We start from the raw sequence: 525,832 nt of genomic DNA on the forward strand, positions 1-525,832 counted from the left end.
CCCCCCAAAAAAAACAAAACAACAACATACAAACTAACGACACTGTTTTATGGGAGCTGGGACGAATTGAAGGTATTTCCATTCAACTCAATGGGAACAGATGATTTGAGATAGAAGTCACTAAATGAATTAAACTCACAGGTCAAGAGACCACGTTATATATTTTTAAATGTAAGGAGTAAAAGTAGAAAACAATATTCAAGTACAGTGGCCTGAAAAACGTACTTGGTGTAACTTTTCTTAGCAGAGTAAGATACAATTTCTACTTGTTACATCCCATCGCTGTAGAATTAGCTTCACTTTGAAGCATTGCGCGCGTGCGTCCACAGGCTCCCAAACAGCCAGGGGGGGCCAGGCGGATGATTGACAGCACTTGGCTGACTAGCGACCCTCCTTCCCGTCTTTCCTACCTCCCACCTCCTCTCTCGCCCTCTCCACTCTCTCTCTCCTCATCTCCGGGCTGCGCGCACACTCTCCACGCCGCCAACAGGGATGCATCGAGGGCGAAGCGCAGCCTGAAAAATGGCCCCGACTCCGCGCGTCTTGTGGATCTATCCTTCCCTTTTCCTTCTCACCTCCTCGGTGCTTTTTCACGTGTTGTCGCCGTGTGGAGCCTTAAGGAATTATCCCGATAATGAAGGTAGGTTGGTGGGTGTGCGCGGGCTACTTGGCCGGGTAGGGAGAAGGGAGGGGGGTACCGAGGATGATGTGGAAGGAGCCCCATCTGGAGCGCCCACTTGCCGGGCGAGGAGCTTTGGCGCTTCCCGATGAAGTGCTCCGCTCGGGTTATGAATCATGCATAAAGAGCCACAAAAAGAGCTAGTAGATGGAGGGGAGAAAGCGCGCGTCACGTTCCCCTCCTTTGCAAGGGATTTTGACATTAAATTTGCATGACATGTGACGACGGAAGGCTGTTGTGGAGCCGAAACACCAAAGTGGGCGAACTTGTAACAATTAAGCCTCCAAACAAGACTAATCTCATCCAGACGCGTTCATTAAAACACGCTGAGGGATGATGTCTTTTCTTCTGTGGACTCAAGCCATCTAACTCAGTCTGCAAATGAGAGGCAGCAATTGCATTACATTTGTCACAACCTCTCTGTGTTATTATATTAACATCGATGTTCGGCCAATACATTTAGTCGCTAACTACTCCTGACTGCTTCCCCGCCTGAAACATGCAAGATGGCTTGTTTACTGGCAACTTGCAGAAGAGAAAAGAAGTAATCGCTCCGTATGAAAGCAGGCGGGGAGACGAATGATGAGCACTTTATTAAGCAACTTATTGGCCAGGAGGAGAAATGATGCTGTCAGGCAGTGTCAGGACTGCATGTGTGATCTGACTTACTCCAGAAGTTTGCATAAAAAACAGGAGAAGAAAAAGAAGAGCGTTTCAAAGCATTTCAGAGGAGCAAAATCTTATGCAATATTCTTGTCAATGTTAGAATTTAATCTTACAACAAAGTCCAACACTTTGCTACAAATGTCCTTGATTTATTATGAAGGAACTTGTGGTGATTGCTGCTACGAGCCATCACTACCTAAGACAAAAAAAAAAAAAGAAAATTCTTTGAATAAGCACTCCTCTGCAGTTGCAGCCGCTATATTGCAGTAGTTTGACACCATAAACTGCAACTACATAAATAAACTAATAAATAAGACTGCTCACAATCTTTCGCTCTTGTGTTTCATGAGATTTTATATGTCAAAAATACTAGATGTATCACTGCTCAGTATCGTGAGAAAGGGTGAATATTCTTACTGGTATCGGTCTTAAAAACGTGGTATCGATCATCCATATGAGCTTAGTAATATGTGTTCTTTTGACTTTAAACATCAATTAGATACAATTAAAAGTGCCTAAACTGAAACTAAGTGATTCATCAACAAGAAGAAATCATTTTAAACATTAGCGCTAACTAAAGTTAAGCAAAAGTCATAACAAAATGCATCGTTTGCTAGTATCTCAAGGAGTGGCTATAAATTGTTTTAAAATACGTGATGCTCAGGTCTCACACAATGAATCACATCAAACAGGCCACACCTCAACCAGAATGGATGAGACCTCCAGTTTGAGCGTGTAAGCTCCGCGCATAGGTACAATGCTGAATGTATGTCACAGCCCGGAGGAGTTCTCCCTGGCTCGGGAGGATAGACGAAGACTGAGGATGAGGAGAGGCAGTCAAGGGAGGAGTGTTTAAACAAGTGGAGACAATGCAGAATGCATGTGATGAAATATTCATTGAGGTGAATGCACAATGAAGGATGATGAATTGAAACTCCTGTTGATTTAGATAAACGAGCTTGCGGTGTACATGGCCAGCTCCCACTTTAATTGATATATACACCGAGTGACTTTTTCTAGATTTTTACTCTCTCGTCCTCATGTGAGCTTGGTATCCAGCTGTTTCACACACACTGGCCCAATTTGCACCTCAAGCCCACTTCTGTATAGTAAACACCTCCCATTCCCGGCTACATCATTAGTTGCACCTGCCCAGTCTAAAGCGCACGAATAATAATACTGATTTAATGCAGTTCACTGTAAGAAATTAGCACAATTTGTTAAATGAAGACTACTGTGGCAATGCCGATTAAAAAATGGATGTGAATGTTTTTGACGCAGACTTTTGATACAGCTTCTACACTACATAATGCTGTACCTCGTATGTCAGAACATTTCAAATGGAGGTATGAGCATGATTGGGGGTACGTGATGGCATTCCAGGGGGTGCGTGAGATTTTAACAAGGTTTCTGCAAGTATCAGAAAATTAGATTTTTAATTGTTTTTAATAGGGATTAACCAAGATGAAAATGTTTGACTAAAACCAAACATGAGACACACTTGGCTAAAAACTAAAACATAGGAGAAAAAACAAACAAACAAACAAACAAACAAAAACGTACTTTTGCACATTGTTTCGCAGCAGACAATCTTTTAATGCTTTGATGGTCTGTTTTTGGGTCTCAATACGAAATATTAAACTGTATTCGAATGCTACACTGGCAACATGTAGTTAGCGGCTAGTGCTAACTTTGGGCACCTGTGCCGTATCATACAGTGACAGTGTAATTGATTGACAATTTATTAGATTACTTAATCAGCGATTGAACACTTTTTTAATGGTGGTCTGTTGATGCTGGGAAAGCCGTGATGTGATGGAAATAAAAACACACAAGGAGGAGGAAAGCTTGCTAGTAGCCACCATCGCTGCAAAGGCCAACTTCAAAATAAAAGCTTGCTACTGCTATTGTTTTGTCGGCCATAAATAATGTGGTGTGTTGATTTTGAAGTAGGACTTTGCAATTGGAGTGGAATGTAATGATATTGACTTGCTTTGGTAGGTCTTTTTAAGATGTGGAAGCTCAGCATTGCTCTCTTTTCTTGACCTGCTGAAATGCTTTACTGTTGTTGCCGACTAAGCGACACCCCTCTCCTCTCCTGTATGCTGTGAAATTCAGACTGAAGCTTGCTGGCAGCGGTGTTTGCGTCATTTTTCTGATGTGTTTTGCCAGTTTTAATTGCCTTTAGTGTGGCTCTAGTTTTTAATCCCATGACAGGAACTGTACATTTTTCTTTTCAAATTAAAAGCCGACTGAATGGAACATGAAACAACCATGCTAAATTGGGTTGTACTCACTCCCTTGCCAAATTGTGTATGTTTTCACTTTTTCCTTCACTTTTTTTTTTCTTCATTTATTAGTGACACAATTTTGTGGCAGACAAGCCAGAACGGATGTCATCTGCCCAACATTGACATATTTTGTGCTTTTTAGGGGGCAAAAACAAACAAAACATACAAAAAAAACAGGTAGAGAATAACTTAGCTCATGGATAGGTGCACTCTGATAGAGCCATTTAAGTCCTTCTTAGCAACCTTTTCTTCAACTTGAAGCCTTCTGCTGAAGGCTGAAATGGTTTGACTTCATAGTATGTGCGTGTGTGGGAATGGGCTCGCAGGCTGGAGCTGTCATAAAAACTTACAGTTCCCCAATCAGCACCAATTAAAGAGCAAAAGGGTCCTTGGACACAGCTGATACTGTGAGCTAAAATTGTGTTTCAGTATCAACAAGCTTTGTTTACTACGTGATCTTATGCGGAGATTGTTGGCATTTACAAGAAGAGCAGTTGTGAGGGTGGACAAGCGGAACAAAGTGCTACAGGGGGAATTGATCAGATTGCTTGAAATTGGCGCTAACTGCAGACAGGGGAACATGATCTATCGTGGAAATTACTGTTTTCACAAGTCCCTTTTTAAAGTCTTTGTCAGAAACACATGAGAGAGAAAGAGGATTAGGAGATGATTGCGTACCAGCAGAGGGAGCCCCACACACTTATTCTGTCTTGTGTGAACCCTGAGGGCAAACTGATGTAACATGCGGATGGGTGTCCCTAGGTCTGTACTCTTTGTGCGGCTCCATCTTTACACCTGTTGTTTTCCCCAATTTCACCTTCTTTTGTCGAACTGTCTTTGGCTCCGCTGTTTTCTATTTTTGTGATCCTAGATACACAGCCCCCTCAATCCTTGAAAACATTGTTGGGGTTTCCCTTTCAGGTCATGCTAATTAGACTATAGCGTCTAAACAGTTAGAAACCTGTGAGTGCAGTGTGAGAAGCGAGTTTATAAAAAATGTATCAAAGCGTGGTAAAATGAATGAATGACTAAATAAATAAACAAATAAATAAAAATGTGCCTCCCTTTGGAGGTTTGCTAAGCTCGATGGTAGGCTGTTATGGCCTAAACTCTGTCAAAGTATCAATTGATGGCAAGAGAATTATGAATACAATAATCAATTTTATTAATACACTGTCTATTAGCAAAGATACATTCATTAAAAAAAAAATATATCGTAACTTTCTGAAGACTAATATTTATTATAAAGGTGGAGCGATTAATCAGTGGACAACTAATTGATCATCTAATTAATTGATCATTTTTAATCATCAGTTAATTGTTGGGACCTAAAATTGTCCAAATCCTTAATCCTCCCAGCTCGTTATATGATCGGATTTATTTTGTTCTTCGTGGACAGACCCATAATCATTGTGTTCAATCGAAATGATGTGCTTTGTTTTGGAAAACAATGACCAAAATGTTTGCCCTATTTAGTGACATGTTATGGACCAAAAAAATCACCAAATATTAAGAGCAGTGTCTATCTAAAAAAAAAAATGCTTGATTTTTTATTTGATTTATTATATATTCATTAATCGGCTGTTCCTTCTAGCTGACATATGCATAACATATTGATTAATTTCCATTTTTCAGAAGTGTTTGTAGTTGACTAGACCAACTCTCTGCTTCAACACTTCTGCAGAAAGACCTCTATTAAAAGTAAACTTCACTACAGAAGCCAGTATTTTACATTTCACGTTTGCGTAGCGGTTTCTGCAGATTTTTTGTTTTCTGCTTTTCTTAGTGTGTCACATGATTAGCTAGTCCTCGTCATCCTTTATAATGATATCCGGAGTAGCCAGTAGCTTATTTGCTTACTTACTAGCATAGTGCCTCGCATAACCAGTAGTTCCCAACCAGTAGAGAAGACCGGTTTGATGTAGAAGCATGTATGGCCAGCATCATCGTAATTGGTTAGCATCATCGAAATCTATACCGAATATACAGCGCACCCTCATTCACATGAGGTTTTTCATTATGTTGGTTTTAGGTAGAGATGCCAGAGGGAAGTTGTTGTAAGAGGCTTCTCCGTATTGCTTTGTAAGGTTAACGTGAGCAGTTATTTGCAGAGACAAGCATATGTAGAACATGCCCTCTACTGACACAAGCACGCACGTGCACACCATTTTAATGATTCACACAAGATCCTGACTGTGGTATAATGCAGGGTCAAAGGTCTCCTCTGCTTTAATTGCTTTAATCTATAAGGGTTGCTTGTAGTTATCGGCAGAGCCATACCTCAGTGTGAATGTGCTTTTGTGCGCTCACGATGGGCGCACTCCTGTGTAACAGCCATGACCTTGAACAGAAGAGGCTATAGATCGCTCTTGTCGCCAGAGAGCAGTAAAAAGAGAGGCAACAAAAAGCACAGGCACGCACCTGATATTTTTTTTATTTTCTCTAATCTCCTTCTTTCATATGTGCCCTAGTTTGCTTTATCTCTCTTTTGGATTGTTTTCTCTTCTGTTCTTAGTTGAGCTCTTTCTCCTTCCCCTCCTGCAGTAAGACTCGGAGCAAGGTGGGGCCGCATATGTGTAATGCATAGGCACATCGAGGTTGGTGCCCATGCATTGTGCATGCACGCCCACAGACACTCATTCCATCCTAATGTATGGCTAGGGGGCAGTTTGGTGGTCTTGGTCCAGAGAATAGCGTCAAGCATTCCTGCGGCTAGCTGATAGATGAGGCCATAAATACAGTGCAGTGACAGGGAATGATTCTGGTGTGAAGGCTAGGAACATATACTGTGTTTGTGTGCTTGGGTGTAATCCTGTGTGTGCGCTAAGATCAATGAAAAGCAAAGGTAAAAAGCAAAGCCACGGGAGTGAGGCGAAACAAAAGACAAAGAGGCACGTGTTGTGGCAACACATACTGATTGTAAGCCCGATGAAGCTTTGTCTTGTATTAATAAATAAACCATGCGAATCAGCCTCGATTATTTGAAGTATTTCTTGTCTTCTGAAGGGAGCAGAACATGCAGCACATTGATCTTTGCTCTTTGTTGTATGTGTTTTACTTGATGGCTGCTTCATTAGATTCTAGCCAAGGGTGAAATGAAAATACTAAGTGTGTTTGTATCGAAACCTCAATAGGAATGTAAAGCAAGCATGCTGGTTGGATTAGCTTGGCACAATGAGCCATGTCTTGCTAGCGCCTCTGCATTTGGCTCTGTCGTTATCCGTTAACACATTATATGCAAAATTCTTTTTACTTTTTGTGCCAACTATGAGTTATTTTTTTACCATCCAATAAAAAGATGACACATCAAGCAAGTGTGCAGCCAATATGCACATGGACTAATGGGACATTTCACCCATTGCATTCAACTGTGACAGCATTTAACTCATTTAGTACCAGCATTGTTGGGCAAGTGACTTAAAAACTGTATAACTATATATTGTAATGCATTGTAACGTATGTTAATGTCATTTGTACTGAGTAAAATATTATTATTTTTTTGTGGATAAGGCCTTACACTACTTCATTTACAGCAAAAAGTAATGCATTTCAGTAATTACATTACTTTTGTAATGCATTAGTTTTTGCTGTAAACAAAGTAGTGTAAGCCATTACAATAATTACATTACCTTTGTTATGCATTACAGTAATTACATTACTTTTGTAATGCATTACTCCTAACACTGAGTACCAATCTATTGTAGACCTTCCTCAAGCCCAGCACAGAAAAATTAAAAGATATTCATAAATATATACCTGATATTGAATTTCTGGACTAGAAATAAAGCGTATAAAAACGTTTTTGGAAGTGAATGAGTTAAGCTATTTACACGCTGACCACACTCCGGTTTCCACTCCAATTTCCAAAAACATCGATGGCAGGGATTATGGAAACTCCAATTGCCCTTTAGTGTGTTTGTGAGTGTGAATGGTTGTATGTCTCTGTGGGATTGGCTGGCAATCAGATCAAGGTGTACCCCGCCCACTGCTCAGAGACAGCTGAGATAGTCTCCAGCACACCCGTGATTCTAGTGAGGTTGAATCTGTATGCCTGTTGGACTGTATTCTGATGGTCAAGGCAAGCATAACGAGTACAAAAGGTTAAAACTGGATTACGAATCGTTAGTCTAATCTCAATGGGGCTTGACGATTTGAGATACAACTGTTTTCAGTTATGAGCATGGTCTTGGAATTGTTGCTTAAGTCAAGGCACCACTTTAAACGAGGGCCAAGTCCAAACTTGTGGGTTGGTTGTTCGAAGCAGGATAGTCTGCTAAAACCACATTTGTTCCAAATTCAGTGGAAGTTCTGCTATGCAAATGTCCTGCAGGCCTATTGAGGCCACACCCCCTGCTTCACTGAGAATTCCACCAACACGTGCACAAATGATTTCTGAAATCTTGCATGCTACAGCAGAGTATCGAGGCCACATTACAGCATCTGAACCATGAGGAAAATGTTTTATTCAGCATTCCTCTTTTTGCTGCTCATTGAAAGAACTTTTTTAGTTTCCATGAAGTTTTCATAAACCTGAGGAGAAATATGCTAAACCATTGAAGCCAGCCTTATAAGGCATTACTCCAGGTTTCATTTTTGATAGGATGATCAATCTCTATGTTCATCACCCTCAGTCCATGTTGTGCACGCACATCAATGTGAATGCTCTTCTGGATTTAGATATAAAAGGTGCCCCCGCTACACACATTCTTTGCTCCCTTGCAAATTCTTCATCACTCACATGCATACGCTGTACAGGCCATTACTTCTGTTTTCCTGACCCAAAGTGTGGCCTAATTGAATTCTGCTGTTTCCAGTTTCTCTGTGGTCCTCTCTCTGTTTGCACTGCACGTTTGGCTTGGTCTGCGTTAATGACTGGGGACATTAAGCAGTTTAAGAAAAAAGTACTCCTAGTTTCGGCCCATCTCTTTACTGGGTTTGGTCATGTGACGTTTGCAATCTGATAGCTGTGATTGGTTGTTACCTGAGCCCTGTAAATTGAGTAAATATATGGATGTTCTTATTTAATTGGTCAAATAAATAGTAAAATGTTTCCACGTAAAATGGTATTGCTCTTTGGTGGTCAGTATTTCTATGGATATTTGCGATGCCGTACTGTGTGAGTGGTCAAGGAACGCACCTCCAGTCTGCTGCACGAGCAAGTACAATACTGTAAATTTCAGACTATAAACCAATATTTTTTTCCTCACACTTTGAGCTCTGCGGCTTATATTCCATTGCGGCTAATCTGCAGTTTTTTGTACTAGCTATGTACTAGCAATGTCCTCAAAAACAAAGGCAGACAGAAGAAGACTTTCACAGTCGTGATTTTCAGTTTGAACTGCTATTTTATTCGCCATCATGAGGCATTCTCCACTAGTAAAAGCAAAAAGCCATGTAAGAGTTATAATGTTGCAGTATTCTAACAATCTGAGTGTGTCTGTCTTATAGTGAAAATATGTTGGTGCTGCTCTTAATCCTAAATGTGCACGTATGTTTGAATTGTGTGTTGGTGCTGCTCATTCCTAAACATGCAGGCCTGTTCGGTCTGTGTTGAAAGCGTGATATTGCTTTAATAAGATAGCTTGAAAAATGAAGGTTTTAATAAAAACAAAAGTTTAAATAACGTCGATGTACCATCTTTCTGCGTAAATATCTGATGTTACAATCTGCGATTTATAGTCTTGTGCAGCCTATACATGACAAAATAGAGTTTCTTTTAAATTTTTGTCAGTGCAGTTTATAACCCAGTTCAGTTTATAGTCAGAGACATATGGTAGTCACTCTGGATGTTTGCCATGTAGCAGTTGATCAATAAATGGAAACACTATTTTCCTTGTTAAAAAACAAAACAAAGTTATCTGGCACAATATAACTTGCTGTCCTACATTGGAAACACATTGCCAGAAAGCTCAACTTGACTTCATTAGCCAAAATTCGTCCACTAAGAAGCAGGCATTAATGGCCTTTTTTAATTGATTAATCGTATAAATCTCTATGATAACCGAATGTTTGACATATACATGGCCCAAACAGTTAGCTTGCAAGACCGAAAAGTATTATAAAATGGACTGTAACTTATGTAAAATCAAAACAAACCAATGTAGCTAGTGAAATCTGGGTAAAAAATCTGGACTGCATTGTTTAAAATGGGATATATGGTGCCCCTGTTGTGCTTAGGCCATAACAAATATAGCACTAAAATGATAAATGTGATACGCAAATGGGCGAAGGTTTCCTGTTAGTTTTCAGCTAGTCACAAATAATATTCAAACACATCATAATTTTTGAAGAAATTCCAACAATTTTACATTCAAATCAAAATAATAGGCTGCTTGGAAGCCTTTGAACAAATGTCCTTTGGATGTGTCGACAGACACTGCCTTTGTGTGTACGCGCATCACAAGTAACAACCTGTCTGCCATGTGATTTCCTATCCGTGTCAAGTGCTAAGGCCCACTGCTCTAATTTCCCCTCCTGTGGCCAACCACTGTGTGACAGAAGTGTGAGTCCACAGGCTATCAGGACTCTGCTCTCATCAGGAGGAATGTCTTACACTGTAAAAGGTCAAGAAGAAACATAGAGGCGGCACCGCAAACCTGAGCATGGCGATGTAAACACATTTCATAGTCAGAAACGCTGTCTCATCCAGCGGCCTTTAGTCAACGGTCATTCTTCGCTATACTAATTTCATTCACTTAAGAAATGCTGCAAGTGTTTAATGGCGTCGTGTTACTAGTTTACAAAGTTGTTTGTGAATCCCTCAAGGTCCCCTGTGCTTGTGTAAGTGAGGGCACATGCAAGGAGTTGTGTGTGTGTGTGTGTGTGTGTGTGTGTAGCTCTTTGCCCTTGATGAAGTGTCGGCATCTCTTATTAAAAAAGAAACAAGTGTCTGGGTCTGACTGGGTGTCACAGTTCAGCACAGCAAGCATTCAACCAGCAGACAACCCCACGCATTCAAAGGCACACACTCTAGTGCATCTTCAAGTGACAAACTAGGACAGGGCTATTGTCATAGGCTGTCAGAACAAAGTTTTTTTTTTCTTTTTTTTCTGTTATCCATTAGCGCTGGTAGTGTACACTATACTGTATGCAATAGCAGCTCATACATCTTCAATGTAGTCAGAATAAAGTTACTACGTCAAAATTGAGAGACATATAGTGATCACAATCCATCAAGGGAATATGTACATGTTATTCTAATTATATGCTGTGGTGTTAATCTTTCTTTGACATTTCGGCTCAGAAAAAGCTTTCCTGATATTCAAGTGTAATTTCTGAGGAAAGAGCACTTTCTAGCGATTTGTAGAATTAGAGTACATATGATCTGTTGTCGTGACTGCCAAGCTTTCGTCAAGGCTGCTCATGGTAATTGCCATTTTTTTCGTCCGTCTTGAATCATCTCTCTGTCACATTCCACCGTGTATCTGAGATTTTACTATATATGTGTGGCAGGGCTATAATGAAGTCCAACTTTATCAAGTCAAAGTCAAATTTGAGGGTCAAAGACCTGGATCCAAATCAAGATTGAATCCTCACGGTCTAATTCCAAGTTCAAGTTCACAGGAGATCAAGAATCAAATTTAAAAGAGAAAAATAATATTTTTACTAAATCTAAGTCATGTTCGAGTCACAAAGGTCGGAGTCCCAGTCAAGACCAAGTGGCGTTAGTGCCATGACTCAATCTTATTCAAATACACACAAAGCAAATATCTGGATAAATATTTCTTTTTTTGTTTTAATAGGGCTCCATTCTACAGTATTGTCATCTTTTGACAATAAAGTCTGTTAAAATTTTTTGATTGTGAACGCTCTAATATTTACAGTAAACCTCAATTAATCACTGAGGCTATGTTGCCATTCCACCTGCAATAGTTGCAAACCTGCACATTTTTTCATAACATTTGGTCTACCATTCCACCTACAGGCCCCACTACTCTAAACTGAGGATTTTTGTTATTAGTGCATTTTGCCATTTGCTGTTGACTGAACATGACATCAATGTTGCTAAGTGCTCAGATAATGAACAATCATGACTGAGCTTGTGAACATCAGTCACATGACCCAACTCAGAAAACAGGGGAGTCGTAATTTGTCATGATATGAGCCGTACACAACTGGGATGTTATTTTCAGTAGACAGCAAGCGGAAAAATGGCCAACCCATGAGATGGGTACAGGAGGGTGAATTTTGCTGGTAAATTCGTATTCCATAAATCTAACTGTGTTTAGACTAGTGGGGGTGCATCGACAAATCAACTTCCATGTGTGAGGTTGACAAGTTTGCGTGTGAAATTCTGGAAAAGCGCTGTGGCTGACAACAGCATCTATTTGAGTGTGTTCAGTTCTCCCTAATGGCTTAAACTGCATCAGCGAAATTGCTTTTTAATCCCCACATGAGGTCATTACAGAACGTAAATACACTGTAAAAACATCTAAAAACATTCTGATATACTGTAGCAGGGATGCGATTGATATTTTGCGATAGTGTGGAAACACTTTTCTTAAAAGCCTTTCCAAAAAGGGCAACAAGTGTTGTTCTACGCCTCCAGCTTTGCAAAGCGTAACCTTCATCTTGCAGTTCTCACTACTTCGCAAGAGGAAGACCAGTTATGAAACAATCATGGAAAGTCATAAGCAAAGAACATAGACGCACACACACAAACACACTTTCGGAGCCTCCATTAAAGTGACATGACCAGTGGATGGGCACGGCAAGAGATAACTAGAAGAAAAACAAGTGCAGGGCCTCTGGTGGGTTGTGGATGAGTGGAGAGAGGACTGATGAAAAGACAGCAGTGAGTGGAGCGCTCCTGCTGCGGGGCAGCTTTCTTCCCAAAGTTCATAGCTCATCTGTTTGCACTCGTCGGTCCTGCTCTCTGCTGGCCTTTGTGTTGCCCTGACAACAACCTCCCCACCTCGTTCGGGCGCAACTGTCAAACGGGAGGAAGCACGGTGAAGTATGTGACGGAGTGGACCGCAAGGACTCAGATATCACATGTGCTGTACGGGCAGTTTATCAAAATGTAATCAGGATTTCGATTTTGGCTTTCAATCATAGAAAGTCAAAGGAAAACCAATATATGTGCTCAATAGCGCAGAGTGTGTTCCTGTGTTGCGAATGCTCCATGAATGTGTCGTGTCGCTTGTTTGCCTTCCCTGAGTATGCTTTAAGAAGCTTAATGACATCGCAGTTGGAGTTTACTGAACAACTAAACACATAACAAAATTAATTGCGCAAATTTTATATTTACAATTAATAGTTCATTTTAGGTAAGCTTAATGCTAGCAATCAGTGGAAAAGCATTCACTGTCAGGCTAGGAAAAGCAAGGGGGAGATTTATCATAGCAAACAGTGCAGTAACACATATATGCAGTTAATTTAATAATCTTCACACGCTCACGTTCTTCCTAATTTGTGAAAACAAGGTACAGTATTGTAATAGTTTGCTCCTCTACTGCTTTTTTTTAAAACCTATTTTAAGAGTATTTCCATGCATGCACCCCCCCACCGCCCCTTTTTTTGTCATTACTTTGGAATCTCACCTTTCAATCTCAATTTAACCTCGTTTACTATTTTAGTTTATGCACAATATCTTTTTGTAAATGAACAAATAAATAACAATTCTCCATTTATGTAATATTTACGGTATACAAAAACAGTCTTGGCATATTCTAGTGGTTGGATCTATGCAGTGCTTCTTTCGTGTTGCCTAACCATCATTGGCAACATGCATTGCTGTAAACTAAAAACGAGTTAAATCACTCCTCTGTGTAAAGCAGAATTATCAGCTCTGCATCCTTGATCATCTAATCAAAAATCCAATTGATGTTACATCCGTGAATAGCCTGATGGAATACAGGTAGTTTTTTTCGTACTAATGACGGCATGTATGTTAACTGCTGAAATGTAGCAACAACAACAACAAATTGTTAATGTGTGATTATGTTAAAACAGCCCATGCATGAATTTGTGGGTACAATGCATTCACCCAATCATCAATGACTGTGGAAGTAAGTCTCATTTTGAGGTCTCATGTTTAAATAAAGCAATAGCATGGCTCACTGAATGCCTAATTTTGGGTGTTCTACGGTCAACTGCTGAATGATGGCCCAGTATTTTATGATTGTAAATTTGTTTTACCAGCCTAGTTTTCCCTGAAGATTATTAAACATCACATCCTCTTCAATCCAGTTGTTTATGCCTGCAGAGAGTGATGACTGCAGTTTCACTTTACAATATACATCTTTAAGCATGATTATTGACGTATATGGGAAAAAAAGTGTTTAGCAGAAGCACATAGAATGATAAGTACACTATTGGAAACACATTTTTTTCTGATCTGTTGATCTTGCTTTCTTTCAATATATTGCTTGCATGTTTTTACTAGGTACGATCCAATACAATGGGACTGCTTTGTTTTGTTTCATGTACAAAGAAGAAACAATGTGCTAAAAACTCAAGGTCAAAATATTTTGTTTGTTTTTTCTATAATGATTTTTTTCCATAAAGTGAACCCCCATTTTGAGAAAAATGCAAAACAAGCTTTTGTAGCGTAATATTACATTTTATTCAGTATTTTATGCTTCGCGAAGCATGCAAAGGTACCAACAGCGCTTCAGAGTCTTTGGCATCGCTTCTTTGTTTTTCATGCTTTTCTTGCTCCTCTGTAATATTTGCATTTTCACCAACTGACCCCCTTCTATTTGCCCATGCCCATATGTTTGTATTATTTTCAAAGTGTGTTTAAAGACCTAAAGAATAAAATGCTGCTATTTAAAACAAATGCAAAGGGAGTATTTAAATAGGATACTTAGATATCTTGGAGTTGATTTGCTGCAGGGGTGGTCCGAAATGTAAGGAAGAGGAAGAGGAGATTACGCTACGCGTAAATGGAGACGAGAGTAAACAAAATGTGACTTGTAAGTCAAGGTACCATTGTAACCACCAGGATACTTTACATCCCTTATTAGCCATAAAGTAAGCTCTTTATTAAAAATCACGTTTTATACTCCGCTTTAAGGTTCTCTTTAAGCAAATAAAATTGTATCAGGGACTTAACACATTTAGCACAAGGAATATATAGTGTGGAAGTCACTACCAAACAACATGTTTAAGTTGTTGTTGTAATCTCATAGCTTGATTTTTCATGATTTGAAAAGAGTTTTCAACAAAATTATCTTCCTAACCATTTTCCAATAGAACTGGCCCTATTGGGGTGTCCAGTTAATTTTGAATAGGGTACACGCAGGAGTGGTGGCCAGTCAATCACAGGGCACAGCATGCCACTATCACTCACACTCTTAAATTACATCCATCAGCCATTTGGAGTCTTCAATGAACATAGCACATGCTTTTGGGATTTGGGAAAAAGCCCACATTGGTTTGGATTAACAACCTTGATATTAATACAGTTACTAAAATAATAATGACAACAGCCAAATTAATAATGAATAGTCCTTCTGACGATAACTTTGCCGTTACATTCACTGCATATGCATTTTACTGGATTGGAATGTTAGATGTAGGTTTTTTTTGTTTTGTTTGGGTTAGGTGTTATTTTATGTTTTAGAAAAACAGCCTGGTTAACAGTGAAGAATAAAACCAGCCAAAAACAAAAAGAGCAATGTGGACAAATTCGTAGCTTGTCGCCTATAGTCAATTGTTTGTACTCAATTAAAAACAACCTAATTAACTATGTATGAAGTTATGCACTGTGCTTCACATCCCTGGTGTGGCATTTTTCCATCACTGTGTGTATGTGCAAGTGTATAAGCATCCTGGTCTCTTTGTGTGCCAGCCGAGATGTTGGCATCGCTGCTTGAGGCTTGGCAGGTTCTGCCCAGCTCTACCAGAGAAAAAGAGAGAGAGAGAGAATGCAATCATTTGTATTTTCAGTTGGTTTATATATTTCTATACATATTTAGGTACAATTTTTATTTAACTTTTGTGTTCAAGACCATTTTTATTGAACTATTACTACAATAAGTTATTCCTCAAATAATTAAGTGCAGTGCTAATATTTAAACCGTCTCTAATGTTAGAGGCGACAAAACATTTTTATTGAACTATTACTACAATAAGTTATTCCTCAAATAATTAAGTGCAGTGCTAATATTTAAACCGTCTCTAATGTTAGAGGCGACAAAACGATTCACTCCTTCAATACCAAATGTTTTTCAAGAGTCCAGACATTCAGTTCCAGGTACTTATTATTTTATTTCTATTTTTTTTCAGTGATTTAAAAATGGTGGAGAATTAATGAAATAAGTACTAAAGACATCAATTACTTTAGGTAATCAACTAATTCAATCACAGAAGAGTCTTAAATATTACAAGTTAAACATTAGTATGTTATTTATTTATTTATTTATACAGAAAACTATTTTGAGGCCCTCAATACCCTAATATAAAACCATGTGTAAATTAGTAACTTGGAAATGAACGCGTGGACTGTAAAGCCGTATAAATACGTCTTTGGGATTGAATGAGTTAAGTACTGAAGTAATTAGTACCTAAAGTAATTGATTATTATTGATTTTTTTAATTGAATGCTTAATTTAAGTAATACAATACTACAATTCCCAATTACTTTAGTAGCCAAAATAATTGATACATCACATCACATTATCTTAGTACTTTAATACCGAACATGATCGTACTTTAATACCGAACGTGATCGATTGCTTTAGTTGTAAGGTACTTTAGTACTGAAGTAATTGATTGTTAAAGTAATTTATTGAATAATAGTGGACACTTTAGTACTTATGTGTTTAAAGTAATGTATTACTTTTGACTTTTTACTCTTTAAAATAAAACATAAAATATGTCTTTGGTATTGATTGAATTTAGGAATGACGTATCCGATCAGTAAACTTGCTTAATATATTTTTGTCGGCAAGCTACAAATGCACCCAGTTCATAGAGCAAAGTACTGCAGTTACTGAACCGGCTTGGACTCCTGATACCGAACTGTTTTTGCATTTGCAAGCAGTCCCATTGCAGGGAATTCTGGGAAGGTGGCTAGCTCGGGCGGGGATTTAATTTTTTAAAACTTTTATTACGAAAAAATTTAGGGCAAGTAAGGGCTTGAATGGAAACAGCAAGGCAGCAGAATCGTAAACAACTTATAGAAATGCGGCGCGGTGGCTGTGCACCATACTCTACAGTATATGCTCACCAGTTGTGTGGACAGTATGTGTGTGAAGGAGATAAGGCAAAAATATTTATAAATATATACATGGGTTGATTCACCTAAAAAGTACCAGCGAACCCAAGTAATTTAACATTACGTAGTGTTCATCAATCATTTTGTTTAAATGATGTGTTTAGGTAAAAGAGTGTTGGTGTGTTTGTTTTTGTTCATGTGATTTCATTTGAAAGGTGCTTTACACATTTGGTATATGATGTCATATTTAAAATAGAGTCTCATCAAACTGTTCAGAGACTGATCATTGGTCTGAACATGAGCCCGTCTTACAGACACTCACACAAACGCCATTTAAGGTCTCAGGAGGGGGAGAGAGAGTGGTAGGAAGGGGGAGAATCAAATATAGACTCGAATGCTTTGCTGATGTTTGCTTAAGGAAGAGCTGCCCTCCCTCTCTAATTCATTAGTTCCACCTCCAATCAAAGTAAGAGCTCGGCCATGAATTCTATAACCGTGACGCTTGTGATTTTACAATGTTTGTTCAGGGTAATAACTCAGCTTTGTTAAGGTTGTGGGAGCAAATTTGATTTGAACATTTCAACAAATGCTACATGCTCGCTCATAAGGAAGGCTGGTACGCACAGATTATTGATAATAAAAGTAGACAAAAAGGCATCCTTGGACCAGAAGCACTATAAAATGATGTCATGCTGTGTCAGCACAGTCAGGATGGGATCTACAGTAATGCATAATTGATAAGTGCACGCATTGATTATAAATGATAAGTAGTATTGACAAGAGGTGTGAGGAGGAAAAGAAAATGTGTTGATGTGCATCTTAATGTATGTTTCTGTTTTCCCAAAGGATTGCAGAATGGGTTTGGGAAATGCAAACCTGTACAGGTCATTTGGCATCAAGTCTGTTTCCCTCTTGTAAGGGGATGTGTGTGTGTACACACACACACACACACACATTATTATATATATATATATATATATATATATATATATATATATATATATATATATATATATATATATATATATATATATATATATATATATATATATATATATAGTTGACAATAAAAAATACATTGCTACTAATTTAATAAAGCGAATGGTCATAATTTTTCAATATGATTGCATGGCTTGATCCTTTGGTAAACTGGAGCCATTTTGATTAAATGAGACGAAAGCGGTCATGACTAACTAGCCAGCGGCAACTTGTTTCCTCAGCTTTATGTCAGCTTGGATAAAGGGGAGGAAAACTATTTCCTTGCGTAGTAGCCAATGCACCTTTTTTTTCTCCTCAACTACAGATAGTCAGAGACCACGCTGTCTTTTTTTAACAAACAATATAATACTTTTTTTGTGGGGACAGATTTATAATGGTTATTATACATTACAATCTCAGCCTAGCGAAACTAATTTGTAGCATCAGCATATTTGCAAATTACCCCATTGTGCGACAAATACAGGCTATCCTACTGTAAATAAAACTATAATGGCAAAACAAAGAACAGCGGCAAACAGATTGACGGCACAGCTATATGGATTATAAAATGAATGTCATCTCGGAAGTATGACCATGTATCATCTCATTTCCCTTGAAAACACCATTGAGACAGCTACTGATTGACAATGTAACAGGTAGACACTTTCCACAAACCCTACTGATACTATAGATGTCTTTTTTCTGCAAAATATGACTGTGTGTGATTCTCTAGCGCTCTTTGATATCACATGTAATCATGCTATTACGTTCCCTTTCTGGGTACGCCGCTTGCTGGAGGGAGGCGGTCTACAGTAAATGCTCTTAATGTGTGAGGCTTCAGGATTCACGTGACCTTTAGTTGCTCAGCACCTCTCCTCCTCTGCTCCTTTTGTCATTGCGCTCATTTCATCCCGCTTTCACTCGACACAAACACACACGGGCACGCAAATGCAGCCACAATTACCGCGTGGCGTCCCTCTCTCATGTCACTGTTTGATGAGTTGCAAAGTGCATGGATGCGAGGGAGATGTTGTACAATGTGTGAAATTGTCTCTTTGTGGCACAAATGAGCTTGTAAACAGGCTTATATGCCCCTGTGTAGAAAATGTGATTACACCATGCCTTTTTGGAACAGTTATGAAAAAGATGCATGCAAAAGAGGTAATATGAAACTCTGACACAACAGAGGTAAAATGTGCCAAATCGGCAGTTGGCTGAGCTGTGTCTTATAGCTGATAAACCTAAAGGGTTCTTACTGAAATAATGCTGGGTTCTTTTCTGAACCAACTTGCTGGGTTCATAGTTTTTGTAAAAATGAAGGTCTGTAGCCACCAGTTTTCTTATGTTGGCGTAATATTGACTGGGGAAACGTTGTTTCTTATCGTTATAATCTAAGAAATGAAATCATTCTTTTTAACCACAGCTAAACTTGTAATCCATTGATTGGTAGGTTTTACTCATCAGGACTGGTTATTTGTTGATCCTTGCTGGTCATGAAAATTATCAACAATTTCTGTCTATAAATAACCCAGCATGGACTCAGTCTCTTTTGGACTCAGGGCTGGGATAGTCCTTACCTTATTTATGTCTTTACCCCATCTTTTACCCTGTTTGGTTACAATGGACCATACACTTGGATATGAATGTTTACAACCATGCCACTTATTTGCCATAGGGAGAAATAAAGCAACCGGTAGCCATCTTACATTGGCAATCGCTAATGAAATGAATGCAACCCTCCCTTTTTTTTTCAAACTATAAAGCTAAAGTCTGGAAGCTACAATTCACAATATTGGGATAATATACTCCAAATGGTCAATGCAAACAGTGAAGATCATTCACTGGAATAAATCATACTCTGATGCTATTTTCAATGGAAAAAAAAAGTGGCCAATAAGACTGGCAATGTACGATGGTTGACTTCTGGTTTTAGCCATCAAGGAGCAATTGTTTGTTCATTCACATATGTATGTGCTTTCAACCCAGCGACTTGAAGAGTGTGCTATTTAAAAGTTCCCCTAGATTGTAGCCATACTGTAATCTGCATAACAGAGAATGTTGACATGATGGCAATTGAGTGGCGAGAAGAAAGCGAGAAGCAGGCGTCTCTGCATATGGATGCTGATTAAATATTGATGATCAGCAGCATTAAAGGCTTGATTTGGACCTGAGTGGAAGTAGTGCAGCCATACACATTAAATGAATCTCCACCCGTGCACACAGGTGAAGAAGCAGGTTTTCATTATGCCTCCTGCTGGTCAAGACGCCGCCTTCCTTCCATCACTTGTCATTGTCACCTTTCTACATCTTCGCTCTACTTCCTGCTATCGCACCGAGATCTCAAACAGGATGCATGCTGCCCCCAAAATAGACTTCCATCATTTTGCCTTTGGGAAGCCCCGTGAGCCTAATACTAACAAACAAAGCAAAACAAATGTCCTCAAGTAAAAACAAATAAACCAAATCTCAAAATGTTTAATTATCAAAACGGTTATAGATTTTTTTGGTAATTGATTAGTTGTCAATTAATGTACTCATTTACACAGATTTAGACAGATTTCTAATAGTGAGGGAAATTGTTGAACTCTAGACAAATGGGCCCAAAAACAGCTGTGTTGCATTTCTATTTTTGTCCAGTATATGAGTTGGACCTCCACAGTAGTGCTAGCCAAAGACGTAAAAAATAAAGACTAGATAGAAAACCAGCGCCACTCAATAATTCTACTTTGTTGACATTGCACTAAAAAAAGACATATGCGCTGCCATGTCACCATAAACAACACCATTGGAATGAATTAAAACAGGCCTTTGCTCAAGTTCAAGATTAGTAATCACAAAAAATCCCACAGACACACTCTGAACTCCACCAACTTGTAGAACATCTTTCATGAAAAGTGCAAGCTGTTGAAGCTGTAGCTTCTGCTCCTTCCAAATGACAAAGCTACAGCAGTAGTTGCGGTTGACATTGGAAGAGCATCACTTCCAACTTTCCAACTCCAACTCTTGGCATCCTTAGCCAGTTTCAGTCTCGCCGAGCGACTTTCTGTCCCCTTTAAACCACCGGCAGCTGCGAGGCCCACCACATTGAATGCACCATTACAATTCTACAAAAGCTCCCACCTCAAGTGTTTCCCAACACAACAAAAGGCTTCCAGACGCACACAACCTCATCCGCGAAACATTGATCTGCTGCATTCAAGGCAGCGCCCCCCCCCCCCCCCCCCCCCCCAGTGCAAAAACAAACACTTTGCAAGACTGCCTTCACATGTTTGTTTTCTCTTTCACAGTTACGTTGCTGGACTCCATGTCAGCCTTGGCCGACCTGGGCTGGGAGGCTTATCCTAATGAGGGGGTGAGTATGCGCGGCACACACTCGCATCCTCTCACACAAACAAACATCAGCCTTTCTTGGTGCCGCCGCTCCATGTATAAGTTATGCGCGTCATGTTTTATTTTAAGGGAAGGGAGGCGGGACTTATCAAGAGCCGCAGTGCAGTGAGCTTGGGAGAGAGTTCTTCAGCTCTCCTTGCTAAATCAGGAGTCTTCAGGGGGAATTTACAAATTATTTCCGCTGCACTGAAAACTGTGGCGCTGAAGCCTCCATTTATTACGGCATTTTTTTTTAGGACAAGAGCAAAGGGGTAGGCGGCAGTGGTAAATTTTCTTATGTAAGAAGAAATGTATATATATATATATATATATATATATATATATATATATATATATATATATATGCGTGCAGGAGAGGTTGCATAACCCTCCTATTGCAGGTGAAGGCAAAATGCGAGTCACCTCACATCAGGGGTGAAGCGAGAGGACGTGGATTCAATATAGAAATAAGAGAGAGTGAATGGCAGTGATTAGATTCTATTCCGTTCCAACTTCCTCGTCGCTATTCAGCACGAGGCGGCTTGAATTGCAGGATGCCACACACGGTTTCATGGTTGCGAGCAGCAAAGAGGCAGCTGAAGTGAGTGCAGCTTAGAGGGCTTGTTTTCTCAAGCAAGTGAGGGTATCAAGTTCATGCACTTGAAATGCATTGATTGTGTGGCTATATTGTTTATGTTTGTGTATGTTTTCTTTCAAGGAGGTTCACATAGAAGAGCATAATTTGTTCCATCTGTGACTCGTTATGAACAAGTCGGCGTATTCTTGTATTGGCAATATGATTCGGTTTACGCTGGCTTCATGAAAGGCACGTTTGTTCTCATTTTACAATTACAAATTACTGACTGGAGAGTTAAAATGCATCTTTTTTGTATCTGCCTTTATCTAGCTTAGACATCATTTCCCTGAGTGAATACAGAGAGGAAATGACATAAGTGGATGAAAGTTTTCATCTTTACTTTTATGTAAACGTAGTTGATACTTCTTGTTCGTTTTGCTTTTGTCACTTGAAAGACAGTTTTATGAAGTTTTCAATGATGTTCCAATCAGCTACTGCTGTCAAGTGGTTTGGTATAAAATACCAAATTATTTGTTTGCAGAAAGATTACATTTGTCAATGGGGGGCAAACGCGCTACAAAGAGTAGAACGCTAGCAAAACAGGAAAGACTCAAAAAAAAAAGAACAAAACAACTGCAAAGAAAAAATGTGAACACGAATGAAATGCAATAAAACTTCCATTCTGATGCAGGTTGTGAAAAAAAAAAAAATCCACTTTGTAATTGAGGTATTTTAGCCAAGGATTGGCACTTTTCTGGAAGCACGATAACTAAGTTGTTTGTGCCACTTCAAGCTTGGACATGATGTCACAATCTGCGGGAAATTTCACCTCCTGAGTGTTTTTGTTCAATGTTTTTCCTTTAATCTAAATATCAAACATTTACTGTTCCTCTCTCACCAGGAAGTTGCTTTACTGTACCACATTTTTTTTACCACAGTAATTTAATTCACAGTACTTTAATACCATATTAAACAAATGCCTATGTAATGCAATGAAGATTTTTCCTTATATTCTAATGCAATGTATATTTTGTGTTCTAGTTCTAGATCTTGATCATAAAACTACTCCAGGAGTGCCTGATACTAGTCTCGGCTGCCATCGCGAGTACTCTTAAACAAGGCTGGGTATCGGCCCAAAGTATCGGTTCTTGTCCGCTTTTAATTGTGGTCTGTAAACAGAAGGATAACAACACAAACTGATTTTCTCGTGGTTCTGAGGTCATGAATCATTTTGGTTTGTATTCACATTTGTAAAAAAAAAAAAAAAAAACAAATCCAGTGATGAAAGCTAGAACTCTATCTGTATCTCTATACATTAGTGTATTGTTTGTAGAACTGGTCAGTGAATGTCAAAATATAACAAGTTGTTGGAGAACAGAGCGGAAGATGGTGTGGTTGCAAGTAAGTCTTGTGTTTCATATAATGGGTATTTATCAAGTTGACCTTTGATCTTTTAAAACCTTGAAGATTGGTTTCAGCGAGAGCCATTCCCAACCAATCTGAGACCACTGTCTACCTGAATTAGTCCAAAAACCACACTTGACCCCCGCGGGTCAAATTTAATCCCAGCCGTGCGGGGCCGGATGTGGCCGAGACGAAGCGGAGCGACCCATTTCTGTCACCGAGCTGGGGGGCGCGCGTCGTGAGGGACACAAAACAGATATGTCATAATGATGTTTGAAAATGAGAGGCCCCATAACATCTCTCCACTGCCGGAGGCTCTTCACTCCTCTCTAATTTTGCTAGCCCTAAACTAAGCCAGAGCTCAATTCCAAACTTTGGGAGCCAATTATGTGCTCGAAGGTGTACACATCAGATGATTGCAGCAGCAGGGATATTATGGGGAGCCAGTGAATGGTTGAACTTCGACCCCGCTCTGACATCTCTGCTTCACTTCAAAGCAATCAAGAGAGCTCTGTGATGATTGGCTGCCTTGATTGGGCTCAGGGAGAAGGGAGTCGGCCCCTTCCTAAATGTCAATTAGTGTTCAGGCTGAACTCGTGCTTCACCTCTGTGCGTGTGCAAATGTGTTGACTACCGAGCAGGGTGATTATTGTTTTGGATTTGTCCGTTATAGCTGGTTTTCATTTTGTTGACATTTTTTTGTGTTTTAAATTTGGTTTGGTTTTGATATTTGGTTTGTTAATACTTTAGTTTTTACATTTTTAGAAAATGTTTGATTTTAGTTTTATATTTAAGTGTTTTAGGATTAGTTTTTAATACTATTATTAGCAGGAGTGGGCAAAACACGATATGATTCGGTTTTTGTTACGTGAGCTGTGATGTCATTAGACAGTGTTTACATTTGACAGTGGAATCAATCAATTTAGTTAAATTAAGTTTGATTTGATGATGGAACTACGTTTTTTTATTTACATTCATTTGGATGGATCTGTTCTGGAAAATAAATAATGATCAATATTTGTCCACAGGAAAATGTCCTCTTTTGGGATCATAGTAGAGATGTGTTCACAAAAAGAAATCATTAACTTGACAGGTAACGCGCATGGCACATGACGAGTTGGATCGAACCATTCTCGTATGGATCCAATGATTACTTTTAAAGGATTTTTGCATGTTTGTTTGTTTTCTTGAAACGCTCAAGTACCCCCTGCGGTTTAGGAACCCCAGGGGTACTAGTACCCCCATTTGAGCACCAGTGTTCTAAACGTTTCTATGAAAGTGCAGACCTAATGAATATTATGAGCAATAAACTCTAATGATGATTTATGATGTAATGATAATGAACAAACGTCATTTGAGATCAACTCCATTTTAATTTTTTTGTGAGTTTTGATTAATTCTAACAATCCTGCCCTAAAGGGCCTTGACAAATATTTCCCAGTCACGCAAATTGTCTTTCAAATAGCAAGTGTATTATTATCTAGGCAGCGAAAGGAGCGCAGGTTGTTTTCCTGTCCATAAACACACCTGTGCTCCACGGCAAGTAAAAGTGATGATGAACAGAGGCGCCAACTGGGGAAATAAGTTGCTGTCTTGGAAGTGGCAGTAATCCAGCCACTCCAAACTCTGCGTACAAAGAAATAAACACAGACATTATAAAGCCCTCTTTATCCCTCAATGACTATTCCCATAAATGCTTTAATCACTACTCCCAGGGGAGTGTTGTGTGCATGTGTGTGTGTCCGTCCTGTGATGTCCGACTGGACTCAGCGCTGCACAGATGGGTCTATTTAGCTGCCAAGCGCGCCTGTAATTTACCAACATTTATTCCCTCTCCCCCACCCCCCCAGTCTGTAGTTTTGCACTTCTAATTGGATCGAGTTAAGTTGATCGGGAGGACATTTTTTATCTACGTCGTCCTTCAGGAATCCAACCAGGACATTGCTCTAAACTTTCACTGACTTTCAGTTGGCTGCAGTAGCTTAACCCCCCCTCGCCTTCATACGCATGTGCTCTCATCCCTTGCCTCTGTTTCTCCGGTTGAAGTTGGGAGAAGATCCAGAAAGTGCTGGTTGTGCTCCAATTCATACACACTCGACATCTCAGTGGAGATTAAAAGCAGCTGAGTGCGAGGAGGTCTGCGTGAGAATTCGTGTCTTTATCTGTTTTGGTGCTCAAGAGTGAGGTGAACGGCGTCAAGGATTTTATTGCCGCCTTGTCGGAACGTCACATCACATTAACTTCTAGAAGTGGAGGGTTTCGTTTTGCGCCTTTAAAGTTGTTACTGGAATGGCTGCTTTTTTTTCCGCCTTGTTGGTTCTTTACTGAAAGCAACAATGTATTTTCCTCTAGATGTACCAATACTATGTCAAGACAGGTGAAAATTTATTCTGTCGGTCTCTGGATATTTAGAAAAAAAAGGAGTAATTATTAATTATATAAATGATCGATATTGTTTTTTGGAGTTGTCTATTGGAGTTGAAAAAAATCTGGCGCAGCACTGTTTTAAGTCTTTTATTTTTTTCCATCCCAAAATATTTTGCACTAGCTAAGGGTTCTTGGTTAAAAAAAGATGTCCTCAGGTGGTACATTATCACAACATTTTCCTCCTAGATGTATCCTACCATTTAGTGTTAAACAAATGCTTCAGCCTTTCATTTTCAGAAGCATTGATGAATTCAGTTGCATACAACTTTTAATTACTGTACAATAATTACCAGGGATGTGTCATATGTTCTCATACTACCTACTGTTGCTGACTATTTAAATAGTATCACTTGATCAAGATCTAGACCTTTCAAAATTAATCAATTAATCCACAAGCAATGGATTATCACATTAATTGACAATAATATTTGTGTAATTATGTAGAGGTATTATTTAACTTAAATATGTTGAATTCTGATTTCAGCCTTTAAGCAGTATTGTTTTTTCTCTCATTTCTGTAATATTTACTGAAAGCAGATTGGATTATCTCTTAAATTTAACTCGTTCAATCCCATAGACATTTACATGTGTTTGGGTACACCAGACATTCCATTCAATTCCAATTAATGACCTGAAAATATCTGACACTAAATGGCTGAAATATTTTTCATTTTTGAGCTTTGCAAACATCTGCTTTAACCAAACCAGTAAGAACATCAGTTTCAAATGATTTGGTGAAAGGTAGTTTGATTATTATTTTTTTTCTTTCCACTAAACAATACAAAATAAATATTAATTTGTTAATAAACAGGAATGGCGCAGTACCAATATTGTATCAGAATTGAAAAAAATGTACACTCCAATATAATACAAAGATTTTCAGCTAAATAGTCAGCTAAATTCAGCCCATTTTTATATAGTTGTTAGGCAATATATCATCATCACTGCGGAGGAGCTTGTGGATAAGGATGATGACATGAGTGCAGAACAAATACGGTGGTCTCCTCACGCCCCACAAACATTTCTTCCACTGTGCTTGCGCACGTGTGCGTCTTGGAGTGTGCGTCCAGTTGGTTTCCCTTCAATGGATCAGATATCGTTAAACACTGAAACCGCATTGGTTTATTTTTCTTGTCTTTAAGGAATCGAAATGTTCTTTCTGTGCATGCCGACTGTACGCGTGTGTGTGCGTGCGTGCGTGTAGATAGAAATGTTTTCCTGCTCATGCGAGAAGTGGTCTCAATTACTGCCTTAGTCACAAGTGGAAACAGATGGCAGCAAATGATGGGAGACAAAGTTGCTCTGTCTTACCTAGACACACAAACACACACGTTTGCACGATCCGTCCTCGATAAAAAAAAAAAAAAGTGCACTCGAAACAGCACACACACAAAGACAGTCTTCTAGTCATCTTTACACAGCTCATCACTCATACTCAGTCAGACTTAAAAACAGAACTTGTAGGTTGTGCTACACCGCATTTCATTGACTGTGAGCAACTTTTGGACTGAGTTCTCCTTTGTCTGTGGGATGAAACCATCTCGCAGCTGTGTGTTGATGCTGTCAAAAAAAAACGAAAAAAATCTTATTTCCCCTTTTTCACCTATCCTCCACTTACCTCAAGCAAGATTATGATTCTTTTATCTCTTTTTAATTTTTCCAACATCCAAACTTTTATTTTGCCTCTTTCCTATGCCTTAACTGCAAAATAATAAAATAGTATCAAAATGTCTCCAAGCAGCAAAGTAATCTGAATTTTAAAATCTCTCTTACGTTCAGTGGGAGGAGATCAGCGTGATGGATGAGCGGAACACTCCGATGCGGACGTACCAGGTGTGCAATGTCATGCAAGCCAATCAGAACAACTGGCTGCGGACACGCCACATCAGCCGGGAAGGAGCGCAGCGGGTTTACATCGAGATCAAATTCACCCTGCGAGACTGTAACAGCCTGCCCGGGGTCCCTGGTACCTGCAAAGAGGTTTGTGTCAACTCAAAACACACAAGCAGCAACATGTGAATTTTCAATCAGTGGCAAAAACACCTGCACACTCAGACGTGAGCCGAGCGAAGCGCGTGTTTTTTGTGAACAGGCTGGTTCCTCAGCATGCACTAAATGCAAATACAAACAAAACATTTTTCTTCTTTGCTCTAGTTCATGAGCTGGTAGACATGTACCTGTATGTACAGTATTAGTTATCAGTTTGGTAACACAAACCAAGTGTTTTCAATATTTAAAACTTTCCCAGATTGTAGTTTAATACTTAGGTCATCGACATTATGAAGAAACATGCATTAAAAAAAAAGTAAAATAATTAATGGAAGCAAAATGTTTTTTTTTTAATGTTGTTCTAACAGAAAAAAAGGCATAAAACATATTAAATAAATACACCATTTATATTTATTTTTAGATCTCTTATTACTAAAAACCTGGGAAAGCAAGAATATTTTTTTGAAAACACAGTAATTGTTAAAAAAAAAGACTTACCAGTTACCCTAATATAATCATCACAAATATTGGGAGACAAAATAATAAATATTATGTGCTAATGCCCTGAAAGAAAACATAGTTTTTTATGACAAAAGGCATTTATAGGTTATTTTTTATTTAGTTGTATTTATTTTTATTATTATTTTATCTCTAAAGGTTTAAACGTTCTCCAAATATTCACCAAATAATTCCAAGGTAACTTTATGTACACCAAATAACTCCAAAATAACTGTTTATGAACCATTTTTTGTTATTTACCTGTTAGTTCTTAGTTTTGTTTTGTTTTTGCTTGGTATTTCTTAGTATTGATTAAAAAATAACAGCAACTAACTTGGTACATCCATTATAAAGAAGTGAAAAACATTACTTGAGCCCCAATCAAGCTTCTCACTTCCGTTGTACTGTGCAAGGCAAACGGCGGACACACCAAACTGGCTTTCTAACATTACCAGACTTCTCTACATTTTGGAGTCTAAAGATGCCGTCCAATCAAGCATCTCGACATCTCGTCAAGCAAAAAACAAAAATCTGAAATTGTATCTTACTATTAAATCAATACCTCTTCAACAGTGTTAGCCAATATTGAATGGAGTCTGTTAATTTTTTTTTTTCTAATGCCGTGTTCAGTAAATGCATTTCAAGCCTCAAGCGTGACAGCCTGACCTCTGTTCAAGTGTTTGCCATTCTAAGTGGTAGGCGTGCTGAAGTCCTCCAGTACAAGTATTGTGTTCACTGCAACCTCCTGCGGCTGTTTTTTTGTTGTTGTTTTTTTGAAGAACAGAAAAAAACTTTTTTTTTTCTGCGCGGGATGAAATCAATAGCATAACAGCGCATTTGATTTGAAAAGGATTTGGACTCTTTCTCAGAGTCTGTCTTAAAAACTGTAGAAATGTGAGTGAAGTAATCAATGTAGTAATTAATGTGAATAAAATGCGTGATGAAAACATCCTGACATTTACATAGTTAAACAAATGTACCTTTAAGCATGCGCTCAGCTGGATCAACTAATTAGATAATTGAGGATGTCTGACCTTTACGTAACATTTCTTTCAATTAGATTCTGTTGGTTTGCATCCCTTTGGCGGATTACACAGAAATAAAATCGCACAGTCGAAACAAATCATTTGGTGTACACTTCCCATGCACATCATCAGGCACAACTGAAATAAACAAAAGCTTGCCTGCCTTCAAAAGTGCAAGTACAATATTAATTGAACAATACGTGTGTTTGTTATTCTATTGTATTAGAGGAGTTTGATTATGCAGACATGATATTGTGGGCACTGAGTTGAGTGTGTGACTTGGCTTACTGCAGCAGTGAAAAAAAAAAGGACATTTTCAACATTTACCCCATTTATCTTTCCAATTTCAAAGACTAAGGAAACAATGCCTCAGAGACTCTCTCTGGAACTCCTTGTATATTTTTAATTCCTGATATATATTTTTCACAGGGCCCCATTCGCTCATATCAGTGATTTTACTGCTCCTCTGTATTCACTTCACTCCACTCTTTCTGTCTCAGGCACTCAGTCACTGACATAACATTTCGAGAATGAGTAGTGGTGAGATGATGAGATTGCGCAGAGCAGCAGCGTTTTCAAAGCGCTGCACATAGTTTGCGACTAGTTATCGAGACAGATGGACTGACGTGAGAGGAGAGGATGGCAAGCTTGTTAAAATTTTTCTTCGGGTGGGCTGCTGCATGCCCAAGTGTTCTCACAATCTATTACATGAGTAGAAGTTTATGTAAAATCTTTTTTTTTTTCCCGTAGACATTCAACATGTACTACTATGAGTCTAACAATGCCAACCTGTGGTTCATCAAGGAAAGCCAATATGTCAAGATTGATACTATTGCTGCAGATGAAAGCTTTACCCAGGTAAGGACATGCACAGAATAACATATGATTAAAATGATCAAATAAAAACAATGATATTAAAACAATACAAATATTAAAACATGCTCAGTTTTGATGGATTGATTTTGATTTATTTTCCAATAAAGTCTTCCATCGCTTTATCATGGATTATTTTATGAAAATGTTTGTATTGTTCTATTGTTGAAATCCCCACGATATCATGAATACGTGTAATTTTTAAAAACTATTCTTATTTTTGTTTACAGATTGATTAACCAGGCAGCTGAAATTAGGTCTTTTAAATCATAAAAAAATCAGCACATTTTTTTTTTTATTATTTAAATGATGATGTTGGAATCAACAACCCCGATGGCCCAAATAAAGGCCATTTTTTTTTTTTTACACTTTTTCTCGAAGTTTAACTTATAGTAGTTACTCAAGGACTACGCCAACAACCAATAATGGCTCAGAGCTGTGATTGCTCATTACCTGAGCCTTGAAATTGATGTAAATTTCATTCGATAGCAGGTGGAAAAAATTGGTTTAAAGGTAATAATTGTGCATGAAGTACAATTTACTTATCAAATTAATTTAATAGTCATTTAAACATTGGACAAACAGTTGAACGGTGAGCACTCAAGCAGAAGCTGTTGTCAGCCACGGCTTACACCCGGACACTCACACACAGGATCGCTACCTCATTCGGCCCCACCTCTTAAATATTCCATAGCCAACTCACGTACGTTGTTCAAATACATTGAAAATGGGTTTAAAAGATTTGTGTCATTGGCTTTACCCATATTTAAAGTATTTGAGAGGGTTAAAGCTCTGTTTGACACTATATTGCGGATTTTCACATTTGCAGGTCTGGAATGTATCCCTTGCAATGAATGAGGTTCACTCAATGTTTATTATTGTTAGAATTTGCAGTGAGGTGAACTGCAGCTCACCATACTGACATCTCAGTGTTTCTGTCAGTTTATTTGATTGCTAAATCCGATGTATAGATGTGTTTTTGTAATGCAATGCACAATCCCTCCTTTGTATAGGTGGATGTTGGCGACCGCGTGATGAAGCTGAACACGGAAGTGCGCGACATCAGCAACCTGAGTAAAAAAGGCTTCTACCTGGCCTTCCAGGACCTGGGCGCTTGCATCGCTCTGGTTTCTGTCAGGGTCTTCTACAAGAAGTGTCCACTCACTGTGCTTAATTTGGCCCAGTTCCCTGACACCATAACAGGGGGAGACACGGCCCTGGTGGAGGTGCACGGAGCGTGCGTGAATGCCTCCGAGGAGTTTGAGGTTCCAAAGATGTACTGCAGCGCAGACGGAGGCTGGCTGGTTCCTATCGGGAGGTGTGTGTGTAAACCAGGCTTCGAGGAGAACAAGGACATCTGCCAACGTGAGTGGACTGTGTGTGTCTGGAGTGTGTGTGTGTGTGTGTTCTGCCTCTCTACTACATTGGGAAGGAATGATGCTATATTTTGGTAACCGGTGCAATTAGTGTGCATATTTGTGTGAGCCTCCCTCAACAATGCTAGGACAGAACTGTGGGAGATGCTTGGAGGCATCTTCTTCTCTATTTAAGAGGTTGTGTGTGTTTGTCCAGCTTGAATATCTCATTTTCCCTGCTGAGTTGAGGAGAGCACAGTTGGAGAATGTGTTTGAGAAAGTGTTTACTGGTGCGTGTGTGTTTGTGTCGAAAGAGGAAAAGGTATGCCTGAGGAAGACGGTTATTGAGTCGTAAAACTCCACAGATGGCATGTGCAATGTGCGCTGTGTTTGTACGCCTGCTTTGCCTGCATGTATTTGGGGAGAGTAAGCTCTATTAGATCGACGCCTTCCCACCGTGTCCCCGCAGGCTCACTTTCCTCCAGGAAAGAAAAACAAAATCGTAGAAATTCATCCTCGCAAACTTGCAATCCGAGCACATAATGCAATCTCAGTTGTTTTGGAGAAGCGGGCGCCAAGACGCCCCGAAACCTTGGCAGCGGGGCCTTAGAGACAAGTGAATAAGTACAGGCTGTACACTGCAGCCTTCACACTGGTAATGTGCACAGATTGTGTCGGAACTCTGGCTGCATCTCAATCGCAGTTGAGCTTCGCGTCTGTCTGCCGCTTGTTTTATGATGGCTGATTTCAGGGATTTCACTTCCCACTCTGACGTCACTTTCCCTATGTTAAAATGTACACTCTATATTGGCAGTCGTCGCTTTAGGATCAACACAGCATAGGCGTGTTTGACTTTAGGCCGCCTCCCTCACCAAAACACATAATACAGGTACATTATATCATGTATCTGTCTATTTGCCTGTCTATAGTACATGTGTATAGTGTGTGTGTATAGTACACCTGTTTATCCATCTGTCTGTAGTATAGAGGGTTTGTATAATCCATGATACCTTGGGTGCCTGAAGCAACACACACACACACACACACACACATGCATGATTTCTGAATCCATTTGAATCAGGGTGCTTTTACTGAATTGGAAAAAAAAAGACAAAATGCAATTTGATTTGGGTTGCCCCCCCCTCCCGCAAAAAAAAAAAAAAAGAAAACAAATGAAAAACCCTTTGAGCGGTTGAAAATAAATATATATTTATATTTGACGATGTTATGGCCCTTTCAAAGTCATGGGTGATAAGGCTATTGAAAAATCTCTGGACACCCAGTACAAAAGTATTTAAAAAAAATAGGTAAATAAAGTTAAAAAAAAGCATTTGTTCAGACAGACTTAACTAACTGACCACGAACTTTGACCAGAATATTACACATAATTAAATGAGGTGTTGGTAAACTGAAATTTAGCTTAAATGAGGTCAATGTTCTTTTCTTTCTATGGCGTCTCTAAAGACAAATCCATGTAGCAAAGCGGTTGACCCGAATGATCCCTATGACCTCATGGGCTTCCTTGCCATGTTTTAGTAGACTGCAGAGAATATAACAAGCAACCTGCCACATTTAACAAGCTAGATTTAACTCAATAATAGTGCACTTGTGTATATGAGTGTGGGTGTGTTGCTGCAGTGAGGGGTTTCAGATAGACAAAGGTCAAAGAACATGAATCATATGACCTTTGTGTTGTGTAATAACGTCTGGTGAGTCGCTTACTGCTTGACAGGCATCCATTGTTGGCCTTAATTCCTTTTTCCTTTCAATTTTGGTTGGACTTCAAGTTAAAGCATATTTCCCCGCGCAGTGATTATTCTCGGAACAATCAAGGGGTACTTGCCAAACAATTTTAATTCCTTTGTTATGATTAGAAGCATATCGGTGGCAGATTTTCCGTCACCACCTACTCGGTCTTAGCAAATGTATTTGGGGCAAATTAGACATTTTTTTGCGGATGCATTCACCAGCCAACACATTATGACCAGCTGGACAATCTAATAAGATCCAATTCAAGAGACTGAAAAAAAGCGCCAAATAATAAGGCTTTGTTTCAATTGTGTGTGTTGGCAGCTTAAATCATGAAGTGATTTCAAATAATATTTGTGGACTTCTATTACATCACGCAATTAATTTGGGTGAGCCAAGATGTTCTGTTCGTTTTTTAACAAGATTAGGCAGCATTTTTTTACCCAACTTTCTCATCTTTGGTCCAAATCGGAGAACAATCCACTTAAGCAGTAGGTAGTTGCGGAATAAATATTTACATTTGTTTGGTAATTTTCATCTTGTTGAGTGTGTAAACGGATGCTGTAAAAATTGGAAACAGAAAAATCAATCGATAACAAAATCTTTTTGAAATATTGTTTGTTTATTACAACTGCTAAATGAATCATGTTGATTGGTGAAAGTCAATATTGTGATAATTGAAGTGTTAACAGGTAAATATGCCCAACCTATAACAATGCTCATATATTTTGCCGTGTACATTTTGTGCTTGCACTTAATACCTAGAGTGGGAGCTTGACCATTGTGCATTTACGACTCCATCTTTCATACAATGCATATGTGGTTCAGTGGAAAATCTAACATTTTTGGGTGAAAGGGGAAAATCTCAGTTTATATTTACTCAAAGCATGTTATTTTCTCTCTTAAATTACTGTCAATTTAGAAACACTTCTCAAGAGTACACACCAAATGATTCATTACAAACCATATGTCCTTATTTCACAATTACTATTTTCTACATTATAGTACACGATGAATACTCGCAGAAATATGTGATTAACCGATTGAAAATGACATGCACACACAAAATGAAACTTCCTTTTGGTCGGAAAAGAGATAAAAAGGATTTTTTTAGACAGAATGTACTTACTCATTCATTTTGAGCACCGCATCTGCATCCGTGCTGCATTTAAAAACGACATAAGAGCCCGTATATAAATGTTAGCCAGCGCGTTACGCTTTAATGTGTCCCACTGAGAGGCGGCCAGGCTCTGCCGCATCCCTTTACACCTGTACGATGGCTCTAAACAAAATGTTCCTGCCCTGACACATTCTAAAGGTCCTCCACTGGGAAAACACATGCTGCTAATGCATTTAAATCACACTCTCGCGCTTGCCTTCACACAAAGAGTTGGGGGAGGAAATGGACGGGCATTTGTGACTCGCATTGTGCAGGTGAACAAGTCGTGTAATGGCCACTTTGAATTCCTTCTCTCTTGTTCCTTGTTGCCCCTTGGCTGCTCTGACACGTTCATTGTTTTACCTGTGCTAATGTTCAGTGTGAATCTCCTCCTTTTTGCCCCCTTGAGCTGCCTCATTTTGTCTCAATGTTTGTCTCTGCCTCCCAGCCGCTCTCCCCCTCAGCATCTCTCTTTGTGTCCCCGTCCCTTTCTCTCGTACTCTCTCGGTGTGAGGCGCTAATGGAATCATTACTAGCCTTTCTGTGTTAGACAAACAGCAGACACCTCCAATTACTGCCCCTTTTTTCCCTCCAATCTCCCCCCCTCTATGCTATGTCTAACCTCGCTTTGGTGTCTCTATAATAGGCCTTTTCTTTCCTCATTGTCCTCACACATTTCTTATGAAATTGTCTTTTTTTAGCCACCATGCCACCTTTTCAAACTTGGACAGAGGTCTCACACAGCCTTATTCCTCACCAGTGAACATATAGCGAGGGTCATTCCCCAAATTTTAACTTTTTCACCCATAAGCTAAACATGGCTTATGACCCAAAATAAACACAAGTTGAAACACCGCATAGCATTACAGATGCAATAATACTAGGAGTGTAGCAGCAACATATGCATTGTAAAAATGAACTTTAGAATTTTGGGTTAGTCACATTTCTTCAGCATGGTCCTGCTCACTGAAACTATGTTAATCTTGGTTTGCATCATAGCCACAAATTCGTATTTGAGTGGAAGAGATTGATATTTTTGTGCCTTGAAATACGAGTGACCAAAAGCACATATGGTGCGGCAACACATGTAAGAAAAGAATCTCAGAATACTCGCTGGCATGTATACGTTGTCCTAAATAAAACATGGCTTATCAGTACCATATCGTTAAGTGCTACTTTCCCTTAAAAAAAAAAAAAAAAAGTCAAACCTTTTTTTGTGTTGCTGTTTCTTTTTGGTGGGTGGGTGGAGCATTAATGACATCAATTCATTTCAGTGGGGGAAAATGGTTTTAGTGTTTTTAAACTGGTCGTGGAAGAAATTAACTCATCTCAAGGCACCATTGTACTGATCCAATTGCTTCAATGTGTGCTGATTTTATCTAAAAAATGTGAACTGTTAATATTTTACCATGAAGCTTTCTGAAAAATTAATTAGCAGTGAAAACACTTTTGATGAGTTAAGGAGAAGATACGAATAGAAAGTTGTTTCAGTAGTTTACAGTAATATCATGCCTCAGACCCCAGCAGCCGCATAGATGGTTAGAGGAAATCTAAAATGGGAAAGGGGAGTTAAAGTTGAGTAGCAGAGAGTAAAAAGAGAAGCAAGGCATCCCGCTGTGTCAAGTCGCCAGTTGCAACTCTGAAATTCACTCTTTTATAATTATGACCATGCATGACTGCTTCTACTGTTACTACCACATATGTTTTTACTTTGAAATTCTGCACCTTAACGTTGTCACACCCTGAAAGAGCCAATACAGAAAGACAAGACAGACAGAAAGCTAACTTAGCTAACTACGAACTAGCAATCGGCTAGCTATTAGCTAGTATCTACTAGCTATGTAGTCTGTTTGTCTGTCTCGCTAGCCAGGACAGGACAATAAGAAAGAAGGAGACAGGCAGATCTGCCTAGCCAGGACAGGACAAAACGGACGGACGGACGGACGGACGGACGGATGGATGGATGGATAGATAGATAGATAGATAGATAGATAGATAGATAGATAGATAGATAGATAGATAGATAGATAGATAGATAGATAGATAGATAGATAGATAGATAGATAGATAGAGATTTGTATCACTGTTATGTCACTTGCACGTGTGCCGCCTGTGAAAAAAGGCGTGCATGCTAAAACACCACTGCGGCTCTATCACATGAAATCATATTGATGTGCTTTGTCACTTCATGGGGACTTACACAATGTCTCCCTTACTCCTACTCAACCATCATTTGCACGCTGCGGGAGGCCAGCACCTTTTTCAGACAAGCTTGTTTGTCTCTTATACAGTCGGCTCCCATCCGCCATTGCGCCCTCCATTCCTACTTTGCACTCTTTGGCCCTCTCTTGCTTTCTCCCAGCTGGCAGGGAGCATAGTAACATCTCTTCTCAAACCTCTTTAAGCCCAAGGGGTACACATTGAAGGGCAGGAATGTGTGTTTGCATGCGTGTTCTGTCCTCTTTTGTGTGTCTGACAGCACCAATTACTGCCTCCGATGGAGAAAAGAGAGTGGAGAAGGACAGACACCTGTCACCTCAACACAAGTCCTCACAAGACCTCCTCTGACTATTTTCCTCAGCATGCTGCAGTCCTAAAACTGCATGGCACTTCTTTTTGTTGAATAGACTACTCAATTTACCACCTTTCTCCATGTGCAATCGGCAGATGCTTGCTTCTGCAATAATGATGTAACAACCTAATTTACAGGAAGAAAGGACCATATTTCTTTGCAATGCATTCAGATTCCTTTTCGCATTTAAAAGACTGTACTGAAAGCAAATTTGTGTGAATGAGTATGGTGCTCAAAGCTCGGGCACGGCTGATTGCTCATGAACTAAATATACAGTACAGTGCAGATCATTATATAGATATCCTGATTATTCGGGACCTAATAAAAAGGCACTAAGACCAAGAGCAGTGGGACCTCGGTCAAAGCTTAAACATTTGTCACCTGCAAAGCATGTATAATCTAACATATTAAACACAGTGAGGGGATAAAGTTTCATCTGGATCCACATCTTCTTATGAACCAAGGGAACAAAATGTTAGATGATCTTAAATAAGCACCGCAAATTACAATGTGATCTGATGAGATCTGACAGAAGTATAAGCATCTGAACATGTTAAATGGGATTTTCCATTTAAAATTGACTTTGCTGCCAAGTCCTGCACAATCTTGAATCTTAATTTGACATTAGACTTTCAGATCATGCATACGCACAGCAAACTTTTAACCTTAAACACTTCTTCAACAAACCCACGGTCCAGTGAAAAATAATTTGACACAATTTAACAGTTTACAAAAGTTATAAGAACATCATCATTTTGGGGCTATTGTTATTAGTATTATATTTTACCAGAACATGAATGAGTGATTTAACTTCTGAGCCTAGTGTTCCAAAAATAATTGTACTTTTAACTTTTGCTGTTTGCTCCTGAGTCCAAAATCTCCTCAAGTGACTGTCCGCTGTGTGACTTTTCCACGCATCTATATTTAATTGAGAAAAAAATAATTTAATATTTTGTTTTTAATAATGTATCACAAGTACTGCTATCTTAAAATGATAAAACCAAGTCCATAAATACATTTCTGGAATACAGAGTTTAATCAGGAGTCACTTTAAACATTCTTTAAATTTTCACTCACAAATTTAGCCGTTAATATATTTTTTCTAGTCTTGGTTGACCCGATCAATGAAATTACAGATCGGCTAATCAAACTGTCCGAATCCATCCTCATACTGAATATTTATGAGACATTCTCCCGTAATGTGGAAGAGCACATGCAGCTGTGTCGGGGCAAGTATAAGCATCTTGAGTTTAATGAACATATGGAACGAATGGCATAAAAACAACCATCTCTGCAGTTTGTTTGCCAACTGACTCCCAAACATCGCTTGCAACAGAAGGCTCCGATCGCTGCTTGGTGAAATTGCCCCGGGTAACAATAAGAGAGCCTGAGAGGTTCTGGGACACTCCTCGCTGTGTTCAGCATTTCGAGTGAAAATGTGGTAAATAAAAATGTAAAAAATCCAAACTATCCAATGTGTGACATGTAACACTTTTTGCTTAATGTATAATAACTATGATGGCGTTCCAAACACAGCGAGACTAATTATGACACCAATAATAAAAATAAAATGTTTTATAACACTGTTAGTTTAACCATTTCACTCCCATTGGGACAATATTCCCCATAGCTTTTAAAAAAATCGCAGTGGGTATAGGAATAGTAGCAATAAGATGAAATGGCAACCCAGCAGTTCGTTTACACACCTAACTGCAGATTCTAGTGGCATATAGCAACTTTTCCATACACATCAAGCAAGTGCTAGGCTGATTGTCAACAAGGTAGGTTGCTTTGTACAATTTGTCATGATTTAATGCTCCAGTACTGCGGATATATGTTGATAATTTGTGCTCTATATGTGAGTTACTATAGATTACACTGATTACTATGTATTTTAGCCGTTTGGTGATCATTTTCACTCACGTTTTTTGTACAAGTGCCATGTTCTATGGATTATACAGTCCCAGTGGGATGGGTGGAAAGGAAAGTGGGAATTTTCTAACTATATTTTCCAAGTATTCTAGACTTATAAACAATATATGCCATAAATTAAAAAAAAAATGTTAGTGAAAGGGTTAAACATGTATAAGCCGGTGAAGGGAGAGCACTACTTGAAGATACTGGTTCATGTGGGTGCTATCAAGGTTTCCCACATTCCCCAAAATGTTGCCAGAGGTTTGCCTGTACCCTACGATAAGAAAAAAAAGACATGAAAACTTCTTGGCAACCTTTCTGAAATCTCCAGCAACATTTTGGCAAACGTAAAAATACCTCTGCCACAATTTGCCAACATCCGTTCCTCAGTGGGATAATTGCTTAAAATTAGGTGGCCACAATCATAGCAGGACCTCCAATTTTGGTCAAAATAATTTTCAATGGAGACATCATCACTGTAATTTAAACATTTATAAGTTCCTTTGTCATCTTTCTTGACTCTAAAATCTCCATGGTTCCTCCTGGACACAATCTTTACCCACCCAGTTCGGAGTTTCATTGAAAGTGACGGATAAACCAACTGCTATGAAAACATAACCCCCTTGGCAGGGTAACCCATCTATTAAAGAGCTGGCCATGTGCAAAAGTCAGACAAACATCACTTTTACACGCCGTAAAGTCCACTTGGCTGCGGCTATGAGATCATAACTTTAGGGAGGCGACGCAAAGGTCTGCACAATGTCATTTACAGAAAAAGTTTAGGAAAAAATTGCCCATGCTGTGAGGGGAATTCAGCTTCCCGTTTGTGCAGTGACGGGCCGTGATCAAAGGGCTGCTTCTCAGCTGTTAGGACAATCAGACATTGGCTATGACCACAGAGCAGAAGGAAAAGAAAACTCTGTTTATCCACCTCTGTGAAAAAAAGCGACAAGCTAAAGGTTATAAGACATGGATTCGGTAAGGCTTTAATCAAGATAGGCCCTTAGATGCACAAGATGAAAGCTGGTGCACTTAAAAGGCTTGTGCACGTTCACACACACTCACACACACAAAATACATGTCATATCTCATAGGACGATTCCAGCCTCTGTTCACAATAAAACGTTTTAGCAAAGACAGATGTAGGGAAAGACTAATCTTCGCACCTGGATAAGAGATTGAGCTCATTTACAGGGGAAGCATGTGTGTGTATGTAAAACTCGGTGGGGAACCCGCTTCACTTCATTGCCTCTCCCACACACAACCTGAACTCTTGTCTCCACCCTGCTAGCCTTGTGTGTGTGTTTTTTTTTTTGTTTTTTTTGTTTGCTTGCTAAAGTGAGCAGTTGTGTGCTCACTGCGTATAGACGTTTGAAGGTCAATGCCCCGCCCCACACATTCCCTTTCCATGTCCACACACATGCTGTTCTTTGGTTTCTGTGCTCCCCTTCTGGTGGCAGCTCAGGGAGCTTGAGAGCATGAAGGTGAAAAGAGGCAGGCAACAAAAGGATTTAAACGGCAAGTCAAGAAGCTCTCGTGGGTATGCACTTGATGTAAGGTGTGTGCCTGTGTTTTTTTTTTTTTTTTAAACGCAACTTTGGGTATTACGTCCTTAAGCTGTTGACAAAAATGAAAGAACGATCACATAGTGTGAGGGGATTCACAACTACTTTTCACAAGTGGCCCATCACTGGTCTCAGACGTCACTGCTTGAATTGCTAGAAAAACAAGCTTCAACATGCTTCACAGTGGTACAGATGTAATAGCCAATCGAAGATGCAAATAATCTTTTACAATTAAAATAAGAAAAAAGTAAATATCTGTAAAACCAAGACAGCTTTATCGTAAGAAGGCCCACAGAGAGTAATGTGGATATTCTGGCGAATTATTGGTGCGCTGCTGAAATGTACACTATTCAGGACCTGCTCAGAAATCATAAATGCTGTACATCCCGGTAAAGCTGCAAATAACACTTATTTTCATTAACAATTAATCTGTTGGTTATTTGATTGATTAATTCACGAATCATATTTAGTCAAATGTTTTAGTTCATTTCCAAATCACATTTGAAAAATAAATATATTTTTTCCCGATTGACCACAATATATGCAATCAAATATATTCATCATTTTGATTCATGAATTATTACTACAGCTTTGATTGGTTACATGTCTGAAAATATGTAAAAATGTTGATGACTGTTGTCCTACTAGCAAACACATTTATTTACATTTCTATTTGATTCAGCACAAAGATAATCAGTCCAGTTTCACAGGGATAACAGAAATTGGATACTAAAAAGTGAGAAGCCAAAATTTGGCCATTTGGACAATTTTAAAGTCAAAGTGTATGTAAACAACTCACCGATTATCAAACAAAAGTTTGACCAAAATAATGATGTATAAACGTCCCTTTACATTACATACTTGATGTTACTGATGTTACTGAATATGTCACCAAGTCACAAAGTACCTGAAAAAGTGACAATGATATAATACATAACAAAAATCAACACCACTTAATTATATTACATTCTCTCAATACAAAATAACACCGTCACAAATATTACTTATAATGGCAACAAAGTATGGTGGGAAAGTCTCCCTCCACTAAGTAGTGCAGTGGAATTGGTTTGAATGGGTTTCAAAATAAAGAGCAAGACAGGACGGAAGCACAGCATTAAGAAGCCTCATTACTGCTGTTTGAACAGCATTTGATAAATCTGCCTTGTTACGTGTAAAATGCCCTAGGCCATTTTGACCCTTTTAGTTCTTTTTACCTTTTTATCTTCTCATACCTGTTCCGATGAACACTGATCAAGATCTTATAAGTACATTCAATAGTAATTATGTTTTTGATTAAAAAAATGTGCTTTTAGAGGTGATGCACGCTATTTTGGATTGATACACTAATAAAGGTAAATCGCCTACCTACGTATACTAAAATAGTTGTGAACTCAAGTGGAGTTTAGCTTTGTTACATCGGATATTCAAAATTCAAAATAAACCATAGAGCCTAATCACATTGGTGGTTCGCATACAGGAGCTGCAGAGCCTTCCCACTTTGTGCACATTTTGTTTGAAGCTGTTATAAATAGGAGAAAAGCAAAACTGGATTCTCCAGTGACCAGTATGAGGCCACTGGGATCATAGATGTTACTTTCACAGCATGCATGACGTCACTCACTTTTGTAACAAGCTGAGTCTCACAGCAAACGCAGCTTTCTAAAAGCTGAAAGTTTGCCCATTGGCAAGTAACACACATACAGAAAGATTGGTTCAATTCTCCAGTCCCATTTAGTCATTTCTCTCACTTCACTTTACTTTCTAGTGTTGACTCTCATCCCTCTCAGTCTCCATATCTACCCCGGGACGCATTCAGCTCCACATTAGGGGGATGAAGCTTCTCTCAGTCTCCCTACTCACAGTCTTACTTTCGCAGACACTCATTTTCCTCTCAGAAAATGTTGGGCTTTTGCAAATCAGCTAAAACAATCGATACAATACCATTCCCCTTCAATAAATGTCACAAAAACAATTCACAAGAGGTCTGCACAACATACATTGAACATTAAATGACACAAGAGGAAAGATAGACCAATGATGTTTTCAACGTTTTTTAGGGCCGAAACCAATACAAATTATTAGTACCCAAGGAGGCCGGTAACCCATATTTGGAGGCAATTTTCATGATGACAACATCGTGTTTGGTTTTGTGCTAGAGGTATTTTGGTGTATTTTCAACTTTTATTTGTTGCTCAGGGCATTTAAATAAGGAGATGTTTTTTGAGGCTAGGATCTCCAGCTTATTTAGAGACAGCTTTACCAGTTAGCTAGTCGGATAAAAACACACAAGCAACAACGCGCATCATCTATCAACCCCTTATTTAATACACTTCAACAATATTTACCTTTTAGCTGCTGGGAAGTGAAAATAAATACCTCAAGGAGGGTATTTTGGGACGAATCTCAAAATTGTTTATTTTTTTTAAGACTCAAATAATTACAGGTACTTATTTATATATATTTTTTTTTATTTTAAGTGTCAGGTTAAAAATGGTTCTAAAAAGGGTTGTATTCAATGAATTAAGTAAGTAATCAGTAAGTAATCATTTACCATACTTTGGGTACTAAAGTAATCAATTGCTCTGGGTAATGAATTACTTTGTGACTAAAGCAAAGTACTAAAATAATTGATTTCATGACTTCAGTGCCTAAAGAAATTGATTACTTCACTAATTATGTACCTTAAAAAATATTAATTTACTATATAACCCAAAGTAATCAATTACTTTAGGACTTCATTACCTAAAATTATCTTCTTTTTGCACTTAATAAGTGATTACATTAGTAGTTAATTGCCTGAAGCAACTGATTAATTTAGTACTAGCCATCTTAGACCCTCCTTTAACCAAACACTTGAATTGACTTGGAAAAAAAAAGTATAAATGTGGGAAATGTTAAAAATATATCTTTGGGACTGAAGATGATGTGAAGGAAAAAAAAAAGAAACAAAAACATTTTGATCCTTCAACATTCATGATCGCTCCACCAAATGTGTTCCAACAAAGTTAAAGGCATAGCTGTATTCAGAACGTGTGAGAAATTAAGATTCATGTGGAACTAAAGATTTGAACAAAAGCCTTGATTGATTAATTAATTGATAAGCAATGTGTCCCAAAATGGAACAAGAAAAGGCTCGTCATCTCTGTCTTCTACCTGTCTGCAGAAGCCTCTCAACCTGCTTTATCTGTGTGGCAACACTTTCCACAATACCACACATAATTTTACCTTTTATCTGCTTTTCCTAAACGTCTGCCTCACCTCCATGCCACATTTCTCTCCCCGTTTCTCATTTCCCCTCTTTTGTGTTTGAACAAATGACACACGTCGTTACAAAGGCTTTGGCACTCACGTTATTCTCACCATACAATAGTCGCCATCTACATAGTCATGCGGCATTGATGCAGACAATGTGGAATTACACAGTGCCTCAAAGCTCACAGTCTCTTTTACCACGGCGGATCACCTGCCGCACTCCAGCGTGGTGTCCGTGGGACTAAAAGCAACGGTCACAGCGTAAGCCATCGGCACGAACGCGGCTAAGCTCGGCTCAGTCTCCAGCAGTTGGCCGAACCGTGAGCAATCCCTGAGAGAAAAGTGGAAAATGCAGGACGGGAACTGAAAAACCGTTAACACGTGTGTTTCCGTCCTCCTGTGCCTTAATATAGCCTTATCCCCCATGGACGGAGGGATACGGAGGCACAGAAGGGAGACTCCTCTGGGTACAGTCACCATTAATTGGCTGTGATTCATATGCTGCTGAGTTCCAGTTAGTTAAACAAGCGCACATTTCTGTAGTGTTGAGTCAGATTTAAGTTTGCTCCATTTAAGATCTAAAGGCTTTTCAAGATGGCAGCGCTCAAGAGCCGGCAGGTCTGGCGAGCAGGAAGCATAGACACAGGAAGGCAGGCATTGACCCTTTCTCCCTGTTCTACCGCCTTCTCTTTTCCACTTCATGGATGGCTTCCAGATGTACGATCAGTCTGTCGGAAAGATCGGGCCAACGTTAACCAGCAGCAAACATGACATACGAATGTAGTAGCGGTCAAAGTCCAATTTGTTGAAGCTTTAGTTGGTTGAGTGGTTGACACCGAGCAACTCTTTACAACAAGCTGATTGGCGGAACAGATTAATGACTGTGATGTAAGTCAGTGCCCACTAAACTACTGCAATGCATGGAAGGGCAGAACTAAGTCAGCAGTGGAAGCAAAGGCTGAGTGCTGATAAGGGAGCCATTCCATTCAACGTATGAACATGCAAGCACCTTTTCTTGGCACAACCGTTGTAGTATTATTCCACAGCATTGAGACAAAGGCGTTTTTGTGATGGAATTTTCTATTTCCTCAAATGATGAATACACCTGCCGGCACAAGCTTCATTTATAATAGCTTATTGACTTTTGGGCTCTGAAATGCACTTTTCAAGAAAGCAAACAGGAAAGCATTCTTTTTTTCGACTCCTTTCTTTCTATCTGCTGTTGAGAAAATCCTTCCTATCAGTCAAATGCTGATGCATATCACATGATTCTTTCTAAAACAAAAAAATAACCCAAATACAATGAGATGACATAAAAAATTGTTTTTTAACAGCTTTTTTTTTTTTTTGGTCAGAGAATGTATTAAACTCCAAAGTCAAGGCATACTGTTCTTAAATGATTTGCGCATTCACTGTAAATGAATCCTTGACTCTCGCAACATTCACACCATCAAATTGTGAGAAGGATTTGGATCCAGAAGCCGAAAAAAGGACATGAAAGTGGAAAAGCAGAAAGTCATAATAAAGCAAAACTCCAATGTAACCATAGCGACCATCAGAACTTGACCTGTAATTCTAGGTTCCGAAATAGTCTTGTAGTCTAGAATGAGTCTAGACTCAGAATGTAGACTCAGAAACTCGACTGAGAGAGAAATTAGGAACAAGGCTTGAAATAATATCCTGAGAGCTTGATTTGGCATTCTAGCAACATGGCACTGAGAATCTATAGCTTATATAATGTACTTTTAGACAACTCTGTATTGCCTAATGTAGTAAACTAAAGAACTATAGCAATTGAGTGGCAACTAATACATCAAAGAACTAACCCTATATGATAAAGATAATATACAAAAATGACACAGGTGACAAATGCTTGACTACAGAAACTACAGAGCAACTTTCTTCTGTCATATACCTTCAAAGATGCCCAGTGAATTGCCAGACCTTAAATAGTCTCATATACGCATACATGTTGGTTGCAAAACCACCATGGTCCTCGGCACAAAAATGGACACAAAAGGAGCCTTCATCGATATCCGCTTGACATCCTGCTTGGAGTGAAATGAAAGCTTAAGGTAGTAAACCTATTTCAAGTGGATCCGTTTCCCTTTTGCTGCCATCAATATTACCCGCAGAGAAAGACGGCAAGACGTTGGCCTTCCGCTTGACAGATGCACACTTGCGAGTGCGTTTTCACGTATGTGTGTGTTTCCCAGAATCAGACACGGGGCTCACGTTTAAACCTCCGCCTGAGAAAATGAATTATTGAAGCGTGATGAACTGAAAATAACCGGAGTGTGGCGAGGACGTGCATGGCTCCTCTCACTTTCGCTCAGCTGGTCGTGAGGGGCCAGATGACGTGGTCTTTTGGTGCATGTGCATTACGGGAGACAAGAAACACGTATGTTGAGTTAAATTGAATTTCTTTGAGCTGCATGTGTGCCTTGATGACGTTCTATGAGCTATGTGTTAGAGGGAGACATAGTCTGTCCAGTACCATTCAAAATGGGAAAGGTGATGCTTTGAAAAAGGAGCAGACGGAAGAATAAGCTATTCAGACTGTGAAGCAAACTCCCAGCAGACCTGTCCTGTGGGCCTGTCAGATTCTCTCTCTCTCTTTCTTTGGTTGTCTCTTACCCATGACCCCTCACTTTCAGACACACATGCACACACCTGGTATGTATTTAATCTTTCTTTAGATTCTAGCATAATCACCTCAACTTGAAATTAGTGAGCCATCCGCTTGGATTACTGCCAGCAAGGCATGTGCGCGTATGGGTGTGTGTGCGTGTGTGTGTTTAATTGTACTGAAACGGAGATTTCTGCATGTGTGTGTGTCCCTGTCAGCGAGAGGGTAAATATTTGTGCAGGAGCTCTGGAGAAGGTCAGGGTCAACATATGACAGACAGTCCACTGGGAAATAAGACACACACGCACACACTCATAAATACATGCACGCCCACACAGCCACCTTCACACGAATTGAACGGGCATTTAAGAGAGAACATAGAAAATTGACAGGAGGGCAAACAGAGATATGTTGGGGAGAAAAAGACAGTAGCGGCATCGTAGATGAAAGACAGAGATGGACAGAAGACAGAGGACGAGCTTCATCTAGCGGTTCCCCTTCACCGCTCTCCGTAATTGGACGGCTGCCCCGAGGACACACACGTGAAGCGTTTCATATCCGGTCCGAGCGTATAAGTTGGGGAAGTCATACCAAGCCATAAACACTAAGTGGGTGTGTGTGTGGGGAGGTGTCAGTCAGCAGGGTCCGTCTGAACCTTACACACGCAAACCCCTTGCGGGTTCACTTAATTGATGCCATACTGCGCTTTACACAATAGCCCGCCACCTCTTTCTGCAAATGAAATTCAAAATTGTAAACTCAAAAGTACAGCTACAATATAGAGACTGGCATATAAATGACATAATTACAACGTATAGTTTGTTTCTTCCACATCTGGGAAAATATTCTTTTACCCACATCAAACTCAAAGTCCAAAAAAACAATTGGAACATATGTTCATTTTATCCATGTGCTATGTATTAATTTACTGTAGATATACCACAAGTGTATATTTGATCTTTTCTCAGGAAGCAGTAGGCACTATATCTACATGGAAACACTTTGTGGGTAGCTTTTTTTCCGCCAAGATCTACTTTTTGTAGAGAAATGATTAACATGTTTGGTCCGCAAATGACTTCAACACATTTAATTATGTTGGTATTCAGTAGACGTGTGCCCCAAAATCAAAAAAGATTTACATGAGAATCAACATTCCTATTTAGTATCATTTATAATCTATATAAAATGTCCCAACATCATTGTTGTGACTAAAATAAATTAGGCTGATAACTGATATTCATTTTCAGTCAAATATATTGACATCAAATAAAAAAAAAAATGTTTAAATGTCACAAAACATGTCTTAATAACAAACTTTCACACGTTTATGTATGTACTTACTTATTTTTTTATTTTAAACAGCAGATATTTAAAATTTTAACAACATGTTTAAAGAGCTCACAGTGATATCACTGTCCTCAAAATTTAAAGGTCAACTTAAACATGTTAAAAACAAACAAACAAAAACTCCCTATACTTTTCTACAGTAAATCATATTCTCCAAAATTTCCAAAAATGTTCTTATTTAACTTTTCTTTGTTGTCAAACAAATTTTTAACAAAAACAAAGTGTGCAAAGATGTCCACGTGTCAAAAGCAGCTACTACAAAATTAATGGCAAATTTAAATAAATAGTTCACTAAGGTTAACACATTTCAAATTGAGCCGCTATTATTGACTATCATATTTTTAAAAAAGGCAGCTAGATATTCGTCAAAATACCCATTATCGGTGCAGATAATCAGTCTATCCCTATTCTTGACTGCTAGCAGCAAAATATAATAAATGCAAGCCAATGTCCACACCAACACAAACATCACAAAGTATGAATACTGAAATGATTTTCTGACCTCATTTTACTGACAAAATGATTTAATGAATGTGATATTTTCAATTCAAATAATCACATTTTCAAAACCAAAAATATACATTAGTTGTTGTAATTTTCCGAGAAACATATTTGGAATCCCATCATTTCTCACGGTAACCTAGATGGGACTTATTGGCTAAAGCTAATATTAGCTTGACATGATTTTTGTGCAACTTCAGAGGTTTCAGTTCTTACCTACCGCGCTATAGATGATGCAACCGAGAGAAAACGTTCCCACGAGTAGTTTAAAGATAACATAATCCCTTATGGACGACAAATCTAATTGGTCGAAGGGATCCGGCATTAGCAAGCATTTGCGTGTGCATTTTACAAGGCATTACGCTGTTAAAAATAGGAATGAGCGCTAGTCTCAGCAGAGTACTTGACATCTCTATTCCCCACACAAACACACTGTCATGCACACAGCCGCATGGAGTCACGCGGCGCAATCCTCTGCAGCTTTTGCTAGCTGACAGTATCCCATGTTTTAATATCTGCAAATCGCTGAAACACCCCGGATGATTACTTGCGCACGCGCCACTGTTAGGTGTTGTTAATGCGCTCCCTAAGTTTGTTTAGCATGAAGACACGTCAATTCGAGTGTAAACATGTTTCACGGCAATATGCACTTGAGCACAAACACGAGCAGAGATGCGGCCCTAGTGGCCTTAAAGGATGTCACGTTCCATCTCATCACATTTCTCCACCGACGCTTGATGTATCAATTTTTAAGTAGCTGGCCTCAACTAACGCCTGGATAGCCTACTCGCACGTACACGCACACACGCACACACTCGCTCGCTCGCGCACACTGCTACTTTGCGCTTTGCTTCGGGAGCTGTGGCACTCAAGGGGTACTAGGAGGGTTCCATCTAGAAAGCCCGTTGCCATGGCGACCATTATGGAGCTCATCTCCTGGGGGCCACCAGGCTTTACACAACGTCCCTCTCAAAAGAATACACGCACACATACACGTTTGGTCTCACACAGTACACTTCGTGCCCACCCAAAACTACCCCCCCACACACACACATACACACTTTTCTCTCTTTTCAGTGCTTTGTGCCAAACCTGATAGCGAGCCAATGTTTGCCTTGAACTGATTGTCTTCGAGGGCCAGCAAAGAAGCAATTAACAGTCTAACTAGCGCCAGAGTCTGGAGTAGACAAGAGAACAGGACACACAAACTCAGCAACCACCTGTTTGGATGTAATTAGAAAGTATTGACCGTGAGCTATTGACTTTGTGCTTGTGTGTGTTTCTGTATTTGCTTAAAAAAACTGCACAGGACCTTTAACAACTCATTTGGTAGTCTGCAGGATGAGCATGGACGCTGCCATTTGCACAAGCTAACTCTATCATAATGCCACCATCGTGTAAATATACTGAAGTGTACGCCTGGTGTGAGTACCTTATATCGTGGTCCATCGCAGTAAAACTGATGTATTTTTACACCCCCGCTGTGAAATATTCCATTCAGTCAAGTACACATTAAGCTGTGCAAATCATTTTTGGTTGGAAAAAAAATACTGGTATATCTAAGCGTATGTTATTCAGCCACTCCAAAGATTTGTTTACTGTAATTTCTGACTTGTCTGCCTGAAAATTGTATCCAGTAGACCATGTGTATCTTTATAAAACTTAACAAGATGAAATCTTATGTTTGCAAAGGAGCCACTATGACACACTTTATGAATAGTTTGTTTCATGTTCGAATACATTTGCTCTTAATTTGAAAAGCAAAACTTATTTGTACTGTACTTTTATGGTATAAAAAGTGTTAAATTAAATTTGCTGATACCTGTAGAAACACTGTTCAAATGTAACGTACACACAACTTGGAACCACTGTTTTACTGTATGATTTATTTTTTTTTATATTGTAAAACTACTTTTTACTTCAGCAATTGCTGTTGTATTAACAAAAAAAAAAGTTGTTGAGACTAAACAGTAGATGTGATTCTCCAAAGCTTCTCCAAAAACAATTTGAATTCCTATGTACAGATATATTACTACTTACTACATACTTGTGCTTTATAAGACAGAAACATTTGCGTTTTAATACATTGGAACAATGATTCCAATCTTGTTCATTTGTTCTTCATTTCCAGATATTAAATTGTTAATGTGTGTTCCCCAATAAACTTTTATAATAATTCTAAACACTTTCATTTAATACTGGGTTTGAGGTTTTCATAAAACAAGAATAAATATGAATAACTGAATGATATTGAAAAGGCAATAATTAAAATGATCCCGTTCCCCATCCACATTCAACTTGAACTAATAAAACAACCGTGAAGTGACTCAGAGGGAAAGCACATGATAGGAAGTTAATAACCTTTACAGTCATTTATCAAGCAAAAACAATATTAACTGGAGAGCAGCGGAACAAGCAAAAACTGACATTTCATCACCTTTTTCAGCTAATATGGCTTCGGCGTTAACCATTCTGCTGGTATTAAGCACCTCCAGATGTCCCCTGACACAGAGCAGCTTTATACTTTCAAACAAATTGTGTTTCTGGAGGTTTGACAAAAGCGCTCTGGTTTCATCTAAGTTTAAGTCACAATTTACTACTGAAAAATAGATTTCTTTTGCTGCTTAATGTTCCACATCCGAGCTTGTTGCATACTTTCGCCAACAGTTCAGTAAATTTAACATGTAAGGGAAACCCTTGAGCAAATTAAAGTCATTTCTATTTTTCCGATATGCTGCATTCGATTACACACTTGACTTGTGTGGATCCAGAGGAGACAGCCGGGCTGTTCCCTCAAACAGAGAGTGTGTGTTATGAGTAGTTCTACTACATCATATCTAAGAGCTATCGATTGGCATAAATACAGAGTCTCTCTGGTGATCGGATAAATATTTAATAAGACACTGGATCTGAAGCCATTCTTTGTCGTTAGGAGAAACATACTCACACCGCCGCATCCGCACACAGCCCCCTGATCTCACAAAAAGAAAATCATTGGGCATTTACTGGCACAATAGCTTGTCACATGGGTGATAGCTTAATTAGCCACGAAGCAGTCAATTCAATTCAGCTAGCCACGGCAACATTTTTGAGAGGCAACTCTGAGTTGACAGCACTCGGCAAGTTTATTTGCTTGCATTAGCTGCAGAATATGTGTTCGTTAGACTCACAAATGGGGGTACAAGTACCCTTGTGAGTATGTGAAGGCACTTCAGTGGTATGAGAGATTTGACCTGATTTCTGTAGATTTCTTTTTTTAATGATTCTTATTGCCATGAAAGGTATATTTCTGTTTTCTTTTCAAATTAATAGTAAATTAATTTGAACATAAGGCATTTAATTTCTAAATTATTTTATAGTGACTCATTTGTAAAATATTGTAAACCTTTTATTTTGTTATGATGGATATGGATTAGCATTAGTGACAATTTTTTTACCAAAACAGATGTTTGGTGATCTATCTTATGGAGTTGCTGAATAAAATGTGGCTGGTGATACTATGACCACTTTGGCCCACTATTGTTCTTTGTTTGAATAGTATCAAGTCTCTTCTAACAAATCATATTAAAAAAACAAATAAAATGATTAGGAATCATAATTTGATTCGATTCTGAGTGTGGGCTTTATGACTCTATTCAGAATTAATTTTCAATTCAAAACAATTATTTATTCAGAATGATTTGATTGATGATTTACGCTTCAATACATGAATGTTCAAAGAACAGTCATGATATAATCCAGCCTGCTTTGCAAGGCAAAATAACAACTGGAGACGTAAATACATCCTTTTTTTTAAGCTTAAAATAAATGTTGAAATGTAAGGAAAATGCCCTTCCACGTCAATGGGGTGTTTTGAAGTGTACCTTCATACGCATGTGATGTTTGTGGCGTCTTCCTTTGTGGTGCTAGTCCAAAGTAGTTACATGAAAGCAGACAGGAAGTAGATTTATTTTATGTATTTATTCTTTAATATATAAAATCAAATTAGGGACATTTTCAATTTGATTGGAACCATAGTAAATGAGAATGTTGATACTTGTGAATAGATTTTTTTTCTAGCACCTCTAAAAATCATAAAACACCTGCTTGTATTGAATCAATTTGGTATCGGTAGTGGAAAAATTTCAGGACAGCCTTCCAAGGAAAAAAAAAGTTTGGAGTAAAAGTCTCTTTGAGTATATCCCGCAGGCCTCCTAAAAATAGAAGACGAGCCACAGATAGCCATCGTCTGGAAACCGCGCCTGTCGATTTAACCTTATCTAATTAGATTTTGGATAATGCAAGTATGGAGATCTCGTAGTTCCATGGCATAGTTTGTGTAGCTTAACTACTGAGTCTCCAATGTGACTCTCTCCTGTGCAAGTTTGTGTTTGTGCGTCTGTCTTTTCTTATCTGCGGCGAGGCATTAATCATAAGGGACCCCCGTCAGGTAGCGAGTATCCCATGAGGGAAAGGAGGGCGGCAGAAGAAAGAAGAGGCAATATGTAAGAGACATAAAGTTGGATAAGGTACAGCAGAGACGCGAGAAAGATCGGGAGAGCAAAGCACTACTCCAGGACGCCAAGTTTTTACACAGACTTTGATCAGGCAGTTGTTGGGATGCCAGGCTTGGCAAGAGCAAGGACGCTCCGGATGAGACGCCCCTGGAGAATAGCTGCGAGCCCACCCTACTTCTACAGCTCAGCCAAGGATACACACAACCACTCACACAGCGTAGCACATGGGCAGCCATTATCTTGGAAGATGACGGCAAGGAGGAAAGAGGCCAGAAAGTCTTCCCTTGGAGGATATTCGCTTGCCGTCCTTCCTTCTCCTTACCTTGCCTTTTTGTTTTGCCTTTCTTTTACAAACAGCACGTCTCCTGTTCCAGCGTTCTCCCGGGTCTTTGGGGGATTGCGCTGGTGGACCTTGCTCCCAATATGATGAATGTTTTGCCTAAAAATACATTCTGTTCATGAGCGAGCGCGCAGCATCCAGGTGGAAGAACTTAGCTCCACTTTGAGAAATCACATTGCTTTTAGGCCACATTTCCATCCTTCTCTCTGCAGGTTAACTACTTCTGCCTTGCATATATGTCGGGTGAACGTGTGGGAACGTGTGTGTGCGGGGACGCGCATTAGTGTGATAATTTACAGCTTTCCTGGGATGAGTGGATTGTACCTTGATTAAATCCGTGACCTTCACCACTGGCACGAGCAATCAGCAGGCACACAGACACACTTACACACACTCACACACACATTTAGCAGCGTACTTAACACACAAGTGTCGGGCACAGCAACATACAGTACAATCAGTGCCACGTGGTTTGTATCTCATCAGTGATCCAAGTTATTCCGCAGACAAATATGCATAAGCGCACTCATGGAGGTGGGGGTTGACTTAAAAATCCTGATTTTCATTGCATGGGATTTGGTGGACTGCATTACTATTTACCACAGAGGTGGCATAGGCTTATAGGAATTTGAATACTAGGCCTATGAGTATAAAAAAAAAAATAAAAAATAGTTTGTTTCAATCGACCAAAGAGGAATATTACTTCACTGAATCAAAATTGAACAATTTTATTTCTGGATGATCCCACAAAATATCTGGCTTGGGCAAGAAAATGAAACCATTTGATTAATTTGTTCGTTAAAAAAACAAATAAATACATTTTGAAATCAAGGGTTAGAGTTAAGATGAGGGTTAGTCATGTTTACAATAGTCACTAACTTGTTGTACAGCAGCAAGTTACGCACAAGCTGTGAATAGCTATTCTTTGCACACCCTGCAAAGGTTAAGTTTATGTTGAAAAAAATGTAAAATCAATTTACATTTAGAGCAGAATTTATATTTAAATGAGCCCTTATGTACAGGCATTCCTCTGTATTTACAGTGGACTGGAGCCGCCCCTCCAAAATGTTTTTAGGATTACTTATTTCTTATTTCATGCTGTACAGCTGCAGATTATAGGAATACTAGTCATGTGACTCCCCATGGACGGGACCGCGGAATTGTGCAAAAAGTGCTCCATGAAAAACGTCAATTTAGACACATCTCAAAAACAATCTCAGCGTAGAAACCTGCATTTTACACACATCTGAGAATAATGCAGTGCTTTAATTGGGCAGGTTTGCAGATATACTGGATGGCGATCTAGAAATTCTCAGTTTCGTCTATGTATTTTACAATGTATTGAGACAACACAAGATCCCATACTTTACTCTATTTGTCATTTTTACTTTGTGATCCTCACACCACTTCCTTCAGTACTTTTTTGACATACTTAAAAAAAAAAAACACACAAGTCATTACACTGTCATTGTAGGACACGGCACAAGCCTCCAGCGTTGGCTACAAACAAGAACGTTGGCGTTTCCTCATAAAATGAGGTGCATTTACATGTAGTCAGACTTGTCATACACAGGCACAATTTTTCGTTACTTATTATAGACCGTTATATAATTAACTTAATGATCTGCTCTTACCCACTGCCTAATTTATCTGGTGACAGTCAAATAAGTGGAGCACTGGCACTTATTTTTTTTCCACTTTAAGTACTGTGGTAGGACTGCACAATTACGGCCAAAATAATAATCACCATTATTCAGGTCAAAATTGAAATTACAATTATTTTGGTCGAATCATGATTATTCATCATGTTTGTTCAAACACGTCTCTTTATTGTCCTTTTTTTTAAAAAAGCTGTATATAAACAAGGCTTCAAGGCTTATAAATAATAACAAGAAACTAAAATTAATAAATCAAGTTAATAATAATTAAAAATAAAATCACCCAAGACCTGGCAAAAACTTGGCACACATGGCAACACAGCTAACATACTTGCTGATTATAAACCAATGAAAAAAATTAGACCCACTTCGAACCAAGAAAATTGTCTGCTATTAAGCAATCAGCATTCAAAATGTCATTTTCAGTCATTTCAAACCAAATTCATTCAATTGATCTCCCATCAGATTTTTCAAAATCGCTATTAATTTCCAGCAACCACTATCAGGAATTAGGTGGGAAACTCAACGCCATTTCATCCCGGCAAATAATATATTAGGGTGAGAAAGCAGAGGCTTTTGTCATTCAAACATGTGTGAAACATTGCTCCCTGGTGGTTAGATGTCAAAGTGCTTGATTTGACATACATAAAGTAGCCGTCTTTTTAAATGTTGTTAAATGTTTTAAATGAGGATCAGCTTTCGTGGCAGCCAATATCGTGAATGTGATTAAAATTTGAGTAATTGTGCTGCCCTACACCATGGTGATCGAAACAGAAGTGTTGATGCCATATGGAATAAATTGGAGAAAAATAATCAAAATTAGACTAAAATGTCGCGATTGGGCATGATGGTGTGCAGTGGTGGACCCAAAGGCAGGGAATCGGGAAGAAAGTTGTACTCCAAAAAATCGCATATAATGAAAGGGAGGACCAAAACTCAAAGTTGCAACAAAAGGGTGGCAACCTGAAGGACATGAATAACGAAAGCAGCAGACGGGGGCAGGCTCAAAGAGGGAAACACGAAACTAAGGCGAACAGAGGCAAAGACTTAACTAAGCGCCCCGGGGTAACTTGGCTGAGAATTCGGATGAGGCGCAAAACGACAATCTGACAATGACCCGACACAAACTGAAAGCAAACTCAGACTTAAATAGACTAGGGACTCAACAAGGAAACGAGAAACAGCTGGGGAGAAACAAAAGGCAGAGGGAGTTGATTGGGTGGCACAAGGACGGCGAGTACACAGGTGGAAACAAATCATGCTGACGAGGATCGACACGAGGGAAACCAAACAGACACAAAAAACTAAAAGAAGTCACAACTTGAAAAAATCTAAATCCCCCAAAACAGAAAACCCAGCCCGAAACCACAATAGAAACATGACATAAAAATGTGCCCCCAAAACATTGATAGGCATTCGATACATATAAAACGGGGCAAATAAAACCTGATCACCTTCAAAATATTAAAAATGAATAACAACACAAGTGTTTATGCTCTAAAACCTTGGATAATTAACACTCGCTGCACAGAATATCCCTGGGATAAATGTGATTGTATTTTCTGTACTGTAAGATTTTGTGGATCTGATCAATGTCTTTTTTAATGAATGATGACATTACAACCGAACTCCAATTTTGCATTAAATTCAGAATATCTGCCCATTGTGCCAAGGCTAATTAGAATTAATATGCAGCCAGAGCCCAGCAATAGTCATGTCATGTTACTGCCACTGGTTGCATTTTTGCCTCGCTGGTAGCCTGAAGAGCCACCGCTCATCCAAGAGTCGTGACAGTTGAGATGCTGCTGGGTTGTCATTTGTACAGTGCGACCCCGCGGTCTTGCCAGCCTGATGCAAAAAGATTTCACGTAGACCGAATGCCACAACGCGTTAAATCAGACTCTTGTTTGGGTGTACGTTGCCATGGGTGCTGCACGACACATCGTATGATTTGTCAGTTGCTCTCGTGTCTTTGCCACACCGCAACTACTCTTGTTTTTGTGCCCTTGGTCACTTTTGTAGAGTATTTTGGTCTTCTTTCAACGTGTTTCTAGGATTGGATAGCAGAGTAACCACATTTGATAATTAAAGTCTGTTCTCTCAGTCACCAAACAGATACATAATGTATATTAAATTATATTAGCCTGACATTAAATGACATGTTAATAGTATTTAAATACTTCAGATCATTTAGCTTTTATGTTGGTGAACCACCTAATATATTTATAGTTCATACAATATGAATAAATAAAATATTAAAGTGATATCTGTGGGTCAGCATGAGAATCAAAACTGTAAGTGGCTTCATCAACAATAAAATAACTTTCTTACCTTGCTTAATCATTTAGTATAAATGAATAGCACACCGGTGGGTCCTGTATTATTCACTTCAAAGAAAAGTTTCCACTAAAGATATGTTTCATGGATAATTTAGCAAGTCGGAATTAGTTCATTTTTCTTCCATGCAGAATATCATGAATTGAAGGTCATACGCAATTGGGATGTTTGAATTGAAAATTAATGGCTGTTATATTAGTATTAATCATGTCATTAACCTAACCATTACAAATCGACTCTCAAATACATATTTATTTTTATTTTTTAACTCATAAAAATAAAAAGAACAGACAACTTTTTTACAGTTGCCCTCTGGATCCAGTCATTGATTTTTTAAATTTAAGAGAAGAATCACCAATCCGATCAATTGATCCAGTCTATTTAAACAACTTCTTTATTTACTGTACAGTCAAAACCAATTATTTGTCAAAAATTGGGACTGGCCCAGCCCACCAAAAGCCAAAAGTCATGCATAATAATTACTCATTAAAATGCATAGGGGAAAACCTTTGCCTATTTGTCATTAAAAGGGCCCTGCGCTTGTCAATTTTAGCTTGACATTTTATCAACAGGAAAAAATCGAGCATCAATGAAATTGATTTGTCAACATTGATGTGAACAACAATGTTTCTTTGTTTTTGTGAATGACGTTTAACTCATTCTTTGCCGGCTATTTTCACACATCTTTACCTTATATTTGAAAAATAAATGACTCTAAATCAGAACATGGGATCGAATGCCTGGACAGCAAAGACATATAATTACGTTTTACAATCAAATAGGTTAAAGAACGTCATCTAGGTCGTGACTCCTTTCCTAACTTTGTATTTTTCTCCTCGGCACAGCTTGCAGACCAGGAACCTACAAGGCATCGGCCACAGACGCCTACTGCAACAAATGTCCTCCTCACAGCTCGTCCCCGCAGGAGCAGGCCACCGAGTGCATTTGCGAGAAAGGCTTTTACCGAGCCGACAGCGATCCACGCTCGATGGCGTGCACACGTGAGTGAACCTTGTGCAGGAATATTAAGAAATAAACACACGCACACATGCAGATGGAAGTTAATTTCATACCACGCTGCACCAAACTACGGCTTGAAGTTAAAACGACTGGATTACATTAAATTTAATTAGTTTGCAATGTGTTCATGTAAGGATTTACAGTGCATGACAGCTTTCCAATTTTATGTTTCTAAATAACCCATGCGCGTCGTTTCCCCTTTTCCTTCGGCTTTCGCCCGGTCAACACACCCGACACCCGCATGAAAGACACATGCGTCCATGCATGTTAGCTGAGCGCTTGTAGGTCACTGTGCCGTGAGAACACATGAGGCTGATACTCTTATCACAAGCGCGTTGGAAATTCCTTGACCTTTCCGTCTCTCGTGTACACACTCGCACTGCCGAAGGGATTTAAGTTTGCCCGACAAGCAGGGAGGAGAGAGTGAGGAGGGACGCGATGGACTGAGCTAGATGGAAGGATGTGTGAGAGGGGGAGGCGGGAAAGGACAGTGACACGATGACAAAGACTGAGAGAGAAGAAGGGCACGAACCATCCACATGGAAACACCCCAGAGCGCACACTCACAAGTGCAGACCCATTATCAGGTTATGGTAGATTACACTCATTAATCGTTGTAGCAGGTGAGATGTGACAGGTGTTATCAGCTGGAAATGAGTAATGCCCCATTCAAATATGTATGCTCCCCTAAATGGGAACGAGGATAAGGCAGGAGGGAGAGGGGAAATGGATCAAACAAGGAGAAAAGGTGAAAACATAAGTCATGCGGAGACATGCGGGATGACACTTAAGACAGGGCAAAGGAACAGAACAGTAGGGAATTGCAGTGGTCGAAAACAGGCGCATGATCTCAAATGATGATGATGGACGGTTGTGCTTGCCCGATGCAGAAAAGAAAATGACTGAATTAACAGGATAAAGCAGTATGATCTTCTGACAGATTTATTACAGACAGCTTCAATTATCCCCAGCATGGTCTCAGATTCCGGTAGCAGAGCTTTGCTACACTCCGCACCACTGGGAAGGCTAATCAGGACAGGCCCAGGCTGTAGCAGGGATTCCCCAAGGCTCAGTTCTATGCTATGACCTGATGACATGGCCTCAGACTGCACGCTCATCAATTTTAACATGCTTGAATTAACTTCAGCACATTGCGCCATGTGAAGTCATACTCACTGGACTTCGATATGAGTTGTTGTCCAAAGATGTGAAAGGGTAAAGTCTAGGGCAGTGGTTCTCATCCTTTTTTCAGTGATGTACCCCCTGTGAATTTTTTTTTTAGCCAAGTACCCCTTAACCAGTGCATGTATTTTAGGGTAAAAAAATAAAATAGGCCATCAGTGTCTGCTATATTAAACTTTAGAACCATTCAAACATCATTTGAACTGGCCCTTAAAAAATAATCAACATAAAGTGTCCTCATTTGGATCATATAAGAAATGTGTTTTCAAAAAGAAATAACTAAATTATTAATAATCAAAAAAGTAACCAACATAAAGTGTTGGCCTGGCTCTCAAAAACAAATAATTATAAATAAGTGTTTGTCCACAGAAAAATATTAAACAAAGCGTCCTCTTTTGGGATTATAGTAGAGATCTGTTCACAAAAATAAATCATTAACTTAATTATTCAAAAATACTTGTCCACAAAAATAATCAACATTAAGTGCAAGACCTGTTTTCAAAAAGAAATAATTATAAATAAATACTGTTCTACTGAAAAATAGTTAACATACCTATTCCTTTTGGGATTACAGTAGATATCGGTTCACAAAAATAATTGATTTGCTTAATTATTCATAAATATTTGTCCACAAAAATAATCAGCATAAAGTGTAAGATCTGTTCTCAATAAAAAATAATTATGAATAAATATTTGTCCATATAAAAATACTAAACATGAAGATTCCTCTATTGGGATTACAGTAGAGGCCGATTACTCATTTACCAATGGCGCAGCATCAGGAGCAAGTGAAAGTTCAATATCATGCTCAAGGATGCTTCAACATAGTCACAAAGTCTGGGGTATCAAACCCATGACCTCTGAGGAGCGAGTCTACTACTGTTCCATGTTGCCCCTAAGACCGAATGGGTTGCCAAAGAAAAAAAGACACAGAGAATAAAAGACAGTAATGGGGACCTTTTGAGAGGCTCAGCTCGCTCCCATTCAATTGTAAGTACGACATGGTGCAGCAAGGTCAGCTTAGATAAGGTCCAGCTCACTCGCAACCATCTAGAAGAGTGCTAGTGAAAATGGATGCATTAATACACGATGTATGTATTCAGAACATTCCATTGTCCACCAGTAAAATATGATTTACTGATGAAATAATTGTAATAATGATATGTCTAAAATCACTTTGAAAACAAAGATGGAAAAAAAAAACAATCCAGTGAAAAACAGGAATGAATCAGGTTTTCTTGTGCCACTTAACAACATTTTTACTCAGTGTGTACCTTTAAAATATTCTTATCCTAAATCGAAGATTCCTTGTAAGTGTCACTTAAGGAGATGAATTTAGAATCAAAATAAGACTGGACACAAGAGTCAAAAAGTGGAAAGTCCAACTTAACTATCCCAAGCATCAAAACCTTGACCTAGACTCGGAAACTAAACCTTGACTAGGTTTTTAGAAAGTAGGGTGACAGGTAGATGTGACAACTTGAGAGCTTGACATCATGTCATTTAGATCAGAAATCAATCCAATAAGAAATAATCAACCAAACTAATGAAGAATATGACAAAAAAAACAGTCACCACCAGCCACAACAGAAAATACAAAGGCTTTTATGAAAAAGGAGATGAATACACGACAAATGAAAAAGATGACAAATATTAATTACACCTTTGTAATCTAATCATATGTGCAAAAAATGTGAGTCAAAAAGTCTGCATTTCAAAAGACAATGAATGGTACTTTGAATGAATAATGCATATACTTAAAAAAACAAACAAACTCAGTCACCCTTTCTGATAGGAATAACTGTAACTCATTTGGTAAAATTGTGTTGTATCTTTGCAGCAGGGTTGACTCACCTTTATCATACCAGAGATCAATTCTAAACATTTCACCTATGTCCTGTAGTTGAAGAAAAATACTAGGAACAAATACAGCTGCAGTAATTAAATAAAAATAAACATAATGAGCCTTACCAACCCTAATCCTAGCTGAGCATGATTTATACTATACAGGATCTCATTAGTGTACCTAATGTTGTGTCTGGTGAGTGATAAACTGCTGTGCTTGCTTTGTGGCGCTCGATGGGCTTTTAAATTGCGCTGGATTTCCCGGATCATGCATCAAGATATCAGTGGTACCTGCAGCGACATGTTCTCAACAGAAACTCGCTTTCTTGTGTGTTTTTCTGCGACAAAATGTTTTTGACGCTATCTCAAATATTGCTTCAAGGCGCTTCAGAAATAAATATATTTTTGTTTTGGCACTTACAAGCTGCTGGTGCATTCATGCTCCAGCTCTCATATGTGACTCACACACGCACCTGCTCCTCGAGAAATGTGGCATCAGATTTCAGGTGATTATTGGCATACATAATGAAGCGACGAGCTATGTGGGAATGGGACCGAGCCACGTAAGAGTTCTACTCGAATGTGAAAATATGGCTCACTGAAATAAAGCGTCAACCTCTTCCGAGTGATTGCAGCGCCGCTTTCTGCGCTTCGACAAGTGTCATAAATTCACATTTGAAGCCGCTGAAAGTAATATGAAGTTGTATAAATCAAAAGATATGCCCAAGTTGTAAGATATTGACTCTCTTGGCACTTTCTATGGATCAAATGGTCATCATGTGGATTATTTATTGTCCGCAATTTGGCACATACGTACAAATCAGCTAGAGCTGACTGAACCTGACTAGATGTTCACTGTAGTATTTTATTCTTTCACTGTTACAAAAACCAGACAACCATTTTTTTTCCCAAAGTTATTCATTAATTAAAGTGTCTACCCTTTGGCTGTAATCTAGTCAGTTATTTTTTTTTGTTTGTTTTATCAATGATTTATAATGAAAGACTTGATAATTAGTTATATGCACAAAGATGATGTTGAGCATCTGTGAGCAGCAATATTTGGATTCAGAAGCAGACACGAGAAAGAAATGGAAAAGTAAAAATATTTAACACCTCCTGAGACTCACTCTTTATATTTGTGTCCACTTTAGTAAAAAAAAAAAAAAAAAAAAAAATGGGTCTTTCTGTTTCAAAACATTAAGAGGTACTCTTCTAAATTCTGGGGTATCAGTGGAGGACATTCAGGCCTTTCCAATGATGTCTCATGTGTTTGGGTAGGATGCAATTAAGTTTGTGGTATTGCTGAGACAAAACGGACACAACATTAGACACAAATGAATAGGGTGGAACGATCAGACACATAAAACACAAGAACTGGAAGAAACATGGAAGATTGCTCGATATATTTGGGAACTTGAGACGTCGATGTTCATTGTCATTGTACAGTAAGTCACCACTTTCTTCTTCTTCACCAAGGTCCCCCGTCTGGTCCAGAAAACCCAATCTCCACGGTGAACGAGACCTGCGTCACATTGGAGTGGTCATCACCAAGAGACACAGGAGGACGGGGGGACATCACCTATAGCCTTCACTGCAGAAAGTGCTCGGGCGAGGGCAAACAGTGCGTGCCCTGTGGAAGCAGTGTCCATTTTGTTCCCCGGCAATTTGGCCTTTCGTCAGCCACTGTCGTGATCACCGACCTGCAGCCGGACTCTAACTACAGTTTCGTCATCGAGAGCCAGAACGGCGTGTCCGAACTAAGTCCAAGCCCCAAAGGAAGAGCAGTGATAAATATAACCACGTCACAAACAGGTGAATGATTTTGTGGGTCTGACTCTTTAAGAGTTTAATATGATGCTCACAAATAGCTAAAACATGCACCATCACCAACATCTCCTATCCAATGACAATATGCTCTGATGCATTTTTGTGAAATGGGAAAAATCTGTATGGCTTTTTCTGTTCCAACACCCAACTCACAACTCGACCAATCAGGCACAGGGGTCAGTTGATGAGATTTTAACAGGGTTTCTACATTGTCAGTAAATCTAATTGAATACATTTTAAAGCCATGGCTATAAAAGTATATTTCTCTTTTCATATTAAGAGTTAATTATTTGGAACATGAAGCAACTTCTTGCTAAATTGTGCTTTAATGACCGCTGTGCAAAACATTGCATTTTTTCATTTTGTTTTCATATACAGATGCGCATTATCGTTAGATACACAATTTTCTGGCAGACGAGCCCAAATTAAACAAATTTTGATCTGTGATCTTCTGGAGTTACTGAATAAACTGTGCTGCTAGAGATACCACAATAAATGAGTTTATTACAGTAAACTAGACATGGATAGTATAGCACTTTGAAGTATTTTTGTTTATTCATTCAAAAAATATTTACGCTGGTTAAGGGGCTATTTGGCAGGGGGGGGGAGTCACAAGTTGTACATCATCCAAAAAAGGACCACTGCAATTTTAGATTATTCACATACAATACTATTATATAAATGCATCCAAATAACGGAGCCCCTAAGAAACATGTAAATCGTTTAAGTCCCGCAGTAAAACGTTCAGGGTACCAGTTTTTCCACTCCATGTCACATTTATTCATTTTTTTTTTAAAACTTCTGCTAGACGACAAAAACATCAACTTGTGATTGTCATTTTTTGTTATTTCAGTGGCTAATACTGCATGCTATACTTACTTTAACAGGAAAGTACTAAGACGCTTACTTGTGCATATATTAATTAATAAACTGATTAACAATAGCCCATTTTGCTCAATGGATTATTTATGAATCACTCAAAGTCACACTTCTTTTTAATTGCGTGTACCTTCAACACGTTGTGGGTGTGCTGAAAAATGTGACAGGGTGCTGCTGACGAACAGCCGCGTAGGAGGTTGTAACCCTCATTAAGACCCCCGCACGTCACTCTCAGCTTCATGTGCACTCGCACTTATATTGCCGTATATAGTATATGCCCCAATGCGGGATAACAAGCGAATCGTTATCGCGCATACCGTAAGGAAATTGTAAGCACATAAAACTCCATGTGGATATATGCTCAATTAGTATACACGATTGCACAATAGGTGCAATTTAATCCTCCTCCTTCGCTAACTTCAATGTGACCGAAGTATCAGGCCTCATCTTCCTTTTCTCTCTCTCTTTGGCGGCAGTGAGCGTTGTGTTGAAGGAGAGGCGCAGCAAGGACAGCGTGACCTTGGCCTGGCAAGGCCCACAAAGACCCAAAGGTGTGATAGTGGAGTATGAGGTCATCTACTATGAAAAGGTGAGAGAGAACTCATTTTTCAAAGTGCCCTAGTGGTTTGTTTGCCTTTGGCATTACTACAGTTCTTACCTTTAATCTGCCCCTGTAATACTGAACTTTTGGTAAAGTATTTGGAAAATAGTTCTACTTTGTGGGCTATAAAATAACTAAGAGAGAGAGAATGTGTTCAAAAATATATTGCTTTCAATATGTTTGTGAACTAATCTGTGTTGTGACTTAACACATTTACTTTATGAGCGCTTATTGCTCGGCCAAACCAACATAAGTCACATTTGGTTTTCAAAGATCTATGTATTTGTATGTATGTATTTGTATTATTTAATTGCTCGTTTGTTCGCAACGGAAAAATAGGTTTGCAAATATCATATTATCTTGGTTTGTTGGCCAACATGCTGCTTCGGTCTGTTTATTCATGTACGATAACCTGGGATTCAACACAAGGCAACATACGTTTGTTTATATAGTGCATTTAGTACACAAGATAATCCATTGTACTTTTCATAAACGCTCGTGTGAGTCTCTTACCTATTAAATTCCAAACGTTATCTCTATTATCTCAATATCTCTGTACTGACTAACCAATCAGATAATGCTATGGGCGGGACAGTGCTGGATGGAGGCTGCATTATGGACAGTCAGAGAAATGCAACATCAGAGGCATACTTATGGAGTTTATCGGCCCTAAAATGAATGAAAAAGGCCAACATTCACCATCAGCCTCAATAATCAAGCTGGCCAACAATCAACCTATTGCTACTTAAGGTCTGAACAAACTTGGTTCTCCTGAAAAGTGGTCATTTCGGAGATGAAAAAATTCCACCCGACGCTAACAATAGGCTACTTATCAGCTTGAACACCTTGGTAGTGGTGGTGGAAATTGTGAAACTAAACATGTTCCTCTCCTATTGACATATTGGCTGTGTGTTTTAGCTTGAGGGCATATCAGACATGCTGCTCTCCTAGAGCTCCCAGCATGTCAATTACTCACACATCTGTCGGACAAACCTCGTACAACACCGTCAAGGTGATGAAATTAAGCTCTGGCGCTTGTGAGAGTGTGTATGTATGATGGCATGCATTAGTAATGAAACAGTCTTAATCCATGCTGAAGAGTGTCTTCCATTAGAGAATGAGGAGCCTTTCTGCAGGCTTTCGTCTAACTGACACGCTTATCCTTGAGTCATCCTTACACACTCGCCTACAACAAACGCATACATGCAAACCAAGGGACACCTCCATTGTAATCGTGAGTAGGAAAATAACAAAACTCGACCACATACCATTCCCAAGTGTAGGAATTATAGTTTATGTTTAAGAATCAACCTGATAAATAAATAAAAATCATCAGTAATGAAGAGTGAAGTCACTTTTTTAAATATATAATTCTCTCGAAAAGTGAGATGCAATTACTATTGTACACGTCACTTTTTTTTTTCAGAATCCATCCATGCATCCATTTTCCATAGCCAAATGTATTATTTTTGGAATAGTTAGGTAAAATAACAACCACTTTTTTTTCAATTGAGTATGCTGCTTTATTTTTAAACCACATAAAATATTTATTAAATTGGTGGACAAAAAAGAAACAATTGATTTTTTTTCCTAAATAAAATCAAAATGAAGTATAACTGTAAACCAGGGATGGTGACCCATCATCAAGATGCAACAAAGAGTGTTTGATCATTTGCCTGAAAAAATATGTACATTTATAGTTTTGTTTTGTTTTTTTCCTTTTTTGCCTTGTAGGAGGTCTTTTTTTCTACTTGTGCAACTTTACTTTCTGTTTTTTAATATCTTCACTCCAGAACCAACGGGAACAGAACTACACTGTTTTGAAAACTCGCTCCAACATGATGACGGTAGACGGGCTTAAACCAGGAACCACCTACGTGTTCAGAGTCAGGGCTCGAACCGACGGCGGCTACGGAAGCTACGGTGGAGAGATTGAACTGGAAACCAGTCACGAAGGTACACTTTTTGAATGTATGCAACCAATAAATCATCATCTCTGCACAGTGCACAGCATTAAGAAGTTACAGTTCTGTACAAGGCAAAGAATTCAAAACAGACCCAAATTCTAGAGCAGGTGGACAAGAAGGAAAAAGATGAAGTGCAATACTGCTCAATTATATGTCCCTGTGGTAATTTGTCACTAGTGGAGTTTAAAATCAATCCAGCGGTTATTACATAGCTCACTTTTCATCTAAATGGCTTTTTCACTTCTCTTGTCATGTGGATATGCAAGATTTAGTTGATTAAAAAAAGAGAACTTTCAAGCTACATAATATCATATTTGCATTTCTCAAAACTAAATGGCAAAATGTCGCCCCGTGAGATACAAAAAAGGTCGATTTTTCAGCTTTATTTACATTCCACAAAGTCAATAAGCATCAAAACACGATTTAGATTAGTGGGGGCATGTAGAAAACAGTATTGTAAAGAAAGTTTGTGACTTGACTTCCCCTTTAAATTGCTTTGAGTAAAGGTGAAAAAGTGCTTTAGAAATGTAACACCATTTACATTATCATTCGCATGATAATGTAACTCGAGGAGGGCTGGATACAAGTGGACCAAGTCGGGTAAATCAAATTTAAAAATAGGCAGACTAAAGATACCCATCAGGACTTTGTTTGCATCATCGTTTTCTGTGAGTTGAGTCAGAATTACTGATGCCCAGTAGAGCATTCGAGGTAGTCGTATCTCATGTCCCTGCTGTATTTGTTTTAAACTAAACTAGGAGTGGGAGAAGGGTTTACCAAGTTGGGTTAGTTGACAAAACAAATGCCTTGAAGCTCCGCAGGAACCATGTATGTGCCACCCTTTTCTAAACAAACCTTTCTTGCAGAGTATGCATGGCTGCGATGGTATCTAACTCTTATTCTCTGATTTTTCTCTTATGTTAGATGTCATTTACTTGCATAGTCACTTCATCAGGGACCAATGATTTTCTTGCCATGGAGGCCCCATAATCTGCTCTTCAAAGTGCACATTGATTCTCAGATGGCCAAGCATAGAGGGCCATAAATCTCTTAATGTATAGCAAGCAGTGTGGATATAGATCGTGTGGCATACGGTGGGAACGCATTAGTCTACTAATCATTGAATAATCAATAAATATGCTTAAAGATGGCTTTCTGCTTCTGCTCTGTGACACACTGAGGGATCTGGAACACAAACAACAGGAAAATGTCATTGTCAACATTTGGGCTATATTTATTTTTGTTTTTCTAGTGCTGCATCAGCAGTTAAGTTTTACTGAAATCAACTTAGATATCTGCAGCTCCATTTCACAGAGGACAAATGGCATTCCTTTTGTCATCAACATGTATGCTTATCATTGCATCCAGCTAATTCATTTCCAGATATCTGAGTAAATCATAGATATCTGCAAATGGATGGTTGGTAAAACCAGTATTAAGTTAGCTACAATTTGACTTTTGTGTTATCTAAAAAAAGGAGTATATAGGAGTATATAGGAGTAACTACTGACACCTTTGTTCATTATAAATTATTAAAAGCCATATTATCCAGTAAGTACAAGTGAGTCATTCATATAGTATATAGCCCATATCAAAGAAATATATGCCATTAAAGCATGTACTCAAGGCCCATAGAATGAATGATGCAATTTTTCAAGTATATTTTAGTATCCAGTGTGTGGGCACAAGCCCAAGTGCACTTCAGTCATGTTACGTTATCAGTTCAACTAAACACTGTTGATTATTGGAATATGTGTGTGCCAATTAATGCAAAACATCACACTTTGCTTACCTGAAGGAATTAATTTTTCAACATACACATGCACATGCATACTTGTGACCAGCTAAACCAGATAAACGGGGAATTATTTTTGATTAATTGCTCCATTGCGTTGTGTAAGAAGACGAAGAAGAAGAAAAAAAAAAATCAAAATCAAGTTCTGGATGGTAGTCCTGCGAAACGCAATGTTGGACAGTGTGAGCTGGAGTGAGAATTGCTCTCACATCTCCTCTCGGTGTCTCACAGGCAGGGAATGTAGGAAGTGCTTTTCATCAGGAACATTGCTTACTATTCCATCTCGCTCCCTTTTATCACTTCGCTCCGTTCTTTTTTTATTTATTTATCTGCAATTGCTCCTGCTGCTTTTATTAAATCCGCCATGCTCCCTCCCTCTGTCCACTCTCAACAGATGTCTTTGCTATCGGAGACCCGAACCAGACAACCATTCTGGCCATATCCATCGCGGGTGGCGTAGTTCTCCTGATCTTCTTGGTGACGTGCTTCATTGTCAGCGGAAGGTGAGGTGGACCAAGCAAGATGATTGTGCGATAATATAATACTGTTTTTGTCCACTCTGAAAAAAATCAGTTTTTGTATAAGGGCCGGTGTCGATGCTCTCCTGGTCTGCCGTGGTCTAATCGCACAAGCATGTACTAACTGCGCACATGGGCAACAACGGCCCCTTGGTCTTTTTTTATATTGAGGTCTAATGCTGAGGGATTACAGCACTTGTGGGTAAACCAAGGCAGCACATCCAACTTTTGACATTTAAGTCCAATTTAAAGCTATGTTAGTCTTTTCTGTGAAGAACACAGAGCCCTTAAGAGCCCCTCCTTTCAAGGTTAATCCTGTGTCTCATGGAAGGCCACACAGGGGATGGAAAATAAAATAGAATAATGCAGGCTGGTGAGAGTTGAGAAGATGAAAGAAACCGAATTGGGCATTTTGTGCGAAGACGTGAGGAAAAGAGGAGAAATGTGAGGGGAGTACAGAAAGATTTTGTTTTCAAAATAACATGTACAAACTTATAGAAGTAAAAGTTCTTCATCAACCTGGCCTTCACATTACACTTCCACATGGCCGCAGTGTTCAGGCTCATGCCAGACTGCAGTTTGTCTCTTTGCCTGAAATAAGTAGCCAACTTGGCTTTCCCTAATTAAAAAAAAAAAAAAAAAAACAGTACGAAGATCTGGCACTTAAATTTGTCCTCCTGCATTTGAACATACAAGGCTGAGCCAGGGAAAATAGCACCAAATAGCCATTTATAAGAAGAGTAAAAAACAAATCATAAAATGAACATTTGTGAAAACAACAAATTTGTTTTAATAGCACAGTGTAAAATCCTCAAATTCCCAGTTTTTTGTGCTTGGTGATTTAATTCTGTTGCAATTTTGGTTAATACTGAGAGCACAGTCAGTATACAATACATATCTTTTTTTTTATATTTTGATTTATGATACTTATTATAATCCCTCAAGGAGAAAATTTCATTTCCACTCCGCTGTATATTTTGTGATGCGCACTGCATGGAGAACTATATAACATAAACATAAAAGGTGGCACTAAGATCCTAGAAAAGAGCCTTCAAGTAGCGCTCTGTCAAGTCATCTGTGGGTTCGAGTTGAGAAAAGGAAGGCATGGAAAGGAATATGTGGAGGAGATGGGGACAAAAAAGACAGAAGAAGGTAGAGTGGACAGAAGATGGCAGTGGAACAAATTCAGGATGAAGTGGCGATGACAAAAGAAAACTGAAACTGAAACTAATGGAAATGAAAGTAAGATGATACGTGAAGATGGGGGAAATGAAAAGGACACAGAATGAAAGACGAGTTTTGTAAAGAGGATTGCATGCAGATGAGAAAAGAGAGAGGAGGGTGTTTGTCGGATGATTTTTGTAAATCACAATGCTTGCAAAGTACCCTGTTGGGATTTTTGGGGCGGCAGATATGGATTATTGCCATTTCCCATTCTTATCAATGGATTTAGGTTATTTGAGACTTGTGTTTTTGAACTAAGAGTGCGGTCACAGAATAAATTAAACTCATATTTCAAGGCACAAAGCTCTGACAATGTAATGGACATAAGAAAGGGATATGAGAGGAAGAGGAAATTAAATGACACGAGAGAATGAAGAAGAAAAGGGTAAAACGTAGGGAAAAGAGGAACTGAGATGGTGAAAAACAAACAAGATGAGGAGAAAAAGAAAGGAATAAAAGTCTGTCATTTACAATGTATTCTTGGATTGACTCATTCCCTGCATTTCACGACTAAAGACAAAAAAGATTGATTTTAGAGGTGCAACATTTATTAGACAACACCGGCTTCTTCCCTTCTTGTTGGAATAAGATAAGAGTTTATGATGATGATAATTTGTAGTTATTGATCAATCATTTAGGTATATTTTAAATGTAAAATAGTTGAAATTCTGAGAGTTTAAGGTTCTTGACTGTGAGCATTTTCTGGTCTGTCATCTTAGTGTAAAAAAAAAATTCCAGGATTATTACATAGAGAAATGATCAACATTTTTTTTCCTACAGTAAACATGTTACTGAACAAAACATTCAGTCACTAAATCATGTTTTTAATCCACCATTTGAAACAAAGTACAATACTTGAAAAAGTAAATGGCAACTACATTTTTTTTCATAAACAATGCATTAATCGACAGATCAACTGACTTATAGTAATCAAATGCTGAAGCCCTAATCATTTTAATTGAGCAGGCTGTGATTGAGTTTGTAGAAAGAAAGAAAGAAAGAAAGAAAGAAAGAAAGAAAGAAACAAAGAAAGAAACAAACAAAAGAAAAAAGGAATCAAGGGAGGAAGAGTCAAGGAAATAAGGAAGGGTGGCGAGGAGGAGGCTGAACGCATGGATGGGAAAATGAGTGGGACATGAAGTAAAATGCATGTGATAAAGGATTAACAGGCGATGAAAAGCAAGGAAGAAAATGAAAGCAATGAAATGGGTAAAGAGGGAAGAAAAAGGATGACAACTGTGACAAACTAGTGTGTAATAAAAAAAGTAACCTCTATGACCGCCATCTAGATTAACATCAGGTTAAGAACAACACACACCTATGCATGCGCTCATAAGAACACATACTAATGAACACACACTAAAAACATTAGTATTGATTGACTTGATTGCTTATCAGGCCGAGTGCTCTATTCACTATCGAGTCAGAGCGATGTAATCAGGCCAAGCCTCGCCTGTAAAGCGCAAACAAGCGTACGCACACACACTTCACAGATATAGCGCAACTCAAGTTTTTTTCTTGTTTTTTTTAATGGAAGGGGAATTATGAGTTTGTGCATGTGAGACGTAAAACAAGTTGTTAAATGTAGCACGATCTGTACGCGTGTGATGTTGCACGCTCGCAGAGTCACACTCCCGCTCGGCTAATAAGCTCTCACAGGCCGGGGAGGTGTTAACAGAGTTTTACAGGAGGGTCGATGAGCTGACATCAATTTGAGCTGGGTTCCTTTGTCGCCTTCTTCACCCTACTTAGACACTGGGAGGAAGCGGTGTTGATTACCGCTCACCATTAAACAACATCTGTGCAGCTGTCAAAAGGTGTGCGCCGTGTGCAAAAGGTGGGGCTTTGACTTGTTTTTGTATCAGGGGAACCAGGCGAGGATCAAAGCTGTATCGGAAGCGAAGAGTAGCAGCAAAGGAACCTGCCAGCGATCGACAGAAATGAAGTCGGGCTGAAAGATTTGGAAAAATGAATTAATGCATTTTTTCACCCTATTGTGATTTCATATGCAAATAGTTTTTTCGGTCTTCTTACAAGGTCTTTATTTTCAATAAAACACAATAAAATAATCTGAATTGTAGTAAACCACGTATTTTATATCTATCTCATGCGCTAGTTTAGGTTTACACTCAAATAAAGCCAAATTTATATATATATATATATATATATATATATATATATATATATATATATATATATATATATATATATATATATATATATAAATATATATATATATATATATATATATATATATATATATATATATATATATATTTAGGTGTATAGATTGCATGCATTAATCCACGCAGGCACCAGGAGAGCATGCAAAACATCGACCAATGAGGGCAGAGGTTGTAATTTACATTTCATGTTTTGCATGCCCTCCCCGTGCCCCACGAGTTTTCTCCAGGCACAGTGGCTTCCTCCCACATTCCAAAAACATGCATTGTCCATAAACTGGACAACCTAAATTGTCCGTAGGTGTGATTCAGAGAGAGAGAGAGAATCTTAAATGAACTACCTTTGTTTTCATATAAAGCAGCATATTAGGCTCAATAGAGAACGAGATCATTACCATGCATAGTATTACATAATTTGATCATATTGAATTTCTGCAGGTGGATACTACCTCATTTATTAGTAATGCTGGCATCTGTTTCTGCCAACAACAGCTTTATATGTGATGTTGCACTTACACTGTGGATTGCCTAAATCCTCAACTTGCAGTCACTTTACAAAGTTTGCGGTCGTGCAGACCGTGAGGTCATCCGACCCCCTGGCTGATTGTCAGAATGGAGTCCTTTGCCGTGTGTGACATTTAAACTTCTCTGACAAGCACAGTTTGTTTAAAATGTTGTATGAGTAAACGTGACAGAGTAGCTTGGTACTAGCTACCTCAGCGATTAGGCTATTGTTACACCGTGAGGGGAAACATGAAAAAGTGTCGAAATCTCCTCAGAAGCCGCGTAGCTCTGACAAATCACACCAGTTACGCTTGTATGGGTGCCATTATTGCTCTGCGAGCGCCGGCTTGCAAGTGTGTGTTTGTGTGCGAACTTGCCACTTCTGGTCCTCCTGAGGGGGGCTTTGGCAGCCTGGCAGGTGTGAGTGGTGGGAGGCGAGCGAGCGACTGGCATAACCATGAATTCAGCAGATGGCCTTTCACTCAAAGTATGCTCCCATGCCCCCACCCGCTAGGTCCGCACTTTCTCTCGCTCCTTGTTAAACATGTTACAGCATCTGTGTGTGCATCCCGGCTAGTGTGCAGAGTGACTCTACAGTCTTGTCCTTTCAGTGACTAGCGGGAAGGTTTGTTTCCCCTGACATGTTGTTGTGTATTCGCAATGTTTTAATTTCATGATGACAATTGATGGTAAAATTGGCATAGTTGAAAATTACTGTTCTTAAGTTGAAGTTCTGATACTTATGTTAAATGCAGACTAGTAAAAATACTGATTCAGCTACACTTATAAAGTACAGGCTGTGATTACAGCTACAACGAATTTAGTAAAAAAGCAACACATATTCAACAAAGCTTGTTCAAATATAGCTTTGCCAACGTTGTAAATCAACAAAAAAATGCTAAATTAGCGGATGAACTGAAAAAAAAAACACATGCTCCTGGTGTCCCTCTATTGTTCCACTTTACAAAACTAAAAAAAAAAAAAAAAAAAAAAAAAACTATTGAGATCACTTAACCTCGCTACAATCGTGAGGAACTGCCTATATGGAGAAAATTTTTTTGACTGGTGCACTCTAATAAAACTTTTGTATAATATACCTGTAATAACTTGGCAAGTACCTTCAAACATATTTGTGAAAACATTCAAACATACAGACAAGTATGTTCAAACGTACTCATAAATATGTTCAAATATATATGTTAAAATTTACTTGCAAGCCTGTTCAGACATATGTTCAAATACGTTTAACTCTTTGCATCAAAAGGGAAGCATTCAAAGACGACACTAGGGCGCTGAAATTTCACCCAGATGGTGACATGTCAAATTTCAACGTGGGATCCCATCTAGTTTGCACACTACCAGGAGTAGTGTGCCATCACTTGACCAAAATTCTACAAGAATGAAGTGGGAAAAAAAATGACAGAAAAATTATCAAAAAAACTGCAAGGTTTAAATGCATTTGCAAATATGAATGAGCCTGTAGGCTAAAGGCTAAAACTAGCATTTCAGCCCAGAAAAAATAGTCACACTGTCAGTTATCAAATAAGAGCGACTGGAGACAGAGAAAACAACCTGAGTCAAACTTGTCTGATATAAAAGGGAAAGGGCATTGACTTTTCAGACCAAACCATTCTGAAGATAGGTTTTCTCCTTTATTTCTTTCTCAAGCAGTGCTTTACAACTTCAGAGAATGGGATTCGCCTGCAGGCAAACTACTTATCTCACCAACTGGTCAGAGACATTTCACTGTGTCCTCCTGTTTGGTTCAACAAGTAGCCTCCCATACGATCAACATTCCAATAACTTTTACCAAACTCTGTGCAAATATTGATAATTACATATATATATATATATATATATATATATATATATATATATATATATATATATATATATATATATATATATATATATATATATATATATATATAGAGAGAGAGAGAGAGAGAGAGAGAGAGATGTTAGTTTTTCACCTACTTTCCACTACTGAGGATTTGAAAGTAAAATTCAAATATGAACCAAGATATCAGTGGCACATATGTTCTTCACGTTTATAGGAAGTGTAAAAAGAGAAAGCATCATGTTGGCCATTACTATTTTTTGTGTAGAGCATGGTTAATGGCACCGTTATAACACATTTTGTCAATGGCGATGTTTGTATGGGTAAGCTATTTTGCCTTTCACAGCATCTGTTGTGTAGCCTAAGGTTGATCTTAAAATTTTAATGATACAATAGTGAAGGTAAAAAAATGAATACTTTAGAGAAGCGGAGTTAGTATGCCACAAAAAAATCCAAAAGAAGTTCAAAGAAATTCTAAAGAATAGAGTGTATTTTGACAATGATGAGGCATTGCTGAGGATGCTTTGTGACTTGGAAACAAAAAGAAATGCTTTACTTTTATTCACAGTTCTGAATGAGCCTTAAAGAAGGTAGAAAACTGCCAGTGAAATCAACAAAGCTTCTTCATGTGGGTGTTGCAATGTCTCTCCAGTAATAGCACAAAAAAGATTTGACACCCAAGGCATTGTGTCTATCGGCGAGTCTATTGTGTATTGTGTGGGATGCAATGATATTCCAACGATGTTATTAGAAGGATTCGGATGTTTTGCTTGGATGCGAGCGCTTTCAATTAAACTGGAGGGTGTAACCCAATGCATCTTTGTGTGCAGAGTGCCTGCAAAGTACTGCAGTTGTGGAAGCTTGTTGCCCCTGGTGCAAAACAATTTTATTGGCTTTATGCTAATGAGCATCTGTTGTGACGGGATTGATCAAACAGCTTATTAAAAATACACATTATCTTTTTTTTTTTTTTTCCAGTGGGAAAGCGAATCGTCCATTGAGATGTATTTATTAGGTATTTTACAATCATGACCTCATCAAGTAAGTGACATCATTAGGGGTATTACACTGATCTACATACTGATCTATTTGCATATATAAAAATACACTTCACTTGATGATACATCATTCATCTGTCTTTCTCTCTTTCCCGTGACTGTAAAAATCCCGCTAGGTTACCGTATTCCAGCTCTGAACCTCCCGTCATTCCCGCCCCCTGCTTCGTTTTATCCATTTCCATTCTCCTTAATGAGAAGGAGCTAATTGAAATGTTTCCAAACAGGGTGCTAATGAAACATAGACAGATTTATTAGTCATAACTCTTCTCCTAATCATTTCCCAGTCTTAATAATTAGCCTGCGCTGAGTAAATCTTTTTACACTGTGGTCAGAGATCATTGAACCGGTGCCAGACAGGGACAAGATGGAGATTGGCTCAGAATGGACTTGATGTTAGAACGGTCTGACTGCATTTTTTGTGCTTGTGGTTATTTTTTGTTAGTTTCAGCTTCATGCTATTGACCCGTTAAATTAATTAGTAGTATCTTGGCAGAGAATGCGTTTGGTCATTCGGGTGGCGTAACCAGACACATTCTGGCTGTGAAATAACAAGATGGTGAATTTAATCCATCCATTTCATTCCCAGTAATTAGTTTTAATTTAATGGCTTGATATTAAATGTAATGGCCATTAGTAATCACCACGAGTAATGAAAACGACAGCGTGCGTGTGTGCATGGTAAGGTGAGGTGGTGCGGAAAGCAGGATAGATGTCATGCCGGAGGGGTGACTAACGACGTACTGATTTCATTTTGCTCGTCATTCTGATTAGCTGAGGGAAAATAATGCGTCGAGACAGGAAATGAACATGGAAAGGAGAGCAGAGTAAAGCAATGTGAAAGACAATGTGTTCATATACGTGTGCATCCGAGCCCTACTGACTTTTCCTTGTTCCGGAGCGCATCAATTTCTCCTCCCATCTCCCAGCTGACGCTAATCCTATAAAATGCTGCCAGTCATATAAAACAAAGCAGGTGATGCGACACAGGGCTGAACTACAAACGCTTTATTAGCTTCTAGTGTCTCACACGAACATCAGTCCAAGGTTATTCGCTAGCTTGAAGCCACACACGCTTCTATCTCTTTTGAGTTGGCCTCAGTTTTAGGGCTGTCACTATTGAGGCTTTTAAACAATGATCATCCTCTGGATCATTACATCCATCGTATAAACTTGAGTTGATGTTAGTGGATATATAGTTTCTATACACTGACATCTTCAATGAATTTTGAGAGACCAACCAAAATTTGCCTACACTACCCAGTTAAATTGTGATTAGCACAACCGTGTTGGCTTTTACTGTTTAAGGTCTATAAACACTAACTATCATTCAGTTCATATACATATTCTTTTATGTACATTACACATGTAATATAGCTCTTAAAGTCACTTACAGATGATGTGTCAACCATATTCGTGAGAGTAGAGCTGCCTGTTAGCTACTACAAGGTGAATCTTTTTTTTTCTTTCTGACTTGAAAGTTGAAAGAAATCACATTGAAGTTTGGAATGTGAAAACTTTATCCATCATTAATGTGACTGACCTACAACCTGTACAGCTCATCATTTCAATAGGAAAATGTATTGATTTATGTTTGGAGTTACCAACAAGCTCACAGAATGAATTGAGTTCAAAACTTGAGGTACCACTGTATTTTTTTTTTCTTCAAGATGGATTCTGAAAGCATACTGCAAGTATGTGAATCTTAAACATGTGGCGTAGCACTGAATTGATTTCTGATGTTTTCAGTTTCAAGTTTGGTTTCAATTTTCTGCTAGCAACTGACCCACAACAGTCTGAGGGCTTTTTCTTCTTGTTTTTTGATTCTTGAGTTTACGCCTCATCACGTGAAAGATGTATTCCCATAAATGCAACCGGGCAGCTACAAATGTACGCCAAAGTGATGTCCAACATTTCATATTACTTTCGTACTTTTCGTCTCCCGGTACCAATAGCCGTTCACATTCCACATTCCGGCCGCGTTGCTGCGGCACAAGCGCTGCCTCACCCTCTGTCTTTCCACATCCCTTATGTCACCCCTTCGCCTTTTTTCCTCCTATGGCTGCCCCCCTGCGCTCCTCACTCCCCCCTATGTGATTGCTTGTTAGTTGGTATGCAGGAATGGAACCCCATTGTGCTTTCTTGCCTGTCAGCACTCCTTCGTATCCACTCCCTTTCTTTTTCTTTCTTCCCTTTCTTTCTGATCCAGCTCCTTTAGTCTACACTTTCCATCAAAAACACAGCAAAGCCCCAGTAGAGTAGAGAACAGAGGAATGGGCCAGAGTGGATAAATGGATAGATGCCTGGGGAAGGAAGCAGTGATATATGGTGTATTGGACAAGGGAATGTTTTCACTAAAGGACAGAATTAGGAAATAAAATAATACCCCGAGAAAGATAAAGGCAGTAAAAGTGCGAATGACAGGACAAGAAAAGGGAAAAGTGGGGAGGGGCTATGGCAATAATATTATGAGGACGGAGTTCTGTGAGAGAAGCTCGCTAGCAGAATGACAAATGGGTCTCAAGTGACAGAGTATTATATTAAAAAGTAAATTGATATGCAAATGTGGAGTGTGTAGCGTTGGAGGACAGGGATAGCCTGTTGTCATCACTGAAGTGGAACAGAAAGAAAGGTGAGGGCTTGACTGGGATGGCAATGCAGCATAGAGGTCTATTAGCGCCTGAGCGCGTGTATGCTTGTGTTCATATTAAGTATGCATTAATATTAAATCTATGTGCATGTGCAGAATGGAATGAAAGCGTATAGAGCAGTTGCGTGTCAGCTGAATGTCCAACACGACAAAACTAGGGCTGTCACTATTGCAAATTTTTAGAACTGATCATTCTATTGAGTATTGATTTGGCAAATACCATTTTATTTTTCCCCACCTAGTTTATTTACAAATAATTGCTGTTTATTTAATATTTTTATGGTGCAAAAACCTCAGCAGGACTAAACTTATTTCATGATTTTCAGCAGTAAAGTTACTATTTTGTTTATACCAAATGTGATAATTACGCATTTTATTGAATAACAAATGTATTTAAAAACACATTCTGCTAATGTATAAATATTTAAATGATTTAAATTAATAATTTAATTGATTTTATTTCAAATTCTTCCTTATGTATGATAAATGCCTTGACAAACACATTTTCCACTAACTGTCGACTGAAAATCACATGTGCGCTGTGAGTTATTACATGAGCCTTAGCAAATGTGATTTCATTTTCAGTTTAACACTAGTGGAAAATGTTTTTGGAGGTATTAATCATACATGAAGAACAATTTAGAAATTAACGCTAATGAAAATATGAACTTTTTACTGGTAGAAATGCCAAAAGAAGCATTGACTTTACGCAATATCATATATATATATATATATATATATATATATATATATATATATATATATATATATATATATATATATATATATCACCAACAGTTTAAAACGTATTTGATGGTTCAGTCAATAAAGTTCCTATAACAAAAGAAAACCTTTGCAAATGTCATATTTTGATTAAATACAAAAGCTATTCGGCCTGCTTTTTATGAAGGCTTACACAAATCACAAGACTTAATTGAAAAGCTGAAATTAAAGGCAATTTTAAGTTAAACAAAGGCTCTAAACACGCAATAATTAAAATGGTATTCAGTTTGATCATAAGTTGTTGTAGACTAGTCGTTTTTGACAACTTTGATCAAAACTGAGACTAAACAAATGAGGATGCAGACCTTTTCGTTATGAACTTTAGCTCATGTGGAAACAAATAGACTGTGAAATACCTATCTAAATCTGACAATTGTCTGTTCAGGGCATTTTTTACTGCAAATATGTCACCAACAATTTGTTAAAGCAACAATTGTCTTGGGTAGTTATACAAATGCTAGTTGCATAAATGATGTAGCATGTGCGTGTCCTGCGGTCTTGGCAATGTGACATCCTTGCATGACTGACAATAAAAAGCAGAGGACTTTGTGGCCCACGCGATTCTACCTTTAGGCTATTGTCACAACCTAGATGAGACAAAGTGACAAAAGCGAAGAGACATGCATGAATAAGGATTTTAGCTGAATCGGGACTCAAGCTGACGGTATTTAAATATGTAGGTCAGTAAAACCTGGCTGGGGATACGACGTGTGTCTACTAGCTGGGTGATGTGTGGTCAACACAGAGGCTCACTACCTTTGCATGACAAACCGAACTTGCATTCAGTTACTTAACAAGTGAAATATTGCCAAAATAGTTCCTACCAGGAGCGTGTTTGGTACATGAAATTGCTAGAAGAGACAAAACTGAGTTTTGTTATTGTGACACCTACACATTTTCTGCTCCAACACATCAAATAGTCAGCTGTGAAAATGGATAAATGGCAATTTGGAACTGAGATGTTGCATCATAAAGGCACAAATAAAGCAGCTTCAAACCACTGTATCTTCAGTTGAAATAAAAAAATGATATATATATATATATATATATATATATATATATATATATATATATATATATATATATATATATATATATATATATATATATATATATATACATATATATATATATTTTTTGTGGAGGTCATTGATGCAAAGCTTTGTTGGAAGTTAAACACAGACAAAGTAAAAACCACAACGTCAAATGCTAGAGTTATTCTTTGTGAAATGACGGGTGTATTTAACATACAATTTACATACAATTTATTACTTGCTGAAATGGACAAATATTTGGGGCAACATACAGTATATAGAACATTTAGATTTCCTATTAAGCAATAGAATCATTAACCAAGCTAGATATATAAAAACAAATCAATCGAAATCGAAATCTGTACAAATCAAGCAAAAATATACATAACTGCTCTTTGCTTTAAATGAATAAAAATCAAATAAATTAAAATAAATATAAATATTTCATTTGGCTGCGAAAGAAAGCCAAAACATGAAGTTTTACACAAAGAACAATGATAGATTGAAAAAAAAAAATATTGCTGCAAGTGCTTGAAAAAAGGAATTTATATTCCATTATATTCCAAATAAAAATGAGAAAGAAAGACAAAAGAGAGGGGCATCGTTTTCTTAGGCAAATACTGTAAAGCATTTCATAAGGTTGAGAAAAGCTTCCACTTCTATCCCAGAACCATGAGCAAGCCAAAACAAAAACCCGGCAAGTAAGACAAACAAAAAACATCACATCACAAGCCAACATGTACTGTCATCCATTAGCCGTAGTGAGCCGTTACTTTGAAGTTGGCCTTCATAATAGTATTAGAGGAGTGTTGAGCTCCAGTCAACGCTACTCTGTTTTATTTCATGTTCACCCGTCATTCACAGATTGGGAAGGACGCTGCTTGTGACATGATTGTCCACTCCATAAGCTGATTTGTTGCCTTGATATATATGTATTATTATTTTTTTTTGTTTCTCGTTTTTTGGTTTGCATGTTGCTCCTCATTATATTCATTAAAATCAATAATTCATGGAAAATGTGCTGTAGTGAAGAATCCAATACCCAACAAGATTTTTGAACAAGATGTGCAATTATGAAAAAAAGTTTCCAAAGGTTATATACTTAATTGGGTGCTGTGCAGTTTTCAAGTCAGTTTGTGGCGCCCAAACACAGACGACGGGGGAAAACAAAAGGCAAAGCCGTGTCAGGTTTCACACCATGTTTCAGAGTGTCGCGCTAATGATTCATGACACTTTTAACTGGAGAGGAGAAATGAGTCTCTCTGTAATTACTATGGAAATGTGTTCATTTCCCATCAGACACACTCATTCACATCTGTAACCATGCACTGCTCACCCGCACGTGCGCACACACACACACACGCGTATTAAATATGGAGCTACAGAGGCGTGCTTTTGCTTTCACAGAACATGCATGTCCATGTGTTGGGGGATGCACCCATGGGATAATCACAGGAGTGTGACTCAGTGTCCCTCGGTCCCCATATGTTCGAACCGCATGCCCCATAGGGGCATTTGGGTGTATTTGTGTGTGTATGTGTGTCAAGGGGGTAATGATATCCTCATGGTGATGGACTGGTTTATGCCCAGCAGATAACCAGGTGACACAAACCCACCCTGCCTTAACTGCCCCCAAATATGTCTCGACTGGCCTATATTTTGTTTGTGTGTGAGAGTGTGTGCGTGGTGTGTGTACTCCCAACCGTGCACACATGCAGTCATCTGTGTCGAACCAAAACATAGATTAAACACCAAATGGCTGACATTTAATGAGCAGCACCAGGATCCGCCTCTTCCCCAATTCGGCATCAATCAGAATTGAGCCTCTTCACAAGAGAATTTAGGGTTTAGACAGAAAGGAATTCATTCATATTAGAGGACATTGGTTTGAAAAGGAGTTTTGAAAAATGAAAAAAAAACTGTATTGAGAAATACAGTGATGATACAGTGGTGCCAAGATTAGTGAAAAGCTGCCAATAACCGACTACCCCCCCAAAACCATCCATCCATCAATTTTCTATAGCAGCTTATCCTCACAAGAATCGCAGGCTTGCCGGTGCCTATCCCAGCTGGGACACCCTGAACTGGTTGCCAGCCAAACAGACATCCACACACCCAATTACACCTAAGGACAATTTAGTATGTCCAATACACCTGCCATGCATGTTGTTGGAGTGTGGGAGGAAGCCGTAGTACCCGGAGAGAACACGCGCGGGCTCGGGGAGAACATACAAACTCCACACATAACTCATGTTATACTATTACACTTAACTCACCTCTGTAAAATGGATCTTTGACTTCTATAGTCGTCAGTGGAGCCCAGTAAAACTTGAAACTTTAACCTCTGAAGTCACCAATGGAGCCTTGTAAAGAATGATTAAAAGTCATCAATAGCACTGAATGATTTAATAGTAGCTTAGAGAACCTAAAGTTTACCCGTAAAGGCTCATTTAAACTTAGTTCCGCCCTCAAATAAATTGTATTATATAATTCCTTGACACAAATTACTACTTTCCAATTAGCCAGGAATTATGCTGTTAAAGAAAGAGCATTAAATAAAACACAAACAGTAAGAGTTGTGAATAGCAAACGCTGACTAAAGTAGACTTGACAACCCCTACTTGTAAAATCATTGTCAATGTTTCAATGCACTCTTGATACAAAAAAAAGACGGTGACTATGATAGATTTAACAACTGTATTTCCCTATGAAAGGCTTTTTTACTTAATGACAACTTAGTATATGATTAACATTTTTGTTTCTGTGTCATTTAACATCGAATTTAGCCAAAGCTGTTTTGTTTTTCCTTTCATCCCAGCAGCCTTTACTGACTGGTAGCTATTAAGTGTTTACAAATGATAAGCAGAGGAACGCAAAGACCTTTATCAGCGCTCAGATCTAGGCTCACTGAAAATTAAGCAATAGTGTAACGGGGATTCATAAATAGCAGATCACCAGTAACTAGCTTTATTGTGAATCTGCACTAGAATCATGGATGAATGGTGTCACAGCCTTGTAGATGAAAAGGCCATCATAAAGACAATATCGTATCACTTGATCTCACAACAAAAATAATTTTTCACGGTTCTCATCAATATCCAGCCTACTGTACCAAGGCAGTTTATACTATGGCTGGGAAAAATGTCGACCTGGTTGGATAATACAACTTTAAAAATAAGTCGACTGAAAATAGCAACCACGAAGCACCACCGGAGCATTTTCTACACGGATCTTTTTTGCAATGACGCAAAGTGAGGAATAAAAACAGGATATCACAAGTTTGTGATTGTTTCCAATTAAAAGAGAGAGTGACAAAACTCAAGTAATATTCAATTTATTGCAATGCAGACTTGGAACACCATAGCATCATTTCGATTCTTGCCGCATTTAAACACAAAAAACTCATATGCAAAGACTGTTTTGACATATGGCTCCATTTATTGTTTTGGTCCACCACCTAGTGGCAGATTTGGGAGATTATTTTTTACATTGCAGCAAATTGGTATATGTGTGAGAATCAATCACCAGGTGTTGGGGCATGACTCTCCGACTGTAATTTGTTGGCAGTTGTCCAGTTCACTCGTGTTCAGCCACATATGTCGTGCGGCGGGCCTTGGGGAAGTAAAGACAAGCAAATTATCATTCAATTCCCCAAGCCATCCGACAGAAGAGGCCATGTTGTGTTTAAATCATTTTTAGTTCATCATTAAGTGAAATTGTTTTTTTATTTTATGGGTTTGGTCTTGAAATATTTGTGCTGAATCGAAAAGAGCAGCAAGTCTCACATGTTTATGGGTGATGGGGGTCGTTAAACCCGTTTCTAGATAATGCTCAACATTGTGGAAAAATACACTGACAAACACACACACGCAAGGTCGGCGTAACACAATCAGTTAAACACTTCCTCACAGCTGCACAACAGGCTGCTTGATCAATTGATCAATATTTTGGTCGTTGCACAGATACCACACCGCAGGGTGTGCGCACCAACGGGTAGGGGGTCAAAATAGAGGCCAGGTTGTGTGTGTTAGAGTGGGAGTGTGATCTGTAGTAAATCTGAAGGCGGTCATGGCCAGAGGGGCTGCAGAGCATTAATGCAGTGATTGCGTATGTCTCTGTAGGAACATCTGTGACTCACACTTGCTCAATATTTGGCAACAGCGATGTTGGGGAGTGTGTAACTGACATAGAAAGGAAGGTTGGCCACATTTTGAGGCCAGTCTCTACTTTTGATATGTATTTATATTTTTTAACTGACACTTACCTAGTGAGGATAAGCAACTATAGAAAATGGATGAAAATATGGATTTCGAATATTCAAATTATAATCCACTCCTGCCCAGGAGTTGTAATTAACTCCTGCCCTCATTGGTCAATGTTGCGTCTGGAGCCAATCACGTTTCTTGTAGGTTTACAGTCAGCTTGTCTTTCCGTAATAAATATTTTTTTCTTTTTTTTATTAAATAAGAAGCAAAACAACGCACTACGGGTGCGATGAAAAGCAAAGTGGCAAGAAAACACCGTATATTTTTATTGCTGTCCTATTACCTCTGCTGTTCACAGGTAATAGGTACCAGGACAGCCTGTGGATTGAGAAAATTTGCATATAATTGACACCGATCGAAATGCATTCAGAGAAAACAAATGCTATTTTATGTAAAGTATTTTTTTAATTAATCGGCCAATTAATCGGAAATCAATATTGTTTTCTGCCAGGAATCAGCATTGATCTTAAAATGTCAAGTCTATGTCCAGTGTTGTTATAAACAGCAAATGAAAAAACTCAGAAAACAAGTAAGCACTGATTGGTCGTTAACTGAGCCCTGCGGAACTGTGATGTCATTTTCAGTCGACAGCAAGTGACAAAATCAACCACCCTTACCTGGATTTAAGAAATGACTGTTTTTCTGCTTAATTATTATACCACAAATGGAATATTAATCAGAACGTTATGTTTAGACTAGTGGGGGTGCATTGAAGCTGGTGAAAAAAAAATTAGACTTGATTTTTCTTTTGAATGTAGGTTACATATTTTAAGGTTAATGGATGCATACTTGTACTTTCTCTGTCATGAGTTTTATCCTGGTAGAGAAAGTGTACAAATGGGTTTGCGTGTGTGCATGTGTTCATCCAGCAGGATCCTCACCCAGCTGGGTATTTGTTTTGCAGGCACTGTGGATATATCAAAGCCAAGCAGGACCCAGATGAAGAAAAGATGCAGTTCCAGCATGGCCGAGGTAATAACATCACGTTAATAGACTTCACACGTACAAACACGAAAGCTTGCATAAACACAGATGCATGCTTTTTTTTTTTTTTTGCAAGATATGAAAAACACGTTTTGCATTGCTACCGCGGTAATTTCCCTGCATATCACCATGGATACTAATGCAGTGTATTTCATTAAAAAAATTGGCGCAAATTTTAATACATGTCTTCTCATGTATGCACAGTAAAGAACGTCATTGGTGACATTTACCTTGGCATAAACGTTGCCCAAATGTTTCTTTGTATGTAGGTTGAGGCTCCTTATGGGTTCCTGTTAAAATGATGTGTCATTTTATCACCACAACCAACTAAGTGGTTACTGTATGTGTCTAATTACGCAACCGTTTTAACACCATCTGAGCTGTGTACTCACATTTCGCCATGAACAGTGTTACTGCAGGGATGGCAAATTTGTATTTTTTATTAAACCCTATAAACCCAATATGCTAATATTCCTGTAACATTTATGAGATGTGGAAGCACAATTGATGTTTGCTCACTCTGTTCTTTTCTTCCTCATTTGCATGTGCACAGTCAAGCTTCCCGGCAGTCGGACCTACATCCATCCTCATACCTATGAAGACCCCAACCAGGCGGTCAGGGACTTTGCCAAAGAGATCGATGCTACCAATATTCGTATTGAGAGAGTTATTGGAGCTGGTAGGACCAGATTTTGAAAATATATGTTTGTGTCATGTCATCTTGGTTATTATAAATTTAATACAGTAAATCCCTTGTTCTTCTCCTGTTTCACACCAACAAGATTAAACATATAATATAGCACATGCACTATTATTCCTTGCCACATTACGATGGCTTTCTTGTACAGTTCTTCGAATATGATAAAATGTTCCTGCTTCAAGGTCTTTGTCACCCTCTAATGAATTGTCTTTAAAATGGATAGAAAACAAGAAAGATCCTTAAACACTGTCTATTTAAACATCAAAATATTTCAGCAAAATGGATCATTTTGTCAAGTGAAAGCCTGTCAGCTAATGCTAACATATACTGTGAAAATTATCCCCATTAGCATATTGCAGTATTCCCACACCTTCAAACAGCAATTCTGTGGGAAAAGTGATTATTACAGCTTAGTAGGGATATGCTCAATCTATAGTAAAATGCCAATGTGCCCAGCGTGTTGCTAATTCGGACTTGTTTATAAAATGTGAATGTTCAAAAGCTTAAAAATCCATGTCATAGTGTGCTTGATTGATCGTGGTCGTGGAACATCACTATGGGCTGGCTCCATTTTAAAATAAACATTGTGTGTGTGTTTTTTAGGGGAGTTTGGGGAAGTGTGCAGCGGGCGCTTGCGTGTGCAAGGAAAACGGGAGATCTACGTAGCGATCAAGAGTTTGAAAGCGGGCTACTCAGACAAACAAAGGCGGGACTTCCTGTCGGAGGCCTCCATCATGGGACAATTTGACCATCCGAACATCATCAGGCTGGAGGGCGTAGTCACGAAATGTAAGTCATATTCATGTGTGTTTAGCTTTTGTTATGGTATGAGTACGCAGTCCTTGTTTACTACAATGGAATTTTGATTCTTTGTTTCGAGAAACCATGAAAATCAGCTGGCTGTAAATGGTTCATTCATCTCACTGATGTTGGCCCAAAACCTCATAAGCAATAAGTAATGTTTTTTCTTTTTCTTTTTAATTCAAACTTTTAATGAATCTTTTAATGAATGAAAGTGTAGATAATGGTTTACTCTCACAATACAATGGTAATAGTTGAACAAGTTTGCCATTTTGGAAAAAATGTATTTTCATTACACAACAACTAATTATTTGTTAAATGCTTAATTTAAGAGTAAAATTCACTAAGATTAGCAATAAAAAGGGCGTCAGTTGGCAAGGACCTCAGTTTAGGAATACATTAAGGTCATGAACTAAGGTTCCACCGTACCTGAAATACGTGAAGCACAAATGAATATTCAATGTATCGCTTTATGGTTTGAAGCAATACTATTCATGTTAACCGAATTTGCAGTGTACCCCTGCACGTGCAGTGCCACACACTGCTGTTGTAAGCATGGGCTGACCCTTGCTCCGTTACCATGGTTACGCCTTCATGACGCATGGCAACCGCGACTGTCCGCACCCCTCAAATAGCCACTTGTTTACTTCGCAATTGTGTCCAAGCCATAGTGAGTGCCAGCATGTGTGCGTGTGTGTAGGTGAGCGACACAGGCCGGGTTCAACAACAGAGCTGATTGGTTATCTCTGGAGCCCGCTCCGGCAATCACTCGCTCTCGTTCTATCTATCTCCTTGTCTCGTATGTCCATCTCGCACTGCGGCTTTCTCTCTTAGTGTCGGTCTTATCTTCTCATTTTGTCTCCCCTCTCTCTTTCAGTCTATCTCTTCATCTTCATCTCTTGCTCGCTACCTTTTCACCAGCAGATGACATGCCCTGATGTTGTTCTAATGAAAGCAGAAAGGGATTGCGTGCTAGTTGTTGCAGTGGGGCCAACCTTTTATCAATCAATACTTAGGCTCTTATACAAAGAGGTAATGCGCTGTAATTACAGTTGAAACTTAAAGGTTGAACAGAATCCGTCCCATGACGTTACAGACCTCTGATTTGTCTATATTTGAATGTATCACTGATTTATACAGATTTATAGCTGTGCGAAAACAAACCAACAAACGAGGGTAACTGTTTTTGATCTCATTTGATTTTTTTTTTTTTTTTTATCAATTTAAATATACACAACAGCTAGGTTAAAAATAACTCAATTGTGAATCAAAAAAGGGACTAATTTGACCCAACGTTTTGGGTTGTTTTGTTCTAAACAACCCCTCAAAATTGGGTTTTATTAAAACAAATCTGAAATTTGGATCAAATTAACCCAAATTTTAGATCCTTTTAGGTCCTTTTTTGCCCCATATTTGTTTAGTTCTTTTTTAAAACTTTTTTTTTTTAAGTGGACCCCCCTCGCATCATATCACACTCACTGTATCAATACACATCTAATTGTATGAGAGCTGCACACCAAATACAAATTGATTTGATGATACTGACAACTTGTTAATTCTTTAAATTTAATTCAACAGCTTGGACTTCAGAGAGCCTTAACATGTACTTAAATATTTACATACATAAATTATATATTGCAGAGATGGACAGCCTTTATCTATAAATACATGCATTATAATAATAATAATAACAATAAAAACAGGTGTTGGTGCCAACATGTAGCATTTTAGTTCTTTTTAGAAAAAAAGCTTGTTTTTATGGTATAAAATTGAATTTTTGAGCCATGTGTCTAAAACAAATACACTTCTTAAATATGAATTAGACTGAGGTGATTTTGGTTTTGAAATTAATATTCTAAAGTCATTACAATAATGAATTAAGTTGAAGCTGTTAAGCCACTTTTAGACAAAGCCTCTCAAAGTGCTGGCGATGTTGAATGATGATGGAAGAATCAAGTGAGCCAACATGCAACACTTGTTGGGTCAGTGCTGTTTGAAAACCGAGGGGGATTGGCTGAAAGAGACATTCCCCTGCCAAGTAATAAGCTTTTATCATGCAGTGAGAACATTGAGATCCGAAAAAACAATGTCATGAAGCCAGTCAGGGACTGATGGCATTAAAGTTAAAAGGGGAAATTGCAGCATTAAAATTGCTAATAAGATTCAAATGTAGCCTCACCTCTTTGAAAATTGCACTACACAAGGGTGTATCATTCACAAATGGAATCATGTTCTGTTGAATATTCTGCACTCCATGTTGGTGTTCTTTTTAAATTGTATATTGAAGCCTGAAGAGAGTCACCTACTTAGAACAAGCAGACTGGAAAATATTCTTCGCAGAGAAACGTGATCAAACGGCATATGAGCAAAAATGAAAACAAATCAGAGCGCCACATTTCCTTAACTTGTTAGCATCTTCAAAATGACTTTCTTTGGATGATTGTTTGCTACGCATGCTCATCAACAACCACGTTTTTACTCTCAATAGTAGGAAAACACGTTTAAAAGCACGGCCTACGCTTAAGCACAGCATCTGGTCAGCAACAAGAGTGACTGCATATGCATGAATTACACTAATTCGTAACATTAATTGGACGTGATTTTATTTGCCTTCATGAATATTCACTAGTTGTGCATTTAAGTGATGAAAAGCAAATGTCCTATTAGCTTTTTCTAAATAATGTGTGATGTTAAACGTGACCTTTTGAATGCAGGTGGGTTACATAAACTCGTCTGTTAGGTCTTTTTTTTTTTTTGAGAATTTGATCCTTTCATTAACCTAAGATCATACATGGCCAAGTCATTTTGAACAAATTCTCACAATATCAATAAAACACATGTATTGTGCTTGCTAATTATAATGATTAATGTGTAATGGTGCACCACAATTTATATTCTGAGCACTATGTAATATAACATTGTGGTATTGAGAATTTTCTGACTTTGAGGCTATGCAGTTGTGTTTACTTCTATTATGCAAAGTGTCTGTTATCATTAATACCGTGTGGGAGGAATGCATTGATTATAGACAACTAGCAGTCCGGGTACCCATGACAAATAAGTAATTGAGTCAGGGCCAGGACAAACTTGGGGACTGTTGCCACTAAAGTGTGAGAGCACTCTAATTAGTTAAACAAACTGGACTTAATGTGTCAAGCGTACCCAAACATAGTAAGAATTGCTTTGTATAAGTGAGCATTTAACAAAGAGCAAAACATGCAAATATTGTATACAATCACTTTGAGGAAAGCGAAAGATTTACCTAAATTCAAACTTTTCCACTATGTCACTAAAAATGAAAATGTACTGTAACTCACAAATAAAACAAAATAAAATGTAACAATGAATTGCTAATCAGCAAACTTTTCATCGGTACCACATTATCGAATGTTGCTAGTTTACTGCTAACATACAGTACAAAACCAGAAGGACTAACTTCAAATGCTACTTGAACATGCAGTAACACCTACAAAGATCACATACTTCAATTTTTGCGGATACATATTTGTTCTGTTGATTGTGAGCAACAAATACTAGTGGGGAACTCAACCCGATTTTTTTGCTTTTACAAAAATGTGTTCTATGCAGCCCTACTCAACTAAACACAGTATTCTAGTTAATATTGTATTTGTTTAAGACAAGTAAACAACCAATCATGGCTTAGCTTGTGAAAATGACAAGACCAAACTCAGGAACAGTTGAGCTCCGATTGATTGATACCTGAGCAACTTTTATGCCATTTTCAGTCAACAGCAAGTGGCAAAATGGCCACCTGCTGAAATGATTTTAAAGATTTTGCTTCTAAATTAGTTTTCCACCTACGTAATATTCATGAGAATACTGTGTTTTGGAACCATAGAACATATTCTAAGTCAAATAAACGATTTAATCTCCCCTTTAAAATATAGTACTGTTTTATACAGAATCGTGATCTCTTGTTCTTAATTATGCTGCTTGTGTTCCTGTTGCTCAGTTCCGGCCGCCATCTTGTGGGACAATTTTGTCATAAACCAAAGGCGCACAAGCTAAAACCTACTTGCCTTTATAGTGAAAAAAAAAAAAAAAAAAAACACACGATGGCTTGAAAATATCTAAAATAGTGTGGGTTAACTCCAACTACACTTGTATTAGAGAAAAAAAAATGTGCTTTTAATTGCTTTCTCTTTTTGAGTTTTCAAATTGGTTTATTCAGTTCCCCCCGCTGTCACGGCACATTGAGAGCTTGATAGAGCTCCTCCGAAACAAATCTCACTAGCGGGATGTCATTTCACAGGTCACAGCCTAAGGTGTGCATGTGTGGGCTGGGTCGGCTGCTGATGGCCCAGATCAGATGGGTCAATAATTCCTTCAGGCCTTTTTTTCTGGCACCAGCTGGTCCCTTTACACCATCCTCAGTATGTAATCAGCCGGGCTGACCCAGCATGCACTGGGCTCAGGTGGGTTCAAGAAGGTTGAGTTGCTAACTAGATTTCAAAGGGGGAAGGAGTCATTGCAGTTAGTACTTCAGAAACAGGAGAAACTCTTATGAGTGTTCTAAATTGTGGTGTAAACAAAACACAAAATGTTTATTTTCTATTTGAATTATTTATTGTGCGAAATAATGTGCAAAAGCAAGAAAGTGCTCAAATTTACTGCTGTCAGCAGAAACCCATAACTCCCATTATTAAAATATTTAGAAGTATCTTATCAAAGGTTTATCAAAATTATCCTAATTTCTATGTCGCCTTGGCAAAATGTGCACTGGCCTTTTTATTGCATTGCACTTGGTGTATTGCTGGTGCGTTCAGAGAACATAATTTAGTTTAGGTAGTTCCACATTATGCAGATGGAACCTGACAAGTAAACGTTATTAATGCCATTCAACTGCTGCGTACTAACTCTTTGATTAATTCTTTAATGTAGCAAATGCATTTATGGATTACCATGGTCTCATTCACTGTTTCTGGGTATTCAAATGGAGTAAGAAAATGTTCATATTATTTACACCAATTACAAATACCAAAACCAAAAAAAGTAGAACAAATGTTCTATGCGTTATCAAAAACGCCTTACTGTGAAAATGATCTAAACTTTTTGGGGCTAAATTATTAATCTGTTGATGATTTTTTTGTTTGTTTGGTTTACTTGAGGGATTGGTAAAGAAAAAAAAACGAAAAAAAGAAAAGTACATTTTCAAACTAAAAGCAAAAAATGCACAACTATACAAATTATGTGTTTTGGCCTGGAGCATGTTGTAAAATTGGCAAAAATGTTGATCATATTTTTTCCCAAGGAAAAGCAAATTGTTGCCACTGCTGTAATCCTGAAATTTCTAATAAAATGGAGGGGACCCGAAAAACGACATCAATTTTAGATTGGTCAACACTTTAGATCTTAAATCTGGAAAAATGGCAACCGCACACCTATAGACTGAAAAGAAGTTTGTATTTTTTTACGATTATTGCCCGATGCTAACAAAATGTATTATTTGAATTTGACACAATGATAAGTGCACTTTAATTAATGACTAAATAAATTGGAAAATATTTACTGTTGAGAAGCTAAGCTTATAAGCATTTGAAAAGTTCTAAAACTAAAATAAAAAATAATGGTGATTCAATTTGTAGTTGAGGACTAAAAATTTTTATCAATCACAAAGATGATTGATAAATTGTTGCACCTCCATTTAAAACTACTGAGTTACTTTTCTTACTGACATAAAAAGAAAACGAGTCTTTGTTAGTATTTATTGTTATTTTGTGCAGTATTTTGTGTGGAGTGTGCACTGAAGTGCATTTTGGCTTCAATCTTTTCAATTTCGGCGTTTGTCATCCTTTATGCCTGCGCTCTATCATCTTACAAGCACATAAGCCTTCAGCTCCAGACATCTTCCACCCTAATAAGCATCTCTGCTGTCTGTCATCTGATTGTTGCTATTGTCTTGCTGATTGGTGGGCCACATGCAAGAAGAAAGGGAAAAAAAAAAAACACCCTCTCTATCTGCACATCAGGAAAAACGCCACAATCTGCTTCCCTCCTCTCATCATCCCTTCATCTCATTCTCCACATCTCTAATTTGATCCACCCGCGCCGCTCGTGCGTTTTTTAAAAAATGCTGCGACAATCAGCTCATTGGAGAAAACCTTCAATTATGGCACTCCGTTCCATCAAATAACGTCGACGCATTGTGCCGCTTCGCAAAGGTGCAGTTAAAGTGGCAAAACTGCACGCAGGCTTCATTCCAATTGTGATTACCTCCAAAATGTGTCTTTTCTAGTAAAACGATACGTGAAAGCTGTTTGGAAATGTTCACGTGCAGATCTGTGGGGAATGGAGTGCAGAGGCAAATGAGGGGGAGTTAAGACAAGAGGAAAAGGTGATGATGGTTGCAGGATGGAGGGAAGATGAGGCGGGGTGGAAGAGATGAGATGGGATACAAGAGCGAGGAAATTAGACAGGATAAGACTTGAGAACAAATGAGGGTGACGGAGAAGATGTGCTCAGAGATTTCAGCGTGAGAAGGGCGGGCGGGCGAGAGGATGGACGAGGAGGAGATGAACGTGAGGAAATGAGAGGAGGGGGAGGTGGAGAGAGGCGACGAGATAAGCTTATTGAATTTCTGTCTACCTGTTTTGCAGCACCCCCTCCCACCCGGCCTCGCATGGCGCTTCCCAGAACAAAGATCTGTCCTGTTTTCAAGCCGTGTACCATTTAGTTCAGAATATTCTCATTAATCAATAGAGAAATTATTTAATTTTCTCTCTCGTACTTCAAAACTAATTCGATAACGCCGCATTGCAGGCCACTGGCACAAAGCCGCTCGTAACATAATTGTAATTGTATACAAACACTCGTCACTTTACACTATAATTAGATTTACCCGCTAGACCATATGTGTTGTTTCCATCACGTCTATTGCTCTTTTATTCACAGCACAGGTTTGCTTGGCTCAAAATAGAAGTACTGTTGAGGAGGAGGAGGAGTTCCCCAAGTATATTGAAATAATCAATTGGATTTACATCATTCAAATTTTGATCACACCCGATTATAACGTGCTAAACTAACATTGATATTTGCATAGAGTAGGGAAACTCGACATCAGTTAATCACATTTTAATAATGTAACTACAGATACATGTATTCATATATGCAAATTTGTAAAGTCAAGGTGCTGGAGCATAATTTTCCGATAGATTTTCTGTTTTCCGGATTCACGTAATGAACTCAAGAGACAATCAAAATAGGGTGTGCTTCGATGGACGCAGATGAACCAATGTCGGATGATATTTTATGAGTTACAAATACTCATATTTATCATATTTGGAAGTATGGGGTAGCCCAGTTGCTGAATATTACCTTGAACATTGGATCCCCTGAAAATTGTTATTTTTGAACAAAATCGATCCAGCCACAAAGTGTTACCTTGAAATACATAGAATTTTTAAAGTAGTGGCAATTCCCTGACTGAACAATCAGAGCTATCCTCCGGAAACTATATTTTCTCAACCAAAGCGTTGGAGGTGTTAAAAAGTTATCGAGCGACGACATGGGAGCTGCAGTAGCGTCACAATTTCCAAGTACCTACAAACAACAATGATAACCACTTACGTGGAGTTTCACTAGTTTGTTAGCTATGCAGTTAGCATTACTTTTCATTTATGTTTATTCTCCCTGGGATTTGCCACTTCCACGTCCTCTTTTAATTACAGCAATGCTTGTCAGACGTGTAGTTATTTTGCTACTATGGGAGGATTACCGACTTTGACCAACATCCTTCAGCCACACTAGCTAAACATTAACATAGCTGGTTAGCAAGTTAGCTTAGTGCCCCGCCATTATCCCAGGAAGGTTTGACGTATTCGCATGATTAACCACTTTGCCTGGATTTACTCCTTTTTAGTCTTAATTTACAGCGTAAACCCAAATTATACTGTTGTTTTCCACTTATGCTCTGTCCAAAAAAACTGGTCATGGATGTTGGTGACCTTTTTTTCTTACTTCGAGCACGGGTGCTTATTTGATTAATACTAGTATCAACTCACACGCACCCACTGTGATAATCACCGCCTTTCGCCCAAGAAAAGATAGATAACACTTACTTCCATGAAAGTTGTCGCTGATCCATTCCTTGACACCCCACCTGGCAGAATGTCAATAGCCAATCACACACACACCTACTCACACACAACCTTCAGAACTCTGACTTATTTCTCAGCGTGATGAAAGGTATTAAATGTGAATGAATAGGGATGTGATTAGTTAATTATGTGCTTTCAAGAGTATTTGGCAAAGTGGGGCTTCGTGACATGCTCCAACCTGCAAGTGTGTGCTATTTTAGTTTGAAAAGTGGATGGAGTCGCTCTGGGAAATGAAAAGGATTCATTGTGTAACGTGCGTGTGTGTGTGCACACCTGAGTCAACGAGAAGGACCGTGCGAATGTGCTGAGCTGGAGTGTGTGTGGTCGACTTTATTGGTAACCTCTGTTATCTGTCACTTGCAAGGATAATTTAGTATGGCAGGTGTCCAGATGATGGCGGGTGATGGTGTGTGTCACTGTATCAATGTGTATGTGCATGTGTAAGAGTGGTTGTGTGCACACGCTTGTGTGCGTTCATATTGAGCATCTATGCTGAGACAACAGGATGAATGTGTTTCATTGTGCCTCTCTCCTGGTACAGCTAACACTGTCGGCCTACAGGTAATAGTCTATACTTCACGGGCAGCATATGAGTGTACAGGCACACACAAGCTATGTTTTGTTGTTCAATTTCTTGCTGTCAGTGTTGGAAGGAATGGTATTGGGAGGTATGACTTTGTAATGGATGGTGGATTTGTAAAACTCCCATGGCTTCACAGAGCTAGCGTGCTCAGTGGTTGGAAGCAACAAAGTACAAATACTTGCTGTTAGAGCTGCAACAATTGTCAAAATAATCAATGATCACTCGACACTCATGTTTGATAATTGACTGATTTTTTTTTTTTTTTTTTTTTTTAGACTTAGCTTAATTTAAAATTGGCCCGTTTCTGTAGTTCTGTAGCGGATTCATTATCCTGTTGAATCAAGAAAAATGATTTGCATATTTATGTATTTATTTATTCTTTCATTTCATTTAGAAAGAAATTATTGCTAGCGCTGGTATGAAAGTGGACCAGGTTTGGTAGTCAACTGAAAATAACCTTCTTCCTTGCAGTGGTGGCAAGGAAAAAAAAAAAAAAAAAAAAAGCATTTATTAAAACAAGCAAAATTTAAAACAGTGACATAAATCATGTTCAAAATAAAACTGGCATTCCACAGTCGTGCTTTGTCTTTTTCCACACTTAGAGAACACCCATATGCAAAGACTGTCTTGACATAACTTGCCTGCTCCGTTCGTTGTCTTGATGCATCACTTTTGTGTGTAATGCTATTTGCTTAAGTTTAAGTTTAGTGGTAAGAGGGTTTTCATTAAAGACAGTATTAGCACATGGAACTTCTGAAAAGAAAGTTGTGAACTACCCAAAAAGCACTTGGCCTGTATTATCCAAGAATATAACTTGCCACTGCAAACAATTTATAGTGACTTGGTTTTAGGGGTTTTAAATGAGAGAGGGCAGTCATGCACGAAATGTGCCCAGTCGGTTTGTCAAGAAGAAGAAGAAGCAGGGTTAGGGAGGTCATTGATTTCCTTGTCGCTAACAAGCAGTTCCACTCTGAGGACAATTATTGTAGTATTGTCTGTAAGTGACTTTAAATACACTAATACATGTGTAATGTACATATAACATAACGGATGTGTGAACTAAATGGTAGTTAGTCTCTGTTGACCTTAAGTGGTAATTGTAAGCATGCTAATGGTAACCGTGATTGCTATCCATTTAGCATACGTAAATTGTGTTGGTCTAAAAATTAATGGTTAAATGTTGAAGATAATAAAGATAATTTAACTTCATTAGCTCATTAAAAACAATTAAATATATACATATATTTTGTGACCAATTAATTGTATTTTTTTTCTGGTCACCAGATGTCTGGCAAACCTGAACTGGTTGCCAGCCAATTGCAGGGCACAAGGAGATGAATAAGCATTCACCTTCACAATCACACCTAAGGGCAATTTGGAGTTTGCAAAATACCTACCATGCATGTTTTTGGAATGTCGGAATGATCACGGGGGGAAAATGCAAATTCCACACAGGAAGGTGGGGACAAGTGGAAATTGAACTAGTAAACACTGTTCCACTATGCTGCCCACCGATAAACTAACAAACATAAAAGTGACATTAGTTACGGCTAAGATTTTACAGTACACGCGTAAAAACGCATACATACCACTTTGGGGGGGTGTAAACAAACTGCTGAAAACGTCCTCTTGAATTGCTAGTTCACGAGTGTGATGTCACCTCTGATGTTAGTGTCAACAGCATGACTTTAGCATGTTAGTGAAAAGACTGAAAACATAACTACTTTGTATGCCCTTAAACTAAACTTCAGTCAACTTCAATCCTTAAAATTATCCTTGAATAAATTGTATTGCTCCTGTACACTTGTAAACGAAATCTGTATCACGAAAAATGTGAAATGAAAATGTACGAAAAAAACTACCGAAACTTAATCATGTTCTCTGTACGCACCAACAATACACCAGCGCCATCTCAAGGCAAATAAATGAACTGCATTCATATTGCAACTACAATTATATGATTAATTTAAAGGGTTTACGAGTAATTGGGGGGCTTGGAAAGAATTAGGCTATCTACATGTAAAACGTGCTTTCAACAAAAAAAGTTACATGCCGATATGACGACTTCTAGAGTAATTTAATTTCGTAAGTAAAAGTAGCACTGTACATTTCATAATCCATCCTCTTTTTTACTTTAACTTGAAAAGGGAAGTTGAATCAGTAGTTTTTTTGTACATTTACTGGACTGTTTTTCACCTTATCAGTACTGATATTTAACTGTAGATTTTGAGTAATTCTGCCACCTCTGCTAATCCTATATACACTGTAAACACAGTACAAGTTCGCACTGGATACACACTAGTACAAATAATGTGGACCAATCACATACACGGGTAACACTCCTTTCCATCTCTGTAAACCCCGCCGACTGTTGTTTGAACACTTTCGTTGTCTCCATTTCCACTTGCTATGCCCCGAAACCAGTTTGCAGACACACAGAACAATGTGGGAACACAAAGTAATAAACACTACACAAAGAAACACACAATGTGGAGATAAATGTGACCAGCAGTCCTCACCCTCAGCATAAGAAAATCCAATTCCCGTTCACTTTTATCCCTGAGACTAATGTTACTGTCAAAGAAGACACCACCACCAGAGACCCACGGCTCTGTGTGTGTGTTCTCACGTGTGTGTCTTTGTGTTTGCTGTACAGATAGTGAATTCATTTAAGGTGATGCATTGCTGCCTTTACCTACCATCTAACTCGAGGCCTCTGTGGTGTTGTTCTGCCTTCTCATGACAAGATTCTGACCTCCAACTCCCTCACATATGCTCTTCATGAACATTTATTCTTCTCAGCTCCTTTCCTCGTTTATTGTTTTTTTTTTTTTCTTATCTGCTCTCTCCTATGTTCTAGAGGTGTGGTTCTCTAAAGGGGGTATATGTAACCCTGGATGTATGTGAAGGCGCTTTAGGGGGAACATGAGACTTTAACAGGGTTTCTGCAGGTATCAAAATCAAATTTAATGCTTTTTAACACCGACAAGAGTTTTTTCTTTTCAAATTAAGAGCAAATTAAGTGAAACTAGGAGGTATATAAAATCTATTTTGCTGAATACAATATGCCAAGAAATACCAGTACAAATGGGGTTACAAAATGTAATAAATCAGACACGTACGGCATAGAAAAGTTTGACACTGTTTTAACTGAGATGGTCTTGGTTTTTATGCAAGTTCTTTCTTCAAATTCAACAAAATTACAAGTGCTATACACACCCATTTGGAAACACGGCACTAAGATCCTCACATCAGCAATTAGAAAACTCACCAAAAGTCTGCCTATAACTAAAAACACAAACATACTGTGTGTTTTCTTTGACAACTAAACTAAGACAAGCGGGTGTATAGCAGTAACCTTTTTTTTGTGAAAACGAAGGGTTAACGTAGGGAAATTAATCTAAAGAAAACCACAAATCCAAATGGCATTCCTCTCGACGACCAACTTTGCCACACTCTTCTTCCTTGCACCGACTTCAACTCCACAAAAACAATCCAGTCATAAATTTCAGATGCCTGATTATCAGAGATGATTGGATTTTATAAAAACATTATAAAAAAAAAAGAATATTTTGAAATTTGATGATGTGATCAATTCGTCAGTCACACAGCTTTCTCTTTGGAGACCGCTTTCATTCCTACCTCTAAGACTGTTCTCAGTTCATCCAGCTCAGGTCCTTTCCATTTGTCCCCTTCCCCAATCACTTCAGGTGTGCCCCATGGCTCTGTCCTGGGGACCCGCCATTCACTATCCACATTTCTAATTCTTCTTATTCTAATTCCCTCTGTTTTGCTTCTTACATCTTCTGTTCTTCTGTTCCATCTCACAATTTACTGTTACCTTCAAGAATAAAGTTGCTTTCACAGTGCTTTCTTAGTCTTTCTCAAGTATGAATTTCCTTTATAGAGGTTCCCTGTCAACTAGCTTCACACCTTGTATTTTTGAACCAAAACGCTTCAGTTACATATCTTTACGGTCACATATATTTTGTTGTTGACTTTGCAGCACAATTTTACCAGCCACAATCTGTCAGCTATCAAATTTAATTAAATGTGGAATCAATTTAGTGTACATAAAGTACAGAACTGAGAAGGAAGGCCCCTTCCTTAAATGGAGTTCCTGATAGTACAAAAAAACCAACTTGTTTGTGATTGGCAAAGCTGGGACAAAAAGAAATGGTTGCTGTTTTAGAGTGTGTGTGTTTGTGTGTACATGTGATTGCATCTACTTTGTTAGTCATTTGTAAGCCCGACCAGATGCCATGCAGAGGGGTGTAGTGCACTGGGCCTGTCAGTCACCGTTAGACACACACACATAAACATATATGTGCAGGTGCACATTGATTGAACCGCAAAACCCCCACATCTCCTTTCCCTTGAGGCTGATTAGTATTCATGAGATCTCAGGAGAACCCCTTAAACACCCCCCCCCCCCCCCCCCCCCCCACACACACACACACAAACGCACACACCGATATTCTAGTGGATCGGTCCATTCTAATTATCTCCTGGCGTTCATGGAGAGGCTTGATTAGAAGCTGTCAGTGTGACTGATGACGACACGCCGCGTTATCCCCCAGGGAGACGAGTTGGGGCCAGAGAAGAAGGCCGGTCGCAGCTGCGGGCTGCACCGCTTCTCTGTCCTCGTCTCTTTATAGTCCGTGTCTTTGTTCCATATAATTGCACTTCATTACAGCTGCCTTGTTATGTCTCTTTCTAGGTAAACCGGTGATGATTATAACAGAATTCATGGAGAATGGATCACTGGACACCTTCCTCAAGGTGAGTCACCGGAAAGCAACAATCACAATCCCTCACAGAAATTCAAGGTCAGATTTGCACCTCCTGATTATGATCCAAATTGGAATTTGTTCATTAAGTTGCTATACCTCAAAATTATGAACTCATCAGTATGTTGTACATTTCAAAATCTTATTAAAACTAACTTATTGGGGATTGTACTTCTCCTCTACAATTGTGGACAAACATATGAATATGTGTTAATATAGTGGCATGCATGACCGTCAAAGGAAATAGATTATTAATAGGTTTGCGTAGCTCTGGTTGACCAAATGAGACTGAAAAATCACTGCCATGCACCAGAGCCATCAGGACGTCTATGATTGGCCCAAAATCGGTCACAAAATCGCACACTGAAAAAACACAGAAAAGAAACTGTTGTGTGTAGCAGTTTGTCTTACAACGAGGATCGTAAAGAGTGTCCACAGTGCCTCAATATAATAATAGAACATGTTTTATGTTTTTTACAGCTGATCTGTGCTCCAGGCATCCATATGTGTCTTTAATTATGCTGACCATTTATTAAACAGCTGTCCCTGAGAAAATACAAAACCACCGATCTGTCAGGGAAGGTCTTCCTTCCCTCTCACTAATGTCCGACTACTTTCCTCTACAGCACCTTGATATATATATATATATATATATATATATATATATATATATATATATATATATATATATATATATATATATATATATATATATATATATACATATATATACATAGAGGGTTCATTGTGTTCATAATGAGGGATATTGTTACATGCATGCGATTAACTGACTTTCCCAGCAATACAGTTAGGTGGGCAGATTGATAGAGTAAGGCTCGAGGTTTGTTAGACACTCAAATCAATCAGCATTTCACAAAACCACCAGCTAATTAACTTAGTCCGCAGCTGCCGAGGGCGGGAGACAGGCAAAGAAACACAGTTGTTGGTAGAGGGTGGTGTGCATATTCAGAATGATGATGGCTATGAGATAAATGGATATACGGAGACAGAATCCACCTAATAGAGTTCTATCTCCCTGAGACAAGAAGCTGTGGAAAGACATAGATGGATGGAGAGAACATCCAAACAGAGGGAAGGAGAGATTAAATGAAGGGGAAAGGGTGACCGATAACATGGATGGGTTTTTAACGGGCACCATTGGCCCATGGCAGAAATAATTTGCAGAGGGAGGTAAGCTGAACTGTCATCGATCAACAGGCTCTGCTTCCCTGCCAAAGACAAAAAACTGGAATCAGGTGAGCGCTGCTTGAGCACATTACGATCCGCCATGGCTCTGTCTTAGAAAAACAAAAACAAAAAACAAAAAAAACATAATCTTCCATTGACATACAGCAGATAGAGGCCAAGTGCAGCGTTAAGCAGGAGACCAAAGGCATTTCAAATGTTGTTAAGTTAGTCTTCAGAGTATTTGGTCTTTTTTCTTATTTTTTTTTTGCCAGAAGCTAGAAATTCTAGTTGAGCCGACAGAAGTATGCAGCTCTCATTACGTCATCCCATTGCTGCTCAGTGTGAGCTTCTACGATGTCTATAACTATTAATTCATCTGTCTCCTCGTTTCTCCCTGCAGAAACACGACGGCCAGTTCACGGTAATCCAGCTGGTCGGCATGCTGCGCGGCATCGCCTCAGGCATGAAGTACCTGTCAGACATGAGCTACGTTCACCGAGATCTCGCCGCACGAAACATCCTGGTCAACAGCAACCTTGTGTGTAAGGTGTCCGACTTTGGCCTCAGTCGGGTTCTGGAGGATGACCCGGAGGCTGCGTACACCACAAGGGTAAGATTCGTATGGGATGCTAATTTTGCATTTCTCCTCAAGATTTTGCTGCATATTGACTACCAGCATTATCATAGTAACCTAAGCTAGGTTTATGCACTTGCAATATGCTACATAACTCAATTCTTCGATCATACACAGTATCAGTATTCAAATATGATTGGCTGAACATCTGCCTTCAAACCTCAGCTAAGTGTGACATTAATATATTATCCTAACCCTTGTACTTTAATGTACTTTGTTGGGGAATAACAAAAAGCAGAACCGGAAAATCGTTTTAGTTTTGCTTTTTGTATTTTGCATCAAATCAAGCTGAAATGAATCATTTCCACTATTAGACGTAGACAGAGACACAATATACAGTATCTTAAAAGGAAATGGTACAATACTGACAAGTTCATTCAAATATATGACCATACGAATAAAATTGTATGATACCCTCTCAAAATGACACACTTAGTTGTGTTTTTCTTTTTTTGGGGCCGCCATTGCAACACTGCGATGTCTGCGAGAATGTCAGTACAGGAGACCGTGGCACAAACACAATTCCGACTTTGAATATTTTTAGTCAATCTATTTTGAAGTCGTCGTATCTTTGTCAACTTTCTTTCACTGCCCTAATCGCAGAAATGTATTGAGTTTTTGACAGGCATATGGGATCATAAGTTTCGAGCATAGACTAATTTGCCTAACATTTTGCTGAATTGAAAAAAAATCTTTGGTCACATTGCCATCATCGCACAGAACCGTCGTCAGTGAGTTAAGCCGCGGCGGAGAAACTCATCTAACATGCCCACAAGGAGATGGCATTATTCATATGCATAGGAAGAACTGTTGAGGATGTTATTTTTAATATGGCATTAGCATTGCCCTGGGAGGGGTGCATCAGCCGCAGACTGCTCCATTGCAATCAGACACACACCCACTGATGTCAGGAGACGTCGATGGAGAGCTGGAGGCGCTGGGAGGGGGCGGGGCAAGAGGCGAGAGGTGGAGATTTGGAAGACATCAAGCGAGAAGCGGGAATCAAATAAGGCTGAGAGGGAACAAGGGAGGGATCCAGTGAGAGCAGTTAAGAGATAAGAGAGGATGTTTAGGGACGGACAAGGGGGCGATGGAAACTAAAGTACAGTGCAGAGTGACTTGGCAGCTTTGTCTTTTACTTGACTTTGACCAGGCAGCGAAGGAATGGGGAATGCTTGGCAGTGCAGAGGCAGCTAGTGCATGTTAAAACCGGCGCCCCAGTAGTTACTGTGCATGCGTGAGCGCTTGTTGGAGCGAAAAGGCACAGGGTCCCTATTGTGTCTATACAGTGGCGCTTTATAAAATGTATTTGATCTGTGGAAGCACAACAAAGACCCGACAAGTAGGATGAACACCGAAAAGGAAATTTGACAGCAATAAGACGATGCGCCGGAGTAAACATGGAAATGGCGCTGCATAATATCATCGGCTCAGTCTTTGTCAATACGGCGCACGGCTTCCAAGCAGCCTAGACTTATTATTGCTTTTCATTTATGACACTGCTGAGCCAAATCCCTCGTGATGGAATTTCGATAATGAAAGTCTTAAAGCTTAAGGTGACATATTCAGTTACTTGTTGCAAAGAAAATATTGGTTCTGCTAACTATTTACAGGGAGGGAAGATCCCCATCAGATGGACAGCTCCGGAGGCCATCGCCTACAGGAAGTTCACCTCAGCCAGTGATGTGTGGAGTTATGGTATTGTCATGTGGGAAGTGATTTCATATGGCGAGAGACCTTATTGGGAGATGTCCAACCAGGATGTGAGTCATAATCACAACCCTACACTCAAATTTACAGTTCTGATCCTCACACATCATTCGAGTTGTGTTAATGTTGGAAAACAAAAAGGAAGGGAGGCATGTAGCCTATAAAATGTATTTTTTTTTCGACCAAACCTAATTTGGCAATGACATCATATGAATTGATACACATTTGGCTGCCTAACCCTAAAGGCAGAAGGCAGCCATCTTACATTGCCACTGTTACTTACTACTTTTGTTTTTGTTTTTTCTCATTAAAAAAATGTATCATTAGAGGGAAAAGAACTAATTAAAACTAATATACAATCAAATTAATCAATAAATATCTTTGATAATTGATCGATTGGAAAGTCCTAAAATTGGCCAAATCTTCAGAATTTCAGCCTATAAACAGTCAATATCAGATTTATTTAATCCTTCAAGAAGCAAACCATTAGTGAATCAAGTCAAATCTGTTTTAGAACACAATGATCAATATTTTTGCCTGTTTTCTCAACTCACAGACCAAGCCTGTGTCCAAATCATGAAAAAAAAAGTTATTTTCGGAACTTTTAAGTTGGAAAAAAGACATGGTTCTGAATAAAGGGATGGAAATTATAATGTGTTATTCAAATCTGAGACACTCGACAAAATTATCGGCAACTGATCATTAAAATCGTTACATCACTGTCCATTTGGAGTATATTATACTGTACACAATATTGTTAATCATGACTCATAGACGTTAGGATTTACACTTCAAACTCATTCATTCTCCTCATGACAAGTAAATGGCATTGTTAAGCCACTCATTTATAAGTCCGTGTATTGTCCTCTTTTTTTGTAGGTTATAAAAGCAATAGACGAAGGCTACCGTCTTCCCGCACCAATGGACTGTCCGGTAGTGTTGCACCAGCTCATGTTGGACTGCTGGGAGAAGGGACGCAGTGAGCGACCCAAGTTTGGACAGATCGTCACAATCCTGGACAAGCTCATCAGGAACCCCGCTAGCCTCCGAGAGCTGGCTAACAGCCCAGCAGGGTCAGTGGGAGATAGCTGAAGACATCATCTTTGCTTTAGATTTAATTTGGTTTCTGTTCAAGAGCTGGATTTTCTTTTTGGTTCTTTCAAACATCAGTTGCAGACAGGCAACGAGTCGAAAAACAAAAAAATCCAACTGTACAGTTGTTTTTCTCACATAGTAAAACACAACAGAGAATTAAAACACAATTATTATATTTGCTCTTCTGAATGGGAAAATAACATGAATTGTCAACACTTGCCATAAACTGTATGTACATAAACATTACAAAACTGAAGAAACACAATGTTGTATCTGTTAGTTTCTCAAGTATCTTTTAACTTAACTGAAAATGGACCTTTGACATCTATAGTTGTCAATGGGGGTGAGTCAACCCAAAGGTTTTACTTACAATATGTTCTAAACACCCCAGGTAGTCTAAACACAGCATTGTGATTAATAATGCATTTTTTCTACATTTCTGAGGGGTTCTGTTTTGTCCCTCGTGTCACCTGAAATTAACATCACAGTTACTCTGAGGTCAAGTCACATCCAATCACAGCTCATCTGATTTCCGAGCTGTGTCATGTGACGCTCGCAAGCTGATTGGTTGTTACCAGAGCTCTGAGCAAAGGAGACAGCCAGTGACAAAAAAGGCTGATAGTGGGGGCAAATGGAGAATAAAATGGAAAATATTTGGGGGGATGTACTTTAATTAAAGTACATATGAGCAACTGTCAAAGTAATCATTCGTATCTCAACAGTGAGGAGCCCACCACTCCAGAATTCAGTGTGAGCACTGTGGATGAGTGGTTGGAGGCCATCAAGATGGGCCAGTACAAGGAGAACTTTTCCAGTTCTGGATACGTCAGTTTAGACTCAATCCTCTACATCAGTGTCAGGTAGGAAAAACATAAAATAAAAAAAATAAAAATGTATTTGTTTAATTTCGTATTTTATGAAACTGAAAAAGGCATGCTATTTATTTTTTTCAAGCGTTTTTCAATGAATTAAGATCTAAAGTAATTATTTACTTTAGTACTTAAGTAACTAAAGTAATTGTTTACTTGAGATTCTTACTTTAAATATTTTCTTCAAATATGCATTAAAATAATTGATTATTTCGGCAATTAAGTACGTAAATAATTGATTACTTTATGCACACAAGTACTTTGAGATAATCAATTTCGGGGTAGAACTTGATTATTTTGAATACTAAAGTACTAATGTAGAAAGGAAAGTATTAAAATAATCAATTACGTTAGCACTTCAGTACCTAAAGTAATGACTCATATTTGATAACCTAAACCAGGGGTCACCAACTCCGGTCCTCGAGGGCACCTATCCAGCATTTTTTCAGTGTAACCCTCCTCCACTGCACCTGATTCATAGGATGTGCTCATCAAGAAGCTCTGCAGGAGCACCAAAATGATCATGATAATTTGCATCAGGTGCAGTGGAGGAGGGTTACACTGAAAAAATGCTGGATAGGTGCCCTCGAGGACCGGAGTTGGTGACCCCTGACCTAAACCAATCAATGACTTTAGTATAACAAAAAGTAATTCCTGTCTACTACTATTATTTTAACGTCTTTCCTCACACAGTTTTACACCTGTATTATTTTAATCTCTCTTTCATTGGCAGTGAATTGGCGAAAATGGGTGTGACTCTAGCCGGCCACCAGAAGAAGATTTTATCCAGTGTGCAGAGCCTGCAGACCCAGGGGACACATGTCCAAGTATAACACTCTCCGCATTAACACACACTGAGAGCAAGCCAAGAGTGTGGATGCCAGTGTTAAGATTTCCCCCACCATATGGAGACATCACTGGATATTCCATAGCTTTTCAAAGTCACTGAGTTGGAGGACAACAAGGACGCTTGACTCCTTCACATTCTTACACCATTGTTCCCCACCTTGATGGACACTACCAGCTTTGGAGTTACGGCAGCAACACAACCATCAATACGGAGCAGCATCTACAGCATTATTCACATGGCAACATCTTTAAAAACAAAACAAACAAAAAAAGATCGAAAAAGACTCAGAAAGGAAAGAAGAAAATCTTAATTTTGATGTGAGGTTTACAATTGGTTTTGTCGTCTTCTTGTTTCTGCTTTCACTTTGAAGGGGTTTGAAAGGTGCCACGTGTATGTGTAGATGTATGTATGTAGGTGGCGGTGACCTCCACACCCGTATCAATGTATAGATGGACCTAACGCTTGTATTGGTTTTGAGGTTTCTATGCTAGTTTCTACCGAGTACATGTGCAACATCCTCCATTCCTCAGGGAACCACGATGAGGAATGACATGAATGTTTGGGTGTGAGGTGAAATGGACCTAAAGAGTAAGTATGGCAACAAGAGCAAGCGCTTCCCTTCCATCGAAGTCGACTTTTGGCTATACGGTACGTGATCTGCAGCCGGTGTCAGTTTTCTTCCATTACACTGTTTCCAGCAATATTCAGAGCAATGTTGATCAGATGACGCAATTTCCACTCTAATGATTAACTCTTTCACTGCCATTGGCGGCTACAGATGTCACAGATATAGTTTATTAGGCTGCTAATCAATAAGTTAAACCATGACTTGCCATTGATGGCTACACATGCCAAAAATCTATTTTAAATGGGCTGGCAGTGAATGAGTTAATGAAGGGAATATAATGTATAGCAAATGGTTAATACAGTTAATACTGTTCTTTTCTGCTTCTATGTCTGGATGGTTACGCAAGGCTTCTCGCAGTGATTATAGTGCTTTCCACTCCCATAAATAATCTCCCAAATGAAGTTGCACAGATACAGTAGTTAAAGCCAACATATTTCAAACACACAATGTAAATTTGATGGCAAAAGGGTGATATTCTGTGAGAATACGTCAAGCGTTTGCCTAGCTGTTGGTTATCAGGTGAACACTAATGGGACCTTTGTAAGAGCACTGAACCTGGTTTTCAGTCTTTTATTACGTAGAACTCTAAAGGACAGAGAGAGGCATACCGCACCATATATATGATTGTATTATAGTGTAAAATATGTACAGTGTTGATTTCCAATGATAGAATGTTTGTAATGATGATCATAAGGTACTTTTGTTATGAAAAAGAGATTTGTGAGTGCTTGTTCAGGGGAAAGAGTGTGGAGGAGGAAAGTGACTTGATTTGTGCGAACGAAGGAATGTAGCATGGGTAAGAAGCTTCATCTTTGATTGACAGGCAACAGTGATCACGGTTCTTACATAAAATTAGAATAAGTAGAATGGACTTGAGCCGATTTAAACCCAGGAATCTCATTGGCTGCTTAAATGTAATTACTGAGACTCCTGCTGGACACAGTGATTCGGTTATTATGGCTGTGCAAGCTGGGGTAAAATGTGATTTTTTTTTTTTTTTTTTTTTACATAGATACATATATATATACTGGCACTGAAAATGACACTTCGCCAAATTCTCTCCCGAACAGATGATTGTGCAACCTTAGAAACCCAAAATAATCCTAGTTGAACTGCTAGCATTTACAATTAACAAAATGTGCAAAAGCAAGGAGATTACTTACTGTGGTAAGTCAGACATACAGGAAGGAAAGGATTTGAGCGTTGCATAGCACTTGTAAGACTGACAAAAAAAAGAGTAAAATTAATAACGAGTTTTCACATTTTAAAAAGTGTTTCACTGGCAAATCGGGTTGCCCGTGAATTCTTTTGTGCAAAAGACACGTTTATGAAGTGCTTTAAGTGGGGAAAAACAAGTGCCAGTACTCCCCTTATTCAACTGTTGCTATGTAAATTAGGCAGTGAGTAACAGCAGATAATTCCTGAAATGAATTCAGAAGTAAATTAATAACAGATATAGGTCATTTCTAAGGCGAGACGTCAACACTTTTGTAAGTTGCCAGCACCAGAGACCTGTGACCTTCCTAATAACTTGTGTGTTTTTTGTTTTTTAATTAGTGGTACTCGAATCTTTGAAGGAGTCATGAGTATCCCAAAGCGAAAAGAGAAATGTTGTAAAAAATTGAGAGGGCTGGTATGCCGTACTGCAGCGTTGCGGCCCACTTAAAGCAGATTTGCAATCCAAAGGGGGACACAAATATGACACTGTGAACACCTCTCACTACAGGATCACCTAGATAGTAATATACTAAAAGTCAGCCTAGCTTTTTAAATGGCGGTATTGGAGATTGCTGAGTTGTCAGTAGAGTGGAGGTGAAAAGTGAATCGGGTCCTTTCAAAAAACAGAAAATCAATAGCTGATCATTTCCAGAACCCCGATCACAAAAGCAGTCTATTTTGTTTTATCGATCACTGCCAAAATATTATGTTTTACATCAAAAATACTGTAATGTGACAGCATGAGCACATTCTACTCATACTAAATTTATGATGTCATGGATTCCCTTGAATGGTGGCCTTTTGGATGCCTTATTTTGGTCTTGGTCTTTTTGTTGCCCCTTTTAAGGCTATTGTAAGGAGTAAAGTGTATGTACAGGAAGTATTTATCCGGTCTTCAAATGTCCACTTGCATCGACACATTCAAATCAGTGATTTTGTTATCTTTATGTGGGGAAACATTTTGCAAAAGTTGCATAAATGGACAGTATTGTTATTTATTGAGTGGTACGATGTTCTGTGAGCTAAACAAATGCGAATGTGATTGACTTACGCACCTTTGGTCTATTTGGTTGCATATTGTATTTTAAAACGATATAGGGTTACATCATGTTTAATTATGCCCAAACAGATATGGTTGGACAGCATCAAACCTCCAGAACAATTAAAGTTCCTGTAAAGTGAAACTACTGTACTTCCAAATGACAATGATTAAAAATGTATCCATTTTTAAAGGCACAGCATATCGCCACAATTGTAATTATCTTTAAACATGAAAATTGTCGGTAGAATAGCAGTGCAATGATGAATCGATTAATTGGCAAATTATCGATTACCAAATTACTTGATGATTATTTCTCCTAATTAGTTAATAATTCAAAGACATGAAAGTATCCAAATGCTCAGAATTGTCACTTTGAAAACATTGTCCTATTTTTAAAAAGGGGGACAGATAAATATAATCAATTAACTAATTAACTAAAATAACCATTAGTTGCTGCCTAAACACAGAAACAAATGACTAAAGTATAACAATGATCTGAATTCACTTTACAGGGTTTTTAAGATACCTGCACACTTATTTTGCAGGCTAAAAATTCCCAATTCTTGAGAGGAGGTCAAATATGTGGCTTGGTTGGGCTTAGTCATAGTCTTAGTCCTCCATCACCTTTATTGTGAATGTTCATGAGTGACTCATTCGGGCTTCCTCGCTTTTCCTTTCTTTGGCCACCAAATAACGTTGACTGACCACCAAGCCAGTTTCCTCTGTCTTGCTTGTTGTAAAGGGTGTAGGCATTCTCATGTCTTTCATGTTGCTGTAATAAATATGCTAATATTTCTAATTTCTCAGCTGTAGCTTGTATTGTCCCTTTCTTCCATTTTAGCACAAACTCACACACACACACACACACACACACACACACACACACACACACACACACACACACACAACCATTAATTCACATGCACAATTCCAGTGAGACCATAATTCAAAGTGCCCTTACAGGAAAGTAATATGAGAACCTCGCTTGATTATTTTTGCTGCTAAAAAGCCTTAAAGTATCAAATGTTTTGTTGAGTGCTGAACAGTCAGCATAAAAGGCTGCTTCGTTATCGCCCCACCGGCCCTCCCTCCCCGGCGTTGCTGCAATTCTGATGGGGGGGGGTTCTTTTTTTAACATTTGACCATGGCAAACAATGTTCACCCAGCCCCCATAATCTTCATTCACTGCGTGTGCGTTTTTTTCTTCAGGAGAGATATTTTTGTCTCCAGGGAGGGGGTAGGTCAGCGATTCCTGCCCTTAGTTAACCCCGTAATGCAGTGGCCCAGTTGCTGTCGCTCTATGTTAGCGCCATCACACCTCATTTAACCCATCATATTATCCAGATTCCCCTATCATTGCCTCCCCCAGCACTCTCAAACACACACAGGGCAAGAAATACAAAAATCCTTCCAGGGGTAGCTCTCCCGTTTCCTCAATATCTCTCATCCTGCTACCTTAATCTTTCCACTGGGCTCATGGGCTCCCATCCTGCCTGGTCCTATTCATCCGCTGCAGACAAACAGGAAGGCAACAGTTCGTTTTCAGATGATTAGCTTCTCCCATTTTCAAATTTCCCGCCGCTAGCATCCCTCCATGAATCCATGCCTTTCGGTAAAAAGGTTTTTTTGTTTTTGTTTTTTTTCCAGCAAGCAACGCTTGTTTCGTCTACTGTATGTTTTCTGTTTTACTAATATCACTATAAATTAGGGTTCTTCGGATTACAACTGAGTTCCATTCCACAGCCGTGTAATCTGAATCAAAAGGTAGCTCACACGGCTATTGTTCCGCAGCAGTAAATTTACTTACTCTAATACAGTCACGGTATATTTAAAGCATGTATGGAGGATAAAATAATAAACCAAATGCTTCTTAGTATATATATTCAGTGAGTCTAGAATAAAACCCTTGCAGTTTTGCTTTTGTCTTGATTGCGAGGAGACCATAATTTCGTCAGGGCATTCGTTTGATATCACAAAAATTTCTGATGCACAACCAAAAATGTTTTAAAAAATCTTATCATCCCCTCTCAATTTGCTCACAAGTGCATTTGTGAAATCTGAACTTTTTTTTTTTTTAAATCACAAAAATGATAGGTTTGCAGGAAGTCATGACTAATTTTGTTGTATCAAAAAAATATATCCTTATCTTTATGTAGCTAGTAAACTGCAAGGTAGACGAACTAGTTCAATGCCTGCGAATGTTGTCACTTTTGTTGTTGAGTTTTTATTATCATGAGATTCCTTAAGATGCAACATATAATTTACAATGGGCCCCACACAAGAAATACAATCAACAGTGCAATCCGTAATACTGAACCAATCCAAATATTCCAAAATATAAAAAAAATAATGGATAAAGAAAAAAATAGACAAATACGGACCCATTAATTGTCTACTGAATAAAATGAAGCAAGCCAAATAATCCATCCACCCATTATCTTCCTCATATCCAGGGTCGGGTAGTGGAGGCAGCAGCCCCAGCATGGAAGCCCAGACTTTCCTCTCCCAGGCCTCTTCGTCCAGCTCCTCCGGGGGGTATCTCCAGGCATTCCAATGCTGGCTGAGAGACATCGTCTCAGACATTCCCAGAACACATCACCTATCTCTCAATAAACTCAACGGACACTCCTAGAGGACGTGGGCACACCTACAAGACATATGATTGGGTCCTGGCGCGACAAAACACCAATGAGAGCAGGAGTTCTAACCCAGTTCCCTTCAGAAGTTGAAATCCACTCCTTATAGGTGCCCGCATCTTGACAGATTTTTTAAAAATTTTTTTTTCTTTTCATTGCAGAGGAAGTAGTCATTCACACAAGAGCTTTGGTATCTCTTACCTTTTGTAATGGACTGGAATTTCAAGTATAAACTGCTTTTTAATCATGTTTGGTCAGTAACTTGCTTCACTGTAGTTTGACATCCGAGTACCTACTCACAGGACATCTGTGGCTCACCGTGATCCCGATTACGTACAGCCAAGGCATGGAAACCAGAATGCATAACAGTATAGTTATTATATAAGGTTAAACAATGTAAGATTTAAGTAAATATGTGTACTGCAGTAAATATGTGACCTCTGTGTTACCCTTACCAATGCACTGTATAGGTGCCTCATAGCACTTTCTTTTGGGTTTAACGTACTTTTTTTTTTCGTTTTGCTAAAAACAACAGAATGAGAAGTATACAAAAGATCGCCATTATTCATTCACTGGCAGGCCAGTTAAAATGGATCTTTAAGTCAGTTTTGCTCTTTACACAAAATGCAGAGACAACAGTGGATTGACGCAAGTATTACTTTTACACAGAACCTTTTACCGCCCCGCCTCTTTTATGGTTCTTAAACGACCTTGCCTATTTCCTGACACTCGCTAGTGGCAAATGACTTTTGAGAGCGGGAGCTTATAGATCTTTATTTGTCTAAGGTGAAAATGCAGCTATTAAAGTGGATGCTATGATTAGACGCCATGGAGGCCAAACGGTAAGATCAGGCTTTTGTCTTGACATAGGGGATAATGTCATTTCTCGTGTTTAGTCAGGGTAACGCCAGGATTGTGCGAGCCAGGAGCAGGCAATTGATTCATCGCACAGCTGCTATTGGCATATCATGAAAAGGTCACACGTCCCTATGGAGAACACTTTAAAAGGCCATAGATGACTGATGAGCCTGTCATGTTTCTATCACATACATGTACAAGTGCGCGGTCTCTCTGGCTCTTGTAGACAAAATCCCAAAGGAATGGTAATTGGGGCGCTCGTTCATGCTGTCATGGGTGGATTTGACTGTCCCCTCGGCAGCATCCCAGCGCATTTACAAGAAAACACATGGGACCAAAAGATTATGGATCGATCAGAATCTCTGCAAGCGTAAAATGCAAAGCTAAAAATCACATCTAAACCTGAGCAAATGTGCCATGAGGCACCTATTAAAAGTGCCGCTTTGTTATTTGTGTTTACGCAACCTGTTTCCTAAATAATCAAATAATGCCCAGCGAGTGCGCCATGTCTCACCGGATTTGCGTTTGCTATCAAAGTGATTTCCTGTCTAAAATTTTCAACAGTAATCAAAGTTCCTGATTGAATTTGAAAACTGAGCTCGGCTCTATAAATCATATTACATGCCTCACTCTCATCACACCGGACCGCAGGAATGAGTAGTCACTCGATGTCAGCATCATGAGAAGTGTGTGTGTGGGTATGCGTGTGTGTTTGCATGCTAGTGACTGCACTGGAAAATGGATGTTGACAGAACACTGTGATCTGAGCCATGCACACCATAAATGGGGAACGGAAAAGATAACACACCTGGTTTTAGTTGAATGTGGCATCGCCTCTCGGTGCTTGTTTTAACCTCAACAGGGTTGCAGTCGGGTGGAGTTAAACGAGAATGGAAAATGGCAAATGCGGTTAAATGGGATTCAGTATAAAAATTACATTTGAGATGCCGGTCTGAAAACGGCACAAGTATTCCCCAACCCACTTAAATCCAAAACAAATGAAACTAGATGTACGGTAGGTTGCAATTTCTGCCACTCAAAGCTCAACCTACACTGTGTAATTATTTCTAAAGGTGTCAGATTAACAGATTAATTGTGATTAATTACAGTCATAGTTGTGTTATTCTTATTTTTAACCTCTAACTTTATGTTTCCTGGATTCTGAGTAGATCTCTTTCTATGCATCAGGCTTCTTGTACTTGTGTTGTTGGCAGTTGAAAAACAAAGGTCAACCTGAAGTGGACACTGATTGGCTCTCTTTGTGTTAGGCATAATCTGACATGTAAAATACCAGTGACAAAAACTGAACCCTTGAGGGGATCTGCCCAGTCACAAGTTACTTCAAACCAAAAAGAAAACCAGCAGGAATAATACCAGTATTGAAAAACTGTCACCACCTGAAATCAGAAGCAGATTTGGAGATGAAGCAGCAGATGAAGAGACTAAAAAGGGATAAAAGACCATGTCATGTGTGAACTGAAAAAAAGAAAAGTGGGGAAAAAGCAAGATGGGAGTGGAGGGACTGAGATAATTTTGACCACATAATCCCTAACAGATGTGGAAATCCTACTTCACTGCGGCACGTCATGCTGAAATGCTATTGGCTGCCTTGGACCAAAGAAAAATCAATCATCCCTTGCTCAAATCTTGGGCTTCATCTGAGTCTATTTATTGATATTGTGCTTTTGGAGCATATCGTGAGCACTACTGTGAGTCAAAGATCACATCAACAATATTTTTACCATTTTGATGCCACATATAATGTGGAAATTGTGGCACTTTATAAGAATTTTTTGGAATTGTGACATTGAACTTTGGAGTATAAATTCTGCACAGATGTGAAGGTAAATACAATGAAAAACATGACAAAATGTTATTTTTGTGTAAATAAAAAATGGTGACAGTTTGTTGTTGCTATTAATTTTGTTCAACTGAATACAATTTCCACTCTGATACTTGTGTAACCAGGTCAAAATACAGTCATGAATGCTGCATTGTACTTTTTTTTTTCTCCAAGGCAGCATGGGCATTTTCGAGTTTCAAAAATACAATTCGCAATTTTTCTACAGCCAATCAATCAAGTATTGAGAACACAAGGAGAAAGGGTTGAAGCCACAGAGCAATATTCTATTGGGTTATAATTGTGGCAAGAAAAGACTGTGCAGTGTTCAGGGACTCAGAGCAAAGGTTTTCTAAAAAAAAAAATCCTCACAAGGTGGTTTCAAAAACCTCAGTGCAATACTGAGATGTCTTAACTGTTGCAAATGGACGGTGAAGCATCAAAAGGCAAAGATACACCACTGATCTTCACTCCATATTCATACGCCTTTTATCATCTCCTCCCAGGCCATTCAATGCTACTTTGTTTCTTCTCTGGAAAATATGAGGCTATGAAGTTTTGGAGTTGTGTTAAATATCATATAATATAATAAAATATAATACAATATAGTATAATATAAATAATATAGTATAATGTAATATAACATAATATAATAATTTGAAAATGATGTGAATCTATATTTAAATACTCTACAAAGACAAGCTATTTAATGTTCAAAATGATAAACATTGTTTTTAGCAAATGAACATGAACTCAGAACTTCATAGCTGCAAGACGTTCCAAAAAACGTAACGTGTTGCATCTCATTTGCCTTTAATCTGCCTCATCAACACCACTTTACCGAACGCACACATGCACCTTACAAATCCTGCATCGTGCAGAAAACCTGCTAAATACATTATATCTTGCATTACATTATATTTTGTGCTATCACCCGCAAGTGTAGTTTCTTTCACTCCATCTACTCGATAATATGCTCAGAATTTAAATTTCATTTATTAGTAGTTCACTATTATTGGCCTTATCACTCCATTACTGCCTGTTTAATTTGTCTTCAACTTTCTCAGTCTCCTACACTACCAGCTTTTTGGAACATGTTACCGGACTCTAAGCGTAGATGACCTTATATTTGCAAAAAATAACATTTATCAGTTCGAACATTCAAAATGTTGTCTTTGTTGTGCCTTCAAATGGATATAATGTAGGTTGAAAATAATTTGCAAATCATTGCATTTTGTTTTGGGGGATAATTAAAGGACACTGTAGGAAAACTTCCTTGCGAAGAGACAGAAATGTTGGTCATGTTAAAAATTTCTCCGCGACAAAAACTGTACGGGCAACATCTATCAATGTCTGGTAGCCCCATACGAACTCCAAGAAGATCAAAAGAGTCACTACTCCCAACACTCACCCACGTTCTCCCCTGAGTGGGATAGGAACGTAAGAAAAACTACAAAATAGAGTGGTTAAACTACTTTGAAAAAAATGGCATTCTCTCCTTTTCTGTTGTCCGTGCGACTGACAAGTGAGACAGTCTTCTTGGCATTAATTGGTACAGGAGATGTATCTCAGGACAAGAAAAAACAAAGTTGTTTTTTTTTTAGTTAAAGTGTGGAGACAGCAGAAAAGTTAAGCGTTTTTCCATGTGTTAAAAGTAAATCTAAATGACTCCCTCAAAGACCACATTGAGGATTAAATGGCGTACTTGGCAGGCTGGTCAATGCACTGAAGCAGATGAAGAGGACTATTGGTCGTGTTGGATCAATAACCAATCGACAACGTTAAGCTTCTCATGCACATTCTAGTGGAATATCTGTAGCGGTCAAGTAATACAACTGGCAAAATCTGAGATCTCAAAACTGATTATGTTGAAATCAGTAAATTAGTCTTATCAATCATTTGATTTGCATTCTGAAAAATGACAAGTTTTTATCTTGAAAAATGTCCTGGCTACTAAAATTATATTAGGTGATAAATCTGTTGGACTTGTTATTAATTTTTCTCCCTTCTTTATCATGAATTATTTTGGGGGGGTTGTGTCTTATGTTTTTTTCAGGTGTGCACCATTTAAAACTTTTCTTTTTGTCAGCAGCAGCAGTTATTATTAGTGAATCTGTTTATAAGATATGTTTATTTATTTAAAAGTGTTACTTATGTCCTAGAAAAAAACTAAAGTGAGGGTTGGCATCTAAAAGTAAGGATTTACCTCTACTACAGCTGCATCATCTATATACAGTATTTTTTATGTAAATGGTGAATGGATAATTAAATGTCTCAGGGTTGCAAAATCACATTCTTGAATTGGAACTGCTGAAAAAAAAGGCTGTCAAATTACAAGTTCAAAACGTTTTGGAAGCATGAAACCACAACCGCGCTGCTGGTCAAATGTCATGGGAGTTTATGAACAGCTTTGTGATGCACATCAACACACGCACCACAATCCAAAACCACGAGGCATGCAGTGAACACACACAAAACCGTGATAGCTCATGTTTGACCACACAGAGCGAGGGAGCGCTGACACAGCTAGCGGTCCGTTTCACTATATACACAAAAAACATTATGAGCTCCTCTTTTATTTTTTGTCGTCAACATTGTCGTATTCTGACTTGTGTGAACAACGGAGAATTAGTTTGTGTGAATTAGTGCGCACACACGTCTGAAGCACAAACACAGCGGTTAGTGTAGGCAGTTGAGGCTCTAAATCATCCCAGCGCTTCCTAACAGAGGTTTGACCTAAATAACATTGTAATTTATGAAGGCTTTTAGGCTTTCAGGCAGCCATGCAAATAGAACAGAGAATAATGAGAGTCGGACCCGAGCTACATCGCTTTAGTTTATATCCCAGTATTTTTATTAGGACACACGTCTGTTGTTCAAAATGATAGAGAGATAGTAAACACAATGTTAATGGAAACTGAGTTTCCAAAGATGTGCTCTTCGTCAAATGTGCGCAATCAAATATCCGAACAAATACTGAGATGTTAGTGACAGAGTACAAACTTTAACACAAATAAATGTAGATGCATTAAATAGACAACTGCTGAGTTTTGTGACAAATGATAAAGAAAAGAGAACATTATTAAGCCTAAAAAAGCTGTTGGGTACAGTTGATGCCTCTTGAAGTTTTTTTTACAGGTCTTTAAAACAACCACTGTTGTGTGCAAACTGTTGTATATTAAATAATTAGATAATCAATTCATTAAATAATCAATTTATCAATAAACACTAACGCAAATACAGCAAAAGCATAAAACAATGCAAAAATACCAAGTCTCATGCCAAGACAACATCCAGAGATGAGTTTTAAGATGAGATGATGAGCAGTGTTTTGGACTAACTGGAGATGCTTGAGGGAGGACTGGGCAATTCCAGAATAAAGTGTATCACAGTAATTTAGCAAATTTACCCCCTCTTGCTGTCCAAATAATTTTGTCATCTTCACGCTAGAATTGCCAGTGAGAAGAACTAGCATCTAAAAACCCGAGGAGCAAAGGTATTACAAATTGAGAATCAATGTCCACCTTCAAAAGTCACTGAACAGAGAGAATGTGCATCCCTATTTGACACTTGTTCTTATTTGACTGTTGAAAATTTATTACAGGGAACTACTACATTACCGGCAATTGGTGTCAAGACATTTCAACAGAAATATCAACAGAAGGCAAAATTTTAATCATTGTTAGCGGATTATAGTGTCATATTCAAGATATGTGGATTGTACATACACTTAGGGTTTTTTTTGCATTTAATTTTGTGAATAAATTATTAAAAAAAAAGTTGGAATTGTAGCTTGTGGCATATTTAAAAATTAAACATTGGATGTAATGAATTCTAAACATTGTTGTCAATTAATCGTAGGTTTTCACACTTCCAAAAAAAATGTATTACCTATTCTCTCTAAATAGTGGTAGTGTAAAGCAGATGTTAAAAAAAGTTTGATGAAGCTGACAATTTACCATTGTAGTGTGAATTGTAATTTAACATTCCTAAAATCCTAGAATCCAGCACTAAAACCAACTTTAAATAAATCTTCTCTGTGTTGCTTTCTGTGGCCAGTAAAGATCAACTTGTGACCTCTGTAATTTCAAACTCGTCATGTTCCCCGCGCTGTCTCAATGTTCTACAATCATTTATTCAGGTTTTTCCTTCACCCATGTGTAAGTCCTTGAGGCGCTGATGAACCTCTGAGATCATTAGTGGCCTATTGTCAACTCATGTCCTCAGGCAGGGTTATAGGTCCAAAAGAAGTGTTGGCAGCAACTAGAAAAGGAGACATCTCAAGCAGTCGTAAAAGACAAGCTAAAAAAAAATCCCTGTGCTTGTGTGCGGCACTGTATGCATATAATGTCAGCCTCCTGCACTCCAACGGGTCATTTGGGTCAGTGTTTGAAGTGGAGATGCAACTCGGCGGATCAGGCTTCTGTCACGCTTCTACAGATCAGAGAGACAAGCTGTCATGAAAGAGGGGGTGGTCCAAAGACGGGCAATTGAGATGACATAAGTTCCCACATGAGATCCACATTCAAATGTGATAGTGCTCTGCTCACAAGACATCTTGACCGAAAAATTACTCAACCTTCTTTTCTTTCTCGTACGGCAATCTTTATGTTGTCATTGGGATACAAAAGGTGATTTGGGAATATAATGTAGATTTTTACTGAAGAATTCTGGGACCAAAAAAAAAAAAAAAAGAAGCACACTCAGAGTAAAACAAGGTTTATTTGTCACCAGCTTTGATTTAAGGAGTGACTTTTTGTTCCCTTGCCAAAAGCTGCAAGGTACCTTGCTAAAAACCTCTCTTCTCTGTAGGCGGAGGTAAACAGGTATTATGAAGTGATCCAAACTGCCAACGTCGAGGAAGCCATGTCGGATGTCTAACTGAATGAAATGACTGATTCAATAAATGAGCAATGACTGAAAAGACAGCATATCAAATTACAGTCAGATTATGTAGGATATCAATGCCTTTGGCGGGCAAACCTGACTGAACAGTGGTGCAGTGGGATAAATTCGGCAACTAGTTGTTATTGGCTGATTTTAGATGTGACTTTGGAGACATGAAACTATTGGGTTAATATTCTGTTCAGGGCAAATGGTAATATCAAAGTGAGTTCATAGTTCGTACGATAGGCCATGCAATGCTAGCAACAAAAGAGAAAAGGAACAATTGGACATGGAGGAACAGATTCTCCAAAACCTGAATAAAAATCAAGTGGATACTTATTAAAATATATGTAAAAGGAAAATGCTATCACAGTTGGAGACAAATTACGTCCAATTTAAGAGGAAAGATAGGTACTGTAAAATACTATAACATTCTGCATTACAGCGAAAACGGAATATTACCATAATTACTTTACTTTTACATTCAATGGACCAGCTTTTAATTTAATGTACTGTTATGGCTTTGCCACTGATTTGAGTCACGACTAGTATTGTGCATAATTGGCAAAAGAATGGAAACGAAAAATACATTATGCCGCACACAATCAAACACTATCTAGTGCATTTCCAGCCAAAACAACAAATCAAGTAATGTGTCATTAATCATGTCCATGATTCACAAACTCACTGACATCTGCGGACTTGTGATGGACAGAAAGACAAACAGGGATTCTGGTAAGAATAGCGAGAAAATAAGTTTTCCCATTTTGCTCCGAGTTATCGTCACACAAATTAGACCCTGCTTGCTGCTGATAAGGTTGTCTGTCACTCAAGTCTTATTTAAAAGGAGTTACTTTTTCACAACAGATTTTACTTGATTAGGAGTACGTGGGCATAAAAATATTAGTGAGGGAGCACTTGTGAGAAAGCCCTCCGTACATGTTGCCGCATGTATATTACTAAACGGATGAGTCATATTCATTATTTCAATCCCACGGCGTAATCCAAACATATGGATTCACGCATGTCAAGTGTCTCCTTGACAAGCGACGCTTTCATAAACACGCTGCCGACTCAGTCATTCTGACGTCTTCATATTTCACCGATGGCAAAAAGAGAGGTGCGCATGAGAGCTTTGCCCAAAAAGCCGAGTGTTTGTTAAATGAAGATGAATGTGTCGCTTTGTACTGAAGGTGATATTTTATTTAGGATCAGACGCTTTCTGTTTGGTACCAGCCACTTTCACAACAACATGACAGCCCTGGGAAATGGATATTGATTAGAAAGGTTGATGCAACACCCCTCCAACACACACATATACACTCCCCCGGCACCCGGGCTTTTTTCCCGCTTACATTCACACCCTCATCCCTCCCTCCTTTCTATTTTGCACTTTTTAATATGCCTCCTCCCTCCTCCTCCTTTCTGTCTCTATACTGAGGGGCTGCACTGGGTGACGAGCTATAAACCATGATTGATGCCAGGGGCTGATTTTAAGGCCCCGAGCGCTTTAGGGCTCCCGATCAAATTCCCGACATGTACAATATGTGTTATTTTGTGCGCGCATCAGCGTGCACGGGATCTATATTCATGATGGCTCAAGAGCGAGGAGAAGAGAGCGGGGGCTTGTCTGTGCACGCGGAGGCGAAGTGAGAAATTTGCAACGGCAAAAGCATGAAGATGAAATGCAAGTGAGACAAGCATCAGCTGAGGCCCACCCTTGGAATGATTTATTATATTTTCCTGGTTTTGTTATCCTGAAACTGAGCTAAAGGGCTACACCAAATCAATTACTTGTGGTTTGGCCACACAAGTATCTATCCATCCACTGTATCTAAATACCTTCAAATCATTGGATTTCTTCCAGGAGGCAGATTTGTCCTTCATGTAATAATCCATGACGAACGAATGGACTAGTGTGAAACAGTAATGTCATCATTTTTTCAACCAAACACGTGTCATGGAAGTTTTAATGTTTGTTCAGCCTTCTTGACATTTACTTTGCATTATTTTAGTGTGAGTTTTATCGTTTCTTATCGGTTCATTCATTCCCTACAAATCCAAGAGATCAAAAGCAGTGAAATTTGCGATTTGGTCCCTACTTTGTGGCAAAGACCAAGGGCACACACATGCACACACAAACACTCAGACACACACAGACATATAGACACACCTTCCTCTTCCTTACCCGACAAAATCCGTCTGTTTGAAATCATTGTACATACAATACAGTCCAAATATTAGGACACGCATTCTCATTCAATTTTGTTAAAGTAATAATGAGCGCTCGTTCTTTAGTTAGCTAATTGGTTCTTGCCATGAAATGAGTTTTAACAGTTGTCCATAAAATGGAATTTAACTGCTGTCCATGATATGGATTTTAATACCTGTCCAATAGCACTGCCTGTTGGGTATTTACCTTACTTCTACGCAAACGCAACTAATGGTCCCAACCTCATTGATGAAGCAAGAAATTCCTCCAAAGTGAAAACGATTTCAGGTAACTACCTCTTGAAGCTCATCGCGAGAATCCCAAAATGTGGGTGATGACTTTGAAGAAATTCGAATACAAAACACGTTTCCGACTATTTCACCTTTTTCACATAACTCAAAATGTTTGATGTTTTGATAGGTTCAGTGAGAATCCACATTGTAAATTATCATTTAAAAAAAGAAAACAGTCACAAAAACGGGGATCAATCAACCCAAAAATTGACTCTCGACATCTCTACTGTCAATGTCAAACAAATGTATTCAAAAAAATTTGCACTTATTATGAATTCACCAATGCTGTGATTTTTATCCATTTCAAATTATGAGTAAATTAATTGGAAGCTGGAGCAACTTTTGTGGAATATTCAGAATTTAGGACAGTAGATCAGCAAAACATTCTGGAAAACCAAATAGACACACTTTTAACTGTGAGCAGCCTCGTGTTTGTGAGAGCGTCCGCAGACTAACAATTTTAGGAAGATTTTTAATCAGAGGAGGAAGAACTCCGACCAGAAGGGAGTGGGCAGAAAAACAAAGTGTTGAACTCGCTTATCTATCAAGGTCGTCTCATTCAAGATTCAAGGAGAATCCCAATGTACACTAAGTGAAAGGTTTCACACAGGGTACATCATTGAAAAAAAGGTTGAGAATCCTTGATAACTCAATGTATTTTGTAATCTGATACTCACCTCTTTGCTTTGAAGGAACTGAAAAGAAACATCATCTCAAGTATGTAAACACTGATTCTGAACACTTTGTACCAGTGATGGGTAATGGCAACCACAATGATAATCATCAGGTGGTGATGAAAATAAATAAATAAATGATGCCAGCATACTTTTGTAGCATTGGCCATTTCCTCTCATTACCATTCTCTGTGTTCTCTGATGATAACCTCTCTTGGGCAGCAGGATTAGTGTTTATGACAGATCCAATTAATAGAGACCTAGTAGTGATCAAATAGCACTGATTGCAAGTGGCAGGAAATTACATAAATGCATGAAAAAGAAAGGTCAATTGCTTGTGTTAAATCTTCATATGACATTTGATACCCCTCATGCTCACTCATTTGACGTTCTTCCTATTGTGATCATAGTTTGGGCTTTTTAACAACCTTGCAAAGTAAATTGAAAGATTTCCTTCTAATTACATCATTCTGTACGAGTTTGAAGATAAATGCTAAATATTTAGTAATTGTTTGTTACGATACAGGCTTCTGTTTTTGCAAATGTCAGAGCTTGATTTTCATGCAGGCGCAAGCTTTGATATGCTTGTTTAGCAACTCCGTTCATCGCTCTGCAGCATGCAACCAGAGGTTGCGACCTTTGACATGTCATGCCACATCTGACGTTTGTGTCAAAAAAGTGTCAAAATTTTACACCTGTTGGAATTATGTCTCCCTGGTCCCAGCACAGGTACTATAGAACAGACCCAATTACATTATTGTAATTGTAATTGTAATTGAATTTTCACAATTTTATTTTCGTCACATAAATAGTATAGAAACAAGTTTCTTCATATAATAACATTTTTACTTTGTTGTCCTCTCGAATGTTGTAAAAATAAGTACTAAGTTTAGACAAACGACAAAAAAACGTAACTAAAAAAATAAAACATTGCTGTTTATTTGGCCGACAAATAAAAATCTCTCCTTCCCAATCTCAGAGTGAAATTGAAGTAAAAATATATATATATATATATATATTTTCTTGATAAAGTGGATGTGTATTAATTCTTGCTTGGGTAATACAAGGGCATTCCTTCTACCTGTGAACCTACCAAATAGACACAAACCTGATCTGCTCTGACATAGCTGATGCTGAGAATCGGCAAGGAATTGTATAAAATCAATCAATGAAGGAAACAAAAGCCTTTATTAAAAATTAACATGGTTAACTGTCCCAAAAGCTGCATTGCCATGATTAAATACTTTGAAAGACATTCTGAATTATAAATGCACACCAGGCAGGAAATGTATAGTTGCAGCTTTACAAAACAATAAAACGGGATGAACATAGCCGCGTTTCTTCCCTCACGAGACAGTCCTCGAACCGCTCGTATCTAAAACTTGACTCCAGTTGAACCTCACACACAACAGAAAGTCCATTGAACGCGTGGTGAGGAGCAGCTCTTCATCAACATCTTCAATGCAGTCATTGCGTCCAATGCGGAGGCACGCTGCCCAGCGGTCGGGCTTTGATCGCTTGTTCGAGTCGAACGCACTTAACTGCCTTTTCACAAGCAGCAGGAGGGTCACCGCGATCTGTTTGCTTTCGACTTGCTCACAGCAGATAAAAGGCTGCTGCGATGTAAGTGATGCTCAGAGGAGAACCGTTTAAATAGTGTAAAAATCTTCAGTCAGTCCACAATATAATCAATTCTAGAGATTCCAGAATAAGCGTGTAGTTGAGCTGATTATTCATGTAGCTACTGTATCTTTGCAATTACATTATTTTGACATACAATTTAAAACTTGCATTATACATTTCTCAAAGGAATTTTGGTGCCTTTTGATGAACAGGTTAGGATACCACAGGTGCCTTTTCCTAGTAACCCATCACAAGATAAGTGTTTTTCCAAATTTCCAAAACAAATCAAACTTCATTTGCGAAATATTTGCGTGGATAACACTTGCACGTTTCATTTACAATGCAGTAAGTGGAATCCTTTTGCAGTGTCCTCAAAAAAACCCAAAACAAAACATAAAAAGAGGTAGTAATCCACTAGCGCAGGGAGACAATCACGCGTCTTGTAGGAAAGCCTGTGAGATGATTGACTGATTGCCTGGCTAGTCAGTTCAGAACAGTAGTTTTTTTTTTTTCATTTTAAGACAGTGCTTAGAGCATTACTTCCTCTGAGCAAAGATCACACAAGCGTAGCTCAAGAAGAGCAGTAAGGACAAAAACTTTGAGAAACTGTTATGTTTTTGTAATAAATTGGATTTTCAAGTCTAAACTTGTTCAGTTTTTTGTAGGCACATAATTTTACTTACAGAAAGTGTGAGTTACTTGACAGAAAAAAGGCCGGGAGAATTTTGTGTGGAATTTGCACATTGCCAAGCAAATACGTCAACAGGAGTGCCAGCTTCAGGTTGCTCCAAAGACACAAAAAGATAAAACAAAAGTCACATGAAGGTATCAACACGGGCATCTTTTAAAATTCCCTTTGAAAATACTGATTGAGATCTCTGCTGTTCAGTTCTACGTTAGAGAACAATTTGTTAAAAACCTACTGAAAGATTAAACAATTCATGGTGTATTCAAAGATTTAGAGAAGGTTATATCAGATTCATCTGGAAAGGTTAAAGTGTATTTTACTTGAGGTTACCACAGGTGGTGGCATATGTTGTGGATTAAAAACATCTGTATATATCCACGGTGCTGATTCACATATATTTCGTCTTGAAACCTGAAAAGAATCATTGGACTGACCCGAGCTTTCCCTTGGCTTAACTTACATTCCAGTCAAAGAGTGCACTAATGTAGGCTCCTCTTGATATTGACATGGGGCAAGTGAGAGGCTGCTCTGAAGCAGTGGCTCACAGAATCACTCTGCATCTCAGCAGTAGATGCCCACAGGCTGGCAATGACTCACTGGCACTTCATTCAAAAAGTCAAGACAGGCAGAAAGAAAGTGCCTCTTGGTACATATATTGCTGTATATATAAAAATGACCAATCTCTGTTCATTTACCATTTAACCACCCGATACCAAGTCTATGAGAATCAGACTTTTTTTTCTGAAAATCAAGTCACAATTCAACAAATGAAAACTCTTTTTTGATTATAAAGGCGGCCTGCACTTCTGCACAACATTTTGTCTAAAGTGGTTTTACCAAGATGTTGAAAAATCGAATTAAATCAAAAGTCAAATCACATCAATACATACAGTACATATGTATATATATATATATATATATATATATGCGGCAACTCTCTTGTGAACGTAATGCACCATCATACAGCAGATTAGTCACATGGTCCATCATTCTCTGACAGTAAAATAAACATTTACTCATGAAGGCTCATTATTAGGGTAATATAACTAATATAGAATCTTTCAACATGTGTTGCCTTCATAACAAGCCTTTCTATTTTAATGCCTCCAGACAGGTTTGTTTGTTTTTTGTTTTTTTATTCAATATTGGACCAACATATTTCAACATTTCAGTGGTTTAGTGGAACCACTTGTGCTCGGTTCTGACCCATTTGTTTTCGGCTGATCTAACAGAGGGTTCTAAAGCTTCATGTACTGTATTTAAGATTTAACCTATGCTTCGAGGCTTTGTTTGGGTCGATCATTCTGCTGCTGGCAAGTAGACAGAAATACACAAAGGGCCAAGGTGATGTTGTTGTCTAAGCATCCGGGGAGTGCAGACATACCCAGACTGCAGGAGTGCAGAACCGAGCCAACTAGACACACAGACAGGACCACCCAAATGGAGCCACCGGCTCGAGCCCGGACTGCACTAGGGTTTGTATTGATTGGTACAGTTTGAGTTTCATTGTGAAACATTATCTAAGGACATAAGCAAAGGCTTTATTTAAAAGTCTCCCTCGTCACATCCATATCTATTGATCCATGCACACTTTGATCCAGCTTTTAAGCAACTCTTCCCCATTTCTTTCTTTTTATACACATTAATTCTTTATTTGCTCATCCTGCTTTTCTGCCCATCAATGGTGAAAGTGCCTTTTTTTTTTTTCTCATACTCTCACGTTTCAATCTTTAGCCATCTCTGCTTGCTTTGCAATGCCACACTTCCAATAAAAGTCAAGTTTTTGTTGCTAAGAGTCCTTCTTCTTTGCCAGCAATAAATTGAACGGATCAACCCGATGCAAGACAATCGCATTTAGTGATGACACGGAGAAACAAGCACGCATGCGTCAGATGACACCCTGGCCAATTTGATTGTGTGCGGGCACTGTCTTGTCCGACTAGAGGAATGAAGGATGGCTGTCGTTATTGTTTGCTGTCATAACTCGGCCAGTAAATCTCTCTCTGAGTGGAACTGGAGAACAGGGAGGAGAGAATTGATTCTCTTGCTGTACTTCATCTTTTCTTCTTGGTGCGAAGCCAAAAGCCTTAGAAGCCATCTTCATTATGTGTCAGCCTACAAGAAGAGGCATTGTTTGTGGCCCTTGCATCAGATATCAGACACTGATTCCTTTTGTGTGTGTGTTTTTTACTAATTACTTGCATCCCTCGGGCTGACCGTGGTCATGGTTTTAACCTTCAAAGATGCCATCTATCACTATATTTGTCAATGTACTCCATCCTTTCCCCTTTATCTCTTTTCCCGTCTGACTCTAACTCAGACACAGCTATGCGATGTGCGCCTACCCACACAAAGTGGGGTACGGCAGATAATGTCAAGTCTGCTGCCTGTGATGGACAGCTGGGTAAAATGGCTGTGGCAGCATGCAGTGGCACGGCCAATCCATTTTCAAACGGCACCAGCCTCAGCCCTCATGTCCATCTGTCAGCTGAAAAACAGAAGAACGCATCGGTCATGGATGACCCCGGGTCATCTTGGGGAGGCAACGCCAACAAGCATAGAGAGCAACAGATGCTTCACTTTCAATTAAATTCCAGGCACACTTCATCACAGTCTTGTCAGCCTTGTGGGTTATTTTCTTTTAATCCCATATTTTTACAGGGCCCATATCATGATCTTTTAAACACTCTGCTGTAAAACATGTACACATAAATTACATTTGGCACATTGCCGATTTAATTTCTTGATAAATATAAGTATAAATATACGTTTTAGGCTTGGTTCATGCTTGATGCTTCCGCAAGCTCCACACGACTCAATGACTTCATTTTGGCGACCACGGCCCTCGGCATAGGGTCCACACGGGCCGAATTTTCCATAATGCATACTTTCCGGAATTTCTTTACCGCGCAGAAGCGCATTGCAGAAAACATGGCGGACGAACTATTGCTTATGGAAGCTCACCCGTCCAAACACCTACAGTATATGATTCAGCTGAAAAGCACTACCATGACCTAGATACTGTAAACAACCCCTAGCGAGCATGCACACTGGGGAGAGATGAGGAGTCTGCTAAAAAAAAAAAAAAAAAAAAAAAAGCTTGGAAGAATTTCAATCGTTTAAATCTACTAGGATTCTCTACCTGTGTTGTAGAATGGTGTTGTTTGTATGCTGTAGACTCCATTTACTGCCACCTATAGTATGGGAGAATATCGGCTGCTGTGGCAGAAAGTCACAACAAGTATAAAGTGCTGCAAAACGTGTGCCTGTAAGATCACACATGTCTTCTTTCTGCGTGGAGTGTTCAAGCATCAAGCATAAACCTAGCTATAGGGTACTGATTTTTTTAATCAGGAAGTGAATCACCTTGCTTACGTCATGTCACTACTACTTATAACTTGTCGGCTATTTGCAGAACAGGCCTGTAAGCTAGTTATGTGATCCTCAGGGGCTACCTGGTGTTGGCAGGCACCATGTTGGTGACTTCTAGTTTAGATCATTGGTTTAGATCATTTGCCAGTGACAGTGCCAATTGTACAAGTTTAGACTCAAGTATCCTGCCTCAGAATGTCAATGAAGAACAAACTCTATCCCAAGGGCGGGAGAACATTTTCCACTGTTTGGCGCAGGTAGCAAAATACATATTCAAGTCAGAGGTCTTCAGGGTTTGTTCAAGGTTGCAAATGATTGTAGAATATTTACCAGACCTTCACCAACAGCCTTGATGAGTTTTCTTGTGGCAAGCTTTACAAATTCCATTGAAACAAGAAAAGTAAACGCAAACCTTTGCCAAATTTTGGAGTTTTGGAAGTTCCAAAAGACTTCAAGAGCATTTCTCAGTACGTTGGCAAATGGCCCATCCAAGATATTTAGCAAGAACTGCAGTGTAGCAAAATGACTTTTGTCTCTGATGTTACACTTCTAAAAATGAGACAGTTCTCCCTCCTCTTCCCACACCACTTAAATACAGTGGCAGTCATTACACGCCGTTTTCTCCCATTGTAATTGGAAGCGCTGCGAATGAAAGTGGGGTGCTTCATTTCAGACTTAATAGATGTTGATAGACAGGCACATGCAGGTGTGTGCATGGATGTGTGGGACCTGCTAAACATCAAGCAAATGAGTATTTAAGGTGACTTCCTATCTAGTGCTATTTAGCAAGTGACTTCACGGCATGGCATCGGAATCTTATTACTAAAGAGCACCAAGTGTAATGTTTAACACCGTGTAAATGCTCCACAAGATAAACCCTAGAGAAATGACTAACTGCAGGATGTAGAGACACGTAAAGATCGCTGATGTATTAAAGGGCAAAGCTGCCTTGATGCAAAAAAAAATGTTTAAGTGAGAACGAGGGGGGGAAAAAAATCAATGCAGTAATTTCATTTTGTGTAAATTGAACATTTCTTTAAGGTCCACAATGCTGTACACCATGCAAATGAAGTGCCTTCCCCTGAATAATTACCCATCTAAAAAGGGATTTACACTGCATTAGTCATTAAACAACACTTGCTCTCTGGCTCAATTCATTTCACGTTTTTTTTTTTTTCACCCAAACAAGTTCACATATATGTCACTTTGTTCATAAAAAAAAGATATATACCGTAAATGTATGATGATTCACTCATGGCGTGCAGGCTATATACACTGTAATTTGTTACAATGTGAAACTAAAAGACAGCTTTAGAGGGGGATGTCCTGTAAGTAGAAAATTGTGGTGATACAGCAGTAGTCATGTAGTCAAGCTGAATAATAGTAACCATCAGTTACACATGGCTATGATGTGACGACATGTTCATTTGATGTCTTCATGAAATGACAAGCTATTTCAAAATATTTCTATTTTCTCCTGCCTTGGCCCAATATGAGATGAGCCACCTTCACTTTAGAAGTTACATTTGTTTTTGTCAGGTCAACAAGTACATAAAAGATTGGATTAAAAGACAACAAAAACTGAATTAGGCACCTGTCTCTTGACTGGGCCTTCCCCCCTTCCCAAAGACATCTGTTTCTCACCCATTTACTGGTATTTATGAGAGAAATGTTGGCGCTCAAGTGACTGAAACGAATATAAAAGAATCTAAAAAGGTTTTACAAAATAAAATAGTGTTCTGGCATATAAATTATAACACATAAAACACAAATAGTTCATTATTTTGGGTGCGGCCCATGCGGCCTGGGCCCGGGCCACGGGCCAGCAGTTGGGGACCTCTGCCCTACAACGTCCGCATCGCTGAATGTCAGTCTTAATGTTTTTTTTTTTTTATTATTCTATAGCTGGGATCATCAAATGGCCGGCTGCAATCTGTGCCTGGACCAAATGGCTGTCTCATGTGAGCACTTGGTCAGTTACTATTAAATTAAGTATGTGCATTGTCACACGGCCATTTTTATCACTCTATGAGGAGGATTTGGACCTACAAGCAGACAGGACACACAAATGGTGAAGTAGAAAGTCTTAATGCAGAAAAATACATAGAACTAAACTAAGAACACTTAGAAACTAAAAGCAGGTTTTGAAATGACCTGACATCAAGCTGTCGTTGAGCTATCTTCCTAGTTTCTTTCCAAGTCCAGTTCCCTCCATAGACTTGCTGAGTTAGTGTTCCAGTTATGCTAATTCTAGTTTCTGGTGCTTGGTGTGGATTTTGTGACTTTCTCCTTATCCACGCACATACAGTATGGTTTTTATTTCTGGGTTGAAGTTTCCTCCTCGAATTCATACTGTTTTTGATGGACACAGTTTGATCCTAGCACAAACGATTTCTATTTCTTTAAGTGCTTTGGAAAACTGGTGGGCCAGGGTCCACTAAGGCATTGTGTTTGACCTTGGCGATTCTGTGTCACTACAAAAAGCGTTCTAATGGTATTGCGAAACCTTGGATGAGTAAAATCTTGAAACCGAATTTCTGTTAAATGAGGATTGTCACACGTAATGGGAACTGATGATACAAGTAATGATTCAAGATGTGTTTACATGTGACACGGAGGGTTTTCGCTTGAATCAAACAGCATGCATTCAAGTTTTCCTTTCCTTTCAAACGGAGACGCGAGGGGCAATGCGGTTTCTTTGGTCTCAAAGATGACAGCAACACCTCTTGCAAAAATTGACAGCTCTGGTGAACCAAAGGCATTTTCATTTACTGCAAACATCTTGCATTTTATCAAAACCACGGCAGCAGGAGTACAGGTGATTTTAGAAAACAAAAACCTTCATCTTCTGCTCCTTTCATCATTTGACAAGTGGAACAGCTGTGCTTCTATTAGACAAAATCACTAAAGTGGGACATGTTTTGATTCCTGTAGCAGCTGCTCTTTTTGACGATGACAACTGGTAGCTTGGCGATTAAAAAAAGAAAAAAGACTGTTTTTCAAATAGGGCAATTCACCAGCTTAGGTAAATGGATATGAAAGAAAAACCTGAACAGCAACTTTACTCTTTCACGGAGGACGTTTATTTTCCAAAACTCATTATACTACTTGTCAGGAGAAGGTCAGCTCCCTGACACAGAGCTCCAAGCCGCCGGGAGGAATTTAGTATGGATCACCTTGTGCAACACAGGGAGCTCAATTCCAGCTGTCATCAAGCTGGAGGAGGCAAAAATGCATTACCAACCTGGATAATATGCTTTATTATGTGGCTTATATGCCACCTCATGCCGTCCTTGGGGCCAATGAGAAGAGCAATTACAAGGACGTGGGTGTTGAGTGTGTCTGCATGCGTGCGGCGTGCATGCACGGCGGCGCACCTGCCAGCATTTACCTCTCAAAGTCAATATAGCCCTAATGTGGTATTTTCAAAGTCGCATCAATGTTTAAAATGTTATCAGCATGCAGACATGCATCGCCGCTTGCTGATGATCTCCAGTACAAGGACGCCGTCCTTGTCCGCGCAAGCTAATCCGGACGCTGGAACAACATAGGCGCAGCGCTAACCGGGTTATCTTTAGAATTTGGAACGTGGCCGCATGTGACCTCCAGCAACAATCTAAATCTGCGAGGCTGAAGAAAACGCCGGTTTCCATACAAAAAGCCAAGCACAAATCTCTTATCTTAAATGCAATTTTGACATAATGCCACTGATATGCACTCCTGTATATGCTGAGAATTGACAGCTTTCTCATCCATCTAGCAGTCGTCTGCATCGAGCCTGAACCCCGGGCACCCTCAAGAAACACCCAAATATCAGCATTTCATGTTTCCTGATAAGAAAACCTCACAAAAGACCGAATCAAAAATTCATCCTGCGCTACACCTTGATCAGTAATCTCCTGTTTTCATTTCGCCGCTGCCGCTTTCCGCCCGTCCTATTCCAGTGTCCTCTTGCTCTCCGGTTTCATCTGCAACTCTGATGTAATCTTTCTGCAGGTGTGGAACAGCGGAGAAATCAAAATGATACATAAACAAGGACATGCTATTCGCTCGACTGCTGCGCTTACTGATGATGTTCATCTCACAGGTGAATGTGCGCGCCTTTCCCGGCAAAGAGCGCCGTCCCTTTGCAAGAATCAATTTTGTCCTTTATCTATTAGATTTGAATCATCTCACATATGAACGTTGTGCTGCGGGATGAAGCCACCTTGCCTCTCAGCAGACAAAAAGAAATAACAGCAAGCATGAATGATTTTGTGATTTCCCGAAAGCTGCGGCAACACCGGGAGCTCACTGCGGCCTTGCGCTTGTTAGCGCCGATATCGTTGATGTATGGTGCTTTGTGTCTGGCCTCTGCTCTCCAGTAGTTTGTCTGCTGCAGAGTAGGGTTCGAGAGGTCTCTCCAAACACCTTTCAATCTTCTCTCCGTGGCAATTAAATTAGTTTTAGACGATTGGCTGTGTATTCTCATATTCTAACAAAACTTTCAGGAAGATCCCATGCCCTGGGTCATCAGGACAGGATATCTTAAAATGATAAATTAAAACATATTCAGGTTTTCTAGTAAATAATTTTCTAATTTTCAAATAATGCAAGTGTTAAAGTAACTTATTGTTTTAATATTCGACCAAAAAAAGGGTGCAGTGTGTTCCATGTGTCAACAGTATGTCTTAGAAAGGTAGCAAAATATTGAAATAAAAGTTACCATTTTAAACTCATTTTAATTAGATCGGTTACAGGCCACCAGATTTTTAAAATAAGATTTTTTTTTCTGATCCTTGGGAAGCTGCAAAGTCATTTTTGCCCAACAGCAAATGGCTAAAAATGCATAAAAGTTCAAATAAAATGTAGGTATCTGAATACCAAATATACTGGATATATTGATTAGTGAACTGCAAATTTATGAAAACATTGTAATTTTTTGTCTGCATTGCAGTGTGTCTCCTAATTGTTTTTTTTTTCTTATTTCTAAAAACTATGGGATTACCTTTACTCCAAAGCATGGCTGTAATCCCAAAACACTTTCAAACACTCTTACCAGTAAGTGACGCATTGTTCATTTTCCCAAGTGCCAGTACAGTGTACATTTACTCAAATTTGGATACACTCAAGGAAAAATCTTTGGCATCTTTGAGGCTTCTGTCTATTGTGTGTGCAGTAAAACTGTACACACACTTTACACAACTCTAATTTCACTGGTGCAAGAACAGACTCATCATGAGAGGTGTCCAGGCCGGCTGGCCTTAATATAGACAATTAAAAGAACTGATCTGGAATGTTAGCCTCCCTATTACAAGTCGGTGTGCCATCAACAGGATTTTGTACCCGTTATTAAAATGACTACAGATTCAAATGCTTTTCAATCAGAATTTAATTGTCTTGATCAGCTACTCCATCCATGCGAATGTCTTAAGAACAAAAAAACAATTACATTTTCATTGGATCTCCAGTGTTTGCACATATTATTTCTTTATTTCTATGTCTCTTCTATCATTTTCATCTTCTCTCCATCACTTTCCATCCATAACCGCAACCTCCCTCTCTCTTTCTCTGCTTCTCACTCATCATTGCAAGAGGTCCCAGAGGTAATTACAAGGAGTTTCAGACAGTGATTTCAGAGACCTGAGACTCTCCACCAACCATTATTCTCCAGATCAATTGCTGTGGACTGAGCAGAACACACACTCTCAGAAGCACAGAACAATTAAGAGTCAACACAGGGGAAACACACTCCAATGGACTCATGTATGCATGCACACACACACACACACACACACACACACACACACACACATACATATATATATATATATATATATATATATATATATATATATATATATATATATATATATGAAAAAAACTGATATATATCTAAAGGAATACGAACATGCAGCCTAAATTGGGGTGCTTAAGGAAACAGACCAAATTCTCGTTCCCATGTTACCTGCAGAACTTTTTCACATAATGAACTCATAAAAAAGCCAATCTGGTGCGACAGAGAAGTAGATGAGGCATCTTATCTGACGAACTGCTTCAAAACAAGCTGCTTGTAGGAGGGTCCCGCAGGGGCCAGCAGAGCGACAGCAGCAAACAAACCTTTGCGCCGAGCACAACAAATATGCTCATGTTTTCTCTTCAAAAGGATTGCTCCATGATAGACGGCACAGACTACGTTATTGGTGCACTCAAACTGTGTGGGTATGCATATGCATGATTTAGTAAGAATGTGTGTAGCGCTCCGTTAAATGTGTTTGTCCCATGAGTTTTAAATAAGCATGCATACACACACATTCAAGTGCAGTCAAGTATGTTAAGTAGATTCAGAGCATAGATACTAATAGACAAATAAACAGGAAATTAAGTGTTTTATCGGTGATAAGGATAATAATTGGTGGGTTTGTTTGATTTTAGGGCTAAAACAACTAATTGATAGTCATTATAATTAAGGATGCACCAAAATGTAATTGAAAATGTTAGCGTAAGCGTCAAAAATGTGGATGGCTGGCGAAAAAATGACTCCCGGGCCATAGTTTCAACACCACTATATAAATCCTTGGAATTGCAACCTTTCACCAGTAAATGTGATCAGTTTGTTTGTATTGAATCAAGAAAATATTTTCAAATATTAACTTTTACTCTTGAAAAAATGTATCCACATTTTGCCTTTTTTTTTCTGACGGATCAAATTAGTAACTGAATCACTAATGTGTTTTGCATCAATTTGAAATAATGTCCTGTCTTTTTATACGAGAAACTTGCCTTGTTTTTTTTTGTTTGTTTTTAATCAATTTAGCAACAAAATAGATATAATTAAATTAATCGCTAGCTCTCGGTACTATTTCATTGTTTTACCCAACGGAAGTTGAAATTTAGGTACATCTTGAACAAAATATGAAAACATTATATATATGTCATTTTGATATTACATAAAGTACCTGCATCCATCCATATAATAGCTTCCAAATGAATGTTAAGTACTTCAATTGAACATTGATTTGAATCTCATAAGGATGATCAATTAATGTTGAAGAACCCCATCAGTTAATTCAGACACTGTTTCGATATTATTGCTAAATGTGTACTATGGGAAAAGTAATCTGTGCTATTGCTTTTATTTTCTTCCCGTCAATATTGCAATTGTGATTTAAAATGTAATTACTTTTTTGAAGTCCTCATCCTCAGCCAAACACAAGTATTAAATCAAACTGTAATACAATAAAAAGTGGAGTTAGATTGGAGAATGGCCACAAAAGGCTCATCAAAAGTGCTTAAATGCGATATCAAAAAAAAAAAAGTTTGTGGTTTCTCAAGATAGTGACTCAAGTTATTGCAATGTTTTTGACATTTTAAAAGGGTTTTTCAAATATAGTAGCTTGCAACATGGGCATTTGCCTAAAATATATATACATATAATATGGTAGCACTAATCGTTTACTCATTCGCAGCCATTATCTCCAAATACATGTTGAACTGGAAAGGCAGTGGGAAAATTAACTCATTCACTGCCAGTGATGTCAAAAAATATCTTTGGCGTCCATAGTATCAATAGCAGGGAATGAGCTAATATTCCTGAGCTAATCAAGGATAGAGTGAAAGGAATATGCAGACTCCTAAACAGATTGCATGTGTACTATATGTCTCTTGATAATGCTGGTGAATTAGGGCAGACCAGAGGAAAGTGGGCCGACCAGAGAAGTGTCAAGCCAGCCGCATTAGATAGTCAATAATAGATCAACATGTTGCCATCAGACAGGATGGTATGAAGAAGATTGGGGTCAGAGAGGATGAAAAGCTAGGACAATGGAGAGCAGCGAAAAAATCAAGTTAGCTTTGATCTCATACGGCGTTGCTATTGAAGGATCAATGACCCAAATTTGGGAAACACTTACACATTGAATTTTCTATTTAGCTAAAGTCTAGCGATGAAAAGTATGGAATTATTGCACTGCAGGGTTAACAAAACCCAGTCAGATATGTATGATACAGGATTTATCATGGCTCACTGTTACATTAAAGGTGAATTGTGTCCACATCTTGCTACATTGAAAATCCTGCCAGCAATATGTCCTTGCAAAAAATGTTGTGATAAACTGCAAAAATCTCATCACAGGCTGTCAATGGCTTGAATTCAGACAGTCGCAAAATGGAGCTTCGATGAAAATATGTGAATATAATAAAAAGTGAGTGGACTGATGATTTTGTAAGGCACCTTTAACCCTTGTGCGGTATTTTGTCCAATCCTTTAAGCTTGACATCAAAGGCATTTCACATCAAAGGGAAACAATTAAAAGAAGACGGTAGGGAGGTGAAATTTCACCCAGATGGCGACAACATGTGAAATTTCAACATGGAAGGACCACTTAGCTATCACCACTCTCGGAGTGCGCTATCACTTGGCTAAAATACTGCGAGAATGATGTGGACCCAAAAAATTGCGCAAGTGTTATTGTCAAAATTGAATCAGTTACATTTGGAAAGCACTTAGAGAGAATATAATTAAATATTGGTGTAAAACAATGGTTGGAGAGTTTCACAGCCATAAAAAAAATAAGTAAAATTAAACTCCTGCTCACACCAGCCTTTCTGTGTGGAGTTTGCTTGTTCTCCCCATGCCCCCGTGGAGCCAGCTGAAATTGAATTAGGGTCTCTGAACTTTGAGGTGAATGTGTATCCTACTCAGTTCTAGTGTGCTTAGTGGAGGACATTCTAGCTGGGATGCAGTGCACTCTGCAGACCTGCTGAGACAAAATGTCCACTGTAGTTGACACAATTGAATGAAATGACTTCGTATTTTTTGTGCTACATAGACCCAACTCCTGGTTCGTAGAGTAGTAGAGTAGATGTTTGGAGTGCAGGGAAATAATCGGAAAATGTAAGGTAACCATTTTTCACATGTAAGTAGGCAAAGCAGAGTGTGAGGTGAGCTACCCTGCAGTGTTTCAAATCCATTTGGCCTAAGGTAAATGATGAAAATGGGATGCACAGGGCTCAGCTCTGCATGCTATTGTCACCCTTGATTCATATTGTGGCAGCCTGCAGCATAAAATCATGCGCGTGTATTGTGGCAGGCGTGTATTGTTTTACTTTTCACAAGGAGTGAAAGCAAGACATGCTGATGATTTTCAAAATTTCGGTTAAAGCCACGATTGGTCCAAGTGTGTGCGTCACCATAAATCGTCTGAGAGCAGAACAATAGAAGCCTGTCAAAGGAGTAACTTTACTAATTCAGTGTAGTTTAGCAAATGTTAATGTAAAGTACTCGTTTAGCTAATACTTAAAGTAATCAACATAAGAAAAAAGATGCAAGAGAAAAAAATTTATGTTGTCAATTTATTAAATTGACAACGAATTGATTACCAAATTACTTGATAATTATTGTTAGCTGTGGATTAATCATTCGTTCATCAATTACTCATTTAGATCACTTTTATCATTTTGAATTGTTGAAATGCTCTAAATTTCAGCTTCTTAAAAGTATTTTTTTTTTATTTCTGCAGTACTCATTGAAAGCACTCACTATACTTTGTCGCATTCGGTCTGGGTTTTTCTTTTTGTGTGTTTTTCCGCACATCTGTCTGTTTTAGTGGGATTAATTCCACCTGTTGCTGGTGTGTTCCAGCCAATCAGCTTCCCCCACCTCTCGTTCCGTCCAGCTGTTTCATAATTGCCTGATTATTGTCCTGTCTATTTAAGTCCCAGTTTAGCTGCAGTTAACTGTCGGGTCACTGTTTTATGTCGATGTGTAATGCAGGTGTTTTTGCCATCAGCAGTGTGTGTTCCTGTCCCGCGAGTCCCTTCCTCTCCCTGTCATTGCTTCCTGTTAGTTAGGTTTCTGTCTTGAGTTTATTTCATTCTTTTACCCTCATTTTTGCCTGTGTTGGATTTTTTGTCATTAAACCCTTTATATTTTTAGGTCAAACTCTCCGTTATCCTGCAATTTCTTGGGTCCCCTTCCTTCCACAATGCAAAGATGTGATATAATTTTTGCTTTTAATTCAGAAAACAATTGTTGGTTGCTTTTTTTTGCCTATTTCCTGACATTTTACCCACCTAATCACTGATCATTAATGTCAAAGTTTACCTATTTTTGCAATTCTGGGTAAACATTATGTCATATTAATGAATAAGGGGAAATTATAAAAACATGTTTTGAAGCTGAATCACCGAATAACTGTAAAAATATTCAAGACATTCATCGATTTTTGAATTCATGGTCATTTGCAGCTCTGGAAATAAATATATTCCCAAAAGAATTCAGCTGTTCCGATATTTTCCCAATCAACATCCCTTGAATTTTGATAGATTTGTTTTGGATGGTCCTGCCATCACTGTGTAACAAAATAACAGAGCACGTCTACATAACTGTGAGGGCTTGTTGCTCATGGCAACCTTGCTTGGTCCACTTTGCTTATTGAAAATAAAGAAAAAAAGCCACACACAGAGCGGAAGAAAAGGTGTGCAGTGTTGACAGTAAAGTATTGATTCAACACTATTAATCTCCACAAACAAATTAGCCTACTCTTTTAAGGACAATGTTAGCACAAACCGTATCGACAGGCCTGCAACGGTGTCCCATGTACAATTTCCTCTATTATCCTTTTCTTAATGACACTAATTGGACTGTTCTTTTTAATTAAGGTGCCCTTGATGAAAGAGGTGTTTGTTTGCACAAACGAACGCTTGTATCTACGTCGCCGCCGATGGGACATGATAATCAGACCCCTAATCCCAGCGATCCTCATGCTCGCTGAGTGAGTCAACAAACTGTCAGGTAGAATTTGCTGCCGCTCTCCGCTGCGTCACAAACACACCTTCAAAAACAAGAAGGAAAGAAGAGGAGGAAAGAAGGAATCAGAATCAATCAGCCTCCTTATTATTCGTAAATCTCGCCATTAGAGATGATGAGGAGAGGAAACATACGACTTAAATATAATCAAACATTTCAGAGCGCACCATCATGATCCCTCTCCTTTCTTTTTCCCCCCTTGACGCTTTCTTATTTTGGTTCGCCTGCGGCGCAGGGCAACCCACCTCGACATGAGAAAATGAGACGATGTTTCTGCTTATTGACTTTCTGTTTTTATTCTATAATTGTAGCCATAAAGCATAATTAAAGTTCATTATTCATTCCTACAGCTTCTCCGTCTTTTTGTCTCTTTCTCTCCGTGCTCTTTGCGTTGGAAAGTAATTATATCTGCGTGGGCCCGTGAGACTGCACACCCCTGATCCACTGATGAGAGGAGGCTTGGAGGGTGGATATAATGAAATGGAATATATTACAGCGTGCTGTGCACCGCGGGCACGGCCTTCCAACAATAACACACCTTGAGCGTCACGTTTTAAAATGTTGTCCCCGGAAGATGAAAGACATTTCTTCTTTTATTCTTTCATTTAAGTCAAAGTAACAAGCTAATGTGACGGCGCGGCGTACGGCTTTGGGGAAATCAAATCTTGCGCGCTTAGCATATGTTGACAGCAAAATCTGATCCAAGACCAACGCAAGAAACTTTTTAATGATCAGAATTGGCTGTAACGTAATTTGCATTCACTGTCATGTGACTAAAGTCAATAAGGTTCAAACAATAACAACAGCGACAAAAACATCATCCCACAGCAGAACTCTCCGGGGAGAGTGCTTGTGGGTTGTTTACCTTGTTTCTTTGACAAATATGCGCTGGTCCCTTTGGTGCAATACTTTTTATAAAGAAACAAAAACAGGTTTATTATACAAGGACCGCAGAAAATTAAATCAAAGAAAACTGTTTCCAAAAGAGTACATTTGCTCAAGAAGTGAAAACCCCATGTTTTTCAGCAAAAGCCTTTCCACTATTTTCATTCAATTAAGGTCATCTTTTAATTTGTTGGGCTTCCTGTTACTCATTACCATAAAGGCCTTTTTGAAAGATTGGGGATTTTTTTTTTTTTTCCATAGTCAGCCCCGCCCATCTTCCTAAATCAGTGACTACGACGAATTGGCCTTACCGTTTGGTCTCTTCTGGAATAACGTGTACAGTATATATTAGGGGGACTTTTATCTTTGATCAACAGATTGGGATAGTACAGGATATGAAGTTCACAGATGCAACCCAGCCTCGCCTAGGCTTCCCTTACTAGGGAATATGGGCATAACAAGTGACACTCAAAGGTAAATAAATCCTTTCTATATTTTGTATTTATTATGTTTTCCAAATGTATACATGTATGTTATATATATGTAGCACTTACTATACTATTTTGATGCCAATTATTAACATGTATGACAGCAGAAAACTATGAGGTTATTCCAAACACAATGAGAGCCAATAAGTGTCCACTCCGGGGTTTGATTGACCTTTGTTTTCTATTCCCCAACAACACAAGCACAAGAAGCCCGATGCATAAAAATTGACCTAACCACCATATACAGTTAGAAAAAAAGAAAAAAAAACGTATTTTTGATGGTTGATAACAATCTGTTAAATTTGTCAAATTGCTAATTTCTATTCATTTCAACAGGCAAAGATGATTTGAGATCTGAACGTTTTGCATCTTGAGCGTAGCCAAGGAAGGATTTAAACTCGTATCTCAAGACACCATAAATGAAGTGTCGAATTTTTAAACGAGCCGTCTGCGTGTTTTTAGTCACGGCAAACATTCCCTCTTTGTGTCTTAAGTCTTTGCAATCAAATGATAGAGGAATCATTTACATACTGTAAATGCAGCGAGGAAAGGATGCGCTGGTTGGTCGAGCCATTAAAATTTACACAAGAAGAGAGGGTGAGAAGGCTTTAAAGCGAAAATGAATAAGGAAGTATGAGATAGCTCGGGGTGGTGCCAACGCTGCAGCCACAATTCGGTCAGAGCGAAGGAGCGGGAATCACAGCATCAGCATACAAACATCTTGGTAATGAAGCTCCAGCAGTCCCGGGCTTTAACCAAGCAAACCTATCCATCTCCCACATGCATTATTCACCGCGCACAGACGTTTTACCGCCCAGCGCAACCGACAAAGATTGGTTCCACTTTTTATTTATCTGTTTTTCATCCGCTCCCTCCTGTCCCCTCCTCCTTCCTCTCTGCAGCGTTTCAATTAAATTAAAGCAAGCGCAACACTAAATCCATGCCGAGGATGCCCGCACAACAATTAGAATTCCAGAAAGAAAAGAAGACGAGAAATGCGGTCCACGTAGGTAAGACTGATCTCTACGCTAACCAGCACAAGCCAAACTAATATTTTAGGATTCAAAGTCGAGCAGAAGGTCATGAAACCACCGCGTGTGTTTAAAGCAGTGGCGGATTGCATTTATTTGTGCCAGGACTCATTTGTAGCTGTCATTTGGTATTTTTGGCTAATTAATGCTGCTGGTGAGCAACGGCTCGCCAGAGCTTGGCGTGAGGACCACCACAAGGACCTCAGCGTCAGCGCCAGCAGTGAGCTACAGGTGCAGCCTAATGGGGTTAATATGGAGCAAGCAGATTAGCGATTGCGCTCTTGGGTATGCAATTTGGAGGAAAAACAGCTTCATTATCACACGATGAGAGTGGGGAAGCATTGGATGGTTCAAACAGAACCCCAGACCGATGTAAAGCAAGATCTTCATCCAGGCTGCATAAAATCATGGAGAGACAAAGGATTTCATTCTTCTCGACAATGACGCTGTTTTTATAGTTAATTTAAATGGACCGCATTAGTTGCACCCTATTGCATGACTGTGTTTGGCTCACAGTCAGCCGCAATATTAAATCTCCTTCCATTTCTTCTCAGCTACTTTGGTTTTAGAACACAGTATTTTGTGTGTGTGTGTGTAATGGAAAGATTACTGCTAATTAGGAGATTGTTGATGGACTAATGTGTATTAAGCACTCTTAATGAAATATTTTCTGACTCACATTCCATGTTTATTTTTCTTTCTTAATTCAAAGAATTAAATGATAGAGGCGTCGGATGAGTTTATCATCAACATTCGACATTCAATACCAGGTACTTATGTTTTTCAAGTGTTTTTCTAAAAGAGGATCTAAAATAGCTGGTATTCAGAAATTGATTACTTTTGGGTAAATAGGTACTGGTTATTTTGGTTTCTTAAGCCCGCTGACACGTGTCCACAAAGGTAGCGGCTCATTTCTCGTGTTTCTTCAAGGTCGCCAGAGGTTGCACCAAGGTCGCCAGAGGTAGCTAGACATTGCTCTTGTATATTTTGAACGTGTTCCAAAGTTTCCTTGCGACAAATTCAAAATAACAAATACGTAAAATGTCATTTTAATTTATATGTAATTATATTATATATGTAAAATTTACATCAAACATACCTTGAGGTTAACACAGTTAAAATTCTGATGCTGATATTCGTAAAAGTGCCAAATATCAGTCATGTATCCTTAGTTTAAACATAAGTGAGTAGCGATACAAATAGAAGTATGACTAGAGGTCAGAGTATAGTGAAGAAAAGGACCTGGAAATGGGGTCAGTGATAAAGGTTTGTCATAATTGCGTTGATGGATTCCAATGACGCAATAGAATATAATACAAAGAAACAATGAAATAAAGGACCCAATAAAGACTTGATGTTGTAAACCTGAAGGCATCCTAATGAAAAATACCAAAAGTCTAAGAAAAAAAGTGATTCAATGTTGATTTTTTTTCAGACAGAAAAAGAGTTAAATGACCCCTGACACCCACCACAAAGACATGGCAAGAAAAGATGCCGCCTTTCGGTTTGCCAGCTAAGTAATTTACGAAATTACCTGAGGAGTGTGCTCTTATGAAAATCATGACACTTTTGTCATTTTTTTGTTTTTACAAGTGAAACTGCAGTCATTTCAATTACATATAGATATAATGTGATGTTCTTTATATGGTTGGCGAGAAGGCCCATTTTAAATCTTAAATAATAAAATAACAGACTTATACGAAGTCTTTCAACATTAGTGTAAGAGCAGCTATATCCAATTATTTGCTCTTAATTTGATAAGAAAACGACTGTGTTTTTCACAGCATTTAAAAGCATTATATTCAAATTTGCTGATTCCAGCAGAAACCCTATTAATCTTACATAGCATCTGAAGCACCTCCAAGTACTGGGAAAGTTCATCACTCATGATGTTGTGCATCTGAATAAAACTTATAACCATGGTAAATGGTCTTTCATTATTAAAGTCCTCTTCTTCCTTAAGTACTTCACAGGCTTTCCACTGACGGCACAGCCTAACAGTGGTTAGCATGATTGTCTCACAGTTGAGAGGTCCCAGGTTTAATTCAAGCTTGCTTTGACCTTCATTTGTAGAGTTTGCATGTACTCCCCATGCCTTCGTGGGTCTTTTTCGGGCAATCCAGTTTCCTCCCACATTCCGAATACATACATGGAAGGTGTATTGGATATTTTGTGTGATTGTGAGTCTGAATGGCTGTTAGTCTTTGTGTGCCCTGTGATTGGATGGCAACCAGTTTAGAGTGTACCCCGCCTACTGTTGGCTGGGATAGGCACCAGCTTGCCATTCAGTATCTTTCTCAACGACACTTGGACAGGATGGTCAGGGCTTGAACTCACAACCTCTCGGGTGGGACACAACCAAACTTACCACATAGCAAAATACACCATTTTGAAAAGTAGTTATTATAATACAATTTAGCAATGAATTTTGTCATGTTCTAATTAATTTGCTCTATAGGAAAACTGTACTGCTGTACTTGCTGATGCCAGCAGAAAATCTGTTAATCTCACATAGCCCCTGAAGTGCCTTCAAGTGCCTTCAAACTGTGTCACTTATGACAATGCATATTCATATAAAGCTCCACAAAATAAAGGCACACAAAATTTTAAAAGGTAGTCACGACTATATAACACAATTTAGCAATGAGTTGCTTTGTTGTCCAATTAATTTGCTTGTAATTTCAAAAGAAAACTTAATTCATACTACCGTTTTAGAACCATTGTTCTATGAAATGTCTTCAGTTTTGTGTACTTTCACTACTTCAACCATTTAGTGTAAATTCATGGTGGCATTCACACAACTGTTATTAAATTCTTATTTTTTTCAATATCAGCGCTATCACACATATTATTGCAATTCCTTCCACCAGCAATTGAAGGTCCCGTTCCTTCATTCCAACTTTTGTGTGATCAAAAGTAAAATGATGTAGTAGCGGAACTGACAGGTATTCAGATAAATCGGCTTTTTTTGCTTTGAACGGGAGTAATCAAACTGGAATAAAACTAGATGATCTTTATGTCTGTACTCCCCCTCCGTGTGCTGTCATAAATCTTAGAAAATGTCACCGGCACGGTAAAATTTGGTAAGCCTGCTGAAAATTAAACTGTGTTTCAAACACAGACTCTTTTATCATAAAAAAATTGACAATACATTCCAAGACCGACATACATAAATCACTGTGCAGATATGATCCATCAGAGGCTACGTTGACATAAACACAATGCATTTGAGTCCCGTGTTACATTTGTCAACCCTCCTCCTCCTAACCTCTCAGAACAACCATGGACCATTTACTTTCTGGCTGCACGGGAAAGAAGAGCAACTGATCAGTGCTATCCGTCCGTGCATGTTCTAGGTCACGGAGGAACGATGGGGTGAGTGATGTTTACAGACGAAATAGATAAAACTTTAATATACAAGATACATCATCGCAAATTTCTATCACTGGAAGGACAGAGAAGAGACATAAATCTCCTCTGCACCAACATGTTTCGCGCCCTTTCATATGACCTTGACTCCAGAATTGCCTCGCACACCTGATGGGTGTTGTTGCACCTCTGATTAAATGCGTGCCAGTCGCAGAGATGTCAGCAGTGACTAGCAAGGCAAGGTTTGGCCAGAGACAATTGGGAGTCTGCAGTCATTTCAGCAAGGCTGCTGTTCCTGAAATGAGCAGAGACACAACCCCAACCAAGCAATTAAGGAAAAGGTCAGGCAGGATAGATAGTCTTCTATTCCATGAAAGAGTGGAAATACACACTGTGCTAAAGTAAGTACTCTTACAATTCTTATGGGGACTCAGTGAATACATTAATTATGGAATACGACCGGAACAGCCTCCATGGCATGTTTAACTATAATCTAACCTTCAGCAATTTCTCTTGGAAGCGTCAATGTCTCGCTAATGCTGTGATCTATTGCTGGTCAGAAGATAATAGTTTCTTTTGTGAACATATCTCGGTGCATCAAGGGCAGATATTTTTCATGAGTGGAGAAAGGGACTGAAATTAAAATGTCTTAACTTTAATGTTTTAGTGATGTCTTAATGCGTAGCTCTAAAACTTTACAAAAATTCGGAGCCCAAACCATCCCGTCCATCCACTCACCTCCCTCAAGGAGGAACACATTAATTCACATTTATTTTATGTTAACCTTTGTTTTTTTTTTTGTTTGTTTTTTTTTTTTAGTTATTCCAATAGCCACCATTGAAATGTAACAGTAAGACATGTTTTTCCATATTCATTTTATGTTTTCAGATTTGTTTAATGCCAGGCCTATGACCAGCTGTATTGTTGGCAATGGGCCGAGCTAGTCAAAGTCACAGCATTGTATTGATTTAACGTTCTAATATTAACACCACTTGACTTGTTTTCATACTTGTATGTCATTTAGAGACGTTAAAACTTTACATGAAACAGACTGCCCCTGCAGTAAATAAAAGCTTTATTACAGTAAATGTCTAACCCAAAATGAATGATTTTCTTTCCCATTTAGTGAATCATATTAAGAGACCGGGTTTTGCATATTGAGTGGATAAACATAAAAAGGAACGTGATCAAGCCTTGATGATCATAATATGAGTTGTACTTACATTTAATGATCAAACTTTTTTTTAAACACACTGTTTGAAAAAAAGTGCATCTGGATCTCGTACCACAAATAAACGATACGGCAAAATTGTACCGTGATGGAGGTAGGTTGGCGAGAGAAAGAAACTCAGCTGAGCAAGATCACAGAAAAGTCATTCCCCATATTCAATTAACTCCTGATTGCAGTTCTATTGCTGTAATATCATACAGCTGAGAGTGGTTTCATATTTCAAACGCAGGCCAAGCATTGGCCTCAATGAGCTCTCTGGCACACACACAGCCATATTGAGACATTTGGAATAAATGGAAACAAAAGATGACGGATGCAACTGAACGATGACAGTACTTGGGCAAAGAACCGTGTGAGATCTGGGTGAATGCTTATTTGTCTAAGGGCTTCAGTCAATCAATCAAAGGCGTATTCTGCAGAACAATCTGGCATACGCATCAGCAGTTAGTGAACTCTAATTTCCCAGGCTCCTTAATCTAAATTGTTCCTCCATGTGTTTTTTTTTTGTTTGTTTGTTTTTTTTGAGCAAGTTCTTCCCTGATAGAGTTATGTAAGTGGAATTATTGAGGTTGGTCCTGATGTTAACTTTGAAGTCTGCTTTCAAAATAGCATCTGCTCATTTGCAGACATTTGTAATTCAGCATGGATAGTTTTTGAATGTGTGCCTTTAAATTACTACTTGTATTTAATATAGAAATGGCTAATTACATCAGATTTTTTCTGCAATCCAAAAGCAAAGGCAATGTGTCTACTTTGCTTTGAAAACTGAGCTGGGGGGGGGGGGGGTCCTATGGTCTTCCAAGTTGAGTCTGGGGTTCTGTGTCTTGTTCAAGGGCACCCTGACAGTATCCAGGAAGCATATACCTAATCAAAATTTTGTCCCAATTCATTTTTGTTCTCAGTGGGAAAACAACTGCAACTCTCTGATTCCATTGTTCTTACAGATTAGATACTGACAAGGCTTTTTTCTTGCTTATTTTGGGCAGTCAAAAAAAATGACTTGACTTCTGGGAGGACCCGGTGAGAAACCTCAAATGTGGGTATTACAAGGTGAATTTGGTCTTTAATTCTACATAGCATTTGAGGCCATCAAGCCCACTGGTCAAAACCTCCAAAAAAATATCTGTTTTTGTTTTTTGTTTGTTTGTTTTTTTCCCTGAAACCAAGCAAACCAACTCTTGAAGCCCCATTACCATCATTTCCCTTCCGAGATCAATTACGCAAACCAGACACCTGCAAAACATTACGATTGCCAAAAAGGAGCAAGATGAATTTTGTCTCAGCATTATCAAATAAAAAAGGCAATGTAATCCGTCACATAGCACGCATCCGTCAAGCTTGTAATAGCAAGAAATAAAGTTGCACCCATAACGTCACAGCGAACTATAAAACAGATACTCAGGGGGCAACAACGCGGAATGCCATGTCATCAGTCTTGGCGTGTGTCATAAATACACACTTGCATACGTGAGGACATATACAGCAAAGTATTACACAGTAAATCCACAGACCAATTATCTCTGCACTGTCATAACTTGTAGCACATGGGCTAAGTGGCTTCTGGGGAGACTCAAGGTAGCGCATTGTACTTTTTCTTTTTCCTGACACACATTAAGAGGCGGAGGGGAGACTGTGAACTTTGGTTGAACTCGGGGTGAAATAGAGGTGAGAGGCAGTGCCACTCACATGTAAACATACACACAAGTACTAATAAAGTAAACAATGTGTGTTCTAATGTGGAGTGTACACAAAATGCAATCATCAACATGCTTCGAACCCAAGCTGACCCAATAAACCTGACATCCACTTTATGAATGAACTTCAGTAACCGTTTTCCAGACCAATCACCCGTCTTAGATTTGATTAGACTGATTGTGAAATGCCCCGTTAATTATTTAGTAGAAGGGGATTTTTTTTTATATATATATAAATGATATAACCATAAAGACAAAATGCATTAAGTGACAATTTCTAAAAGAATGAAAAAAAACCACCATTAAAAATATTGCCATGATGATGTTTAGAGAGATTTTGTTGGCATCAATGCATTTCCTGGTAAGGTGTGGTGAAATGGATGGCAGTTGTGGTGGAGTTCCCATTTATGATTTATGTGTAACTTAGTTTGACCCCGGTTCACTGCCTCAGCAAGTCTCATTGGCCAACTTGCCCTTCGGTGTTCACCGAAAGCTATTAGCTATGGCTCATCACGCACACATGCACACGGGTGAACCCACAAAAAGAGCCACACGTGACAACGTGGGCCAATATGATGCACGTGAACATACACATTGCATACATTGTGTATGTAAACATACCCACCTGCTGATTCAATGCCACCTAACACACAAGTACGGAAACACAAAGACACACATTGACCAAGTGGTGGCTGATCAAGTCAGTCTAAATGCTAAACAAGAAGCTCTCTCAGGAGCAAACGACTAGCTGGCTGCACACCATTGCCTCTCAAGAGGGACTCAACAAGCAACAGAAAAGAGTCCATTTATTTCCAAACCTACATGTCCTTGGTCATACTGACACAAGGTGTTTTTATTTTATTTATTTTTTTTAGTAGCAACCCCACATGAAATAGAAGCACACATAAAAATAGAGGAAAAGCAATGGACTCAGCCATATGCAAACATGATACAGTGTTCCCTTGTTTTTCACAGATAATGGGGATCGAAAAACCCTGAAAAGTAAAAGTGAATTCCACTAAGTAGGACTGCCCTGCATTGCAACTGTTCTTAAATAGCCAGTCTTAGTCTGTGTGGTCGCTCTGTTCAATCTGCCTGAGAGTCGTGCAGAGTTCTTGTCAAAATGCCCTTTTATTGTGCCGTGCCAGAGGTAGAAGAGCAGTGGGTTAGTTTTTAGCAAAAGTGTCTTGATTTGAACAAGATTGTGTTTTAGGGCTGTTAGATTCTGAATGGAGGATCAAAAGTGCTAATATTAAATAAATAAAAGCACCATTAAATAATGAAATAAGATTGTCATTAATTAAATATTTCCATTAAATAATTGCATGCTTCATTAATTAAATAAATAACTTTAATTAATTATGGAATTAAATAAAGCAATGTTTCATTAAATGAGTAATTAATGAAATTACCAATGATTATGTTTAAAAAAATTATATACAAACATGTATCTATTTGAGAAATGTCATTGTTCTTTGTTGCCTTAATTCATTTTGTATGTCAAACTCTCGTGTGGAATTTTATGGGCGGGTTCTAACACCCTGCTTGAAGCCAAGACAGAGCAGGGTAACCAATGTGGAGTAGTTATTCTAAAATTGCAGTTGCTTTTGGGTCAAAGTCGTGATCAGAAAGTGCGGAAATAACTCTAACATCTTCAATAAATTCCTCCACTTTCTATAAAATGGTTCTCTGCAGGCCCTGCTTCCACATATTCAGCAAGGTAAAAAAATGTCTCTACCTAACTCTCTTGAAATCTCATAATGGTCCTGATGAACATCATCATAGCCGCCATATTTCTAACCACTTCAGGCAATCGTAAATGATTAGAAAATTTTGAGCTAATCTGGGTTGGCCCCGCTTACTAATTTATTTTTACATATAACCATTGGTAATTTAATTAAGCACAAATTTAATAAAATATTAGTTTATTTAATTCCATATTTAATGCATGTTTTTTTAATTAATTAATGACAAATTGATATAACTAATTAAACATTTAATTAATTAATTACTATTTTGTTTATTTAATGAAACATTTATTTATTTAATTTTGGCACTTTAAGTCCTCTATAGCTGTGAAGTGATGGTCATTTAAAAATAAATAAATAAACACAGCGCACTGAGGCCATGAAAAGTGAAGGAGGGAACACTGTATATGTGTTTTCTTTGGAATTATCCTCATAATTTGTTGTTTTCAGGTCTAAGCTTGGTGAGAATGTATTTACTCAAGGAAATAGAAAATTACTTCCGTGTGGCTATAATAGGATGAACAATATAATGAAATCTGCCATTAAAATGTGACCATAAGTCAACTTCCCCACATGCATGCCCTTTGACTGTGTATGCGGGGTGGTGAATCTTTGAACCAATGAGAACACAGAGGCTACCATGATGAAGATTGACTTGTTGAGTAATGAAAACCCAGTGCAGCCATCCTCGGAGAGACAGCTCGCAGGAGAGGAATGAAGAGGCTAAAGTAATGAGGTAATGAAGGAGCAAACAGCTCGACAGGATTCCGCTTTGGATGGAGAAAGGGGAGCGTCTCTGGGGGATTGAAACAACACAACAGTTAGAGAGCAAAGGGAGCTGGGACAATTCTCTGCATCCACGCGGCCATCTGAACATCCCATCTCGGAGCAACCTGTTTGAAGGTTGCTTCTGCTGGCTTCAAAATGGAAGCCGTGACTGAGGTGCCTGAGCGGGTGTGAGCAGAGTGTTTCGTCTTGATCATCAATCCCATGGTGACCCCTGATCTATAATTCATAGCGACAAATGGAAGCCAAACAGAAGTAACGCAAAATCACACCCACACACCGACTCTGTTTGAAAGCTTCAAAAAAATCTGCTGCTATATACCCATCTCCTACCTCTCTAGGGTGGAGGATAAGCATCCATTGCTATGGTGATGGAGCTTGAGCTCTATCCAAAGAGACAGATGATATATAGAGCGCGTCATCCTTCATGGATGGCCATGAGGGGGAAAACACCAGCCAAATAAAACCAGTGCCTAAAGGACCCAGAGGCATTTCAATTTGGGGGAAATTGTTGCTTGAGGCCACCTGCGAGGATATATCCATCACCCGACAATCCAAAGCAGCGGATCACTATCGATTGGCTGGGGTAGGTTTTACAAGAAGGGTTTGAAAGGCTGTTGCTGGGTAAATTTGCTGCCAAATTATTTAACTATGAGATGCTGATCCAGTTTGCCATATCTCATTATCTGACAATGGAAGACTTTCCTCAAGATTTCAGTGTGTCTTTGTAGTTTTTGGTCTTTTTTTTTTTTTTTTTTTAATAACTGAGAAGCTAAGACATTAGGATATGCTGCAACCCAATGACAAGCCAGGAGTCTTCTGTATACAAGTGCACATGGTCAGTGTCCTCGAAAAAGAACGTCCAAGATTGACAGGAAAGCAATCAAGTCAAAGTGTAACATTTTTTAAATAAAATTTGTTAGGTAATATTATTATGTAAATGTTTTCATCAATCATCTGAGGATGTCAATTTCAAAGGACATCTATGAAAGATGACACGGCAATCATGGACACTTTTTTTTTTTTGCCTCTTCACACGTGATGGCGGTTCATTTAAATGAACAATACATTGCAGAGTAATAATAACTATAAACAAAGACAACTTGTTGCTCTTTTTAGTGGGAAGAGATTTCAAATCAAATATGAACACTATTAATAAAATTGATGATGAAAAGTTGATCAGGACTCCTCTGTCCAAAACCTCCAAATACTGGACAGTAGGGGTTCGCCAAAATATGAATTCACATAAGAATCAAAGGGATCGGCACAGAAAAACTGTAGACAGCTGAGATCTTCACAGGGCCTTTTTGTGGAGCGGCCGAGGAATAACCCGGCGTCGTTCTCCTGCTCCAACCGCACTTAAAAAGCCCTTGATGACAAATTGCTGTCAGGTGTATGGCCGCTGACTCCGCCCACTCGTGGCTGAAGGAGAACCCCGTCTGAAAGTACAATGAGCCGGGAATGTGACATACATATTTTTTTCGCATATTCCGTCACACTGGTAAAATAAATTTGAATCTCGAAGAAAAATATAAACAATGTTTACATTACGCAAGTTATTTCCTGATCAATACTTGTTTTGAGTTCAGAACCAGATCCAAATACACAATTTTTAATAGATGGTCGACGCTCTAAAGGTGTAAGATTCCTACTCGGCGTCTTCACTTCCATCTCACTCTCTTCAGACTGACGATGAAGAATGGAGCGGGGGAAAGGGAGAGGGGGAACGGCATAAGATTTATCCCTCACGCTTCTTGATGAATCTTCGCTGGGCGGCTAAACTATTTATGAGCCTCATAGCTAAATTCCTCCATGCATCTCTTCCCTTTCTCGCCTCAGAAGCCCAATCTAATTTGGCCCGAAGAGCTGCACACACACCCTTGCATACACTTATGCATACACGCATACACAAAGTCATTTATATTTACAGCAACATTACCTTTAAGGCTGATTATAGTCACACGTGGCTTAAGAACATCTTTGGGTGTATTTATGACCAAACACAAAATATGTTAATGGAAAAAGAGGAGTGTGAAAGTTGCTGGACGCCATATAAGTACCACAAGACCTCCACAAGCAATCTGTAAATCAGCCGGAGGTCGACTTTGCAAAGATTTTTCCCACGCCCTTGGCTTCGCAGATAAGCAACGGCTCTAATGCGGCACGCAGGAAGCATGGGAGATCAATGTGGAACAACAATACATACCAAAAAGTGCCAACATCCATTTTGTAATCTTCTAATCAGCTCAGAATCAAAAGCGTGTGCTGAAAATGTAGCGCAAGGGTGAAATATGCATGTGATCAACATTGTTTGCTTGTGCGCAAGGAGATCTGAGAGGATCAGTCACATCTGAGCAATGCAACATCACAATCATTCCAATGAAGGCTGCTGAGAAGTCGGTTCCCACTTGTTGAACAATGTTGCTTTGTCAAGTGTTTACTATGAGAGGCTCCATTATTTATTGAAGGATGCGTGTAGGTAAACCCTGAGAGGAAATACATTTTTAAATAAAACACTGTTAAATTACTTTTACATTATCCAGTCGTGACGCTTAGATGATCATAGACTTACATTTTTAAACTTGCATTGACATTGCAGAAATGGTATTTTGGGCTGCAACCGCTATGTTCTGTTTGGGTTTGTTGTGTCGGGGTGTTCTGTTCTTTTGATTTTGTTGGTATTTTGTTTGTCTTTTCAAGTTATGGGTTTTTTTTCATGTTTTTTAGTTCATGCTTCTGTTCCACTTGTGTCATTGTCTTATTACTTTGATTGCGTCCACCTGCCCTTGTTAACAGGCTTAGCTTGTGTGTGCCAATCAGCCCCCTGCACCTATTGTGTCATGCCTATGTGTTCCTTGTTGTCTCATCAGTTTTTAGTCGATTTAATTTCCTGTTTATTTTCAGTTCTTGTGGGGCGTGATTGCATTGCTTTGATTGTTGTTGCTGTCAGTTCCTAGTTTCCTCGTGAGTTCTATTTCTCTGATTTCCCAAGTTTATAATCAAGCCTTTTTCTACTAAGTTTATTTCTGGGGGGTTTTATTTTGTTACTTTTCATGCAGTCTCTGATCTTGTTTTTCGTCATCTTTATTGTAAATTATTTTGAGTACGCACCACCTGTCAGCCTTCCTGCATCTTGAGTCCACACCCTCTCACCCATGTTCCATCACAACAGCAAGTTTAATAATTAATTGGTCTATTAATCAGTGAATTCATTTCCAAAAGTATAAAATTTTAATTTTCGTCTATTAAATAAAATGATATTTTTTCGAAAACGTAATTATAATAACATCAGAAAATAAGCAAAATTGTTGATTGTTCAATGCACTGTTTCCAATGCACTGTATAAGCAAATGTTTTATTTTGATGCAGCAAAATTAATTACTATGTGTTTGTGGACCGCTTTAGAGCTGAATTTGGACAAAAGGTTCCAAACCATTAATTGATTAGCAAAAATAATGATCAAATTGTTTTTATATTCAACAACATGTCAATTACTCATTGCACCATTAATGATAATGTTGATTTTAAATAAATTTAAAAATTAAAATAAATTAAAAAACATTGCTTTTGTACTTGCAGAACAGAAAATATTAAGTGCAACATCCAATATGTATTTTGTATAGTCAATACAACAAGAATCTGAATTGAAACTTTTTGATTTATTCAAAAGAGTTGAGTAATCGATCCATATACTTTCTCTCAAAGATGCATGAGTGCAACAATGTTACAAAATGCTATCACTATGACGTTTTTATTTGTTGGAAAGTGCAACCAAATAAAAATTTTTAAAAAGTAAAAACTTTACATGTCAAGCTCAAATGTTGCAAATTCCATCACTATTCCAAATCTTGTCAGCTGCCCTAAGTCCCTCAACTACTGAAAGGCAAACCTGTCAAGAGGCTTCAAAATTAGTGAGGTGACGTTCACAAATGAACCAAGTATTTTGAACGGCTCTTCACTGTGATTGATGGGACTCAAGTTAAGTTAAGTGCCCGCCCCCCCCCCACACACACACACACACACTGCTTTTTTGAAAACATGACAGATGCAGCATAGACAAATGTGTGTGTAATGGGTTCTGCATGTTTATATTTTCTTTTGTATGTTCTAAATATAATCAGGTAAGGAAAAATCATTTTTTAGTCTTCATATGTCTAAATGAATTCATGTTTGGCAGGATTCCCAACATGCCCATATGAGCTTAAGACTTACATTAATTTCATTTAGAAGAATGTGATATTAAATGTCACATCGGTGAAACATTAAACATGACATGAATTGTGATGTATTAGAAATCCCTGTTTATTTTAAAAACATTTGTTTTAAATAAACTAAATATCATAAAAGTGCCAATCTTTTGATCCATTTAATGAACCAAAGGTATTGGTAATGGTTAAAAAAAACTTAAAACTTCACTCAATATTATAATAGTTAAAAACTTCACTCAATATTCAATTGGTACTGCTTATGTCTGCATAATTTGAAGCAGAATAAAGCAAAATAAAACGCAGTGGCATGGTGGAAGTAAACGCTCTTTCTGCACAATTGACAGAGGGAATGAAATTAACTAGAAAGAGAAGGTATGGAGACAATACATAAGAATTGCTATTGAAACGAGTGGTGAATTTGAAAAGAACAAAGGCCGGTTGAAGATGGAAGACTGAGTAGTGGAGTCGAAGAAGAACCTTCCTTTGACTACACTCTCGGAATTGCTTGCCTTTCAAGCCAATCATCCTGTACTTTGAGAGACAACTTTTTTCCCCATTACTAACCACTCATCTTCATCATGATTACCACCATCACAGAAAAATGCCCCCCCCCCCCAAAGAAAAAAACCTATCTAGCATTCACCATTCTCTTTCTCTCTCCTTTGTCTCTGCAGAACATGTGTTTGCTTCCAAAATATTCAAAACAAAAAGAGGCCTTTGAGAGTCATGGGGGTGGGGTGGTTGTCACACAGGTGAATGGCATGCAGTTAATGAATTCCTCAGCAGCGACACACAACAGATTGCCGATCAATTTTTAATAAGAACCCTGCAGTTCACAAACAAAGCATGTGATACAAGAGCAGGGGCTGTCCTGCAGAGAGGTAATCATAAGTGAAACCAGTGGCCTCTGACCAAAATGTCTGATCCCAGTGCCTCGATTTTGGGGGCGCTTTATGGGTTTGCTTCTCCTTTATCTGAATATGCTATATAAGAAAAGTTCCAGGCCCGTCCTACGCCCACGTCGGGAAGTCTGAAATGCACACCATCACCATGTGAAAGCAACCTAATAAAACAGGGGTGTCAGATTTATTTTTTGCCATTACTGCCCGAAGTCAGCTGGGATTGGCGCCTAGTTACGGTTTCCTATAGATGACCATTATGACTGAATCATAAATTTTAAGTCGACAGAATTTTTTTAAAGGTAATAATCATACGTGGAAAAAAAAATTGCATCTTTATTGTGATATCCACAAGTGTGCCTCATAGCATGAAAAATACATATATGAAAACCTTTATTTTCTTTTATTTTTTTATTTTACAAAGCGACAGTGAAGTGGTTGAAAGTGAGTGGACATTATTCCTCGCTGGTTATTATTGTCATGTATTATAAGACACCAATGAATTTTGCCTAGAATTAAATGGTTAGGAATTTTGTTTTGCATTAACACGCTCACGATTAATATTTAACTTCAACCAATACCATTGACAGACATGCTTCAACAATATTCCATCAGTAAAGCTAAGCGTAGAGCTGCCTGTTAGCCACAACGAAGTCAAAAACTTCATGTTTTGTCAATTTCTTCGTCCTCTGCTCCTTCTTCTTCTTGACAGCCGAAGTGGGCGCATTTTGTGCTTGACCGCCCTCTATAGGTTAATTTGCACACCTAAAATTGAACCACAATAGATTGCTTGTAGTGAGAGGTTATATTCTTGGACAATACAGCCCTAGTGCTTTTTGGGAATTTCACAGCTTTCGTTTGGAAGCTCTGTGTGTGTGTGTGTGTGTGTTTTATTTTTTTTCTTCAATTAAAACCTGCTGACTCCTAAACCAGTTTGTGTTTTGAGCACAAAATGGCATCAGACATTCAGTCACAAGGTGGTCCTATTTTAATTTTAATTAGAAATGATCTCAAACTTGTGATTTCCTGTTTTTTGGACATGTGTCTGTGTTGCCACCATTGATGGTCAATGAGAAGCAGGTGCACGGCTGGTGGCTTCACCATTGATGGTCAATGGGAAGCAGGTGCACCGTCAGTGTCTCCGCCCCCTTGTCAAGAATCTCTGCTCTAAAGACAAGAGACAATTAGGCAGAGACATGACAAAAATAATGTTTTTTTTAAGAATTAAAAACAAATCTGACTTGGAATGCATGTTAAATAAAAACACTAAGAATTGCATCCTTTTAAAAAATATGCTGGTTGCGAACGCTGGACTTTCAAGTGATAGTTATTCAAATTTAGACGTATTAGTGATAATATGTGCTAAATGTATGCATTTACTAAAAACCCAGCCACAGCAGTCAACATAAACCACATTCCCGAGTGCCTTCCACGATCAAGTCATTACGTTCCCCTTGTGACGGCGCGATGCTTAAGTTACCATGAGTGTAAACATTGTGTCACCGTGCTGTTTTCGCAAAGTTCCTACGGTGAGGAAAGTTGCCAGGGTGGCCCAACATTCCCAGTTGCATGTAATGGTCGGCAAGCACAAAAAGATTTTTGACAGTCAGAGCATATTTCTGAATCGTAGATGTGAGACCTTATCTCCAGGTGACTCCAGGGGAGACCATCCATATTCAAGCCTAACGTGGCCTTTCCGTAGCGCATCCATTATTCATGAGAGCCTTCCTTCTGCCTGCCTCTGTGCCTGGACGGCGGGTGGAGCCATCTCCACCTCCTACATTGTGTCGCACCCGAGCATGGACGTAAAGGCGATAATTCACTTGCACATTACAGACATCGGATGTAGGAAAGGCGTAGTGTTCAAGGCTATTTCATCCAGATCCCAATTTTGAAGCATGAGACCCATGAATCACCAAGAGCAGAGGAAGCTAACAGGAAATGACCCTTGATTTATTTGTCTGGTGGTCACCAATTTTCTCTACTCTGTGGAGGTACAAAGTAATACATCTTGCACATACAGTATACCCCATTCCCTTTTTTTCATATTTTTAAACACCTCTCAGTATAAAACAAGTTTTCCTCTTGCTCTGGTGAATACTCGGCATTGAGCCTCTGAAAGGCTTTTTTTCCTCGCCTGTCGAAAGAATTATTCGCATTGTTCAGTTAGTGTGGCGAGCATGACACGTTATCAGAAAATATTCGCAGTTGTTATGCAGCAAAGTACTTGAGAAGATAGAAATTTTACAAGCTCTTTAGTACAGCGCTGAGAACAATGACCACTTCATGTAGCTTAGTGCATGATAAGAACAAAAAGTCTCTCTTGGAAATCTAAAGACTCCTCATGACTTGATAATTCATCAATGTTTTACTTATTGTTACATTGTTATATATTTATAACTTTATTGATAAAAATGGTTTACCATTTTAGACGTGGTTATCATTCCTTGAAAAGAATTCAGTGCTGCTTTCATATAATGACTCTAAAAACCCATTTGCTAAGTCCTTCGTGCTATACGCGAATTTCAAATGGAGCCTCATTCAAGATACAATCTGACTTACTGTAGCGGGGAGCTCTGGCTTCAACGCCTTCGTCTAGCTCAAATTATCATGTAATGTGACAGGTGACATTTTCTGACATCGTGCCTCTATGTGGTCCAGGAATCTACTCCAAGATAATAGAGAGCAATTGGAAAATACAATTTATTTTACTACAGTCGAAGAACATTAGTATCTTGGGGAGTCAAATGATGTGTTGAAAAGTGAGATACTGTAGAATGATTTCACATGGATGTATTTAAGGTAGTCAAAATTTTGAGAAAAGAAAAAAAAAATACATGCAAACTGTGCGGAAACCAATTGTTTAGTGATAGGGCTGGGATTGCTAAGCAGTTGATGAATTGACTATTCTGTTTAGATACTTTTTTTTTTTTACTAATTGTTCAAATGGCCAGAATTTCACTCTCATTGGTAAAGATCAGATATCTGTCATTCTTCGAGTAAATGGACTCATTATCTCATGTTGAATCAATTGAAAACATTTGTTTGTTTGTTTGTTTTTACTATGAAGAACAATGATCAGCATTTTGCCTATTATCTGACCTTACAGAAATCATTTCAATTTTTTTAAATTAAAAGTATGGAAGATACAACTTTTTAAATGAAACACTAGATCGCGTAATTTATACAAATATTTGCCTGTTGATATGTATCTTGACTAGAATTTTTTTTTCAGAGTGTCTCTTAACAACAAAAGAATTGAACCTGTCGTGATGCTCTCTTCACCGATACTCACCAACAATGGGCTTTAAATCAGAACTGTTCTCTAATTCAAATCTTTTTTGCTATACCCTTGCCATCACTGTATTTTTAGACAATATATTCTACTTTTTTTTTTAACTGATACACAAACCCGGAAAAAGACATTCACCTTTTGTAGCTACTAACACTGATATTGAAATGCAATGTGGATTTTTTTTCTTTACATATGTTTACAGGAATGTTATCAGAAAAGTGCCTCATAAAGCATTTTCTGAAATTGAATATCATGAAAAGACATGGAAAAATACGGCACACATTCAATCACCGAGAGCCATTTGCCATTAGCCATACCGAAACACTTAAAACCCGATTATTCAAATGATGTATTTAAATGTGAATAGAAAAAAGGCTTGTCTGCTTTGCACTTATACTCTGTTATACTCAAAGTGTTGCATGCACACAGAAATGGCCACGTACAACTAATTGAGGCGACAATAGGAAGGAAGGTGGACATGGGATAACATGAGAGGAAGCACATTTGAGAGCAAGAGCAGGTGAGGTTACAAAAAGTCCCGCCGAACAACCAAGACAGCCTCATTATTGTGTCATCAGTAAGAGGATGGTAAAAAAATGAGAGACAGAGCTCGAGGGGATCCATTTGCATTGACGAAACGTCGGTGCGGCTCAAGGCCAGTTCTTTAAACCAGGCTTGGGAGGCAGATAAGAGGAGTAAAGCAGTGAGAATAAAACGGGACTCTAGAGCGTGAGATGAGAGACAAGCGGGGCAGAGGACGCTGAGACGCAAAAGAAAGAGGCCAAAAGGTCTCGGAAACAGCGGTCATTAGCAGGCAGAACACAAGGCCCAAGAAAGACTTACAAGCACACAAAGAGCTCTCAGTAGGCCAAGCACATCGCCTTGAGAGAGCCTCGTAATTAATATTTCATGGCCCTTCTTGCTGCAGGTGAATGGAAATTAAGACAAAATAGAGGTATGCCGAGGATATATAAAAGCAGCTAAAAGGAGATAAATAAGCCGTGTGATTCACAGTTACCTCATTTCACCCCCGCCGACAACTCCGGTACTTATTATCTCAGTCGCTGCCATGGACGAGAATTCTCGTCTTTTAAAATAGTAATAACAATAATAAATAATAAAACGAATAAATACATATTTTACTGTCCAAGCAGTAATACGCAATGCATCCTTCGGTGTACTCCATTGGCAAAAAACAGCCAAAAGAAAAAAGATTTCATGCAGTGCATGGACAAGAAATCTCGTGGTGTAGTGGACAACTAATAATGAGCAAATCGCTGTTATTCATTTATTTATTGCTTTATTTATATGTTGATGGTGTATTAATCGTCAAAATACTTCCTTTAATTTAACTGTTCAAATTCTCAACTGTAAACATTTTCAATTTGTGTAGTCGAGACACCGTTCTCAAAAATGTCCCTTTTCTCTAGTAGCATTCAAGAAACATTAAAATTAAAATGAATGTCACTGGATATCTCATGAGCCTTTTTCATCAAGCGTCATTTGAGAATCCCACTTTAGCAGGAGGCATTGCGCCAACAGAAGGAGGGGAAACTTTGATTTACCATAGCATTAATAAAACAAACGGTAATCAGGAACAAGAACAAAAACAAAAGGCTGCATCCGTGTTCCCCCCAAGGAAACGTGTGTGAGTCTGAAAGTCAAGCACACACATTCACAGTGGTATCCATCCAAGCTTGTAATGGTATTGTTCTTCAGAAAGGTTAAGTCATCCCAGTTCAGTCTGGTGTGGTCGGGAGAGAGCACAAAACAGACGGGGAGGTAAAAGGAAAATGAGAAGAGCCACAGGGCATAAACTTTTGTTCAGAGGATCTTGGAAAAGAACGCTGAAAAAAATTGCCATGAAGGTCATAAGATGTTCATAAGGGTGACAGATTTGGGCTAAATAACATCCCAATTTAAGCTCTCCTCTCTCATTAAAGACACTAGCAAATACACCCAAGTATGCAATCAGTCTAAGTACAAACAAGACGGTGTGTGGAATTTACTTCACTAACCTGGCTAGTATTTGCATTTATCACGCTGGGGATTGTTAGAAAGCGAGGCAGATGGTGCATCTAATTGTGTGAGCTGCCTTCCATTTCTCTTCCATGTCTGACTGACTTCACATTAAAGGCTGGCACATGTTAACAGTCATAAGTGGACTTTGTTCGATGAAATAGACATGTGACAAGGTGGAAAAGCTACTGCAAGAACATCTTTAGCTTCAGTCACATTGTAGCCACCATCCATGTCTTTGTCTCCCGCTTGAGAATGGAAATGATGTACAAATGGCTTTTCGCGAATGTTCCCCCGGCAATCAGCGTCGAGCTTTCAATTTTCCTCTCCATTTCTGCACCGCCTAAGTGTGTCTGCATGAGAGGTGCATCAGTCGAAACTGGCTCTGGATACAGAAGCCTGATATAGTTTAAAAATAAATAAATATATTTAATAAAGGCAAGCGAGAAGTAGGCTACAAATGAAAGACGGAGTATAAAACTGGCTTTTTTTGGCATTTTCACACGTGAAACACTAAGCGGAAAGATTGGGCGGGAAATGTATTCATCGAGGAGCAATGGCGGAGGCGAGAGATCTGAAGCGAGGGGTGATACTTGGAATAAGGGGGGAATTAATTTCGAAGGTATGTGAGCAGTCAAAAGCGGCGATTAGGTTCTATAAATATAGCTTTGGAGAGTGAGTGCATCTGCTGGGCACCGTGGACATATGCAGACACGTGTATAGGCCGAGTAAACATCCTCACTTACTCACAAAGATGTACGCAATGGTTTTAAACTAATTTAATCTGATAGGAGACATATTGTAAATATGCAAATATCCAGGTCATTTTGTCTAACTCTTTCTGGGAGGATACAGAGGCGTTCCATGGCTAGCAGGAAAACATAAGCCCCGTTTTCAGCGATGTTATTTACTCTACCCTGCTCGATAAAAGCCCAGTTTCCACCGAGAAATATACCTGGCTCTTTTCTTCACACTTTTTCTGATACCTACTGCTTTGTGGTTTCATAACATGACGGAAATATTTTGGAGGCCATTGATTGGTTTCAAGACAGATTCGATTGTGTGCCAGTGCAAATAACCCAGGGAAAACAGCCTTCAACCAACGACGGAGTGAGGAAAAAGAATGAAGACCATGCTTCCACAACCTTCCTGTGATGGACTTGAAGTGAATACAGAGGTACATCTACTTACGAAATTTGTTCTGGAGGTCATTTCGTACTATGACTACTTCATAAGTAGATGTAGCCTAAACTGTTCCAAGGGGAAAAAAAAGCTCCTAAACCCTTTACATTCATAATATTATTTGTAATGGTTGACAATAGGAATACAGTACATTTCTTTGCCTTGGGATGGCGCTGGTATGTTGGTGGTGCGTACCGCGAACTTTGTTTAGGTTGTTTCATTTGTACATTTTTTATTTTACTTTTCTAGTCATCTAGGAAACATTTCGGTATAATTTTGAGCATGTAAGTTGACTTAAGTTTAGTTTAAGGTCAGGCAAAGTACTTACTGTGTTATGTTGTTCAGCCGTCTTGCTAACGTGCAGTGATTCGAGAGAAAGCGTTCCTCTGTTTGTTTGCAGCAGCCCATGATGTTATGTTTGTGTTTTTATGTGAACATGGTAGCCATAGCTAATGATGAAAAATGCAAGACCAAAGTAAACATCAGTGCATAGAACGTGTGTCTCCCGTTTGTAGACATGCTGGAATATTAATAAATTAATAAATAATAAAAATGCATCAGTCTTGTTCAAGTGAGCGCTGGTGTCTCAGTTTTTGCCTTTTTGAGGCATTTTGTATGTGGATTTTTCATAACAAGAGACCTTTTGTAAGTAGCGGTAACCACTGTATTGTCATCTGATTGATGCAATATTCCAAAAAAGCCATAAACCAAGCACCAGGCGCAATAATTCTTCCATACGCTCGATTGTTTTTGTCATTTACGGTCGCTGTCAACATGACATCACTGGCAAGGTGATGAGGGGCTCGCGGGCACTGGCAGTGGAGACGCAATGTTCTTTGGTGTAGAGCAAAGTAACGTAGCATAGCATATACCAGACTAAATACATGGGTATAGTGTAACCAGGGTGTTGTCCACATTACCTCCTCCTATTGGGATATGCCCGGAAATTTCAGCAGGGACGTGCCCAAATCAGATGCCAAAGCCACTTCATCTGGTGGCTCTCAACGTGGAGCTAGTGGACCCAGAGTCCCTCCCAGATGACTGAGCTTCTGAAGCTATATCTAAAATAGAGCCAACATACCCTGTATAGAAAATTCATTTCGGTCACTTGTATCCGGGATCCTGGTGACAGATCTTGATTGTCATTGCATGACAAAAATCTTAATAATTAAAATGAGCATGATGAGTCATGTTACATCATGATATCAAAACAAATAACGGTTCACACCTCAAGGCCTTTACCACTGGGAGATGGAACACTTCTCCATCCCATTTTTCTCAATGCTTCCTCACAGGTTTCATCGAGCAACACATGGCAAGTGAAGAGATGCCATCTAGTTTTCCAACCATTGGCCCGCTGCATGGCGCTGTGTAATGTTGCGTTGCTAATGCCTCCAACCAGTCAAGTTCACTAATGATGTTGAATCGCCACAGTGGGAAGTCTGCTGCTCACTCTGGGGACGGTAGAGTTGGTGGTGATGATAGGCGCATTTAAGCACAAATAATGATATGGTAATGATTACTCGTGCACGGCATCACCATTACCAGAGTTCCGCTGGTCATGGAGACCGTCCCATCAATGGGGAATTCTCACACAGATGACGATTCTGTCTCTTTTTAGTCACCTTCAAAAACACAAAAATGAGTACAGAGGTCAATATAGAGTACATCAAATTCAGATGGAATGAACTTAAACCTGCTCAGTACAGGCTCTAACTGAGCCTCAATCCCTGTAAAAATAATAACAAAAAAAGGCTTTGTTCACCTGTTTAACATGTTCACCTGCTTGCAACTACAGTATAAATCCATCTCTTTTTTTTTTGTCTCTTGTGTTTGTCAGACTGTTTGGTTCATCTATTCCCTCAAACTCTACAGCCTTCAGAGTGGCCTTACCTGTCTCAATTGAAAGCTTTACTTTCTCTATTCTCTCCTCCGCTCTTCTGCTTTCAGGCCATTACCAACCCTGCCTTCACTCTGCCTTTGTTCCATTTTTATTCCTCTTTTACGAGGAATCATTTGAAAGGCTGGACAGCCAAAGAAGAACTCAGCTGGCTTTGAAGCATCAATGGTCTGGGTGTAGAAAGCAATCTATATTCCAAAATGCTACAGCTCCAAGTTGGGACTTTCATGTGAGGTGACTGGAAGGTGCCTATTAACTTAAAGGCAGTATATTTGTCATTTTTTTCTTTAAACCCCGAATTTCTTTTCAAGCAGATAGAAAAAAAAATGGGCTCAGAAGAATCTGAAGAAAAAAATGGGCTCAGAAGAAACTGACACAAACTAACTTTTTAAGGGATTCCATGGTTAAATGGTTTCAAAAATTTAGCTAGCTCTACTATTAATAAGAAAGACACACATTACCAGATAAAAGACGTGGCTATATATGATTGAAATATTTACGACCAAAAGGTAAGTGCGCAAAACCCTACATTGTTTTCTTACGGGGCGATCCCCTATAACTAGCTCAATGTTTTATGGAGAAACATACCTTTATTGTTTGGAGCTTACAGTTTCTAATAAAATGGGTTGGGCTTCCTTTCATACTCTCGGAATCTTTATGAGTTTTTAAAAAGTGGCAATTACCCTTTAAAGGTCAAACAGCCAATCAGGATCCTGAACGTGCCACTAAACAGAAGAATTTACTGGCACTTGAAATGGCCCTTCTATGACACATGTTAATATCCTATATGTGAAATGCCTGTGAGATATAACTTAATGCTGCATGCATGAAATATTTTTAGATACAGTGAGTCTAATGTTTTTTGAGAAATGAGAGGGCACCACTGTAGGTTGATCAGACATTATGGTTTGAGCGTACTGTCCCGAATCCCAGCCGACTTTACCAGCTTTGATGTTTTGTCCCATTTTTAGTAGGTCAGCAAGCCAATCTTTTTGGAGCATGTCAATCACATAGTTATCATAGTGATTCATACAATAAACCAATTAAAGTAGCTTAAATTCCTTCTTATTCACTTTCATGTTTGCGCAAACTAGAACTTGCAATGTAAAAAAAAAAAAAAAAGATTAAAAAAAAAAAAAATATATATATATATATATATATATATATATATATATATATATATATATACACTGATCTGAGCATTATCTGGCGACACATTTCCTAATGTCATGTCAATTGATTTTCTTTTTAACAAGGTTTTAGAAATAAATGAATAAATGAATAAAGGCTTGCATTGCACCGATTATGGTCAGCTCCGTGGTTAAGTAAAAGAGAGTACTGTACATCAGCTGTTGACTCGAGATGCATTCAATGACACAGTAGAACAACTCAGCCATCTCTAGAAATACTCATTCAAACAGCGATTATTGTCTGCGAGCACATTTGAAGCAGGTACGTGAAAACATTGTAAAACGTATTTAATCTTATTTTATTTCACGAACCAAAATCAGGTCAGCCTCCTGTCAATTCAAGTGTTTGATCTGGCTGCTGTTCCGAAAAATTGTCCACACATTCCGAGGAGGAATAACACTCTTTCACCTTCTCTTTACCAGGGTGAGGAAAAGAACATCTACTGCACACAAGTGCCCATCAGGCTGGTAAACACATATGCAGTAGCGTCCAGAGTCATGTACACAAGAAGGCCATCACACTTGAGCAAACATTGAAGGCACACAGTCATTCCAGTGCCAATCACTTGCTCAGCCTGTTAGATGCAAGAGATGGCGGCTCTATAATCAGCAGGTAATGATGGGTTCCCTATAGAGGCGAGGAGAGGAAGGCTTTTGAGCATAAAGGCGAGTTCACAAGGCCCTTGAAAGCGGCTTGGGGGGTGGCGAATCTCAAGTGAGAGCCTGTTGGTGCCAGGTGCCAGCTGAATCCCACCCTGCATCCTTTCGCCTCATCTCACACGCTCACACCACCTGGTCCATACCATTTAACCACAGTGGGGACTCTCCCTCTCCATTTCCCTCATCCTCCATAATGTGGAGGCTCGACAGTTCATCAAGCCCTTCTGCACTTGCGCGTGATGAAGACCTGTCAACGCTGAACTCACACGCTGATTGGTGGGAGAGAGCGCACGCTGAGCGCACTCACAGACCAATATAGATATGCAAAGCTGTCATCTACAATTATGGGCAGGAAATATCAAATGTGGCAATCATAGAATGTGAAGAGAGACGCTGCAGCTGCCTCACCGCATTCGCGTGAAAAAAAAGATGTTAATTGTAGGATTTGTCTATGTATGCAGATGGATCTTATTCATCTCGCAAACATAATGTGTCTTTCAACATATTTCCAAAAAAAGTGTGTTAAGTTAGGGACAACATGCTTTTATTTCACAGATTTAACGTCTAAATATGGGCCTTGGCAACGACCTTTTTTAAAATATGGTCTTTGGTAATGCAATGCATCTTATTATGAACTGTAATGATTGACTTTTTATATCTTTGTAAGTAGATACTTATAAATAAGGCCAAGTAATTACCAACAAGCATAAAATGTGCACTGTAGCCTAATACCCACAGTGTATTACTGTAAATTAGACATTTACAACTTCTGCAGGAATTGTAGCTGAAATATTAAATGTGAAAATATTGACTCTCTTTGAATCTATAAAAGTGTATATGGCAAAAAAAAATGATGAGAAGTTAATATGATATTTTACCTAATTAGGGTGGATCAGTGATGCAGTGAATAGCATGTCGCCTCACCGTTAAACGGACCCAAGTTCAAATCCACCTGTCTCCTGCCTTCCTGTGCGGAGTTTGCATGTTCTCCCCGAGCCTGTGTGGGTTCTCTCCGGGCACTCCGGCTTCCTTCCACACACCAAAAACATGAATAGCAGGTGAATTGGGCATACTAAATTGTCCTTAGATGTGATTGGCTGGGTGAATAGTTGTTTGTCTCTGTGTGCCCTGCGATTGACTGGCAACCATTTCAGGGTGTCCCCTGCCTACTGCCCGAATTCAGCTGGGATAGGCACCAGCAAGCCCGCAACCCTTGTGAAGAAAAGCGGGACTAGAAAATGGATGATTGGATGGATGGATTTTACCCAATTACAAGCAATGGGCCATCAAGTCCCTTGATGGACAATTCAAAGAATTCATTCAAAGAACAAGGCTCCTGTCTTTCATTCTACATGTTGGTATCTCATATATGGTGAAACGAAGAAAAGAGTGGCAGTTGTGGTCGCACAGGTTAAAATAAAAAATAAGGTCAAATTTAAAAAAATTGCAGTGTTTCCTCAAAGCAGGCTGGAGTAGATAATGGCAATTATTTGCGCATGCATAGATTGAAGCAAAACATCATTGAAGATCATTTTGAATTGAAAATGAATCATGAGAGAAAGAATCCCACCCTTGAGGGCTAACCCTAACTAAAAAAAAATACTGTATATCAAAATGGCCCCGTATCATGCTATTTCCTGTTTCTGTTACCATCTGCACGTTTCTAGCTTTCTTTTTCTAGTAATTAAAAAAAAACTCTAATCATTTGATTTCAACGTACTTCATTTGTAGATATAGTTGATGATCACACAGAGCCTTATTTGTGCAAGTACTTGAATTTGTGACATTGATTATGGCCGTGCAGGAGGCGGGCAGACAGGCGTGTGGTGGTGCCCAAAGGGCGGGACGGTGCTGAGTGGGCAATACTTCACCTGCACCAAAGACACACACAAACATCTCAGCACACACATGCACGAATACGCACAAGCCTGACCATTAAGATTTACTCCAGTCATACAGGCCATTGATCCGAGAAGGAACAGAGAGGAAGAGGAAAATAAAACAACAGAGACAGACAAAGAGCCGTTGACGTAAAGAGTCACCTTGAAGCAAACAGCATAAATATGACATGGCGAAGGAGAAAGTCACCTCCAGCTTAGTCAAACTCAAAACAGTTGCTGTTTAGCCTTGATGCATTTGCTACCAATATGCTCTGAAGACTTTATGATTTACAGTAAAAATCTGTTTTTTTTTTTTTTTTCCTTTTACTAAACTCAGTCCTCAGGCTTTCCCGTCATATCAAATCAATGTTCTTCTTTCGGTTCACCTTTTCAACAATGTTAATTTTGGAATTTAGGAGTGAAGAGCCGCTCCGTCTCAACAGGAGAAATACTGTGAGGACAGAAATCATTTTGGGGAAAAGGTCACAAGCCCAGCAGCAAGTCGGTGGAGGCAGTTTATCTAACTCATATTTTCACACACCATTTAGTATTCCAGGCAAATGCACAGAGGATTAATGAATAAACCATTAACATGCTATGGAAGCACTGAGCTACGGGTAATATACAGGATGCATGCGCATGCTTTTCGGCATGCAAATAAGCACTTGCATTTATAGATCAAATGTAAAACAATTTCCTCAGAGATGACTAGGAATTTATGTGAATTAAGGAAAGTATCTTCACCTGCAGGGATCAATGTGAACAACCTGAAAACTTGTGGAAAGCCGACCATGTAATAATGTGCCTAAGATTTTATTACCAATATGCTAATGTATTAACTTGCTGCCGTGGCAACTAGTCCACTGTGGGGAGAGGGGGGGGACCAATGGTTTGCTTTCTTATTTTGTTCAGATGAACATTAAGACTATGTCTGACTCAGGAAACTTAGTTTGCAGGAAAGTCTTGCCAACACTACTACAATGTCAGGGGATTGTTTCAATGTCAGAATGATATCATGCTGCTGGAGGTGTCTCTTTCATAGATCACTTCCTAGTCAGGGAAACTGTAACTTTTACGTGCCAAAAAAGTACATATTTGCATTTTAGGGCATAATACTCATTTTATGAAACCACTTGGGAACCTGGTTGTAAAGCGAATGTGAATAAAGAGAGAAGAGAGTGTTCTTTCCTGTCCTGTGGATTGCTTTGGCAAGCTCACATGCTGACAAAAACATACTGCAATAGTAATTACACTCAACAGAGCAATAATAATTATTTATGTAATGTGGCTCCCATTAAAAATCCAATCGATTAGCTATGAATGCATCAAGTCTAAATGGTGTCTTGAATATTTTCTGCTGTATGATTCATAGAAGGAGTCCCAAGCATAAGCGTCTTTGTCAAGTCAGGAGCAGAATTTAGACTCAAAAGTAGAAAGAAAAAAAGTTTTAAGAAAAAGTAGAAAGTCTTATTTTTCCCACAAGTATCCAATGAAACTGCAGTGGGAATTGCAAACAAGAATTGCAACACAGCAACTTTCAAAACAGACTCAGAAACTAAATTCGGAAAACCAGACCCGGAAACTGGACTCCGGAAGATCCTAAGAAAAGAAGTTGACGTGACATTGCGAGGTTGACATTCGAACAAGGTGTCACTAAGAACCCAGAACTTGAAGGGCTTGATGTGATTTTAAGCTTTCCCCAGTTAAATATATGCATATAAATGATGCATTGAAAATTCAATGTATCCGAAAATATTGTATTACCTTATTATCCGATCAGACAGGGCCTTAGTCCTACCCTAGATTTTTTCACAATAAGACTTTTACTTTTCCACTTGAGTCCCATTAGCTTCTGGTTCCAAATTCTGCTCGTCAAGTGACCGACATCTGCTAAAAGTACAAAAATACTGATGATGATTAAAAAAAAAAAAAAAAGAATAAAAAGAATAGTTAATTCAAACAGAAACCAACATATCAATGTTCTTCAGATCATTTTCCTTCTACTGTACACCAATTCAAAGTGCATTACTATTGGAAGAAAAGACTCAACAAGTGTTGCTTTGTTTGCTTTTGTTTGCTCCCCAGGAAGGCTTAATGAGCATGCCCGATCCTCTCCAATTGTTCTCGCCAAACGCCACACAGCATGATGAACTTCAAAGCACTTAGCGACCGGCAGTTATGCACATTACAGCACGGCGGTACAGAACAGTGGCGCTCAGGAAACCGCCTGCATGTAAACGCTCGGTAAACAAAAAGCCGACGCGACATGTTACCATCCAACTAATGAGACAACATGTTTGTCAAAGACAAGCTCTTCAATGAAGCTTAGGGAAAGAACTCTATATGCATATCCAAAATAAATGTTACCTCAATTTCTTCTTGCATTGGGAAATAATGGGAGAGAGTTAAGGAACGCTAAATAGGCCATCAGGTTGGTTGTGATACTTTTTAAAGCTTGACACAGATGCTATAGCAATCACATATAGTGACTGAAAGCGAGAGACTATGCAAGAAGAAAAAATTTCAAGGACATGAGGTGCCAGCGCATCTGGGCGAGAAGAGACAAATGGGCCAACGATGTATGCAAATGAGATGCAGAGAAAGCATGACATCAGAGGAGGTATGAGAAGATGAGAAAAACAAGCTTTATTCCCATTGCCAGATACTCAATAAAACTTACCATCATCAATCAGCAGCCAGGTTGACACCCACTTACTAAACAGCAAATTGTTTTAACTAGAAATTGTTTGTAAAATGTCTCATTATGTAACTTTCCCGGTTAACATAGTAGCTCATTATGAGGATGTGATGATACATGATTTCTAATGGTGTGTGCAAAAACGAGCGCAGCCTTCTAATTTCCCTCCATAATCAGCTTGTGTGCCAGATGACATCATGTGACAAATTCGGAAGCTCAAGGAACATAACACAAAATGAAGAGTAAAACAACAAATACACTGCGAGCTAGGTATTTAGGAAAAATACATCAAAATAAAAATAGATACAAATCTCTCGACAACGGAACAGAAGACATGAGATTAAATCATACTTTATGTGTTTGTGTTCCTGCATGTGTCAGTCAGTGCATGCCGTAGATCTCTTTGAAGACAAACTACTAATTGTATGTATGCTTACTTAGTTATTCATTGAGTGATCACTGAAGAACCTTCTGATGGCATTTTGAGTGAACTTGATAAGAAGAACAAAATGAGAGAGCACAGAAGAGGGGATTCAAGGTGAAGGATTGTACATTTTGCACACATGAGCAAACACACACCTATTTCTTGGGCAAACAAAGGAGAAAGAGCTATTTGAACAGAAGCATGGCGACAATGTGCGGTGATTGACAGCGGGAGGAAGGGGCTGATGGGAGGATTCTGTCAGTGACAGATAACAGCTGTCTGCTTCACACACGACACACTCAGATAGAGAGACAGAACCCAAGCGAGAGCGGCAAACAGAAACACACTCTAAGACCAAGGGACCCTTACACAAACTTTCAAACAAAGTAGCGGACTGTTGCATAGAAAAGGGAAGATGCAGAAATGGTATCTGATCTGTGTGACATTCAAGCCAAATCCACACCCAATTGTGTTGCATTCAGCAGTGTGGGGATAATGAATATGAGTAATGGCTCATCCTCTAATGGCTGATTTACCTTAATCATAACAACTAGCATGTTAATGTGATTGGGAAACACAGGATTATCTGCGTTATTGAAGGATAGAAGGGACCCAACGGACAGGATCTTTTTCTGTCCCTCAAAGTCACAGGAGTATATTTGCTACAAGTATTTAGCATTGTTTTACACATATATTTTTGATTGGTGTACAAATGATTCAGTGATTAAAAAAAAAAGGTCATTAATTCATTGTCAATTCGTCACTGCACCATACTCGCCGACGAATTTCTATTAACAGAAATCACCTTTCTGCAACAGAGATCACAAAATGGATTTCCTAACACTATTTTTACAGCCATCTGCGTAAGCCTACATCTGCCAACTGATGTAATACACAAGAGTGCGTGTAAACACACCCCGGGGCATTCATCACAGCAATGGTCAAGGTGGAGACATCTCCCGCAATCCATCTCTCAGCTTATTGGCACCCAAAGACTTTGCCTATGTGCTTTGCCCACAGATTTATGAGCGACTAAAGGCGCATGCAGGTGCTTATGTGTGCATGTCAATGAGTGCGGATGAATACATTAGCAGCATATGCACGCCTTGCAGTGGCAGGGGATCAGGCTGATGTGCTTATTGACGCCTTACCTCCCTCTCACTTGTGGCATCGCCCCTTTATGTCCTTCTCCCCTCCATCCAGCTAGACCCCAATCCATCACATTTCTTTAAAAGCCTGTTAGGAAAGCCGATACCTTTCATTAGCACAAAAAGATTAGCTTTTTAGCAGGGTGTATATTAGGGAGTGTGCAAAGGACAAATCAAAGAAGCCTGTACCTGAAAGCCACTTAGTTAACTTTAAGAGTTGGAGCAGGTTTGGAGCTGTGAGATCCAATTCACCTTAATTCTGTCATACCAAGGGTGCAAGCAGCGGAATCATTTAAATCCCTCAATAAAGTACGTTGTATCACAACACGGCCCCATCAATTATAGACACATACTATGGGAAATTAACATTATGATACTACATGATTTATTGTTTCAAATGTCTGGGTCTTTGGAGAGCTTGCCCACCCACCAGATGAGAACTTAAACAACCAGGTAAATCTATTTTACACCCCACTGTTTACAAGGGGCTAATTATCACAATAACTACCTCAAACCTTGAGCTTCTTCGCCAGTGACATGATTAGAGTGGCAAAGCTAAAATGTAAGCAGAGCTGAAGGGTTAAGATTAGTGTCACCATTGTAATTTGGATCAAAATCTTCTAATAGTCTGCTGTGCAGCTGCGTTACTAATCATTGCCAAATCCATAAAGAAAATGAACCTACCTTAATTAATCAGTATATCAGTCTGTCTATTATATGCTGCACTACATTAGTCAGCAAAGGTAAAAATGACAAACCACTTTGCATAAAGTCAAATGACTTTCATCAGTGATTCATAGTCACTGACTGGCAGTGCAGCAGCTAAATGAACACATCATATTTAAGAGTGATTAAAAACACCACTCACATCAGAATCTGCATACAGCAACATCATTTACAACTTGACGCAATGTCAACAGCAATGCGACTCAAGTTGCATTTTTTTTAACGCGATAAAGGTTTTTGCGGCTCGTCTGGCTAATGATAATTAACAGCAGCTCATCAAGAAAAGGCAAACATTCTTACTTTAGTCAATTTTATACATCAGACTGAAAAAAGGTGTCACAGCTTCTTACCGTAAATTGATTGTTGTCTTTGCAATGAAATCGAATTAGTATTGTGAATTGTTTTTGAAAGTCTGTTGTTATTGACAGCAGGTGATGAAAGGCGGTGTGGCCTTCACCGACTCCAGGTGAATGCGTACGTTGATGATAAAAAAATAGATTCCACAAATAATTTTTTCGATTTGTCAGATCCACCAGGGCATAATTCAACAAAAAATGTGCCATATATAATGAAACGCATCAAAAGTAAACTTACGTTCACTGCGTTCACTGAGTCCAGGTGACTACTTTGATAATATACAATATAATATTTTTTTCACATACAATCCACACTGTTTAATATTTGAGGTAAAAACCAATCATGGCTCACGTTGGCCAAATTGGTCGTCACCTGAGCCCTGAGCATGTGATGCTACTTTCAGTCAACAGCAAGGGGCAAAATTTGTCAGTGACGTTGGTTTAGCCTTCAATAACTCCAGGGAAATCTGTTTATTTTTAAGGTCATTAATTGTCTAGGAAAAAAAATATTGGTTTATTAAATTGATTCTAATGACCAAAAATAACAGGGGCATGTTTTGCACAGATTAGCAATTACATGGGACACTATATAGGCACGTGGCATTTATGTCAAAGCATGCATGGACGTCATATTTATAAATATTTTAAATGTATTATTTCAAATATTATATTTATTTTTTACTGTGTATTTATGTTTGAAGTCCTTGGGGTGCTCTGATTTGATGAAATTTCCCACCAGCTTTGTGTTGTATCTTAACTGAATTATTTGGCCCACTGTTACACATTAACTCGATTTTGATGACAAATAACAGCTCGCCTTGTTACATTCCTTATTACACGTATAAATGTTTTCGATAATAATGACTGCTGGTTCAACTGTACAAAAAAGTGCCTACATGCATAATGCATTGTAACAAATGGGCTATTGCTTGTGGCAAATTCTCTAAGGGGCAAAAAATTTAATGAAGTCAAAATGAAGTATTGGGTGCTCAAACAAGCGCACTCATATAGACACACCTCATTAGTGATATTTTGAGTAATTGGGAGAGACTTGTCATTAGCTAAAACAATAACAATGAATATCTCTGGGGACAGCAATTGCACTTATCCGTCCAAACAAGCATGCACAAAAACAAACGCACGGGCACTTATTTAACCCTTTCACATCCCCGGGGATTGGGTCTTTAACAGTAACAAAGCAACACCCAATCGGTTACATTCGATTCCCTAATGCCTATCGCCTTCATAGAAAAAAATCTGGAGGACAAGATTACCCACACAAACACACACACATGCCTTCACCTAATACCCATCAGCTTTTGGGACAGAGGAAAATCTATATTTCATCTGCGAAGCTGAGGTTCTGGAGCACACGCTGAGTTTGTTTGTCATTAGGCCTAATCCCTGTGGCTCACCTAATCAGGTTGCTGCGAATGTGCGTGTTTTCCTTCATTGCGTGTCTGTGGACGCTGCATCGGGGTGAGAGGAGCCAAAGCCAGAATCGTGCAAACACACACTTGAGGCTGAATTAAAGGCATCGATTGGACATGGCGTGCTCTCACACACGGATCAAAGCTTACCTTCAATCAATGACTAATCTATTTGTTTGCAGGTTTTTATGCATCTCAATTTCAATCAATCTAAAATGCTCATACTTCGGAGGTTATGTAATTGAACTACTCTAATATAGCCTAAGTAGTGTTGAAAGCCCTACAGGCAGAGATCAAGGCCTTGTCAGGCCTCTATCATTCTCACAATAGAATCGGTATCGCGATATGATCATCCCATCTAGTTAACAATGCATAGAAAAAGTCCTTTAAGTTGATGACCCACATGTGACTTGCAGGCTCTTATTGCTAACAACAAGGAACTCGAAAGTTGCCGTCCATGCCCAAAGCCCCGGTCTACACATTGAGTATCAAATTGGATTTTTTTATTTTCTAAGTGTCACCGCTTTATCCCGTCTTTGTCAGTATAAGGTGCTTACAATCATGGTGCGCTCTAAATCGGCTATGGCCAGCAGACTATCCAAAGGGAAGATGGATTTTCAGGGTGTAGGTTAGTTACACAGTAAATTTTACAGTCTACATTTTACTCTGCATAGACAATGTAGAGAGTAAAATTTTTAAAATTATTTAAAACTTTAATTTAAAATTAATTGTACTCAGTTGAGACCTGAATCAAATATAGTATGTTTAGAGTTTCCATAGGTATTTTGAAACGTATGATATGAAATTGTAGTCATGAAAAAAAAAGTGGAAGGAACATGCAATGCATACATATTGCATTAATAGTTGTATAGAGCAGGATGCTTTTACTTGAGCAAATCATTATATTTTTGTGCAAAAACTGCTCTGTGTTCAAGGGATGTGAAGAGAAATCCCTAGATGGTCATAAAGATTCAATAATACGTCAACTGTGGTAGTCCCTGCAGTCGACTATAATGATAATTCTGCCAATATATATCCCCTCTTGTACTGACCAGACAACCCTACGCATGGGCTAAATTGTACTCGGTTATCAATTTACATAAAAATATGTAGACCTTAAATACATTAACAATGGAAAAAGGGTATAATGAGTATCAAACCATGGCTAACCTATATGCAGCATTAAAATAATTGGAAATGAATGGCACCAAAATGACACATAATCAGGCTCTTTCCTCCACTTTTTTATTCGCCAGTGAAACCTTAGTCTATCATTTTCTCGCCGTCTACCTTCATTAGCAACTGTTGTACGTGTAATGAACGACCTCCGTGGCGACCAATCAAGGCCAGACAAAGTGGTATGAAAGAGATGGCGGGCGGTGGCCATTTAGTTCGTGTGACTAATTTGCTGCTTTGTTCCGGCAGATATCTCATTGAAATGATCCTTTCAGTGCTTTTGACTTACCACATAGCAGGAAAAATATGGGGTAGAAGATGGTATTGTGCCTTAATCACATAGCTGCCGGGATTTGAAAGAAAGGTAAAAAAGGTAAAAAATTACAAGGCGGCTTTTTAACAGATTCTTACTATTTGTATTTGGAAAAAGAAACACTACTGTATTTTCTGCCTTATAAGGCGCACCGGAGTATAAGGCGCACCCTCAATTAATTACATATTTGAAAACTTTTTAAATCACAATATAGTAATACTCAAAGTAATAACAATAATAACTCAAATAATAATAACTAACTAAATAATAATAACTCTAAACTCTCAATAGCATAATACCTCAATGTCAATATGACCAATCTTGTTCAACTGTAAACGGGTAAAGCTTACTTTATCAGTTCATTCCCCATCTACAGATCCCAATCTCAACATTGATCCATTTATAAGGCGCACCTGATTATAAGGCTCACCATCAGCTTTTTAAAAAATTAAGGCTTTTAGGTGCGCCTTATAGTGCGGAAAATACTGTGCTTTTCTCTCAAGGTCAAAAATGCGAAGAAAATATTCAATTTACTCAATGTATTAAAATTCAAATATGGTGACTCTAATGGTTAGCCAGCACTAATATATACGTATACTAGTGCATTAACTTTATATCCGCATCGCTGTTGTGCCAATTCCATCCCAGCCATAGATGATGAGCCAGCATGATACACAAGTCCCCCGAGCTCCAATCCACAAGCAAAATCAGGATGACATTTTCAATTGGATCATCCAAGTATGTGTAGCTCAGTAGATGAATAGCTCCACCTGCAGTATCTAAATACTGTGCGATAAGTAACACAGGCTTGGTTTGGAAAAACATTTGTCATAATAAAGCGATCATATTCCATACTGTATATACTGTAAAGAACTGAATTGTAATATACTTCAACCATGAAACAGACATTGCACTCGCTATTTGTAATGCATGGCTGGGTGTCTATTCCCCAACCACGCGCCTAGAGGGTGGTCACGTCCTCTATCCATTTCCTATAGATATCAGCGGGTCCAGCAAGTGGAGTGGGACCTTTGCAGTACAAAGGAGAGGTCTGATAAGGACCACCTTGCTTCCAGCTTTCACAGTGCCTGTCTCTGGCGGTTAGTCGGAATTGTCACCGTCGCTTGACTTGCTTTGTGTGGAAAGCCATTAAAAGACACACAGGGAAGGGCGCATGTAATGGTACTTGCACACAGTGGAGTTGGCATGTGGAAGGCAGAGGGTGAGATTGAGAAGGAAGGTTAAGATTCTCTGAATGTGCTCTTTGAGCCACTTACATTCAATTAACACATACAATAAGATGCTCTTTCAATGGCATTTTCTGAACAAGTTTGAAATGATTTTCCAATATATGAATGAGACTTTGTGCATGGGCGCTTGTGTAAAAAGAGCTGGCGGCCATGTTGGGCAAGGAGACAGACGTGTGTATCGGTCATTACTGTAATCGCTCCATTTACTTCATCTACCCTGGGAGGAACGGCTGGTCAGCACCATCTGGGCTCATGCACAAGCGCATACGTGGCAATCACCAGACGTGGTCGTTTGCATGGCTCGTCGGTCACTAACTTCTCGTGAGACCGTGATGGTGTGCATTGGCTTGCTTGGTTACGCTCTCGCTGCCTCAAGCATGATCTATTTTATTTTTTACAGGTTGGCCATCAGGTTTCTGTTTGAAAGCAAAAAGAGTGTCAGGAAAGCTTACCAAAACAATGTTTTATTTATTTGCGGTTCTTGGCCTTCCTGAAAGGGATACTAAACTTATTATTTATTTATTTATCAAACGTACTTAGCATTTTTCAGGAGTAAAATGTTACAATTTTGTCAATAATCAATTAGATAACCAAAAAAAAAAATCATTTTCCACTTGCTGTCCAATGGAAAAGTGGCTCAGACCTCAGATAATAGCCAATCATAATCAGGGCTCAACTGTTTTCTGGATTTGGTCACATGACTTTTGCAACTTGAGCCACGATTAATAGTTACTTGAGTGGTCATTTTCAGGTGACAGCAAATGGCAAAATGTGTTTTTAAAGATATTTACTGTGTTTGGTCATGTGACACTCGAAAGCTCAGCCATAGTGGGAGATTCGTACCCAGATGAGAAGTTCCTCACGGCGCATGAGAGACTGCAACGCCTCATGAGACCACAGGATCATCATAGAGAACGAGTGTGATAAGAAGTGAAATGGAGAAATGGCAAAAGAAGAGGAAACGAAGCCCAAAGCAGTAAAGACTCAAGAGGTATGATTATGAAACCACACGTGCGTCGCCTCGGCAACAGCAAAGTGGACAAAGATGAGAGGAGGAGAAAAAAAAATAGGGAGGACACTTCAGGTTTGAAAAAAAAAAATGACACCAGAAAGATTAAAAAGAGTTTAGTGTGTTCTTCGCTTTGCCACACTGGAGCAGAATATTGCATTTTCATTTAGGTGATATTTCAGTTACAGTCAAGTGCTGCAAGTTTAAACATCACCTGAAGGCACATTTTTCCCATTTGCGCTTTTTCCTTTCGCATTACTCAGCAATGGCTCTGTTGACAAAGTATATACATCTATTCAACTGTACCTTCATTATTCTTCACTCATTTGTATTCTTGTGATCTTGCAGCCGCTCCTCATTTTCCATCTCAGCTTACAGCCTCTCTCTTTTCCCCTTCTTTTGTCTCACCATTGGCTCCCTTTCATGCTGTCTTGTCCGCCCCATTGTTTAACAATCTCTTTTTCTGGCCTCCATCCCTCCATCCCCTTTGGAACAGAGCTGACATTGGACTTGAGGTCAAAGAGATGGGCAGTCATGCTCTTACTGTCAGGCGGCTCAAATGGGCTTAGATACACCCATGGGAAGCTCCTCCGTTGGCCTTGGGCTCCACACAGATATACATTCAGCTATACAATTGGAATTTAAAGATTATAAATTTATAGAAGCTGAGAAAAGCAATGACATCGACTCTAGCATTAAACACACATTTATTGCAGAGCTTCACTTCACCCTTGCAAGTGTATGAAATGGAATTACAGTACAGATTTGTAAAAGCAAATTCCCCCAGAGAACTGCCATGGATTTAGGGTTTCTACTTTGTCTGTTGTGCGCAGTTGGAATTTACTTTTTTATTTTTTAATTACTATTTATTCAGTGTAGATGAATGCTGAACATGCGCGTTGAAAAAAAGCCTATAAAGGTCATATGTGATCATTAGCATAAGAATATCTGCCAAATAAACTAAACACTTCCAGCAAATGATTTCAATGTTCCCGGGGAAACAAAACCACAGATACGGGAACATTCTGAAGGTGTGATTGCAACGTTTCTTCGGCATTCATGGGTGTTCTTTCAAAAAATAAATAAATAAACATTTGAGCACTAGTGATATTGTTAATGTGACGCGATGTTTTCAATAAACTATACTCAAACGCCAAGAAAATTGATCTTTTACATTCAGCTCATTTTATATTGCATTACAATTTGTCCATGCATTCAGGTGAAACTCAGGAGGGTAATAATTTATTTATAACTACTTTGTGTGTTCAACACATAGACAAAAAAAAGACCCTTGGTGTGTTGTGCAATACTGGCTCCATGTGGTCACTTTCTGTGCTGCAGCGTTTAAGGAAGGCTACACCTTCCTTAATATTTAGTATTATAGTAATATTTCAGTAAGTTATTAACTCCGAATATAATTTACATATAAATGTATACATGAATGTGTGGAAATGTGTGACACGTGTATAATTACATTTACATCTCCACATAGCGTGATTTTGTTTCAATACGCTCCTCAAATCCAATATATGTTTTAAAAATGTCTTTTTTATGTATACCAAAAATATTGCAAATTTTTTTCCTTATGCAATGTGGTTGACGATATATACCGATCATTTTGTACCTAGTAGTGACTAGCTGAACTCTGTATCCCAATAGCAAAATAAATAAATAAATAAAGAACATTCCTGCTACTCACAATTAAGTACAAAATGGAGGGGATGATATATAAATATTACACTTTTGCAATGTTCGTCAATGATTTATTCAACATCAATTATTTTGTTACCTTTGTTAAGAATGTGCGAGGAAACTACTGATGAGAAAATATATTTTCTATCCTGGTGGGTGGTGCTTTTGGTGTGGACTTGTTGAAGGCTCCTGTTACATGATGATGTTACATAGAAGGACACCAGTCTGTAAGCACTTGTATCACTTTACTTGTAGATTTCCTTGCTGCTCAGGCTATTAACAACAACTGTATCCTCTACCTGAGGAAATTTGAATATATTTACTCACTTACTGTTAGTCTTCATGGCTGACAACCTTAGCAGCAACATAAGGGGTAACCCTTCACCAAGTGGAAGGGCTTCAGGCTTGCGAGGCCCACAAGAGACCTCTCTCAAAGCTGGGGGGGTCTTGTCCGACGAGAGGGTGGACTTCCTCAGAGAGCAGGCCGTCTGTGTGCTGCGCGTGAAGACAGATAAATGGAACCGTTTTATCAGCGCAGAGGAGAATCAGCAAATCATTTTGGACTACCTGGACCATATTTGGACCAAGAGGCTGCTGCTTTTCACCGGTCCTGGTGGGACACTACATGCAGGGGATGCACAGGTATTTGTATAGACTTAGAATGACCATTTTTTTACCGGTTGAAGTAAACATTTCATTGTCAATTGGAGTGTCCATCTCAAGTTTCATTACTTTGTAGAACAAACATGTTTATGTTGTAAAGAAAATAAAAAGTACGTATTATCTGTTTTCGGAGTTTGGTCATATAACATTCGCAAGTTGAGCTGTGACTAGCCACGACTGAGTTCTGCGCAACTGTGATGTCATTTTAAGTCGACAGCAATGTGTCAAAATGGCCGCCCCCCTACAATTGATAAAATGGGTGGTTTATAATATTGTGTTTAGAGTCTAAACACAATGTTATAAAGCACCCTCATTAGTCTAAACTTTAGACCAAGGAGGTTTCATAGAACATGCTAGTATAAATTAAAAAATTGAGGGTTGACTTTCCCTTTAACAATTAACTACACAGTCTAAACCAGCTGTGTCCAAACTATGATCATCTGGGGCCCGACAGTATTTTTCGGTGGCCTATGAGAAAATTATTATAATAGATTAATATTGAAACTTTTCACCAAAAAAAAAAAAAAAAAAATCACAAAAAAAAATTCTGGTGGACATTTTGTAAGCACATTCTTTCATATGTGGCTGTTTGTGGGTAGTTTTGGACACCCCTGGTCTAAATAGAATAAAATGTAAAAACAAGTTACACTTGAAAGGAAGTAAAATATTTTTAATAAATCCATGTGTACATTTTCTTCTTCTTTTTTTTTTTTACAGAAACTGGCAACTTTTTCGAGAAAATATGTACTGTAGAAATTTACTTAAAAATATTGCCTGAATTCATTCGTTTGGTAATTCCACAGAATAGTTGTATATAAAGAATATAACCCAATGATTTGTTTGGTGACTTAGGAACATGTTTTTTCAAAAGAATAAATACTAAAAAGGCAATGCATAGTTTGCTTTTGTGCCATTCCCCTTGGATTATGTCTAACAAAGCAATTTCTGAAATAAGGCTCTGCTTATTTCTGGGGCTTTCAATGTTGTTGAAAGCATTCCTACTGTTTTTGCACCTGTGAAGACATCACCGCCATGGAAGACCAAAATATTGTGCTTGCTGAAGAAGGGCGTAAAGCGGATCTCACGCCAAGGATTCCGACACCAACTGCAGCTGGGGGAAGTTCCAGCATACCCGATGGAGCACTTGCCCGTTGTCATCTCTCAGGTTGGATTGTCGTAGATATTCAACTTTTCCAACTCTTTATTTGAAATATACCAAATCAAAGACTGACAATTAAATAATACCCAATTGTGGAGATAGAGTTTTAAACGACGTTTCACAATTTCAGTTTTCCAAATTTTATGGAAGCGTGGCCAAACACACACATATTTACTCAATATTCTATCTTGAGCACCTCCATTCTTATCAACAGTTATGTGGTGCAATTCAGAGGTAATTAGCTTTTCTTTTTGATCGCCGTTGCTGCACGTCCCTTAAAGCGACTTTTTGATTGTAGAAAAAGGTTGAAGACCAAGAAGACCAGATTTGTTTCAAGTACAACTTGGAGGTGGACCAAGACGTTAAACTTGCATGGCCTCTGTAGAGTGCCTCGTTGTTGGCTGTGAGTGTGCATATGTCATAGGTGGATTAAGGAAAAGGGCAACTGGAATGACTTTACCAGCCAGCGTGGATTTAAGCCAAATGTTGTGGCTCTAACAAATAAAAAAGTTGGAAAACCAAGGAGCATCCGTTTTTAGGTCATAGAAGTGGTAATTGATTGATTTTTGACAGATGAATAGGAAGTGGTTTCAATGGATTTAGCAGATAAAATAGCAAATGAGATTCAATGACTTGACTGATTTGTTTACTCTCTGATATTTTTTAAATTTTTCAAATTGGCTGACATGTTACTAAATCAATTCTGTGTTGAGTCAAATTTAGCTTTTAATATGTTTATTTTGTGTTAGAGAGACTTTGAATGAATGCAATGAATGCAGAATGTCTTTAAAAAGTTTATTACATTACCTTGAGACGTTTGAGGATTTTAAATTGACTAATCATTTAAACCAACAACTTCAGCATACCCTTCCGTTTTCACCTCTTCTCTTTGCCACTGAACTTGTCCTCCCACCTATGACATGAGCTATCAGATTATACCAAAAACAATGTCAGCCAGTGTCCACTTCAGAGTATGTTTAGCATTTTTTCTCCAACAACTCAGGCACAAGAAGTCCCACGCATAAAATCGACTCTAATCACTAAACACATCTAAACACAAAAATAAAGTTGGAGATTCTTGTGATTAATACAATTATGCTTTAACTATGACTAATTAACTAATTGCATTTGTTATTTTGACACCGCTATTATTAAAACTCCCTAGGTTACCTTCCTCCTTGTCTCTGCTGTCAGCTCTGTCAACATCTTTTTTTTCTTCCGTAAAAACAATTACGGACCCATTTTGACAATGTATGAACTTCATTACTTTCCTCCATTGAAATGTAGTGAAGTATACAGTTTTCCTGAAGGTAAAATGTGCATGCCCTCTGTCTGTAGGTGCTGGTGTGTGTGCTGTCGAACAGTCTGAATCACGAGGAGTGGCCTCACGTCGTGTCGGAGGACATTCACCGACAGCTGGAGATGCTAAGAAGCATCGTGGTCACGCTGAGAGGGCGCGCAGAGGGGCGGACTCTGCTGCCCCTTCCCCTTTGTGTTGAGAGGGCGCGAGCTCAGGACATCACACTTGGGTTAGTGGATTGTGGCTAAAATTTAAACATGCTAGTTTGGATGCTTTTTTCGATCAAAAGCAGAGGGGCTGATCAGGTGTGGCTTCATCAGCTCCACAGGTTGGCCACTGGACGGAGGCTTATTATATTCAATAGAAACACTAATTGTTCAGTGGTCTGGACAAATATGGAAGGTCCTGAAGAAGGACTCTGGAGCACTGCTGCACCAGGGTGAACATCCGGGCCCAAATGTGGAGCTTCAGTTCTGGAACTCGCAAAGAGAGAATCTTGTGGGAATTCAAGCACAGGTACAGTTAGTGAAGAGAGAGAACTCAGACATTGCAGCCAAGATGTGAAAAGTTGTAATCTTAGAGATCACTGCTCATAATAATAATACCCATAATTCCTCATTCATTCCCACTGTTCTCACCAAAACTTTCTAACCTTCTTTCTTCACCATTACTCATCCTATTTACACCGTTCCAACTTGCATCGATTCCCCCGATTCCCGCCATTCCATGAATTCCATTTTCCTCTTCCCAGAATTCAAAATTTTTCTCACAATTCCACTTCAGTTCAGTTTTCCCCTGTATCTTCTACATTATTCGGCCAATTCAAACTGTTACAATGTTATAATATTCAGAATACTTCACAGATTCAAGCTATTCACATTCCACATCCTTCCACCATTCAACGCCTCTCCCTTCACTGTTTTTGTCTTCACACGCAATTTCTTCAGGAATTGCACATGTTCTAGTTCATTTTAATAACTCTAGTAATAACCTTGAAAGACTTTTTTCCATCAGAAACGTATCGGATACATCATCAGAAACTTAGCAGACTCCCTTGATTTGTTTGGATCTGAGATAGCAATGTCCTAAGTTGATTGGTGCTTTCAGATTCAAAGTCAAGAAGTGAAGCAGATCATGGAGATCCTGAGAAGAGTGAAAAGCAGTTACTATTCTTCCTTCCAGGACGTCTCTGCCAAAGTCAACGATGGTGAATATGTATATATTATGATTCTGCATTTGACACTGCTAAGTTTCGGGGAAGGCTTTGCTTTTTATGTTACTCCTTGTATATGTGACCATACACAGCGGTGCTAGAAGCCGAGGACATCGATCTGTACCTACGCCCTTTGCGGAGGCTCATCAGCAATTTGGAAGAGAGAGGTTTCCCTCAGGTGGACACTTTGCTGCCTCCTCTCTTCCACACCCTCTGTCTCGTCTGGAGTCGGTCGAAGTACTACTGCACTCCACAACGCATGGTCGTCTTACTGCAGGAGTTTTGCAATCTGATTCTGGAAAAGGTTCCTCAGTGAATCCTGGAAAGAGTTTTTAATACCGATGGGTGACTTATTGTGGGGTGGTTATCTTTCAAAAATCTTTGTTTCACAGGCGTTTGCCTACCTGATCCCAGAGGAACTGTTTAAGATGGAGCTTGAGGAAGGCCAGGAGAGAGTCCAAATAACTATCTACATCCTGCGCACCTTCAAGCAGCTATTTCACACTCACCGCCAGAAGATTCTGAAATACTTTCAACCTGACCAGACCGTCAAACTGTGGGACTTTCCCACTTCGCTGGTGTTCCGACGCTCAGACCGCATAATGGAGAGGCTGCTTATGATTGAGGCAGGATGAGAAAATGACCTTTAGTCTTGCTATTAATATTTTACTTATCACCGTGTTTTTATGATTTTGCTTGGCGTGCAACAAAGTACATTGCTAACATCCAAATACTGTAATTGCCTGTTGTTTGGTGACCGTTGAACCTAATTTAAAGAATAGGGCAATTTCTATGATTGGCCGAGGAAGAGTCAAGAATGCGAAAAGGTATAAAAACAGATGAATGAATGGAAGTCAAATATGTTTAGCTTAAGATAGTAAATGATATCCGTTGTTAACAATTGTGTTACTTTTTGTGAAGGGTGAGGGTTAACACTAAGGGTTAACCCTAACCCTTACCCCAACCCTAACCCTTCAAATGAAAAATGAAAAACCTGATCTGAGGATACAACCAATCTTGACACAGAATATAATAGAACAGAATAGAATAGAATACCTGTCTTGGCCTTGTATAGGTGATATACAACAAAATTGAGAGTGCTGTTCCTATTGGTGCATGTTAAACACATGACAGAAAAGAATGGCGCTAGATTTGGGAGAACTATTATCATTTTCAACGTGTTGGTTTCCTTATTTAGTTCCACTAAGGGTAAAATCAAAGAATAAATTTAAAGAGCTTCCATATAGGGGACATAAAAGTCAATACACTTTTGTTTGAATGACAGGGTTTTGTGACATTAAAATGAAACAAACCATTTTCAAAATTTTAACATAGAAATTGTACAATTCAATTATTTTTTATTTCGCTATGTAAAATAAACAAAAGCCCAGATGTTTTGTGCTACACTGGGTACTTGGCACTGCTCATTTCTTTTCTTTTTTTTTTATTTAATTGAAAGTGATTGGTTGATTTAGAGCACAGTCACATCACCAAATATAATAGACTGTACACACGTGCGCAACCTTCACTACCTTAATATTTTTTTTAAACCTCGTAAAAACAATAATAAAAAAAATCAATTTTCTTGTTCTAGATATACAATATGTCAGTTTATTAGTAGAAGAAATACTGTTTTTTTAGTATCACAAAAGCCTGGCACACCCCTGGTGTTTTATAACCTTTATAACATTTTATAACCATTTCAGCTTTTGGATTTCTTTTTCTATTTTTTCCCTATGATTTTCAAGCCATTTTTAGAATGTCTTGAGCTGAAACTAAGATTTAGTCTCTCATGTATAGGAATTATTTGCTTCAGCGCTGGACTTTCTAAAGTTGGAGAGGCTGGAACTTGGTGGATCCAGAGGCAAAATCCTCAGTGAGATGGTCTTCAGCATGAGTGAGGAGTTTCAGGACCGCTGGCGAGCCCTTAGAGAGAGCAAATATGACCCCTTGGACTACACTAATGATGTGAGATCTACTGTACTGAGAGTGCTGATCTTGCCTTTGTTGGGACAGTCACACGTGTTTACAAGGTTTCATAAAAGGGCTCTTGTATTGTAAGTTTACAAAATTGGATGTTTCCTGTCTGGAACAATGAAAAAAAGCAACACGTACGAGCCCCCAAGTCAATGATTCAATAATCTATGACATTATATATTCAGATATGTCTTCTTTCTGCCTGCAGGATTTTATTCACCAACATAGGTGTTTTATGGAACAAAACAAAGATTTTGACCAGAGGCTTGGAACTGTCCTCAATCTAGCCTTTCAGCACTCAAGAAACCTCAAATCAACATTTAAGGTGTCCATCTTCTGCTTTGACTGATTTATGTAAAATCCCTGACTGTGTTTGAACAAAACATAATCATCAATCACTAATTCTTGTTTCTTTTTAAGCTGTTGAAGATTTTCGGCAACCTGCTTGAGAGACCCAGGGTCCATCAGCTCTTCTCTCCTAACTATATCGTGTTATTAGACATGTTCAATCAGGAAATCAACCATTGCCAGTGTCTGTTTAATCAACACAGAGAAGGGGTACTACTTGTGAAGTTTCTTCAAGACTTCTGTGTATTTTTTTTATTTTGGACATTCTTCTTCTTTTCTTGTAAAATCAACTAATGCACTGGATTCATTTTACTGGATGATTAATGATGCAAATTCAACTTGTATGTTTCAGCATGCGTCAGGAAATGAGATTCTGGGAAAAAATATGCCCATAGTTTCCGGGAGACTGAAATGGTCACAGGAGCTTCAATGCCGCATCTTGACCAACAGAGGCAACCTTTGCCAGCTTGCTCATATGTATGGACCACTGACTTGCTCACATACTGTATCTTGCAACAGACCTACTAGTCTATTGAGAGCTTGACTTTATTTGCTTCTGGAGTCTTCCTATGTTTTCTTTCCAGGCCTTTGGGTGGCACTGAGGCTGACGCGGCCCTCCACAAATGTGAACGTCTTCTGGAAGCTTTGGATCAGCAGGACCAGGTGCTTTTCTCACAGTGGACTGAAGGTCTGGAGGAAATCTGTCAAAGACACCTGGAGGACCCCCTGCTGACTCTTGACACCAACATGGGCTTGTTCCATGTCAACTTTAGTCTTGCTGTAAGTAAATAATATACATATATGCAGTACCCCCATACACTACATTAGGTAGATTTGCACAGTCCTGGTTTGCATATTTGTAAATTTTGCAGCATAATCTAGCCCTCTTATTCATTAAAAAAAAACCATCTCTTCCAGTTGAGATCCGTGCTCAGGGAGGTAAAGTATTTGGGAATGCTGAAGAGCCATAACATTCCCAAAGCTGCTCTGCAGCTCTTCTCTAAACGTGAGCGACTCTGCCTGGTGAGTTTCAGCTTCCACTTGTCAAAGATTTCTTGAAACTATACAACATGAACCATGCGTGCATTGACAGCCCTGCATTGTGTCCTGCAGCAAACTCAGACATTGATCTTGGTGACCCAGTGGTACAACCAGCTAAAGAGCACTATCCTCGATGTGGAAATAGGTCTGGTAAAAGCTGAGATGGAAAGGACCAGACGACAACTGGATCCGGCCCTGCGAGAGTTGACCTGGGCCCAGGATGATGTGTGGGACTACATTAAGAGCACAAGAGACCTTGTCCAGGTTTCCATCGCTTTCCTACTACTGCATTTGTCTGCTCAAAGATAATTTTTGATCATGGGTGAGCTGGAGACATTTGGTGACAAGCATAACCCTGGAACAATGTTTCACACTTCCATTCACATTTAGGAACAATCATGGGTTTTGAATACATGTTTTTGAAATGTGGGAGGAAGTTAGCATACCCAAGATTTGGCTTAATGTGATAAATGTGCCAAGGTGGCCCAAGGCAACGAGGGGAATTGACATGGGCCACAAACTCCAAAGAACCAACATTTTGGTTAAATTCCTCAAATAAGAACTTGCAATTGTCAATTTCTATCCTTATCTTCCATCATATTATGCCATCACCAGAGCCTTTGGAGTCGCGTTCAGAAAAGCAAAGAAAATGTGGAGACCATACAGACGTTCATGGGGAAATTCAGCCAACGAGCATGCGTAACCAGAAAGGGTCGTGACACAACCCTTCTGCTGTTCTCTGACATCGATGAAAGTGTTGCCAAACAGCATGCTCTCATCAGCAGCACGGGCGAGCAGATACACTCACTTCTGCAGGTATAGTTCAAGTGACTCAAAATAAGTTGGGAATATTGGGCTTTCAATGGAAATGAACCTCGAAGGCTCGATAGACCTACAGGTCAACCTATGTTGACCTCCTCTAAATCGTATCCCAATCTTTTTGTGAACAAACTGTTTTTCTAATACTACTTTTTTTTTTTTTGAAGGAGAACCAGTCACTTCTGGCTGTGTCAGATCTAAACAGCAGCGAGTGGCAAGCCTACTCTGAGTACGTGGACCACATGATAATGGCAGGCTTCTCTCGAGCCATCCATTGCTCTTTGCAGTACCTGCTGGACAACACTGATCCAGCTCAAAGAGTCAATCCACTGTTTGAGGTCCAGCTGATGCTGAACGGCAGTGAGATGAGTTTTAACCCACCGCTAGACTTCAGCAGCAGAGGCAACTTCTTTGATATTGTGGACAACATGGTTGCCAACATTCTGAATATGGCATCCTTTATCCCCAGAGTAGCAAAGCACACACATCGGGAAAATTACCAGGTCGATATGTGCATCATACATATTGTGTTACATACTCTAAAAACATAACCCAATTATGGGTCACAAAAGGTCTGACCTGATATTTGGGTCAGTTTAACCCAACTTTCAAAAATGGGTCAGTCTGTAGAAGATAACCTAAAAATTTAATTGTTTTGTATAAACTAACCCATAAAAATCGGTCAAATTGACACTATTGATTTGAACCTTTTTTGTCCCCTAATTGGGTCATTTTTAATCCAACTAATTTTAGAGTGCCATGTACACCATTTTGATTATTATACAGTATCAGTCAAAAGTTTGGAAACATCTTTAAATTGCCTCACAGACTTTTCTAAAGGTTTACTGGTACTTAATATCACATGTACTTTGAGGTAGAAAAATAATTTTACATGGCATTTGACTAAGGTTGTGTGACCATATCTTTAATATGTCAAAGATTTTGGTCATCACTTCAGTTGAGATCAGCTGTACAGTAGTCATTTGATTTTTTTTGCCACCCAGAAAATATTAATACTCATTATTGACAAACCTTATGAAATGTTCTAAGTGCATAAATCTTTGTTGTAAAATCATTTGAGGTAAAAGTAACTGAATAATTGGGCTATTTTTAAGCCAAATGTTTGAGATCACATTTGACATTTTCGCTCCCTGTTTTCATGTAGAGTGACATAAATGAAATGAAGGATTTGTCAGAAATGTGTTATGCTTTACGCTCCCGAGCGCATGCAGCGATCACGAAGGTAAGTATGTTAATACCTGCCCGGATGCCTTCAGCTCTGTCTAACAACTTGAACCATATTTCTTCAGGTCAAGGAATATCAAGGATCATTCAACAGCTACCGCTATCTTTGGACTGATGACAGGTCAGAACATGATGGAATTATTGGATTATTTTAAGGTGATGATTTGCACATCGTGTTTTGATTTTGACCTTTACAGGTCTAAATTTATGAGTCAGTTCCTGCTCTATGGCCACGTATTAAGTAAAGAAGAGGCTGAGCTATATGCAGACTTTGAATTGAAGAAGAACCCTCCCACTCTGGAAAACTTTAAAGAGCAGGTGAATTTGATCTATTTCATGTATTAATCATTGGGCAATGTAAAAATCTATTTTTCCGATAGATCAATCTGTTTGAGTCCCTACATGAGAGGGTGAGTAAAATGGAGGATGGGAGGGTGTTCTGTAGTTGGTTACAGCTGGACATCAGACCCTTCAAGCACACGCTGATGAACATCATCAAGAGATGGAGTTGGATGTTCAAGGAGCACCTGCTCAACCATGTCAACCAAAGGTTAGACAAATGCATGCACACACGCTGTTTGCAAATGTTTGAAGCATATTTTTAAGATTCTGTTACACACTGAAAGATGGATTACCATTTTTATTTCAGTTTTGAACAGTTTTGTTGTAAAAGTAAAGAATACAAAGATATAGTTGATATAAGCTTTTCAATGCTGAGAGACAAGAGTAAGCACTAATAAAATGATTCTCTTTTCAACAGTGTGAGAGAACTGTCTATATTTGTCCACGACACAGCCCACGGTCTTTCAAAAAAGGTGTCTGATGGAGACTATGCCGGCCTGGTGGACATTATGGGACACCTTATGGCCATGCGAGACAGACAAATCAGCAACGAGGAGCACTTTAAACCTCTGAAATCTACAGCCGAGCTCCTCAAGACATATGGGCAGCAACTCCCAGAAAGTGTCTACACACAGCTAGAAGTGGGTGAACAAATACACACATGGCATGAAGAATAATATTGCCCCCCCTTCCCCCAAACGTTATTATAGGCTTAATGTTTATATTTCGTGTCAGGTAATATTTTACGAGAGCATCAGCATTTGACTGGGTTTTGCACTTTTTGCAGCAATTCATTCCCATGCCTATGGCTTGACAATTGACAGCCAAGCTGTCAAATGCTGGTGTCCTCACATCTGTCCAAATGACACTTGAAACAGATTGCAAATTGAAATTTGAAGTGTATGGCTTAGTTAGGTACCTCAACATGCTTATTTTACATTATTACATTATTGCATTTTTTTAAACCATAAAATAAATGCAGGAACTTCCAGAGAGATGGAAGAGTTTGAGGAAAATCGCTTTCACTGTCAAGCATGAAGTGGCACCACTGCAATCTAACGAAGTTTCAGTTATCCGCAGGAAATGTGTGCGGTTTGAGGTGAGTTTTATTGGGTGCAGCCCTCCACAAAAGCCCTGACATATAATCCTTCTCCCTTTCTTCCATGCATTATGAATGACCGGCACCACTGCATGCATGTTACATTATAAAGCTGCTGTTCACACTCAAACTTTTGCTTGTTTATTCTTTGTATGTTTGTAGGTCAAGCAGTATGAATTCAGGGAGCGCTTCCGTACTGAAGCAATTTTTAAGATAAGTGTGGGGAAGCCATATAAAGAAATTGATAAGGTGGGCAGTTGTTGCTTGGTCATCTCAGAGTGTTAAGCACCTTGGAAACATTGTAGGCAATTGTGAACATAATATTTCACTAATCTTGCTTAAATTTAATTAAAAAATTTAATGCTGATTGTCTGAAAAAAACAAGCGGAGGAAAAGTAAAAATAAAACACGGTACTAAAAGGACTTGTCATGTCTCCAGTCTAATCTATCAGTAGCCACAATGGAGGCAGAAATGAAGGCGCTGCAGGATACCGCCGATCTCTTCGAGGTTAGCTTCCCCGACTACAAGCAACTACGCCAGTGTCGCACTGACATCATCCTTGTTAAAGCAGTGTGGGACATGGTCATTTTTGTCAAGGTATCAAACTCATTATCCATTTTAGGATCAGAAAACAGGCCTTGCTGAATTATTAATGTTCCCTCTTTTGTAGAGCAGCATAGAGGACTGGACTAAAACACCATGGAAACAGATCAACGTCGAGCAAATGGACATGGAGCTTAGACGTTTTGCAAAGGTATCACTCACATAGATGCTGTAAGCATGATGAATAGTTTGGATAGGACTTCTATTATACCCTTCTTTGATGTGCCTTCAAGGAGATGAAGATGCTAGATAAGGATGTGCGTTTGTGGGATGTCTACATGGGCCTAGAGTCAACAGTGAAGAACCTGCTGACATCTCTGAGAGCAGTCAATGAGCTGCAGAATTCTGCTGTCAGGGAGAGACACTGGCAGCAACTAATGAATACCACCAAGGTACCTGTGCCTTCACATGTGTCATTTTAATGGCTGGATTATTCGCAACAATGATCGTGTAATCCAGAGGCTGCTGTAGTTGCGTCTAGATAAGCCACTCTAAGTCAAGCCAATAAATAGCGACCGTGACCCAGGCAGCCTGCCTCAAGAGCAGCTGTGGCTACACAACATAGTTTAGCACACCAGTGTATGAGGGTGTGAGTGAATAAATGTTTCATGAGAAGTTCCTTTGAGTGTCCAGAAGAGCGCTTTATAAAAGTGATGCATTCTTATTATTAAAACTGACTTAATCCTGTTCATCTTGGATACTCTTGGTCCTTAGGTAATGTTTGTGATGGGTGAGGACACTACTCTCGGGAATCTGTTGGAATTGCAGCTTCACCGTGTGGAAGACGAGGTCAAAAGTATAGTGGACAAGGCCGTGAAAGAAATGGGCATAGAGAAGGTTAGAATTACTACCCACCGCAGATATTGCAAATAACTGGAAGTCTTTTAAAGCAATGAAAAGTCCTGAGGTGAAAATCCAACTATGTAAAAGTGTCATCGTAACGAGAGACTGAGTCTGAAGTTTTAGAAATTGGAATGTAACAAGGAATCCCAATTTAGTCAAACAGGCATTTTTTTTAGTAAGTTACACAAACGTGTGCTTAGATATAGTTGATGTGGAAAAATAAACTACCAAAACATCTTAAGGATAAACAAGAGCAGAGAACAGCTTATTTCGACATCCCAAGGAACTAATTCTTGCAGTTTTAACAATACAGCACTTTATTTTTTTAATAAGACATATCATTATGAAATATAATGTTTATCTCTGACAGGTTTTGTCCGAGATAAAACAGACATGGAGTTTCATGTCATTGTCATATGACACACACACTAGTACTGGAATTCCTCTCCTCAAAGCAGATGAGAACCTGATAGAAACACTGGAAGACAATCAGGTAAGTCTTCATTTTATTGCATAAATTGACATGATGAATGACATAATTGATGAGAAAGTTACGCTTTGACAACCAATGACTAAAAATCAACCAAACCAAACCAACACGATGAATTTCTCTTCAGGTGCAGCTGCAAAACATTCTCATGAGCAAGTACGTGGAATATTTCCAGCCGGAAGTGAGTGTATGGCAGAGGAAACTTATGGTGGCTGACCTAGTCATCTCCTTATGGATGTCGGTGCAGAGGACCTGGGCCCACCTTAATAGCATCTTCACCAATAGCCATGATATCCGCTGCCAGCTAGCCAGTGATGCTGAGCGCTTTCAAGGCATACACAATGACTTTCAGGTACCTAATGCACAAAACTTACCATTGTCCCACATACTTTATATCTTATTCTTATTACATTGCCCTTTATCTGAATCTCTTCTGCCTAGAGTTTGATGACGGAGGTAGTCCAGAACAGTAATGTTTTAGAGGTGACCAACGGACTGGGCTTCCTGGAGAACCTTGAAGCACTGCAGCAGAGACTGTCTGTGTGTGAGAAAGCCCTGGCTGAGTACCTGGAGACCAAGAGGCTCACATTCCCCAGATTTTACTTTGTGTCTGCCTCTGACCTGCTGGAGATAGTGTCCAAAGGGACGCAACCCAAACAGGCAAGATATCAAATCAAATGGAGACTCCTCATAGGAAATAAGATCGATCCTTAATGATAAAATATAAGACTCTAAAATACTCTAAATAAGAAATGCTGTAGGACTCTGGAATACAATGTTTGGATGAAAATGAGTTTTAACCGTAGATAGAAATATCACTCCCAGAGTACAATCAAGAGAGATCAAGCCACACACAAAATTAACTTAATCAGCAACTCATCATAATGTCTGTAGAAGATTTAATTCTATATTTGTACCACCTGACTGTACTTGGAGTCATGTGTTGTTGCACTGCAACATATAGAAAACTTCATAGGTGATGAAATAGACAAAATGTAGGACAGCAAAGGGTGAGCATAGAAAATTTGAGACCTCTAACAGAAGGGACACAAGCTAAAGATGCTTCATTGATAGATCCAATACGGGTAGGTTTTTCAGCGTGGCATCGAATTCCCTCAAGCAAGTTCAGTATCTAAGAAAATGCCAATCATGGCAGCGATGAACTGTGTGTTTTTCAGGTGACCAGACACTTGCTAAAGCTTTTCGACAACATAGCAGATCTTCGCTTCAAGGAGTCACACAAAGGTGAAGAAGCAGTGGTGGAGCGGGAGGCAGTTGCCATAGGGATGTATAGCCGGGAGAGAGAATTTGTGGCATTCTCTGAGCCATGTGTCTGTGAAGGACAGGTATTAAAAGCTACATCCGTTGAAATACGATTAGCAAAATCAAAACAAGTATAGTACTGCTGATTTATGTTTCATCTCATACATCCAATTCACATATTGTATTTGTTACTCCAGGCTGAGTGCTGGTTGGGTGACTTGGAGATCGCCATGCGTCGAACCATTCAGAAAGAGATCCAAGAGGCGGTGGCTGCCTATGAGGACAAACCACGTGACCAGTGGCTCTTTGATTACCCTGCACAGGTCCCACAAAATTTAATGAGAAGAACAAACCACTCTCTTTGTGTAGCAACTCACTTTTTGTGTTGGCGTGAATGTTTTTCTGTTTTAGGTTGGGTTGACTGGCAGTCAGGTTTGGTGGGCTACAGACGTGGGCATTGCATTTGCTAGGGTGGAGGAAGGATTTGATACAGCTCTCAAAGAATATAATAAAAAGCAGGTTGGCAAAAGATGAGAATAAACTAAATCAGATGATTTTGCCTGACCAACTAATATTATATTTGTTGATTTGCCAGATCACGCAGCTCAACTCACTGATACACATGCTGCTAGGGGATTTGACGCCCGGAGACAGACAGAAAATCATGACCGTCTGCACCATTGACGTCCACGCCCGTGATGTTGTGGCAAATCTAATATCGCAAAAGGTTAAACGCTTAAATGATATCAAGTGAATGGAATCATCTTGAATGGCCTGTTGATGATGTTGTTTTTACGTATAGGTGACAACAGGACAAGCATTTGCATGGCTTTCCCAGTTGCGTCATCGCTGGGACGATGAAACACGACACTGTTACGTTGATATCTGTGACGCCCAGTTCCGATTCAGTTATGAATACTTGGGCAACACAAATCGGCTGGTCATCACTCCTCTCACTGACAGGTACAAATATTAATACATGAGATTGCAGATCTCATGTCTTTATTTCGATTGACAATAAACAACATGAGTAGTATTTTTGGTTGTACTTTGCAGTGATGCAGAATTTCATACTGAAATACACAGAGGAGTTGTTTGCAAATTTTTGTTATCGGCAATATATTAGGAACAATTATTTTATGTCTATTTAAGTTGATTTTATTTCATCAACCCTGCTCCTGTCAGGTGTTACATAACTCTGACCCAGTCCCTCCATTTGACCATGAGTGGCGCTCCTTCTGGGCCAGCTGGTACTGGTAAGACAGAGACCACCAAGGATCTGGGACGTTCCCTGGGCATTATGGTTTATGTGTTCAACTGCTCAGAACAAATGGACTACAAGGTAAAACACTGTCTTCAGGTGTTTGATCTTCCTTGCAGCATCTCACACAACTGAGTACATGACTGATGTCTTTCTAAAAATCTATTTTATGGAATAACGGAAAAAAAATGACACATTGCTTACAGTGTAGTCAGTACACTGTAGTTGATCGTGTGTAATCCTCAGGATTGGTCTTAGTCTCGAGATGGTTTTAAATTAAATCTTTGAGGGTGTCTGTCTCATCACAATTGAAGAAATATCTAAGTTAAAGTCTAGTCTTGGTCACGCACAGGGCATGTGAGACTTAATATTAAGACCAGTCATGACAACCACTCCTGCTGTGATAATTGGATAATTTGTAGAAGTGAGACAACAAAATTGCTTGGATTTGATTTATTTTAATATTTCAAACAAAGCAGAGCACAATTTGTTTTTTTGTTGAAAATGTAATGAAATAAAAACAGTAATGGATTTTTTGTGATTGTTTTTTGAGACATGTAATCTTGATTTTTAGTCTCGACCTCCCAAAGTCTTATTTTTGTGTCCGCCTTATCCTCCAAAAGTCTTTGTCTCATTTCAGTTTTGATACACTTTCGATAATAATTGCTGTGTGTGGAATTACTTTGAGGGTTAATAAGTATGCAAGGTTACATTTTAGCAAAGTGCTATTCCTTCATTGTTTTCTCATGAAATGATTGTATCAAATATTTTCAAAAATGCTAGTGAGGGATTCCTTACTTTTGTAATATACTGAAAAACTAGCATTTTCATTTGCTAATATTTGCCATGTTCTGCTCATCCAGTCTATTGGGAACATTTATAAAGGTCTGGCTCAGACTGGAGTGTGGGGCTGTTTTGATGAATTCAACAGGATCTCAGTGGAAGTTCTCTCCGTGGTCGCTGTGCAGGTCAAGACCATACAGGACGCGGTCCGCAATAAAAAACACAGGTAAATGCAGATCTACCAATGCTGTCTCATTAGGATGTGATGTTTTATTATTTCATGTAATGCTTTGTATATAGGTTCCATTTCCTTGGTGAGGAAATTGAGCTGAAGCCAACAGTAGGAATCTTTATCACATTGAACCCCGGTTATGCAGGGAGGGCCGAGCTCCCAGAGAACCTCAAGGCGCTCTTCAGGTCTGTCGCTTGGGCAAAACTTGAAGTTCTTGGCGAACATAACACTTATTAGAAAGTGGGTTTCTGATGTTCCAGGCCTTGTGCCATGGTGATCCCAGACTTTGAGCTCATCTGTGAAATCATGCTGGTTGCAGAGGGCTTCATAGATGCTCGTCTGCTGGCACGCAAGTTCATTAGCTTGTATACACTGTGTAAAGAACTGCTGTCCAAACAGGTACATATTTAGAATTTAAATCTTGAAAATAGCAACAGCCTGTGTCGAATAATAATAGCGCTTGTATTTTCCCTGGATCAGGATCATTATGATTGGGGTTTAAGAGCCATCAAATCAGTTCTGGTGGTAGCTGGCTCACTGAAACGAAAGGAGCGTTGCAGACCTGAGGAACAGGTGCCTCATTTACTCAGACAAGAACTGTACGCTCTTATTTTTGAGTTCACTTATATCTTCGACTTGGTAGGTTAAGATCTGAGAGCTTCTCACATCCTTTTTTGGTCATTTCCTGTCTCCACCTCAATGTCAACACATCAACAGAATAAAAAAAATAAAATCTTGAGCCATAATTAAGCTAAATGGTTAAGAGTATCATTTTTCTCCTCAGGTGCTGATGCGGGCGTTAAGGGACTTCAATCTACCAAAGATTGTGACCAATGATGTACCAATATTTCTGGGTCTTATTGGTGACCTCTTCCCTCAGTTGGATGTTCCCCGTAAAAGAGACCCTGAATTGGAAAATGCGGTACGCCAGTCAATCAGTGAGCTGAGCCTTCAGCCAGAAGAAAACTTTATTCTGAAGGTACAATTCGATCGATTCATTTGCTATACGCTGTGTCCTAAGGGTATCGAAAAAGCTGAATTGTATCCTAACTGACTTTGAACGAGCAACAGGGTACTCTCTGAACTGGTTGCCGTCAATCACACGGCATATACTGTATAAACATGCAACCATTCATGTTCACATTGCCATCATACAATATCATCAGTTAACCATCTTTTGAATGTTTTGCGAAGGTGAGAGCAAATAACAAAATGTATGTAAATACCACAACTGCCTGATCTATTACATGAATAAAAAAAAAAAGTTTTAGTTTGTTTGTTTTTACAGAGCAGAGGTGTCTTTCAAATATGAAAATACAATTTGTGTTTCCAGGTAACTCAGTTGGAGGAGCTGCTGACCGTCAGGCATTCTGTATTTGTCGTTGGTGGACCAGGAACTGGAAAAAGCCAGGTTAACTCAATTACACTGAACACATTGATGTATTATCGGTGTACTACTGGTCGATAAAAATCACTTCTATTTTTATATTATTCGTTTGCATTTTACTGTGTTTAGATGCGCCTTGCATTTTATTCTTTAGATCTTGAAGACCCTCCATAGAACCTGTGCAAACATGAAGATGAAACCAGTGTGGAATGACATCAACCCAAAAGCTGTGACCACAGATGAGTTGTTTGGATACCTGCACCCTGCGACCAGAGAGTGGAAGGATGGTAAGGGAACATCACAATTTTGCATACAAGTGGAGTTTTGACGTTGTTGGTGTTTTCTCCGCTCTAGGCGTGTTCTCAACTACCATGAGAGAACTGACCTCAGTCACTCACGACGGCCCCAAATGGATCGTTTTAGACGGGGACATTGACCCCATGTGGATCGAGTCATTGAACACAGTTATGGACGACAATAAGGTCAGTGTCTCTTGTTTACAGGAGCACAGTGACATATCATCTCATAACATCTGAGCTCCCTTTGTTAGATTATTCCTTTCACCTAAGGGAGGGCATTTTATTGTAGCCTAATTTGATCTCAACAGGCTCTGCTTCCAATAGAACTTCTTTGAAAGCCTCTGTTGTTCTAGTAGCCCCAACGTGACAGCATTATGAGTGTGCACATGTAAATGGATAAGCAGAATGACCCACAAAAAAAAATTCAATTTTTGTTTTTTCCTGACTTTTCTTCGTACTACTTTTTTTTTTTTTTTTTTTTAAAGAAGATGTAGCATAGTGGCATAGTGTAGGAGCTTGATAAAGTGCAAACTTTTAAACTGTTAAAGAGAATCATTGCAAATCGTATTACTTCTTAGGATACAAACAAAACTATTTGGATAAGGTGCTGTCAATTGTTGTATACCAGCTATACAGACAATCAAGGCATTCCATTCTATTCTATTCCATGCAAGACCTGAGGTTTGTGTTTGCCCCCCCCCCCCCCCCCCCATTTTTTTTAAATACATTTTTGGCAAGGAAGAACAGTTTACTCACTGCCTCTGACTGGAGGCGTTTTCACCCCAGTCTGTTCCACTGTTTATATGGGTTCTTGAACTTTAGCAAGGTGCAACGTGACTGCTTCAAAGATCGCTCTACATCATGCCCCTATCTTATCATGTGTGGATGACTCCACTGCAGTAAGCTCATTTTTATTTGTGAGTTTCTTGGTTGGCGAGGTCTTGTTCCAGAAGCTCATGAGGGTGAATTTCACCGCAGCAATAGGGGTGGTAAATATTGATTTGATATCAAAAATTCAACAAAAATCCATATTTCAAATTTTTGAAGTCCAAGAAAACCATTCCAAGGACAAGAACATAAGACAATGATTCACTTTGCTCAAAAAGCCTTTCTGTTTATCAAGGTACTGACTCTGGCCAGTAATGAGAGGATCAGTTTGTCCTCCTCCATGCGTCTCCTCTTTGAGATATCCCACCTGAAAGCTGCTACCCCAGCTACTGTGTCTAGAGCGGGAATCCTCTATGTCAACCCCCAGGATGTGGGCTGGACTTCGTAAGGCACAAACACAATTTCCTCAACTTCACGTTGCTATGGTTGGGTCAAAAGCTCACTTTGTCTTCAGGTTTGTGACAAGCTGGATAGAGACCCGGCAGGCCCAATCAGAACGAGCTAACCTCACTATTCTGTTTGATAAGTATGTTCCCTACTGTCTGGAGCAAGTCCGCTGCAACTTGAAAACCATCACGCCGATTCCGGAAAACAGCATGGTGCAAGTAAGGTCGTGGTGCCCTTTGAGTAGTCTTGTGTCCAGATCTAAATACAACTACGCACCAATTTAAATGTGGCAATGCACAAGGTTTGAAGATGTCCTTGTTGTATTCTTGTGTAATATATCAAACAGACACTGTGTTCCTTGTTGGACTGCTTGCTGACAGATGACAACGCTCCTCCCGACTCCCCCAGAGAACTATACGAGATTTACTTTGTCTTCGCCTGTGTGTGGGCCTTCGGAGGAGCTCTCTTCCAAGATCATGTAGGTTCTGACGTGTTGCAATAAGAACGTATCGTATTAAGATTTAACTTTTTGCCCACAATTACTGGCGCAGCTGCACGATTATCGGGCTGAATTCAGCCGCTGGTGGTCAAAAGAAATGAGAGCTGTCAAGTTCCCCTCGCAAGGGACTGTCTTTGACTACTTCATTGATCCTGAGACAAAAAAATTTACACCTTGGAGCGAGAAGATGGTTTCTTTTGAGCTGGAGCCTGATGTGCCTTTGCAGGCATGTACCAATGATGTCCACAAAAAGAATCCAATTCCTATACAAGTATGACCAATAATTTGAAAAAGGACCTTTTTTCCTATTTTTTTATTTTTTCAGACAGTGCTTGTCCACACCCCAGAAACCATCTGCCTGACTTATTTTATGGACCTACTACTCAACAAAGGCAAACCCATCATGTTAGTGGGCAACGCAGGAGTAGGGAAAACCATCCTAGTATCTGATAAAGTCTTGAAACTGAAGGAGGAATACATGGTGGCTAAAGTTCCCTTTAACTACTATACCACCTCAGCAATGCTGCAACGTAAGATTCAATGATAATGTCCCATTTTATCAGTCTCTGTGTACAGTCTACTCTGTATATTTGGAGTTCATTTTTTTTAACCCAGTCTCTGGTAGTTGTTTAAATGTTTGATATATTCTGCTCAGGCAATTGAGGGGAATAGATGTATGGGTCAAAGTTCAAAGTTTTGTTTGTTTGTATTTTTTGTTATTCTGTTATTAATCTACAGTAATTACAGTAATATAAATTGGAATACATGAACTGCTTCAAATTTCAATGAACTTCTTCTTAATTTGAAAAGAACAATGTTCTGTTCCTCTCACCAACGTGTATATGCAATTGAACATGGACAGTAAATTTGTTAAGATGCATTAAAAAGCATAAAATTACATTTCCTGATACCTGCAAAAAACCTGTTAAATTTTTTGACGGAAAACCTATTTGACACAATAATTTAAAAAAAGAATGGACACATTTCAAACTGTGGCCACAATAACACACCAAAGCGGAATTTATGATACACTTATTATGAATCAACTTTCTAACATCTAGGTGTCTTGGAGAAACCGCTGGAGAAGAAAGTCGGTCGTAAATTTGGCCCTCCTACCACAAAAAGACTCATTTACTTCATAGATGACCTCAACATGCCCAAGGTGGACATGTATGGGACTGTCCAGCCTCACACACTAATACGCCAGCACCTGGACTATAACCACTGGTGAAACACTCACATGTCTAAAAGCTTTCTTCTCAACATGCAGGACCAACTGACAGTTTGATTCTTCGCAGGTATGACAGACAAAAGCTGGTACTGAAAGAGATTCATAATTGCCAGTATATCACCTGTATGAATCCAACAGCCGGCAGCTTTTCTATCAACCCTCGATTACAGGTGCACACTGCAGAAAAACAAAAAAAGAAAAAACGTGTACAGTATATCAGTACGTATTATAACTTCCTACTCTGCTTTGTTCATACAGAGACATTTCTCAGTCTTTTCAGTACATTTCCCTGGTGCTGATGCGCTGGCCACCATCTTCTCCAGTATCTTATCAGCTCACTTCCTGCAGGGTGGATTCAGCTATGGGGTCTCGCGCTCGGTCGGACCTCTCATGCAGGTGTTTTCTCAGCCGAACAGTCCTGTGGAAAAGTCTTTGCCCCTTTACCGATTTCTGTGCTTTCTGCAAAGGTTTCATTTCTTCAAAACAATTTTAAAGCACATTGACACAACCCAAGGATATATGAGATTCAGTTTTTGAATGATAGATTTATCTACCAAGGGGGGAAGGAATCCAAACTGACTTCAACAAAAAATAAATTGTCCCCTGAACATTATAGTGAATTCAGACACTTTTGGCAGCAATAACTGAAATCAAATATTTGCAAAAATTGGTGATGAGTCTTTCACACAGCTGTGGGGGAGTTGTGGACCATTCTTTTTTTATCACAATTGTTTCAATACAGCCATACAGGAGAGTTTTCTATCATTAATGTCACACCAATAAACAGTAAAGGATGTTGGTTGCAGTGTGATGTTCTGGGGCTGCTTTGCTTCTTCAGGAGCAGGACAACTTGCTGTGCTCAACAGAAATGAGTAAGTCTTCAGTTTAAAATCTTAAAGAAAGAATGTCCGTTTGTGTCTTCAAACTCAAGCACACTTGGATCATGCAACAGGACAATGATCCAAAAAAGACTTGCAATTCCACCCGTAATGACTCAAAAAGAACTCAATTAAGGTTTTAGAGTTTGCAAAGTCAAAGTCCGGATTTAAATCCAGTTGAGAGTGGTTTGATGAAATGAAACCTTTGCAGGTATTAAATGTGCAAAAAAAAAACAACGAAATCAGGAAGGGGGCAAATCCTTTTTCACTGCACTGAATGTGTGTTTATGATGTCTTATTTTGCTACGTCAAGTTTGTTTTTTTTTTGGTCAATCCTTCCAGGCTGCCATCTCTTTGCACCAGAAAATCAGTCAGAACTTTCTGCCCACTGCAATCCGCTTCCATTACATTTTCAATCTACGAGACCTAGCCAATATCTTCCAGGTAATATTAAAATATGTGTTGCAATTGAACCGCATTTTACAGTAATTGTTGCATCCATGCTTCTATGAGCACAGGGCATCTTGTTTGCCCAACCCGAGTGCATCCGATACCCCATGGACCTTGTTCATCTGTGGCTTCACGAGAGCTCTAGGGTGTATTCGGACAAACTGATGGAAGAGAAGGATGTGGAGCTCTTTAACAAAATCTTGCTGGACGTTGGCAAGAGATACTTTGAGGTATTTGACAAGGAATGTAAAGCGAATGATAGCGACGCAAATAAACACTGTTTCCGCCGTACATCTCCAGGGAATAGATGAGTCCATTTTCATCCACCAGCCTCTGGTGTATTGTCACTTTGCTCAAGGGGTAGGGGAGCCTCGCTATCACCTGGTAAGACGCAGATGTATTCAGGTCAGGGGTTCTTTTGCAATCATCCATTTATTGTCTGTCAAGCATGATGCGATTAATTGATTTGGACTTCAATTAATTTATTTTCGTGAAGATTTCAAGCTCTATATTCGCAAAGCCTTGATGTACCAAGGCTGCTGTCATATCTAATCTAGCTGAATCACTGAAGAAGAATGCGCATTCATTAGCAAACTAATTACCTTTCCGCATGCTTTGATTTTAATTTAATGGACTCTTCATGAGAAATTAAAATTATTCGAGTATCTGGAAGCAATTACAAAAGTGATGCATTTAACAAGCTTGTTTATTGCTCAGGCAACAGACTGGGAGAAACTCCAAAAGATGCTTGTTGAGGCGCTGGAGCATTATAATGAGTTGCATGCCGTGATGGACCTGGTGCTGTTTGAAGAAGCTATTCAGCATGTGTAAGACCACGAACCTATACGTGTGCATGTATGAGAGCCACAGAACATACACTGACGCTGTTGTGTATGTTTTATGTGTGCAGATGTCGAATCAGTCGCATTCTGGAGGCTCCCTATGGTAACGCCTTGCTGGTGGGGGTTGGCGGAAGTGGCAAGCAAAGTCTCTGTCGGCTGGCTGCCTTTCTCAGCGTGCTGGAAGTCTTCCAGATCACGCTGCGTAAAGGCTACGGCTTCACTGACCTCAAAGTAAAACACACGCACGTTCTATCGACAAAAAGATTGAATAATGTGTTGAGAGCGTTTGAATTCGAAGGTGTTTGGAAATGTAACCCCGGTTCACATACATTTTCAAGAGTTGACAGCTTCAAAATTTTTTAACCTCTTAAGTACAGTACAACTTGTTCAAGTATAATGCAAAAATGGAATGACATCAGAGTTGTAATTGGACCAGGTTAACAAGTTTACACAAACTTAATAATCCTTATTTACAATAATACTTATGTTTTATAATTTCATATGTACCAGTAGCTAAAATGCAAAGCACACAGAGTCTCTGAGGAAATGCACAAATACAGTTAATTAACTCTTTCCCTCCCAGCCATTTTCACTGGAGCAATCCCCTTCGCTCCCAGCCGTTTGAATAGATTTTCCCTGATCTTTCTATTCTTTTGCTATACAAACATACCCACAAAAAGACTAGGCTTTGAGCTTAAAAAAAATATGTTTCTACAGTTTACGTTCTGCAGCAAACGGCATTACAATATAGTTGTTTGTCAAAATTTGCATTTCTGTTGAAAAGACAAAACGAGTTTGTAAAAGCATTGACGCTACTATTTTATTGCTTCTGTGACATCTCACACATCTAAATAATACTTTCCTCTAAAAAATAACAACACGACAAGAAGGGCTTTTGAGAGCAAAATAATTGATTTGTACATAAAACAAAACAATTGAACTGAACTACTGCCATGACTTCCGTCCACACCTGAGTCTTCCTCCTCCACCAAATGAACTTGTGATTTTTAAAAATATGCCCAATTACCGCAAAATATTGTCATAGTATCTACAGTGTGTTTATACAATTTTTTTCACTGACTCTTTTGATTCCATCTTAGACGTTTGTTTTATGAAACAGTGTTTGTACAGGATTGGGAGTGATTGCAAGTTTTTCAAACCACGTTTTTATACGAGATTTGGAGTAAAAGACTTAATGGGGCAATCATTGCCAAAACTGTCTCAAATATATAGGCTCACACCTTGATTTCACACCCATTTTCCTCGCTTCTTTCTTAAGCATCACACTATGTTGTTTGTGGCACAATAGGGCACCTTGAGATGTTTATTGACATTGGGACATTGGAAGTTAGAGTTTTAGGTGTGGTTGTAATTTGCATGTGTCCCGTCATCTCATGGTTGTCCAAAGAATAACAACAATCTTTTGCCCATGCATCCAGAGTGACATAGCAGCATTGTATATGAAGGTCGGAGTGAAGAACATTGGCACTGTGTTCCTTCATACGGATGCCCAGATTCCTGATGAAAGCTTCCTTGTCCTCATCAATGATATGCTGGCTTCAGGTTAGTCTTGTACTTTGGTAAAAATGCATCAGATGGAGCATAACTCCCAGTATAAGTCTTGTATTGAATTTGAATGCATGGTTGCTCGAAAGTATCCAGTGATTGTAAAAATAAACATGTACATCATCGCCACAGAGAGAAGCTTAAAGAACAATAACACATTTCCATAATATCATTAAAAAAAGTGACTTTAAATATGTGTATTTCAGGGGACATCCCAGACCTGTTTAGTGATGAGGACATGGACACAATCATAACAGCAATGCGAATGGAGCTGCGAGGTTTAGGACTTATGGATTCCAGAGACAACTGCTGGAATTTCTTTATTGAAAGAATACGAAGGCAGCTCAAGGTCTGCCATAGTTCATATGAATTGTACAGTATTCCATCGTTCACCTACGAGCTGATTTTCTTCGACATAAAAGGAGACTTTGACGCCATCTTGGTGCCAAGAACAACCTGTTTTACGAACGCATTTATCACCTATTGATTTTCTTTTTTTAATGCCATTGCTCTTTCCCATTGCCTCCTGTAATATTAGAGGAACTCTGATATACCAAATACTACCTTTTGTTTCAATTTACTGCTTTCTGCTCCACCTCCATCGTCTAGGTGGTGTTGTGTTTTTCCCCTGTGGGTTTCACACTGCGGACGCGGGCACGGAAGTTTCCGGCTCTCGTGAATTGCACGGCCATCGACTGGTTCCACCCATGGCCTCAACTCGCTTTGCAGTCTGTTAGCACTACTTTTATTGAGAAGATACCTGGCTTAGAGGTCTTTATGATGTCATTTTTCCTCATTTTTTATAGCATATTTTTCACAGCATATGATGTTATTTAGACTAATCAGAACTACTAAGGAAACTCTGAAATCAATAACTAACCAACATTTTTTTTTACAAAGTTTTATAGGAAATGATGTGGATCAATATAAGTACTGCAGCATCAAATGCTTGATTTAATCAAATCTATTAAAAAGCATGGCACTGCAAATCTGGAGTAAACACTTTGACTGGCAAATTCATTTATACATACTGTACTTGGAGATACGTGCAAACATACAATATTGCAAGTATATTTTACATGTCTGAATATGCTGAACTACATTATACTTGTAAATACCAATCTTTTTTTTTTTTTAATTTGTGCGTTCACACCGTGGCAATATTTAAAACCCTTCAAAACTTTTGCAAGTAAATACCGTAAGTTTACGTGAGCAAGTGTAGGGTAAAAGCTAAAAACATTTTGCCCCATAATGCAATGGAGTATTGACTTGTATATGTCCAACCACCGTGGTATTATGAAAAAAAAGATGTGCACTTGCACATAGGCACATTGTGGTATTATAGGGGAAAAAAATTATTTTATCACAATCAACTCATACTGTAAATTTAATTGTATTTTCATGTACATTTGAACTTATTTTAAAACCTTCAAAAGTTTTTGCTAGTAACGTTACGTAAGCAACTTCAGGCTAAATGCTAAAAGATAGCAATTTGTCCCATAATACCACAGGACATGTGCATCTACAAGTCAATAGAATGTGGAATGGACATAATAAAATCATAAATAAATATACATTTTTTAAACTAGTGTGCACATTGTTGCATTATAGGATTTTTTTTTTTTAAACTTAGCCTAGACATTCATTTGAAGGTACAGTATTTTCAAGTCTGTTTGCAAATGTGCATTACATTTAAACTTATTTTGTAGAACTTTTGAATGTACTTGCAGCTACATTTGAATGGGTTTGCCGTTTGCTAAGACCTGTATAAAGACAATATTTTCTGCAACATTTAATTTCCAACAAAACCATGCAAGCGTTTAAATGTATAGACTCACAATGAATGATCAAGGTGTAACGTGAAGTTAATTGGCGTCAACAAGTTAAATAATTTAAAAGCCACTTTTGTCCTCTGCAGGATAACGTGAGGATGCCCATCAGTGACTTCATTTCCTACGCCCACACCAGTGTCAATGAGGCAAGCTATTTGTAAAGCAAAAGTGATCTTTATTCCTGACTACACCCCTGTTTGTCGTCTTTTCGCTTCATCACAGGTGAGTGTCAAGTACCAGCAAAATGAGAAGCACTTCAACTACACCACACCAAAGAGTTTCCTGGAATTCATGAAGCTTTATGCCAACCTGTTGACCAAGAAACGAACAGAGCTCTGTCAAAAGACGGAAAGATTAGAGAATGGCCTGCAAAAGCTGCAGAGCACTGCGTCCCAGGTCAGCAATAAATGCCATAAAAGCTGTTTTTGTTTGATTTAAACTTGACGATGTATCACATGACACCTACTTGTGACTTGCGAAGGTTGTTTTTGTTTTTGTTTTTTGTTTTTTTACTTCTTAACTCTACCATAATATACTGAATGTTGTACAATGTTGTCAACCAGAAACTGCGATTAAAATATATAAAAAGCTATGTGCCAGAATTATTAAATAATACTGAAAATAGAAACCATTGTAGCTATTGTATAGCATGGCAGGCTGGCATGTGAGTAAGTAAAATGAGTAAATAAATTTAAAGGATCAATACTAACTTTGGTATCGATACAATATTGATTCTTTCAATGCATGGATCAATCTACACGGCCCTATTTTGAAAGTGACGTATTGTAATATGTGTTTCTAGCTTTGTTCATTGTTTTTTTTTTCCCTCTCAAACTTTCCAGGTGGAAGATCTTAAAGCCAAGCTTGCGGTGCAAGAAGTAGAGCTATGTCAGAGGAATACAGACATCGAGTCTCTCATCGCTAAAATAGGACAACAGACAGATAAGCTGAACCAAGAGAGAGCTGTGGCTGATGCTGAAGAGCAAAAGGTAAAAATATGTCTGTATGTGATTTTTATTTTCCCATCCCAGTAACTGCCAGTATGCATGTACTCAATTTTATGCAGTTTTAACAACCAGATCAGGGTGTATCCGGGTCTGCCATTCAAAGTAAGCTGCGCTAGGCTCCAGCTCACCAATGATGACCCAAATTATAAATGCTGTGGAAAATGGATTGATGGATTCTTTCTTCAGCCTGCTGAAATCTACCATGTCTCTTTAGGTGGAAGCAATTCAAGCAGAGGTGAGCAAACAACAGCGAGAGACAGAAGAGGACCTGGCCAAGGCTGAACCGGCCCTGAAGGCCGCCGATGCAGCCCTCAATACCCTCAACAGGGTAGCGTGAAGCAAGAAATACACTAAAACTCCTTCCATTCCTTTTGTGAATATATATGTATTTTTATACATGCATTTATTTGTTTCCACTATCCAGTTGAATCTGACTGAACTGAGGACATTCCCAAACCCTCCGGTAATTGTCACCAACGTCACAGCAGCGGTTCTGGTGCTACTAGCTCCTCAAGGCAAGATCCCCAAAGATCGAAGTTGGAAGGCTTCCAAAGTGGTCATGAGCAAGGTGATCCTTTTAAACAGATGTCTTTGCATGTTGATCATTGGAAGGAATCATACATTTTAAAGGACCGTATCATGGAAATTCAACTTTTTGGACATTTTAAGCATGTCACAATGTTGATTTCTCACCCTAACACTTCCAAAGTGTTATTTTCGTTCATTGATACATTTCAAAGACTTCCTCGCTTATTCTGCGCTGTCAGCACAATCCCGTCCGAGCATATAAGGACCAGGTCTACTAGGTATGTCACAGGTAGCAGGCTCTCCTACCGTCTCTACACCACCCCGTACCGCCCGTGCAGAAATAAATACTCATACACTTCATACGAGGAGACATTCACATTTTTTTAATGTTTGGTTTCATTCTGGGGTTGCGGACAAGAGATTTTGCCCTGTTGGCCAAATAAACAGGAACGTTTCATTTATTATCTCAATGTTTTACTGTAGGAAATGTCCAAGTGGAAAAAATGTGACTTTGGGAGCACATTTGTAGAAAATAATTCATACTGGTTTTCCACAGGGACCGATTTGATGGGAGGAATGGGTGTTGCTTGTGTGCTCTCCTGACTTGTCTTTGGCTTTGTTGGTTACTCCAGTTCATTTAAATATCAGTAAAATACCAGTTTTAGGCTTCTTCATTCACTCTGCTTCTGACTGCCATTATTTGTCGCTAAAACGTTAGCCCTTTTCGTTGTTGTTCCTTCGTCGTGGCCTTGAGCTCTAGAACATAACGGGTCCACATGGTGAGAGGTGAACAAGCCATTTCACTTCCTCCTGAGGAGTCCAGCCGCCAAAAATCCCTATATTTTATAAGAAATTGAGTTCTCGATGCGGCAATGTAAAATCAGATGATTTACTGTAAGCCTAAAATACATAAATAACCAAACATTTTGAGTGCAGGTAAGGGCTGTATTAAGTTCTCTGAGGGGAGGCTCACTGCCCAACACTTTAAACTCAATTGCTATAAGCCCACCCCCCCCAAAAATCACGACAAGGGAATCCTCATAAACATCACCAAATAAGGATTTAGAGGCAACCCTGGATTGTACATACATGATCAGATAGGCCACAGTGCCTTTCTTACAGCAGTGAATAAAGTCCACCATAAAATCCCTCAACTTCTCTTTTATATTTGACCATTAATTCAACACAATCCACCCAAGGAGTGTAATGAATCAAGCGTCCTCCCGCTGCTGCACCTTGTTTGTCCAGGTGGATGACTTCCTGCAGGCTCTGGTGAACTTTGACAAAGAGCACATCCCAGAGGCCACAGTGAAGGTTGTGAGGGACGACTACCTTAGTGACCCTGACTTCAACCCTGAGTTTGTGCATCACAAATCTTCCGCTGCTGCGGGACTCTGTGCCTGGGTGATCAATATGATCCGCTTCCATGAGGTTTGTTTATTGTCAGCAGAACTGAGAAAAATACATTTTATGGACCAAAGGCCTGGGGGAGGGACCTACTAATCTTTTCAGCAACCAAGTCAGGGTTTGGGCGCAGACCAGAAGGAGCAGCACAATGTCCATTGAAATAAAGCAAAGGATGTGGCTAAAAAATGTTTACCCCTTTATATTCCATTGGGTATGTCTTAAAAGTTGTTTTTCTAAAACTAAAATGTTTTCAAGTACGTATTAGCTTTCAGCATTTAAAACTTGTATTGCATAAATTGTTGCTGGGTTTTGTCAACACAGTAACTACAGAAGCATGAGGATAGCACATGGATTCACAAGTACACTCAAATGTCTTTAAATACATTTTTACAAGTGAGCATGAACTTATTTAAAAACATTCAAACAAATGCTCTAACTTATTACAAGTATTTTTGAACCTACTTAAAATGTGTTGGACAGTATTTGTAAACTAAATGTTCAAATGCAGCATTTTTTGCCATAAGGATATGGTTTATAATTTTCCACACCTCATGGCATTTTGAAACAAATTCAAGCACATTCAAACATAATTTACATTTGAACATGCTTGTACTTTCTTCCTTGAGATCAAACGTTAACATCTTAAATATTTTAACCTGAAAAAAATGGTGTAAAACATCATGCTGATTGTTTTATAAATCATAATAATCCTTAATTACGGTTGAACGACTTTACCGGTCAAAAAAAGATTTACACCTTATTGGCAGTGTCATGGTTGCATAAGTAACAGATTAATTAAAGTAGACTCCATATTTTTTCAATATTTGAATTTAATTTTAGTGGCTGCTTTATCCCCACTTTTTCAAGAATTTTGGGGAGGGCTTTTTTTTCAGTGCAGTATTAAGCATCTATAATGGTCCTGTGCTTTTTAAATGTGTGTGAATATTTTCCTCTTTCCAATTCTTATGCTGCTATGGACAGATTTTTGTGAGTACATCTTAAGCGTTATTCACTGAAAGAAATCTTGTATTTGGATTCCGGCAAGCAAAGAATATCATTTTCTCCACAGGTATTCTGTGAGGTGGCGATGAAGAGGAAGTGTCTGTCGCAAGCCAACGCTGACCTCGCCGAGGCTGCAGAGAAGCTCCAGGTCATCAGGAAGAAACTGGCTGTGGGTCTCACTAAACATTTGACCCGAGCAAGCTTTGCTTGAAATGAGAAAAAAAATTATGACCATTTTATGATCTGCTTTCAGGAGTTAGATAGCAATCTGGAAGCTCTGACCAAAGAATACGAGCAAGCCACATCAGAGAAATTGCGTTTTCAGGAAGAAGTGAACCGCACCAACAAGACAATTGAACTAGCCAATCGGCTTGTCAAAGGATTGCAGGTGGCGAACAGTAATTAGTTTGTAAAAATTGTAGCTGCACTTTACTGTTTCTTTCATTTGTTGCCTGTGTGTTTTCTGACAGAGTGAAAATGTGCGTTGGGCCCACTCCGTAGCTCAGTACCATGAACAGGAGGCCACGCTTTGTGGAGATGTCCTTCTAACTGCAGCGTTCATCTCATATGCTGGCTCCTTCTCCAAGAAGTACCGCAGGGAGCTAGTGGATAACCTCTGGAGGCCTTTTCTGCGCAGCCAGAAGGTCTCTCTCTATGTTTAAAAGAAGAAAAAAAAATCCTTCTCTATCTCTTCATACCTTTGTGCTGCCATGTACTTTTAACTAAATAATCGCAAAATGTTCCATAATTAATCGCAATTAATCACATTTTTCAACAAATATTCTCTATGAAGTTTGTAGCAGATATTTACTTGAGTAAAATATTGGAATTAATGTGCAAACATTCAAAAATGTGTTTCAAGGACTGTTTGGTAGCTTTGTTTGGTCCTTTAACCCCTGGGGAAAATTTTGACCCAACTCGGGCTTTTGATGTTTTTGATGCGTGATATCAAAGAATAAGCGTACAAAAAAATAAACACTCGGAGACTGAACATTGTGAGATGTTTAAAGTAAATATAAACTTATATTTGACGATGTTAGGAACCTTTCAAAGTCAGCCCAAGTACAGTGATATTAAGGTCAGGCTAGTGAAAAACGCCCTTACACCCAGTGGTTAATATGATTCTTTTTCTGAATATACCGCCGTTGTACCAAATTATCAAATTATTTTTTTTTTTATGGTCTTTGAGCAAATTCTCCAAACTGATCACTCATAGTTATGTTATAGATTATAAATTATAAGTTACACTGAGCGGCAGTGGAGCAAAGTGTTTTACTCTGAGATAACACGACAAAGATGTAAAAATAACACAGTGTTTGAACATGGCTTTGCAAAGCACACAGGGTTTTTATTTTTTCAATGAGCAGTCGAGTAACTTTTAAAATGAAACTACGTAAACATCCGTATTTGTGCCGGATGTTGAGCAGATTCGGCTCCCACAGGAAATGAATAGTACTGAAATAAAACTTAAATTGCATTTTCTCCTGCACATTATTTACTTTAAGCATTAAATAATGTTGCCCATCCAAAGCATTCATCCTGTTTGTTGATTCCTTCTCCAAAAGATACCCATTCCCATGACGGCAGACTTGGATCCTGTGAGCATGCTGACTGATGATGCCATGGTAGCCCAGTGGAACAACGAAGGCCTGCCAGGAGACGAAATGTCCACTCAGAATGCTACTATCCACACTAATTGTGAGAGATGCCTCAAGATTCACTTAATCTTCACCATGGTTACCATTGCAACCGTAGTTACCGGCTAATTTGCATGCATGCTTCTACAGATGTCTACGAGGAGCCAAATAAACTTAAAAAGGGAAAATAGAGTTAGACATTCATGGTCTTGAATATTATCTTACCAATAATATATTTTCAGGAAATATTGTGGCTAATAAATGGGTGTGCTGTATGTTTTGCTAAGGTGAACGCTGGCCTCTTCTCATTGACCCTCAACTCCAGGGCATCAAGTGGATCAAGAGTCGTTATGGTAACAGTCTCAAGGTTGTCAGTCTGAGTCAAAAAGGGTATGTTTGCTTCTCCCTCTTCTTCTTTCACATTACAACACACAATTTGTGTTTTTGCGCTTTAAAATTGATCCAACTTCCCCATGTAACTTCAGTTATGTGGACGTGATCGAACAAGCCGTTGTAGCTGGAAATACCGTTCTCATCGAGAACATCGAGGAGACCATTGAACCAGTTCTTGACCCGCTCTTGGGTCGACACACAATCAAAAAGGGCAGGTATGACTCATGATTTGTGACTGTATGCCATTTTTTTAAACACATGAGTCCCCCAGCCGCAATTCTTCCAGAATGCTGTTGCTTAGTACCAAAAAACTGTACCACATCGCACTAGCATTAGAATATTTAGATTGGCTCATTCTGAGTCAAACAATAGAAATTTACACTCCGCCTGATGGTCGACAAAAGTTGGTTCTGGACATATATTGACATAAAATGTCTATACGCATTCAAATGACAGGTTTTTGTGATTTAAAAAAATAATAATCAAGACCAATTATTTAAATTATTTATAACATTTTCCGCTCTTAATGTTGCCTATAGCCTGTGAAGTATTTAGGATTTTCCCTGCGTATGAATGGCCCTGTACAAATAACATGCTTTGCTTTCCCGTGTTGAGTGTTTTGAACTTGTATTGCAGTTGCATCAAGGTTGGCGACAAGGAGTGCTTCTTTCATCCTGGATTCAGACTCATTCTTCATACCAAATTGGCCAATCCTCACTACAAGCCGGAGATTCAGGCCCAGACCACTCTTATTAATTTTACTGTGACCAGAGACGGGCTAGAGGACCAGCTCCTCGCCCAGGTCGTTAACCAGGAGAGGCCTGACCTTGAACATCTCAAGGTACAATGGCAATTCTATTTTCTTACGAGAGGTTCACATTTTGTTTCAGTTTTTCACTTACAATATCGCTGTCTGTGTTGCTACAGAAAGTTTCTTTTTTTTTTCTCTCTTCCTGCAGAGTGAACTGACAAAGCAGCAGAACATGTTTAAAATTGAGCTGAAACTCCTGGAAGATGAGTTGCTGACCAGGCTGTCTGCAGCGGAGAGTAACTTTCTGGGTGACAATTTGCTGGTGGAAAAACTAGAGAGCACCAAGCACACTGCTGCTGAGATTGAAATGAAGGTAGTGGTTGAGAACTATTCATTCACTTTCTAAGGTGCTTGTTCTCATACAGGTCACTGGAGCCTATCGTTTCAGAATGAGACAGATTACATCAGGCAGGAATGGGCAATTTAAAGCCGGAGGGGCCACAGTTTTTCATCAAGGCTACTTGATTCACGAGGCACTTTGTTACCATTTGTTAGCATGAGGGGAACTGTAAGACAATGAATTTTCTAACCAGATAAATGAGCAAAAAAAAAAGCAATTTTCATTCAGCATTCAAGAGCTGATAACATTGTCAGACAAATAGTGCAGAAAAATAAAATGTTTTATAATTATTGCATTGCTGGTTTAGCCTATAACCTGTCAGAAAATACATCTAGAATAATAATTGTTTCCAGAAGTAAAAACAAATGTTTGTAAATATCTAATTTTGATAAAACAATTATAATCAGTCTGCTTTCATAGAGGATTGAATAAATTAGAGAATATTTGTTGTTGAGAGGCTGAAATTCTGAGAATTTGGACAATTTTAGTTCTCTCAATGGTTTTGACACGTATCTTGAATAATTAATCTTAAATAATTATCAATAAATGTAATCATAGATGTTGTGGGGTTTTTTCCTCTATTTATCCCTGTATCTTATAGAAAACAATTTCAGATTTTTTTGTCAGTGTATTTTGCCCTCTGGAAGTCTAAAGAATAATGGAAAACAAATCAACTAGCGCTAATACGCATGCTCCTTCCCAGGTGGTGGAAGCTAAAATCAACGAGGTGAAGATCAACGAAGCCAGGGAACATTATCGTCCGGTTGCTGTCAGAGCGTCACTGCTCTACTTTATTATGAACGACCTCAATAAGATCAACCCCATGTACCAGTTCAGCCTCAAGGTACAGTAAGCATAACACACATGTGACTCCATTACACACTTGGTGGTTGCAAACAGGAACCTTCCTTGGTCCTCAGGCATTCAACGTGGTCTTCCACAGAGCAGTGGCCACGGTGGAGGCCTGTGAAGATGTGAGCAGTAGAGTTAAAGCGCTTATAGATTGTGTTACCTACTCCACCTTCAACTACATCAGCATGGGGCTTTTCGAGAGGGATAAGCTCACCTTCACTGCACAACTGGCATTCCAGGTATATGTGAGCACATTTGTTTCAGAACATGCATCATTAATACCACTAATATCCCTTTCCAAAAGTTGCTCCTGATGAGTAAGAAGATAGATGTGCGCGAGCTTGACTTTCTCTTACGCTTCAACATCGACCACTCTTACGTCAGCCCTCTGGATTTTCTCTCCAACGCTACATGGAGCGCCATCAAGGTACAGAGAGAAGTTCTGCACCGAAAATTTAAACAAAATACATTACAGTGAATGCAGCATATGTGATTTTTATGATTGTCTACATAGGTGATGAGTTTCACTGATGAGTTTCGAGGTCTGGACCGCGATATTGAAGGCTCTCCAAAGCGCTGGAAGAAGATGGTGGAATCCGAGTGTCCAGAGAAGGAGAAGTTCCCTCAGGAATGGAAAGGCAAAAGTTCCCTACAGAAACTCATCATGATGAGAGCTCTGAGACCTGATCGCATGACGTACGCTGTCAAGTGAGGAGCTTTTCTTTATAATATAGACTCTATATGGTCTCACCCTGATACTTAGTTTTTTCCCTTGCAGAAACTTTGTGGAGGAGAAGCTTGGGGTGAAATATACAGAAGGTCGGAAGACGGAATTCGCAAAGTCTTTCAGAGAAAGTGGTCCAGCCTCTCCCATGTTCTTTATCTTATCTCCCGGAGTTGACCCACTTCAAGATGTGGAGTCGCTTGGTATAGCACATGTACATACTGTATAAAAACTGTCTAAAACAGGCTCAAACTTACTTAAGTACTTCATATCCTCGTCAGGGAGAAAGCTTGGGTTCACCATCGACCTTGGCAAACTTCACAATGTATCCTTGGGTCAGGGGCAAGAAGCTGTGGCTGAGGTTGCAATGGAAACCGCTGCAAAGGAGGGGCACTGGGTCATATTGCAGGTACAGTACTGATAACGTTCAGGAATAAATATATGAAAATATTAACACAACACACTTCTAGCTCAGTGGTTCTCAACCTTTTTTCCCCTTGTGAAATAACTTTTCAGCCAAGTACCCCTTAACCAGTGCAAAGCTTTTTGGGGTTTAAAAAAAAAGACTTAAAACATGCCATCAGTGTCTGGTTTATTAAACTTTAGACCCTTTCAAACTTTATTTGTATTGGTGTACAAAAAAAAAAAAATCAACGTAAAGTGTCATCTTTTGCATCATAGAAAAAATCTGGTATAAAAAGAAAGAACTTAATTATTAATACATATTTTTCCACAAAAAAATAATTAATATAAAATGTCAGACCTGTTCTCAAAAAGAAATCATTAGGAATACATATTTGTCCACTGAAACTTTTGGAATCATAGTAGAGATGTCTTCCCAAAAATAAATCATTAGCTTGACACTTAACAAAAGATGGCACCTGACAAATTGGGTCAAACCATTCTAGTATGGGGGGAGAATCTGGCTTTTTACAATAATGAAATTGAATAACTTACTGAACATCAAATTTGTTTTATGAAATTATTTTTCCTGAAACATTCATTAATTCAACAATTAGTAATTAGTAGTACAAGTAACCCCACTGTTCTATCTCATATTTTGTATTCATGCAGAACATCCACCTGGTTGCTCGCTGGCTGGGTTCCTTGGAGAAGCTCCTGGAGCGCTACAGTGAAGGTAGTCATCTTGACTACAGAGTGTTTATGAGCGCCGAGCCTGCACCCACCGTCCAAGAGCATATCATTCCACAGGTACATGCAGCAAATATCATAATACAATATTGTTTTATTTATATTAATAAAGATAAACAATACTCTTTTTCAATTGACACGGAGAGCAATCGTTTTAACTGCATTCTACTTTTTCGTTTTTGAAAGGGCATTCTAGAAAATGCCATCAAGGTCACTAATGAGCCGCCAACAGGAATGCATGCTAACTTGCATGCAGCTCTGGATAACTTTGACCAGGTCAGTACCTGCCATGCTTTTGCACAGTGTTAGCGTTGAATGATATCGCAACAGAGGTTTAATCATTTATAATTCAGTTTGATTAATTGCACAGTTCTTGTCGGGTAAGGAATTGATTTTGGACCCAGAAACAGACAGGAAATGGAAATGGAAAAGTAGAAAGTCTTTATAAACAAAAATCCACCATGGCCATTTGAAGGAGACTCCTAAATAAAACTCAAAAAAAACATACACTTTAAAACAATGTAAAAGTAGGAAACTATGTAGATCTTGATAACTTAAAATTGTGATATGTTACTGAGAACTTAGCGGTCAAATACTCAAGACTTCATTCTATAATAAAGTATACCAAAGAACCATACTAACAGGGAATAGAAGACCTTACAGTATATGACAAAATAAATACAGAAAAAAATGACCACAGTACAAATACAGTAATACCTTGACATACAAGTCCCCCAACTAACTGATGAATTCTTTTAAGTTAAAAAACTATTGCTTGGTCAGATTAAATTTTGTTAATCAAGTGATGCCATTTATTTACCTGAATTCTGTGTCTTTCCTTTCCCAGGGCATCCTGGACCAGTGCAGCCGTGAGCAGGAGTTTAAGACCATCCTATTCTCTCTGTGTTACTTCCATGCCTGCGTGGCTGAGCGGAGAAAGTTTGGGCCCCAGGGATGGAACAGGAAGTACCCATTCAATACTGGAGACCTCACCATATCTGTGAATGTTCTCTACAACTACTTGGAGGCTAATGCACAGGTGGGCTGCTTGTATCTTGGAGATGTTATAACGGATTTGATGCTTAAGGTGAGGATCGTTTAAATGTTGAAGGTGCCATGGGAGGACCTGCGATACCTTTTTGGTGAGATCATGTATGGAGGACACATCACTGATGACTGGGACAGAAGACTCTGCAGAACATACCTGGAAGAATACATGCAGACCAACCAGGTTTGCATATGTGCCTTACTCACAATCAAAACAGAGAAACAATTCTAATATCAAAAACAAGCACTGCTTTGGTTTGTTTTTTATTGGCAGTTTGACCGGAAGCTTGCCTTGGCTCCTGGATTTTTAGTTCCGTCAAACCTGGACTACAAGGTAAGGTTTTCTACATGCTCTTGTGTATACACATCGTTACAATTGTACGTCAACAAATATGGTCATGCTCTACCTCCCCAAAAAGCATGTGACCAAATCCTGTGTGGTGCAAGTCTCTGGAAATCTTGATAGCACCTGTGCTACCAGTGGAAAAGTCTTCAAAAATCACCGCATCGTGCTACTGCAATTCATATTTTTAATTTATATTGTGTGATAATAACATAACATTTGAATGGCATCAGATTTGGAGATACAGATTTTCTCTTTCCACATAGAGGCTCCCCCGTCAAGCTTTGTCGGTTATCTTCCAGGGTTACCACGACTTCATTGATGAGATGCTCCCCCACGAGAGCCCCGTGCATTATGGGCTGCACCCCAACGCAGAAATTGACTTCCTGACCGTGACGTCAGATAATCTTTTCCACACTTTACTGGAACTGCAGTCTCCTGATGCTGTGATGGGGGAGGGTGCCTCAGGGACACTGGAGGAGAAGGTAGGGATGCCAAATGGCCCTGATTGTTTTCTAATTGATTTACTTTCTATTTTTCAACCACTACTACAGGTGAAAACAGTGTTGGATGAGGTTCTGGAGAAGCTTCCAGAGCGGTACAGCATGACGGACATCACCGGCAAGACAGCTGAACGGTCGCCTTACATCCTGGTTTGCTTCCAGGAGTGTGAGCGCATGAACATGCTTATCAACGAGATACGGCGCTCGCTCAAGGAGCTTGACCTGGGGCTCAGAGTATGCTGAAACCTCAAGATGCGTTTCTGTATGCGGGGGCTGATTTTTCATTTCATCACCAAGTTCTTTTGTCAAGGGTGAGCTTGCGATCTCAAACGAGATGGAGAAACTCCAGACGGCTTTGTTTCTCGACAGCGTTCCTGACGCCTGGACCAAGCTGGCCTATCCGTCCACCTACAGCCTTGCCATATGGTACAAATGTTGTGATACACGTGACGCGGCTTACCAGTTACTCAAGATATGAGCCGATGTTCAATGACTTTTTTTGCTTTGGTTTTGCGAGCAAAAATGTTTCACAAGTGGTACTTTACTGAAAAAAGTTAAGAACAATCATATCCGTTCACATGGATAACAATTCTATTTACCTGAAGACTAACAAATGATGCAAAACTAATAGATAGCAAAACTAATAGACAGCAGAAAAATAAATCGGTGTCAAAGAGCCTTTAAGCAACCGATTTTTGAACAAAAGATGGAGTAACACATCTAGGCAGACAATGTATTAATTTAATTCAATATTAATAATTTTAATAATCAATAATAATTCAGAATTTAAGGTAAATGTTTTGAGTCACGAATGTGGTCACAGAACCGATTACTCTTGTATCACAAAGCATCACTGAAAAATCAAATTATGAATTCAATTTGTAAGTAATCAGCAACATATTTGCAAGCAATTCCAGGCCTTCTTTATTTTTGCTACATCATTGAAAATCAGTGAAGCGCAGCATATACGTGATACATATGCGTATATTTAATTGAAGAATGTAGAGATTCCATTTTAACCATTATCAATAAATATCCCTGTCAAAGCAAAAATCTCCTAAAAGTTTTATTATTGGCAGGAGATGATTATGCAAGAGTACTACTAGTGTATCAGGCAGAGCTTTGGCGCCACCTTGTGTCAAATTTAGATAATTTGAGAAGGGGCACAAAAACAAACTTTAAAGTACTCAAGGTTCAAAAGAATGGCTATACATGAAACAATGATGGTAAATGTTAAAATACATGAATTTATGATGGCAGACTACTGAGATATTGTCTGTTATTTGTGTGCGTGTGCATGTGTGTGGCAGGTACAATGACGTGTTACAGCGATGTAAAGAGTTAGACAGCTGGACTCAGGATCTGTCACTTCCTGCTGTCGTGTGGCTGAGTGGACTCTTCAACCCACAGTCCTTCCTCACTGGTAAAACATCTCATGAGTGTACCTGTATTTTTTTTTTTTTCAAACAAACTGTGTGATTTCTTTTTTATTTTAACTTTATCTTTTAGCCGTGATGCAGAGCTTAGCCCGTAAGAACGAGTGGCCCCTAGATAAAGTCAACCTGACTGTGGACGTGACCAAGAAGTTCAAGGAAGATTTCAACCAGCCAGCAAGAGAAGGAGCTTATGTATACGGACTTTACATGGAAGGTAGTTAACTACAACATGGATCATCTTACTTTTTTAAAGGAATGATCTTCTTTTTATCATTCCCTCAGGGGCCAGGTGGGATACTCAGGCCGGGGTGATCACAGAAGCTCGTTTAAAAGAGCTGACCCCGATCATGCCTGTCATCTCAGTCCGAGCCGTGCCCAACGACCGCCAGGAGACCAGGAACATCTATGAGTGTCCTCTCTATAAGACCAAAATTAGAGGACCCACTTATGTTTGGACTCTAAGCCTGAAAACAAGGGAACGGCCTGCCAAATGGGTCCTGGCCGGAGTGGCTTTGCTTCTAAGTGTGTGACTCAACTTTTTCGGCTAAATATAAACGCTATTTTGGTATGAACAAGTGAATGTACTCTCCATGTATGCTATCTTTTCTGCCCAACAGTAGCCAACCTTTTTTTGTTAGGTCCTGGCAGCTAATTAAACTAGCCAGCCACCTTGTAATATTAGGAAAGTCACCAGAAATTCTCAGCTGCCGTTTGGTCTAGCCACTGCATTACGGACTACATTTCCCAGGAATCTTAGACACAGAAGCAGAAAGTCATCCATGTTTGATCCATGTCTGATGTTTGAAGGGTTACTGAACTTTCGTAGCCATTTCAGCGGTAAAAAGTTGATATTTGTATCCAATTATTTTGGGTTTCAAAAACACATTGTCCAATTGCATCGACTTTAAATGACATCCCCTTTGCTCAAGGTTTGGGTAATAACCAATCAAGGCGCACCTGTTTTCTGTGTTTGGTCATCTGACGTTCACAGGCTGATTTGTGATTGCATGTACTCATAACTCAGGTAACCAATGTTCTTTTTAGTTAACAGCGAGTGGTAACATTAATTTTTAAAGTCATTAATTGTACTGCACAAGATAAATAATTTAGTTATTTTAAGTATAGACAAAATACTAACGTTTCAATATTGATATTGCATATCTCTCTGATAACAGCCCAAAAAAGTGTCAGCTTAAAAATCGGTCAACATGCAAAAGATTAGCAATAGCATAAATAGTTCCCACCATAAACTAAATGTAGAAATTTGATTTTGAATGTACTAAAATAGCTATTTTAAGTGTGTGCTATGGTCTGAAAAATACAGTATATACACCTAAATTAGTTTGTCCGTCATCATGTGTTATTTGTGTCCTCTTTTCCACACTCATGTATATATTTATAAAAACATTATATACCGTTGATGTATTTGGATGTTTTTTATTGAAAGATGAAAATGGCAAAATTCACACACAAAATCAAAATTAGATCAGTTTGAAATGACTCAAATCTACATAGCAAGCAGAAAACAAACATACAGTATATTATATAGCGGTATAGTAAATTACACAGATTTAACAGTAATCTCTGTTTCTTCACAGTACATACATAATTGGTTTAGTTTATTGCTTTGATAAAAAAAAGGAACATTTGAAAAAAGAAAAAAAATGTGCTCGCTCAGCTTGATAACTGATGTTTGTGTCGTTGTCGCACGTCTCCTAATCGCTGTCGGACCAGTCGAGCTCCATCATGTCCATGGCGGCGGTGGCCATGTTGATTTTGGATCCGTGTCGGACGCTGCAGCTCTTGACAGAGTTCTGATTGGATGAGGCCCGCAAGCTCACCTGCACACCCGAGTGACCCCTCACCCCCATCTCACTCCTGACCTTCATCATCCCCATGTCTCCCATGTTCATGTCCATGTCTCCTAGTCTGTCCATCTCCCCCATGCCGTCCAAGGACAGCATGTCGCCCAAGCCCCCTAAACTACCACTGAGACCTTTGAACATTACTGGAAGCATCCCTCCTTCAAGTCCTCCCTCGTCCACTTTTTGTGCCTCCCACCCCCCATCCTTTTCCCCCTCCGCCTCTCCCAAGCCGCCCGAGTAGCCTCGGACGATGGTGGTCACCCTGCTCCTCTGCATACCCCCTCTATCCATGTCTCCCTCCTCCCACGTCGTCTCCTCCCGCTCCAGTCTCCCCCCTGGGAAGCTCCTGAGCATCACCTGCACCCTTCCGCCCTCCATGCTCCCACCTTCATCCTTCTGACCCCAACCCTTCTCCTCCAAGGTGCCCTCGTCTTCCTTGTCCTCTTCTTCGAATCTCCCCTGCAAGCCTCGAAGCATAACGTGCAGCCGCCCGCTGTCCAGAGAGCCCACCCCTCGCTCCAGGACAGCACTGCTGCTCCCCCTCTCGCTTTCGCCGTTGCTGAGGGTGCGAAGGAGGCAGCTGACCCCGGCACTGCTCACCCCCGCACTGCTGAGCCCCGTACTGTTGGAGTCTTGAGAGTGCGAGCGGAAGAAGGAACCAGTGGAACCGATGGACAACGGTGTGAAGAACTGATGGGAGACGGAGAGAGGAGTGGAGAAGCCGTCACTGTGATTTGCGGTATAGAGTAACAGTAAAAACACCACCAATTTCAAATGGTCTCAAATGTAATAAGAAACTGAAGCTATTAACTTTTGAAATTGCGCCACTGAGAACTGAATGAGATTCAGGTCATAAGTCAACAATAACTTAATGAAGCTGCCTCAGAAAACACCAAGCTGAGAAAGTTATTTGGGCAAAGATGCCTACACTCACAAACGATGGGTTGAAAAAGTACCAACTCAATAGTTTGGTCAATTTGACTCAACTTTCTGACAACCTCGGTAAATGGGTCATTTTGAACGAGACAACCTAATAAATTGTTGGGTTGTTTTGAAGAAAACACCCCACAAAGTTGGGTCAGACTGACCCAAATGTTGGGTCAGCCCTTTTTTGATGCCCTGTTTCGATGTAGTGTAGTTTGAAGAATCTAAACTTGAGGCTGTGATGTTATAAGCTTTTGAGTAGCACCAAAATATAACCCTTGATTTGTTCATCTTATAAAATGGGTAAATTATTGACAAATTATAATTTATTCTACTATTTCGTTGTTGTAGTAGTAGTCATATTTCCTATTTCATCAAGTTTTATTGAGATAGGTGAAGAGAGAGTTGGAATATTCTAGAGACGAGGAGGCTCAAACAAAAAAATAAAAATAAAAACAATCTTTTCCAATGCGCAACATGCAATTTTAGACGTGACTTCACCACGTGACTCACCGGTGACATGTTGGAGCGATCCATGAGTAAGGAGGTGGGGCTGGGAGTCATGTTGGACCTTTCCATCAACCTCTCCTCCCACAAGCGGAGCCGCCTCTCCCGCTCCTCCAGCTCCTTCTCCTTGGAGTAGAGCTCCCTCTCCAACTTCCGAAGGCGCTCAAGAGTCGACTCAATTTCGCACCTGCAATACAGTGTGTGCAAAAGCTTCAATCGCAAATCTTACCTGCATTATAAAGGGTTACCACAAGAAGCCGCTAAAGCCCCAGTGATAAAATCCTGCGTTTCAAATCACAAATCTAATCTTCTCAAGGACACTAAAGAAATCAAATCTCATGTTGCCATTGTGTGCTTTCATGTTGTCATGTTCAGTCATACCACAGCAAAATGCAGAGATGACGGCTTGGCTTTAAATATGCACAGAATCTCACACCTCTTCCTTACCCCTTATCTATTTGAATTGCCCTCATATTTTCTCCCCTGGCTCCCATGCAGCCTACACGCTCTCCTCACCTCATTGGACTATGACGAGGGGCGACGTCTTTACGGTGACACTTAGTGGGGGGCTTTTAATAGACTGGAGTAAAACACAGGGTCAGTAATCTGGCTCAAAAGTCTTTAGATCACTATGTACAAAACACACCAAACTGAAAAAATTCAAACTGACCCAAGTAGTGCTTCTGCTAAATTTTTGTGCATTATATAATTTTGTAGAGAGATAATATTTTTGTTTGTGCTTATGCATACCTCCACTGGTCCTTGTTGTGCAGAAAGGAGTTGCACTGGTCAGGTAGCCTGCTATCATTAGCCATTGTCTCCAAGGTTACCAGCACCTGTTTGAACTGTGGACGCTCCTGTGAAAGCAAATATGCTCAAATAAATATGTCTTATGTTATTTATTGCATCACAATGCATTGTTTATGACCGAAACATGGTCGAATAAATGATGCGTTGAACATTAGTTCACCTTTGGGTCGGCTTGCCAGCACTTCCTCATCAGCTCGGCGAAACTTGCTGGGCAACTGCTGGGGATGGTAAGCCTCTGTACACAAAGGTAAGCATTGTATTAACTGCTAAATTGATCACAAGAAATTTGGACAAAACATTTGAAACATATTTTAAAATGTGTACAGGACTTCAATTTCTTGTTCTGAATGAAGGCAGGAATTTTCAACGGATAAAATCTAAATCAAAGAGTACTGTAGCTCAGGTTCTAAACTTTACAAGATCAAATCTTGAATACAGGTGAGCTGGGAGCCTTGAGCAACTGTGATGTCAATTTCAGGTTATAGCAAGTGCCAAAATGGTTGCCCCCAGGAATAGATTAAAACAACTTTAGTGAGGATAAGTGACTGTAGAAAATGAATGGATAGGTAATTAGGGTTACAGTTCATGTGTGATTTTTTTTTTTTTTTATCGTGCCAATCTCATTTTTAATCTCCAACTTTATTTCTGTAACCCATTTTTATGCATCTGCCTTTTTTGGCTTGGGTTAATGGGGGTTGAGAAACAAAGGTCAATCACACCCTGAAATGGACACACTGGCTCTCATTGTGCTTGTCATAGTCTGTTAGGCTCCTATTGTGATTGGGAGGGGAAGTAAGGACGAGAAGAATGATGTAAAAATAGGAACTGTCAGTCCAATAAATTCTAAGTTTAACTTAATAAAAATGGCCTGAGTGACATGCCGTCTTTGAAAGAAGAAGCTTGTTTAACACAGAAGCAGCGCAGGTTTAGCCTAGCACATAAATGTAAAGCACCCAACTGCGACTGCAGCCACAGCTAACTACAGTAAAAAAGACACTAATGTAGCAAACCCTAGTAAAACTCGAATTAATCTTGAGAAAACCCCACATTGAGCAAGCCGACAAGGAATATGGCTGATGTTTTATTTTAATGTTAATTTCTAATTATTTGCCGAATGACAAATGAAAACAGCACTATTCCGATTGATGAGTGGCATTAAAAAAGAAGATAAATGGCTAATCTGTTAAAAAAAATAAATAACTGAAGCCACTTTTAGCTTGAATTATAATAATCTTTTGAGCGGCCACAGTAGCACAATATATCTAAATGATAACAACTATGGTTGGAGATTTTACTCGGGTAACAGATATTAAATTATTATCCTCTTAATTTTATAATCTCTTAACAGCACTAAATTTAATGATTATGTTGGACTTTTTTATATACCACATATACAACTGCAGGATACTTAAATGACTAAAGTTCGTGTTTACATCGCTGTCATGTAAAACATAAAAAGAAACACCCCAGACACTGAAAAGCAGTGTCCCACTATAAAAAAAAAAAAAAAAGTTGAAATATTTCGCTGCCAGGTCTGGATGAGCCCAGACAGCTCCATCGTACCGTGCAGTAAATGGAAACTGTTTTCTCTGGGGATTAATCCTAAAATATCAGCCACTCGGCATGGAGAGAGTTCAAGTAGGAGGGTCACAAGGAGAGTGGTGGAGCAATAGAGGGGGAAATCAGAGAGACACTGGGAAAGAGGAGGTGGGGGGTTATTTAGGGAGAGAATTTGGAGATTAGCCAACAGCTACAAGGAATCATGTTCTCTGAGTTGTTTGTTAGTCCCCGCCATGTGTGTGTGTTTCTTACTGGCTGTATGGTAGTCAACTAAAACAGATAAAACGTATCAACATCATCTCAAATAAACGTCTTGAATTTGCCCTCTTATCATCAACGTCCTCTCTTCTTCTTCTCTGTAAAAGTAGCAGAAGTCGAGCGACGGCCCGAGCGCCGCTGCCTGTGTATGCCGCAGACCTTACAAGAGCACACCGCTGACATCAAGACTAAAAATATACGGACAGCTTCACCAGCTCACAGTGGAAACCATGAGAGCATCGCATTGTCCGTCCAGCCTCCTCAAATGCTGTCCATATGCTGTATATGTTCGTAGTGTGTCCACAGAGGCGGACTATGGGCGTGTCTGTTTGTGTACCTCTTGTTTCTCCACCACCAGCCATGCGACCTGCAGCCCCTCAAAGCCCTTGAAAGGTACTTCACGAGTCAGCATTTCCCACAGCACCTGGTCACAGCGCACATGGTGATGCCATTGGGCAATATGCAAGGTTATGCAATATTTTCAACATGAACTCTTCTATCATGTTACATGCAATACTCAGTCACCAAAATGTCTGACCTGTTTTCATGAATCTTTGTTCGATGACAAATGTCAGTTGGATATAAAAAGTCTACACACCCCTGTGCAAATGCTGCATGTGTAATACTCTAGACTTAGTAATAGACTTCACGCTGATCTCATCAGCTTGATTGTGATCAATTGATATTTGCTATTTTATGCAAGATCTGAGATCAGCTATAATGTCATAATTATCCAAGCAATCAGTGGTCAAAGTCCTGCTATGTATAAGTTGTATGAAGGTTTTGAGCTGTAACATTGTGCTGTTTTTAGCACTAGAGTGATTATTGACTGTATAGCCTTTTAGGAATGTTTTCTGCAGCATCAATTTCTTATTAGGAGTACTGTATCACTTAGTGCTATAGTCTAAAGTAATTTAACTACACTAAGTTTTTTCTATCTATTATTTCTGTCTAAAGTTTTTGTTTTACCTGTCTGAACTTCCACTTTATGTCCAACCCGTTAATGCCTTCTAGAGGTCATTTAATTTTTTTATCTGTCCGTTCCTGTCCCTTTTGGTCATGGCAAAGTTTGTTGTACCATGGCAAAAATGCCCTGTAAAACGTCCACAAGTAGGCCTATATGGCGTAATGAAACAAGTTTTTTAATCTGACATTTCCCCCCCATCATGCGATTAGTTATTTATATTTTTTATTTTTACCAAACATCCTGATCGCGTAAAGTCTCGTATTTACTTATATAAAATAAAATATTTTGCACACTCATGTTTAATGGGATTTCTAGTAGTCTTTTCCGGACATATTTTTTGACTAGTCAATTTACTCAGTTACAGCTGTGATACACTAACTAAAACACATAGTTGCAGGTACTTAGTTACAGTTACGTAATAGCAGTTACTCAGGAACAAATGGGAGTTATGAAAGGCCTCTGATTAACCACAAATAAAGTTCTGATTTTCCTTCCATTTTTCTTTTAGCATATTGCACTGTGACATATTGATGTATAGTGGAAGATCGTAGAGCCATCGGTGCATGTCCAGGACTCCACAACGCTCCTTTAGCAACTTTACTTTGACCAATGGCAACACAGAACTCACATAACCTACTTTCTCAACCCAAATAGACTTTTGAAATAACCCTGGGATACTTGCATCAAATATGCCCTTGTTGACTTCACACCCTTGCTTTAATTGGGGAATCATCCCATTTTTATGAACCTAGGTCAGTAGTTATGATAAATGAGTGTAACGCAATCAGTGGCGACTTCATAAATTGTCCAATAGGTTGTAAAAATCATGAGTAATAATAGGTAACAAAAGGTGTGAGAAAATGATGGATCATAAAGAAGTATCTCACCACGCCGTATGAATACGTATCGCAGGTTTCAGAGACAGGCAGGCTTTGAATGACCTCAGGAGCCATCCAGGGAAAGGTGCCCACCACAGTCATGTGAGTAGTGTGTGACAAGAACTTTGATGCACCAAAGTCACAAATCTGCAATGCAATTGAAAATTATGAAATTATTTTACAAATACATAGATGGATTTATCACGTCAGTTAGATTGTAACGACTCACCTTAAGCACTTTGTCTGCTGTCATGACCACTGTAATAAAAAACAGAGCTTATGAGAACACTTACAAAAAAATAAAATAACAGACAACATATGCATTACCGTTCCGTGACTTGAGGTCTCTGTGGATGACTTTGATTGGAGCCTCTGCATGGAGGTAGTGCATTCCTAACAGCAATTACATCATCACAAAAAAAGAGGATTTTAATGAATCGACTTGCCTGAAAGTTGCAATTTCAACTTTTTTAAAAGGGTAGTCGACTTAAAATAGTTTTAGAATGTTTTGTCCAACCCCACTATTCCAAACACATTAACATTGTGCTCATATCGCAGTTGCTTTGTGCTCAGGTAGTGACCAAACATGGCTCGGCTTGCAAAAGTCACATGATCAAACAAAGACTTATGTAGGCGTGCTGTGATTGGTAGCAACTGTGATGTCATTCTCAGTTCACAGCAAGTGTCAAAAATCTATTTTAAAAGGACTGTCAGTGAATGAGTTAAAAGGAAAATCTAAGATTTAATCAGTTTTTGATTGAAAAGGAATAAACTAAATTAATATAAATGTCAAAAACTTGCAAGTAAATGTGTTTTTAACAACCAACAGTATGTTTTAAATATAATCGTCGGTCTAGTTATTTTTAAATGACTTTACATGGGGGGTGGCACTTTGTTATTGCTATGGACAATGGCAAATGCTGCGCCTGCAGTGCCTCCTGCAGTCCATTATGAAAAACGGTCTAAATCTTACACAGTGTCACTTTAAATTCCAAATATATTTGAATATTTGTGTTCAGTTATTTATGTACTGTACTATTTTGATGCTGCTTGGTAGTGATCAGCGATATATGGCGACATTCCGGGGAATGTTTGTTGTGAAAACTCATAATGAAACATGGCATTTTTTCAGTCTTTTGCGATAAGTGTCGAGAACAACTTCATGTTACTTCCATGCTTGCTCTGTTCGTTTTGTGTAATCCCAGGAAGTCTTGATGCAATATTGTTAACATCACACGACAACCGCTAAAACCTCAAAAGTGTGGATGACTTCAAAGACATATCTTCCTCAAAATATTTGGTCAATTTCTAAACATGTACTTATAGAGGTGTTTTAAATCTGTAACATTAGTGAATGAAATACCTTTGGCCATCTGTATGGCCCACATCATGATCTGTTCCATGTCCATCTCCTCACTCTGCTCACTGGACAGGTATTCATAAAGAGAACCTCCACTGGCATATTCTGCACACAGAACACATGCAGGCACCATAGTAGCATTTCTCTACGCTGACCCGAAGCCCCTTTGTTTTATCCTCCCTATTCACCTCCCACAATATGACGTAAGGTCTAACTGCTTTCTGTAACATTGGATCTGAGTTGATGTTGACAAATGCAGCAGCTCTGACCAATGCAACACATGCTTTATCGTTCCAACACGCTGGTATCAGTTTCAAATGTCCTGCCAGAAAAAGCGGCAATAACTCAAGAGTCAAACTTGAACATGTAGTATAGTAGACAATTACGGTACTGTATTAGAGTGCATCCAAGCGTGACTTTTTTATTATTACAGGTCTTTGTGAGTCCATTTAAAGTCAGCACAAAAACACATTAGGCAATATAAGACAAGGATTAGTTGTAACTTGTAGCACCACTTCTCTCAGTATACGGCAGAACCGTGTATAAGGAAGATCATGGAAAAAAGATTATAATCAAAGCAATTGAAAGGCATCACAGTTTGTCAATTTTCTACGAATAACGATGCATCTGAATGAGTCCTTGTGAAACTGGACTCTGAGGTTATCTTAGTGGAAGACACACACGCATGCATGCGCGCGCGCGCACACACACACACACGCAGCCAGACCTGTGACGATGCCATAGTTGGGAGATTCCAGCACGGCTCCATAAAACTGAATGATGTTCTTATGACTCAGGACGCTGAGAATCTCAGCCTGCGTGAGAAGACGAGCCAAGAGAGAAACGTTATTAACCTCCTCCTCTCCCGTGAGTGCGGCAGAGAAACGTGATCTTTGGGATAATCAAGTGTAAATCATTTATAGGTGGCGTGTGAGTGTACAAGTCACAAGTTCAACCCTTCAATTGGTGTGTCTTTAGTGCGATGTCACCACAGTGGCAAACAGGCCCTTAATCCAGTACAGTATTCCCACCCAGTGAGCTATGGGAAATTATCCAATTTTATTTGATCAGAATTTATTGCACCTACCCATGTCAGAAATAAGACAGATAGGCCTAAGTCAAAAGTAGCATCAGTAACTGTTTATGGAATTCATAAATAGGAAGTAGTGACTCAGTATGACAGTAATGAGTCAGTACTACAGTAGTCAAGATGTAATTGATCAGACAGACAGACAGACAGATAGACAGATAGATAGATAAGGCTTATGCTGGATCAAAATCAGGTTTATGTCTCTGAAAATAAAAATTGTGACATTGATATATTCTAATTCACTAAATTCCCTTTAAAATGATTCAAATATATGGAGGTAGCTCATAAGTTGACACAATTGTTGCAGCAATTTGAATGTTGCCAAGTTGAAATCCCTAGTTTTGAGAAAAACACGATTAAAATTTTGGCACGTCAATTTTTCAATGATGCACATTGTCTAGTAATCCCTTTTTTCATACACTTCATTAGATGATGTTTTGATAAAAACCATACAATTTGCCAGCTCCCATGTTTTTTTTTCTTCTTTGTATTAATTAGTTGCAAGCAGAGAATGTACATGCAAACAGTAAAATTCATGACCTTGCCGACAGAGTGGGCATTTTTGTCTGATGTTAGCATTTAATGAGTACTACTTCACCTCCAAATATGATTAATTTAGTAACTGGCTGTGCTGTTCCAATATTATGAAACATAAGTGTCCCCTATTCCCTCTACAGATATCAGTTTCCAGCGAAGAAAGACCAAATTCTTTGAGTAATGCCACTAAAAAGGTCTGAGAGCAGCTTCTCTCAGAAAGGACAGAAATTGCAATATAAGTTTCATCGAATATGAATGATGAAAAAGACTACAGTATTTTCATCAAATAACCTGTAGTGGACAATGAAATGTATTTCAGAAATGTTTCAATCTAATATAATTTAACCTTATTACGCACTGAAGTTAGGGGAGCAGTGTGTGGGACATGTCAACTTTACACATTTCAACAGTTTTATAATTATACTGTTAGGGGAAAAAAGAGCTTCATATGAACAAAACGACTCATCCCTTCCGCAAAATTGCTCCAAAAAAAATGCATCCAACGACTGCCAATTTGTCATTAATTTAATGATCCTTTTTTTCAACAACAGTCTTTGAAGAAGAATTTTATCCCCTTTTAGCATTTTGTTTCTTTACGACTCCGAATGCACATTGAAGGTATAGATCACAAGTTGTAACTCGGCTCACAAAACTAAGCACTCGTTTACATTAAGCGCCGCAGGAATGTTCTTGAAGGATTCCTTCCCTTAGCCTGCCCTGATGAATGACCTCAATGCACATGTTTTTCCATATCTGCCCACTGAGAGAGAAACAAGCCTGACAATTAATTCAGCCTTTGTGGCCACTTTGTTTCATCTCCATCATGGGACATACTTGACATGACATTCTTTCCTCGTGCTGCTGAAACAATACCAACGTGCGTCTTAACCCCGGGTCGGCCAACTTCCTGCCGCCGGGGTTAACAACCCCTACACAATTTTGATATTAATAGCGCGGCTGGAAATTCTGAGTGGATTCCCCTCGTTGGGTGACACCCAAGTTTGACATCACCTCGTCCCTAATGAGCATGCATTTTGCCCCAATGTACAATAGGAGGAACCTGGCGTAAATCATTCCTTTTTCCAGACTTCCATAAAGTGTTAAGAGGGCGGGCGGGGAACACACAGAGAGGTATGTTTTAGATAAACACAAGGCTGACAACAGCAGAGGAGGGGACTCTTGGGAACCTAGAAAAGGATTCTCACTAATTTGAAGCCTCAGAAAAAAACTTGTTGATAATTTTATTGTTTCGAATTGAGTATAAGTATGTTTATATGGATGTCCTACCTCTTTGTCTATCTTGAGAAGCTTCTTCACTGCCACTTCCTTGTCTTGGGATATCCATAGGGCCCTGTAAACGCTCCCAAAGCTGCCTCCTCCACAGTTCTCATAGTAGAGCAGGTCCTCATGCTTTATCTGCACAAACGACGAGCTGGGGGACGACATGGCATACTGGCTCTCGCACGCAGATACACACGTAGGCACGCGTGCACACAATCTCCCCCAAGGTGTGCACGCTCGACCCGCACTATGACCTTTGGACGCAGGGGATGAGGACTGAGGATGAGCGTGGATGTTGTCGGTCAGTAAGTCAGCAGGGGTGATAGTCACTGAGAAGAAACCAGAAAGTGCTGGAAAAAGAGAGGGGAGGGCTGGTGGAGGGCGTTTGGGGACTGTAAAAAGTCTGCAGGAGGCATGGCCTGGCTTTTTAATGCAAGGTGTTACATTGCCTGGTAGTGGAGAGCAGTGGAATTACAACCCTGAGCGCGCACACCGAATGCAATGACAAAGGGGCTAGTTTAGCTTCTTGCATTGAATAATGTCTGTTTTATCTGGATTAAAAAAAAAAAAACTTACAAAAGAGATATATTTGATCATTAGCTGTGTTTTCAAGCCAAGGTTAGCTAACAATGGGCGGCGCGATGGAAGAGTGGTTAGCATGTCCGCCTCAGAGTATAGTTCTAGCCTGGCTTTCTGTGCGGGGTTTGCATGTTCTTCCTGTGCCCAAGTGTGTTCTCTCCGGCTTCCTCCCACATTCCAAAAACATTCATGGCAGGTGTATTGAACACTCTAAATTATCCCAAGGTGTGATTGGCTGTTCGTCCGTTTTTGCTCTGCGATTTCCTGGCAGACACTTCAGGGTGTCCCCCGCCTACTGCCCAAGGACAGCTTGGATAGGCACCAGCAAGCCTACGGCCCTAGTGAGGATCAGCGGCCATACAAGATGGATGGATGGTTAGCTAACATAAGGTTTAAAAAGGTTGATGCTGTGGAAGTCTACAATAATTGTCTATAATTAATAGTATGGTTATTTGAGTACGACTAAAAACATGTAAAATGTTAGTCCAAATACTTAAGTAGTCGGTAAAACAACAGAAAAAAGCCACTCAAGTATAGATAACTGATGAGTTCAACATAAAATAGAAAATGCAAATTCAAATATTGCCCAATGGCATTCTCCTAAGACCCAAAATATTTACAGGATTTGCATCAACTGTAGGGGACATTCATTTTGGCCTATATCTTTTTGACTAATCAAAGCTACCCTACCGAGTCCTAGTGTGCCTGACGGAGGACATCCTAGCCTTTCCAAAATGATGGAAATCTGGTCCAAAAGTAACGTGTTCCAAGTAAATGTATTGAAACGTGTAGAAGCTGTCGACTAAGTGATATTAAGGCTCAAAGCTCAGGTTTGAGACTCAGAAGCTGAGCTGTGATAACTGTTGTGTTTTGTGACAAGGTGTAAAAAAGTCGTGTTTGACACCATTTATTCATCATCTATTGTGGACTTACATTTATTTGAGACTGTACTTTTTATTAGATATCGGAGCTTCATCAGTATTTCTGAAGTCTTTTTTAACACAACAATCTGTACTTGTGCACGAGAACAGAGAGTGAGTCCTTCTGCCAACGCTGTGTCTCAGTTACGGTTTGCTGCGCGCACTCGGCAGCAGACTCGCTGTTCAAATATGGTCAGTGGCATCCAGGGCATTCCTTTTTCCTGGATGAGTGTGGCTATATAAAGCTCTCTCTACGCTGCGCGAGTGCACACTCAAACAGACACACACATGCACACAAACACACACACACACACACTCCCAGACCATAATGTGACAGACCTTAAATCAGTTAGCAACAAGCATGGCTACCACAAATACTCGGGTCTACCTCACAAAGCGTACATCTGCACCCCAGCGTGCGTTACTCACCCTAACCGGAATGACCCTGTGACATCAGCAGGCAGGAAAACCGTTTGACACCACTGAGGGGACAGGTTATATCAGCTGTGGAGACTTCTCAGTGGTTAACACTAATCCAGCACAACAAGAAGGCCTTGCAAGGATTTAACCACAAAAAAAAAAACATTTTGAGAAGCTGGATGTTGAAGGGGGGAATTAAAATAGCTAAATCTAAATTGTAATCTTCTAGAAGGATTCTTAAATCAAACACCACGACTTGTATGTGTAATGTCTATTTCAACATATAGTACGTAGTGGGATATTCTTATCATCAGACATAGTAAGGATTAGGTTTACAGGATGAGAAGTATCACAATATATAATTACATTTGCGTCACATAGGGCGGAGTTGCACCAAAGGAAGGTTTGCATTTCAGCTAACATTAATGCACCATCCTTGGGGAAAAGAAACAATCGTAAACTTAAAAATGGTTACTTTAGCAAACCTAATGTATCGAAAACACAAAATAACATGAAGATACAAGGGGTGTATGAACAGCTTTAAGCATTATGCGCGTTGATGCAGGTGTAAAACAGAAGTGTTGTTGCTGTTCTACACTGGGATAAAAGCGCTACAGCGCCGTTGGCGTGTTCAGCCCTTTACAAGGACTATGCTGAAATATATAAGTTCTAAACCGTTTAATCCCTTTTAGGTTTGCTGATCCTTAAAACTTTTCATACACATCTTGTAAACACACAAACACACACGTTTCAATTTAATGTGCATGAGAAGATTGACAAAGTTCTACCATTGGCATCTCTCACCGTTGAAATTGGCGACCATCGTAACGAGTAGTTGAAAATACACTTGGTTTCAGCTTGATACTCATACTTGGTAAGATAAGCATTACCATTTTGTTGAAACTGTCAGACAGGTGTTAATTTAGCAGTGTTCAGCATTGTGGTTTTGGTTTGCAGCGGTCTAGAGCTTCACTGCATCATTCGATTAACTTAAGTTAAATAATAACTTTTTTTTTCTCTGTAAAATGTTCATACCTTTTTACGTATTGTTTGAATTAATACAAGATTTTCATGTTAAACGCTTTCTTGAAAAAATATCATTAAGGCATGGTCTGTGTTAAATTAGCTATTTTTATTAACATGTACTTCACATATACCAGCTGCTCGTGATGGAAGCAAGCCACTGGGCATTACTTGGTACACACCACCACATTTAAAGCTCCTGAGATCAAATGAAAATAAATCACAGTTGTCAATATCACACTCAAAACCTAAACACACCGAAAACAAAAAATAAAAAATGAAAAACAGACACATAAGAACCGCAAGTGTTGGTAAGATTACTCCTGAAATTATAAGCATCTCCAAAACTTTACACAGCCAAACAAACAATTGACTTCAAAACAGACCCTAACAAGCAACATCACCAAGGGGTAGCAGGAACTTTCTTCTGAGGCAAAAATGAAATGTCGTAGCTTGACTGTGACACTGTTTGACCACCACTTGGGCACTAAATAATACTTAGTCAAGTAGTGATGAAGCATCTCACCACACTTTTATACTATCTCAGGACAATAAGATCCAAGAAATCTTGAGCCCCGATTCCCCTTTTGTAAATTAATACATAAATAGGATAATTGTGTTTAATAAATGGCATCCTTAGCTGAAATACAGTGTTACGTTATCATTTGTGCCCCCATAAAATCCCGTATGTTCAAGTAGTTCTGAATGGGTTTTTAAAACTTGTGCGGTATTTTGTTCAATCCTTTGATCTTGAGGTCAAAGATATTTCACATCGAAGGGAAAGCATTGAAAGAAGATGCTAGGAAGCTGAAATTTCACTCTGATGGTGACAACATGTAAAAGTTCAACATGGCACAATCACTTAGTTATCACACTGCCAGGAATGTGCCATCCCTTGGCTAAAATACTGCGAGAAAGATGTGGATGAAAATTACCCAAAAATGGTCAAAATACTGCGTACGTGTACTGTATAAATACTGTACTGTATAAATACTGTACAAGTATACTCTGGTACTTGACTTACAATTTATTTTATTCCATAACCACGCTTGTAACTCAAAACATTCGCAAATCATATGTTCCCATTGAAGTGAATGGGAATTTCTGTAAATTTGTGCACCTTGGCTATCAGGGCAGTGTAATACGGCCAAACTACCACAACGAAGAGTTTCACAACTAAGTGTTTTGGCAGTTGTTTGACAGAATTATAGGGTTTGGTTGAGCCTTTTGGCATTTAAATATATATTAAATTACCTTATGTTTTATGTGACAATTTGACACTGCATTTCAACTCTGAGAATATTAGGTCTTTTTAACAGTTTTAAGTCTTTTAGTATTTAAAGTGTAAGGGAGGAGAAAGTACATAATATTAAAAAAGGTATTATTATGGTCATTGTACTGAATATGTTGATGAAGAAATACGGATTATACTTGAGTTTGGGGCATTTGGAGAATTAAAGAGCTTGATGGGTTGCACAACACTGCAGGACACGCTGATAGAAATCCACTGTATAGAACACCAAGCCTATCAAGTTCAGTCATGCAGGATACTGATTCAAGTTCTATACAAGACAGTTCTATCTGACAGGTCCCAAACAGTAACAACTACTACGGTAGTAAGCCTCATTCTTGGGGCTAAGACACAGCGATAGGAAGAGGCCTTTAATGGCAAAACATCTGTCCTTAGTGTTTTCAAAGTCACTGACTGTGTGTTGCTACTTAACACGCCGTTGGTGACGCGTCCAGTTTGTGTTTAGTCACAAGGAAGGCGACGCGGTGAAAGATTTGAATCTCATGTTCGCCGAGGTTCCAGCCTGTAGGAAAGCTGCGTCAGCGCCCTCTGGTTGTCGATCACGCAGAGCTTCCTAACATAGCCTCTGACCTCTGCCTGATTCTTGTTGGGTTGGCAGATGTCAGGATCTCAAACGAAGAAAAAGATTGATTCATTGATTATTTAAGTCCTGCGTGGAAATCAAAGAAAAGCAATAAAAAAAAGACTTACTGAAAGGCTGGCTTCTACAGTGCCTGACTTGTCGAATTGTGTTTGCTATAATACGCTGATGAAGAGAAAACCCAAATGTTATTGGAGATTTAAACTAAATACACAAATCATGAATATTTAATGAGCCGGTCGTGCCTTGAGAAAGATAGCTCCCTGGCATGCAAATTTTTCCAGATAGTGAACAAGTCTTAAAATTTGGCTAGAAGCGATTTAAAACCACTCCTCGCTAAGTTTACTGTCAAACGAAACATAAAACTCACAAAATTGCGCATTATGCGTGAAACAACCTCCATAACTTGGATAAATGATGCTAGCCTAATCTTAAACTGGGAACATCATATATTAGAGCTAACATACAGAATCTAAGCGACAATTAACAAATAACACATATCTGAGCACATACGGTGCAGTAGCACATGCAGATAGACATTAATAAGCATATATCTTCATCCATTGTAAAAATAAATGAGTTATTATTACAGCTGACCGAGTCACTTAAATTACTTACGCATGATTGTATTATACTGCAACCAATAAATTGATTATATTAGGTCCAATGATGTTACTGTATGCTAACATCCATTAAACTGTATACAAGTGAAATTTCAAGGTAAAACCAAACTTTTACAGGGGAACCTTTCAAAATGTTTGATTGCACGTGTTCAATACTTCAATATTTTTTTGCACAATTTGCTTTTCTTCGGCAAGGTGCTGAACATCAACACTGTATATTTTTGCGAGTGGTGAACCAAATTAAGTTTGCCATGAAGCCTTACCATTTTCTCAAAATTGACCATGCTGTCAATGAATGTCTTGTTGCCTTCATGTGTGAAAGTCATATCTGTGATAAAAATTGACATTGTGAGAATGATAATACATAAAATAAAGCATTGTCCAAAAATGGTACCTTTGAGCAGCAGGGGCATAAAAGGGATGATTGGCGGCTCAAGTTTGGTAACAGTTAGTCGGTAGGATCGATGGTTTCTGGATGGGTCCTGAGCATAAAACATAATGTTGATTCCAAATATGAATGTGGATATTCATATGCTCTCAGTTGCATTTTGCAACTCACCATCATGCTCTCAAATTCAGCGTAGAACTTCTTAAACTTGGTGGGCAGCTTCTAACAACGGAAGACATTACAATTTAACGTTGTTGTGCGACAAAAACTGTCAGTCCCAAATATGAATGAATGTTTACCTCCCATGTCTGGCTCAGTCTGCTGACAGCAGGATTGCTCATGCCCATGATGATAGCAAAGAATGAATTCAGGTTCTTAAACTCCCGACAGCTACAGACAAATAGAAATCCATCTTAAATTGAAAACAAACAAACTTTTTACTTTTTTTTTTTTTTTTTCCAATATCCTCGTTCCTCAGATTTAACTGGTCGCAAGGCATTATAAAGACACCCGTCCCACTCACTGCGCAGCAATCTTGATGAACTTCTTGAGGAGCTGGACCCTCTTACTGAGCTGCCCACAGAGGCACACCTCGGTGACCACCCAGAGCTGAACCTGGTTGAACCTTCTCAGGAAAAGGTCCAGGTTGGCCGTGGTTCTTCGAAAGCTTTGGCGGCCGAACGTGTGATAGAGCAGTTCATGCTGTGGGTTGTGTTAGACATGGAGTTATAAGTTTTTGCGTACCAACAAAACATATCCATTTAAATGTTTACAGTTAGTCCTATAGAATGGTGAAATTGTGAACAAATGTTAATTTACTGTACAGTATTACTGTCCTGTTTAGACAAGGAGCTTTTACTCTATCTTGTGGAATTTTAGGGCGTTACAGAAAGAGCACATTAGAGAACAGGTGAATTTGCAATTGGTGAATCACAATGTGCAGAGGATGGCTATATGAATTTGCATGTGTGTTATCTGCTACCTCGTGCACACAGCTGAAGAGCTCCCAGTCAAACATTGTCATTTGATAGGCGAGATCCTTCGAACTCATCAGCTCAAAAGTGGACATTGAACCAGCTGAGGGTCCTTCCTGCTCTGTCAGAGGAGTCTGAAGCACAGATGAAAATAAACACATAAATAACATGAAGTTCAAATACACCATAAAATCACAAACATGACCATTTCTAAAGATGCATGCATTTATTGTTTGTATTTTTACAGCCTTACAACCACAAAAAGAAGCTACTTGCAACACATAACTTCGTGCCCTACCACAAACTTGTGAATAGTGGATGATCCCAAAATGTGTAAAATTGCCTAAATACTGTATATAGCACATGATGGTGGCAAATTGCTACTTTTGACCAGATTAAGCTCCTCAACTCAAAATCAACATAGTTCCTTGGCACTAAAATGCAACAAGATGTCACCAAAGCAACAGTTTGGCCTAAATTTAGCCACTCAACTGATTTGATTCATCTTTGTTTGACAAGATTGTGGCAAAGCTGGCTTAATGAAGCTGCTCAACTCATTTCCAAATTACTAATTGGGACCAAGAATGGTTGAAAAGCACTACTCCTTTCCAAATAAAACTATTAACATTTCAACATAATCCCTTGGCTCCAACATGTCTGAAATTGGCAGCAAACCACTTATGCTCAAATAACAGCCAATGAGTTTCTTGGAAACAAGATGGACAAAAAGCATTAGAATAGTCTTAGTGATGCTCCCTAGCTCACCTCAACATAGTTCCTTTTGACCAAGATGACACGGGATTGCAGAAAAGCATTAGTTTTGTTTAAATGACGCTCAACTCCATTCAACACAGTTCTCTGACACCCAAACGTTCCACAATTTGGTGGTAGAGCACAATTTTCATTAAAATGAAGCTCCTCAATTCAAGACAACAGAGATACTTCATGACTTACCAGACTGCTGAGTTGCTCTCGTGCACAAGCGAATAATCGCCCGTTGATGCTCAGAGAAGAAAACACTGACACATCATTAGGCTTCAGGATTTGTTTCTCTGTAAAGCAAATTGACAACACATCAGGTCATCAAATCACTCCTGAGAAAACGATTGCTTATGTTGTGTCTCAGGCTTTCTCTTACCGCCAGCAGAGCTGAGGTGAACGAGCACCAGCTCATCAGTGGAACCAAGTTTGTCAGCCACGGCACATAGCACTTCTTTACCCGTCGCTGCCACGGCAACTCGAATGGTGGTGTAGGTATGATCACTGCAGTACACCTTCAATAGGACTAGAACATACAAAAAAAAGGTAAAATAATACTTTTACCCCATAATGTGGCATTTGCTGTTAAGAAATTGTGTTTAAGTTGAGGAGTATTATTTTATTTAGACAAAAATAGAGTTTTTAGCAAGAAACGAGGGACAAGGGTCAAGAAACTATGCTAAAGTGAGTTGGGGAGTTTCAGTTACATTATGGCAACATGGTGGTTATGAACTGTTTTAGAGTTACAAGAGGAGCGTCATTTGCCATATTCAACTCAAGTTGAAAATGGCACAATTAATGTACAAAACATCAAACTTTGTAGCAGTATCCCTTCTGGGTGGCACTCCCCATGTAATATAAGTTGTGATTACTAGACCTATAACTATACAAAAAAAAATGCTGGTTGGATAGAACAGATTTTTTTATACCTCATGGAAATTTATACTGGGTTTTTCAAATAAATAATGGTCTAAATATTACATATTGTGACTTTAAAAATGGCAACGTGTTAGTATGTTCAATAAAATCAATCAAAGGCCTTCCATACTGGTGTGTAAGATATAATTAATTTGCAGAGTTTTATTTAGAATGCTTTGCCGCTATCTTGTGGCATCTGTGTCAAAGAATGACATTAAAGTGAGTTGGAGTTTAATTTTGACAGACGTTTAACTTTACTGTCACCTTGTGTTATATTGGTGAATAGGATACTGTATAAGTTGAAGTAATTTGCGACGCTTCATTTACAAGGCACAATGGCTTGCTGTCATCTTGATTTTAGTGTACTATGCTGACTTGGGTTGAGCCATTTTAGTTTGAAATGTATAATGCTTTCCTTTCACCTTGTGGCACCTTGGTTTAAACGAAGTGTGTTGAAGTCAGTCAAGGAGTTGAATTTGGACAAAAGGAGGTCTATAGCTATTTTTGGCATCTATATACAGTAATACATCTTTTACTTGTCAATTACTCAGAAATTTTCCACTATTTGCATCAAAGCTCTGTTGCTTAGCCCTCACACTCTGTGTGAGGGCTAAGCAACAGAGCCTTAAGAGAGTAATGGGGGTGGGCTTTGTACTACTCATGGCAATCGTTATTTACATTGTTTGAAATCCCGCCTCAGAGTCACTTACTGTCATCTTGATTTCTAATGGCCTGTTTCTTCTGCAGCCTCTCCTCCCCGTTGCTGAACTGTCGAATTAAAGTCTTCTGTTGAATGAAAAGAAACAGTAAGCATATACAACACCACGATTGCAACAACATGTTGTACATCGACTTGCCTTTTTAGTGGCCTTGGCTTCCTCTGAACTACAAAATAAACGGTAACACAACATTAACAGAATAGATCCAGAGTTCTGGCACGCACTCTAAAGCAGATGTTGTGTGAGTGCAAACATACTGTAGTTTGACAACTTTCTCCAGGTCAGGAAGCAGGTCTTTCAATGCTCGGAGCATCCGTGAATCATTTGATACACTTCCAAACAACTCCTGCAGAGAAAAGAAGAAAACCATAAATCATCACCAGGACAATCTATGTGACTTCCAACATAACCTCAAAGTGGTTTTGATTTAGTAAGCATGCTATTGCTACCTCAAGGAAAGAAATTGCAGCAGGTTCTTCCTGTAGGAGAAATGTATGTGTATTAGCCCAACGCAGGGTCAAAATGAGAACTCTCCTCTTACAGTTGAGCGCATGCTCCAACCTCTCCTGTTCAGAGCCGGGTGGGGATGCCGCATGATAGGTGCCCATTCAGTTAAAGAAAAAAAAAAAAAAGATTTGTGATACCATTTTTTCTCCCACACACTGGGTACAAGTCCTTACATTTTAGTACTTGTCGACAATGTGTAGTATCCACACTTGATGCCACACTTCTCACAATTACTCAAATATTGTGCAAAAACAAAAAAGAAGCTTTTTTTTTTAACATAGCAGTTAGTCACTCAAATATAACACTTTTCAGACCACCAACCTGTTAGTATTTTAGGTATGTGTTGTCTCTGTCTGAACATTAGGGTCACTATTTAAGAAGGAGAACATAGATAAAAATTGAAGAAGATCGTGGTCTGGCGGCAGGCACACAAGAACATGACTGTTTTTTTCATTGGTTTCTGGAATAGTATTAAATCATTTATTTGTATGTATTGAAACAATAATTCTATAAATGGATATTTGATCTATTGTAGAGTGACATCTAGAGTGACATAAAAAAGAAACACAGTTAAATGTTTGGAAACACTGGGTCCAATTCTCACTTTTTTGACTAATCATAGAATAATACTTAAGTCAGATATTGTGAAGAAATAGAGATGGATTTTTTTTTTGTAAACAGACAAAAGGTAATCAAAACAGAATGTTTTATAATATTGAGTCATCAAAATAGGTCCTTTTTGCACAGAGATCTTTGCACATGTTGGTATTTTCTCAGTCACTTTTATGATGTGGATGCTTTAAGACCTGGAACGACTTTCAATAAAAGTTGAAAGTGTTTCCAAACTTTTGACAGGTATTCCATATCGGTAATATTAATAACATGAGGTGAATTGAGGCCACTCTTACCCCATTCAGGGAACAAATTTAAATGATGAGCATGTGCAGAGGCGGACAAAGATAGAGGGGTGAAAGCTGAAAAGGATATTGTGCCATGAGTAGAGGGCACAGCTGGCTGTTGGGCATGAAGACACAGTGCATGAGGACAAAATCGTCCACTGCTGGGTCTGAGAAAAGAGGGAATGGAGAGCAAAATAAATAGAGGAAGAATCAGTGGGTAATGAAGAGAGAAGTGAATCAATGAAAAAAACATATTGCTGTAGTTTGTACGTGCGTTTTGCTTGACAACCTGGTTCACTGTGATGAATGTCCATTCTCATGGTCTCTAAAAAGTGCTCAAGAATCTTTTCTGGAGTGCCGGAGATCACAGTGTACCTACAAAATATAGATAATAAAAACAATAAATTACAACTCTTTCAGGAGAACAAAGGGTGAAAATATATTTTTTTAAACATGTATACTTGATGCTTCCCAGGGTGGAGGCTCGAGGACTTTTCTCCAAGATCAGTACAGCTTGGTCGTGTTCTTTCAAACGCACTGTGTTGGCCTCCACATCCTGCAATTATAACGAGACGAAACGACGTTCGTAGTGTGTTTAAAATAAGAGTACTGTATATGTCTCCTTGTTTGCCACAGGAGGGAGACAAATATCATATGCTACCATAGGGACGTCTAACTCGATGCTCTTATTTCAAACAATCGAGGTCAGGGAAAGTGGTTGCACATGAGTAGTCTGGTTCCTTACCGAGATGACCTTGAGCGAGAAACAAAACCCTTAGCTGTGTCCCCCAAATCGTTTTTCTTTTAAACACATTTCCAAAGAATCCTGCATGTTTGTATTTCCTGTGGTAAGATCTTTGATCTTTTTTTCCTATTATAAAATCCACGTTATAAAAGTTCCGAGTCGCCATTTTTCTTCTGCATTTATTAACCCAGCAAAAATCTTCATCCAGCAATGATCCACATACCCTGAGGATCCTGTTGAAATCCTCCTTGTCTACACGAAGAAAGTGGCAGTTGTCTTCCCTTAAGACAATGGAGGCAGCGCGAGGTGAATCTGTAACCAGGGCCAACTTTCCAAAATCATCACCCTCATGCAGTGTACACACCACCCCCTGACAGAAACACACACACAGATTGACGTAATATTCAAATATTCCGAAAGCCTGAAGAAATTTGCCAAAAAGAATGAAGTGGAATGAATCATCAAAACAAGTGTGCATGTGTGTATTTCTCTACATAATGGTTGCAAAGTGATGCGCTGCGTGAATTTTCCTTGAAGCCATTACACGGCCGTAAACTTAGAAGGTGGGCCTTCACATGCAAAGTACTGCTTCTCATCTGTATATGATGTTGATACACAGATAAAGCATGTTAGATGAGCGCATGCATTTAACCCACCTTGCCGTAAATAACCACATTAACAGAGCCCTTCTGGATGATGTACCATGAGGTGCCCTCTTCTCCTTGGTTAAACACTGCAAGATGCAGTGAAAGAAAACCATATTGCCTTCATATGTCACAAAGTGCAAAAAATTGAGTCCGCAGCTAAGAAGACCTACACACAGTTCCAGCTTTAGCGTGTGACTCGAAGATAACAACACTCGCCAGTTCCCGCTTCACCTACAAGTGAGAATACATTGAGTTTGTTTAGCTGCGCATCAGCAAAAAAAAAAACAAGGAGAGAAAGGTACACACAAAGTGCATCTGAGTTTGCAAACACAGTTCATTTATTGATATGTGTGGGTCTTTTTAAAAAACATATGCAACACTGAAAAAAATAATGAAAAATCAACTTTTAGTCATGACAAAAATAATAATTCCTTATAAAAAAAAACACCCTAACCTGTTTTTTTTCCTCTATTCACGCATCTCTTAGCATTCCAGTTCATTATTGATCTTTTAGCACTACCCCCACCTGATCAGAGGAAATGACTAAGTCCTCATTTTGTTATGTCACTAATTGAGTGCAGCTCTCAAACCACCTATGCAAAATAAACACACAAACCGCAGTCGCTGAGCTGTCAGTGGTGCACCAAGACAATATCACAAAAAAGGTGAGGCAGCCAGAAATTATTTTGCCATTATGCCAAAGTTAAAACTAAATCATGTACTATTATATAGTTAACTTTTGGACGTTTAAAATAAAATGGGCCCTTTAAGCAGTCCTGACTTCAATCTGAAAAAAATTCAACCCTGTGATAGATTAAAAGACTAAAGAACAGTTAGGGTGACTCATTTACCCTCATCTCCCACACACTATACTACACACAAAGAATACTAAATGTTTTTAGGAAAAAAACATTGCAGATCTAAGTTCTGATTTCTGTTTCATGTTAATGTGCTCTGCTGAATGTAATTTTCTAACAGCACCAGTCCCAGCCACACATATAAATAGATTAATGAAGTGTAAATCACCATTTCTGACTGCAAGTTAACGTCTATGCTGGAGGAAGTTACAATTTCACTTGGTACTAGACCAAACTGCAGCAAAAGACATACTGTCTCTTTAAATGAAACAATTCATTCATTCATGATCTGAATGAAGCACAGCGGTTGACTCACAGTGTTGGAGAGGTGAGCTAAGGCCTTGATGTGAAGCAACTCATCATAGATGATCTCTAGGTCATCGCCTGTCCTCTGACCAGGCCTGAACACACAGTCAGAGGCTAGTCACAGTGAGTTAACTCACCATGAAAATGTCCTGCATGCTGTCACCTCTCATACAACTATGAAAAGAAGTGACTTTTCACCAGCTTGTCATTTTTCATGTAAGCATATTATAAGTCAACATATAAGAAGGTTAGTTCTTTCACTAAAATATTTCATACAAGACTACAAATCCAACCAACTGCAAATGTGCTGCATTATCAGCTCTTTTGTTTACTTACGATTTTCTGATATAAAGCTACTTACGACTTCCTGAGGATCATGCGCAGCAGTGCATCCGGTCCAATCTGAGCGAGGAAGAGAATTGTCTCTGGCAGTTCCTCTTCACTCTCTCGCTTCTCTTCCTCACTAGGCAACGGCGTGTCCTCTTCCTCGTCATCGAGAAAGCGGTAGAACAGGTATTTGTCCTGGAAACCCAGCTCCTGGTCCACTGGGGAGGGAACGAGAACATCACATCTCTCTTATACACACACAAATGCAGGTATTTTGATAATATAGAGATTACTTAATCGTGTGAATCAAGTGGACAGTTCTTTTTTAGATGCAAAACAAATTCATAAAGTACCGGTAATAGAGAATGAGAAAATGTTGGATACCGTGATTTAGCACCTGATCTTCGAGCAGTGCCTGCCACATGCCAACAGCATGGGACCGTGTAAGAACACATGCGCTCTGCAGCACTAGCCAATCCACCAGTTCTGTGCCCACACAGCATTGTCTGCAATTAACATTGACACAGCATGAGCATCCAAAAAGTAGAGTGAAAGAACATTGGAGATTCTGACCTGTAGGTCTTGAGGTGATATTTCCTGTCACGGATCATGTGAGGGGCTCTGGACAGGATGGCGTTGCGGAGAACCTTACCCGCTCGCTGGAGCTTCTCTGTGGGGATCTACACAACACCGGAAAAACACAATTTATGATGTGAGACATATGAAATCAAACAGTTCACTTAGGGTGCATCACTGAAAAAAAAAAAAAAAAAAAAAAAAAGAGAGAGAGAACCACAATACTAGGTTATACATGGTCAAAAACAATAAACCAAATCCCATCTGGATTCTGTAGTAATTTCAGTTCAATGATATCACATCTTTAATGATTTGCCTACGTTTAACTGTATTCAGATCTTGAGAGAAAGTAGCTGTTCATTCATTTATTTAACAGGTGTTGAATGGTTAAGCTGCGGTGAAGTCTGTGCTATGTATGCATGCTTGATGAAGGAAAAAAAAGGAGCACAGTTCACACCTGCATCTAAAGCGGCAGATGTGCGTGAGCTCACACCGCCGTGCTTCAAAGCAACAAAGAAGAGCGCACTAATTGGTCCGATAGGAGCTTTCTTCCATGTGCATGCATTAACTAGTGTTAGCATAACCAGAGAGTATCACAGTGGTGAGTCATCACTCGTCTCTGCTTGGAAAACACACACACGGTACTATTCTGGCATTCTAGTTCATTCACAAACATCAAAAAATGCAACCGTGCACAATGGTTCTTTTTTTTTTCCAACCCGTAAAACTTCCATCTTTAATCCTTTTGACACAAACAACGTTGTAAGCTAAATGGGAAACAGCATAATTGCCCTTAGGGAAGTCAACATTTTTCTGAATGGATTTATTTCTGGATCAGGTGATCAGCTTGAAAATTTGAATAGCTACCTTATTGTGAGTTTTGTTTGCAGAATCTGAGTTCATGTTGTCTTTGTCTGCAAGTCCTGAAGAGAAAACCATATTCAGCTGTGTGAGTTACATGATTATTTTTCCCCGAAAAGCACAAACAAAAAATGAGATAGACTCAGCAAACAGAGTAAAAAAAAAAAAAGATGCTTGAAGCTGTTTACTGCTCATCCCAAGTGACGTTTACAGTCAAAACAAACGCTAAACAAGGAGAATTACATGTCATGTATTTAAAACCATAACCAAACAATAACCAGGTAACTGAATAGCAAAATGTCAAGGTATATATGTAAGAAAACCAATACCGGTTTACCGGAGTAATTTATGACAGATGTCAGATGTGCATATCCGTGAATGAACCCACTATTCTACCCCCAATTGACCAGGACATGCACAAGAAGATGCAGCACAACATCCATTAAAGTAAAATAAAAGCAGATCAATTTCTTTACATTGTAGTGAATTGTGTAATTATTGTATGAATTATAAATATACACAAGTTTGGGTCAGGAACATATTAAGGGCATTTCCATTCATCCCAATGGGAAAAGCTGTTTTGAGATGCAAGTGCATGGACACAGAACAAATTTAAATTGTATCTCAGGGGACTGCTGTATTTTGGACAGTCCTACATCGCTATCTCGATTAGGTCCAGTAAAAAAGCACATCAGTACCGCCCGTGAGTTTACTCACTGTCATTGTTGGATCCACTCTCCATTGCTCCATAAGGAGGGGCCAACAGGCCAGCCAGGCTCTGTCGATGCTTCTGCAAATCCAAACCCACACAAATACATATCACAATTGGTTGACCAACAAATACATTCAATTCCTCGTTGGGAGGGGGTGCAAACATATATAGTTCCATAACAATGGCATCCATAGTAAATAAATGACAATGAACAAAACAGACAACCCAGTGAAAGTAAAATGCAAGATGTTATGGATACTGACAAGTTTGCTATGCATCATCATCCATTCAGTTTGTCTCATTCACAGACTTGTCAAACAGACCCACACAGACACCACTATGTCAAAACAAAGCCCTTTGTGTAGCAGGGGTTGTTTCGATGCAGAACTGTTGGCGTGCAGTACAATTCAGGTTGAATGGGTCGATTTTTTAAGGCCTCAAATTCTGTTTGCATGTCTACTTCTGAAACAAATCCATCAGGTACAGTAAGTGATTCTGAATGTGTCACTGCTCCTCTCACAAGGTCATTACCAAGCAACCCATGTATTCAGAGTACACAAACACACCCGGATGCACACTTCGAAGCGAATGGAGGCAGCATCTGTTAGAGCCTGTGCACACATATACAAACCCAAAGAAAAAAAATGGGGAAAACAATTCAAAAGTACAACACACAACATTGTGGGAACGGAACAAGCATAAACAAAAAGACCAACTAGAGGCGATATTTCAGACTCACCTGAGTAAACAACCTAATTTCATCTAAAAGTGGAAAAAAAGTGAGACCCCCCGAGAGCTGCCTTACGCCTCACACACGCCGCCTGATAGCATCGTGCACTACACAAGCTGCTCGCCTGCTTTCTCTCTCTTGCTCGGTCTCGCTCCCTCTCTCTCTACTGCTCTCCTGCTGTGACCGAGCCAAGAACCCAACCACTTTTCCCTCCCAGGTTACCACAGTGATCGGAGGCTTTGTATTACGGAGCTACTCTGGAGGGTGAAGGCGAAAGAAAAGGGGTAATGAGGATGAGGAGGATGGAGCCGGAGGCAGGAAGAAAAGACAACACGGCCAATACAAAAGAGAGGAAGCGAGGAAGATAGATGTAAATGAATAAAGGATGAAATATGCCCATATGAGAACATGCATTTGAGTCATGTATGATATTAACAGCAGTTTTCAACATTTACACATCTTGCATGTTACTGTCATTGTGGCTGGGTGAAAATTGTGCATCAGAGAGGGTTACTTTTATTCTGTCTTCAAACAAACACATGACTGCCTTCATCCTGTTTGTGAAACACACACACAGGAAACACAAAGAGCCTTTTTGCAACGACGTGCATAAGATTGAAAGGAATACAACCTCGGGCTGTGATTCCCGTTTCATGGCCTAAAATAGGCGGCGCAGGAGGAGACTGAGTAAGTGCACTTAGCTGATAAACAGCAGCGATACAAGCTCAATAATAAATGCACATGTTCCCGTGACCAACTTTTGTCTCGTAACACAAAGTGATAACATCAGCATCGGGTAGAGATACATTTTACTATGGTTGATTGCTCATCAGAACTAATGATTAGAGATTAAACAATCAGAATTTTGAAGCTGATCATTAATCGGCAAGTATGAAAGAAATTAATTACTTATCTGAAGCTTTTTCATGCAAACCACTCTTGTTTTTCCTTTTTTTTTTAAACTACAAATCCTGTTGTTTGTGAATAGCTGAACTAAAAGGTCCATGCCTTGTTAGAAGCAACAGTGAAAATGAGTTTGATAACCCTGATTTAGGTGCAAATTAGCAAAATCATTAAAATGGGTGCAAAATAACAACATAAGTAGCAGGGTGGCCACACTTCACTTCTTGAATCATGACAGCAAATTTATTGTGAGAGCCGCTGCTCTGCCAAGGACAAGCGACCTTGTGAATGGAAAAGCCTTAGGGAGACCAAACCTCAACAAGGAGGCCTAGTGGGAGCTTGCTACTACTGTGTGGAGACTATATATGGAGAAGGCTGGGCCAAGAAAGGACAGGGTAAAGGTACAGAGTGGTTTCTCATTTCGTATACCGTAGTGAATCCTAAACACGAACATACTTTTATGCAAATTTTACAAACCTGTCAAATTTAAAAGAAAAAAACTTGAAAGCTTGAAAACTAAAGCACATGTCTCCACTCTCAAATGCTGTTAACTAAATGAGTGTGAATCTGAAACTCGACAAGCTGAAAAACACAAGCTACATTGTTGAGTGACCTTACGCATCTCAATGTTTTTGAGCCACAAAAAATATCAGATTGTTGCCTCCAGCGAGACTACATCCCACTGGGCCGGCCGTTGCACTAGCCACAAAGCTAACAGGCTTACGGGACTCCTGTCAGTCAGCAGACAGCAAGCTGGTCCACAATGACACCTCTTTGCTTTGGAATCCACATAACATTGAGCTGTTCCATAAAATGTAGCATCCAAGAAAAAAAAAAAAAAACAGCGGAAATACTGTACTGAAATGGTGAAAATAGTTTAACATCATATACATATTATACAGTCTTGGGAAAAAAAAAAAAAAAAAAAAACACCTTTCAATGTCTTGTTCATGTTAATGCCTAAAAATGTATCATGTTACTTAACCCATTCACTACTTAGCTTTTTTTTTTAATACAACTTAAGGCATACATTACTTGTTAATAAGTCTAGGATACTTAAATTTAGTTAGAAAATTCCCACCAAGAAATACCTCCGTTATTGTAGAGCCCATAGACCACAATACTTGTACAAAAACGTGCCAGAGAAGTGAAAATGATCACCAAACGCGAACAATACATAGTAATCAGTGTAATCTATGTTAATACAGATTTATGGTGCATATTATCAATAGATTTCTGCAGTGGAAGATCATTAATTCGCGAGAAATTGCACAACGCAACCTACTTTGATGACAGCCTTGCTTGTTATAGTTTGAAAAGTTGCTGAATGCCAGAATTTGTAGATAGGTGTGTAACAAACTGCTTGGGTGCCATTTCATCTTATTGCCACGATTCCTATACCCCCTCCAATTTTTTCAGAAGCTATGGGACGCATTGTCCCAACCGAAGTGGAAGGGTCAAAGAAAAGGTGAAATGCTTCAAAGCAGTGAATTTGGCAAGAGAATTCCATAACTTGATGCATGAAATTAAGTAATTTTGTTTTTTATTAAAAACATTTTTTGTTATCTTTACTTGTCCAAAAAAATGTATCTTTAGTGATAGCATCCGTTTAAAATGAATGAATTCAAGGTAGATCCAAATTTCCATCATAAGTGTAAGATGTTAATGGGTGCGTGCATCCATCATCACCCGGAGCAGCAATAGGATTTTGATGGACAGCCCTCTTGTGGTTAAAAAGACAACAGCAGTACAAGCTTGTCTGAACATCTCTTGTCAAAAGAAATGCTTCCGCAAGCATTTTGGACACATCAGGTCTTGCATCACAGCCCCGCCATCTCACCTCCCAGAGGGTCTTAAACTCCCGCTGTTCAATTCGGAGCAGCTCGCTGGTCTCTCTGCTGATGACGGTCGCGTGACGAGGCGTGTTGTCCAGTATGGACTCCCCAAAGGCTGTCCCGATCCCCAGCGTGCAGATGGTGACCGCATCCTACAGACAAAAATCACAGAGCAAGGTTTTATTTGCCATATTTTCATGACTATGTGAACATTAGGATGCAACACCACGGGAAAGGAATGCTTTCATCATAAAAGTGCAAAAGCAATCAGACAAATTAAAAAGAGGTAATCAATGCAAATGCATTCACTCACGGAGGACAGAAAATATGATTTCTCCGTAAATATATCTGGGTGCTGGACATAATTGGAAAGCCGAGAGGCACGCACTCTTCATTTTGCATTCTGAGATTATCTTAAAAGCTATAGAAAGCTGTCCAAACTGACATTTCAAATATAGACACTGAATCTAGGCCACCAAGTGGGTTGCATTCATGAAAACGACCATTCAAAATGGATGGGCTTTGTTATTGCAGCTTTTTACTGGAACAAATCCTCTTACTCTCCCCTCATGTGTCAGTCCTCTATCCATATAGTACATCCAGTGCACAGTGCTTCACTTATTCCACGTTCAAAAAAAAATAGCCCTCAATTAGAGAACAGCACACACTGATTCTATATGCAGAAATTGAAAATTGCGGGTTAAAAAAAAAAAATTGTATGTGTTGTTTTATTATTTGTTAGCTGTTTCAGCTTACCTGGTGGTTAGCAGTTTCGGACACTTTGACATCCAGAGAGCCAGACAGAACCGCATACCAGCTGGTGCCGATGTCTCCCTGTCGAAACACTGAAGCCACAATAGTCACTGTGAAACTAAAGAAAGATGTACTTATATGATTTAACAGAACGCACAAAAACTATTGCAGTCTAACTACAGCGACAAAAATTGAAGATGAGAGAAAGCTTACTTTTTGCGATTCAATGAATACATAAAAAAAAGGTGTTTTCTAACACACTAATCATTTTAGGGTTGATTTACATTTACCTGGGTTAAATATATTGTACCACTCCATATGGTTGGATTGATTATTGATTTTTGACCGGGTGAGTGTTTACATACATGTAATGCCTTTGTCCAGACATTCATAAAAGGCACAGGTGCAGATCTGGACCAAGAGTGGAGGTGGAAACTTGGTGAAGGCTTTAACCTCTTTCAGTCTGGTCAGAATAATATCCACATCCTCTCCTGAGCGCTCCGAGGGCCTAAGTAGAAAAGACAAGCAATTAAATGTTAACACCACATCAGACGACCTCCATGCAACACAGGATCTTAGCTGCATGTTATGATGTAACCTGTAAAATGTGCAGCGCAGACATATTCCTGAGCAGAGCTGACCAACCATGCTGAATAACAAAACAACTCAAATGTGAAACATTGGCGTTGTTGCTCTGAACGTTTCAATTACACTCTTACATGAGGAGTCGTTAGAAAAATTACAATAATGAATTCTATGAAGCCTGCCCATGATCCTCATCTTCCCCATGTAACTCCCACCTTACCGTGATTTTTTTCCCCGTTCTGAGTGTTTCTGTTGTACTTTAGATTATTTTTTGTGCCGTTCCATCCTGTTCAGTTTTTGATTAAATCACCTTTTTGAGCCTCAACCATATTATTGGTTTCACCTCTCACACCCTCCTCACCAATATGCCTCACGACCATGACTAAATGACTTTTTTTTTTTTTTTTTTTGGGAGGGGGGTTCTTTTGTGCAAAACAAACCAGAGTTGGCTCAATTATGGGGTCGGTCTTTTTTGGACCCATAATTATATTTAACCCAAATGTTTTTTGAATATATTGCTGAGATAGACAGCCTAAGAAATTGGGTAGCAAGTTGAATCAATATAGATTATGTAGCTGTGGCTAAAAATAATAGTAATTTGAACACCAGGATTTTGATGATATAAATTATCCTGTTAGGGATCACCATAGTAGTTGGCTCACAAATTTTTGGCAGTTTTGATATCAGACACTATTCTTGTCCACCCTGACCGAGATTTGAACCCCAATCTCTTTGTGCAAAGTCAGTTCTGTTGCGCGAGCCACACACGTTTTTTGAAACAATTTTAATCAAATTTACGGCAACTTCGCATGCCACAAAAAAGGCTGCCCGCACAAATCCATCTTCTTAAACTCAAATTGCTGGCCGCACAAATCCATTCTTAAACTCAACTTGCTGGCTCAAAAAAAAGAGAGTGGGTCAAAAAAACAACACAGCAATTTCTTTAGCGTGTAGCTTTAGCGTTTTGGTCTTCCTCAGTATTGATTGTCTGAGCTAAAACAGTAGGGAGCTCCGGGAGTTCCTTCTCATCTCAGACCTCCTATGGGGTGTTGATGTAGGATCTCATTTAGTCCTGCTTCTATTTTTAATGCTCTTAAGTCAAAGCGCAATAAATCTCGTCGAGCATACTTGGGTTTGATCAAAGAGCCAACATTCTGTTCAGCAATGCGGTGTCAAAATGACACACTGCGAGTAATACACACGCAACGTCATCCATTCACTTTTTTTTTTCTTGCTAGTGACTCATCGATTTATGTGTGCAGGAAGCACTGTGGGCTTTCTATTAATTCGCCTCCAACAATGCAGTCTTCTTCAACCCCACTAATCTCCACTCTTCTTCCACATATCAAGCAATTTTTTTTTATCCCTCAAGCACTCCATTTTCTCTTCTCCATTACTGCCATATTCACTTTTGCCTCCATCTATTACGACCCACCACGAACACAACCTCACATGCTCTTCCATCCATTAATGTCTGCCATGCGAGCTCTTGGGCACACTGATGATTCTTCCATCTCACACGTGCACACACAACACATTTGTGTCCCCAAGCAGTTGTTTGTCCTCAGTCCTCAAGGGAGCTAGTTGCAGATCACGGATCTTGCCAGAAGGGGCTGAGTCGCAGACCCTCAAGAACTGCAACATCTGCCATGAGCTCAGGGGCATTTACAGCCATGTTTTTTTTTCTCATCTATGACTCACCCTCCCAGCTCCCTCTTGATGCCTGCGGATTGTTTCTTCAGTGCACAGACAGGAGCGTTGTGTCTCAACGGAGACTGGGGTTAATGGTTTAGACAGGTGGAGATAGTAAGAAGATGGGCCACTTGACTTTTCAGGGTCAAAGGGATTGTACCAGCATCACCCTTCACCTATCCATCAGGAGTCCAAATGTCGTCGTCATCAGTCAGTGAGGATTGTCTAGTTAACAGTATATTGCGTGTCCGCTTGTCCTTTCGAGGTCATCGTCCTGTTCTTCAGTGCTCCCTGTGCCTGTCCAAAGCAATCTGTCGTCCCCTTTAGTAAGAGACAGATGTGACCTGGGAACTCGACATTTCAGCTGCGGCCCTCCCTCCTCATTGACGCGCCCAACATCCTGCTTCCCATGAAAGTAGCCATTTCAATTACACACAGTCAACACACAATTCTTCAACTCGGTATATTCAGGAGAATAGATTCTACAGCACATTGGTCCACCTTTGTCTGATGACAACCTTGTTACTCGAAATCTTTCTTGCTCCATGTGTTAACTAAACCAATTAAAATGTGTTCTATGAAGGCATACCTTAAAGGACTGTATTTGTTGGCAGAATTGTCCTTCGAATATATATTATTTATAACTTATAATCTTCCATTTGCTTTGTTTCAAAGGTTAATCCTGACCAATAGTTAATACTTAAATTCTCAACATTATGAAGAACTATTGATGAGTTTTTGGTGTAAATAATGAAGTGTAAATCAAAACGCAGCTTGTTTCACAATTTAAGTACTGTATCTTCAAATTAGCCTCCACCCAATCAGCTTTGCACATCTTGGTATTTTCTCAGACAACTTTATGGCGTGGAATTTTCTTAGCTTTCTGGCATGGGTGAACTGACTTTTAGATGCATTTTCAAGAGTTAATAGCTTCATAGTCTCTTTATGTGTTTGAGGTGATGTCAAATAGAAGGTGTTTCCAAATTTGTGACCAGTACTACAAATCAAATAACTTTTTTGGCATGTTGCTTTTGTGACATCCTTGCTTACATCGTTACCAGTCACTTGGACATCGATTTGAGTTCATCAGATGCAGGCGAGCAGAATGGAAAACACTTGAAACACAAACACAGACCGATATGTAATGGTTGTAGGGATTCACACTACTCACTTCACCCAACAACCATCTGTGCCACCACAAACCCGTGAAACTGTAAACAACACTGAATACTAATCACGATAAACACAGTTGTAAAAAAAAAAAAAAAGTCACGTGCCATGCAATTTGAGAATCACATGACAAATAAATTCCATTAAGCTACCAGTAATATGCAGTGTTTTTTTGTGCTGAAATTAATGAAACTCGTTCGCAGAAAGGAGAACCCCAATTAGAATTTTGTCAGATCCATGTGTGGTGTTGACAGGACCGACTACAAGTCCCCTGAGGCTTGACGCCACAAAAGTAATCAGATCTTATCTCATATTTCACACTCAGTTGCAATAAATGTCAGCGGACAGATATATGGGAGAAGGTCACATTTGAACCTCTGGAGTCTTGCCACTGTCCTCAGCCATATATTGTTCAGAGGAACACATCAACAGTGAGCGTAGATGAAATGCCCCCAAATGCACGCAGCAAGACTGTGATTGAATAAGAGGTGAATGAGTGAGGAGCTCTGAGTGATGCACAATCGGATCCTGTCCAATCTAATATCAAGACCGGTTACTGTCAGAAAGACTGCTTTTGCAGCTTGGACACAAGATGCCATCTTCAAAATCAGGATCGAAGATGTATACAATTAAAGCGTATACAGTTAAATGGAGAGTTGGCAATTTTTGAATTTTACAAGGCGAAAAGTATTTGTCACACACTATTTATTTAACAGTTAGTTCAAAAAGAGGCTGACACTACTTTTGGAGGTATTCATCTAACTCAAAAGTTGGTTCAATTGAAAACAACCCTTTTGTGGTTGCGTAGCGGGCTACTCATTTCTATTTAGTCAAAACAAATAACCCACAAATAAAACTCAATCTGTGGGCTTGTTTTGGGGTTGTTTAATTTATCCATGTAGGCACACTACAGTCTAAAAACTGTTGCTTCAAAAATATCCCAGAGTTAAAAAGAGACTCACATAACTGACGGTTATTCATTTAGCCCAAAAAGTTGGGTCAAAATGAATAACCCAGAAAACAACCCAGATTTGGGGTTATTCATTTTGACCAATTTCAACATTTTTGACTCCAAAAGTTGATTTGTTCTATTTTCAAACCAATTTGTTTTTTTTAACCAACTGCTTTTGAGTCCACAGTATTAAAATGAAAATGTCTAACCGATAATAAACTTGTTTGCTTTCCGGGTTCTCCAGCTTCCTTCACAGGTTTTTAATAGTTTTGTATTAGTTAGTTAGTTAGACAGTTTTTCATTTGTTTCAACCTTTTTATTTTTTTGTAATTAATTTGGGTTTTGTTTCCAGACCACACTATAGTTTTCTAATTAGTCCCCCCCACCCCCACCACCAGTTGGATTTTAGTACAGTTTTGTTAGATTTAGTTCTAGTTGAAATTTCCTCTACTCCTGTACATAGTGTTTGATGGGTGCAGGACAAAAAAAAAAAAAATAATAAATCACTGATTGGAAAATGACTGGTTGCCTTCTTCTCTACTGACATATATCAATACCAAAATAAATTTAAGAAGAACCTGATGTATAATAATCACTGATAAAGATGAAAACAAAGGACATTTTCATTGACATTGTAGTGACTTTTTCAGTTTTCATATTTTGAATGTATTTTTGTTTTTATTTTATAGTACTGAAAAAATTATATTCGTATTTATTCCGTTATTTCATTGTTTGTTTTTTTTTGCTCATTATATTTTATAAAATCATACATGGTATTTTATATAGTCCATAGGTGTGAATATGAGTGGAAACGCTTGCTTGTTTCCATGTGCTCTGCAATTGACTGGCGACCAGTAACCATCTGTGACTAATAAGGTGGGCTCTAGAAAAATATTTTCAAAATCATCACAAACTGCCATTTCTTTGCAGCTGAATCGCATCATTTACACAGGTGATGACAAGACGGTTGGCTCACGTTGCTAATGGTAACGTGGGGATGTGTCATCATGAGGTGTGTCGGGTATGTGTGGGTGGGAGAGCTCTGAGGTGCATGCCTTGCTTTCTTTCATTGTTCCTATATGGTCAGCCTCCAGTTATTAGTGCTCAGCAGCCACTTTTTTAATGCCAATTAAGCAACCTCAATTGGAAACTAAATCGTGGCGGGTGGCGTGTCAGCGAAGGCTATTCTAAAATAAGACAAAGAGTAGAATGCTGACGACATTAAACGAGGTACTCGTGTTTTGAGTATAAGCGCTAAAACGCTCTTAAACGTGCATACCGCCTCAGACATCAAACCATGTGCATCGTGCAACGTGTGCAGTGCAGTATGCTCCTCGAAGCCACCGCCACCTCCTCGTAGACGCATTACTAAAGCAGAACATCCAGAAAACATGTGGAGCGTACATCCGGCTTTATTGGGACTGACAACGCGTTAAATATGGACTCAAATGGCAATTAAAGACGTAATGCAACGCGGGAGTAATAGCAATAAGCTACACTGCACACACACACAGCGGTTGCCGGTCCTGATCAATGACACCGATTCGGTTCAATGAAACAGGCCCGAGGGGTGGAGAAGGTAGCGGGGGACTGGGGAGACCTCGTCCCCCTCCTCGGTGGTTGATGCGCGCTGGAGGACGTGCGGTGCACTCACCTCTTGTCCAGGCAGCAGATCCACTCGGGCGAAGGAGACAGATTAGGGGACGCTTGCACTGCCACCATCCTTGTCAGTCCTTCCTTCCGCTGTGATGCTCGGTGGAACCTGCGATGCTACTCGGGTGTCGGTTAATATATGCGAGCTGTGACTGCGGCCCCTCCCGTTTTGCTGGCTTGGAGCCGCCTCGCACAGCCGTACACAGCTGCGCTGCGCTGCACGCTGCTGCTGCCTTAACAATCACAGCCGTGGCTTCGCGAGCATGACTTGTGTCTGGCTAGAGCGGCGTAAAAAATGCAAAAATGTCAAATGCAGCGAAAACAAACGCGGTATAAAAAACAGCTAGATGCTATCAGATGATATCAATGCCAGCCACAATTGTAGATACTCCTGCAAATTAATTGATGTGACAACTCAAGAGAAGAAACATCTGTCCCAAAATCTCAATGTCTCACAAGTTCACAAAGTTGTATTGTGTCATTATGGCAGTGCTGCTCAAACAGCGGAGAGTGGATTTTTTTTTTTTTTTTTTTGGGGGGGGGGGGGGGGATGCTTTGTTTTGTTTTTTGTTTTGGGGAGGGGACCCCGGGAGAATGCTTTTTTTTATTTTTTGGTTTTTTTTGTTTTGTTTTTTAAGTGCAATTGCAATAAAATAAGAATTGATCTTTTTTTGTAGACCATGAAACTACATTACCATAGTATGCATTATTTTAGCCACATAATCTCACACTAGTGGAGTGCTGGGGCCTATCACAGCTGTCTTTGAGCAGTGAATGGGCTGAGTACACCCTGAACTGGATCCCAGACAATCACGGGGCACACACATATAGATGAACAACACACTCACAAACATATAACATTAACACTTACAAAAGCATATATGAGCATAGAAAAACTTTGCTAGGAGAATATGAATGTGCGTTTATTCTTCATAGGCGGTACTCATTTACCTAAAGTGAGGACCCAGTCGTTCTTTCTGATTGAGCAAGACAGGTAGTGAGTGTGCAGCAATGAGCAGAAATGCTCAGACACATGAAATTGGGAAAACAAAATCGAAATTGGGAGTGTTTTGTTTTTTGTTTTTTTGTTTGCTTTTTCTGAGGAAATGGCATTCTAATATGGTTAGAAGGTCCAAAAATGATTGAGTCTGGATACTGCAGGCACTTTAAGGAAGACTGATCTTTAGCCATTTTCAGCAATACAACGTTGCTGTTTTATTTCTATGGCTAATTTGATAGCTAAATGACCATTCATGTACAAATTAATGATGTTAAAATCCTTTTTTTTCCCACTAGCTGTTGACTAAAAACTGGCATCACATGTCCTCGAGGCTGAAGTAACGACGAATCATGGCTCACTTGTAGTCTGGATTTGGTCATATGGAAACTGAGCCATGATTGGTTGTTAACTGCTTCCAGTACATGTGATTTTTCAGTCAACAGCAAGTAGCAAGGATGTCTTTTTCGGCTATTAGTTGTACAGGAAAACTTAGTTTGAAATCAAATTCATTATAGACAAAACATGAACATTTTACTGCTGAAAATGTGTTACAAATGTTTTATATCTCTTTATTGTTGCATTTGCAGAATTAAGTTTCAGCAGCAAATTCTTAATTATTCAGACATCACGGTTGTTTAGGGCTCAGACAAATCTTATCGCAAGTCAAAGTCACATGATCAAACCCAGAAAATGGGTCCACTACGCTACTTTGCTCTAAAATATCTGTAAATTACTAAAAGGTGACATTGCTAAATCAAGTTGACTTACTGTTGGATCAAACAGTGTAAATTAGATTTCTGACATTTGTCTTCTACCACTGATTTGTTTAGTTACAGTAAAGGGTTTGCTCATTATTTCATTTTGTCCACTAAGTTGTCTGTCAAGACTATTGTATCCCACTATCTTGTGTGATCCAAGTTTACTATCCTTTTGCAAGGTTGGACTTTGATACCCATCCCAATTTAACCTAATTTCATTCAATATTTATATTAATTTGAATCCCTCCCTTTTTTCACCTCATTTCGAAGACACATTTTTGATTGGCCACTATTTATATCATCTAGGTCCCAATGCCACCTGGGACAATGGTCTCCATTCAGATCCAGGTCACAGTGAGTGGGACCAGTCTGCTTTGTGTGATCTGACACACAAGTTTGCTTCACAGACACACAAACAGTATTATGTGCCAACACACAGGTGAGAAACACATATACACCCACCACACACAGACGACATTAGCAGGTACTGCATCGCTGCTCTCATTTGCCTCTCTCACACACATGCATGCAGGTTGATTGTGGCTGAATGCACAAACCTGCATTGATGAACGCAGGTGTGTTTTTATACAAGGCTTTCCTCTGAGAATATCAGTGGATGAAGAGAAGATGATCATCTCTCTGTTGGTGCTGCAACACAAATAAAGGTAAGTGATAGTGTGATAGTGCATGCCTGAAAATGCATTTTATACGTCATTTTTGTGCTATATTGGGATGCAATTAAAAGTTCGTTGATGACATTCCAAGATAGATCGATAGTTAGATGTCCCGATGTTGGTACCCACTCATCATCAATGTTTCACAGTTACTGGAGTCGTTTACACAGGATTACCAGGGATTATCCATTTAGAGTATTTAGAAGAATGAGTCACCATCTGTCTGTCTTGCTTGCAGTGTGGGAGACGCCTGCTCATGATTCCGAAGAACAGCGGTCACGGTAAGACGTACTAAATATTGAATGAGAGTTTTGAACAGAAAACAAATACCGACTTCATAATTGCGCGAATCACCTGGTGAAAAGAAAATGGTAAATGATAAATTCAGTGACAGTCGTAAACTCGGGAAACCACGCGTTGACGTTCGGAAACAAACGTTTGATGCTGGACTAGAATGTATTTTTATTTTAATCGTGTAAGACTAAGTAAAACACAGAGTTGTTCGGTGTATCTAGTAAAAGGTCTCACGAAAATGTAATCTAATTATTTCATTTCCTACGGTTCTTGAATGCAGCGAAGGGGCTAATTGAAACAAACCTGCGCGTCGATTGGATTTGGGATACATTTGACGACACAAACGAAGAAAGTGGCTCACCTGCTGCTTGGTGAGTCGACTTGTGACTCCTTTTTATTTATTTATTTTATTTTTAATTGTATAATTACAAGCAACGACAAACTGTACATATTCTGCTTTTAATAACCTTCCCGTTTTTTTTTCCATTTTGCTTTATTATTTGATCCCGACCCCCCGCTCTTCGTGGATGAGTTTAGTTTTTAAGATATTCCCTCTTCCTTGACCACCAATTAATTTTACCAGCATCATACAGTAGCTCCCTTCCCAACACAGTTTTCCCTCTTCCGGTGGACCTTCATCCTAATGATGCGGACAGACCACAAAGGCCGCAGTGCCTCTCCTCACAGGATTTCATACGAATCCAATTTCCACGCCATTAAATGCTCATTTGATAGTGGGACCAGTCTAAAGCGTGGCCCCCGTGCTGCCTCTTCCCGGTGTTTGTCTGTGCACCACTCTGATCTACCAACCAGCCTGTCAGATCCCCTTGTGTCTGTCCAAGGCAGTGGCCGAGGAAGAGCCCCCAGCACCAGAGGCCCTAAAATTAGGGACAACATCTTCCTTCAAATGGACAGCCAGCAGCTAAAACAAATTGGTGGCTCAGGACAGTGTAGCTCTACCACCCCAGCACTCCTTTCTCCTCAGAATCCCCATATGCACCTCCAAGCATTCCAGTTTTCTGCCACCAGACCTCTGGCCTTGGGCTCCATTTCCAGCATTTCCATGCCTGATACCCTCCTACAAGATAACCCTGTCAGATCAGAGGAGATTAAGGACATAGACAGAGCTGCTCTAGCTCAAAAGTTTTCAGTGACCAGAAAGTTGTTTGAGACAAAAGTGACAGGTGCTGGTAGTGGAGGGCCCGTGTCAAAATGTTCTCTGAGCAATGAAAAAGATAGTTTGGGCGAAGACAAATGCACAAAAGATCACCTCATGAATATCTCCTTGCCAAAGACCTCTTTAACAACAAGCCTTAAATCTCTTATGTCAGATGTCCTCAGTGGGGAATCAACTAAATCTCCTTCTTGCGCTGAGGAGCATGGGCACACCCCAGCGGGTGAATCAAAGGAAGAAGAGGCCAAAAGGGCAGCTCTTGACTCTAGCCTGACCCCTGAGGAGCCACTCAGAGCAGAGCTTGTACACGTTAAGTCATCGGAGAGTGATGATAGTGAGGAAAAGGAGAAAGAATTGCTTGTCAATAAGGGAGAGGCTTTTGTGGGTAATAATGTATCTTTCAATGCGTCTTTTGACGAACTGGTGGATGATGTGTTTGAAAATCATCCTTGCTTGATGGAACTGATCGCAAGAGACTGTAGCTTCATTGCAGGCAAGTATGAGCAGGTGAATGAACAATGTTGGGAGGAGCCGAGCCAGCGTACCGACAAGTCAACAGGGGAGCACTGCGACATGGGTGAAGTTTTGAGAGAAAAAGAAGATGTTAAGAAGACTTCCGGGCAAAGTGAAATTGAAAACAAAGCGTGTGTGAGGCCTGAGACGCAGGAATGTGCCAATTTGAATCCACAGGAAGACCAGAGAAGAAAAGGCCTCAAACTAGTAGACAGAGGCAAAGAAGCACTTCCTTGCAGGATTGAGGACCGCAATGTAGAGCAGGACTCCTGTAAGGACCATGCAACTTCCCAAAAAGAAGATCTGGAAAGTTCTTTCTACACAGGCAACCAACTTTCATTGGAATATGAAGAAATTCCTGGCATTTCTAAACTGTCTGACCAGGATGATGACGATGGCTCAGACGGCCCAAAGAAAAAGATCCGTTTCTCCTCTGCACCAATCAAGGTGAGCAAATCTTTTATTAGACTTTTGCAGTGTCTGCATGAGCTTATGTTGATAGAGTAATTTGAGCCCACAGCCATGTTTGTAGTGTGTCAGGGTGGAGAAAAGACAAGATACCACATGCTTCACTCTGTCAGGGTTCCAATAAAATATAAGCACTCTTGTGGGTTACACAGTATTAAATCAGCCCATTTTTTTTTTTTTTTATAATCAGTTTTATTTCTGCAGTCTCAAAGCAAACAGGAGCTGAATTATAGTGCTGTTTGTAAATGAAATTCAAACATACAACAATGTAGCATTAGCAAAGCTGAAAGGAATGCACACAAATCACAAAATTCAGGGCTCACACCTCCTGCCTTGTTAAGTATAAAATGGGTGTTAAGGTGACTGAAAAACAGACAGCAATATGTATTTTCTAATGTGCACCAAAATTCCATTGCTAGAATGTTTAAGAGGCTGTATCACAGTCGATGTCAAAATATTTTATCATCTTACTGTGTATTTTATACCGCAAATGCTTGCTTAAAAGGCATATCTAAAGAGGACCTCAAAAAATAATTTCGAATCACATTGCGGAAGGGGACACGTGGTTCAGGCTAAAGTTACCGTACCATATCTTGCAGGTGTACAGCACTTACTCCAATGCAGAATACAACAGACGCAATGAAGATATTGACCCAGTGTCCGCCTCGGCCGAGTATGAGCTGGAGAAAAGGGTGGACAAGATGGATGTTTTTGAAGTTGAAATTAATAAAGGTTTGTCTATTTCTCTGCCAGTTATAAATGTATGCATCACGAGGCCTTAATGTCACTCTTATTTATTTATTTTTTTCTTCCAGGAGACGACGGACTGGGAATAAGTATCATTGGAATGGGGGTAGGAGCAGACCAGGGCCTGGAGAAACTCGGAATCTTTGTCAAGACAATCACTGAAGGTGGAGCAACACATAAGGATGGAAGGTACATGACTGCAAATTAGGCTTTTCTTTAATAAGAAAAATAAAATATTCTCTATAAACACTTTTTTTAGGATTCACGTGAATGATCAGATTGTTGAGGTTGATAGTGTGAGTTTGGTCGGTGTGTCCCAGCTGTTTGCTGCAACAGTTCTCAAAAATACATCAGGCCTGGTCAAGTAAGTTTTTTTTTGCAGTTCCCTGTTTTATTTTTTTGTTGTTGTTTTTTTAACTAGTGTCTAAATCCGTAGCTTATAATAGTACATTTTTTCATTCAAAAGGCTAAACAATTTGCAGTATATTTTAACCTGTCTGTACTTTCAGTTTTATTTGTGTGCAATGTATTTTATTTCTTCCCTTCGTGGCAAGGTTTCTGATTGGCCGGGACAAGGAGGGGGTGGAGAGTGAAGTGGCTCGCTTAGTCAATGAAAGCCTGGAAATGGAGAAAGCATCTCAAAAAGTTTGTTGCGTAAAATATTCATGAGAAAATATGAACAGTGACATACAGTACAGTAATTTGATCTGGGCTCCTAACAGAGTGCAAGGACAAGTGGGGATTCAGAAAGTGATGTCAGCATGTCTGAGGTTCTTTTCGTACCAGAGGATGATGACGAAGAGGAAGACGTGTCTGTATTGTCCTGTCTGGATAATGCCCAACTGTGCCTCAAATACCAGCAGGTATTTGTTTTTCAGCACAAAACAGTTGCATGATTTACTTTAAGGTGCTTTCAACAGCTTCAATTCTTATCTTTATAGCTTCAATCCAAACTGCAAAGAAGAACAGCCCAGCTTCGAAGTGCTAGTGAAAAGGTAGGCATCTCTTCTCTCACTCATGCAAGCCAAATATTCACCTTCTTAAAGTGCTTTTTACCATTGGAACATTCTGACCCATTTTAATGGATAATAAGATGGCATTATTAGGACACAGGCCACCTATCTGTCTGCATATTGCTGTGGCAAAAAAGGGAAAGCGGACTGGCTTTCAGTCACAACATTCGTTTTTCCTCTAGCCAACTGTGACTTCAATGACTCCTTTATTTGTTGTTTTCAAAGTCTTGAAGTAGGAAGAGTGAGCAAGTTAGCTAAAAATAGCTCTCTTTGGGCAGTGGACTGATGAAAAGATAAGCATATCCCTTCGTGTATTGGATGCACCATATGCTGCACACATCACTAAACCAATGTTGTTCTCCATGCAGTTAAAGGCGTTTGAGGAGCAGCAGGCGAGATGGCGCAGCCAGAAGGCAGAGCTGCAACAAAAAGTGGTGGATGGAGAAGAGAGAGCTGACAAGCTTGATAGGTGTGATACATCTTTACCATTATTATGTAAAGCCCCGGAATTAGTTGATCTGGGGTCGCCAGAGAAAAGACAGCTGTTGTTGTCCTTACACACAAGCCAGTGTACACTTATTCTGTCCATTACTTATTGTTGCTTTAGCAGCCTCCCTGTGTTTATCAGGTATTGGCAAGAGGCCCAGACGTTGTGCAGGGTGGTGAGCCAGCGACTGGCAGATGCCCAGAACCAATCAGACAGCCTGGAACTCAAGTACAACAAAGCTAAGAAACTGCTCAGGGAGTACCGGAGCAGGTAATCTGTTTAATTCCTCTCAGTTAGCCAGTTAGCCCAATAATAAGATGTCTCCTATCCTGACGGGCGTAACTTTTAAATGTTTATTCAGGGACGATGCAGACACCAGAGAAGGGGAATTGCATCAAGACATGGATGAGAGAGACAAGCAAAAGGGGACTAGTGAAATGTTTCTTCTCCAGGTGAGGACAGTCTCTATATATAACTTTTGCATGAAAATTAAACATGGTCATTTTTTTTCCCCTCTTCCCAGTTAGAGAATAAAGAACCAGTGATTGCAGGGAAGCCTCTTGCTTTGGACCCATCAGTCCCAGGTAGGCAGTAGCTTTTAGGACATCAAACTGTACATTTACTTTGACCAGTCCGTAAGTGCATAAGAAATGCTTGAGCGAGATATTTACTCTGGTCTTAGAACAAAATGGCATCTGTATACAAAGAGATAAACTCATTTCCTTCCCTGTGTAGTAATACAGCAGTTCTGAAATATGGGAATGTGGTGGAACATGATATTTTAACAGGATTTCTCTAGGTATCAGCAAATAAGTTTATATTTTTTTAATGCCATGAAGGGAAAACTATTTCCTTTCAAATTAAAAGCAAATCAAATTGAATACCAACAAACATTGCTTAGGTGTAATAGTGACTTCTTTGGGGAAAAAAATAGTATGCCTTTATTTTGTTGACTTTTATACAGGTGCGCGTTGTCATATGATAAACCTCTGGTGTTGCTGAATAAAATATGCCTGCCACCACTACAAATGTATTTCTGTTATCGATTAGCTCAAGCACAATAGTGCAGCACTTTTTACATTCTATCATTTTTTTTTAAATCAAATGTCCTACTGTGGTTAGGAGGTACTTGTTTGGGGGGGCGAATAAATAAATCCCTGGGAACAACACTGTTTGGGGGATGGGGGGCTAAGTTTGAAAATCATTGCAATAATAAACTCATTTCTTTGTCTGTTTGTTCTTGTGTGTCAGATCCAGAATGGTTCATTGCAATTCCTGACACAGAACGCCTGGACAGCAGTGCGCACATAGCGCGAGGTCAGCTGGCCCAGAGGTCAAAACGACATCCGCCTTCACGAGAAAAACTCAGGGAGAGCTTTAAGAAAGAGGTGTGGGCTTTGAAACGTCGACACGCAATGTTTTTCTGTTTTGCTACGGTCATCTTGAATGATGCTTCACATTGTCGCCCGAGCAGGAAGAAGGTCAAAAGCCGCAAGAAAGCGGATCACAGTCCGACGGGCTTGTACAGAGGAGCGGCGTCGTGGAACTTTCTAGTTCATCCCCTTTCTCAGTCTACAGCCCTGCCAACGCGTCTGTCCTCACACCCCCAATCAACATCACTGACACCAACAGCGCCACCACCCCTCCAATCAAATCTTCCGCATCCAGGAAATCCAAAAAAAAAATGCCCGACTTCAGGTGCACAGAATCCCTTCTTCAATTCGAGCACAGTCATATGTCAGGTTTTCTGAATCGTCGTTCTGCGATCTTCATGTTTGTTTGTTTGGTGTTTTTTTGCACAGTAGCCTTCGTAAGTCCTTGAGCAAGAGGAAGAGTGAAAAACTGCGGACAAGATCCATGAACAGCAGGTGGGAGATATTTGAATATGTTCAACGTTCCTCATTCCCAAGAGACAGTTCTCACCAAATAAAATTATCGCTAAGTAATATGAATCGCTTGAATCAATTTGAAACCGAATTTAATCAAGTTCACCTTTTTTTTCCCCCCATAAATCACTGCTATTGGTCTGTTCCTACATGGTTCTTATTTTTACAAATGTTTTACAAATGACTGACTAAGCCAAAACGTTAAAAATGTCTCATTTGGCATTGTAAAGGAAGGTTCCTGAAAGGCAATGGTTTTGGAGATGTATGAATTGTGCCTAACAATCACATGTCAATTTCTTCATGGATTTCACAACCCTATTTGCCATTGCCAAATCCGCATCTGTGAAAACTTATGATTGGAAGAACACAGATATGTCTTATTGAACTCAACTGTCAAGGTCGTCTCATTCTGACCACACAAATAATGATCATGCATGTAAAATGAAAGGGTCTTTGTTGAGACAAAGCCAGGTGGTCAGTGAACAAATTTATTATCATTTTTCATTTTGGCATTTAATCTTGAACTGAGTTGTTTTTAAACGTTTATGTGTGATACATTTTTATTCTCATTATCGAAGTGCATATTTTACTGCCCTTCGTTTAAGTATTGTTGTCTTCCTTGTGCATAGTCTTACGGTGGACAACAATAGCAAATATTTGTAGGAATAAGATGCCTAATTTTTAATGCACCTCTAGGCCTGCTATGTTTCTGTTTGTGTTGGTTCACCATGTGATAGTGAGGCACATATTTGGTGTCAGAAGTTTAAAACCTTCGGTCAAAGTGATTGGCAAAAAGACATTTTTGACTGTGTCCAGGGCTTCCTGTGGCGACCTCGTAGATGCACCAGCTGAAGTTTCGCCAGCAGGTTCTGTTACCTCCATGCCCTCTTGCTTGCCCTTCACCTGGTTCGCAGATCGCGGAAGGCCGAAAGATGAGGAGATGGAAAAAGGCGACAAGGAGAAGATGCGCTCTTTGTCCAGCAGCAGTTTGCCCTACTTGACCACGTCTGGCAGAAAAGATCAGGTATGAAGGACCACCGTGGGCTTTCATGTGCTTGAGACTTTGAGAGCTAGCATCCTTTCGTAATCTTAGCAGCCTTTTAGACTTGTGCTTGTCTTTACATATTCTGTCAAAATTATTGACGTGAAGACACACTTGATTTTTACAGGATTCATATTAAACTGTAAGGTGTTTCAGAATACAATAGTTAAAAATGGGAATAAAGGAAAGAATATGTCAAGCCAACTCTAAAAAAGATTGAAAGTATTGTAAAATTGTCTATCTACTTGTGTTGCTGCTCTGTTTGTTTAAGTAATTAATTATGGTAGTAAACAATAGGTGTCAACGTCCAATTTTCAAGGGATGCTATTCTGCACGTTTTTGATGCTTCCCTAAAAACACATTTGGTTCAAATGATTAGGATAGTTTGTGAGCTCTTGTAGAGCTTGCTGATGAGAATTATTTGAATCAGGTGTTCAGGGGAGAGGAACCTAGAACCTAGAAACCTGACACCGGCCGGAGATTGACACCTGTGTTAAGTAAACCATAACTCTGGGTTCTTGTATCAGAACCATAAAAAAAAGCCATGGATGATAACTTTATGTGCACATGAACTCATGGCAAGTCTTTGAAAGTTTGTGTTGGTTCCAGAGTGTCGGCTCTCCAATGGACATCTTCAGCGTGGGTGGTCAAGGCTCGAACCAGTCTCTCTCGGGACACTCTCGCACTTTCACGTTTTCATCCACAGAGGTAAGAATTTCCTTTTCCACTTTCTGCCTCTGCTCACGATTGATGCAGTCCCTTATTTCCAAGGATTACTTTTTATTTATTTTTTTTAATCATCTTTAACCGCAGTTTCTTTTATTTGCACTCATTGCAATCAGACCTTGGACGATGACATCCTGCCGGTTAACAACAATAACCAGTGGCAAAATCGACCTGTGTCGGAGTGGAGCAGCCACCAGGTGTGTCTGTGGTTGGTGGCCATGAACATGGAGCAATACATGAGTGACTTTGCAGCCAGGGGTGTGGATGGGCCACAGCTGCTCAACATGGACACTGACAAACTCAAGGTCAGACATTTGGAATAATTATGAGTGGCGAAGAAAATGATCGATGGGCAAAAAAAAAAAAAAGTACGTATTCTGAAATCATCGATTAACTAATTGGTTTGAAAATTCCAGACACCATTCTAAGGCACTTTTTTAAAGCGATTTTGTCAAATTATGACTGGGACCTGAAATAGATGAAACTAAAAGACATAAAAAAAATAAGTATTAAAAAAAAAAAAAAAGACTCTCTGCCAATGCCCTAAAGTTACTTTTGTTAAATGGCGCACATTTATTTAGGGAGTGTTTTTTGTTGTTGTTTTTTTTTTCATAATTATACATATGATATCAAAGTTTTTGAAAGTCCATATTTGGACAAAAAAGCATCCAAAAAATATTGGTCAAAATGAAAAATATAAAATCATTAAAAATACAATTCATTACTCGTCTATAGTTCTTTCGTAATTTGTGTGAACGTTAGTCATATGTATTAAGGTACTACCTATACTTGTTAAATAGGCATATTTCTCTTATTCAGAAAATGCATTACATTTTTCTAAGTCTTAGTTTACAGTAAACAAGATGCAAGTTTCGTAAAATGTGCTTATTTTCCCCACTTGAATTTTATTCATTATTTTTAATGTAGTCTCATTTGTGATTCTGAAAGTCGTGTAAATATTTGTTCATTCTTGATGGATGTATAGGATGAAACAAAATGCTGTACTGTATTAGCCTTCAATTGGGCTTTGGCTGCCCTCTGTTGGAAGACGGTGCAATAGCAACTTGGTTCAATACTCTGCGTTGTCCCATGTCACCATGATGCTGCCCTCTGCTGTCAGGTCATGGGCGTGTGTCAAAGTGACCGAGCGGCTCTCAAGAAGAAGCTGAAGGAGATGAAGAAACACGAGGAAAAAGAGGAGCGCGGAAGGGGGAGAAGGCGGAAGGAGTCATCCAATGGGAAAGAGAAAAAATTTGAGAGTCAAGGTGTGGTGATAGAGAACACATCTGCTCTGGAACCACGATGTAGCGGGAGAATGGCAAGGACAGAGTCGCTCCTCTAGAGGAACTTGTTTGAAGAACTTTTTAGTTTCCACCAGCATTTGCATCAGCCCTCTCACAATTGGATGATCTTGGTTGGCATTTAACTTTTTTTTTTTAAATATGTTATGATTGGAAGAAAACCAATCTTATCTACAGCACTTGTGTAACTGTTTTTATACTTTATGTATGTTTTTAAATGTGATGTTTTAATAAACAATGCTTTAAAGTCCACTTTGAGCTTATTTTAAGAAAAATTAAAACACACACACACACAAAGAATATGGCCATTTTTAATTGTTCTTTAAATTTTAATCCATTTGCCAATTCCCCGTTTTGCTTTTTCCATACTGCAGTCCACAGTGTGTACTAATAAAGGCAGATACTTTGATGGTGGGATATTAAAAAGTCACACGTTAGCATTAAAAGACTCCTGTCTGTTAACTGTGTAACAGAAAGTACCCTTGAATGAATAAATATACAAATTTTAAAAAACTTATAAACTCTGTCACCCTTCCTGCCCCCCCACCCCACATAGAAAACATTTACAAAACAATCTCCATAGTTCAGGACCATCTACTGTACAACACTGTTCCAATGTATGTACTTGCATTTAAGGCGAAAGAAAAATCAACCCCTGAAGCATAACGTTTTGAAACAAATGTACAAATGAATATCTTGTCTTGGTATTTACATTTCACCAGGATGTCATTGAGGGCTAAGAATAATGTTCGTTGTTGTGCCAGGTTGTCACCCAGGATTTTTTTTCCAGGTTTTGCCAATCCGCATTCACGTCTCTGTCCTGGCGTTTGATCCGAACTGCGTTGTAACTGGGGACCTGGTCTTGGTGTTTGGCCTGTTTGAAGAAGCCACACTGCGGAAATTCATAAGACAAGATGTCAGTGTGCAGATGTTTGATGAATGTGCTAAGCGCAACAGCGAACAAAGAAGGGAGCAAGTCGGAGCGATGCAGAAGCCCTGAGACACAAAATCAATAGCAGATTACTTGTTGAAATACATGTACTGTATGTCATTGCTTGTTAAGCGGCACCGACCCCAAGGCCATGCATGCACAGTGCTACCTTGACTTTTGAGTGAAACATTTCAAATCTGTTCCCAAAAAAAAATTAAGATGATTTTAATGAATAAAACTGTATGATACAGTGCTATATAAAAAAAATATAACACGGTGTGTGAATAAATTCTATATATAGATATATGTATGTTTATATAAGTGTATATAATATAATTAAATATGATCTAACATGTATATCTATTTCTTTTAGTTTATGCACTAAAGTCAGCAGTTTCAAAATGGATCACTTTTGGCTGGCATTTTGAATAAATGTAAGAATAAAGCTATATTAATAGTTATATATAGTTGTATATTAGTTAGAACAACTAGTATAATAGTTATCTATTAATAGGCTTGGCAGGTAAGATTAAAAAAAAAACGGTAAAAATGTGCAGAGTAAAATGTTTATTTCAACACAAATCTTAATTTTGGCATAATTTTACTAGATTCATTGTATTTACAAAATTGTACTTACAAAAACAACAACCCAATTAATTAAAATAAACATATCAATCCTTGTAAGCAATTTTACAAAAAAAATGTACAAAACAGTATTTTAACAAGTCAATTTCAAAAATATATAATATTAATTTCTAACTTGTGATCAACAAACTAATATAAAACATGCCAAAATGAGTACTTCTCATTTTATTTTTTTCTTAAACTGCATTATAATTCGCAATAACTTAAAATAAATTTAAAAAATGTTGAATAAATAAATATAAAATAATTTTTGATCATCACTTCTGGTGCGCTGATAACTATTCACGGAGGGGGCAATTTAGTTTTTTGTTTTCAAACTATAATCTCTGAACACTTCGCCCGGTAAGTTAAGGCACTCAAAAGTCAAGATCCTATTGTATATTAAGTCATGTGATGGTCACACGAGCCAAAAAAAAAAAAAAAAAAAGCAAGTCAGCTTTTGCAAAAATAGCAATCATGTAGTTGAGTGAGGAAAGCCCATATCCAAGTACTAGAAAGCGACAGAGAATTATGTGCCACATTTTCACTCATTAATGGCAGGCCAGGTAAAATTAGCCTCACTTTTTGGTTTCTTTATCTTATTTTTTTTTTACGCATTTGTAGTCAGCTTCTGTTTTTCTGACAGGTCCCGTTTGTTCTTTTTCCCAAAGACTCCGCACTGAGGAGAGGCAAGTTGTTAGATCATCTTCATTATCACCTTATGTTGAACAGTAGAGGGATGTGTGCACGTGTGCAAGAGTTCCTACCTTCCAGAGAAGGAAAGCCAACAGAGCCAGTAAGAGCAGGGCCAGAAGAACCGACAAGAAAATGATCCACCATGGGACGCCTCCCGACTGGGCCTCACGCCTCTCAGGGTATGCGGTCAGTCTCATCTGTAAAAGGTAAGCGGGCCCAATTGATCATAATGAAGTTTGTGTTCTTGTTTTGTGTGCTTGTGTGTGCGTGTGTACCTCGGTGTCAGCATTCTGCAGCACCATGTTTTTTCTTGTGCTCTCAACATGAAGAGCCGCCTTGACAATAACCTCCACATGATGCATGTTTTTGTAATCCTGTTTTGGAAAACAATAATAATGAACAATGGAAATAAATAACTTGTAATATGTTTTTAATGCACGCTTTCATCGAGTCATAGGCTTTTACAGTAATGTACTGTATAGTGTATAGTGTAATGTTGTAATTGTCGTTGATGCCGTAAAGCGGGAAAAATGCCATAAAGAGGGGACGAGAAAACTTAGTATTCCACTTCGTAACATGAAAAAAAACATTAGCCAGGGGCACCGTAAGCCGGGGGTCCACTGTAATATAAACCCAGTGAGGTGAGCTTTGCAGACTCAGATCACTTAGTGCAATCCAGTTCAAAGCAAACATGGTGGAGCAGCGTTTAGCTGTTATGCTGCACGCAAACTTCACGCAGACTTCACAACTGAAGTCTGTTTCAGCTGTGAACGCTTTCAAATTCAGGTTGAAAAAAATGAAAATGCACATAAACAAGATGCAGTGACATTTTAATCAACATGACATGTTGTCACATTCTGTGTGAAATTTCAGCTCCCTAGTGCTTGATAATGCTTTCCCTGTGATGTGAAATACCTTTGATGTAAAGAGCTAAGTATTGGACAAAATTCCACACAAGGATTAACAGAATTCTTTTTTTAAAATTTGGAACCTTCTAAGACACTCTAAACCTTTGAATAGTATTCTATATCTGAGCGAATTTTGCAGTGTTGTGTTGGAGTACAGTTACCGCCAACAATGTGCCGTTCCAGAGACGGGAGTGAAGGGTGATAACTGCATTACTGTCCAAACCTCGCAGTGGACACTTGATTCTCACACACTTGGCCCCATCATCACATGACTGAAAAAAGAGAGCCCTCCATTCATCAAACTAAAAGCAGTTATACATACATATATAGCATAGTACTGACAAAACACTAACCATAAGTAACAATTAGAATGGTTGTTCTGTACTCTTTATTAGAAGTTATTTTTAGCAGTTCACTATAAGCTTTTTTTTTTTTTTAAATGTAACAGCTGCATCAATCTTGCTGTACAATGGGAAACGTTTTTCCTGTGTCCAAATGATGATTAAAAGAAGCCTAATGGTATTTTGTTTTTACCAGAATTTTAGAATTCCTCTTGTCCACCAAACGTGAAATAAATCCTTCATCACCTCCGCGATTCTTTTCTGAGGCCCTTCTTATCCTGCTGTTGCTGATTTCCTTTAAAAAAAAAACAAAAAAACAAGGCAAGGTAAGATCAGCTTCCCGAATTTCATTGAGTGAAGGTCCATATTTGAATAATGTACCTCTAGATAATTTCCCACAACACATTACTGTGGTTGGGAATCACCAGATTAGATTGATGACATGTAATCCTATTTGTTAAATTAGTCAAGTTAGTCAAACACAAAACCTGACAGATGTCGCGAGAAACACACTTTTTTTATGTTTTTGTATTGCAGAGCATCAAAATAAACTCCCCAATTTTTTTTAGACCATTTCCTATTTAGACGAGGCTTTAGTGCCATCAAGTGGCATCCTGGAGCATCATAGAAAGAGATACGCGAGGAGAAAAAAAAAAAGACCATTAGTTATCTGTCTAAACGCTATAGACAAAAGTATCTACTGCAGATCGCACACAGTACTAACTGCATACTTGATATGACATCATGACTTCTTTTGACTTCTTCTTTTCATTTCATTTATTTGTTTATGTATTTATTTATTTAAATCTTTTTGTTTTTAGTTCAACTTAATATGTGTTCTGCACAAATATATATTTTATGAACAAATGGAAAAAATATTATAGAAAATGTAATGCAATTTAAAGAAAAATGTCATATTGGGACCAAAAAAGCAGTCATTTTATTTATTTTAGGCCCACTTGGAAATAGATTTTCCTCCATGTGGCCCCTGTGCCAAAATGAGTTTGACACCCTTGTTCTTAGGGCTGGAAAAACTCTTCCGGTGGGCTTGACTGGATTCCAAGCTGTTCCGTTTGGTAACGCTGAAGAAGGGCATTTCATTCCATTTCTACTTAGAAGGGATGCGAGTACCAGCATCGTCAGAGCAGACATTGAAGAATTTGGGCCATGTATTTGAAAGCAACTTCAAAGAACCCACATCATTTCTGTTAACCTGCCAGCACCTGGACAACTGGTTCAGAGTAACAGGGCATTCGGGTGTGCAGTTGTTGAAAGTTTCAAAACATCAGAGGACCACGGGTTGTATCACCGATGATGTATTCAGGCGCATCGGAAAATGTGTTTTTCAAACCACATTATGACTACCACTGCTGACTTTAGTGGGTTTCTCTGCCTACTGACCTTTTTGAGAGGATTGATCTCTGTTTTAGGCGTACACTCAATGTGATCCACGCCTGTGGCGGTAACCTTCGTCAAGTAGAGCAGCCACTTGTTCTGCTCAGTAGTCTTGGGCCAATCAATGTGCAGGGTGGCAGTGCCCACGTCCGTCAAGCTCCTTCCAAGGTTGATGATCTGAAGGATATGATATCATATGAACCACTGGGGAGGCAGAAGAAGTCCCCTTATGCAGGACGGTGTACTCACTCTGATTTGATGAGTGATGGGACTACCGATGTCACTTTCCATCTTCATGGCATTCTGATCCTTGACCTTTCCTGAGAATTGCACCTGTGAGGGCTGAGCTTGCCTAGGAAAACAGCCATACACGCACATAGATTTTTGCCTGCAATTCTTTCCACGTCTATGTTAAGAACAAAAACAACATTGGAATGTGAGAATGCGCAACAATTTGTTACCCTGTTACAGACAGCTGCAACGTGAGGGCCACATTTGCCTTTGCTTCTACAGTGGCAAGTGTCGGCTGCTCGCTGGTTCTGCATAGGGGCAAACGCACCAATCTCAATTATTGAAGTGTAAAAGCATGTTATAATTGGTACACCCACACCATCTAGTAAGATTCATCACTGAAAATCATGGGTTTACAATTTATGGAAAGTCCCATATGTAATAATAGCCATAATTATAAGAAAATATTTGGATGAAAGGCAACCTCTAGATTAAAAAAAAATGCATAGAAAAAAAGACTATGCATCACCATTGTACAAATATGCCAAGTACAATCTCAAAAACAAACAATTAAAAAATAGAGAAATTGAGTACTGTATTCATTTTGTTAGGATCACAGTTGAAAGAATTTCAATATAGCCACCAAAATCGAAGAGGATAACATTTGCAGCCAATGTTGAAATCGCTGTGATTGTAAAATCATCATAAATGTACCAAACATGGATGAGTAGACCTACGTATCAGGTTGAAGAGCAATCACCAATTCTGTGGTGTTTAGCGAGATTCCTGCTGTTCCCAAAACAATGTAAAAGGTTGTCTATAAAGTCAGACACAAAAACACATACGGAAGTTTGAAGAAGAATGCTGAAAGTTGTTTCACAGAGTTCATTTTAGCACTTTGTTGCTAGATTTAGCAACTTTTCACCCTACCATAGCAACTAGCCAAGAATAACAACCTGAATATATCTACAAGAAAGATACTGAATGACATTAACACTGGTCTTAAATTAGGGGAAAATGATAGCATATATGGTTCAATTAAACTGTAAGTAAACCACAAATTACAACTTAATAAATGTTTATTAAGACAATAAAGAACAATAAACAATAAAGAGGTATTCAAGATAAAACGCGAACGTACTGAACTTGTAAACTTGTAAACTGTACGTTGGCAGTGATTTATCAATCAATTTATCATTGATTTATTATGATTTGCCTTTCAATGCAGGGGAGGTTAGAAAGTTGACAGAGAAGGCAAGCATGCACTCACCTCAGAATCGCGTTTGAAGGGGTTACCAAGTTCACAGGTTGCCTGAGAGCCATTCTTATTGGCCGTGCAACTTACAACCTGAAATCAATCGTTCAGTCACATCCACAAAGAATAATACAGTATAAGTATGTGAGTTGGTTTGTGTTTGGAGGGGTCATACATTGGGTGGGCCGCGGAAAGTAGAGTATGTGAAGGCGCGTGGGAAGAGAGCAACCACTGACGCCTCATGAGCATCATCTCCGTTCTGATTGGTCACCTTGACCTCCAAGGCAATGTCATTCTGCCTGCTAAGCGAGATCACTGGCACACCGTTCTCCCTAAATAAAAAAAACAATATGATGCTTAAAACATAAAGCACGGTTAAAAGAAAAAAAAATCGAGACGATTTGTTGTTTTTGTCTTACAATGGTAACGGTGTGAAGTTGTTATCACCTGACCAGTAGCCGTAACGGTGCCCAACCTTTAAGTTACTGCGGCAAATATTGTCACTACCGCAACCCTCTTTCACAAATTGTACCTACGAAGATATGACAACATACGGAGTTCAGACATGACATAGATGATTTATACTAAATATTTAACAGCAGTTGGGGGAAATATTTTAGGGTTTCATTTTTTCCCCCCAATACATTTCAATGTGTTTTAATTATATGCAGATTTTAGCTTATCATGAGCTGGGCCAGTTTCACCACAAACGGTGGGTGCTCTATTTTAACAAATTTACTATAATTTTACTCAAATTTACTATATTTAAAAGGCCGCTCTTTTGGTTGTAGAGGCCCGTATCAGATAATATTTACATAGCAACACATAACGTCTGAAATCTGATGGGACAAAAAAAGAATCTAAGATCTGCATACATGTGAAAGCAAAAACCAAGAGATAATCTACTAAAGAAAAAGAAAAGAATGTAAAAATAAAAATTAAAACCACCACTGAGTAATAACCAAAGATAGCTACAAAGAAGCAAAAATTATTTTTGCATACCTCTCCACGAGTTGTAACTGTGTCTTTAGCGTCGAGGACCGGCGGAACATTAGAGGAGCTCTGTCTGCGTTTGCGATTGCCATTTTGGATCTTCACATCCACGTCAATGGGTACGCCTCGAAGTTTGTCACGAATATTGTCCTGTGGGATTACGTAGCATTATGGACACACGTTACAGAAATCTTCTTAGAAAGCTTTATAACAAAATCAGTAATATTTTTAACTGCAGCTATACTGATAACTCATTTCTTGGTATCCTTATATCATCAACTGATTAGTTAACGTTAACTCTTGTGCTGTATTTATCATTTATCAGGGATGGCACACTCCAGGTCGTGTGATAACAAAATGGTCGCGCCATGTTGAACTTTGACATATTGATGCTTATCTGGGAGAAATTTCAGCACCCTAGCGTCTTCTTTCAGCGCTCATCCCTTGATGTGAAATGCCTTTGGCGTAAAGATCAAAGATTGGGGGGAAAATACTGAACATGGGCCAACAGTGACTCTGTCCCATATGGACACAACCAGACAGTTTTTTGTGGGTCTCTGGTTCAGTTTTAGAAGGTGACATGGACCTGTATGGCCAGCTGGCGTGTGATGCACTGCTTCCTCCCTTTGGTATCCAAGACAATGGTCCCTTTGGATTCATAGTTGCTGTCAGAGGCCGACTGCTGCGTGAACGAGGCTCTTGGGATTAGATTCTTCTTTCTTTGGTCTGCGTCCACCGTCAGGGTGTATGCAACCGCTAGAAGGGAACGTAAAAGTTAGGCTTCATGGACAAAAAGACAAAAGTGTATTTTAATGGGAAAGCTGTTTGATCTTACTCAGTCTAGGGGAGTAGTTTGCGGGGTTGGCAGTGTAGGTGAAGCAAGCTTCAATGTTCATGCTGAGAAAGGGACACAATCAGAAATACTCATCAAGCACAGCAATAGGTTTTTATTGACATTTGTCAGAAAGTTATATTATGTGAAAACTATTTCAGCAGCTTCTGTGAAACTTTGCGGAAGCGTATTGGTCAAGTTGAGGGAGTTGGGGTGCATAATTTGAATGAAGAAGAAATAGTAAGAACTAAATATAAGAATAATAAAATATATAAATATGGTATCCTTTCAGTATTGTATAATAAAGACGATTAGATTGCTGTATTGCTTTGGTGCAAAGTGGTCAACCACAAAAATGAATGCATGCATGAACTTTTTTACCTACTAAACTGCTTAGTCAGATCATGATTTCATTATTTTCCTCACTGATAGTGCTAAGACCCTGGAGAAAACGTTTGGGATGTAACCATCGTAATTTGCTCGTGTGAATTGCACGGACCTCCAAGTGGAAATGATAATGAAATGATGATAAGCATTTTGTAGACTAATATATAAACAATAAATAAATTAAACATAATTTTGGAGTGGTACTGTGTTTATTTCAGTGCACAACGGTATGGAATCATGCAATGGTAGGTAACTAAACCAAGAGGTTATTTAGGTAAAGGGTTTTTTCTTGATTATTTCCTGAAAAGTAGTTTTTTTTAGAGGTATGAGGATTGTGCCCAAGGACAACGATATGCGTGGTTTGTTATCCCGGATAGGTTTATAAACTGAACCAAACTCTGTGATCACAGTTAAAGATTTCCCTCATGTTTATGATGCTTCATGACCTGACCCACGTACCAGAACTTGTTCCCACAGTTCTTCTTCGTCAAGTCGATTTCCTTTGGCGTAAAATTGACTTCCTTCTTGATGGCGATGACTGGACGTGCCCTGTAAAGATAGGATGAGCATCTCTACTGTATGACAAAGAGGTGCGATACAAAATCAAACACAGCATTCACCTGTACACAAAGACGGCATCGGAGAGGGATCCAACAGCCAGATCAGGGTATGAGTTCTTGTCCAGATCCATGTTACCCGCTAAAGAGTAGCCAAACTTGGTGACTCCTGAAGGCTTGCCAGACAAAATCTACAGAGAAAATGTTGTCAACATTTGTTCAGCAGTGTCAGATAATGACATTTTCCCAGCATTATGCTGGACCAACAGGTTTTCTCTGCGCACCTGGGCTGCTTTGGTGGATTCCAGTCCTGTTTTTGATCCATGGTAAATGTAGACATTCCCTGATTCGTCATCATCATACGGGGCTCCCACCGCAAAATCTATTAGAGTGGAGAACAACCATGAGTTGTTTCTCAGATTTTTGGGTCCAGGGACCCTATTCAGGAAATATTTTTTTAGGACAGACTCATAATGGTAACAATAATTACAGTAAATGTAACTATCATATGTGGTCAGAAATATCATCCCCACTGAATCCTCACCATGGTAACCATCCTGGTTGATGTCCCCCAGATTTTCCACAGCAAGGCCAAACATGGAGTCCTGCGGTCCCTCTATTCTGATGGGGCTGACCTTGTCCCATTTTCCGGCTTTGTTTACAAAGACATACGTTGCACCTCCAATTTCACCATCCTTCTCAAAGTACTGCGGAGCTCCCACCACAATGTCATCCCAACTATCAAACAACACCATCAGCATGTAAAATGCGACCTGAATTCAAATACTTTTAATGCTGTAAATAGATCCCACTTTAACTCACCCGTCCCCATTGAGGTCCAGCACAGCCAGATCATAACCAAAAGACGAGGCCAGTCCTTCTCCTTCCAGCGTATATTCTTGCAGCAAGATGTTCTTTGTATTTGGCCCTTTCTTAAGCAGCACCACCGCGCCGCTGTGGTTGGCCCTGGGGGCTCCCGCCACCACTGTCAACTGGCCTTTCTTGGTCAGACTTTTGCTCGAGTCCAGAGAGAAACCTGCGACCATGGAACAAAGGCTTAAACATGCAGTGACGGGAAGACAAAAAATACATATATACATTTTCAATACTGTATGTGAGTACTGTAGTACAGTATTTATTTTGCTGATGACTTTACAGTGCTTACAAAAGTTGTACGTATGTATTTGATTTATTTCAGAATTTTAATTTACATTATTTGTTGTCAAAAATCTACCTTCATTGAGTATTTTCAATCTTTGTTTTTTATTTTGTTTGCACTTGGAGTATTTTTCAAATTGCCTTTTTATGTATACTATACCTAGGTCAAATTTCTAGCTATAGCAAGATAACTAACTTTTAGGGTAATTATACTTTTAGTCCCTATATTTCAAAAAAGATGTGTGCTTTCTTGTCATCTCTCAGCACAAGCCCTGTGTAAATGAAAAGAATTAAAGTATTTTGCGCGCAGTTCTTTATTCCATTTTCAAATATTGTACTCCATATTACTGAAAGTAAAAGTTCGACCTAGCTTTTGTTAAGAACATGTGGTACGCATTTTGTTTTGTTTTTCATTTAAGTACATGAATTGAGTCTGTGAATTTTTTTGGACAAAAAGTTAAATCGACATAAATATAACGTTTATGTAATTTTACAATAAATGTGACGATTGCCGTGACGAGTGAGTGTTTCACCAAGGTAGCTGCTTTCAGGAGCAGGAACAAGATCTGGGTTTTTTTCGTTTTCATCCCCTGCCTCAAAAGGGCCGTCATCATAGATGTCCATCTCCAGGAGGGTGTCATTCTTCTGTTCCAGCCGGACCACACCTAGATGAGATAATGAAGTAGTAGTACAGAAAAAATCCCAAACAGATCAAACCAGTTTATAGTGAAAGCATATCAACTGTCTCCCACAGAACAGATAACCCTATCATTCAAATTAGAAGTTACTGTAGCTCACCTATCCTAGACACGTTTGTAATCTGCTGAGTTTGTTAATACCCCATCAAATGCAAAGCTTTTCTTAAAATAGGTCAGCCAGACTTGAGGAGAAATAGTCTTATGGGTCACCTTTCCAGTTGTAAGCTCCAGGTGCTCCAAAGATAAAATAATGGTAATCCTTGTCGAAAGTAGCTGAGAGGCCTTGCTGGCAGGAGCCGAACATTTCATGACCTCTTGGCCTGCTGTCACAGAAATGCCAGTTTCCTCCATCCTCGCTGGAATACGGATCAATTTTCAAATCCTGACTCAGCACGTAACAGCGGCCAATAATGTCCCGGGATTCGATAGGTGTTTTCACGTTGGTTCTGCGCTGGTACCGATGGGCACAGGTCTACATAAGGAAACGAAAACGTACAATTTATGCATCGACATAGAGCACACAAATTTTTACTTAATCATTTCAAAAGGATGGCAGCTATTTGACAATTTGCAGTGTAGTAATGTACAGTGACTGTTTGAACCCTACAACTATGCCAGTGAAATGTACGTGGCGTACCAAAACTTTGCCTCCTGGCCCCTGACTGTTGACTGTCACTCCCATCCACTGGTTCTCTTTGCTTTCTCTGGTGGTGTCCTCTGCACATTTTTCAAAGCAATTAATGTGAAATGACTGAAAAAGAATGGAAATATAACATGCCAAGGCCACATGTCAGCAAAACCTTACCATCTTCGTCAAAATTAACTCGCACGCAGCTTGTGGAGGGTGAGCTCATATCGCAGTTGTAGAGTCCCCCCGTCACTTTTGCCTTTTGACCGCTATAGCCTCTGGTTCTCGGGGCCCCAACTAGCAGCCTTAAACAGACCCAAGATGGAATATATTAGGAAAAACACCATCTGCGGCTGCATCAGTTGCACATTGTGAAGTTTAAGAAGCTTAAACTGTCATCTTCACTTTACTGGCACTTCCTCTTGTGTGTTGCATTAGCACACATTCCAGTGTTTAACACAGCAACCAATTCAAAGACGACTTCTATCATTCTCCGCACACACAGAGGATGCCATTGTGGGTTGAGGATGGAGGCAAATGCCACAAGCTGTTTGACTATGAGCGAAGAGAGTGTTACTAAAAAACAAGGATGTCATCTTTTCAACAGGTGTTTTTGCAGCAAATCTTGTACGGCCACTGTAAATTGGTGCTGAGTTCCCGGCCAGACAAGACAAATATTACTGTTTTGTAAATTCCCTATACAATCATCTTTTTGTCAGTCCTTCTCTCTGTGTCCTAGTAGGTGTCATAGTGTTAATAGGAAGCCAGTCAGTTAGCTTGTTGGTCACACCTTGGCTTTAATATTAATGCATGCACAGCTAATGCCTACCTACAACATAAACTGTGATTAAATGCAGCTAAAATGAGGAATGATAATCATATGCTGGTATGGAGTGGTCAAAGTTAAGAAATGTTCCACATATCCTGGTATAATCTACACCGCAGTACCAATAACTCGTTCGGAGCCTATAGGTAGGTAGGAGAGAGGCACGACGGGCTGGGTGGAACAAACTACTTTCAGGACAAAGGGTGGGGTTGCATTTTAGTTTAGTATAATAATGACTCAAATTTGCCGAAATTCAAATTAGAGGTGCTTTTGCATCCTGAAAATGGGCCACAAATGCCAATGATGCCCTGCATGTTTTTGACACTCTCCTTAGTGATAATAGAGCCCACTCTTCTCATATGACTTTCTAGAAGAGATCGTCTGTGAGGATATTTGTTCATAAAGCCCATGTGTGTGTGTGTGTATATGTCTGCGTGTGACTGAAAACTTTAATTGGGAGTGGCAAAAAATAGCCTGAAGCCTCATGTTTTGAGAACCGGCTCACTATCTGCTAAACTGCTGCTTATTGTCAAGTGTGTTGAATTCATTTCTTGTGTGTGGATGGAAAAATGGATCGATAAGCCATAGTGTTAATGAACGACCCGCCACTTCACTGACAGTGGCCTAGCCGTTAATCTTATCATTGAACAGCAGAAAAGGAAGCCCCATCACACTGGCATGTTCCACAGGAAGAACAAAGGAAAACAGTGTGTGCGTGCTCACAAGTGCGTTATAGTTTACACACAAACACACATGCACACGCGCGCATACCATTTTGCCGAATCACTGGGACGCCAAGGCCAGAGCAACAGAGTGACCATAAGAGAGACATTCCGCTTAGAGAGGTGTAATTTATTTATTTTCTTCTTTTTTTTTTAACAGCAGTCCTTCCTAGGGTGCAGCCTGTTGCTTGGCAACATCTGGTGGCACCCTATCAGAGAGAGAGCGTGTAAAAGAGAGAGAACGAAGATATAGAGACCAACACAACCATATGCTGGCCAACCTCTATTTTTCCACAAAATCTCTGCCAGGAGCCCATCCCAAGACTGTTCAAAGTTTCTTCTATTAGCTGCCCAGATATATAAATGATTTATGTCAGAATTGTGTTCAGCTTCAGAGGTTTTTTAAAAGGTATTTGATGTTGGATAACATTACACAACCTGAGGCAGAAGAAAACCTGACACTCTTCCTTGTTATGTAGAAAATACCAAGATCCCACAGTTCAGCCCCATGCCACAATATTAGGTACTATGGAAAGACCCAACACAAGTTGTATACGACCAATAACATATAAAACTGTACACATATACAATGCATGTGTTGGAGTGTTTATAATAAAATGGAACATAAAATATGAATTATAAATTATAATGTATAAAAACGTTTTGTGATTTTTTTTAAAGTCCTTTATTTAACTTTAACAGTACTCATACAATGAAATAAAAAAATCCTCCAAAACGTAGAGAAAATGAGCGGCAAATGTAGTGCTTGGATAAATAAATAGCAAGTACAATTTGTGTGAAAAGTCTACACACTCCTATTCTATTTATGGATTTTTGCAAAAAAAATATGATGTGGCTGTTTAGAATTAACCAATCACATTCAAACCTATGTTTTATCGGCGTTGACGCTGTCTTGCCACGATGTAAAGTGCCCATGATTAACCGCAGAATGGAATATGTTTGAATGGAATATTCCAATCATTTGTTTGCTTTCCAGTGGAAGCCCTATGATTTTGTGCTGATATTTCCTGTTTGGTACCTAAGAGTAGTTTTAAGGAAACCTAAAGACATTTTAGTTATTTATTTAATATTTACAGAAATAAAATCATATTTTATGATATATCACTTGCCTGTTTTGGTTTGTCAGAGACATGTGCCTCAGACAATGTCACCTGAATTTTTCACAAATTAACCAGAAGCCAGAGTATCGTTTGACACCATTTTATTGAACAAGACGATACACGAAAGCACACAAGTGATCCGTGTTTCCACATGCAAAGTTTTCAGGGACTAATTCAAAGCAAAATTCTGACTAAATTTGTCTTAACTTATTTTATCATATGAAGATTTTAAGTCATGAATAATTTGGTTAGTGATGGGCAATACCAGGAATCGTGCCGATCTCAGCTTTATTTCTACGCCAGCCAATACCAGTAATCGGTTATCATCCGGAACTAGGAATGAGATATTATGAGAATCATGTCTTTAAAATGACCTTTTTTGCCATACTCGCTCGGGTATCAGTCTGAAAAAATGTGGTATCAAACATCCGTAGTTTTGGTTAGAAACATTTTGAAGTTTCACATTTGCACTGAATATTTTTGTCTATTTGATGTTCAGTAGCTTTTACAAACTACTGTAGTCCTTAGAGGATCAAAATATTAGAACGCCACACAGGGAGGTTCCAAATTGCTAGTGAACAACATCAGTAAACAATTTCTTTCCAGGAGTATTTCCCACTTGTACCAAATAAATTATGTTCTATGAACATAAGCATGCATTGGTCAAACTTCAGTCACACTTTTACAATCTCAATTTCTCTTACAGACAGCTCAGTCTGCCAATGATGACACATGCCTACTCATGCAAGCACTCACGCACACACGCATGTACAGGTACACAATCAGAACAGCTCCTCCTGTCCTCACCTGCCGGTACATGCACAACATATCGCTATGGGGCGTGAAGAATTGAAGAAGATATGAGCAAATACCTGTTCCACACGTGGCTAGGAGAAGATTGTGGCTAAAGTGCCACCGAGCTGAGGGGTACAAATGGACGCACATGCATGCAGATATGTCATTGTAAGCCAATCATTTCAGATATTCACTTTGAACAGGAGCTCTTTTTAGGTGTGTGAGTGTTCTGAGAAGTGCTTACAAAACAAATGTAGCCTGCGCAAGCATGCATGCACATATCCAAGTTTGGAATCTGATGTTGCACATGCGTACTCCGTATCTCAAGCTCTTGGGAGCTGGACAGCATTTATATTCAACCGATAGAAAGAAACAAACTGATTATGTTGCCACTGATCGGAGACTTAAAAAAGTTTTCTCTCGATCAGTGATTCCCAAGAATGAAAACAATTATTGGCAATTATGTAGGGTATTCATTGGAGTTAGTCTTGAAGCAGTTCATGTTGAATTAACAGAATACAAAATTATTTAGGACTAAATCGAGTCTCTTGTGGTAAGAAAACGAATTAATACCTATATTCGGTCTGTTTTCTTTACCTCATAAGTTCAATACAAATGTAATTCATTTTTAATACATATTTGGTTTAAACCACGTTTTAGGTATTTCTTTTTTATGTATAGTATAATAATTCTTACTTGAATCATTGGGCTCCAGCACACCCATAATGAAAATAAGCAGTACAGAAAATGGATGGATGATTAATTCAAGCACACCCCCATCAGTGATAGTGTTCAAAGTGTGCATAGTGTTTCAATACCTTTCTTTTTTAAAGAAACGTTTAAGGAATCAAATCACTATCTTGTTTTTAATGAACATTTACGCCCATTGCACTACTACTGTATTTTCAATATTGGTCACAATGGCAATACTGTACTTAACATTTTGGGATTTTTTTTTGGAGGTAGGATTTGGGGTAAGAAGTTTAACAATCACTGTTTTTAACTATAACTACAAGGCATTTTCTTTCCAAAATTTATAATTTCTCAAGCTACATACAAAATGGAAATTTTAGTTTCGTGTTATTGATATTTTTATGATAAAGTTTTATTATTCGGGATCCAAATTATAACATTTCATTGCCAGATAGAAATAGAACAATGTAGCAGAGAAAAATCTAAAAACTAACTTTCCTTGAGTCACATTCCACCAATGTCAGTGTACAATGCTTCCAGAACATGGTCTGTTGTTATTGCAAAGTAAAACGTTGGCAGCTGTTTTGAAAACATCACACACCCTTTGGTTTTCAATTCAGGTCAGTTGTAATGTAATATGGTATCATGTTTTGGTATACTGTAAGTTTTAAGTACTGTACGTGCATACTGTATAGAAAACCCTGTTATATTTGTATTATATTAGTTATATTATTTAGTCTATTTTTTTTCTAAGTAGAAAATGGATGGATGGATGTTTTCAGCTTCCTTTACATTCATATTTATTGTTCTAATGAGTTTGGATGGATGAAGAAAAAGCTAAACATTCTGGCCTATTATTCAGTTTTGTGTTATGCGCATCCATTTCAGAGTCTGGAGGGAGAGGTTTTGAGTTCTAAAGGATATCAAAGAGTCTTTAACACAAAAGTGTCGGTACTACTTAAGAATTTGTGCACTTTAACACATATGGTTAACTACTTGTCTGACCTGAAGTCAGCCTCAAAATGTTTTGTGTTTGCTATTACATGCAACGTGAGCGCACACGCAAATATGCGCGAGCCAAAAGGCTCACTAATTATTAAACTTTAGCAGATAAGTCAAGACTTCTTAAACATTAACGAAGTAATGTGAAAAGTAAAGTCGCAAACACATCGGTGTGGAAAAAGAGCCACCTGAGCCCAAAATGACATTCACATTGACATTAAAGCGCGATGTGAGAAGACAGATGATTAAAAGTTGCTCTCACATTCTTTTATCCTCCGGATAAAGTTGTCGGTGCATGGCCATAGAGAAGCCGAAGAGGCTTTTTGGATCTCCATTCTTGCGCACGACGTCCTCGGTATCCAGGTTGAAGGCTGAAGACAGTGGAAGGCATCCGAGAAAGAAGGCGAGAAGTAGCCTAGGTGCACTTGACCGTTTCCCCTCCATGACACCCGTGCACTCTCTTGTACAGATAGGGGGGAAAAAGGTGACTTCTCGCTGCAGGGGCTCAAGCAGTGACACTGAAAGAATGAAAGGAGGGGCTGTGACGGCCACTTTTCACTTGCGCTTGCCCCTCCCTCGGTGAGACTGACACGCACGCACGCACGCACAATATAACCCCACTATCATCCCACGCTTACTGGAATCCCAAGGTAGTTACAAATTTTAATGGGCTAATTGAATGCCGAAGGTCTGTTTAAAATTTGTAAAAAGTGTCATAATAATGATACTGTACTGTAATCCTAAATAGTTCGTAGGTGTGAATGTGAGTGTGAATAACGGAGTATTTTGCAGAGGTGAAAAATGTGCTCACATTGTAACAAGTGCAGCAGACACTTTTGTAACACAAAAAGTCTTGAAGTAGAATAATTGATTCCACAATTAAAGGAGATGTCATTCCCAAAATTAAAAGATTTTTTTAAGAATTAAGCAGAACAATTCTCCCAGTTTTATCCATCTCAGTGGACAACCATTTTCCCATTTTATTATATTGGATATGTGCTAGGGCTAAGGTAAAGATCAATCACAAAACAGGCAGGTCACAATCAATTCAATACAGTTGTGCCACTCCTAGTGTGTGCGCCATGCTCATCTCAGAAATATACAAAACAGAAAATCATGGATAATGTTGATATATTTAAAGATGAAGATACACTTGAAGACGAAGGAGACTCCACAATAAGGTACTATAATATTAGTTGTCTGTCACAGAGGACAAAAAAAAAAATAATCACTGTGGATCTTATGTTGTCTGTGTATGTGTGTTGCAGCACCATTTATGGTCAAATATCAATTGCTCAAAGGATTAACACTTCAAGTTTGATGCTATCTGTTAACCTGTTGTTTTTTTCTTTTTTGTGCATTAAGCTGAGAAAACATTCCTATGACAAATATGTGGTTGTTTTGTATTAAGATTGTTTAATTGTCTTTTATATTTAGTTTGACTTTGTTGTTAAGTTGCTCTTGTGAAGCAATTTGACTTCTGCCATCATCCATCACTTGTGCCTTTTTTTTAAGGATAACTCAAATGTTCAAAGTAGTAATCATCCATTTCAGTTATGCAGTATCTTAAGGCAGCACTGTATGTTTTTTTCTCTCGATCAAATAACTATTACTATAAATATACTATGCCGTTAAGTGCATGTAGACCCATTGGATTTGAGCCAGAGATGAAAACTGGAAATGGTCAATGCAACATTAGCAGTGACTCCCTGACTATATGACAGTATCGCAAGCATTTCATGAGCCCCAGCACTTGTTCCTCACAACACAACGTGTCAGCAGACAACGCGGGCTTTGTGTGCACAGAGAGAAAGAGGGCAGACAGAAAGGGAGAGGGAGAAAGAAGCCGCCCACATACTGTACAAAAGGCAAAAATAATGGTGGAAGATGGGAGTGCTGAAGCAGAGAAAGGGCAAATCGGTAACAATGTTTTTCCTATCCATCTAATAATTACAGGCATGCTTCGGAAATATAAGGATCTGCATTGAGAATCTTATTTGGAAATCTTTGAAGGATATTTAACTGTTTTAATGTCCTAAACACATTGGAGGTTTGACTCTACCAACAGTCACAGTTTACATGGCATGGTCCTGCTTCAAAGATGGTAAATAAGTCTTTGTCAGTCAGTGTTCTATTGTTTTCATTCCAGTTATGACTAGCATGGGAAGCGTACTGGAGGTTAAAACGGTAATCAGTCTTTTCATGTTGAAAGAACAGTGTTCAAAGTGAGCGAGAGTGAACAAACTCCTTCTGACCTTCATACAGTATTTCCTCCTCTCACATTGGCCAGTTTGCCGGTAAACATCTCACCTTCCCCTCTTATGCTGCCCAACCTCCCACCCTTCTAATTTTTACTCATTTCCCTTAACTCAGTCGAGATGTATAGATGTATGTATGTATGTATGTATGTATGTATGTATGTATGTATGTATGTATGTATGTATGGATGGATGGATGGATGGATGGATGGATGGATGGATGGATAGATAGATAGATAGATAGATAGATAGATAGATAGATAGATAGATAGATAGATAGATAGATAGATAGATAGATAGATAGATAGATAGATAGATAGATAGATAGATAGATAGATAGATAGATAGATAGATAGATAGATAGATAAAGTAATAAGCTATAGTCACAAGTATGTCACTTTGTATTAAGTACTAAGGAGGCTCTGAAAATGGAGGCAATGTGACAGTAATTCATTCTTGAATGGCAAATACCATTTTTGGTTGATGTCAACTACTTCTGGTCTAACAAACTGTACATGGTGTCACAGAGACTACCCTGAAGCCTGAGCTAGTGTTTGACCTGAAATCTACAGCTTCATGTGCTCATTGGAAAGAACAAATGAGAAGAGTGGAGGGAGTGGCATAAAGAAAACAAATGTGTAAACTGTATGTGTGTCTTTATGGCACTGTTCAAATATGTAGCCTTGGGTTACTGATAAACGAAGTACACTTGTACAGTCCGATATACTGAGCCTATGAACCTCAACAATGGCTACACGGCAGTACATGTTTAGTGAACACTTCTGTTTATGTAACTTGAAATAAACAGTATAATAAACATACAAACCCCACTTCCAATGAAGTCACAAGCTGTGTCTCTTCCTGTACAGCAAGTCAGTTTTGTTAAATTCGTCTACCAGGAGGTGATGCAAAAAGCAGTTGGTGAAAGATTTTTACGATATGAGCTCAGAGGTCTTTAATGAGAGAATATTGAAGGAGGAATTATGCGCTCGCACACATGCACACATCAGTGCATGAATAGTTTGTAACCTAAAGCTGACACCAATACAAAGCAGAAAAAACTGCCCTGCAGCCAGAGAGAACTATTAAAGGCACTATGAGGCTGGACTCATTGAAATTCACAAACACACGCGAGGACACACAAATGCACACCCACACACATTTTTTTTTACACTTGTATAATTTATGGGAACAATGTAAAGCAGACATTTTTGGCATTGCTCCCTCCAGCGGTACAAAAATCGTTACTGCCCGAGTACAGTTCAGTTGTATTTAACTTTTCAATTCAATCCATATATTCAGTATTCATTCAGAATTATTCAGAATTCTATTCAGAATATTCACTAGGGATTCTTATTATTATATATTTAATTTAGTTCAAACTTTAATTTTAATTTATGTGGAATAAATTTTAATTAAATGAATCAAGCACATGTTTTTTCACATTTGAGTGAAGTATATATTTTCATTTGGTGTATGTAAGTGATTTAGAATAACAATTATACTTTTTAGCAATGGAATCTCAGCCTCACTTTTGATTACTAACTGTTAGATTTACCATGCACCACGATCGTAATGCTGCTGGTCATGATGGTGGTAAGGGAAGGGTGATTTGTGTGCTGTTTTTTTTTTTTTTTAATTGAGAATGAATTCACAAATGTGAAATACTAAAATCAATCTAAAATTGTGTTGACCTTTACTCAAACCACAGAACAAATATTCCAACAACGCAATAATTTGCCCTTGCAAACATTGTTTTTTCACAGTCGATGTTTGACATTTTAAAGGGTCTTAAAGGTTTTTTATCATTCCATTTATTCATTTTCTACAGATTCAAGATTCAAGAGTTTTATTGTTATATGCACAGTAATACCACACTATTAAATTATCGTTCCATGTTTTATGTATTCACCCGCTTTGATCCCGTTGGTCTCTTCTGTGTCCTCAACTCTCTACTCTTTAGCTCAAATGCCATTCTGTGTTCTCCCATCAACCCCAGGAACACATTTGTTTACAGTATGTCATGCCCCCCCCCCGCCCCCCCCCCCCACTTATATGCACAGTAATACCACACTATTAAATTATCGTTCCATGTTTTATGTATTCACCCGCTTTGATCCCGTTGGTCTCTTCTGTGTCCTCAACTCTCTACTTTTTAGCTCAAATGCCATTCTGTGTTCTCCCATCAACCCCAGGAACACATTTGTTTACAGTATGTCATGCCCCCCCCGCCCCCCCCCCCCCGCCCCCCCCATACACTCACACACACTAGCATGGTTGACACCTACCCATTTCATAAAACAGGGAGTGACTATGGAAGAAAAATATTGTGTTGGAAGCTGGCTAGATGTTTGCTAGTTCCTTCCAAGTTCTTTTACACTAAATTCATATTAGCACCTTAGTAGCACTTTCCATTTTTTGCAATCGTTTTGGAAAAAACAATTATTCCAAATGTCTCAGGATATTAAGGATTGATATTGATGGTGAATTGGCCTGATTGATTACCAGTACCTTTTGTTTTTTGAGCTGTCTCTTCACATGAATGCTGAAACATTTAAAAGGTGTTTTGTTTCAGCAGAATAACCGGTTTTTCTCGGGTCCAAATACAATGAGAAAGGTCAATTCTTACATTTACACCACTTTGCATTCATGGATTTGAATCAGTCTTTATCCATTACCTTTATACATAACATCTCTATACACAAGTGTGGTTCATTTTTGCTTCTTGCTTTGAATTTTAAAACAAAGAAGTACAGAGACCAAAAGAGGCACGCTCTGTAATCAAAGCATATCACTGCTTGACTACATTTAACTTGAGAAAAGCATTCCAGCCAATAAAAGAGTCAAAAGTTCAAAAAACAAGGTTTCCTGCCCTGTAAGTGCCGTTCAAGGTCTTGTTCAAACTCCTTGCACGAGTCTGGTGACTTTAATGTATGAAGTCAAGCCCGTTTACACACACACACACACACACACACACACACACACACACACACACACACACACACATACGTACACACGCACACGAGAACATACACTTGGATTCCTATAAATTAGCTAATAAATTATGACACACATTGTGTCAAAACGCTCCTGGTATCCAATTATGCTCAATTTTGCAAAAATGCTTCAATGATAAAAAGGGATACAATTAACCGCAAATTACGATAGGCAAATTTGACAAATAGCATTCTAGTGTGATAAATTATTACTTCAGTTGTCCTGTCAGCAGTCATTGTTTGAGTTTATTAACTCCATGAACCAAATAAGTATTTAACATTAGCATTAGGTAGACTGAAAGGCTAAGCTATGTGGTTGGTTGTATCTAGGGTGACTGACAGATTGCATCTACAGGCACCATCATATTCTGATTTTAGGCCTACTCGTTCCTCTTTTGCAGCCATTGATGCGCTTTAATCAACCAGTAGGTACATGCCCCAGTAGAGTGAATGTTCACTTAAAAATCATGTCCTGCTTTGCACTTCCCGCAGGGTGCTTTGACTGTTTGGTAAAGGTGACTGCATGAATCAGATTCACCACATGAAGTATATGCATGTGTAATAAGACAGATCTGTACACACAAGTTTTAAAGGTAAAGTCACAGTGTGCCAAGGTTAACGTGGAATCCTGGAATTCCTTTGGCGCTCGCCAGCAGAATCTCAGGTAAGTGTGATAAATCACAGTGTTACTTTCACTCCCACATATGAACATCTGGGATCTGAAAATATGCAAGAAACATGAGAGAATCATTACATGATCAAAAATAGCAAAATAACAATTTTGCTATCTGTTCAGACAATTTTCTCCTCACAACTTGGGGGGAAATGTTTATAGAGCAGCGTTTCAGTCCCATGCAAACTGTTTCGCAGTGAATGAAGCAACGCATGCTTGAATGAGTTTGGAGTGGAAGACCATGACAAAAGTGTATGTTTTTAATTTTTCTGTCCAACTTAGGGAAATCCGAGTAAAAGAGAATTGTTTTGAAGAAGTGCAGTAAGATGGGAGGCTAAGAATGAGTCCCAACATGCCGGAAAGGAATGAAGGATGAATTCATGACCAGAGTCTGACACCTCACCCTGCCACTCCCAGCTACTCCTTAAATCCTCAACACTTACATTTTCTTCTGCCGGCACTGTTGCAATTCCCCCATTCCTAATAACGATTAATACCACTGTGCCAACATCAACTACTGACTTGACTATAACGACTGATTAAAGTATAACATCACTAAAGAGTGTTATGCAACAATTTTATTATTCCAGATTGAATAGAATATTTCCAAATATGCATGTTATCTTTTAATATAAAACACGTGGCATGTAAAACCATAATACGTGAATCATTTCCTGGCTGGACATGAGTAATAAACTCACCTTTATTTGTCCAATCCTGCCTGCCCCACCCACAAGACTGGCAAAAGCACACAAACACACACCTTTCAATACATGTGCAGGAAGTTACCAAACATAGACCCTTGGGGCTGTTCTCAAATCAAATGTATGACAAATCGTTGCAAAATCATTTGTTAATAATTTTCGGTGAACCATACAAAGAATATGCGTATTATTTGGGGAGGAAGGGCATGACATTTGATTTTTAATCTGGAAAGATGCCGGTTTGTCGTCGACAGTAACAGATTTTTACTTGCTCATGTTCTCCTCAGGTCATAACAATGCATACTGTATTTTCTCATCTGTTCCACACCCTACACTATCCCAACTTTCAATGAAACTCTTTATGGGTTAATAGATCTGTAAAAAGTGTCGACCTTCACTGAGAATATTTTTGCCAAGATTGTCAGATTGGAAGAAAGTAAAAATTTTGAAGGACAGCTATTGCCCAACAATCAAAAGTATGGTCATGTTTCCAAAATGTTTTTAAATTCTCTTCATTAAAAAGCTGAAAGTGGATGGATGAATGGATGGATAAATTGGCTTCAAAATATCCAACGCTGTCATTTTTTTTTTCCATTTTCCAGGTACATTAGGCTTGGGTTGTCATTATTTTCCAACGTTTGGGGCATCACCATCTGATGATGACGGGTTCCACTGTCTGGAGAGTGTCTCCACAATCGCTTGGGGCATGATCTGTGAGACCAGATGATTGTGTGTCACCCACTGATTTTATGGAAGGTAATGGTCAAGGGCATCTCCATAAGATTATCACAGAAAAAGATTTGACACAGAGAAGTTTTTGTATCACCACAGTGGCCTCACCCCAGAAATAGGAGCACATGCCTCCAAGTCTCTGCTTCCTCAAAGAAGGCCATGTCGGTAGAATTGAGGTTTTCAAGTATTCTCCTAATCCCCACCGACTCACAGCATCCCGTGACAAAATGTAATATTGGTGTTCAAAATGCAAACGTTGGCTATTTTGGACCAACATGGCTCAAGTTTTTTCACAATCAAGATTGTTCACAAGAGCCAGGGTTTCATTTAAAAGCTGTAGTATAGAGTAGGATGTAAAACATGAAAAACCCCATGCTTTTTTAATATTATGTAAATTGTAGCAAGTTAAAAAAAATGAACTGTTTTGTATTGTGTTGTGTTGTTTTGTTTTGTTTGTTTTGTTTTAAACCTTGTGGAAAGTGAATGCAACCAGCCGCTTTACTCATGTAGAACTGTGTAAAACATTGCCATCCATAGGTGAGAAAACGCAATTGCGGTCAATTTTTGGTGGCACGTAGAATGGAATAGATAGGTATCCGAAATAATGCTCGAGCATCTGTCTTGGAACGGTTTATCCAGTAGCCAATAAGGTCAGGCCTTCAAAATAAAACCACGACAGTACTATGGTATAGGCTGAAAATATGTTTTGTTTTGTTTTGTTATTTTCAAGCTGCTCTAAGGCCTTTTAGTAGCCCAGATATACAGTACACTGAAAATAATGGCGTGCTGAAATTGTTTGAATTCTTTTTTTTTGTCAAGTTGGGAAATTGAATGTGAAATCATCTAGATCCAGATACACTTATAAAGTAGATGTGCTTGAAAAAAAATGTCTGTATTTCACTGTGCAACCAAATGAGAAATTTGCTAACATGTATCGAAAATAAATTCAACACACCATTGTTTCCAGTGTATACACTATTTTTTCAAAATGTACTTTCACAAGAGGTTGACTTTTCTCAACTTTCTAAGGTCCGACTGAATAAATGCGGGCGCCGCAGTGAAGTGTTGGTTATCCACTTTGCCAATTGACAAAACATTACATGGTTGTCTTAGTACCAAGCATACGGCAAATATTTTTTCCCTCTCTCTTTCTTCATTGTTGTACTGCCTAATTCAATAGTCATAAATATAGCAAATATATCTTAAGTCGTAATGCTCAATGTGTCGATGGGACACAAGGTGATGTTCGTCAACCACATGACATTGCACAACTACATGGGGGTGTCAAGCAAAAAAAAACAAAAAAAAAAACACACCATGTTGTTTACACCAGAAACTGGTCTGAGAGGAAACATTTATCAAGATGACCGTTGTCAAGAGAATGCCTCCGGGAGGAACTTCAAAGACCTAAACAAGGCCATTCATCTCATACATTACTCATTATGGTACAGTTTATTTTGAAGCAATGACTGGCCTTCTCACAACGTTTACTATATGGAGAAGATTGGCAGGCGTCATATTCCCCCCATGTATTTCATTGCACTTCTGGCCCATTTACTGCCAAATGTGTTTATCTTGCTGGGTCATCTTAAACTTTACTTAGCAATATCACTTAAAAAAAAAAAAAAAAAGAACCGCTATGAATTTATTATGTGTTGGAAAAGTATATCTCAGGACAAAATGGTTTGGGCCAGACGTTATACTTTATTTATTTATTTTTGCAAATGTGCACAATAACTCCCAGCCTTCATTTAATCGGCGTATATGTCATGTCTCCCATTTAGAGATCATGCGCTTTGGTTTTAGAGGCAGAGATCTTTACATCACAAATGTTGTACAATATTGTACAGTACAACACAGGTGGGAAGGAGGTGTTTTTACCTCTCTCATGGAGCTCTGCTACCACCTGGTGTGGCTCTGTAAAACAATGTGCTGTATTGCGCAGGCGCTTTTATGAAGGACATTCATCCATTCATTTTCGCATGCAATCACATCTATGGACAATTTAGTATGTCCAATACACCTGCCATGCATGTTTTTGGAGTGTGGGAAAGCCGGTGTGGCTGGAGAAAACCCACACAGGCTCGGGGAGAAAACGCAAACTCCACACAGGTAGGCCGGAGCCAGCTGGATTCAAACTTGGTTCCTTTATATGCGAGGCAGACATGCTAACCACTGCCCCACAGAGCCACGAAGGACATTCATTTAAAAATGTTGGGGTATAACCTTGGACCATGGTAATATGAGTATCCTCTGCATTGCCTGAAAATCTCAAGCAGAATTATGCAGCTAGTATGTCCTTGTTATGAGATGATCCATTTTTTAGTCTAGGAAAAAAAAAAAAATTATAAAGTACTGTAGACAAAGGGATCGATATTACGTTATAATGTATTGTACTGTCTGTACAGTATTGATTATTGTTCATATGTGTTTCTATTTACGAATTAAGGGCTGTAAATGTCATAAAACTTGCCCATGGACTATTTCAATCATCACATATTTCATTTACTGCAGGAGTGTTCTGGAACATAACCTTCCAAATAAACGGCGATAATTGTAATGGGTTATTCTTCGCTCATCGTAAACAAGGAAATGTAGTTGTGAAGTGGGTGCCTGGAGTTTGATACATTTGTTGCATTGAATCTTCTTTGTGGTTCGACTGTCCTATTGATCCGGCTAATTCATGTCCAGTTACAAGAGTGATAGCATGTTAGCCTGGAGGTCAATTTCCCGTCCTCATCGTTAGGTGTTTTTTGCGTACCGTTCCATCATCGGCGCAAGCCCCAGCAGCTCTAATTTCCCTTGCTGTATCACACTTTCAACCTTTAATGAGCTTTCGTCATCTCATTGAGTTACAAGCCGGCTGAATGAGGAAGCCCTTTTGTCTTGAGTTACGTGCACTAGTTTTAAGGGCGATTACCTACAGATAACCTGATTCCCGGCTCATTTGCTGCATGAGCTGCCTCTGTGTGTGTGTGTGTGTGTGTGTGTGTGTGTGTAGGTGTGTGTGTGTTTTTCTACATGTGACCAAAGATTTGTCAGTGGCTTTCCGCATAATGTTGTCCGAATGTTATTGATTATTGGGCTACAAATGGGTTCTCTCTCTGAACCCTCATTCATCATAACATATGATTATAATTTTAATGATATTATACAGCAGAAGGAAATGTGGGATTTTAGGGTTTATTTATTTTTTAATGCTCATTTAAGTATTAAGGCCAGAATTGTCTACATTTATGCATTGTGCATGAGACGCACACATCTCTGTCCAGAGTCACGCTCTCACGCAAACTGCGTTTTTCTATATTTCTGATTAAGGAAGGTATGAAAGATACGGCAGTCATCATATGATACCTCACAAGTCGCGACTAACATGAGGACCAAAATGTTTGATGCGTGTGGACATTTCAAACTCAGAAAAAAGACCATTGGTGCATTAATCATTAATAATAATAATATCAACAATAATAATACATATTATTATTCTTTTATTAATAATGTTTCATGATTTTTATTTCTCAAAAAACATTGCATCAGTTTAGCTCTGACCGGACCCTGTCATCATGACAGTGAAGATGGCTGGATTTGAGCTTTTGAGCAAGTGGCAGCCTTCTAATGCCCTTATAATAGCTTCCAAAAAAGAAACAACACAGTATAATCCAAGTGTTCACAAGTGTTAACTTGCAAATCATTTATTTGTTGAAAGAATGTATTGTTGCCTGTAGAAAGTTTTCATGTTTACCAAATGTTTTTTATACATACCTACATGACATTATGTCCTTTTCAACCGCCATATTATGGGGGTTGACCTAAAACCACATAATTTAATACAAACCAAATTTTACCACATATCTGTGTTTGATTAACATTAATTTGCATGTAAAAATAATGACTATCATACCATTTCCAAGGCTTAAAAATGCTTATATATACCTCTAATTGGATATACTGTTGTATGCATCCATTTTAGAGCGTTTGCACAGAACATAGCAAAATGCAACAACAACAACGCTGCGTGGCTAATTTTTTTCGGCGGAAAAGTGAAAAGGAAAAGATGGCTTGACTTGTCTCCTTCAGCCCTTTTGTGTGCTTGAGCAAGCCGTCATGGATGTCGGCAGATGGAGGGAAAAACAGTGAAGGGCAACCTTCGACGCTCTGATCCCACAACAGTCGACACTTGAGTAAAAAGAACATCCCAAGTAAGATAATCAGCAAATCAAACCGAAGACCTTCATTTCTAACAAATTGGATGGGTCCGAAGATGACTACTCGTGGAAGAGTAACGAGGATGTTTGAGCAATTGATGAGGAGGTAGGAGATTACGTTCAGGTGTTAAATGGGAGCCGCTTTTTGGTCTGTCGGATAGTGATGATGACTTTTAGGGATTTTTGACAAATTAATATTCAGCTGTGTCTAAAAAATAAATCATTGAAACTTCACATCATTTTATTGTTGCAACATTAGTTTCAGCGTTTGCGTCTACTTGCCTTGCACTTGCCCCAATCTGACAATCAACCAATCCGTCAAGAATTTATTTTACTTTATCTTCATTTCTTCTTTCTTTTTTTTTATAAATTTACAGTTGACTATGTGTGGGAAATTGGGACCAGGCCAGTGCGATTAACAGGCCAGTGTGCATAGCAAAAATCTATGTATAATTCACATCAATTGTTTTGAAATTACATACTGTGATTTTACCAGTCCTGTCCAGTTCAAAATAGAGTTTGCTCCACGTCTCCTGAGCTAAAACCAGTTTGACAATGCTTGTGTATGTATTGTATGAATACTTGTTTTTAAGTGCACCATAATTAAAGCAATCACAATTGCAAGTTTTAAAAAAAAATGTTTCAGTTAAAGTACATTTGAAAATATATTATGAATCGAGTATAGGCTATTCTATTTGGGACTCATGTTTTATTTCCGAGCCAGTGCCTGATATTCACGAATGATATTCACTAATCGAATGGGCAAACATTTCTAGATTTACTGTAAATTCAGTTTACGTTTTGAATAATTAAAATTGAACTCAAAAGGAATTTACGCATATGTAGCCAATGTAATCCCGAGGACAACGAGCCAGAATTAAGTGCTTAAAATACGTTAATCCTCGGGGGGCTTCCATGCCATTCCCCCTTTGTCGTGGTCGAAATACATGGTACCCTTTTGGGGGAAAAAAAATTGAGTCGCGGTGTGAAACGACGGCGTTTTTATGCGAATTTAGCAGAGTGGCGGTTGAGGTCACTTCGGCTGCGGCTGCCTGAATTCCCCCCTTTGTGTTTACACATCCGGGTTTTCCCAGCTCGCCGCGCAGCCCCCCGCTCCCCATTTCGAAGCCATTTTGGACACACATCACACTAACATGCACGTAAACCCCGGGCGACCTCACCACGCAGCGCCTCAAACCGCACGGATTGCCACTCTTGCTCGCCGACACAAACAATCACAATCGCTCGTTTCTTCTTCTTCGTTGTTTTTTTCTGGGGCCATGCGGGACTAAAAGAGGCAACCGGCGGCCCGACTAAATCTGCCCCCTCGGTCTTTTCTTCTCGGTGGTGGTGTGGCGGCGGCGGCGGCGGCGGCGGCGCTTAGGAGCCGCGGAAGGCTTTAGCTTGGAGGGGGGCCTGCGGTCGGTTGGACTCCGCCGGGGCTGAGGGGTGGATGTACGGGACGGAACCAAAACGGCGGAGCTCCGTTGTGGTGCTTTTTGAAGACGGAACATGTCTTTCTCGTGGCTGACTTGTTCACTTCTGCTGGGAACTTTATGCGCAGGTAAGCGGCCGCTAGGGGCTAGCTCCCACCGTAGACATTGTCACCTATGCGAATGTTTATTTAAACTTTTATCCACATATGTCTTTTCAAGTATGTGTAGTCCGCCGCCCGCGTGTGTTACTCGTTAATTTCTATGCGCAAATGATTGATTGATAATGGTTCTGGAAATAAATGTGCGGTTTGCCACAAAAGGTGCTACGTGCTAAAACTGTTGCGTTCGAAGCCTTTTGTGAGCCCAGGGCAGGAATAGAAAGCAGCAGCTGCAGCAACATCCTGAAACCTTATATGCTCCATAACACTCTTACCCAACAACGGCAACATGCAGAGAAACCGCATTTATAGAGGTGAAACCAACATATGTATAAACCGAATCAATATATCCGAACAGACAATAGATTGAGAAATAAAGTGAAATTGCACAAGGGGGCTCGGTTTTTCCTCCCCCCACAGCTTTCAATAATGTGACTTCACAACGTGGGCTTGCTCTCTGACCTTCTTTATTATTTTGGAACATACGGCCTCCCCTTTGCACCCTCCTCCCGTTTAGAATGACAATAAAATGTCTACACAGCTCCCCCCCATCCCCCTTTAAAATATGCGTCCGTCTGTTTTGTACGTGTCTGTGCGCTACACAGCCATTTTCCTTGTTATATGGTTTGTAGATTAATATTATACTTGTAGTAAGCCGCTTCCTCCAGAATCCATGTTGTTGTGGGTTAAAGCCGCCCTAAGTGACAGAAGGAGGGAGGGAAGGGGGATATTGTAGTAAAAGTCCTCCTGCATCACGTGATCACTAATATGTGCTTGATGGAGCGTCACACTTAGTGTGTGTGTGTGTTTAAAACTCCCTTATTCATATTTGATGTTTCTAAAATTTGAAGTCCATTGTTTGCTGCTGGACATCTAAACGTGTGTGTGTAGTGGGGGCTACATTGGGGGAGGGGCAGTCTTCTATTGGAAAGGATTTAAAGAGACAGGTTCTATTTTTTTGTGTTTTTTTTTTTTTTGTTTTACCTGATACTACTAAAGCAATAATAAATTGTTGTGGTTTTATATTTACTTTTTTTGTGTGGGAACAATGGATGACCAATTCCATTCAGTGTTTTTTTAAGTGTAAAAACTAACACATTATTTAGAAAGACCGTCTAGGTGGTTCTGTGTAAATGCTGAAACTTGTAGCATGCGATGCATGAAATACTTGTCAAACAATCCATTTACATGCACCAAGACTGGAAAAGTGAGTCTCTTATGTTGATTTGTATGAATTTTCAATGTCATTTTATCTTCTCCATTATTAACGTTATGGTAATTTTGCTGCGGTTATTATTAAATGTGATCACTGATGGTTCAGTGGTACATTGGTCTGACTTAAATGCAGAAAGTGTGGGTTCTTTTTAACTGAAACCAGCTGGTATCGACTCCAGCTAACCATAACGCAAGACAGGATGAAGGGTACAGAAAATCAATGTATTGTAAATATTAAAAATACAAACATTCACAAATTTTCGCCAAAGACAATCTTGTCAATTCCATGTAAATACTGGAAATAGTAGTCCCTTGCGTAGAAATAAAATGAGCAAACAAGATGGCTTTAATGTAGTAAAACAATATGTTTAAATGTCTTCTGAAGTGTAAAACCTTTGAAAGCACTTTCACAGATGCAGAATTACATGGCCTACAAATTGAGAGCTGGACATTTGTTCTTGACACTATGCAAAGATAGCCCTGATTCCATTTTTTGTACATACAGTGTGTGTGTGTGCGTGTGTGTGTGTGTGTGTGTGTGTGTGTGTATATATATATATATATATATATATATATATATATAAATATATATTCAATGTAACATGTACTACAAATGAAGGTTTTTTTGCTGGTACAACCAGTCTTTCCTGTAAGAAGCATTTCCTGTAAGAAAAAAACATATCTTTGATGTGTTAACATATCGTTATATTGTATAATAATCATCTTAAATTGTAATGACACTGCACTTTACCAGTCAAAAGTTTGGGAACACCCTCTATTTCAGTGTTTTTCAATTATTTCAACTTTTCTTTATTTGTAAGTCACAGACATTATGAAGACATATTCATGCAATTATATGGTAAATAGAAGAATTAAAATAGAATGTTTTCTGGTTTAGATTCTTGAAAGTAGGCACTTTTTGCCCAGCTGACAGTTTTGTACATCTACTCATTTTCTCAGTCAGCTTTATCACGTGGATGATGCTTTATGAGCTAGAATGGCTTTCAGTTCACTGCTGTGTATTTTTAATAAGTTGATAGCTTGAATTACTTGACCTCTTAATGTCTTTGACAACATTTGAATTTCAAGGTGTTTGCAAATGCATTTGCTCAGTTGGGATGTCTGAACTATTAACTGACAACCCAAGCCCAGAGGTACAGTAGATGTACACTACACACCGGATGTACAGTGAAATGTGTACTGTGAAGTGTGAGCGGGTAATCCCTTGTACCGTGTTTATCTGTAGAAGTGTCTGGCATGTTGCTATTGTGTTTTGTTTTGCGCCTAATTAAAAGACTAAATAGATCTTTTAAGCACGGTGGATTATTCGGCATCAACTTCCCGAGCCCCCAAGGAACTCACGAACTTGGCGCTGCTCCAAAGCGATAAGTCATACTGTAGATGTTCCGAACGCCCCCCGTCCATCCATCCTTCCTCATGCTTTGTCGGATTGATTACTGTCTGGTCTGGTATCTCACAGGGTACAGCGTGGGCGAGGCAGAGACGCGTGAGTGCGTTTTCTACAATGACAACTGGCGCGCCGAGAAGACCAACCAGAGTGGCTTTGAGCGCTGCGACGACAAGGACAAAGACAAGGACAAGCGGCTGCACTGCTACGCCTCCTGGCTCAACTCCTCAGGGACCATCAAGCTGGTGAAGAAAGGCTGCTGGCTGGACGACTTCAATTGCTATGACAAGTGAGCCAGTGGATGGGATCTGTGTGAATGGCCGGACCGGGGTTGGAACTCTTACCACCTGACGCTCACTTCTCCTCAGAGGCAATACTATGCAGGTTCATTTTAAAGCCAAAGAGGCTGGCCGGTTCCTAGTCTTTCTTTTAAAATTGGCTGCCAGCTAATAATAAACTCCTTTCACATTGCTCGCCAAAGCCACAATATTATGCGGCGGCGCTCTCTATGTAATACATACTGTCGGGCAAATGAGGTCATCCTGCGAGATTTTCAGCTTTCACCGTTTTTATGGGGGCAACAGGTGGGACTTTCAGCTGTTAAAGGAGTTATCAGAAATCTAAGTTTGAGGTGTGAAGATTGACATAGACTCTTTTTAAAGGCAAATGCATCTTACAAGTCCTGGATTGTCCCGCCATATCTGACAAATGGCAGCCAGTCATAAGCCCCTTTCACAAAACTTATCAACATTTGTGTTTTCCCCATTTACTGGGGTATTAGAAAAAAATTCATGCATTTGTTAACTTCAAAAGCGGCATGTAAACATTGTGAAAAGAAATAGAAAACCAGGATTGGGGTGTTATAGTTTGCCAGGTGAAACATAACTTACTTGCTCCCTTGTTGTAAGCAATTTTATCACTAGTGACACTAGTGCTGGTCTGATTATCTGAGTGGATGATGGCAAATCGCTGCATGAAAGTGCACAAGCCGGTGAGTCCTAGGTCTGACATTATATTTCTGGGGACTTGCATACCGTTTTCTCAGTAAATTGGTACTTCAGAAGTATAATACCACACCGCTACCTTACACCAAGGGCAGCAAACTCATACAAAACAAAACAAAAAAAACGTCTGCCTTCAATGACCAGAGTGAGTTTTTGAATTTTGGTGAAAGTGTGTGAAAGGTGCAACGAAGGAAAATGTTTTACAATGCCATAGATAAATGATCTCTCAGTAGTTGAGGATTCAAACCTACTAGGCCATACAAGAAAACACGATAACTATTTTTCATGCAATGGCACATTTTCAGTGTTCCAGTCTACTGGCATTCATCCACTTAGGATGAATGACCAACTGAATCTACTGGCCGTATGTTGAACCCCATTTTCAATGCAGATTACCATCATTTACAGGATTGTAGTAGGACTGCATGAATTTGTATTCACATGAAAGGTGGTTAGCATTTTGTCAGTTTGTAAGTGTATAAATACCCGCTGTGCACACAGCAATGTAAGGACACTGTGTACATAGTATACATCAGCTTTAAATAATTCAGCTTTGCATAATGTACACTGTGAGAGCGGGAGAACATGCTGAGGCTACATGAAAGCTGTTTTCATAATCTGGTTTTGAAAATATTGGGGTCAGGTCTCAATTAGACACAGGTCGATATTTACGTACGGCATGGCATGCCAAGATTTAGTGCAAGCGCGTGCAAAATGATGCTCAGTAGCTTGCAACTTTTTTCCATATGGCATTTCTATCTTGCATGTTTTGAGACACAAACTAATAATAAAAAATGACTAATAAAAATATGAGAAATATTGATGCATGGACAAATAGTTGACTGGAGCACAAAGAAGAAGAAAAGGCATTTAACTGGTTTTTTTTTTTTCATTTTTTGGAAGGAAATCAGGAACCTTGTTAAATGGTCACATTTTTATTCTTTAGAAAAACTTTTCAAGACGAGTTTAAGTTGCAAAAAAATAATTCCTCAATTACCTACTGTAGATGCTCCTCAAAATACTTTTAATTATCTACAGTAGATGCTCCTCAAAATACTTTTAATTATCTATTAGAAAAAGTGTTTCTCAAGGGAAAAAAAAGCCATTTGGAACCTTGGACACCTAGAAGTTTCTAGCAAACTAACTTTGCAGTCCATAGCATCACTCAGTGCATTTTCTTTTTCACACCATCGATTCAAAATGTACACCAGTTGTCGAAACACCATTATTTGTGCATAAAAAGTTGTGAAATGACACTACATGGAACAAATGTCATGTTTCTTGATTTTTTCCAGCATGCATTTATCGCCATTAAAAATAGCAGCGGTGCTCTTTTGAACAAAGTGCAACAGTGTGTATTGTGCGTGTGTTGTGTGTCATCCACTGCTTCAGGCAAGAGTGCGTCTCCATGGACGAGAACCCTCAGGTCTTCTTCTGCTGCTGCGAGGGCAACTACTGCAACGAGCGCTTCACCCACCTACCCGACTTGATCGGCATTGGCAACCGAGGTGAGGGACGAACCCAGCAAAAAATAGGTCTCACATATATTTATATAAATATATATAAGACAGGTTTCGTAGCATGATGTGTTGCATTTGACTATGAATGTTTGCCGGCCACATAATTAAGAAACACCAATTGTTTGACATAATGAGCATAGGGCGCAAAATGGTCGCACTTATTACAGTAATTGTTAAAGACAGAGGTGGGCATCTTAATTCTTTTGCTGATCTGACAGTTGCGCCGCCTCCAGCAAGCAGTCTTTACCGCACACTTGAGGGAGAACATGTGGAAAGAGCAAATACAGTGAGGACAAAGCACATTGCTGTTGTAATAAATTGGAATTTCGAGTGTAAACTCTGCTTCCCTGACATGTTTGGTCAGCTATAGGCTCCACTCTAGGTCGACATTGGAGAATTGCCCTTTGCATGTGTTAGATTACAGTCAACTCAACTATTTGCTATGCAGGAAACCTTCACAGCGTGTCTACGCAATATAGCTTTTTTTTTTTCATAAAAAAGAAAACTCAAAGCACTCAGATGGACTCGGACGGTGGTTTAATCTGCTTGCTTCGTTTTCTTGAAAATATGGCCGTAACAACCTCAGCTAACACGGGTTACTGTTAGCTGCAACATGCACTGGCTGCTAACCGGCCTCTTGCTCGTCTTGTTGCGGTAATTATGCTAAGGAAGAATACGGCTGATCTAAAAATGCAGATTTGTGCGTCAAAACATGGCCTATGTGGCTGACAGATTAATCTTCTTCGAATGATGTTGAATAAAAAAAAAAAAAAAAAAAAAAGTTACCGTCTATAGGACGCACCCATACTTTTTGCCTTAATTTTGGAGGAAAAAAGTATGTCTTATATTGGGAATATTATAATTTACATTAATTGAGCATTTATTTACCAAAAAAACATAAACAAACAACCATATGGCAAAGACCCTATTCAATGGTGATCATTCTACCCCAAAACAGCCTTGTTCCATCCTATGTGGTTTCTCTTCCACCTCACTTTTTTAGGGACATGGAATGAAACTGTTTCTCAGACCTCTTCCATCCTGGTTTTAGAATGCAGGTCGAGGAGGGCCACGATGCCACTCTAATTAGATTGGTCAACCGATGCAGCTGTTTTTATTAAACGGTGCTACAATTAACACCATTGCATACGACCTTTTTTTGGCTTTAACCCTTGTGCGTATTTTGTCTAATCCTTTGATGTTTACGTCAAAGACATTTCACAGAAATGGGAAAGCATTGAAAGAAGACACTAGGGAGCTGAAATTCCACCCAGATTGTGACAACATGTCAAAACTCAACATGGCACGACCACTTAGTTATTACTCTATCAGGAGTGTGCAAACCCTAACCCCTTGGCTAAAGTACTGTTAGTATGATTTGGAAGAAAATGAACCTAAAATTTGTCAAACAAGAGTTATGTAAGCGAGACAGTACACAAAAAACACTCAAACACATATGTTGTTCACAACAATACTTTACCATATTAACCATTTTAGATGTCCCTGTAAAATAAATAAGTGAGGCATCCGGTAAAATGTTCCTGAGTCGTGCGCGTGTCTTAACTAATCCTCGCACCTGTGGCTTCAAATAAGTTAAACTACTCAGTACCACTACAAGTGCTTGGGTATACAGCACACGTTTTTATAGAATTCTGGCTAGAACTTTGATAGGGTGAAAAGCAACTTGCTATGAATAGCAATTTTGTATTACAATTAAAAAGTATCTAGAAATTGAATAATCAATTGTAAGCACGTGGTGGAAAATTGGAAACTTAGCTCTTCACACATGGCCCATTATGGTAAAATATTTCATTGTTATGGTAAAGCATTTGATCTAATGCAATACCGATGATTTTGTATAATTTGCAGTATTTATAATCATCCATTGTGTTTCTTCTCACGCAGTTAAAATCCGGCCTCCGCCTCGAGTGCAGTCCATGCTTAATGTGCTTGTCTACTCCCTGCTGCCGCTCTGCGTGCTCTCTCTGGCAATCATCCTGGCCCTGTGGATGTACCGTCACCGCAAGCCCCCTTACGGCCATGTGGACCTGAGCGAGGTGAGCCGGATGACGAATTCCATTACATTTGCAGTGGCCTACTATGTGGCAAGAGACACATATGCAGGAATTGAAAGCCACATTGTTATTCATTTTCACCTCACAGGCATCAAAGGAAATTGGAGGGTTGAGTGCATTCAATTATAATCCATAGCAACATGGAAATGAATTGTCTGTGCAGTAGTATGCATTAGAAATGTGTACAGAATTGAGATGAAGCCTTATAAAAAATTAACAGCGCAGTCATGCCGATCAAAATTAACACAGACATTGTACTACAAAAAGGCAGATATGTTAGCACTTGAGACACAGCAAGTTTTAGCTTAGAAAAATATTTAAAATGGTTCTTTGCTCACAAAGAGGTGTGATGGACAGACTAGTATTTGGCATGCAAGTAAAACAGCACAAATAAACACAAACATTTGCAAACTGGCATTTGCTGCTTACTCTAATCTTTAACTGGATAATCAAAGAGGTTATAACCAGTGTTCCAACTAAACCGCGCACGTGCACAATTGTGCACTGCGCGCAATAGAAAATCCTTGCTGCCCATAAAACAAAACGCAATATAAACATAATAAATAATATCCGTTATTAGACCTCATCTTATCTGATTAACGAAGGTAATAATATTGTTTTCTGTACCATTTTGCATTGTGACTCAGCGATCGAGTGACAAGTGCCCAGCCAATGATACGATACGTTTCATTTACACTATGCAGCCATTCATACGCAATAACAGTGCATGCATACCCCTTTTCCTGACAAAACAAACGAGCAGCGACACATCGACTCACCAACCCAAAGTAAAGAAGAAATGTGCTTCTTTTAAGATGGAAGTTGTTGGACATCATCACGTCGTGCTTTTCACATGAATTCTTAAAGTTCCGAGCTGCCTAAAGCATGACTCTCATCTACTGCAGCCATCACCGTATTCGTTTGTGGTTCATTTTCTGCATTCTTAGTGCATTGTTGATTTTTTTTCCTTTTACCTATATTGTGGAATTTTCCAATTACTATTTGTCCACCCCAACTGTTTTCCCGCGGAGCACAAAGTGCCGGTCAAGTGCAGAAAAGACAGATGGCCTAAAGCTTGTGATTCTTTTACACTTATTAAAAGAAGCTAGAAGTGCAACATCCTCCATTCTTTTACACTTATTAAAAGAAGCTAGAAGTGCAACATCCATATTGCAAAGCACAATTCTCTTAAATGAGAAGACCGATTTAAAAATAAAACAAATCTTGGATCTGTTCTATAAATGTCCAAACACAATATTTTAATTAATATTGCATTTGTGGAATATGAATTAAATAGCAAAATCCACATGGTTTTAGCCATCTCAGGTTGGGCATTTTTTCCACTTGCTGTCAATTGAAAATGTCATCACAGTTGCTCATGTCTCAGGTAATGACCAATCGATGGCTAAAAGAAAGATGTCCCTGGTTGGCGGCATCCTCCCTTTCAGCCACTGACTGACGCAACAATGAGTGGTCCATCCACCCTATACTCAGCCAAAGCATTCTGCTTTACCATTGCAGCAATATACCTCATCTACTGTATTTTTCTGGCATATCGGCAGGCGCGTTGAGTTGAGTCGCATCTCACTGTCCTCCAACCTGTAGATGTTTTAGTCCACCTGTGAGTTGACTTCGTCATTGCACTTGTGTCCGTTCACTGTTGTATTTGCGTGGCCATGGAAAACCATCAGCCCTCCCACTAACGCAGTCCAAATTTAGAAATCAATCCGTTCCAAAAAAAAAAAATCCCTGACTTCAATAGCTGTCTTAAATTGCGAATTGAATGGGGAAAATTCAGATTGGCATTTGTTTCCAACGGATTCGCACACAACCTTAAGAGGCGCTCGCTTAGAACGATATACACATTCCTATGGTAAACTTTTGATTTATTGAGCAAAGGTCACAAAATAAACACATGAACATTTTCACAAACGACCTGCCATTTGCCATAAATCCCAGTTAACAACCTGCCAGCTCTAAAGTGCTTCACTAAGTGTGACATCGCTCAACAGGCCAGACCCATGCCTGTGAAAACCTCACACGTTCACTCACAGATCGTCACAGATATTACAGTAGGCCGCCTGTCGAATGTGAGATTTGGCATCCTATAGTGGACAAAAGTACCTGCAGCTCACATACATTGTGCATTAACCTTTAAACTATACTCTACATATTTATAAATAACAAAACATTTACGGTCACCACTTCTGAGTGTTATTGGAACCGCTTTAATAATTTAGGGATTTATATTACTTTTCTACGAGAGGCGAAATCATTTTTAAAAAGTTTGTTTTGTTTGTGGTCAGGACCCTGGGCCCACTCCGCCATCGCCCCTTGTCGGCCTGAAACCCCTGCAGCTGCTGGAAATCAAAGCCAGGGGACGCTTTGGTTGCGTTTGGAAAGCCCAGCTCATGAGCGAATATGTCGCAGTCAAGATCTTCCCTGTACAGGTGGGTCAACGCTCTTGCGCCTTACACTCGGATTTTTACCTGAAAAGGGTCCTAAGTTGACACCCATCCATTGTTCCTGTACAGGATAAACAGTCATGGCAAAACGAGCGGGACATCTTCCTGACACCTGGCATACGGCACGAGAATATCTTGCGCTATATTGCCGCTGAGAAGCATGGCAACAACCTGGAGACGGAACTGTGGTTAATCACCGAGTTCCATGAGAGAGTGAGACTTAAGTCCTTTTTTTTGTTGTTGTTGTTTTTTTGATTTTCTTGTCGCCCACGTGCTGACCTGACCTGACCTTGAGTTGGTTATCAAATATTGGTCCAGGCCTTTTGTTCATCTGCATTAACCACAGTTTTATCAGATGATAGCCATGGTATATTAAGAACTGTTTTCTTGCATTTTGTTAAGCCATAGTAGTAATCTTTGTGTAATTACAGACAAACTATTCATTAGTTATCCAAAGCTAATACATGGATAATCATTTGGAAAAAAAGAAATTCAGCCAACTTTGATGATGCAACCTAAATGGTTGCTTCAATTCACAAATGGCTTGCTTAAATTACCGGCAATAATTGTGAGTCTACTCATGATAAATATGAAATTTCATGGTGGTAAGAAAAATTCCTTTTGAAGGTTGAATGTTTAAAACTCCTTTCACTATTTTCATGAACTAATATAGAAATTTTAATCAAACTATCAATGCAAGGTCAATCCGCATTAGATGGTATAGGCTAAAAAGATTTGCATTTTAAAGCGATGAACATATTTCAGGTAAATGTCTCACATGTCTTTAAGCACTGCAAACCTTTTGGACCCTTTCCCTGCTAGTGGTTAGCCTTTTATGCCTTGGGCTAAATGCAGCTTACTCTAGCATTGGCTTTGCATAACCTAACACTTTTAACTATATGGTGAGTGTTTATTTGGCTTTAAATTGCCATTTTACTGCAATAATTCAGGATCAACCAGCTCCAAACACTAAATATAATACTGTATTTACCACGCAGAAGATACGAAACACAAAGGTCTTGTCATATCATTGACGCTCTTGGTGTTTTTTTTTTTTTTTTTAAGGGTTCACTGACTGACCACCTGAAGGGCAACACTGTGACCTGGGGGGAGCTGTGCCTCATAGCCGAGACGATGTCACGTGGCTTAGCATACCTCCATGAGGACATTCCTAGCAACAAAGGAGAAGAGTCCAAACCTACCATCGCACACAGGTTGGCGTGAAAGATGACAACGTAGATAATGGGTTGGCTAATGACTGTTTCTTTCTGACTAGGGATTTTAAGAGTAAGAATGTGATGCTCCGAAACGACCTGACTGCAGTCATCGGAGACTTTGGGCTTGCTGTCCGCTTTGAGCCGGGAAAACCACCAGGAGATACTCATGGACAGGTGACCAAACAGACCTCCAACTGACCCAGCCAATTCTTTCGTGTCCAATATCGTGGGCATTTGTTTTTGTTCTATATCTTCATTTGAGCACCCCACCTTTGAGCTAATGTGACAGAGGACTTCCTGAACTTTCCAATGATGTCTCCTGTTCGGATGGGATGCAGCAGGCTTGGTTGTCTTGCTGGGACACAATGAACACAAATGAATTGCACTTCCTTTTTTATGCCCCCTTTTTTATTCCTTTTTTTTTAATTGTACTTTTTATCTCGTCATGCATTTCAAATTGTAAATCGTCACACATGTATTCTGCTGGCATTGGTCTTTTCTTTGTTGGGGGGCTAATGACTGTCAATATTTCATTCAATTGCTGATTTTCACTTTACACTTCTTTTAACTAGCACTCTTGAAACAGCCCGTTTTTCATACAGCTGGCAAGTTGTCAGCTAAAGTTAAAAATTGCTCTTGCCGCAGTAAACTCAGGGACACTCAGTAACAGGTTGTTTCTGTATGATTGGCATTGAGTCAATATATATATGTTGGCCCAATCGACCCACAATGAGACTAATTCCCAACTCGTTGTGGTACCATCAGGTGGGTACGCGACGCTACATGGCTCCCGAGGTGCTGGAGGGAGCAATCAACTTCCAGCGAGACTCCTTCCTGAGGATCGACATGTACGCCATGGGTCTGGTGCTGTGGGAGCTGGTGTCCCGCTGCAACGAAACGGATGGTTAGTCCACCTGGAAGGAAGCTCAATTTTGTCCCAGTTGATTAGTAAGAAGTGGGACCTAATATTTCTCTTCTAATCTCCTTACCAGGTACCGTGGGCGAATACCTCCTGCCGTTTGAGGACGAAATAGGACAGCATCCAACCCTGGAGGATCTGCAGGATGTGGTTGTGCACAAGAAAATGCGTCCAGTCATCAAAGACTGTTGGCTCAAACATCCTGTGAGTAATCCTAAAGCACTGCAAACTCCATCTACAAAAGAATCTGCTAGAAAAAGAACGATGAAATTCAGTTGCTTGTGAATTAAAAAAAAAAAAACGCACAGAGTACGAAACTGAACTGTTCAGTTTCGTTAGGTTATTCATTTTCATTGACGGCTATAGCTGTCAAAGCTCCATAACCGGGCTGGCAGTGAGCAAGCGCAAATGAATGAGGAAGCCTACTTAACATGCACGTTTCCCCGGCAGGGTCTGAGCCAACTGAGCGAGACCATCGAGGAATGCTGGGACCACGACGCCGAGGCCCGCCTGTCGGCCGGCTGTGTGGAGGAGCGCATCAGCCAGATCGCCAGGACCACCGGCGGCACTACCTCAGACGGCCCCGTCTCCATTGTCACGTCGCTCACTAACGAGGACCTACCTCCCAAAGAGTCCAGTACCTGACATTTTTTTTATTTTATTTTTTTCAATCCAAAACTCAGTGGATCTCGGTGAATATTTAATAACATGCAGCTGCTATTATATCCCCAATACTGGTATTTTTTTTTCTGGGGTGTCGGATCTGATTAACACATCCATCTGCTGTAGTTTGGACGTAGTACATAAGCTATGTGACAGGCAAACCTAAAAGTCGTTATTACCTCATGTATTTTTTTCGTTAATTACCTCATTTTAATTTTTTTTTTTTTTTTTTTTTAAGTTTGAGCCCCATCACTTTCCCTTTTGAATGAACTTTTAAGCTCCAAAACCTCTGGAGGATTTTGAGACTGTTACATCGAAATGGAGTCATCTTCCTCAGGGGTCGAAGCTTCTCTGATTTTTAAAAGAAACTCTTCAAAATGTGCTCCCCTACTTTTTAAACCTGTGAATGCCTCCCTCCCAAAAGGAAAAGTTAAGAGAAAAAAAAAACCTAACAGTATATATAAATATATATAATGGAGCACAGTGGGTTTTATCAAGCTAAAATGGGTGCTGGACTTGTTGGAGATTTTAGGGACACCATGTGGTCCCCATGGGGAACTACCTCTCAGGTATCCAATAGGCTTCTTTTTTTTTGTGTCCTCTTACGCGAGAGGGAGAGCCAAGCTAGCTGTCATTATGGACATGTTTCCCATTTTTAAGATGATTTTTATTCATTCTCATTGTTTTTATTTGTAGAGTTACTCCTTTAGCCAGTGCCGGGGGCATTGACGAATGCTGTCTGGAGTTGCAATGTTACACATTCTTGATTTTTAGCTGTTTGTGGATGTGTGTGAGTGGATGTGATTGAATGATCATGCTCATAAGCACAAAATGAGCCATATTCTGGATATAATTTTAGAAAAGTTGAATCCGATAAGTAGTTACACAAGGAAAGTACATGCAATATTTTCTTTTTTTTTTTTTCAATTTTGACAACTGTCTAAAAAGATGCGTGTCTCCAAATACTAGTGTATACAGATCATTGTTTTATTCACAAGGTAACAAAAAAATTACTTTCAATTCGCTCTGTGTGATGAAATGCATGTTTTTTTTTCAAATTCAACAAAACATGATCAACTAAAAAGGTCATACATCTGTACATATATTCTTTTCATTGGCTGAGAACAAAATGCATATATTACAAAAATGTTCTTTTTTCCCCAAAATAAATACAAAAAATATTATCTAATAGAAAAAAATAACTCATTTTATCAAGTAAACACATAACACACATTCATAAAATGAATGTATTGCACGAGCCGATTAATCTACTTTTTCCTTTTCAAAATCAAAAGACCGTTCTTGACACAACATGCATAAATTATAAATAACAATTGTTCCAACTAAATGTTAGTCCAAATTTACATCTGGCAGATCTATTAACTCATTCAATGTCAGAGACATATTTTCTCGTTTCTTAAGAGTCCAGGCATTCAATACAGATACTTAAGTATCAATTTAATACTCAAGTATGTGGGATTGAATGACCTGACTCTTAAACGTGAAAATACGTCACTGGCATTGAACGAGTTAATGTTTCATGAAAGATGATTCATAACCATCATTTATACTCAAATGCTGATGCACCGATAAACAAGCAAAAAAAAAAATTGTCCTTTCCAGATATGAGCTTTGCTAAATCATAACCAGGATATGATCCATTTTGTGCTGTGCATGCATTTGGAAGTGAGAACAGCGGACGGGCCAGCATACTTGAGTACAAGCAACATGTCTGTTTCTGTGTTTTCTCTCGACGTGTCGAACGGACTCATTCAAGCCAGTCGTTTGTCCCCAGATACCTCAGTCCTCCACGTACGTCACGCCGGGAGAGCTCAAAACGGTTGCCTTTTTTCGTCTCTCGCCGATGCAATGCCATGCAGTTGCAGTCGTACACGCTGTCATACGAACACGAGTACCATACATTTTTGAATGTCCGTTTTTATGCTGCTCTGACTATTCCAGGACTCTCAAGGATTTGTATTCTTAGCCTGTTCTAGAACCATCGGTGACGTGACACGAGGATAACGTTCTGTTCTTGTTGTTGTTTGTCTTTGTGTGTGTGTGTGTGTGTGTATGTGTGTGTTAAATGATGATGATGATGATGAAGGGGTGAGCCCTCAAGCTGCTTCCTCTCCTACGAGACTGACCTCAGATCTTCTGAACAAGTACCTCAGGCTTTTTTTTTTCTACATGTACATGGACTTATTTGTGTTCTTAAGATGTCTTTGATTGTGTGTTTTATTTTTAAGAAAATATTTTAGTCCAGATGTCAGACGGGCCTCTTTGTCTTTTGAGATTTTTCTTTAGAGTTTTTATTTCAAGAAAAATGATTTGAATTTAGCTTTTTTTTTTTTTTTAAAGAATTTACACGTGAACATAGCCCTAGCAGTTGTTACAGTGTCCACAAAAAAAGAAAAACATCTAAATGAAGAGACACAGATTGTTGTAAATAGGGGATACTTTGGACAGTTTTTTGTTTCTTTTTTTTTTTGTTTTGGTTTTTTTTTTCGTAAAGAAAGGGAAAATGTGCTGAATTTACTCAATTTTATTTTCTCAATTGGTTGCACAAAAAAAAATCATCTGACTCTAGTTTATATACATCTTGGTCCAGATGACTTTACTTTGTGCTACCACTTGACAAAATAAAATGGAGTAAACCCACAGTTCACCCACAGTATTTTTTTTTCATGTCCATACAGTTAAGCCCAAAAGTGTTGCTGTATTTAGTGAATTTTTTTTTGTATCTGTTGTATAGGTTTCCTTTAACTGGAAAGTGGCTAAGTGCCGGAAGAAGTAAAATAACTGCATACATTCTCATTTTGAACAAATTATTCGTGCGCATTATCAGAAAGCATTCCTTAACATATGAAAGCGAATTACAATGTTTTCTCTGTAACTACTGCGCGCGCTGATCACGGTCTATACTTGCTACAGCTAAGTTGCCCATGAAGTTAGCTCGCGGTGCTTCGCAAATGGCGTGTTGGTATCTTTCATAGGATTGACTCATCTACTGCCAGACTTTCTTGTCAAATTTTGAAATAAATTAGGTAGATCATTTGGACTTGGTCATTAATAAGTAGCCTGACTGCTGAAAAATTGTGGGCACTCCTGACCTATCTTTTAATAATGCTTTCTTTACAGCCAGATTTCCAGAGGGAAAATACCTATTCCACAAATATAAAAGAAACATACTTTGGTTTTAACTGTATGTGTGACAACCCCACCCCACTCCCCCCTCAAGATTGACTTGCAGTGGCTATAAGGTGTCATGTAGCTATGTGTGGGTGAGTGAGCGGGCCTTAGTAAGCAAAAATATGATTCCGAATGCTTTTGTGAGAACCCCCGCCCCCACTCTTTTTTTGGGGAACAGTATTACCTCTAAATAAACATAACCTGCCGATGTGACGTTCAGACGTGATAGTTTAGACTTGCGGTGCTGTGCAAAAATGGTGACTTTAATTTTTATGATTTCTGTAAAAAAAACAAATGTGCTCTGTCATGTGTTTTCTGGTCTTGGGGGGTAAAAAAATGTACAAAAAAAACATTTTGAAAAAAAAAAAGCATTGGGACAACGCCGAATGATTGCAGTGCACTGTGGTGCGCGTATGAGCTGAGGGTCCAGCAATATCAACACAGCAATAGTCATTTAAATATCATTTGATGGTCACTTAGCTGTGTGTGCAACAACAACCTCCACTCCCACTCTACCAGTCCACCCAGGTGCTTTCACACAATGCCTCTCTCCTCCCAAAAAAATGTCAAAAAAAAAAAGAAAACCTCCAGTTTCTCTAACCACTTACCTCACACAGTACCTCTGTAAACTTGGCGTCATCTGTAAAAAGGAGAAAACAATAAATTGAGCTACTGAAAGTAAAGAGTGGGCCAACTCCATTTTTGGTAAAGTTTTGTGCAATAGTGGACTGATATTGAAAGATGAATCAATATTTAATGAAACATGGGAAATAATGTTCACTACTAAGTCTTGAATGAGGCACATACTCATGCACAAGTTAGGCCTTTTCTCTGTTAACTTCTGTTTTAACATAAAAGGACTTAGCCCACTCGAGTTCATTGCTCAATTATTGTATGTATACGTTTTTTTTTATGATTATTATTATGTGTGTGAAAGCAAAGAAAGCCCTTGTTCGAGCGTGAATGACAAGATTTTCCCCGTTGATGTGATGATTCCCGTGCGGAGATGTATGACTTTTGTCTTGGAAAATGCATAGAAAAAAAAGTAGACAGGACTTCTTTTTTGTATATGAAAAATAAAATACAAATGCAGATGAGACATGAAGTGAAGTGTTTTTTTTTTTTTTTTTTCTAATTTACTTGATTACTTTGAAATGCGCACCCAGTTCTTGAAAGGATTAATGCAAAAATCGTGGGAAATGCATGATGAAACATTGGATCCAAAATTGACAATATTTTAAATTTTGAATGGCAGTAAATGCCCACATGGGCTAGATTTGACACCTATATGGCATAACTCTTGACCTCCCGTTTGCAAGCATTTAGAAGGGACGGCAGCGTGGTATTTTGAAAGTCGTCATGTTTTGACAATTTATGCAATATTTTAGCCTCCTAGTGTTTTTTTTTTGGTATGCTTTTCCTTCTATATCACACATCAAAAAGCCCAAGTTGGGTCAAAATTTTCCACCGGGATTAAGAAAGATTCATTTAGCATTCAATGCATTCAGATCAACTATGTTTTCTTTAAATATGCAGTTAATATAAGTATTGCAGAATGCCAATGGGTCTTTGAAAATTTCATCGCTCCATCCATTTTCCAAAGCCTCTTATCCTCATGATGGTTGCAGGCTTGCTGGTGTCTACCCCAGCGGGTGACAACCTGAAATGGTTGCCAGCCAATAGCAGGGCACACAGAGAATTTAGTATGTCTATTACACCTGTCATGCATGCTGTTGGAGTGTGGGAAGAAGCCAGAGTGCCCACAGAGAACCCACGCAGGCTCGGGGAGAACATGCAAACTCCACACAGGAAGGCCAGAGCGAGGTTTATTGGAACTCATTTATTTGACATGTTAACCACTGTGTCACTTTGACTATTTCATCCTATATTTAAGGAATTTACATAACCTCACAACAACATTTGATTTCACACACATTGAAATTTCACCTGTGTATTAGTACGGAGAGAAATAATATAAGAAACATGTTCTTACATTCTCTTGCATTTATATCTTAAGGGCAGGTTTTTTGCTTCAATACATAATCACGCTTGTATCGGATGTCTTTAACTACTTGTACTAATATTGTGGTTAAAATAGAAAACCACAAGCATCTGATCCGCCTCTGAAGCCAGGATGCGTTGACATCTTTGCACACTAGATGGCAGTATGGGCACCACAAACTAACCACGTTTAGACTTCATGCGCATATTAACCAATTTTTTCTGAAGAATATCTCACCATAAATATTTATCCAATGACGACACGGTGATATTTGTTTGAATTTTTACACAATATTCAAGTGCTACTTAATGTCGCTCGGAAATTAGAACACTTATTAAATCAACAATAAATTCAAACATGATTATCACCCCCCTCTGTAGCGTCTTCTACTTGTTCGCTGACGTTTCGCTCACCTCAAGCAAATAACGAGTTGTTAACCACGACAAAAAGCCATTCATTTTTCTGTTCTTTGATGATTAAGCTTTTTAAATCCCCGCACGTCCGCTCGTTTAGTAAGCGTCAATGTGGCTCCACCCTCTCCAGTGATCATCAACCAATCAACGTGCGTTTAGACCCACACGTGACGAGCGGACTCGTTAATGACGAATGATTTGAGACTTTTCTGCTTGGGCTCCAGTAGCTTGTACATATACAGTCGAACTGCCCTCATCCACTTTGTGGTCTTTTGTGAGTTGTTATTCCATTTTTTTTTCACACTTCGTTCAGGAATACTTTTAGTCTGAAACTTTGCCCGTATAACTTTGCTGCCATGTCCTACGAGTGCTGGGCAGGTGAGTGGTGAAAACTCATGGTTTTTTTTAAGACTTTGGCTGCAAAATACTTCATGATCGATGGCGGAAGATCGAACATAGAATACAGTACAACATTCCAAGCCTAATATTACCCGTACACTACAAGCGCACTGAATTCTACAAATGTACTTTAAAGTAAAAGTTACCATAAAAGACTGTACAGCATTTGGTACAGCTGGTATAAAAGGTTTATCCCACGTCATGATTCATGTTTTACCATAAAAGATCTCAATTGCATTGTTGTAAGTTACGACCAGTATCAATAACTCTGCATCAAATATCGATAATGTAGCCACTTTGAGATGTAAGACTCTATATAAGGTATACCTTGTAGGCTACTCACTCGCCTGTTCCAGTTGTTGATAAAACTGATTCAAATTTGATACCTATGCATAGATATAGTACAGTATTGTTGCAAAAATGGCCGTGTCGATATTGCTGTTTTGTTTTTTCCCCAAATTGACAGATATTTGTAAGGGTTATTAATATTTATCAGTAGTGAAACATTTTGTCACGTCCCTTGTTAAAATTCTTTTAATTCGGGGGTGGTGGGTTTGATTCTGGCTCATGTGTGGAATTCGAGGCTCTGTGCGCCTTGGGACTGACTGGCTGGCAACCAGTTCGAGTAGTGCCTCGTCTGCCACCTAAGACGCTGGGGTTGGCTCCAGCGTGCCTGCGACCCTTGTTAAAATTGACCATTATTTTAGCACTTTTCAAAAACAAATGTTACATCACACCAAGTTTACAAAGTGTAATGATACTGTACTGCATGAAAAAAGCGATTTGTCACAATGTTTTATCATAACCTTTTGCATCATAAGTATCATAAATCGTACATCATATCAATGTTTCTGTCCGTACTGTTTGGCGGCCATTATCTTGAGCCTGTTTGTTTCTAGGAGGAGCCATTCAGGGTCTGGGTGGCTGCTTAGTACACTAGTTCCCCACACTCCACCCCGCTGCCAGGATGCTCCGTAAGAGCAGCGAAGGCAGCGACGTGAAACGTCATCTTCCTGAGGCATCCCGACATCACTCCAAATCCCTGACGGGTTCACTGTCGACTGGTTCCATCAAGACATGGGATGGTGGACACAGGCGCTGCTCCCAAAACCTGCTGAGCGTCGCCGATCCGTTGGACCCATCAGTGTCGACATCATGCCCGCCCGGAGTGGACCCGGAGTATGTCATGGTGCTGGTGAATGACATCAGATGGTTTGCCAATGTGCTGCTGCATCTTAAGGAGGCCTTCCAGAGTCCAGGTGAGACAAGGAGCAGACATTACACAAACCTGATTGGCTGGATCGCATTGGCATATATTCTGGATTGTATGCAAATTGGCTGTAATGTCTGATGGATCAATCAAACCATTGATCAGATCCCTGAAATTAAACATTACAGCAAATACAATTTCATTCACTCCAGGGATAGAGATATATATATATATATATATATATATATATATATATATATATATATATATATATATATATATATATATATATATATATATATATATATATATATATATATTACACACACTTAACAGATTGCCCTACCTTCAGGTAAAAATCTCCTAAATTAATTTTATGCTTTTTTTAGTGTGGATAGTATAATGTATCAAGAAAAAAACATGATAAATTATTATACTGACCTCAATTTTTTGATGTTTTCTTCTCATGCTTCACTTTTTGAGACTGTTTTGTCGACCGGCACATATTGACCAGCACATATTGATAATCCCGTGGATGCAGTGGTTACAATATTTTACCTCACTGCTTTGCAACAGTTTCTACCCAATGTACTTCAATAACACACACTTGCTCGATCTAACGTAGTCTGAAACAGTCTTAACGGCCTGTTAATATTCGGTCTTGTTCCTCCAGAAAAAAAAGCACTTTTGCTTAAAACTAAACCACTAGTTGTCATTCTACACCGAAGGAGGCATGGCATTTTATAAGGGCGATTTTGGGCCAAACGAATGATCTGTGCCAACCTCGACCCTCTTCACAATTGTTACAGACAAGTCGTGTGTGTGGATGTGCATTGGGGGAGCGGGGGGGCATGTGAGCGAATACAGAGAAGTAGTGCGCGTGAGTTGAAGCGGCCTGTGAAATAAAATGAAGTTTCCCCAGTTTGGTCGATGTGCAAATGCCGCTACTCTGAGGGTAACTTCAGGTCTGCAGAGAGAATCTACCTGTGTCTTCCAACCTGTTTTTTAGATAAACTTCCATTAGTATGGTAGCATGACTATTCGTATAGTAGCACTAGGGGGCTTTTGGTTGTGAGGAGCATTAGCACTGGTGCACTGAATCTTGTTTGTTTTAAAATATAATAGTTTGTGTCCAAAAAGAAGCACATGCCTGCTCAGCCTCTGCACTGCTGCCAGTAGATCACTGAGCATATGTAAGAAAGTTGGGCAAGGTTTTATCAAACATTTTATACACTTTATATCTCTCGCTCTTATATATCTGATTTATATTGATTTTATGACTGTTATGATTATATTTGTGTGTGTATTTTAGTAATTGTGCAGCACTTTGGTCAGCTCTTTGAGGTTGTTTTTAAATGTGCTTTATAAACAAACTTGACTTTATTGCATACAATGTCCGTCAGTCCTACTTCCCAGAATTCATTTATCATGTTTTCCAGTCGTCGTTAACTGACAAAAATGAGGGTACACTGTATATTTTAAATGAAAATGATATGTTGCAGGATCAATATTTTGTTCCGCTTTGGTGAGATTTTCCTTCATTTGGTTTGTTATGCTACAATGACTTAGCTGTAGTTTGACCACCACTGAACTCATAAACACACTGCGTGTACACACACACACACATTCACACATTGAGGTCCAACAGTGCTCCTGGCAGCGGGAGTGATTTGTTTAACCATTCCTGTGCTTGGAGGAGGACGCTCTCCCGTGAGTGAGTCATTGCATGTACAGTATACTGTGTTCATGTGAGTGAGTGAAATGAAGGTCACAAATGGTTTGTGAGCGTCCTCTCCTAACTTCGTAAGCATCTTAATGCATCAATAATAAACAGAAATAATAGTGATAATAAAGGCTTTATGCATTGTTTTGCCATCACAAGGCTTAATCCCTCAGTGTGTATAGGATGGAAAAAAGCATACTTTTCACAAGATGTGTACTTTGTACTGTAGGGAGCTCTTATTTTCCAACTAAAGCCTTCATGGTGGTTCTTTGCATGTTCTTTTACCAGATGCCCACTGAAAAACAGGATGCCACAATAGGAAAATGATCATGCTTAATCAGTATTCCTGTGATATCGATGCCAAAACGGTTGTATTTTTTTGTGCCCATGCAGCTCAAGTTTGGCGCTATTTGGAGTCTTAACAGTGTGCATGAGCTAAGCTTTCTATATTGTGTTGTTGTCCTAAATTTTGCGCTGTGCTGCACCTTTGTGGGATAGAAAGCGTTAACAAAATGGAGATGCACCTGTTTTCACACCGAATGCAGTCTACTTTCTGTTACCAAATTGTCAAGTGTTTTGAGGGCTTGGCATCGCCAGCCGCCTTGAAGTCAAGCAGGGTGTTTATCTCTGAAATGTTGTGGCAAAAATATATAATTAACAGTATTTCAACTTTGCAAAGTGCACAGCTTTTTATTTTTCCAAAGATCTGTTGAGCAACATTTTAAAAGTGAAACTTAAGAACCAGTAGATGCCTATCTTTGTCTTTGTGCTGGTTACTCTTTTCTAAGTTTGGCTGCAAAGTTAGCTGTTTAAGCTGCCACAGAAAGTACCGGTGAGTTAACTGAGTGAAAGATATATGTATTTTTAGACACAATTAATCTTCACAGTTTATGCTTTAACTTTGATGGTCCAATCAAAAGGATAAAAAGAAAAAAATCTAAATTAAGTACAATACTATTTAACCCAATTTGACCCAAAAAAAAGCTTCAGGTGAAAAGTTCACATATATTGTGTAAAAAGAGACAGAGATTAAATTAAAATTTTTAAAGAGCATACTGTGTTCATAACCATCATGAGCGTGATTAGATTGGCTGTCAGGGACTGCTCAAAATTTAATATTTTCAAATTGAGCCAGTCTATTAGGCTTGCAAATTCCCTCCACGTGCTAATTGAAGGTAAACAAACAAAATGACGCTCTCCTCGTTGCCTCCATTACCGTCTGCTCGCTTTACCAATGGGGCTGCGTGAGCCAGAGCAGCAGGAACCAGTTAGCCCAGGAATTTAGCACCTCATCCGAGGCGTGTTTGAGGCTTTAGCTTAGCAGCCCACGGGGGTAAAGCTATTGGTGCGCAACCCCCGCACCCCCCAACTTCTACGTCGAGTCTGAAGTGGTGAGGACAAGAAGGTGAGGCTCTTAAGACCTAATGGTGAACCCTGACCTCGTTCCCAGAAAATCCTTGTAGGTTTCTTCCTGCCACCCAGCGCTTTATGGCTTCCACAATTACTCTATGACTTTGATGTGAAATACTACTTTACTTGTCTTATTATTATTTAGCTACAAACTGTTTAGTTGGTATAGGTGGGAAGTAAAGGACATGTGTCACTGACAGTTAGTCTCTGTGAGTATCACATAAGTATTAAGATTAATTTCTCTGAAGTCTATTGTATGTTAAGATATTTATGCTTAATGTCAATTATTAGTGTTAAAAAAAATCTGCATATTGCCTTTAGGTGTGTTTATGAGTGTTGAATGGTCATTTGTCTCTGTGTGTCGTGTGATTGGCTGGCAACCAGTTCAGGGTGTTCCCCACTCTCTGTCCAAAGACAGCTTGGATAGGCACCAGCAAGCCAGCGACACTTATGAGGACGAGTGGTTCAGAAAATGAATGGATGGATAGAAATCTTTCCTTTCAGTTTAAATCTCACTTTTGTACATCATAAATTTCAAATGCAGCTCTGTCAAAGATGATTACATGTTTTGATGTGAGAAAAGCATCTGTTTTTTTCCAGTCATCTCTTTAGGGCAAAGAAAATAATACAGTACAAAAATGTGATTTAGTGTTAAGACATTATGCATAAATCATTTTTACCAATAACTGCTCTCTTTATTTATATACTGTATATAGTACATTCATGGCCTAAAGCTCAATTCATTACGTTGTGCGTTTGTGGATGTTCTTGCACTTCAAAACTCCTTTGTGTTGTAAAGTTATACATATACTAAAGGACAAAATATTATATAATTTTTAGATGACTGACGGATTAACCAGTTACTGTTTAATTTGTTTTTTGTTTTAGTCCTGGATTTAAATTTGCTTGTTTGATCATATGTTTATGGTTCTCTAGTTTTAGTGGTAATTCAGTTTTTTGTTGTGGGGCTAATCTTACAGTATTTCTCTCTCTAGTAGCTGGTTCTAGGTCTGCTGGGAATAGATTTGATTATAATTATGCTATTAAAACTGGCACAGGGTCTAATTGTAGTGCAGATACTAGTTGTTATTCTATTCTGAAACGAGTTCCAATTTTGGTCTTGGTTGTGTAGTTTTCATTCTGCTATTCTACTGGTAGTTGTTGTTTTTGTTCGGGGTCGAATTGTAGGTTTTATGCTAGTTGTAGTTCTGATTTGGGGTCCAGCGTTGCTTTTGGTGCTTGCTTTGCTTATAGTTTTGCTGCTAGTCTGGTACTTGGTTTAGTTGTAATCCAGACCACAGTAGTAGTTCTGCATCTAAGTGTTTTTCTGGTTCAACAACTAATTGTAATTGTTGTTTTAGATTATTTATCTGCACTACTTTTAGACTTGGTTCTGGATTTAGCTACAGTTCTCTAGTTGTAGTCCCAGATGTGTGTCTAATTCTGGTTTTGACTAGTTTTGTTTACAAGTCTAATTCTGGTTTTAATCTGCTTTACAATCTAAATCAATGTATTATGGTTCTGGTTCTGCTCCGTTTTATGACTCTTCTGGTTGTGGTTCTGCAGTTTTGATTCCAGTTAGTACTTGTAGTTTGTGTTGCATTTACACAATATTTTATTTATACATTGCATAAATGCACTTGTCGTTGCACTATATGCACAGGGTGTCACATAACTGTGTCCCCTTGTTGACATTAGCATCTGCTTGTCATTCTTGGTTCATGTGTCCCACCCTGCCTTAACTAATGCTTTTAACCGGGTTGGGGGGGTGAGTTAAAAAAAAAAAAAGAATAAAGAAGCCGTCGTCGACGTACTGGCCTGAGCCGACACCCCCCACCCCCATCCCCCCACTCTTGCGCATACTCGGCATTCCTTTAGAACAAATGTTCACTTGTGGCCGCGCAGTGCCTTCAATAGAGCAGCACTAGGGTAGCTGTGAGCCACGCTGACGTGGAAAAAGCCTCCCCTCCCGGAATAACCCACGGCCAGCCAGCTAAATTTTGCTCGGAGGGCTGACTGAACGCCTCAGTTGCCGGTTTTACTGGACATTGCCTTCAGGGCGCCCTTAGAAAACTCGTCATTCTTTGCTTAAGAACGTTAGGCATCCCTGTTTTCATAGCCTCTTCGACTGTGTGACTGCGGTTGAAAATATGTTACAAAATGGCACTGACTCATGTGTCCTCGATCCGCAAAAAAAGTGTTTGCCATTGTCTTTGCAACTTACTGATAAGATTCTATTGTATTCCAGTCAAACTGCATTGCTGTATTTCACAATGTCGCATGCCATTGTCGAGTCACTGCGGCCCCTTTAATGCCACCTGCCTGGGAAAGTTGTTGCATTCATGATTTGTATGTTCGACAATTTTCTTTCTAAGAGTGTAATATTTGTGGCGTCACACAAGTGGGATGCCACCTGTAACCCCTTTTACACTGCATTGACATTGTTTAGTGTGTGAATGGTATCGACGTGACAAATTTGCTGACAAATTTCCTAGAGTCAAGGGTAGACTTAGAGTTATGTTGGCACTGTCAAACAACTAGGGAAGTTCTGGTTATCGTCTTTCTTTCAGGGGTGATAGCGTAAGAGCTGTAACTCAGGTAGGTGTCCGCTGATAGCCCCTTCCTCAATCTAAGTGAAAGGGACCAACACAGAACAGGTGAGGGAGTAGGTGACCTGGCTTGTATCTAACAACCATAACATAGGAGGAGAAGCTTTTATGAACTTTTTCACACTGCAAGTCTGCTCTAGCCTTACCATGGGTCACCTTTTTGTGTGAAAATTACTCAATGTGGAAGGGTGGCAGTTTTCTGCATTTGGATTTATTGACTCCGAATGGAATGGAGGATCAAATTGAACGAGCAATGTTCTGTGTTGACTCTAAAGCACAATAATTTTCACTGCTGCTGGATATTGGTTGCTTTGTGCAGCCCCTTTGAGACGTTTTTGTGAAAACCCCAAACGTTTGCCAGAATCAACCCAACTCAACATCACATGTTGACATTTTCACATCCAAGCCTTTCCTTTGATGTGGAGGGCACTGACAAGGAAATCAACCACCTTGTTTCTGGAAAAACAGCAGGCTTTGACAGCCAGCGCAAATGAGACTACTAACTTTCATGACCTGACACAGACAAGCGGCTAAGAAAATGGACCTTTCCGTTTCTTCATGTAAATTGTTGAGAGCAACAAAAATGAAACATCTTGTCTTGAGTTGCGTCCTTATTTATTGGCCGTAAATCACAAGCAGTTGCTGTGAATACCCGCCCAAGTGTGCCAGTTCAAGTGGCGGCTCGCGGGTGGCGCCTTGAATCGAAAGCCATCGTAACGACATAATGGCTTAATGGGCCGGGAGAAAGAAAAGAGTAGGATTTGTCGGGGGGCTGTAACTCCCCCCTCCCCATGATGCCACGTGAAGGATGTTTTTGTGCAAGCTCTTGGTTGCACCATGTTTCCTGGGGTGGTTATTTATGGTTATGGGCCAGGGGGGGATGTTTGTCTAGTAGATTGGTCGCAGTGAAGGAGAAGCCAGAAATTTACAACCTGGGACCTTTTTTTTTTTTTTCTACAGCTTTGTGCGTCACCTTGTTGTTGTAGCAAAAGTCATCTCCAGGACACATTCTCATAGTTGCCATACTTTCAGGCCCAGGAACCCTCCTTATCTTGATACAAGTAGCAAAGCAGATCAGTCTCAATGAGCCAGTTCCTAATAGACTGCATCAGCATTTGGTATGATGTGTAAAATGTGCCTATGATAGCATTTCTAAAGCTTTCTGATACTACCTTTCACACAGCCACCGTTCCTTCTCTGATACATGCATGAAAGTTGGGAACTTCCCAAATTTCACAATTTGCGTAGGTATTAATCTTAACACCCCAGTCCTGAGTTACTCGGACTCCCTTTCATGCAACCACTATTCCACCTGATTCTGGAGGAGATTTTTGTGTTTTTTTCTGTGTAGATGGTCCGAAAAGGCAGAGGGTAAGGGATGAAACCAAAAACACATTCTATACCAGACATTAAACTTCCCCCGCTTTCCGATATTTCCTTTCAGGCTGCTGCCACTTGACCCCTGAAACCCCAAAAGATGGGGAAAACAGTGGTGGGAGGCAGAACCTTCGACACGTACCAGAAACACAGGAAAAAGACAAGTAGTGTGAAAGGGGCTAATGAAAATGCATTAAATTATGAATGAGTAGTTTGTAGCTTTCTGATCCCCTTGACCACTGGCATGTGCAAACGATAAGACATTTAAAATTGTATCAGGTCACTTTACATTTTGGTTCCAGCATTGTGCCATACCCTTTCACACAGGACATTCCACTGCGCATAATATCTTGGAACTAGGACATTCTTTATTGATACTTTTCATTTTAGACCACTAACACAGGCAACAATGTGGATGGCATGAAAAAGGCTAACGGAAATAAAATAAAGGTATACCAGGTGTCACACCCTGGTCCCAGCTTTTTGTTTTTCCCTTTTATGCAGCCATTGTGGATCCCTGATATTATCTAGGGAGATAATTTTCTGTCTTCGTCTTTGACGTATGAACTATAGTTCATTTCAGAATCAGATTTTCATACTGCATAATAATGCAAAAAAATGGCACTATGAAGGGGCTCAGAGAGACAATAAAATCAGTTGTTAAAGGTATGCAGCGTTGGATCTTCGCTAGCCTACCAACTGGTGTTGACTGGAGGATAGTGCTTTGTTGCGGTGTCAAGAAATCGACGGTAGAGGCTGGACCTCACACAGTGTCGTCTCAGTCATAATGACCCCTCTTGCCCCCCACTTCTAAGCAGGTAGCTGTTTATGGAGCGCCTGCTGTTTACTGTCTGCGCAATGTCTGTGGCCTCAGCTCGGCCTCCAAACAAGGCATGCAAAGCACCAGGCAGTGGTGGCCAAAATTATTTGGAGGGCAGTATAAGTTGCGTTTGCTGGCAGAACTCTGACAAAACAATTCCACCTTGCCATAGATCACATTGCATCTGGCAATGTTCTGTAAATATTTAAGGCATGGTCCCCCTTTTTGTTTTGACACAATTTTGCTGATGTTTATCGGCAGAAATTACACAAAGTGAATGTCTGCGGGCGCAGCATCTTTCTGGTGGACTGAGTCAATATGCGTCACCGTGTCTGAAATCCTCCAAGAAGGGGTTGGACCGAGCGCAAAACTGCAAAAAGCGCTTGCAGCCATTTCTTGTGTCCAGGGCTGCTGAGACTTGTTTGGTGTGAAGCTCATCACGTGTCCAAACAGGCGCAGTGATTGCCGCTTGCTATCAGCCAGAGAGAGCGGGGCTTGAGGGGGGTTGTAACCTCTGTCAGGCCACCTGAAGCTTTGGATTAGATTGACCTTCCCCCATTCCAATCCTGGGGACCCCCCACACCACAATGTCTGCCCGACATTTTTAACCTCCTTGTTAGGTTTGTTTCTCAGGAACAGCAATAATTTTTCTGGGTCAACATAGTGGGGGGCATGATTAATGAAACTAATGTGTCAAACTAAAAAATTGTAATGTGTTGCGCAAGTGTAATTGCAAGGCTGTGAATTAGAGGCGCTATGATTAATCAATTGTTAATCTGATTTCCGTCGTCCTCCAGGAAAAAAACTCTGATTATCTAAAATTAAATATTCTTTTTTACTGAAAAACACTGATCAAAGGTTTTGGCTATTTTCTACCTTCACAGACAAAACAGTTAAAGGAATCAGAATTAATGTCAATTTGAAATAATGACAGATTTTTGAGCAAGGCTCTGGAAAACAAAATGTTTTTAATCCGATTCGTCGATTAATCGATAAAATAACCGCAGATTAATTGTTTATTAAAGTGAAAATTCATTGCAGCGCTACTGCAAAGGCACAGAACTTTTTTCATGCCAGGGTTCATATTTGTTGTTATGCGTGGGGGTCGGGAAAAAGGCTCATTATGGCAAGGGGAAACGAGGCGGTAGACAGTGGGGGTGACTGATGAGGGTCGGGGGGCGTCTCTTCCTTTCCCTGACCGCTGTTATCTCTACCAAAACAATGGCACGTATCGCCCTCCCAACCGCTCACCCCCACTACACCCACACCACCACCACAGCCGCCATCACTGCAATCAGGCAGCACATTTCCAGGCCTCTTTTTCTTTTTGATGCCATTGTTGTGACAAAAGCACTCACGACTGATTCTCGCTGGCTTTCTCTGCGCTGTCACACACCGTCATGAGCACGCAGCCCCGCGCGCAAACAATAGCGAGCGATCAGTGTGAGCTGTCACTTGAGATCGGACCTCATGGCTTCATTCCCCTTTCTATTTTGTAAACACTCATGTTTTTTGTGTGTTTTTCTGTCTTTGTGGACTGTCGGGGTGTGTTTGTGGGGGAGAGGGCATTGGCAGTGATCTAAGTGGTCCAATTGGACACAGAGCTGATAGATGTGTATGTACCCTACTACATTTAGTTTGCAGACAACAGCGATACATTAAATATGAGTAAATGCTGTAATTTTGCAGTATAAGTACACTACAAACCTTTGTCCACACCGGACATACAGCAAATGAGGTTGTCTTGTTGTCTTGGGGGTATACTCTATGCTTTTTGTCAGGTATAAAATTACTTTGCAAATTTGAAATCTAAGACTTACTGGGCTAACCTGATTCCTCAGGTATTATACTTTTTTTGCCACATATGTGAACATGTGTCTTTTGTGGGAAGATTTGTTGGTGGAATCTATGAATACAACTTTGTTTTTACAGATTACAAATACATTTGTTTGTATATTGTTATATTATCTAACAGTGTTCTTACAATGTTTGAATATTGTTATATTATCTGTCTATTTGGTCTTACTGTGTTTTTGTGTGAATATTTGTTATGCAGTAATGTTAGTCCTGGAAGTCAGTATTAATTGACCGTTAGAATTAGGGATTTTCGCTACCACTTTCGATACTAAGGTGCGAATCACATACTCATGAAACATTACAAGCAAAATGGTGCATTCAGGGTGCTTTCATATTATTAATAACTTGAATACACCTTCTTATTTAATTTAAATGTTTTTATGATTACAATAAACTAACATTGAAATCACTATTGTCTTTTCTGGGCACTCCATTCTCTTCCCACGTTCCAAAATTGCATGATAGGTGTACTGGACACTCCGAATTGTCCTTACGATTGGCTAGCAACCAGCCCAGGGTATTCCCTGCCTACTGCCCGATGACGACTAGGATGGACCCCAGCAAGCCAGCGACCCTAGTGAGAAACGGCTATAGAAAATAGATGAATGGATGGAATCACAATTATATTTTCAATAGTTGCCCAGACTAACAATTTGTGAATTCCATCTTGTCTGTCAGGCATCTTTACAAAGGATAAGTAATTTTATTTTATGTAGTTTTGTTGTTTGCATTGATTTTTTTTACAATTATCCAGTGAACAAACAGTTCCAAACTTTCCAAGGGGGGAAACAAGTGCTTGGAATTTTAGTTCATTTGCATGTATCGACTCAAGAGGGGGCGGCCTTTGGCGTCACGCTAACATAGAATGTGCTTTTTGCTTCCTCTTTGATTGTCAAAGCACTTTAAGCACCGGTGAGCTAAACATGCCCGAAAGGGAAAGAGGGTGAGCACTTTAATGAGGGTCCATTGTCGGTGGCTTTAAGTGGTGGGTGGTGGGGGGGACTTCAAAGAGCAACTCTCCAGGCATGGCTGCGTGGGGGTGGTAGGGGGTCTCGTGGTGAGCAGGTGAGCCTTACGTCTCTCCTGTGAGCTTTGTTCACTAATCTTGGGAATGATGAGTGTCTCCTCTGTCCTAACGCTTTTCACGACATGTCTCCTTAAGTTGCAAGAACGTCAAAGGTTTCCTGGACCTTGCACATGTAGTGCCTCGACTTGAGTCTTATTTTGGCACCAAAAACCAGAAATCTAAATCACCAGCCAAGCTTGGTCCAAAGGTTTTCTGGATCTAGGGAAAAGTAATTAGAGCTGGGGCTTAATTAGAGCAGAGGCTTATTTCAGCTCTGCAACCTAAATGTAGTCATAACAAACCGAAAGCTATGAGATATACCTAAAGGTGGATACTCGGCACCATTTGGATTTATGGAGAAGATAGAGGATTCCTCCTCCAGCTGTGTGTATGATGGTGTGCATGTGTGTGCATGAGTGTATGTGTCACGTCGAAGGAAGGGCAGAGAAAAACACCCAGCCTCTCATTTTCACTCCCCCCTGTAATTCCCTCAGCGTTCCAATAAATCCAGCCTATCATCCTGCCTGTTTCTTGATGAAAACCAGATGACACTCTTGCTCACCCCCTTCCTTCCCACATCACATACACACACACAGATGTGTTTACCTGTTGCACGTTGCCAAGACGTGAGTGTGGTCACCTGCTTTATTCCTAAAATGCTTGTAACGCTAAGAATGGCGCAACCGGTATCTGTGACGCTATCGTTTGTCATTGTCTGATTGCTCGACTGTCATGTTTGTTGTTCAGACTGTATCAAAGGATGTTGCTTTTTCTTTAGGGGTTTCTTTTTGTGGCCTGTCAGAAACGTGCAGCTTTCCAATAAAAGAAGATTTGATTTAATGAAATCAGTATGGTTGAAGGACGGTTCATTTCAAAGTGAAAGTATTCATTTCGGATTGATTTAGTGGGACTACGATTCCTTTCACTTATGTCCAGCTGTCATGTTTATTAAAAGTCAAAAGCGTTTAATATGCCCTCCTTTTTCACAATATTGTGATCGATATTGCCTTTATGGAAGATGAATTAAGCAGCGGGAGCCACCCATATTTATCTATCTCAGGCAATGGTATCTCTGAACAACATTCATTCATTCATTCATTCATTCATTTTATTAGCGCTTAACCTCGCATGGTTGTGGAGATTCAAATCTATTATTTAATAACTATACTAGCTATCCACACTCCCAACAATTCACAAATCTTGGTTACTGCTTAATTCATTGCAGTTATATGTCTAGTATTTCACCTTATTGCCAAATATTTCTTGTTTTCATGTCACTGCGCAGAGGACATTGTTACAAGTTGCACACCCCCCCAACAAAGCATAGAAAGCACATCATCCCTGAGCTTCCTGTCAGACAAACCTCTTCCGATGACAAATGTTACATCAACGTTAGCATCATGATGCAACTTGTCACTGTTCTTTCATCACTGCATCTCAACCACAAGCGTTATCTTCCAAACCTTTACTCTTTATCTCCTTGTTTGTCGTTGCTCTATTTCAAAAAGTTTCTTGTCTCAGCCCCACCCTTCCTCGTCCTCTGTTATGTCTTTTCCCACATTTGTGATTGTATGCTTGCTTCGGGCCCCATTTTGCTGCCACAGCCCCTCATTACTGCACTTCCCATGCCTGTTTCATCTACTGCCGGCTGTTGCTCCACTGTCAACAGCCTAGCCCATTGCAAACCCCTTGCTAATGCTAACCAAAACAACAGTGACTATGAAGTACGTAAGCAGTTTTTTAAAATGTGGAGTCTTTGTCATTATGTTCTTTTGTTATCTTTAATATCTTAAATTACTGTATTGTTGACCGATTCACTGATTTTATTGATCAAATCATGGTTTTAATTTTTTTTTCCTTTTTTTTTTTCACTCATTCTGTCCACTCTGTCACTTGTTTTTGATTGCCTTGCATTAAGCAAACACACCATCTATTTCACCGCAATTAGTGGTCCAATCGACTGACGTGAAGTTTCTGCACAATGTTGTGTGCCTTCATATTTCTTTGTCCAGCTCAGTCTGCCTCCTTTTTAACAGGTTATCTTTGTGACTTTAACGTCAACAACTTTTGTGACAATTAGGATTCCAATTGACTAACATTTGGTCGCTCCACAATATTGTGTGAATCCAAGTCCTGTGACAACTTTATTTAATGCGTATTTATTCTGCTTCTATTGTTAAATAATCTTGAAATTTGTGGAGTCCTGGACTTTTGTGATGATTAGCATTCCAGTCGAGTCTGTGGAGTGATCGCAATGTGTGTCTGTGATTTATGTCAAGGTAACTTGTTCTGCCTAATATGCCTGTGTCATAACTGATGATTTTGTGTTGACAAATTATTTGACAAAGTTGGGTGTTCTAACAGACCTTGACCCTATTTGATGCCACAATGTTGTGTGTGCCCTTGTTTATACATTGGAGAGGCCTATCTTCTCCACAAATTTGCCTTCTCCTTAAGATGAGTTTGTGTTTAGTGGTGCTTGTGTCTTGGACTTCAAGTAGATTGCTGGTATATTTTGACGTGTGGTCACTTCAAATTATTGTGGATCAGGCCAATTAAACAGGTTTTAGGGTCTTTGTAGGACAACCTCCACTTGTATAAAGTGTTTTAGGTCGACTGTAGATAAGTAGGTGCCAAGTGATATTTTTTTGTTGTTGTTGCAAAGACCAAAAGAATGTCAAGAATTAGTGTGACTGCGACTGAACCGCTCAACTTTTGTGCCTCCTCCTGTTTCGCTCTTCCCCAGGGGGCACGGAAACCCTCCAAGAGGTGGTCCAGGAGCGTCTGGCTGAGCTGCTACGTGTCCTCAAGGCCGTCATTGCCAAACACCAGGCCCTCAATACGGTGGACATCCTGGGAAAGGCTGGTACACTCATCGCTAAGGTGAAAGGTAAGCACTGGCTAATATAGCAACATGCTAACACCACACCTGGCATCGAAATGTCACCTGCTCTATTTGAACGCTCCGAATTATGAGCCACTACCAGCATATGCTTGTGTACAATGGCAAAAAGGAAACTGCATGGTCCACTGCACTTCAATCATGTTGGAAACATGGCACCGGTCCAAACAAATTATTAGTGAACTGCAAATGATGCTTACATTATTTATAGAGCATCACGCTGATGAATGTTGACTGTTAATTATCTGCCTTTCAAGAGAATAGTTAGGCTGTGTCCAAATGCATTTAGATGGCAAAAATAGGATTTTGGAGGGTAGGATCTTGTCTCATTTCTATGACATTATAGTGCGCTTTATTTTCCGGGGAAACCGGTTTTTGTTTCATAATGTTTACATTTTCAAACTTGAGCTCATTGAGGGCAAGCCTTTATTTCAATAATGTGTAGAGAACATTCTACAGTATATGATGGAAAGAGCAAAATATAAGTAGATTGAGCATTAAAAACATTCATACAAATGCAAAATATTTAAGATGTATAGATAAATGTTTATATATCCTTTAAAATGACAAACATACTTTGTTTCTTAAATCATTTTTATTCTAAATTATAATCGATTAAATATTTTGTTAATCTTTTTAGAATAATGTAGGTATAATTTAGTGACTTGTACGTTTTTTAAAATATCTTTTAAATATGTACAATTTGGATCCAAAATTGATTAAACGTGTCATGTGACGGGTTCACGAGCTGAGCTGAGATTGATTGGTTGTTATCCCTTCCCGTCCATCCGTCCATCCATCCATCCATCCATCCATCCATCCATCCATCCATCTTCTTAGCTGCTTTTATGAACACCGATGAGTTTATGAACACCGATGAGTAAGCGGCAAGGAGTGCGACACTCGCACGATAACAGGCTACGTCTCCTCGCCGTGTTCGTCGTGACACCTGCGGCATCTGGATGCCCGCCAGCGCGTACTTAGACAAATACTGTAAACACATGCTCACCCAACTTGTTTGCAGACGCTGCTGACACAGAGCATTGACATGTGCCGCCTGCTGCTTGATTATTCTGGATGACTCTCACATACTCATCTTTTTATTTGTAATTTTAATTCAGTTTAATTTAATTTCTATAACTAGTTTTTGTTTTGACTATTTTGATTGTAAATTAATTTGAACAGTGTTTCTATAGTATGTCTTTATTTTTTTTTAATATCATTTTCAATTAAAATGACTTTAAACTCCTTGATTATTTTATTTTTTTGGTTAATTGTGCGATTGTGATTTGGTAAATTACTGTTATAGTACATTTTAAATTTAAACTTTTTTTTTAAAACAGGAGATGTTATAGTAATCAGATTTAACATCAATATAGATTGATATTTTTTTAATGGAATTTTTACTATCAAAATTATATTTATGGACTACGGTACTTTCAATCCTGAATTGTTTTTGTTTTTCATACCATCCTGATTTGAATTATTGCCTTTGCAGCCATCAATTAAAAATAGAGAGCATATTTTTTACTGGAGAATATGCGTGCCAAAGAAATACTCAAGATTTTTACCTGTTGGTGAAAATAAATAAATAAATGAAGGCATAACAGCGCCTCTACTGGTTATGCACTCAACTTCATTGTATGTGCAATTGTTTCTTGTGATTTGGTTTGTTTCATAACTCCATGTAGAGGAATTGTTGGCTATATTTTCTTGATCAAAAATAAATTACTCAATAACAATAATAATAAATTAGTGTTTTTTAAATTTATTTTCATTGTTGTAAATGTGAAATTAAATGGTGTTTTTTTTTTTTTTTGAAAAAATAACCATGAAATATTTATCCCTTAAGTGCAATTAAAAAAAATATGTTTTACGCTATAATTATAATTTCAACAATTATTTGATTGGTAAATTGTGTAAAATATTCTTTAAAAAATTAGCAATATTATATTATTTAATTTGCACTAACATAGAAAATTTTTGTTAATATGTTATGCTAATTACAAGCGGAAAGTCACAGCAACATTATGTTAAATTATGTTATACGTAATTTGAATTGTTAAAAGTTGTTTTGAAAAAATGAAATGCATTTTCTTTCCTAATTGTCAGTATTTTATGATGTTCCTCACAGTTTGGGTACCTTAATAGTATTTATTTATTTTTTTGCCTTTCTTGTTGATACTATTCTTGCTTTTTTTTTTTTTTTTACAGTAACTCACATCTTGAAATATTTGCAAGCCGCTGTGAACAGCTCACATATTTTTTGCTGTGCAGTGGATACAAAAGGCAAACTAATAGGAAAATTTTAGACATGACTGTAGTGAAGACGTCACTTGTTCGGACAGCAAACTAGGTGAGAGTGAATCAACAGTACCAAGGGATAGGAGGGAGGTGGGAACAAGCGCTGGAATGATTGTTTCGAGAGCCACAGGATGTCCTGAGGAAGAAGCCAGTGCAATGCAGTCGAGAAGCAGAGCTTAGCAGCGCTCCTCGAGACGCTTATCAAAAGTGCTAAAAAAATGTTTTTTGGCCAGGTTTTTTGGGAGGATTGCAGTGTTACCCTGGAATTTGCTGTCACGGAGTAAAAATGGAAAACTAAAAAAAATCCAAAATAAAAACTGGACCTTAGTCTTACATACCTACGTACCAGTATTAAAGGTTTTTAAGGTAAGCGAGAGAGTGACAGAAGTGGAGCTGTGTTCGAGTGTTTCCTGTTGCAGCGCAGACAGGAAGCACTATGTCCAACGTCATCGACTACCACTTTGGTCACAAACGCCATTCTTGCTGAGGACAGTGGTTCCTGAAGATTTTTCACCTTCGACGGTCCTCAACTTTTTGCTGCAAAACTGTTGTAAGATGGAAAATTGTTTATGCTTTTTTATTGTGGACTGCAACTCCATGGATTGGATTTGAATTCTGTTTTTCTATAGGTGCCTTTTTTTTAAACCTAAGTTCCTAAATAGTTATGTGTCATTTTTGGAAGAAAGCAGCAGAGGTGGGGGATTCAAGTCACATTCTTGGCCAGAGACAGACAAGGCGCCAGTTTTAGGACTTGGGATTTGCTTGGCGACGATTTATGATAGCCTTGACGCAATTTAGACTTGGAATTCCTAAGACTCAACTTGACTTTGACTTTGTAATCCTTGGATTTAACCTGAACATGTTGACAGTGAATTTGCATTGTTTTTGATTTAAGATTAAAACCAGAAGTTTTCATTTTGACAGAAAAGGTCTTTTGTGTAGTGCTCACGAACTGGACAACGCAGCCGTCATTTTATTGCGGATTACAGCATCATGAGCTGGATTTGAATGCAAGATATTTCTAAAGGTGACTCCTTGTTTTGACGTATGCTCCGAAATGGTTATGTATAATTTTTGGAAGAAAAGAGCACATTTTTGACCTGAGTCAGACAAGGTGCCAGTTTTAGGACTTCAGGTTTGCTTGGCCACAATTTACAATGGCCTTGACTTAGATTTGGAATTCCCAAGACTCAACTTGACTTTGCTTGGTCATGCTCGGATTTAAACTTTGAACATATTGACAACTGAATTAACATTTTTTTAAGGAGAAAAAAATGTTTTTGAAGGAAAAGGTCTTTTGTGTGGCGCTCACGAACTGGACAACCCACCAGTAGGCAATCATGCAGAGTGCAAAGGCCACCTCACGCTAGGTAGTGTCATGGAGATCTGATGATTATTTAATTCAGCCCCTTTTACAATGCCCATTTGGACAACTCAAAGGTAAGATCAAATGTAGGTGTGTCCAACTAGTTCTGGGACTGGTGCCGTGTCTGCTTCACCAATACAACACCTGTCCTCAAAATGCTGTAAGCATCTGACCTGACCGTTCCTTACAGTTCCAGTCGTTGGAATTTTTTTTCAGCACCTCATATGTTGGCAAGATTAAAACGTGACTGAATTAACATGAAACTTGAAGGCTAACCCTGGACAATTATGACTTCCCCCTTGAAAAGCAGTCTGAGGATTTTTGACCTGACAATGTAAATATTGCATCTGGATTAAACACACACATAACTAGGTCGGTGATTACTTGCTTTTTTTTTCTGCAGGCATCAACTTCAACAATGTCACACAGGACAACCTAGACGGAACATTTGGCGAGATTCATGCGTCCATCGACACTTTGGCGTTTACGTTCGGCAATGTGTGAGTACAAAACAGTTTTAACTTTTATATTTCTAAAGCAAATTATAATACTTTCAAATATGTACTAAATTTAGTCCCTGGTTCCGTGGTGAATCTGCCTTTTATACAGAGCCCAGCCAAGTTGGAGTTTGATATGCGCTTTCACACAACGGACACAGACTCCTAGGCTCAGTTACAGTAAAGTGGGCCCCCGGTTTACGAGATTAATCCGTTCTGCCGTTGGGATCGTAACGCGAATTCGCCGTATCGCGGGCTATTCAAACCTATGTTAATTAGCCAATGCATGTAAAAACATCAACATTGTATATAAATATTAAAAAATTGTGATTTTTGGTGTTTCTTGATTATCTCTAGTTTCGTTTCCATTTCAGAGGCTGTATAGCATTATGATTGTGAAAAATTGGCGGCAGCTAACCTAAATTAATGTATATGCATGCTAACTATTAAGATAACATAAAACTAAGTGGACATTTTTTCACCGTACTTTTATGTTACACAGAGCTGGTACAAGCAATGTTTTCAAATTACAGAAGCTGTGCTAGAGTTGATGCTAGCGTTGCATTGCTAATTCTCCAGATGCCAAACTATGCTGTAAGATCAGGCAATCGCAAGCACTTTTGTTAAATCGTGTCATTAAGTTCTATGATCATATCAGCGACAGAAAGCTGATACTAGTGCTTTTAAACACGTAAGTATTGTTAGCGCTACATCTAGCACAAAATATAGCCTCAGAATTGTTCAGACATTTCAACTGTTCTAAATGCTAAATTGTAGCCTTTTTTGCATAAATACTTTAGCAGGTAAAATATCTATACAATTCTGGGTTATAATCCCAATGCCACACACTATTAGATTATTTTTTAGCAAGCCAGTGAAGCATCGCAATGATTTTGTGTGCAATTTTAAGGTGAGATTTTACAGATAGAGTTGTCATTTAAAAATGTTCTTATGTTTCAGAGTTTCTGACTTCCTTATGGGAGATGTGGACAATGGCTCAGGGTTGGGGACCCCCCAGACCAGAAGAAGCAGGGTAAAGCATTTTTCTTCAATTTTCTTTCCACCTTTTACTTGGAGTTCTTGTTGAAAGCTTTGTTCCCAGCAGCTTAAAAAGCCTTGAAGACAAAACTCTAATTTGGGTGTCGAGAGCGCAGCTGCTTGTTAATTGCATGTTGCTTTTGCCTTCTTGTCATGTGAAACCGTGCTCCTCCTTTTTGGCAGTCTTTTGACAACCTCGCCGTGGATCCCGAGGATTACGCGGCAGAGAAGAACGACCTCGCTGGTGAGTGGGCGTCAGCGTTCTAAGGGGCGTAAAATTTGTCACGGAACGGCTTGTTTACGGTGCGCTCGCCAAGGGTAGGCCAACATTGTCAACTTACGAGCTCCTGGCGTGATTTAGGAATGCCTGAGGTGGAGACCCGCCCTGTTATTTCTGCCGGACCACACTTTTTCCCTGCTGGTCTGAATGTCTGACATTCCGAGGCCTGTTCGGGAGCGGGCCTGCATTGGATGGGAAGCACATGTGTACAAGTGGCTGGAGGTGGGGTTGAGGGGTATTGTCTTTTTTAGAAGATGCCAGCATTTTCACATCCTCCTGCAGTGACATCCACTTCCTCATGGCCATGTCTTCTCTGTTAGCATCAACATTTATGGCATTTTTTTTTTTTTTTATCTGACATACTTTGAAAATGTATCCAACCATGACTTTCTGGCTGCCTGGGCCAATATCCTTGCCATTCAATGACAAAAGTCACCAAAATGGTTTAAAAAAAATGGCAGCAAGCTTCTGGAGAAATGAAAGTTGAGTTGGGGGCTACTGTTGAGCTGCCTTTGAGCAAGGCATTGTTCCCACTACGCCTGCTCAAGGTGTGTTCTCTTTCCCTCAGGCTCAGAGGCTCCGTTGTCGCGTGAAGAGGAGGTGGACCTGACACTCCTGAAGCATGACAGCGGGGTGGAGTCAGCTCTGCTCTACGCCAAAGCCTGGTCCAAGTATATCAAAGATCTGCTGGCCTGGATGGAGAAGAGAGTGACCATGGGTGAGTCACTCTCCTTATAGTACATTATAGCCGCATAAGGTGTCTGGCCAAGTCTGACCTTGTGAAGTTATTATAGATTTGTTTTTTTGATGGTGAGCCAATAAAATTCTCTACCGTGCTCTGGCCACATATGGCTAAAAGATCTGGCGCGTGTACTTTAGCAACAATTGGCCAAAATCATTATGATATGGCTACTACCTATGATGGACATGCCAACAAAATTGGGAACCAGCTCGACAAAATCTATAATGTATAAAGGCCTTATAAAACATGTTTAAAAAATGACAAAAAGGCTGAATTTTTTTAAATGTCACTTTTTTATTGATGAAAATGTTAAATAACATAAGAAATTGTTTGTGTGGGTATTTTAAATGTTGTCAATGTGGAATTTTGGTAAGTGGAGGTTCTTGTCATTGGTTCATTAGTATTGAGCAGATTAAAGTAAGAACAGATTGAATACATAAAAAAAGATGTTTCTGAGAAAAAAAATACAATCTTAGTTTCAGATTTTTTGGTGGTTATTTATAGGTGGAAATGAAGTTTTGGTAAAAATGTCTGTACTTTTAGTTATGGAATGTTGCAACATCTTCCTGGGTGTATGCACGATAAAACATTGCTGATAAATTTCATGATTTAAACTGAAACTGTCTTAAATGGTATGAATCCTCTTTTTTTATCTTCAGATTTGGAGTGTGCCAAAAGTTACACCAAACTGGCCGAGTCGGCCAAGTCGCTGGTGATGCAGCAGGTTGTTTATTTGACATTTGACATTCTGACGCACCTTCAGGATGAATGATGATGTTTTGGGAGTGGACGTAGTAACGCATTTGCCTCCGTGCAGGACTACATGCCCTTCAGCGACATCTACAATTCCACCTTCAAGAACGATATTGAATACAACCAACTGCTCATGCAAACTGCCATGGCCTTGCAGACCAATAAATTCATACAGGTTGGAAATTATTACATTACATTGGCTCAGATTTTGTTTTAATGGAGGGTATGTTTTTCTCATGTTGCACCGTTGAGGGAAATTTATTGTTAATCCATTTTAAACTCAATCGTAAAAATGGCCTCAAAAATATTTTAATTTCAAGAAGAAAAAATATAAAATAGGCTGCTACAATAAATTACATGCGATATTAGACTTAATTAGGCTCTTCCATCCAATTACAACACAATAGCACCACCAATAACAATAATTATAATAACATCAAGTTTTGTCACTTCATGGATAGAAATTGTAAACAAAATAATTCAGGATTTTTCTGTAAAATTATTTATTATATATTTTTAAATTTTTGATGATTTGATCGTCGAGTTTAAATTTCAAGTTGAAATTTAACTTTGAAAATTAACAAAATTTTACTTCATTACACATTACAAATTAATTATTACATGAATAATTGTGTGTGAACAATTGCAAGTCTTTAAAAAATGCAATAAAGTCTCAGATTTTTTAAGCTTATTTTCTAATTGTTAGTTTGAAATAGCAAAAATATATTTTTTCCTTTATGAAGCTTCTGAGTAGTTATGATGTGTACTAATATGTACAAAATTAATTCGCTTTCTGAACAAATGATAACATTGTTTCCCTTCTACCTTCTTATTAGCCTCTCCTGGCTCGTAAGAATGACCTGGACAAACTACGGAAAGACCTCAAGGAACGGTGGCAGAAGGAGCAGAAAAAAATGGTGAAAAATACATCATAGACCTGATAGACAAAAACGAAAGCTGAAAAAATACAAGAAAGAGTTGAACATTGTTTCTGTTCTATTGCAGTTTGAGGCCGACACGAGTCTGCGGAAAGCCCGGGCGCTGAAGGCCCAGAGGCGAGAAGAGTACCAGAAGGCCCGCTCATCCGCCAGCCGCTCCCTGGAGGAGCAGCCCAATGTTGGCAACAAACAGGTTGAGAGAAAGAGGAGGCTGGAAGAGGAGGCCCTGCACAAGGTGCGCTAAACGCCGTTACCGCCGTTGCTCTTTTCCCAATTTGCTCCTGATGATGTCATTTTGTTGTGGCATTAGGCTGAGGAAGCCCAGGAACAATACCAGAGCATCATGGCTGACGCGGGCGTCAGGATGATGGACCTGGCCAATGTCAAGCGCACCATCCTCACCCAGATCAGAGAGACAGTCTTCCAGTGCGACCTCACGTTAAAAGCGGTGGGTCACATTTGTTTTTTGTCGCTGTAATAATGATGACGATGATGATGATGATAATAATAATAATAATAATAATGAGGGAAACAAGCACCAAAATGTTTGTCATTTCTGTTTTAATTGACTATGGCCCATTAGTGGAATGCAATTCAGTTTGTGTTTCTTTGATCAAGTTGAACTGTTTTGTAATTCTAAAATTTAGTTGTTGTTTTTTCATTTCATGTTTATTTTCATTTTTTAATGTCATTTTAAAAATAATTTTCTTTTAATTTTTTTCCATTTAATTAAAATAATGGTTGTATTTTATTTCACGTTTTTGTTTACGTTTTACACTTTTACTTTGTATTTGTATTCCACTGTTCTTGGTTCTTCCCAAAAATGTGACATATAGTTTACTGACCTTTGTTTTTTTTTTTTGTTTTTTTTAATTTTTAATGGAAACAAAACTGGCTTTTTTTTTTTAATAAAGTTGTGCTTTAAAGAGCCTTAAAATCTGAAAAATATTGTAATGTTTTCTTATTGGTTAACATTGATGTACTCCTCCGTGTTCGACTGAGCTGTTTCTAATATTTTAACATGGCTCATTTACCATGTGAGTGTGTGTTAATATATATATTACATATATACATATGTAATAATATATCAAATGTCTGGTTATGCTCTTGTTTTACTCTATTCTATTTATTATTGTGGGCGGTTCTGTCTTCAGGTGACGGTCAACTGGTTCCAGATGCAGCACGCGCAGATGTCCTCGCTTCCCGGCCATCACCAGGCGCTGAGTGACAGCGCCAAGCTGTACGAGCCTGGAGAGTGCTATTCGGAATTTGTACGCCGCCTGCCCCGACACCTGCCCAGGGAACGCGTGCACTCTGACTCGATTTCCTCAGACGGCAGCAGGTATGGGGCTGCAATTAACTCAGTTTATCGATGCTGTTGGTAACCAAAACAACAGCACGTACAGACCTACTGCAGGACCGTCCTGCACAGTATTGAACATTTTTACGATAATAATTGCATTATGAAAATGCCTCCCACATCTGCAATAATTTACAATAACAATAAACTGTACTTGGCGCTATGTGAAAATATTACAGTTATGAATTCAATTTACTGTTGTAAACAGCAGTTGGGATGTTTCTAAGCATTTTCAGCATTGCTGGTGCCTATCAGACCTGGCTTCGGGCAGTAGGCGGGGGACACCCTGAACTGGTTGCCAGCCAATTGCACGTCAACAAAATGTTATCATACCAATAATTGTATGACCACGAATGCTTGTATTTTGACACCGTTTTTTTGTTTTTGTTTTAAGTTGTTCATAGCATGCCTTGCCATTTGTTGGTTTTATACTCTGCAATCTGTTACTGATGGAGTCACAACTACTGACTCGATACAAACAACTTTTTTTCTGGAATCACATCCAGTCACTAATCTTCTACTGTGCTAAAAATGACGCTGGCATTTTCTTACACAATATCCACCACCAGTATCAAAGTCAAAGTCAAGTTTATTGTCAATTTCTTCACATGTGCTTAACATACAAAGGAATCGAAATTGCGTTTCTCACTATCCTCTGCGTTTTACATGTACAATAACAAAGTGCAGGTGCGCAACCTCTAGCATGAATTAGCCACTAGCTAGCACCGCTTACATGCTCCATATCACATTGCATGAGCAGTCGAATTATACATGAAAATTGAGGCACTCCTTTTAGATTTACAAGTGCACACTTTTTGGTTAAGTTCATTGCAGTCTGGTGAGTAAATAGGAAAATATTTTAAAACTGGGAAAATTTGTCATTTTATGATTTTTACAAAAGTCTTGAGACATCTTGTCCTGTGTAGTTTGTGTCTCCTCCTATCTCCAGTGGTGTGTGTGTGTTTGTTTTAACGTGATTAATCAAAGCTGTCCAGATTCTTTTTTTTTTCATTCCATTCCCAAAATATATATATTCAATGTCAATTTCCATCACTGGTGCACCTCTATAGGGTTTCTATTGATGTCCTTTCACATATTGTCAAGAACCTTTTCAAGGTTTTTCATTGTATTACAAATGTCGTGAATATGAAAACATTCTCAGTATGGCCTTTATTGTGTGTTTGAACGGTTGTGTTCCCCGTAAAAAAAAATCTATATTTGGAGTCGTACATTAGTTACTATGACTATTTGAAGCACTTCGGAGTCTTTTTCAAGCTTTATCAGTATGTTAACTCACACGCTTGTACAGTATGTCGTCCATTTGCTACGGTCCCAAGAAACAATGAGTCAGGCTGGGAGGAAGAGCGAGAGAATGTGAATGTGTTGGCCTTCCTCTCAGGAAATATCTGTGGTGCAGGCTTGAATGCAAGCAAGCAGATTGCGAGTGTGAGAGTTTGCCTCTCACATTTCTGTCCAAACACCCCGCTTCCCACACACACTCGCTACCCGTAGGGAAATATTAAAAAATGTCAGGGTTCACTCACAGGTGCTTGAAACATGTTAAATTGATTTAGCGGTTTTAATGGTTTAAAAGGGTATGACCAATAATTAAGGAAAATTAAAATCATAACTGCCTTTTTGTGTTTCATAGTAAAAGAAACCTGTTAATTTTATCACAAAATTGCCATGACAAAACACAAACATCTTACTTCAGATCAGTCTAATTGGATGATTAATCAATATAAATTCACAATTTTAATTATTTTTAATATGTTATATGTAATGTATAATTGATCTTTTTAGTTCATCCAACTGTATTGTTGTATATATCACAATTTACAAGCTAAGGTCTTAATTTGACTTTTTGGGACATTGTTGCGTTGCATTTCTGAGGATTTTTTTTTTTAAATTCCAAAAAAAAACAACAACAACAAATACACACTAAAACAATGACTGGGCAAAATTGAAAAGTTTTTTGGGCATTAGTTTGTTACAAATAAATAAAACTCACCAAAAATAGAAGCTCCACCCATGCTTTTTAAATTGGACGCCTGTCTCCTAATGGCGGATTTGAATTAAATTGATTTGAGAGAAATTAGTTCTTTAAAATGTATTATTTTTCTTCCATAAACTAGTTACAGAGCACTTTAAAAACATGTTATTAATATTAGTAGTAGTTGATGTAAAGAATATCTGTTTTAGAGGTTTTTTTTATATATATAACCTTAAAAAAGGAAAACAAATGTATTACTTTTTTCATCAAAATTGTCAGAAGTAAAATGGAAAACTAACAATCTTTTTTTTTTTTTTTTAGTTTCTGCTCCTATTTCTACATTTCCATAAATTTTAAACAGACAATATGTAAGATTTAGCAACATTTAGTGGCAATCAAAGCAAAATAAATCATTCATTTTAAATACCCACAATGAAGTTTAATAGTATTTTAAAGAAAATGTTTTATTACATGAACGGTATTTTTTTACAGTCTATTAATCTGTCGTTATATTATATATTGCGCCTGCCGAACGTGATCCTCACATGTTTTGCCTCCATCATTGTGCTACGAATACTCGCAGGATAACTTTGCTAACGTAGTGTTCGGGTGTTATGCTTTCGATCTCGTTGAATTTTCTTAGTTTACCGTTTAGATGGCCTTTAATTCTGAATTCTACACCGTCACCTTGATTTTTTTCTTATTTGATGAAAATTACATTTGAAGCTCAACATTTGGAGCTGCCTGCTTTTCATTTTACACACATGGAAAAACCATCTATATCCAAAGTGCTTAAAAAGTGTTTATTTACATTTGAGCATGGAGCTTTAGGAACCCTAAAAATAACTCCTATACGATTTTGCTTTGATTTTAGCTGTAACACCCAGGAGATGAAAGTGCGGGCAAACCTCACATGTCGTTTCATGTTTGAGTTTATGTTCTTTTTTATATATGCGCGTGTGGCAAACCCTCATCAAAGGCAGCGTGCCATCAAAAGTTCTCTGATGTTCAAATACTAGTTAAAAAAAAAAAAGTCCGGCTTACGGCGTTTGCTTCAACTGTCTCCCCATTCCTAAAACGTGTTAGCTTCATTGAAGACTGTTAAATTGTTAAAACTGTGAATGTTAAATTGTTAAAACTGTGGATGAAAATGTGGCCTGTTATTGGTTGGAGTCCACTCTTTTCCTTATGTCTTTTTTGGGGAGAGGTTGAAGTCTGGAGAATGACCGATGTCACGTTTCCTCTTTCCTGCAGGTTCGTGTTTGCCAAGCGGTCGTTGGGCAGCACCCACTCGTCCCATGGCAACCTGTCCCAGGCATCCCTCACTTCCTACGACGTCCTCAGCGGCGACGAGGTGGATAGTCCGTTGCACCACCGGCCGGGGATCGCCGCGCGTCTTTCCAACAGCAGCACCGACATCCCAGGTGATTGTCCACAAAATCTTTTCTACTGCGTCTCTCCACGTCAGGGCTAACGATGCTCCCGTTGCCACAGGGTTGAGGGGCCAAGCCCCGTTGCTCCGAGCCTGGACTTCTGGCAGTCCGGGCAGCCAGGGTGGGATGTGCAGCGACTCGGAGAGTGCAGGGGGCAGCAGTGAGTCCAGGTCCATGGACTCCCCATCTGCCAGTCCAGGTATGAGAAGAAAGACAGTCATCTGAATGTCAGTGACTTATGGAGATGCGTGGTTCACGCCGTATGTGCCAATGCAGCCGACTTCAAGCGACGTCTGCCCAGAACTCCCTCCACTGGCACCATGTCTTCTGCTGATGACCTGGATGAGAGAGAACCACCGTCCCCTTTGGACAATGGTATGACCCACTCACCCCAAAGAATAGAACGTTGTATTATTGAGAAGCACTGCCCTATCAACGGCATAATTTTCGGGGTTTTCAAAGAATGATTGAGGAACTAAATTTAGACAGAAGTTCCAAATACATAATGATCATCCAAAAGTTCCTAGTTGCAGGGTGGAAACTTGCTATTAGTGGGACAGAGTTAGCCTTACACTCAGGAACCTTGAAAAATGAGTCACTCATCACTCACATCACATTCTTCTTATTCCTTTGTCTCTCTCTCTGAGTCAAGTTCCTTGTACTTCCTGTGATGTTTACCTTTCAGAAATCTTTTTTTTCCTCAGGCAGACCTTAAAATTCAACTTCATTCTTGAAATATGATAAACTTTCTGAAAATCTTTCTTTTCAACCCCCTCAAAAAGCAACTTTATTTTCATGATATAACTATCTAGACAATACAACTTTATTTTTTGTCTTGTTCCTTTATCTAGTGAAAAAAATTGCCTTTTTATGTCACATTTTTTAAGTATCCACATAATTTGCCTTTATTGAAAAGTATGAATTGAAAAGGGTACAGCGGCATCTCAATAAAACTTGATAGGAGTGAAAAGTACCCTTTCTCATATCTTTTTTTATATAAATTAAAACTACAACTTTGTAATTGGAAAACAAATGCATCCAGGCAAAAGTCCAAAAACATTTTAGCTTGAAGAAAATGTATAAAAAAATAATAAATCTATGGCATTTTTCCATAAGAAATACATTACGTAAATAAACTTTTGTTTTACTGTTTTGTATTAATGGTGTGCAGTTAGCCGGCAAGCCTTTGTGTGTGTGTGTGTTTCCTTCAGCGATTCCTGTTATAGTTGGCCAGACTTGACTTCCTCTATCTGCTCTCACATCACATTGTCAGGGTGAATGTTCTTCTCTCTTTTGTTTAGGTTTGGCCGAGATGGTAACGGAGACGGCCAGCTCTCCCGGGCCCTTCCGGAACGCTCAGATGTCCAAGGCGGCGCAGACGCACAAACTGAGGAAGCTCCGAGCGCCGTCCAAGTGTCGTGAGTGCGACAGCCTGGTGGTCTTCCACGGAGCCGAGTGCGAGGAGGTAACGAATGCCGGCATGGTGTCTTCGTCAAATGATGCTGCCTTGTCTCAATTTCCCCTCTTTCCTCATCAAGTGCTCACTGGCCTGCCACAAAAAGTGCCTGGAGACGCTGGCTATCCAGTGCGGCCACAAGAAGCTGCAAGGCAGGCTGCAGCTCTTCGGCATCAGCTTCACCCAGGCGGCCAAAAACAGCGCAGATGGAATCCCCTTCATCATCAAGAAGTGCACCTCTGAAATTGAAAGCCGCGCTCTCAACATTAAGGTGAGCCCCAACAATCTGCAGCTCGTCAATAACTTGTGGGGCCTTAACTGTAATGGCCATCTTGTTTTTCACATCTTTAAATGACAAAGCATAATTACACTTTTTTTAAAAAGTCACCATTAAATAGAATGTAAATCATTTTTAAGTTCAATTATTTTTTGGTAGGGCATTTATCGTGTGAATGGCGCCAAGTCACGCGTGGAGAAGCTTTGCCAGGCCTTCGAGAACGGCAAAGACTTGGTGGAGCTGTCGGAGATGTCGCCGCACGACATCAGCAACGTACTCAAGCTCTACCTGAGACAGGTTAGGGAAGCATGAGCGGTCAACCACGTTAGTGTGTATGCTTTATAAGGATTCTGAAAATGAAAATGTGTCTAAATGTTTAGTTGAAAATGTGAACACAGTGATGAGGACTTGTTATGCAAAAATGCATTTTCATCCATTGTGCTACTGGTGTGAAAATTGTCCCACATTCGCACCAGAAATTGATTTTCACTCACATCCCATTTAAGTCCCACAGAAAGAATCCCGCCCCGTCCTGGACCACGATAAAAACAAAACAATCCTGTCCCGTCCCTTTGAAAATGATTTCCACCTTGCCCCTCTTCTGTATCGCTACCAGTTTTCTTTCCATACCTGTACTAGAGGCTGATGTTTTTTTTTGGGAATGCCTTAGGTCAATTTACCTTCATTTTTGGGATTGGGATGGTACAGGATAAAAAAGTTGATGGTAGCCAACAGGGTCGGAATTATGCAGTAGGAAGAAAAAGAACTTTGCACAAATTGGCGGCCAAATGTTTGTGTATACTACATACTTCAAAATGGGAGTGGTCCAAGTGTGGGAGTCCTTCTAAATGGGAGCTGGATGGGAGTCGTTTTTAGTGGGACTGGATTTTTCTAGTGGGAGTGGGATGAGGCGGACTCTTGTGTCAGGCTCAAATGCATATATACTGTGTCGAGTGTATATGGCCATGCATTGTCTAGAGCCGCTTATCCTCATAAGTTGCAAGCTTGCTGGTGCCATTTCCAGCTTCCGTTGTTTGTCATGTAGAGTTTCAACTAATGTGTTCATAACGTTTTTTTTCGCCCTGAGCTGCTCAGAGATGTAACATTTTTAATTGTGTCGTTTGCCCAGTTACCAGAGCCGCTGATCCAGTACCGCTACTACAACGATTTCATCGGCCTGGCCAAAGAGTATCAACGCCTAGTGGTGGAGGAGGCCCAGGAAGGGGAGACTAAGATATCCGGTGGTCACGGTGTCCACCTCAACCGTGTGGTCCTCCGCATCAGGGACTTGCTGCGCCAACTGCCCGCTGCCAACTACCGCACGCTGCATTTTCTCGTTGCACATTTGAGCAGGTACGCAGTCATCAATTGCATTAAAGACATGAGCCACTCGGGTGTGCAACAATCTTCTGACAATCCTACATCATGACATGTCAAGAGGTGATGTTCCACTCCAGTCCTGTAGGTGGTGGTAACAGGCAAAGCAAAGTAGCATACTTTTTTTCCATGGTGGCTTTGTCTGCTGGATTATGTTGGCCAGTCGTCAATTCTTTGAAAATAAGACTTTTTGAACAGTAAAAGTAGAATCTTAATTTTTTTTCTACAAATACAAGATTTTTCCCCATGTATTATTACTACTATTAATCATCTGGAAAAAAATACAACTTTTTCTTATTATCACTTGTTGGTTTTGCTCAGAGTTGCCGAACAGGCGGAAGAGAACAAGATGACGGCGAGTAACCTTGGTATCATCTTCGGCCCCACGCTGGTGAAGCCAAGGCAAGCGGACGCCGAGGTGTCTCTGTCCTCGCTGGTGGACTACCCGTACCAGGCCCTCGTGGTGGAGCTGCTGGTGCGGCACTTGACGGTGGTGTTCGACGCCTCGTCGTCGGACGCTGCCTCTGGACCCACTTCGCCTGGCCTCACCCCCCAGGAAAAACTGCAGCGCCTCAGCAGACATTCTGCCTCCCTGACGGACATCAAAGAGGTTAATATTTCTGCCCGGAAGATGTGTTTTGCAGTTGTCGGGACGAATTCTTCCAGATTCAAAAACTTTATGTGGATTCAACTATCTTAATATGCAATTCGAAAGTCAAAATTTTAACATTTAAGAATTGTGACAAATTGAGAATTCCGAGAATAACAGCATTCTCCTATGAAATTTTGAGAGTAAAAATCCTGACTTTCAAGTGACAAATCTGAAGTTAGAATTGTCACTTTAATTTCAAAATCCAAGTGACACTTTTCAATTTAATGTAAAAAGTCTCATTTAAAGTGAGAATTGAGTGACAATAATGTCAGAATTCTGAGATAAGTCATTATCCTGCAAACCATTTTTTTTTGGTCACCGGCCCTAAACCTCTTCCATACAAAAGAGTTTTAAAATAATTCAATAAGTTAAAATTCTGTCATTTCTTTCCAATCTGCTTTTGCTGTATGTTAACATGTTAGCGGCATTTTATTGGATAGTATAGTATGGGATTAAAATGCAATGATGTACTCTCATTCAAAATCGATTAAGCCCCTGTCCCACTGATGGGTAATTGCTGGCAAGTGTCCACGTAAGTAGCAGCTCCTTTGATCGCCTGAGGGTTTGTTCAAGTTGGAAAAAATGTCGCCAGAGGTCACCAAATGTCACTCTTGTTGCAAGGAAATTCCTTTTGATGACCTCTGGGGACCTTGAACGAACCCTGAGGAGATCAAAAGAGCTGCTACCTTTGTGGACACCCGCTAACAATTGCCCCTCACCGGGATTGGGGATTTAAAAATGTCTAACTGTGAAACACTTTAAGTTGTCAACAATCGGCCAAAGTCCTTAATTAAAGCTAATAGCATGCTACTACCTTTAAGCATGTTAGCAATTCAGCTAAGCTTCAGTTTCTCAACAAGTGTGTTTTTTTTTTCCCTTGCAGAGTGCCAAAGTGTATAAGAGATTCTCCTCTGTGATCCCATCCTCTCACATTCTGGATGAGGTCCAGGAGGTCCAGCCCGGAACCGACCGGACGAACTCCTTTGACACCGTCAATGGCGTCAATGAGGGGTCGAACCTCCAGAGGTCGTGCCCAGCAGCGGCCCGTTCCGCTCCCGCCGCCTCAACGTCGTCGTCCACCCTGGCGTCCATGGTACAGCTCCGAGCCAATCGCGCCCGGCCGACGTGCCGTCCCATCAGCATGCCACTGGAACACCTCGCCTCACCCGCGGAGTGCACCGAACCCCCGGTGGAAGCCATCGCAGAGACGGCGGGAGCGGAGAGGGCGGCGCCCCGCGCAGGCTCGTCCCGGGTCAGCGCCTACTACATCACGCCCTTCATTGACACCCGTGCCATGCAACGACGGACGTGGGACAGGAAGTATAAACATTACGACATCACGCCCAGGACTGCCATGATCATGGCAAAGCTGCCCGGCGCCAGCGCCGGCACCGGCAACGTGTTCGGCACCAACCCAGACGCCACGTCCAGCAAACCCGCCTGCGCATCCGAGCGGGACGATCTGTCGTCCAATTCGCCGCTGACGCTCAGACCTCCAAGGACTCTGCAGCCCCCGCCGGGGACCTTCTACAAGCCGCCCGTCGGTAGGGCTAGGGCGCTGCCCGACTGGACCGCCACCACGACGGCCGTCGCCACATCCCCCAGCCCGCCACCCTCCCGCCTCCAGACGCAGGACTCCACCGACAGCGCCATCGACCCCGGGACGGCTTCCCTGTCGCCCTCGCAGTCGCCGCCCCCCGGCAGCCCCGATGAGCCTGACCCCGGCGAAACCAAGGCTGTTTACCAAAGACTGAGACCTCGGCGACTCCAGCAAATGGAGCACAGAGAAGCCCACTTTGTCTAAGAAGTCAACAGGACCATCATTTTGTACAATATGACACCCATCAGAGTGTTCCAAGTGCTAATATTCAAGTTTTCTCACTCTGAACAAAACTAGTGAAAAAAGAGCCGGCCTATCGTTTTCATTTCCTGTGTCCTCAAGATGAGTTTTGCTGGCGTTCTGCAGTGCACATGATGCAGCTTTTATACTCTGCAAAACCTTTAAGCTATTTTTTTAACACTTTTTAAATGTTGTATTGTCTTCTACCAAAAAGCATCAGAGCCACACGGAAAACAGGAACAAGATGATTTATAAAGGGGGAGGGGTGCAAATTTAAATTCATCCTTTTGTATCAAAGGAAGACTGTATTTGCGGATAGCAAGAAAGTCTTCCATTTTGTGTGTGTGTGTTTTATTTTTTCAGAACAAATTCATACCCATCAAGAAAAGATCAAAATTGGGGAAAAATAAGTCACTGTCAGGTTTTATTTTATTACTCAGTAAAAAGCAGTCACGTTATTTTCAGGGAAAATTTTATAGCGCAGTAAAGTGTACAGTACACAGTATACAGTGGAATCACGCATAGTTTGTGGTCTGGTTACTGGATTCACCACTATGATCCTTTTTATCATTTTAAAATAGATACAGTAATAAATTGTATATTCATTTGAGAAGAATGAGGAGAACTGAAGGATCAGAGGAGCTGTCTGTTGGCTAGATAAAATACACGTGTCATTATCATTGATATCAAAACTTCAAAGTGACTATAATTATTAATGAAATTTTGCAAGTAATATTTGATGGTAATTGGACTTGAGTTATGAAGAGAGTAATTAATTCATTGCCTGCAAGGCAGGATTCCAGTCATTTGCAATTTTTTAGTGACTTTTTGTTTTCTCAAGTCTTGTATTTCAGCTTGTCAATATTTTTTTTCTGCATGCAAAAAAACATTTTTTTAAAGACTGAAGTCTATCACCATGTTTGCCTTGGGCCAACATTTTTGAAATGTTAAACCATTCAAATCTTGCAATAGTATGATTTTTCCCTGAAAGAAAAATACACATTTTATTTAAAAAAATATTTTACCTTTTCCTATTTTATCTTATCAAACTTTTTTTTCCTTGGGGGGGGGGGGGGGGGGGGGTGAACAGTGCATTTTTCTATTTTCGTGCTTTGTTTTCTGTGTGGCTCAAATAAATACTGTCATGATTGGTACCTCCTATTGTGGATATGTAAAGATATTTATCGATAGTTGTTTTTCTCTCCATTCTTCATTCTGCATGATTGTTCCCGTGATGACCTCGCAAATGACGTGCGGCGCTTCTTGCCGCAGATTAAAAACAATTGTTGAGACAAATCTCTGGTTTCTTTTGGTCTGTGCGTTTTGACAAATGTCTTGTTTAGTTCCCTGGTGGTGTGAGGTTGCATCATAGTCGGACTGCCCCCCTAATCGGCTCTTTGCACAAAATCTCCTGCTCTGGCTCAGTTGAGGGTCGTTCTTTTCCATTTTTGATAAAATGGCGCCATGCTCTGCACATGTCAACGGGATCATTCCAAAATTCATGGTAAAAGATGTACAACGGCCTTGGAAGTCCCTTCAAAGCACCAAATACTAAGTTAGAAAGGTGTTTTAAGATGTATAGGTCAAACACATGGACATAAAGGTAAATGTATTCTTTCTAATGTGGTAATGATCTTAGCAATATGCTAATAAACAGTTATTTTAGCGATAGCATTTTTTTTAACATGCACTCAGAAGAAGTGGCTGTGACCACTTTCTGCAATAAACCCACAAGGAAGCACAATAAACCTCACAGTGGTCTAAAATGAACACATTGAAATCTCATGTGTTAGTCTCTACTATACTATGCTGCCACATATTGACAGAACACAATGCTGTATTTTTGATTTCATCTAAACTAAAAACACATTTCAGAAATGCCTCTGCATCCATATCATTCAAAGATCTACAGAGGTCTACAGATTTTTGATTTGGATCCACGAGGAGATATGCCCCGTGTTACCCATGAGGATGAGTGGACAAACAATTTGTGGACTCAGAATTTGGGCAAGTACTGAAGTGCTTCTAAATGCCCTTCTTTCTTCCTATCACCAACAAATGGCATTAAAAACACACACACACAACAACATTCAGCATTGGATTGTGCAGGTGTACTCAATGTTGTCAGACTTGGACAAACTCCCCTCCCTACTGCTAGTTGTGCTTCAAAATGGATGATGACTGTTGTCTTTTTTTTTCTACAGGCCAGTCCTGAGCCGGGAGATTAGAGCAATCAGATTAGGAGCGTTGCTGTTTATGTTGCCGACACTGCTGAGCAGTGTGGCGTACTTGAGTCCGATGTGTGTCTACAGAATCCTCAACCTGCTTGATGTAGCCTGGTGGGCTACATGCGGCATACCTTGGACACAGCGCACCCCCTGAGGTAAGGCTCACACACACATTCACACACGCCACTGCTAAATATAAATTATCGTATTTTGTCAGGACATCAGGCCGTGTGTAAAAATGTGAAATACTACAGTATTCCCACTGAAAAACCTGGATGCACAATTAGCCCATGATATATGTGTTTTGATAAGGTATACTTTTTTTTGTCTCAACGTAATCCTAATGTGTAACTTTTTTAAACTGGTGTAAAATACACTTTTTAATAAAAAAAAAATGGATGGGAAAAAATGAGCACCTCCTTCAGGTAAATACACTTCATGTTAAAAATAGTTGACACTTTTATAGTAAACATACACTTAATCTGACATCTTGAAAAATACAGTTATCCTCAGAATTCATGTTAAAAAGTTACACTTTAAAAAGTAAAAGAAAAACTTCAGTCAAAATGTATGACTGTTTAATGGACAAGAATCATTTTTGTCATGACACCTATCTTTTATCACTAAGAATTCAAAATTCAACTTGATTTTTTAAAAGTGTTTTTTTTAATTGTCATTTAATTCCCAACTTCTTCTTACTTTAAGTACAACTTCTATCATGTAATGTTCCAACTTTTTTTTTCAGAATTTCACTTTTTCCAATGAAATAACTTCTTGACTTATTTTCAGAATATCTGATGTTATCCTTAGAGATATTACAATTTTATTCGTGTCCATTTTTTTCATAAAACAATTCAACACACTTTTCAAAATATGACGTTTTAACTTAAAAATAAAGATTTTATTTGCATGATATTCTAACTGAAACTATTACCATTTTTATTAAACTATTACAACTTTATACAACGACTTATTCACATACTAATGACTTTTCCATATTTATGACATGCCTACTACCCTTTATTTTTTTTTTCAATGTACGTTGCACCAAAATTTTTGCGTCATCGTCGTCATATAGACAGATGTGTGTTTTCTTTTACTTGCATCCTCAGCACGACATCATGATTTGTAGACATCATTGCAAACAAATTACACCTCATGTACTCTTGTTATCTGCATCCCACAGGGTTGGGAATTACAAGTTATTACAATGATGCATTCATGTCCACATTTAAACCTTCACTCACGCTATCTTCGCCAATAACACAATGTGTTCACATGGCTGAAACAAAAATAATGTTTCATGCTTAAGTGTCATATTGAACTCTGTGCAGTGTCTCAATCATTCATTCATTCAATTGGTCAGATTCAAACTGCGACGCAATACTACATCTTCTTTTTGATCAAGAAGCTCTTAGAAACTACATCCCGATGATATTATGATACAACACAATATGATACAATCGTTTATCTAGAAAGAAAATTCAGGCCTTTGTCTAGACAACAATAAGCCATCCTAATTTCACTCGTATTCAAATGCACTTTTCTTATCTAGAAAAAATATGGCTTTTTTAAAATTGCTTTGAGTAAATTAAAATCATATAGATACAACAATGCAACATTTTCTTGTTATTTTTTCCCTCTGAACAAAATTTAACTTAAAAAAACTTGATTTTTAAAAAAAATGGAAAATAAACCCTTTTTCTTTTCTTGAAAAATACGTCTTGATCATAAGTTTACGTTTGGTGTTCATTGAACCAATAACTTGAGCCAAAATAGGCCCTAACGTCTTGCTTGAAGAACAACGTGATCTTTCCCCACCAATTGGACTCAGAAAGTCAACAATAACCATCATTAAATGTAGCCAAAGAAACTTATTCTGGCACATCTTTACAGCTCGGCTCTCCGCTTCATAGCATACACTCAATGAACTAATAACACTGGTTTCTCCAGGATTTATTTTATAGTGTCCATTTGAGCGGAGGTATTCAGAAAGAAGTTTGACTCGTCTTGTTTCCACAGGTTTAGCAAAGTCACATGACCCCACCTGGTGGGGAGCCATGAAGACGGGCTCTCAAATCCGCCTGTTGCTCTGGAAGAACTGGACCCTGCGAAAGAGGCAGAAGGTGACATTAAAAAATGCCCATCTTGAACACTTGGATCCTTTATGTCTGTACTACTCTCGTTTTTTGCAGATTCGCTTTCTTGTGGAGCTCGTGTGGCCTGTATTGCTTTTCATTGGCCTGGTGTGGCTGAGGAAGGCCAATCCGCTCTACCAGCAGCATGAATGTAAGAGCTTGCAGATGGGGGACGGCATTTATTATGACATTTATAAATCTTAGCCTTGTGTTCCAAAATATGCCAAATGGAATCGCTGGTTGACAGCTTTCCGTCGATTGGTAGTTTGAGATGTCTTGGAATCTTTGAGGGACCTGTTTGGAATTTTCCAAGCGATGAGTGGCATCGTCACCCCCAACAGCAAACCCGTATGAGCTTTTGTGGCAGCACATGAGCAGAAGAGTTTAGAAGTGATCAAGGATGACGTTTTCTCTGTAAGAATGTTAACACCAGTATCTGTTTGATCTCCATGATTTCTCTTCCCACATGCTGGTTCTAGGTCATTTCCCCAACAAGGCCATGCCATCTGCAGGCATCCTACCTTGGATCCAGGGCATCTTCTGCAATGCCAACAACCCCTGCTTCAGACACCCCACCAGAGGAGAGTCTCCAGGGGTCGTCTCCAACTACCACAATTCAGTGTGAGTGTTTCATTTCATTTTTAATAGTCACTGTTCGACATCTCATCCCACTTTTTATTTTTCTTTTGGCATCAGATTGTCACGCTTCTACACAGATATCTTGGAGATGTTCAGCGACACAGAGGTGCACCAGCTGGGACGTCTGTGGCAGGAGTTGTCCACGTTCTCCAAATTCATGGACACATTGCGCAACAATCCAGCTGTCACGTCAGGTACGATAGGATGACCACTATCCCTCCAAAAACACCCGCAAAAGCTTGCAAATGTGAAAACTTCAAATCAAAGTCATTTTTTGACAAAGTTGGCTCCATTCCAACTTTGACGGAGAGACCAATCAAACGCATTTACCAAAACAAGGAAATAGAAAATGACCACAATAGAAGCTGACAAAACAAAAACAGATGCACTCACTCAAATGTACAACACTGGTTGGTATAAAATGTTGGTTTATATTGGCTCTATTTGAGAGTTTCATCAATTAAAATAACAAAAGATGAAATGAGAAGTACATACAAAATAAAAGGTACGACACCACTCTCATAAGATTAAATCTCGTGCAGTATTTTGATCATTTTCGGGTCATTAGTCTAACCCTATTTATTGCAGTATTTTAGCCAAAGGATGGCACCCTATGATAACCAAGTAGTCGTGCTATGCTGAACTTTGACATGTTTTCACCATCTGCGTGAAATTTCAGCTCCCTTGTGACTTCTTTTAACACTCCCTTTGATGTGAAATGCCTCTAAAGTAAAACTCAAAGGATTGGACAAAATACCACAACAAGGGTTAAAATAATTTTTGATGTTGACACACAGGTCAATATTAGCTCAGCTGCAAGTCTTTTCACGGTGACAAAAACAGTAAGCAGAATTATTTCAAAATTAAACAAGCAATAACACAGAAGAATGTAATAATATGCATCACACCAGTCAAAGATCCAAATTCAAATCTTCTCGAAAGTAGTCGGTCTGTCTGGAAAACTAAATACAACCAGAAGTTCCTTTCCAAATATAACCAAAAATACCACAAATAGATGCTCTCAAATGCACCACCGCTGTCATCGAGGATTTAAATCTAAGTCAAGGAAGGAACAAGAAAGTAGAAATGTACCAAAATAAAATGTGTATCAGCACAAACACATTTTTGCTGCATTCAGGTCACGGTCTGAAAATCGAGAACATCCTCAAGGATGACGAGGTGCTGACGGCGTTCTTACTGCGAGATGCCGAGCTCCCTGAGTCCGTCGTCTACCAGCTGACCAATGCCGAAATACGAATAGAACAGGTGAGGCTTGGGAGATGCTAATGCTACTTGCTTTTTGGATTCCAGCCAATGCACTCTAGTTAACTTTTTCTGAGAATAATAAAGGTGACATGACCAATGGTTTTAATAAGACTTATTCTTTTTTATTTTTTTTAATTTGACGTATTTAACATTTTTATTTTCTCCACTACGTCACTCGCCAGTTTGCATCAGGCGTCCCGGACCTCCAGCTAAAGGACATCGCATGCAGCCAAGCGCTGCTAGAGCGCTTCATCATCTTCCCGAGCCGCCACGGCCTCCACAGCGTCCGCAACGCCATGTGCGCCCTCAGCCAGCCGCGGCTGCAGAAGATCGAGGACGTGCTCTACGCCAACGTGGACTTCTTCAAGATCTTCCGACTGGTGAGAGTTGCGCCGTGCCCGATTTAGTGTACCTATTAAAGTGGGTGCAAGCGCTCAGCAGGTGATTCTGGCCTTATCCCTATTGCCCCTGTTTCACTAATGGGCTTACGCCGGGCCCCGCCCACACGCACTAAGACATGACCCTGCGGTGTCTTGTTTCAGACCACAGATTAGAGCAGTACGCAATGCTCATAATCAAATTCACTTTGATCATCATCTAATTTTCTTTTTTAATATATAGTTAGCTAGTAAAACATGGAGTAGCATTAAACAGTTGTATGCAATTTTATGTTCACTATTTTCCAAAGGGCTTTTTCTCTAAACAAAGCACGGCAATAATGAAGGTAAAGCTCATCTTATTTTTCATAAAACGCCAAATATTTCACAAATCCCGCCAGAGGATGAACAGTCGTGAGCTTGAATGTATTTTTTCTATTTCTATAATCACAAATTAGGGTCAGCTTGTACAGAGCGTTATGAAGCAAGCTGACCAACGATCCAACGATCCCTCGTCAGCTTCACTTCCCCTTCCTTTTTCCACCACCCGTTTGCTTCATTGAGCCACGGGCGTTGAAGAATGCGCCAGGAAGGATGTCTCGCGTGTTTGTCTTGGCGTTCCCTCCTGCTCATTCCCAGCAACATCACCCCAGCCGACTTCCTTTGAACAAGACAAAGAAAGAGTTGATGAATCAACGGGTTCCTCTTCCCTCAGCTGCCTCGCGTCATGGACAGCACCTCCGAGGGGGTGGACCTTCGACGGTGGGGTCGCGTCCTCAGGGCGACGTCAGAGAAGATCCAAGAGGTGAGATATCCCACAATGCAATTCTGTGTTTCCTTATATGATCCCGCTCTGCCCAATCCCTTCAGCCACCCACTCCAGAGGTCCTGTGGGCTATTTTTAGACTCTTAACTCCCCTTGTATCGTTAGGGTCAATGTGGTCTTCTTATTATCTCCTCCAAGAAGCACACGCATTTTTGCATTGCCTGCCTAATGGTTTTTAAGATTATAACCTGGATTTATTTCCTTTAAAAATGTTATAATTTGGTTGATGTGCTTTCATTAAAACCACATTTTATCTGGGTCTTAACCAGATTACTGATTGTTAACTGAGTACAATATTGTATTGTAATTCATTTTACTTTGCATCGTGATTTTTTTCTTAATTTTATTATAAATTAATTTAGAAGCACTGATTAATGACCTGACCAAAGGGTTTTGGCTTTATGTCATGTTCCCACATTCCCACATTGTAGTGAATTCCTAGTAATTCTGTGTGTGTGTGTGTGTGTGTGTGTGTGTGTGTGTGCGTGTGTTTCAGCACGTTCGCTGTGTGTCCCAAGGGAGGGTTTGAATTTGGAGGGGCTGGGGTGGGGGTTGGGGGGTCATCATCATCACCTTCTGCCAGAATAGTGAGAAAGAATTGCGGTTGGGTGGGTTAACATTCCACAGAGATGACAAGTCTCGCTAGGTGGGACCTGCTTGTCTCCATGGCAAAAGACAGGCGAGCCAAAGGCTTCCTGTCTGCATGCATTCTTCGAAATAAGTGTGTGACATCATCCAAAGGAGAGGCTCATTATAAAATGCTAAAAATGTTACAAAATTGTTTTTTCTTTGTTTCTTTTTATTTAATTGGCTTTCTGTTTTACAGTTTTTCAATTTGTCTTTTTTTTTTTTTTTTTTTTTACTAATCTCTTTCATTCCATACCAATGTATTATTTGAGATACCTTTTTAAATCCCTTTTTATCATTTTCCTCCCATCAGCTGATGCAGCGGGACAACTCCCAGGCACTCATCACAGCAGTCACTTCTCTCTTCCGTGCCGGCGGCCCTGCCTCTTTCTCAGAGCTGACAGCCTCCATGTCCAGCCTCTTCTGCGGCTACCCGGAAGGCGGTGGCGCACGCGTGCTTTCTTTCAACTGGTACGAGGACAACAACTACAAGGTGTTCCTGGGCGTCAACGGCAGCCGTGCCCGTGACAACTACATGTATGACCACACTACCAGTGAGTTCAGCCTGCCAATCAAATAGCTGGCAAACATGTTATTCATTCAGTTTAACACCCTAGAAGTCAGACAGGTGGAATATTCTAAATAAATACCTCAAATGACCTCACCGCTCAATAAAAGATTCAAGATGTCATTCTAAATTCAATTTTAGGCTGAAATTGTCTTCCAAAATTCAGTTAAGGAAAAAAAATCTCACATTCAGTTAAGAACTCAAAAGATCTCCCGCAAATACATAACATTAAAACCCAAACCATCTTTCTAAATATGAATACAATGCAAAATGTTTTCCTAAATTTAAATGAAAAGCTAAAAATATCGATCTCAATTTCATACCCAAAACGTTTGCCTTAATTAAAGTTAACGTACAGAATATTCCTGATCTGTTCTGTTGTTTGAATGAGAATGTACCTTTGACATTTGCAGCCTCCTTCTGCAATAACCTGATGCAGACACTGGAGTCCAACCCGGTCACCAAAGTGGTGTGGAATTCTGTGAAGCCCCTGCTGATGGGAAAGATCCTGTATACTCCTGACTCCCCTGCCGTCCGCAAGATATTAAAAAGCGTAAGGAAGGAGATCGCCGCCAGCCTGACCCCTTTGACATCCTTCTCCTCTGACTCTTCAATCATGCTCAGTGTTTGTTTTGTGTGTGCGTCAGGCGAACACCACGTTTGAGGAGCTGGAGAGGTTGCACAATTTTGGCAAGATGTGGGAAGAGCTGGCACCTCAGCTGTGGGCTTTCTTTCATGACAGCGTTCAGATGAATATGATCAGAGTAAGACTTGAAAGCTAGTCTTGAAAACCAGGAATCCATTTGAAACTCACAGATGAGCTTGCTCAATGTCTGAATTCCAGCTCACTGCTACTTCATTGGGCATTTAAAATTGAAGCCTTTGAACCTGGCCGAGCAACAAGTGAATGGACGAATGAACTAACAACCAACATAACTAGCAAAGTAAATAACTAACTCAGTCCAGCTACTGTACCTAAGCTTTCTTGCTAGATTGCTGTCAACAAATGCCGATAACTCATTCGCTGATTTGCCATCGGCCCATATGGAATTTAAAATACAGGATAGGCCTTCAAACAGCACCTTTCTGCTCCAAAAAACACTGGCGACCACTGCCACTGTACGAGCAAGTTAGTTAATATAACCAACTAACTAACTGTGTATATACATATTTAAATACCTAACTAGATTGTTACATACCCAACAAGCTACTTGCTTCACTAAATCAATAACCAGCTAGAGAACTGAGTACCTAGTTAGGAAGCTAACTAAATAACTAGATAATATTTATGTTGCCCCTCTAGCTGCAAGCAAGCTAAATATATAAGTATAGCTAAGCAAGCAACTAGAAACTCTAGAATTGAACATATTTCGGCCAGAAAAAACAAGAATTTTAATTTTGTAAATATTTCAAATTAAAACACTACAAGAAGGATACAAGAGAAACATACCTGGTGGGATATATTGTGGTCTTTTACAATGATGTAGTTAAAGTCATTGGTTTTTGTTGAGGTGTGCCAATTACTTGTCTATGTTGTGGCCACAGGACACACTGGCAAACCCCACGGTGATGAATTTTGTGGACAAGAGCCTGGAGGATGCCAATGTGACCACGAGAGACATCCTCAACTTCCTATACAGTGGCTCAGAGGAGCGACGAGAGGCAGAAATGCCCAGCTTTGATTGGAGGAATATTTTTAACGTCACCGATCAAATTGTGCGCACTGTCAACCAGTATGCTGAGGTGAGAACTACGACAACTTCCGATTTTACTTCATAGAGAAAGAAGTGTTTAGTTTGAATTATATCAGACCCTATCAGACATTTCTAATTAATTACATGATGAGAACGGACACACTTTGGACCGTTCCTTGAATAACTAATTGTTTGGACCAGTACTCGTTTTTCAGGATAGTATGAATTCCTCTTTCAATACCTTTATCTTGGTTTCCCACTAAAATAATGTTCTGTAACCTAGCCTGTACTCCCTTCAGTGCATCAGCCTGGACAAGTTTGTAGCCTACACGGACGAATCACAGATGATCCACCAGGCGTTGTATCTGCTAGAAGAGAATAAGTTCTGGGCTGGCGTGGTCTTCACTGATATGTACCCCTGGACCACCAGTGTCCCGCTGCACGTCAAGTACAAGATCCGCATGGACATTGATGCAGTGGAGCGCACCAACAAGGTCAAAGATAGGTCAGTGGGGATATTTAGAGTGATTTTCCAAGATAGAAATATGAAATCAGCAACATTTTCTGTCAATGCCTTTCAGATTGAGAGCTTGTCTTTAATCTGTAAACAGGAAATGTCCAATATTTTCAAACAGATAAGCTTTATGAGACACCTTCCCGAGCAATCCCATTTTTTTTGTTCGTTTGCTTAGACCAGCTATAAAGTCTGACGGCCACGTGTGTGTGTGTGTGTGTAACTCGCTCAGTAGATGCCTACCTAACTGATTTGACTACTGCTAAATACAATAGCTCAGTGAGGAGCTCGATTATTAAATTGGTATGTACAGTACAATAAATGGGAAATCTGTCTAACAAACAGGCCAGCCAACAAACAAGCACACTATATTGCCAATGAGTTTATAAAAGTTAATTCTGGCTAGTCCACTCTCTTTGTCTCCAGGTACTGGGACCCGGGACCTCGGGCGGACCCTGTGGAGGATCAGAGGTACATCTGGGGGGGCTTCGCATACCTGCAGGACATGATCGAACACGGCATCATTAAAGTCCACACGGGCCACGACTGGCCACTGGGGGTCTACGTGCAGCAGATGCCCTACCCCTGCTACGTGGATGACCTGTGAGTCTGCACTGCTAGTTTGATAATTAGCGAGAATATAGCTAACGAAGTTGGGAACTCACCTGTCTACCAGCTAAGTAAATAGTTAGCGACCCAATTAAGTAATGTAGCGTAGGTAGGATATGTAGCAAGTTACTTAAGTAGGTAACTAGTCAGCTATCTAACCAAGACTTTATCAAACTAGTGAAAGGAGGTTTTTTTGAAAGCTCTTTGTTAATGGAGCGTAACCTCTCCCTGGTCGGCCGTCAGCTTCATGATCACGCTGAACCGCTGCTTCCCGATGTTCATGGTGCTGGCGTGGATCTACTCAGTGTCCATGACAGTGAAGAGCATTGTGTTGGAGAAAGAGCTGCGCCTCAAGGAGACCCTCAAGGCCATGGGTGTGGCCAACGGCGTCCTCTGGTGCACCTGGTTCATCGACAGTTTTGTAACCATGGCGGCCAGCACGGGCCTACTCACCTCCATTATTGTGGTAAGTTACCCAAGAAAATAAGAAAGTTAACCAGCTTTTTAACTAACGCCTTAACTAACTACCTATCTAGTACTTACTTCCTTAACAAACTACCTTGACAGCTACTTAGGTAACTACCATACTGATCAATGAGAGAATTATTTAAGGAAGTAAATACCTGACCAGCTACTTAATTAAATCACTAACCAACTTGCAAACATGAAAGTTTAGAAAATATGTAGACACATAACTAACTACATAGGTCAATAACTAACACTATATGACCCGCTTCTAGGGTGGCAAGGTGCTGAACTACAGCGACCCGTTGCTGGTATACTTCTTCTTGCTGACTTTCACGGTTGCCACCATCATGCAGTGCTTCCTCATGAGCGTCTTCTTCAGCAAGGCCAACCTGGCGGCAGCGTGCAGCGGTGTGCTCTACTTCACCCTCTACCTTCCGCATGTGCTTTGCTTCGCCTGGCAGGATCGCCTGACAGCCACCATGAAGATGGCTGTCGTACGTAGACGAAAAAACACGTTTTAACCCGAGAGCTATCGCGTGATGATGATGTGGCCCATTGTCCTTCTAGAGCCTACTGTCTCCAGTGGCGTTTGGGTTTGGGACAGAGTACCTGTCACGCTACGAAGAGCAGGGTGTCGGCCTGCAATGGGACAATATCCGGACCAGCCCGCTGGAGAAGGACACCTACTCTTTCCTCACCTCAATCCTTATGATGATGCTCGACGCCGTACTCTATGGCATCCTGGCCTGGTACCTGGACAACGTCTTTCCAGGTGAGGCCACTGAGGAGCTTTGCCTGCCCTTTCCCTGCCTAGATAAACAAGTAAATAGCACCTAACTATGCTACCTACTAAAGTATTGTAATGACCCGGAAGCGAGTAAGGATGCACTCACGAGCTAGCTAGTGTGCAACCTACCCAGGTTAAATGTAGCTTAGCCTGGTTGACGTTGCAGGGCTTAATGCTCTATTCCAAATTATTTGTGGGATCCGAGTTTTCGTTTGGTTGTTCACATTTCCAAATAAATGTGACCGCATGCACATAGGACACGATACATCACACAGAGTGATGCGCTTAACGTTCGTGCTTACAGAAGTATCACAATAAATGGCCAAATGGCTGTCATAGCAGAGCCATAATATTTTCATTAATATTACATTTAAGATGGAAGGAAGGAGGAAATGTGCAGTTTTTGGCCATGGCAATTTGTGCTGTGACAGCAATGTCTCCCTCAAACCTTTGAAGCAAGCAGCTCGCTCCGAGTGAGAGGAGAGCGAAAGACGCACAAAAAATTATCTTTGTTCTCCCTCCTGAATATTTTCAAACTTCACCTGGTCTGCTATTATGTTGTTTTTGTTTTTCCAAGCTGCTTCTGCCCTTTTGAGCGCAGAATTGTGATGTTTTTTCACATTTGTTACTTGCGAGTCAGATGAATTTGACAATCAGGATTGCTACCTTTTCAGTTACTATGTAGCTAACACAGCTAGTTGCCAGAGTTAAGGAATTAAGAAAGTAACTCCCAAGCTACCAAAGTAAAAAACAAATAGGTTAGTCAAAAACAATGTAACCTGACCAAGCAAAGTATGAATTGTAAAGGCTCACTTAAATGTAAATATCTCTTTAGGTAGCTAAGTAAATAAATAGGTAACTCGCTACATACCTAACACTTGAATTCTCATGGATCTTTGCAGGTCAGTATGGAATTGGTCGGCCATTCTACTTCCCCCTGCAACCTTCCTACTGGCACAAACCTTCACCTGCAGCTGCCGCCACAGATAACCCAGGTATTACCAGATCACGAGTGCAAAAAAAAAAAAAAAAAAAATCATACACATGGCACCAAGATACCTGCAAATAGTTTAAATGGTTAATTGTTACGGACATGGCAGAAAAAGATCCTGAAACTGGTGGCACACCTGCCGACACTGTCAACACCTGCAACGGCTCAGCCAGCAGGAAAACCTGCAAGCACCAAATTAAAAGGGAGCGCCTGGAGCGGGAGAAAGAGTGGCTGAAGATACAAGAGGAAGAGGAGGAGGAGGAGGAAAATGCCTCGGGGAAGCAAGGTGAGGAAATCTCGTGCAAAGGAAAGGCTAAGGGTTTCATCTAGTGGACAACTGTGGTGTTACATGTCTTATCCAACAGCTACGCTTGCACATTCAAATGAGCGTTATATGGAAAAAGAACTAGAATGTCTGTAATATCTATAATATAACATTTACAATTCTCAGATATTTGAGATCATTTTAGACTAGAACTATGATTAATCTTCTTTGTCCTGGTAGGCCTGCTCTTGTTCGAGCCCGACCCTCTGAGTCTGGATTTGGGGGTACGTATCCAGGAGCTGGTCAAGGTGTTCCCGGGAGGCTCTCGTCCTGCCGTTGATCGACTCAGTCTCAACTTTTATGAGGGTCAGATCACCTCCTTCCTGGGGCACAATGGCGCTGGGAAGACTACAACCTTGTAAGGCAACACCATCAATAAAAAATATACTTTGTACATTTTACAACAGTTGTAAATTTTGGGGCTTTGTCTTGTGTTTAGGTCTATCCTCACCGGGCTCTTCCCACCCACATCTGGGTCTGCTTACATCTACGGACGGGACATCCGCACCGACATGGACGCCGTGCGGTCCTCCTTGGGGATGTGTCCTCAATATAACATCCTTTTCAATCAGTGAGTACCTTGCTTGCCACGTTTTAACCAAAGACTCTCTCATTGGACACTTTTTTGTTAGGTACATTACACACTCTTGTTCTCAGCATGTTCAATACAGGAAATGATTTTTGTCTTTGCTGAGATAACTCTTCTCACTTTAAAAAATAGAACCTACAACTTAAAAAAAACAAAAAGCATTTTGATTGTATTGATTTAAAAAAATAGACCCTTCAATGTTTTGTCTGTTTTGATTATAGGGCTATATTTTTAAAATACTAAAACTTGATGGAAAATATTTTTTAATTTGTTACAATGGAACTCAGAGTAACTAAACAGAATAAAATAAAAAAATAACATTTAAAATAATTGATCAACAATGGATTGTAAAATAATAAATAAACAACATTTATTTATTTATTTATTTATTTATTTATTTAAATACTAAGTAAATATACCCTGTTCGGAGTTATTAGTTTGGACGTCTGAAAACATTAAAATATGTTTAAAATAATATTAGAATTGGGGCAGCTCGGTGGAAGAGTGGTGAGCACATCTCACGGTTCGGAGTCCCGAGTTCAATTCCAGCTCGTTCCGGCCTTCCTGTGTGGAGTTTGCATGTTTAGCCCCGAGCTTTCGAGGGTTCTCTCCTGGAAATCCAGCTTCCTCCCACCCGCCAAAAACATGCATGGCAATTGCATTGGACGATCAAAATTGTCCTTAGATGTTACTGGGTGTGTGAATGGCTGTTCGTCCATATGTTCCCTGCAATTTGGCTTTTGGCAATTAGGCAACTCAGAAGACAACTGGAATTGGCACCAGGATAATTCCAGTGGTAAAAAACAAAAAAGTCTTATCCTTATCCTTTTTGGCTTCCAGTTTGACGGTGGAGGAACACATCCTGTTCTACTCGTTGCTGAAGGGTCGCACCCAGGCCGAGTCGGAGAAGGAGGTCGAGGACATGCTGGTGGACCTGGGCTTACCTCACAAGCGAGACGACGAAGCCCAGAACCTCTCAGGTCCGGAGTTGCTCTGGCCAGGTTTGGTCGTAAGTGCTCTCCAAGGATCTGCGTTTGCACAAACAGGTGGCATGCAGAGGAAACTGTCAGTTGCAATGGCGTTTGTTGGCGGCTCCAAAGTGGTCATCCTGGACGAGCCCACTTCCGGCGTAGATCCTTACTCCAGGAGGTCTATTTGGGATCTCCTGTTGAAATATAGATCTGGTAAATAGCCATCAAGTTATGCTAAGCAACATTTTGTCTACGTACGCTAACGAGATTTTGCGCAGGCCGCACAGTAATCCTGTCTACGCACCACATGGACGAAGCCGACCTGCTGAGTGATCGCATCGCCATCATCTCCAAGGGACAGCTGCACTGCTGCGGCTCACCGCTCTTCCTCAAGAATTGCTTTGGCGCCGGCTTCTACCTGACGCTGGTGCGCCGCATGAAGGATATCAAGAAAAAAGAGGTGAGCTTGCATACAACGCCTACACTCAAAAATGACATCTGATGGAATTTTAAAGTAAGAGCGTAGAACCATGACTGCTCACCAAAGTAAAACGAGTTAGTGAGTAAAAAGTTATTACCGTATCTTTAAAAAAAATCCAAGGTTTCAGATCTCAGTATATAAAAAAAAGAATCCAGCCACGAATGAAGCAAAACATATTTTCTAGATTATTCAGGATGCCCAATCATATTTTTTTGTGAACTTTAACACTCCGTGTCAAAAGTACATCAGTGGAAACCCTACCAAGGAGCACCATGGTTTTTCTCTCTCAGAATGGTCGAAATCAGTGGGTAGGTTCTATTTTTAAAAGTGGCTGGCAACAAAAGAGTTAATGTTCAAAATTTTGTAAATTTTCTAGATTAGCTTTTTGTTTTTAATCTTCTGGTTTATCTTGCTGAGGGGAAAATACTCTTCCTGCCTCTTGTTTCTAGGTAGGTTTGTGAGACATGGTGATTTGTGCTCAATTAAAAAATATGAAAAGCAAATTGATAAAACATTCAAAACAATAGGTTTTGCTAAATGCGACAATTTTCTTGTTGGGTGATGATTTGAATAACTTTAAATTCCACAAAATTTTGACACCTGCAGTTTTGCATCTTAACTTTTTCTTAATATGAACTCTAAAATACATAATATTGTGTGTAACTGATTTTTTGATGTCTTCTCTTTCCACCAGAACGACTGTGACTGTGCCTCCGACTGTTCCTGCACATGCTCCATTTGCACCAGACACAAGGATCAGTCCCAGAATCTGTGCCAGAATGCCGAACGGGTCTTGGACGGTGAGGTCCATCACATCACAAAACGATGCAGATTTCCCTCACCCAAACCCCTATGTAATTTTGGTAGGGGATCTGGACAGCATCAGCAGCCTCATCCACCACCACGTCCCCGAGGCCAAGCTCATCGAGGTCATCGGTCAGGAGCTCACCTTCCTGCTGCCCAGTCGGGGTTTCAAGCACCGCGCCTACGCCAGCCTCTTCAGGGAACTCGAGGAGACCCTTGCCGACATGGGTCTCAGCAGCTTCGGCATCTCCGACACGTCCTTGGAGGAGGTGCGCAACTCTCACGTTCGACAGAAAAATGAGTAAATTTAGTATAACAAAGAATAATCAGAAACAATTGTATCAGTTTTAATGTGCGTCATTGTTACTGTTAGCATTTACTTTGTTGTCAATGGTCAAATAAGGAGAAAATATTCATTTTAATTTCAAGCTTTTTATAGCTTTAACAGATCAAAAAAGCGACTGTTTTTTATTGGTAATTTGAAAGGATTGTGATCATGTTAGTTACATTTTCATTTTAGATTCATATTTTGGTTAATAACAGATCATGTTTTACATTTAATTCATATGTTGTCAACTAAATCTATTAATCATATTTTAATTTCCCCAAAATTGTGAGAATTGCTAAATGAAAATTTGCAATTGACTTAACAGTAAATATTTTACCCCCTACATTTCATTTACAAGCATATTGAACATACAACGTAAACCTTACACCTTGCAAAATTTTAACTTGTAAATTGATATATTTTTGATTGAATGTTCCACCTTTGCAGATCTTCCTAAAAGTGACAGCAGATGGCGAAGCATCAGCAACTAATACCACCACCGCTGGTAAGTACATCTGTCCCAGCCCTGTATGTACTGTATTCCCCTTTATTGTCGCTTGTGTTGTGTGCTTGTCACCTGTCTTCTTCCTCATGTCACTTCTTACCTGTAGAAGAATGGATGTTGAGACGGAGAAAAAATGAAGCTGAGATAGATGAAGGTCAGACACAGGCAAATGAAGGCTTTAGCAATTCTTTTAAATGCCATTTTTACCATCCTGCTTTGTGAATGTCCCGGATCTGGCTCAGCCATTGAAGGCACCACCATAGTGGATGTATAGTGAGCCAAATATTTTAGTCTCTTCTTTTTGCTCATCATTGACAGTTTCTGTCGCAGGTGGGACAATAGTGGTCCTCTACCACCATGCATTTGTAGTTAGGCACAAAAACCAAGACTAGCGTTTAGGTCAAACTAGCATATTTTCGGCTTTCTTTTCTTTTTAGGCTTACATATTACGTTTTAAATGTGATTTTAACGCTGTGCGTGTTTGCCAACCACAGAGCGCTACGATGCTGCGCAAGCTAACGACGCAACATCGCATGCCGCATCAGACTGCAGTGCGGGCAAAGGCTCCAGGCAGGTGAAAGGAGCCCCACTGACCCTGAAGCAGTTTCACGCACTACTTGTCAAGAGGTTTCATCACGCCACACGGAGCCGCAAAGACTTTGTGGCACAGGTACACACCCGCAAATCTGACAGTGTGTTCCATTATGTCCATTTCTGGATAAAATTTAAAAATTCCAGATCATGATCTGGATCATTTTCCAATTTCCGATTCAGATCATGATCTAGATTATTATCCAATTTCCGATTCAGATCATGATCCAAAATTATCCAATTTGTTGTGACATTCCAAAGCAATACACTTCTTCCTCAATCCCAGGCTTCTTCAGATACACATTGAGATACACAATGATCCAATTCATGTGTCATTCCAAGGACCAAGTTTAATCAAAAACGTTTTACATTTTTACATTACATGACAAAATTGATCGAGAACCAGATCCAGAACTCATATCTCAATCCAGATCAAATGTGTTTGGCTGTCCTTTGAATCTATTTCATTTTGTCCAAAGCTGTGCAGCAAATTTAATCAAAATCCATTTCAAACAAGTATCATATTAAAAAAAAAAGAAAAAATAGCAGGACCCAGACACCTGTTTCAAATCCAAATCTATTGTAACTGTAACTGTTCTTTTTTTTAAGTTCAGTCTTATACACGTCAAAATAATTTATGAATTAGTTTCATGGAATAATTTCCGGGTCTTTTCCGGATCATTTTAATCAAAATCCGCATTATAAAATTTTGGCAAGAAGCATCCACATCCTGAATTAATAGGTTTGCATCTCCCAGTTACAAACCCGATTTGAATCTGGATCAAAAGTGATTATGTATGTACATTTAGAAAAGTAATTATTTCATTTGTTTTTATGATGATTCAGATTGTCCTGCCTGCCAGCTTTGTCCTCATCGCGCTCATCTTCACCACCCTTGTTCCACCATTTGGAGAGTACCCCAGCTTGATGTTAACCCCCTGGATGTATGGACCTCAGGTCACCTTCTTCAGGTAGCCGGCCAAGACATTTTATATTGGTTATACCAGTGTCAGTGACAGATATTGCCTTGACCTTTTTTATTATTGTCTTCTGCAGCAATGAGCAACCCTCGGACCCGGCCATGAGACACTTCACCGAACGCTTCCTGTCACGGCCGGGACTTGGAACACGATGCATACAGGGAGAACCACTGGGGTTAGTAGCACTGATGGTTGTGTATAAGCGAGACACGGGTTGCTCTTTCATACCAAAAGTTTTGACAATGATTTTTTTTCTCCATTTTTAATGACCATTATTTTTGGTCATAAGTACATTTTTAACACTGGAAAAGTTTTGCCTGTTGGTTTTTGTCATTCAAATGACTATTCAGTCATCCGTCTGGTGCCCGAAATGCTGTGTTCGCCTGCTCATCCAGAATGCCTTGTGACGACGAGCCGTCCGAGTGGCAGCGTCCCGACGTCGATCCCGTAACGAACAACATCCTGCAGAGTCCAGAGTGGAATGAGAAAAACCCGTCGCCCTCCTGCTTGTGCAGCAGCGGCAGAAAGCTAACCATGATGCCCATCTGTCCCGCTGGGGCCGGTGGCCTCCCACCATTGCAACGCCTTGAGTTAACCGGGGACACCATGATGAATCTGACCGAGCGTAATATCTCGGACTTTCTGGTCAAAACATATCCGAGTCTCATCAGAACAAGGTGAATGCAAACCTCTATTTTTTTTTTTTATGCGAAGGAGATCTGGACATAGTTTTTTTTTTTTTTTTTAATGTTTAATTCCTCTTTGATTTGTCACACAGTTTAAAGAGCAAATACTGGGTCAATGAGCAAAGGTGAGCATTTATCTTTCTAAATAAACAAAATCATTAGTACCATACGTCCCTACTGAATGGCGTCTCTTCTTAGATATGGTGGCCTGTCCGTCGGAGGACAGCTTCCCATCCTGGACGTGGAGCCTAGAGACATTGAAAACATTTTCCGTCAACTTGGACAGATGCTCAACATCACCGGGGTAACAAGTCTCGTCGCTTGTTGAGAGCACAGCCATTGACCCCCTCCAAGCCCACTAATCACAAACGTTTCCTGGTAGGGTCAACATTCCAGAGTGGCACTGCGGGAGCTTGGCCCTTTCCTACGATACATGGAGAGTGAATTTAACATAAAGGTGGGCACTATTTAAGGAAATACAACAATTAATGAAGCATTCCAGTAGAAGATGTTCATAGTAATTTGTAGTTATATTCAGGGGAGCATGTAAATGGTCTTCTCTGGCAGGTGTGGTACAACAACAAAGGCTGGCATGCCATGGTGGCCTTCATGAATGTAGCCAACAATGCCATCTTGCGGGCATTCTTGCCCACCAGTGCCAGGCCTATTGAGTTTGGCATCACCGCCATCAACCACCCACTAAACCTCACCAAGGAGCAGCTTTCAGAGGTTACTGTGTAAGTGCTGAGCCTCAGATGATGATGATTCGTCCCCGCAGTTCGGTACTGTTTCAAATGAGTCACTAGTTTGACCTAAAGGCTAACATGCTAACGGTTGATTTTCGAATTCATTCAAGAGTTCTACTGCTCAGTTTTGAACGTGTCTTTTTTTTCTTGTCAGTTTGACCACATCCGTGAACGCAGTGGTGGCCATATGCGTAATCTTCGCCATGTCCTTCATCCCGGCCAGCTTCGTCCTCTACCTCATCCAGGAGCGCGCCACCAAAGCCAAGCACCTCCAGTTTGTTAGCGGCGTCAGCCCTTTCATCTACTGGCTGTCCAACTTCTTCTGGGACATGGTGAGGGTAGCGCAGCACCAGTAGTATTAGAGATGATTGCTCCGTTGTCATTTACCGTTTGAACGTTTTGTCCAGGTGAACTATTCCATCAGCGCAGCCATGGTAGTTGCCATCTTTGTTGCATTTGACAAAAAGTGTTACACGTCCCCAACCAACCTGCCTGCCCTTGTAGCGCTGCTCCTGCTCTATGGGTAAGACTGAATATAAAATCTACCGCAGTATTATAGAGCTATGATAAAGTCCTTTTGAAGAGTAAAATAATAATAAACATTCCAACACGACATCATAATATCTGATACACATGCTTTTGAAGGAACTGATGGACATGTCATGAGGGAATAATGAACGCGCTAACACATGGCAAGATGTTAATCTGTGTAAAGAAGGCTTTACAATATACTCTTTAATTCGGTATGTCAAATGTCAATTGATATGCATATCATATATACGTAAACTGGAAAATAACCAAGCCCCATTCTGTATTTAATATTGTTCATAATGTATTGAATGACATGATGCATTAAGGGTAATTAACTAACCCTATCCGTTTTTATGTGTTGTGGTTCCAGGTGGTCTGTAACCCCCATGATGTACCCCATGTCGTATCTTTTTAATGTCCCGAGCACTGCCTACGTGTCACTCTCTTGCATCAACCTCTTCATAGGCATCAACAGCAGCGCCGTCACTTTTATCCTGGAGCTCTTTGACAACAACCGGGTAAAGCTTAGAACATTGTGTAACTTTTGTGGTTGGTGTGTGACATATTCATATTTTATTTGTATGTCTGTCATCAGTCATTGCTGATGTTCAACGAGTGGTTGAAGAAAGGCCTGCTGGTCTTCCCTCACTTCTGTCTGGGCCGCGGCCTCATCGATATGGCCATGAAGCAGGCGGTCACCGATGTCTACGCCCGTTTCGGTAGTGACCGTATTTCACACGCATGGCATCAGTCTTAAATTAAATCATCCCAGATCTAATGAGTGCGTTTTTGTGTTTTTGGCAGGTGAGGAGTATGCCGAAAACCCCTTCCGATGGGACTTCGTAGGGCGGAACGTTTGCTTTATGGCGGCGGAAGGTTTCGTCTACTTTGCTTTCAACCTCCTCATCCAGTACCGCTTCTTCTTGGACCACTGGTAACTCATCATACGCACATCCTGTTTAAGTACACAGTGAAAAAGTCAGCAAAATCACAGCATTGTTGACTCATAACACCCTCAGGTTATCGGACGGCAAGCGCAGCCCGGCGGCAGACGAAGATGACGACGTAGCGTGCGAGCGACGCAGAATATATGAAGGCGGCAGCAAATCGGACATCCTGCACATCCAAGATCTCACCAAGGTCTTCCGCGGAGGTTTTTCTTGCAACTTAACATTACAAAAGTAAAACAAGTCAAGTCGGTGCTAGTGTTGTATTTTTCTGTTTCTTTCTTTCTCACAGACGTATGTGGGCAGGAAAAGGGCAGCTGTTGACGGAATCTGTGTGGGTGTTCCCGCTGGAGAGGTGATCCTTTATTTTATCTTTTGGGGTTGTAAGTGTCAAAACCAAATCTAAAAGATCTAGTACTTCATAAAAAATAACAGCTGAAAAAAAGTTATGTATGTAAAAGAATAAGTAAATACGTATTTCTTACACAAATATATTTCTTTGGAAACCCAAACACAGGCAATGACAACGAGTTTCCATCATTTACTAAATAATCTCACATTGATGAAACATTTTTGCCCCTTTTGCCCTCAGTGTTTTGGACTCTTAGGTGTCAATGGCGCTGGCAAGACCACCACTTTCAAAATGTTGACAGGTGACACTGATGTCAGCTCGGGAGATGCTACCGTCGTTGGTTACAGGTACAGGACCGCGATCTTTAGGGTTAGGTTGAGGTTTGGGATAGATTGGCATTCTGTGAAAAAGGCACATCACAATGTCAACAGCAACACAGGGAACTTGTCGGATAAATGAGGGTCGTGCGTGGTAAGGTTTTGTGTTGTGACGCAGCATCCTGAATCAAATTCTGGACGTGCACCAGAACATGGGCTACTGCCCGCAGTTCGACGCCATTGACGAGCTGCTGACTGGCAGGGAGCACCTCTACCTGTACGCTCGCCTCAGGGGGGTGCCTGAAGATGAGATCCCCAGGGTAAGTCTTTTGGTTTTTTTATATATGCTAAAAAAAACAGGGGAGTTCATTCTATTTAGTGTCCCTAGTTCTAATTTGGTATCAAACTAAACATGAAACAATGAGAATCATGGCTTGCGTTTTAATCAACACATCAACCCTTTTTTTTAAATTTTTTTTACAAGAATATGTTCTATGCAGCCCTGCTAGTTTAAAAACGGCTTTCTGATTATTTATTGTATTTTAGGAGTATGACTTAAAGACACATTTTTCATTTTTTAAGAGTCCAGACATTCAATCCCATTTACTTATTCATATGGCTTTCAATTCTTCTACCGTTTGCCAAAAGTAATGTCTGAAAATAAATTACTTAAAGTGATTAGGTACTAAAATAATGAATGACTATACATTAAAGGAATAAATTATCTGAAGTACTTTTAATACAGTACAGCAAGGATTACTTTAGTGCTTATTTAATAATGCTTAATAATAATAATTCTAATGATGATAATAATACAATGGTACAAATGTGTCTTTGGAATCGAAGGAATTTAGAAGAAAATGCCACCTGATTTTATCCGTCCTGTTGGGTGAACAATTTGCCACTTACTGTCAACTGATGATGAAAAAAGCAGAATATCCGTCTGCTGTTGTTAATTTATAACGTTTCAACCCGCATTAGGTGGCTGAGTGGGGCATCCAGAAGTTGGGCTTGTCAGAGTATGCTGGCCGCTGCGCCGGCACCTACAGCGGCGGCAACAAGCGCAAACTGTCCACTGCTATCGCCATGATCGGTTGCCCAGCGTTGGTTCTTTTAGTGAGTGGACCAAACAGCCCCTTGGAATCTTTTGCATCGACGGGATGTTTTTCTAACTGGGGAATCTTCGATTTTCAGGATGAGCCCACCACGGGGATGGACCCGCATTCCCGCCGTTTCCTGTGGAACGCCATCCTGAGCGTCATCCGGGACGGCCGGGCCGTAGTGCTGACATCGCACAGGTTTGATGATGTCATTCATCAGCATTCGAGAGACAATGTGTAAATGACAAGTAGATCTTAAGTTGTGAAAGTTGGCATTTAGTCTGACCCAAATTGCAACCTGAAGGAAGTTTTCTATTTTTCAGACACAGAGGCAGTTAAAATACAGCATTGCTAGGCAGTGCCTTTGCTCAGCTTCTCTTGAAATTGGAGTTTTGTGTTTTATGTACATGTTTTGCTTCCACCAGCATGGAGGAGTGCGAGGCGCTGTGCACCAGACTCGCCATCATGGTCAACGGCACCTTCAAGTGTCTGGGAACCATCCAGCACCTCAAGTATAAGTAAGACTTTTCTACCTGGCAAGCAACCACTGACACTTTGCGCCACAATAGTTATCACTTGTCGCTAGGCAGAATTCAAAAACAGTTGCGCTTAAGACAATCCTTCTCAAATAGTGGGGCGGGCCCCCCTGAGGAGGTGCGAGGCGATGCCAGGGGGGGCGCAGATGACCCCAGGGAAAAGGATTTGTTTTTGCCATCTAAAGTGTAATTGTGATAAAATAAGGATTGGCATTTTTTTTTCAGGCACTTTGATACTCTTGTATTTTTTTCTGCTTAGACAAACTATTAACCTGTATAAATGCTGTAAAAAAAACGTAGTTAACAGTTGTTGAAAGTTGGCTTATATTGTTTTTTCCATTTGTCAATGTTAAGAAGGATACAGTTTTAGGTAAACTTATACAATTTTAATAGATAATAGTCTTATTTATGGTCTGCGTGGCAAGTGGGAGGCTTTGCAAAATATAATTGAGAACCACAGGTTTATGCACAATTAAATTTGACGCAACAAATGGCACCATCTAGTGGACTCCAGTCAGATTGCTTTTGGCATGTTTTACTTATATTTACAATTAATATTACATATTTTTGAATATTCATTAATTGAGTAATATTTTTAATATGACTAAGTCATATGCATTTGACAACAAATAAATTTTAAAATAGAATACGTTAAATAGTTACTGTCTTTTATATGTTTTTCATTGAATTATTTTTTACTATACCAGTTAAATTGTAGCAATTAAAAATCAGCAGCAGCTTAAATGCGTAGAGTAAAATTAGTTTTATATTTCTTTAATTAAAAAATCACACTACACAACAACGATAATAAATATTTTAAATAGTTCATTAATTGAATAATACAATACTGATTAATAAAACAGTATTTAGGTGATGTTTGAAAGAAAGAACATCAAACAGATTCTAATGCTACTCATCGTACTAATAGCAGGAGCTATATATTATTATTATATCATAATGAAAATGCAGAACATACTCTTACTAATTAAAATGTTTGTTATGGTTACATTAAATGGAAAGAAATGAGACTGTCTCATAAATAAAATCCCAATATTTTGAGCCTTACATGCACAATAAGAGAGTGCTCGCTAGACGTCGAATATTGTGCGGGGTACCTAATAAATGATGACATTCCGGGACAGATTTGGGGACGGCTACGTGCTCACCCTGAAGATGCGCGCGGGCGAAGCGGGCGCGCCTCCCGAGCTGGAGCCCGTTGAGGCTTTCATGGAGAGCAGCTTCCCGGCGTGCGTGCGGCGCGAGAAACATCACAACACGCTCCAGTACCACATCGCCTCGTCCTCGCTGGCCCGGATCTTCCAGCTGGTCACCTCTAACAAGGAGCGACTGGGCATCCAGGACTACTCAGTCTCGCAGACCACGCTTGACCAGGTAAGGACAAACTACCAACTTGGCACCTTTTGACCCTGCCCTTTTCACTGCTTGCTTTCCAATTTTATATCTTTTCTGTCCATTTGTCTTTATTAGTAGATTGATTTACTTTTTACATAGTGCATACTTTTTTTTCTTAATGTACCTTTTTGATGATTTACCATGTTTTTATGTTTTAATTACATTTTTTTATTTACCATATTTGTACCTTTTTCTGCTTTTGCGCTTGTGTTTGTATACCATTTTGTTCTTTTTTTCTGAATTAATTCCTGTATTTTTCAGTCACCGGATTATAAATTGCAAATGTATTTTTGTCATGTATACTCTGCACCGGACTATAAAAGCCAGAAGTTGTAACATCAGTTATTACGCAGAAAGATCTTAGATTTTAAACTTTTTTTTAATTTAAAACCTTTTTTTTCCAAACTCTGGAGACGGCAACATTTTACACCTTCAACACAGATTGAACATATTTGAACTTGCATTGACACACTCTAATTGCACCAACACAACAGTCACATGCCTGATTGCTTTTACTAGTGAAAAGTGCCACTTAGTGGCGAGTAAAACAGTAGTTCAAACTCAAAATCAACACTTCAATAGTGTCTTCCTCTGTCTCCCTTTGTTTTACGAGAGATTGCCCCCTTGGTGGAAAGTTAAAAAAATGCAGATGGTACACAAAAAATGCAGATAAGCCGCATTGGACTATGAGCCACAGGGTTCAAAGCATGAGAAAAAAGTAGTGGTTTATAGTCCAAAATTTACTGTTTTATGTACTATTCTTTTCTTACGTCACATTTTTTGTTAGTTAGCTAATTAGTTAGGTTTATCTTAATTTTTCATGTTCAATGTATAGCTTTTTTGTTCTGTTTTGAGCCTTTTGTGTGCCATGTACTTTTTCTACTGATTTGTGTTTGATGTGCCATTTTTATCTGTTATATATTTTTTGTGATTTTCATATATCATAGTTTTGTTTTATGTGTCATTTATATCATCTTAGCGCATACTCACCAGTGTGTGTGTGTATGTGTGCGCGCATGTGCGTGTGTGTGTGTGGTTGTGCGTGGCCGGCAGGTGTTTGTTAACTTTGCCAAACAGCAGACGGCAGAGGACGACGTGGTCACGTCGCAGCGACGTGGCGCCGGCGGTCGCAAGGATGTCAAAATTGCACCTGTCAAGAGGAAAACCTGATAGTAACTTATTACCAATATGTATATGATGATGTACATTTTTTATGTGAAATGAATACACAATATGCTGTACAGAGGCAATTTTATTGATGAATGTTTTCTTCCATATCTCTCTGTATATGGTATGTACAAATGAAAGCACGTTATATTTTATATTTAATATATTCACCCTGCAGAAGCAATGTAGACAAGTGCAGATGCAAATCAGATTTTATATTCACCCCAAATAATAGTAGTTTTTTGAAGTTTTCATGGATGTCCTGTTAATTAAAATATATATTATAGCACAGTACTCGTATGATTTATGTCATTTTGAAAAGTACTGAATTTTTTTTTTAATAATTTTTAAGAAAAAATGTTACTCATTTTCCTGAAAACAATTCAATATCAAAGGAATAGTCCAATATTTTTTGGGGAAAAAAAAAAACATTGTATGCTTGGTCAAGTCACTTGGCAGTCACATGAAAGTCAAATTGGATATATTATAAATTAGTTCGATGCCGTGATTGGATCTCCACAAGAAGAAAAACAAATCTGTCTCCTTGTCGAAATAAAAAATGATACCTTAAGCTCATGGCCTCCTTTTATGTTGCCTTGAGGAATGAGACGCCTTGTCATTTGCATTTAGACTGTTTTTGTGTGTGTGTAAGGGGAAACACCAGTCGCAATATATAATGGAGAATAGATGTTGGAGAATATGTTTATTATTACGTTGTGCCGTACATGGTCGAATGCTGCTTATTTCAACAAAGCAGATGAGCACAATAACAAAACAATTCAAGCTTAGTAATACACACAATTAGCATAGCATATCCACAAAGTACAACACACATTGTTTACTTATAAGCTGGCAATTGTTTTAAAGCCCCATTTCCTGTTCTCAATGCTTCAAAATGTCCCCCCAAAAGAAATATGCAGGCTGAATGGTGTACCCATGGTGGCAGTGGTTTACAGGTTTGCCTCGCAGTCAGGGATTCAAATACACACCTCAAATGATCACATTGCACCAATCATATGACCTTTGTCCAACTCAATTGAATTCAGAACCAAAACCGGGACAATGCAGTTGCTTAAGTGTGCACATCCACTCATACCTGGGATGTGGCTGACAAATGACCAAACGCAAAAGTTTTTAGTGTGTAGTTTCATTTTATGGGCATCAAAAGAAAAACTTGGCATTTGAACAAGTGGACGTAGACTATTTATTATATTCCCTGTAAATGATATCTACGGCTAACCTCACAGAATAATTGGTATATGATATAAACTGTTTAAAAAACTGACAGATTACTTTTTACACATTTAGTTATGACAACTATAAACCCAATTTTTGCCCATTTTAGTCTCGTAAAGCAGAGGTCCGCTGTCCGGTACAAGTCCATGGATCGACTGGTACAGGGCAGCATGGGCTGCACCCGAAATAATGATGATTTAGTTTATTTTTTTAACAGTTCATTGATTTGTGTTTTGTTTGGAGTGGTCTTTGTTTTTTGGCGCCGCCTCTGGCTGCTGTTGATATTACATTTTGTAGTGAGGAAGGACGGTGTCACTGTGATACACACATTCTGTCTCTCTGTGAAATCTGGCCTACGGGTGTCTAAATTGTATTTTCTTTGTACGAATGTTGTCCTTTATGATAATATGCCCAAAATCCGTTTGCCGGTCCAACAACTTGTGACTGTGGAAAAGATGCTAGCTTATGTTCGTTCTTGTCTTCAGCATGTTATCTAGTGCTGCCTCGACTGCTTTTAGTACGTTAGCATTTTTGCCAGGTATTTCCCTTTAGTCGATGTTAGCGTCAAGCGTCGACCGGTCCGCGGCGCTAAAAAGGTTAGGCGTCATCGTCGGTTTTGATGACGTGAAATAAGGTGACGTTGAAGAGCACCTGGTGTCCGTTGTTCCAGCCGTAAAGCGCCCGCTCTCGGGCGTTATAGTCCAGCATGGACATGTGGAAGTACTGGTTGTGGAAGGGGATGTCGATGTACTCGTAGGCGGATGTCCGGGTGGAGTAGGCGTAGTAGACCTTGGCGCCGGTCAGGTGCGAGTTGGTGACATAGAGCGTGCCGCAGATCATGAAGGCCTCGCCGGCGTTGCGCTTGGAGTACTCGGTGTTCCAGGTGGCCAGCGGCCGCAGGGTGTCGGGGTCCAGCCGGCTCACCACCACGTTGCCGGCGTTGCGGTTGGTGGCGTACGCGGCCCACAGGCCCAGCTCGTCGGCCATCAGGTCGATGTCGGAGAAGCCGCCCCACGTGTACGGGTAGACGTTGTGGAAGCCGGCCGAGTCCAGCGCCCGCTGCGTCAGCACGCGGCCCGTCTCCAGGCCGTAGCGCACCACGATGTTGCTCTGCATCTTGTTGTAGTACAGCGAGCCGTTGTACACCACGTGGTTGGTGCCCGCCCACTTGAAGGGCAAGCTGTGCGTCCGGGACTCAGCCCCCTTCACGAAGTCCGCCATCGATTTGTATTCCTTGACGATCTTGTTGTTGGTGTAGCCGTCCATGTACCAGACCTGCGGAGGAAGGCCAGCCAAAAAAGTAAACAATTTTTTATTTTTTTAGAAAAAGAAAGTGTTGGGTTTTTTTTTTTTTGGTTGAAAAAGTTCCTTTTATATTTTATAATTACTTTTGGTAATAAAAAATAAATAAATAAATAATATTTAGTATTTTTAAAAACATTTTCATAGCAGTTATATGTATTCCTAAAATATTCCTATATGTATTACTAAAAACTTAATTCATTTCGTTAAAATGGAACCGGTCTCATCCTACTACTGTACCATTCACAGTTACAGTCACAGTGATCCATGTTGCTGTAACTGGTAGAGGAAATCACCCTGAACGCCTCACAGGTGATACTCACTTTGATGTTTTCAGGCGAAGCTTGCGGATCCGTCATCCAGGCGCCGAATCTGGTGCCGGAAGTCTTCACCGTGATTGGGCCGCTAATCTTCATCAGCTTGCCGCATGCTGCACACACATGCATACACACGCACGGTAATAAAATCAACGGATGGAGTGCATGTATTGCAGTGCAACCCCAACTAACTGAGTTTGCTCATGCAGCTTCTCAGGCGGTTTTCCAAGCTGAGGACTTTCTGATTGAGTTCTTCGTAGTCAAACGTTCCCATCTGTTCCTGCACGCCCAGCAAGACGGACGACAGATTCCGAATCTCGTCCTTGAACTGGCCGATGATCCTGGTGTCCGTTTTGTATTGCTCCAGCACGGGGATCAGTGGCTGTAGCGAGTCCATCTTCTCCTTCAGCTCCTAAGAAGAGGTCGGGGATACGACAGGATTCTTCTAACATCTGAGATGGAAAGGCGCGACAGTCTGGAGAGGACCTGGAAATTTTTGGTGGCCAGCGTCCTCCTGTCCGAGTCCATCTGTCGGAACTTGGAGCGCAGACCTTTGATGAGGCTCTCCATCCTCACGATATACTGGAAGTCTCGCTGAGTACGCTGGTTGAGAACCTCCATGGACTGAGATATGTTTTGGACCTGAAAACGTCACTCTTAAGGATTACTGTTGTCTAGCCATCCATTCGTCTGCCCATCCATCCATATTTATTTGTGTAAACGCGTAAAAACAATGCCAGTTTCCTTTTCTGCTTATATTAATGTTCAATCAATGTCCCCTCACCACCATCATTGAGAATGACTCAACATGTGTGTGTCCATGTGTGTGTGTTAGCGTGTCCGCATGCCTTCTCCAAGAGTTGTCGCAGCTGGCGTCCTTTGGCATCCCGGGAGCACAGATTCTGCCCGGGTGCCACCACCGTGCACACGCAGCGGCCGGCGGCGTCCTGGGCAGAGCCGTATACTTGCCAACCCTCTCGCGGACCTACTGTGGTCTGCTTAGACACACACACAAAGTCACTTTACAAGTCTTTTTTTTTTCACGTGCATTTGGATGTTTTGATACATCTTCTGATTTGAGCACAAGAAAGCGTTGAAAAGGTTTTGACAGGTAATATGCAATATAATGAAATATATTTTGTCGTGACACATTTTGTAGTGTGGAGATAGATAGATAGATAGATAGATAGATAGATAGATAGATAGATAGATAGATAGATAGATAGATAGATAGATAGATAGATAGATAGATAGATAGATAGATAGATAGATAGATAGATAGAATGGAAGCTACATTTCGTCAATCAAGAGACAGATTATACAATGTTAACTACATTCAATTAAATGCTAACATATAATAAATGTATGTATCTATAAGAGTCTATCTAAACATTGTCTACTTCACATCACATATTTATAGTATCTAATTAACATTGAAATAACAGTGCTTGCATGGAAACAATCAGCAGAGAACATTATCCACACATTATTTGAGTTACACTAATTTTGGGTGGAGCTGTCGTTTGGAGATGTCATTGAACTCACCACAGGCGGCCAGGAACCAAACAGCAGCAGCACGAGGATGGACCCCACCGTTGTCGGCGTCCACATTTCGTGACTTGACGTGACACAACCACCACAACTTAACAAAAGCAACAATAACAACACGCGCACAAAAAAAAAAAGTCCAGTCCCCACCGTGAAATCGCTTAGTGTGGGGGGCGTGTCATCTAACGAGCGCCAGGGCTTGCCATCACTAAGCAATTACGCATGGAAATAAATAAATAAAATAAAATAAAAAAACCGATGAACAATATGGGGGGAGAACAGCAGAGGTGAGCCGCTCGTGACTAGTGGTCTCCGATCCGTTTCGGTGGGTCCGCATCAAGAAGCTCGTATTGACGCGGACACGCGCGTGCGCAGCCCCGCCGCCACTGATAAGAGGACTCGACATACGACTTTACTGTAGTTGCGCACGGCGCGTGCCAAGCTCGTAAAATGGCATGCTCAGATACTGCGATTTCAATACGTCACATTTTTATGATAATCAGCCAATGAAAAGCATGCGTCTTCACATTCTTGGAGTTTTGGGGGCAAATAAAACAAGTGGGAGAAACGAAGTGCTAGTCATCTTTATTAAAAACAAACAAACTTGGCCTAATTCTAAAATATATTGGAAGACGCCATTGACATGCTAACAATTAGCATGGCTAGTCGGTGTGTTATAGTGGATATTTGAACACAAACAGTGGAGCAACACATTGAGACATACATTAAAAGTAAGGCATAACTTCATCTTCTGTGAAAAATGGACTAATTTTGACACATCCAGTTTCAGAATCCAGTTTTAATATTTTAAAAGGCACAAAATAAATCAACAAGGATTTTTAGGTGGTAAGTTAAAAAAAACCCAACAACAACAACCTTATGTGTTCTTGAACAGACAAATATGGCCTATGTTTATTTGAGGTATAAAGGATAAAGATAAGGACTTTTGGACAATATTTATATTACTTTTCTTATGGCTCGACTTCTCATAAGTCATAAAACATACTAAAATGTCTTTTGTGTTGTACTTTTGCTTGCGGTCATAAAAGGCAATTTTATTTACAAACATTTTGATACTTACAAATTTGGTCAAATGTGCTGTACCTTTTGGTGTGTATATTTTCCTAACAATTTAACAGGAAACTAAATTTACGAGTTGGGACACATGCAACACCTCTTAAGGGCGGTGGATTCAGAAAGGCACAATATTGTACAAAATAATAATAATTATTATAATAATTACAGTTTCATCAAAAAGCAATGTGTGTAGCACCTTGAGTGTTTTGCGCGAACGCACATCTGTGGTCGAGCGTGTCCGCCCGCCACCGCATCAAAAGTCCCTTTTTTTTTTCCTGACTCACTCAGTCACATGGTTGCGGCCCGGCGGGAGGCCACTCCCACTTTCTTTCATCTTCTTTGCTTTGCGCCCTCAGAACCTGGGGAGGGGGTCTGGAGGGCAGGGGTGTTTGGCTTAAGGCGGGGGTTAGGAGGGGTGCGTCGGGGTGGTGGGTGGGGCGTCTAGCCGAGGAAGCAGACGGGGCCGACCTCGAAGCCAAACCTCTGGTTGGAGTCGCCGAAGTCGTTGAGCATGACATCGAGGATGGGCAGCTGGTCGATGCGAGGGGTGTTGATCTCCAAAACCGTCTTGGAGTAGCCCTGCTTGGACTGCACACAACAAACATCCGCGTCAGGGGAAGCTTGCAAATTTAACCCTCCAATTTAGATTATCCTACTCAATTATCCTGAAATTCGGATTTGTAACACGAGTTAGCAGAAAAGGTCACGACAATGCTATTTTCTCCGAAATTCACTGTTTTGAAGCATTAAATGTGAATGTGAATGTTTGTTTTACGTTATTTCAAAATTGACAGTTCCTGGTGGAGTTGGTGAAATTTTATGGTTTTTGTGCTTTTTTTTATGTAAATAAAGGAATAATCTGCAGAAAACCGGGGCGGAAATCGTTTTCATCATTTTTTTTTCTTAATTTTTTTAAGTGGCATTTTTTCCTTCTCATAGAAACAATTCTTATAGCTTCTCACTTTTCTATTTAGTTTAGGATAGTGTTTTGAGTGACACTTCGAAACTGTAGCTTCATGCCTGAGATTTCAATCAAACTAGGGTTTTAAACATGAATTAGAGGTATGGGTTAGGGTTTGAAGAAATTGTTTTGAATCAATGTTCAGTTTTCAAGATGACGATGTGGTTTCTAATTAAATTCCCAAGCTAGGGTTAGCATTTCAGTTAAGGCTTGTCGTCAGGGTTAGACTTTTAAATGATGGTTTTGAGCAGGGGTTAGGGTTTTAAATTTGGGTTTCGGGCCTGGCTTAGGGATCAAAATCAGAGTAAACTCAGAGTTGGGGTTCCAAGTAAGCATTCTAAATTATGGTTGGACGTTGGGGTTTTAAATATGGGTTTGGTTCCAAATCATTATTTTAAACCAGGGTTTTAAATCAGAATTGGGGTTTTCAAGGAGGCTTTGAGATTTGCGGTGAAAGTGGCGGAGGACTCACAGCGCAGCCGTCAATGAGTGGCTTGATGAAGGCGCTGTTGTCGTACGACATCTCCTCGTCGTTGGAGCCCAGGAAGCGCAGAGCCTTGTCGTAGCTGTCGGCCTTGGCGTCGTACCACGCCGCCGACTGGTGGCACACGTAGGAAAAGTTCTGGCGCGCCGACGAGCTCAGCAACTTCAGGAAGGTCATCTGCACGGCGTTGATGCTGTTCTCCGCCACGTCCACGTAGTTAAGCTGCATGCCGTTGACCAAAGGGAAGTCAGTTCTCTACAATGCTAATGCTAATGCTAATTCCTTTGCAATTTCACATGAGAATCGATCAGATGCTAACATAGTCAAACTGGTTTTACTCACAATTTTTCCACGTTTGAATTCACTGAACCAGGAACCGGGCGTCTCCTTGGGCCAGTTGGATATTCTGACCTGCAGCGGAGAACGAGAAGATGACACCGCGGTCACCGCATCGTCCTCTGCTCCACTGGGCCGTGTGGCGCAGCACTCACCCCTGAGGACTTCTTGTCTGGGTTGATACATGTCTCGCCTCCCGCTGTGAAGTTGCAGAATACTTTGATGGCGTCTCCTATGCAGCCTTGGTTGGGATCGATGAAGTATTCACCTGACGGGTGGAACGCCAAAATGAAGTGCGATCACAAGAAAAAGACTACCAGGTTTTCCTTCGGAATCATTCTCACATTCCCTAATCGCTTGATAGGGATTTGGATGCTGAAGCTAGGTTAATGTGAGTTGAGGAGCTTCAAGAAGTTTACTAACATCTTATGATGGAGTTTGGAATGTACAGCTTATCTAGTGATTAGGGATGGGAATAGAACACCATGTTTGTTTTGTTTTTCAGTTGAAGAAAAGGATGGTAAAATATTGGAATTTTGGAAAAAGGTGACCGTGGCGACCAACTTAAGATATTTGCAAGGCTTTCAATTACTTCATTAAGAGGCTTAGCCTGACTCCCATACTGCAAATGGACGAAAGGCTTCGACCCAAGAACTAGACGTGGTGGGAAAGCTTTTAGTTTGATGCAGGGAAGTGTTTTATTTCATGCAAAGCATAACATTATATCGGCATAATCTCGAAATATTTGCGAAACCTGCAGCACTCATTAGCGGTTAACTTTTTTATTTTTTCACAAAATTAAACGTTTTCGAAACAAAACAGCCTTGGAATATACTGTATAAATGTATGTAAATATACATATGCATGGATAGGGCTGTTGCCACTGAACATTTTGAGTGGATGAAAGTAAAAAATACATTCATATTTGACGAAGTTATGACCCTTTCAAAGTCAGCTAAAGTTGGGTGATATTACGTCAGGCAAGTGAAAATTCCCCGGACACTCAGGGGTTAATAAGGAGTGATTGCAAACATAGGTAAAAAATTGATTATGCTGCTAAGTGTTCACAACTTACCATCTGGGAAGTCAGGCTGGCTGAGGCGCAGGTCGTTGCAGGTGCGGGCGGGGTTATCAGCGGTGCCAAGAGGGAACTTCATGCGCTCAATGTCCTGCTTGAGGTTATTGAGGGAGCCGAACACGTCCTCCATGGCCAGGCCGTCGATGCTGTAGTCGTCCACCGGCTCGTCCGCCTGCTCCTCGGCGTGCCGCCTGTTCTTCCTCGACACGCGTTGGATGGGCAGCGACTGGATGATGTCACCTGTCGGGCCCTGCGGAGCGCAAGAGAAACCTTCAAGCAAATTGGACGGAATGAGACCATCGTTAAGGTGAAAACATGTCATGCTTGGCAGGCTTACATATGGTGACGTAAGCAACCTAAGAAGAGAAAGTGCTGAAAGGATTTTTTTGTTGCCAAAGTACTATTTGTGATGACAGCCCATCAAACACTAACATGCTAACGATGGTACACAAACATAGTGCAATACGCACAAAGTATAGCCGATGCTAAAGACCAGCAGTTCATTGTTTTTAGTGTCATGAGGAATCCCAGAAAAAAATGGCAAATTTTTGTTCCATTGCCATTACTATCTTTTGAAAGACCACATCTTCAATGCCGAGATGAACTACAGTAATCAAATACGGCATGAGCCAATCTAATGGGAACACTTGGTGACATTTTCAATTTTTTTGTGCTTCTTTTGTTCATTATGAAACACTTTGTCAAAACCACAAGGTTGAAGTCTCATTTTATTATTTTCCTATTATGTTTGTACCTCTAATTAAAAAAGAAAAAACAGAAAACAAACTTTCACAGATTCAGTTTTAATCTGTATTTCACGCTTCAAAACTGTTAACAAAATAGAAAATAGCATGGAAAATGAACCTCGACATTTTTCAGCAACGAGATAGTAAAAGGCTATGACTAAAAATGCCAAATTTTGCTGCCCTAACTGTTGTGGGCCCAATGCTCACACATTGTGTTCGGCCTTCACCTTGGTAACATTTTATTTCTTGTTGTTGTTTGTTTTTGGCATAGTAGGATTGGAGTAGTGTCTGACCAACTTTTTATCACGAAGAGATTATGATTTGGATCTGGAGGTGCATTGAGTGTATATTGCTTTGTTAGCTTTTTGTGCTGGTCGGTTAGTTTGATGTTATGATACGGGAGAAACTTACGGGAGGTCCAGGTGGTCCCATTACTCCGGGGTCTCCTTTCTGACCTGCTGCACCCTGGAGGCAAAAAGAAAAAAAAAAGGGAATCCATCACCAGGAATAATGAATGAGTGATTGTTAATAACAAAACTTACAATTGATCCTTTGGAGCCTTTTTGCCCATGAGCTCCCTGGTAAAAAAAAAAAAAAAATTGAAATAGAGATGGGTGAACATGAAGATGAAAAGCGAGGAAAAAGATGTGCAAATATTGCAACTTACAGGAATTCCAGGAGGACCGGGAGGACCCAAAGGTCCTTGAGGACCCATAATACCCTAACAGTAGATAAAACCATATATTAGAATATGGCAAAGACGCCTTGTTGTATGCTGTTTGCAAAGCATCATTGTTTGCCAAAATGTTTGGATAAAAAGAAAAAAAAAATGCCAAAGACACATTTTTTGAGAAGGCAATCTCATATGCACTTACACCTTCACCCTTTCCACCAGAGGCACCTTGTGGTCCAGGCAGACCTCTGTCTCCCTTCTCCCCAGACTCTCCAGGGGGTCCGATGAGACCGATGAGACCAGGGTGACCCTATCCATCAAGGAATCAACACAGATTTACTCAATAACCTGCATGGCCATGGCAAATACATTTATAAAGATTTAACATCTTGCTTTGTTGTCTGTGACATTTCCAATGAGAACTGATCAAATGCTAACATGCTAACTTGCTTTGCTGTCAGTTACATTTCCAATGAGAACTGATCAAATGCTAACATGCTAACTTGCTTTGCTGTCAGTTACATTTCCAATGAGAACTAATCTAATGCTAAGATGCTAAATGTTAATTAACATGTAGAAAGACAGCAACCCAAGTGGAGATAACAATACAGCCTGAATTTTGAGGACTTTAATTCTCACTTTGTCATATGTTACAGATTTTAATGAGCACCGAATTAATGCTAACGTGCTAAAAGTTGGTTAGCATGTAGAACAACAGGAAGACGAAGAGAAAGCAAAAGAAAGAGTTTTACATCACTTACATATTACTGGTATTAACGCTAATAACAATCAGGATCTTACTTTCTCTCCCTTGAATCCAGAGTCGCCTTTCATTCCGGGAAGTCCGGGTGGTCCCTGTGGCCAAACAGAATGGTGAGAATAAATGACAGCTGAAAAAGCTTGCATTGAGCTATTGAAATTAAATAAATAAATCAACAACTTACAAGTGGTCCTGGGGGTCCATCTTTTCCAGAAGCACCAGGAAGTCCTTGCTCACCCTTAGATGAATTAGAATGCAGGATGTATCTTAGCATGTATGTTAGTAAACGTTTTGTGCCAAATGCATGAATAGTTTAATGTTCATGTTGATCCTTCTTTCATAAATCAAACATCGAGACTCACGACAGGGCCGGGGATTCCTCGAAGACCCTCAGCCCCAGCCTTTCCGGTGGGCCCCTGGGCTCCCACGGGGCCGGTCTTTCCGGGAGGTCCTTCAGCACCGGCTTCTCCCTGTGTGGAAAAACTGAATGTTAAGGAACTAGAAAGTGATTTTATTTATTTATTTATTTATTCATTTTTACACTCAATGCATGTCAAAGAAGATTGTATCTGAGCTGTGACCACTGATCAAATGCTAAGATGCTAACAAAAGGTATGCTAACATATAGCGATATCTGAGTAGTGACAGAGGAAAAAACTGATTTTTAATGAAAAATGATCAAATGTTAACATGCTATCAATTGGCAATCTAACAAGAAGCAAGAGCAATAGAGTTTTCTTTATCATGAAAAAATGATCAAACGCTAACATATAGCTAAATTTTAACATGTAGCTAAATTTAAGTATAGAGAGCGATAAAGTTTTATTTCTCATAAGAAATGATCAAATTCTAAGATGCTAACATTCGGTATGCTAACATAGCGAGATATGAGTAGAGGAAAATGATATTTAAAGAGAAACAATCAAATGTTAATATGCTGTATTTTGATAAGCTAACATAAAGTAAGATCTTAGTAGAGAGTAGAGCGTGACAATGTTTTATTTCTCATGAGAAATTATCAAATGCTAACATGTTCACTGTTCACATGCTAACAAATAGATACATTTAAGTAGAGAAAGCGATAAAGTTTTATTTCTAATAAGAAATGACCAAATTCCAGGATTTTAACAGTTGGTACACTAACTTACAGAAAAATCTAAACAGAGCAATAAAGGTTACTGTATTTCTGATCATAAATGCTCAAATGCTAGCTAACTATTATTTTTGCTCTGCTCAAATACACATTTTACCTTGGATCCCTTCTCTCCCTGTCGTCCTTCTTGTCCTGCTGGTCCAATGGGTCCCTTCAGGGCAACAAACACACACAATCATTGATGCCGCAATCATTTAATTCAGTGAGCGCCTGTACAAGCGTTGACCTTGAGAGACATTTCCCATTATATTTGAAACATGCTAAAAGCTATCCAAACAGCCTCAGGTTACCAGTACATTAGTGTTGTCAGGAGTCGATTCTAAAAGCAATAGCATTTTGAATGATCTATAACATGACATTTTTTTGATCTTTTCAGGAAATGATTTTATATAAAAAGATGGTAAATGCCATGAATTAAAATTGGCACACGTTCCATATCGAAATACATAATTTTTCTACTCACCCTTTTGCCAGGAGGTCCTGGTACTCCGGCCTCACCAGAAGGACCTGGGGGACCCTAAAAGGAGAAGGGGGGGAAAAAACAAAACAAAAATTGTAACATATTGAGATGCAATACTTCCTGTTGGCAATATATCTTCTGATTTGTAAAAACGTACCGGTTGACCGGCCTCTCCGTCGTCTCCCTTGTCACCAGCTAAACCATCAAGGCCCTAAAGGACAGATTTTCCAAATATTCAATGCAGATTTCTTGCCACACAAAATGGATGATCCACCATAATGGGTCATGATCACATTGATGCATTTGCAAACACCCCCACACAGAATATTAAGGATATTTTACACAATAATTAATAATATCTAATACTTACAGCAGCTCCGGGCTCACCGGGGGGTCCAGGGTCTCCTGGAAAGCCAACAGGGCCCTGTAGGGACAGTGATAAACTGACTCAGCATTTTAACTTAAAAAAGAAAACAAAACACAAAATGGTGGGAGCGTATTTTCACATACAGGGTTACCCTTAGGGCCATCATCTCCAGGTGGTCCGCGAGCCCCGGCGGGTCCTGCAGCTCCAGGAGGTCCAGACTCTCCCTTTTCGCCAATCTCTCCTCGTGGGCCCTATACAAAAAACAAAAACAAACAAACAGGATCATTCCGTCACTTTGACAACATTCCCACTTTAATAATTGACATTTAAATTTGGAGCAAAAGGACTTACGACTGAACCTGGCTCTCCGGGTGATCCTGGGTTGCCAGCCTCACCGGTTTCTCCCTGTTGAGTGAAGAACAACAATTGAACTCATTGTGTCAAAATTCTGACACTCTAAATCTCAAGCAAAGGGATGCCACACTCCAGGTAGTGCGATAATTAAGTGGTCAAGCCATATTGAACTTTGACATGGCGTCACCACAAGGTAAAATTTCAGTTCCTTCGTGTCTTTCAATGCCTTCCCTTTGATGTGAAATGCCTTTAATGTAAAGATCAAAGGATTGGACAAAATACCAGGTTCAAGTGTTAAACAATCGCGAACAAACTGAAATTAGCTCCTCCAAAATAAGCGTACAATAGTAAAAAAAGTTAGAAAACGCACCCTTCTAATAATCCTATGGTGATGGCGCACACCCCGACAATATAAAACAATTGGTGAAAAAACTGCTCACCTTCTCACCGACAGCTCCTGGTCCTCCAACACCTCCGGGAGGGCCTTGAGCTCCCTGCGAACACACCATTGTTTACAGCAAAGGCCGGGATAGCAATAAAAGTCTTAGATTTCACAACAAAGAAACTTACACTAGCTCCGCCTGGTCCCTGAGGGCCACGGGGGCCTGGTGGTCCAGGAGGACCCTGTTAAAAGACATGCATATCAAAGTTTGTCTTCAAATATTCACATTAGAAAAAAAAGTTCAATTTTTGTATACTCACCATTGCGCCGACGTCCCCGTTTTCTCCCTTTTCGCCTGGAGGGCCGGGCAAACCCTGGAAGAGGTGCGAGTTGTTAGGGAAGGGCAGGGCTGCCTATTATGACTAAAATGATTGTCACTATTATGTTCTTCTATAGTGTCATGACAATAATCAATACCAATTATTTGTCACATTAGAGAAAGTGCGGCGGCTTGATGGTGATCGACCGATATTTGCCTTTTTATGCTTGATTGGTAGTGACTTGACGAGGAAACAATGCGGTTAGGGTTAGGTTCTGCACATTATTAATTGTATAAGTGTTTTGCAAAGGCTCTGTGGTAGAGTGGTCATATCCCACCTGAGGGGCTGTGGGTTTGATTCCCTGACCGTCGTGACTATATCGAAGTGTCCTTGAGCAAGACGCTGAACCCCTCGTTGCTGTGTTATCACAGCAGTGTCAGTAGGTAAATGACTAGTTAGTATCAAGTGCTTTGAGTACCAGAGGTAGAAAAATGGTATATAAGTGGAAGACCATTTATCCAAAAAAAAAAGTTTTAGGTATACTTTTACAATTTCATAGATCATAATCTGCGTTGAAGTGACTGGGGGGAGAAACTGAGTTATAAGAATGTTTGAAGCATCACTTATTTGCGATCTATACTTGGTCCTGTAAAGTAATGTAATTACTTATTGCATCAATTGTTTCTGTATCAAGTTGGTTTTGTTTTTCTTGTGGGAACTTTCTCTTGAATGGCCAGTTCTTGAATGCTTTTGATGTTTTTAACTGCATCTTTGTTTTGGACATAGCAAAGATTGTTAAACCATGGCAAAAATGCTTTTTTTTCAGAAATGTTATTACTATACTATGGTTGATACGCTATATACAGTATACTGTATATAGCAGTAAATGAGTTATTGAAATAGACATTATTACACTTGTGATTAATGGAACAATGATTTTTTTTTTTTTTTAATGCTGTTTCATGTTTGTCAGAAGGCCTAATCCAACAACTAAAACAGCTTTGTTTCATATTGCTGATATCTTGGTTTTCGAGGCTATGTCATAATGGCTTCATTCTTGAATTTTGCGAGCATGGACATCTAAATAAGGTTTCTCACAGCGAGCGGCCCAATAAGTAACGGTGTTGTTTGTGAAATAGACACACTGATGGATTGGAAAGATGGGCACTATTTGGCACACATAGTTAATCGATATGTGTTTACTAATGCTTCTCTATAGTTGATACGTATAGCTGTCAAATATTGAACTACATGGGAAAACCCCCCCCAACAACATTCAATCTATTAATTCACGGCCCATAGTAAAAAAAATCATTAGCGCTGCACTCAAAGTGGACATCTACTGAAGGCCATTCTTAATTAAAAGACGGGAGATCAGAGGAATACGGGAGGCCCAATTAAAAGTCAGTAATGCTGAATAACGATGTTATTAGGCCCCACTGGCCGGCTGGCCGGCGGGGGCATGCAGAGAATGGAGGTAATTAACTTTGAAATGTTAAAGTGAGTTTCTTCTTATAAAAAATGTCCTTTGGAGTAAAACACTGTTTGATAGAGGTGAAGCTACTTCATTATGATTCAGCTTATTTTTGTAAAAAAAAAAAAAATCCAATACATTTTTTATTTGTGAAATTATATCTTTTTCACCCGAAGATTTTATTTATTTTTTTAAATTACATTTATTTTCTGGAATGAAAAAATGGTTTCCTCTCAAAAAGATCCCTTATAAACAAACAGAAATGGTGCGCCATGGTGCAGGTACAGCATTTATCCATTAAAATGTATTTTTTTCTGTAACATAATGTTGCAAAGTCTCCCCTTATTTTTGTCTTTATTCTTGTAAATTTACAACTTTCATAGTCGTTATACTAATACGGTATTAGAATATTTTTTGTATGCTGTAAATTCACTGTTATACGAAGCTCCTTATTAAACTTGTGTGCACGTTTTAGTAAACCAAGCGAACAGATTAGTGCAAAGCCCCCCCCCCCTCTCTCCCTCTCTCTCTCTCTCATATATATATATATATATATATATATATATATATATATATATATATATATATATATATATATATATATATATATATATATATATATATATATATATATATATATATACACACACACACACACACACACACACACAAATATAATTGCCTGAAATTCCATGTCTTTTATCAAGTGAGGATGTAGACTGCTGGGTTAGCTTCTCATGCTAGCATCAAGCTACATGAAAAGTTGCAGTTGTATCGCTATACATTTTTTATTGAAAGAAAAAAAAGAGAGCTCTCCTGTCTGAAATCAACTTCAGTATTACGAGCAGCTTGACAACATGCCAAACATTATGTTAGCGGTGATTGATTTGTAACCCTGCCGAGTCTTAGCAGGAGACAGGAGGGGAAACACACATTATTTAACCACAAGCAAGACTTCATGAATAAATGATGCAGTGTTGTTTTTTTCCCCCCACGGTCATGTAAATGAGATGAAATGTCATTAGCAGGAAGAAACAAACGACGGGAGGTACTGTACATCTCAATAAAGTGACAGAAACAACACGGCGAGAGAAAGGGCAAACCTGCAGTCCAATGGGTCCAGGAAGACCGGGGAAGCCTCGGGATCCTTCGTCTCCTTTTTGGCCAAACATTCCCTGTTGTCCTCGGGGGCCGGCCTCACCGTCGCTGCCCTGCAAGGGGGCACAAGAAGAGGCTCAATAAGCAGATGTGGTCAATTAGGGAGGATGCTTCCCTTAACGAGAATTCTGAAGGTTCTTTTATAACCATTCGCACAGCTATTTATTTTCATTGATATTTGTGCTAATGTATCTGCTAATATGATATGTGCTCATTGTCACAAAGTGACCTGGAAGATTTGTATGGAACTGTTACAAAATTCTGAGTTTTTGAGCAGTAAAAATCATATCTACACTTTTACTCTTGCAATGTTTTAAACTGTAGCAAAAATGCTTTCTTTGAGAAATAGAAATAGTACACAAGTACAAATATTCACTAGATAAAAAAGGTATTTAAATAAATTGTCCTGTGATTGGTTATTGGTTATTTTTAAACTCACGATCATGATTGGCCACAAAAGTCCTGATCTTGTCTACTCCTATCAACACCATTAACCAATGATTATTTTTCTAAAATTCCAACATGGGCCTCTAAAAAAATTCTACAAAAATTCTAATAATAATTTCTTTTGAAAACCATTATTTTTGTCATGGTGCAAATCTTTTGGGGTAATAGCAAAAAAAACAACAAAATCCTGCCAAATGTTGAAAATTACAACTCTTGTAGAATTTTTTTCTCATGATTTCATTTATAAAGTTTATTTATCTTTATTTTTAAACTTTTACATCTCCCCCCCCAAAATATGGATAAACAATTCCCTTAACGCTATGACTTTGCTGGATTATTCCTCCACAGTTAAAAGGAAAAAAATCTCATCATCCATCCTCAAATGTTTAACTTTCTTTCCTTGTACTGATTTCATTTTGAACAGATGCAATTTCATTCCTGATTTTCCTTTTTTATTTGTTTTTTTTCAGCATTGGTCCGAATCTCCCTGGCACGTTTTTGGGTTCAGCGAATTTATTTGATTTTACACATGCAAATTCTGTAGAAAAAAAAAGGCCTGATCCCAGCAAGAACCTTTTTTAACCTTCCAAATAATAACCCCAACATTCTTGCAGGACCATCGCAAATGGAGCGCAGAAGACGCTGATTTGAACTGACAAACAAATGTTCACTAATTGCCTGTTGAGCAGTGGTTTTACCTGCTCTGGGCCAGTCTGTCTTCATGTTTATTTTTGTCATTTTCGCCCGCGCCCACATTTGCTGACATTTGGCTGCTAAAGCTTGAACGCGCCGCTCGTTATGCTCCCTCCTCCCCTTGAGTTATCCGCTATTGCTGAAAGTCTTCACGTCACGCTAATGAGGCAAACGTGAGGCCGGACGTGTTTGGCAGCTCGTCGACATTGGATGCGCTGAGGCGCTTTTTCCCCTTCAGCTTGTGATTGGCAGCTTTGGCACGCTGATTTTCTGCTGTGTTATTTTTATGATAACGTTGTCAGCAGGGTTTGTTAAAAAGTTGCAGAGGAGTTGGACAAAACTCTTAAAATCAATTGCTGCAATTCAAAGCAGTTTCATTATAAGAGCGTGACTTTTTGTTCGCCCGTATACAAATGGTTGGCTCATCAAAAGGAGGTTTTACACAGCTAAATAAATCTTTTGTTAGGTTAGTATTTCTCAAATCACTTTGGCTAATTAACATAATACCGCCACCAAATTTCTCCATCTGTGACTTGGCAACTGACTTGAACTGAATTTTCATACCTGCTTTTCAAGCTAAGGCTAGACTACAGTGAATGCTCACTTATTAAAATGTTGCCATTTGCCAATTTTTTTCAGCGCCCTCTTGGCGCAAGGAACTATGTTGAAGTGAAGGGAGGAGGTCAATCTAGTCAGGCCATTTCAAAAATAAAGTGCTGCCTCCAAGAGTGAAAACACAGTCCATGCTCTTTCTACACTTTCTAAAGTCTATCTTTGATTCCTTACATTCTGACTAGTCGACTTAAAAAGAAGGTATTGATGTGGCTCCTTTTAAAGTATTGTCTTATGTCGGGCTGCACAATTAATTGAATTTTACTCACGATCATGATATTGGCTGTCATGACTAATTAAGCTGATCCTTGGCAATTAATATTTAAAAAGCCTCATCGTCAAACCAAGCACTTTGTCATCCTACCACCAGGGGGAAGTGTTTCCCACATGTTTGCATGACAAAAGCTTATGTTTTTCTCACCCTAATATAACAGTGTGAAATGGCTTTGAGTTTCTCACCTGATTCCAAATATATATCGTGCTAGCTGTCAATTGAAACCAATTTTGAAAAAAACTGGCGAAAAATTCGAATAAATTTGGTTTGAGATGACCGAAAATTACATTTAGACTGCTATTTGATTAAAATTTGCTTAAAAGTAAACATTGTGCTTGGTTCTAAGTAGGCTTAGGCATCATTTTCTTTAATTGTTTTGTTAATTATTGCATTTATTTTAGTTTATCATTATTATTAATATTTATAAGTATCAAGCCTTGATGCCTTGTTTAAATACTGCTTGTAAAAAAAAGGGCAATAAATAGACATGTTTGACCAAACATGATGAATAATCGCGATTTCAATACTGACCAAAATAATTGTGATTATTTTGGCCATAATCGAGCGGGTATGGTGTGAAAAGAATGGAGAGCGGTACTTACAGCTGGACCAGGAGCTCCGATCACACCCTGAAGACCACTGGGGCCCGGTGGACCCTAAAGAAAGAGCAATCATAGAGCCGATGATGCTATATATTCAACCAAATGGACATTTTATACGAAAACAGGAAACTTACAAGTTCTCCTTTGTCTCCTTTGGCTCCTTTCTGCCCAGGTCCGCCAACCTCTCCCTGCAGGATGATACAAAAGCAGCACAGCTTACTTTCCTGAATCCACCCTCCATTTTCAAATGTATTTTTCAAAGTCACCTTGACAGCAATTGGCCAGGTAAATATTTCTCCTGAGATTCTACTTTAATTGGCCTCCACAACAACCTTGAAGGGAGTTTTTGCACTTAATTGATTGTCTGCGGCGTACGTGACTAGGACTACTTTACACCCACCTTGTCACCGTCCTCTCCGGGTGGGCCCTGAGGGCCGGCTGAGCCGGGAAGGCCAACTGGACCTTGGATGCCATCGCGGCCAGCGGGACCCATTGGACCTTTCTCTCCCTAAAGGACAAGAAATACATACAGATGAAAAACGGAGCGTATCAACGACGATGACTGTCGGTGGGGAAAATATACTTACAGGAGCCCCCTTTTCACCAGCTGGTCCCGGTGGTCCCTGAGGGCCGTTGCGTCCCGTCAAGCCGATCGGACCTCCGGGGCCGGCCGCGCCTCTCTCACCTGGGGAACCCTGTCGCATTGAACACATCGGACAGTATGAGAACCGTTCCTGGATGGACTCTTTGGATAAAATGAGGTTTATTCAAATGCACAAACTGGACTAAATGGAAAATCTGGATTACTGAAGCTTTGTAGATAACACTGTTGATTGTGCAACAAATCTCAATGTTTTTGTTTCCATCTGATACAAACTCAGAAAAAAGAGCCTTTTAAAAGTCTCGATTTGTTCTTAAACGTTACATCAATAATATTATTTGGCATTTCAACCTGCATTAGCTAAATGAGAAGCAGATGTGCGAAATACAAATTAAGTAACTGTGCTGCCTATTAAATTCAAGCAAATCAACACATAATATGGATGTATTTCCCTGATGGCTGTATAATAGTAGCATGAAGCCAAAGCTGACATATTCAGTCTAAATGATGACATACCTATCACAGGCTAAACTGTCTGTCAAAATAAACGACTAGATTGATCGATGTTGCAATCACACTTAGTGAGGTTGCCACAGCAACAACATCAATGTCTCATGGTCACCATCCCAAAATATTCCTGCCAATTTCAGCTAAGTGTCTCATTGCGCTCATTCACAGAGGATCTTTTCATCTTTGCAAATCAGCTATCATCTGATGGGTTGTCGCTGGAGAGGTGCTTTAGGGGTATAATTGTGGGACAACTGTGTTTTAAGGCTCTTCAAAGTCGCCTGTCAGTCAGCTTTCTCCCCATTCAGCTGTCGCAGAGCCTTTTCAAGAGACACACTTATTTATGGAGTGCTTCCCCGTAAGTGATCTTGTTCGCGCTTCCAATTTGAGCGTATACAAATACTACCGGGGAGGATGTTGTTTTAATGCGACAAATCAGTGGAAACGTGCTTTTCGTGACAGATTATTTGCAATGAGAGTAACCAAGACACACAAAAATCAAGTACACTTAAGTATTTACAGTGCAACTGTTATTGATGTTACTTACAATAGGGCCAGGGGGACCCTGGGGCCCTTCTCCTCCCTTTAAGCCACCTGGACCCTGAGAACACACAGAGAGTAGAGTAGGCATCAGATTTGGAATTAAAAAAAAAAAAAAAAAAAACATGTGCCTATAAGTCAAACTTGCTTGTGTAATGGATTTTGTCCATTTAACAAGTTTTGACTCCCCTCTGGGAAAGAGAAGTGCCCGGAGAGAACCCACGGGGGCTCGGGGAGAACATGCAAACTCCACACGGGATTGAAGTGGATTTCAACTCAGGTCCTTTAACTGTGAGGCACACTTGCCATTCACTGCTCCACTGAGCCGCCCAACAGCAATTTAAAAGGTTCACAAGTCCCACATAGACTTTGACAGAGAGTGCCACCTGGTGTACCACCTGCTGTACCACCTGGTGTCGTGGATGTGCGTTTACACTCCACATCCAAAAGCAAAGCCCGTACCCCGGGACTGCCACAAACAGACGTGTAATGCTGAATTGTGAAATCTCACAGATGTGTCATTGAATTTAGGCGAGGCCACATGAAATTAGATCATCATGTTTATCCTGTGTTAAAAAATATGCCTGAAAAGACACAGCAAACTTGCATTATTGGTTTGAAGTAGCGGTGATAGAAAATGGATGAATAGATGGATGGTTTGAAGTGACTATTTTTGGTATATTTTGGTCAAAATTGTCATATGGGAGCCTCCATTGGACTTGAAAATTCAGCCTCTGAGGCCAAGTTGAGTGGTCTTTCAACGAGAAAAATGCCAAAGAGATGTTGGTGATTGAAAAAAAATAACATAAGGGTGACGTTACTTTCAAACCTTTCCAACTGAACTTAATTGCCTCGTGTATTTTGTACAGAGTAAAGTATGAGGACAAAGAAGGGTTCAGGTTTATCTATCTCAGGATGGCTGTCATGTATTTGGCTTCTTGGCTCTACGGTGAGAGCTGTGCTGAATCACCACTACATATGGGAAAAAGGCTGCTACCCAGATGCAATAAAGGACTTTCATTACCATAACTCATTCGCGGGCCCAAGACTGTGCCAGCGGGCATGGAGGATGCCGAGTGAGCAGAAGATTCCACACGGCAAAAAAAAAAAAAAAAAAGGCTAGGAAAATATATACTGTACTGTATGCGTATGTGTGTTTGTATGTTTGTACCTAATTTTTTTGTTACCTTATTTAGCTACGCAAGAGGGTTGTTTTTTTGTAAGATCCAGCCACAACGACTGCAATCATATACACATAGAAATGGTTAAAACAAAAACAATTAAGGCAATTCAGGGTGTGTGTAAGACTTTAACAGGGTTTCTGTATCAGAAAATCTAATTTTATGCTTTTAAATGCTGTGACTGGAACAGTAATTTTTCTTTTCAAATTAAGAGCAAATTAATTGGAACATGAAAAATGCATTGCTATATTGTGTGGCAGTGATTCCTGTGCAGAGCTCTGTATGCTTTTGTTGTGTTGAGTTTTATATGAATCCACATTGGCATTAGTGATGTTTTTTTGTTTAATCCAAAAATGCTTGGCTGGCTGAAAAAAAAAAAATCACTGGGTGTTACTGCTGCAAAAAAAGTTGAAAACCACGGCATCAAGCCTTCAAATTTGAGAGTTTTTTTTTTTACATTTTTATTAAAACACTTGTACAGAAAACAAAGTAAATAAAGTGTGTGTTTTTACATGTGACTGAATGTTACTTACATTAGCGCCTGGAAGACCTCTGACCCCTTGGAAGCCACGCAGTCCTGGAGGACCTGGCTTACCGCTGGGTCCCTGAGGACCTGGATCTCCCTGTAAAGAAGTAAACAATCCACTGAGCGACTGCTAAACAACAAATTACACTTTAGATTCGGCAAAATTGCTGCAATGGTTTTAAAATACCAGTTATTAAAAAAATGCTTGAATGGGACTCATCAAATAATAATAATCCATAAATTGAGGATTTAAAAAGTTTTATGAAATTTGTTGCCAAAATATTTGTTGACATAAATGCCATGATTTAAAATCAAATACAACATGTCCATAAGTTTAATCAAGAGGCACTGCTGTGAAAACAGTCAAAGTGAAATTTTAGTGCATGTTTTAAACGAGGAAACTTTGCACCAGCAGGTGGATAAACAATTGTACCTCGACTTGCGAGATAGGAAGTCTTTTTCTCATCTTCAGTTGCGAGAACATTTTGAGTTACGAGTGTAACATGAAATGATTGCATTAGTTTTTTAGGATAGAATACAAATGCTATTTTAAATGGGAACATTTTAGCAGCCTTGCCATTTTAGACTAAATTTAGGGACACCTCCAGTTGGGCCTGTAGTATAATATTCAAAAGTGTTTGTGTTATTATTATTTTTTTTTAGGAGTCCAGACATTCACTGATAGGTACAAAAGTAAACAATTACTTTCATAATGAACTACTCAAAGTACTTATGTTTTTTTCAAATGTTTGGCTCAAAGAGGTTCTAAAAATGGCTAGTAATGGCAATTAAGTATGTACTCAAGAACCTAATTACAGTGGTAAACTAAGTTATTTATTACTTGGGTATTTAAGTACTAAAGAAACTGATTACATTATGTAAATGAGTACAAAATGAATCAACTACTTTATGTAATTAGGTAAGAGAATAATCAATTACTTTATATGATTAAGTACGAAAGTAATCAACTACTCCATGTAATTAGGTAAGAGAATAATCCATTACTTTATGTCCTAAAGTAATCAATACCTTCAGATTATTCAAGTATGAAAATAGATTACTTTATCTTATAAAAGTACTAAGATCGATTACTTTCGGAACAAAAGTACTAAAGTACTAAAAGTACTAAAGTAATCAATTCGTTTAGTACTTAATCACTACTCACTACTTCAACAGTAGCCATTTTTAGATCCTTTAGCCAAACATTTGAAAAAAAAAAAAGAAAAGAAAAAAAGATTAATACCTGGGATTTAATGCCCAGATTCTTTGGGATTAAATGTTATCATTTTATTGTGCCAATCCAAACAAACTATTTTGTTGTCTTTCACTTATTTTTGGCTATGAAAAGCAATCGTTTACCTTTCCGCCCTCCTTTCCAGCAGCGCCTGGCAATCCTTGCTCTCCAGGAGGGCCTGGGGAACCAGGGTGACCTCGCTCTCCACTAGGTCCAGTCTCTCCGGTTGGACCCTGGCGGGAAACAGCAAATAATTCAATTTTCACTGGGATCATTTATTTTTGAAACCTTTTCTCTCAAATTTAAGAGGATCGCATCTGCTACTCGTGCATATTTTCAAGGAAGTAAGGAACCTAAGGAACCATAAGGAACCTACTTGAGGTCCGACCACGCCTCCAGGTCCTGGTGGTCCGGTTTTTCCTTGGAAGCCCTGAAAGGAAAAAAAAAACAACAACTCAGTTTTCTTTTAAAGTTAGCCTACTCAATTGTTAGCTTAGTTGGATAAATACCTAGATAGAAGGTTTAACGGGATGTGGTTTAGTGAGAGATCAATTGGAAATTCAAGGGGATTAAGATGAACACTTACCGTCTCTCCTCTCTGTCCTGGGTGACCTGGCAGCCCATCTTTTCCTGGTGGGCCCTACAAATGGGATGGTGAGCCAAAGAGCGTGCCATTAACAATAACAATAACAAATAATAATCTGCAGTTACTTACATTGGGTCCCTTTGGTCCAGGGAAGCCAACAGGTCCTTGTGGTCCTTGAGGACCCTTAAATGAAAAATAAGTGGTTGGTAAATTGGAATTACATTTCATGACTTTCTTTTTTTTTAATATGTATATATTGCAATCTACCAATAAGTATATTATTTTAGGACATTTTAATTAACCCATCGGCTCGTTAGAAAAAAAAAACAAAGCAATAAAAACAAGTAAAAATCATAGAATTGAAATATACAGGAAGCGAAATGACACCCACAATAATAAAATTAAAATTGTAATATTCAAATGAATGATATGATATGATATTATATGATATATTGTATTTCCAAGTGAAATCAACCCACCAAAAAAAAGATATACATATATATTTTTTTTAATTTTTGCTGTGGACAGGGACAAAGCACATCCATGAATTGTGAAAATCCACAAATAATTGATGCTAATAACTGTCATAGAAAAAAAAACTAATATTTTCTTCAATTAAAAAAAACATAAATAAGCAGGGGATCGGTTATAAAATAAAATAAAAAAGCATGGGGTGGGATGAGGGTTTCTGGGGGGGACGATTCAGTGATATTATATTGAACCTCATATTTAAAAGAAAGGAAAAAACAAAACCACAACACATTTACAGTAGACTTATAGATTCTGCAGTAAATCTTTGCGGCAGAAAACAGCAAAAGAAATTACTGCACGCTTTGAATTAAGAAGGACTTTGTGCATGAACCTATGACCAATAATAAGTTAAAGGTTAAAGGTAACGGTGTGTAAGACTTACCCTCTCTCCGGGTGGCCCTGAGGGCCCATCATTGCCTGAGGTGCCCTAAAGGAAGAAAATAGGACAAAATATCTTCAGCATTCTGCAGTTAAAAAAAAACACAAAAAAAAACATTTTGATTTATTCACAAAGTCCACAAAAGTGACTTATCACCTTAGCTCCTGGCTTTCCTGTAGGTCCTCTGGCACCACGCCCACCACGGGGACCCTACACATACAATACCATCATCATAACAAACAAATATTGTGTGGAGAAATGCGTTGGGAATAAATGCATATTGTACACCCAAAAATTGTACCCCCCCCAAAAAAACTTCTGTGTTATTATTGTTTGTGCATCATAAATCATTTATGATTGAGAGGCATGAAATTGCCTACCGTGGGACCGCGTTGGCCTCGAGGTCCAGATTTGCCAGCAACTCCCTGACAGAAACACAAACAGCAACAAAACAATTGGTGGGGAGTGGAAGTAGTTTTTAATGACTTTTAACATCATGTGACAATTTCTGGACAAGCAAACTGTCATGGTGTCTTGTTGCTACAACCATCAAGTATCTCGCTGGCGATTTTTGAAAATGGATATCTTTTTAATTAAAGTGAACAAATATATTAAAAAAGTCAAAACAAAGCATTTACAAATGGATCATCGCAAAATAAATTCAAATGATCTCACCCTTGCGCCTTTTTCTCCATTGGAACCAGCAAAACCAGGGAAGCCATTGGAGCCCTGTTGAAAAAACACAAAGAAAATTTAAATAAATAAATAAATAAACAAATAAATAAACAAATAAAAAACACCCTGCAAGAATCGGCACACATGAACTGTGATTCGAGGAAAACTCACATGAGGCAATTGGCAAAATAACTGTCGGTACTTGAATCATTCGTATGATTTCAATTTTTATTTTTTCTATTTATATATTTATATATTATAATTATATATAAATATTATACTATACTAATATTATACTTTATACTATATATTTATAATAATACAATTAAAATCTACTAAACCTCTAAATGCTCTTTAATTGATGATTCCATGTAGTCACAGGTATGATAGTGCTATATTACATTCAAAAAAAAGAATAGAAAAAAAAAATAAAATACAGTGTTCCCTTGTTACATTGCAGTTCAGTTATTGCAGCTTCACTTTATCACATATTTGCATTTATGACCATAACTTTAGCAGTTTTATTTATAAAAATAATTCAACCTCTACTACATGGATTTTCAATTATGAGAATATCTATTGCAAGTTTACCTCACTATTTTTCTTAATATTTTTGAGAAGTTACTGAGAAGTTCCAAGATTCAAAGATTAAACCCCCTATAAAATTAAGCCTACATTTTCACTACTCACAACTAATAGAAAAATAAAAAAAATAATAAATGGAGGAAGAATTTTAAAATAAAAGCACAAATATAACGTAGAATATAACGTACAAAACGTAGAATTTTAACAAATATCTAGATAAAATAAAATAAAAATTAAAACATTTGCAAATTAGAGTGCAAGAGAAAGTATTTTACAGTGTAAAATCTCTCCCATTTTGTGAAAAACTAAAGAAATGTATATCTGCACAATTGTTAATTTCCAGCCAATCAGGTCACGGTATGTCATCTAAGTGTGTATTCCTCTTACTTTGGAACCTTGTCTTCCAGGGTATCCTGGCAAGCCGGGCACACCAAGTTTTCCCTATACAACAAACGACACCGGAAATCTTTAAAACAAAGTCGGCTTGAAGGTGGAGGTCAGTCTTGGCATGTCACGTGACGCTTGACCTTCTCTCCAGCTGCACCGATGGGACCGGCATCTCCGTTGGGTCCCGCTGTGCCCTTGGGGCCCTCGGGTCCGTCCTCTCCTCGGGGTCCGGTTACGCCACCCTCACCCTGGATGACCCCAAGACATCCTCTTATTAGTTTTTCCTTTCCTGTTTATCTCTGAGACTTATTCCTGAAAACATTTAGAACAGTCACCTTGTCACCCTTGAGGCCCATGTCACCTTTGAAGCCAGGGAAGCCATCTTCTCCCTAGAGGGAATAAAAACAATTAAGTTATTAATGACACAGTGTATTTTATTAGTAAAATCCAGGAACACATGAAGCATGGGTGATAACTGACAGTGACCCCTTGTGGCATTTTGGATTAAAACACCTAAATCACGTTTGATTAAACATCTGTGCGACTTTACCGACATCTAGTGTTTGTAGGAAAAAAGTGCAGCTTCGTGCCTCTGAAACTGTTTTTTCGATGAGAATGAATAGGAAAGTAAAAGACCTTTGCTCCTAATAAAAAGGAAAAAGTTGTGGGAAGAAATTATACATTGTGTGAGTAAAATGAAGTTACGATTTCCAAAAACAAAGAGAAATAAGCAATTTTTTGTTTCTTTAAAAAGATTGGAAACAACGATAATAATAATAATATTAAACATTATTATTATTATTATTATTATTATTAACACTACTACTAATACAACTACTAATAATTGTTATCATGTTAAACATTCCGATGATGATAAATATTCATAGTTAGTTAGTTATATCGAACAATGCAGCTCGCAAAATATTTGTATATTCAATCAACTTCCAGTGAATTCTTTTCCAGTAATGAAAAGTGTCCATCCTTTCAAAAGAAGGTTTTTAGAAGTTGCTAGAAATGTACTCGAAACACATTTTCCCGTTTTTACTTGCAACCACAGTCACAATGGACCATAACTTTGAGGTATTTTATCGCAAGACAGTACAGTATGGAACCGCATAGTAAATCTTGGTGCTTGGTGCACACAGTGGCCAAGTCACAAAGGTTATTATTGTTCAATCGTGCGGTTGAGGCCTTCCAAAAAGATCATTCCTCTTGTATGGTTGGTGGCTGTCTACACAATCAGATGGTGTTATCTTTGCCAATATCTGCACTGTTCTTTTGGAAGACGTGAAATACATGTTTACCTTTTCTCCCTTGCCACCTTTCAAGCCTCGGATTCCTTCTGCTCCCTGGAGAAAGTGACCAATCAAGTTAGATCTGAACTCATTGTGTGTATTCATCACTTTTGTTCAAAATGTGATGAGCGCTCACTTTGACGCCACGGGGTCCAGGGTAGCCGATAGATCCCATCGGTCCGGGGAAACCCTGTGGACCAGCAAAAATGGACTTTATTTGATATACTTCCATTGATTTCCCAGAAGTATTTAACAAGTTACACATGTGGAAAAAGACTGACAAGAAGCGGAACTTAATTGCGGACAGTGAAAAAGTCAGGTTAAATATTCTCTCTTCTATGTCCTGAGCATAATTGGCATGTTTTAGGTAGTGGGCCGCTACACTCAGTAGGGAAAAAACCCAAAACAAAACTATTTTTAGCAGCAATAAATCCTTAACAGTGTTATATTTTTGTCAATGAAAACTCCCCCTGTCCTTTTTCCAGCTATGTGGGGACTGCAAAATTCTTTGCTCCAAGTTGTCAACAAAAATCTTTTATATATATATATATATATATATATATATATATATATATATATATATATATATATATATATATATATATATATATATATATATGCAGCAAATTAATTAAAATGAGTAATACGATGACAAAAATCTTGTATGAAAAATGCACTGAATCAACAGTACAATTGAAAAAAATAAGACAAATCAGAAATATAACAATAACAATATATTTAAAAAACACTCACAATCAAAATATTGAATAATCAAAATGAAAAAAACAAAAAAAAACAAACAAACTGCAGTTAAAATTAAAAACTAGGGCTTTTGTGGTTTTCTTGGTACGTAAGCGTACCATTGTTTGAAGTACTGTTTTTTGTCTCTCTCTCGCTCTTTCAAATCAAGACACTGTACAGAATGGTTATTAATTTGTCATGGTAACAGGCTCATATATCACACATTTTACTTACAGCTGCTCCTTTCTCTCCCGGAGGACCCTCTTTTCCTGGGTGACCCTAATAAAGAACAACAAACAAATAGACGCTGACTTAATCGAACATCATAACAACATACAGACCGAAAAGGGAATTTACTTACAGGAGGCCCATCGGCACCAGCCAAGCCAGCCAAACCCTGTTTACCTTGAGGTCCCTACATTCACGTGACGGATGGACAGAAAAGACAGCAAGTCAACACATCAGATCTTTTCAACAAATTCCAACCAATTGATTTCCCAGAAATTACAGTACATGTGGATAAGACGTTTTCTTTTATGGTTTTAATGCTGTTTTTGTCTAAAAGAAAAACACTGCATTTTCAAGAAACACAAAATATGTATTATTTCCCTCAAAAGGTTTACAACTGGAATACCTGAGGTGATTAGAGCATTTGGTAGGTCAAAAATTCATAATATCACTGATTTTTATGCATTTTTTTTATGGCAAGCACTGCATAACCCCTAGGGAACAGATATGGTCCCCATTATAAAAGTGTTTAAACAATTCAAACATTTTTTTAACAATATCACAACTATAACAATAAAAATATGACAAACTATAACTATAACTATAGTTTGTCATATTTGTTTATGTTCTATGCTGTTTTTGCTGCAACAACCGCTGCTTTTTTCAAGGGACAACCACAAATTATGTACACAGTGGAATAATTGAGATGATTATATTAATGCCTTTGCTTGTTTTAATTTCTGGATTAATGACAACTAAAAAAAATAATCACACTTTTAGGTTTGCACAAACTACAAGTTGATGCCATCACTTCACATAAGAATTTGTCTGTGTTTATACCAATGATATCACATTTCTTGTGCATTTTTTAAAACGAAATAAACAGTAAGTAGTATGAAAACTAGTATAGATAAGAACTTTTATTCACAAATATTTGCGAATCACGCTTGGGCTTGTTCCTGCCCGTGGCAAGGGTTTACTTTAATTCACAAAAACCCCATTTTAGAGGGTCTACTTGTATATGACATGTAATTCTTTGTACTAAACCTCAAAGTTGTCAAATTTGAGGCATGCGGAGTCAGACGAAGATAACAATTTGGAGCTTTCTTCCACAGCAGCACATCTGCTGAAGCACTTTTAAGTAAAAATTGATTTTTTTTTTTTTTTTTTAAACAGGAGGCAAGGAGTACTCACTTTTTCACCGGGAGGACCGATCGGACCTTGAGGCCCAATGAGACCCTGAAAAAGAAGGCAAGAAAGACAGAGTGGGCGTTACACAAAACGTGCAAAGAAAAGAGCACCTGTCAAGTCTGTTTCCAGTTTTAATTTGCTTATTTTCGCCGCTTCATTGCTTTCACATTGGAAGTACTTGAGCAGTGTTTATTCAGACGTGCTCAGTTGCCCATGCAAATGGACTTTTATTATTATTTCCTCAAGTCGCTTGACTTTACTCCTGAGGCTTCCATCCATGAGAAGAATAAGCCATTCGGAACATATTTGACATATTTTCCCCTTCATCGAAATAAAAAAAAAAAAAAATTGTGCTGAGGCCTCCTTTGACACTGTTATGTTCCTGATTCAACAGAAACCGAATAAAGAAAAAATGTGTCATGTGAAGATATTGTGTTCAATATATAATTAGTTTTAACAAACTCAACTGGATAATTCCATTTTAAAATACCTCTTTGATTATAAAACAGTTTAACATTTCTGATGAATTATTGTTTCTTAGAATTCAATTAACATGGATAGTTTGGGCTTTGGAGAGCTTTTACATGTTGTTGCATACTAAGAAACTTGACATGAGCCACAGCTGTAGCATCGTAAAATCGTTACATCCTTGAATCATAACATACATCCATGTAATAATAATCATACTAGTTTATCTATTTTGGAGCAAAGGTTAAATTTTAAAAAATCGCACTTTGGATGGATCCTGTAATGTTTATTTCCCGAATATTTGCAAGTTGAGTTCATAGCAAGTGATAAACTTGAGCATGAATAAAATTTACATGAGAAATTACCCACTGACAAAGTGAACAAATGAAGGCTGCAAATTTATGAAATGAACAATTTTCATTTTAAAGTATGCTCATGATTGATTTCACTTATTTGCAACTGTTATAATGAATAAATCTAATAAAATATTGTATAAATGGGGTGTATGAAACATTTTAAGCATCGTGTGTAAGAAGCTTGGTGCATTTCCCAAACAAAATATTTCTTCTATATTGGAATAAAAGTGCTTCAGCGCCGTTTGAGCAAGTATTCAGACTTGAAAAAGAGATGCTCAAAACGTTTTTTTAGTTTTTCTAATGCTGAAAACTTTTCATGGATCCCTCATGCAGTATGTTTTTTTTAAATCACATGTATATCTATTGCTTGTAATATGTAGCCCTTTCTCTCAAACTAAAAAACGATTTTTTTTCCAAAATGCTTTGGTAAAGAATGTGATATAAGGATGAATGAGGTATAAACAATGTTTATTGGGCTCCTTGGATACTTTTGGATCGTTAAACAGCGTCCAAAACGATCCCGGGACATAATTACTGTTCCTCCTGAGAAGTGAACCGACGTCAACTCCTCGTGTGAATTTTTTGTGCTAAAAAAAGGGGAGGAGATAAGAGCGCAAAGTGTTTGCACAGACGGCGAATGGGGAAAACAGACGTCTGAAGAGGAGAATAAAGAAATAGCGAGGGCTTGAATTTAAGGCAGGAAGTGATCATGTTGAGTTAGAAAACAGAGGCTGCAGACCCACTGACAAATTGGTGGATGGAGGGAGGACTTACATGAGGACCAGGCAGACCCTGCTGTCCGGGAGGACCTGGCTCTCCTTGTACACCCTTCAACAGGGAAGAAGAATTGATTATGTCTCAACATTTTGTATAAAGATACTTTGTGCACTTCCCACATAGACCGCATGGGGTTATTGTTGCTACTTTTGTCTTGTCGTATTAGAGGTCGCCACTCAACTGACCCATTTTTTGTTAAATCTGGGTTTGGTACCTGGCTGGGAATCAAACCGGTGCGGAGTTTATGATATATTACATGCATTATATGCACTTTATGACTAAATGCTATTTTGGCTGGTGTGGATACTTTGACTCTTTATTGCTGCTAAACATAAAAAACTACGCCTCTGAAAATTTTATGTTCTTTATGTTCTTACCAATTCTGGTTGATTTCCCTTCCAATGACACCTCATTTGTGAAGCTTGACCCAGTAGTGAGATACAGGGGTCAAAGGAAGGCAGTCACACCCCCTTTTGCCATAAATGTCAATATTTGCCGAGCTGTAGCTTCCAAACCACTGCTTTGACTCACCAATATTTAAGATTCAGTGTCTGCTATCACTAGTTTTATAAAATTCCAAATCGGCTTGGTTAAACACATTATTTGGGATGGAATGACCCTTTGGAATTACGTCACATTTGTATTGCTGCTTTGTTCATTTTGTAAAAATAATTATTGATGATACTTTTTTCTTAAAAAATAAAAAAATCCGACAATGAAGATTTCCCTTTTATGTTCATGTATGAATGGTCCGAGGAATTCAATTTGATAATGGCAATTTTTTAAAGCCTTGGTTGAGTTTGGTGTGGAAGATCACTATCAAAAATACATCAACCCCTGATCTATTCAGCTTAAACTTGGATAAACCTCATCAAAATGAGACAATTGAGATAACTTACAGGGATGCTGGATTTATTTAGTCATTTTCAGAAGTAATGAAGTTGATATTATGTCTATGACTAATTTGACAAAGAAATTATATACGATGTACAATTAATACCTTTATAAACACATTTTCCACTTGCTGTCAAGTGAAAATCATGGCTCACGTGTTTTGTAGGTTTGGTCATAAGACATCGGCAAGCTGAGTCGGGATTACTTGTTATTTGAACTCTAATTACATGTGATGTTATTTTTAGTCACGTCACATGCAAAATATTTTCTTTTTCTTACGTACTAATTGTACAGAAAAAAAAGAATAGTTTAATTCTCAATTTAAGTATACTGTAGGCAAAATTACAACTTTTTCATGCTAATGTTGATGATTTCAGACTTGGTAGAAATCTTGTTTTTCTTCAGATGTAGGAATAAACCTACCAAAAACCAATGGGGTGAGCTGGAAGACTATTACTGTCCTAACCTCTCAGATAAACACATAAAAAAAACATGACAGCTAAAGATACTTCAAATAAGAAAAACCCTGCACGCTTTTATTTTGTGAAGACCTCATTTTTGTCCCAGCATATTTTGGACAATATATGCTTCCAAATAGGTCGAAACAACATGAGGAAAGCCCCATGCCAGTGACGTGTGACCTTTCATGGAAGATTTGGTGTTTATACATTTTTCATTTCATAGTGAGGTGTTTAATAGGTGCAGTGTGTGTTACGGTAACATCTGGAAGCGGATTGCTATTTTTTCACCTCTTTTCGGGATTTAAATGTGTCACAAACCACACACAGACAGAATAACCTCCCAGAGGGGAATCTTCTTCAGATGTTCCAAGCTTAATATAAACATGTCGTGACAACTTTGAAGGGAAAGAAAGCTAATGAAGCATCAGTGTAATCCATGTGTGAGGACAATGAGGTCTCAGAGATTAACCAAATAACATGTTAGCTTTATGAATATTTTCATGTCAATGACTCAATGACCGCATGTGGACTTGTTTAGGCTTCTTGACCGTTGAGCCCACCCCAATTCAGCTTCTCGGCGAGACCCTAGCGAAAGCTGACGGCATCCTCATGCTCCTGATGGATCTTTGTAGTTAAAAAAAATAAAGTCTCTTGACGACTAGCCTACTCTGTCATGTGAAAATGAACTATGACGTGATTAACGTCAAGTGGGGCGGATGACGAAGCGATCACTCTGGTGGTCTTCAGACATATGATTCAATGCCATGCTTGGATAAATATAAACACAAAACACACCTAGAAGAAACCAAAACATAGTCCTCACCATGTTTCCTTTGGGACCCGCTTGACCGTCAAGTCCAGGAAGACCCTGCAGGGAAAAGGGTTTGACAGGTTTGAGCACTTAATCAGAGAGCAATGCAAGCACAATGAGATGTGAAGCGCGGCGTACATACCCGCTGCCCTGCAGGACCGGCAGAACCTCTGGGGCCGAGCAAACCTCGAGGGCCCTGTGGGGCAAAACAATTGCAAAGAGCATTTTGTTACTTTGTTTTGTTACTTAGATGTTACTTAGATTGTTTCCATGGAGTGCATAAGATGTGTTTAGAATGTACTCCCACGCTGATCCACACCTTCTTTCAAGAAGAAATGTTTGCATTGTATAGACCCCCTACTCCAATTAAACCCATGCAACTACTTCACTTCATCTTTTAGAACCACCAGTGGTAGAAAGTAATATTAATAACAAAACTGGACGGGGAAAATTTTATATAACTGTATGAAACACAATACACCAGTAAGGAATAACCATAAAGAAAACAAAGAAAGGAGTAAAACAGGAAATATAGAGTACTGAGTAAAACAGCAATGGTAAAACGTCCTAGTGTATTGAATAAAAAAAAAAAAAGGATTGAGAAAGAGTAAGAAAAAAAACAAGTTTGAGTAAAAATAAAGAACTGCGCAAAAGATTAAAGAAAATAGAACATTGAATAACTAATGAAAAATGTGTAAAGTACAGAGTGAAACAAAAAAAAGAGCATTAATAAAGGAAGTGTAATGATTAAAGCACAGGGAAAAGAAGTAGAGTATTACGTAAAACAGAAAAAAAATATTCATGAAAAAGTGAGAATGCTGGGTAAATAAATAACGCAGAAAGGAACTTTGAACAAAACAGTGAAAGAAATGGATAAAAACCATAAAAACCAATCGAGCTTAAAATCTATCAGCAAAAGACATTAAGCAAGTTCAGAAGAGCAAAATAAATCAATAAAGAGAGTAGTGAAGAAAGGGAGAAAGGAAGCAAGGAAAAGCATGAGGAACATTGAGTAAAATCTCAAACAAAGAACCTTGACTCCATAACAGCCGAATGCTTTGCTGTCAGTTGTGACCCGTTCAATGGCAGTGTCACATGTGGTAATTTGGAGCGCTCCAGAACTATGGTGCTCATAAATACTGACCTCGTGTGGTCAATATGGGTATCTCCCACTCCATCACACCTCAATTTTGGGACTTACTGTATAATCAAGTGTGTGCATGTGCGCTCACTGTCATCTTACAGACAATATGAGTCTTTCTGTTCTCACACACATTGTTTTTAGTTTTGATGACCAGCTTGATTTGCTGCCGCGCGGCAGACTTAAAGTGCACATTTTCTTTTCAGAAGGCAATAAATCCACTTACGCCCTCGCCAGCCACACCTCTCTGTCCAACCTGGCCGTCTTCCCCCTGCCGAGGCAACGAGCGGGGTTACTGGCACGGAAACAAAAAGGGGGGATATCTTGGAATTGGAGGGAGCGTGCAGACTACTCACTCTTGGCCCGTCTTCTCCTGGAGGTCCTGGAGGCCCGGTTGGACCGTGCTCCCCCTGGAGAGAAGAGGTATCAAAGAGAAGTTAGCTAAGCAAGGGGGGAGTGGCAGGCTCACAGCTGGGGCAGAGGAAGGAAAAAAAGCAGATGACTCGGCAATTACGAAAGGACGCCAAAACTTGAACCTAAAGCAGCACGGCTGACCACATTTGGAGAATTCGCTTCCCTGTATTTACAAGTCCTCTATACGTCCTTTAATTACGCCATATAGGATGCAATTGACGTCTGGAAATAGTCGTTCAGAGATTTCTAAAGGACTCTTCCATGGCCACCGCCCTGGACAGTTTTTTTTTTTTTTTTTTTTTAATGGGCCTACACACCCTACAAGACCGCTAGGAACCAGCATCTGACGCTGATCAGATGCTGTTTTCAAAAGACACAATTGTGTGAAATCTAATTTATTATGTTTCTTTGGTACATATCCATCTATTCTCTATATTGCATTCTTAACCTCATTAGGTCTGCATGTTCAGTCATACCTGTGTGGAGTTTGCATGTCCCAATCAATGCTTGTGTCATTTTTCTCTATTCATAAAAAAAAAAAAAAAAAAAATGCATCTTGAAGTGCATTGAAGACTATAAAGTGTTTATCTATGTGCGCTGTGATTGGCTGGTGTCCAGTACTGGTCAGGCCTTTTGCCCAGTCAGCTGGGATAGGCTCCAGCTCACCGATGACTCTCATGAGGACAAATTCTATACAAAAAGGCAACCACTGTGCACGACAGAAAGAAAGAACAACGACTAGAAATGATAACAGTTGAAGACGATTGAGATCTTTAATTTTTTTTCTATTAATAATACTATCTCTGTAAACCAGAAATTAATATAGATAGCTACCGTGCGCAATAGTACCATACAGAACAACTCCCAATAATCCAATCAGGCACAACAATCGCTTTTTTAAACCAGGCAGGCACATGTAGTGTAATGTATGGCTTTTGAAACAAGTCCTCGAGTAATTCAATTACCAAACCTCCTTATTAATGTCCAAAAAAGTCAAGTCAATCGTATTAACAATTGCTAATACTCTGCATGATAGCAAAAGCATAAACTTTAGCAAATAATATATGAACACATATGCCTTGGTATGCTTTTATTTTGAAGCATTCTGGTTAAATATAACACAATGAAATGTGAGGAACAAAACAGGACAGTTAGGAGAGGGACAAGCTTCTAAAAAACGCGGTACTCACCCGATGGCCTTTCTCGCCGGGGAGACCGGGAAGGCCGTCGAAACCTCGGTCACCCTGGAAAGACGGTGATGTCACACAGGTGCTACATCGCCTAGGACGATAAATCGTGACGTGACTTACTTTGGTCCCGGGCTCTCCTGGCATTCCGCGTGAACCATCAGCTCCGTTGCGGCCCTAGAACATCACACACAAAACACATTGCAAATATGACACAACCTGATTGCTTGTGGAGAAGTTCTTATGTTGTCTTCATTGGGAAAGATGAATTTATCTGTGCTTGACTCACTCGCTTTCCTGACTTTCCTGGGGGACCAGTTGGACCCTGAAGACCTCTGGGACCCTGAGGAACAAAACATAAAATGAGGGATAAACATCCACCTATACCACTCGCTTGGAACACTTTTATACAGTAATCCTTAGCTAGGTATTACAAATTAGAAAAATAGAACATCGCCATTAATTTGGTGAATTTTTCAAGAAAAATGCCATATTGGATGGAATAAGAGGTCTTTCTTTTCAATTATCTGTGTTTTTGGGGAAGGACATTTTATATAGCAAAAGTATTCATAGTATCAGTATCACTTTTTCTGGCTAATTGAAAGTTGATTCTTCATACTGAGATCTGAGTCTGAAAAAAGTGGTACTGACTATCTCTGCACAAATTATATTTTTTACAGTTTTTATCTCATCTCTCAAGTCCAGATTTCAGAATTGGTCATGTAAAATGTTGCAATTATTAGGGCAAATTTAAAAGTCTTGTAACATTCGAGAATGCCTTGTTCAAATTTGAGAAATAGAAAAATTAAAATAAATTTACTGCAATGACCATTCGGATCAAAAGTCAGAATTTTTAGGACTTCAAGCCAGCGAAGAAAAACGTATATTATTGTTGTGCTATATATATATATATATATATATATATATATATATATATATATATATATATATATATATATATATATATATATATATATATATATATATATATATATATATATATATATATAGTTTTCTGATGAGATTTTACAATAAGTAAACATCTGAAATCAACATTGAGAAAGGAATCTTTGCACCTGTCAAAAAAAAACCTTCTCACCTGTGGTCCGTTGTCTCCGCTGTCCCCTTTAAGGCCAGGAGCCCCAGGACCGCCCTTAGGAAAATGAATTTAGTGAGTGAAAATGTTTCGCATGTATGCAGCTGCTGGACAAGTCCTAACACAATACAATGCAGTAAATCAGTTCCTGAATCAGGCGTTTACAGTTTAAGATCACAAAAAGGGGGGCTGGGTGAGTGAGACACAGTTGGACCGGGACTAAACCAGAGATGACTGCGTGACCTCAGCCGCCCAGTGACTTACACATGTATGGGTGTGTGATGATATATGCGCAACAAGGGTGTACTCATGACCTAATGTGTGGTGTGGAATGAACAGACTAGCATGCAGATTCACAGTGCAACATGCTTTGAAAAGGGACTCACCACAGGACCGGAGCGTCCCGCCATGCCCGCTGGCCCCGGAGGACCTCTCATGGCCAGCTGCGGGGGGAATCAAAGAGACACTTCAAACCACTGCTCACCCACACGGCACTCGAGAGCAGGAGACTTTCTCACAGATTTGATCTAAATTCATGTATCCTATAAGGAAAGCTTTAATGTCTATGAAGGTCTTTACCACAAAAGAGCAGATGTGGCATCTGTAAAGCCAAGATTTGCTTATGTACAAACGCTGAGTGGATTTATTACATACATGACTGAGTAATATCTATAAATGGAACGCAGGGGACAAACCACCAGCACGGCAAACATGGCATCTGTAAAGCTGACATTTGTCTTTTTTACAAGAGTGAAGACTGAAGAACATGAGCGAGGACTTCAATAAAAAAATCCTCTTTATTTATTTAACCATGTTCAGCAGTCAAAAGTTAACGTCTATGTTTAATTTGACATCGATGGTTGGACAGAAAATGTATCAAAAAAACAGCATACTTAAAGTTGTTAAACCATTTTCAGCAGAGAATAAGTTTAACGCCTATAGTTACTTTGATAAATAAATTAGTTTTCATTTATAATGAACACGTGTAAAAACAAACTTTTCCACTCGCTGCTCAAAGATTCAATTAATGGCTTTCTGGGTTTGGTCATGTGATGTTCACAATTGTGATGTCGCAAATGTGATGTTGTTTTCAGTCGACGGCAAAAGGAAAATATATTTTTGCAGGTATTAAGCGTTTTTAGAATTAAGTTAGTGATGGAGTTTTAAACATGTCTTTATTGCAATGAGAAATAAAAAAAAATATATATTGCAGGGCATATACAACCTCCGCTTCTTCCTGATCGTGCCTGTTAGCTTCTGCAGTTGAGTAAATAAGGGCTCCAATCCATGAGTCACTACCTGGCTACTAAACAAACCATTGCCAAAATTCGCCTGCGAATCATTCAGATGAGACTCAAAAAGCAGTGGCCATTTTTTTTCTCAGTGCTTTTCGTGCAAAGCAAAAAATGAATGGAAAATTTGCAACCTAATGGCCTAAAAATGAGCTAATTTGCTAAGGGATGTAATGCTTGTCCTACTCCACCCTTGCAATATTATTGGTGTTGTTCAGCCACCAGGTGTGAGAATCATTCCTTTTAAATGTGGCTATTTCTAGGAATAAACCCGCAAAACGTAAAAATCGCGTTAACTTTAAAATATGTTTTAGCTGCACTCCAGTACAGCAAATTTGTCGATTGTGCAGCCCATAATCAACTCCATGTGTTGGAAACATTGCCTTGTTGTTACCTCTGTAAAGCAGGACCACTCAATGGTTTTCCACCTGCCAATTTGTCAGGCACGTCTAGACAATGCAAAAGACCAGATCATCCTTCTTGCTATATAAAATTAAGTTGGGGGTGTTTTATTTGAAAGTAATATTGAAGTGCACTGGGGTTTGCTTTTCCACCACTTTCACCATTAAGGTTGTAGTAAGAAAATGACCACTAAAAAGATGCATAATTAGGGGTAATCTCATAAATTGGTGATCTTTATCCAAACATTTGGTTTAAATAATTAGTTTTGTATTTTTATGTTATTTTCTAACTTCCATTTTTTTCATACAGTAGATACACACAACTAAACAGAGTCAAATTGGAATTTAATTTTTAATCCAGCTCATATTTTTGTTGACAGCTTGCATTTTTGTCCATTTTTATCATATTATATCACATCTGATAAAATAATCTGATAATCATATTATTATTATTTTTTTTACTGCTTTTGGATTTTATTTTTAATTTACATATTTTTCTAATTCTGATATATATGATGATATATCTTTAGCTATCGTTTGATTTTTTTTTAAATTTAGATGTAATATTTACTACATAAGAGTCTGGTTTAGCAAGCAAAGGAGCATACAGCTTTCAGTGTTGTATTTTTCTGTCCTTTTATGACTTTTTACAGATTAACTTCTTTTTACATGTAAATTAATGCCTGAAGGCGTTATTATTTTGGCACTTTACTTATTCTTACACGTCATACAAACAACAACGTGTTAAAATTTCACTTTGTACAGATGACACAATCCGAGCAAGAGATGAGGCAGTAAAGTAAAGTTGTAATATTAGTGTTTGGAGAGAAATTGGTCATTGTCAAGCATGTTAAACCTCTCTCTAAGGGAACTTGAGAATGGACCTGACAATATAAGATAATAATATAATATAATATAATATAAGCGAATATCCCAGCTGTACAGCAGACAAGGCGGTAACTGTAAAGCTGACATTGAGGCAGTGTATACTGTAAATGGAAAGTGCAAGAGAAAAAAAGAAGCCACACCCTCATCAAGGAGATGTTGAGTAAACTTAAAACTTAAGACACTTGTTGTATGCCAGTGATGACTTACTCTGGCTTGAGAAAGGATGGCCTGAGCCTGAGCCTCTTGTGCTGTCACCACGGGGCCCTTGTGTGCTTCGCCGCCTGCTCGGAACTGTTGATCAAAACCAACAGAGGATGCAATTCAGAACAAACATCCTTCTTACGATGAATTTACTGGCACGTGAGAGAAACGGGAAATGCAAATTAGGTGGTAGTCCACTGTGGTGATGAGTACAGTGGTAGAACTTACTGGAAGCATCAGAATGGTACCTGCAGGCCCAGGGACTCCATCTGAGCCTGGAATTCCAGGTCTTCCTGGAAGACCCTATGGAAAAAAGATGAAGATCAAAATGCTGCTAAATTTTACAGTTGCCAAGACTGCCGCTGATAGAATTCAACTGGCAACATTCGGTGGAAGAATTTGGTCTAAATAGAAAACTTTTTCAATGTCTTAAGACTGTTTTCATTTGTCTATGCATCCATATTATGATAGACTTATGTTCTTATGTTATGTTGTGATAGTCCAACCATTTTGGTGTTAATTGGTGAAACTGCTTGTTGTATATAACACATGTGAACACCTACAGTTGAAGATCTGCAGTGGTCCATGGTTTTAGATGATGCCAAATCGTCAAACTTCATTCATGAATCTTGTAATATTTATTTGCTGTTTGTCACAATCAACATGCTTGTGTCAGTAGGAGATGTGATAGTAGTGATAGTAGGCATTAATTCTCTGGTTAATTAAATTAACATGATTATTGATTTTGTTTTCGCTCAGCTCCACTCACATGACCATAAGTAAAAAAGCTTTGCAATTTATCCTCTCCCATTTGATTCAAATACTTGTTTCTTCTTGGGGCTCGATGTAATTCACACCAAAAATGGCTGCTTGAAACCAAAATGTCCAACTTCTCATTTAATATCAGACATGGTCTCTGAGATTTCTATGTGCTCTTGTTATAATAAATGTCTATTTAAATCAATGTCAATCAATTTTTTTCACTCACTTTCCGATGAGCGCAACTGAGAGACTTTTTCGGGCACCAGAATACATGGAGAATACATGTATGTGGAAAAAAATCTGTGGGGTTTTTTTTTGGGGGGGGGCATGTTAAGACCACCCAAACATCGATTAGTGAATCCAAATCCATTTTCTTCTTTGATTTATAGCAACAATAAACAGCTTCCCAATGGGGTCAATTGGAAGTGACTATTGCTCTTTACGAATCAAGCTGCCTTTTCCCAGTCTTTTTTTTTTTTTTTAAGTTAAGCACCTTATCAACTTGACAGATACTGTACCCGCCCTCTCTCCCCGGCCAACACTTAAAATCAATTGTAAAAATGCATTTACAGCCAATAACGGATCATGTTTGGCATCAGGGGTTGTCTGTGCAAGAAAGGAGACGCTAGTTGAGCTATACTGGATGTTGATTTAACAGCAGCATGAAGGATCCTATGCATCTTTAAGAGAAACCAGATCAGGTAGGCGGTCCGACGTCTTGGAAAGTGATGTTCAAAGAGGGTTTACAGCGACGACAATGATGATGCATCCAGACTGAGCGCTACGCACGGAAAACCACGGGAATACAAGAAGGAGTCACATCTAATCCTCCCGGGCAGGAAAGTTTTCCCATGGGAGGAAGTGACGGTGGGTGGGGGGGTGTGTGTGTGGATGTTTGCTTTAAACCCACATTCTGAAGTGCAGACATTTGAATTAAAAAAGTATCGAATGAATACGATGTTATTATTGAATTAACTACTAAAGTAACTAATTACTTGCAGTACAAAAGCAACTGATTACTAAAACTACTAAAGTAATTATTTTAGGTACTAAAGTAATCAATTACGTACTCCAGGGAATTAATTACTCAGGCAATCAGTTACTTTAAGTACTAAGTAATAAAGTTATCCTTTAATCGATGACATTAGGCACGAAAGTACTTGTAATTAATGTAATTAATGTACGTATGTATAAAGTTTGTTTGTATAAAGTAATCAATTAGTTTAGTAGTCAATTAGTTTAGTACTATATTACTTCAAGTAACTGATTATTTTAACACTTAAATCATTCAGTACCAGCCATTTTTAAACACTCTAAGCCAGACTCTTGATTTTTTTTTTTTTCAGTTATAAATAAATATCTGGACACTTTGGTGATATTGTAACTCTATCTTTGGGAATGAATAAGCTAATTACACTTTTTTCTAAAATAATACTACCTTTTCAAAAAAAAGAATACAGATTCACTGTGAAAAAACCAGTAGGCAGTGCAGTGTTGGTGCTGACCAAGTTGTAGATGTTACTTGCCAATGTTGGTGTTATGATAAATAAAGATGGTGGCATTTGGCGGCCATTTTGCCACTTGTGCCAATCAAAAGTATGCTCCAAGCTCATGAACCAATCATGGCTTAACTTGTGAATGTCACATGTCCAAGAATGTTTTTCTAAAAATTACACTTTAGTTTTGAAAAACTGTCTTTAAGAAAACAGAGCTATTTTCTTCCTAAATTATGCCTTTATTCCTGCTGCTTTGTAGACAAGTGAAAGGGTGAAATTATTGTCGATATGAGTGAAAATTTGCATGTCAAATGCGCTGTGGGTTCTCAACTTACTCTTGCACCAGGATCTCCAGGAGGTCCTGGGGGACCCTGCAGTCCTGGTGTACCCGGGACACCCTAAAAAAAAAAACAGATGCATACTTTAAGTTCATTATATCCCAAAGCTCACCACAAGTGGCCCATCCAGCGCTCATGGTGCATCAGCCAACAAGGACAGAAGCAAAGATGGCTTCAAAAAGACCTCAAAATACAACAAACCCCCAACCCTCATCACACTCCACCACTGACGCTCTTTCCATAAAGGCGCCCCCTCCTTTATCCCCCTTTTTTTAGCTGTTCTCCATGTGTGCAAGTCAGACAGGAGAGAACGTGATACTCACTGCCTGGCCGGGGGATCCTTGGGGTCCTTCTATAAGCATGCCCTGAAAAAAAAAAAAAAAAAAGCATAAGAGTAGATAATACAGTAGCGTTACAAATAACAGACGGCTGCTGCGGGTTTGAGGTCGAGGAGTTTACGTATTGCTACACGCAGTATTTCATCGATGGTTATGCATGTGTGGTCAAACTTTTGGATGGGATTCAATGCAGATGGTACGGTAGGATCTACCATTTCACTTAATATTAGGGTTGTATAGCTAAGACTGTACGGAATGTGTCGCATATAGCAAATATCTGTCGTAAATAAGACATAATTTATGCATTTAGCATTTAGCCTACATATGCAGTTAAAGTCAGGCTGTCTACATTCTTTCTATTTGTTAACAAATTAACAGCCACTTGGCAAAAAAAAAAAGTCTCTTTATTTGACAGCCAAGTTTAGATTGTATTGGCAATGAGACCCATTTTTAATCTTGAATTGAATCAGCTTTCAATGTAGCAAGCTATTAGCCGCTGGCTAACATAAAACGAATAATGACAAAAATTTATGATGTAAAGAGCGTTCATTTAAAATAGAGAACTTGTTAGCTACTAGCTATTTGATCAGGTGTTAATTTTAGCTAGTGAGGTTGCTGTCGGTTAACATCAAAAGCTTAACCTAAAATCCACAGTACTGTATACATAGTACAGTATGTTCCATATTAAAAGGGCATGTCAGACATTAGCTGTAGTCAGTTATCAACACACTATATTTCAGATGTATGACATTTAAGTGGACAATGCTCTACAGTATCGGTCTTCCAATAAAAGAAAAAGGAAATATAGAGTGATTTTGTTGAATATCTATGCTAGTGGGTCCAGCAGCGACCAGCATGCTTGGACCAGGATCCAGCATCATTCCTATACTTGTCTACCTGCATTCAATGCTGGAATCCCATACTGGTACAACAGCATCCTATGGCCCGTGAAAATCTTAAATTGGTCCATTGGCATTCTCATGCTGGTCTATTCCATGTTGGTTTACCATCACTGCCGTGCTGGTCCAAACACCAGCAACAGTATCATACCAGCATAAAAATCAGCATTATCCATCTTACACCAACAAACAATCCATGCTGGTCCATGCTGATTTTTTTTAGAAAGGAAAAATAGGAATTATCTTGACCAGAGAACCTAGCAGGTAAGTTGGCTGTCATTGTACACATAGGGCCTTTTCACACTGCACTTAGCAGGATGCAGCACACCATTGATAAAACCATTCATTTTATATGTACTGCAAAAGCAATTGAACAAAGATAATAAGAAAGGAAGATAATACTTCAGATTATGCAGTAATGAAAATGTTAGTGACATTAGAGAAGGAAGGAAAAACAAGCAAGAACAATGTTAAGAATGATATTTTGGTACACAGCTCTGAACAACACAATAATTAGGATGGGCAAGCAAGGTACTGGTAACAGTGGGGAATTACAAACTCCTGAGCATGTCTTGTATGGGTGTATATAATATGAGACTGAGAAGAAAATTTGATTGTAAGGTGAAATAGAGTAAAAGGCCAACTTAGTCTGGACATTTTGAGAAGAGTTGAGGGAAATACACATAATTAGTGGGATATAGTTTTAATTCATCTCATCTCTTTATGTCTGAGAATGAGTCAAGTCAGGATCCACTCTCCACACCAGTGGGTTGGGGTATTTACCAACTTCTGAGATAAGAAGAAGAAAAAGAAGAGAAAAAGAAGAAGAAACTGAAGACAAAGCAGAAGAAGAATCAAAACGCATTCTATTTCCTGGTAGGACCCGAGGCAACCACTTCCAAATATGGGCAAGCTTGCACTGGTGTGCTATCATTCCTGCGCCATGCCCCTTGGTGAACGCTAAGAAACCAAGCACAGTGTGAAAAAGCCTCAAGAGTGGATACAAGTGCTGCTTTTTTCCTTGATGGGAAGATTTCAGACTTCCTCGCTTGTTTATGTTTGTGAATCATTCCTCTCGTTAGTCAAAATAGACTGAATACCTAGGATTGCGGCTACCATAGCTAAACTCCACTAATTAACAAAAACCCAATTGTAGCGTTTGAATAAAAACATGTTGACGAGCTAAAACTTATCCTTTTCACACTTTGAGTGAGGTATAAGGCAAGTGTGTGTTTGGACTGAGACAAATTGAATGAACATTGAGTGAATGTTTATGACTTACAGGCTCAATGACGGCAGGCTCTCCCTTCTCTCCTTTCTCTCCCAGGTAACTTTGACTTCCTCCCACCTGTGGACAAGAGAGGAAGCCTATTAAACGCTGCAATGCGCATTTAAGTCGGGAAGTGGGGGACATGACAAGGCGAGACTGACAAGCAGCAGGAGATAGCGATAAAAGTGCTAAGAAAAACATTGCAGACTGCTGACTACTGGTCATGAAGATTAAGGTAGCTCTTTACCGCCTGCCTGGAAAAATAAACCTCAGGAATAATACAGCCAGAGGCTATAATTTGGACTTCTATTTAGTAAGCTTCCTTAGTAGACATTAAAAAAACGACCCCAACTACAGGGGTGGTTACCTGACACTATCCATACAATGACTTCACATGCGAGGCATTCCCAAAGCCCCAAAAGAAGGACAGTGTCCAGCACTGGATGACTTTTGTGGTTTGTTGGGATTGTAGCCCGGAGAACGCTAATAGTACGTTGGTGATTAACCCCAGAGGTTTGTCACATCCTGCCTTAGAGAATCATCATCTCATAGACACCACAAGAGGTCCTTGGTTAAACTACAGTAGACATCCTTAAATTGAAATTAATTTAACTGGTTTAACTGCCAACTGTAGAGGTATATAAAATGTAGTAATTCATGTTCGTTCACTTTTGCACATACGTGTAGTATCCATTGGATTTGGAACCAGAATTAGTTTTAAACAAGGGTTAGGGTTCATCAAAATAGTCAAGTCAGCATTAGGGTTTCAGGGCAGGGTTAGCATTTAAAAGTATGGGTTTAGGTTTTAGGTTTACAGGGTGAAGACAGATTTAGTTTCAAAAAAGGCAAACAAAGGTTTGGCTTCAAAGTAGGGTTTGGTTTCAAACTAGAATTTTGAGCCTGGGATTGTCTTTCAAAATTAGTTATGATTCGCAGGGATAATAAATTGGTGCTAAAGTCAGCAATAGCATTTCAAAGTCGTTTAAATGGCAAGGTCAGGGTCGGTGGGGTTCCAGAGGGAGTAAAGCAAGGTTTTCAATCCAGGATTATTATGAATTCAATATAGGATTTCAAAGAGAGGTCAGGGTTTCATGATTGGTTTGGAGTTAGGTAGGTTTTAAAACAATGTTAAAGTTTCAAATTAGGGTTATAGACTAGAGTTCAGTTTGCAAACTAACACTTCAAAGAGGGTAAGTGTTGAAAAAAAATCATTTCAAACAAAAGGTTTGAGCCAGGGTATGATTACAAATTGCAGATTAGAGTTTCAAAACAGGATTATGATTGCAGATTAGTGTTTCAAAACAGGTTAAAGGTTTAAAAATAGGGTTGGAGCCAGGTTTGCAATTCTAACATAGTTTCAAGACAGGTTTAGAGTTGCAAACAAGGGCTATGGTTTCAAATAAAATGTTTATGAGTGGGTTAGGATTTCAAATTAGAGTTTTAAAACAGGAATAGGATTTGAAATGAGCCAGTTTCCAGATAGAGTTCTGATTTTAACCTTGTGTTAGGGCATCAAGTCAGAACTGTCTCAACACGGTTTGTTGTTTCAAGTCTAGGTACGAGTCACAGTTGTGCGTGGTTGAGGAACCAGAAGCAAGAAAGCAAGAAAGGCATGGCAGGACTGGACTCAGGAACATAAAGTTACTCTCAAAAGATTATCCCTCATTAAGGCATTTGTGAAATCAAAAAAATCAATCCATTCATTCACACATCCGCTTTTTCTCACAAGGGTCACAAATCTAAACAAAACACATTTAGCGTTTCATCTTAGGATTTCAAACCATGGTTTCAAACAAAGCAATTTTCCAGTTATTCATTTTAAAAGACCCTTGATCGCTTGGGACTTGGTCATGTTGTGTGACAAACCACTGATGGGGCATTGTCTAAACAGCACAGGTCACTGGGCCATAGAGTTCAAGTCAACAGTGACAGAGGTCACCATCTGCAGAATCCTCCAAGGTGTCTCCCCTTCAAGCTACAACCTGACACCGCCCGAAACAACAAATACCCACCACATTTCCAACACTCATTCTTGATTACTACCAAATCTGGATAATACCCTCAATTATCATTACTTACGCCGCTCTCCCTGTAGCCGGTTTCGGCTGGAACGCCAGGGCCAAACTCTTCCTCGCCGGTGGAGCTCTTGGTGTCGGTTGTTGTGCCGTAGTCACCATAGTCACCATATTCGTAGGGCGTCTCCTGGGTCTCCTCCCCTTCATTAAGGTCATATTCTTTGAATTCATATGTGTTGGTGCCAGCATCCACATTGTCGTTGGTGTCCACTGCGGGAACGGTTTCCACAGCGGGAGTAGGGTCCGCTCCGACCTGTTCCACTCCAGTGATGTAATCATCCACGTTTGACTCTTCGTATGTCTGCAATGGATCCAGGAGATCATGTTAGAAAGGGAAAAAACATGGACGTAGCTGAAATAATCAGACTTGCAGACTGACCTTAAAAGAAGAGCATAAATAACTATGAGCAAAGGACCACAATTTTGGAAAAAATGCATTAATAGCCAATCCTAAATTGGAGCTTCATCCAATGTTCACATTATAGATTGAGATTTGTGATTCCTTTTGTGGAAATCGTACAAGATATACACACTGTCCTACAGAGACATTTTTATCCAGCACCTCTTCGTCGAGTATAAGTAGCATCAACTATTGTTGCCAAATTGAATTTGCATCAAGCAGACAACGTGGCTCATGGAAAACAAATGTCCATATTGTTCCCATTTAACCCCTGAATGTTCCTCATTAGGTTGTCGTTTATGTTTGTAACGATTAAGCACAAATTAAGTCTGCCAATTTCACTATAAGTCACAAGCACGGAAAGGGGAGGGATGATTTGTCTGTCTGCCAACCAGTTTTCCATTGGTTATGCTTCGCTGAATGACAACGATTTCCTGCTTTGGCTGTCTTTACGACGTCGTTTCACTTGAGATAAAATAGTAGCATATGCAGCTTGATGATTTTGACCAAATAGGGTTTTGACCACCAACAGTGGTCGTTAAAATTCCTAAAACGTTTCAGAAAGATGATGGTAATACCAAGATAGCTGATGAATGTGTAATATAATCGCAAGTTTTAAATCATATTTACAATCACATGACGCATGCCTCAAACCGACCTTGCCTTACTCAACTGGCGCATCCTAATTATTAGACCCATTTTTACACAATTCCTATGTACTGTATTGAAGACTCTTAATGAGGCTTGACATTAAAAAAAAATAAATAAATACCTGGCCTGCCGTGGGAGCTTCAGGTTGACTTCCATCAACAATGGTATAGTCGTAATCGGTGAAGTAGTCGCCGTCTACCGCTGTCTGAAATCAGAGGCAAAACCTCACAATCTTGGCACAAAACTGACAATTTTTTTTTTCAACACCATTTGAGGAAGTTTGTCTTGTTTGCATTTTCATATCGGCCATTTTCTCACTTATAATGATAGGACTGGTACTGGTTCGAGCTAGAGGGCGGATGCCAGGTGGCTGTTAGCAGCAAGTGTCTGTTGCAGCTAACAGCAACTCGTGTTAGCTGAGGTTGTTATGGCATTATTTGCAATAAAAGAAACTAGCAGACTGAACCACTATCCGAGTCCATCCTTGTTCACACACAGGAAAATTACTAAAAAACAAGGGGATGATGTAAAAGTTATGATGTCTCCAGCTGATTTAGTTAAGAGTGGCAAGGTATGCAGTTCGATAACGTTCGATAACGCCATTTTTGTTGACTCATTTATTAATTGCGGTCTTTTGGCATATACAGTACACACTATCATAAACGTAATCGTAAACAGATGCTGCACAACTTCGGGTATTTATGGCAAAATGAACTCGAGCCGCGTCGTGAGAAAAAGAAACAACAATTGCTTAGAACACATTCACTGCTGAGACATTCACTGACCACTCACAATGTGGGACATCTGAAACACACTTAATGCGCAATAAATCTATAAATTACGGATATGAACACAAGAAAATATGAAAAGTTTAGGGAAGATTACATTAATTCTGTTTTGCTGTAGTTTTTACGTATTCGCCAAAGTACAAGCGATTCCACAAATTTTCTCAATTTGGCATTTTTGGGTTTCACTACAAACGAGTAGCAGTCGCAAACGTACATCGATACACGAAGTTCCCACATGCAACGTATTGGAGTAAGGGAGTAAGGGACGGAAAACGTAACCTCCTGCTTGGCCACACAACCATGAGTCTGTTCACAAGTACAGAGCAGCTCAGTGTCTGACTTCATGGCAGGCGATATATGCATCTGGCAAAACTCATTTGAAACATTTTATTGTTGAACTTGTCTGTATCAGTTGTTCTATAAAAAGACAAACTCTTCCTTTTGCACTTTCCTTATGTTTGACTGCTTTAAAATGACTAGTTTTACGGCATAGCTATCGGATTGTTGCCCTGATAAACACACAAATAAAACTTATAAAGTCAAGCTGGATATTGAAGGTATGTAGTTTCATGTAGTTGATTGGCAATTAAAATTCACAGCAGCAACTTGCCCAGCTAGCTCAGTCGGTAGAGCATGAGACTCTTAATCTCAGGGTCGTGGGTTCGAGCCCCACGTTGGGCGCCAATCACATCTGTGTGTTCAAGGTAGAGCATCGAACAATGCGTTCTGGAGGACTTTACCTCCACTCCTATGCTTTATGGTGCCCGTCTCTTTTGTTATTGCCGCGAGTAAGTCCCCGACTGTCTATTCCTCATTATGTATTATAATTTGTGCCCTATTGATACTTTGTGTCTTTGTTTTACTGATTGTATCACAAAGACAAATGATTGCATTAGGTGTTGAGCTCCCGGGCTGGCTCTACAGAAAGTTGCTGCTCTGAATTTAACTTGCCAATCAACCTATGTGAAACTACATTCCTTCAATATATAGTATCAAAGAGGAAAATAAAGATTGACAAAAGGTGGAAGAGAAGAACGCGGTTGTTATTCATGACAGAGTAGGCCATGAAAACAGTATTAGTAGCGACGGTACCTCAGTCTTGACTCTCTCGGTTGGGGCTGGTTCGGTGGTGAGCTCTCCTTCGCTGTAGTCATATAACTCACCATAATCATAGTTAGTGTACTGTAAAAGGGGAAGAAGAAATGGACGGGAAAGTGATGCAGTCAATCAGTCAATATCGTCATGTAAATACACTAGCACAATGTCACATTGTACTGTATTTACATGGAAAGTGAAAGCAAGGCTGAGTTATACCCACCATGCTATTTTAGAAATAACATGTTCAAATAAATCCCATCCATATGAAAAGAAAAAAAAAAACATGTAATATATGGATGAAAATGACAATAAATCTTGTTTGCTTTCAAACAAGTAATTATGCGGTCAAACATGACGCGTTGCTACACGTAGGTCTGAATGTCAACGATAGCCAGAGGGATCCATTAGTTCATGGGCTCCATTAAAGTGAGTGTGCAGTCCTGACTCATGGTGGGAAAAGGCAAAATTACAGGAGCAAATAGCAGCCACTAAATGACTTATAGCATTAAATAAACGTGTGGCCTCATCGCTAAAATAGCCCACATGAATGCACTGCAAATAATCAGCTTCAGGGATATAATGTAGCTGTTTATTTACAACCTAAAAATCGAGCCACTCAGCACAAACCGCACAGGAAATGGAGACAAGGTTCTCTGATTAACAGAAAATGTGGGAATTGGTGCAAGCCTATGCATCGATTCAGAAAATGTTTACACTAATTTCAAGGGTAGACTTGAAGGCAAGCTTAGAAAAATCTAAGTGTTACTGTCCCATGACTTGCGTTAGTCATGTTTCCTTTTTGAGGGGGAGCAAATCAAATGTCTTTTGTGTCACACAAATTTCCAAACCCATAATCAAAGTTAGACAAAGTGGTACTAAGAACAGCTGAGCCAGGTGTTTGTGTCTACAACTAATAATGTGTCAGATTAATATGGTATTTTGAATTCAGACACTGACAAATGTCAAAAGCAGAATCACAAGGTATGCTCAGCTAAAATGAAAATTAAACTATTGATGTTGCCTAATGTTTGCCTAAGTTTCCTAAAAACAGGACAGGAAAATGGGACATTGCCATTACCCTGAAAGGAGGCAAGGTATCAAAGTTGTATTTTACTAAAAAGAGGAAAACACTATAAATGCCACGAGTTCAGAACTATTAATATTGCACTTTGCTAAAAAGAAAACAATTTATATCAATGCCACATGATTTCAGAACTAGTAATATTGCACTTTGCTAAAAACAAAAACAAACTATTGCTCTAGTACTTTCCTAAAAAGAAGACAAATGAGTGTTTCCTTTTTCAACAAAGGCAAACAATTGGTATATTCCTTTACAAACCTTTAAAAACCCCCACACAGATTCACTTTCCTAAAAAGAAAAGATTGATGCAACTGTATATAATAAAACATTTTACCAAGTTGCACTTATTAGGTGATTTCTGGTAATGGGAGTAATGTTTGACAAAGAATGATAAAACTGTATATTCTTTAGATAGTTATTTTTAACTTTTGTAATTTCTCAAGTTATATTCAAATATATAAAATATAACAAATATATAAAATATATTCTGAAAATATGCTGCTGCAAATTATTAAAATTTCACTTGTTAGGGAATTGCTGGTAATGGTAGCAGTACTACCTTTTCAAAACACCATTTTCATTTGAGGTACATTTATTGACAGTTTAACAATATGATCTGCATTACAGGGGTTAATATTAGTCCCCTATAAAAAAACGATGAAAGCTGCGGTGTTGGCTAAACATCCGTCCGGAGGTCACTCTGGGAGCGGAGGCCCGGTCAGACAGGCGAGACAGTCTGAGGGTGGAGAGGTTGAGGGGTTGTGGGGGCGTGGATTTACGACAGTGGAGTGCTTGGCTGCAAGCTTCGCCGCGGATGAAATTGGAATTGGATGCGCACTCGCGCACACATATGGACACACACTCCTGTATCCGTCCCGCTTCCTCTTTGCTTTTATCCTGGGCTGTACACATATGGCTGACAACTGCACAGCGACGGCAGGGTCAAGGCGCTTGCTCCCTGGTGGAGGGTTACATACACATCCATGTGTCTAAAATCAGCTTGTTGTTGTTGTTGTAACGAGGGACACCATGGAATATTGAAACTATAACATGGTGAATAACCATGATAGTACATTCAAACGTATTTATACATTTGTTAGGGCTAGAATTTTCAAATATGGTCGAACGTACTCATGTAAATTGTTTGACCGGGCTTTCAAATACGCTTGTACGTACTTGTAACCTAAACATTTAAAAATATTAGCATTTTGTTCCATAATGTTATGGGGTTAAACATACTTGTAAATATGTTTGAATGTACTTGTATATAATGCTATGGGGTATACTCATCAACCCCTCGTAGTATTATGGAAAGAAATGCTTTAGACCACAAGTACGTTGGGCATATTTGCAAGTATGTTTGAAAGGGTTTGCAGGTTAAAAATCTCCACAATGACCACTCCACAGTTCTGGTAAATAAACCATTGATGATGCACTTTCATGAAAAGAAAATTATTTACGTAGGTCAATTTTTTTTATTTAATGAAAACAACTGATTTAGCATTTTCCTAAAAAGAAGACAAGCGATTGATGTGGTACTTTCCTGAAAGATAAACTACACCTTTTGGACTTTCTTGAAAGAAAAATACATTGTTTACGTTAGGTCGATTTAAAAAAAAAAGTAAATGGATGTTGGGACTTTCCTAAAAAGTATACAAAGCTTTTAATGTTGCACTCATAAGGAAAACATTAAATGTAGCTCTTTCCTATGAGGAAACCAAATTACTAATGTTGTCCGCTGTTGAAAAGTAGGCAAAGTATAGCTGTTGCACTTCCTTAAAAAGAAAAACAAAGGTCTCTATACACGTCCATAGTGAGTAAATCTGTCTAAAAAGCTATAATGAGCGGGACTTTGCGGAACATTCCGGCTATAATGCCGACGGTGAATAAACTATACGTGCAGCCAAGCTGTCTCTCTCTCGCTCTCCGCTTGACAGCCTCCACCAGAGTGAACTTGATGATGATGAAGCAACATTTTCCAGCCACTTCTTCCACACTTGAACCCGACCGGCATTGAGGGAAAAAAAATGCGTTTCCAGGTATTGGAATTCTTGCTGCAATGGGGGGGAAGGTTGGATTTCGGGTAGCACGGCCTGCTGAACTCGTTAGTGATATAAATCACGGGCCACTGCAAAACGAAGCTCAGATTGGGATTGGCGAGAGGGAGAAAAAAGTGAGGAAGTTTTCCAGAGTGAGCTCATCAGTTATTTGGTCAAATACTTGACAGAAAATGTCAGCTGACAGCAGTGAAGAGACTCAACATACCAAAAAAAAAAAAAAAAAGGACTGAAAACGTTTAAGGGCAAGGAACTTCATGTGGTCACTTGAGATGTCTCAACGGCTTCATCATGAGGTAGTACACAGTGTTATGATTTCCCACAGTCAATAGCCAAATCAAAATATTCAAAAAAAAAAACTGAGCTTTCTTCAAAGTCGTTCTTTAAAAATACTGTATATAGTTAACTTTAAAAATATATTGTATGTAATGTTATATATATGTAATTTGGATGGCAAGGAACCTCCCTGGGTAACCTCGTCAAAATTGCAAATGACCTATGCGACATCAGTTAATTCTCAAAAGGAAAAAATATTAAATAAATAGGAGCTGCAATCTTAAAATCAAAATGGTCAAACCATGTGAATTATGTATATTATACTACCAATATTATATTAGTAAATGAGAGAAAATAAATAGGTATTTTAGTTTAATTTTCCAGTGCCAGAAAGCACATTTGGTGACGTCATAAAAAAGATAATAATAATAATAATAATAATAATAATAGGAATAAGAGTAACTACGGTATAAAGGAACCGTATTTGACAACAGAACCTGTAGACAAACGGTATACCCAATAAAATTGCCATTAGATGTGTATATATTGAAAAAATCATATTACTATATACTATTATATGAATGTTATGACAAATCATTAAACAACATTGTTTTGAACAACAATGTAAAATAATATTTGTATAATTATTGTAATACGTTGAATAATGTTGACTTTCCAATGTATTCTATTTTCTACTAACCTCTTCAGGTTCTTGGGCCTGGGGGGTGTCCTGGTGGTTGGGGGTTTCACAGTCGGGGCTGTAGTGTTCACAGTAGTCATAGGCGGCCCGGGGGTCTGCCACGATCAGAAGCTGCTGGATGTCACCCTGCACCAGAACAAAAACAATCTTAGCTAAAACTACCACCAAAATGTCATTTTTAGACACAAACCAAGTGTTCACACACAAAAAATCAGCGCCTTCTTCTTGATTAACTCAGCATGGCGATGATAAAAGGTGACAGTAAAAACACAACAAGCAGGATGTGGTAGTGCGCGATAGACCGTAATCCTCCTGATATAAAAGGCCGTTAATCAAAGCTTGAGGCGAATCTGCAACCTATTGTAGCATCTGCCATGAGAGGCTGCCAGTCCCTGTGCGCAACAAATGAATAACCAAGGTCTGTAGTTATCGCAAGAGGTCTGGTTTTCATGAGCTTTTGGAAGAGGAAATTACATCTGCACCGCTAACCCTGCCGTCAGCCAACATGCCTCACTCAAACGCAAGTTGAAAAACCTGACTACTTCCAACCAGTCACCAAAAAAAAAAAAAAAGTTGGACTAAATAGTCAAAACATTCTCTATGTCCTAAAATTTTGTTTAAAACATTTATTTTACATTTGTATTTTAACAAGGCAAGAAACCGTATTGGGGCAATTTGACTCATGATAAACATAGTGGTACTACGTAACCTCTCCTAGCCTATAAACAAGTAGAAAATCAATAAAAATAACAGACTTATAAAGTTGGAAATTGTTTTACTTTAAAAAAAAGTTCTACAGATTATTTTGTACAATTTCTAAGGGCATGGTTTTATGCATGTAGGGTACAGATTACAAACTCCAGGTCCGAAGTCCGGATGCAATTTAAAAAAAAAAAAAAAATTGGACAGGTCCGAGGATGACTACCCATTTATTTGTGTAAATGACTAGAGGACATCCTGGACTTATATGGGAGGAGATATTTAGTGTGTCAGATAGTGATGATTACCAATCACAACAGTATGTTATCCAATACACGGTGAAGAAATGCATCTAAAATGTTGTCGTTTTAATAACACACACCATATGTTTTAATTAGACAGTCATAGGTGGACTTATACTCAGGTTTTTGTAAAATTCACCCAAATTCAAGTGAAAATTGGGGGTCGACTTATGCGCAAGGTCGACTTGTACACTGAGAAATACGGCATACAATTATATAAGCGGATTTTACATTTACATTGTATGGCTTCACAGTCATAATAACCCAAAATGGGACTTCATACATAACAAAGTGCCCCGTGACAAAAAGGACCATGGCACCCCTGATGTAAGGGATGAAATAAACAGGTATGTTTTTTCTTTACCTTTAATTACCAGGTAGTGTGATGACAACTGTCTAAATATTAAAGTGGCACACCTTTTTTGGAGGGGATTTCTTCTCAGTACAATATTGATTTGTGCCATCAGTGAAGGGTAAGCTCACAATATGTTGCCTTAAAGTTGTTCTATTAACTGTGGTTTACTTCATGTTATACTTGTATGATAGTCTAGTTGCTACGCATTCTTTCATATTTCCAGACAGTGTTGTCACAAAGGACGTCGTGTTCACAAAGATGCAACAATAAGTCGAGCAACGTGGTGCTTATTTGTCTGTTTGTCTTGTCTTTGTTGTTGTTAGTGCGCATGAACTTGTTGCTGTCCGCTCCACATCCTCTGTTCTCCGTTTATTAATTCTGCGTGGTAGGATGTTTACATTGAAATGTCGGCGCTATGAGATCCAACAATCTCGCAACGTGCACTTCATGCTAAGCTAACAACTAGATTATGTTCTTGTTATTGTCCCAATAACGACAGTGAACTTGCTTTTACATTTGTATACAAAGTACATTACTATTTTAAACATTGCCTGCAGATTTAAAACACAAATTGACTTTTTCACCGGCACAAATTAAAGACTAAACCTTATAATACACAGAGCTTCTCTTTATGCTGCCCACTCCACCCCCCACTTCGCACCCCTGACCTACTCTGATGACATCACTCTGGCCTGCCCCTGACACCAATCACGGCCCACATGTGTCCCAGCTCAGGAGGTGATGCACCATCCAGCTGCTTACTCCTCCTCGATATGAGCAACTCACTTGCGTTATTTCTTATTGTCTTATAGCACTAATACAAGCTGTGGGAGTGGAACAACACACGCAGATGGAATTTGGGGAAAAAAAAGTGCACAAGGACAACAATTAGCCAAGGGAAGTGTGCCTAACACTCTCCAGATTCCCAGCCCGACCGCAGCTTTTAGTAGCAGCGGCAAACAAAGGCTGAAGATGAGATGAGAGCAATGTTGTTTTTATGGCAACAGGACGGGTAGGATCGCGTCACGTTAGATACAATGGGAAACTCACAATGTGTAGCTGTAATGCTAAGCTAAAATTGAAATCTAGCTAGGTGTCTGCTAAGGGTTCTTTGACATTAAAGTCATGTTAATTACAGCACTTCTTGCTTTTATGAAAATCAAAAATCACTGTGACTCAACTTTAACAGCCCAAATGGATCAGTAAGAGCAGGTTGGCCAACTTAAAATGTCATGTAGTATTTTACAGGCATTTGAAGTGGCCATTTTTTTTCCTTTTTCCTTTTTTTTTAATTTAAGGAAAATACACAGACTTGTGTAATTGTAAAATACTTGTCTCCCCCCACGTTTCACATGATTGATTCCAGTCTTCATGCAGAGGTAAATTCTACAGTCCGTGACGTCAAGCTCAAATAAATGTAACTTTTCCACCTTTATGCTAAACAAAAGTCAAGCCTATTTTTATTTCTTAAACAAAAATTTAAAAAACAAATAAGGTCTGTATTTTCATTTTCTATTTTAAAAATAAAAAAAAGAAAATAGGATAGCCGTTTCGACATCCCTGAGTTTTCTGTAAAGGGGTCAATTTATACGTAATTTGGGATAGTTACGCTTTTCTGCCAGGTTGATTTATTATTTGTAAATGCACTTGTCAGTTATCACGACCAGTCCACTCAAGAAAAAAAAACACTTTTCCCCCCCAAAACCTGGTTCATAAAACTGAAACTTGTTTGGCACAACAACATATCTCATTGTCCCATTCACATTGGGAACACATCACCAGAAAGCTCAACTCACTATTGTCTGACTTCATTTCCCATGATTCTTTGAGACATAAGCAAGAAGTAGTTCTTATTCCAGTATAAGAATGTGAAAGTAAATTGTTTGAATTTGTCTTTATTTGTCATACAAGTCGCCATGACAAAGCTTGCTGTGATTAAAAAAAAAAAAAAAAAAAGTGACCGATGGGACCGGGAAATGAGACTCAAAATTCGGGTTTAAAATGGGACATCTGGCCTCTCTAGCTCAGATTAATGAAACATTTCTTTTCTTTTTACTGAATAAATTTGTTGAAGCTTTTAAGCGAAATAACTCCAGAATTTCATTTCACAACTGACTCAGCAGCATCTGCATTAAATGTAAGAAAGTGGGAGCACAGAGACTGTATAATTGGTAGACCTGCTGGGTGAGGATGTGTCTACCAGCTGTGGAATGTGAACACATGCTGATCATTACTCCAGCTTCTCCTTGTACTTTCAAGACTCTTGCATCTGCCACCCTGCACAAGTCTAACATAGTTGAGTTTAGCTTAGCGTCTGAGAAGAAAGTGCCAAGTTGAGCTTCTCATGAAGGCTGAAAGAGTTTAGTTAAGCGTGAAGGTATGCTAAGACATATTGGATTAATTTTAGCATGGAGGTAAAAGAGCTGAGTGTAGGTTAGCGTGAAAGCTAAAAATCCGTCTAGGTTTGCATGAAGGTCCAAATAAACCATCTTTAGGTTATTTCAGCATGAAGGTCGAAAATGTTCATCTTATTTGAGAGTGAAAGCTAAAAATGTTGAAATTTGGTTATCATAATTTTCTAACGCAGTCCATAATCTGAGCCAATCAGCAGCTTTAACTGTGTCCAAATGTACTGCCTGACACACTGGATGCACCACACACACAGTTGGAGCGCCCAGAGCATAGGCAGTCCTTATATGGTTCACTCTGAAAAACCAAATTCTCTATTTTAGTTTTAGTGGCTCATTTTGTTTATTGTCTAACTTCTCTTTACACCAAAGTTGGGTGTGTTAACGTATTTTTGGAAAAACATCAGGAGCTGTACTCTTGACTAAGTTTTACAATGCCCAAAAATTTGAACCTGCAATGAATGAATTCACTTTCCTAAGGACGATTTTGCATTTTCTGAGCATAAACCTATGCACCCTCTGAGCAGAGCTGGTCACGATCCAAAGGTGTCAAGGAGGACTGACTGTAGTACAAACATAACAAAAAAACAACATATGGCTTCTATTATGTGAACATATGCTGCAGTACCAACAACACAGGACATTTGTAATCAGCCATTAAGCAGGAAGCAATTATAACCCAGACTAACATATTTTTCGATGTCTTAATATTGTCTGATGAAAAACATCTCAACGTCTGCTTAACTTAACTATAAGGCCAAATATATATATATATATATATATATATATATATATATATATATATATATATATATATATATATATATATATATATATATATATATATATATATATATATGTATAGGAGGCTAAAATACACTAACCCTAACCTTAACCCTAACCCTTTGAATTTAGGTTAGTGTGATGGCTAAACAGCTGATTCATTTAGCATGAAAGCAAATAGAGGTGAGTTTAACTTGGCATGAAGGTTAAAAGGGTAAATTAGGGACAATACAATACATGCTAAAAGAATTGAGAATGAAGGTAGGAAGTGAACTGTTTTAATTAACTTAGTATAAAGCGTTGATCAGACCCAAATCTCTGACATGTTAAAAATAGTTAAGACTTGGAGAAAGTGTTTCAGTTCACTCTCCCCTTAACTCATAACAACCTTAATTACAATCTTCACTGCGGCTTCCAGTCTGCCGTTCTTTCCCTCAATAAAAGTAATTCACAACCGCAGCTTTTATGGCTCCATGCAACCATGCAATATTTCCTTATCAACGCTGTCGGGACATCTAACCACGGCTGCTTTACTTGAGCCAGAATTCCGAAATCACACATCAAAGCGTTGAACGGCGAAGTCACATTTTCCATTCAGATCACAACCTGCTTGCCTTTGCTAAGTATAACTCAGTTTAGAGCAGGCAAAAAAGCTAAATATAGTTCAGCATGAGGTAAACTTTGTGAGAAATCTAAAACTTGAGATGAGATTGATATAAGCATCAAGAAGTTAGCGTACGTCTCTAATAGCTAGGTTCAGAATTATCATGAAGGCTAAAATAAATTACAATTAGACTGATTTTCAGACAAATGCAAACGTGTTGGTGTTCGCCAAGCATGAAGATTAAAGGCATTTAAAGGCACGGCGATTGAAGGCCAGCTCGTAATTCCGCTGCTGCTCATGCTAAGATGCTGAATTCTTCAAAGTCTACCTTTTAGCTATAATATCGATATTTGACTTCATGTGCAGCTTTATTGTAATAAGCTTAACTTTGTATGAAAAAGGATTTGGGAAAGTTTGAAGGCTAAAAGAGTTGGGTTTAGGATAGCATGAAGGCTAAAAGCACTATTTTAACCTGAAGTCTAAAAGAGGTACATTTTGCTGGACAAAAACACCTAAGTTTTGTGTTTTGATTTGCAAGAAGACTTAGATTAGCATGAAGGCTAGATGTGTCAATTCGTTTTAGAAAGTTTGGTTTAACCTAGAGCGAGGGCTAAAAGAGTGGACGGAGACAGTTTGAAGACAAGAAGTGTAGACTGTACACTCTATCTTAGCATAAAGGTTAAGCGAGTTGGTTAGCATGAAGGTTAAAACATGTTGAGTTTTAGGGTTACGGTTACCTCATTAGTTGAGTTTTGTTTGCAAGTAGACAATGAAGAACCTTTAGGACAGCTCTGGCCACATTACATCAAGTATCAGTTAAGCTTAAAATAAGGGTTAGATGTGTTGACTTTAAATTCGCATGACATGTTTAGTTATGGGTGGAGTGTTGAATTTAGCTTGGCATGAGTACCATGAATGCTGCTGGTGTTGAGTTTAGCTTAGCACAAAAGCATACATGGAAAAAAATGGAAAAAAAAGCATTAAACTTGGCCAAAAAAATCTTCCCCTGACCAACTTCACAATCAAATCAATCACGTCGCCTTGACGGGTTAAGCGCCTCTTAAATGTTCCACCGCGGGAACACAGGAAACAAGAGGTTGGAATGAGGATTCCAATATGGTGAGTGGCTCACCTCGAAGACTTGCTCGTCCAGGATCCTGGTACCGAAGACGGTGATGCCTTGCGTGCTAATGGCCGCCTCCTCACCCCTGGCAAGTGTCTTCGTCACCTTCCTCTTACAGTCCACAATCATGGTTACACTCTTCTTCTCCACGCTGATTGCCACGCGATGCCACCTGATGAACAACACACAGGCAATTATTCATATGAGGACCATGAAAATGCTGGTCACTTGAAATAGGAGCCCCCATGGAGACGGCCCGTGAATAGCTAAACTATTGACACGATTATATTAATTAATACCTTTAACTTGATTTGCACTGATTGCATACAGATGCAGTACTATCTGCATGCATCATTTGTGAATAAGCTGTTCCTTATACAAATATATTAAAAAAAAGATGGCAGCATGGTGGGACTGGTTAGCACGTCTGCCTCACATGCGGAGGTCATGGGCTCGATCCCTGCGCTAGGTGCTCCAGTTTCCTCCCACCTTCACATAAAAACATGCATGGTAGCTCCAAATTGCCCTTAGGTGTGTCTGTGGGTGGGAATGGTTGGTTATCTCTGTATGCCCTGTGATTGGTTCAGGGTGTACTCTGCCTACTGCCCAAAGACAGCTGGGTTAATCTCAAGCACACCTGCAACCCTAGTGAGGATAAAGTGTTAAAAAGAGATGGATGGATGGATGGATGGATTAAATAAGAGAATGACAAGGGGTGGCCTTGGCCAGCTGGTAATTCCACCCCTGCTCATGCTAAGGTGCTTTACTATTTTCACACAAAATTAACGCTCATGTCCTTCATGCATGAAATACCCCAGATATCTTAACATCAGGACAGGAAATGCTGAATGTTATATTTAACATGAAGAGACCCCATGAAAACCAGGGTGCCTTAGCCACTTACTTGCCGTCAGCCAAGTTGATGGAGCGGAACAGGGGGTAGTCATTTTGGGCTGGCTTTCCGTTCTGGTCTTCGTATAAGAAGATGGGTGAGCGGCCCACCTCCACGCCCAGTTGCTGGATGCCCTGCTGGTTGTATACAGACAGTAGGAAGGACTGCAGGCCTGATTTGGGCTTGACAGTGAACATGATGGAGAAGTCTTCTGGGAAAACTCCGCCTGCAAAATGTCAACCATGGTTGTTAAGATAACTTAGGCAAAATGGAAGAAACAACAAGCTAGTTAACTCAATATGTACTTGTATATTTATAATTTGGAATTGTACCCAAATGATCAAAAATACAATATGTTTTTTGTGTAAAACAACCAAGATTCTGATAAAATGTTTGCTTAGCATGAATGCAGGGCATTTGAACAAAGGCAGAAAGGGTCAACAAAATTTTCATGGGGCAGGAAGTTTTGACTTGGGACAAGCAAAAATCAGTGGCTTTAATTTTGCACGGTAACCGAGGAAGTTGGAGTTAATTTACCGTTAAAGGCTAAAATAGTTGAGGTGAACTTTAAGTCTAGTCTAGCTTTGTGTGCGTTGTGTTTAAGTTAGTGAAATGAGTTGAGTTTATCTTGGCATGAAGGTTGAGGTTATTGATTAAATCCCAGCACGAAAGAAAGATGGTAATTTCAACTGCATAGGGGAAGAAAACTGTCAAGTTTAGCTTAGCATGAAGACAGGGTGTGTCATGTTTGGCTAAGAGTTTTCATTTATATGAAGATGGGAAACTCTGACTGAATGTATGTCTGTATGTAAAATCATGTATGTGGGACACACTGAGCTAAGTTTAGCATGAAGACTAGAAGATTTCAGTTCAGCCTGGTCCAAAAAAGGATAAAAAACTACATGTAGCTTAGTGTGACTACTAAAATGTCTATGTTAACCTAACCAGATACATTTTTGGGTTTGGCTTAGTGTAAAGGTTTTAAGACCTGAATTTAAGGTAGAGGGAAGCTTAACAAGACAAGTAAGAGTTGAGTTTAGAATGGAAGTCGAATCTGATGAGGTTAGCTTAGCATGAAGGCTAAAATATCGAGGTTTACCTCAGTGTGAAAAGTGAAAGTGTCAAGTTTCTCATTATGTAAAGACTAACACATTTGAATTAATAGAAAACCTTCACATGGAGGAAAACCAAATTCAATTTAGCTAATAGTTTGAGTTGACGTTAGAATGAGTATTGGAATTACTGAGTTATCCTGAAGGATAAAGATAACTTGGCACAACTTTTTGTGAAGGCTTCCTCTGTAGAGTCTAGCTCACTGTGAAGAACTAGAACCACATTGCCTGCCATCGCCAAGTGTCTTAGTCTTGCCACGTAAAACCAAAGCGTCCAGACAGAAAAAAAAAAAGTTTTCATTACGTCCGCCACAGTAACTTTCGAGGGATTGCTAATTTCTGATCGTGAGGTGCCTCCCACAGCACATACAATTGCACAAATCCCCCTGATCCACAATGCGTCACAGCAGCCTTCTGTGTCTCCCAAAAAAAAAAAAAAAAAAGAGCCAGACAGTCTAAAACTGCCTGCCAACTGCGGCTAAGTGAAGGCTGGCAGCAGTTAAACTTGAGAAGGGGGTACACTGTATTGACGCTGGCAGTTTACATTGTACTTAATTACAAGTAGTGCGTCGCTACTTTCCTACACGTGATTGGATAACACAAAGCGGGTGTTGCTCCATGTTTATATGACGATTGAACCATGGAAGTTGTTGATTTAGACTTTCTGGGAAAGCGTTTCCTATCAGGGGCCATTTTATGTTCTCCTCAGGAACAAAATTGAACAAATTTTCCCTCATACATACATTTAATGGCCACTCCTTTGCCTCCCAGCTCACATTGCACCAATTGCTGCTCTAACCAGTGGTCAGCCCATAAAAAGAACTCCAGGTCGTCCTTTATGGTTGATTGAGCCCCACCGGCTCCATCTATCGACTGTCAAAAGCTTAAATGGGCTCTTGCACATCCACGGCCTTTGTCACGATGAGTGGCACAAAAACTGAATGGATGAATATGCAAAAGAGTGGAGATGCCAAGTCCTTCAAATACTCAGCATTTAGCACCTGAAGGAAAAGCTTTGGACTTTTGATAAATGCTTATTTTACTCAGCATATCTTAAATTAAATCCATCCATCCATTTTCTGTAGCCACTTAATCTCACAAGGCTTGCTAGTGCCTATCCCAGCTGGATGTGGGCAGTAGCTGGGGACACCCTCAACTGGTTGCCAGCCAAATGCATGGCACACAAAGACGGACAACCCTTCACGCATCCAATTACACCTAAGTACAATTTAGGATGTCCAAGTATGTCCGGAGTGAACCAACGTGGGCTCGGGGTGAAGATGCAAACTCCAAACATGAAACCAAAAGTATGAAGAATATCAAAAAGTGCAAGTATAGGTTCATAAGATGACAGCATTTACCTGGGAAGAGCTGCTTTGTTGGAGCGCTGATTTGAGCATTCTTGCTAACTCTGTATGCAATGTCGGGTTTGGAACCTCGACGCATTGTACAGAATCCGGGCGTTTTCTTGATGCCTACCGGCGAGCTCTTGAAGTCCAAAGCCTTCAGCACATCAACTGGCTCGGCTGTGATGGCAGAAGAGAAGATGCAATTCAATTAAATTTCAAAAGAAATTAAAATATTGATTACTACTTGATCAGTAGCCTTCCTATGGCTGGACAACAGGAAAATACAGTATATGAGATTAAATATAGAGTATATTTTTCCGAGAAAAAATATTCATATTACAAGAAGAAAGTTTAGATTTTTAATTCATTCAAAAAAATAAACTTGCATGTTGCAATTATATTTTTTAAGTTATAATATTTGGGGAAGTTTTAGATTGATCTTCTTCATAAAAAAAAGTTTAAAAATATATTTTTCAATCAAATATTCTCTCGAGTGTACAAGATAAAATAGGTAACTAAGTGTTTTTTTTTCCAAGATAAAAAGTTGTATTTTTTTTAAATCATTGCGTACATGACAAGAACCATGAACAAAAACATTCACAATATGTAAATACATTTATACAACATGTCCCTCAAAAGAGGTAGGTAAAAGTACTACAATGACGAATCAGCTCAAATTTGCAAAATCTTTCCAAGGTAGAAAGTCAGAATTACTACTGATGACAAAGATGTATTTTTTTTCAAGATCTAAAACCAAGCATTAAACTGACAAATTTGTACTTTGTCCAATATAGGAATATTTTTTTCAACTTAAAAATTATAATATTACATTAAAATAATTTTTCCCAACTGAAAATAACTTTTTTTCATCAGAAAATATATTTTAAGATAAAAAATGTATTTTTTTTATTCAATTAGAAATTAAAAAAAGTAAGAAATAAAAACTCTGCCGCAATCCTGACATCGAAAGCTTATCAAATGCCCTGCATGAGCTAAGCCAGTCACATGCCATTAAACTCCGTCAGAAACAGAGGTGCCGCTAGGTCGCGTGAAAACACGTAATAAAAATAGTCCATCACCTAATATTATTTCTAGAATATTAGCAGGTTTTAAGGCTTCCTTTGTTGCTGTTTGGGCAACCATCCAAACTGTTTAACACTTGCCAAATGACTCTTTTCTTGCTTCTCGCCCACTCCCTAAATATACACTCTGCATTCCTCAAGCAAATCCCCGTTTTGTGTCCATTTCCTGTCACGTGATTACTTATTACAGCGATGATAAGAGGGGAAATGAGGCCAGCTGATTGCGTTTGTGCTGTGAAAGTGTTGTTTAAGGTCACTTTGAATCGGAACTGCACAAAAATAAATAAAATGTCAGAACATATATTTTGGCCCTTTTGTTCCAGGGCATGCTTGGATAAAAGATTGGCACTGCCCACTTTTAGTCTGCTTTGATCATGTTTTACCCATTTAAGGAAAATTGCAACATGTAACAATGAGAAAAAAAATGACAAAACAAAGCAACAACTTTCACTTGCAGCTGCTTTCTTTGATGGTGGAGCGTCTTTTTATTTATTTATTTTTTTGTGGCAAAAGCTAACAAGTAGCCTGTAAGCTAACACCCTAAAATATGTGCCCCAGAATCCAAATTTTGTTTCGATTTACAAATTCACTTCATCACTGTGAATTAAGGGTCTGTGAATACAATACTATTTTAAGAACCAATTATGGATGAAGTGATTGTGTGTATTATCTGTATTCTGAACTGTGTGGCAGTGTCATTCAGAGTATAGAGATAATTTTCACAAAGAATGGACAAAGACCTGAAAGGGCACTGAAGTTTTTGACGGCTTTGACGGAGTTTATGATGACCAGATTCTTTGTGTTTTTTTAACTTTTAGTCTTGGAAAATGATGAAAAAAAACCCAACATATATTTTAGCATGACTCATAAACTCTCTGTTGATGGACACAATTGGACAACAGGTAAACAAAGCCGCCAGCACATCCACCAAGCTAAAGCAAGCAACACCTCACTAGCCTGCTGCTATTGCCGAAATGTACGAATGACAACAGATGGATTCATCGGCTAAATTTATCTTCGATCTATTGGAAAAGTATTTACTTGTTCTCCCTATCTCTATAAATCGCTGTCATAAATAATACTATGTTATTTAAAGTGAATAATTGTTACTTCTTGGACCAAAAAAGTGACATAGGATGATTTCCTGACTATATTTTATGGTACAACAATGTCTGAGACGGCAATATTCTACCAAAACTAAAAAACAAAGATGGAAAGTTCAAGGAGTCGTCAAACGTTTTTTTTTCAAAAGGCTGCACGAGGACCAAAAAGGACAAAACTACCATTTGCATTTAGAGGCCCATGTCGGAATACAAATAGAAGAGGTATAAAACCAACAAACGAACAAACAAAAAAAAGGACAAAAAAGTGAAATCCCTACTTTTGGTTACTACAGGTATTTTTGATTAAATAAGGAAACACGATCAACTGCTGCCCATAGAAAGAAATCTATTGATTCTGTACATTCTTTTTATTTCCATTTGTGGATGACACCTAATTAAAGGAACCAATATAGCACAAGACAAGACAAAAAAAAAAATCAACTACGTAAGTCCGTTTACCAAGCGAGGAGATACATGATGTGTATTCTTTAAAGACTGACATCATCACCTTAAAATTCTTTTGGCGTTCCGATTTACGTGGGAAAAAGCTCCAGCCAGACTAGCTCGCCCCCCAAGCAAGCGCGGCCCGTGACGTTTGACCACTTGCACATTTTAAAGTTGAAAAACGCGTAATAAAAACATCCGCTGTTAAATATTTTTTCTTCTGATGGCACGTGAAACAAGGGAAGTGCTGATTGTGCCGTTCCTGTATGGGTGGCTGCCGGCTTGCATGGGAGGGGCGGGAGGGAGGTGCTGAGTGTTGCTGGGGCTTCTGCTGCAGCTTCAAGTCCACATGCTGAAGTCATTATGGGCCTGGCACCACTCCCTATGCACCCCTCTCCCCCCTTTAATAAAACATACACACCACTAAACTAGGATGGCCCCAACTTTCTCTGCTACTTCTTCTTTGAGAACTCTTTGTGAGGCTTTAGTCATTCTTTATGAAGTGGTTAATAACTACTACTTTGTTAATGCTTTATAGAGTAGTTATTGCTACTTTGCGAATGATTTTACAAACGGTAAAAATGGTAATAAAGATTCATAAATTTATTGCCTAGTTCGTGCATGTCTTATGACGTGATTAATAAATTACCCATGTGGTATTGAGCATTTTCATCTACTTTGCTGAGGTTGTAGATGGATAGACAAAGTATTGGTTCATAGCAGAGCTTCTCAATTATATTTTGCCAAGCCCCCCCCCCCCAGAAAGACGAAAATCATAGTACCCCCTGGCTCGACGCGCTGACTATAGATACGATTATTATCGATAAAAAGTGTAGTAGACCAAACCAGTATCCTTGTTATGATTAACAAAAGAAAAAAATCTGTAAAAATCAAATTTCAAATACTCTTAATTATTTTTACAGTGTTTATACAGTTTACAGCTTAGTCTAAAACAGAAAAAACTAAACAAATGCATCAAAGTGTCTAAAACTAAAAAAAAAAAAAAGATGACAATTCTTATTTTATTGCAATTTCAATTACACTTTACATGAAAGAAACAGTCTTTTCCCTGAGGTCAACCCCCACACCCCAGGGGGCCCCCTTCTATTTCAGAAGCACTGCTTTAATGTGAGGTATTTAACTAATTTTTTCATGCTTGGAAAGTAATTTATGAATACTTTGTGAAGGGATGTTTTACTTAGTTTGTTAAAATTGTTCTTACAAATTCTTTTTAATTATACATGTGTAAAAATGGTTATTAACTTTTTTTATTAATGATTCACCCTGTGATTGGCTTGCAGCTGATTCGGAGTGGACTCCACCCCTTTCCCAAACACAGCTGGGCTACACTCCAGCACCCACACACCTCTATTGATAATAAGCAGCTCAAAGAATTTAGAGGTGAATCTAACTAACTAACTAACTAACTACTTTGGAAAATAATTTGAAAGTGGGAAATTGGGAAATACCCACAAAATTTCTACAGAGGATGTTAACTGCTATGTTTATGCTTTTTATTCTACTACTATTAGACTTCATAAAGCGGTAATTAACAACCCTTTTCGAGTGTATCTTGACTATGCTTGTGCTTTGTAACAATATAAGTCATTACTACAATTGAGATTTGATGTACTATTTGGCAAACATAATGTGCTAACATGTAGTTAATAAGTTGCTTCATGATCATGTTATAAATTGTTAATTAGCGGTTCTAAATGACCACTATCAGGTATTATGTGATACATTTTCAGCCAAACTTTATACTGTACTTACTGTGTATTGTTATAACACATTACCACACTAGTTGCCCTTATGATGGGTTCCTAAATCCTTTCTAAATTGGAGTTGAGGTAGTCTGTTAATTATTTATAAAGTAATACATGGCTCTGATATTTATATATGACAGAAGCTTGCACATACCTATTATTGAGCCATTGGCTTAATGATGAACATATCAGTCATTTATTTAATCAAATAATTGATGAATCAGATAAAAATGTTTTACATTTCAATCCTTTATTTAAAAAAAGGGCATCATTTCAAAAGGGCTACAGTGAAAAAGCACAAATATGAATTTATTATGATTCTGTTATAGATTTGGCTAGCAACGTCTATCAGAAAATCAGCAAAAATGTCTGGGACTATTTTCCAAAGGAAAAACAGATGGTTGCTTTTTAGAGAAAAAAAACCCTAATCATAATCACCCTGCTTTGATTGAAGACTGGAGAAATCTGAAATGATTTACAAGAATATGGACAGTATTGCTTTAGCGGGGTCTCTGAACGAGTCATAGTTTCAGTTTAATCACTGCACCTCTCAAAAAACTGAATAAAAAGTTTAGCAATTTCAACACGAGTACTTAGAAAGGCTGTTCGATATCACTATTAGATTTTTCAGACCAACAGTATGAGGCCTCATTTCTTGAGTAGTCACCACTACCAAGTGCCAATTTCACAAAAAAATGACAGATCATTTTAAAAAGATACATCTTTATTCCATTATCCCAACTGTCCTCAAAAGTGCAAGAAATTATATATTTTTTTCGAATTCCAAGCTCCTGATTGTAAGATGGGCACAAGGCGGCTGGCCGATACCGTCGCAAATACCGATATCTTGAAATAAAACTCATATCAGCAGTGATACCAATACCTGGAATTGATGTTTGCCCATCCCTACCTATTATAGGTATGTTTAAGATTCTGTCACACTTATTTTACTACATCTTAATTAAGCGTTAACTGATAATCACCTAATTATCTATTTGTAAACCCTGTCAGACATTATTTTTGCATTTTCCCCCTACATATTTATATACTAAAATAAAATGAGCATATGTTTCTGTTGGAATACTGTGCCAAACTACTGCTTCTTCTCTGCGACTTTGGGAATACCTTTGAGCATTACTGCATACCTCAAGGCCTCATATATTCCAGATGTGGCCTATTGCTCGTGACACCCGCCCATCAAGCCACCCCCCCCCATTCCCACTCTCCGCTTTCCTTTCTTCACTTTTCTTCTTTCCACCACACGGCACTCTGTTCTGATCCAGCATACCAGCAACTCCAGCACTAAATCGCGAGTTAATCAGCGAATAAGACCGATCGCTTTAATGGAGTGTTTGCCGGCCATTAAGGCAGCTCATTTGTCAACATGTGTCAGCAGCTGCTTGTCCGCAGTGTTAACAAGCTTTGGAAAAATGGGGGATGGATGGTGTGAAACCTGCCTAAGGTACATGTAGAAACATGAAGTGAAAGGGAAAAAAAAAAAGTCGTTAAAATCATTTCAAGAGAACGCAGCAGATGGGGAGGCAAAAATTCCACTCGACTTATTGGGTTTGATGTGGAACTGAGCTGTGATTAAGCTGGGAATCTTCTCGCAGGGATAATTTTCCTTTCCCTTTGACAAGAGGCGCTCGAACGAGATCTAGCAGCAATGACAGCAATTAAAGTCCCCCCCCCCCAAGAGACCCCGCAAATGTTTGCGTGTGCACATCATGCAATTATGGTGAGCTTCCATCTCAATCATTATGGGACAGGGGCAACTTGTGTCCATTTTGTCTCAGCAAGACAGCAAAGTTAATTGCATACCACCCAAACATGAAACATCAGTGAAAAGATCAGGGTGTTCTGTACTGAATGCACCAGGACATAGACGGGTCGCTCAAATTAATCAAATGATATTGACCAAAAACAAATGTCCACTCCAGTGGACTCAAAACTAATAGGTTGGGCCTCAGGAGTATATAACACTGCAGCTGGGATTGTTGCCGCTGCTTTGGTTAACATCTGAATAGGACAATATATTGCCTAATGTAAAGGGTTCCAGTATTTTTACTACCCAAAATACTGCTGACTATCCCAGCTGCATTATACAGCCACAGTAATTTTCTACATTACAAGTCTACATCTACAAGTCATTAACAGCAGCAACATTAGTCAACACACATTGGTGTTGTCTAATGTTGCTGCTGGTAATGACTTCTGAATATATGCTTACTCATATTTAGTTTTCTACCCATAAATCTATGAACTACTTTTACATTTTTATGTTTTTAAATATTGCTGTTGAATTTTCTATGTTCATTTAACAAATTCGACATAGAATATTTACTATACTGATAAATGTATACAGTGAGTGTCTTATGAAATACAATGCTGATGACTAGTCTTGCTGATGGTTCTGTCCATTTTAATAATGAATAGCTTGCCACTTATAAACATGGCTCATTGGGATATATAGTTTTGGAATACAGAAACTTTTACTTATATACACTTGACAAAAAAATATACTTTGAAATACATCATTTTCTAAAAACAAAGCGGCTGAGTATTTCTGTTGCTGTTCACATCTGTATATTTCCCAGAACTTTTCATGTAACGCTGCCACTCATCTATTGACAATTACTCAAAAGATGCAGTCATTTTACCACAGAAAATGCTGCTGACTATTCTTGCTGCACATTCACTTGCTCTCCATAGCACCTATTTATTCAGACTTGACAATTGACATGCTTTTCTTTATACAATGCTAATTAGTTCACATTCACTTCTGGGGCCATTAACATTAATTGATGTACAAACAGAGAGAATTGATCAAATTAGTGTTTTTTTGTATATAATTTTCTAGCTGCTTTTCACATTCACTTCAGGATATCAAGTGATGATAAGTTTACCAATGTGATCAATATATATATATATATATATATATATATATATATATATATATATATATATATATATATATATATATATATATATACATACATATATACATACATATATACATATATAATATTTATTGCTTCTCTACATTCTACATACACTCCTGCTAATTCTTTGGTGTTATTACTGTTGGCTAATTCCCCCATTGCGGGATGAATAAAGGCCAACAGAAGGTTCCTTCTCAGAAAAGTCCAAGTCTTTTGTCTTTGAAATGAGCCCAAAAAAGCATACATTTGAAAAAGCCAGCAGAAGCATATTTTTATATTCCTGGCTGGAGGCCACACAGTATGGATGCCTCTTTGGCTCCCCCGACACTATTCTTCAAAGCTAGACGTTAATGTGACCCACATATGTGTTTTTAAACCAGTCAAAATAGTCGAGTTTTTCTCCCCCCCGCCTTTTCCCTTTTCCATCAACACCCCCCCCCCCCTCCCCGTTTTTTTGAGGGGGGAGGGGGGATGGATGGTTTGGATAATACTGAAGAGATGGAAAAGATATCCTTCCAAGGAAAGGATGCAAATTCCATGCCTCAGAGTTCAAAAATGGAAAGCATTTTCTTGATTACTATTTGTTTTCATTGAAATAATACGCAATACTCGCACAATTAGAATGTTTATTTCCAAGGTAATGAGAAATAGGTTTATTTCTACTGCAAATAAGCAATTCATGTAATATTACACGTATGTGTTTCTTATTATTCCATGTGTCAAAGTTGTGCATAAAAAACACTGCGGAGAAATTGAGCAGTCGCGCAACCAGCAGTTTTATGACCAAAGTGAATGAGAATAAAGAAAACAAGTGCACAGCTTTCACCATGAATAAGACAACATCCTTGTCTGCGTTTTTTCCTTTTTTTCTTTCACGCATGAGTCTTACCAACGCTCACCTCAAAGGACCACGCCTAAAAAAAGTGGGATTTGAGGGTCTGTGTATTCTCTAAACCGTCAATGTCTTGCAGGTCGAACGTGACCCGAGACGAATTGTAAAACAAGTTTAGGTAAAGTTTAACGGTGCGTAAAAGCTGCGAATGCAAGGTGCAAGCGCTTCATAACTCGCAAAACAAAAATTCCACCACACATTGGCCTCATATTTTAACAAATGCTCATCCCCCCAAAATCCTGAAATTTGCATCCAGATGCTTCTTACCTGCTTTGACAGCGGCAGTTTGTAGAATTAAAACGACAGCGGCAAGCGTGGATACTCGCAGCCACCTTTTCGTCCTCCACCTGGCGGGCCTCCTCTGCGTCTCCATGGTGATCGCCCGCGCGGTGGGTGCACGAACTTTAGTGGGTAAATTAAAAAAAGTTAAAATAAATCCCCTTGAAAAAGTGTGTGTGCTCGCACTACTACAGCTCCATGTGGGGGAAGAGTGACGATTCCTGTGGCTGTGGTGGCCTGAGGAGAAGCTCCAGACCGGCTTCCCCTTTCTTCAAGCGCAGCAGCACACTGATGGCGGAGGGCTGTCATGAAAAAAAAAATGCAGTAGGCTCCTTGAGAAGGGTTGGACGAAGTCCAAGAGGAGGATACTCACAGTGGAAAAGCATTTGTTCATCAAATCACCACTCGGAAAAGTTTGCCCCACCCCCTGTACTTCCCTTTGGTCCTCCCTCACCTCCATCATCTTCAGCAGAGCATCACTGGTTTCAGGTGCAACTCCTTACGGAGCTAATCAAACCCTTAGAAAAAAGCAAAGGGAAAAAAGTAGTGTTCAACTAATCTGGGGAAAAAATATGGCAAAAGAAATCCAATACACGTTGAAAGTATCATTCTCGTGAGACTTTAGCAGATCTTGTTAGACTTTAGTGTGACCCCACAGAACGCCACAAGTGGTGGCAAGGAAGAAAAGTGTAATAGCCATAGAACAGGAAAGGAAACTGGTTGGGAATTATGGGGTTATGATTGCAAAAGTATGATGATGACCATAGACCATGAAATGGAAATTACTTAGACATGGGACATAGATGAAGTGTGATTATAAACATTCAACCAGAAAAGAAACTGATCAACATTTGGCATAATTAATGATGGAACGTCTGATGATGGCTCTTGAACCAGAAAAGCTACTGGGACAGATAGGTTTACTGATTTATGATTGGGATATCCCCAGAACAGGAACGGGAACTTACTGTATCATAAAGGCAAAATATATGGTGCAAGTACAGCTAATACTAGGTGGACTAATACATTAAAAAAACAATTAAATGTTTAGACGTTGACTTTAACTGAAAAGAAAAAAAAAAGGGCTCTACATTTCAGTACGAAATGACTTTAACTTCAAAGTAGTTCGGATGATGATGATGATGATGATGATGACGCAAGTATTTCTTGAGGTATTACTTGGTGTCAAAAAGTTCCACAACCACTGATGTATAAATAATGCAGTTCATTAAAAATCAATGAACACATTTTTCGGAAAATGGACTGAAAACGCAGACTTCAAAATGAATTCAATAAATGTATATAACATTCAATATTCTGACATTTTTACTTTTTTTGTGATGTCATCGAAGAAGGTTACGAGTGATGGCAAAAAACAAGTGTGATGAAAACCGCAAAAGAGGAAATTAAACCTTTTTAAAGCAGTATGGCTCATTACAAATGAAATGGTAGTTTGAAATTAAACAAAATGAAGGACATTTCAGCTGACCCGAAATGCAAATGAGGCAGAATGGGGGCAGAGTTGTTTATGTAGACATATCAAAATGGAGTTTTAACAGTCTTTTATGGGCCGCTGCTTTCATAGAAGAAGAAGGAAAAAAAAAAAACACTAGCACCCGGTAGCCAAAAATCCAAATGTTTTCCAGACTCGCCAGCTTCCTCTTGCAGACCTCAGGCCTGATAATAATTAGCAGATAAAAAAACAACAGGAAAAAAAACTGGAAGACGAAATGGAAGCACAGGTGGAAGCCATAGAAGCCGGCATGTGGACGCTAAGTGGAACGCTTGTCACTAATCAAACAATGCTACTTTCGGCTCTTAAAAGCTGTGAACAGCTTGTAGGAATGCTAACACATGCTTTTTTTTTTTTTTTTATAAGTTGTTAATGGTTATATGCTTTATATATATATATATATATATATATATATATATATATATATATATATATATATATATATATATATATATATATATATATATATATATATATATATATAAAACATGAATGCCACCTGGAAACCCTAACCCTAATCAGTGCAGCATTGGGCCAACGTTTCAAGAGTGGCCACGCCCACCAGGCTTCCCTCCCCTGAAATCATCCCAAAAAGTGACACCCAAGAGTTCTTATGAAATGTTGACAGATTCGACAAATATTAGGAGTTATTACTCGTTTCCTAGTTTCTTTTGCTATCTGGGATGTGGAAAGAGGTCACAGTACCTGCAGAAAACTCATACAAGCATGGAGAAAACATGCATACATAGGAAAAAGCAAACCCAGAACCTCAGAGCTATGAGGTAGACATACTAGCCGTTAAGTTACTAAGTTAGGTTGCTACTGTAGGAATTTAACCTTCTCGTGAATTGACAACCTCCTGAAATGACAAAGTCCATCGAGGGCAAGAAATAAAGGTTTTCTGGATTGTCAAGTTCATTTTCAGACATAAACCCAAATGCGAAAGCATTTATTCTTATTAAAAACGAGACTTGAAAGTCAGTAACCCCATTAAGCCATCCTCTTTTCCATTGATTGTTTTTTTTTGGTCAATGGGTGGAGGGACAAGAAGCTAAATAGGAAGCAAAATATACTAATATTTGCGATGTGGGAAAGTATCCAGTATCTAGTCTATTTGGCATTCTATCTAGCTAATGTTAGCATGTAGCAACCAAATGCTACTTGATCCAGCCAAGTCTTTTCTCACAAGCCACGTAACTGAGTGGATGCACTAAAAGCCAAAGCCTCAATGTTCTCCCTCACCCTAATCAAGGGCTTCTTTTTTAAACCGTCCACCGCATGGCACTTTAGGGATTCCATTTCTCAAAATGGTGTCATTTTGTGAAACAAACAGGTACTTTATGCCACCTTAAGAATAAAAATACAGACGTTGCACAAGGATTTTGATGAGATTGACGGAAACGTACATGATCCACTTTCAGGAGAAATAATAGAGAATGTCAATGGATATGCTTCCAAATGCATGAAAGACACATCAAATTTGACTTTGGAATTGGCTTCTCTTTGGAGAGATTTCCAAGCCAATCAGATGGCAGCATTCAGAGAGGCTTGGCTTCTGTCGGATGCACAAGCAAACTCCAGTTTAGCGCGTGTGCAATCACCAGTGTGGACGCCAGCTGCTTCGGTCTATTGTCTTATGGGATAAGCGCTGGATGGAAAACAATGGACGTTCGTGGGAAAAATGGGCAGAATCCCAAAACAATTCGTATCCCTGCCAATAAGATTGAGGGTATTTGAAAAATGAAGGAGAAAAGTCCAACAAAAACCCTATAAGTCCATTTTATGACGATTTTGACGTTTTTAACGGATTCTCTCTGTTCTCCTGCATGTATTGGTGAAAGTGTGAAGTCAAACAAGCAATGAAAATATGTTTTATGAAACCTGGTCTCTATTGGTCTGCCAGAACTGTCCTTATAAAAAACATAAAATAAGTCTATTTTAAGGAAATTGACGATCAATAGTCATTTTTACAATTTAAAAAAAGCATAAAAAAGTGCTTAAAATAAATATTTCATGCACCAAAGAAAATATGAGAAAATATGGCAGAAGAGTGAAATGACCAAGAACTTGATGTCCTTCCAAAATTTATGAGAAAATGAGACGAAAAACCCAAGGTGCAGCAATTTCTGGCAAGTAATGGCTGTTGTACATGTGACAACAATCTCCTATCATCATAAACCTTGGCTTTTGGAGAGGGTCGGTGAGTACACTTGTGAAATCACATTGTTTCAGTTAGGTTTGACTTTGGTCACAATATTTTTTAGTTACGTTTTGCTGCTGTTGTTAGCAGTGGCTCAACTGGTCTCAACTGGGTGCTTTGCATTTATGTGGTAGGCTAAACTTGGGCCGCTTCTGGGGTAAGCAAGCTCCCTCATACAATAAAGTATCACTCTCCCTCTATCAAAGTTGTCGTCGGGAGTTTTTTAAAACATTTATCATTCATTGGACTGGAAACTTTCACATGCGCCTCCGTCCCCACATCTTCCTTTTGCTCTGGAACTTGCCGCCCCACTCAAAACAGGAGCCTATCAGGTTATGTCAAACATAATGACAGCCAATCAGTGTCCACGTCTAGTTGGGATTGAACTTTTTCAACCTCCAACAACTCACGGACAAAAAGGCCAATGCATAAAAATTGATCTTATTAGGACATAGAAGGCATAATGTTATGGTTAAAGAATTAGACTTTTATTTAAGAAAAAAACAAAACAAAACATATCAACGCTAATTGCAATGGATTGCAATTAATCTATTAATCTGAGACCCCTAATATTGTATTCATTTTTTTAATTGGAAAACCTAGCATTTAACAGGGTTATGTAGAAAAACCTGTTTGTAGCCAATAAATACACAAAATTAGATCTACAGTGGAACTGTTCATACTTCTGCGACTCTAAGAATGTATGCGCCACATTTTGGGAATCCTTGACCAAGTCGGTCTTGTTTTTCCTCATCATTTAGTTTCAAAGGTCTTTCCCATGGGATTGTACTCCCAAAAATGTTAAATACAATCCAATGGTCATCTTGTTCAAAGAATGAATGTACATTTTTGTGCTTCCCTTTGAAAAATGAAGTCACCCAGCTCAGAAACATTTGGAAACATCTTATAGTTCGTCTTTTCTCTAGGCTGCTCTTTAATTTTCGGGATGATTTGACATGCAGGGCAACTCTTTGTAGTTGTGAGGCATGTGATTACAAGTGGTGCATACGGTGCCAACATACGCCCGGTCGACAATGTGTAATTATGCCGTCGTAATACATAGGCAGAGCGGCTGTGAAAATAAAGTTTTCATGTGTATTTCGGTGGTAGAGGAAGACATGTTTAATCAGCGTTCCCCCAGTCTTCCCAAAATGGACTGACATACTTTTTTAATTGAGGAAGCCATTCTGATGGTTTTAACTTTGCAATCATTATGACGCGCATTCCTGAAACTTTCATGACTATGGGAATGATTTCTGTGTTTATTTCAACCGTAAGAGAGTGATTGCTTGGAATAATTGGAAAGGAGTGTGGGATGTGAGGGGATTGTCAACTAATTCACTGCCATTGACGGCGATAGCAGCTTTTACACCAACATCCACAGATATAGGTGAAAATTTTTAACATTTTAATTGTCAAAGAATTCAAGGCACATATGAGGTACATTTCGAGAGTGCAAATTTTGGTAACTGACTGAGCCTCTTGGATTTTTCACAAATGTATTTACATTTATATAAATTCCTGTAATAGTATATGAAGTGTATAAATGTGTGTGTACGTGTATAAATATGTGTGTATGAGATATACAGTATGGCATATACTGTATATTCATGCATGCACACACAGACACACACGCAAACACACACAGAGTTTAGCCTTGTCTTCACCTATACTGTAGGTGTCAATAGGGCTCACGCATGGTTCAAGTAGTGCAAGTGCGCCCGAAGACTTAAAGGTCACCCATCTTGAAGCATTTAGCGCTTATGTAAACTGCCTGTAAACTCCCTGAATTTTAGAGGACATTTCCTCGCCATCCTTTTTTTACGACTTTGCCTTGAAGCACATGGAAGTTCAGAGGGCTCAAGGTTCCAGTCGAGTCAAACGTCATTGATGCGTTCAATGCTGTGTCTAAAAAGAGGATCTTCTAACGACTGGGTGGACTGGACAAATAGAACGTCTGGGTTTGCTTGTTATACCCAAACATGGTGGACTTACCTTGTCTATGGTTTTATATTGTAAAGTTATCCTCTGGCGTATTCAATATTTATACGCCACAGTTGGAATGGCTTTGACCTTGTACACATGTAAGGCTTTTTTTTAAACCTTACACAGACCTCACACCTAATGATGGAAAATGAGGCATCAGCTAGAGGGTGAGCAGCATTGTGTTTGTTTTCAGAGTAGCGTCTGGCAAGAATATCAGAGCGTCACACTTTTTGTCAGACAGTGACCTAATTCTGTATGTACCTCATCAGACACATGTTGCACATCATTTTTTTTCTTTCTGAATTTTCAAAATACGAATAAACTTCTGTTTTCATACAGTATGTACAGGAAGCATAAATAAGTCCCAAACAGACCCTAAATGTCCTATATAACGTCAAAACATCTGACAGTTTTTGAGATGTAAAAAAAAAAAAAAAAAATCCTCAGCCAAAACAAGTGACATTTCGAGAGATGAAGGGGAACGGACGTTTCACTTGTTCCGACTCTAATTAAAGGCTCCGCCTGACAGCAGGCTCAGTGGCGAGGACTTTGATAATGTAAAGCTTGAGTGTCTCAGGTTTCATGTGGCAAAACCTCGAGTCAACGTTGGCCAAAAAGATGGCGGTGGAAGGAGTGGCTGTCATTGCAGTAAATGCTAGGACGGCAACGGCAGCAAACCCGAGCGCTTGGCAATATGCTAACTCAGTTCAAAGCCAACTATTATCATAGTTCAACCACACTCAAACTCCATGAGCTCCGTGTGTAGTGCCCAGAACGTTGACATCAAAAGATGAACATTAAACCAAACTAAATGTTGCTATTATTTCCAGGTATTGACAGCTGGATCACATTCATAAAACAAAAACTAGCTTCATTTGTTCGGTTCCACTCCCTAAACAATTAGGGGAGCTATGCTGTTTGAGCTGAACCAAAGCTGAGTCATTTTGATCTTTTCATGTTATTAGAAAACTGACACTGATTTGTGTCACTCCAAACACTCAAGTAAAAAAACTAAAACAAAAAAACTGAAATGTTGAATGATGTTTGAGCCCATGAAATGTCAATCATTGTGCATTCCATTCCTATACATTTAGCTACAAGTGTTACCAACATGAACATCAGATAGCCAACTGTGGGTGAGAAAAACACATAGCCAATAAACACGAGAAGTTCATGACACAAAATAACCAAAAGAATTAGCAGATTTAAAGCCAATAGAACATGCTATTCACCCCAAATGTTAACAAACAGCCAAAGGACAAAAGTATACAGTATTTAAAGTGTTTAGCTATGCTGTCATTTTCACTTTTTATTTTAATGCCCTAATACTTTTGCTCATCCACCTAAGCTTGAGTCTTTGGTCACAAGTACAGTAATTCTATTAGATCTTTATGGAAGCACCGCGAAATAAGTTGGAAAATTGACCATTTGTCTTGTATTTGTCTTTAAACCCTAAGGTTATGATTTTTGAGCAAAAAATAAAATAAAACAAATGATAAAAACTGGCCTTACTGGTTCAATACTTTTGAAAGTATACAACATTTTTAGTGTATCACACTATGGTGGCAGGGCAACTCAGTAAAGGTGTGTCTTTAAGTTTGCTCATAAGACTAATTGTACATAATTCAGGGTTGAAGGTAAATATACAGCTTGGAATTGTAGGTCTCCATCCTCGTTATTTCCTCTTCTGAAACATCCTATGAGATTGAAATGTCAAGCTGCTGCAAGCGACCAGACTTTGGGGAAGCAACGTGTGGCTCATTATCCAAAGTTATATTTAGGATGTCCTGTTTCGAGTAACCGTAAACAGTTACCTTTGTGGTCATCATGCAGCCCCGTACAAAGATTTATGTATTTCTCCTTGTAAGGAATATGCTAGAAAGAACTCTCATGGTGTTTTCCGGTGTTTTTAATTTTCTTTCCTATTTTGACTGGCTTTCCAACCATTTCAATGCAAGCAATGAGGAATGTATAATATCCGATTTTTGCTTGAGGCTGATCCGCTTCTTCCGATTTGGAAAGTTTACATTTCCTCGAATGGGTTTTGTCAAAAAGCGTAACAAGGGCTATCGAATGTGATGGTAAGAATGACTGAATCTGTGGAGTCACGGCCAAGATTCCTTTGAATTGTGGCTAGTGATACTTTCAAGTTTTTAATCGAAAACACGTTGCTAATCTGCAACACAGTCCATAAACGAAGCATAATAAACTGTCTTTTTATATGTGTGGAGCTTGAATTTAAGGTAGGTAGAAAGGGAAGTCAAAAGCAAAAAAAAAAAATAGTATATATATATATATATATATTATATATATATATATATATATATATATATATATATATATATATATATGCTCTACTCACCACTTATTATGAATGTAAAATAAAAAATTTAACGATGGAAAGCCGGCGACACAAATACAGAGGGTTTATGTCGTGACAAATGTGGAATGAAAATGTGGGGAATTTTCAAAATGTTTGCAGATTTTGGTACATGTGAGTTTGTGTGTAGTTTTTGTATTTTAGGCTAGCTGGTTATAAGAAAGTTCCTTTGGTCTCTGATTAATATCGCTTTTACCACTTAGAATAACATTTGATGCTCAGGGTACAAATTATATCCGTGACACACATTTTATAAGTGGGTTGTGGACTAAAAATGCGGCCAAGAATGTCAGCTCTATGCCCACAAGTCAACGTTCAGTCGTTAAGTGGAAAAGGTACGAGGACAAGCAGCAGCCACCAGCGATGGTGCGGTAGCACATTATTTTTCCGTGATCAACACCTCCCCCTGTGTGCGCTGGAGAGCGTTCACCACAGTGGTTTGCGCCACAGTCTCCAGCTGCTTGCAGCATTGTTTCCAAACCAACCCCCCCTACTCCAATCCGCTAGAGGGTTATCTCCGCTAAAAGAGTTGACATCTAAAACGGACACAAGAAAGATACCGTTGCGAAAGATGCAATTAAGCGCGGCGGAGATGATGAGGGGGACTGTGGCATTTGATGATGGTTTGAAACCAATAAATGGCACGTCCCGACCACAGGAACAATGACAATATAAATATAAAAGACACTTGGTCAAGGCAGCGAGAGTAGTGTGGTTTGGCATTGAAAAAAATAGGACGCAGAGAAGTGACGCATGCGTCCTGAGAGCTGTAAAGAACGTCCCTTCAAAACAGTGGAAAAACACTTGCCTTTGATACAGTTCCTAAAACATGCCTCTCAGTTTGACAATGTCCTTAATTTAAGGCTAGGGGTCTTATGATATATATTTGTATTCTGATATTTCAGTATTAAGGAATAACACACTTTCTTACGTTTTTACAATAATGCACCCAGCTTGGAATGTATGTGTTCTTCTTAGCCAAGTACTCTCTAAGTCTAAGTGATGTGAAAAGCATTTTTGGACAGGGGAAAAAAAACAAAACTTGAAGAACGAATGCTGCAAGATCCATGGCTCATCTGCTGTTAAATTGCATTTGTTAAATTTAACGTGATTACATGATTCAAAATAATACTATACCACAATATAAAATATGTTGGTTCATGTTCCAGTTAATTTTCTCTTAATTTGAAAATGTACTGCTCCAGTCACAGCACTAAACAGCCTTAAATTAGATTTGCTCTTACATGCAGAACCACTATTAGTATTTCACTTACTCATTGAAGTGCCTTCACATAACCCCTGCGGTACTCGTACCCCAATTTTATAGCTACTATTCCATAAAAAAAACACATTATAGCCAATACCGAAAGAGCTATATCGTCAAGATGAACCCTGAAATCTTGTGCATGAGCTTAATGAACAAAGGTTTCGGCATGTTTTCTATCACTACTGTTGGTTTTATAACTACTATATGTGCCATATTTATTAGACCATTAGTAGCACCAGATTATAAAACACAGTGAATACGTCTATTTTTGAAAATGTCATGTACTGTATTGGCTGCCCTGTGTTTGTGGTGCAATAAAGTACTAAGGGAAACAAACCAGTACAGAAAATAAGTCAAAATGTATTCAACTTCATTTCGCGCCATACGATACATATGGGTTTCTGATAAGATGTAGTATTGACTTTTGAGAACATTAAATGCTTTTAGGTGCAGCTTATATATAGCTTATATATACAGCTTACAAATATATATTTTCAGTATGTTGTTATTTTTTTTAAATGTATTTTGTTTTAATATTCTTTTAGGTTATGCCCATAACAACCTTGGTATATACATAATTGTTTTCATTTCATTTACATTCCATTTAGCAATGTTGTAAACACCACTTTTGTTTGTGGTGTATAAGCTCTGTAATGTAGTTTGTATGACAGCCAGGACATGTGCACAAAGTCCACGCATGTGTGCTTCTAAGCCTATAGTTGCCTATGTTGCAACGTAAAGGCGATAGCGAGCGCCTCTGGAAGCGTTTAAAACTCAGTGGGGAAAGAAAAGAAGGCATTCCCGCATATGGAATCATTCCATCCAAATAGGACTTGTCATTTTTTCCTCTCTCACGCCTGCCGTAAATCGGGTGGCATGTTTTTCTATATGTTTCACCGCCCACTGACACACACAGTGCACATCTTACTGGAAGGACGGCAAACTGAGGCAACAGACGCTCAATATTGTACGCCTTAATGATGGGGCAACAGCATACCTTGTAACATTGGTGCCTTGAGTTTCAAGTTGAATTGTTTCACAGACTGTTCATAACTGAAAACACTCAAATCAATTTTTTTGCCATTGAAATAAATGGAAACAGTAATCTGTACAAATACAAACCTTTTAATTATATATTATTGTATTTGATGGCAAAATACGGTGTTTAAACAGGAAAATATGTTTCAGAGACACAATGAAGTATTTTAAAAGCCTTTCATACTCCGAGCAAAATATATATTTTTTTAATACTAAAACTATAGCATGTTGTGGCAAAATACTATCAAATTCAAAATACGGCCTTCTATTTATAAAAAACAAAAATGTAAAGCGGTAAGGAACACCATAGCATTTTCATGTCAAGATTTTGAATTGCAGTCAAAAATAGTATTGTGTGGCTGAACATTGTATCTTATGGCAAAATATAGTATATTTCAAATAAAAATACACTTAGGAGTTCAATATTTATAGCCTTTTGGGGGATATTCAAATACAAAAGCCATTCTTATTTGGAAGTATTGGTGACGTCTCACCAGAATGAAGTGGTTCAACGCCAGAGCGCCGTAGTAAACCTTGGGGGCACTCGCACGATTTTTCCTCGGGGCGGCTCGGGCCGGCATCCACGCCGCGGCCTGCGGTGGAGGAGGCACAGCGCTCCGGCAGCACGGGAATAGAAGTTTATTACTGGTGCACGGCTCACCAAATTGATACCTTGGTGCAAATAGAAAAAAGAAAATCACACACGCCCATGTGACACTCACCAATGGAGACGCAAACATACACACATGTGTGCTACCGGGCTAAGTTATACTTTGTATGTCTTTGTTTAGGTCTTCGTGGATGATAAATGTGGACTCATTGTCCTGCAAAGATGGTGTCCAGTCACGCAATGACAGCTTATTCATAATAATTCCACAAAGGAGACACAAGTAATCGTCAGCATTTTTTCATGCTAATACCCTGACAGCTCTCAACGATAAAAGTAATACAATTTGGAAAGATCAATAGTTTGCTGTTAAATATCTTGGTTTTTTTTTAAGAAGAAGAAACTCATCTAGGGTATAACATACTGCAAAATTTCCGATGACACCTGTACGATATAGGCCATATCATGAACCAAAGAGGTAAATCTGTTTATTTCACCTAAGGCCCTCCACACTCGAACCTGACCATGGACTGCTGTGGCCCCTGCAGCGTCGGCCTGTTACTTTGGCAGATCAGAGAAATCATCAAGAAAACACTGCGATGCCCGCTACTACGTACGTACATTCAACGCATGTCTTTGATGTAGTACTCCTCCGTGCCAAAGGCGGCGATAGTCGCTCTTCCTCCCACGTTGTGTACATTTCAAATGATGCATTGCGTGATGCCTGACGTCATGTCCGTAGCGTTATTTATATTTATATATATTTGGGTGTCCTTTGGCTCCTCTGTCCAGGTAGCCATTACGTTGAACACTAAAGTTGGGATGCTTAAAAAACGAGAGAAATTATGCCGTTGTTGATGAAAGTGTGCATTTGCTTCGACTTTAGCCCTATTTGTTTATCCACGTCCGTCACCTCCATTATCGAGACGATTTTGTGCTAATTCGCTAGCTAAACAGCCACTCAGAGTGAAGATTGTTCCAACGGCCCTGACCCTATTCAACATGCTAAATGCAAAGCCTGTCCCCCGGGTCTATTTGAGAAGGACCGCACGATAGTGATATTTTGCCCCTATCTTGTATCGCCAAACAAAACATCACTATTCTAATACGCCGATATAAATCAGGAGGCAAAAATAAGTCATTTAACTTAGATATAATAAAAATGCATTTAAACAGATATATTAAAAGGAAGCGCGATGGAAACCAATCCCCTAAATTTTACAGGAAACCCTTTTTTCAGCATATTGACACAAACGTTCCACAATATACATCAATAATCATGCCTCAAGTGGTATATTATCAAATATGCCTACAGCAGTTGCTTTCTGTAGGTGTAAAAAGCAAGATTGAAGGGGACTAGCTTTCCATAATTTTCAGCAGAACCTACAATGAGCTAAAAGTGTACCGGTACTTCTTGATCTTCTTTAGTCAAATTTATAGTCAAAGTAATGTGCCCCCATCTAGTGGTCAACAATGAAATTTCACCCAAATTAAAGAGGAGGCAGGAGTTAAAAAACAAACAAACAAACAAACAAAAACCATACACAAGAAAAAAATTCTATGAAATTTCATAACCAGCAATGGAGGAAGCTTTACTGTGTTGCATAATGCATCATGTGAAATAAAGAATTATTATTATTATTATCATTATTATAAAGAATTATCAAGGCCCACCATTTGGGATTTTGCAATTTGCATTGAACTACAGCATCTTTATTTTAAAATATATTCTAGCTTCCATGGATAACATACTGAAATGTCATATCAAAAATAGCATTTTAATGGCTCATACTGTTTTTTTAAGGTGTAACACTTGTTTGGATGGCAAAATGTTATTTTTATGGCAACATAGTACCTCAAAATACATTTTCTGTTTACATAATTGACGTTTTAAAAATGACTTTAAAAAAGTGTCGGGAAGTCAAATTTGTCACACAGCGACAACATCTAAGATTTAATCTAGTTGGAATGGGTGTGCAACACAGGAATTGACCAAATAAAATAGAGTAATGAAAGAGTAAATGATGAAGAGTAAAAAAGAGTAATGGCATTACACATATTACTGTATATGGAATCATATCAAACAAATCTGATAGCAGGACAGCAACCTTCAGGTTTCAGTGGAGAATTGGAAAAGAAAAACTCTTTTTCAGCCAAACCTTAGACAGCCCTCTAGTGAGGAGAGCTTAGAAGTGCAACCTCAGGACCAACCTGGGGGGAATAATAAATAAATAAATAATGCTTTCGACATGTCACAAGGCTTTTGATTCGATGCGATTCAAACAGAGGTGGCAGCTATTTTTTCCCTTGTAACACCTGGTGAATTAGGTCCAGTGGAAACTCCCTGGATGGCCTCGGTCTATTTGTCCATCTGCTCTGACTGGCCTTCCTGATGCAGACAACTGGGTCACCATATAGTTACATATATAAATAAAACACTGAGATTTGAATGCAGTTTTAATTGTGAATTTAAAATGCTATTAAATTATAAAAAATCTGAAAAACAATAATAAAAAAAATATTAACACTTAAAATAGAAGCGCATTATAAAAAAAAAGAAAAAGAAATGAATGACTAAATAAATGGAACCAGAACCTCACAATGCTTTATAAGAATTTAGTCATAAAAGTGCAGGATTTAAAAAAAATAAATGCAGCACAAAAATAAATGGGAGTGAGTGAAAAATAGTCAGAACTGAAACACAATTGAGAAAACGAAAAGGTCAACATATTAAAAGAGCAATGCCATCAAGCATTTTTTTTGTCTTTTTATTATTTTGTAAGAAAGGTAGAATTCTGTATGGTGAGGCAGAAGTGCGGAACGCAAGAAGTATTGCGAAGTGCATGAAAGTAAAAGCAGTGTTCCAGTTTCCCGCTGACTCGTGTGAAAGACGAGCAGAAAATTGACTCCAGCTGACTTTTTTTTTTTTTTTCCACCGACAAAAACTTTTCCAGCCACCGGCAGCACGGGTGGAATGAAATTAAGCCGCACAGTCCACATGCATCAACCTTTCCTCAATACTCCTTTACATCCTTCCCTAAAATGTTTCAATCAGCTTTTAGGTTTATACATGACAGAAAACACATTTTGCCGTCACAATATAGTGTTTTTAAATGTAAAATATCGCATTTTCAAAAAAATATATATAGTTTGTCAAACCTATAGTAGATTCTGAGAAAAATCAGCGACGTCTTGAGATGAGTTGAAGTTGTTCAATGACCATGCTCTTAAGTTAAAACACCATATATCTCAAATCAGCTTTTTCCATTGAAATGGAAACGTTTCAGCCTCCCCTGCTAGAAAAGAAAGGTTTGTGCTTGTGCTTTTAAGCAAAAGGCTCACTAAGCTACTTTCAGATTTTGCCTGTATGCATTATTATATTATCTCTCTACATGTGTTGCTCAACTCACTTCAAAAGAAGTAGCACCTTGGCAAACAAATAAACAGTTTATTGCCTTTTCCTGTTGTAGTTTATGTCAGACTACAAGGATGATCAGACATCTTTTATGTATTTAAAACAACGACTTTGCCTTATGAAAAACAGCTTAATGCTAACAAACAGTACGCAATGATATTGACATGCTAACAGTTAGCATTGGTCGTGATAATTTTAGGAACAAAAGAGGATGGATTTGGACCCATATCGCCAACCCAACCCTCATCAGTGCTATTTCTATGTAAGAGTAATTCAATTTCACATTTTACACAGGAGACAATATTTACGGAATGTGTCCCTTTGAGAACTGTGGCTGTTATTCCACGCTCTCTTTTTTTTTTGCGGAACAATAGAAAACGACATCTGCACAACATATCAGCACTTTGAAAACTTCCCATCGGATGAGACTGAGTGGACTTTCACTCAGTGGGATCTCTCTCCTCTTTCGCCCAGCTCATTATGCAAACATTTAGAAAAGTGGCCAAAGAAGGTGGAGTCAGGATCTTAATGGAACTACTCAATGACCCCTGATTCTTCCCCTTTCTCCTCCTTCCTTTATTACCTCACTCTCTGCCAGCTGTTGCTTTGTATTTTCCGATGGCAGAAGCAGGGCATCAGACATGAGCAACATTTCTTTTTTTTTTTTTTCTTTTACCTGGACACCACAGCTGCATATGTGAAAGGAAGCTTTTGTCCTTAGAGCTGAATGCTGCTCCAAAAAGCTTGTGGGAAAAAAGTGGGGGCAAGTGGGAAAAGCGTTGTATCATAAGAAAAATGCCAAATGAAAATAACATGGGATTGACTTTAAACAAGAGAAATTACAGACAAGGAGAGCTCTATGAAAATTCAATGAGGAAAAAAAAAAAAAGAACAAGGGGAGTTACAATTATTTTAATGACGTTTTTAATTCATTCAATGAATTAGATGTTAAACGTTTGATTTTTTCACTTTATTGAGAAAAAAGACTTTGTTTAACATAGAAGTAATGTTTTTAGATATTTTTTTTATATTGTACATTTGAGGAATTTAGCATTTCCCAGCTGTCTTGAACACAACATCATGTTTGTTGTTGCCAAAAATGTCCACCTTCACAATATTGTGCTCTCTGTCAGAGTGCGGTCCACCCATAATAATAATAATAATAATAATAATGATAATAATAATAAAAGAAAAATGGCTAAAATAGCTCTTAAAGCACAATTTACAACTTTAGTGAACAGTAAATTTCTCTGGGTTACACAGCCTGTTGTCACATGACAAACAAATTGATTCTTTGACTAAGGTCAATAAAGGATCGGGTCCAATACAAACAGCTGCAGGAGTACACATGACTCGGCCCATCTACATTTTTGCAAAGCATGCCAAAATACAATATTTGTCAGAAGTAATATGTAGATCTTGTAGAGCGGGCGTACAAGACAAATCAGTCCCTGAAGCTGGTTTTGCTTCACATCATGACTTTTGATAGCAATGCAATCATAAACAAATCATTCATAGTACAGTGAATAGGGTCCTAGGCTTGCTGGTGCCTATCCCAGCTGACTTTGGCCAGTAGGCCGGATACACCCTGAACTGGTTGCCAGCCAATTGCTGGGCACACAGAGACGAACAACCATTCACGCACCCGATCACACCAAAGGACAATTTGTAGTATGTTGAATAATCATTTACCACACAAAAAAACTACTTGTACCAGAATGGGTGGTAACCTAACATAAAACATGAATTTGAGTTGATCAGCAGAAAAAAAATGGCTTGTTTTTCTTTGTATTTTAAGTCCTGATAAGTACTTTTAAAAGTGTGTGAAAGTAAGCAACTGTCAAACTGGCCTGACTCTTTGTTTACCAACCTTCCCATTGGTTCCCTCTGAAGGGGAGAACACGTGTACAAATACAGGCGCAGCGGCTTGCCTTGTGGGTTTTTTTAAAAAACAAAATTCCTCGCAAAACATGGAGTGGGTTATCGTGTGGACGCTGCTCTGGGGGCTCGCCGCCGCCCAGCACCAACCTCAGCTCCGGCATGGCACGACGGCCATCGTGCATCTCTTTGAGTGGCGCTGGGCGGACATCGCGGCCGAGTGCGAGCGATTTCTGGGGCCCAACGGTTATGGGGGAGTTCAGGTATTACGCAAAGTTATTTGGTATCGTGTGGAAATTGTTACTTTAGATGCATTATTATGAATAGTTATTACCTTGGTGCATTTGTTTGTAACTTGGATTTGTTTAGATTTTTTTTTTCTTTTTCTATGATGGAGGATTATTTATGTTGTTTATTTCCATTGTGCAAGGTGGCTCTTATCTTTATCAACTATCACATTAAGCATGACACATGCCGTGATAATCTTTTTATACTGTGGTTTATTTCTAGTCTTCCATCAAGTATCAAGTCTGCCTTGAGATACGAACGCCTTAACTAAAAAGTTTATTGGAACGGGAATTGAACGGGAATTATATGTAACAATGAAATAGTGGCGTGCATTAATATTTGACCACCAACAATGAACTGAATGAAATTCCTAAAGAAACTGTGTGTGGAGGGCCAAAGTTACAACTAAACATATGACAATAAATCTCTTGAATTAAATTGAAAAAATAAGGAATAATTGGCAAGGATATTGAAAGATATACAGTACAGTAACCTGGAATTAGCTGAATACGTTGAAGCTGGAATGTTTTGAATCTGATGAGTAATGTAAAAATTACAGTGGAAAACTAAAGAACTTAATTTGGGGATTTTTTTTAAAATTGTTAGTGCATGTTGAAATTGGAATCATGTAAATCAGTGAACACATGAAGAAATGGTGGTGAATTAAGAACAATCTACAAATTTGTGATTTTTTTTCTGGCAGGAAAGTTCGGTATAATTTAAAAAAAAAAATGTTTTCCCTTGTGTTTGCTCAGATCTCACCCCCCAATGAGCATATTGTGCTGAACAATCCCTGGAGGCCATGGTGGCAGAGATACCAGCCGGTGGGATACAACCTGTGTTCCAGGTCCGGCACTGAGCAGGAACTGCGAGATATGGTGACGCGGTGCAACAACGTCGGGGTCAACATCTACGTGGACGCCGTCATCAATCATATGTGCGGGTCTGCTGGCGGAGAGGGGAACCACTCATCCTGTGGGACCTGGTTCAGCGCTAGCACCAAGAACTTCCCCGGCGTTCCCTATAGCGGCTGGGACTTTAACGACCACAAATGCAGGACGGGAAGCGGCGAAATCGAGAACTATGGGGATGCAAATCAGGTACGTGTATCAAATTTTCCAACAAGAGTATTTAATAGGACACGTGATTTAAAATACCATATTACATTTTAGGAAGCCAAAATTAGTTGGTATCTGTATCAGTATTGGCGAGACTGACACCAGTATTTACTTGGTATTGTTTGATGCCAAAATATTTAGAATCACAGGTCTGGAATACATCTTTTTTTTTTTTAAATTATTTTTGACTTTCAGTTCATTTCATGCGTATCTTATGGCAGCTGTTTGTCCATGATCTATTGCTCTATTAAAATGACCTTTTTTTCAACATTTGGTAAATATCTTGTTCCCTCGCAAACTATGTCTAAGATTCGAGTTGGATTTCTCCTGTGTGGCGTCTGCGTGTTTCCATGTGCATGTATTGTTTTTCTCTGTGTTGTTTGGCTTAATCCTACATTACTAAAACATGCAGGTTATGGTTAAATGGAGATTAATATTTTCCAAAGGTGAGTGTGTGTGTTTTTTTAATTCGGCCAAAGTTTATCTATCTAAATCCAATGCTCAAAAACAAGTCAGTACTGGCTAGCCGGAGCTCATTTTCTTTTCCATTCTTTCCTTCTCCAGGTGCGCGACTGTCGTCTGGTGGGCCTTCTGGACCTCGCCCTTGAGAAAAACTATGTGCGAGACAAGGTGGCTGAGTTCATGAACACGTTGATCGACATGGGCGTGGCCGGTTTCCGAGTGGATGCATGCAAGCACATGTGGCCTGGTGACCTGGCTGCCGTCTACGGCCGCCTGCACAACCTCAGCACCAAGTGGTTTGCTGAAGGCTCCAGACCCTTTATTTTCCAGGAGGTACTCTACAATCCACCTTTTTAACCTATAAGACTGGATTTACAGGGTAACAATTCTAATTTATACATTATAATCAGTCAAAGCACATCCACCTCACAGTTCAGGGACCTGAGTTCAAATTTATCTCAGTCCGGGCTTCCTGTGTGGAGTTTGCATGTTCTCCCTAAGCTCACCTTGCTTCTGCCGGGCACACCGGGTTCCTCCCACATTCCAGAAACATGCATGGCAGGTGTCTTGGACACACTAAAATGTGATTGGGTGTGGGAATGGTTGTTCATCTCTGTGTGCCCTGGCAACCAGTTCAGAGTGAACCCACCTACTGCCTGAAGTCATGAGCCGAGCCTGCGTCCTATGTGAGGATAAGCGGCTCTAGAAATGGATGAATTGCCCAAAATATGCATTTTTAATTGGAGAGTGGTTGAGATGAAGCTATCAAGTATTCTTGGTAATCGGAAAGACTGCAAAAAAATAAAATAAAACATATGATTTTACTTGGTGAAAAGTAGACATGGAAAGATATCCGATTCTGACGGTATGATAACCTTGAGCAAAAATACCACGGTACCATGGTAATAAAATTACAGCTCTAAAACATTTAATTCAAAAATCTTTTTTGCTAGATTGATATTTTTCTTTAACACTAAATATCCATTATTCTACATTATAAAATGTTTTATTTTTCGTCAAAAGACATAATACAGCATTTGTTACAATAACAAACTTAAACTGTGATCAATTAAATACAAAATTAAATAATACATTTGTTATGGCAAGATCATACAACACTAATCTGCATTTGTTATGTGTTCCGACGTATGGTGTTTGGAACAACACTTGCAGGGTACACAAAGACAAACAAGCATTCACATGACCAACCACACTTAAGGACAATTTAGAGGATCCAATGTCCCTCCCATGCATGTTTTTGGAATTTGGAAGAAAAGTGTCTGGAGTGCACACGAGCACGGGGAGAACATGTAAACTCTAACAGGTAGCCGGAGCTGGGATTGAACCTGAGGCAGATGTACTAGCCGGTCTGCCACTGTACCACCCTAAATAACACATTTCCGCTTAATTATGAATGACCAACTTTCATACATTTTTGATAATCAACATTATTTTTTAACTTAAATTTAAACTGTGCTTTGCAGTTCACTACTTCCTGCAATTCTCGTCCAAATCTTTCCCCAAAGGCTTTGGTCAATCAAATGAAATTTGCGGGAATATCGCATTGGTCAGCATAGTGTGTACACTGGCAACAGATGCCGTATGTCAATGTTAACGACATTTTTTAGCACCCAGAATTGGCAATTAAATATGATTTTTTTTTTTCTTGCGATTGCTTTTGGGTTTTTTAAAAAAATAGGATTAATCCTCTATTTATTATAACAGAGAAGCTATAGATAAATTTAGACAAAATCAGTAGTTCATAGTTTGGTATTGACAGTTATAAAGATATTTTTGGCCTGGGTCAAAATGTATCCACATAGTCAATTTGCTATATTTATCATTGTTTACTTCAGTGATGTAAGGCAGCGCTCTGCGTTGACGTCTGTGGAATTACTTGTGCCATCTGGGTGTCTGTACATCTCATGTGTTCTGTCAGTGTATACGGAGTCATTGCAGATATGCGTCACTATGTACATGGAAATAAAGCCAACCTATGCAAATCCACTTTTACATCAAACAAGTGGTGAGCAAACACCCTGCAGCCTGTTGAACTGCATTTCATTCAAACACGACCGTGCAAGTTCCCAACTGTAGAAAGCAAACACGTGCTATGGCTCACTTTTTAAAAAAAAAAACCTTAAGTGAAGGTTGTGGGTATGGAAGATGTGGTCAAAAATCTGTGCAGCTGATGCAGAATTTTTGCTCTCTGGCCCTTTAGGTTATTGACCTCGGAGGGGAGCCCATCTCATCTCACGAGTACACCAACCTGGGAAGAGTGACCGAGTTCAAATACAGCGCAAAACTGGGAACTGTCTTCCGAAAATGGCATGGCGAAAAGCTGTGCTACACCAGGTACACAGCCTTCAGGCAGGGTAGGAATAATACTTTGTACATACAAGGCGGTTTCTTAGATTGTGTCACTGACATACAATGTTCAAAGGTTAAGAATGTCGCACGAACACGTTGTTGCGCTAAAAAACGTACGCCTTATTTTCTATCTTTATCGTTTTGAATACAATACAACAAATAGAGTTATGTATACAAGGACCCTCAGTTTAAAATGGTGCCAGTGTATGACCAGCATAAGAATATGCCATCATGCAGAAAAAAAAGACTAGCATGCAAATGAAAACATCATCTAGTGTGCAAATTGAAACACAAAATGAGACAAACTATATTCGTCTCATCCTGCCATCCTTACCATCCATCTCTCCAACTGCATATTTATCAATAGTTGTCACCTGCGACTCTTGGAGAGACATCATTGCCACGAAACAACAACGACTTCGAAATAAATACATACCAAGGTGTTCGTGCCTTTATACTATTTGGTATGGTCTTGTTTATTTTGAAGTTCTCACCACGTTTAACAGTCATGCAGCACATTAACAGGCAGCACATTCTCCTTTTATACCCCATCTCATAAACAACAGGCAAAAAAAATGCTCTGGAACTGAGATCTTATCGTACGGAATCTCCTACTGTCACTATTTTTTACAGTATAGCCCTTAAGGTGCTCTCCATAGCATATTTACTATAATTATGACAATTGTATTGTTGTAAGCATAAGTTTGTCATTGATTACATGGTGTTCAGATTTTGTGTTACGTACAAATTCTGGTTCACCACCACAGGGACAGAATTCTGTTTTAAAACTGAGATTCGCCTATAATGAGCCTAATCATGACTGGTCGTACAGGCAGCTCACCATTAAGGACGTTCCCGAAATAAATGGTTTTGAGGAAATGAACGCCGTACAATTAACTGTTTTAAGGGGCACACGAATAAAGTACACTCAATTACTGCTGGTATTACTTAATTACTTTGTTTGGATTGTTTTATATTTATTGCTGAGCAGTGTTTTTCATTAAAATAATTATGAACAGTAGATTTGTAAAAAAAATCCGGTTTGAGCTGGGTTCATGAATTGATTTAAAAGATGCGAGTGCATCGAATTGAACCGAATCATTCCACTTTGAAAATGATCAGGATATGTATTGAATTGTCTTTTTCTGGAGAGATGTATTTAACAAGTAAATGGCACATTTACTGACAAGCTCATTAAATGGTAAATGGACTTTCAAAAGCTCATTAAATTCTGTGTAAAACAAAAACCAAAAAGGAAAGCCATCATCAACAAACTATCGAATCTTAACCCCACTGATTTGAACAAAACCAAATTGTTCTACATTCAAAAAGAACACTCTTTTGCATCGTTTCACACTCCACATGTCAAAAAAATTATCAAATCATCTTTTGAGGAGATTCACACAAATATTATTTACGACAAGGACCACTTGTTCACTCCTCTAAATGTGCCTTGCCTTATTTGTGTGCAGAAACTGGGGAGAGGGCTGGGGTTTCATGTCCACCGGTAATGCCGTCGTATTCGTCGACAACCATGACAACCAGCGAGGCCACGGTGCCGGTGGTGCCTCCATCATCACCTTCTGGGATTCAAGGCTCTATAAAATGGCTATGGGGTACATGCTAGCTCACCCTTACGGGGTCATGTCAAGCTTCCGCTGGAATCGCCACATTGTCAATGGAAAGGTTCTCACTCGTCAAGTCTGACCGCCGCTTCGCTGTTGATTCCGCCGATGGATTTATGTTTTGACCTGGTCGTCTTTTCAGGATCAGAATGACTGGATGGGACCCCCTAGTCATAGTGACGGAAGCACTAAGTCGGTTCCCATCAACGCTGATCAGACCTGCGGGGATGGATGGGTGTGCGAGCACAGATGGCGTCAGATCAAGTAAGAAAATCTTGGATTTTCAGCTTCTGTTGTGTTGGTTCTCTAAGGTGACAGATAGTTTGTAGTCTGTTTTGCTCTTCAGGAGGTGTTCTATAGCTTTTCTCTGTCAAATCCTTTCAGGAACATGGTCATTTTCCGCAACGTGGTCAATGGACAGCCTCATACCAACTGGTGGGACAACCAGGGTAACCAGGTGGCCTTTGGCCGCGGTAATCGTGGTTTCATCGTCTTTAACAATGACAACTGGTGAGAATGAAGGCAACTCAGATACCTGACTTTGACGCAATATACATGAGTCCATGTCCCACTTGTCTCTGTCCTTCTGAATAATATTCACGAATGGTCCACAATATTTATTTTGGAGGCATTGCTTTTATTTCAGTCATTTTCCCATGTCATGAAAAATCCAAACAATGACTATCACTAAGACTTAAAATAGCAGTGTTTGTCTCTCCTCATTAGGGACCTGGACGTGACTCTGAACACTGGCATGCCCGGTGGCACCTACTGCGACGTCATCTCCGGCCAAAAGGAGGGAGACGGGTGCACGGGAAAGCAAATCTATGTCGGCGATGATGGCCGTGCCCAATTCCGGATCAGCACCAGAGACGAGGACCCCTTTGTGGCAATTCACGCCGAGTCCAAACTGTAAACACTAAGTTGAACAAAATATCGCGAGCTAGCAACAAAAGTGCCATTAAAAGGGTTTTTGGTGAAAGGCTCTCTTTGGCTTTCTCTTTCTCTGTTCTCATGTCTTTACAGTACTTCATATTAGCAGAGGTGTTTTGTTTGTTCACTATGGAGGGGATGAGGAGCTGTTCTGGTGTCTTTCGTTGTTGCACTAAGGCTTCTGTATACTCTCGTGTATACATAGGTGACAATGGCCACGTCGCATCACATGACTGCTGTAGTCTGGGTGTGAATGGTCATTGGGGGTCTCAGAGGAAATGTTTGGAGCAATTCAAGAAGCAAAATTTCACTCATTTTGCCTATTCGCTGACGTTAAATAAATTTAATTCATCGGCTTCTGTAACATTCAACATCACACACAGGGGGCAGGAATGGATCAAACGAATTGTCGGCATCACTCTAACTGGAGCTGTGCGCCGAATGCACAATCTCACGTGAAAACAGGATGGAATTCCACAAAGTGGTGCTCTATCCAATATCAGCCGTAGTGACTTTGAGTGAAATTGCAACACATTTGTGTGAAATAATTGTGGTCGACGCCGGCGGAAGTATGCTGAAACCTTTGCTGTTCTTGTGTTTCTCTGGGTACTTTGGTCTTAAAATTGTGTACGGGTCAATGACAACTGTCAATGTCAGAGCGATGTAAAGCCTGCCTTTCTACATTTTGGCAAGTCGACGGCTGTGGAGGGGCTTGACTGGTGAGGGTGCCTATTCTACTTTTGACGTTGTAGAAAAATCAACTGTCGTGCATCTGCTTATTAATAATAATAATAATAAAAATATGTCTCTTATGTTCTATTCATGTGGATATGGACAATAGCTCCAAGAACACAACGGTGCTGTTGGTAAGCTCCATCGGAAAGCAACCTTGTTACCATGGGGCAATGTATAACATGAGGTGCGACTGATTCAATGTTTTCACATCCTACATTGAGCAAATATCTTTTGAATTGGTGGGATATCCATGGGGAGGGGAAAACTGTTATAATTTACATTTCTCCTACTGTCAGACATTCCCTTTTTCAGGTGAATGTCCTTGCTGAACCCACCGTGGCCCGTCAATGTTGCCGCTGCACTTCCTTCCTCCACTGAGGACTTCCTGTCATCACTACGTCTTCACCGAGAGCTCGGCACTGGTGTTGAGGCAGCAAATGGGGGGCCCCAGAGACCTAGCTGCCAGAGACTACTCTCAATTCCCTTTACCGTCTCTCTTCATCTTTTCCCTATAACACCCTCACCTTTATTGCACTGTGGACTGAGTGGCAGCGCCCACGGTTCAGACAGCGGAAAAGGTGATGCTCTGCCATAACATTCATCCCATTGCAGTTGTCATGACAACGTGACAAGAGAGCAGAAGAAAGACGATATTTAAGTCCACTGACTTCTAGAGAGATAGATGATGAATGTGGGGTTTTCAGGAGAAGTAATCACATAGATGTTGGATAAAAAGATAAACAAGGAACACCAGGGTACCACTGATCACGGATAGATGTGCTGCATCTGAATGGGGGTGAGAGCCATGATAAAAGGCATTATCATTTGTTAGAAGAAGCTTAAGTGTAGTGCGTCTTTGATCTTCATCGAGCAAAATGCATGGAACATAACAACACTTTTAAACATCCATCCGCTGACAAGAAAGTGAGTGGTTCTCCCCAAAAACCAGAGGTCTTGTGCGGTCGATCAGATGTAGTATAAGGATTGGCCTGTGAAAGACAGCAATGTGCCACCAGGAATTTAAACTTAGGCCAAATAGTTTTTTAGGGTTCACTCTCAAAAGCTTACCAAATTTGGCGTGCATGTCCATCCTTGTGATCACATATATCTGTGAGTAGCTATGGGCTTTATTGCAACATTTTCCCAACAAATATGAATAAAAAAATAAAACTAGCCAGTTTTTTGAGAAGCTCTAACATGTGTTAACACACAAAAATCTCTGCAGAGCCCATGACTGAAAAGATAATGGAAGTGCAGCATGTTTGCCTTATAGCTGACATTTTAGGGCATTTTGCAGGGGTCCCTCAAAAAAAAAAACAAAAAAAAACTTGTTCATGAGGTTTTATATGACAATTTTTTAAAAATGAAAATGTAACAACTTGTGCTTGCATGAACATGTGTCCTGATGGACATGGCCTTATTAACATGAAAATGGGTGGACATGTCTATCATAGAAGGAGGTTTGAAAAAAATCTCTTTGAACGCGTCCCAAACTGAACAGGAAGTCGGCCATTTTCATACAGTACAAATCAGCCGTTTTGGCTGAGAAAATGGGCCAAACGAGCATCCATCTCAAACCTTGCTTTAAATTTAGTTTCCATTGTATAGGACTGTTTAAAATATAGATTGCCTCATTATATTAATATGCCTGAATCAAAAATAATGAAGCATATCTTTCTAAATGCATTGGGGATAGCACAGTTGACGATGGCACGTTTGCTTGGCCTGCGACAGGCATTTATGTTTTTGGAAATTATTAATTATATAATTATATAATAATATATATAATTATATATTAATTAGCCACCGCTGGTCAACCTGATCCAAAAAGTGCAAAGAGAGGACAGCAGGACAACCGCAAATGCAATCTTCACCTTCTAAATTATTGACCTTACCTGCCACCCACAGTCCAATACCACCACCACCGTCGAGGTCCAGCTGCTGTAGCTTCTGATTAGCTGCAGAGACATCAAACAGTGCTGGGTGAGCTCTTTGGTGCTGTCATCCATCGCTGATGCTAGGTGACACATCTGTCGGATGCGTCTCCTTTTTCCTGTTTCATATTTCATACTCCGCGCCACACCTGTCTATCACCTTACTGCTCACTGCTGTCACACACACACACACACACACATGCATGCATACACACACGCGGAAACATATATACATTTTTTTAAACACTTTGTTGGTTTTGCCACAGCAATAATAAGGCATTCTTTTCAATATTTGCATTTATCCTTGTTCACACTTTCATGCACCCTTGAATGAGTAAAAATTGTATTGTATTTGCTCATTGTATTTGTTCCTAAAAAATTTGGGCTCTCCCTTAAGCTTTTAGCACACCATCATGACGGTGTTTGTACTACCCCAGAGCATGAGAATATGGAACTTACTCGTTTTGCCGGAATGTATTTGTCTTACAGGTTTAGCATCCGTCTATCTATCTATCTATCTATCTATCTATCTATCTATCTATCTATCTATCTATCTATCTATCTATCTATCTATCTATCTATCTATCTATCTATCTATCTATCTATCTATCTATCTATCTATCTATCTATCTAGATAGCGGCAAATATTCTTGTTTCGAACAAATTTGTTCATTCTTGTTTCTGTCGTGCTGTGTTCTGTTCTGTTCTGTTTTGTCAAAACGCATTCAAACAGAACCTTTACAGTGTATCTTACAAACCCCTCACTTTAAATTGGGAAGCTCAATAAGTTCTTCAACCAATCACACGAGGGCAGTGTTGTAACAGGGAGTGTCGCATACAGTAGTTGCTCTGTGCATTCTTTCCTTTACTTGAAATTCAGAAGCGTTATTTGCTTTTTGACCATTTACTTGTATTTGGGAGGAAAACACACAAATCCACTGTTTTATGCCGTAATTTAGTAAAAATAAAAATAAGATTTACCATCACAATGTATTGTAGATTTTGATTTGCCGGTACAGATGGACTCTGGCTTTTGTTTCAGTGAGCTTTCCTCAATGACATCATCAATGACAAGTATAATTAGTTTAACCTATAACAATAATAAAAACGGGCATGCAAAAGTGTATGCAAATAAAATTATGCAATCGTTTGAGTGTATGTGGGGCTCATGAGCTTAAACAAAGATTTGATTGCCTCATGTTTTTCTAACACTGCAGTTGGCTGAGAAGCATCATGGAAGTATAACTTTGTTTAAAAAAATAAAAAATAACGTCATGAGACTTGGCCTATTTATTCGTATGTCTCCACTGCAGTGGAAATGTGTTTTTGGTCAGTATCTTTTGACTCATTCAAACTACACTTCTTAGTCCTAGTGTCCCTAGTAGAGGACACGCTGGCCTTTCCAATGATTGCTCATATGTTCAGATGTGACGCAGTAAATATTGCTGTCTTGCTGAGACAAAATGGACACAACAGGGGACACATGAACAGGTTGGTTCTCAGGAGGATTAAAGAAAGAACGCAGGAAAGAAAAAAATTTGCAAGATATCAAACTTAAACCACTAAAATTTTTAAAAATGGATTGTACATTTAACAAAATGAAATGAAAATGTGGTGTAGAAAGCTAAAAAATGCATACAAATACAAATAGATAGAATATCATTTCATTTAGTTAAATTGAAAGGTAACAAAAATGTAGAGTGAAATATAATATAAAAAAATTATGGAACCGTATTAGTGGAAAATAAACCAAACAGAAAATGTGAAATTATGCATCCATGAGAACTAAAAACCAACAATATGTATTTTGTTCTATATAATAATGGTGATATAAAACAATTGAACAAATAAAACCATGAAAGTGACCAACTATTAAATGTATTCTAACAAACATACTGCATTATTGAACGGTAATAAAAAATAGAGACATATCTAAAAATCTATTTATAGTTATTAGTAAAATAAATTTAGTGTTAGTAAAAAGAAATATCGGAAATAAAAAAGTAAAATAACAATTAATAAAATCCGACTCTTGTGCTCATGCTCCTCGACGTGAATAATAATTTCTTATCTTTTGCATTCCCTCTGAGTAAATGTAGAAGACAAGACCGCATGTACGCGATACCTTTGCTTTTCTTGCAGTGGACAACTTACTGGTGCTCCCCCCCACTGACAGATAACAGTGTAGCACACGTAGCGACGTGAAGCCTGTTCTCATGTATTTATTCTTTAATGATATCCCTGCACGGCTAAGTCCTCTTTAATAGTCCACATCCCGCTGAAAAAACACTGTGGCGTCCCGTAGAGGTGTGTCAGTGCATTCTAAATGTAGATTATATTGGCACACATGCACACTGGAACATCTTTCAAAGTCACTCGCACCTCATTTGACACAACGGGGAAAGGGACACAAACTCAATCATTTTGAATTTGAAAATCTGGGACAGAGGCATGTTTGCCCAGCGTTACATCAAAATTCTTTCAACAAAACTCCATCAGCATTTGGGAAGTGAGTATACAAATTCTTGGAACTGCCATCCCTGCCTGCCGTACATTATGTTATATTTACTGCTTCATAATGCGCAACATATTTTCAGTGGGAGACATGTCAGGACTGCTGGCACGGCAGTCTAATACTTGCATTCTGTTACTTTGAAGCCATCGGCAAATGTACGAAGTCTCTAATTGTGAAAGAATGGCCTTCCCGTGTGGAGTTTACATGTTCTCCCTGTGCTCGCGTGGGTCTTTTCTAGACACTCTGGTCTCCTCCCACACGGTAGGTATATTGAAATTGGCTTAGGTGTGATTATGAGTGTGAATGGATGTATGTCTCTGTGTGCCCAGCATTTGGCTGACAACCGGTCCAGGGTGTTCCCTGCCATCTGCCCGAAGACAGCTAAGATAGGCATCAGCAAGCCAGCAACCCTAATGAGGATAAGTGTTAGCATAATTGTACATAGGTTATACCATATTTGTTTATTCAACATGTATATCTGTAGATATGGATATTTCTGTTGGAATTGTCATGTCTCCTGCAGCTGTAATGAATCATGGGCATGATGACCTAAGGACATAATCACAGGGACGACGACCTAATCACAGGATCGATCAGTACGGGGTCTGTCGCCGCGTTCCTGGGAAAGAAGGTAGCAGTGATTGCATGGGCTGATAGTAGATGGCCTTTTACCTACATTCCCCACTATAAGACTCTGTTACCTTAATTTCTCCCCTAACCTTTCACGGCAACTAGGGCCAACCCTAACGAATAAAAGAGGAGTGGACAGAAACTGTGACCAGACTGAAAGGAAACGTGCAGGTTCCTGTCTGCTTTCCTCGGGACAAAATTCTTTGTTGTCTTCCCCCTGCTTTGTTGCTTCTTAAATGTTATCGGTTGCCTGAACCTGACAATAAGCAGCTGTAGAAAATGGATGTGTCTTAGTAGGTGCTGCTGGTTTTGTGAGCAGCCAAATTCGAATGGGCTCAGCAGTTAAGTTTCATTTCCATCTATAACCAGTGATGATCATACATACAAAATTGCATATTTCTAGCCAGAAGCTGAGCTGCACTGTGTTTGTTTATAGACCAGGCGCATGACGTTATTGTCTCGACATTTCATAATATTTTGATTGCATTTTGAACAGGAGCTGAAGAAATATGGCATAATTTCAAAGCGTCTGAAGCCCGCGGGCCACCAGTTTGACACAGATGAATGCTTGCAATTAGTCCAGCTCCACACAGACGTAGTTGTCATTCACATTTGTAGGCTGGAGGAACGGCACAATCTCATCTATTTGAGCCACATTTATATTTCATGGACTGAGGTGCTGTACAAGATGAACCTTTTCAAACTGCCACCTCCCCTTTTGCGGCTGTTTTTATTGATCTCTCTCTTATTGCCGCCACTGTTTGCTCCCACTCATTGCTGCCCACATCTCAGGTATGTTTGGACTGAACACACACACGCACACACATAGCGGCAAAGCTGGTCTGAAAATGTGAGTGAAAGGGAGCAGATGGCGGCATGAATAGTGCAGCAGGTGCCGTCCCTGAAAACCCCCTCGCCCCACTCCCACATACTTTTCGCCTTCGCGTGCAGGACATTACCCCAACAAACGCCCCTCATAATTGATGTGCCGGCATGGCCACGTCATTAGGAGGTCAAGGTCGACGCTTAGACAGACTTCTGCGATTTGGCACGAATGAAAATGTTCCCCCCCACCCCTAGGTCAAATTTAATGAAACAACATATACGGTCGCATTTGCGGTGGGAATGAATTTGCTTGTGCGTTTGGTCCCGCCTCCTCTCGATTTTCCCACCTAATTTCCAGCATGTGTGCCGGGGGAGGAGTCCACGCAAGCGCCTTAATTATACATGGCAGCCCAGGGCAACACACGAGCATTAAAGTTGCATGGCTGGCTCAGGACGGACGGACCCACGTCAAAATCGGTTTGGTGACTGAACCAGCCACATCCAATGTCCCCATCATCAAGTGAGAGCAAAAAAAAAGTTCCCTAACATTATTATTTCAAATAATATTGTTAAATACATCATTTAAAAATATGCACAAAATACATGTGTTCAAAATACAGAAAGGATCATCAGCCTTTGTCAAACTCAAGGCCGGGGGCCCGGGGTGGCCCCTAACATCATTTTACACAGTCCATGAAGGCAAATCACGTTTCTTGCAAATACCCATTACAAGATCTTTGTTTCTCATTACTCTGAAATAAATTGAAAAATAGTCAATTAATTTCCCAGCTTCTGATTTTGTTATCCATCATATTTTTGTGTATAACTACACTCTGTGATAATCATACATTTATATGGCTTCACATTCATAAAGTCACTGTAAAGAAAATCTTAATTATGGCTCGGGACAAAACTGTGTTTGAAACATATTTTGTGACCTTTTGAAAATCTGACAGTTTTCAGGGGCTTGCTCATCATCTACTGCTGCGGTGTGCCAACATTTTCACTCTGGCACAGCGTCTTAAAAATGATAAAATGACAAATTTTTGACAAATCAAAATATCCGGTTTGAAAATATGATCAAAATGTACGGTACAATTTTTATACCCCTGTCGAAATCAGGCTGTTTCTGAAGGATTTGTTGTTTTGAATGATTTGCCCCTTATTACCACACCTGCTGAACTACAATATATGCATGTTAATTAATCCGCAATTATAAAATGTCCTTCAAAACTTAATAGAACATCAAAACTTGCCTAACGCAAAACTAGTTTTATATTATAATTCAATAAATAACAATTGCAAATAACAATTCTCATTTAATGAATGTAGACTGCAGGTAATTTGAAATAAAAGGCCAGTTCTTTGAATAAATGCTAGGGAATTAAACATTGCTCATTATCGGGCAGCAGCAGTTTGTTGTTAACGCAGAGCTCGAATGCTCCTTTAACACAGTCTGACTTTGTCAATGTTAATTGTCCTCTAATGCTTACAAATAAACAAAAAACAAAAATACCCAAAGAAATCAAGATTCTCATTCGCAGCGATTCAGAATCTGTAATAAATGTTCCAAAATTGTTTTATAATATTTAAAAAAAATTAAAAAGTCCACTTTGTGTAGGCTTCGGTGTAACTATGCTGGATGCACACTGCCAAGGAAGAGGCAACAGCATCACGTCACACGTTAATCCTAGCTTTACTCCTCCTCGTGACTCTGTTTTTATTGCAATCCAACCACGTCTCTACCAACATCAACACACCACCATTAAAAATCATCAAATTCATTAGCTGATTCAGGAGGCTGTCAAAACTGTAACAATCTATAAAAGCTGACAGATATTAGTGGATGGAGGTGAAATTACTTTGCAAACTTTATCTGTTAGACATGGCTTCTAAAATTGCAAGTGGCGGTAAAGGAAGAAGTAAGAGGATTATGACAATAGAAACGAAGCAGGAAATAATAAAAAAAATACGAAGGAGGCGCACTCATAGTTAACCTTGCGAGGGAGTATGGCCGTAACCGCTTGACAATCGGTACAATTCTCAATAACAAGGAAGCTATGAAAGCAAGCAAGTCTTCTAAGGGCAAGACTTTCCTTGTCAGGGGATGGACCTCGGTCAACAACAAAATGGCTTCTTCTATTAGGGATTAAAGAGAAGGAAATTGCCGGTGATATGTTCTCGTTTAAGAAAAGTTCTTGTTTAAGAAAAAAAAAACAATTCTGCGGGTTCGTCTCTGCTCCCCTTCACCTCCACCCACCACCAGCTCAAATCAAGTCGCCCCAAAGGTAAATGTCATTTTTCCTTTGTGTTATTTAATTTAACTGTACAGTAGATTATGTTACCAATTTTTAATAAGTGTATAAAGTCGTGATGTGTTTACCTAAGGTTTTTGCACGCGTTGCATGCATTCATTAATTAACAGGTTTTGGATTGCCCGTCATACGGCCAATTCGAGTTATGAGCCTAGCTGCTGAATGGATTAAGTTCGTAACACGGGGGCCCACTGTATATGTATGTGTGTGTATATATAGTATGTATACTGTTGCTGTAAGCAGGCAATAACAAAAGTTTTAAATAAAATGAAAAAACAAAAGTTATAAAACTACCATTTCCCATCTTTCTGCATGAATATCTGATGTTTTATTTGCTAAATTTTTGCTGGTGTGGATTAAATATATATATATACTTTTTTAACTTGAGCACTTAATTTGTTAATGACCTAATTCTTCTCAAGTCACCAGCTATTTTTAGACGATCCTCTAGTCAAACACTTGTCTTGACTCTTAAGGACGGTTTTATGAAGGCTGCAGGATAGTTTCTATTTTTCGACAGGCAGTTGTCACCTTGGCGTGGTCGAAGACAGGTCGCTTTTTTTTCTCCTTGACACCTGCTCTAATTTTGAGACTGATTGGCTCACAGGATGATTGACACCCACCTGGTCAGGTCAAAGCGACCCGACAGGCCTTATGTGCTCTGGTTTCCTTATTACCGGACAAAATAAGAGCATATGGAGGGGGGGTGGTTCTGTCATTTGAGGTCGATTCCAGTCAAGCAGCGTGCAGTCCAGAGCGCTTCAAGCGATCGCACGGGATCAACCGCAGCATGACCACCGAAGGGGGTCCATTAGGAGCTTGGGATTGTCATGTTTCCACACGCTTGGTGCCTCTCACTCGCCTTTTAAACAGTCTACCGCTGCGCCTTTGCTATTCCCTTTACCTCCTACCAGGAGAACTGTTGTTTTCTTTTTTCTCAAAGCAGTTGTGTGGAGCGGTACGATAATGATGTTATTGGGAGCTATGGTAGATTTTCATGGTGGACACTGATGTGAGCAAGCACATAATGAATCGTGTACAAGGCTGGTCAACTCCCGAGTAGCTGCAGCTTGGTGTTGACGTATATATTACACACAACCAAATTAGCTCTAAAAAATGAGTAAGAATGAATTAGAAATTCTACTTCACCCTCCAGTAGCATCTTTACTTAATGTTGCATATATTTAATAAACTAGACTCCAACGCAAAACTGGACCTCAAACCTTGAAAGACAGGAAGTACGTTTTATATATTGTCAAAATTAAAAACTGGGATACAACAACTTTCCCGAAAATGAAATATGCAATAAAGTGTCAAATTCAAATCAGTTCTAAGTTTATTTTTTACTAGATACACCACTTGCTTGTCTTTAGTATCACCACGACAAAAAAAAAGAAACACAGTTTGTTTTTCATATTTTTTAATGAAAACAAGTGTGGTACTGTTGCGCCGCTTCCAATCCCGACTCGATGTGTGAATGCTGCATTGCATTGCGTAATGTCAGCGATGGACAATCAAAAGTGATCTGTGTGTTTGAAACTGTTCAGATTCCTGAATGTGGTCTCAATCCGTCGTGCGAAAGTTAGATTTTATCTGCTCTGTGACTGTTCCGACTACAAATGAGCCATCCAGTTTCAATCTACACGGGCTAGAAACCAGATTTTGGCTGCCAGTTTGAACAAGGCCTATTCGGCATGAGTTTACGTAAAGCTTTAAACTTCATTTAAAAACAAACAAACAAGCAAAACATCATCAATACTGTCTATCTCCTTATCCATCTCCTCTCTATCTCCTTTGTATTTATCTGACAACAAAAACATGGAAAACTAAAGAAAATGTGCTTAAAAACTTGCTGGCACACAAAAATATCGGTTTCAATGTTCTTTTCATCTAATTGATATTTGCCAAAAACAATTGTTGTCAGAATTCTTGAAGATTTACCAAATTGACGATGCGTTCATACTTGACTGAGTTCTCCAACTCCTTGCTGCCTGTATAAATGACGGTTTGTGGGTTTTAAATGGGATCTTTGGGCTAAGGCGTGTAATCCCTGTGTAGTGAGGATGCGTGATAACTTTTTTCTCCTGGATTTTCTCCGAGAAATGTGAACCCACGTTCTGTGGAATCAGGACAAAGTCTGTCTTGCCGCGGCATCTGTTGTCATTCAGCGCACCAAAGCTCACTGGGGGGGTATCGATGTGCAAGTTCTTTCGCACTGACAAACTTTGGTAGCGGCAAAATCCCAACAGATCCCCGCTGATGTCCGATCTGCTGTCCACGCATGTCTCTGAAGCACAAGGCTTCCTTTTGTCTGGTTCCGTGACAGACTGGCCCGCCGCTTCCCGCAAGGCTAGCTTGTCCACGTTTGATGTTGAACTTTATCCCGCCTGTCCCAGCCGTCACGGCGAATGACGTGGGTCTCGGCGTCCCCCCGCAGAGTGACACGAGACGGCTGAGAAAGTCATTTTAATTACTGCTCAAAACGAATTTTTCAACACGTCGCCTCACACTGGGCGGCCTTCTGTTACGGAGAAGACATCTGCTTGATAAGCGGGTATCGCGTTGTTGTGGGAATGCGGCCAAAGGGACGTTTTCTTTTGATTCCGTTCCAGTCCGAGTAGCGCTCATTGATGGTCGCTTTTTTCAGAGTTGTCAGTGTGAAAGCCCCGCTGATGGATTCAGGGTTCATTTTAGGGTCCCACCACGGTTACAAGACACAAAGTCTGGCATGAGAATTTGACAGGACACATGAAAATCGGTGGAGGATCTACGCTGCGCAGGTGGTCAGACAATTTGGTTTCAAAGTGCAGTCTTTCTGGCATTTCGACCATTTTCAGGCGTCAAGCTGCTGCTCAAGCTTGGATGAGAAGTACTTTGTGACTGATTTTTGACCGCGGTGACAAGTAAAACATTTAGTCATTCAAAGCTTGAGGCTAATTTGAAGAATAGTTTATTCACTCACTGCCATTGACTTTTTTTTTTAATTTGTCGGCCATTCACTGCCACTGATGTACGTATTCAAGTCAAGTATGTTTTCTAATGAGCGAAATTCAAGTTGTAAGCCACAGCAGTGACCACTGATCCCTGTAGATGGCAGTGTTGCATCACTTTGGATTCGAGCTTGGCACGGTTTGTCAGTCATTGTCACGGGTATAACGAAATTGAAAAGTCCTTACCAGTCAGTGCAATAGATAAGGTAGAAAAAATAATTCTATTTAAATCACAAACTCAGAAACTCATACGTTAGTGATACAACTAAATAAAATTAAACAAAACCGGTTTTGTATTTTTTTGGGGGGGATCACACAGCATCGATTAAATCCTGCTCGGTCTAGCGTGTCCACCTTGTTCATCTGGGAAGAAGTACATGAGACCAATTGATATACTGTTATAATGAATCCCTCCTGCATTCAAGCATGTTAAGTGGGATTCATAAAATCTCAACTATATGAAGATCATCATTTTACACCAAGGATAAAGAGTATTCGACCAAGTGCTGTAATATTGGCTGTCTACATGTTGCTGCTGAACAATTTGCAAAAAATCCATTGCTTGATGGATTAACGCACTTCCAACATCAAGGCTAATTAACTTTAGCTTTAAGCTAGGGGGATAGTTGACTCACCAAACAGCTCTTCATAGTAAAAGTAAGCTCGCTGCCAATATATAGTACTTATATTAGAAGTCAAACGACTACTTTAAAAAGACAATGTGAAATGAGCATGTGTTTTGTTGATGCCGTGATTAACACGTTATAATGGAAAATAAGTATTAGGAGAACATTGTGTTGTTCACTGACCACCTGGTTTCATTGGAATGAAAACTGTTTCATTTAAAATACATGAGAGCTATTTGTGTAGCTATAATGAGACAATCTTGACAGAGAAGTGATTTCAACACAGACATATATATTTTTTTTTTTCTCCCTTATTGTGATTCATTTTACTATGCTGACTGATATGTAGGCAAGTTGAACACAGGAATGTTTTTTTTTGTGTGTTTAGGGTTGGCTTTCTTTTTGTCGGAGTTCAGTCCTTTGAGTGAATAAGACTACTAGACGGCTCAAGTAGCTTCAAATAAAAGAAACCCAAAAAAGACAGACTGTTTCACCGATCTTACCCAAATCCTAAAAAAATCCCCAAAAACGTCTTACCATTTAAAACCTGCAAAAACATTAAAAAAAAAAAAAGTCAGTGAGGGGTTTAATCACATTACTATTTAAATTCCGCAGACAGAAAGACGCTCGATAATGGTGACTCTGCATGCTTTATTAGCGGTGTAAATGAACGTCTTGCTGTGATGTCCAAGAAATGGGTGTAGGGGTGATAAAGAGATTAATTCTTCCTATTCCTACTCAGCCAGGATTCTGCAGACAAACATTTAGCATAGTTAACAGGTTGAGATCAATATGTTGTCCCTATTAATTCGCAGAGGTCGTTCTGTCTTGAGTTTTAGCAGAGGTGACGTCGTCATTGTTGAAAATTAAAACTTGTTTTTTGCCTAATTCAGCGGGTAATAGACAGATTAATTGACTATTACGATAATCGTTAGTTGCAGCTTTATTTAAGAGCTATGACTTCCCCAAACTACTGGTCTATACTGAAAAGAAACTGAAAACAAAGTAATGGTTCTCGTTTCACAGGGATTGATCAATATCAATACCAAATCTTTGAGCAAAACACAAAGCGAAATTCACTTGAGGGTTAAGTGATGAACGTGTGCGTAGTATGACTCATTGTTTTTATCTGCTTAGGCCGGATCGAAAGCCACCATGCGAGCAAGCGGGAATACCTTCGCTGTCCCGCTTTGAACATCTGTGTTTGCCGACTGTAAACACTCTGCCAGTTGTCCTTGTTTCCCCGCTGCCAACGCAAAAAACACACTCACACACACAAACACTGGAAAATGTGCTGGCGATTCACTTGTGCTTGATTGGACCCGATCCCTCCCAACATTCAAACTAATACTTCAATTTTGCTTATTTGTGAGTGATTCTTTAGAATGTTTTTCTTTATATCTATCTCTGAAGGCATCAAATGTGTTTTTTTTGCCTGCTCATTCTGAGAGAGGAGGCCGCTTATCTCGCTCAACACCCCCCCAACCCCTTGAGGGAAGCTAACTCCAATGCTGTCCCCCAACCCACACACTGTGGATGGCGCCATTATCCACCATCAAATCCAGATCCCTCCAATATCACCATCCCGGCACGAATCTGTGGAGTATTGAACTGACGCCTCTCCTTGATGATGATAACTCAAGTCCCATGTTCCCTCTGGTGATAGCCCTCTATTTCACGGCAAATCCTCAAAATGATAATCAAACTCTGATGCCATGCTCCGCCCATGTTCAATGGCTTAGTGCGCATCAACCATCTGTCTACAATACCTGACTAAGGCTCATTTGGGACAAATGTCTCTAGTAGTTCGTCCAGGAAGGGCCTACTTCAGTGTCCTGGAAATTTGCGGGACGATGATTTTTCTCCCTTTCCATCGCAACCTCTGAATACTGTATTGTACATTTTACTAGGACTATGCACTTGCAAAACAATTATGAAAGATCAGTCATTCAATCGATTATTTTGCAGCTTATAAAAACATTTTTCAGTCAGGTGGTGAATTAATGGGAGGAAATAGTTAGCATATTTGTCTCTTATGGTGGGACTTTTGCCTCTTTAGAGGACCCATTTATACAGTAACTGTTGGCTAAAAAGTCGTTTAAAAAATACTTCTCTTTTCAGTTTTTTAGTTTGTTTGTTTTTTCAAACATCAATATTTTTGTCTTCAAATAAAGACTGGGATTAGTAATAAATCACAATTCATTTAAGAGTACATGTACCGGGATATTTATTATTGTCTTCCTCTAAAATACTGTACATTTTTGCTGCTTTCACACCAAACGGAAACAGCACATTTTGAATTGGTGTCAATGTAGTTTGTGCAGTATGGCTTGAATGCGCGTTGAGCGATGCAAAGGATGCATATGAAGCGATGCGTTATGGAAAGCAATGCATAATTCCACTCATTTCGCCTGTTCGCAGAAGTTCAAAAAAATGTTAACTCGACAGTTGGTCAACCTCTGGAACGTTCAATGTCTCACACGGGGCAGCAATGAATCATTTTTCAGCAGCTGTAGGATAATAGTTAGGAATAGTGCAGCATAAACAGTATTTAACACAGTATTGGTCACTTGATTGGTAGGTTGAAACTTGATTTTTTTTTTTTTTTGTCAGGCAAGTTTTGCCGCAAAGGAGGGGACACATAATAATAATAATAATAATAATAATAATAATAATAATAATAATAATAATAATAATAATAATAATAATAATAATAATAATAAAAAAAAAAGAAGTAAGGTGCTGTATGAGAATATACTGGCTCTGCCACAGTCCCAGAAAAAAGTGAAAGTTTTCAGGGGCTCTCCTTTCCTGATCCACTGTAAACCGCAAAGCTCAACACATGCACACACACACACATATACGCAAGTTAAATAGTAATCACCCAGAAACCAAAAGCCTAGCATTGGTCGGTCTGAATGCAGCATTAAGAATGTTGTGAGTTATGTCAAAAATGGCGTTATGTAGACATTGGAAAAGTCTAAAAATGAGACATTCAATAACTTCCTACTCTCTTTAGAACATACAGTCAGTACTGTATATATAAACATTCACAACACTTTACATATATTGCCTAGCATACATGTGTATATTACATCTGAAATGTTTGGACCAAAATGATCATATCTATCAATCAGTCATATCTATTACTGCCTGTAGCCACTCAACATCTACCCGACACCTTTGGCACTTCCTCTGCTCCACCTCTGCCCCTCCCAACTTTTATTCTCTCTCCACTTGCTCCCTGTGTGACTCTTTTTTTGTGGTTGGGTGAACAGCGCTTTACAAAGACTCAAGTCCCATCATTCACAGTGAAGAGCTGTTCAAAACACTTCATTTGTGAACTGTTATGGAAAATAAGTATTCTGCAAGTGTCAGTATATCATTCTGATGTCATTGGGACCAGCAGTTTTTAGACAAAACATTTCACTTGCACAGTATATGAGGATTCTGTGTGAAGCTAGCAAAAAACAACTTAACAGTCTGTTCAACACAAGTATTACATTGTTTTAGGTTTGCTCCCTTCTTGCACTACTCACCTCCTTCTCTGCATAAGAATCTTCCCTTAATTATGTATCTCACAGACCATTAGACTACTCTGTAAGAATTGTGTCTGTTTGAGGCTTTAAATATAAAGACAATTTGTTTTCAAGACTATTTCACTGATCTCACCTAAATATTGAGCATTCCACAAAAATTTGCACCCTTCCTAGATTCACTACATTCCCGTAGATCAGTGGTTCTCAATCAAATGGGGATACTAGTAACCCTTAGGATACTTGAAATAATTTCAGGGGGTACTCAAGATTTTAAATTTAAAAAAAAAACATGAAAAAAATAATTATTGAGTTGATTAATGTGCTATCTACATGCAAATTATTTATTTTTGTGAAGAGATTGCTACTGCAATTCCAGAACAGAATGCTTCATTTTGAGTATTTTCCTGTGGAAGTATTGATTTATAATTATTTCTTTTTGGGAACAGGTCTGACAATTTATGCTGATAATTGTTTGTGGACAAATATTTATTAATAATTAAAATAATGATTTATTTTTGTGAACACATCTCTACTCTACAGATCTGACACTTTATATTGATTATTTTTCATGGAAAAAATATTTATTAATGATTACTTTATTTATTTCTGATGACCAATTTATTCTATGATCCAAAGATAACACTTTAAGTTGATTATGTTTTTGTTGACCAATAAAAATGAAGTTTGAATGGGTCTAAAGATTAAAATATCACACACTGATGGCATCTTTAAAGTTTTTTTTTTTTTAAACCCAAAATGCTTTGAACTAGTTGAGGGGTACTTGTCTGAAAAAATATTTAACAGGGGGTACATCATTGAAAAAAGGTTGAGAACCGCTACCCTAGATATCTTGTCCTTGACACAACCTCCTTTGCCAGGTCGACAGTAATGGTCAATGAAATACATCCTGCTCTCAACACAACAAGAGTTTCAGCTGTTTGACTTCACAATATGGTCCCCGCTTAGACAAATTCCCTGACACACTTCCCGATTTTAATTCTACATCTGAAATCAGAAAACAGCCAGGTCAATAGTAACAGTCAAGGACGTGAATGATCGTTTGTAACACCAAAAGCCAAAATAAGTGTCTGAAGATAGTCCTTATACACACCAATTCCTGGCATTGTTTTAATCCTTTACACACGTGTAATCTACCGCAAACTACTACTACTTTACTCCATTCAAATCCCAAAATTGTCAGGTAGATTTGTCTCGACACGACTAGACACGACTCTCCAAAAAAAAAAACCCATAAAAATACAGCCTCTTTAGCGGGGATGGGTTTTCGTGTCCTTCACGAGGACACCAAAGCTCTAAGCGACCGTCCCGTCTTCTTAACTGCACCAGAAGCGAAACATTTAAAATGTCACCAAGAACAAATCCCCAGTCGGCAAATTTCTGCCTTCCAATTCAACCCGACCTCCGGCCGACACAACATTATCCATCTGCTCAGCGTACACCCGCACACCATACGCCCCCTCCCCTGGTGAGGCGTCGGATGGCCACCTGCGCATTACAAGTGTGGGGGTGCTGATGATTACATTGTTGGACTGAGAGCGAAGCTGCCGGTGCCGTAATCCCAGCAGTAATCAATATCTCCGGCCGTTCACCTTCCCCACCCATCGTCTATCGCATGTAAAATATCCTCCGGCAACACTTTGGCCACGCTTTAATTATTCTCCCAAATTCATCAGTGGCTAGAAACAAAACTGGGTTTCAACATCCTATAAATGATTTTTTTTCCAGGGATGGTTTACAATGTCTAGAATTGTGGCGGTAAATGATTGTCGCCAAGGAGGCTTTTTTTTTTTGCCTCTGGTGGGAAATAGAAACACCAAAGAAAGCAACTTTGAATAATTGGACTTGAATGTGAGCATGCATATGGAGTACTATTAGCAACATGTTGGACATACTGTGTGGAAATTAGGTATACATTTACAGCACATTAACTACCATTGATGCAAGTGTGGCAAATTAGATTAATCAAGAATCATATAGAAGATTGCTTTGATGTGATTAATCCGTGTTGTATTGTCCTTACATTATATAAATACTGCAATAAAAGCTTTAAATGTCATTGAATATGGTATATTGTATCAAACAATGTAAATATAGCACATTACAATTGCATGAAGCATCAAGAGTGATTTAAATATGGTGCATTAAAGTCGCATTGAACATTAAATATGAGGTAAGTATGGCAAATTAGACTGGTATAAAGCAGTTTATATGTACATAGGGTACAATAGGATTGTAAAAAGCAGTAAATATGATGTAAAGTAGTGAAATCACTATAGGACATTAAATATCATATTATGATACCATGCAGTTTTGCAGAACATTGAATATGATGTCACGATTGAATACTTATAGAGGAACTAAGGCTGTCAATCGGATATTTTTCGTTTTGATTATTCTGTCAATTATTCTAAGGATTAATTAAAAAATTGGGTAAAATATTTTCTATTGAAGTGTATAGAAAAACAATATTTCTTCATTTGGACATTTGTACACCATTTGTTTGTATTGTTTTGTGATTTAAAAAAGAGCTAAACAATTAAGGAATATTTATTACTCAAGACAGATTGATGTCAAACTTTTTCAATCTCTGGTGCTAAACTATAACCCAATTATTAAAATAATTGTCAATTAATTTGCTAATCGAGTAGTTGTTTACCAATTGATTAATATGGGGGCTCTAATAAAAGCTGTATAGTATATTAGGTACACTACTGTTGTTTATATAGTTACTTTAACATAAAACATTTAAATTATATGGATATCATATTTTGTAAATATGGTAAATTAGAGTAGTATAGGATTGAATTTATATACCGTGTAAATGGGAGTTTAGATGCATTTATAACTGAACATTATCCATTACAGTTACAGAATAAAGGATATTAAATACTATATCGACAAGGTAAGAGGCCAGACGTGGCCTTATAATGTAACCACAAATGGTGACAACGACAAGGCCAACAGTCTCTTTTTAAGAGCTCCAAACTTTTAAAAGTGATGATGGAGGAGTCGGAAGCTAAAATTAGCCGACAGCCTCCTACATATTTTATCCGCGCTCATCATGTAAAAGATGGTGAGCGAGGGATAGAGAGTGAGAGAGTCAGAGAAAGAGAGAGGTCAGCAGTCCGGTGGCAAGGCGTTTCATCTTGTTTCCGACGCGGTTGGTCGGATGTGAATATATCCTGGAACTTTACTTGACTGATGGAATTGTCTTCTTCTTCAAATTTCAGCTTGTGTCCTTTCTTTTAAAGATGCATAAATGTTTAGCCTTAATAATTGGGCCTTAAAAGTTTTCCTATTAATTTACGGTATCATAAAATTAAAACTGATATAAAAATCACTTTACAGAATGTGTTGACAATTTAGCCCCTCAAGCAAGCTACGCCAAGGAGCATGCCTATTAAAACTCCAAAAGGTGTAAAAAACGCTTAAGTGCCTATGTCTGATATTAAAGGTCAGAAATTTTGAAGGATATTTTTTAACATTTAAATGGTCCTTAAAAAATGGGCTTGTTTTAGGGATTCTGTCAATTGCTTCTAAGTTGAAAGACTTTTGCTAAAAAGAACAATGTTAAACTGTTGAAAATCTAGGTTTTTGTTTGTGTGGTGACAGAGCATGGCTGTAAAGTTTGATGACAGGCCATAAAAAGACAAAAACCCACTCTCAAAGTTCAGTGGGCCAGGTGCAGTTTCACATGGTAATTTTTAAATGTTCTTAGCAAGTCCTAGTGCCCTGGGAAACTGGGAAACTCGCTGGGAAACTTTTTTTAAGATAAAGACTTCCTCCTTATTCACCATGCATGCCAAAAACGTTTTTAAAAAAAACATAGCAATGACTTGTTGAGGCAACTCTACATACACTTGAGATACCGTGTTCTTCACCACGCTTCAACAAATGTTCACTGTGATGCTCAGTAGACTCTAGAATAATGATGTGATATATTTTCAAAATAACTGAGAATATTATCATTTGTAATCCTTAAAATTATACAGAAAGCAAGTTTGTTTGACTAGCATGATAATGGGTTAATGTCTCTATGATTTAAAAAAAAATGAACACTTATATTTTTGGAGTTGTTTTGAGGGCCATCTAAAAAATGGCATAGATTACGTGCTGAACCTCATAATTTTATTTTGATTTATTAAGATTTGTCCAATCACTTCCAAGAAGTGAGCAACAACATCAACATTCAGTGTATTTACTGGTTTAGCCACACAAATGTTGTTATGTCCTCCAGCGTGATGCAGAGATCCAAAGGGGTTCAGACAAATACCACCCTCCATGCATGCCAAGAAGGTATAAAAAACACACACACACACACACACACACACACACACACACACACACAAAAACAAAACAAACAGCGAATGAGCATCTAATCATTTTTAAAGAAGTGTCTTTGATTCAGAAAGCAGCCAATCATATTCTGCTCCATTTAAAAGCAAAAAAAGAAAAGAGCTCTTTACCTTTTATTGACACGATTAGCAATTATTGAAACCTTGATTATTTAACACCATAAACCATAAACTCAGTTATCAGCCCATGTCTTCCATGTTGACATTTCTTTTCCTTATGGACAAAATGAGCTGAGATTTACTGTCTCATCTTCAGCATCTACTCAAGAGCCGCGCTTTATCATGACCATCATTAAAAGCTTGCATTTCACAAACAAGCTGTTAATAAACGGACTTGACGAAGAGAAATGTCAATGGCAGTGAATGAGTCAAATGTCGGTGAATCATGGCTGCCGAGTTTAATGACTCACCGTAAAAGACCAAAGCAATCGTCTAGCGGTAGCGAGACAGAAAAGCAGACTTAGAAGTGGCTCAGTATGATGAACGTCATCTCAGGACACGGGGCAGTTAAGTATTGCAAGAGAGTCTTTCTCCCGGCGTGTGCTCTATGATTGGACGGAAGCAAAAGCAATTAGCGCTCTGCAATGTATCGTTAGATGGCTGCAAATAGGTAGAAAGCCATCAAGTATTTTGGCCCCGATGCCTCCTCTGACTAAACAAAATTACTTTTCTCGTGACATTCATTTATGTTGGTGCAAATATTGATCACGCTCACAAGGAAATGATGTCTCGAGGGGCCTCAATGCAAGTAGGTGGGCCGGGACATTAATCAGGAAATCAATTGTGCTGTCGATTGGAGAGGCTGTGTTTAGAAAACGACGACGGTGAGAGCGAGGAGAATTTGCTTCTTTTACAGTGACACAGCAATAGTACAAATTGCGACAGTTGAAGCGCTTTATTACGTGGGATCTTTCCTTTCGCTGAATACAAATCTGCCATCACCATTATCAACCTGTTGTTTTTTAAATGTGGAGTCAAATCTCAAATTTGCTTTACAATAGTATGCTCGAGGCAGACCCGCTAGTTTTTCTTTTTGTCCCGGATAACTGCTTAGTAGCGTGCATGGCATGAAAACATGGCAAGCTAGCTGAAGCAACAATTAATGGTCTGTGGACAGTAAAAGATGCCTGAAATTTGTTGAGGAGGCCTACTTCTAAATAATCCTTACTTTTAACCAAATAACCAAAACATAGATGGACAGTAGACATATACTTGTATATGGACACGGATGCATATGTACCCTTTGATTGTTTTTTTTTGTTCAATAGTAATAGTTTTTTGTTCTATTTTTTTTTTTTTTTTTTACTGCAACTGTTGGTCCTGACTCTCGAAACAAACAACACGTTCTTCTGACATCAGGGTCAATCGCCAATTCAAGGCACTAACAAACTATTTAATTACAGCCCCTGCTGTTTGCAGGTGGCTGTGTCGAGCATGAATTAGCTCCTAGCTAGCAGCACAAAGCTAGCAGCTAGTAGTTCTGATATTTGCAAGCGGTACAAGATACTAACAGTGTTAGAGGCAAGCAGCAATCCATAGGGCTCACAACTATTTTTCAAAAGTAGTTTAATCAATGTAAATGATTTCCGATACCGTTGCCGTTCCTACTGATCACTTTTTAACAAAGCAGCCTTACCTAAATGGGCCACCTAGCCAGCAAATTCAAATCACAATATGCAATATAAGAAAATATGCATGGGAAGAAATTTGTCTAAAATCTTATGTTTCTAGAGAGGAAAGTAATGTGCTGCTAAGCAAAGTTCAAATTTATGTAAACAATGTTGATCATCAAAAATGTAAAGGCAAAATGTATTCTTTGGTCTCCTGTGTTTATAAGTGTTTTTCACCAAGCAATTAAAAAAAAACAAAAAAAAAACACCCGGAATACTCAATATTCAATTCAAATGTACTGTACTGTATATCTATGACTGTATATTTGTGTGTATATTTTCTGATCACCAAAAGCACTCAATAGATGCGGCCCTAGTCATGTTCAGTCAACAGTCAAGGTAAAATGGTTGACCACCTGAAATGGATCAAAAAGTCCTGTTTGTTTGAATTTTAGGGTTATTTTGTCTATCTCCCTAAAAATGGGCTTGTCATAGAGTTAGACTGATTACATCCACGTGTATGTGATATACGCTAAACAGAAGAACAATAATATCTTGCAAAAGAATTTGATTTTTCTGTGTGGCAACATAGTTTGATGGCTTGCCAACCGTCTTGAAAGGCAAAACTGCTCTGCAAGGCTACTCAGTTTCACTTAGCAACATAAAATTTGATGGGTTGACTCACAAAAAAGTCTCTTCAACAACTGCATGCCTAAAAAGACATGAAAGAATCCATTGTAGTTTAAAACTTCCATTCTACATTCATTTTGGCGATTTCCAAGGTTACCTACAAACCGCATAACAACTCATAATTCAACATGGCTGCTGTCAAAATATTTTCAGACATTTCAACCGCAACATGACAAAAGAAAAACAAACACATCATCAGTCATCTTTTAAAATTTTCTCCCCAAAGACAAACAAGTTTTACCAAGTTCCACACATTGACAAAGACGTCGTATGGCGGGGGAGTCCATGCAAAAGAAGAAGAAACCAGTGCCGTGTCAGCCAATCTGTTTGGCGGAATCATTATCTCCCACCGCAAGCAGCTGGCAAATCGTCATAAAAGAATCTTGCCGCCTAGGTAAATCAGACTTTGTAATGAGCGTTTTAGTACGCAGGTGTTTGCGACTGCCAATCACCGTTTTGAGTGGAGCGGGTCGCTATCATATGCCGTTGCGTGCGGATTGTGGGCCATTTGACAAACAGGATGCTTGTTAGTTTTAAACAATGGCTAAACCAACGAGCAAGTGAACTATAGAGGAGGTGTGACTGTCAAATGTACATTAACGATTCACAAGGGCAGATCTTGTGTTTTTTTGTTTTGTTTTTTGAGGGTACATAGACACTGTTCACTTTGACTTAAAACTCTAGGATGTTAGTTCTATGAGAACTTGGTTCCTCCTGAGCCGCGGATGATTTGAGAGTCAATATTTTCATTCCCTTCAATATCAGTCACCAGATTTGACTCTTTAAAAATATTGCAAATATAATGCAGGGATAAAAATAAACCTTACTGAGGTTTGTTGCGAATGTATTTTGAGCAGTGAATAATAGCTGCTGTGTCTACTTTGCATTTGTGACATGCTGACACCCCCAAGATTTTAAATGCCTTTTATACCCTGAAAATGCATCTTTTAAAAAAAATAAAATTACAATACAATGTCATTTAATCAAATCTAATACCATTCATAACGAGGAAGTCAAAGAAAGACATAAACCTCATCAAAACTTGCTTGCTTTTATAACTTTGTGTAGTATTGTAAACATTTATTATCAACACTGTTTTGTCTTCATTTAATCGCGTGTGATGTCACTGAGCATATTCATGGAGATTGTTCTGATTTTTCGTCCAAACAGGTTTCAGTTTCTGTGTCGCGATACCAGCGTAACATTCTCTGCAGTCAGGTTTGAAAAACCCGTACAGTTGAAACAAAACAAGAGCTTTTGATCTTTTGGGCAAGAATTTGAACTAAACCGATTCTGGCTTGCAAAATCTGCGGCATTCTAACAGGCTTGGGACATCAGGAGTTTTGCATCCTTTGATTGGTTCAGAGAAGACCAGTGAGCTTCATTTCTTGATGCGGGGAGCAGACAGAGTACACAAATGCCATAGACAACTGTACATTACAGGAGCTTAATTTTCAAGTCAGGCTTTTCAAAAAAAAAAAAAAGTAGGGTGAAGATAACTTGGACAGTGCTTCTTTACTAGCTGGCTGCTTGTTTAGCGGGTGAAAGATTTATTCTGTACATTCAGTAGAAACAACAACCATCCCAGAGTATGATGCATGTTATTTAAAGTTTTATATTCGTACGACATTGTATTAAATAACACAATGATTTTGCACTGTATGATATTCTGCACATTAATTAAATGTAATATAACTATGAATATGACAATAAAACTCTTGAATCTTGACCCACCTTACAAACAAGCTCAGCTTGGTTGGAGGGTTTTGGTACTAAGTGAAAGCCCAGGTTCTAAAACTCAACAATGCCACAAGGCACCTCAGAAAATGTAACTATTTTTAAAACTAAAACAAGTGCAACTCAAAAATACAATGTAGAAATGTCAAAGCAAACCTTATTGCTTAAACGGTGACAACTGAGTAGTTTACCCACTGAGTGCAGTGCCCAGTTTTATTAGTTTATTTTTGCGCGTGAAAAAAGCAGGATTTGAAAAATAAGCAGTTCTACGGCAGGTATTTTGTATTTTGTGAAATGAGAACTGATAGGTTGGAGTCCAACCGTGCCTCCAAAGTAACAACCATACAAGACAATCATTGATTCCATCTGCCCCGCATTCAAAAGTAATTTTCTACGTGTTCATTTGTGCCCGTTTTTCAACTGAATACAACTGTATGGGGGTAGTGAAGTTGTTCGAGTGTAAAACTAAAAAATATTGCGTAGCATCCACATTATATAGTGTATTGGATTGCTACCTGTCCAGATAAGACAAATCATTTGGAAAACATAACAAAACAATAAAGTCTGATAAAGTTAAAGCATTTTAAGTGTGCCTTATGGTCTGAAAAATATGATAACTTTTGTTTGTTAATGAGGAAATTGAGGCATCTCTTTGAAGGAAGAAACAAAAGGAAGGATGTAGGCCCCCCCATTGGAGTTTTTTTTTTTTTAACTTTTTTTGGTTAAACAGATGTTAGCAAATATCAACATCTTCAGCTAATATTTGCACATCCTATTTTTTTCATGTGCATCATTTATCTCTCATGCACTATAGACTGTACAAAGTGTCCCTGAAGTTGACTCCTGTGCGCGAGAGAGATGAGGCGAAGGATCCTTTTTTTTTTTTTTTTTTTTTTTTTTATAGCGGTGACATATTTGGAACGTCTGAGATGAGCGATCGTTCAACTTTTTCAATTTCTTTCAGCAGCCATTTCATTTGTTGCCAATAAATTGTACTAATTTAAATCACGGAGGCACTGTGACATAGCAAAAAGATAAGAAGGCTGTATGATGGAATGGAATAGAGAATCAGCAAAAGAGGCTGCGTGTGATCACAAAATGATGTCTTGAGACATGGTGAAGCAGTATGCGGCTCATTATCCACATATTCTAACTGTAAACACTTTGTCCTGCTGTAAACAACTGTAAACAAGATCAGCTGTGGTGTGACATAGGACCAATTGAAAACGTAGGAGGTGATCTAGTAAGTTTAGGTTGATTGCTATTAGTTCTTCTAAGGTTGATCATCTAAAATTGACACCTTGTTCCTGCCACATTAGATGAACGGGGGGGAAAAAATGTGTCACCAATCTGGGGCTCATTTTGGTTGAATTCCCTTGTAAGAGTTCAAGTATATTTCGAGGCTTAAATTTACTACAAATATCTGCCTCAAACCAAACTGAAAAAATTCTCATACCAAGGGTTTTTTTAGCATCCTGCTGTGATAGACATGTTCACCCAATTTCACATCATTAGGTGAAACTAATGTCAAAGGACGATTATTTGTTTCAACCCAAGTGTGGTTTGTTTAAAAAATCCGGAAGTATGTAAATACATCACTTCTTCAGATTTAAAATCAATCTGTTCAACGGTCTGATACAAGGAACAAGAAGAACGACGTAAAAATAGCATAGCATTCTAAATATACAGGTTTGTATTTTTTTCCCTGCCTCCCATCATGGAAAAATGCCAAGCCATAAAACAAACATCCACCGTGTGCCGCCGCTGTATGTTTGTCAGTAATGAGTAATGACTACCACAGGGAATCGCTCCGCCTAACACGGCTCTCTTTAAACTTAAACACACCATTACAATTCAACGGTAGCAGTGAAATGGGATGAAAATGCGACGGACCTGCCAGAGAATACTAACCAGAGCACACAGATGTATGCACACGTACCTCGATGAATAGAAAGCAATGGATTTACCAGCAACGTTCCCGGCATTTTAATCCAGTGTGGAGATTAAAGGCCTAATCCACCTTCATTGTCAATCATTTGACACGTCCACTACGCCCTGCTAGCTTTACTGAGGCTTTTGATCAGCTTAATACGGAACATTTTAGGGTAGTTAATCAACCACTCTGATCTGTAATGGAATCTACACTGAATCTTTTTTTTTAAATGGTAAAAACTGAAAAAATATTAAATGTGAAACTTGGTGACAAAGAGCATCAGAGTAGTGTTTTGGCTCTGTGAGATAGGATAACTGATGCTTGAGGGCAGCGTTGACATGTCTCATCGAGATGTTACTTCACGCCATACATTGCCGATTTAAAGGGACAGTGTGTACGATTTAGACCATCTTTCATTAAAAAAGAATAAATTAATTAATCGTAAATTTAAAAAACTTGCAAATGACCGTGTTCTTAATGACCAACGGTATGTTTTAAATATAATCATAGGTCAAGTAGTCAAATTATATTCCATGGCGGGTGGCTCTTCTCTGGAGGCGGCCATGTTTGTTATAGCTACAGACACTGAAGAATGCAGAACCTGCAGAATTTCAGTTTAAAAAAATAATTATATTTCTATGACTTTAATAATTTGATCACAAGTAATCTGTTAATCTAGCATCCCTATATTTTGTGTATACTTTTAATATAGTACAAAAACAGTATTCTTTTAATTCAGTCTTTATATGCTTAAAACCATGAAAAGGACAAAATCTTTGCTCATTTTGATGAATATCTTCACATTTTTTAAAATGTAAAAGACAGGGACATTTGCTTTGTTTTTCAAGATTAAGGGCAAACAGGACAAACTCCTTTTTGTTGACAGTAAGACACATATACAGCACTCAAAATGTTAAAAACACCTTCACACAGATGAATAGATAAAAAAGAAAAATCAAACTATTTACTCTTAAAAATGCACAGTCCTGAACTGAAAGTACTTCCAAGTCATAAAGCATTATCCACATTATGAAGTCGACTGAGAAAATACCACGATGTGCAAAACGGTTATCTGGTCAAAGAGTGACTAATTTGAACAAGCCCAAGTGTAAAACATTTTTCAATTAACATTATTTTGTTTAATAAATAATTCCATGAATATTTTTTCATAATATTATTGACTTTAGTATATCACAATTTAGGAAAACTGAAATTGAAGAATGTTTTCCAAACTTCTGGCTGGTACTGCACACGAAAAAGAATTCATTCATCTTCTACGTCCATATATAGATGTCCGTGCCATCAGTCGGGTAAAGGCAGAACCTCAAAGTTTTCAAGAGGATTAGCGGTAGACTGTGTCAAACAAGCCGACGAAGAAAAAAAATCACTTTGGCTAATCCGGCACTCTGATGTGGGCCACACAGAATGTTCCTTTCATCAGCAATAATTGGACATCGAGCTGACTGCTTTGTGCCGCACTGGTTCTCTTCGCCTGCAGCCTTTTGACTCTTCGACCTTGAATTTCTTGGGATTTTCACCTGGTGGCATTTTATATCTCTTGATGGAAACAATATACATTATAGTGTATGATTAGCACATAGTTGATCTGAAATGGTCTACATGTCCATGTTCAAAAGGTTTTAGTGAGATGAAAAATATTGAACCCGTAATATAGCTTCAAAACGTTTTTCCAGTAATGTGATTGAATGGAAAAATCTGACATACAAGAACACACTGCATTTTGAAAAACATAAATCTATCACACGCACAATACAATTGAAAAAAAGTCTCGAGGGGCAAATTTTGTTGAAATCTGTCAATTAAAAGTTCACCCCTCAAAATGAATAATTATAGTTCAGTTGCATCCATTCAATGGACAACGATGGACATTTATTTTTGGTCTAAATGTTTCAAGCTACATTATAAAGTTAAAGTATGTTCAGTAGAGGACATCCTTGCATTTCCATTGATGTCCTATGTGTTTGAGAAGGATGCAATTACCGGTAGCTTTGTTCTTTGTGTTGAGAGAAAACTGACACAATTCTGGACACAAAATACTATGAAGATTAGTAAAAATGTCAATATTTCATTTTACAATTTGTGCCTCTAACCCAGAGGTCACCAACGTGGGGGAGTTGCTTATGCAAGGTGAGTGAGTGGATTTGGGTTTCTTCTTGTCGTCATGTGTGTGTCCGGTTTGCAACAGGATTGACTTGGCCAGACATCCTCGCACTGGGGTTTTTGCCTGAGGTGCTTTTCCACTTTCTACCCACCTCCAAAAAAACCCTACTCATGCCTCTCTGTCACCGTGTCTATCATTCACTCCTTGTCTGCCTCACCTCCTTTCTTCCCGTGTTCAGCGACTCCCTTAAGTCGACAGAGGACCACTTCCTTTGACACGCGCACATGCACGCGCACAGAAGATTCGCTTGTCTGCCTGTTTGCGACGCCATTGACAGGATGGGGCCAAGTTTGCCACCAAAAGTTGCGTATGTAAGAGTGAGTCAAAAGCTTATCTAGCTTTCGGTGCACAACTTTTTTTTTTTTTTTTTTTTTAATTTATGGTCATGCACATGGTTGCAAAGCCAAAAGACAAGGAGGGGAAATAGTTACGCGTAGACCTGCACCAAGGCTGAACAATAATATTACAATCCCCTGCCATTCGCCACGCATACAATAGGAAAAGAGAAATGTTTATATTTGCCTTTATTGGTCATTTCAAATGCAACTATCCAACAAACCTTTAAAGAACAAATATTTACTGAAATATTATATTCCTTTTACGACAACACTTTTGAAAACAAACTAATTCAGATGATTTAATTTTTGTGCACATGCAGCAGAGACTCAGTGCAACCTTCAATGACAAACTAAGCTAAACTTGGCACCTCCCCAAAATACTAGACTTGTTTCTAATTTGAACATACTCATTTCAATATACTTCCTTGACAGCAATTTCAATTTAGGATTTGGTGGCACTATAGAATGTTGGCACATGAATGGTGAACCACAACTATCCGATCAATTTCTAACACGGGGTACTCATTTGAAAACGAACCGGGTCAAGACCATGAAAATGAATTAAGTCTCAAGGTTCAGGATGTTATCACATGTTCATTGCATATATAATTTTTCAATGCTCTCTTTTAATCACTTCAATGCCTCAGAAACACATGTATTTGCTTACAATATACAGGAATAATTTGGTTAGTTCATTTAGTTAGTCTCGAAGGTAGTGGCTAAAATAATGATAATAATATTAATAACTCAACTGTTTAGCAATAATCAATTTGACCCATTTGCACAGTTTAAAAGAAGTACAGTTAAATAAAAAATCTGAAAACTAAATGGACCCTCAAATAATATGGCTACAGTTTAAATGAGCCTATCTGAAAAAAGATAATAAAACAAAACTAAAAAAGTTTTCTGTATTAGAATAAATATTTGAGCACACTTTCATCTTTTTTTCCCAACATAGCCACTACTTAGTTTTTTTTTTTTGTATCCAACTGTCAAGTAGAAAAGTTATAGATCAAGCATATTTTGCAATTATTGTGTGACATAAATAAAAGAAGCAGAAAATCATCTTGTTAAAACTTTGCATCACATAATGCCCGCGTACAATAAAACCATCAAAACAAGCAAAACGCCTGGTTGACTTTGGCATTTCCTTCAAGGGTATTCTCTGCATCCTTAACTCTTTGTGTGTGCAGACTTGACTGGCGTTCACAACACACACAAACGACGACACCTTGCTTGGGCAAATGAGAAATGACAATGGCATAAATCATTCAGGCTCCGGTGCGACATGCAGTCAGTCCGCCCCACGCTCCAGCGATGAGGACTTCCGCCAAAAGTCTGACGTCACCGTTGGCTTGATAAAATTGTTTAACCAACCACTGCAACTCCATCATGGAAAGACGGATGTCAATGACTTACATTCGGACCCATTTGTTCCAAACGTTCACCGCTGTAAAATGTTTAGTATCTCTACATACAAGCTCAGATGTTTGACATTTTGTACACCAATTAACTCATCTATTATAGCAAATAGTTTTCAGTGAACTTGCTATTACACTCGTGATAGATAAACAGAAAAATCTCAGATTACATAGAAAAAGAGGAACAGGGTCAAAGATCAATTCTTGTAGGCTGAACGTTTACATTTTTAGGCACCCACAGATGGCTGCTCATGATGTATCTGCTTTTTTTCTGTCTGTTAGGTAAACAACTTGAATGTGGCGTGATCTGCTTCTTCTGACTGTGAATAGCATGCTGAGGAAACCCCCCCTATTTTTTTCTACCATGCTTCATGTACAATAAATAATGAATCACTTTGAAATTTTGCTTTGAGGTGGGGCCAAATAAACTATGTGCAGTCAGGTGACTGACGAAGAAATTCAAGATTCAAGAGTTTTATTGTCGTATGCATAGTAATAGCACTCAATGAAATTCTTATTCAGTTCACTTCCCCGCACAGACTACATTCCATAATCGAGCAAATAATATGGTAGGCAACAAAACAAAAAAACAAAAAAATAGAGCAATAAGGGCAGTAATAATGAACCACTAATAAATGCATAGACTTAGGTTCTGAGCATATTACGGCGTAGATTGAGTGGAAGAAACAGTATACATATGTAATAGAATATTATGTAGTGCAAAATATTATGTATTTAGTAGTTTTCCTGCACTGTGCAGGGTTATAAGGTGCATGTGTGCATGCAGCAAGAGGCAGATTAATGTGTGAGGGATATGTTCAGAAATTAGTCAAAAAATCACAGAATTGTTGATCAATGCCAGATCCAACAGTCCAATCAATAGAGAAAAAGTAGGATGTTGAAACTTACAAGATAAAATCAGCAAATGAGTAAACAGATGGATTTGAATGCACAACAGCGGTCAAACATCCAAATCCTTTGATCACAAGAAACTAGCCAATATTAGCTGGGAGTATTCACAAGAAAGAAGGATTGAGGATAAAGACAGGAAATGGACTTGTCAAAATTAAATAAAAAGGTGAAAAATGCACCATTCCCCCCAAAAATCCAAATTATAGTCCTTTGTTCACAAAGACCAGGTTCGTACCAGCTCAAGACAGGAATGCTGTCAAGCCAATAGGATCGAACATAAAGACAGAGAGTGGCCCTTACCAAAATAAAAGCACTAAGAGTCCAAAAAGATGTCCTCAAATGTGCAACACTACTCAGAGAAAATCCAAATCATGGACTGGACCCACACCTGGTAAAACTGTGGTAAAATTGTTGACAAATAAACTAGATTGATACAAGCTCTAATGAGAGTGATTTCAACCAAAATCAGAAAAGGTGAAAACACCAACATAAAACCATATGCAGCAGAAACAGATTTGACAGATTTGTCAATGAAGTTCCAAATCCAAACTGATTAGTGAATTATTTGATGCTGGCTGACACAAAGTATCTATTATGAGGGACATTTCACATTATTTTATATTTTACCTGAAAACGGTGCGAAAATAGCAAATTTCCTTTACTGCAAGAGAGAAAAGAGTAGCTGTAGATGCAGTGGTGATGCAAACACAATAGTCTACTATGGAGCCAGCACTCCGTCTCTTCACAGTCCAGCAGTTCAGAGGCTTGCAGGGTCAGCTAGAGGAATCCCACCGAGACCCCCGCAGCCCCCATCTCCCCGTCTCCAAATCACATCAGAGAGGCGGGAATTCCTCAGTGGCCAACAAGCGGTAACCCGCCGGCATCCCTTCCCTCAGTGGCGCCGAGGAAATGGAAGCTCGGCCGTTTGATTTGTTTCCCGGTGGGTCTATTGAAGGCTTCAAAATGGAGTCCACCTGCTACTGCTTTTATCATGCGCCACCCCCTGATTGCATATCACATGAAACAAAAAAGTATAGTACATATACACAATATAAATAATACGTATTGGGGTTTTACAGGGAGCGAAATTATGAAAATGAAAGGCAAGGAAAGAGCAAGTACACGATAGCGCAGATAGAAAAAAGGTTGCTACTGGTCTGACTAACAAAGCGAGGGGACAAAAACAAGGAACCTACCAAAATCAAGTTGCATGTGTACTGAAAGGGATAGTCTATATATTTTGTCATTTTCAGCAGCAATAATATATTATTAAGAATGAATTACATAACTCAAATATTTTTCATATACAAATAATACCTTTACATATTTCACCACTTGGTCTGGAGTGAAAATGACATCACCATCACCCAAGCTAAGGTAACAAGCAATCACAGCTCACCTGTTGGTCAAGCGACATCCACAAGCTGAGCTGTGATTGGTCATTGCTTGAGCCTTCACACGTACCATCTGATGTCATTTTCAGTCAGCAGTGGGGTACAGAGAACAGAAACAGGAAGTAAAAAAATAAAATCACCAAAATAAAACCGCAGAGTGACTTAAGTGCATGTCAAAAATATCCTCATGGTCAGATCCAATTGGAAGTTGTTTAATCACCAAGAAAGCCAGTCAAAAATGAGGCAGACTTAGGGTCCCATTAATGAAACAGAGAAGTAATTAGAAGCCTACCAAATGTATTAATTACGAGAATCACAAAAAAGATGCTAGTCACCTTCAACAAAGATGAGAGTTCACACTAATTTGAAAATTAAAATGCATTTTCAGCATTTTCCAGGAAACTTGGTTTGACAGCACAAGGTTCGCCTGCCACATTAATTCAATTTATTCTGCTCAAGCCCCTTAATTAGGGCATCTAATTAGAGGCTATTATTGAGGCTATTATTAATATTAGATCTCTGGTGCCCAATAATAAAAGCGAACCGAGAGGTTTTTGTGTGTTTAAAACGGTTGCTAATTTACATAATTATCTCAGATAGAGTTTAAATAAAATATGCTAACAGACATCAGAATCTCTGTTCATGAGTTGAGCAAGCCTTCTAAGACGTTCTCAGACATAGCGTCGGTTCTTTCTCCTGACAATGAAAACAGCAATCACTTTAAACAAAGTACCGAAAAATTAAAAAATTTGGGTACAGGATCAGGGTCAAAACTACGTACCTACAGTACATTTATCATATTGTTATTTGTCATATTAGGAACTACGGACTCAAACAGTTGCTTGCAATTTGAAAAAAAAAAATATTTTGTTTTAATAAACTAGGTGTTTACACCTTTAGGGAATAAACCGTTAATTATTTGCGACACTAAGGGCTGCAGATATATATATAAGATGGTCACTGTCACTTGGTTTTGATCCGACCTTATATTATCTCGTTTTAAAAAATCAACAATAATTCATTTTAAAATAAAAATGAATTATGCTAGGAATATGAGCAAGGACTCAAAAGACACTTGCTATTACATACATGTAATAATTACAAGTGTGGATAACATCAAATAACATTAATAAAAAGACGCAAAAATGAACTTTTGATCAACTTTCAACTTCATTATTTACAGCATTTATACAGGTTACAGCTTAGTCTAAAACTGAACCATTAAAAAAGTGCCTGAAGCATTAAAAAAAAAAAATGTTTATATTATTATTTTATTGCAATTGCACTTCACATGACAAAAACAAAGCCTTTTTTCTTACATCACCTCCTGCCCCCCCAGGGGGGCCCGTCCCACTAGAGAAGCACTGCTTTAAGCCAACTGCAGACTACCTTTGATAATGGATGAATTATTATTAAAATGTGTTGGTGAAATATGAAGATACATGTTAATACCTTGTTCTAACACACCAAAGAGACAAAGTCCCTGATAATTAATGATTATTCAGAATAATATGAAGATAAACAAGGAAAAAATGTTCTATTTACCTTTGAAAAGCTATACGCTGGATTTTCCTCACCTGATTTCCAGTAAACCCACAAACCGATAAACAGCCACGAGTCCACTACACAACGACGTTTATATGTGGGCCCATAAACGTCTAATAGCTGATCGTTAGCCGCTAATTGCTCTTCATGACTCGCTGTCCGGCGTGACATTTTTTTCCGGTGGAGGTCTTTACACTCAGCTTCACCTCGTCAGAGCACATTGTAAACGTTTATGAAGTCGTAGCTCACTGTGAGCGGTGACAAATGAAAGGAAAAAGTCATTACAGGAAAATGAATCGGGTCTTGGCTCGCAACATTCATGACTTGGGAGTTTTTTTTCCCTCCGTCCAAGCCAGGAGGGACACATAGATGGACGACATCCCAGAATCAATTATCTATCAATTGGACTGTCTCTGTCTCGCAAAGGCTGCAGTTATAGTTGGAGCAAATGTTAGCTGCTAACAAAAGATGCTGTTTATTTGAGCATCAGTGAGCACTACTATTACTGCAATATATATATATATATATATATATATATATATATATATATATATATATATATATATATATATATATATATATATATACACACACACACACACACACACACACACATACAAGTGTTGCTTGACCATTTGTGATCAAACATTAATTTCTAAGGAGTCAAAACTGATACTGATGCTATTTGTTTGTCCCTCTGTGGCATTTCCCATTATATGTTAGCATTAGGCTAGAGGGTATTCAGGCAAAGTTATATTTGAAAACACAATTGCTAATTCTCTTTGCTTGGAGTTCAGTTTGACAGTATACTTCAACTGGGACTGGAAATAAACAGCTTGAAGGCACTTTATGAAGAATTGTTCTCTAGCTGCCAAACTGCTGCTTGTTGTGTGTGTTGAGATGAGTTCACAGCCTCCAAACAGTGCTCGTATCCCAAACTGTGATTTCGATTTCGGCAACAGTGAACTGTGAACATGCGGGGGATCACCATAAGTGCTTTTCTGCTATACTAATGTCGGAAAAGTTGTGAAAAGTAGGACGCCAACATTTTATTTATATTTCTTTTTGGGCATTGTTTGGAAAATCGGGAGTTTTGTGGAGTGTTCATCAACAGCTTGTCACCACATATCTACTGTATTTTTCCACCCTAAAATCCGAGGGGTTGTTTATGCATTCCTTCTGCATCCCGACATGTGCCCGTCACTTCATCCAGACTTGTAAACATCACCCTCAAACGAAAAGCTTCCTATGTTTTTTTTTATTTATTTATTTTTTCTCCCCCTCATTCTGGCTCCTTGAAGTCACCTTTGTCATTCTGTGAATCTGCAATGCAGGCTGCCTCTCCTCGGTGGAGGTGTTTGTTGGGCGGCGGTGGAGGAGGCTGCATTATTTATGACCAGGCGGGCCGAGCTGCAAGTGATCGGCACCGGGAAGTCGAGAGCGAGAGCCGTCGTAACCGCAGAGGAGCAATCAGAGCGCGGCCTCGCCGCGCCGCTTTTCATTTTGTATCATTAGATGTTGCCTCGTTCCCGCGGGCGGTCTTCGCGCGTTCTCCCTAAATGCTGATGGGGGAATTGGTGAGGAATCGTGATAAATACCCCATGTGATGAACAGGGACACCTTCATCGCTGGCCAAACGGCCCCGTGTTTTCCTTTCAAAGGGGAAAATCGTGGACATAAATTGACACCCGTCTCCAGCGTATAAACACGTCTGCATTACGCCAAGAGCGAAGGTTCGTTATGATTCCAGAAGGCGTTGTTTGTGTGGGATTTACATTAATCCCGCAATCCAAAAGTGACGGTTTTGAGTGTGATGTTGATGCTTCTGGAAATGGATACGGCATGACGATGAAGAGATAGGATTTGATGAACGATAGACAGGTATGATGGTGCTACTCTCTTTCAGTCATGAAATGCACCTGTAGATGATCCAACTATATTCCTATGTCTATATTTATGTCTTCCAGACATTTTTTTTTTTTAAATTAAATGTGCCACCTTGCCAAATAAAATTGAACACAAAAACTTAAAATAAGCAAATGCTGCGTATTCTTATTCAGGTTGGAGCATGTGCACTTGAAACTGAAACGTCACACAATAATCACACAATTATGGCGATCTATTACACTTGCTGCACAATAGAAAAAAAAAAAAAAAAAAAAACACGGTCATAGCCTGAGATATGCTACTGCACACCTGAGAATGTGTACCTCAAATGTGCTGCATAATAAACCAAAGAATTAAAGGCAATCTTTCCAAGTGCAGTTATTCACGATAGCCAGCATGTAGGAAAGAAATTACTGAAACGATTAAAAATTGTTGACTGGCAAACTTGTCTGACCGTAATTGTGAATACGTTGAAACATATTTACAAGTCTTTGTGTGTTTGAACGTGGTTTACCACAAATGTTTGAATACAGTTACGATTATGTTCGGACATAATTGTAGGCTAAATGCACGGTATTTGTGAGGACTCAAGCTCGCCACTCTGCTAACACGATTACGAAGGACTGTGGCTATTGCATTGAAGTCTATGTATTATTTGCTGTGTTTATTTTTAAGTTGGCCTTTGCAACATGTCATTAGGGTGTGATGGGCTAAGACTTCGGCGCATCCCTAGTTTTTTGCATTTAACTTAGAAACACAGTCAAATAATTTCCACAAACGTTTTAACTTATCTGTAAGTACAGTCACAGGGATTTACAAAAATGTTTGAATATACTTATGTTCCCATACATTTGAATGAGTTTACCAGTGAAAAATGTTTAAAACAAATTTTAAGTTCAACATTTCCACAGGAAAAACAGTATTACATGAAAAAGAAAAATCCACAAACATGCTTCTGCAGCATAGATGAGTAATAAAAATCCAACACATCTTTTTTTTTTTTTTTTACTGAATATAATGTTAGCCTGACAATTGTTAAGTTGCACAATAGGATTCAAAAGACTGACAAAGTAAATGCCCAAGATTCACACGTTAAGGTGTAAGCGCAAGCAACATACTGTACTTCCACCATATAATCACTGCAATTTTTGCGGCTGCTAGTTATTAACGATGAATTCTAATTTGCACAATAGAAATCAACACAATAACTCAAAATAACAGTCCAAGCCTGACCTTTGCTCATTCAAATGCCACCTTATGCATGTCTTAGCAAATCATATTTTTTTTCCGATTGCTATTAATGATAAGCACCACCTTGCACAGCAGAAATGAACTGAATGACACTTAATAATCTAAAGTCACAGCCAGAGGAACACTCATTCAGGTGTAAGCATGCAGCTGCAATGATAATCCGCTATAATTGCCATTTTTCCCCTGTCGTTATACATATATTATCATTCATTATTTCTTTCTCCCTTTTGACTGATTAAGTGTTGTATGGAATATTGACACCATGGATAATGAATAACGCCTTTTTGGGCTTTGAGGAGCGGCTCAAGGATAGACAGGAATGCTTAAGTGGAGAAATTCCTGACTTTGCGAGTCAAAGTCCTCATTTTTTTATTTGTGGGCGTATCTCATTGAATGAGATCACCACAGGGGCTTCGCGTCGGACAAATAAGTTTGATCCTTTCATTCCCGCAATTGACTTCAAATCCCCCAAAATGGATTTCAGTGTTCCTCTGGAGGCTCTCCCAGCACTGGCCTCATTTTACTGATCAAAAGAAGTTGCGTGTGGATTGCTCCTCCTCTTTTTTCGGATTAAATGGCTATCTTTGATGAGTCACTTAGTGAAATTACAAGATTATCAACCCCCCCCCCCCCCCCACACACACACACACACACACCCATCTGCTCCGTCTTTTTATTTTCTTTCACCTGCTTGTGAGGCATCATTTGCCGATCAACTTTATGTCCGGATTATGTCTTTGGTGAAACAGCATTTGGCTCCTTTTGTTAGCAATAGCTACAATTTATTTTAGCAACGGCAACCTAACTAGCAACTATTTCTTAAAATATATAAAAAAAAAAGGTTTTTTAATACCAGTCAGTGTTAGCTTGTTAGTCTATTTTAGCTGTGTGTAACATAATCAACAACTTTGCTGATATTGTTGTCATTATTTTGTGTTTGTCAACACAGTTTATCTTAGCATAGTTGAATCTAGCTATTGCTGACAAATTTTTCAATTTAATGATATTTTGAGTGCCACTTCTACATATACCAGTAGCTGCAGTTCATCTTAGTGACAGTAATAGTCACTTTTACTATTACTTAAATATAATTGCCGGTACCATAAATATTAATATATAAATATAAATATAAGTATAATGCACAATAAAAATGAACAGCAACTCAAGCAAAATAATCCACAAACACGGGAATTGTCTCAGTGTGAGCGTGCCTTGAGGTAAGGTATGGACCAATCAGAAAAGTTGGAATTCATGGTGTCTGGCTCTCAGCTCACCCTTTGGGAGTAGGTTGAACAGTTCAGCGATAAAGCAGAGCAAAGGGGCGCCATGAATATGCACCCTTAACTGGAAGGAGAGGGGGCAGAGGTGGTTCAAGGCATAAACCCCTCAATCCGGTCGGTGACAGCCTCCTGCTGTTTGGCTGCCAGATACAGGGCCGAGTATCTACCTTTGACATTGGTGTGCATTTGGGAGTCACTAAGTGATCTTGGGTTTGGATATGAGGACCCTGAGGAAAGCGGTATGAAAATGAGGGGCATACTTAGGGGTGGCTTGGCCTTCGTTGCCATTTGGCTACATTGGCTGCATTAAACCTCCTTGCGAGCCAGATTTGTCCCGTGGGCCATACTTGTGACACCCCTGTTTTAATATATAACACTGGCACCTTAACATTAACTCTCATCGTTCATACCGTCATTTTACCGCTTTTACTGGTCTTCCAAACAAGGCACATTTTTTGAAAACTACATATTTCTCCATGTACAAGTCGAGCTTTTATTCCTCACTTTCAACCCTCGTATTAGAGGTGGTTGACTTATAACCACATAACTCAAAACAGACCATTTCTTTTCACATATTTGTGTTTGTATAACATGAATTCAAATGTAAAATAAGTAATATTATGTCATTTACAAGGCTTAAAATGATTATATATAACGCTAATTCAATATGGTGTGCATCCGTTTTAGAGCGTTTGCACAGAACATCGTAAACATGCGCTTTCCTCAAGCGCCACCTTATTGCCTCTTTGTTGTCAACAACGTGGCTGTGTGGATATTTTTTCCGGGGGACTTTGGCACATTATGAAAAGGAAAAGATGGCTTGACTTGTCTCCTTCAGCCCTTGGATGTGTGCTTGAACAAGCCACAAGCAAGGGGGAGAAACAGTCAAGGGCAACGTTCCACGCGCTGTTCTCACAACAGTCGTTGCTTGAGTAAAGCAAGCTTGGGATAATATCCAAAGTAAGATGTCATCAATTCATCTCTGACCTCCATTTAAAAAAAAATGGACGTGTCCAAAGATGATTACTTGTGGAAGAGTTACAAGGATGTTTGAGCAAATGACAGGCAGTAAGTAGAGGACGTCCGGGAGTTAAATGAGAGGAGCTATTTGGATGATGGATGGTGATGATGAATTTTAGGGATTTATAATCACGTTTTCGTCAAATTAAGCCAAATTGAAATAAAAAAGGGGGAAGGGAGGGGTCCACTTATAAGCAAGGCCGACTTGTACTCAGAGAAACACAGTTTGTCAATTTTGAAGATTCATTTAGTTTTAGTACACATCCAGCATTTCTTTAATACTGTACATATTTAAGGAGATGTAGTTTTAGAACTTATAATAAGACTTGAAGCACCCTGTCACCTGAAACTGTTAGGTCAAAGGTAAGAGAAGAACAACACATGCAAAAACATGTCACAATAATCCCAATCTTTAAAATTTCTATACAGTTTTTGAGCATGTATAGTAGCATATTGGGGCTTTCAAAATCACTACATGAGTACAAAGGAACTGTTAGGATATGTTATTATATGCTTGAGTGTCCCTTAGCCTAGTAACCACTTTCAAGATATTAAAGAAAGTAGATTTTTCTTAACGTGCTGGTGGCTTACAGTAAATAATGTGTTGCGGGCGATGTAGTGCGCTACCAAGCTGTCTCAACGAAGCAAGACTCAGCGGAGCGAAAGGACGGAAGGAGCGGAGGGAGGCGGGGCAGTGGGGCTAAGTGTTATGCGGAGGCAGCCGTTGACCTCGCGGCTCACGAATTGGCTCCAGATGGGAAGTGGCAAGCGGGAGAAGTGTAAGGGAAATAGTATTGACAAGCCTGGCCTGGGCAGGCCTCGAGCAATGCCATTAGCCTGTGTTTCCAGTCACCGGGGAAGCATCTGAGATTTCGCTTCACCTCCAGGATTTGTTGACAACAGGGAACACAATTGAGCACCATAAAAGACGAATCAAAAGGAATAAAACAAAAAGAACAGGTTGGCATTACAGTAAATACGCTTCCATTGTGGTGGTTAGATTTCTAAGGGGGCTTATTCGCGCGAGTAAGATATATTTGAATTTTGGATATATATATATATATATATATATATATATATATATATATATATATATATATATATATATATATATATATATATATATATATATATATATATATATATATTTATTTATTTATTTATTTATTTATTTAGTGTATATATTTATTTATTTAAAGATTTTTCTCAACTCCTCTGACAGTTAGAAAAACAATGTTTCATGAGCATTTATCATTTATTTATTTATACTGCCAGAAGTAGGATTCTGAATGTTCCAGACACGCCAGCCATATATGAAAATTCTCCAAATAAAAATACCCAATTTAAAGGGGAAAGTCAAGTCAAAAATGTTCTTTATTTGTCTGAATCTACAAAATTCAATCTCAGGGGACGGCCTTTTTGTCATCTTGCGGTCAACTGAAAGTAATATCACAAATTGCTGAGGGCACAAGTTATGACCAATCACAGCTCAGCTTGCAAACATCACATGATCAAACTAACAGGTACTAGGAGTATGAGCATCCTCTCAAGCCCAAAATATTACTAGTGGTCCTTATACATTTTCCTTGCATGAACAAGAAAGTTTTTTTTTTTTTTTCAGTACGTGATTAAAAAACATGAAACACAAGGTAGACTTTCTCACCTCATGCACTTTGCCTGCGTTGAGTCACTTGTCTATCGCCTCCCGCAGTAACGTGTCGGCTTGTTAGCATGTGTGTGCGTGCGTTTGCTGTGTGACTCCAGAAGTCAGCAGCAAGGGACTTGTTACAAAGGCCCGCTTTCCTTGCTGAGTAGCACATAGGAGAAGCTTCCAGGCAAAGTCAAATTAAGCAATGAGTGGAAAAATGTAAAATCGGAAGGATGTGCATGTATCCGTCATTGACGTAGATGATTGATAATAACACATTGACCGTACATTTAAAAGTGGCACTTTGCTACAAAAGGACTCACAATACTTTATGACTCACACTATAAAAATGACTCCAACAGTGACACAGTTTCAGTAAGATATGAGTCACTCTAACGATAATGCAAATCTATACAATTCAAATCAGTCATACTGTAAAATATGAACATTCAACATGTTTTTGTGATGTAATAACCAGCGCAAAGCATTTTTTGGTGAAAAAAAATCAACTCAGAACAAATGTATTAATCTTTGGAACTATGTTTTTAGTGGTCTGTAAACTGATTATATTAAGTAACTCCAGAAGATAGAGTGAGCCACATTATCTGTTTTGTTTCTGCCATGTATCCTTGAAATCTCTGTCACTAATGACAATGCAAATCCCTATGAAATTGAACAAAATAGCATACATTTTGCAAAGGAGTCACCCTAACGGTTGAGCAAAAATTTGCTTCATGTTCTAGTAAATTTTCTCTTGATTTGAAAAGAAAAAAATGCTATTCCTGCCATGGCATCAAAAAGCATTACATTAGATTTGCTGATATTTGAAGTAACTCTAGTAAAATCTCACATATCACCAAAAGTGAATTAACCCCTGGGGGAAATTTTGACCCACCTCAGACTTTTTGGATGTTTTTGATGCTTGACATCAAAGGAAAAGTATACCAAAAAACCACAACAATAACAAAAAAACACTAGGAGGTTAAGATATTGCATAGATTGCCAAAACATGCCGACTTTCAACAGGCCACGCTGCTGTCCCTTCTAACTGCTTGCAAACGGTAGGTCGAGAGTTACACCCTATACGTGTCAAATTTAGTCCATTTGGGGATCATTTACCGCCATTCAAAATGGGAACTAATGTCGATTTTGGACATATTGAAAACCCAATATGTTATCATGCATATCCCCCGATTTCTGCATTGATCCTGTCAATGGCAACTTGTGAACGGGGCGCAATTTTTGTGTTGACACCCCAAAACCACTGGGTTGAGTTAACAGCCAATTTATGACTTTTACAAGCATTTCAATGACTTCCATGTTTGGCATATATATATATATGTGTGTGTATATATATATATATGTGTGTGTATATATATATATATGTGTGTATATATATATATATATATATATGTGTGTATATATATATATATGTGTGTATATATATATATATATATATATATATATATATATATATATATATATATATATATGTGTGTGTGTATATATATATATATATATATATATATATATATATATATATATATATATATATATATATATATATATATATATATATATATATATATATATATATATAATGGATAGGGCTGATGCCACAGAACATTTTAATTGGCTGAAAGTAAAGCTTTTTTTATATTTATATGACCCACCTACCTCCCCCCACTGGCCCATTGCCTTTCATCCATATTCCCCATGACATACACTTCAACAAACAACCAAAACTGTATGCTCACAGTCAATCATGCTACTTATCAGTCCTCAAATGACTGCGAGCATGGAGGCACAAAGGATTACATGTGCAGCCTCGCTTCGTCTGAGCGGTTGATGGATTTCGTAAACGCAGCCCATTTTCCCTCCTTGGGCTTGGCTAAATGAATTAGGGAGGCCTGAATAGCTTTCAGTTTTTACCTAGGAGCCCTATGAAGCACATTACCCTGAGCCGTTGAAAGCCTGAATACTTGCCGGACGCTCGCCATAGAGCGACTGCCATCGGGAGCCCACAGAGGAGATCGAAGCGGCGGACGGCGGCAAAATCGATTAATTGATTGAGTGGACAACTAGCGTGAGGATTGAGTTGCATGGTTCAGATAAAAATAATGTGTGCATTACGTTTCGAAGGGACTAAAAACAAAATATGAGATATGTTTGACATTTTACTTTGCCTCCTATATCCCAGATCATTCTGTATTTACTTACTTTTTTTTTTTTTAATCTTTTTGAGTGTCATATTGGTGTATTATGTAGATTTACAGGCTGTCTCCCAATAAGGGCATGGAAAAAAAGACATCCATATGCTTTAGTGTTCGTAACAATGCTTAAGAAACTGTCAACTACCGCAAATGACATAAATAGGTCTCTGTAACACAGGGGTATCCAAACATTTCGCCAAGAGGGACAGATTTGGGCACTGTAAAATTTTGAAGACCCACCATTTTGCCACCTGCCTGGCTTTTTTTTTTTTTTTTGACATGCAAAACCTATTAATCAAATTAATTTTAGAAAACCAGTCTGCCTTTCATAACAATCACGCCTTTGTCTTCCTTTGAAATATGACATCTTTCATTGAACCTTTAGATTTCAAAACAGGGGGATAGAAGTATTATTATTCACGACTGAAAATTACATTACAAACGTGTAAAACTGCCACAGGCAATCAAATTTTCTCTGAATCTTTTTAATTCAATAACAGGGAAACCCATTAAAAAATCATTTATCGGTGTAATGTCATTTGAATCATGTCATACAGTTGAAATTTCAAAACAGGAAAATATGTCATCTTATTCAGAAGTGGTTTTAACCCTAATAAATTAAAATTAATTTATAGAGATTTTTATATTAGGCATTGCAGATGGCTGACGACTCGCCTGCATTAATGAAGTGAGTTCAATGTAACCAGTTTCCTGCTGGCGGTTCAGCTGAGACAAGCCCATTTTCATACATCACCATTGAGGAGCTACATGACTTCATCAGACACTCCTCTATTTTAGATAGACAAAGGTAGCTCGTTGATGCACATTGAACCGCTGGGTGTCTGCAAAATTTTCACTTGCCTGACCTTATTGTCACCCAACTTGGACTGACTTGATCATTTGCCATAACATCTTCAAATATAAAGTTAGCAGCTATTCAATGCTGCAGTTTTCGCAGACGGGAATATGCCGATGTAGCTTTGCATTTAATAAAATGCTTCCCTGCAGAAAAAAAAAAAAAAAAAAAAAAGCTTTCCTGCGACATTTAGTTCTTGGATCCAAGCCTTTTGTCAACTACAAGTCCCACGTTGCATAGCAAGAACTTTGCAGTATGGGAGTCAATCTATTGCACCCTCTTTGCGAATTGCCGTTGAAAGGATTAATGCAAAAATTGTGAAAATGCTAAAACATTGGGTTGTCAATATGTCCATAACTGACAATATTGGCAATACAGCCAAATTTTAATGGCAGTAAATGAGCCTGACATGGGCTAACTTTGACATCTGCAGGGTGTATCTCTCGGCTTCTCGTTTGCAAGCATTTAGAAGGGATGGTAGCATGCCATACAGTATTTGAAGGGTTAGGGTTCGGGTTAGGGTTATGTTTTGGCAATCTATGCAATATTTTAACCTCTAGTGTTTTTTTTTGTATGCTTATCCTTCGATATCACACATCGAAAACATCTAAAAGCCCAAGTTGGGTCAAAATTTTCATCAGGGGTGAAGGTAGCTGAGAGACTACTTCATGTACGAGCAGGAAAACGATGGTCAATGTTTTGAGGAGCACGGAGTGTTGCAATTAAGAGATATTAGACGAGCCCGAAGTCAATTCAGAGTAAATGCCCTCTTGTGTGTGAGGGTGAAAATGCATTTAGAATGTTATGCAGTATATTCTGCTCAACAGGGCTACGGGTCATTTTCAACAAAAACAAATGAATAGTTTGTTTATAAATCGGTAACTAAGTTCTTATTCATGTACAATTCAAAAACATTTTGCCATGTTCTTTTGGAGTTTTGGTTGTGGGTTTATTTGGGGGGGATCTGTTCTTTTCTATTTGTGTGGTTCCTGTTTCTGTTTCGCTCGCGTCTGCCCTCGTTAAAATGATTGTGTCCATCTGTCTAGCGTGTGTCCACCAACCAGCTTCTCCTGCCTCTTGTTCTTGTCCAGTTTTTCTGTGTTACCTGATTAGCGTTGAGAGTATTTAGTTCCTTGTTCCGTTTCAGTTTGTGTGGAATCATTGTCATATATCTAATGGCTATTGTCACTCTGTTTCTACCTGCCAATTAGTGCTGTTGCAGTGTTACCCGCCTGTCTATATTTTGGGAGTTTCATCGGTGTCCCGTTTTTTCACGAATTCTGTTCTCGCCTACCTTTTTGATCATTAAAGATGGATTACTACCTGCACTCCCGGCCTCAGAGCCTCCCTGCACCTGGGTCCACTCTCCCCGCAATCACACCGGCGTATCTCCCTACCTAGCCGGCCCCTGACCACACCTTTAAAAAAAACGATTTTCATCTGCTGTCAACTGAAAGCGCAAAGCAAATGTAACAACCAATCACAGCTCACTTTTTGGGTGTGATCATTCGACATTCGGAAGCGATGTCTAAAAATGTATTTTAAAGGGAATTGTTTGAATGTGAAAGATAATTTAGTCATCAAATTATCACAAAAAAAAACGTTTTTATTGTTGAAAATGGTTGAATATTAAATATCTGTGTACATTTTAGTGGTTTATGCTGGGTATTGGAACTAACACCATGAGATCGAACAAGAAATACTTGGACCTAGTCGTTCCACCAGAGCTCATTATTATAAAGATGGCAACAGAACCAGGGAATGTGTAAATGGATATTTCAAGATTCAAGAGTTTTACTGTCATATGTACAGGAACACATCCCAAAGAAATTCTTATTCTGTTCACTTCAGAGTTACATTCCACACAATAGAGCAAAATAATGGTAATAATAAATACATTTAAAACATACTGGCAATGTATACAATTTAACACCCTAAACTGGACATGCAATGGGTATAGAATACAGTATGTCCCCCCAGAATTTTGCATTCGAAAATAATAACTGTGCTTTTTAGATGGCCACGTATACACTGTAAAGTAAACACAGAATCATGACTGAAGTATGAGCTTAAACACCTTGTAAATGAACAAGGAATGATCTCACCAAGTATTTTTTGACATTCTCCTACCTTTAAAAACTGTATGATAATGGAATAAAAGCGACACAGCTGGAAGCATAGTGGTGAAAATTGTCAATGCTTGGATTGTGGGACAAGGGTGTGAAGTTTAACACCTAACGCTCACTTCTCCCTCCCTGTTGTGTTAAAAGTAGACATGGAATATCGGTATCAAGTATTTCCAGCCTTAGAAGACAGTAACGCAGCCTGGATAATGCCTTATAAGGCGTTAAGTTTAACACCTGACACTAACTTCTCTTGCCCTGTTATCTGTAAACAGACATGGAATGAGAAGTACCAAGTTTGCTGTGAAATGACCAACAGTGCTGGAACACCTCTGATAAGACCAAGCCAAACATTGCTTATCTCACACAAGTGTGCTCGCACACCAATGCTTAAGTTGTTTTTATACAAACAAGTAGACAGCACTTCAGATAGGATGCAAGAAAATCTAGCGACATTTACTGCAGCCAACAATGATTTGTACACATCTATGTGAATGTTTTTGTTCTGTTCCTGAATGTTAGAATTATGGAAAATGATCCATCAAGCATGCAAAAAACAGTTGGGCTAAAAAAAAAAAAAAAAAACAATTACTGGTCAAAAAAAGGACTGAACCAATATTTGTGTGAAATTGCCCCAAATATTCAGTGTGTGTGTGTGTGTAAATGAGTGTAAATACAACTTTAAAATGGGCATTTTTTTTTTAAGTCAAGACAACCTGAATTATTTCGTACAAAACAACACAGAACATTGGGTGATAATAACCCAAATATTGGCCAATCTTTGAATTCCATTGTAGTCCATGTAGTGTTCAGCGATTTTCTAATCACACATGCAGTTAGCCACGTTCCTGTTGAGCCATTCGGAGTTGAAGGTGTGGATTTTCTTCTTTCCTGCTTGAACACTGTTAAAATCCACCAGCTAAACGTTTAATTTCTAATTTTTGCCCAAGTGGCAAAATGCTAAATTTGGTCTTTATTAAAGCATCTGCATCATTCATATTGAGTTGCTTTTATTGTCATTTAGGTTACAATGAAAACCGAGCTAGCTTGCTGCCACTATCCACCAAAACTCAACAAGTTTGGTACGTCTTGAGTCTGACATATGTCACTCCAAAATCTTAATTGGCTGATTTTGGTCTTGTGCCTTACTTAAACAAATACTCACGGGCATTTGAGTCGCAGTTAGAAAAATTGGGTTTGGCATTGGCAAAACCTTTGGATTATGCTAAATGTTTGTAATGAAATTGCTTTGGTAACACAATTGATAGTCATAATCATGTATCTTGTTATTCATAACAAAATATTATTTATTAATTCTATAACTCTATAAAGAGAAGAAAACTGAGTTGAACCTGCATAGTGCTCCACAAGGGCCCACTAACGGGGCCAGGTCCCACTGGCCCCAAATGCAGGAAGGCCACTGTTCAAAGTTTAAACAAATCACTTTCCTTTACTCACAAAAACCCGGCTGTTACTTGGAGTTGCTTAAATAAACGGACTTACTGTAAATGTACCACAACAGACACAGAAGAGACAATAAGTTTTTTTTTTGTTTTTTTTTTTCAAAATCTGATCAATACTGTGTCCAACAGTGTATCTCATACAGGAAAACTAGGGAGGAAGTACCTACAGAATAAAAGCAGTAAGAAAACAAACGGATTGACCCATAAGCACACTACTAGTCAAAAAAAAAAGCCAAGTCATAAAGTCATTTAGTTCACTAAAAGCTGGTCCATACTAGTTGCATCTGACAATCCTTTTAAGGAAACAGGAATTAGAAACTTACCAAAGTAATTGCAGTGACAGCACAAAAAGATAAACTAAAACATGTGAGAATCACAGGAGCTCTAAAATAACTTGTTATTTCACTAAAACCTGCTGTGTTCCACCAAAATTAAAAGACAGATGGGCTTTGACACAAACCAAAGTTCTCAGGTGACAAAAAGCTGGTCCAAACATCAGGTAACAGTCAAGGTGAGAGTTTGTGTTTTCAAATGGTGGCGGAGAGATGATGTCATGACCATGGCGATTTTCATGTCTCTAATCCTTGCTGTGAAATTACTCAGAAGGCGTGAGTCGGTCACGGCGGATATAGAAGACAAAACTTAATGCCTGCAACAGGATTTGGATTTGCAACAACACTCTGTCATCTCTTCACCTTGCCTTTGGCATTGGACACTGGAAATGTGAGATGTCAATGGAAGAAATGAATGAAGGATTTTGATGCTATTGGACGTAGCAATTTCCTGATAGCATCTATGGTGCTGAGGGATAAGCATTTGAGTACAATGTCCTTAATAAACTTGTATTATTATTATTATTATTATTATTACAGGTTATACTTCGTGTTGCCTTGACAGAACTCTCAGCTGGAGCTAGAATGAACTTTCTTTTTTTTTTTTAAAAAAAACAATGGCCTTCACTTTGGTGTTTGTATTATATAAAGCCATGTATCACATTCATTCATCCATCCGTCCATCCACCATCCATCCAGCCATCCATTTTCTAGAGTTCCATAACACCACCACAACAGTTTAAAAAAGCCAAACATACATTAAAAACACTATTTTAAAAATTCAAAATCTACAGTAATGCCCAATGGGATAAAGATTTGAAACTATACTCAATGCTAGAGTTATCCATTAAAGAGACTGAAGACAATGGGCATGAATCTTAAACAGGTTATGGTTTACAAAGCTGCAAAAAAAGAACCTGCCCACATCTAAGTGACTGAATTCTCCCAACTAGTCGGGGATCTTCCACTCTTCTAACTGATCAGGTATTTTTCACTCTCTTTACAAAACAAGTTCAGTTAGTTCTGTTCGCCTTGCAAGGTAAAGGGAGTGGACTTTACCCAATTCAAACACACAATAATATACCAATGGACACAGCTGCCATGTAGGGTACTGCCAGATCCAGTGAATGCAAATTAGGGTTCAGTGTCTTGCTCAAGGATTCTGCTTTATGGTTGCCTATGTTGGATATCTAACCCACAACGTTCTGCTTGGGAAGCAAAGACTACCGCTGAGCCGTCTCATAACATTTGTTAGCTCCTGTTACGGGTTTGTTTGATTTTGTGTGGCGGTAAGCTTAGCTAATAACAGTAGAACACGCCCCATTAACAAAACCACTGAACCTAGCCAAGCCTCGTCAGTAAAAAGAGTCTGGCCGTTGCCAACATTTAATTATTTACAACGAGCTGCATTTTCACAACATCCTGCTTGTAATGCTCTAATAGCTCCTAAATTGTTTATGGCGCTGTTTAATTAGCATGCATGGAATCCTCATCAAATATCCTTTTTTTTTTCTTCTTCTTGGCACATAGACCTGACATTATGTGTTTGGCTCAAGAGATAATAGCAGTGTGGTTTTCACAACGGATTAAAGCCTCACAATCATTATACATGCTGAAATAAATTAATCAAAAAGCAACAACTTGTAAAATGTCTTCAGTTTAACACACGTGCTTGATTTGCTAGGGTTACTGTATGTTCAGAGTAATTACTGGTTTTATTTTCGCAGTTGTTGACTTCCAGTTTTGTTTCCTTGATAGGGTTCTCAGTCGATTTGTATCGACTAGCTTTTTGTGAACAAAAGTCTTCAATCTGGATTTTTTTGTGACAGATATTGTGCATTCTACTCACTCGGTTGTGCTGTTTTATTTTGGAGTTTCCGAAATAGATTTTGTTACCCCTGACACTGCAGTTACTATTGACAGCTTATTGTGAACAATTGACTTTGATATGGATCACCTATGACAAGTGCCATACATTTTGGTCAATCTGTTTGTGCTGTTATTTGTTTTATTTTTGGTAGGTTTCTACTTCCTGTTTTGTCCAATCAAATTTGTTTAGATGTGAGGCTCAGCTAGAATTTTTATCAATAGTTTTCTTTTTGTGTACAAAGGACTTTGATTTGAATAATCTTTAACTGAAGTTTTACATTTGAATCCATCTACTGTATTAATGCAGTAACTTTCTGTTTTGACGGGTTCCTCCTTATTGATGTTGGTTCCATTCTCCTTCTTGGATTTTACCGAGTTAGTATGGTATTAGCCGATTATTTGTGAACAAAAAAATTGGATTTGATCATAACAATAATGCTCAATAAGGCTTTTGCTATTACAAAGTGGTTTAATTTTGGGGCTGTTTTTGGTGTCTTGATTCAACGTTGCTTCTTTTAAGAACAATGATCTTTTGGTCTACGGTTGTGCATTTTAGTCAATCAAGTTGACCGCGTCTGACTTTATTTCTCTCGGTTTCAACTTCCTTTTTTTTTTCCCTATATAAAACTCAGCTGGAGTCTCTATTGATCTTTTTTTCTGACCAAAGTACGATTTGTACTGACTGTGCCAAAAGTCACACATTTTGAGGCTATATTTCTGTGCTGCTACTTTTCTTGTGTAACTTTTCATCCTTTTATATTATACACTTTTTTTTAAAACAATGGTACGCGTCCGAGCGACACAAGTGAGCTGAGTCATACGTGGGTCTTCGTGGAGGGTGTCTCTAGGAGAAAGGAGTTAATGGAAATGTCAAGAGCAGCAGTCGCTCGCAGCCTAAGCACTTTTTCTCAGAGGAGGCGCATCTCGTCATTCAAGCAACACTCCCGACCCCACCAAACACAACAACAACTAAGAAAAAAATGTCATTGTGAGTGTTTTTTGAGAGGCATACAAGTCTTTCACTGCATTTGAATTGGCTACAAATCAATCAGGACCATGA

The 525,832-nt window shown here is 39.1% G+C and overlaps 13 protein-coding genes, 1 long non-coding RNA gene and 1 other non-coding gene across 20 annotated transcripts; 10 read left to right on the plus strand and 5 right to left on the minus strand.

Annotated features, from left to right (window-relative positions):
- Positions 1-485: 485 nt before the first annotated feature.
- On the plus strand, positions 486-110,002 carry LOC148414789 (ephrin type-A receptor 3-like). The gene is made up of 19 exons (XM_088428800.1): positions 486-640; positions 21,067-21,131; positions 27,336-27,536; positions 29,819-29,926; positions 30,955-31,306; positions 57,661-57,816; positions 62,339-62,674; positions 64,045-64,157; positions 65,963-66,125; positions 68,326-68,434; positions 84,892-84,959; positions 85,525-85,650; positions 86,275-86,460; positions 99,893-99,954; positions 101,551-101,760; positions 103,398-103,547; positions 104,374-104,567; positions 105,312-105,449; positions 106,192-110,002. The coding sequence occupies exons 1-19, from the start codon at positions 523-525 to the stop codon at positions 106,289-106,291; spliced, it is 2,955 nt and encodes a 984-aa protein (XP_088284926.1). The 5' UTR covers positions 486-522; the 3' UTR covers positions 106,292-110,002.
- LOC148414790 (uncharacterized) lies at positions 106,839-114,596 on the plus strand. Its single transcript, XR_015867385.1, has 2 exons — positions 106,839-106,956; positions 111,650-114,596. It is a non-coding gene; the product is annotated as an uncharacterized LOC148414790 (long non-coding RNA).
- Positions 114,597-180,097: 65,501 nt separating this feature from the next.
- On the plus strand, positions 180,098-192,438 carry LOC148414791 (dynein beta chain, ciliary-like). The gene is made up of 25 exons (XM_088429546.1): positions 180,098-180,397; positions 181,440-181,583; positions 182,916-183,106; positions 183,198-183,393; positions 183,985-184,084; positions 184,183-184,394; positions 184,483-184,716; positions 185,891-186,058; positions 186,488-186,625; positions 186,768-186,892; positions 187,000-187,195; positions 187,334-187,438; positions 187,529-187,720; positions 188,072-188,272; positions 188,443-188,778; positions 189,441-189,518; positions 189,586-189,641; positions 189,718-189,838; positions 189,901-190,070; positions 190,281-190,503; positions 191,124-191,210; positions 191,401-191,559; positions 191,633-191,716; positions 191,799-191,957; positions 192,280-192,438. Exons 1-25 carry the CDS (start codon positions 180,098-180,100, stop codon positions 192,436-192,438), a joined length of 4,134 nt encoding a protein of 1,377 aa, XP_088285672.1.
- A 358-nt stretch (positions 192,439-192,796) lies between these two features.
- On the plus strand, positions 192,797-221,243 carry dnah9l (dynein, axonemal, heavy polypeptide 9 like). Its single transcript, XM_088428672.1, has 64 exons — positions 192,797-192,901; positions 193,026-193,250; positions 193,340-193,558; positions 194,077-194,244; positions 194,359-194,484; positions 194,573-194,680; positions 194,757-194,888; positions 194,964-195,124; positions 195,347-195,503; positions 196,286-196,431; positions 196,506-196,622; positions 196,698-196,836; positions 196,918-197,010; positions 197,222-197,416; positions 197,771-197,848; positions 197,979-198,111; positions 198,179-198,306; positions 199,247-199,395; positions 199,466-199,616; positions 199,745-199,876; positions 199,950-200,127; positions 200,227-200,427; positions 200,959-201,124; positions 201,196-201,298; positions 201,387-201,524; positions 202,349-202,450; positions 202,525-202,686; positions 202,757-202,840; positions 203,174-203,283; positions 203,367-203,529; positions 204,738-204,861; positions 205,071-205,213; positions 205,474-205,635; positions 206,783-206,842; positions 206,919-207,092; positions 207,539-207,685; positions 207,918-208,031; positions 208,128-208,271; positions 209,480-209,662; positions 210,708-210,809; positions 210,894-211,028; positions 211,111-211,284; positions 212,206-212,338; positions 212,565-212,667; positions 212,763-212,885; positions 213,307-213,511; positions 213,630-213,794; positions 214,525-214,665; positions 214,742-214,912; positions 214,978-215,100; positions 215,188-215,381; positions 215,452-215,600; positions 215,679-215,806; positions 216,472-216,609; positions 216,736-216,825; positions 217,397-217,588; positions 217,661-217,780; positions 217,871-217,930; positions 218,242-218,424; positions 218,494-218,676; positions 218,753-218,868; positions 219,753-219,865; positions 219,952-220,092; positions 220,161-221,243. Exons 1-64 carry the CDS (start codon positions 192,812-192,814, stop codon positions 220,406-220,408), a joined length of 9,135 nt encoding a protein of 3,044 aa, XP_088284798.1. The 5' UTR covers positions 192,797-192,811; the 3' UTR covers positions 220,409-221,243.
- A 56-nt stretch (positions 221,244-221,299) lies between these two features.
- Positions 221,300-232,226, minus strand: map3k20b (mitogen-activated protein kinase kinase kinase 20b). The gene is made up of 11 exons (XM_088428633.1): positions 231,922-232,226; positions 229,735-229,822; positions 229,011-229,112; positions 227,975-228,040; positions 227,877-227,905; positions 227,657-227,794; positions 226,140-226,226; positions 224,145-224,219; positions 223,925-224,031; positions 223,181-223,361; positions 221,300-222,433 (listed from the first exon to the last, which is right to left on the minus strand). Exons 1-11 carry the CDS (start codon positions 232,078-232,080, stop codon positions 221,594-221,596), a joined length of 1,872 nt encoding a protein of 623 aa, XP_088284759.1. The 5' UTR covers positions 232,081-232,226; the 3' UTR covers positions 221,300-221,593.
- A 2,719-nt stretch (positions 232,227-234,945) lies between these two features.
- rapgef4b (Rap guanine nucleotide exchange factor 4b) lies at positions 234,946-260,224 on the minus strand. Its single transcript, XM_088428735.1, has 31 exons — positions 260,156-260,224; positions 257,842-258,118; positions 252,154-252,296; positions 251,792-251,880; positions 251,041-251,187; positions 247,573-247,645; positions 246,862-246,917; positions 245,992-246,098; positions 245,803-245,924; positions 245,453-245,636; positions 245,102-245,186; positions 244,099-244,159; positions 243,938-244,014; positions 243,505-243,651; positions 242,998-243,092; positions 242,826-242,911; positions 242,625-242,703; positions 241,580-241,730; positions 241,388-241,476; positions 241,269-241,296; positions 241,122-241,197; positions 239,873-240,019; positions 239,689-239,786; positions 238,743-238,868; positions 238,284-238,462; positions 238,060-238,150; positions 237,932-237,982; positions 237,767-237,854; positions 237,636-237,700; positions 236,860-236,914; positions 234,946-236,777 (listed from the first exon to the last, which is right to left on the minus strand). Exons 2-31 carry the CDS (start codon positions 257,907-257,909, stop codon positions 236,650-236,652), a joined length of 2,991 nt encoding a protein of 996 aa, XP_088284861.1. The 5' UTR covers positions 257,910-258,118; positions 260,156-260,224; the 3' UTR covers positions 234,946-236,649.
- A 248-nt stretch (positions 260,225-260,472) lies between these two features.
- LOC148414795 (uncharacterized) lies at positions 260,473-270,173 on the plus strand. Its single transcript, XM_088428731.1, has 20 exons — positions 260,473-260,553; positions 260,847-260,937; positions 261,104-262,700; positions 263,321-263,453; positions 263,537-263,657; positions 263,728-263,832; positions 264,023-264,113; positions 264,191-264,331; positions 264,410-264,463; positions 264,850-264,950; positions 265,110-265,238; positions 265,330-265,420; positions 265,492-265,552; positions 266,220-266,356; positions 266,443-266,666; positions 266,771-266,836; positions 267,671-267,878; positions 268,506-268,604; positions 268,739-268,927; positions 269,743-270,173. The coding sequence occupies exons 3-20, from the start codon at positions 261,210-261,212 to the stop codon at positions 269,962-269,964; spliced, it is 3,663 nt and encodes a 1,220-aa protein (XP_088284857.1). The 5' UTR covers positions 260,473-260,553; positions 260,847-260,937; positions 261,104-261,209; the 3' UTR covers positions 269,965-270,173.
- A 45-nt stretch (positions 270,174-270,218) lies between these two features.
- Positions 270,219-287,225, minus strand: LOC148414796 (integrin alpha-6-like). 2 transcript variants are annotated; one of them, XM_088428733.1, is made up of 26 exons: positions 286,979-287,225; positions 281,735-281,862; positions 281,567-281,646; positions 281,140-281,401; positions 280,765-280,896; positions 279,896-280,109; positions 279,618-279,811; positions 279,358-279,455; positions 279,137-279,264; positions 278,976-279,065; positions 278,133-278,194; positions 277,884-278,053; positions 277,307-277,447; positions 276,724-276,836; positions 276,480-276,636; positions 276,320-276,397; positions 275,787-275,866; positions 275,280-275,357; positions 275,068-275,170; positions 274,825-274,995; positions 273,617-273,718; positions 273,244-273,354; positions 272,450-272,548; positions 272,246-272,371; positions 272,061-272,157; positions 270,219-270,815 (listed from the first exon to the last, which is right to left on the minus strand). In XM_088428733.1, the coding sequence occupies exons 1-25, from the start codon at positions 287,158-287,160 to the stop codon at positions 272,089-272,091; spliced, it is 3,168 nt and encodes a 1,055-aa protein (XP_088284859.1). In that variant the 5' UTR covers positions 287,161-287,225; the 3' UTR covers positions 270,219-270,815; positions 272,061-272,088. The 2 variants fall into 2 exon arrangements, with proteins under 2 accessions (XP_088284859.1, XP_088284860.1); XM_088428734.1 differs by lacking the exon at positions 272,061-272,157.
- Positions 287,226-299,428: 12,203 nt separating this feature from the next.
- LOC148414797 (activin receptor type-2B-like) lies at positions 299,429-316,653 on the plus strand. Its single transcript, XM_088429794.1, has 11 exons — positions 299,429-299,848; positions 302,574-302,790; positions 304,898-305,013; positions 306,931-307,082; positions 309,407-309,550; positions 309,635-309,778; positions 310,631-310,779; positions 310,842-310,956; positions 311,548-311,686; positions 311,775-311,905; positions 312,152-316,653. The coding sequence occupies exons 1-11, from the start codon at positions 299,797-299,799 to the stop codon at positions 312,344-312,346; spliced, it is 1,554 nt and encodes a 517-aa protein (XP_088285920.1). The 5' UTR covers positions 299,429-299,796; the 3' UTR covers positions 312,347-316,653.
- A 1,554-nt stretch (positions 316,654-318,207) lies between these two features.
- Positions 318,208-352,714, plus strand: LOC148414798 (rho GTPase-activating protein 29-like). 2 transcript variants are annotated; one of them, XM_088430219.1, is made up of 22 exons: positions 318,208-318,349; positions 319,270-319,629; positions 333,189-333,332; positions 337,418-337,514; positions 338,472-338,544; positions 338,733-338,793; positions 339,398-339,547; positions 340,231-340,295; positions 340,389-340,499; positions 341,161-341,241; positions 341,330-341,497; positions 341,573-341,710; positions 342,417-342,604; positions 345,870-346,039; positions 346,110-346,247; positions 346,325-346,423; positions 347,350-347,513; positions 347,587-347,775; positions 347,941-348,078; positions 348,911-349,134; positions 349,480-349,768; positions 350,694-352,714. In XM_088430219.1, exons 2-22 carry the CDS (start codon positions 319,338-319,340, stop codon positions 351,612-351,614), a joined length of 3,900 nt encoding a protein of 1,299 aa, XP_088286345.1. In that variant the 5' UTR covers positions 318,208-318,349; positions 319,270-319,337; the 3' UTR covers positions 351,615-352,714. The 2 variants fall into 2 exon arrangements, with proteins under 2 accessions (XP_088286345.1, XP_088286347.1); XM_088430221.1 differs by lacking the exons at positions 318,208-318,349; positions 319,270-319,629 and adding an exon at positions 322,642-322,708.
- Positions 352,715-353,956: 1,242 nt separating this feature from the next.
- LOC148414799 (retinal-specific phospholipid-transporting ATPase ABCA4-like) lies at positions 353,957-379,322 on the plus strand. Its single transcript, XM_088428575.1, is given in 50 exon segments — positions 353,957-354,033; positions 355,901-356,004; positions 356,074-356,167; positions 356,496-356,637; positions 356,713-356,849; positions 357,794-357,921; positions 358,104-358,301; positions 359,014-359,103; positions 360,065-360,305; positions 360,733-360,872; positions 360,967-361,083; positions 361,865-362,062; positions 362,313-362,518; positions 362,954-363,130; positions 363,380-363,602; positions 363,877-364,098; positions 364,172-364,376; positions 365,294-365,386; positions 365,492-365,668; positions 365,888-366,065; positions 366,147-366,278; positions 367,137-367,276; positions 367,343-367,480; positions 367,546-367,727; positions 368,443-368,548; positions 368,616-368,821; positions 369,328-369,417; positions 369,419-369,539; positions 369,880-370,055; positions 370,823-370,947; positions 371,033-371,131; positions 371,352-371,633; positions 371,735-371,767; positions 371,841-371,946; positions 372,025-372,099; positions 372,210-372,379; positions 372,543-372,720; positions 372,796-372,911; positions 373,290-373,437; positions 373,515-373,638; positions 373,724-373,853; positions 373,939-374,059; positions 374,159-374,221; positions 374,459-374,565; positions 374,714-374,855; positions 375,517-375,651; positions 375,730-375,833; positions 376,061-376,153; positions 377,314-377,563; positions 378,638-379,322. Coding segments are annotated over 49 exon segments (7,041 nt in total). The 5' UTR covers positions 353,957-354,033; positions 355,901-355,938; the 3' UTR covers positions 378,755-379,322.
- A 115-nt stretch (positions 379,323-379,437) lies between these two features.
- On the minus strand, positions 379,438-383,515 carry LOC148414800 (noelin-3-like). 4 transcript variants are annotated; one of them, XM_088428579.1, is made up of 7 exons: positions 383,305-383,515; positions 383,152-383,224; positions 382,455-382,601; positions 382,093-382,248; positions 381,799-382,018; positions 381,613-381,719; positions 379,438-381,262 (listed from the first exon to the last, which is right to left on the minus strand). In XM_088428579.1, exons 2-7 carry the CDS (start codon positions 383,215-383,217, stop codon positions 380,585-380,587), a joined length of 1,374 nt encoding a protein of 457 aa, XP_088284705.1. In that variant the 5' UTR covers positions 383,218-383,224; positions 383,305-383,515; the 3' UTR covers positions 379,438-380,584. The 4 variants fall into 4 exon arrangements, with proteins under 4 accessions (XP_088284705.1, XP_088284703.1, XP_088284704.1 ...); XM_088428577.1 differs by having other exon boundaries at positions 382,455-382,604; XM_088428578.1 differs by having other exon boundaries at positions 383,152-383,515.
- A 208-nt stretch (positions 383,516-383,723) lies between these two features.
- LOC148414801 (collagen alpha-1(XI) chain-like) lies at positions 383,724-451,811 on the minus strand. The gene is made up of 68 exons (XM_088429632.1): positions 451,492-451,811; positions 443,008-443,172; positions 440,547-440,760; positions 439,652-439,814; positions 433,369-433,494; positions 432,108-432,110; positions 429,249-429,338; positions 427,490-427,573; positions 426,322-426,618; positions 424,255-424,320; positions 422,059-422,100; positions 421,733-421,795; positions 419,368-419,442; positions 419,146-419,229; positions 416,744-416,800; positions 416,361-416,414; positions 415,551-415,604; positions 415,385-415,438; positions 415,265-415,318; positions 414,017-414,070; positions 413,887-413,931; positions 412,662-412,715; positions 412,532-412,576; positions 410,351-410,404; positions 408,756-408,800; positions 407,695-407,748; positions 407,568-407,612; positions 406,729-406,782; positions 406,602-406,646; positions 405,633-405,686; positions 405,438-405,545; positions 405,298-405,351; positions 404,326-404,379; positions 404,031-404,075; positions 403,807-403,860; positions 403,654-403,698; positions 402,870-402,923; positions 402,741-402,794; positions 402,531-402,584; positions 402,280-402,387; positions 400,928-401,017; positions 399,221-399,274; positions 398,153-398,260; positions 397,966-398,073; positions 397,700-397,753; positions 397,566-397,619; positions 394,883-394,990; positions 392,306-392,359; positions 392,174-392,227; positions 392,044-392,097; positions 391,601-391,654; positions 391,393-391,500; positions 391,253-391,306; positions 391,040-391,093; positions 390,886-390,939; positions 390,520-390,573; positions 389,632-389,739; positions 389,454-389,507; positions 389,311-389,364; positions 388,712-388,819; positions 388,504-388,557; positions 388,379-388,414; positions 388,248-388,301; positions 387,088-387,340; positions 386,168-386,280; positions 386,019-386,087; positions 385,665-385,898; positions 383,724-384,819 (listed from the first exon to the last, which is right to left on the minus strand). Exons 1-68 carry the CDS (start codon positions 451,595-451,597, stop codon positions 384,673-384,675), a joined length of 5,430 nt encoding a protein of 1,809 aa, XP_088285758.1. The 5' UTR covers positions 451,598-451,811; the 3' UTR covers positions 383,724-384,672.
- On the plus strand, positions 428,765-428,837 carry trnak-cuu (transfer RNA lysine (anticodon CUU)). The gene has a single exon. It is a non-coding gene; the product is annotated as a tRNA-Lys (tRNA).
- Positions 451,812-467,842: 16,031 nt separating the features above from the next.
- Positions 467,843-474,635, plus strand: amy2a (amylase alpha 2A). The gene is made up of 8 exons (XM_088429237.1): positions 467,843-468,050; positions 468,831-469,175; positions 469,758-469,988; positions 471,877-472,010; positions 473,498-473,711; positions 473,793-473,914; positions 474,035-474,160; positions 474,377-474,635. Exons 1-8 carry the CDS (start codon positions 467,880-467,882, stop codon positions 474,564-474,566), a joined length of 1,533 nt encoding a protein of 510 aa, XP_088285363.1. The 5' UTR covers positions 467,843-467,879; the 3' UTR covers positions 474,567-474,635.
- The last annotated feature ends 51,197 nt before the right edge of the window (positions 474,636-525,832 follow it).

The sequence above is a fragment of the Hippichthys cyanospilos genome, chromosome 12, assembly GCF_059441005.1.
Source record: "Hippichthys cyanospilos isolate Australia breed blue-spotted pipefish chromosome 12, RoL_Hcya_1.0, whole genome shotgun sequence".
In the NCBI taxonomy this organism is placed as follows: domain Eukaryota; kingdom Metazoa; phylum Chordata; class Actinopteri; order Syngnathiformes; family Syngnathidae; genus Hippichthys; species Hippichthys cyanospilos.

Coding starts and splice junctions, on each gene's coding strand:
- LOC148414789 (XM_088428800.1), top strand. CDS start 523: ATGGCCCCGACTCCGCGCGTCTTGTGGATCTATCCTTCCCTTTTCCTT. Junction 21,132..27,335: donor AGGCTTATCCTAATGAGGGG/GTGAGTATGCGC, acceptor TCTTACGTTCAG/TGGGAGGAGATCAGCGTGAT. Junction 103,548..104,373: donor GGGAGATGTCCAACCAGGAT/GTGAGTCATAAT, acceptor CTTTTTTTGTAG/GTTATAAAAGCAATAGACGA.
- LOC148414791 (XM_088429546.1), top strand. CDS start 180,098: ATGGCTGACAACCTTAGCAGCAACATAAGGGGTAACCCTTCACCAAGT. Junction 186,059..186,487: donor CCTTGGACTACACTAATGAT/GTGAGATCTACT, acceptor TTTCTTTTTAAG/CTGTTGAAGATTTTCGGCAA. Junction 188,779..189,440: donor CACATCGGGAAAATTACCAG/GTCGATATGTGC, acceptor GTTTTCATGTAG/AGTGACATAAATGAAATGAA.
- dnah9l (XM_088428672.1), top strand. CDS start 192,812: ATGTCATTGTCATATGACACACACACTAGTACTGGAATTCCTCTCCTC. Junction 215,382..215,451: donor CGCATGACGTACGCTGTCAA/GTGAGGAGCTTT, acceptor TTTCCCTTGCAG/AAACTTTGTGGAGGAGAAGC. Junction 217,781..217,870: donor AATACATGCAGACCAACCAG/GTTTGCATATGT, acceptor TTTTATTGGCAG/TTTGACCGGAAGCTTGCCTT.
- map3k20b (XM_088428633.1), bottom strand. CDS start 232,080: ATGTCGTCCCCCAGCTCGTCGTTTGTGCAGATAAAGCATGAGGACCTG. Junction 228,041..229,010: donor GGCCATACAGATGGCCAAAG/GTATTTCATTCA, acceptor AATTGCTGTTAG/GAATGCACTACCTCCATGCA. Junction 223,362..223,924: donor CACAACAAGGACCAGTGGAG/GTATGCATAAGC, acceptor ACTGTATTGCAG/GTGCGAAATTGAGTCGACTC.
- rapgef4b (XM_088428735.1), bottom strand. CDS start 257,909: ATGGTGGCAGTGCAAGCGTCCCCTAATCTGTCTCCTTCGCCCGAGTGG. Junction 251,881..252,153: donor TCTGGACAAAGGCATTACAT/GTATGTAAACAC, acceptor TTGTGGCTTCAG/TGTTTCGACAGGGAGACATC. Junction 236,915..237,635: donor TGGTCAATTTTGAGAAAATG/GTAAGGCTTCAT, acceptor TCTCTTCATCAG/CGTATTATAGCAAACACAAT.
- LOC148414795 (XM_088428731.1), top strand. CDS start 261,210: ATGATGCGGACAGACCACAAAGGCCGCAGTGCCTCTCCTCACAGGATT. Junction 263,658..263,727: donor GCAACACATAAGGATGGAAG/GTACATGACTGC, acceptor CACTTTTTTTAG/GATTCACGTGAATGATCAGA. Junction 266,837..267,670: donor ACAAGATCCATGAACAGCAG/GTGGGAGATATT, acceptor GACTGTGTCCAG/GGCTTCCTGTGGCGACCTCG.
- LOC148414796 (XM_088428734.1), bottom strand. CDS start 287,160: ATGGAGGGGAAACGGTCAAGTGCACCTAGGCTACTTCTCGCCTTCTTT. Junction 276,398..276,479: donor CTTTCCGCGGCCCACCCAAT/GTATGACCCCTC, acceptor GATTGATTTCAG/GTTGTAAGTTGCACGGCCAA. Junction 270,816..272,245: donor TGGCTTTCCTTCTCTGGAAG/GTAGGAACTCTT, acceptor GAATTTCCGCAG/TGTGGCTTCTTCAAACAGGC.
- LOC148414797 (XM_088429794.1), top strand. CDS start 299,797: ATGTCTTTCTCGTGGCTGACTTGTTCACTTCTGCTGGGAACTTTATGC. Junction 307,083..309,406: donor GCCATGTGGACCTGAGCGAG/GTGAGCCGGATG, acceptor GTTTGTGGTCAG/GACCCTGGGCCCACTCCGCC. Junction 310,780..310,841: donor AAACCTACCATCGCACACAG/GTTGGCGTGAAA, acceptor CTTTCTGACTAG/GGATTTTAAGAGTAAGAATG.
- LOC148414798 (XM_088430219.1), top strand. CDS start 319,338: ATGCTCCGTAAGAGCAGCGAAGGCAGCGACGTGAAACGTCATCTTCCT. Junction 341,242..341,329: donor AGAAGGAGCAGAAAAAAATG/GTGAAAAATACA, acceptor GTTCTATTGCAG/TTTGAGGCCGACACGAGTCT. Junction 349,135..349,479: donor CTCGTTGCACATTTGAGCAG/GTACGCAGTCAT, acceptor GGTTTTGCTCAG/AGTTGCCGAACAGGCGGAAG.
- LOC148414800 (XM_088428577.1), bottom strand. CDS start 383,217: ATGTGGACGCCGACAACGGTGGGGTCCATCCTCGTGCTGCTGCTGTTT. Junction 382,019..382,092: donor TGGCCACCAAAAATTTCCAG/GTCCTCTCCAGA, acceptor ACCTCTTCTTAG/GAGCTGAAGGAGAAGATGGA. Junction 381,263..381,612: donor CTTCGCCTGAAAACATCAAA/GTGAGTATCACC, acceptor CTTCCTCCGCAG/GTCTGGTACATGGACGGCTA.
- LOC148414801 (XM_088429632.1), bottom strand. CDS start 451,597: ATGGAGACGCAGAGGAGGCCCGCCAGGTGGAGGACGAAAAGGTGGCTG. Junction 404,076..404,325: donor ATGGAGAAAAAGGCGCAAGG/GTGAGATCATTT, acceptor TGTTTCTGTCAG/GGAGTTGCTGGCAAATCTGG. Junction 387,341..388,247: donor TGGGACCACCTGGACCTCCC/GTAAGTTTCTCC, acceptor TGCGCTCCGCAG/GGCCCGACAGGTGACATCAT.
- amy2a (XM_088429237.1), top strand. CDS start 467,880: ATGGAGTGGGTTATCGTGTGGACGCTGCTCTGGGGGCTCGCCGCCGCC. Junction 469,989..471,876: donor GACCCTTTATTTTCCAGGAG/GTACTCTACAAT, acceptor CTGGCCCTTTAG/GTTATTGACCTCGGAGGGGA. Junction 472,011..473,497: donor GAAAAGCTGTGCTACACCAG/GTACACAGCCTT, acceptor ATTTGTGTGCAG/AAACTGGGGAGAGGGCTGGG.